At 39.3% G+C, this 576,716-nt stretch overlaps 9 protein-coding genes, 2 long non-coding RNA genes and 1 pseudogene across 15 annotated transcripts; 6 read left to right on the top strand and 6 right to left on the bottom strand.

The window, feature by feature from the left end:
* Positions 1 to 9,063: 9,063 nt before the first annotated feature.
* On the bottom strand, positions 9,064 to 14,665 carry LOC135247710 (craniofacial development protein 2-like). Its single transcript, XM_064321480.1, is given in 3 exon segments — positions 9,064 to 14,277; positions 14,280 to 14,471; positions 14,474 to 14,665. Coding segments are annotated over 3 exon segments (1,032 nt in total). The 5' UTR covers positions 14,568 to 14,665; the 3' UTR covers positions 9,064 to 13,531.
* A 29,613-nt stretch (positions 14,666 to 44,278) lies between these two features.
* On the bottom strand, positions 44,279 to 64,158 carry LOC135247713 (nicotinate-nucleotide pyrophosphorylase [carboxylating]-like). 2 transcript variants are annotated; one of them, XM_064321488.1, is made up of 5 exons: positions 63,929 to 64,158; positions 55,867 to 56,165; positions 47,408 to 47,718; positions 46,935 to 47,066; positions 44,279 to 44,735 (listed from the first exon to the last, which is right to left on the bottom strand). In XM_064321488.1, the coding sequence occupies exons 2-5, from the start codon at positions 56,117 to 56,119 to the stop codon at positions 44,526 to 44,528; spliced, it is 906 nt and encodes a 301-aa protein (XP_064177558.1). In that variant the 5' UTR covers positions 56,120 to 56,165; positions 63,929 to 64,158; the 3' UTR covers positions 44,279 to 44,525. The 2 variants fall into 2 exon arrangements, with proteins under 2 accessions (XP_064177558.1, XP_064177557.1); XM_064321487.1 differs by lacking the exon at positions 63,929 to 64,158 and adding an exon at positions 63,689 to 63,847.
* Positions 64,159 to 69,682: 5,524 nt separating this feature from the next.
* On the bottom strand, positions 69,683 to 124,281 carry si:dkey-220f10.4 (tubby protein homolog). 3 transcript variants are annotated; one of them, XM_064321481.1, is made up of 11 exons: positions 124,030 to 124,280; positions 113,909 to 114,065; positions 106,438 to 106,623; positions 106,206 to 106,313; positions 92,949 to 93,109; positions 92,566 to 92,730; positions 86,673 to 86,785; positions 86,395 to 86,509; positions 85,787 to 85,885; positions 72,010 to 72,181; positions 69,685 to 70,686 (listed from the first exon to the last, which is right to left on the bottom strand). In XM_064321481.1, exons 1-11 carry the CDS (start codon positions 124,117 to 124,119, stop codon positions 70,553 to 70,555), a joined length of 1,500 nt encoding a protein of 499 aa, XP_064177551.1. In that variant the 5' UTR covers positions 124,120 to 124,280; the 3' UTR covers positions 69,685 to 70,552. The 3 variants fall into 3 exon arrangements, with proteins under 3 accessions (XP_064177552.1, XP_064177551.1, XP_064177554.1); XM_064321482.1 differs by lacking the exons at positions 113,909 to 114,065; positions 124,030 to 124,280 and adding an exon at positions 106,994 to 107,562 and having other exon boundaries at positions 69,683 to 70,686; XM_064321484.1 differs by lacking the exons at positions 69,685 to 70,686; positions 72,010 to 72,181 and adding an exon at positions 72,188 to 73,647 and having other exon boundaries at positions 124,030 to 124,281.
* A 21,217-nt stretch (positions 124,282 to 145,498) lies between these two features.
* npepps (aminopeptidase puromycin sensitive) lies at positions 145,499 to 275,602 on the top strand. 2 transcript variants are annotated; one of them, XM_064321485.1, is made up of 23 exons: positions 145,499 to 145,925; positions 175,031 to 175,115; positions 182,695 to 182,772; positions 185,930 to 186,051; positions 193,173 to 193,280; positions 194,216 to 194,416; positions 199,198 to 199,294; positions 199,385 to 199,418; positions 200,217 to 200,331; positions 203,680 to 203,844; positions 213,382 to 213,486; positions 227,706 to 227,766; positions 228,104 to 228,213; positions 242,826 to 242,889; positions 251,602 to 251,741; positions 252,177 to 252,311; positions 254,852 to 255,071; positions 256,481 to 256,623; positions 262,458 to 262,514; positions 263,895 to 264,002; positions 264,129 to 264,284; positions 271,400 to 271,447; positions 274,556 to 275,602. In XM_064321485.1, exons 1-23 carry the CDS (start codon positions 145,803 to 145,805, stop codon positions 274,712 to 274,714), a joined length of 2,634 nt encoding a protein of 877 aa, XP_064177555.1. In that variant the 5' UTR covers positions 145,499 to 145,802; the 3' UTR covers positions 274,715 to 275,602. The 2 variants fall into 2 exon arrangements, with proteins under 2 accessions (XP_064177555.1, XP_064177556.1); XM_064321486.1 differs by lacking the exon at positions 182,695 to 182,772.
* An 8,275-nt stretch (positions 275,603 to 283,877) lies between these two features.
* Positions 283,878 to 312,836, top strand: ddx21 (DEAD (Asp-Glu-Ala-Asp) box helicase 21). Its single transcript, XM_064321489.1, has 16 exons — positions 283,878 to 284,050; positions 289,667 to 289,915; positions 290,242 to 290,379; positions 292,723 to 292,798; positions 292,974 to 293,152; positions 296,482 to 296,599; positions 297,688 to 297,873; positions 298,259 to 298,404; positions 299,250 to 299,399; positions 300,942 to 301,103; positions 302,700 to 302,819; positions 305,175 to 305,248; positions 306,408 to 306,567; positions 308,843 to 308,977; positions 309,336 to 309,380; positions 312,367 to 312,836. The coding sequence occupies exons 1-16, from the start codon at positions 283,958 to 283,960 to the stop codon at positions 312,616 to 312,618; spliced, it is 2,283 nt and encodes a 760-aa protein (XP_064177559.1). The 5' UTR covers positions 283,878 to 283,957; the 3' UTR covers positions 312,619 to 312,836.
* A 9,801-nt stretch (positions 312,837 to 322,637) lies between these two features.
* Positions 322,638 to 325,648, top strand: LOC135247715 (serglycin-like). Its single transcript, XM_064321490.1, has 3 exons — positions 322,638 to 322,883; positions 323,478 to 323,610; positions 325,059 to 325,648. The coding sequence occupies exons 1-3, from the start codon at positions 322,817 to 322,819 to the stop codon at positions 325,297 to 325,299; spliced, it is 441 nt and encodes a 146-aa protein (XP_064177560.1). The 5' UTR covers positions 322,638 to 322,816; the 3' UTR covers positions 325,300 to 325,648.
* Positions 325,649 to 335,346: 9,698 nt separating this feature from the next.
* LOC135247716 (vacuolar protein sorting-associated protein 26A) lies at positions 335,347 to 360,454 on the top strand. The gene is made up of 9 exons (XM_064321491.1): positions 335,347 to 335,508; positions 340,217 to 340,366; positions 352,046 to 352,121; positions 352,427 to 352,583; positions 352,886 to 353,050; positions 355,388 to 355,494; positions 357,451 to 357,519; positions 358,824 to 358,966; positions 359,224 to 360,454. Exons 1-9 carry the CDS (start codon positions 335,506 to 335,508, stop codon positions 359,338 to 359,340), a joined length of 987 nt encoding a protein of 328 aa, XP_064177561.1. The 5' UTR covers positions 335,347 to 335,505; the 3' UTR covers positions 359,341 to 360,454.
* Positions 360,455 to 380,532: 20,078 nt separating this feature from the next.
* Positions 380,533 to 453,117, top strand: LOC135247717 (hexokinase-1). The gene is made up of 19 exons (XM_064321493.1): positions 380,533 to 380,613; positions 380,794 to 380,864; positions 389,545 to 389,707; positions 413,438 to 413,586; positions 413,897 to 414,016; positions 414,289 to 414,384; positions 415,444 to 415,543; positions 424,130 to 424,313; positions 426,133 to 426,288; positions 428,408 to 428,641; positions 436,472 to 436,776; positions 437,425 to 437,573; positions 437,780 to 437,899; positions 439,733 to 439,828; positions 447,185 to 447,284; positions 447,425 to 447,608; positions 448,673 to 448,828; positions 450,726 to 450,959; positions 451,840 to 453,117. Exons 2-19 carry the CDS (start codon positions 380,802 to 380,804, stop codon positions 451,985 to 451,987), a joined length of 2,757 nt encoding a protein of 918 aa, XP_064177563.1. The 5' UTR covers positions 380,533 to 380,613; positions 380,794 to 380,801; the 3' UTR covers positions 451,988 to 453,117.
* Positions 441,710 to 446,883, bottom strand: LOC135247718 (uncharacterized). Its single transcript, XR_010328278.1, has 3 exons — positions 446,539 to 446,883; positions 446,198 to 446,218; positions 441,710 to 441,807 (listed from the first exon to the last, which is right to left on the bottom strand). It is a non-coding gene; the product is annotated as an uncharacterized LOC135247718 (long non-coding RNA).
* A 3,375-nt stretch (positions 453,118 to 456,492) lies between the features above and the next one.
* On the bottom strand, positions 456,493 to 478,693 carry LOC135247719 (neuromedin-K receptor-like). The gene is made up of 5 exons (XM_064321494.1): positions 478,048 to 478,693; positions 469,453 to 469,647; positions 462,300 to 462,450; positions 458,641 to 458,837; positions 456,493 to 457,803 (listed from the first exon to the last, which is right to left on the bottom strand). The coding sequence occupies exons 1-5, from the start codon at positions 478,446 to 478,448 to the stop codon at positions 457,620 to 457,622; spliced, it is 1,128 nt and encodes a 375-aa protein (XP_064177564.1). The 5' UTR covers positions 478,449 to 478,693; the 3' UTR covers positions 456,493 to 457,619.
* Positions 478,694 to 528,431: 49,738 nt separating this feature from the next.
* Positions 528,432 to 532,039, bottom strand: LOC135248542 (uncharacterized; annotated as a pseudogene).
* Positions 532,040 to 566,385: 34,346 nt separating this feature from the next.
* On the top strand, positions 566,386 to 567,043 carry LOC135249492 (uncharacterized). Its single transcript, XR_010328708.1, has 2 exons — positions 566,386 to 566,669; positions 566,856 to 567,043. It is a non-coding gene; the product is annotated as an uncharacterized LOC135249492 (long non-coding RNA).
* Positions 567,044 to 576,716: the final 9,673 nt, after the last annotated feature.

The following is a 576,716-nucleotide window of genomic DNA, read 5'->3' on the forward strand; positions in this document are numbered from 1 at the left end:
ATCATCATGTTAGTTATGTTGACTGTAACGATGACATAGATTTGTAGATACTTACCATCTAGCTGGCTGGGTTTAAATGCTACAAGTTACAGTATTCTTGTGGGTTTATGCTTTTTTTGGATAATTTGCTGATCTGATGTTACATGTCACTTTTTACAGGAACAATGTTTGAACTCTTGTTCTTCACCTGAAATTTAAAAAGCATGTTATTGTGAGACATTGCTTCATTTACTAAAATATTGGTAAGATTTCTAGAAGGTTTTAAAGGTTAATTATTATTTGAGGCTTTTATGTTAGCTACCTATAAATGCAACTTGCTGAATGTTAGACATGATATGCATCTATTTTACTGAGTTGCAGTTCTTACTCACTGCAATGTTATCATCTTTTCCTGCTTGCAACTGGGGCCGGGTAGTTGTGTTGCCAAGTTCTGCAGTTTCCTACATGCCATTTGTCAACAGAAGATGCTACTGTTCTGCATTTTTGGGGACTGCCAATCCTGTGCAGTTTTAACTAACTACTTAAGATTAGTCTATTCCATTAAAAGCTTGACTCAACTGTATTCATACATTTGTCCCCCACCAGATAAAATTGGAAGTGACACTGCCTCATTGGTGAGGGACAACATGTCTACTATTATTTGCTTGTTTAGGCAGCTGACTAGATATAATTGTATCATCTTATTATGACAGCTCAGCAGTAGTAACTGTTGAAGGACAACTAGCTAACTAGCCAGTGACATTTGCTTTCTGTACACACTATTTTTTATTTCATTTAGCTGCATGACTAGTTTACCATCTTGCAGCACTTCAGGCATTTTATAATAGAGTGGTAACTAGGGAGCTAGCAACATATGACTATTATTCACCATTTTAATGTATAGAATTATCTAGCCAGGTAAAAATCACACAATTTATCTGCATGGTAACAATAAATTTCATAATTCCTCCACGGGAGTTGCTTGTGGAATGCATCTACAATTACACATTTGATAGTTTGTTCACACTGTAAAAAAGAAAACTTGAAATTGCTAGTCTTAATGTGATTTTGGAGTAAGTTGAACAAAAAATATTAAACAGTCACATGAACTATATCAAATAAACTGCTCCAACGGTTGATTTTCTTGTTAAAAGCCAGACTTACTAAAACATTGCTGTTAGAAAAATAGGAATATTTCAGTCAGAGTTCAGCGTGGCCTGGCCAACTATTTTGCACATGCTCATTTCAATATCTTAATTGAAACAAGGGTCTCCCAGATATTTTCCAGAGTTTTTTTTTCCACCATCATGATTTTCTTCCCACATAAGTGGAGTATTTTTTAAATACTTTAAATAGCGAACTAGTAAATGAGATTTTTTTTCATAATTGTGTTATCAATAAAATATTTACAGTTGGACGTAACCTGCTATTGGAGATTCAAATGCTTGCTAGCTAGTGGATGCAGCTAACGTTAGTTGGCTCATAAAATAACATTAAGTGGCTTCATGTTCATTTTGTTATTTGCAGGCCAATGTGACATTATACAAAATGCAAGTTTCTGCCCATGTACAGTGTGGCTATTTAATTTTAGTTAATGTATTATACCTCAATTAGATGCCAGTCTCTTAGATTATTGCTTTCATTGGTCATTGATTCAGGGTGTACTGCTGCAACACCTACACCATTGTAAATCGTAGACTCGACACTTTTATCCAAACCCTTTCTCAATTGGTTAAAGCACTAATGATAATAAGATAAAAAACAAGGCAGTCCCCTTCCCCAAAGGAGGGCTGAAATTGACACCCCAGATCGATGATTATGCTATTTTATCATTTATAACATAGTCTATATTGTTTGTTGTACAGTAACTTGGCTTCATTTTGATGTCAGTATTTTTAATGGCAGGCCTAGATTTAGCCAGTTTGAATGAATGAGTTAGAGACAGTGTATGTCTTGTATGTATGAGTAACTTGGCATTTTTGTTTGTTGAAAATGTGTTTTTTATGAGATAGGAGTTTTACCAATCAAGACAGGGTTTTTTGCATCACAGTGCAAAGAGTCTAAGCTTTACAACGGTGTAGGTGTTATGGCAGTACACCTTGAATCAGTGACTCATAAAAGGGGCAATTTGAGAGAATGCTATTTTCAGAGGCCAGCATCTAATTGGGGTTACAAAACACCAAAGTAATGTGGCCATCAGGAGGCGTTAGCTAGCCCCACAGTTAATCTACTTGACTATGCCACTCCCACTTTAAGAGGCAGGAGAACCCTGTTGAACACTTTAATGGGAAAGACTTTATTTTGAATTTATTTTTAAAAGAGCAAAAATCATCACCTGGCACGAAGGCCAATGAGCAAGATCAAGTTACACAATGGGACAGAGGACAAGTAAATGCACTGGCTAGATGGCCTTCCACTACCACCAGAGGTTTTTTTAGCAATAGCAAAATTAGTACACAATGATAGGCACTAATGTGAACTTCAATGAACACAGCTAAGTTGGTGACTAAAGCACACCTATGGGATCTATTCACACTCACTAAACGCAGTATTGCACTTCACCCGGAATAAGAATAAGTAAACACTTTAAAGATAAATAGAAAAGTCACACACCATTATATCCACCAGTGTCCCACGGCAAAAGGTAGTGGGGCTTAAAGCACGAAATACACAAAATCCGAAGCTTACTGAATGATATTGCATGTTGCCCATAGCTTAGCTAATAGGGACAAATATTCTGGTTGAGTATCCTAAAATCATAGCTAAAGTGGTGGTAGTGGCTGAAAGTACAGCAGATACATGTACATATACAAGATATGACAATATGAATATGATATGAAAATATGTGATATATTTAATTTAATAGGGATGCCCCCCTCTCGCTCTCTGGAGCACCAACCCCTCCTTATTGCAGTTGGCTCAAGCTATTACTTAGTTAAAGTACATAATAAAAAAAACACACATCAGCACAGTAAATGGTGGTAAGGCACACTACAATTATTACTTGAATAAACTATATTTACGTCTAGGGAAAACAGTGGCTGAGCCGCATTTAAAGAAGCTCCTGCAGTGAGACAAAACAGCAATTACTTGCATGTCATCAAAGAATGGAATGCAATGGTTTAAACGTTACTGATTACCTCCAACTATGTCTACAAAAAAGGAGTGTTATAGTGTGCAATGCTGCAGCCCTAAATGGCTGCTTCCCCAAGCTGGGCTATGGTACAGATACCCTCAAATAAACATACATTCACAAATAAGAAAACCAAATAAAATAAATACCAACAAAACAAAAACCCTCCAAACATATACTCAGAAAATATAAGGAAGAATTCAATTATAACTAAAAGGGCTAATGGCCCATCCAAAAGGGAGCCTTACCTAACTAGACTGTGCTACCCCTCCTTTCCCCAACGACTCTGAAGTTGGCTCCCGATTCGCAGCTCCCGATTTGAAAATTCCGGTCCACCTTAAATCGGTTGCCTTATACGATTGGATGGTTTTGCAGTTTTCCTTATGTGTTTGCAAAGGCTATAATTTGCAAGAGAACCTGCCTGCAGCAAGCTGGGCAACCTCCATCAGGAGGACCTCCATGCTGGGGACCAAAAGCACACAACCTCCATGTGAAGGACCCAATGAGCTAGTGGAAGGACCAGAAATCACGTAACCTCCACACCACGAATAGAAGTCACCTGGCCTCCTTTATTTAGGAAAAAGTTTGTTTGAAAGTGAAGATGGCAGCGGTTAGCCACTGGCTAGCTGGTGTGTGTAAACAAAGGACTGATGCAATTACCACTGATTTGTAAGGTGTTACCACTTGTATACAGAGTCGTTTATGATTGCATTCCACTTTGATAAATCTCTGGTTACAATGTAGCAGCACTTAGCTACGTTAAGATAACACCCTTAGTGCTCCGTACTAGGCTAATAATAAGCCGGACGTAATGTTGGCTTCATGGGTTTTAATGTATAAATTATATATAATGCATATTTTAATTACTTTTTAGTTAATTATACATTATTCACTGTAGCCTTACAGTAGGCCTAGTCTATAATTTTTTATAAGTATCTTAGTATGCTGTGACCCTAAGACATCCCTGCCTACCCTCGCATCTACAATACCTTTTGTTTACCTTAAAAGGGAGTTGTTATCTCTTCTCTGGAAATACTCTCACACCTGTTTGTCTGCATTTACGATATATCAGTCTGGTATCTCTCATGGAATACAACTGATAATTTCTAATGATTAATGAGTTTATAACAACTTAAGTATTCATGTCTAATGAGAATATTTTTGATTAAACTCATTTTAATCTTACAGAAGTATAAATCGCAGCTGAAGCCCTCATTCTTTTCCAAGATCCTGATGATGACCTTTAAAACAAGTGTACATGTCCAATGTAAACATGGTCCAAATGTTCTTATTTATTTATTTTAAGAATAAATAAGATGTGTTTAAGAATAGGAATCACTTTTATTTCATATTATTTCATTGGATATCTGCAGATAACAGGCCCTGGATGCCATGCATGTGCAGCAATTCAATTGTTCTAAAACAATAGAACATTGACCTTTGTTTTTCCAATATAAAACATCCTTATACAATATAAAGCCACCTAGACATGCCACAGACCTTCCCAATTCTCCCACAAACACGCACAATCCCTGTGAAAGCTCTGAATGGCATATATGAATGTATACATGTTCATCTATTGCAGGTGTCGCTCGCTTCACAACAGAATGTCCCTTCCCTCAAATGCGGATGGGATGGACCAGCACAGTCTGTGTGGAGCCACCCTTCACAGTTGTAGCATTGCACCCATTCAATGGTCTGCATGTCTGGATACAGCAGCCTGACAAAACATAAAAAAATTACTATATTTACATGCAGGCTTGAATAGGACTATCAGTTTAAGGAGACTAAAAATGAGTTGTTTGCATGTTTGTACCCAGTGAACAAAATAGGCTCATTTTTGATATTGGCAGCAAGGCCCCTGGTGAAATGGGCCACAAAGTCCTTGGTGAGGGGATGGGTAGAAACACTGGTCAAGGAGGGGGAAAAGGAGACGGATGGAGGGGCAGTTGTAGTGGGGGCCACAGAGTTTTTGGTGATTTGCTCTGAGAGCGGGGGAGGTAGGTATCTGCTCTGACAAGAGGATTGTCTCAGCTAACATGCAGGAAGCGATCAGGTAGAAGCAAACTGCAAACAAAGAATGCATATCAGGCCAGTGCTATACGTACCACAATTAAACCATCAGTGCAAGCGCAGTGTATACTGGTATATTTATAAATTAATGACAAACTATGTTCTACAGCATATTGTGGAGGAAAATCTCCTCTTAGGTTCGATGGGTGAGCCGGTGATGTAATAATAAAGACTAGAAATTATGATTTCTTCTAATAATCTTTTTATTCTCTTTCAATCAATAATCCTGTTCATGTATGTAGGTCTACGGGAGGTCTCCAGTACCATAAAGACCCACAGAGAGCTTCCTCGAATTATGTTTTACATCCGTTTTATACAACCAGATCTCCTCCTACCCTGATGTATCTTCCCTTTAAAATAACCAATCCCAGCCTAGGTCAAATTTATGTTACACCAGTTAGTTTAACAATAACTATTATATAATCTTCAATTTTAATCAATGACAGATATTTCACTACACACACTTAGAGAGGAATGTATATGCAGGACTTGAATAACAAGTATTTGTTCTCATGATTAACAATTGTTTAATCTTCCAGTTCCAAAGTACATGCAATTTAAATGCATTCAATACATGCTGTAATCCAAATGAAATATTTAACTCATATACACAACACCATGTTCTAAAAGACTATGTTTATATCATTACCGTTGCTTTTAATACTTTGATTTTCATTCCTTTATTTTAATAGTATATAATCTATACAATTACTAGATATAGCACATCAGTTCTTTCTAGGTCAGTATCCGTTCTCTTCTCTTGCAACTCAAAGGTCTTCTGCACAAGACTGTTTCCCAACAAAATTCCACTAAATAAATGTTTAGAATTTTTCCTCCTGCAACTGGGGTTCAAAGATTCTCTAGGTAGTATGCATCAGTGTACAAGGAGGCCACTGTCTTTCCTTAGTTACAAATTCTTAGACATAACACAGAATACCTGCTGTTCTTCATTGATCTTCCCATAATCACATACATTTAAATATATTCTTGATCAGTACAATCTTTAATAAGAATAAATTTAAAAACATTAAAAGAATGAAGGAGAAGCATACTTCCACAATATCCACCAATTTACCCACCCAGATATAATTTCTGATTAACAATATTGTACATTTTAAGTCATCATAAAATGCCAGTAGTACAGATTCTGATGTAATCAGCTGAACGGAACTTCTTAGCTCACAAAGGAGATGGTACAGTAGAATGGGCACATCCAATTTGTTCAGGTGCAGGGCATAAACAATATGTAGAGTAAAAAAAAATTCTGATGTTTGAACAGGCTAGGCAGAATTTGTGTCATTTCAAATAGATTGGAATATGGGTTTAACATCAGCATACCTTTGTAATGCACTGTTTTGCATTTACGTCCACACACCTCTGAATATTTGCCTTCTTTGTTGGTTTGAAGGTTGGGCATAGCAGGCAGTGGAATAAGTGTCCACAGCACATGTTGCATTCTTCAATTGTTGATGGAGAGCCATCATTCCATATGGATATATGCATGTAAAAAAAGATATAGATTTAAATACTATTTACAGTAACGTTTATGTGTTCCAAATTGTAATTACAAGAACAGTGGTCATTATATCACTTCACAGCATGGGGCTAATAATTTGTTTACATAATAAAAATATGTTAAGTTTGGATTAAAACCTATGATTCCTAACCAGGGGTGTAGGCACCCCCAACGACTAAATATGACAATCAAAGATATTTGGAAATAAAGGTAATTTATTATTGGCTGAATAAATGTCAGGATATTCCTTCCAATGTTCAACCTAATGTGCCACCAAACAATGTCACTGTGGCGCAACAAACAAATAGCCAATGTAAACAAAGAAAACAGTTTAAGTAAACATGAGTTCGGCATCATAAATTGATGACCACTTATAAGGAGGGCATTAAAGGTTTTTGGGGGAAAGGCTGTATAATTCAAATAAACAGAACATCTAGCTAACCTTATTATTGTCATCAACATGTCGTATATTCGCCCGCACTCATTTGATCAAGCAACACCGAGTAGCAATGACCAAGGCTAACAAATGTTCAGCCAGCATCTGCAGACGATATCCACTTACCAAAGCATTATAAAATAGCTTCCATCCTAATATGTTATATTAAAATTACTGAAAGTAATAAAATATTGATTCTCTCGACTTCAGCTTTGTATGTTCAAGAAACCTACCTTCTTCACCTTTCCCTTTCAATGGTTCTGTTGTTTGTTCCGTTCATTTCCCGTCGTCAAACTCCACTCCAATTAACTGTATACGAAGTTTGTTCGGGTCAACTCACGTAAGTTCCGTTTGTGGTGTAGAGGTTACATTAATCCGGTCCTTCCATTAGTTCATTGGGTCCTTCACATGGAGGTCACGAGCTTCCGGTCCCCAGCGTGGAGGTTCCCCAGTCTGCTGCAGCCAGACCCTTTTTATAATTTGCTTCTAAAAGTGAGATACGCTCAAGGGAGAAATTGAAAAATGGTGATAATGTGAATAAAAACTTTTATTGTTATTTTTTATTATGTTACGTTCACTTCACATGTCTTTTAAGGCAGTAATATGGAAAGATCAGGTACCCAAGTAACACACATTTTGTTTTCTCCTCAAAATCTAATAGTCTCAACATTGCATCACGTGTGTATGAGAGACCAGGAAATAATATACATCTGAAATGGTGTGGATGAAATAGTTACGCCTTGGCGGGGGCATGCCCCATACCTATACAGCACCGAGAGTTTGGCACTTTTCAGGGTTCCCCACAGAAATAACCACAACAGCCACAGACACTCAGCCCTTAAAAACATAAAATTCTGTACATTCTGACCCCATTTCAACAGACAGATTTCATAAACAACTTCACATGTCCACACAATAAAGCCCCAAACTAAGGGGATTTTGTGTTTTCTCCTTCTTCTTCTTCTTCTCTTTCTTCTTCTTCTTCTTCTTCTTCTCATTCTTATTTTTCCTGCCGCCAATCCCACTAACAACATGTCTCCCCATTGGACATTTTACCGACATCAGCCAAATATTCACCTACACGACCCAATCAAAAACTCGCATACACACGGAAAATACCCATACCTTTTTACTCTGAAACATTTCCAGTTTAAATAGCTACTCTGCCTGTGGTCTAGTGGGTAAGGTTACAGTCTTGGGAATATGGGGTCTTAGGTTCAAGCCCAGCTAGGGACATGTTTCTTTAACCTGCTTTCACCCTCACTAATAATTGTCTACTACTTCTCAATTATTGCTTTTGCACCATATCTACCCACCGTTCTCCGAACGTATACACTGCGTATATTTAATTTCGGTGAGGGAAGATATATTATATTGCCTATATTGTTTGTAGTATTGTAACTTGGCGTCATTTTGATATCAATACTTTTAATGGCAGGCCTGGACTGGTCTTGTATGTGTGAGTAACTTGGCATTTGTACGTTGAAAACGTGTTTTTTATGAGATATCACTATACCATGTGCAAATAAAACTCCAAACTGTCTATATAAACAAATACAGTAATAAAATCCTATTGAAAAATTGACATATTAGATGGCCATTTCTCCTCAAAATTTGAAGGTCTCAAAATTTGACATTTAATTATGACAGAAGGGGTCCTGAAGTAGTACTGACCTGATTTGGGTGAAATATTCCCGAAGCGTTTTTAAATAATCCCACCCTAAATATGTAATCCAGTACAGGCTGAGTGGGAAAAAAAGAAACATTTTGGATTGGAATATCTCCGGAAATTTATCATTTATAATTTTTTTTTTTTAATTGTATGTTTTAATTGTATGTATGTACCATTTATTGTAAAGCATATTGTAAAGCGCTATATAAAATACATTTATTATTATTATTATTATTATTATTATTATTATCCAATGCAACGCAATTGAGAAAAGTGAAAATTTGGATTAGAATATCTCCTGAAATTTTAAAGTTCTCGAAGTTTTGACACTTGTTCATAACAGATGGTGGTCTACACCCTACCCCATTTCTGTGAAATTTTACTGTAGCAATTTTGAAAAATTCCACTTAAAACCTTCTGTGTAATCCAATGGAAGCCAATTGAGAAAAGTGAAATTTTGAATTGGAATATCTTCTGATAATTAAAAGGTCTCAAACTTCTGACACTTGTTCCTGGCAGGAGGGGTCCTGGTCTACATCCTACCCCATTTCTGTGGAATTTTACAGTAACGTTTGTGAGTAGTCCCACTTCAAACCTTCTATGCAATTCAATACAAGCTATTATAAAAAAGTAACATTTTGGTTTGGAATATATTTCCAAAATTAAAAGTTCTCAAACTTTTGACACTTGTTTATGACAGAAGGGGTCCTGATCTACAGTTGAGGGCAGAAGTTTACATACACCTAGGCTAAAAATATTCAAACTCAGTTTTTCACAACTGCACATTTCATAATACCATACATTTCTTTTAGCAAGTCAATTAGGGCCTCTACTTTGAACAGGTCTCTTTCAACAGTCTGGAAGATTCCAGAAATTGATGTAATGACTTTTTAAAGGCTTCTGATTGGCCAGTTGCCATAATTATGAGTTAATTGGGAGCTAATTACACCTGTGGCTGTATTTAAGGGCCTACCTTTAGAGCCACTGCCCTTTTGCCCTTGATACCATGGCCTGAAAGGCTGTTGAGCAAGGAAGAAGCCCCTACTCCAAGACCGGCATAAAAAAGCCAGAATTAAGTTTGCAGGTGATCACCAGGACGAAGACCTAGCCATTTGGAGGAGTGTTCTCTGGTCAGATGAAACCAAAATTTACCTGTTTGGCCATAATGATCAGCGCTATGTATGGAGGAAGAAGGGTGAGGCTTTTAATCCGAAGAACAACATCCCAACTGTGAAGCATGAGGGTGGCAGCATCATATTGTGGAGGTGTTTTCCGGGACTAGTGAACTTCAGAAAATAGATGGCATCATGAGGAAGGAGGATTATCTAGAAATACTGAACCAACACCTCAAGACATCAGCTAGAAAGTTAAAACGTGGTCGCAGCTGGGTCTTCCAGCAGGACAGTTATCCTAAGCACACCTCCAAAGTTGTAACAAAATGGCTTAAAGACAACAAAGTGAAAGTATTGGAGTGGCCATCACAAAGCCCTGACCTGAATCCCATAGGAAATTTGTGGACTGAACTGAAAAAGCATGTCCAAGCAAAGAGGCCCACAAACCTGACTGAGTTACATCTGTTCTGTCAAGAGGAATGGGCAAAAATTCCGGCAAAGTATTGTGAGAAGCTTGTGGAAGGCTACCCCAAGCGTTTGGTTCAAGTTCAGCAATTAAAAGGCAATGCCACCAAATACTAACAAAGTGTATGTAAACTTTTGACCCACTGAAAATCTGATATAGTACATACAAGCGGAAATACATCTGTCTCTAAGCTATTATTTTGAGATGACCTCTTATAGAAATAAATTAGATATTCTAATTGAAATGTGTGGAGTTGTGAGAAATTGAGTTTGAATGTCTTAGCTTAGGTGTATGTAAACTTTTGGCCTCAACTGTATATGCTGGGCATTAGGTATCATATGTTATTATTTTATAACATGATTTCAATAAGGCACCACTTTTATCACCAACAATTTAGACTTCTTTAGGCTATCAACAGCCCAGTAGTACCCTAGGCTGAATTAGCTTTTTTTTCTTCTAACATTACCCAGCTTTTTTCTCTGCTATGACTAGTGCACGTCTCACTTGTTGGATCATTTTATGTAGAGCACACAGCAATGTTGACAAAATTCAAAGCGAAAATAATAGGGCCATGTTTCACAAATCTATCCAAATGAAAACAGCAGCATGCACATTTTAACCTTTTTGAAAATAATATCGACAACCTTGTGTCCTTTTAACAAAATTAACTCAAAAGGCAATTTAGAAGTAAAAGAAGTAGGCTACTAAACTGATAGGCATATTGGTAGAGTTGTGGGTTATGAATACGAGAAATCAGCTAAAGCACAAGTGAGTGTATGGAGGAATGCTGTGCCATTTCAGAAATCAAATAGTCAGAAATCCAAAATTCCAGCATTGAATAAATTTCATAATTTTAGCGCAGTTGGCTCGGTGCCACTGCTGGACATACTGTACAGATGGGTGACAAATCAAAGGAAAAACCAACATAAAGCATCTTATTAAGTTTTTGGGCCACCATGAGCTGCCAGAACAGCTTCAATGTGCCTTGGCATACATTACATTACAGGCATTTAGCAGATGCTTTTATCCAGAGCGACTTACAAAACTTTTACATGGCATTTATTTAAACGGCTGGATATATACAAAGGTTCTGCAAGTTAAGTACCTTGCTCAAGGGTACAACGGCAGTGTCCTAACCAGGAATCAAACCTGGCAAGAGAGCCAAGATGTTGGGGTAATGCCGGCAGCCCTCTGATATCATTGGGTACATCTTTCGGTCCTCCTCTGTTGGATGGTGTAATGTAATTGTTCGCTCACCCTGGCACAGGTGACCTGCCAGGCCGATCTATCGAGTGTCAGAGGTTCCAGATGGGTGGAGTTTATGTTGCAGTGCTTCAGGAGGTCTTTCGTGTAGTCCTTGTAGCGCCTCTTTTGTCCGCCAGCGGCCCGTTTTGCGGTGTAAAGGGCTTGGTGGGGTAGGCGGTGGTCAGGCATGCAGATGGTATGCCCTATCCAGCGAAGATGTTTTTTTGCCACTGCTGCTTCCATGCAGATGGAGTTGGTCATGGAAAGAATCTCTGTATGGGGGATTCGATCTTCCCCAGACAGGCCGAGGATCTTTTGAAGGCATTGGATGTGGAAGGCCTCCAAGTTTGTGATGTGCCGTCTGTATGGGGTCCACGTTTCTGCCCCATAGAGCAGAGTGGAGGCACATACCGCATTGTATGTGGCAACCTTGGTGCTGATCTTCAGGTTTTTGTTCTCAAAAACCCTTCTGCTGAGGCGCCCAAAGGCTGACAAAGCTTTGTTGATGCGGCTGTTTATCTCAGTGTCAAGGGAGCAGTTTGAGGAGAGTGTGGAGCCAAGATAGGTGAACTGGCCCACTACTTTAAGTGGAACACCATTGATTTGTAAGCTGGGGGTGAAGGAGGTTGAATAGTGAATTGTACCATGACTTCAGTTTTTTGAATGTTGACCTGGAGACCAAAGGACTGGTATAGGCCAGAAATTGTGTTTAGGGCATGCTGCATGGACTCTGGGCTATGTGCCAAGACAGCGCAGTCATCTGCATACTAAAGCTCAAAGATTTGGCAGGTCTTTGTCTTTGTATGAGCCTGGAGCCGTCGGATGTTAAATAGACTTCCGTCAAGGCGGTACTCCAGGTGAACTCCATCTCTGTGTCCCAGGGCATGATGGAAGAGGTGGGTGATGGCTGAGAGGAGGAGACTGAACAAGACCAGTGCCAAGACACAGCCTTGCTTCACCCCAACGTCGACCTTGAAGGACTCTGACTGGAGTCCTCCCGTGAGGACTCTGGCTTGCATCCCATCATGCAGTTGCTGCAGGATGGAGAGAAACTTGGGTGGTACCCCAAGTTTGGAGAGCTGTTTCCAGAGAATCTCAGGGTTTATGGTATCAAAGGCTTTGCTAAGATCGATGAAGGCTATGTACAGATCTTTGCGCTGCTCTCTGCTCTTCTCAAGTAGCTGCCGTAAGACAAAGATCATGTCGGTAGTGGATCTAGACTTCTAGAAACCACATTGTGTTTCTGGAAGAGCACTTTCCGAAATATGTTCCACCAGGCTGTTGAGCATGATTTTTGCCAGCACTTTCCCTGCAGTGGGGAGGAGAGATATTCCCTGGCTTTCCCACAAACTGCTCTGTCCCCCTTCTGTTTATAAATGACCACAATGTTGGCATCCTTCCAGTCCTGTCGGACTTCCAGATGTTTGTAATCAGGAGGTGTAGGCGGCGTGTGAGGAGGTAGCCCCCCATGTTTGAAGACCTCTGCCAGGATGCCATCAGGTCCTGCACTTTTGTTGTTCTTCAAGCCCCTAATGGCTTGTCAGGTTTCAAAGAACTGTGGCAGAGTGTCGAGATGCAGGATTAGTGGGAGATCTGGAAGTTTTTTGAAGATATGAAGATCAACAGGGTTAGTGTGGTTGAGGAGGGTCTCAAAGTGATCCGCCCAGCGACCAAGGATCTCATGACGGTCCTTGAGAAGAGTGTCCCCATGTGCTGATCGGACAGGGGCATTAGTTTGCTTTCTGGGGCCATATAGGGCTTTGATGGCATCATAGAAGCCCTGGGTGTTGGTGCAGTCTGCAAAGTTTTTGACTTCTTGTGCCTTCTGAAACCACCAGGTGTCTTCCATGATCCGGAGAGCATGCTGGGTCGCAGCTCTTGCCTCAGCAAAAGTGGCTTTCAGGGTGGAGGATCCAGGGTTGGACAGGAGAGCTTGGTGGGCTTCATGTTTTGTTTGTAGGATGACTGTATTTCGGCAGAGTTGTTATCAAACCAGTCCTGGTGACGTTTTCTTGCTTCCAAGGTTGCACTGTGGATAGCTGTGTGCAGAGCTGACCAATCAGTGGATTTCTCCGGAACTTGATGAAGGTTTCTTGCAAAGGGCCATCGGAGGTTGCCTGTGGTGGTGGGGTTGTTCAGTGCTGTGCAGTTGAGTTTTCTGTTTGGGGCTCTCTTTGGGCGACGGGGTTGAATATCTATGAGGAGTTTGGATCTGACCATAAGATGATCAGTCCAACATTCAGCCCTGCGCATAACTTGGGTGGTAAGAACATCCTGTCTGTCCTTTTGACGGATAATGATGTAATTCAGAAGGTGCCAGTGTTTAGAGCAGGGGTGTTGCCAGGTGGTTTTGAGCCTGTTCTTCATCTGGAACGTGGCATTGGTAATGACCAGGCGATGTTCCGCACAGAGGGAGAGGAGCCGGAGCCCATTGCTGTTCAATTTTCCCACTCCATGCTGGCTAAGTACTTTACTCCATACGAGATGCTCTGTGCCCACTCTAGCATTGAAGTCTCCCATGAGTATCAGTTTATCTGTAGCCGGGGTTTTCTGGATGATGGAGTCAAGACCTTTGTAAAAGTCGTCTTTGATGCTATTCTCTACTTCCAGGGTTGGTGCGTAAGCACTGATGAGGGTGGCAAAGCGTCCTTTGTAAGGGGAATGCGCCATGTCATCAGCCTTTTGTTGATGCGGGTGGGGGATTCTGGAATGCGCTGCAGCAGATGGGTCTTCACAGCGAAGCCCACTCCGTGGAGGCGGCGTGTGCCTTCAGGGATCCCTTTCCAGAAGAAGGTGTACCCCGCACCAACTTCTGTCAGGGAGTCCTCTCCATGTAGCTGGTCTCGCTGAGTGCTGCGATGTCAATATTATACTTCGCAAGCTCAAGGGCCACAAGTGCTGTTCTATAGCGGGGCCTGTCAAGTGTTTCAGCCATATCCAAGAGTGTGCGGACATTCCATGAAGCGATGTGCAAGTAAATATTTTTTCTGATTCTTCGACCGCAGAGAGGGATGCTCCGATAGTTGCGGCTTACCGTCCAGAGTTGGGGGAGCAGATCATTTTTGGACCACCTTTTCTAGGTCCTTCCCCACCAGGGGTGAGCAATGTGGGGCTGCTTAGACGCAATGGAAGCTGCTGAGGTGACGCGCTGCTCCGTCCCACAATCTCAATGACCATCACTCCATTGCCGCCTGTGTGCATGGTTTGGCTAGGCATTTCCAGCCACATCCTTGGCCTGCACCTGCCACCATTCCATATTACCACAGGGCTTTGGGGGGGGGGGTGGAGCCAAGGGGCTTGCGCAAGGAAAGGATTAGGGTGAGGGTGTGCAGTCCTCACTCCCATCATCTTCACTCCACCAGACATACTTCCAGTGGCATGAGGAAACTCATGACAACCTTCATCTGGCTGGAGCTGCAGGGAACTGCTGGTGGTCCGGTCTGCTGGACTCCACCTCTGCCTATCCCCAACTGCAGATTTGAGCTCAGGGTTTACTCCCCTAGCCATCGTACCTTCCAATGGTTAACCCACGTGGCAGTGGGGCAGTGGTTGGTGGAACACCTCTAGGGACCACTGCAGCTCCGAGATCCCCTACTGATTCAGCCTGGGGTCGCGAAACCCCAGTTACCATGGGCTGCCACAAGGAGGAGTAGTAGGAGTCTTGGTGAGGGAGAGGCTATTTACTGACCACAGAAGACTTACACACTGCTTCCTGGGGTGGCCAGTGGCAGAAGCTGAAGGAGGGAGATTGCAGGCATCCCTACATGCAATGGCTCACATAGCAGACTGCACTAGACACATCACAACACCCTGCTGGCAGTACAGCCGGCCAACCCATTATACACACTGCCACTCGTTATAGATTCTACAATCTATAGAAGGCATAGATTCTACTAATCTCTGGAACTCTATTGGAGGGATGGAACACCATTCTTCCAAAAGATATTCCCTCAGTTTGTGTTTTGAGGATGGCGGTGAAGAGTACTGTCTAACCCGTCGGTCCAAAATCTCCCATAGGTGTTCAATTTGGTTGAGATCTAGTGACTGTGAAGGCCATGGCGTATGATTCATACCATTTTCATACTCATCAAACCATTCAGTGAAATAAAAAGAAAAGAAAAAAACTAAACTGTAAACTGGCTACATGTGAATTTAAAATATAAACCCACTAGTCTGACTTTGACAACTTTGGGCCTAAACTGGCTCATGTTTTAGTTAATAAAATTCAAAAGTGACTTAATTAGGCTAAAAATCCAGTCAGAATTAGTGGCTTAATAGCCTACTAGTTCAGTAATTTAGTATCATTTTCTGGAGCTTACGTGAGTAGCTATACTTGATATACTAAAAGTTCTAAAGAAGTTCAAGAATAATTCATCCGTAGTTAGTATATTAGTAAAGTTAAATGAGCACCAGCCATGTTCTTGGGTTAATGAAACTGTCTGCACAGGCGAACATGTTATTACTGAGAAATCATTGAAAATGTATGGAAATAGGACAACCTTATTCCTGAACTCCCCTCAATGCCAGAAGAACATCAGACAACCCAAAATACATCCCAGTTTAAGTAAGCTTCATGTATTCATGCCTCTTTGTATATGAAGTTCCCAATATGCCATTGTCCACTTCTAAATCTTTTGGAACTGCTCAGGTGTCTGAACCATTTGTACTGGTCGGTATCACAGGTGCCAACTTTTAAAAATGACTGGGGGTGTTCGTTTTAAAGAAAATGTACTGCCTTTATTTTATCAATCACAACAAATCAAAACGACAGCGTTTATTTTTTGTTGCAATTCTTGCACAAAATGTCCACATTTAAAGAAAAATTGTATGTTCCGTATTCCGATGTCTTATTAAAAACATGTGTTCTCCCTTTTTTGCGTGATGGAGGTCCAATGTTAGTAGAGAGGACAATCGAAAAATGTAATTCCGGAAATTAACATAAGTATTGTCATTAAAATATCAGTTTAGCCTTAAATTAACATATTGTGAACAGCGATTGCACATAAAGAATATTAATGTGATATATTGGCTGTTTTTGTGGATTTCACTGGATATTCGATTGTTTACATTTATGGGGTTCTGATCAGTGACATCATAATAGCCCTAACTGGTTGATTTTACGCGCTCATTTATGACAGTTGGTTCTCTCAGAATTCTGACTGATAGCCAGGTCAATATTTTCACTGGACACTTGATACATCCCGCCTTATAACTTCAAAGTCCCAGGTCATTTGTGAATGGTTTAAATGGATTTTGAAAATAGACACTTCCTGCTACAATCATGATAACGGCAATGAGTGTACTGTGAAGTTTAGGTAGCAAACAACAAGGTTGAATCCTTCTGACGTAATTTACATAGCAACTATACGCTCAGATCGCTTAGTTTTACTCACTGTGGCCAAGCGGAATCGATAACGTTTCAGAAAATATATAACTTTAAAAGATTTAATTCAATATTCTACTGGGACTTTTGCCGTTTATTGAGGGTGTGACAGAAAATTTTGGTGCCGCTGACTATAATTGAATGTTTTTCACATTCACCGTTTGATTGAGCAAGTACTGTTCAAAGTACATTTTTATGGGTTAGTGCTGTCCGATTGTGCTAGCTACTTCACATTAACCTTGTACTGCGATCAATAAGGCTAACAGCACAGTACCACTTAATTCTTGTCACTTCACCACTGTAATTAACTAAAAAAACCCGACACTACCTTTTCTGTGAGAAATGTATTGTCGAGCTCACGTGCATACACTGCTGGCGACATTCTAAAGCTCCGTGTTGCCCTCCCTAATGTTAGCTTCTGTTCCGGCTTGTTCTGTAGGTATCGGCTGCGGCTGACTTGCGTTGGCAAGTCGATCCTCCATGCGGTGTTCATCGTCGGTAGTTAGGTTAGCAGGAGGTTGAACAGGTGGTAGTTTTGGTATTCTTTTATCCATATATCCATATAGCAAATTTATCCATTTTTGTTGTTCCTTTTTAAAATGACATAAACCTTTATTGCCAGTGCAGCAAGACTACCTGGTGTTATTAGCTAATTAGGCGCCAAGTCATTTTTTGTTACCTTTGCCGTCATCACGTGATTTACAGTCATGACAGCTGAGCGGACTAACCAAGAGTTAGGACAAGATACAGAAGATAACAGACCAAGAGCACCCACTCGCGTGGGCATTCCAGGAAGCACATATTTTGGCAACAGCGCTATACATTTTATTTTAATATATATATTTTAATGGTAGCTCACTTTTAAATGTTGAACTCTGAAATATTGGGGTGCTCCAGCCCTACAGCACCCACAGAGCTGGCGCCTATGGTCGGTATGGATCTTGCGGGGAAACTGACAGGAACCCCAAGAGGCAATATGTACATATGATTGACTGAATTACAAAGTGGGCCTAAGCATATCCATTAAAGTCTAAGCAAGCGTAGGATATAGCATAATGCATTGTGGATTTTGTCTATAGGATTGGGGCTCTTAAAAGAATTCTCACTGTCTGAGGAGGGGAATTTGGGAATAAGGTGCTTTCCTATTATCCTACTACTTGAGTAGCCAGTTTTACACTGAATGGAACTTTGACAAGATGGACCCATTATAGGGCTCTACAGTGCTCCTATTTTAGCGTGTGCCAACAGGAAAAATAATTTTACATTACTACGGTTGCGGGTCAGGCACTCTTCATGGTAAGAAGAAATTTTAGGATAGCGCTTCCGATATTGCTTGTGTCGAAAGTGCTGCGACGGAAACAACGATAGATTTACCCAAGAGCCACATCTGCTTGATAGCATCTCTACCATGGCAATATACAGTACATTCATTATTCACATTAATAAAATTATTATGTGTCATCTACCTTGTATATGAATTACATGCCTCCTTAAGCCTCTATATTTTCTAGCCTTTCTGGCAATATGGCCTGTCACATTCAGTCTTCAAACATTGTACAGCAGTATAACAAATTACATTAACAGTGTTCCTACAATCATCCTCTGACAATGTATTTTGGAGGGTGTTCAATCAAAAAGTACATTAGAGTAACTTTGGAAAACAGTTTGTTCATCATTGTCAGTTACAATGTCAGTTGCAACTCTTAAGGCCCCTTCACACTGAGCGTGATGTTTAAGGTATAGCACTGCATAGTGGGAGGAGTTATTTTAGATATACCTTGTTCTGGAAGTAAAAATTGCATTCATTTTCTGCAAAGGCATTGTTAGGTCACTGACAGTTGGAGCATGAAACTCTCTTGCTTGAATCATCGGTACAAAAAGATGAAAGACTGTTACAAAATATCTTGATCTTCCAGCCACAAACCACTCAACATCTTAAGATCTCTGCTGGTACACCCTAAAGCCAGGACCCCGCCCCAAGGGAGGAAGACTGGAGTGTGACATCACATGTGACACCACTGGGAAACACTACATCGCTGAAACAACAAGGACCCTGGATCACAGGCTCAACGAATATCTGGAAACAGACACCCACGGTCTGTGAACTCCAGACCAAAACTGCTCACAGCATCGACTGGGAAGGATATGGCGTTTATATAGTGCCAAAACCCGCGCACATAAAAACCAGGTTGCGCATGAGCGGAAAAGCATCCTCGTGAGAGAGCATTTGTGCTCTGCAAGCGCACAGAACAGTATCCGCGAACGGAAAAGCATTCTCGCGAGCACAAATGCAGTCCCGCGAGCACGGGGCTGTAACGAGCGCTCGCTCGACCCTCCTACGCGCACGCAACTGCTCAGAGCGCTCGCTCGATCCTCCCTATGCTTCCGACGCACGCTTATATCGTCACGACTCAACTGGAACATGCTTGCGCCCTTCTACTTCTAGTGTCAAATTACTGGATTTGTTACTAATAAGTTATATTGTTTATTTCACATCATAATTGTACGGTCGTGATGACAACAGGATTTCCTTTCAGGAAAATTAAATTAATTTAATTCCCAAATTAAAAAGGTCTCAAACTGTTGATACTTGTTCATGATAGAAGGGGTCCTGTTCTACATCCTAGCCCAATTGCGTGTATTTTCAAATAATCCCACTACAGACTTTGTGTGCATGTCAATACAGCCATATTGAATGAAGTGATCTTTTGGAGTGGGTTTATTTGAAAACAGCACAGAAATAGTTTCACAGTTAGGGGCAGACATACAGCAGGACATCATCGGTGGTAATCAAATGCCAACATTTTGAGGCATTAAAATCTTCAGAAGAAATTGCAATCCAAAAGATTTTTTCAATATGGCTGTATTGACATGCACACAAATGTGGGGAGAAATTCCAATCCAAAACTTTACTCTTTTATATTAGCCTGCATTAGATTACATTTAATGTTTGAAGTGGGATTATTAAAAAATGCTACAGTAAAATTTCACAGAAATGGGGTAGTATGTAGGCCAGGAACCCATCTGCCAAGAACATGCGTCAGAATTTTGTGAATTTTTACATTTGGAGAGAAATTATTGTCCAAACATTCATATTTTTCAATTGGCGTCTATTGGATTACATTGAAAGTTTTAAGTGGGATTATTAAAAAATGCTACAGTAAGATTTCACAGAAATGGGGTAGGTTGTAGACCAGGACCCCTTCTGCTAGGAACAAGTGTCAGAATTTTGTGAACTTTTACATTTGGGGAGAAATTCTTATCTAAATTTTCATGTTTTTCAATTGGCGTCTATTGGATTGCATGGAAAGTTTGAAGTGGGGTTATTAAAAATTGCTACAGTAAAATTTTACATAAATGGGGTAGGTTGTAGACCAGGACACCTTCTGCTAGGAACAAGTGTCAGAATTTTGTGAACTTTTATATTTGGAGAGAAATTCTTATTCAAACTTTCATATTTTTCAGTTAGCCTCTATTGCAGTGGTGTCAAACTCGCGCCATGGAGGGCCGTGTGTATGCAGGTTTTCATTCCAGCCTCAGATCTTGATTATATAATTAGTTAAATTATTTGCTGAATTAGGGATGCAGGTTTGTGCACAATGGTGACCCGACGTCTATGGTGACCCGCATTGTCTAAATAAAAATTTTCTTATATTCTGTGCTTCAATGCAGTTAAACGCATATGGCTGAATGAGTAATTGGACTCAATTAAGGCAGCATTAATTGGTTGGAATGAAAACCTGCATACACACGGCCCTCCATGGCACGAGTTTGACACCACTGCTCTATTGGATTACATGGAAAGTTTGAAGTTGGTGTCATGGTTCTGTGTTTTCCTGTCTGTGTTTCCCTTGTTGGGCAGCCAGATGGCGGCACTTCTGTTTTGTGTCCTGCTCCCCCGTTTAATTGTATGATTGTTTTCAATTGTCTAATCATTGTTTTCTGGCTGTCTCGTTTTCCCTTCCCTCTCTGTGGCCTGATTGTTCATTGTGCCCTCCTGTGTCTCGTCTGTGTCGTGGCCTATTTAAGTTTCCCGTCTCCTGAACTCAGGGCTGGATCCTTGTTGGTTTGTCGGTGTTTGTTGGTCGTTTGGTTGCGCGTCTTTGATCATGTTCCTGCCCAGTGTGTACCTGCCATGTTCGGTTTCCACGTGCTTTTGGATTTGGGATTTTCTTTGTTCAGTGTTCTGAAGTTTCCTTTGTTCTGAAGAGTTGCCCTGCGAGGCTTTTTGTTCCCTTTTTGTCCTGTGTTAGTAAAGTCTTTTGTGCTTACCCTTTTGGAGTTGAGTTTTTCCCCTCCGCATTTGGGTCCTAACCCTCCACTGCACCCTGACAGTTGGATTATTAAAAATTTCTACAGTAAAATTTCATAGAAATGGGTTATGATTTAGACCAGGACCCATTCTGCCAGGAACAAGTGTCAGAATTGTCAACTTTTATATTTGGAGAGAAATTCTTGTCCAAACGTTCATATTTTTCAATTGCCGTCTGTTGGATTACATGGAAAGTTTAAGGTGGGATTATTAAAAAATGCAATAGTAAAAGGAGCCCTTCTGTCATAATTAAATGTCAAATTTTCAGACTTAGATGGCCATTTCTTATCAAAATTTAATATGTCAGTAGGATTTTATTCATATTTGTTTATATAGACAGCTTGGAGTTTTATTTGAATATGGTGCAGTGATTTTTTTTGTCCACAACATTTCAGATGTGCATTATTTCCTGTTCTCTCAAACACACCTGATGCAATGGTGAGACTATTAGATTTTGAGGAGAAAACAAAATGCGTGACACTGATCTGTCCACAGTACAGCCTTAAAAGACATGAGAAGTGAATGTAACATAATTAAAAATAGTTTTTTTTTATTTTTAATTCTCATTACCACCTTTGTTCAATTTCTCTCTTGATCCATCTCTCTTTTAGAAGCAAATTATAACCTCTGCAAATACGTAAGGAAGACCGCGAATCCGTCCAATCATATAACGCAACCGATTTAAGGTGGACCGGAAAGTTCGAATCGGGCGCCAACTTCAGCGGCGTTAGCAACGGTCCAAATAGAACTACCAACCAGAGTTTTGCTTGACAAAGGTAAAATAATATCCCAATATCAGGTGATAATATCAGGCTCCAATCATGGTATTAATCTATCCAATAACCATATATTGCTTTCACAATGCTTTGTTTGTTTGGTTTGTTTGTATGCGGGTCTTGTATTACACTGTGATGCCTTTTCCAATTATGCTTATGTTTCCAGACAAATCAGAAAAGCTGCAGAAGAAGCCAAAAAAAAAAAAAAAAACCTCTTGGCCCTACTACAAGAAAGAAAAATGAGAAAAAACAGTTTCCAATCTGCCAAACCCCGAGCAAAAAATTCAGAGAGCATACCCGGTCAGATACGTTCTCAGGAGTGGACGATGATGATGATGGTGGGGTTGTTCCGCAAAAACTTTGAGGAGGCAAAACAGAAACAATGCCTCTACCACAAAAAATTCAATAACATGTCTCTGCAACTGCAGGAAACCAAAAAAAGTTAGGGAGTTCTGAATAGCCTTAAACCAGATTTATGCTTTTCTGTCAATGTGTTCTGACATGAGAATTGATCTTTAGCCCAATGCTTGATTTAACCTGTTTGTCATAGCACCATAGCAAAACTAGATGGTTATGTAGTATATCATGACAATTAAAAGGTTTCCACTGAAAAAAATTCTAGCCTCTGAAAGGGATTATTGAGCCATGTAAATCATTATTTTCCCAAAGAAATTGTGTTTATACTCTTCAGTTCATTGTGTGATGTGATATTTTGTGCATTGTATGCCAAAATAGCATGGTACGAGGGTGCTACTTGTTTAGGTTACATAAGTACCAAATACAATCCAGATTTGGTCATACAATGATTTTTGAATATTGACAAACTGTGTGCAGGTGCACTACTACCTATCTCCACTATAAGTAGCTAGATAACTTCACCTAATATATTTCACTAAATATTTTTTATTGTTTCTTATAATGTCAGTTAGTCATGACATATTTCCTTCTGTTATAGGTTGGAGGAGTAGGAGAAGATTAGAGGAGCAGTTCAGGCTGAAAATAAATCACTATGTGCTCTAAACATAGAGTTGCAGCAAAATCTGCTGAAGAAGTTGAACTCCACATCAACAGTGAAGTGCAGTGGTGAAGATTTTTTTCCCTCATTTTCCCTGACCTGACGGGGACTGATAATCAAGAATTATTTAAGCACATAAAATTTAGCTTCTTACTGCCACCACTTCCTTTAATTGTGTAATTTAGTGGCATATTATCTGTGTTCTAATCCAGTCCTTGCCCTCTAACAGTTTCACAACTAATGATCAATGTTCTGTTTTGCACAAGCTTTGCCCCATAATATGATTTCATAGGCATGACTACTTTCCTATGCAGTGCAGTTGTTATGACCCCATGGGTCTAGGGGTGCATGGGGTATGTAACTGGATGTTAAGAATGCCAGGAGATGTTAATGCTGTATAAATGGTAACAACAATAAATCAAATGCAGACAAAAGCAGCAACTCAGTGCATGGGTGTTTTACTGTGGGAACAAAACAAAAGGTGCAACAAACTACTACAGGACATACAACAACCCAGACACACACTACCAGGGTCAAAGGACGCTGGATGTTGCCAAAAGAACAGAAAAGCTAGCTAAACCAGAGAGTAATTTAATCTAGTGTATCAAGTACACAAACAAAAGGCCTATCTACTCTAACTAGCAGACTGAAAAAACAATTGGTTGGCAATCACCCCTAAGGACTAGTGGATCTATACACAACATAGCCTACGGGCATATGTACAGGAGCCCCCAGTCTTACCTGTCCCAAGCCTTGGAAGTGTACACAAAACAAGACAAGTTCAAATGAGTGATTAACATAGAGTCAAATACTAACACAACACAGAGCAAAAAGTCAGACACTCATCATGGCAAACAGTCAAGGTTTATATAGCAGAGGTGGCGAGTTCTGATTGGTTGATCCAGAATTGACACGGAGGATGGGGATTGGTGAAGGTGGGACTTGGTGGATGGTGATTGACAGGCGGCGCAGCCAACGAAGATGATGGCTGGTGAAGGCAGGGAAGTCCACACAAAAGAAAACACATGGCACGTAACAGCAGTGCACTGAAATGTATATGAACTTGCTCAGCCAAGCGGTACAAGCCTTTTCTTTACTATAAGGATTTGCTTTGTGTGAGGGGTTCAGCAACTCCACTCGGCTCAAAGGTGATATTGCCTCAATTTTCAGTATGAGACTGCCCCTTCTTGTGATGGCCCATAGCAGCAGCTAATGCTCACCCAGTCTGTTACATCTGTTTTGGAGCTGTTGGCTGAAACTACATGGCATCCATCCATCCATCCATCCATTTTCTTCTGCTTATCCGGGCCCGGGTCGTGGTGGCAGCAGGCTAAACAAGGTAGTCCAGACGTCCCTGGTTCGGGCATCTGATCAGGATACCTCTTAGGTGCCTTCCCTTGGAGGTTTTCTGGGCACATCCAACTGGTAGGAGACCTCGGGGTAGACCCAGAACACACTGGAGGGATTATATATCTCATCTGGCCTGGGAATGCCTCGGGATCCCCCAGGAGGTGCTGGAAAACATTTCTGGGGAGAGGGATGTCTGGACTACATGGCATTCCTGTTAACTGGAAATAATGCTGGGACTACTTCCGGGGTGAATGTATAATGTTCCATATTTGGAAACTTTCCCTTCTGTAATGAAACAATTGTCAACTGTTCAGAAATATACATTTGAACCAGGAAATAAAGACAAAACATTAAAATTCAAGGAATAGCAGCTATGCATATAGCAAATTCAAATTTCAGCACACTGCTGGATAGGAGATTGGGGAAGCCTATAAGTCTTGTTGGAGTGCTTCAGCTGTGATCTTAGAACAAGGTTTACGATGCATAATCTTTGTTGTCATGTTTTCCATCATCATATTTGTGAAATATTTGTTCTCTTTCTAACTGTCAAAGATCCTGTATCACCAAGCCCAAACTTTACAAAGTAAGTGCAAAAAATTTATTACTCACAGATTCTTGAAAATAACTATCTAGGCCTGTATTTACCAAACGGGTATAAGTGAAATTGTGAAAGTATAGGCCCTGGTGCAAGTGAGTGAATTTAGGCAAGGTGTAGCTGTTGAGTATGTTTACATTATGCTCTATATAGTTGCAGAGTCTGGCAATGAGAATGCGGTGGAACCATCTGTATCTCCAAAAGGAGACAAGGTACAATATGTGTCCTGTTTACAATATATGTATACATTGCCACTACAAGCATAGCTACAAAACCTAAACAACTAAACATATAGTATATAGAACTAAACAAGACATCTGCATCTATGTGCATTGGTTAATATAAGAACCCCAACTACACTTGAAGTGTCTCTGACTTTTGTATTCATATGTACATTCTAATACCTTGACTATTTTTGTTTTGAATTTTTGTCAGATTCACTTGGGAGAAGAAGTTCGAGTTTGCAAAAAGGCCTGGTCCAGGATCAAAAAGAACACTCGAGATTCCTTGTTTGTGAAGGAGTAGGCTGTGGCAATCTGGGGCACTAAAACACTGGGGGAAAAGAGCCTTACAGGGAAGGAATGCCCCACCACAAAAACCACCAGGCAGCCTTTAACCCCGCAGAAACTCCAAACATTGAAAGGTATGGCATTCTTGGTAGCAGTAGCCACGTGGTATTTGTGGGATGCCAAGGACTGGGTTATTTGATATGGAGTATTAAAATGTTCTTTGTTCTGGTGTGACAGAAGCATCACTGTTTATCTGTACATTTCTTTTCAGTCTGCTTCAAGGAGTGGCTTCTCAACAAACATTTGGAGGAGACAGAGTTGCAGGCCAGATGGGGAAATGCTGGACGGTACATAACTGAAAAAATAATGGACATTATCAACAAAAAAAAAAGCCACTTAAAGAGTGAGAATGTGAACCCATGGTTACTTGAAGGTTACTTGAACCTAAATGCATGTTTTGAGGTTAAATGCAGATGTTAGGGTAAGTTGATGTTGATGTGTCAATCGTTTATTGGAATTTGCTTGTTGCTCTTTGTTAAATAATCATTGTACTGTGTTATTTGTTATGCTTATTTATTAAATGAACACACTGTTATGAAAACCTTACATTGTCTTTATTTTGGTAGTTACTAGCATACATGACACAAAGAAGCATTGTAATATTTTCATGTGCTCTGGCTTTTATCATCATACTAACATTCGATGTGGTTGTCCAGCATACTAGCATCCCACCCTGGTGAACAGGCTACCATCCTCAACATCTAGTACTGTTGACCAGCATAACATCACAGTTTCCCATGCTGGTCACCAGCATCCCATCACCGGCATCCCATGCTGGTCACCGGCATACCAGCACCAAAACACAACATATACTGGTCTTGCTGGTATAACCAGCATGTGTTATGCTGGTGCTGGGCTGCTGGTGACCAGCATGGGATGCTGGTGCTGTGGGATGCTGGCAATCGCCAGACCTGCCTCACCAAGTCAGCATGTAAATCTTTATCTCTTACTCATAGGTTAGCTAACGTTACGTTAGCTAGTTAACAACCTGAATGAAAATGAAGGTTAAGGTTAGTCAGGTTAGCTAACTTTAGCTGCTTCTAACCTTTTTTTAAAACTACATGTCAATACATCAACATATGTGTGTGTTTAAAAAAAAAAATTAATTAAAGGTTCACTTAGCTTGGTGTTTATTATGTTCATCCCCCACAAATCAGGATGTATTTTAGCTAATGTTAGTGTCTAGTGTTTAAATGCACCCTTGTGATGTCATGTCAGGCAGCTGAGGAGACTCAGGCAGGCTAGTGAGGAGCCAGAGGAGAGAGAGACAGGGCTACAGGTGAAATTTCATTAAATGTAGCCTTGCCTCTCTTTTTGCACATGTTAGTAGAGGTGAGATTTCATTAAATGCACCCTTGTCTCTCTTTTTGCACATGTTAGTAGAGGTAACTGAAAGACCTACCTTTTCATGGTGGACTGTCATTGCAGTGTCCACTCCAGGTTATTTGTGTATTACTAAGCTTTAAATTTTAAGTATCTTAGTGTTTATTATGTTCATTACTCACAAAAATAAAGTTATATTGTAGTGGGGTTAATGCACCCTTTTGATATAATCATGTTAGGCAGCTGAGGAGGCTAGACCTAGAGAGGAGCCAGAAGAGAGAGAGACAGGGCTACAGGTGATATTTTTCTTTTTATGTTGGTAGAGGTAACTGTAAGACCTTCCTCTTCGTTGTATAGTGTCATTGCAGTGTCCACCCCAGGTTATTTATGTATTTCTAGGAGGTTATTACGTTTGGTTATATTTTATCATGTGTTGTAGGAAATCGAGCCAGATGTCAGGGATGTCAGGGACAGCTTCAGTGATGCAGGGACTGAGTCTGAAGATATACTTCGTCAAGTAAAACCTCATCACCCAGATCCCAAATTCATACCTGTGCAAAAATTGTCCAACAAAGTGTTACATTTTCAAGAAAGGTGGTTTAAAGACACATGGCTCCACTATTGTCCAAAATCAAAATGTGTTTTGTGCTTCTATTCCAGAGCTAGTTGACAGACAATCGGCACTATTGCAAATTCAAAGTGTTTGGCTTCACGCTATGACACTCGGCCATAGTTGTCCTAGCGATTACATCAATCCACAAGCACAGAATGAGATTCTGAAATTACTTGGCAATACAGTTGTGCGAAACATTGCTGCTACTATAAGGTCTCTACCAGTGCTTCAGTTTAGTGTAATAATTGATGGCACACAGGACGTCTCCGGAAAAGAGCAGGAATCCATCTGTTTAAGATACCATGATTTGGTGCCGCTTTCATTGGGATGTTGCGACCCTCTGCTGTTCCTTCGCTGGTGTTTCCCCTGTAGTTGCGGTGGAGTTCCAGTTTAGGCAGCAGAGGGTGTAATTAGGAATTATTGGTGACACCTGGGCTGTTGCCTTTAAAAGCTGAGAGGATCTGGTCGTTTGGTCTCCTTCCTCCTCTACTACAGACGACTCAATATGGTTTTTCTGCTAAAGACAACATCCTTTACTGACTCCACACTCAACCATCACCACCCACACTACTGACAATACATCACACACTCTACACACCTCATGTATTTTTGTAAGTATTTTGGGTTCTTTTGTTAATAAATATTATTTATTGCAACTACTTTGTGTGTCTCCCACTTATGTTATGGCTTCCCCTAGCAGTCATAACAGGCATGTATGGTACATCATCAACTACAGGAGGAAGCATTTGTCAACTTGCTTCAGATGTGCTCACAAGATTAAACTTGGCGATATCTGGTTTGAGAGGACAGACATATGATGGGGCAGCCAACATGGCAGGGAAGAATTTAGGGGCACAGGCATTTCTGAAGAAACATCAGCCCTTAGCTCAGTGCCTCCATTGTGGTGCACACTGTATTGATCTAGTTACTCAGGCAGCCTCCATGAGCTGGGAAATCTGTTCAACCAATCAGGAAAATTCAAGACAGTTTTCGAGAGCGTAGCAAAGTGCTTAAGCCTTTATGCCCAACAAGGTGGACAGTAAGGCACAAGGCCCTTATTTCAGCCATTGATCAGTATGAATCTGTGCCGGCTAGTCTAGAAGAGATGGCCTCAGGTTCAACAGACACAGCAGTAAAGCAAATGGTCTTTTGGAAAGATTTAACAAGGGTAAAACTGTGCTAGGCCTTCTCCTTGCATCAGAGGTAATGGGAGAACTGGAATGTCTCAATATGTCTCTGCAACAGAGGACACAAACAGTTGTGGGAATGCAGGCAGCTGTCAAATGTGTAAGAAGTACACTCCAGCATAAAAGAGATGATGATGCCTTCCAAAATGTTTTAAAAGGCAGCAGGGATGACCTCCTTGAATATCGAGGCAATTCAGATGCCCCATCTCAGAAAACCGCCCAAGAGCTTCTGTGGTGGAGCAGTTATGCATGTGCCAGAATCAGCAATTGAGTACTACAGAATGGAGTACTTTAAGATGTTGGACACTGTACATTTGCAGCTGAGGGATCGGTTTGACCAAGAAAGCCTTGAGGTGCTTCAGAAGCTTGAGCGAGTGAGTTCTCCTTACAGGTGAAATTGACAAGACAGTAGACTAATACCCATCCCTCCCTACCCCCCTGTAAATGACTGTAAGCTTAGGGTTGTAACTAGGCAGCTGTTCCGTAGGTGACTTAGGTGCATTAACTGTCTTAACTACTGCTTGTATTTTTTCCATAGACTGCGTTGTTGCCGTTCTCGTTGTTTAGTGTTAATCAGTTTAACCTTCAGGGTCCAAGTTGAACTATGCGGTTGTTCCCTGCACTTGGACCGGTACTTCTCTCTAGGGGTTTCGTCATACTTGTTCCTGGTTATGGTTATACACTTTGTTGTACGTCGCTCTGGATAAGAGCGTCTGCCAAATGCCTGTAATGTAATGTAATGTAACTGAACAGGGATGCCCTTAAAGTTGAGTTGCCTATGTTTCTCTCAATACATATACAACTCCAGTGCAGAGGCTGCTGACCTTCTAAGACGAATGCCAGTAGAAGTTTGAGGTTTGTTTTGTCACGTTGAAGCTCTTGTCAGGTTGCTATTAGTCGTCCCTGTTTCCTCTGCTGTAGCTGAGAAAAGCTTCAGCGCACTGAGAAGGCTTAAGACGTGGCTTCAATGGCACAAAGTCGACTGAGTAATGCAGCTGTATGCCAGGTCCATAAAGAAAAACCTGATCTTTTAGATCGTAAAGTTATCTGTCAGGAATTCATTGAATCTAGTGACAAACACAAAAAGGTGTTTAGATCTTTTGATTAAAACATACTGATGTAAATTTGTATCATTCACTTCAGTCTTATGGATGAAGTTAAGTCCCATTCAGGCTACTACTACGTCCTAAGTATGTCAGTGTGATTCTCTGCCGAGGTTGAGACAAAGGTGCAAGGTACCATCTTTGTTTACCTGATCACATCCCCGATCATCGTAAAAAAAAAAAAAAAATTGTTATTTTACTTCTCAGAAGTCACAGATTGCAGGAAATGCGTTCTAAAAAGCAAAATTTTTAGTTGACTCTCAGTTGTGTTTCCCCCCCATGTTAAAATAAAACCTATGCCCTTGATTAGTTAAATGAAATTTAACAGGAATAAACTCAAACTGCTTCGGTATCGACATAAATTTTATCACCACAGAATTAAATTTAGATTTTACATATATAACAACTCCTCCTCCCTTTTCGGGTCTGTCTGATCTAAAGATATTATAACCGTCTATAAATGGACTGCATTTATATAGCGCTTTTATCCAAAGCGCTTTACAATTGATGCCTCTCGTTCGCCAGAGCAGTGAGGTGTTAAGCCGGGCACCCACCGCACGCGTATCGACCGCGAGCGCACTACGCGCGTAACTGAAGCGTAGTTGAAGTACTGTTATTACAACGGCAGCGGGCGACATCGTCTCCACCAGATGCAAACGCGTCGCGAACCGGCTGCGTCACGATGGCCTGTTTATACACAGAAATATGCTCTAAAATGCTAGGTATACATGCTCTGATTTATATTTCATCCTTATATTACTGGGGGTGTGTCCCTAGTTCCCTCTTGCAGTAGTGGAGAACAAGATAAAACCAGATAAACACCAGATATTTTATAAGCGGCTAAAAAATACACGCCTTTTCGTTTTTCTATTGTCCTGGCAGGAAAAAAAAAAATTAAAACTGGAACCTGGGAAAAAGGCAAACTTAGTTTCGCTATCTTATTTTGCGGAGGGGGCGGGGTAAATTGTAAAATACACCACAGAAAGACGTAGCCTATTGAATGACTTTTCCGATGTCTTCGTTCGCTGTGCTTTCAAAAAGGGCTTATAAAATCAGATAATCCACAGTGCTTTAAAAAATCAGATTTAGTGGTCTTGCCGATGAAAATGCACCTATTTCATAAATGAAGTTGTAAGCAAGCCTTTATTGCACTTGTACTGCAAAGCTTCCGGTGTTCATGACGTTGTGGTGTTCATATCCCTTCAAGTTTAAACTGTTACACTATCTTTTTGACGATTAACTGATTTTACTAAATATGATCATATAAATGTTTTGACGTGAATAACAAGACGACACGGGAATTCCCAATGGTTGATTATGGATTATTATTATTATTATTATCATTACATATTCTTCATAAAGTTGGCACGCTTGTTAACCAAGCAAATAAATTAATGCAGTTTGAGATTGATTATGATGTAGGCTACGTTGCGATTTAAGCTTATGGTAATTCTTTAAAGCGTTTACTTTCTCACGTATTTACATGTGTTAAATATTACCATATTAACAGACTGAAAAAGGTCTCTCACCAAGTATTCACTTACCTATAATCAACAGTCGTGAACAAACGTGAAATACACGATGTAATCCCACTGCAGACTGCGAGAGCTACTAGGAATATAGAGCTTTAAGCAAGCCTTTGCGCGACACAAACGGAACCAGTGGAGACACACTACGCGCCGCGCTGCTTCGCCGTGCTGCTTACACGCCGCTTACGCTACGCGTGTGGTGGGTGCCCGGCTATTCAGACAGGACTATTGCATCAGGATCAGCAGTATGGACCCAGACATTTATAAGATCCAGTTTAGGAATGAGACTTCTCACATTCATGTGCAAAAGACCAATACCATTTCTTAACTTAAAATCAGCAGGTGTGGTAAAACCAAGATCGGTGGCAGGTCCAGGGTTAGGCTTAATATTCCCAGAAATGAAAAGTAAAAGAACAATTATAAGCCTCGATCATGAAACCCTAGCACCAGGCATATCATTATTAGAGACATCAGGACTGGGAATGGACTCGGGCCATACAACAAAAGATTGTAAAATCACAAAATTTTGGAGGTCCAACAGAAAGAGGCAGTCATGCATACAATGTTCAAGACTCATAATTCTGTTAGCCTCCGAAATGCAATGTAGTTTGGTCATTTACATTTAGCCTAGATTATTAGCACCATATCCTAGCCAGAAAGAGCCACCAGAAAGGAGGTGAACCCGAAGGAGGCCAAGTCCAATGACCAAACTACATTGCAGCGCCATGATTGAGCACATTCAAGCTACATACAGTGGGCTCCAGAATTATTGGCACCCTTGATAAATATGCACAAAAAATGCTTAAAAAAATACTCAACTAAAAAATAATACAGTTATTGACATAAGCTTTATTTTCTAACATGTGTAAACTAGTGTGCTTGATTAATGATTCATTGGAATCAACCAAAGTCTTAAATTTTTTAATTAAAAAAAATATTTCCTCAAAAAACAGGTTCCACAATTACTGGCACCCCTGGTTTAATACTTTGTGAAAACACCCCTGGCAAAGATGACAGCCATGAGTCTTTTCCTATAGTTTAGAAGGTTAGAGAACACATTTGGAGGGATTTTTGACCATTGCTCCATGTAGAACTTTTCAGAATCATTGATATCTTTGGGTTTGCGCTTATGGACACCCCCGCTTAAGTGGTATGTTTAACCGTGTATGTCTTTTTTTGTACCCATTACCAGACTTGTGGCAGTAAATTACCATCAATCTCTTCTGAATTGACAGTTATTTGGCTTTTCCCATGCTGATGGATGACAAAGGGATTTTGTATGCTTGTTACCTCATTTTTATTCTCTAGTGAAACTGGAAGTGATAGAATGACACAATATAGTTCCTTTAGACTGATGACACATTAGAGATGAACTAAATTAAGTAAAATTGTATTGCCAATTTCATTTTGTTTGATTTTACTTACAATAATTGTTAGGGGTGCCAATAATTATGGCACCTATGGTTTTCAGAAAAAATTAGATTAAAAATTAGATTAAAAATATTGAAGCATGAGAGTAAATGTATTGAAATAAAAGTATATAGTTTTCCCATATGTTTGAACATAACATATAGATTATTATCTGTGTCATTTATTATATGCAGCCTTTTTTCTTCATTTTTATTAAGGGTGTCAATAATTCTGGAGCCCACTGTAACACTTACGGCCTGTCCGACAGCTGTGTGGAGTTCTTCTATTGTCCGCGGGATTCCTGATGGTAGTGTTGTAGTCGAGGCCACGACCGAGGGGGGGCAAGACGGAGACCAAGACCAAGGCCGAGGGGTGGCGAGACCGAGACCGAGACCAAGACCAAGACCAAGACCGAGGGGGGGCGAGACCGAGATCAAGACCAAGACCGAGGGGGGCGAGGAACCCTGGATCTGTATGTGAGAGTATGCTGTTAATAAACAGAAACATTAGTTTATAGTAGTTATATTAAACATATATATTTATTTGAAATTTAAATTTTCAACAAAATTTTTGTTTAAATTTGTTTACTGTTGGCCTGTGGTAAAAAAATTAAAAAAAATTTTTACCACAGGTAAAAAAAAAAATTAAAAAAAAATTATTTACAATAGAACAGAATATAACAACAATTTAACAAAAATATTTTAGCACAATGTCTGTAATGGTGCTTGCCTAAGTGAAAAATTGAGATTTAGTTGAACTATTTTTCCATTGTGAAGTAGCTCTTAGTTTGGTAAACTAGTTTTAGAGTAGTTTCCTCAACACTGTTGAAAGGTGAGTCTGTAATCAACCAAAATACAGATTTTAATAGAGTAAATTTTTTTCAGCTGGCTTTGTGACATCTGTCCGTTGCCCTGCCTTGTACTCCAAGAACCTGAAATACAGGCAAGAAGAATCTATATGATTGTTGGTAATATGAACATCAATCATATCAAAAGAGCAATCTTAATCATAATGTATAACAGGATACTTTATTGGCAGGAAGGCCACTTTGAAAAATGTATTTTATGGGGGGTGGGGGGGGGGGGGTAGAGTACAGTGGCACAGGGGTCTGTATGCGTGCTTGTTTTTGTGGTGCATATTTGTGGACCCAAATTGTGACTTTATGGTTATTCTGTGGTTAAGTATATAAACGACGATATTTAAACTGCAGCTTACCAATTTTTTTCCTTGTCAAAATGTCGCGAATTTGGAGCGTAATTTCACTTTCCCAGTAACTTAGCATGAAGATGGCTGGTATGTCTAGATTTCACTAGGTCTCTAGTTTCATATGATACCCATATCTTCACTCTAGCCTTAAAACTGAGCTCGTTAGACCCTCCAGAACACGGCGAAATGCTCGTCTTCAGATGGTTCAAATCAAATATGGTTTTGGAAATATGAAGTGATATTGATAAATGACCTCGTGGGCCACTGAAAAATGCTTATTTCATATTTTTTTATTGGGGGGGACAAATGCACGTGTTCTAAATTTTGAGGGGGACATATCCCCTGCGTCCCCCCCCGAAATCTACACCACTATATCAATACATATAATATGTATTGATATAGTGGTGTAGCTAAGTAGACTATTTAACAATTAGCTAGCTTCTAGCGCTAGCCAGCGCTACGCTACCATCAACACATCGCACACAAGTACCGTGAAATGAGCAACCGTGAGTGACAGTAAGACGGCAGATTCGTGGAAATCGTTCAAAATAAAAGTCTGTCTGCGCGAAAGCGAGAAACGCAAAGTTTATTTTAAAAACTAGCAACATTTTGACATGTAAAAATGCTCCTTCATTATAATTATAATGCCAATTACGTTTCTGGAGTAAAGTTTATATGTAAAGGCAATGTATTTTTATAAAGCTTTTTTTATATTTCTGCCATGTTGATTCTTGGAAGTGCAGTCATTATCTGCACTCTGAATTAAGCCAACAAGTTTTGCTTTTGTAAGTCACACAAAAAATGTCACTACAAAAATTCTGTTCACTGATTATTGTTATTGCTTCATGTGAAGGCCAGTTGTACTTTACATTCTGTTACAAGCCCAGGTGCCCAATACTGGCTGTTTCCTGCTATGAAATGTATCATAATTAATGACTATGTGTGTCATATTCTGAATTCATAAAGAGATTTTAATTCATTCAAGACTGTTTGACTTGTATGTGCACTTGTTAAAAACTGTATGCATTCAACAACAGTACTAGCAGAAGATAGGAATACACTATTTGCCAAGAAATGGTGAGTTTAAACCCTAGCAACATTTTCTGTGACGCTTATTTGATATAAGTGGCACCATATCTGAAGAGCAGAGGGTCCAAGGTTTTCAAAACACCCCCATATCATTGAGACAACATGTCCGAGAGAGGCAGCAGAGCATGATATCTGTTATGGTATCAGAAAGCAACTGAGATTTAATTGAATGAAATTCGCCTATACCCTGCATGTTCAAACCCCAGCCACATTTTCTATGACGTTTATTTGATATAAGTGACACCATATCTGAAGAGTGGAGGGTCCAAGGTTTTCAGCCCACCAGCCAAGCAGTGCAGTCACTCTTCACAACATGACTAATAGACATGAGACACTTGCACCGAATGACACTTGCACATTCTATTAACATAGAAATGCTCATTTTCAAATGCTCCGGAAAACGCTTTCAGCTCAATGGAAACGATGCATAATGAATAATGACTATACAAAGACCAGATTGTTTGCTTAGGGATCAGAGGGATTTTAGTAATATCAGTACCATCACTGTAGTATTTGCAGTTGTCTGATTGTTTGCGGACAGTTATTGGATTATAAAATGCCATAATCATCTGGGGTGTTAATTTAAGCCCTACTTTGGGGAAGGGGGACTGCCTTGTTATTTCTTTTGTTATTGCTAGTGATTTTACCGATCAAGATGGGGTTTTTTGCATCAAAGTGTGTCTAGGTTTTACAATGGTATAGGTGTTACAGTGCACCTTGAATCATGGACCGATGTAAGCAATACTTTTTTTAAAATGCTATTTTTCTGTATAATGGGCACATTAAGTTTGACATGATCACAGATTATTACAAAGAAAGCATATAAACCATGATCAAGATGGGTTATTGAACGATATATAATAAAACAGATGGCACTATGAAAATAAATGTGTTTTCCGATGTTTAATGAGTGTCTCAAATGCAAGGACGCGAGCATCAATGTACTGTTTTCATGTAGATCTAGTTATCCGCAAAGTGTGTGTGTGGGGGGGGGGGGCAAAGGAAAAATGTGGGGGGTGGGGAGGCAATGCCCCCTGCTGCCCCCCGTAGATCTGGTCCTGATGGGACCTGAATATTGGATAGGGGGACGTTGGTCTGAAAAAGGTTGAGAACCCCTGTCCTATAGGAATTTGTGCAATTGGATTGGTTCCTAAATCTTATAGGACTTTAACTTGATTATATTGGAATCCTATAGGACTTCTTGTCTTAGGCCTCTTGTACATGAACTGGCACAGGTGATTTGAAGCTGATTCCCATTCAGTTCTGTCTGAGGTCTGCTTATTTTGTCTATTATAACAATTCTCTTTCATCCCCCCTCTACCCTATCCTGGGCACAGCTGATTGTTTGTCAGTACTTGACCTCGCCCAAGGATTGCCCTGACACTTGGCTTTAGTCACATCCGCCATTTTCTCTACCTCCCTTTTTCGACCTGTTTTGTTCTTATTTTCCAGAGGTGATTGTTCTGTGTTTTTCTTCCATAGCTTGCTTTCACTGACATCATTAACTACAGTGCCTGGTTGAGTTCATGTCCCTTGCATTGAGATTGTATCGACAGAGCTAAATATCAACAAAAACAAATACAAAAATGCAAAGTTACTCACGCATACAAAGCTCTGTCTATTAGTCATTACTTAAAACTTGCAAAATCTAGACCTGCCATTAAAAGTGTTGATATCAAAAGTTGCCACGGTACAACATATATCAAATGAGGCCAAGTTACAACAAAAAATATTGGCCATCTTACTTTACACAAATTAAACAAACTCCATTCCAAAGTAATGCTACCCATTTTATTTATGTTTCATAAATAACTTGGTGTTTTTTCATCTTCAATGTGATCATTCAAACTTTGTATCAAATATAGTGGAAATAATCTGATTTTCGTATTTGGCTCAATTCTGAAATATTACTCAAGCCATTACTTTTTTGAATACAAACAACCTACACCCCTTGGCTGTGACTACACACCATAATGAAATTTCTGGGACATAACATTCACTAGCAATCTGACCAAAAGTACCGGGAGTACCCCACAGGTGGGGAAAAAACAAACTTTCCCTTATATTTTTTCATTGTAGGTATATTTGTGCATCGTATTGTATTTGTTAGCAAAATGAAGACAGTAGGAATTAGAGGACGTATTTCAGAGTGCATTCGGAACTGGCTACAGGGTAGAACAAAAAGAGTAGTAGTAGGAGGGATATTATCTGAGCAGGAAGCTGTGAGAAGTGGAGTCCCACAAGGATCAGTGGTGCGACCACTGCTCTTCCTCATTTATATCAATGACCTCGACAAGGAAATAGAAAGTACATTAGTCAACTTTGCAGATGATTCAAAACTGGGAGGCCCAGCTAATAGTTTGGAAGCTACTAAAGTAATCCAAGAAGATTTAAATAAAATCCAGAAGTTGGCGGAAACCTGGCAAATGAAATTTAATATAGCCAAATGTAAAGTTCTTTACATTTGCTTTCTGAATGGGAATGTAATGGGAAATAAAAACATTAGGCAGGATTACTTCATGGGAGGAACAAAATTGGAATGTGCTCAGTTTGAAAAAGACTTGGGAGTAATGGTTGATCAAAGCCTTTCTGGTTCCAGGCACTGTGCTGTAGCAGTAAAAAAGGCAAACAGGATGCCGGGATATTTTGCAAAAAGTATTAAGTATAAATCCAAGTTATACTTATCTTATACAATACATTTGTTAGACCACACTTAAAGTATTGTGTTCAGTTCTGGGGATCGTACTACAAGAAAGATATAGAGGCCTTGGAAAAACTTCAAAGAAGAGCAAAAAAATGTATTCCTGGTATGAAAGATAAAAGCTATGAGGAAAGACTTAACCTCTTCGAGCTTCGTAAAAGGAGATCAGGGGTGATTTGATTGAGGCTTTTAAATTCATAAAGGGATCAACAAAGTGAACTACAAGAGATTTTTCAGATTGAGTTATTTTAGTAGAACAAGGGGACATACATGAAAATTAACAAAAGGTAGATTCCATACAGACATTGTCAATGTGTGGAATAGCCTGCAGGTCATGTAGTAGAGGAAGAAACTCTTTTCAAGACTAGGCTTGATACAGTGTTAGTCCTTATTGAGTCCAGCGCCTAAGCATGGATATATGTTCTCCTCTTTTGAAGTTCTTATTACTAACTGTGTACAGCCCGATCTAGCTAATAAAAGTGCTAGCGGGCAGTCCTTTTTTCTTGTGTCTGCTTACAGGCCACCTGGGCCTTATTCTGATTTCTTAAGGGAATTTTTTTTATCACACCTTGCAATTTCAGCAGATAAGGTCATAATTGTTGGTGATTTCAACATACATGTGGATAAAAATGGTGACCCCCTAGGAACAGCTTTTGCCTCTATTATTGATTCCATTGGTTTTGTACAGAATGTTTGTGAGCCTACTCACTACCGTGGCCATACCTTAGACTTAGTTTTGTCCCATGGTATTAGTGTGGTAAATCTTACCATCGCACCTCATAACCCTATACTATCAGATCATTTCCTTATTATGTTCAATATTAAGGCATCAAATCCTCCTGTATCAGAGCCTAGACATTACTACAGCCGCTCAGTAAACCCTGAGGTTATTCCAAAGTTTTTAAATATGCTTCTGGAGTCATTCCTCTCCACAGAAGAAAAGGCTGATGAAAATGCTGATGAAGCCGCTCTGGACCAATTGACTAACCAGCTAACCCTTACCCTCAGGAACACTCTTGATGTTGTTGCCCCCCTTAAAAGAAGAAACCCTAGTCAGAAAAAGCACACTCCATGGTATAACGATACCACCCGGGCCCTGAAGCAGTCTACTAGAAAATCAGAGCAAAAATGGCGGTCAACAAAGCTAGAAGTATTTCATCTTGCATGGAAAAACAGCTTTCTTCAGTATAAGCAAGCTCTTGCTTCTGCTAGATCTGCCTTTTTCTCAAAACTTATTGAACAAAATAGACATAACCCAAAATTTCTATTTAGCACTGTGGATAAATTAACTAAAAAACAATCATCAGAGTTTTCATCTTATCCCTCCAATCTTAGCAGCAATGACTTCATGAACTTCTTTGATCAGAAAATTGAGGCTATTAGAGACCAGATTTCCAAACTGTCTCCATCATGCACTATTTCTGTCCATGTTAATAAACAGCCCCGCACCTGGTTACAACAGGAAGATTTACAGACAGCAGTACTAAGCTGCTTTAGGCCCATTAGCATGGTTGAGTTATCTGAATTAGTTATGTCTTCAAAACCGACAACCTGTATACTCGATCCTATTCCTTCAAACTGGATTAAAGAACTATTTCCAGTACTAGGCCAGCATATACTAAAAATCACATCCCTAGTCACAGGATACGTACCTGAGTCACTAAAAATGGCAGTCATTAAGCCATTATTGAAGAAACCAAACCTAGAACCCGATAAATTGGAAAATTATAGACCTATTTCAAACCTTCCATTTCTTTCAAAATTATTGAAGAAAATTGTTGCTAAGCAACTAAGTGCATACCTTAGCTCTAACGGTATCCATGAAGTATTCCAATCTGGGTTTAGACCCCACCACAGCACAGAAACCACACTTATCAAGGTTACAAATTATTTACTACTGTCAGCCGACTGTAACTCTGTGTCGGTTCTTGTGCTCCTCGACCTGAGTGCAGCTTTTGATACAATTGACCATGGAATTCTTCTGGACAGACTCCAGGCCTGTGTTGGATTTCATGGACAGGCACTCGCATGGTTTGGATCATACCTATGTGACAGGAAACAGTTTGTCAAATTAAAAGAAGATGAGTCCAGCTCCTCAATAATGAAATACGGTATTCCACAAGGATCAGTACTAGGACCAGTACTCTTCTCGCTATATATGCTACCATTTGGCAATATTATCCGGGCACATGGCGTAGAGTTCCACTGTTATGTGGACGATACCCAGATTTATATTTCAATGAAACCTGGCGAAGCACTGCCGCTTTCATGGCTAGAGGCCTGTATTGTAGATATCAAGGTTTGGGTGCTTTCAAATTTTCTTCTCCTAAATTCAGACAAGACTGAAATGTTGGTTTTAGGTCCCAAAATATTAAGGGAGAAATTGTCTACTCTCACCTTAAACTGTGATGGTTGTTTGGCTGAACCTAATATGGTCGTTAAAGACCTTGGTGTCACCATTGATCCTGATCTATCTTTTGACACCCATATAAAAAACATATCCAGAATTGCCTTCTTTCAGCTGCGCAACATAGCTAAAATTAGACATTTCCTGTCAGTCGGGGATGCTGAAAAATTGATCCATGCATATGTTACATCTAGGTTAGACTACTGTAACGCCCTGCTTTCTGGCTGCCCTAATAACTCGTTAAAGAGTATCCAGCTTGTGCAGAATGCAGCTGCTCGTATCTTGAGCAGAACTAAGAAGTATGAGCACATTACACCAGTACTAGCGTTGCTTCACTGGCTACTCATTAAACATAGGATAGGCTTCAAGGTTTTGCTCCTGACTTTTAAAGCTCTGCATGGACGTGCACCTGTGTACATATCGAACCTGCTCCTACCTTATAAGCCCACAAGGTCACTCCGATCTCAAGACGCAGGCTACTTGGTAGTCCCAAGAATTTCCAAGAACCTAAAAGGTGGTAGGGCTTTCTCCTACAGGGCCCCACTACTGTGGAACCAGCTTCCAAAATTTATAAAGGAGTCAGACACAGTCTCAATATTTAAATCTAGATTAAAAACGCACCTCTATGCTCAGGCTTACAATCAGTTGTAGTCTGGAGACAGGGTGCGAGAAGCCTGTAGTCATAGAGCTTTGTAGGTGGCAATCCTTTCCTTACTGTCACTTGTCAATCAGCTATGACCCGACTTTACATGGGCTGGCTCTTGATAGGCGGGTATGGTTGTCTACCCCTCATGACTGCATGGGCTCTCCATCCCTGTCCTAGTAGATATGCAGCCATATTCTACTCCTGGCGGGGTCCCCCCAATACATACCACTGGCACTTTACTCACTGTCTGCTATATTGCAAATTCCCTAATTGCCGTTTCCACCCTCTTCCCCACGCTGCCGGCGGGGCTCTTGCCCCAACCCTCGAGAGTGCTTCGAGAGTCGTCTGGTCTCCCCCACCTCTGCGGTCCAGCCCCTCCTTCGTCATTGCCTCCACCCTGCCCACATCTGCTGCCACCTGCTGTTCCCCGCCACCCGGCCCCACCCATCATCTGAGCCACATCACATATCATATCTTGTGCATAAACTGGCTGACATGCTGGTCACCAGTCGGCACCCTGAGCCGACCAGAGGAGGATGGGTTTCCCCCTTGAGCCTGGTTCCTTCCAAGGTTTCTCCCCATCTGCCACAGGGAGTTTTTTCTTGCCACTGTTGCCTTAGGCTTGCTCCTGTGGGGGTTTAGGCTAGGGTTGTCTGTAAAGCGTATTGTGACAACTGTTGTAAAATACGCTATATAAATAAAATTTGATTGATTGATTTGATTGATACTATCTAGTCTGTAGGTAATCAGAGCACCAATTTAGTTAGGAAAATGGTGAGCATTGTTGGGCTGAATGGCTTGTTCTCACCATTATATTATGTTATGTTTTGTAGATCAGGGTGCGAAATTAACACCAGCCACCAGCCAAATTCTGAGAATTTAATCTGTGGCTGGTAATTTTGTCTACTATACCAGCCACTTTGGCAGGTAACCACCCATCATTTGGTGATACTGTTTTATTCTGCATATCTAGTTGCCTGGTACTGTAAAACAGTTAAATTGGCTGGTAAATTTAGGGATTCACCTGCCACTGTGGCCAGTGAATGAAAAAAATAGTTTCCTGTCCTGATATAGATGCTTAAGAAATGTTATCATGGAGTCTATTAACCCCTTAGCGCCAAATATTGCCAATCCTTGCCCATTTAGGGGGTACCCTATTTAAAGCTTTATAACTCCAGATGTGAACACCACAGAGACTTGAAAAATGGCTTAAATGAAGCAAGACATTTGTACAATTTACAATACTAATGCAGATTAGTTTATATTCAAAAAAATGAATTTGCACTTTTTAAGTTTGCAATGAAATACTGAGAGATTGTATATATACAGTAGGTTAAACTATACACGTGCTAGATCAAAAACTTCTTGACCACAAGTTCATAAAATCTAAGAGTGGATATGTAGAACTACTATAGATGTATGAAGCAAAAACTAAGCTGTGTACCCAGCGTCTCCAAATCTATCCAAAATGTTTAAATTATGCATTGCTGTAAATCACAACATATTCACGTATTTCACTACAAATCAACTGTTTTGACTCAAGAAAATCACTGTTGCATAATTTTCAAGTGGGAATTACAAGCTTTCAGTCAGTACAGTGGTCTAAAATATCTAGGGGTCCAGAAACATATCCAAAATCTCTCCAAAATTGAATAAAATTATTTTTGTTCAAGATGGAACATTGCAATCAGATTAAAAAATAATGCAAAAATATTGTCACACAATGCGGTACAGTACCTAAATGTGCAATAATTAACTCTTGTATGTATTTCTATACTCTGTGCTCTCCTATATTTTCTTGTATGGGGATGGGACGACATGAAAACAATTTTCAACCGTCCACCATGTTTTGGCAATGTTCTTACATCATTACTGTTGCATGCTTCACAAACATATCCACATTATATAATACCACGAACCTATTTAAAGACTCTCAATTTAAAAAATAACGTATATAACCAAAGTATTTTAAGAAGTAATACTTACATAGCAATGAATGAAATCTTATCTATGTTCAGTAGAGACAGAGACAGTAAATAAATGATACTGTTCTATTCGCTTCTGTTTTGCTCCAGAAAACGATGTCAGCTAGGTCTATCAGCAAACATATGGCTTAGCTATGCTCAGAAGTCCTCAATAATAATAGTATTTTCCAAGAATTTACGAAAAATCGTTGACAACGTTTTGTTAGCAGCGTCTTTGTTTTGCTGCTACCACAGAGAATGCGTAATTGAATGCGATGATAAGAACATTTTCGGTTACGTTGACCTATGAAACGCTATTCCAAAATCAGAATTAGACATGTTATACATCGTTAGAAAGCTTATACTCTCACCTACTGAATAAATGAATTGTCAATCAAGCCAGACTGTACTTAAAAGGGCGACGACGCCGTAAACAACAGGTGTGGTATTACACACAGCTATTTTGGAAGATACCCAGGCGTCACAAATGCGCCTGTATTTCCCGAACGGATTGTCCAAGACAATATATGACCACGCAGTCTCAAAAGGCACATCTCTACACGTAAAACCGACAGTAAGGTTGTATATTTATTCAATATTTAGTCCCAGACATTGACTGTAGAATGACATGGTACCATTTTTAAAAATCTTTTCTAGTTTATTTCGTTATTCAGTGAGCAGCGTTTTCACTGCTGTATAGGCATATCTTAGGGCTATTGTCGAGTTTATCTTGTTGCTATGACGGAGTATGATTTTTTAGTGGTGAAAGAATATTTTTATGAATGCCAAGATAGACAGTATTGTCCATTATGTCAAGGGTGGGGGGTGTTTTGTAGATGAGACTGCAGGGAGGGGGTGCGTGTTAAATGAACGACCAGAGCGACAATGGTGGGGCTGCGAAACTCCGTTTTCGGCATAGTTGTCGTGTATCGTCTACTAATGAAACTAAAACAACGCGTTTCTGTTTTTAACTCATACTTTGGTCGCAGTAGCACTGAATGTGTTTAGCAATCTCGGCACACCGGCGTGCCGACCACTAGGGGCTTTGCGCTAAGAGGTTAAAAACACTTTATCTTAGGCTTACTATATTCTGTCATTGGTAGCATACAAGTAGAGGAGACCGAGGTTGGTTGACAGACTTTTCACTTTGCCATGTTTCTCCAGCATAATCTATGCTTGAATATTCTGACCAGTAGCAAATTAAAATTTAAGGTTGCAGGTATATATATATATATATATATATATATATATATATATATATAGGTCATTAGGTCATTGATGATTAAAGGCATGTTGTGCACAACGGGCTTGGTTGGCACACATTACGGGCTTGGTTGGCACAATGTTAAAATGCTATAGTTACAAAGAATGAAGCAACCAGTAGAAACAAACAAGCATGCCTCCACACATACTCTACACCCTTTTTTCTGATCATGATCAAACTTTTGTCATTAAATTGGAATGGAAGTCATGGAAGAGAATGGTCTGAATATTTATTTTTCTTTCTTATAACAAGCAAAATACATAGGCAGTAAAATAGTACTGTCTTTGCTATTTGACACAGCTCTACACATACAAATACAGTTTGTGCAGTTCATAAAGCAAAATTCTTCCTAGGAGAAGATTCAATTTTAATGAAGTCTCATGCTGCCATTATTGGTTACTACTGTTACTGTTCATTGTTATTTTGAACAACGTTAACCAGTGCAACAGACTCATTGCAGGGGATCTTTTTCATTGCTGGATGACTGCACCTTGAGGGAAAAGTCCACAGTGGGGCACCCTTGGGTGATGCAGCCCATAGAGATGATATCCACATTTGAGGAGAAGTACAGAGGCAGTGAAAGTGGTGTCACCCCACCACTGGCTTCAATAAGCACAGAAGGAAACTGTTTCTTCAAGGAAAGAGCGGCAGTGTGTAGTACCTAATGTGAGAGAAGAATGACAATGTAAACTATGTACTGAAAGTGAATAATGTAAATAATCTCAATGTCAATTTGAAAATTATAGTTGTGTCAATGTGCCTAACCCTCAGATACCAAATCGGTATCCAAGAACATGGCACCCTCCAGAACTGATGCTCAATCATAGCTCATCTGCCATTGAGTAAACCTCCTGTCCCCTATTTTCAATTTTGGGTGCCAAATTGCCTCATTCACTCTCTTACTTCATAGTCTCATGCACAATTCTACCACAGTAACTGGAATGCTTTTCTGTAAGTGTGCTACACACACTGTGAACCAGCTTGACAAATTAATCCAAGGTGGGAATCTTTGGTACTAAGATACAGGTGGACTGGGATAGAAGGGAAAAACTACATCCATCCATCCATTTTATATATATATATATATATATATATATATATATATATATAGTACGTACACCTCCAATACTGCCACAAATTATGAAAACTTAGAAGAGCATTTATAAGCAGTTTGACAATTAAAGGAATATCTTGCAACAATTACATAAATGTAATGTGTAATAAATATAACTGCAAAATAAAACAAAAATTAAGAAACAATTAGCATTTGTGTTAAACAAGCAATATCATTTGTGGTAAACAAGCAATAATCATTACACCTTCCTATATGTATTAATTTATACCTACATAATAGATCAGTCTAATTTATCTTACTGTTGAAAATTGAAAATCATCCTGAACATGTATTTGTCCAGTATTTTTCCACATAAAATTTTAATACTCATGCAAAGAAAAACATTTTTTGGCATGTATACTTTATTTCAAATTACTGATTGTTACATAATGTTGTTACTACTCATGGTCAAATCAAATACTGTTCTAAATACATTTTTACAGACGCATAGCTCTTACATGGCTCTAAGAAAAACAACAGAAGAAAGGGCACTGATAAAAGTTACTTAAAGGGGAATTGCACTTTTTAACACTTCTGCTTCTAATGACTGATATTGTCCTTCTAATGAATGTGTCACCCTTAATTTTTTGATTAGATATTTATTTTTAAATGTCTAACGTTAGAAACAAAGACCTATTTTTTTTGCATAGTATGGTTTCAGGTTTTTTCTTCTTCGATTTTGTTTCACGGCAAATTGAGAAGAAGCGAGAAGCAAAACATTCCGTTAACTTAGCGCTGAAATCGAACAAACTAACGTCTGCTTGCTTTTGTTTGATGCGATATCGGTGTAATAATGAGGTGCATGTACCCGGTTGTTATAATGCCCCCGTTAAACTTGACTTGAAAGCACATTTTCATAGTTTTCCACGCGATGTAACTTTGTGCCAGACGTGGCTGGATGTAATCAGACACACCAACATAACAGCCGAAGAAGTTCGCAAACGAGGACTAAGGGTATGCAGCGACCACTTTGAAGGCACCGACTACCAAGGTGACCGTCTGAAGCCTGGAGCTGTACCCACCGTTTTTCCATCGTTGGTCAAACCGCTCGAGGTAGGTACTATGCGGGCTGGCTAACGCTATCGCGTCTGTCTGTGATACACCGGATGTCTACCACCAGTTGCCGTTTGTCCAGGGAATAGCCTGTGGTTCCTCGATCTCGGTCCGCTCCTGGCTCGCTCTCACACGATCAGCCAGAAAATTAGCCAGCTCTTCTTCTGTGTATTCCGGCTCAAATCGATAGGGCACAACAATCCCATGATCAAAAACAAAATCTCCTTCGTCCTCAGACATTTTCGGTTTCGCTAGCTAGTAGTCATATAACACTATTTCTACGACCAACCTAATGTTATTGTCTGCAGGTACGCCCACATCAGAAGTTGCGCAATGATATGCATCCTCGAGTTCGACACTAAACTGCCTGGGTCTACTTCCTGCATTTGTAAAGGAAAACAACAAAACAGCGTAAAATATTAGCATAATCAAATAACTGATCGAAAAATGAAGGGCGACTCTTTCATTAGAAGGACAATATCAGTCATGAGAAGCAGAAGTGTTGTAAAGTGCAATTCCCCTTTAAGTGCTAAACTTCTTTAAACAGCGTTTCCATAATTTGTGGCAGTATATATATTTGAATTCTTTAAACTAATGTATGCTTTGTATATGTGAGTAAATTAGTTTTCCATGTTGAAGACGGTTGATAAAGGGTTTTTCATGACCAACTGGTTAAGAGATCAGCAGTGTCACCTGTGGGGTATAGTTGTCCAGCATGATGATGTCAGCTCCAGCTGTGGCTGCCTCTATAGCCTCTTCATCACTCCTACACTCAACCTCAATCTTACTGCTGAACCCACACACTGTGCGGGCATCTCTCACTGCCTGGAAGAGTGGAGAGAGGAAAAATAGTTTGGTGCACTGGTTATATATGCTAGGACTAAAATAAATTTAAATCTAACACCTCATTTGAAATACTTACTCAGCAAAATTATTGTTCAATCCTATTTGCACAATCTGTACAACTATTAAAATAGTTCTACATTCATTTACCCTCTTTTGTCTGAGAAGCGTAGTGTATTAAGGCATAAGAAATTAATTGTATGTTCCAATTGATGGATCCTTATACTCGCTCATTCAATAGATAATACAACACTTGTAATAGTGTTAAATTGATTTATATAAAGCATACACGCAATAACCAGTACGTGTGCACCAATGCCCACCTGTGTGATACTTCCTGAGGCCCACACATGGTTATCTTTCAGCATGACCATTCCACTGAGATCATATCTGTGCATTGATATACCTCCCACAAGCATGGCATACTTCTCCACAAGGCGAAAGCCTGGTGTGGTTTTGCGGGTGCCAGCGAGCTGACCTTTCCAACACTCAGTCTGAGCTATGTCAAGTAGCTGCCGACAACGAGTGGCAATCCCAGAGGTGCGAGCCAGGCAGTTGAGGGCTGGTCTCTCTCCCAGCAACACACACCTTGCTGGGCCTCTCACGACTGCTGTCTGAGTCACTAATTCCATACCTGATGGAAACAACTCGTAAGGAAGCTGAAGCATAATGACACAAATTATATCCTCCCAAGACCTGGTGGAAAAAAGGTTTATTATACAAGCATATACATACAACAAAAAAGTTGTACAGTAAAAACATTTACGTAATTTCTATTGAATTTCCCTTGTATAGGTTCCAGCATGGTAGAATATATGGTTCTTGAGATTCAGACCAGAGACTCATGCCACCTACAGGGAACATAAATTAAGAGTGGGGTCTTATCAGACTATATAAATGAAGGCGTTAACCTGTCAGTTTTTTATGGAGAATGTATGTTATAAACTTCAAAAATATCACTTATGCAACAGTCATTATTTATAAACTTATACATATCTGGTTTATAGTTCCTCTTTTAAGAAATAAATGTATCCCTCATAAGTGAAGTCACCATATTTCACAAAATATTTTCAGTGTTGAAACATACTTAACCCCTTTAGTGGCCAGGATGCTGGTGTCATGGCATTGCTGCACTCCTGCAGTCAAACTACAAGTGGAGACAACAAGCTCTGTATTCTAGCTTTATTAGTGAATGATACAGAATAACTATGTTAAACACAGAGTTTCTAAGTGCCACCATTGTCGCGTAGGTCGTCCATTTAACAAGCACCCCCTCCCTGCAGTCTCATCTGCAACTATATGCCCCAAGCATGACACACTGAACAATAGCGCCCATCTTACTTGGTTTTACATGTAAACATGTCCCTTTCAAGTTTCAGTAATAATGTATTGTCTTGAACAAACTATTTGCGAAATAAACACGCAAATGGCAAGTGCGGGTAGGTATTTACAACAGTCAAACGCGAAACCCCAATTGCATTTTATAGCAGTGTAACTCCTTTCTGTTCATTCTGATTTCATTGATAATTCTGGTGAGGGCAGTACAAGCTTTCCAATGTTATATGGCATATTTAATTTAAATTTTATTAGAGTGAGAGCCCTGCATATCTGCATGAGTGGTTGCTTCAGTGTTCAACTGAAGCATTCAAATGTAACATTATGCAGTACAAGCACTCGTTATGGTGTAATTATTTTTTCCTTTGGTTTTTGGAAGATTTTACTGATATTACCAACTCATCAGCATCGCTAAAAGTCTCTGGGGAGTTGGTCAGAAGAACAGGAAGCATGAAGTCTAGGTAGCATATATACGAACATGTAAGTATTACTACTTGTAACATTTCAATTATTTATGTTGTGTCATATTTTTGTTATATTATTATATTCATATTGGTCGTAAGACAAAACAGTTAGCCTTTGTTAATAATGCTCAGAACATTTGTTTTTGGGGCTAACAGTATGGAATGGAAATGGTATGGAAAATACTCATTCAAACTAACTTTGTGATGATATGTGCTAGATAAACGTAAAATTTCCCTTGGAGTGATCATAATAGTAACATGTCCACTCCCATCCCCATGCAACAGAAGATGGCATACAAGACCTCCCTACTACAAGCGGTGTCAATCGCCATTGATGCCACCACAGTGACTGCCTCTCACTCTGCAAAGAGCCTGGGGGTAGTCCTGTACGACAAACTGGACCTCAAGGTGCACATCAAAGCCAACATCACAGTCCTGCAGATTCCTCCTGTATAACATCAGGAGGATTCGATCACACCTGACCACATACTCCACCCAGCTACTTGTCCAGGCTATGATGACCTCCCGTCTTGATTACTGCAACTCGCTCCTTGCAAGCCTGCCAGCCTGTGCCATACAGCCGCAACAGATGACCCAGAATGCTGCTTCTCAACTTGTCTTCCTAGGTTCTGTCACGTCACTCCCCTGCTGAGGTCACTCCACCTGCTACCGCTCACTGCCAAAATTTCCTTTGCAATTTAACACAGGGAGATCCTGTGAATCAAACATGCCAAATGTGATGAGAATCAGAAAAACATTCCAGAATTTTTTTTTTTTTTTTTTCAAAAAATTGAAAATGGTGAAAAATCTATAAGGCAGACACTAGGGGTTCAATGATATTAAAAGTTCAAAAGAGGTGGTAGACGTGGAAAAAAATTGGTGGATGTACATCAAACAGCATGACTGTAATCATTTTTTTAAAGTTTAAATTTTGGAGGTGGCACTGTAGCACCACCTAGAGAGCCAGTAACATGCGTGTCATACATAAGAAATTGACAGAAATACTGAAAATGGCTCACAAATTTTGTGAGATTCTGAACATGGGAAAGAGGTGGAAATATAGGGAGAAGCAGAATAAAAACAATAAGAAAAAGAATCCTATCAAAAATAATAGGGGGCCTACACATCCTTGGTGCTAATTACATCCTTAGACCCCTAATTAAACATCCCGGTACAAAAACTAAGGAAATTAAATTGATCAGCCCTAATGCTAACATGGTGTGAAAATATCAGTTGTGGACTGAGGAAGGCTGCTTCATTGTTTGACACCTTTTTGTATAATCAAAATATTTTATCTGAGAACAAGACTGATGCTGTTCTGTCTGAGAAATAAGCTTTTTGGTTTGATGAAGCTAAATTGGATGACAAAGCATGATTGATAGCCAGAAGGCTGATAAATAATATATTTTCACATAAGGTTTGACAGATAATTAAAACAAATTTAATGATACCTTAAAATAGATTCAGTACTTTCTCTTTGCCAGGTTGAAAAATGCTTTTACATTTTTCTTTTTTAAACTTCAACCATTCCAAAGGAATGAATGCAGATAATTAATTGCATATTTTCTCCAATCACTAAAGGATCTGCCAACAGAGTAAGTTATGTTCCTTATGATTTAACAATCAGTGACTCTGTAGAGCTGCTAAGAAAACAAGTACACAAAATCACTTAAATGGTCATTAAGACTGATTTAATCCCTTGAAATGTGTAGGGGCAAAAGCACCAAGACCATGAGACCCTCACTGTAATTGTAAGGTTTCTTTATAATTTTTCCTTTTGAAAATAGCTATAACCCCTCAACATATCCAAGGAAACTTTTGCAGGCTGAAAGTTCCACAGCATGAAAATGTTGCATTTGCCTAAACCATAAAAAAAATAAAATAAAAAAAATTATTTTGGTGAAAAAATACTGTTCGCATACTATTGGTCACATTTCTGGGCACAATTGTCCATCTGCATTGCCTATAAATGTTGCCTGTGTATCAGGGCCTTAGTAATTGTGAAGGCAATGGCAATTATCTTTAATAGAATTAAAGTAAGAACCCAGCCAGCCACTTATCAAGAACCCTAATGGGAACAAATATAGTGATGAATTGATACTGACAATGTACCTTCTCTGGTCCTCACTGCCATGGAAAAAATAATAAAATTGAACTTTAAATACTGAAGAATGCATAAACAAGGACAATGTAGGTCTATGAAAAAACTGGTGCCCATCAAAACATAAAATTTGAATAGAGGGTAGTATAGGTTTTAATTTACATGGTTACATAGCCACACTTAGCCTCTGTTCGAGCCATGAGAAACCCTGAACTTGCATGGGCTTTTGTCCATGGCACTTTGAGCATGCACTGATGTAGTGCACACCCCTACAGCCCCTGCCATGCAAGAGCCCCATGCCCTAGGGCCCTGCCATAGTCTGATCTTTTCTTTTTTTTTAAACTGACAAGCTTTTTAAAATTTTGACAGAACAACACTAGATTTTGTAGACCATAAAGTTGATAGTCAAGCAAAGGGTAGGGGCCTACAATGTGAACAGACCACCCCTTTGACCATTCTGAGTAGCCAATACCGTCCATCATTGCGGAGCCCCCTACCCATCTATCATGCTACCTTCGAATCACGTCTAGTTTAATACAGGTAGAACGTACCTCTCTGGGGCTGACCAATGTGAAAGGGTGAGTATTATGTTCAAAACATATAACAGCAAAGACTGATAATTTTCTTTTGCTAACTAGCTGTACCTACTTTTAAAGTGAAGAGAAAATATCTGATTGGTGCTCAAACAAGACAACTGAAAATGAAGAGCTGAATAAAACAATGCTACTGAAAATATCACGAGATATCTCTTTGAAATATCAAAGAGATCAGATCAGAGAGTGAGTACATGGTATTTCTGAAGATGGCAAGTAAACCGTCTCCCACTGGCACCCAAAAACAACACAAAAATGTCTGAACAAGCTAAAGCTAAAATAGCAAAAATAAAGAAATTATTATAACCAATAAGAGGCAATGAAGATACGATACCGACCAAAACTGAAACATTGACCACTCATAGGTAGTTATACCTCTATTGAAGATGCTTTTTCTGAAGTTGCCATGGCATTTAACCCCTTTGCGCAAGCCCTCTAGTGGCCAGGATGCCGGCTTTGGCTGAGACTGCTTAACTCAGACATTTATTGCTCTTGCAACCATTCTAGAGGGGAACAACAAACTCTATGTTCTAGCTTATTAGTACATGATACACTATAGCGATGCCAATTATGGAGCTTTTAAGTGCCAACATTGTCACGTAGTTCATCCATGTACAAGCAACCCACGCCCAGTCTCATCTTCAACTTTACCAACCAAGCGTAACAAACAGGACAATCGTTAATTTATTAAAATATGTTTTCACAACCTAAAATTAGTATTACATCACAGCCAACAACAGGCCAAAACTATGCCAAAGCAGCGGTGAAAAATGCTGCTGACTAAATAGTGAAATAACTGAAATTCTTATGTAATTACACCATGTCATTCTACTATTAATATCAGCTACTAAATATGGAATAAATACACAATCCTACCATTGGTTTTACATGTAGAGATGTTCCTTTCAAGATTCAGGAGCCATTTATTGTCTTGGACAATCTGTGTGTTTAATACACACTCATTGAAAATGCAGGCATGCCTTCTGAGATAGCTATGCATAGACCACACGCCACTGTGGCCCTTTCCAGTTCATTCTGGTTTGATCGACAATTTTTTTATCCAGTAGAGGACAGTATAAGCTTTCCAACTCTGTATGATGTGCAGGGTTTCCCCCAGAAAAGTTGTTAGGCCCAGTGGCAAGTATCTTTTGACAGGGCCCGGCGCGGGCCAGCGACAGACTGATGGCAGCATGAAGGTAGGGCCCTATAGTTTCTGTGATAACAGAATCACGGACGGAATCACGGAATTGAGAATTTAAAAAAGCTATAACACAGATTCCATAGGGCCCTACATTAAGTCAGGGCTAAAAGCTGACTGGAGATTTGAAAATATGACTGCATAATGTGAATGTTGTTATAAATAAGTCATTTATTCAACACGCATTTTAAAAAATCAACAACTACTTACAGCATAGCAGAGTCTTACAAAGAATCTGACAACAATGTACAGTCTTGGAATTCTGTGTTTTCAACAACAACAAAAGAAATTAAATTAAAATAAATAATATCAAAGTTTTTGCACTCTTCAAAAAGCTTGGATTCAAGTCCTGATTGGCTACTGAATCTTAGAACAAGCCTTGGAATGCTGGGCACATTTAAACATTTAAAAAACTGTTTAAAAAACAGTTTAACTGTTTAAAACATTTAAAACATTTAAAAAAGGTTTTTTGGCTTTTACAGTAGGCTACCTTTCCTCCTTGACATTATCCCTAAATGGCACCAAGGAAGTATCTGTGTTACTGACTGTTTGGCTATCTAGCTAATTTAGCTACATGACCACGTTGTCATAAAATTTTCCTGACCGTGAAAACTGCTTGACTTGTTTACATTTTGGACAGATGTGGCTCCTGTGTAAATCTATCATTGTTTCTATCTCAGCACTTTAGACACAAGCAATATCGAAAAAATCCTGAAATTTCTTCTTACCCTGAAGAGTGCCTGCACCTCAACCGTAGCGTTTTTTTACCCAAAGATGGTATTTCTAGATATAGCCTAATTTTGCCGCTGTGTTAATACATTTATTTGCCGGTCAGGCGCTCTTCACCGTAAGAAGAAATTTTAGGATTTTTCCGATATTACTTGTGTCGAAAGTGCTGGGAGATAAACAACGATGGATTTACTCTGTAGCCACATCTGTCCAAAATGTAAACAAGTCAGGCAGTTTTCACGGTCGGGAAAATTTTTATGACAGCGTTGTCGTGGATATCAATGTCATCAAGCTAACGTTATTAATAAACAAGTGAAGTCGTTATTTAGATTAAGTCATGTAATGTTACAATATATCGAACGTTACATTCATGCTACTAGTTCAACGTTACCTACGCACTGCTTAATTAATAGAAAAAGAATGTACTTACCAACGAGATGAAGTGATAACGCAGTTTGTAACGAGGTTAGTTAGCCTACTAAATAAGAAATGGTGGCTTGCTAGGTAACGTTAGCTTGTGATAGTTGGAAGCGTGTTGAATGCAGAGACTGTAAAAAGGTTGAATGTCACTCCACGCACAATGAGGGTAAAGAACACTGATCTCAGACCTGCTGTTTTCCTATTGCGTTCACATTTTAACCAACAGATGTCGCTGGTGAGCTTTTCAACCGAGCCGCCCCACTGTAACTGGAGTTTAAAAACATTGCAAAAATACATTAAAAAAAAAATTCCCCGATGCTTAGGCCTGGCGGGGGGTCAACTTAGGTCCGGCGGGCCGCCGGACTTGCAATACACTGGCGGAAACCCTGATGTGTCTATCTGGACATAACAGAAATTTTGGTAGTATCATCACAGCTTTACGCGTGTGTTAGCAGGAAAAGTGGCACACCCGATGAGGTGTAATTGTTATTTTCCTTCAATTTTTATAAAATATTATTATTATTAATCTTGAGAACTTCTCAAATGGTTAAGGCATATCCTAGCTGATATGGATTTAGGGAGAGAGTCAGAAGAGGAGAGCGAGGGAGGCTACTCTGAGCCAAACAGCATTGATTCTCTCGAGAAGGACACATACAGTACAAACATGCCGAATAAGTCCTCTTTGACATGTAGGTATTGCGGTTTAACTGACAAGCCTTTGCTAATAATGCTCAGCACATTTGTATCAGGGGCTAGCTAATGGCTAATCACTGTTATGAAAATGGCTTGTGGCGGCCAGCTTTTTCAGTATTCATACCATTCACACCATTCACAATGAAATTTAGTGTCTTTCTTCCCATGAAGCTAGATTATTTCCAGCATATTGCCTGTTGGTGGAATATTATCTTTTTATTGTACATAAGTTAGATTATGAGGTATTCGTGTCTCCATTGGCATAGAAACGACTTTTCAAATTTCAAAATTCAAATTTACTGTGTGCTGATGATTTACATGAATGCAAATTTCCCTCTGACTGATTATAAATAGCAACACTTGCGAAACACACTACAGTGAATGTCATCCCTGAGCATGCAACAAAAGGTTACATATTATAGAGTACCAAAACAAAATAGTTTTTTTTTTTTTTTTTTTAAGTATAGAATTACATATTAAGGTGTGTGTACAAAAATGTATTATAATGCTTTTGCATTATGTAATTTGTTCACATACTCCAATTCTCCTATTCTAACATTTCTAATGGGGCTCTGGTGAAAAATGAACAAATTTACAAGCTTTATAATAGATAAAAAGCATTTTACTCATTTTCAGCGAGTTTTCGGATAGGTTTTTGGACCCCTACATATCCATCCCCCTATACTGATGAAAATATAGTAATTCCCACTTTAAAAGGATGCAAAAGTGAGTTTCATGAGTCAAAACTGTTCATTTGTAGCTAAATATTTATACGTAAATTATAAAAATGAAGTGAACTAATTAGTATTGTAAATGGTACAATACGTTGTCATACTTCATTTAAGCCATTTTCCTAGTCTCTGTGATGCTCACATCTGGGGTAATAAAGCCTTAGATACAACATATAAATGGGTGAGGACTGGCCGTATTTTGCATCTGCACAAAGTGGTTATGCTCTTTTTAACTATTCCTGTGACTGCGGCCTTTGCTGAAACATTACGCTACACCTGTTAGTGCATGTGTCATCTTTTAGAACTTACAATCTAACATTAGTGTGGTACCTCTAATTGACAGTAGGTTACATTCATTTCACCACAGGATGGTGCAATAATAAGCTAAATAAATTTTACACTGTTATAGGTCAGCCCCCATCAGACTCCCTTGAAGTGTGTAGAATTTCCCAAACCCACCCAGCTGCTGAAGCTAGGACCCAGTAATATAATTACCAACACAGTAACCACTTTCTTACCCAGTGTTTGTCCTTCTCTGTAAATCCAGTCCACAGTGCAGCCAAGTTCACTGAAGACTTCTGTGAAGAAAGGACATCCTGCAAGCACACTCCCTGGTGATTTACATAGAAGTGTTGCCCTGACCTCCTTTGACCCCACACACACTCCAGCAGGATCAAAGTTGGGCGTATCTTCTGCCAGCCACTCCCTTGCAAGTCGGCTCAGGGCTTGTGGTGGGATGATGTGTGCCAGGTCAACTTCTGGTGACGTCATTATTGAACACAGGCCACAGGCAAAAAAGAATGGTGGGATTTTTGTCCTGAGGAAATATGAAGAGTTGAACTTTCAGGTTTTACAGCAACATGATCTACTGTCAAATTTCCACAACTGGCATGGCAATTTATTCTATCCATGAATAAATCTAGGATTACGTTTGATTACTACAGGAGCCTCCCCACTAACCTTAGTGCATGAAATCATTTCTTCACATTTACATTTAAGTGATAAAAATAAGAAAAGAAGTAGGCCTGGCCTACCATACCACTGACAATATAAAAATGGTGTGCTATGTTATTAACTGCTTTAATACACATGGATTAAATCTAATATAGATCTAAATGCACATCTTGAAGGATCCATGTAATGGTGTGTTATTTGCAGCAAATCAAATCAACAAGACTCAAATGAATTGGTGCCAGGCAGCATGTGTTAAACTAGACATAGTGCAGTAAATTGAAAAGACCAAACTGTAAGCACAAACAATAATGTAGCATATATTATATGACAGTTTACTCAAACATCTTCAAATACAGTTGACAACTCGGTGTCGCTACACGTGTGTTGACAAATGCAACTACAGGGTGTGGTTGTGCTATGTGCTAAATCTTGTTGTCTAATGTTGCAACTACGGGGCATGGTTTGTGCTAAAGTGGTTTGGGGAAAAAATGGGTAACCACGTACCCATGCCATTAGAGGACCAATCTGACAACATTTCACAGGTGCAGGAGTATGATGCATGTATGCATTTCACCTCTAGAGCAATGAAAATACAGGATGCTCTTGCATTTAAAAGTATATTTTAATTAAACCAAGTGTTTTTTTTCAATATGGGAACTGACGTGCTATGATAAACTGGGATGGCAGGTATGCCATCGAGCCAAGTTACGCCTTGGTGGGGCATGCCCCATACCTATACAGCACAGAGAGTTTGGCACTTTTCAGGGTTCCCCACAGAAATAACCGCAACAGCCTCAGACTCTCAGCCCTTAAAAACATTAATTTTGGTACATGACCCCATTTCAACAGACAAAATTCATTAACAACTTCACATGTCCACACAATAAAGCCCTAAACTAAGGGGGGTTTTGCATTTTCTCCTTCTTCTTCTTTTTCCATACACCAGCCAATCCTTCAGCAACACCAGCCAATCAAAATGTCACATACACAGGCAAGAAAATTGCCAGTCTCCACAGCTAGTCACTTCGTGACTCAGTGGTAACATCACAGTCTACGGATCACTGAGTCACAGGTTCAAGCCCCACATGAAGAAAATTTCTTATACATACTTATTTGCTCACTAATAATTGTCTTTTATTTCTATAACTATTGCTTTTGCACCACATTTAACTCTCTGGGGTCTAAGGGTAAAATGAGGCACACTGGTGATTGTGCGATGCTCTGACATTTGTGTAAATCAACTTTATATACAGTGATTCCAAAGTGTTTCATATCTTTGTTTTCAGCACAAACTCAGCTACAACAATATGGCAGCAGTAAGTAGGTCATAATAATGTGTGGATTGTAAACTGCTCTAAAAACACACAAACTGTAAACAGTAGTTTTGAACATGCACAGGAATGTTGTAATAAAACACACTAAACAACTGTGAATAAGACTTTTGTCACTGAAATGTGTTCTTCAAGGTCTTGGGTATCAAAAGATGACAAAATATTTTAGCAAATCCAATGAGAAATATAAAATAAATTGCTAAAAGTTAGTGTTGTGACTACTATTTTTCAACACCAGGTGAGAATGGGAGGGCAAATGGCCTTTCTGTAATGAATATGCATTGGGTAGGAATACCTGCCAGCTAAGTAGGCTATTCACACCTGGCCGCATGCCTCCCCACCACTAAGACAAAGACTCAGTGAGCCATTTAGAAGACAGAAACAAAGACAACTTTTGATTTTAGAACATTTATTGAAGTAAACTGCATGGAAGATGAGATGAGACTGGTGTACTCTTGCAACGTCTGCCTGGCCTCTTAGCTAGTGGTGAAATAGGCCGTGTTTCCTGATCAACATCTCTGCAAATATAATAAAAACAAAATTGTTAGGAAATGTGAAATCAAATCAAACTTTATTTATATAGCACATTTCCTTCAACAGGTGAAAATTAAATGTGCTTTACAAAAAAGGGACAAACCACTAACTAATGAAAACAAAATTTATGAAATGTGACATCGTATACAAACAAAGAACCAAACAAACACAACCAGATGCAGAGAGGTAGCCTATAATTTTGAGAAGCAATGGTTAGAATCATTCGTAGTGTGGGAATTTACAAGCGCGCATATTGGTGAATATTCCTACAAACACACAGAGAATGTAATACAGCACACATTTACAAATAATGCAAGCTATCAACGAAAAAACATTAGCTTAACTAAATAAACACTGATATTCCAACTAAACTACACGCAACTCATCAATAACAATGCCTCAATCTGAACTAGGCTAGGTCTGTTTAGCTAAGTGGTTATTTTATTGCTATTTCCCGAACTTACTTAGAGTATGCTAATATCAATTGTGCAAGGACATCAGTTTTAGAGTCCTAGCCACGCCACTACACGCCAGGCATGAGCTATTTATTACGAATATGATCGAAAAATTATACAGTCTACCTGATACTTCTAACACAACCAGACGCAGAGAGCCTAGCCTATCATTTTGAGATGCAATAGTTCGAATCGTTCGTAGTGTGGGAATTTACAAACGCGCACATTGCTGGATATTCCTACAAACACACAGATACGTTGCAATAAAGTACACATATTTACCAATATGATCATAAGAAATATACTTACGCATGAAGTTGATCCTCAGCTGGATCAGTTCGCTGTTCGAAATGACACCGCTCTTCATCAGTGTCGGCTTCCGGACGGACCATTTTCCAAAATTAAACGAAATGTTCACCTCAAAAGAAGTGAATTAGGTGACACTCTGTGACATTCTATCCCGCTTTCGCAGACTTGGCATTTCTCACATGGATCTCACATCGCCCCTCCTTTAGTCTCCTTCTATGGAGAGTAATTATAATGTTGTTAACATGTGAATGCGATTTGGGCGGACTTCCTGCTGAGCGAAATTCACATAGTAATGAGTAAAGTTTAGCGAAGCATACATGATCTAATTAATCAAATTTGGAACATTTAAAACAATTTATATTATTTGCCAATGGGCGCATTGGAAAGTCGCGATTCTAAGGTTTCTGTCAATGTTTTTGTTGCGTCTGTATGATAACAGCACGTGAAGTTAATCATCCAAATAGAAACGAAAGTTAATTTCATCTTGTCGAGCTCCGCCGGCGGAGCTCTCGACCCCAGAGGGTTAACCACCGTTCAGCAAACGTATAGACTGCATTATGACATACCATCCGCATGTTCAGTTAATCTCCTACAATATCGCCAGGCCATATGGATACAACCGGAGTACAGCTGTGCTTACTGTGACCTGTCTTCTTCTCTAAAACCAAGGACACATTTCACCAAAAAAATTCACCCTTTTAGACAGCTACTTGACGGTGGCGCACTGCCAATGTAAATGACCGCCTCGCCCTTCATATCTTAAACTAGCATTTTCTTACACTTAAATTGCTAACTAATAACTGTCTATTGCTTTTGCACTTATCAAAATATCGGGGGGGGGGGGGTGCTGAAGCCTATCCCAGCATGCATTGGGCGAGAGGCAGGAATACACCCCGGACAGGCCGCCAATCTATCGCAGGGCACACACACCATTCACTCGCACACTCGTACCTATGGGCAATTTAGGGTCTCCAATCGACCTACCTGTCTTTGGACTGTGGGAGGAAACGGGAGTACCCGGAGGAAACCCACGTGGACACGGGGAGAACATGCAAACTGAACCCATGCCGAGATTCAAATCCACAACCTTCTTGCTGTAAGGCGACAGTGCTACCCACTGCACCACCGTGCCGCCCATTTCTCAACGATCCGTAGACCGTGACGTTACCATTGAGCCATGAAGTGACTAGCTTCATCTCACTCATGGTCACTTTATTTTCTTTGCACTATAGTCTGGGATCATGTCAGACTTCACCTACATGCCCATTCTGCTAACAACATATTGTTTCAACTACTCAATTTCATCTTTTAGCCCCTCCAGGAATTTGTGATCTTGCGATCGCAATAATTCATGCAAATTCAACCAAACTCCGCAATATTTGCGGGGGCTTGCAATTTTGCGAAATTCCCGCGATTTCTCCGCATTAAATGTCCAAATCCAGAGCCGCATTAACGCATATAAAAAATACGTAGCAAAATGCGTCTGTAGGGGCTGCGGTCATAAAGAAATGCAAAATGGTTAGGGATTAGGAAAGTAATCATAAGTACTTATCTGTCACAGGAGTCTTCAATAACATTGAATGGTGATCCATTTTGTGAATAAATGTGTTCTCTGATGAAACAATATCTTTGTTGGCAGACGGCTCCTTCGGACAATCTCTGTTATCAACACTGCTATCTAGCATAATTAGCAAGCATAGCGTAGCTCGACCTGTGTAACGTTACTTGTTGCTCGCTGGGAAAGACCGTTCATCACTACATACAATTTGGTTTACTCCAAAAGTCCGTTCGCAACCTCTGTAGCCTATGTATTCTATATTGCAGTCACAGACTGTCTGTATTGTAAAGCTATGTCACTTTAATGACTCAGGAATTTTTTTGTAACTTTAAGCCCATGGTTCTTTATGTTCAGAAAATAAAAAAAGATGAGAAGTAAAATATTTCCAGCTATTTCTGTGATGTGCAGTATGCTTATTATCATAGAAAGTGATTACATGACTCTTTCTTCATTAGGTAGTAGTTTTTTTAAAAATCGCAATTTTCCCCCTCGACTTGCAATTTTTGCCAATTCCCGTAATTTTACCGCAAAAAAATCACATAAAACTTAGCAAATTGCATTGCAATTTTTGAGAAAAGCCACTGCAAAATCAAGCATTTTTGATTGCAACAATCACAAAAAAACTCAGCGAAATCCTGGAGGGACCAATCTTTTGTCCTCATTTCTCTCGTAGCCTACTACTGTTATTTTCTAATATGCATATGCATTGCTGGGACATATGCGTGTGCTGCTATTCTCCCCTGTCTAGCTAAGCAAAACAGCGAACAGCTAAGCCTATCAAAACGCCTTATAAACCTTAGAAACACTGAAAGTGCATCTCAATGAAAAAAAAAAAACAGAAAACGGAGCAGGACAGAAGGGTACACAAGTTGTGACCTACAGAGCTCAAATTCTATGAGATTGCTGATAATTTTGTCAATGAAGGCTCCTTGCATGGGCGTCAGATGAGTGAGTACACTGGGGACATTTCTGTCCATTTTCTAATGGTGCAAGCTTCTTTTTATACTTACGCTACCGCACCCTTTGTCACAGCCATTGTTTTACATATATAGCAAAGCGAAAGTGCTAAACGGTACATGTTCATCAGACTGTACAAATTCACACAAGGATAGCCATAATCCACAACTATTTCTTAAAGGGTTACTTCGCATTTTTACACCCAGGTCTGCTCCACTGTTCATCACGAATCATGTTTCCCCCCAAAATCTCGCTCTGCCTCCCAATCAAACCAGTCTACATCCGGCACTGCCTATGCTGTATGCGTGTTTGCATGTATGTATGTGTACGCATACTTCTCATCGTCTACATTTATATGCATTACTGTTCTCACTTTCTTATAGCAAACACTTCGCAAAAAGAAATGATATCTCATAAAAAAACATGTTTTTAACGTACAAACACACAAAACAGTATAGGTCATTAACACAATTTGTGTCACCTCAAATTATCACAAAAAATGGCCCCATGGAAGAACACATCATTTAAATTAATGTTTTCAACAGCTGATGAACACTTACACACCACAAAGGATATGCTTATGCTTGCCTGTCAAGTTCATCTTACTAAATATATACATTTTGTGTGTATACACATACATACGTACATACATACATCCATTCATGCAGTTCATAGAATACTTAATTAACCCTTTGACAACATTTCCCTAGCAGCATATAGAAAAGGGGGGTTGGGGGTTAAACAAATACATATTAAAATTTTAAATATTTCTTATATACATATTTCACCTAACAAACCTATCAAGACATATGTTTGCCCCAGTAATGTACTATAGCCTTGATATTCCAATAAAGTTTCACCAACTAAGTACAATAGTAGGCCATACTTTCTTCTACAATATTATATGACACATATGCTTTGAATGACCGCATTCCCTTCACATGGTAAAATGAAAAATCACAGGGCCAAGTTACGTGAAAGAATTTAGCATTGGGTAACAGTATTGCTTTGGAATACAGCTTGTTTAATTTGTGTAAACTAAGGTTTTTTGCATTTTGGCATAATTTTGATATCAGTACTCTTAATCACTCTTAAGATTTTGCCAGTGTTAATGATTTATAATGCTTTGTACGTGTGAGCAACTTGGCATTTTTGTACGTTGAAAACGCGTTTTCCTTCAGATTGTGATTACGGGCAGACCATTCGACCTCTCTATCGATAGGTCGGATGAAATGTTGGAACACCGGCACAGAAAAAAAGTGCGAAGTAGGCCACCGAAAACAAATTCTCCTCCGGAAGATAAAAATGACATTTTTTCTACATAAATATGTACAGCTGGTATGACCAATATTTCGCCTATTTTATGTACGGTTGCAAATACGTTTCCATACGAAGCCGGTCAAAAATAATTGGTCGAACGCTACAACATAGGCTAAGTGAAATGTTCAGTTTCATAGCCAATAGGCATATTAATCTAAGTAGCCTAGATGAAGAACATATTTATCGGTTATCAATACCGTAACTGTAACACGCTGCACAGTAAGCCGTCAGTGTGAATTTATTGGTTTTATATTGCTTGACTAGTTGTCTACTTGGCCCTTAGCGCCCCACCCTTCAAGAAAATCCACCGTTAATGACCCCATTTCCTATATTCCCAGAGGCACTACAACGGGTGCCTTTTAGTACACCAGGTATTGTCAAAAAAACTATGTTACGAAGCACAGCATTGCTTCACTGGAAAACTTTTTCACACGCTTGTACAAATCATGCCGCTGTATTTAGTTTGCTGAACCACCCACAAAACACACATTGCCCTATACCAGAATGTTGTAGCCTAATCGCAGTTTGTTCACATTTGCAGTTGGATTTCCCTAATTTTTCTGTTAGACCTAGTGGTGGCAACCAAAGAGAAGTCCAAAGGTGACTCTATTTTAACACGAAAATGCGAACGACCCCGAGGACTTCTGAATGCTGGCAAATAGAGGTTGGTTTCAATAAACGTCTTTAGTGAATCAAACTACAAATACTAGACACATTAGAAATGAGCGACTTCGCATGCCGTAATGCATCGGTTACAAAGTTAAACGACGGTCACAATCTAGCGGGCTACTTATAAACAGGAAATCATAACCACAGCGGAAAGATGAAAAAAAATAATGCATGCTAATTAAGCTTGAGGTAATATTAATAACCGGCTTGACGCTGAATGAAGGGAGTTTTCCTGGAAGTTACTTGCCCTTACCCAGTTTGTATAGGCTACTATCCACGGAAAACGTTTTGAGAGTTGACAGCTGTGTAGATCATAGAGCAATATGTGGACCAAGTCACGGTGACGTTGTCATAGAATTTTTCCCGACCGTGTAAACTGCCTGACTTGTTTACATTTTGGACAGATGTGGCCAGTGAGTAAATCTGTCATTGTTTCCGTAGCAGCACTTTCGACACAAGCAATATTTGAAAAATCCTAAAAATTTCTTCTTACCGTGAAGAGTTCCTGATCCGCAACCGTAGAAATGTGTTAACACGGCGGAACAATTATATCGAGAAATACCACCGTTGGAAAAAAAGGGCTAGCCTATATACTATAACTGCATTTAGATCAAACCTACAATGCGTCAAAAAATAAAATAAAATAAAAAATAGAACTTTTCGTCAATCTCGGTCAATTTGTTTATAGTAGGCTACCATCATAGCGCGGAGTGTTTTAAACCATATTGCACTGCACCCCCTTAAGGAAAAGAAAAGAAAACCCATAAACTGCCTACATGTGAATTTAAAATATAGACCCACTAGTCTGACTTTGGGCCTAAACTGGCTCATGTTTTAGTTAAAATTCATAAGTAGCCTAATTAAAAAAATCTAGTCAGAACTAACGGTTTAATAGCCTAGTAGTTCAGTAATTTCTTATAATTTTCTGGATCCTACATGAGTAACTAGGCCCTACTTGATGTACTAAAAGTTGCAAAGAAGTTCAAGAATAATTCATCCATAGTTATTACATAAGAAAAGTTAAGTGAGCACCAGCGTTGTTCTTGGGTTAATGAAACTGTCTGCACAGGCGAACATGTTATTATTGGGAAATCGTTTAAAATGCATGGAAATAGGACAGCACCTTATTCCTGAACTCCCCTCAGTGCCAGAAGAAGAACATTAGATAACCCAAAAATACATCCCAGTTTAAGAAAGCTACATGTATTCACGTCTCTTTGTATATAAAGTTACCAATATGCCATTGTCCACTCCTAAATCTTTTGGAACTGCTCAGGTGTCTGAACCATTTGTACTGGTCAGGAACTCAGGATGGATCTTGCGGGGAAACTGACGGGAACTCCAAGAGGCAATATGTACATATGATTGACTGAAATACAAAGTGGGCCTAGGCATATCCACTAAAGTCTAAGCAAGCGGGGGATGTTGCATAATGTATTATGGAATTGTTTGGGGCTCTTAAAATAATTATCACTGTCTGAGGAGGGGAATTTGGGAATAAGGTGCTTTCCTATTATCCTTGAATAGCAAGTTTTAGACTGAAGGGAACTTTGACAATATGGACCCTATACAGTTTTATAAGCACACTAATATAGCATGCTTTCTTAAAATAAGAAAGTCTACTTGATTCACTTTTGGACATGTATACACACCAGGAAAATATACTTAAGCTTACACTGGAATTTCTTTGCAACCTTTAATACACCAGGTACTGTCAAGTAGGCTGCAGAAATGATATTAAAATACTTAAATCACTAGTGCTCAGTGGATGTTTAAGTTGCTTTTGAGTGTTATTAACTAAAACGAGAGGCAGTTTAGTCCCAAAGTTATCAATGTCAGACTAGTAGTGGGTCTATATTTAACGTGTAATCTACAGTTTTAATTACATTTTATTTTTGGTAAGGGTGGTTTTATGGTTTTAACATTCAGCGCTATGATGGCATTATAAATAAAAAAGATAAAGTGGGTGATTGACAAGCATTTTTATGTTTTTTATGCATGGTAGGTTTGATCTAAATGCATTTACAGAATATAGCATTTTTTCCCCAAAGGTGGTATTTCTAGATATGATATTTCAAACTGTCTATATAAACAAATACAGTAATAAAATCCTATTGAAAATGGACATATTAGATAAATATGAAAGTTTGGATAAGTATTTCTCCCCAAATGTAAAAGTTCAGAAAATTCTGACACTTGTTCCTGGCAGAAAGGGTCCTGGTCTACATCCTACCTCATTTCTGTGAACTTTTACTGTATCATTTTTTAATAATCCCACTTCAAACGTTCCATGTAATCCAATAGATGGCATTTGAAAAAAGTGTATTTTTGGATTGAAATATCTCTCCAAAATAAAAAGTTCAGAAAATTCTGACACTTGTTCCTGGTAGAAGGGGTCCTGGTCTACATCCTATCCCATTTCTGTGACATTTGACTGTAGCATCTTTTAATAATCCCACTTCAAACTTTCCATGTAATCCAATAGACGCCAAGTGAAAAATATGAAAGTTTGGATAAGAATTTCTCCCCAAATATCAAAGTTCTGAAAATTCTGACACTTGTTCCTGGCAGATGGGTTCCTGGTCTACATTTCTGTGAACTTTTACTGTTTTTTAATAATTCCACTTCAAACATCCAATGTAATCCAATGCAGGCTAATATAAAAGAGTAAAATTTTGGATTGGAATTTATCCCCAAATTAAAAAGGTCTCAAACTGTTGATACTTGTTCATGATAGAAGGGGTCGTGTCTATGTCCTAGCCCAATTGTGTGCAGTTTTACTATAGCATTTTCAAATAATCCCACTACAGACTTTCTGTGCATGTCAATACAACCAATTGAAAAAAGTGATCTTTTGGATTGCAATTTCTTCTGAAAATTTTAATGCCTCAAAATGATTTGATTATCACCGATGATGTCCTGCTGTATGTCTGCCCCTAACTGTGAAACTATTTCTGTGCTGTTTTCAAATAAACCCACTCCAAAAGATCACTTTTTTCAATATGGCTGTATTGACATTAGTGAACAAGCAAAATATTTCCAGTCCATGAAAGGCTACTTTGAAATTTCCAGTTACTATTTAGCTCTGAAAAAGTACCACAAGTAGCTATAGCAATAGTAGGCATAAACATGTAACTCTTACGTGTCTTTTTGGCTGGACCGCAACAGCTGGGCCAGCCCTACAAACTAAAATGTCTGTGACTGAGTGAGTGGTGAAGTTACACCATTGGTAGGCCAAATTATGAAGTTACAACATTGGTCGGCCGGAGAGGTCCAGCCATATAGCCTACTAGGTTTTGACCTGGGGCACGTTCAATCTGGAAACGGTGTGCACCATTTTTCTACGGTTTCCGGGTTGAACGACATGCTTCCTCGATGATGATGGAGCGCGTTCCTGGTCTAAAAGTTGATATTGTAAAAGAGGCTGTATTAATATAACACAATGTATGAAGTGAAGTGTTTCAGATGGTCGATACACGCCCCCCCTTGGGTGGTCGATAATAGGTGTTCTCACTCTAGATATATGTATTTTCATCAAATGTAAGTTATGCGTTTGTTTGATCTGTGGACAGTAATGTCACACAAATTGACCTTGTCATACATCAAGAATTTAGAATCTGAAGGAAAAGATTTCAACAAAAAGAAGAAATGTCTTACTCTGAGGGGAAAAATCCCCCAGTGTGCAAGGTTTTACTCCAAAGTCAAGGACACATTTTAAAACTTGCAGGTAAGATGTAGCTACTTACTAATTCATCATGTAGCTGACAGTTTTTCAATAAAGGCTTTTAACTTACACTATTAAGAATGTCTTGGATTCCTACTTTTTTGCAACTTTTGATGCATAAAAAAGTCAAACATTTGTAAAAAACCTTTGCAGAGATTTAAAACTTGCTACAATGACAAAAGCCCTCATTAGCAACATAGTTATGTGCTTATTGGGTTGGTGCCATCTTGCATTAACTGCCATTTTATATATATATATATATATATATATATATATATATATATATATATCCATCTGTTACTTTAAGGAGTTATTCCTTAATCGTTTGGCCGGTTAGTTTGACACTTTGCATATTGCTAGAGGGTGGCACCCAATGACACAGTACCATATTTGGTTGCGCCTGGCCACTTGGTGGCGTTATAATAGTTGAATTTACAATAATTAAACAATCATAACTCCTCCACTGCTTGACCTAGAGATATGAAAACAATGTCAGTATAGGTCCCTTGTCACAAAGAACAAATTTCCCCAAAGAACCATGAGACCAACGTATTGCATTTTCTGCCTTTTTGAATGTTTTGGGAAGCCCTTAAAATGTATCATCTCCTACAAAATCTACCTCGTCTCGCAGGTATTATTTTTCTAGTGGTCATGTCTAAATATGGCTAAATGACATTCAAATAAATTTTCTGTGGGCTTATCACAAAAATAAATGTGAAAAATATATATATAGTAGGTGCTCTTAGAACATAGGGAACAAACACATTAAGAATAATAAGTCCAAAATGAACTAAAGAGCGTTCTAGGCAATCATATAGTAATCCAATGAGGAGAGCAGGAAAAGGGTAAAGTTAAAAAGTCTTTGTTATAATGGCTAAATAAACTAAAAAGCCAACGTTTCGAGAACCGATCTTCATCAGGGCATACGTGGCAAACAGGTAAGGCCTTATCTATGTAGACAGTGTATCCAATGGAAAAACAAGGTAGAGATCACATGGTAGCGTAGGCTTACGTGGCAAGTGAGGCCTTACCTATGTAGACAATGTTTAAACAAGGTAGAGGTCACATGGTAGAGTAAGCTAAGCATAGGAAAGCAAAATGAATGTGAGAAATATATACACAATGAAAAAATAAAAGTAATTGTTATTTTGATATATGAATATTACTAATAATTATTACCTGCCATAATTTTTTTTGGGCCCATTGTTCATGGTGATGAGTTGTGACAAATAAATAAATGTTCAGGCTGTACAGTGGAACACTTAAAGTAATAATCTCGAAGATTTTCATTAAAATAAATGTCTGTTAAGTCACTATCTATCGCCGAATTAGGTAACACAATGGTGATTGGGCCTATTATTATATTAATTTATATTATTATTATTATTATAATTTATGAACTGGGTGTCTGTGGTGACATTCCCGGGAAAAAATTACAAGCGGCACATAGTTAGTGACGCGTTTTCCATTACCCATGAGTGGTTGGTCCGCCAGAGAGGATAGGCGGAGCCAACGCAACAGGCTTCAAATTCAACTCACTTGTGTGTGAGCGGTGTACTGTTTTTTCCGGTGTCTGCTAGCGTTACAATAACAGAGAAAAGGGGGGGGTTATGGAACCCTAAAAAGTTTTTGGGAAACATGAGGTCATATTATTTGTTGATGTAGATTTCCTATTACATTTGATTACAATGTAACATTACTAAATTACATAGCTATTTGCACAGTTAACGCTACCTACCGGACCATGTCAAGACAGGTAACATTAGTTTAGACAACGTTGCGCACAGTATCCATCTCTCATATCAGGTAATGTTGCGTTAGCTAGCTAATGTAATTAACACAATCTAATGTTAGCTAACAATTAGGAAAAACGCTAGCTAACGCTACCGACCGGTACCGACCTCGCAAACCATCTCTCGAATGCAATGCTACCTTGTTGCAACGTTGCAATGTAGCTAACTAAAGGCCAGTTCAGATCAATGATTCCCAACGAGACTGGATGGAACTTGCAGACTAGCAAGTTCCAAGACGTCTGATTGTAAACGTTCTAAAACTGCACTTGGCGATTTGACAAGGTGGGTCTTTTGAGACTCCAGGCAACGGCTTCAGACACTCTGCAACTAACCAGTTCACACTGCTGCAATTTTCTCTGCAACATTCTAAAACGTTTTGTCTCGTTGCAAATCATTCATCTGAACTGGCCTTAGCGTTACCGTTATTTACATTGCCATCAAGTTCATCAATATATTATAATGATCGGAATAAAGCCGGGGTATAGGTGGAGCAGAGCCGGGTCTGATTTTTGTGTAAAGATGTCAAGCCGGAGAAAACTAAATAAAAGAATACGGCAGTATAGATCAGCGTTGTTATTATTTTATTACGCTTCCTCATATGCTCCTTCAGCCTTGATGCCCTTTTTTGATTAAATCTCCTTTGTTTTTCTTTTATTCTTCTTGTTCTGATTGCTAATTTAACACCCATCTCAGAAAACAGTTTAGCTAGCAAAACCAGAAACACCAGGGGTAACATTTTGCAAGGCAGTTGTTTCAAAAATATCACACAACAATCATTCACGAAAAGGACTGTTTATTGTGCGCGAGATACATCACTGCACGAGCCACAGCGAATCCCGCGAATTCTTCTCTGCAGTGTAAAGATGTTCATACAGGGCAAAAGGTGGATAAAGAACGTTTGTGGAAATTGATCATCACAAATTCTACTCCAGGTCTGCTACAGCATTTTAACCCGGCTCGGCAGTGTAAAGACAGCTTAAGTTAGCCTAATGTTAGACAATGAATGAGTATGTACATAACGTTACTTTTATAACAACCATTTTTTATTCAGTAAATAGTAAGTGTCACGTCATACAGGCGACACTGGTTGGATCCGGTTGGATCTATGGGAAGTGAGGTCCAAAAACACACCTGCAATTACTGCTTCTCGCCATTGGTACCGCCAAAGAGAACGAAACAGAAATCTTCGATATTGTAACTTTAAAGAGCTTATTTTTTTATTCAACATGATCTATACTTCTTAGAGCATGATTATGACTTCTATCTGAATATATTTAATACTACATAAAGTTAAGGATTATCACAGTTTAAATATGGGAAACATCTTTAAACATTACACTCTCAAAGCAACAGTTGTGGGTGACACATTCACTGTACAAAACTGCACCTAAACATTTTGAGTGGTAAGCCAAATAAGTACTGCTGCACAATCTGTTCCTCAAACATGACAAAATTATATAAGAGCTGTTGACACTATGCAATATTCTAACATTGAAATGTAATATTCAGAAACTATGCAACATTGTACTTGGTAGTGCACAATGTGTAGTAACAAACATTATACATTAAAAAAATCATTAAATCAATGTTCTGCTCTAGTTTATTCACAAGCCAATTTCCCATCAAAGGAAGAGAGTGCTATTGCGAAGGCCTGCAGTGCACAGAGAGGGAAACTGTAGTCCATGGAAAACACATCCTCCGCTACACGTCCAAACTGCATCACAATGTAGTCCACTGAGAAAATGAGGGAAAGAAGCGATTGATCCCATTACATCTGTTTGCCAATGTAAATAATCAATGTGACAACAGTAATGCTGAATGCCTGATTAAAGGTGAATTATGCAATGCTAATAACAAATTGTGAACAGCGTACATTTGTTATTGCAAGTTGGCATAACATGGAGAGTTATATCAAAAAGCAGTATAGTGGTGTTAAAAAAGCAGATTTAGAAGTTTCCACTCCATTCTTTTGACTGAAACTTGCTTATCAATAATTGTCATGGGGTCACAGAAAGGATTAGGTCACACAGGGAGGCAGTGGTAAGTGAAATAAGTCTTCACTGAGGGTATAAACCAGGAAAACAAAAATAAACAAGGAAACATGAGGAGTATGGGAAGCAAAAACTAGACACATGGAACTAGCACCGAGGAGAACATACAAGAACACATGTACACCATGCGATGAACTGAGGAAAACAAGAAACTTAAATACACAGTGGAACCTGTAGACAATGATCAAAACAAGCAGATGTGTAAGGAATGTGGGGGAACTAAATTATCTAATTATAATAATTAGTAGACACAGGACATGAAACGCAGGGGGAATCGAAAGGAACAAGGTAAGAACAAAAACATGGAATTCAATGGCCTGTGACAACTAATGTTACAGCTTTAACATTCATTCACTTTTGTACTTTTTTCACTTGCTTACAAATAACTAATCTAAGCCTAACTAATCTAAGCTTGATCATTCATTAATATTTGTACCGACTAACATCTCAATCGGTTTGAGATATTTACTTGCAATTTAAAATAGCTATTTCCTGAATAGCGTTTTGACTCTTCTTAATTCAAACAGTCTGAATGATCTACTATAAAAAGTGGTTATATTTATATTTGCAGCTGGGCCAGTGGACATGTACCTGGGACAAGGAGAACAATGATTTTTAAAATCCTTAATGTCGAGCCCCGGAAAAGATATTCACAAGATCACATTGATTGCATCACTGCTTGCAAACACTTACTGTTATTTCAAGCAGCATCACTGATAGGCTAATAAAACATGTGGGTGTATGCCTCACTTTTATTTGAAAACAATAATGGTTAATCAATAATAACTTTATAGGGATACAGCTACTAGCCTTGAGTCCTGTATTCCTTTTAAAGCATTTCCTGTTGAAATTCGGAGAAAAAAATACACTGTGATATATATCATTACAATCTAAAAGTCAAAATAAATTGTGATATAAATTTCAGGCCATATCACCCAGCCCTACCATTATACAGGTTATTTCCTAGTGTAGCACTTCTACATCACTTCATGATTCATTCTCTCACCATTTTCAGGGTGAACAATCTGGAAGTTTTTGACAGAGGCTTGTGTGACTCGGCCATGGAAGTTGAGAACATAAGACTGTGTCTGCTCATTCCAACTGGGGGACTTGTTTATCAGGCTGACCAGATTGACAGTATTGCCATTTTCATAACGGCAGAGCAGTGTCTCCAGCTCCTGAGATAAAGAAAGAGTTGAGGTGAAAGACAAAGAGAAAATAGTGGTGGTCAACCTCACGCAGTAGTGATGAACTTCACTATTCAAGAGTGAACATTAACCACTTTGCACACATGCCAAATCTGGCCAATCCTTGTCCATTTAGGGGGTATCCTATTTAAAGCTTTATACAGTGCCTTCAGAAAGTATTCACACACCTTCACTTTTTCCACATTTTTTTACATTACAGCCTTATTCTAAAATTGATTAAATTCATTTTTATTCTCATCAGTCTACACACAATACCCCATAATGACAAAGTGAAAACAAGTTTTTAGAAGTTTTGCAAATTTATTAAAAATAAAAAACACATTTACATAAGTATTTAGACCCTTTGCTATGACACTCAAAATTGAGCTCAGGTGCATCCTGTTTCCATTGATCATACTTGAGATGTTTCTACAACTTGATTGGAGTCCACCTGTGGTAAATTCAATTGATTGGACATGATTTAGAAAGGCATACACCGGTCTATATAAGATCCCACAGTTGACAGTGCATGTCAGAGCAAAAACCAAGCTATGAAGTCGAAGGAATTGTCTGTAGACCTCCGAGACAGGATTGTGTCGAGGTACAGATCTGGGGAAGGGTACAAAAAAAAATTCTGCAGCATTGAAGGTCCCCAAGAACACAGTGGCCTCCATCATTCTTAAATGGAAGAAGTTTGGGACCACCAGGACTGTTCCTAGAGCTGGCCGCCCGGCCAAACTAAGCAATCGGGGGAGAAGGGCCTTGGTCAGGGAGGTCTCCAAGAACCCAATGGCCACTCTGACAGAGCTCTAGAGTTCCTCTGTGGAGATGGGAGAACCTTCCAGAAGGATAACCATCTCTGCAGCGCTCCACCAATTAGGCCTTCATGGTAGAGTGGCCAGACGGAAGCCACTCCTCAGTAAAAGGCACATGACAGCCCGCAAGGGGTTAGCCAAAAGGCACCTAAAGGGCTCTCAGACCATGAGAAACAAGATTCTCTGGTCTGATGAAACCAAGATTGAACCCTTTGGCCAAAATGCCAAGCGTCACTTCTGGAGGAAACCAGGCACCGCTCATTACCTGGCCAATACCATCCCTACAGTGAAGGATGGTGGTGGCAGCATCATGCTGTGAGGATGTTTTTCAGTGGCAGGAACTGGGAGACTAGTTGGGATCAAGGGAAAGATGAATGGAGCAAAGCACAGAGAGATCCTTGATGAAAATTTTCACCAGAGCACTCAGGAGCTCAGACAGGGGCGAAAGTTCACCTTCCAACAGGACAATGACCCTAAGCACACAGCCAAGACAATGCAGGAGTGGCTTGAGGACAAGTCTGTGAATGTCCTTGAGTGGCCCAGCCAGAGCCCGGACTTGAACCCGATCTAACATCTCTGGAGAAACCTTAAAATAGCTGTGCAGCAACGCTCCCCATCCAACCTGACAGAGCTTGAGAGGATCTGCAGAGGAGAATGGGAGAAATATCAAAAATACAGGTGTGCCAAGCTTGTAGCATCATACCCAAGAAGACTCGAGGCTGTAATCACTGCCAAAGATGCCTCAACAAAGTACTGAGTGAAGGGTCTGAATACTTATGTAAATGTGATATTGCAGTTTTTAATTGTTAATAAATTTCCGAAAATTTCTAAATCTGTTTTCGCTTTGTCATTATGGGGAATTGTGTGTGATTGATAAGAATAAAAAAGAATTTTATCCATTTTATAATAGGCTGTAACGAAACAAAATGTGGAAAAGGTGAAGGGATCTGAATACTTTCCGAAGGCGCTGTAACTAAAGATGTGAGCAGAGAGAAAAATGGCTTAAATGAAGCAAGACATTTGTAGAAAGAAATAAAGTGCCACAAATACAATTGTCTCAGCAAAAAATCTAAAATGTGCTCTTTTTTAGTTTGCAGTGAAATACTGAGAGAGTGCATATAGCAGGTTAAACAATACATGTCCTGACTCAAAAACTTCTTGACCACAAGTTCATAAAATTTAAGGGTGGATATGCAGAACTACTAAAGATCGATGAAGCAAAAAGTAAGCAGTGTACCCAGTGTCTCCAAATCTACCCAAAATGTCTAAATTATACATTGCTGTAAATAACAACATTATCATGTATTTCACTACAAATCAACTGTTTTGACTCAAGAAACCCACTGTTGCATCAGTTTAAAGTAGAAATTACAAGCTTTCCATCAGTACAGTGGCCTCACCAAAAATTAATAAAATGCTTTTTGTCCATTATAAAGCATATACATGTGCCCCTTATGAAGGTTTAAGATCAAACATTTATATCAGATTAAAAAAATAATTCCAAAACATTATCAAACAATGTGGTACAGTACCTAGATGTGTGATCATTAACTCTCGTAAGTTTTCCTGTACTCTACAGTATGTTATGTTTTCTTGTATGGGGACATACAAAAAATATTAAATCATCAATCACATTTTGGCAATGTTCGAGTTCAGGTTACATCCGGTGCATTAAACACAGACACACAGATACATAACTACCAATACACGCTTGCGTTACAGTGTGAAATATCCTCATTATAAAATACCACTAGAAGACACTCAATTTAAAAAGTAACGTATATAACTGAAATACTTTCAGCAGTAACACTTATATTTGGATGATGAAATGTTATCTGTGTTCAGTAGATAGAGTCATAATCAATGCTGTCGTTCCCCAGTTCTAACTTAGCCCAGAAAACAGTATATCAGCTAAGTCTATCAGCGAACATAGGCCTTAGCCATGCTCAGAAGTTCTCAAGACTAATAATATTCTCCAAGAAATCACGAAAGTCATCGATAAAAGTTTGCCAGTTGCAGTGTCTTTTACTGCTACAGACTGAATGCGTAATGCAGCTATAATGAGACAAAACTTTTGGTTACGCTGAGCTATAAAACGCTATTCCAAAAGTACAATTAGACATATTATACATTGCTACAAAGCTTATTTTTTTCACCTATTGTCTAGAATAATTGTCGATCAAGCCAGATTGTACTACAAAGGACGACAACACAATAAACAACATGTGTGGTATTACACACAGCTATTTTGGAAGGGACCCAGGCATCACAAATGAGCATATATTTCACAAATGGATTGTCCAAGACAATAATTGACCACTCAGTCTCAAAAGGGACATTTCTATGCATAAAACCAATGGTAAGGTTGTCTATTTATTCCATATTTACTTGCAGATATTTACAGTAGAATGACATGGTATATATTTTTAAAAATTCCTCTTGTTTATTTCAGTGTTCAGTGAGCAGCATTTTCACAGCTGTACTGGCATACCTTCAGCTATTGTTGGCTTTATCTTGTTTCTAAGACAGAATACAAATTTTTGTGGTAAAAGAATGTTTTTATGTATGCCCAGATAGACACTATTGTCCAGTGTGTCATGCGTGGGGGGTGTAGTTACAGATGAGACTGCAGGGAGGGGATGCTTGCTAAATGGACGACTAGCGCTTAGAAACTCCGTCATCACCATAGTTGTCCTGAATCGTCTACTAATAAAGCTAGAACACATAGTTTGTGTTTTCAACTTGTGACGACTGTCTCTAATATTATTTTATTCTTATTGTAGTTACAGGAGTCGGCCAGTGTGTGCGGTGCACCCCTTTCTAATTGGGAGCACCTGGGGGTAAACCCTATAATAAGGAAGCCCCAGTGCTTTCTGGGCCGCTTTTCTCTTTCTTTCTCACTCTGTTCCAGGTAATCCTGCACCAGGTCTGGCGGTTGGACGGCCCGCGGGTTTTTCCCTTCACCCTCTTTTCTTCACAGGTTTTGCGTGGTACATTCACATCCCACATTTGCACACGCGCATCCACACACATTTAATACAAATACCCTACATTTCACTCATACATGTATCATTGTTTTCGTCTTAATAAATAATTCCTTTGTTTAAAAGTATACCTTGTTGTGTTGTCTCCCTTTTTGTCACGACTATAGCTTATGTCGTAACAAAATGGTGGCAGCGGAGGGATCGACTTAACGGTTTATCCTTTTTGTCGGCGACTGATAATTTAGCGGATTGAGTTCCGTAGTTGCGTTGCGAGCTGGAGTGGGTTTATTGCCTGTTGCATGACCTTCACTCTGCTGTAACGTTTGGGAGACACGCAAGGTTTTGTTTTTTTTCTCTCTGGAGGAGAAGGAAGTGTAACCCTCCGGGAATTTCTGTCCGCTGGGTTCTGCGGCTGTTCTGTCTTGCTACTGTATACCTGGTGAGTAGTACCTTCTAATGTTCGGGGCTGGTGATTGAGCGTTGTTCCAGTCAGTGAAGTTGGACAGTGGTAACTGGGACGGGGGACGCGTTCGTTGTTGCTCTGGAGGGGGCATATAATGGTCCCTCTATCCCTCAATTGTTGGGGATTTTGCCTAAAATTGTATGTGGGGTAATTTGAAATTCTGCAATTTCCCTCGTGTTTAAAGATCCCTGTATTAGCACCACTGTTAGACGGAGCAGGTTTAGAGGGTTAGGTATTGTGTGGGACAAAGCGCTCAGCCAAGTTTTTGGCTAAATCGCCGGTTCTGGCTTTTGTTGGTATTTTGTCCAGAGTAAAATTACTGGTGGCGTTGGTGTAGTATTGTGTATACGCTTGGTTCTTGTTCCGCTGTTTAGCATTTTGTAAACGGACGGTCAGCTGAACTTGACCGATATATATTTTTTCTTTCTTCCACAAATACTGGATTGTCAGTGCGTGGCCTCATAGAGGGCGCACGGGGTGCACAGAACGCGCTGTGTGGTACTTTCTTACCTTAAATTAAGTCCATTGTCTGCATCGACACCGCGTGGTACGGGCCGAGTGGAGATAGTGGTATTTATGCATACTAGGCGTCAAGGTTTTGTTGAGCTAAATAAAGATCCGAAAATAAACAAATTTCTACTCCGCCCGTCATTGAGTAGTTTTCGGCTCCTTCAAAAAGCGGAACTGTTACTACTCGCGCAGTCTTGGGGCGTTCCTCAAGAACGGGCTAGTTCTAGTCATAGTATCGTCTTTTTGAAAGATTTATTACATCAGCTCTCCGTGGAGCGAGGCCTCTTAAATACCAGTATGTCAGACCCTCAAGATGCAGGTGAGGGTACTCTGAGATTGAGGTTGGCGGAAATAGAGCTCAAAAAATTAGAAATGACAAATGAGCTTGAGTTGGCCAAAATAAGGCTTGAAGAGCAAAAACATCGGGACTTGGTAAAGTTTCGCGAGTCCCAACTGCAGCTGGTCAGTGAGGGTAAGGCCGAAAGTTCCATTTTCACAGGGGGGGAAGAATCAATGTTTTATCCTGGCAGCCAGGGACCAGAAAGACAAAAAATCAGTGATGAGCTGAGGTTAATGCCAAAATTAATGCCCGATCGACGAAAAAAGGCACAAGTCTGTCACATTAATTTGCTGAAGGCGTATAACACAACCAACTCTGTTGAAGAAGTGACAACCCCTGTTGCTTCTGTTCCTGTGAATATGGCCATGGTGTTTCCCGTTAAAGCTGTAGGCTTCAATGTGGGCTGTGATTCAGGTTCAGTGCCTAGCACGGACGTGCCTAATGCTGTGATTAGTTCCGTCTCCTGTGGGGGCGAGGAGGATATCACAATAAGAGCTGAAGGCATGTTTCAGGGCAGACTGGAAAACACAGCATTTCTGAAAACATTAGAGTCCCGGTTTGACCATTTGTCTGCGGAACAACGTGCCGACTTGATTGCATTAATTAATGGTAATTTAAGCATATTTACTGATACGCTAACTTGCACACACGTCATTGAGCATGATATTGATGTGGGCGCTGCAGCTCCCATCAAACAGCGCTTTTATCGTGTGTCCCTGACGAAACGAAAACATCTGGAGGCAGAAATAAAATATATGCTGGACAACGGTATTGCTGAACCAACATCGTCGGCGTGGGCTTCGCCTTGCCTGTTGGTGAATAAGCCTGACGGGTCTTTTCGGTTTTGTACCGATTATCGGAAAGTAAATGCCGTGACAAAAGCCGACTGTTTTCCCTTGCCACGAATGGAGGACTGTGTCGATCAAGTCGGGCAAGCGGCATTTGTGAGCAAACTTGATTTGTTGAAGGGTTATTACCAGGTGCCCTTAACTCAGCGTGCCGTGAAGTATCAGCATTCGTAACTCATTCCGGACTATATGCTTACTCCGTTATGAGTTTTGGGTTAAAAAACGCGCCGGCCACTTTCCAGCGCCTTATGAATAAAATATTGGATGGTCTTGATGGTTGCGCAGCTTACCTCGACGACGTGGTGGTGTTTAGCGACACTTGGCCTGAACATGTACACCGTCTCGGTGCCCTGCTCGACCGTTTTTCCAATGCTGCGTTGACTGTAAATCTAGCCAAGTGCGAGTTTGCCCAGGCTACAGTCACTTATTTAGGTAAAGTGGTAGGACAGGGAAAGGTTTGCCCTGTTAGGGCCAAAGTTTTAGCCATTGATAATTATCCACCTCCAAAGTCCAAAAAGATTTGATGCGGTTTTTGGGTATGATTGGCTATTACCGCGGATTCTGTAAAAATTTTTCCACAGTCGTAGCGCCTTTAACGAACTTGTTAAGCGGTAAAGTCTCTTTTGTGTGGACCAAGACTTGTCAGGAGGCTTTTGAAGCGGCCAAGTCCTTACTGTGTCATGCACCAATTCTTTCTGCTCCGCGATACGATAAGCCATTCATATTGTACGTGGATGCTAGCCAGGTGGGCGCAGGAGCTGTCCTTATGCAGTCAGGCGAGCAGGGTATAAATCATCCGGTAGGGTTTTTCTCACGCAAGTTTAATAAACATCAATTAAACTATTCCGTGATTGAGCAGGAAGCCCTCGCTCTTATCTGGGCGTTACAACATTTCGAAGTTTATCTGGATTCTACCTCTAATCCCCTTACAGTTTATACTGACCATAACCCTTTAACGTTTCTGCATACGATGCAGAATTCAAACCAACGGCTCATGCGCTGGTGTCTTTTCTTGCAGGGCCACTCCCTGCAGATTCTACATGTTAAAGGGCGGGAAAATGTTCTCGCGGACGCCCTCTCCCGAGCCCCTTCATAGATACTCAATTGTTTAACAGTGAAAAGTATTGGTAATGGTTTGAAATATTTTTTTTTGGGTCGCATGGTAGCGCCCCTTCTAACGGTGGGGGTGTGACGACTGTCTCTAATATTATTTTATTCTTATTGTAGTTACAGGAGTCGGCCAGTGTGTGCGGTGCACCCCTTTCTAATTGAGAGCACCTGGGGGTAAACCCTATAATAAGGAAGCCCCAGTGCTTTCTGGGCCGCTTTTCTCTTTCTTTCTCACTCTGTTCCAGGTAATCCTGCACCAGGTCTGGCGGTTGGACGGCCCGCGGGTTTTTCCCTTCACCCTCTTTTCTTCACAGGTTTTGCGTGGTACATTCACATCCCACATTTGCACACGCGCATCCACACACATTTAATACAAATACCCTACATTTCACTCATACATGTATCATTGTTTTCGTCTTAATAAATAATTCCTTTGTTTAAAAGTATACCTTGTTGTGTTGTCTCCCTTTTTGTCACGACTATAGCTTATGTCGTAACAAACTCATGATTTGGTTGCAGGAGCAGAGAATGTCTGAATCAAGCAATCTAGGCATGCCAGTGTGCCTACCATTAGGAGCATTGCGTGAAGGGGTTAATAATCCTAGTCAGGATGTTTAACCCCTTCGTGCAATAGTGGCCATGATCCCAGAGTCTGGAGATCAACTCAAGCCTCATTCACAAAACATGTGCATGATCACATTTGATCATAAACCGCGTGTAAGAACAGTTCCGAGAATATTTCGGTATTAATAATTTTTTTTCTTATCTGTATTTGTTCTTGACTGTTTCCTTATGCTAATCACATGAACAGGATGACCCATGAAAGTTATAGTCAGCATTCATCACATCATACACCTGGGATATACACAAAAACAAAGGTCTGCTCATGTGTCATGAATCCCATATTGACTTTTCGTAGGAACAAATTTTTTGAACCAAAATAATAATAATTTTAAAAAAAGTTTTGTGAATGAGCCCCTATGAGTGCTCCTGCAACCAAACTATGAGTTGAAACAGCAAACTCTGGAATATGCAGTTTCTAAGCAGAGTTTTATTGTCTTGAACAATCCATTTGATAAATAAACATGCAAATAGAAAGTGGGGCAGGTATGTACAACAGCCATGCACAAAACACCACTTGCAATTTGACTGATTTAACTTTGTACAGTTCGATCTGGTCTTTGAATGATACGTCTTTTATCCAGTAGAGGACAGTACAAGCTTTCCAACGGTGTATCATGTCTCATTTTCATTTCTTTAGAAGGGTTCAGAACTGAACTTTTGCTTCATCACAGTATTGTGCAGTACACTGTAACATTAAGCTAGTAAAATACAAGCACATAATAGTTTTTTCCTTTGGTTTTTGGAAGACTTTACTAATTTTGCCAGCTCACCAGCATGGGTAAAGAAAATTCAATAGGAAATACCCAGAAGAGGAGGAACCATGAAGTCTAGCCAAGATACATTCAAAGATGTACATATTACTGCTTGTATTCAATTATTTACATTGTGCCATATTTTTGATATTGTTATATTTGCATTGGTCAGAATACCACTTTGCCTTTGCTAATAATGTTTAGAACTTTTGTATCAGGGGATAACTAACAGGCCTGGGTGTTTTTATAGCGGCATTGTTGGAGTACATTGTCAGTGGCTCATGTAGTGTAGTGGCTCGTAATGGCCTGCTTTGTCAGAATTCATATCACTCACAATGGAATTGGGTGTTTTTCAAGAGGTTTGCGCTATTCTGTAAACTGGGGATTTCACATGCTCCAGTGTATGCATTCATAAGTGGCTCAGTCATGTGTTATGTCTGAAACACAGATTTACCGTGAAACTGTAACATAGCCAAAATCAGTGTTTCCTCAAAACATCATGAGGGACAAATTTGTATGTTTTTAGACTGGACCAAATGCATTTGATTCATTTTAGAGAGGTTTTGGATAGGGTTTTGGACCCCTAGATATCTTAGACCCATATAATGATGAAGATATAGTCATTTCCATGTGAAAATGGTGAAAAAGTAAGTTTCATGAGTCAAAACAGCTCATTTGTAGTTAAATATTTGATTTACAGCAAAGCACAATTTAGACATGTTGGATAGATTTGGAGACAGTAAGGGACAACAGGGTACACTGCTTACTTTTTTCTTCATAGATCTTTAGTATTTCTGAATATCACCCTTAGATTGTGCACACTTGTGGTCAAGGAGTTATGATACAATACATGTACAATTTTACCTGTTATGTACACATTATCGCATAGTATTTAATTTCAAACTGAATGAGAACAATATTCATTTTGCATTTTCACCAGGATAATTGCATTTGTGGCACTTTATTTCTACCTAAATTAAGAATATAATCTCTATAATTATCCAAGTCTCTGTGATGCTCACATCACAAGTTATATAGCTTTAAATAGGGCACCCCCTAAATGGGTGTGAATTGACCAGATTTGGCATCTGCACGAAGGGGTTAATATTCTATAATCCTCTTACATTCAGATACAAGTATAACAAGTAGCATAGTACATTTTTATGGTTGTAAAATGCATATCCTTGAAATAAACCCATTAGGCTGATGGCCAGGCATGTAGTTTTTGATTATACAATCCAAACATTAGACTGCAAGGTATTTGTCATGTTTCAGATATTTAGACAACATTTTATACTAGACAGAGGGAAAAGGAGTAAATAGAACACATTTTTAAATTTAAAAATTCATTTATTTAATGAAAAACGTTATCAAACCAGGTGATATCACCACGTGAAACGTAATTGCCCCCTTAAAATGAATAACTGACTGCACTACCTTTAACAGTAATAACTGCAACCAAACACTTCCTATAATTTGTTATCAGTCTTTCACATCACTTTGGAGGAATTTTAGCCCACTCTTCTTTGCAGAACTGTTTTAACACCTTCAACCCATGTTTCAGAAATAAACGTTATTAGTAGACCTACCACTTCATGCCATACTTCATTCTAATGAGGAAGATAATAGTCCGGTAAGTGAAAGCGCACTTTCTTGGGGATAGGAATGTTTATTTCCATGAAGGATGACATGCAGTTGAGGGTGAAGTGAAACTGAAACCGACAAATTTACACTATGCTAATGGGTAACTTGTTTTTACAGTTTGTGTAATGAATAATCCCCAGTTTCTATTTAAAACAGTTGCTCATCTAAAAAATAATCAAGCAGCAACTGAACCTCAAATTCCAACTTCTTGTAGCAGTAATATTTCATGAATTTCTTTTGCAGTACAACAATAAAAATTAGAGAAAATATATCTGCTTCCACACTACTCAACAACAGCCTTATTGATATCACAGACCTGCCCCCTAGACACACAGAACGACATAAATCTTTTACTCCCATACTTCTGAATGAACTAGTCTAACTAGTTTCTTCTTCCAAATCAACCACCTACACTCTTGACCCCATACCCACAAAGCGAGTGAATCGCCTGTTCTTGGAAAACCAATTCTTCATATAATTACCTTTCCATTGTTATCCGGCTATGTTCCTATATCCTTTAAGAAGGCAGAAATCAGATTTGGATCCAGCAGACCTGGCTAACAATAGACCTCTTTCAAACCTCTCATTTCCATCAAAGATAGGATAACAATGTGTATGAGAGGTTTCAGTCTGGTTTTAGAAAGCACCTGGGACATCCCTTGTCTGAGCATTGAATGATCTGTTTCTCTCCCTTGGTTGTGGCTGTATCTCTGTTCTTATCCTGCTAGAGCGAAGTGCTGCTTGTGATACCATAGACAACTATATTCTCCCCCTTATTCTAGAAAAAATCAGTTGGTGTCTCTGGACAAGCTCTTATGTGGCTTTTCCAGACTTTGGAGTACCTCAAGGATCTAATTTGGGTCCTTTGTTCTTTTCTTTGTACATGCTCCCCCTTGGGGACATCAAAACCAGTCATGGTGTTGACTATCACTGCTATGTAGATGACACACAACTTTAAATATCTTTGAAACCAGGCAAAGTTGATCCACTAGCCAAGACGTAAAGGCTTGGATGAACCAATATTTCATTATGTCGAATTCTAATAAAACTGAAATGCGGGTAGTAGCTCCCAAATCTCTTAGAAATAAATTCCTCCAGTGTTCCTTAAATATAAAGAGCTGCTCTGTCTCCGCCAAAGCAGTTGTTAAGAATGTTGGCATAATTTTTTATTCAGATCTCTCTTTTCAGACATTAATAATATCACAAGAGTGGCCTTCTTCCGCCTAAAGAACATATCTAAATTAAGGAAGACATCCCTTCAGGTGGCCGGTTGCACTAACTCTGAAAGGTCTCTAACTTGTACAGAATGCAGCTGCTAGTGTCTTTACTAGAATTAAGAAATGGGAACTTTTAGAATTTAGAATTGACTATAAGATTTTGCTGTTAACTTATAACACTTTAAATGGTTTAGCCCCAGACTATCTTAAGCCCTATTCGCACGAGACTAGTATTACCTGGGGACCTCATGTGATTTAGAAATCAATTTAGAAATTACCCCCCCACGTCTGTGTTTCGTGCGGCGCATTTGCACGGGTTAAGCAAAGTCTGTATTTTACTCGAATTCACTGACATTATCCCCCCGGATATGATTGAAAATGTCAAGGCTCTGCTCTGCGTAACAGTAAAACACGACCCCAAATCACTGAGATGCCAAATCGCACAGGACTAATATTATCACATTACCTCTGTGTTTGGCGAAATATGGTAGGTAATTTGCGGTGGAATTTTTACTTTCCAAATTACGGACATAGCAGATTCGCACAAGATTAAGATCACATACGACCTCCACAATTATTACAAGTTACTAGAGGTCCCCAGGTAATATTAGCCCCGTGCGAATAGGGCTTTAGTGATTTACTTACTCTCCTCCAAGATTACTTAGTTCACAAGATGCTGGTTATGTGAAAATTCCATGTATAAAAATTCCTTATATTTCTATGTATGTGTGGGTTCAGACACACTCTCTGTCTTTCAGTGTAGGCTTACAAATTACCTCTTCAGTCAATCCTATAGTTAGCCATTCCTATAGTCCTATATCGTTAAAAATGGTCAAGTATTATCATGGAGTTTATGAAGTTAATTCCAGATGTCTGGGCTGGGTAGGGAGCTTAGTGCCAAGTGTCAAGCTGGCCTTTATGGAGCTCACATGCTATGTAGCTTAGCATCAAGTGTCAAGTTGGCTGCTACAGAGCTGACATACTTGGTAGCTTAGCGTAATAGTGGCATTATATACATTTACTCTGTGTTGACAATCTTTATTGTCCCTAACCTTCCCTTCTCTTTTTCTTTCTCCCTGGGGCTCCTGCCCCTACCTCGCCCTGAGTTTAAAGACCACTCCAGCCTATTTCCTCGCCCTGAGTCCGCGGGATCGCTCTAGCCTTGTCCCTTGCACCGTGCTCATGTCACAGTTGTGCCTCTGTCCCCGCCTGTGCCTCCTCGGTTCCCACCTCCCCGTAGTTTTTGTTCTGTCTCACGTCCCTTAGTTTGGGCTGCCTGCGTTTGTCTCGTTATTTAATCATTGTGCCCACCCGCCTCTCGTTATCCCTCACCTCTCTGTGTTGATTGTGCATTATGTTCTCCTGTGTCTTGTTAGCCCCGGTGTATATAAGTTCTTTGTCTGCTTGAGCCGGGAACTGGATCCTACTGTTTTCTGCCCTTGCTGTTTGTTCCCTGTGTCTCAAGTATTTTCGAGTTACTCTGCTTTTTGAGGAGTTTTGAGTTCCCTTGCCTGTTTTTCGTGTTTCAAGGTTTTGAGTTTCTTTGCTTATTTTTTCGATTTCAAGTATTTCTGTGAGTTTTTGGTATTGCCCATCGTGGCCTTTTGTTTGTTCTCGGTTTGTTTTGTAAGTAAAGTCTTTGTTTGGAAAATTACCTTTTGAGCCTCCGGTGTGTTTACTCTGCACTTGGGTCCTAACCCGCCAACACTCTGACAGCTCAGGCACTGCTTCAGCCCTGCTCCTCCTTTGCCCATGCCTTGACGAAGCCTGGAGCTCCAGATATATCACCCGGCTCCTCTAAACTGCATTTTACTGAACTATGTAATTCTTCTTGTAAGACAAATATGCAGTAATAGAGGAAATCAGAAAGGGGCAAATACTTTTTCATGGTGCTGTACATAACCTCAAAATAATCACAATTCATTGTTAACCAGGAATGTAGTTTCTATTATACAAGCCAAACATCAGACTCAGGAGCTGCAAAGTGGCTCATCCTGTTCTATTGGTGCTGTTCTACTCCATAAATGGGTCCCATGGTCTTGTATTGAATCCAGACTTGTCAGTACCGGCTGTGGCCAGCAGCATAAAATGGTGAAACACTGTTGGCCGCCTAGGGTTGTGAGGGTTTCAGTTAGCAGAGATAACAGCATCTTATGACACACCAGCAACTTTAGCTAGTCCATGGGGTGCCATGCAAGCCTGACTTACAAACTTCAGTGTTATAAGAAGTAACACTATTCAGATGAGAACACATGCTTTTCTGTGCTACATATATAATATCAGACTCACATTTTTGGGGCAAATACTGACTCGCTCATCATTCTCCCTCATGCCTGGAATTATGACAGTCATTTTCCTTGGGCCCTTGAACCCCAGCACATTCTTCTTCTAAAAATGAAAAATAGGATGGTTCAAAGAGAGAGAGCTTGAAGAGACCATACACACCATTTCCTGGTGCAAATAAAAAAGCAGATAGGAAGGATTGATACAGCTGTTGGGGATCATAAATACATCATTAAGGTAGTTGTTCCTGTTCTTCTGAATATATTAAGAAGGTAGAAGAGCAACTGTTGTGTAACTGACATCGGTGAAATATCCAGCATTTGGGATGATACCAATCGCAAATGGCTTGGATCATAAAAAAGTTACATTTTAATTTAATTGACATAATTGTTCATATTAGAAACACTATTTAATCTTTCAGAAGGAAATACTACTGAAAAATGTTCATCATTCAAGGAAACTTAATAAAGGTGAGTATGAGGCATTGTGATATGTGAAATGATTCTTCTCAGAATATTATTAAATGTACAGTCAAAAAAGAAAAACTGTACTGATACTAAATAAAGAAGTGATTTATTTGTTGTTAGATAAATTGAGTGCAAATTTTCACATACATAACAGATTGCTGCGAGCTCCTGGCGAAGTGATTCTGTTTCTTTGATAAAAGGTTTCTTCTCTGGATTCTTCCCACCATCAAATACTGTGAATTTTGTTCCCAGCACATTGGAACTACAAAGAAGGTGAATGTCACAACAATTAAAAAACAAAAATGTGACAATGTAACAGTGGAATACATATGGATAAATCAATTGACTTTGGATGTATTGTTATTCAATTATTATAGCAGGAAATTGGATGTAAAGACAAAAACAGAAACGATGGGAAAACAAACCGTAATTTGCCTATATAACTGTCTGTGTCCCTGGATAAGTTGGTTGGATCAACTGAGATGAGGTAGTTTGAAGTTTTGCACTTTTTCCTCTTCCTACCAGCCATTAAAAAGACCTGAGAGATGCAAAATCAGGCCATGAGGAATGAAGTACAGAAAACAATGCAAAATATGGCTCAATTACAGGTGGGCCTGGACATAGCAATGCAATTCAGTAGAAACCATTTCACCTACATTATTTCTAAGCAAGAATAGAGATTAATTTTTTTTATTTAAACAGTGCATCAATAAAAAGGTAAACCAATCTTGATATTGAATGTCAAACATAAATTTATCAAGAACCTATTCAATTTTGTTATTGCATTTAATGCGATATGAATCATTCTCTCACTTTCTCATATCTTCTTTATCTGTCCCAATTGTCTTGTATTACTGCAAACTACCCAGTTGTGTTCTGCATAACCAGCTATGTAGCGAACGAGCTATAAGTCCATTTAGATCAGTGAGGCTGCCGTATTTGTCATGGTTCTGGGCTGCGTTTCCGAGTTTCGATGTACCTTAACGTTTTACGAAGGTTCTTAAGGTATACCTTCTTAAGGGAAACCGCTTTTTTACGAGTGTTTCCCAGACTATACCTTAAGGAAACTGTTAAGGGACAACTTAAAGGTACATCGTAAGTTGGAGCTGGCCTTCACTGTGGTGCTGAAATGTTTATCAATCGATGCCAAGCGAATCGATTGTCTCACTTGTAAAGGCTTGTGAATGACGTTTTAATATTACACGTGTTGTCATAATCATTTTACATCAATCTAATATTGCAGAAGAGGAAGCTATGCCTACTAGAGATTATCTGCTAATCTCTTTAAGAGTCCGTTAAGACGAGACCTTGTGATAGTTTCAATAAATACGTACATATAGGCTACAATGGATAAAATAAAAAGCATCAATCGGGACATATAAGCCATAGTCTGGGACTTCGTGGAAGCCCAGGGAAAAGGATATAGGTTACATATGGGTGAATTATTTTGTTCTTATTGAAACAAAGGTCTAATGTTAATTTGTTTTTGTCACGCAATATATAGGCAACTGTAGCAGCATATCACTGCACTGCACTGATTCCCGCGAACTTTTCTCTGCAATGCAAAAATGATCGTAGATGAAAGGCAAAAGCGCGTCTGTGGAAATTGATCATGATGAATTATATACCGGGTGCCATATGAATAGGTCTACCTGTTAAAGTGATTTGTTCATCCACCTTAATTTGCTGTTGGATAATCTTAAGTTTAACCAAGAATATCATTATTGGGTTGTTTACCGAAAATCATAAAACAACATGGTAAGAAAAATGTTCCGTAATGTTGATATTTACCCAGTGCTATTTTGTTTTATATAGGAGGTGTGAGCTGAAGGAAGTGGATGTAGATAATTTGGCTATGTTTGCCCATTATGAGCCACTGTACCTGTATGTGTGTTTATGGCTAGGCCAATCAACGTGCTCTAGTTCGGTCATGCAAGTAGACTCACTCAACGTTGTTTTTGCACACACAGGTTTTATATTCTTAATAAACCGGCGGTTTGTTCCAAGTCAGTGTGATCATTGAATCACACACAAACGAACTAATTTCTACAGGGTATGCAGTCAGAAAAGCCATATCCTAAGTTAGCGCCACTATGTATAAATTAAAAAAAAACTTTTTTATTTTTATTTTCACAAATTGGATTATTATCATGGATAGGCCCTATACTTAATTACCATCATGATGGGGATAGACAGGTAAAACGACAACATTCTCACGACGTGCTATGCACAGACACGTTGATTGGATAATTACTTTTCGTAAAGTAAATATTAAACTCATTTTCGCATGCCGATGTGCTACTAGATGCGCACTGTAGTACAACTGTCGATTTGAAAAGCAAAATGTTGGCATAATAAGGCTGAAACCGCGGAGCGCATCGCTAAGGGACAGCTTACGAGTGCCCCAGACCACCCTTTTAAAGGTATACCTTAATTAAGGTAAACCTTAGCTAAGGAGACGCTGGGAAACAGCTCGAGACCTAAAGGAAGAGCTTAAGGGATACCTTACGACGCACGTAGGGCTAAGGAGACTCTGGAAAAAACGCAGCCCTGTATTTTCTGTTTCTGTTTTTCCCCTTTTGGCCGCCAGATGGCGGCACTTCAGTTTTGTGTTTCAGTTCATTCTCCCTCCCTGTGTTAATTGTATTCTTGGTTTTCATTATTCTATTATTGTTCCCACCTGTGTCTTGTTATCCCCTCCCTTTCTGGTTTGATTGTTCTTTGAGTTCACCTGTGTCTTGTTACCCTTGTCTATTTAAGTTCTTTGTTCCCTGACTCAGGTGCTGGTTCTGTGCGTTTCTGCCTGTTTTGACCTGCTTGTGTTTCTGACTTTGTTTCTGCCTGTGTGTTTCTGTGCATTTCTGCCTTTAGCCGCGTTTCCACCAAAATTACCCGGAACTTTCAGTCCCAGGAACTACTTTACCAGGAACTAAAAGGTTCCTTCAGCCAATGGTTGTCTGCGTTTCCACCGGGGTCTAAAGTCCCGCGAAGATTAGGCAAATTAGCCCACTGACGTAAAAAAAAATGAAAAGGCGACGTTGTCGTCGGTCCATCTGTCATATGATTTCTTCTGTAACCCCATACTACCACCGTAGTAGCCTACATTATTTTCTAATAACCGGGACAGCCCGGAGGGGTTTATTTCACTTATATACAACGGGTTACCAACAATGACTATATATGGTTACTTTTGTATTTATTGATTTTCATATATCCTCTCAAACACATTCATTATGTTTTTATGCGAACATTCGCTTTCATGTCTTGACATCCGAAGCGACAGAATGCATTCACATTTATATGTATAACTGGCAACAACAGCAGAAAACATGCACACGTTGTAAACAATTTGCTGTTTGATTACTTTCTCGTCGTCAATTCCATATAGGCTAATGGCAAAATGACAAGAATAGAACGAAAACTCGGACTTGCCTAAAAATGTAAATTAGTAGTGGTACAGCCACCGTTTGCTTTCCTTCGAAGTTACTGCTAGCCGAGCAGCGAAGTGTGCCCTCCAGATGCGAAGCATGCACCATAAATTAGTCCATAGTCTTCCTGGTCTTTTCGTGGAATTGAAAAATGGCAGTAAAATTGAGTAAAATTACGGCAGTCTGAAAAAGCTAAAGGGAAGATTACTAGAATTAACCTGTTATTTTACCCGGACAAAAAGTGCGGAAGGTGATTTCCAGTTTGCTTGTACTGTATCACCAATGTTAATTACGCAGAACTACCGCATACCTCACATAACTGTATCAAACGTTTTGAGTCAATTACAACGGGCTAACAAAGAAAATCCGGAAGAAAATATTCAGCAACCGAATTAATCCGTTTGAATGTTTTGGTAGCCTACGTAATATGCTGTCCCAGCACGAATGCTTAGCATTTTATAAAACGAATACAAAAGCTTGTGCTTCTGCCGTTTGTTTTCTGTACTTTGTGAAGTTCTGTTTTGTCCTGAAGTTTTTTTTTGTTGTATTTTTTTAGTTTTCGTTATATGCCCCTCGTGGCTCTTTGTTTGTTCTGTTTTACTTTTTTATATTAAAGTCTTGGTTTGAATTTTCCTTTTGACGCCACCTGAGGTTTTTCTCACTCTGCACCTGGGTCCTCACCCGCAAAACCCGACAGTTTTATGATTAAAATGGATTTAGCTCATGAGCTAGCCATCAGAGCATATAGTTTTCGGTTCTTTTGAAACGTATAATGCAAGGGAACCGATCAGATCTGTCTATTTAAAAAAAAAAAAAATTTTAATCTCCCCGTTAACATGTTTAATGGGGCTGAAATTCCCACAATTCAATGTGCTGTCTGCATGTTAACTCCGTTAGGTTCTTTGAATTAACTATTTTGATTTAGTAATAGAGAATTTGTCTTACAAAACCCAAGGTAGGAAGGTCGAATGTTCTGCCCGCAATGTAATCACAATGGGAGTTCCACACACAAACATAAAACAAAATTGCCATCTGGGCTCAATTTAACAGGTCATTTAACAAGGAAATATCGGAGTATATTGAGCAATTAAATCATTTAAAAAGTACAGCAATTTTACTTTTTTACTTTAGAAATCAGGAATTAGTATGCAAACTTGACTCTGTTTATGAGCATTTGTGCCTACACTTAACGCTTCAACAAAATGAGTGGGCCAGGTCATTATAAAAAATCTAACCATATTGGAGGCATTACTCATTTTGCCCCAAGAAAACTCACTGTGAAATGTTTAAAATGTTAATTGGTTATTAGTTATTGATACGTTTGTATATTTAGGTGTTACAGCTGCCAGCGTCCTGGGGGTGCCATAGGCACTTGCAAAATTCGCAGAGAGTCGGCATGTCTCCTTTTCACCGTAATTACAAAAAACACCCATTCGTAAAATTCAAATGCTTTATACCACACTGTAGATAAAACCTTGGCAAAGATATATATATGTAAGCATCTTGTTGTTCAAACAAGTTTTCCCGGTTACTTAGCCACCAGAAAACAAGTATATTGGCAACAGGTCATAGCCTATTGGCTATGGCTATTCGAGCTGCTGGGGATTTGGAATCCAGAGGGTTGTGCATGTCTCCTTTTGAACGTAATTACAAAAAACACCCATTCGTAAAACTCAAATGCATTATAGCACAATGTGGATAAGATTTTGATGAAGAAATACATAATTATAAAAACATCATTGTTCAATCGAGGTTTAGCTGTCCAGACTTGCCAGAAAACGGTTTATAGGGCCTCTTCCAAAGCATAATATGGACGAAATGGAATTGAACAATCAGAATGATGTCAACACAGGGATTGGCTACAATTTGAATAGCATTTCATTTCAGCAAAACAAAATACCTTCTGGGCTAATTTGAATAAGATAGTGAGCACTGGTTTTGTTTTGGTGCCATATTGCTTCTGAAATGCCTGTAGAAGTACCTCGGGATGCTGGCAGCTGTAATACCTAAATATACGAACGTATCAATAAATAATAATCAATTAACATTTGAAATCATACACACTGAGTTTTTCTTGTTGTGAAATTAGTAATAATGCCTTCAATGTGGTTAGATTTTTTATAATGACCCCACTGATTTTGGTGAAGCGTTAAGTGCAGGCACAAATGCTCGTAAACAGAGTAAAGTTCACATAATTTCTAACTGTCAGTGCACTTTTGAAACAATTTAATAAACAATTTAATTATGTATATTTCCTTTGTTAAATTACCTGTTAAATTGAGCCCAGATGCCAATTTTGTTTTATGTTTGAGTGTGGAACTCCCATTGTGATTACATTGCAGAAAGTTCAACGCTCCTTACTTTTAAAATTTTATTTAACCTTTATTTACCCAGGGTAGGTTCACGGATGCTCTTTTGCAGCAACGCCCTGCTTCACACTCATACACATTCACACCTGGGAGCTACCCAGTACAACCGCAATCCTCTATTGTTGGCCACTGAGCAGCTCCACTGGTGGAAGCTGGTATTTGTAGTACAGTCCCCAGAACTGCAGACAACAGTCAAAGTGTGGTCTAACAAATGTATTGGGTAAGATAAATATAACTTCCTTGGATATATACTCAATACTTTTGGCTATATATCCCAGCATCCTTTTGGCCTTTTTTGCTGCTGCTGCACAGTGCCTAGAACATGAAAAACTTTGATCAACCATTACCCCAAATCTTTTTCAAACTGAGAACCACTTTTGTTCCTCCTATAAAGTAATATTGCCAGTTTTTTTGTATAAAAGTGATCTCCAATGACAATATTATGAAATGTTGGTCCTAGTAAAAATTAATTTCAGCATTCTTTAAGTAGTATTTAACTGTATGCAAGCACTTTCTCTTACCTTCTTTCCATCCTCTTTCTCCATGTGGAGGTAGTAAGTGGGATACATTCCTTTTTCCATGCCTCTCCTATCCCGGGTTATTCTGCATTGAATTGTTAAGTCTCTGGGAGCAGGGCGTAGGGAAAACTGTTCCAGATCTTCAACGGACAGGGGAGAGGACTGACACTTCAACAGACAGAGAGGGTATGAGTACAAACTGACAGTTTGAACCGAAGTTTTTAGAGAAGTTATTTTTGAATTGTAAGTATTATAGTTCTTGCATTCAAGATCTCTGAGCACCAGTTTCAAGTGAGATGATTCCAAATGTTTAGTTCTTACTATTAACAGATTCAAGAAATATATTCACAGTAACCACTTAAAATGTACGAGTGTTCTGTGTTTACCGTTCTAATGGAGACACTGTCAGAGCAAGAATTCCGACAATTGCTGTTGAGAAGTGCCAGATTTTCATTCTTTTGTCGCTTTTTGGTCTTTTTCTGAGTTTTTATGTTTGTGTTTTGCTCTTCATTCTCTTCAGCACCATCGGTGTCAGCTTGGCACCTTGCTGTGGCAAAAAAGGCAGTAGTCATACAGTTATTGCAACCAGCTGTGGAAGAAATTAGGTGTTCTTAGAAATTAAGAAAATTAATAGTTTATAGTCTGATTATATGGGCACACACAATGGACAACACTGTACTGCATTGGAAGTAATCATTTATATTTGTTTAATTAGTCAATTACCACAATTTAAAAAAAAACAATTAAAACTGAAATAGGTTATTCTTGGAATATTGTAAAAAATTAAAAAAAAAGGGGGGGGGGCGGGGGGTTGGAATCTACACATACTGATTACATCAATTAACTCCAATCAAACACCACAGATGGCATGGCTTTTAATAAGTGTATTCACTTTTAAGAAAACATTTGCAAGAAGGATAGTTTGCTTAAATATTAGGTTATTTGTTTATGGTCATATTCTTGATCACCAGTTTCTATTTATCCATCTCCTCATTTGGGGTAAGTAAAACCAGATGCCAAATAAATACCTGGCCACTTGCCCAGTAGGGCAATTGACGATTCAGGGCTAATTACCTATTTGTTTAACCTCCTAACTGGCATCTGCCTCTATTTGGGCCGAATGTGTTCATTTGCATTCATTGTGCTTTTTATAGTGAAATTTTCTATCCGTCTGGTCACGCAATATTGTTTGTGAGCTTTAAAACTCATGGTTATATAATGTTATAACGACAGTTATTCCTGATTTTGTAACGCATGTCATGGTTCTGGGTAGTAGTGGCTATCTTTGGCCACTGGAGGGCATCCTTGTCACTTTTTCCCCCTGAATGGGCTAATTGGGTTCACCTGCTGTAGCTCCCCTGTTTGGGCTAATTGGGTTCACCTGCTGTAGTCCCTATTTAAGCTCTTGCTGGCCTACAGTCAGTGTTTTTGTGTAACAACTTTGGTTACACGTAAGCCGGTATTCTGTAAGTGTGTTTGTAACGTTTCAGTGCTGTGATAGTCTCTCTTCTTATTTTGAAGAGATCTTTGTTGTACGGAATGCTGAGACTTAAGGGATTATTTGCTAACATTGCACAATAACCTCTTACTCGGCGTTACATTTTGGGTGATTTTCTATCAATCCTCGTTTCGAGGGCTGGTTTCTTTAGTTTTCACCTTTACACTCTCAGTTCTTTTTATGAGACAGCTTTATTATACTCATTTTTTCTGTTTGGTTTAGCCCTTTTCGCTGGGTAGTTTTTTGTTAGTATTTAACGGCAGGACTTACCGCCCAGAGGAGTATATTATTCTGTTCTGTCTAGTTTGTAACTTTAAGGACAATGAGTATTCAAACTCGAAGATTTCCGTTTCGTTCTCTTTGGCGATACCAATGGCGAGAAGCGGTAATTGCAGGTGTGTTTTTGGATCTCACTTCCCATAGATCCAACCAGTGTCGCCTGTGTGCCGTCAGTCAGTTGGCACCTGGGCCACGCCAACTATAACACTCATTATTTACTGAATAAAAAATGGTTGTTAAAAGTAATGTTATGTACATACTCATTCATTCATCATAACATTAGGCTAACTTAAACTGTCTTTACACTGCCGAGCTGGGTTAAAATGCTGTAGCAGATCTGGGGTAGAATTAGTGATGATCAATTTCCACATGTTCTTTATCCATCTTTTGCCCGGTATGAACATCTTTACACTGCAGAGAAGAATTCGCGGGATTCGCTGTGGCTCGTGCAATTATGTATTTCGTGCACAATAAACAGTAGTTTTCGTGAATGACTGTTGTGTAATATTTTTTGAAACAACTGCCTTACAAAATGTTACCCCTGGTGTTTCTGGTTTTGCTAGCTAAACTGTTCGAGAATAAAGCTGAGCTGGGTGTTAAATTAGCAATCAGAACAAGAAGAATAAAACTAAAAATAAAAAATAACAATGCTAATCCATACTGCCGTATTCTTTTTAGTTTTCTCCGGCTTGACATCTTTACACAGAAATCAGACCCGGCTCTGCTCCACCTATACCCCGGCTTTATTCCGATCATTATGAACTTGATGGCAATGTAAATAACTAACGTTAAGGCCAATTCAGATCAATGATTCGCAACGAGACTAAACGGTTTCAGAATGTTGTCAAGAAAATTGCAGCGGTGTGAACTGGTTAGTTGCAGAGCGTCTGAAGCTGCTGCCTGGGGTCTCAAAAGACCCACCTTGTCAAATCGCCAAGTGCAGTTTTAAAACGTTTACAATCAGACGTCTTAGAATTTTGTAAGTTGCATCCAGTCTCGTTGCGAATCATTGATCTGAACTGGCCTTCTTTAGTTAGCTACACTGCAACGTTGCACAAGGTAGCATTGCATTCGAGAGACGGTTTGCGAGGTCGGTACCGATCGGTAGCGTTAGCTAATGTTTTTTATAATTGTTAGCTGACATTAGATTGTGTTACATTAGCTAGCTAGCTAACGCAACGTTACCTGATATGAGAGATGGCTACTGTGCGCAACGTTGTCTAAACTAATGTTGTCTTTCTTGACATGGTCCGGTAGCTAGCGTTAGCTGTGCAAATAGCTATGTAATTTAGTAACGTTACATTATCATCAAATGTAATACGAAATCTACATCAACAAATAATATGACCTCTCATGTTACATAAAAACTTTTTAGGGTTCCATAACTTGACATAACAGACATTTATTTTAATGAAAATCGTCGAGATTATCACTAAATTCGTTTCACCCTTTCACGGGTAGTCTTCGTAGTCCTATATACCTGGGATATTCTCCCTTAGGAGTATTTATTTTTGTTTGTTTACTTCGTCCCCTTCCTCTAGTCTTTCGAGACCTTGTGGTTACTCCACCCCGTGTGGATAGCTTTCAGATTCCCGTTCAGTCGTGAACGGGAATCTGAAAGCTACACACACACACAACATATGGACACAAAACAGGCTTGGGTGACTTCACCTTGTACAATGAGCTCCATAATGTTTTGGTCAGACCCATTTTTTTCTTGATTTGGCTCTTTACTCTGCAATTTTAGATTCTTAGTCAGGCAATTCACATGTGGTTAAAGTGCAGGTTGTCCGCTTTTATTAAAGAATATTTTTATACATTTTTGTTTCACCAGAGAATTACAGCACTCTATACATAGCTTCCCATATCAGGGCACCATAATTTGGGGGATAAAATGGCTTCACAGGTGTGAAGGTGTACAGGTATGTTTACTTGCTTTCAGAGTTCAGAATTCTAGGTTTTGGATTCCCTGGATTCTGTTACTGGTGTTTGTCAACATGAGGACCAGAGCTGTGCCAATGAAAGTCAAGAAAGCTACTATGTGGCTGAGAACTAAGAAAAAATGGTCAGATATATAGGCCAAACCAAAGGCTTACCAAAATCAACTGCTTGGAACGTCATTAAGAACAACGAGAGCACTAACGAGCTCATTAATCACAAAGACCTCTACAGTTAATGAATGAAAATGTTTCACCATAATGAAGAAAAAACCCCAAACATCTGTCCAATAGATCAGAAACACTCTACTGAGTGTAGCAATGACTACTGTCTGCAGAAGATTTCATGGACAGAGGAACAGAAGCTACACTGCAAGATGCAAACTGGTTCACCTCAAAAACAGGAATGGCAGGTTACAGCTTGATTGGAAGTACCAAAAAGAGCCTACAGCATGTTCTCCCCGTGTTTGCATGGGTTTCCTGAAGGTACTCCGGTTTCCTCCCACAGTCCATATACATGCAGGTAAACTAATTATAGACTCTAAATTGTCCATACAGTTGAGGCCAAAATTTTACATAAACCTAGGCTAAAGACATTCAAACTCAATTTTTCACAACTTCACACATTTCATGTTACCATACATTTCCCGTGTTAAGTCAATTAGGGTATCTACTTTATTTCCATAAGAGCTCATTTCAAAATAATAGCTAAGAGACAGATTTATTTCAGCTTTTGTGTACTAGATCAGATTTTCAGTGGGTCAAAAGTTTATATACACTTTGTTAGTATTTGGTGGCATTGCCTTTTAATTGCTTAACTTGAATCAAACGCTTGGGGTAGCCTTCCACAAGCTTCTCACAATACTTTGCCTGAATTTTTGCATATTCCTCCAGAAAGAACTGGTGTAATTCATTCAGGTTTGTGGGCCTCCTTGCACGGACACGTTTTTTCAGTTCAATCCACAAATATTCTATGGGATTCAGGTCAGGGCTTTGTGATGACCACTCCAATACTTTCACTTTGTTGTATGTAGGCCAAACATTTGTGCCTCCTTCCTGAACGATGCAGATTTTTATACTTGCATACAATTGTTTGTACAGATGCTTGTGGTACCTTCAATTGTTTGGAAATTGCTCCTAAGGAGGAACCAGACTTGTGGAGGTGTACAATTTTTTTTTCTCAGGTCTTGGCTGAGTTGCTTGGATTTTCCCATGGTATCAAGGGCAAAAAGGCATTGGCTATAAAGGTAGGTCCTTAAATACAGCTACAGGTCCCAATTAACTCCTAATTATGGCAACTGGCCAATCAGAAGCTTATAAAAAGTCATTACATCAATTTATGGAATCTTCCAGATGTTTGTAAACTTTCGACTGACTGGAATTCTGATATAGTGAATTAAAACTGAAATAATTCTGCCTCTAATTGATTATTTTAAAATGACCTCTGATGTGAACAAAGTAGATTCCCTAATTGACTTGCCAAAATAAATGTATGGTAACATGAAATGTGCAGAGCTGTGAAAATGAGTTTGAACATCTGTTGCCTAGATGTATGTAAACTTTTGGCCTCAACTGTAGGTATGAGAGCGTGAGTGAATGTTGAGTGAACTGTGTGTGTGCCCTACAATAGATTGACGGCCTGTCCAGGGTGTATTCCTGCCTCCTGCCCAATGCACGCTGGTATAGGCTCCAGCACCTGAGAAAATTCAGCTGTCATGAATGTTCCCTCAAGCACCCTACCATGTTATACATTGTCAAGCCAGATACAAATGCAGGAAACAGCACAGATGGCATACAACAGAAAATAACCAGTGGACTTATTAACATGGATGTTGAAGCTAGGAGTCACAATGGCTATTGTTCCTGTCAAAGTGAAATCAAAGAAAAGTAATAAAACATTGTAAACATGCATTTTTGGATCCAGGCAGTTCTGAAACATTTTATACAGAAGCACTGCTAAGCGATCTCAAATTAGTCTAAAGATATTCTTCTGCATACCATGAATGGTGAGGAATCCAGCACCTTTTATTGAAAAAGAAAAAAAAAACTGCTATTTATTCAAGCAATAATGATATTCTGAAATTTGGACTTCTAAATATACAGTAAGATCCCTTACCACTAAGGCAGCTCTTGTGAACAACTCAGACCAGGCTAAATATAGGCACATTTTAAACCTCCCATTTCTATCAAAGATCCTTGAGAAAAGTGTAGCACAACAGCTTTCTTCTTTCTCACAGGATAACAATGTGTATGAGCGGTTTCAGTCTGGTTAGTAGGAAGCATCATAGTACTGAGACAGCCCTTGCCCGCGTATTGAATGATCTGTTTCTCTCCCTTGATTGTGGCTGTATCTCTGTTCTCATCCTGCTTGACAGAAGTTCTCCCTTTGATATCATACATCATACTTTCCTTTGAAGGCAAGAAAATCAGTTGGTATCACTGGGTAATGTGGTGTAAAGCTTATCTTGCTGAAAGATTACGCTGAACAGCATGTCCTCTGACGCCCCTTTTCCACCAAGGCATTTCGAGGGCCGGTTCGGAGCCTGTGCCTAATCGTGAACCAGTTCTTCCGTTTTCGACAGCAAAAGAACCGGCTCTCGGCCGGGAAAACTGGTTCCAAAGCGGCACCAACTCTTAGCTGGTCTAGAACCAAGAACCTCTTACGTCAGGGGCTGGGGGCGGGATTATCGTGATCAACCAAGACCAACTAAAACTTTCTGACCACCAGGTAGAGTGAGACCACATTCGTTCGACAGTCAGGCAAACGTAAACTGATTTGCAACTATATATGAAATAGGCGAAATATCGGTAACAACCTGTACCTAGTTATGTAGGAAAAAATGTCCTTGTTACCCTCCAGTGATTATTTTTTCAGTACTTTCGCGATTTTTTTCTGTGCCGGCAAATAAGTCCGAGGTGGTCCAGCGCTTTAGCTTTTGGTTGCTAAGGGGATGTGTATCGACCTCCCCATATAAATGAATGGAACTTTACATAAATTTGCTAGCATACAGTTTAAGTGTCCTGTCTTGCGACGTGGTCGCTATCAGTACGTCTAGGAATCTGACATTCACTGTTGTAACCCAAGTCACAGGATGCAAAATAGCAGTTTGAAATTATGAACTAACATCTGTGCCATTGGATTTAATGGGTCACGATGAGATAATTCTGAGCGTGTTGCTTGTCTTAAAGTTGATATAGTAAATAAGAGGTCCCTCCAGTTTCTCGCGATTCAGAATTTTCGGAATTCAACACAACTGAAACAAAATGCCGCATTTTTCCCAACGCTGCATAATTCCTCAAACGGCAAATTATTTTGATGTTGTGTTGAATTCTGAAAATTCCGAATCGTGAAAAACTGGAGCGACCTAAATAAGGCTGTAATAATATAACTAAATGTATATGTATGAAGTTTTTTTTTTTTTTTTTTTTACATTTAGACAGTTTATTATGTGTATTTTTACAGGACATACATTTTAATAGGTAACAATGTTGCTGGGAAATCGTAGACGTATACAGATGTATACGGTGACGTAATGACGTGCTCTCTAACCCGTGGAAAAGCAAACCGGTTCTTAGAAGGATCGCAAGTTGAACCAACTGCGAACCGGCACTAGCATCAGCCCAGAACCAGAACTAGGTTCGCGTTGGTGGAAAAGAGGCAAGAGTATTCCAGGGTAAGCCTTAGTGTATCTCATGGATGTGTGCTGGGTTCTTTTGCTCTTTCCTCTGTACATGGTCCCGCTTAGGGATATCATAAGCAGACATGGTGTTAACTATCACTGCTATCCAGATAATATGCAACTTTATATATCTTTTACACCTGGCGAAGTTGATCCACTAACCAAGTTAGCGGCCTGTATTAAAGGCCTAAAGGCTTGGATGATCCAGAATTTCCTAATGTCTGATAACACTGAAAGGCTGGTAGCAGGTCCCAAATCTCTAAGAGATCAATTCCTACATTTTTCCTAAAATTTTGTCACCACCAAAGCAGTTGCTAAAAATCTTGGTGTAACTTTTGATTCGGATCTCTCATTTCAGGCCCACATTAATAAGGTTATACACTGGTGGTCGAGGATAATGGCTGGATGGAGCTTCTATCCAAGCCTTTATTCTAGTTTGTTTTTGGCACAGAGACTACATTTAATCTGTGTTGACAATCTTTACAGTATCTAATCTCTATACAGTATCTAATTAAAATATAGCCCCCGGAGTCATTTTGGAGTTGTTCGAACGACAATAGGGATGCACCCTCAAATAGATCACATATTTTCTTTATCCCCTGGGATGTCCAAGTGCTATACCCACCCTCTATCATACCTGGCGAAAAACCAGGATTACCTTGAATTGGAATCAGTAGAGAGGTTAAATTAGATCTGCCCTCCAGTTTTTGTGTTAAAAACCATGCCTTTAAGGTATTAGAAATTATGGGGTTGTTGTTATAGAGTTTCCTAGCTGATTTCAAATCCTTGCAGGACAAAAGGCCCAGCAAGGAACCAGAGGTTTGTGACATTTCCAGGTCCAGCCAAACAGAAGTAGGATCCTCCTTAACCCATTCTGCTATAAATCTTAATTGAGATGAACCTCCCGTTGAGCTAGGCAGCTGTAGTTTTGACATTTTTAGCCTAGGCTTTCTTTTGTTCCAGATAAAATCACTTAACCAACCATTTAGTAACTTCTGCACCTTGTTTGATATAAGCAGAGGGATCATCTGTAGGGGATACAGTAATCTTGGCAGGATATTCATTTTAATGATAGAGACTCTGCCAAGTAATGATAGGGGAAGTGTAGATCTTTCTTTATAGTATCTAGAAGAGGGTTGAAATTGGTCTTAAACAGGTCATGAAACATAGGGGTGATTTGAATACCCAGGTACGTAAATCCTGCCATGGACCAGCGAAATGGAAAAGAGACTATGGAATTAGTTCTATCTCTGAGGCTTCCCATTGGCATTGCTAGGGATTTGGAGAAATTGATTTTGTAGCCAGAAAAGGACCCGAACAAACTAATAATATCAACAAGGCGCAGAATGGAAGTCACAGGCTCCGATATATATAACAAAACATTGTCCGCATAAAGGGAAATTTTATGTTGGGCTCCTCCTACATTTATACCCCTTATCGCTGGATCCTGCCTAATGGCCTCGGATAGAGGTTCAACTGCAAGGGCAAAAAGAGCGGGGCTAAGGGGGCAGCCTTGACGTGTTGAACAATGGAGTGGGAAGTTGTCTGATCTATAACCATTGGTGATGACTGATGCGAGGGGCTTATTATATAAAAGTTTGACCCATTTGATAAAATTTTCCCCCAGATTAAATTTATGCAGAATGCGGAACATATAAGGCCACTCGACACGGTCGAAGGCCTTCTCTGCATCCAATGAGATGACCATACAATCAATTTCTTGTGTTTGGCAGAGATGAATAATACTCAGGAGCCTTCTGACATTGTGGCTAGAGTTCCTGCTCCGGATAAAGCCTGTCTGGTCTTCTCTAATGATAAAAGGCAAAACCCTTTCCAATCGTAGTGCTAATATCTTAGATAATAGTTCAATGTCTTGGTTTAGAAGACCGATAGGCCTGTATCCCGAACAGTCCTTGGGGCATTTTCCCTTTTTAAGAATTACGGTGATATCGGCTTCCCGTAGTGAGTGAGGAAGGCTACCAGCTATAAAGGAGTGTTCCAGCATCTCCAGGAAAGGGTTTATAAGTAGGTAATGAAACTCTTTATAAAAATCACAACTCAGGCTGTCAGGACCTGGTGCTTTACCTGACTGTAGGCTTTTAAGTGCTCCTCCCTGGAGATGGGAGCATTTAACTCGCATTTTTTAGACTCAGAGATAGTATGGAGGGTTAAGCCCTCCAAAAAAGATTCCATCCTCTCTGAGGTTCCCAGTGACTGGTCAGCTTCGTATAACTGAACATAAAAGTGCCAGAAAGTGTTATTAATATTTTTGTTATCAAAGTGTCGGATGCCGTTTGCATCTAAAATTGAAGGTATCACTTGGGGATTTGTCTTAACTTTAGTTAGGCGAGACAAATACTTACTAGGTTTATCACCGTATTCATATAACCCTTGCTTTGAAAAGAGAATAGCACTCTTGGCTTGTTGGGTTAGCAAGGCATCAAGGGCTGCCTGTGTGGCACACTTCCTCTATAATAATAGGGGATCTGATGATGAGCCCAGTGCTCTCTTAACCTCTTAGCACAAAGCCCCTAGTGGTCGGCACGAGATTACTAAACTCAGACATTCGGTGCTACTGCATCCAAAGTATGAGTTAAAAACAGAAACGCGTTGTTTTAGTTTCATTAGTAGACGACACACGACAACTATGCCGAATACGGAGTTTCGTAGTGCCACCATATTCGCTCTGGTCATTCATTTAACACGGACCCCCTCCCTGCAGTCTCATCTAGAAATCACCCCCCACCCTTGACATAATGGACAATATTGTCTATCTTGGCATTCGTAAAAATATTCTTTCACCACCAAAAAATCGTACTCTGTCATAGCAACACGATCAACCCAACACTAGCCCTAAGATATGCCTATACAGCAGTGAAAACGCTGCTCACTGAATAACGAAATAAACGAGAAAAGATATTTTTAAATGATACCATGTCATTCTACAGTCAATATCTGGGACTAAATATTGAATAAATATACAACCTTACCGTTGGTTTTACGCACAGAGATGTCCCTTTTGAGACTGAGTGGTCATATATTGTCTTGGACAATCCGTTTGGGAAATATACGCGCATGTGTGATGTCTTCCAAAATAGCTGTGTGTAATACCACACATGTTGTTTACGGCGTCGTCGCCCTTTTTAGTACAGTCTGGCTTGATTGACAATTCATTTATTCAGTAGGGGAGAGTATAAGCTTTCTAACGATGTATAACATGTCTAATTTTGCTTTTGGAATAGTGTTTTATAGGTCAGCGTACCGGACAATTTTCTTATCATCGCATTCAATTACGCATTCACGTGGTAGCAGTAAAACAAAGAGGCTGCTAAGGAAACCTTGTCAACGATTTTTCGAAATTTATTGGAAAATCCTATTATTATCGAGGACTTCTGAGCATAGCTAAGCCATATGTTTGCTGATAGACCTCATTGTCATCTAGGTGTGACTCCTGTAATAAGGCCACATCCACCCTCTCCCTCTTCAATAGAGCATAGGCCTTTCTCCGCTTTACATTCCCTCGCAAACCTCTTATATTCCATGAACAAAGTTATTTAGTCGGCATCATCCTATCAGTAGATATGATGAACTGAACTGATCCCCCATAAAGGTAAACAAAGATATGATTTGATGCACCTTGTTTTGTATTGCTTTTTTTGTTTAGCTAATATAACCAGCTGTATTGATATAATGAAATATTTCACCTGGCAGGCCAGTACTGAGCATGAAATACAAACAAAAACACAAAACCATAACAGTAAAAAGAAATAAGTAAGGGGTGGGGTCCTTCCCCAGGTTACGGGGATTGCTATTCTGTGAGGCACTTGTAAAGGGAGGGGGGGGGGGGGGGGCGTGACCACAAAGCAAGTGGCACAACTCGGTTGAGGGGGACCCACTGAAACACCCGCAAAAAATCATGATAGACAAAATGTTTAAATTCAGGTTAAACATTAAATGTGATACGGAATCTTATATTTAGACAACTGGACCGATGTGGGCTAAGCATTGGCAGAGATATCAATTAGCAACATGCCTTTCGTTTAAACCATATAGCCTATATTAAATAAAGATTAGTCACCAGTATAATTGTTTAAACCGTACAATAAAAAGGACCGATAGCCACCAATATAAATTACCCACTGTCCAGATTATTCTCTCTTGTGCTCCGCGTATTTATCAGCTCTGGCTTGCTGCGCTGGCCACAAAAGACAGAACTTCATTCAAGGAGAGAAAAGTTTTCTTCATGCCGTTGAGTGACACCTGTAGCTTTGCAGGAAAAAGCATGGAATATTCTGCCCCGATTTCTCTAAGGCGTTGTTTAGCTTCATTAAACTCCTTCTGTTTCCGAAGCACTGCAGCAGATAGGTTGTGATAAAAGGACATTTTCATTCCCTCTAGGGTGATGTCGCCATTCCCTGCTTTTCACCTTACTGCTGCCATTACCTTCTGCTTGTCGGGAAATGCGTGGAATCGAATGATAACCGGACGCGGCTGCTGGTCAGAGCCGGGCTCGGGCGCTAGAGAGCGGTGTGCCCTTTCTAGCTTGACACGGCCTCCCTTGGTGTCCATGTTGAGAAACTTCGGAAGCCAATGCTCAAAAAAGTCCAAAGCATTCCTCCCCTCCATGTTCTCTGGCATGTTAAAAATGCGAATGTTCTTTCGTCATCCTCTGTTCTCAAGCTCGTCTACGTGATCTGCGAGAGATTCAATTTTCCTCTCCAGGGCTAGTATTTTATTAGCTTGAGGTTCATTAGCAGTTCCCAGCTGTAGCGTTCTGGCCTCTACCTCATCCAGTCGCTAGCCCTCTTCAGTTCGTTGGTGAGAGAAAGGACTGTTTTAGCCAGAGGGTCGAGTTTGTCGTTAATGGCCGTCATTAGTTTACTGGTCATCAGTTCAAGTGCTTCAGCGATACCAGGTTCCAGTTCCATCTCGCTATCATCTTCTTCATGCTCGCCGCCATGTTGGGTTAAAGATGTAGGGGTGCTGTCGGTGACTTGTTGTCGCGGTTTGTTCTGTTTTTTGCCCTTGGACAACTGCATTGTTTGGTGTTGTTTTGTCAAGAGACATACTACTGCGCTAACATTAGAAAAAAGAGCCGTATCTCAAGTGAGAATGTTAAATATTTGTTGGGTGTTTACGGTGCTCCCGTGGAATCAACCATCTCCTAAGCTGTCATCACGTGACCCATCACCACTCTAATATTTAATAAATGTAATATCAACATAAAGCAAAAATAAAAAACAATTCGCAAAAAATAGTTTGCATTTCTGTTAAACAAGCAATAATCATTACAGTTTCCGATATGTATTAGGTCATATCTACATAATTGAGGAGTCTAATGTATCTTACTGCTGGAAATGTTATAATCAGCTTGAACATGTATTTAATTGTCTAGTATATTTCTACATAAAATATAATATTCATGCTAAGAAAACGTTTCTTTCAAATTACTCATGGACATATAATTTCCTTACCACTCGTGGTCAAGAAGATAACTGTTTTGAATATATTTTTAAAGATGAAAATGGCTCCGGGAAACAACAACAGAAGGAAGGGCACAGATAAAAGTTTTAGGAGTACTGAAATTCTTTGTTAAGCACAGTGGTTTCATAATTTGTGCCAGTACTATATATGTTAATTCACTTCGCAGCCAAAAGTATGTGGACACCTGCCATCCACAATTATGGGCATTAATATGGAGTTGGTCCACCCTTTCCTGCGATAACAACCTCCACTCTTCTGGGAAGGCTTTATACTAGATGTTGGAGCATTACTGCAGGGATCTGCTTCCATTCAGCCAGAAGAGCATTAGTGAGGTTGGGCACTGATTGGGCCATTAGGCCTGGCCCACAGTTAGCTTTCCAATTGACCCCAAAGGTGTTGGATGGGGTTGAGGTCAGGGCTCTGTGCAGGCCAATCAAGTTCTTCCACACCGTTACTGACAAAACCAGTTATATATGGACCTTGCTGTGTGCCCAGGGCATTGTCATGCTGAAACAGGAAAGGGTCATCCACAAACGTCTAGAATGTCATTATATGCTGTAGCAAGATTTGCCTTCACTGGAACTAAGGGGCCTAGACCAAACCCTGAAAAACAGCCCCTGACTAATGGGTGTCCAGATACTTTTGGTCATATAGTGTATATGTTTCAACGACATAAATCAGCCAAAGGAAAAATCCCTGGAGGCCTACATGTGATCAGTGTTACTCCATGTTCCCTACAAATTCTCTCATTTTGAGCTCTCTCACCTTGTTCTTTTTTTATGTTGTTCTTCCGTCTTTCATCCAAGGGTTGTGGCTTTTCTTCCTTCTTTAAACATTTCTTTTCACCCCTCCTCTCGTCATCCTCTTCCAACACTGGGACAAAATGAATATTAGGACATGTTGTTTAACCAGTTAGGCTATTTGTTTTAATTTTTTATTATTTATTTCATATTGACCTCCAAATGTATTGACCTCCACACGGACATTACAGCCTCACCTTTTTTAATGCATTTTTTCTTCATTTTTTCACCTTCTGGTAGGCTGTCACTTTCAAATTCTGTTTTCATGGCAATTATGGGCTCTGGAATTGTTGTTTCCTCTCTTACTGTCTTAGGTGTGATGTTGAGTTCACCAAGATTTATCGTGTCCAGGGGGACATCAGGAAACGGTTCAAGCGGAGGGCCTATCAAAGCACAAGAGTTGTTAGAAATCGAAACCAATCAAAAAAAAAAAAGCATGCAGATAACATGTAAAAACAATATTAAATAACCAGGTTCCAGGTAAACGTTTGTAAAGTGGAGTGTGATGGCCCCAGCCACACATGGTAATACTATTCCAATTCACACTCTCACCTCATTAGTTTACTACCTACACAGGTTAATTTCATTTGCAGTCAACCACACCCTAACAATTAACATCACACAGTTTGTTTGATTTGGAATCTGTTTATTTAACCTTACATTGTTTTATATGAAGTGCACACATTTTAACACTGTAGGGTTACACAGGCAATTTTCTGTTATATTAATCATTTTTCTTTGTCTTTGATTTACTGTGGTTGTTGGGGGAGGTCCCTTCCTTGTGAAGCAAAAGGTGTGGCTGAAGGCTGAGGACTCTTAAATACCGGAGCCAGCTCATTAGGCCAAACCATGTGCTGCCATGTCATGGGGGGATTTGGGTTTAGTTAGTTTTGCTTTGTATTTAGTTGTAGTTGGTGTCCATCTTGTTTACCTCTTGTGTGTTATTTGGTTTGGCCAAACCGCTATATATGTTCCCTCATGCGTCATTGTGTTAGGTCAATCCGGGCAAGAATAGATAATGGTAGTGTGGTGTATGGCTCAGCAGCCAAGACTGTGTTGTCAGACCTGGATGTTGTGCAGGCTCATGCTCTGAGGATTTGCTTAGGGTCAGTAAAAACGGCGCCATTGTGTGCTCTGCAAGTTGAGGCAGGAGAAATGCCGCTGTGTATTCGTAGGAAACATTTGGTGGCCAATTACTGGATAAATCTAAGGGGACACACACAAAGTCATCCAACTAAGAGGGTATTGGAGGCTAGTTGGGAGAGGGAAAAAGCACAAAAAACAAGCTTTGAATGGGTAGGCAAGGACGTTGCAGAACAAATGCAAGTTCATGAAACTAAATTTTGTCCAACTGTGTTGTGGCCTGTGAAACCAGTCTGGATGTTGCAAAATGCTTGTGTGGACATGGAACTATTGAATATTAAGCACAGAAATAAAACAGCAGATTTAGTTCAGGAATATTACATGCATAGGGACAGGAATTACAATGATTATTTACAGATTTTAACAGATGGGTCAAAGGATCCAAGAGGTGACAGGAGCTGCAGTGGTGATTCCCAGTCAACAGACTGGAATCAGTAAGAGAACGTCAGATTATTTGAGCGTATATGCTGTTGAGCTAATTGCAGTTCTGTTAGCATTAGAGTGAGTGGAAGGAGTGACGGCCAATAATATACTCATCTGCAGTGGCTCTGTATCAGCATTGTCAAGCATTAAAACAGGATCAGGAAATAATCACCAAGACATATTATATGAACTGTTGTTTAATAATTCAAGGATAACTAATCAAGGGAAAAACATAAAGTTCATGTGGGTACCAGCACACTCAGGAATCCAGGGAAATGAGAAAGCAGATAAGTTGGCGAAGGCGGCGGTCAGGAGAGAGTATGTGGACCTTAATGTTAAACTTTCTAAATCAGAGGGGAAAAGCATAGTTTGGAGGGGAGTAATCAAACAATGGCAACAACATTGGGATAGTGCAACAAAAGGAAGACATTTATATAAAATACAAAATAAAGTAGGAATGGCAAGAAACAGTGGAACCGATAGAAGAGAGCAAGTAATCATGAGTAGATTAAGAACTGGTCACAGCAACTTGAATAGCACACTATTTATTATAGGAAAACATCCAACTGGCTATTGCGATCAGTGCCAGGAGTTAGAAACAGTGGAGCATGTCCTGATTGAATGCAGGAAGTATGAGCAAGAAAGAAGAGTAATGTTTACAGGATTACAGAGACTAGGAGTGGAGGCAAGGTTTACAGATCTGTTTGAGAGTGGGGACACGGTGGAGGGAAAGAAGGAGATATTTCATTTTTTGAGGGCAAGTGGAATAAGTAAAAGGATATAAGAGAACCAGACAGCAATACATGATTAGATCCAGAAGGAGGCAGTAATGCAACTACAAAGGATGCCAACTGCCATAAAACACTGAAGAAGAAGAGGAAGATTGTGTTAGTTTGTTCAGTTAACATCTTTTTTAGTTATTGCTATTTTGAGTATGATTATATTTTGTTGACCTCTTTTATAGGCCTAGTTATTAAATTCTTGGTTTATAATGTTTTTGTATTTTTTGGGTAAATAAAAAACCCAGTTTTTCATCTATAACTCTTGTTTCCTCATTGCCTCACTGCTTGGTCCCTAACATGGAGCAACAAAGTTAAATCAAGGTTGTGTAAAATCCTCTGCTGCGCATGCACTGCATGCTGTATCCCTCCACTAACTTACTGTCTCACTGCGCATGCACCAAATTTGTCCATTTTGAGGGCAAACGCTCCTCCTCGCAAGTTTGGCCCGCACGATTTGTTTTGTTATGGTGTGCATCGGTGAAATCATACGTGTTCTGTGAAAAGTTGTGCTATTATATTGCCATTAATAGTAGTTTATAATTTTGTGTTTATCTAGTTGTTGTTGCAACTAGATAAACATTTCTTTGTGCTGGTATAAAGCAGCCACGTTTCGGATGTGTGATGCTGTTCCCTTCCGGCTGTGTCTCGTAGTATAAGCATTGATATTTGCATTCTGCAATATTATACTTATGTTCCGTGGTGGGTCACATTATGTGTGTGTGTGTATATATATATATATATATATATATATATATATATATATATATATATGTATATATGCAGTATAATATAGTATTGGCCCTTCGAGCCGGATGTACCCACGCTGCGCCAAGGCAACCTCCATTAACTTCCATGACGGACAGCCACCACAGAGTCCCCACCCTAGTTTGCTCTGGCAGCTCCCGGGATATTTTGAAGATTTTGTCCTTGGCTACCTAGTTAAACAGCCTGTTCTAACTACACTAACAGAAGAGTGCAGCATTCAAGAAACAGAATTACTGCCAGATGAGGGTGCTCACAAAGAATATTCTACCCCTGTCCAAGTACTGTACAGGAACCTCGAGTATGAGCAACAGCAACGGATGCCTCAGAGATGTGAACAGACAGATGAAGGAGCTGCAGATAACCATAGAGAGTGCCAGATAGGTGCCCTACCCACACAGTCATGCAGGTTCCCCATACTTTAACAGCCTCCTCTATATCCTCCACAATACTCAAGCCTCCCTAAGTTACAGCCATATTCCCTGATCCTAAGCCGAGCACCCTCCCCAATGCACAGCCCAATGGGAAGAACCACCATAGCATCACAAGAGCAGCTTAACAGGACAGCTCAGCACGTTCCACGAGAGCCAGTGTCAGAGTGGGTTTCAGATCCAGCTCAGCCTACCTTGCCAGAGCAAGCTCTCACGTCTGGGCCTGGATTCAGCTCCGCCTGCCCAGTGCTCACAAACTCCCACGCCTAAGCCTCAGCCTATTCCAGAATTGTCTCCGCTTGCCCAGCACGCACAAACTCCCGTGCCTGAGCCGTAGCCTATTCCAGACTCGGTTCCACCTGCCCAACGTGCACCAGCTTCTGCCTAGGAGCCATAGCCCGGTCAGTTTCTAGCTCCACCTACCCAACACTCACCTGTGTATGTGCCACAGCATGGTTCAGACCTAGCTCCATGTGCCCAGCACGTTCCAGCTCCACCAGAGCTGCAAAGAGTTCCTGTCACCCTGCCTCAGCCACCGCTACACTAACCTCCTCCACGGCAGGCCGCATCATATCCAGTGCCTCCCTATGGTCAGTACGCTATGCCTCAGCTGTTGCCCTATCAGCCTCATGTGCAGTATCCTCAGTATGGACAGCCTTCCCCTGTCTAGCACCCTTCCCCTGTCGTGCCTATGTACCTTCTGGGATTTGGTCCTGTGCACAACTGGCCTCCAGTAGACGCAATGGTGCCCAACCTTATGGAAATGGCCATTGCCTCATCCTTTGGCATACCTAAACCCAACACCTCATTTTAGCACTGGAAAGGAAAGTGACTTTATTATGCTGAAGAATGGAATTGACAGCCTACTAGACCCCCACAGGCACCTCACCGAGGACTACAAGTACCATGTACTCTTAGACCACCTAAAGCTGAGAAGAATGACAATAAACGCTGCTTGAACTTCAACAATCTTTTCATTTTAATTATGTTATGTTAATTATGTGACTGCAGTTAAAAAGATAAGTTACATACAAGCAAACACATTTTTCTTATTTATGAGAGTTCAATTTTCAATTTCAGTTCAATTTTTGTAAAAAGTGATAGCCCTACTCTACACCTACTCTACACCTCCCTCACAAGATTCAGATGTCAGATTTCTCTTGGGGGGAACTTCTTCTGATGAGCATGTGCTCTTCTTCCATTGCAGTGGTAGACTACAGAAATTGACAGTATGCTGGCTGCAAACCACACAGCTCTTAAAGGAAATGAAAAGAGGAAATTTTATTGGCTATCCAGCTGCAACACATCCACTGATAGCACATTCAGCTTAATCCAGTCCATTTTCCACCAGCGTCATGCACTCCTCGCTTCTGGTGATGAAAATACCAAAATTCAGTCACCATACCCAGTGCATCCATGCGATGCACCACTGACTCCACCCATCAGCAGTGCACCATGGATTCCAGAAAATAGAGCTATTTATGTAAAAAGTGCTACACAAAAAAAATTTAACTGAATACCTTGGTCACACAGTATGCACAAATGCTTGTACAGTAGCATTTCCCCTGCATTGTCCCATCTGTGACACAATGTCACAAAAGCTGCACGGCCACCACAAAATAAAACGTCAGTCAATAATGGGATTCTTTTAGGAATAGCGTGTTTGGAGACACATAGTCGTCAGGAATGAACAACCACAGAAATCCTGTCTCTATCACATACCCTACCAACCTCTATATTGTTGTTATTTATCGTCCTCCGGGGCCCCTAGGAAGTTTCCCGGAGGAGCTAGACGCCCTGCTTCAGGCCTGGCCACTTGACAGAGACTGCACTCCTCTCTGTCAGTGAGTCACTTCATGCCGCACAAGCAGCCTCCCTCTCCCCTGTCCTGATTCTGCTAGATCTCTCAGCTGCTTTCGACACTGTGGAGCACTCCATCCTCCTGTCCTCCCTGGCAGCAACAGGGATCTGCGGCACAGCCCTTGACTGGATTGAGTCCTATCTATCGCTCCTACCAGGTTGCCTGGTTGGTAGAGTATCGCCGCCCCACCCCCTTGCCACGGGAGTTCCCCAGGGCTCAGTCCTCGGTCCCCTTCTCTTCTCCTTATACACTAGATCCCTTGGCCCTGTAATCTCTGCCCATGGCTTGTCCTATCACTGCTATGCTGACGACACACAACTCTTCCTCTCCTTCTCCCCATTGGACACACAAGTTCCTGCCCGCATCTCCGCCTGTCTGAGGGACATTCAGAGCTGGATGGACAATCACCACCTGAAGCTCAACCCGGGTAAGACGGAGCTAATCTTCATTCCTGCTCTAACCTCTTCCCTCTTTGATTTTTCCATTTCCCTAGGGGACACATTAGTGATGTCATCACCCTGTGCCAAGAATCTCGGAGTGGTGATGGACAACAGGCTGTCCCTCTCCAAGAACATCGCAGCGGTAAGCCGGGCGTGCAGATTCTTCCTGTACAACATCCGGAGAATCCGCCCCTTTCTCACCACCTACTCAACCCACCTCCTGGTCGAAGCAATGGTACTATCGCGCCTGGACTACTGTAACTCTCTTCTGGCTGGCCTACCGGCATCTGCCATCAGACCCCTGCAACTCTTTCAGAATGCTGCAGCTCGTCTGGTCTTCAACCTTCCCAGACACTCTCACGTCACCCCCCTGCTCACTACCCTCCACTGGCTGCCCATTATGGCTCGCATCAAATTCAAAACATTGGTCCTAGCATACCAGACAGTCAAGGGATCAGCTCCAGCATACCTCCACATGATCTTCAAACCCTACATGCCAGCCAGACCCCTCCGTTTCACTACCACAGGACGCCTGGTACCTCCCCCCTCTTCGCACTTGCGCTTCCCGATCACGTCTCCTGTCTGTTTTGGCTCCATGATGGTGGAATGACCTTCCCGTGGAAGTCAGATCAGCTGAGACCCTGACCACCTTCAAACGACGACTGAAGACTCACCTCTTCAGGCTGCACCTCTCCCCATCCCTCCCTACCTCCCTACCTCCCTGTAGTCTCTAATTGACTTTGTAATCTTAGGGTTGTAGCTAGGTAAGCTGTTTATCTTAGTTGACTTAGTTATTGCACTATGTGCCTACTCAACTATTGCTTATTTTATTTGAATAGACTGCTTTGTTGCTGTGTTTGTTGTGTTAATCAGATTAACCTACAGGGTCCAAGTTAAACGACGCGGTCGTTCCCTGCACTTGGAACTGTACTTCCCTCTAGGGTTTTCAACACACTTGTTCCTGGTTTTGGTTATACACTTGTTGTACGTCACTTTGGATAAGAGCGTCTGCCAAATGCCTGTAATGTAATGTGATGTAAAATCCTTTAAGTAGGTAAAAGGGAAATTTTCAGTGGTCGCATTATTGCAGGATTCCGTGCTTTTTACACAGAAAAAGAGTCAAAATGCAGGGGAGAAAATAGACTGCATTCTATAAGTGCAGAAATTCCATGACCTTTATTTAAGACTACAATAGGTGATGACCCAGACTTGAGCCACAACAAAAAAATTTACTCATGTTTCTTTGTATTTTGTATTTTATTCTGTACAGTTTACTGAGAACATGGTCATTGTCTTCATATTGGTATTAGTTTAAATGTACAGTAAACTCAATATATGATTTGTCAAGATATGAAACTTTCTAACAGTAATTATAATAACCATTTTATTTCATACCTGGTTGAAAGTTAAGGCTCTCCTTCCCCAAAAGGTCACCATGATAAATTTCATGAGACAATTCATATGCACTTTAAAGTAAGTATTTTCATAAAAATGAATGAATGATGAACCACTTGACCCTGCGTTCTGTGGCTTATAGATGCTTTTCTGTAATGTACTTGCCTATACAAATTATGAAGTTAAACTGACAACTGACAACAACATTGAGTGTATAGTCCAAACAATATACTATAAACAATATTAAGCAGTAGTAAAGCAAGGACCCTTGACTGGCAAACCCATGCTCCCCTGGGACAACAGGGCCAATTGTGTAAGGTTAACAAGTAAGGAAAATGGTCAAGTGAGTCAGCATGAATGCTTATCCCCAAGCATTGCATTTTGAATTCTGTTTTTCTCTATCAGTGATAAATCAGTTAGTGTGTACTAACCATTTAGAAAGCTTCTCCTCTGTGACTGGCTGAGAAGAGGTGTAGTGTCCTCTGCTCTTGCTTTCTGCCTCCTGTTCTTGGTCCAGGCATCGTGGTTTGCTATCACCATCTGGGAGTCAGCTCTCCTCCTCTGTTGCTTCTTGATCAGTAGAGATTGCTAAGAGATGGTTTAAATTAGACAAAATATAAACACATTTTGTTGCATACAAAATGTTTCTCCACAATTTGTCTTCAGTTACCCAACAATTAACTAACAATATGCAGCTTATATTGTGTCCATAATTATGTTTATCGGGTGGTCAAGTGCTTGGATGATTACGGCATAGAAGATTTAGCCAAAAGATGGTTTGGGTCCAGAGAGATTCATAAGGTGGAAAAACTAAGCCAGCTGTTGCTTGTAGGGCAAGGGGCATGTAAATTAACAAGCATGAAACTGTCCAGACCTACGGCGCCAACATGGCTCCTATTCATGCGTGCAGGATATCATCCGTATGTGCTAACTAGGTTAACTAAAGTAGGCGAAATGCTAACATGTTAGGGTTAGCTAAAGTAACGTTAGGCGATAAAGCTGTGCTTAAAAATCTTGTGCCGTTCGAAGTGGTGATTTTGGGAGATGCAGACAGATAAAGGCGTCGCTACAAGCAGCTGTTAATATTTTGCAAGTGAAAGCGGGATAATGGCAGTTGAGGTGCTGATTTTAGGAAATGCTAAGAAAGGCATCGCTAGAAGGACCACCTGCGCATGCGTCCTACTAAACGAAGCACCACCTGCGCATATGTCCTACAAAACGTCCCGCTCAGGTCGTCCATGAGTGATTGAGTGAGTGAGATAGTGACCACAATTTGCCATGCATAGCCCATGGTGGAAATCCTGCGCGCCGTGGGAAAAACAGGGGCAGCTGTTATTTGTTTATGAAAAGTAAAAAGTCCACTGCACAAAGTTTGATAGAAAAACAATCATTATCTGTTAGTGTGCTTCCTTCATGGATCAATGTTGTTGTGTGTGAAGATCCAGTCAGGGCCGGACGGTCTGTTAGGCAACACTAGGTGACAGCACAGGGTGGCAAAAGATCTGGGGTGGCAAAGTGGTGGTGCTAGAGCCTGGGGTGGCAATTGGCACAAGCTGATTGGCCTGCTGCAAAAAAAGAATGAAGCTACTCGCTAGTTAAAACTAGCTTCCTGGGGAATTCAACTTTCTCAGAGTTCATATTTTCTTTAGGCTATTTTAGTTCTCGGGTCTTCCAAAAACTCATTGTAACACAACAGACAATAAGGTGAGACTGCTAAATGTGCACACCTTAATAAATCTTATTTTTGTAAAGTCTTGCATTTGCTAATCCCTGTCCATGGTTCCCTAGTGGTGGGATGTCGACATACCAGTTTTTTATAATATTCATATTTCTCTGAAATTATAAATTAAAACTTAGAAATATCTAAAGTAATATTCTTATCAGCGGCTCAGTTGCACTGCAGGGCAATAAAACGGCAAGTGCTAATAGCCCAAACCATCGTTTACAACCTTCACCTGGCCACTGCTATGGAGTGCTATTATCTTGATCTCATGATCAACGGATTGTTGCAGAAGTTCACTATTTAGCTTCTATATTGTAACAAGCAGGAATGAAAAGCACATGACCTGTTATGGGGGAGAGGAGGCATTTTTTGAGGAGGAGAAGAAATGGAGCAGAAACAGAAAAATTTAAACTGCATTTATTTGCAGTCCGTTTTTGTGTAGCAACCAACTCATGAGTTAGCTGTTCAATTTACGCATTTAACCTTTCAACTATATCCACTCTCACTGCTTTATTTCACTGTTTCAGTCAAGATATTACAAAATTCTAATAATGTAGGCCAGATTTAGTTAGAGCAAGCTGGATATCTAAAATGAATCCATAAATTGTAGTTAGCTACGATTGCATCTGTTGGAGCTAATATCAGACAAACAACTGTGGATGCAATATCACATTTTTTTATTTATACATAAATTACCATATATACTTTACATATACAAAGTATTACATTAAATTGTAATGTTTACTTTCCATATATTCTTTTGGGATGATTGGTGAACCACAACACAATCCACCTGGGCCTACCAGGGGAGCTAGGGTTATGAAATGGAAGGAGAAGAGGAAGTAGCTAAGTCAAGATTTCTTGAGATGGGGTGTGTAAACAAAGGTGTTGTAATATATGTTTGCGGACAGCACACGTGAGCCCAATCGTTTTGGGTGTACAGTTGAGGCCAATAGTTTACATACACCTAGGCTAAAGACATTCATACTCAATTATTCACAACTCCACACATTTGACGTTAACATACATTTCCTGTGTTATGTCAATTAGGGTATCTACTTTATTTCCGTAAGAGAAAAATATAAGAGATTTATTTCAGCTTTTATGTACTACATCAAATTTTCAGCGGGTCAAAAGTTTACATACACTTTGTTAGTATTTGGTGTCATTGCCTTTAGATTGCTTAACTTGAATCAAATGTTTGGGGTAGCCTTAAACAAGCTTCTCACAATACTTTGCCGGAATTATTGCCCATTCCTCTTGAGAGAACTGGTGTAACTCAGTCAGGTTTGTGGGCCTCCTTGCTCAGACACGCTTTTTTTTTCTATGGGATTTAGGTCCGGGCTTTGTGATGGCCACTCCAGTACTTTCACTTTGTTGTCTTTAAGCCATTTTGTTACAACTTTAGAGGTATGCTTAGGACCATTGTCCTGCTGGTAGGCCCAGTTGCGACCAAGTTTTAACTTTCTAGCTGATGTCTTGAGGTGTTGCTTCAGTATTTTTAGATAATCCTCCTTCCTCATGATGCCAGCTATTTTCTGAAGTGCACCAGTCCCTTTTCCAGCAAAACACCCCCACAACACTGCTTGATGCTGCCACCCCCATGCTTCAGAGTTGGGATGGTGTTCTTCGGATTAAAAGCCTCAGACTTTTTCCTCCACGCATAGCGCTGATCATTATAGTTCAATTTTTGTTTCATCTCACCAGAGAGCGCTCCTCCAAAAGGCTAAGTCTTCATCCTGGTGATCACCTGCAAACTTCATTCTGGCTTTTTTATGTCGGTCTTGGAGTAGGGGAAGCCTTGGCAATGTGGGATAATTTGGTGCCTGATGCCTCCAACTCCTTCACCAGTTCCTTTGTTGTTGTCTTGGGGTTCAGTTGAACCTTTTGGACCAAAGTTTGTTCAGCCATGGGAGTTAATTTGTGCCTCCTTTCTGAACGATGCAGTGTCTGTGTGGTCCCAAGATTTTTATATTTGCATACAATTGTTTGTACAGATGCTCATGGTACCTTCAGTTGTTTGGAAATGGTTCCTAAGGAGGAACCAGACTTGTGGAGGTCCAGTCTTTTTTTTCTGAGGTCTTGGCTTGGATTTTCTTGGATTTTCCCATGGTATCAAGGACGAAAAGGCAGTAGCTCTAAAGGTAGGCCCTTAAGTACAGCCACAGGTGCCAATTAACAGCTAATTATGACAATTGGCTAATCAGAAGCTTCTAAAAAGTCATTACGTCAATTTCTGGAATCTCCCAGACTGTTTAAAGAGACAGTCAACTAGGTGTAAGTAAACTTTTCGCCCACTGAAATTCTGATATAGTGAATTAAAGCTGAAATAAATTTGTCTCTAATTGATTGTTTTAAAATGACCTCTGATGTGAAAAAAGTAGATTCCCTAATTGACTTGCCAAAAGAAATGTATGGTAACATGAACATGTGTGGAATTGTGAAAAACTGAGTTTTAATATCTTAGCCTAAGTGTATGTAACATTATGGCCTCAAATGTATGTGGCTCTTAAATTAAGATTCTATTATGCTGATTCCAACATATTATTTTGACTACATTCTCATTCTGATATTGCTACTAATAGCCTTCAAATGATGCTATGGTGCTGATTAAGGTGAAGTGGTGATGATGAAGATGATAAATGTCACAAAGATTACTATTGTATGAATGTAAAAAATACATAAGCCTAATTTATCAAGATTTTATGTTATTTTTGCATTTTGACCATTTATCTATTATTTCTTGGCTAACTCATAGTTCAATGCACTCAGTAAGTGTGAAAATCTGTCTGTGTACTGTGATAGACTGACCATCACGTCAGTGGCTACCGCTTTTCGTATAATACCGCTGTTTTTGAAGTCACTTCAAGGTTCCCTTTTAATTGTAGGCCACAACTCATTGCTTTTAGAAGGAAAAAATGTTCGTTTTCCCAGTGGATTTGTCATCTCTTAGCGTGTATTTCATGATTTTAAAAACACAGACACAAAGCACAATTAAATGGGATGGTTTAAGTTATGGGGTACATTATCAACACTATGCAATGACATCTTGAATAATTTCCACCTGGTACTGCTTCGATTATGTCAGTACCCAAGTTCAGGATAGCAGGACTAACAACATTACAGTACAGCAAATCATATCGAAAAGGTTGTCGTTGCCCATATTGTATTTTTTCTGCAAATAATGAAAAGAGCCATTATTGCAGTGGATGACAAGCTCTTATTTTATTACTACACACTGTTAATATACATATAAATATAAAGCGCATTGCACATTTCCATTTGAATAAAAAATAAATCTTAATATAGATGACATCTTTTGCTTTCTCTCATGCACCTAACAGGCATTCAAGTCAAAGCAAGTAAATAAATTAAGTGAATTATATTAGCTGGCTGTTCCAGTCTGCAATCGTTTTTCACAACGGTGTATTACACTTGAGATCAGGATCATACTGGCTAGGAATAGATAGGAACCGTAGGGAGGTCATTTACGGATTTAGAAAGCTTAAATATTAATTAACGATTAAGCATTTATTCATTAAGCACTTATCTATTGATTTCATGTGATTGGGGATACAGATATGCATTTGTTAGTCACAGATTCCCCAAAAAAGAAGATACCATAAAATGAACAGAATACTGATCAGTATCTTGCGTGACCACCATTCTCCGCCTATGCCTCCCTCCTATCCCTGCAGTTCCTTGCCCTCACAGAGACCTGGATCACACCAGACAACTCTGCCACTCCTGCTGCCCTTTCATCCTCCTACTCCTTCTCCCACACCCCCCGGCGATCTGGCCGCGGTGGTGGTACTGGTCTACTGATCTCCCCCACCTGGAAATTCTCTGTTCTCCCCCTCCCTGACCTGTCTATATCCACTTTTGAATTCCATTCTGTCTCTATCACCTACCCTGCTAACCTCTATATTATTGTTATTTATCGTCCCCCGGGGCCCCTGGGAAGCTTCCTGGATGAGCTAGACACCTTGCTCAGCTCCTTCCCTGAGGACGGCACCCCGCTGATCCTCCTGGGAGATTTTAACATCCACCTAGAGGCCTCCCAGTCTGCTGCCTTCCTACCACTACTCCACTCCTTCGACCTCTCCCTACAACACTCTCCCCCAACCCACAAGGCAGGCAACCTCCTAGACCTGATCTTCCTGAGGACCTGCTCCAGCTCCAATCTTACGGTTACCCCCCTGCATACGTCTGATCATCACTTCATCTCCTTCTCCCTCCCCCTCTCTCCACATCCTCCCTCTCCTCCTCCCATCCCCACTGTCACTTTCCGCCGTAACCTCCGCTCCCTATCACCCTCTTCTCTTGCTCCCAGAGTGACTGCTTCCCTCTCCACTCTTCAATCATTTTCCAAGCTCCCCACTAACTCTGCATCCTCCACCCTAACTTCATCTCTCTCCTCAGCACTCGACTCCCTATGCCCCTTCGTCCCTAGGCCAGCACGTTCATCCCCTCCCAGTCCATGGATGTCTGACATCCTACGCACCTCCAGGGCCAGCCTCCGCGCTGCTGAGAGGAAGTGGGCCAAATCCAGGGACCCATCTGACCTCTCAGCCTATCAGTCTCTCCTGACAGAGTTTTCTTAAGGCAAAATTCTACCAAACCAAAATTCATAACTCCATTTCTAACCCTCGTCAACTTTTCTCTATTTTCTCTTCTCTCCTCAGCGTGCCACCACAGAAATCCTGTCTCTATCACATACCCTACTAACCTCTATATTGGGTTTTTTGTCCTCCGCCTAGGAATTTCCATCTGAGTCCCTGCTTCAGGCCGCCACTGCAGAGACTGATCCTTCTTCAGTAGTCATTCAGCCGCACGACCTCCCTCCCTGTCCTGATTCTGCTAGGATCTGCTCAGGCTTCGACACGGAGACTGCACTCCTCCTGTCTCCCTGCAGCACGACTGCGACAGCCCCTTGACTGTTGATTCTTCTAGACTCCTCCAGGTTTGCCTGTGGAAGGACTCCTCCCCGTCCTCCCTTGCACAGGGATTGGAGTCCACTGGATGAGTCCTCGACGTCCTCCGGTGCCTTGTAATATCCCTCCTTCACGGAGTTCCAGCATCCTGGCTCCCTGTAATCCTTCTGAGCCCATGGCTTGTCCTATCACTGCTATGCTGACGACACACAACTCTTCCTCTCCTTCTCCCCATTGGACACACAAGTTCCTGCCCGCATCTCCGCCTGTCTGAGGGACATCAGAGCTGGATGGACAATCACCACCTGAAGCTCAACCCGGGTAAGACGGAGCTAATCTTCATTCCTGCTCTAACCTCTTCCCTCTTTGATTTTTCCATTTCCCTAGGGACACATTAGTGATGTCATCACCCTGTGCCAAGAATCTCGGAGTGGTGATGGACAACAGGCTGTCCTCTCCAAGAACATCGCAGCGTAAGCCGGGCGTGCAGATTCTTCCTGTACAACATCCGGAGAATCCGCCCTTTCTCACCACCTACTCAACCCACCTCCTGGTCGAAGCAATGGTACTATCGCGCCTGGACTACTGTAACTCTCTTCTGGCTGGCCTACCGGCATCTGCCATCAGACCCCTGCAACTCTTTCAGAATGCTGCAGCTCGTCTGGTCTTCAACCTTCCCAGACACTCTCACGTCACCCCCTGCTCACTACCCTCCACTGGCTGCCCATTATGGCTCGCATCAAATTCAAAACATTGGTCCTAGCATACCAGACAGTCAAGGGATCAGCTCCAGCATACCTCCACATGATCTTCAAACCCTACATGCCAGCCAGACCCCTCCGTTTCACTACCACAGGACGCCTGGTACCTCCCCCCTCTTCGCACTTGCGCTTCCCGATCACGTCTCCTGTCTGTTTTGGCTCCATGATGGTGGAATGACCTTCCCGTGGAAGTCAGATCAGCTGAGACCCTGACCCATTTCAAACGACGACTGAAGACTCACCTCTTCAGGCTGCACCTCTCCCCATCCCTCCCTACCCCCCTGTAAATGACTGTAAGCTTAGGGTTGTAACTAGGCAGCTGTTTCATAGGTGACTTAGGTGCATTAACTGTCTTAACTACTGCTTGTATTTTTTCCATAGATTGCGTTGTTGCCGTTCTCGTTGTGTTAGTGTTAATCAGTTTAACCTTCAGGGTCCAAGTTGAACGGTTGTTCCCTGCACTTGGACCGGTACTTCTCTCTAGGGGTTTCGTCATACTTGTTCCTGGTTATGGTTATACACTTTGTTGTACGTCGCTCTGGATAAGAGCGTCTGCCAAATGCCTGTAATGTAATGTAATGTAAAGCTTCCCTAAGGTTGCTTTCTGACAGTTTGTGCAGAAATTCTACGGTTGTGTAAACCAGCTGTTTCATCAGCTGTCTGTGTGGCTGGCCTCAGGCGATCCCGCAGGAAAAGTAATCAGATGTGTCAGTCTTGGGCTGGCGTGGTTACACGTGGTCTGCGGTAGTGAGGCCTGTTGGACGAACTTCCAAAATCTCTGAAACGACGCTGGAGGTGGCTTGTGGTGGAGAAATGAACACCCATTACTCTAGCAACAGCTCTACAGCTCTGCCAACTGCATGATCTCTTAACTCTTGGGAGCCGTGGGATTGCTGCGTGCCATTTCAAAGTTTCAGGTTTTCCTCGAACCACCTAACAGACTGCTGCAGTCCAGTGACATGGATCTCTTAACAGCTGTCAAACGGGTCAAATCTGCCACAGAGTGTGGTAAGAGTCTCCACACCAACACCAAGTTCAGTGAGCTATGGGATCAGTGTAGGCCCTTCCATGCAACAGAGGAGAGACACGGTCCACAAAGCAAGAAGAGACGCACAACAACTAACACACATCTGCGAGTTAAGTGCTTGAGCACTCAACGGGAGGGCGAAGCGAAGATCGGGAAGAGGAGACGCACACAGAGGAACAAAGACTGTTTTATGGCTGTATAGATGCAGTATACTAAGATATTAAGATACTAAGATATACTTTTATTCAACCATGTGGGGTAATTTGTCCTCTGCATTTGACCCATCCTAGTTACTTAGGAGCAGTGGGCAGCCACAGTGCAGCGCCCGGGGACCAACTCTGGTTCTGAGGCCAGTCCCATAGGAAAGTAAAATCCAAAAAGAGATCTCATAGTTGTTTCTTTCATTTCTCCTAGACACAAATGAGCCATTTTTAATACTAAGGTGAGACCAAAGGCTTTTTTTCCTACTTCTCAAATTCAACTCAGGAACAACCACATATAATCTAAATTATGTCTTACTCTGATCAAAACAAGAGATCTCTAAATGATCTTAAATAAGTCTAATTTAGGTCTCCTGAACATGGGACCATGAGATCAGAGAAAGAGCTCAAAGAAAACTCAGCTATGACTCCTAGGATCTCATGATTCTTCTCAAATATGTCTCAGTTTTCTCATAGTGACCTCATGAGAAACAACCGCATCTCAATTCAATATCCATTCATCTTACTGAAGTCTCAAATTCTTTTCTCTTTTCTCCTAAGGGGGTTTTAGGAGCAACAATTCAGATTGAAGTGATCTCAAAAAGATGTACAATTGAGATCTTACTACTTTCTCAAGAGTTAAAGAAAAGACTGAGCAAAAGATTTTTCCTCTGGGGTGCCTTGGTCAAGGGCAACTGCAGGAGTGCACCTAACATGCATGGCTTTGAGTGTGGGAGGAAGTACCCGGAGTAGTACCCGGGTACCCGGAGTAAACCCACGTGAACACAGGGAGAACATGCAAACTCCGCACAGAAAGGCCCCAAGCCGAGATTCGAACCCGCGACCTTCTTGCTGTGAGGCGACAGTGCTAACCACTATGCCACCGTGTCCGCCCCAGTATGTGGAGAAATGGCCAATTTGCAAAGCGTAACAGCGCACTCTTGGAATCACGATCCAGAGAGTCATGCTTGTGATAAACTGTTGATTTGACATGAACAGTTTTAACATTTTGTTTCACTTAGTGGTCTGTCTTATTGTTGCATAGCCTAATTAAGAGCACATCCCTAACATTTCAATCACACCGACATTGCTAGTGTTTGTTGGTGGCCCCGCCAGGGTGCCTTGTTGGGGGCCCGCTCATGAAAATCAAATGCTCTCCCTATCAATTTGCTCTAGCGCCGGCCCTGCATGAATCCTTTCATTACCGGCTAAGGTTATTGAACTCATCCAGATTGGCCTATAGGTCAATATACATAAAATATAGAGCCACTTTTATATATACTACTTTAACTTTTGAATCATTTGGCCTAGAATGAAAATTCTTTGAATTGCTTTTTCAAGCTATTTCATTTGCGCCTACTAGATTTTCTGCCATTTTATAACATACATATTCATGTCTAAAAACCAGCAAAACATCTAAAAATATGAAGATTTACTTGGTTGCTTTCATAGATTATAAGACAAGCTCTACTGACCTTCTAATGGGTCTTAGCATGCAGAGTGTATTTGATAAGCAAGGCTTATATAACATAACATAACATAAGACGAGAACATGATATGATGACTATTGATGACATTTGATGACACACTGACTATTTTATCTCTATTTTCAGACATGATCCAGTTTATAATGAACAAGTGGACTTCCCTGCATCAGATGGCTTAAGAACCTGAAAAGTGTTCTTGGACTGTGATGTGCTTTTAAGAAGTAAAAAAATATATAAAAATATATAAAACAAAAACTAGTATATAGATAATTTGGCTCCAGATATTTGTGAAATTTTCCAGAGGTCATAAGAATGTGAGTAGCAATGTAAGACATGGCTGTTTTTGAAACTATTTTAACAACTCCCAGAGTTTGATTGCAATGTGCCATAAATCCTAGACCAAAAAAATGACCAACCTACCTGATTGTCTAGTTTTTGTTGACAAGAGTCTTTGTCCTCCATATCTTGGGGCAGATAGTCAGAGGCGGTAAGCCTAGCATTTATAGACATACACTGAAATGCTGAAAGACACTGCAAAAGGTGTACCTTGATCTACAGATAAACAGGCAACCGCACAACCATTCACTCAATTTATACATAAATACTCAAAAGACATAAGGTCTCTTCCTCCCTCTCTCAATGTTACATTCCCACTTGCTGTGACTGTGACAGAAGGTAAAGGGGATAAAGGAGCTTAATCTTATTACACTAATTACACAGTGATCACACCCCATGCAGTATTCAAAACATTGGTTGCAGTCACATTTGTACAATGTTGAGGTCTGGACATAAAAAAGTGTTCTCTTGGTGGCATTGGTATACTTTATAGTTATTATTTAAATTGATTTATATAGTAACTTAAAACAAAAAGCACACGGTGCATTTCAAACAATCAACAAAACATCAAAATTTAAGTACGTGAAAAATTGAGACAATACATCAATAATAAAGTAGTTTCAATATTCAGATAGTGGCAAAGGAAAACTGAAAGAGAATAACCCTAACCCTAACCTCCCCCCCCCCCCTCCCGATGTGTGCCATCAAGACTGTATCAAAATTTTGGAAATATGTAAAGAATTATTAATGGTATGCAAAAATGTACATAACAATGTAGCTGTACTGTTTGTTTCACAAAGTTCACATGAGCTAGTGTCAAACTTATATAAAACTCACCCCAACCTCTTTCCCACCACTGCAAAAAATTAATAAATTGTGTAGATAACTAAAAGCAGTGATTTTGCAAGGGTTTTTCCAAGTTGTCCCAAAACCTCTCTAAATTGTACATTTTGGATAATGTTTTGAACACATAATGTACACCACAAAAACAAATCTTTACTCACAATCACATATTTTGAACAAATAAGAGGATAATCAATTCTTACATTTTTTAAGTGTCTCACAAGAATTAACATTATGTTCAATGCTGAAATATGTGCATAAGCTGGCAGGAATTATGTTAACTTGTATTTTGCTTTCATTTGTTTTGCAAATTGAACATGTTTGCTTCACTTAAATCTATTTTACAGAATACTCTACTGCTAATGCATGAAACGCTGTCTACTCCTAGCCTGCATAATTATCTAACTAACTAACAACTTTAACACATTTCAATACACTCATCTAACCTATTTTTTCTTGTTTTAAACATTTTAACACATGTACGATTTGCTTAAAACAAAACATTTATATTTCATTAGTTGTTGATATATTTTAAGTCAGATGATGTTGATAATAATAATAATGATAATAATAATAATAATAATAATACATTTTTAAAATTTGTTTCCTAAGAACTTTTACACAAAACTCCTACACAAAAATTAAATTTTTTCGGTCACTGATTCAAGGTACACTACTATAACACCTACACCATTGTAAAGCTTAGACCCATTGCACTTTGATGTAAAACCACTAGACACAGCAAAAGAATCAATCTGATGGTATTGAGATTGCTAAAACTCCATGCTGAGCCCTAAGCAATCAATATGTTCTTTGGACATATGCCAGGGAAAGTCATTGGGCCTCATTCACCAACCGTACCCCACTTACGCAGTTTTCACAAAGATTCTGACATTCACTAATGTTTTATTATTTGGGATTTGTTCTTAGGTAAGAACAGAATCTACGCACACTGAAGAGCACACTTACGCACATTTGAGTGCTGTAAGTTTGTGCAAAATAATTGGTTATTGCGTTTTTTTTCAATTCTACAGTTGTATAATATTATAGGATTAAAATTACAATAATATTTTCATAATTTATAATATTTTTTTAATTATTATTTTCATTATTTTACAAAGCATTAAGGTGCCAGGTTTCGCCTCAGAGGGTGGTTGCCTCAGCGGGAGTTCATCAGTAAATAAATAATAAAAATCAAACCATTGTAGTGACCTTTTATTTTGGGGGTTTTCAATTATGCAATATTTGGCCTATACTGCAAAAGCAAATGTTTAAATTTTGAATACAAACTAAGCACTTAAGTAACATTTTTTAAACACATGGTGAAGAAGAGACCACTTATTCAGAGGTGTCACTAGGGGGGTGAGGACCGCACGGGGTGACACCATCAGAGGGGGGTGACACTAAAATGACTGGCAATACATTTTTTGTGCAGCGACGGGTTTACTCCGATACAGTTTACTGCCGGTTGATTTAATTAGCGGTATTAATGTAATGATAAGCGATTTGTCGTTTAAATGCATAACACGCAATTCCTTGCCCCCACTGCCACCAGCTCCTTTTTTTTTGCCTCATATTTGACATCAAACCATTTTTTTTTTACTTCATCAGTTGTGCGCCCTTCTCTGGATAGAGTGTTCACTGAACGAGTAATAGCATCCCATGCATCTTTTTTGTGTTATTTTATATCCACTACTGACGCTACTAAATATGACAGGTCATGCTGTTCACTTCCTGAAGCAATACCTCCACTTCAGCACTACTGAAGTTTTTCTTAAATTTGGAGTCTGGTGCTCCACCGTCTTTAGATTTTCGTTTGGGAATTATTGACTTCGCTCTCAGCTTTTCTTTTCGATTTCTGTGTGTGCACACGGCCCTTCAGTCTCATGCCCTTTTATGGGGATTGGCGGGGCGTTTACCTATGCTAATTAGGAACAACTGGCACATGCTTTCCATTTACCAGGGGCCGTATGTATCAAGCCGCTCAAAGTAAAAAATTAGTCTCAAGTGTAACTTAAGTGTAAGAATTGGTGACCTTTACTCCTACACTCACATTTAAGAATAAACGTGATTTATCAAATTTCTCTTGACTTAAGAATACTCTTAACCTGTCAGGTATTTAAGAGACCTCTGGGGCTCTCTTAATTTGACAGCTAGAACTAGCTTTGCTGCTATGGACTCCGTTGGGCTATTATTTATTTATTTATCTCTGCCTCTAATGTTAGTTATTTTAGAGACCCCCACAAAGCTCAGATTATAACTCGAAACCTGGCCAATTGTCATAATTAGGAGTTAATTGGCACCTGTGGCTGTATTTAAGGGCCTACCCTTAGAGCCACTGACTATTTGCCTTTGATACCATGGGAAAATCCAAGCAACTCAGCCAAGACCTCAGAAAAAATTTTTTGGACCTACACAAGTCCGGTTCCTCCTTAGGAGCAATTTCCAAACAACTGAAGATACCACAAGCATTTGTACAAACAATTGTATGCAAATATATAAATCTTGGGACCACGCAGACACTGCATCGTTCAGGAAGGAGGCACAAATGAACTCCCAGGAACTTTGGTCCGAAAGGTTCAACTGGACCCCAAGACATCAACAAAGGAACTGGTGAAGGAGTTGGAGGCATCAGGTACCAAAGTATCTACATCCACCATTAAGAGAATCCTACATTGCCATGGGCTGAAAGGCTGTTGCACAAGGAAGAAGCCCCTACTCCAAAACCAGCATAACAAAGCCAGAATGAATTTAGCAGATGATCACCAAGACTTAGCCTTTTGGAGGAGTGTTCTCTAGTCAGATGAAACACAAATTGAACTGTTTGGTCATAATGATCAGCGCTATGCATGGGGGAAAAAGGGTGAGGCTTTTAATTCAAAGAACACCATCGCAACTATGAAGCATGGGGTTGGCAGCATCATGTTGTGGGGGTGTTTTGCTGGAAAAGAAATAGATGGCATCATGAGGAAGAAGGATTATCTAGAAATATAGCTGCAAGCAGCGATGAGGGGGCCAAGCAGTCCAGCAGGGCAGAGTCGCCATGGCAACTTGATCGGATCATGTTAAAAGCGTGGCTGTATGCACTGATAGCAAGTTTTATGGCAATTGACCAAAGATTGGGTGTAACTGAGATATGAGCTCATGTCCTGTTTGGCTCGTTTGCCTTTGATTTGCCTGTAATGGATGAACGTTTTTGAAAATCAAAAATGCATCAGAGAACTTTTTTGAGGGTTATTCCACAGATGATCTGTGCGAAGTTTGGTGAAGATTGGGCAAACTTTGTGGCCTGTAAAATTTTTTAAACCTTTCGATAAAATCCAATATGGCGGCTTAGGTTTATATGAAAAGTTGTCATGTCTCGGCCTTGGGACCTCTCACGGTATCACCAGACACGAGAATTATTTTTTTAAGCAAACACATCACCAGTTATTAGCTGAAATGCATTTTTGCTTATTGCAGCGCCCCCAGTGGTCAAATAACAGAAATTTGTGCTTCCTCAAAATGGGGTCCCGAGTCCATGTATCAAGTTTGGTTGAGTTATGACCTCACTTCCTGTTAAGAAATTAAACGGCAATGCCACCAAATACTAAGTGTAAAAAGTGTATGTAAACATTTGACCCACTGAAAATATAATAAAGTACATAAAAGCTGAAATAAATCTGTCTCTTAGATATTATTTTGAAATGACCTCTTATGGAAATAAAGTAGCTACCCTAATTGACTTAACACAGGAGATGTATGGTAACGTGAAATGTGTGAGTTGTGAAAAATTGAGTTTGAATGTCTTTAGCCTAGGTGTATGTAAACTTTTGGCCTCAACTGTATTATGGAAATAAAAATAGATACAGTGATATAAAGTCTACACACCCCTATTAAAATGGCAGGTTTTTGTGATGTAAAAAAATGAAACCAAGATAAATTATGTCAGAACTTTTCCCACCTTTAATATGAAATTGCAACCCTTAAAATTCAAGTGAAAAACTGAAACATTTTAAGGAAAAAAAAAACTTACAATAACCTGGTTGCATAAGTATGCACAGCCTTTTATAATTGGGGATGTGACTATGTTCAGAATCAACCAGTCACATTCAAACTCATGTTAAATAGTAGTTAGTATACACCTGCCATCAATTAATGTTGCCATCAATTAATGACTCTGATTAACCCCAAATAAAGTTCAGCTGTTCCTGTAGGATTTTCCTGACATCTTGGTTACTGCAAAAAAAGCCATGGTCCGCAAAGAGCTTACAAAGCATGAACGGGATCTCATTGTTGAAAGGTATCGATCAGGAGAGGGGTACAAAAGAATTTCCAAGGCATTAGATATAACATGGAACACAGTGAAGACAATCATCAACAAATGGAGAATATATGGCACAACAGTGACATTACCAAGAACAGGACGTCCCTTCAAAATTGACGAGAAGACAAGGAGAAAACTGGTCAGGGAGGCTGCCAAGAGGCCTACGGCAACATTAAAGGAGCTGCAGGAATTTCTGGCAAGTACTGGTTGCTCCCTACATATGACAACAATCTCCCATATTCTTCATATGTCTGGACTATGGGGTAGGGTGGCATGACGGAAGCCTTTTCTCACGAAAAAAAACATCCAAGCCCAGCTAAATTTTACAAAAAGATACTTCCAGTCTCACAAAACCATGTGGAAAAATGTGTTATGGTCTGATGAGACCAAGGTAGAACTTTTTGGCCATAATTCCAAAAGGTATGTTTGGTGCAAAAACAAAACAGCACATCATCAAAAGAACACCATACCCACGGTGAAGCATGGTGGTAGCAGCATCATGCTTTGGGGTTGCTTTTCTTCAGCTAGAACTGGGGCTTTAGTCAAGGTGGAGGGAATCATGAATAGCTCCAAATACCAGTCGATTTTGGCGCCAAACCTTCTGGCGTCTGCTAGAAAGCTGAAGATGAAGCGGAATTTCACCTTTCAGCACGACAGCGACCCAAAGTATACATCCAAATCAACAAAGGAATGGCTTCACCAAAATAAGATCAATGTTTTGGAATGGCCCAGCCATAGCCCAGACCTCAATCCAATTGAAAATCTGTGGGGTGACCTGAAGAGGGCTGTGCACAGGAGATGCCCTTGCAATTTGATGGATCTAGAATGTTTTTGCAAGGAAGAGTGGGAAAATATTCCCAAGTCAAGATGTGACAAGCTGATAGACTCTTACCCCAAAAGACTAAATGCTGTAATAAAATCAAAAGGTGCTTTAACAAAGTATTCGATTAGGGGTGTGCACACTTATGCAAACAGATTATTGTAAGTTTCTATTTTCTTCCCCTAGAATGTTTCAGTTTGTTTTTCACTTGAATTTTAAGGGTTGCAATTTCACATTAAAGGTGAAAAAAGTTCGGACATGATTTAACTTGGTTTCATTTTTTTTACATCACAAAAACCTGCCCTTTCAACAGGAGTGTATAGACTTTTTATATCCACTGTACCCTAATTATCTTAACACAGGAAATGTATGGAAATATGTAATGTGTGGAGTTGTGAAAAATTGAGTTTGAATGTCTTTACCCTAGATGTATGTAAACTTCTGGCCTCAACTGTAGACTACTCTTATGGAGGAATATTTCGGACAAAATTAAATAAATAAATACATCATGAAATAAATACATCATGAAATGTGAGCATAAATAATTAAATGTGGCACGAAATGTACGTATGTATTTATTTATTTATTTATTTATTTCAATGACGCTACGTGCAACATGAAATAAAGCTTGAAATTAAAACCGTCACTTTTATTTATTTCAATGACGCTACGTGTGCGACATGAAATAAGGCTTGAAATTAAAATTGTCACTTTCACCCATCAAAGTTGGAAGGGAAATGAGGAAACTCATCGATAAAGTTTTGTCAGGTGCAGTGTCTTTTACTGCTACCACAGAGTGAATGCGTAAGTAAGCGATGATGAGAGCAAACTTTCGGTTACGCTAAGCTATAAAACGCTATTCCTAAAGTAAAATTAGACATGTTATACATTATCGTTAGAAAGCTTATTCTGTCACCTATTGGATAGATTAATTGTCAATCAAGCCAGATTGCACTACAAAGAGCGATAACACCGTAAACAACATGTGTGGTGTTGCGCACAGCTATTTTGGAAGGTACCCAGGCTTCACAAATGAGTGTATATTTCACAAACGGATTGTCCAAGAGAATATATGACCACTCAGTCTTGAAAGGTACATCTCTATGCGTAAAACCAATGGTAAGGTTGTATATTTATTCCATATTTAGTCCCAGATATTGAGAGTAGAATGACATGGTATAATCGTGCCCAGATAGACACTATTGTTCAGTGTGTCATGGGTGGGGGGTGTAGTTGCAGATGAGACTGCAGGGAGGGGGTGCTTGGTAAATGGACGACCAGCACAACAATGGTGACGCTTAGAAACTCTGTACTCACTATTGTTGGCTGGACCACAACAGCGGGGCCAGCCCTATAAATGTGAATGTCTGTGACTGAGTGACTGAGTGATGAAGTTACACCATTCGTCGGCCGAGTTATGAAGTTACACCATTGGTCAGCCGGATGAAGTGTGTTAGGTCCAGCCATATACTAGGTTTTGACCTGGTCTTGTTGTCCCAAATCAGCTACTAATAAAGCTCGCACATAGAGTTTGTGTTTTCAACTCATAGTTTGGTTGCAGGACCACTGAAAGTATGAGTTCAAAAATCTCAGGATGCAGGCATCATGGCCACACGGGGATTATGCCAGCAAGTTAACAGGTTTGTGTTGTCACTTGAGTGCTGATGCTGTGTTGTTTCTTCTCTTGAACATAGCATGTGGTCAATGTGGACAGCATGCTCTCTCCAACCATCGTGGATCAGGTAAGTGACAGGTCCAAGGTGCTTCAACACTGTTGCTCTTAACCACTTTTCCTTTCCCTCACAAAAGTTTCTCACACAAACTGAGTTTCTCAGCTTTGATACTACTTTGTCATGGTAAGTCTTTTTTTTTTTTAGTTGTTTTTCCTCAAAAGTTCTCACAAGGCTTGGCTTGAGTAGACTGAATCTGGTTCTCAGCTGACGCTTTAGGAACAGCTCCGCTGGTGGAACTCCTGTCATGGTGTGTGGGGTGCTCCTGTACATTAGCAGGAACTTCCCCAGTCTGTGTTGTAGGGAAACTGTCATCTGCTGAGCCTGTTTGCCAAGAACTTGCTTCATCAGTGCCACTTTGAAGGTCTATACTGATTTCTCAGCAGCACCATTTGATGCCGGATGGTACACTGGTTGTTTGTTGCCGTTGCTCCTCAGAAACTGCTTGAATTCACTGGAAGTGAATTGTATTCCGTTGTCAGAGACAACTTCCTCTGGTAGACCATGAGAAGCAAAGATGTTGCAGAGGACATCAATTAGAGAGCACAATCGAAAAATGTATTTCCGGAAACTAACATAAGTATTGTGATTAAAATATCAGTTTAGCCTTAAATTAGCGTATTGTGAACAGCAATTGTACATATATAGAATGTTAATGTGATATATTGGCTGTTTTTGTGTCCTTTTAGCTTGCACTTTCCAAAAAATTCCATCAATGATAAGGTCGGGACTCCAATGGCACCGAAAACCGATAGATTTCACTGAACATTCGATTGTTTACATTCATGGGGTTCTGAACCAGTGACATCATAATAGCTCTTACTGGTTGATTTTATGTGCTCATTTATAGCAGTTGGTTCTCTCAGAATTCTGACTGATAGCTAGGTCAATATTTTCACTGGACACTTGATACATCCTGCCTTATAACTTCAAAGTCCCAGGTCATGTGTTTTTAATGGATTTTGTAAATAGACACTTCATGCTACAATCATGATAACGGCAATGAGTGTGCTGTGAAGTTTAGGTAGCGAACAACAAGGCTAAATCCTTCTGACGTAATTTACACAGCAACTATACGCACAGATCGCCTAGTTTCATTCACTGTGGCCAAGCGGAATCGATAACGTTTCAGAAAATATATAACTTTAAAAGATTTAATTCAATCTTCTTCTGGGACTTTTGCCATTTATTGAGGGTGTGACAGAAAAGTTCGGTGCCGCTGACTATAATCGAATGTTTTCACATTTACCGTTCAATTAAGCAAGTACCATTCAAAGTACATTTTTCTCCCGTAGAGATATTTGTGGAAGTTCTTCACTTAAAAGATGATTGCTAGAGCTTCCATCTCTAATATTTGTGCATGTTTACTCTCTGCCCCAGTCAGAGCGCATGATGCAAACGCAATTGACTTTTCTTCACCATTTTACATTACATGCAAGATAACAGTTCCAATGCTGTAAGGGGATGCGTAAGGCTAGCCTCACCTGTTTCTTTGTGTCATAGTACACAACTAGTTTGCTTTGCAGTAACTATCTCTCTGCATTTGTGAACGCTTCTTCACACTCAGCTGTCCATTTCCAGGAACTCTCTTTCTTAAGTAGAGTATGCAAGGGTTGTAGCAGGTGGATAGATTTCTCATGAACCTTCCGTAGTAGTTCAATAGTCCAAGAAATGGGATGGAGCCCTTCACTGTCAACCATATGCCTAAAGTACTCAACTCTGTCTTCCATGAACTTACACTTCACTCGAACACCATACTTCTCCAGTCGGCTCAGCACTTCATCCAGTTTTTGCAGGTGGTTTTCCCTTGACCCCGCTGTAATCAGAATGTTGTCCAGGAGGAAGGTCACATGGTCTAGTCCATGCAGGATTTGGTCCATCACTCCTTGGAAAATAGAGGGTGCACTGGATACCCCATATGAGAGGCGGTGGTAGACATATAGCCCATGGTGAGTGTTTATGGTAAGATTTTTCTTTATCAAGTTATATTTGCTGGTAAGCATGTGATAATTCCAACTTTGTAAACAATTTGCCTCCGGCTAATGTTGCGAACAAATCCTCAGTAGTGGGCAGTGGGTATGTTTCCTCTTCCACACTTTGACTTACGGTACGCTTGTAGTCCCCACAGATTCTTACGGACTGGTCTTCTTTTGACACTACGACAATCGGCGACGCCTACTCACTTCTGTCTGTTTTGGATATGATACCTATGCTTTCCAGTCTATACAGTTCCTTTTCAACTGGCCCTTTGAGTGCATGTGGCACAGGTCTGGCTCTCCTGCAGATGGGAGTGTTAGGCTTTACCTTGTTAGAAGCTTTGAACTTATGGATTGGTGTTGGGGCCTTCCTTGAACGCAGCCTTGTGCCTCTGTAGCATCACTAGCACCACCTGTTGCTCCCACAGAGAATATGTTATTCCATTTCAGTCTAATTTTGTCCAACCAGTTATGGCCTAGTAGGGCTGGGCGATCTTCCTTCACAATCACCAGGGGTAGCTTTGCTGTTTACTGCTCATATTTTGTATTCACAACTACTTGCCCTAACAGGGGGATATTTTCTCCAGTAAAGGTAGACAGTTGCATGTGGCTTTCCTCAAGGGGTAGGTGAGACAGTGACTCTTTGTAGATTATCTCTGATACTAAAGTCACAGCAGCTCCTGTATCTAGCTGCATATCCACCCCCTTTTTTTTGCAAAAATTACTAAAAACCTTTTTTCACTATGTCATTATGGGGTATTGTGTGTAGATTTATGAGAATAAAAATGAATTTTGAATTATGAAATTATGGCTTTGCAATTCTGCTGTGTGCGCAGTTGCTTTCACTTTGCATTTTTGCATAACGTAGGAACTTTAACGCAGGCTTTATCAATTGTTTATTGGAGCTTCGTTTATTTATCGGCAAACGCTTGCATAAATGTCACTTCAGTAGTGATAAAGTGCACTATATTATCGTAAATGGTTTATATTTTTGTAATTTTCTTCTTTGTGGACTCTCACCCTGTTGGGATCAGGAGGCGTGTGTACATCTTTGATGCTATGAGCTACACCAGTTGGAGGAAACTTCTGGCAGTTTCTTACCACACTGGACAAGTCTAAGGTGAGAGGTCAGCGCAGTCAAATCAACTGTTATTGTAGAGGCACTGCCTGCTCATATACGCACGTGTGTGTATGTGTGTCTGTGAGTGAGGCTGTTGTTGAAAGACAGGAGTTTCCTCACTTCACATGTCCTTGTGAAATTCCACTGTAAGCTTTGATAACTAATAAACAGGGGCTGTTTGCATATTGCTACTCTCTCAGTTTCCATGTGCAAATTACAGCAGCCTACTAGCCTATTTTACGGCACCGTGTTAGCTGAGTGCAGGTCAGGGCACACAGCAAGGTAAAACCAGATGGTTTGATTGTTTCTAAAGCCGCGTTTCCACCCAAAGTACCCCAAAGTTTTAGTCCCAGGAACTAATTTTTAAGGAACTAAAAGGTTCCCTCAGCCCATGGTTGTCTGCGTTTCCACCGCGGTCTAAAGTCCCGCGAAGATTAGTCAAATTAGCCCACTGACGTATGAAAAAGCGACGATGTAGTCGGTCCATCTGTCCTATGATTTCTTCTGTAACCCCATACTACCACCGAAGTAGCCTACGTTATTTTCTAATAACCGGGACAGCCCAGTGGGGTTTATTCCACTTATATACAACGGGTTACCAACAATGATTATATATGGTTACTTTTGTATTTATTTTTTTTATCGATTTAATCACCTGGAATTGAAATATTCTTCTGCAGCCGTTTGGGCATATTTTACCGTTGTCAAGCAAAACTGTCGTTGGTAGTTGAACTTGGACCGTTGTTATGCAACAAATAGGAAATAACAGGCCAATAGTCAGATTGTAACTGTTTTATATATCCTCTCAAACACATTCATTATGTTTTTATGCGAACATTCGCTTTCATGTCTTGACATCCGAAGTGACAGAATGCATTCACATTTATATGTATAACTGGCAACAACAGCAGAAAACATGCACACGTTGTAAACAATTTGCTGTTTGATTACTTTCTCATCGTCAATTCCATATAGGCTAATCGCAAAATGACAAGAATAGAACGAAAACTCGGACTTGCGTGAAAATTTAAATTAGTAGTGGTACAGCCACCGTTTGCTTTCCTTCGACGTTACTGCTAGCCGAGCAGCGAAGTGTGCCCTCCAGATGCGAACCATGCACCATAAATTAGTCCATAGTCTTCCTGGTCTTTTTGTGGAATTGAAGAATGGCAGAGTAAAATTACGGCCGTCTGAAAAAGCTAAAGGGACGATTACTAGAATTAACCTGTTATTTTACCCTGACAAAAAGTGCGGAAGGTGATTTCCAGTTTGCTTTTACTGTATCACCAATGTGAATTACGCAGAACTACCGCATACCTCACATAACTGTATCAAACGTTTTGAGTCAATTACAACGGGCTAACAAAGAAAATCCGGAAGAAAATATTCAGCAACCGAATTAATCCGTTTGAATGCCAAATGCCTGTAATGTAATGTAATGAATGTTTTGGTACGTAATATGCTGTCCCAGCACGAATGCTTATCATTTTATAAAACGAATACTAAAGCAAGAAAAGAACAGAAGAGCACACGTTATAATTCCAAGATGTTGGCAGGCTATAACCAAAACTAGGCTACTGCGCCGCATAACATACAAGTTTGATTTGAAGTTATTATGAAAATAAATTGGTTTGCGGCTGCATATTTTTAAACATGGCGGCTGAAAATGAACACACAAAAATGCTGCGAGTACTCGACCAATCAGAAATGTTCAGCGCTGCAAGCTCCACCCAAAAGGTTCCTGTACTTTCGGAAAGTACTACCCCCGAGCAGGAACTTTTTGGGGGGTAAAATAAAGCCCCCAGAACTAAATTTAGACCCTAGTTCCTGCGGTGGAAACGCACTGAGTTCCTCAAAAGGTTCCTAGTTCCAGGGTAAAGTTCCTGCGGTGGAAACGCGGCTTAAAAGGATCCTTCAGCCCATTGTTGTCTGCGTTTCCGCCACGGTATAAAGACCCGCGAAGATTAGGCAAATTAGTCCGCTGACTAATGACTTCTGATTTGTATGTACACATTAGCTAATGTTGTTTGGTAAGCTAACTGTGAGTTTAGGAATAACGTAAGGCAGTTATTTTGTATTGTTTTGTGAGCGTAGGATTACATGTTAAGATTGTTAGATGTTTTGATGTTAATCACCCGTGGGAATTAGGCTGGTGAGTTTAGCCGGAGTTAACGTTAGCTACACTGTTACAGGCATAGTTTCGAGTGCTAGCTGTTAATTTGTATCTGTGTTAATAGCTGTTAGGTTCACATTAAAAAACACTGTTAGCTATAGTTGCTCCGTGGTCTGCCTGTTCATTGTTTTTTCAATGCTGGTATTGCAAACTTTTTGTTGACTCTCGGTGTGATGTCTTATAAACGGCAGGTTGTCGTTCTGTGCTCTCTGCTCTATGCTTCTGACACGCCGCTCATAAGCAGGATGAGTAAAAACAAAATACGAGTTTTGCCCTGGTTAGGTTGTAGGTACGCGGAGCGCTTGCGCAGCGTTTTTTCACCCCTTTGGTGTTCATATCAGCTGTGCTTTTCTCCGCTGTGATTTAGACATTTCGGTTGGCAAGCAAGGCTGGATTCACACCAGATCAGGCAATGCGGCACCTTGCCGCAGGGTTGTGCGGAGGTGTGGGCATGTCACTATTTGGCCCATTTGTGTGACGTCATGTTGTGAACTTTAACCCCCCCCCCCTCCATTTCTTGTCCGCTAACTCATACAAATGGACACAAACACAAACCGAAGGAAGCTTCTTGCTATCGTTATTTTGCAGCGTAGACTGCAAGCCAGACACAGACGTCGAAGCTGGGTACATGAAATAAACCAAGTGAGGACACAACTAGGAGAGTATCATCATTTGGTTCATGAACTCCATAGTTCTAGGTACAATAAACTAGCATGCAAGAACTGCTAAATAGCTAATCTTTTTGATACAGATTATTTCCGACGTTCGGAATTGATATTTAGCTAGTAACTATTGTTTCGGTACTCATCCCATTACCAGGCACTGTCAAATCACGATGACGATCATAAAATCAAATCTTAGGAAATGAATCGTGTCAGTAATTCCTCTGACAGTTGCTCGGTAAACAGAGGAATGCTACATGGTCATTTAAACAACTTATGTGATTGGCCACAGCAGCGTGACTCTGGTTGCGTTACGGCAAAAGTTGATTCTGGTTCTACTTTCTTCCCGCAGGCCGCTGCGTTTTTTTTCTGCACCCCATGCGGTCCCCACTCCCGCAGCCTAAACGCACTACCTCCATTCAAATGAAAGGAGAGACTGCTGTTTTTGCTGCATTGCCTAATCTGGTGTGAATCCAGCCTAACATGGGATATATAAGATGTTTACTGCTAAGTAACATCTTTTGTTAGAGTGCTAGCTAATACCAATTATGATATAACAATTAAAAACTGAATCTTATGTTTAGCCTCCTGGCTCACGTTGTGCGTTGGAAGCACAATCAATTTATAGAACTGCAAAAAGCACAGCATATTTGCTAGCTATCAACATCATATTTACCTAAGGTTAGTTAGCCAACTGCATTAACATACATTTATTCATTGCTGTCAGAAGCACTGTTTTGTTTACCAGAAGAAGATTTTCTGCAACCACTTCCTACGGTCATGTGTATAACAACAAAGTAATAGATTGCCGATGGCATCGATCTAACTAGACTCCGTAACATTCTCCTTTTCCAAAGTAAACACCAAACATTAGAACATAGTGCCAGAACATAGTGCAACATGTCACAATATAACTCGTTAGTAAAATAAGGTTTTTTCTGTATCAGAACGTAACAACAGTCTGTTAACTTCTGTTTTTTCCATATTCCGTCTGGTTCTCTTCCTTTTCTCCTTTTTCTTTTTTCAATGGCAACAGCCATACATAGTCCATGTTACAAAGTGAGTCTCTCAGGCGACTTAGACAGCCATCCAGCCATAGTATATGTGTGTCCATCTGAGGGTGCGGCACCAACTGGACTAGGTGAGGTCCTTGGTGTGGACCTGAAAGAGCTTATCTCAGCCACAATTGGGGGAGCCTCTGCAGCACTACTATCTGGAACATGTATTGGCTTCGGTTCGTTCTCTTCGCAGGCCTGAGTAGCAGTTGGCTCGGCCACTCTGAGGTCAACCCTGTTGTGTCGATAGAGGGAGCCGTTGACGTCCACCAGGTAAGATCTCGGTGCAACCCTGCAGAGGCAGGTCCCGACCCTCCAGAGACCAGTGTTATCACCAGGCAGGGTCTTCATTTGTACAGTTTCCCCTACCTCCAGCTTTGGCAGGTCCCGGGCGGACCGGTCGTAGAAAGACTTTTCACTGACCCCCACCATGACGACTGGTTCAAGGAGTTTGTTTGTCACTGGAATGGAGGTTTTCAGTCGACGAGACATGAGGCGTTGCGCCGGGCTGCTGTCTATGTTTTCGGTGGAAGTATTTCTCCCGTGTAGTATGGCCTTCCAGGGGTCGACACTGTCATGCCTGGCCTTGCGTATTAGATTCTTTGCGATCGTGACAGCCGACTCTACCTTGCCGTTTGCTTTCGGGTGCCTTGGAGAGGAGGTCACATGCTCAAACTCCCATTCAGAGGCATGACGTGTGAAGTGAGAGGTAAATTGTGGGCCATTGTCTGTGATGACCTTGTCTGGCTGGCCATGTCATGGGAACTGTGCCTTACATCGCCTGGCGACTGTCTCTGCGGATAAGTCAGAGAGGAGCTAAACCTCCCCAAAATATGAATAGTGGTCGACTATAAGGAGAACCACTATTGTGGTCCATGCTCACAATCTTCCATGGCCTGGTAGGCAGGTCATGTGAGAGCATGGTCTCCTTTCGCTGTTTGTGAGCATACTTGTTGCATGTTGTGCAGGTGCACTCAAAGTCCTTTATTTCTGCTTGCATGTTGGGCCAGTACAATGTCTCTCGAGCTTGCAGGTAGCATGCGTCTCCTCCCCTGTGACTCGAATGTATGCGTGTAAGCATCTCTGGCCGTAGTGATTTCGGGATGATGACTTTCTGCCCCCGGAATAGAATGCCGTTCTGTACACTGACCTCATCCCGATAGGGCCAGTATTCTCTGGTAATGAGAGGCGCTTCTTCTCTCCCATCTGGCCAGCCTATGAGAACTGTGGACTTCAGTGCCTGCAGACATTCATTCCGGTCAGTGTGCAGCCTGATTTGTTCTAAGCGCTGGTCGCTTACATTTAAGTAGTCTGCCTGGTTCATGTGCTGTACGTCCTCTTTCTCTTACTGCAGGGAGTAGATAGCGTGCCGTTCCTCTGCCGGTGCCTCCTGCTGTTGCTCTGCTGAGCGTGTCGCTGATGAACATTTCAGGCCCTGGTTTGTAAACGACCGTCAGACTGCAGCTCTGTAAGGTCATGAGCATGCTCTGAAGCCTCTTGGGTGCGTTGAGGAGAGGTTTGCTGAAGATAGAAATCAGAGGCTTATGGTCTGTCTCTGCTCAGATCAGTTCGCGGCCATATAAGTAGTGGTGAAACCTCTGACAGGCGAAGACAATGCTGAGACACTCTTTCTCAATTTGTGCATAGTTATATTCTGTGGGGGTAAGAGCTCTCTAAGCAAACGCGATGGGCTGGCCTTTCTGCATGAGTCACTCTGGACTGTGATTGGCCTGGTCACATCATAGTTGCGCAGGACAGGCATGGTTGTAGCCAGAGACTTGAGTTCATGAACTTCCGCCTCGTGCTTGGGCAGGCAGTGCCAGGGGGTTTCCTTGTCTAGCAAGCGTTGCAACGGCTCACAGACACTCGATAGGTGTGGCATGAATTTGGCCAAATAGTTGACAAAGCCGATGAGACGTTGCACGCCTTTTGCGTCTGTTGGATTGGGCATATTGATGATGGCCCTCACCTTCTCTGGGTCAGGCTTCAGTCCAGCGGATGAGACATAATAATAATAATAATCACTTTATTTATATAGCACTTTTCATACAATGGTTTGCAGCCCAAAGTACTTCACAGAAAAGCATTTTCAAATTAAAAGAAATGGAAAACAGAAAAAATAAGGCAGTGGAAAATATATACAATAAACATAACACAATTATACAAGGCATTGTACATAAAATAGGAGAATAATAAGATGCATATAAAAACAATAAAACATTTTTTTTTAAATACATGAAACCGATAATAAAACAAATGTACTAACTAAAATCCATCCTAAATTGGTGCGTTTTCAGCTGTTTTAAAACTGTCAACTGACGGTGCGAATCTGATATGTTCTGGAACAGTGTTCCACATCTTTGGGGCATAAAAACAAAAGGCTAGCTCTCCACTTCTTTTATGTTTTGGAATCTTGAGCAGACCAGCACTAGAGGATCTTAAGGCTCGATTTGGGACATATTTAGATAAGCAATCGCTGATGTATTTAGGTGCAAAGCCATTTAGTTCTTTAAAAACAAGTAAAATAACTTTAAAATCAACTCTAAAAGCCATAGGTTGTCATGGTTCTGTGTCTGTCTAAAAGTTCCTTTCCCTATTTAATTGTACTATTGTTTTCATTTATCCAATTATTGTTTTTTGGTTATGTCTCGTTTTCTCTTCCCTCTCTGTGGTTTGATTGTGCATTGTGCCCTCCTGTGTCTCGTTAGTGTCTTGTCTATTTAAGTTATTTTCTTCCCTGACTCAGGTGCTGGATCATTGTGTGTTTCTGATTGTGTTCTGCCCTGTGTGTTTCTGCCTGAGAGAGCTCCCTGTGTGTTTCTGCCCACGCTCTGTTTTTTATGTGTTTTTGGATTTTTGGATTTTTGGATTTTCTTTGTTTTGCGTTTTGAAGTTTTATTTTTGTGTTTTTGAGAGTTGCCCTGTGAGGCCTTGCCTTGGTTTCCTGTTTTTTTTGTTACTTTCTGTGATTAAAGTCTTTTTGGATTTTCCTTTGACGCTTGAGTTTTGTACACTCTGCATTTGGGTCCTAACCCCCCCGTTCCCATGACACAGGTAGCCAATGCAATGTAGCAAGGACAGGGGAAATGTGAGCTCTCATGTTTGTCCTGGTCAGTATTCTTGCAGCTGCGTTTTGAACAAGCTGTAGTCTATTAATTGACTTTTTTGGAAGTCCAGCAAAAAGAGCATTGCAATAATCAAGTCTGCTTGTGATAAATGCATGTATTAGTTTTTCAGAATTTGACTGCAAGAGAAAAGGTCTTACTCTGGAAATGTTTCTTAAATGAAAGAATGCAGTTTGTGTGAATTAAAGCTCAGATCAGAATCAAAAATGACCCCCAAGTTCTTTACTTTTGGTTTAGATTTTATCCCAAGAGGGCCAAATTTATTTACAAGTTTTTCCCTCTGAATGCTTGGACCTACAGGAAGAACCTCTGTTTTTTCCTCATTCAATTTCAGGAAGTTTTTGGACATCCAGCTAGTGATGTCTGACAGACAGTTAACCAATGGATTAAAAACATTGTCGTCATCTGGCCCTACAGACATATATAACTCTATTATCTGCATAGGTATGGAATTTTACACCATGTTTGCCAATAATTTTGCCTAAGGGGAGCATACACAGAGTGAAAAGTAGAGGTCCAAGTGTCGATCCCTGTGGAACTCCACAAGTAATCTCAGCCTTCTTTGAGACATCTACACCTACACTGGTCACCTACACAAACATAAAATTTCCTCCCTGTCAAATATGACTGAAACCATTTGAGCACCGTTTTTCTTAGAGACCAACCCAATTCTAAAGGCGGTGCATTAGTGTTTCATGGTCTATGGTGTCAAATGCAGCACTCAAGTCTAAAATAATAAGAACTGATATATTATTATCATCAATACTCTGTCTGAGGTCATTAACTACCTTCACCAATGCGGCCTCTGTGCTATAATTTGAGCGAGAACCAGACTGGAAATCATCATGAATACCGTTTTCATTTAGGAAACTATTTAATTGGTTAAAGACCACTTTTTCTAGTATTTTACCTAGGAAAGGGAGATTTGATATAGGTCAAAAATTACTGAGAATAGAGCAGTCCAGATTATTTTTCTTAAGTAATGGTCTCACTACAGTAGTCTTTAGAGCATCAGGGAAGTTACCAGTCTCTAAAGAACAATTTATTTTTTTCAGCACATTATCACATAAACGAGCAAAAACATCTTTAAAAAATTTTGTTGGAATGGGAGAGAATGTGGCCGTGAAACTGGACTTCGGCTACCTTGAACTGCAGCTTCTTTAAGCCTAGCCGCAGCTTGACCTCACGGCAGCGCTCCATCAGCGCCAGGAGCTCCATCAGCCCCAATTGATGCTCCAGTTGCCTGTGAAGCTTATTGGTGAAGGGGGTGGAATATTAGCCACCATGCTAGCTAACGTTAGGGAGTGATGTGCACACGCCGTAACGTTACTTGTCGACTCAGCTTCAGTAATAATGAGAACTACTCAAATCCGATGTAGCCTACCCACTCAGCTAACATATAAATCCATGAATGTGAGTTCAAAAACTTCTGACACCATGTTTGCCTGTGATATACAGCATAAATGATTGCAGACGCGTGTGTCAGGTTCAAGCCATGTAATAGGGAACAAACACACTTTCTACATCCGGGGTCATGTAAATAACAACAAAGTAATAGATTGCCGATGGCATCAATCTAACTAGACCCCATAACAACTGCTCTCCAATTGGCCAATCTAGTCAAACAGTTTATCTGCTTTGCACATGGCAGAAAAAATATAGCCGAGGTGGAAAAGAAAGCTTCACATCCGTGACCAGGCACGCAATCCGCGGGCTGTGTGAATATTACATTACATTACATTACATTACAGGCATTTAGCAGACGCTCTTATCCAGAGCGACGTACAACAAGTGCATTAGTTCAAGGTGCAGAGGTGCAAAAGAAACACACTAGAGTGAAGTAAAGACTCAATGAAATGAAAAATGAATTTAATAGACTCATTCATTACCATGGGTGCGAATGTGAAGCAGATCCGCTCCGCGTCCGGTGTGTAACAGGCGTTAGTCCGCCATTTAAAAGCTATTTGGCAAACTAACTTTGTTTGTTATTTTAGTTTGTTGTTTTTGTGTGACCACGGATGAAGACGAGCATTGTGATTAAAATCCTCCCATAAAGTCACACGTGTGTCGAAGCACAATGAACAAAAAACAAACTGGTTTGCGGCTGCAGAAAATGGCGGTTGAAATAAAATGCTGCGAGTACTCGACCAATCAGAAATGTTCAGCACTGCAAGCCCCACCCCCAAAGTTCCTGTACTTTTGGAAAGTACTACCCCCCGAGCAGGGACTTTTTGGGGGGTAAAATAATGTCCCCGGAACTTACCCTGGTCCCTGCGGTGGAAACGCACTGAGTTCCTCAAAAGGTTCCTAGTTCCTGGGGAAAGTTCCTGCGGTGGAAATGCGGCTTTTGTGAATTTAGTCTGTGTGATAAGTAACCATTATGAACACATTCTGTACATAGAAGCTCTCTAAAAGGACATCATTTGACTCAAATACTGGGCTTAGTCAAAAAGAGAGAATGATACCAAACTCAATAGAATTAACTTCTGGAAGTGGAATATGGCTGGAGAAAAAGATATACACAATATTCCAATTTGGAGAGGTTTGGTGACACTTGGAACGGTTTTTAAAAAAGGGTTTAAAGTGGGGTTTAAGGGGTTAAATAACACTTCCCCCTTGCTGGTCCTTTCACCCTTTTAAAAATTTCCATTAAAAATAAAATATGTCAAACACATGTGCCTCATATGCACACCATGAACCCCAAAATAAATGCAACTAAAAATGAACAATTAATGAGAAAATAAATAAAAATATTATTATAAAGTTAAATTTACAGATTGTATTACAGATCTTATGGTCTATTAGTCATCAATCACTAGTCAAATTTAAATGTGTCATTTATCAAATTCCATAGCTCTCTAATGTATATTTTTGTTGAGATTATAAAATTGCAAATAAGAATTTTCCCAATCATCATTCAACTGATCGTGTAGAAAGAAATGCAACTGAAATACTATTTCTATGTGCCATTATTTCCTGGGGAGCTGACAGTGGAGTGGAAAAGGGGTGTATAGTCTCATTGACGTCTTTAAGGATAGTGCTCTCAGTGCATTCCAGCACATAAAAATGCAATATGCAATCATAAATTGTAATATATAATAAAATATAAATATAATAAACTTTTTTATTTTATAATTATTTTACTTATAATTGTGTCTGTGGGGGCTCCTAGGGGGACAGAGGTATAGTTACCCGTGCTGTTCATAAAATATTTGCATTTTATGAAGGACTTACATTTTGTTTAGTCTAATTTGAGCACCTTTCTGTTGAATACATTGTACACATTGTCAGCCTTAGAGTGGATACTTATCCCAATTAGGGAAGTATGCGCATTGGAGAGTGTGCTTGCTTGTCTGGGTTTATGTCATGTCTTTGTCCTTCTCAACTGATGTTTTAGTGTGTTTATTTTTATTATTAGAGGCAAATAAAGTTGAAAAACATATATAGCCTATATAATGTACAATAAATGGTCATTATTAATAATAGTAATCGATTACAATAATAATTGTTCTTAAGAGACTGAACTTAATTTTAATAACGCGACGGAAATTGCACTGCGTTTTGCGTAATATTTTTATCTGTATAACGTATAGCCTTATTTTATGGAATTGTCCTAGACTAATTTACTTTTTTTATTTTAAATACGTCGTATTTTTTGAGAGAAAGCGTTTTACTATATGAAATATGACTTATTTCGCCTTCCATAGTTCTACGTGTAGACGTCTATTTCCTCAAGAGCTCACGTAACCTTAATTAGCAGGCTAGCTACGCTTTTCTGTGTATTTAGAGAAGGGAGGAGGCGAGGTAGCTAGGCTAGCTAACTAGCTGTAGTTCTTTGGATTTTATGTTGCGTGTGTTGGGCCGTACATATCGGCAGTCATTCCAGACGTAATCCCCTGAGACAAAGTTTTGTTCTCGAAGCCAAATTTGCTGAACTTTTGAGTACAGCTAACCTAGCTAGCAAGCTAGCTAGTTTGGCTAACGTCGTCTAAGGTTTAGCCACATAGGACCGTATTCGTAAGCGCTGCCAGTCATCATTCAGATACCATGCCGGAGAGAAGGCCCTTTGTGCGGCTGCCCACTGACGTGTACCCCGTTAAGTACGGGTTATGTCTGAAGCCGGACCTCATCGACTTCACCTTCGAGGGCAAGCTGGAGGCCGCAGTGGAGGTAACATACTTAGTACATTAGACCGATAAAACTACACAGTAGGCACTTTCATGGCGTTGATTTTGTTATGCAATGTAGTGTTTGGCACTAGCTAGCTCGGTAATTTACTGTGTCCGAGTAGATAAGCCATGGCTAATGTATAAGGGAGCAAAATAGTCACGGTTTTCTTTATTTGGATAACCTAGTCGGCTAGCTAGCAAGCAGGTTATCCAATTCGCTCCCTTATAACGTTATGGCTTAGACTATCTACTCGGACGCAGTAAATTACATTGCACTAAGGGTACTTAGCTAGCCAGCTAAGTAAACGTTATGTCCACAGTGTAGTATTCATCATCATTTAACGTTATTCGTTCTGGATATATGACAGAGTTACACTAGTTGCATCGCAGGTAGCCCATAGAGTAGCTATTAATGAAATCATAGACGGTTTTAGAAATGCAATGGCTGGCGGTGGCTACCTACCTAGTGCTGAAAATACTCAGGTATTCGGAAGCTAGAGTAAGTTACCTCGCCAATATAATGTAGCTAGCTAATTAGCACGAGTTCAAGAAACAAGCTAACATAGGCTTGCTGTCACCCAGGACAAGAACTTGGTAAGGGGAGTAAACGCTAGACACCTATAAAATGAGCTGCACAAAACTGTTAGTCTAACAGGTTCCAACTTTGAACAAATTATTCTTCATGTTTTATCCAATTAGTCTACACTAATTAAAGCTAGTGCTATATAACCTAACCGTATACGTTAAAGTGCTGAGAGTTCTAGAACTAGCTGAGCCAAGGTTAACAGTAGTCTATAACATACAACACACATCTTGCGTTTAAAACGACGTTAAACCGGCGGCGAATGTTGAAGCTTTTAAGTCCCTACACTCTGATAAATATGTTTCTTGTGTTTACAGTGTTCATTGGTTCGCGAATATTTGTTGTGCGCAAATTGCGTCTAGCAAGGCCTGCGATGTTTCTTATTCTAGCCGTTACCAAAGCATGCTAACTCGATACGAAATGTGCTTTGCACACACTAAGAAACATGTCTGATTTCTGTATGTTTTTGTAGTCTTCGTGTTTTTAATGTTTGTCTCTTAATATCAGTAAATTTCTCATTGCCTCGAATGTCAAAATATATATATTTTTTACGGGCCATTTCAACATGCTTTACCGCTAGTGAACTAATGTAAGAAAATCTGGTAAAAGATTATTGATTGAGAACCTGTCCTTTTGATTTCCATCCCCTACACTCTGTGATCAGCTGCACTTGTGATGTCTCTAAACACTGCTATTAGTGTAGCAATGGTTTTGAGAAATTGTTTTAACATTTCATTTTTGTTTCTCAATATAAACACTTATTGGTTAAAAATTATTGGTTTCTTTCTTTTCTTTTCAGTAAAAATACCAATTTTCTAACAAAAAAATTGAAATGCTTGTTACTCTGAGCCAAAAATGAAACTGACCTGTGTGATAGTAAAGTTGCAGTAAGGATACCTTTCCCTGGTGATTGGCATTAAGGGTTCAAATGCACTTGCCTGAATACTGAGCTCATTTGACCAAGAATAAAACTATGATTTCAAAAACATGTTTCAAGGGTTTTTTCCTGTCTTAAAATAGGGGTTAGGTGATGACTGCATGGCAGCGACTGTGGTCGGTCCGGCTTTACGACCACTGTCTACTTGATGCGTTGTGTCCCTATATTTAGCTACATATTTTGAATTTTAAGTTCTGGAACATCTTCAAGAGACAAGCACAATACATTAAGATGTAGGCTATAAAAAGAAACATGTGGCAAAATGTTAAAATTCGAATAATATTTTATATTTATTGAAGGGGGGGGGGGGGGGGGGGGGGGGTATAGCTGAAGGATTAACACATTGTAAGGAGTCATTCTACAGGAATAGTAGTGTTTGGAATTGCAGTATGTCTTGAAATGCAATTCATTTTTGTCACTCAAGACTTAGGGTATAATATTAGCCTGTAAACATAATGGATCCACAAAAATGCCTCCTCAATGTATTAAAAAATGTTATACATCAACTCAAAGAATCATTGCTCCATCCTTTTTGTCAGTGGTGTTACTTATACCTTGTAACCACATAAATGGTTTTTCAGAATTTTCTTTCTCTGTTCAATGTGCACATATAGGCAAAAATGGTGTGGGTTAATCAATGAGCATACTGTAGAATTGACTTAATTGCTTCACGGATTATCGCAAGGGTGTAACTGTAAGTTTTGGGGGTCGAAATGCATAACTGCATCCCTGTAGGGCACCCCCCCTCCCCACCCCCCGGCAGAAAATTTTAAAAGAGCAGCTGTGAATGATCGGTTTTGGTGAATTCTAAGGGATTACTGATCAGTAAGGCTGGCTGTTTGTCATAGAAAAAGAAAATATTGCCTGAATGTCGTGGAGCAGTCATGGCAAAGTCATTGAAAACCATGGAAAAAGAAAAAAGTTTAAAAGTTTTTTAAACTGTAAGAAATTGCAGTTTTTTTAAAAAAAAGATTAAATTATTAAATTTATCAATAGATCTCATGGGCAGCCATGGGAATTAGTTAAAATAACATGCCCTACAGTAGCAACAGTAACAAGTCCTTGAAGTAAAAAAAGAGCTTTTTTCCCCTTTTCTAATTGAACAGAACGTTGTTATAAATAGAGCATGCTCAAATTGCATTGCAAAAATAAAACTCTTAACGTGGATCTATTTTAATTTCTTTAAAGTTTTGGTACAACATGTTGTACATTGCAAGCTTTGAGGCTTTGAGTGCCTGTTGTCACTGATGTTACAGTGGTTTAGGGTTTCATTTGGCGCTGCCGCCTGAACGACCTTCCCGGCATACGGAAATTTGCATATATTTAGAGGCCCAAGCACCAAAGGTGCGTAGGACCATTATTGTTTTTGCTAGAATTCTTCTTATTATTTTTTCTTCAGCTTCTCCCTACATTTTCACCTCTTCCCCGTACTCATGAACTTTGGCAGGCATGTTCACTATTGCTTTATGATAATGACAGGCATGCAACTGGCACTGTATGTGGTGCTACAGTGCCACCTGCAAAATTTGAACTTTGAAAAATGATGGCCTTTCTCGAACTTCTCAAATGTTTACCCGATTCTCACCACATTTGGCAAAAAAGGAAATTTTGATATCAGAAATGATGTCCGCAGGACAGTACTTTACATTTAGACAAAACATTTTGGTGATCTAGCATCCTGGAAACCACCCTTCGGCAAATAGAATAAAATAAATCGACTATAGATGTACTACATTCTGTCCCCCCTGCATGCCATTCCAGCTCCTCATCTAAAGTTCCATTATCACTTCCTTTCTCATCCACGTTTAACAAAGGAGCTACCGTATTTCCCTGTCTGACTTCCAATTCATCATCATCAGACCTGTAGTCTCACTCAGTCCGCTCCTCTAATGTCCTTAAAATTAAAAGCACTGCCACTTGCCATTTCATTACAGTATTTGTGTATTTTTGCCTTTGCATTTTTTCTTTCAACAACCTGTACTTCAGGACAATGGCCCTATCCTTATTTTCTCCAGATACCTTCCATATGCTATCTGCGTGTTGCATCGCTGTTCCTGCGTTTTAGCCAATGCTGCTGTAAGGAACCCCTCGGATACACCAAACAGCGGAAGTATATGTGTGGTGAAGGAACGTGTGTAGTCTTACGGCTAATTTATGCTTCGGAGACAAAGTGTTGTGCGACGTGTCGCGGGACAAAAATTATGCAAATTCAACAGTTTTGACGTCAAGCCGACACTTTTAGAGGGTTGGCGACGGGTGTTGCCTACCTGCTGATTTTTGTAAGGTTGCAGACGCCGTCTTAAGTGTCGTGCAGCTGTGATTGGATGGTTGAAACGAAGGCAAAATGGTTGCCGTGGGGACGCTTTCATTAAATTTTTCCCGATCTTGAAAACTGCCTGACAATTTTTAGGATAGCGCTTCAGATATTGCTTGTGTCGAAAGTGCTGTGATGGAACAGCGATAGATTTAGCCACTAGCCACATCTGTCCAAAATGTAAACAAGTCAGGCAGTTTTCACAGTTGAGAGAAACTTTACGACAACATTAGTGGCGCTGCCATTTTTGTAGCCTAAACAAACCTCTGCTGGGCTTGGCATCTGGTTGCTATTATACCAACGCGCACTGTCGCTGAAATATAAATGCAAAACGTTGTGCGACAAAGTTCTACCGGCCGACACTTTGTAGTACGACACTTTGTCGCTGAAGCATAAATTAGCCTTTACCTGGTGCTATTGGTATGGGATTAATTTAATGTTATCTCAGTTATCAAAAATAATGTTTCAACATTTCCTCTGTGCTAACAGTTATGAATAGCCCGGAGGCTGCTATCTGCCAGTAGTGTGGCTTTATATGAATTGCTATCTAACTTGGTAGATGCAGACATGTTTGGTTTGCGTAGCCTGCATAAATACAATTGTGTTTCCTGCTACAACAGTAGTGTGTAGAGTGTTTATGGAGTGGAGATATCCTAAGTTCTGGCCTATGCTAGGACCTTAATACTGCTGGGTGTGGAGTGGTAAGAGTCAAAGAGGAATGCCAGGTTAAAATGAATGCAGTTTATTGTTCAGCGTGTCTAGTAGTAATGACAATATACAGTGGTGCAAAATAGGGCTGCAACAACAAATCGATGACGTTGACAAAACCAACAATAAAAATTAGTTTGCAACAAATTTCGTTATCGATTAGTTAGGTTTACTTTTTAAAAACGTTTAGTTGGGCTGTGTTCCAAAATGGTGTATTCTGTCTAGGGCGTAGTAGACCAAAATCTTGCCTGTCAAGATAGAAAACAGGTCTTGCAAGTTGACTGCGTAGTCACAACGTTACTTTCTCGAGAGAATAAAAACACACTTGAAAGATGGTGGAGATGGAGTGGCAGCAAACAAGCGAGTCATCGCCTGCTTTTCAACAAACGTTAATCACAAATTAAGCGAGTTTAGCTTCAGTGCTTTAGTTTAGTTTTGAAATCTTTCCTGGTTGAATTGCATGAAGGCGCCACGAAACCGGTGGGTGGTACTGGTGCGCATTCAGTTTGTTTACAGTCTTAATAGCACATTAGAATGATAGTTAACTCGATAGCTTACTAGCATTCCCTTTCTTATCCATGGACCGTTTTTGTGCCTTCTTACTGATGCACCATGCCATTAATGGCAAAACTGTTTATATAGTTTATCAGTTATATTTCCCTTTCATTCTTTTAATGCATCCCCAATGTCCATTTATTTTAGTAGCGACGTAGTGATATAGAGCAGCAATTAGCCTTTACATCTGAAACTGTTAACTGCAACAATCTTTCTTAAACTCGGTCCAAAATGGGTACCACAGTGCATGCTGTTTTTTTTTGTTCCATCCACAATTGCAATCCCAGAATTTTTAAAAGTTATTAATTTTTCTTACTTCGGTTCTCTTCATGTTTAGAGGGATTATTTGCCCTAAGCCACATTGTCAAAAATCGCTATGCATGCCACGAAGAATAAAAGTCCCATATTCAGATTGTAGTATATTGCAAACTATTTAAATAAGAGAAGTAAAAGTATTTTAACTGATCAAATTATAGGCTGAGTTTGAATCAGGCTCCTAATTGGTGAAAGTGCGGACACATGCCAACTAAAAGTAACTATTTGTAGATAATGAAGAATTAAAAAGTGAAAGCAAATGATAACAATCCAAACCTCTAATGTATTAAGCTTAAGGAAAAAAGAGAGGCATGCTTAGCTCAAAGCTTGTGGACATGCTAACATTTCTGCATTGCAATGCTATGTACCCACTCCGGCATTGGACTCTTGTTGAAACCAATTAGTTTTAGTTTTAGTTTAGTTTTATTATTTTTGTACAATTTAAAAAATACACAAATGACAAATAACATAATATACAGTGCAGGGAGAGGCAGAAAACCAGTGGGCTTATTTGAAGCCTCCACCTAAATAATGTTAAAATTTCACAATGTTATAAAAACATAAGCTTCACATTCAAAAAATAATATAACTGCATAAAAGTGATGGCAAACTAATATCAAAATATAAATAACAACAAATATAACAATAATAATATCAAAATAAAAGCAGAAAATGTGAGTGTGTGCTGAGTGTGTGTGCGTGTGATACATGTCACTATGAGTGAAACAAATAAAATATGGATACATGGACAACAATACATGGGAAAAAGCAGTTACAAAACAGCAGTTAACTGGTCTTTTAAGCAACTTTTGTAAAATTTTATAGAGGAACAGTTTTTTGCCAGGTGGGAAAAGCCATTCCATAATTTGGTACCCCGAAATCTTATCGAAAATTGACCTCTGCAAGTGAGAAATTTAGGAGGATGAAGATTTGAGTAAGAATGAACCTGTGAATTTGCTTTGAAGTAAGTCTGGAACTGCTCAGGAATATTTCCTTCACTTGAATGTATCTTGTATATAAAAACACATATTTGAGAATATTGATGACGAAACGTTTCTGGAGTACGTTTGGGCGAGTACGAAAAGTACTCGCCCAAACTATATTACAATATGAAAGATAGGGATAAATTAAACTGTAATAAAGAGTAAGGAGACATTTTGAGGTGACAAGATGACTAAACCTCCTTATTATACTAATAGATTTATGTATTTTTCTGCTAACCCAGTCAGTATGTTCTCTCCAACTCAAACTCTCATCAACAATAATTCCCAAGAATCTTGTAGTTGACACTTGAGGCAACTCAACAGACTCCATTGTAATTTTAGATAAATCCTTTGAGTATGATTTTTTGCCACTGAAAATAGTTAGATTTTTTTATATTCAAAGATAATTTATTTAATCTGAACCATGTAGTGTAGGCAGTTAAACCAGCATTAGCGTCCTTTATCAGTGAATTGAAATTTGAATGAGAGAGAACTAGGGTTGTGTCATCTGCAAATATTATTGGAGAAAGGATATTTGAGACATTAGACAGATCATTAATATAGATAAGGAATAATAGTGGTCCAAGAATGGACCCCTGTGGAACCCCACAAAGTAGACTGGCCTTGTTGGAATAGCAACCTTTAACACAAACAAACTGTCTTCTGTTGGAGACATAATTTTTTAACCATTTGTACTTAGTATTGTGAAAACCATATTTATGCAACTTTTCCAATAAAATATGATGGTTGACTGTATCAAAAGCTTTTGAAAAGTCTATGAAAATACTACAAGTAAATTCATTATTATCAAGTGCAGAGGTAACTTTGTCAATCAGGTGAAGCAGAGCCATATAAGTAGAGTGATTTTTTCAGAAACCATATTGATGTTTGTAAAGAATTGAATTAGAATCTAAATGAAAAATAATCTTTTTGTATATAATTTTTTCTAATATTTTTGAAAAACATGGCAAAATAGATATGGGTCTATAGTTATTAAAACAACATGGATAATCTGCCTTAAACAGAGGAATAACTTTGGTAACTTTTAAATCCTCTAGCACAACGCCTGTTTCCAAAGACAAAGAAAAGATATAAGCAAGTAGCTGCAATATTGACTGTTTCACCTGTTTGACAAAGAATGCAGAAATATTGTCATGACCAGCTGAAGATGTTTTTAGTTAATCAAGTATGTCACTTATTTCTTGGATATCAGGGGGCTTAAAAGCAGAGATAATAGGAATATTTCTTGGAATAAAATCCAGTGAATTACCTTGACAAGCAGAAATTTTGTTAGCTAGGCTAATTCATAACCAATATTAACAAAAAATTAATTAAATTTGAGCTATATCAAATGGATTGTTGAGAGAATTTTCTCCATCCAAAAAGACTGAAGGTAGCTCTGGGGTAGTCTCTTCTCTTTGCAACAACTGATTTATTACTTTCCATGTAGTTTTAGTATCTTTTGAACACCTCTTTTACATTACATTCATTTAGCAGACGCTTTTATCCAAAGCGACGTACAAAAAGTGCATTTTCATGATCGTAGACAACTGCTGAACACGGGTTCAGTAAGGTACAATTACTTATTTTGTAAAGCTATTTCTAGCCGAGAACAAAGAACACTATCCTGGTCTGACATCTGCAAAGCCAAACTAGGCAGAAGAATAAGCTACAGTATTAGGACAAATACAATTTACCAAGAAGTGCAGGGAAGGGGCAACATGTAACAAGTGATAGGAAAAGGGTTTTTTTTTTTTTTGTTTTTTTAAAATATATACAACGTGGTGGTGGTTATTCTAGGTATAGTCTGAAGAGATGAGTCTTCAGGCCACGGCGGAAGATGGATAGTGAGGGGGAGGTTCGGAGAGGGACGGGGAGTTCGTTCCACCACTGGGGAGCTAGGGTGGAGAAGCTCTGTGATCCCTTTGGGCGGGTGGGAGGGGTTGCAAGACGCCCTGCTGCCGCAGAGCGGAGTGGTCGAGCAGGCACATAGAATTGAGTCATGTCCTGCAAGTAGATGGGGGCTGTCCTGTTGGCGGCAGTGTAGGCAAGGGTCAGGGCTTTGAATCGGATCCTGGCAGCGACTGGTAGCCAGTGAAGTGATCGCAGCAGAGGAGTGACATGGGAGAATTTGGGGAGGTTGTAGATGAGTCGGGCAGCGGCATTCTGAATCATCTGTAGTGGCTGTATGGCACAAGCTGGCAGGTTTTCAAGGAGAGAGTTGCAGTAATCAAGGCGAGAGGTCACCGTAGCCTGGACGAGCAGCTGGGTGGAGTGCGTCGTCAGGTATGGTCGAATCCTCCTGATGTTGTATAGGAGGAATCTGCAGGACCGTGATGTTGCCTTGATGTGCTCCTTGAGGTCCAGCTGGTCATCCAGGACCACCCCCAGGCTCTTTGCAGAGTGAGAGGCAGTCACTGTGGTGCCATCAACCGTGATTGAGAGTTCACGAAGCAAGGAGGTCTTGTACGGGAAGAAGAGCAGCTCAGTTTTGTTGAGGTTGAGCTTCAGATGGTGGCTGGCCATCCAGGTGGAGATGTCAGCCAGGCAGGAAGAGATCTTATCATTGATCTGTGTGGCCGAGGGGGGCAAAGAAAAGAAGAGTTGTGTGTCATCTGCATAACAATGATAGGAAAAACCATGTGAATTAATGACTGAACCAAGAGATCTGGTGTATAAGGAGAACAGCAGAGGACCCAGTACAGATCCCTGCGGCACTCCCGTAACAAGTGGATGAGAGGCAGAGGCAGACCCCTTCCAGGTGACCTGGTAGGTCCTATCTGCAAGATAGGAAGCGAACCAAGACAGGGCAGTCCCGGCAATTCCCATCCCAGCCAAGGTGGAGAGGAGTATTTTATGGTTGACCGTGTCAAAAGCTGCAGACAGGTCAAGAAGGATCAGGACAGAGGAAAGGCGTGAGGCTCTTGCAGTGGCAAGTGCCTCCGTCACAGCTAGTAGTGCAGTCTCTGTTGAGTGCCCGGATCGGAAGCCAGACTGGTGAGGGTCTAGCAGGTTGTTCTGATGGAGAAAAGAGGTTAATTGTTTAAGAACTGCTCGTTCAAGGGTTTTGGACAGAAAGGGTAGAAGGGATACGGGTCGATAATTTGTTACATCGGAGGGGTCTAAGGTGGGTTTTTTGAGTAGTGGGGTAACATGAGCCATCTTAAAAACAGAGGGAACATGACCAGAGGAGAGAGAGGAATTAACAATGGAAGACAGATAGAGAAGGAGCTCGCTGGAGATAGATTGGAGAACTTTAGATGGGATGGGGTCAAGTGGACAGGTGGTTGCGCGATGAGAGGTGATGAGTTGTAATACATCGGAGTCCTCCAGCATTTCAAAGGAGGTCAGTGTGGCTGTGGGGTTGTCCTGGGGGGTTGGGGGGCTCACTGGATGGGTGAAGGAGTTCCGGATTGTAGCCACCTTTCCTTCAAAGGCGGCCAGAAAGTCATCTGCGAAGAGAGAAGAGGGAGGTGGGGGTGGAGGAGGAATGAGGAGGGAAGAGAAGGCGGAGAATAGTTTACGTGGATTAGAGACACATGCGCTGATCTTGGATTGGAAAAAAGAGGCTTTTGCAGACGTGAGGGCAGATGTAAAAGTCGCCAGCAGGGTATGGTATGCGGTCAGGTCATCAGAGGATCGGGATTTTCTCCACTTCCTCTCTGCAGCCCGCAGTGATGTTCTGCTGGAGCGTAGTGACTCGGTCAGCCATGGGCAGGGGGGTGAGGAGCGTGCTGGTTTGGAGATAAGAGGACAAAGTGAGTCGAGGGACTGAGAGAGGCAGGAGTTGAGGGTGGAGGTGGCAAGGTCAGCTGGCAGGTTAGAGAAAGACGCAGGAGGGGGAAGTGTAGACAGAGCAGTGGAGACGAGGGAGGATTGTGACAGAGTAGGGAGATTTCTCCTGAAAGTTACTGTGCGTGAGCTATTGGATGAATTGAGGGGGAGTGAATAGGAGAGGGAGAAAGAAAGAAAGAAAGAAGTGGTCCGAGACATGGAGGGGAGTCACTGCAAGTTGGGGAATGGAGCAGCCTCTGGTGAATACAAGGTCTAGTTGGTTACCAGCCTTGTGTGTGGGGGGGGAGGAGGACAGGGATAGGGCGAAAGAATGGAGGAGTGAGGCAACCCTGGACAGTTGGGAGGTTTCTGGTGGGAGGTTGAAGTCTCCCAGTAGAATAGCAGGAGTGCCATCCTCAGGGAGGGAGCTCAGGAGAGTGTCCAGCTCGTCCAGAAATGAGCCGAGTGGACCTGGAGGGCTGTACAGAACAATAATATTCTTCAATTTTTCACTAAATATTTCTTTTTTGCAGATCTGATGGAATGAATATATTTATTTCTATAGGATTTATAAACACCATGGGTAAGAGGAGTAGGATTTGAGACATATTTTCTGTACAGTTTATTCTTTTTCCTCAACAGCTTCAGTAAATCAACTGTAAACCAAGGCTTATTGAAGTCTTGACTGTATTTCTTGGTAGGGCTGCCAATTGGAAAACATTCATTAAAACTAAAGCTAATAACTTTCATAAAATTTTGATATGCAAAATCAGCATTATTTTCCTCATATAGATCGTCCCATGAAATACTGGCAAGCATGTCTTTAAACTTAGAAATATTTGACTTGCTCATAATTCTTTTGTGCATTATTTTCTTTATGTTTAGCTCTATTAACCTTGATTAAAGAGTACTGGAATATAGGAAAATGATCTGACAATCTGAATACATGACCCCAGATTTCATTCCTTCACTCAAAGAGTTAGCCTAGTTAAGATGTTATCAAAGTTGCAGAATTCTTATTAACTCGTGTAGATTTATGAATAAGAGGGAAAAAGTAACTAGAATAAAGAATATTAAGAAAATCCCCAGTATCTAATTTATTTTTAAAGAGGTTAATATTGAAATCTCCTAAAATGTAACAGAGTTCATCCTCATTGTTTATCAGGTCAAGAGAACTGGACAAACTTTCATTAAAATCTTTGATGACAGAGTGAGGTGGGCGATAAATAACACCAACAATAACATTCTTTCTGCCAGAGACACCAGAGAGCTCTAAAAAAAAGAAACGGATTCCACCTATTGCCCTATCTGACTTCAGAGAGAGATCATCCCTAATTTTGAAATCATAGTCACCATGAATAAACAGAGATACTCCACCTCCAGATCTATTCTCTCTTACGTAGTGAACCGAATTGTATTTAGGTAATTTAAAGATTTCTCTAGAGTCCTCTGTAAGCCATGTTTCTGATAAAGCAATAACAGAAAAATAATGTTTGAGTGAAGATAAATAATGAATGAATTTGTCATAGTTGCTGGAAAGACTTCTTATATTCAAATGAAAAGTAGAGAATATATTAGGGGGCATAGAAACACATGTCAAGTCATTAAACTGGTTTCATTATAAAAACTACAGAGGTTAGAGGCATCAAATGATGAAAAAATGATGAAAAAATTTTAGGTCTGGGTCAGCATCAAAATTGTAAGAGTCAATTGTAGAGGAATCAAAGGGCTTAAAGATCTGGCCTTCAAAATCAGATTTTGTTGTAGTCCATAGTATGTGTTAAGAATAATGTGCTATAGATGTGAGGTTAAGTAATCAAAGTACTGTATAAATGCCTAATGGTGGTGACTAATGAGCCAAACTCTGAGCATTGGCATTTCTTTGTTGTGGTGGGTTTTGGGTAGGTGGATGCAGTGGCGTGTCCAGACTTTTTTGACTGGGGTGGCCCAAGTGGGGCACTGACTTATGCAGGGGTGGCATGAAGTACGAGCACACACGCACGCATGCACACGTCAGAATAGCATTAATTTACTATTTTTGTCTCCACTACACACTACCCATATCTACTTTAATTGCTAACATTACAGTGTCTTACATTCCTGTGTTTAAAGTTTAATTTAAAAGATAAATAGACCTACCAGTCACAACACAACACAACAAAGTGGCACCATACAACATCAGTGTTTCCCACATGATTTTTTGAGACTATGATCGGTGTACCTGGGACCCTCTAGGGGGATCTGGGGGCATGGTCTCCCGGGAGAAAATTTTGTACATTTTAAGGTTAAATGCATCAATCTGGTGCACGTTGAGCACAAAATTAAGAGGCTAGATCTATTAAGAACTTTGTGCTCTTGTAAACAATTTTGTGCTCTAGTAAACAATTTAATCATAAACACATTGGTCAACACATAAACACAAAAGTCCATATTTCTTGCGTGGGGGCCTTTAATACCGATTTATGATTTATCTTATAGGTAGCGGACATGGTATTCATCAACTCTCATTGCCTTTTATAGTTGACATTTGTATTGTACCTCTCCAAAAATGAATAAAATGCTTTTTGTCCATTATAAAGCATATAAATGAGCCCCTTATGAAGGTTTAAGATGAAACATTGCTATCGGATTAAAAAACCTAAATGTGTATTAATTAACTCTTGTATGTTTTCTTGTATGGGGATAGGACAATATGAAAACAATTTTCAACCGTCAACCACGTTTTGGCAATGTTCTAACTCTCACGTCATCACCATTCGATGTTTCACAAAAACTATAACACCACTAACGCTTACATTACAGTGTGAAATATCCACATTATATAACACCACTAACCTATTTAAAGATACTCCATTTCAAAAATAACGTATATAACCGAAATATTTTCAGCAGTAATTCTAGCAATGATGAAATCTTATCTATGTTCAGTAGATGGAGACAGTAAAGCGATACTGTTCTATTCGCTTCTGTTTTGCTCCAGAAAACGATGTCAGCTAGGTCTATCAGCAAACATATGGCTTAGTTATGCTCAGAAGTCCTCAATAATAATAATATTTTCCAAGAAATTTCGAAAAATCATTGACAAGGTTTTGTTAACAGCGTCTTTGTTTTACTGCTATCACGTGAATGCGATGATAAGAAAACATTTTGGTTATGCTGACCTAAAAAACGCTATTCCAAAAGCAAAATTAGACATGTTATACATCGTTAGAAAGCTTATGCTCTTATACTGAATAAATGAATTGTCAATCAAGCCACACTGTGCTAAAAAGGGCGACAACGCCGTTAATCAACAGGTGTTGTGCGCACAGCTATTTTGGAAGGTACCCAGGCATCACAAATGCAAAAAAGTGTAAAAATATTTTTGGTTCATCATGAAACTGTGGCGGGACAAATTAGACCAATGGCGGGCCACCACAGTCTAGGTCATTAATGGAAAACACTGAAAAAGTATACTCACATCTTTCAGGAAAGACATGCGACAAGTAGCTAGACAGCCGGGAATCTGACGAGGAGACTTCTTCATGAGATACACACGTGTGTAGTTGGCTGCTGCTCAGCTGCTGCTCCGCTCCAAATCAATGCAAGATCATCTTCTCTGGGTTTTTGGTAGGCTAGACACTACTCTAGCGCATTACTGCCTGTCGGGTTTAAGACTGAATTGCGCTTATACACGGAAGTTTGGTTTACTCGTCAAACGGTTTAAACTAAGTCCCGCCTCTGACTGGGCAGATAGGCAATCATAGTTTACGATAATGGGGTGGCACCTGGGGTGGCCAATCAGATTCCACTCCCTGGACACGCCCCTGGGTGGATGGACAATAAGTTTGTCATATCTCAAGTATGCAATGTCACCTCTTTCTCAAGCTGCCTTCATTGCTGGGAGTAGTTCTTTCCTTCTTTGTTGGACGGCTTCAGGGAAGTCCTCATTGATGTGTTGAAGCCATTTTATGTAGCAAGGCCTGTTAAGACTTTGTTTTATGTTTTTATCTTCCTTATTCATTGAGCTCCGTTTGAACTGCTGACTTTATAACCCAGTTAAAGACATGCTGCAATATGAACTTTATAAAAACCTTTATTACCTGTGCATTATGCACAGATGCTTTATAGCATACAGGGTTTCCGCCAGTGTATTGCAAGCCCGGCGGGCCGCCGGGCCTAAGCATCGGGGATTATTATATATATATTTTTAAAACGTATTTAAGATGTTTTTTAAACTACAGTTACAGTGGGGCGGCTTGGTTGGAAAGCTCACCAGCGACATCTGTTGGTTAAAACATGAACGCACTATAGGAAAACAGCAGGTCTGTTCTTTACCCTCATTGTACATAGTGACGTTCAACACTTGATGCTTCCAACTATCACAAGCTAACGGTACCTAGCAAGGCACCATTTCTTTAGTAGGCTGACCAACCTCATTACAAACTGTGTTATCACTTCATCTCGTCGGTAAGTACATTCTTTTTATATTAACTTAAGCAGTGTGTAGGTAATGTTAAACTAGTAGCATGAATGTAACGTTCGATACATTGTAACATTACATGATTTATTAAACCTCTTAAGGCACAAGCCAAATTTAGCCAATCCTTGCCCATTTAGGGGGTACCCTATTTAAAGCTTTATAACTCCAGACGTGAACACCACAGAGACTTGAAAAATGGCTTAAATGAAGCAAGACATTTGTACAATTTACAATACTAACACAGATTAGGAAGAAATAAAGTGCCACAAATGCAATTGTTTTGACAAAAAATCCAAAATAAATTTGCACTTTTTAAGTTTGCAATGAAATACTGCGAGATTGAATATATGCAGGAGGTTAAACTATACATGTGCTAGGTCAAAAACTTCTTGACCACAAGTTCATAAAATCTAAGGGTGGATATGTAGAACTACTATAGATGTATGAAGCAAAAACTAAGCAGTGTACCCAGCATCTCCAAATCTATCCAAAATGTCTAAATTATGCATTGCTGTAAATCATAACATATCCATGTATTTCACTACAAATCAACTGTTTTGACTCAAGAAAATCACTGTTGCATAATTTTCAAATGGGAATTACAAGCTTTCAGTCAGTACAGTGGTCTAAAATAGCTAGGTGTCCAGAAACATATCCAAAATCTCTCCAAAATTGAATAAAATGCTTTTTGTCCATTATAAAGCATATAAATGAGCCCCTTATGAGGGTTTAAGATGAAACATTGCTATCAGATTTAAAAAATAATACAAAAACATTGTCACACAATGCGGTACAGTACCTAAATGTGTAATAATTAACTTGTGTGTATTTCTATACTCTGTACTCTCGTATGTTTTCTTGTATGGGGATGAGACAACATGAAAACAATTTTCACCCGTCCACCACGTTTTGGCAATGTTCCAGCTCTGACGTCATCACTGTTGCATGCTTCACAAAAACTATTACACTTCCGTCTAACGCTTACATTACAGTGTGAAATATTTACATTATATAACACCACTAACCTATTTAAAGATACTCAATTTCAAAAATAACGTATATAACCGAAATATTTTGAACGGTAATACTTACATAGCAATGATGAAATCTCCTCTATGTTCAGTAGATAGAGACAGAGACAGTATCAATGATATTGTTCTATTCGCTTCTGTTTTGCTCCAGAAAACGATGTCAGCTAGGTCTATCAGCAAACATATGGCTTAGCTATGTTCAGAAGTCCTCAATAATAATAGTATTTTCCAAGAAATTACGAAATATGGTTGAACACGTTTCGTTAGGTGCATCGTATTTGTCTGCTAACAGAGTGTGATTGCGTAAGTGAATGCTATGCTAAGAATATTTTCTGTTACGCTGACCTATAAAACGCTATTCCAAAAGCAGAATTAGACATGTTATACATCGTTAGAAAGCTTATACTCTCGCCTACCGAATAAATGAATTGTAAATCAAGTCAGACTGTACGAAAAAGGGCGACGACGCCGTAAACAACAGGTGTGGTGTTACGCACAGCTATTTTGGAAGATACCCAGGCGTCACAGATGCGCCTATATTTCCCAAACGGATTGTCCAAGACAATATATGACCACGCAGTCTCAAAAGGGACATCTCTACACGTAAAACCAACAGTAAGGTTTTATATTTATTCAATATTTAGTCCCAGATATTGACTGTAGAATGACATGGTATCATTTTTAAAAACCTTTTCTCGTTTATTTCGTTATTCAGTGAGCAGCGTTTTCACTGCTGTATAGGCATATCTTAGGGCTATTGTCGGGTTTATCTTGTTGCTATGACGGAATACGATTTTTTAGTGGTGAAAGAATATTTTTATTAATGCCAGGATAGACAATATTGTCCATTATGTCAAGGGTGGGGGGTGTTTTTTAGATGAGACTGCAGGGAGGGGGTGCGTGTTAAATGAACGACCGGAGCGACAATGGTGGGGCTGCGAAACTCCGTTTTCGGCATAGTTGTCATGTATCGTCTACTAATGAAACTGAAACAACGCGTTTCTGTTTTCATCTCACACGTTGGTTGCAGTAGCACCGAATGTTTGACTTTAGTAATCTAGGCACGCGGGCGTGTCCACCACTAGGGGCTGTGCGCTAAGAGGTTAATCGCCATCTAAATAACGACTTCACTTGTTTATCAATAACGTTAGCTTGGTGACATTGATGTGCACGACAACATGGTCATTTAGCTAACTTAGCTAGCTAGCCAAACCGTCAGTAACACAGATACATAGATATTTTGTTGTTGTTGAAATGTGCCCAGCATACCAAAGCTGTACATTGTTGTAAGATTTAGTAGCCAATAAGTAGGCAGTGTTGTGCATATCCCGCTCTTACAGCTCGTTTCCAGCCCAAACCACTGCAAAGAGAGGAAACTTTTTTTTTGTCAGTGACATTTCCTTCTGACATCTACGACGGCAATCGCAAACACGACATTTATTTTGCCTTTTTGTATAGCTATTTCCATGAATAAAATCGCAGTTATTATTATTTATTGGTAAAAACATTTACTTTGTATCCAGGGAGATAGCCAACTACTTGCACGTTACATGACGTGTAGCCATTTCGTAATACGATCGCATTTCAGACTAGAAAATAACCCGTTAATCCAGAGAAATTGCTGAGTCATCTTAGAATATTTATCACAACAGAATGCATCAAGGTTGGCAGCCCGGATCAAATTTGTTGTGACAGCTGCCGTCCAAAACAAACACCTAAGACACCTAACACGCACACCAACTGCGTGCGTGCCTCCCCAACGCATTACGTCATTGTATTGCAATGCGCAGCTGTCGTAAAAACATGCTGGCTTTGATAAGCGGAATCGACAAGCTCAGAGCCATACAATTTCAATGAATAGGACAACTTGGAACCGTTTCGCGATTCCCATCCCTATTTAAATGTGCCCAGCATTCCAAGGCTTGTTGTAAGATTCAGTAGCCAATCAGGACTTGAATACAAGTTTTTTGTGGAGTGCAAAAACGTTGATATTATTTATTTTAATTAAATTTAATTTCTTTTGTTGTTGTTGAAAACACAGCATTCCAAGTCTGTACATTGTTGTCAGATTCTTTGTAAGACTATGCTATGCTGTAAATAGTTGTTGATTTTTTTAAATGAGTGTTGAATAAATGACTTATTTATAACAACATTCACATTACGTAGTTATATTTTCAAATCTTGAGTCAGCTTTTAGCACTGACTTAATGTAGGGCCCTATGGAATCTGTGTTATAGCTTTTTTAAATTCTCAATTCCGCGATTCCATCTGTGGTTCTGTTATCACAGAAACTATAGGGCCCTACCTTAATGCTGCCATGTTTTGACCGATATTTTGTCAAAAAGTGCAACATTTTCAAATCAATTTGAAAAACTTATTTTATAAAAGTTTCTATATTTGAGAACATTTAACTTATAAATAAATAAATAAAAATAAACACAAAAATAACTTTTTGATAGATCAAAAAATGTAAAAGATGATATTAAATTAAATATATATATATTAACACCATCTTCAAGTGGTGTGAATTCAAAATAACTCCATATGTTGCGTTTACTCCTTTCTTTTCCAGCCATCTATAAAAAAATTAATTTAAAAAAATCAGTTTTCCAGTTTCAAACATGTATTTGTATGAATATTATTATTATTGTTGTTATTAATTTGTTATTATTTCTTAGTATATATTCTCAGTAAATGAATTATATTTTATTCCATGATATCAAAGAGTAAGACTTTATCCAGCGGAGCTAATGAGTGAATCAAGTGTAACGTTAGATGAAACTAAATGGATGAACGTAACGTGAGGCTTGTCCATAAGAATTTGGTGGTGCAAAAAACTACAATGCGCTTTCGTGCAGGTTACCCACGCTAAGTGTTGGTTGATTCACTTCTCCAACAGCAATCCTTCTCTCATGTTATCACGACAAAGCTAGATAACATGGCTTAAAATGATCCACGTTAGAAGTGCCTTATTGGTGTTTTTACTGTCTGGTTAACTTGCTACGATGACACGTGACTAGATGACACACTCGCTTGCAATAACGCGTTGGCTATTGACACAGCATCTTATAGTAGCTAATATCATTATCTCAGATAAAATAACAAATGTGTGATGCATTCAATCACCATTTTATTTTGGCTGGTTATTTATTTGAGAATACAGCGATGTCCTCTGGAAATGTAGATCCTACGCTGCTTATGTACTCCCTGCCACTTCATAAAGGCTTGCTAGCCAGCTAGCTTGCTAAAGTGAACCAAATATGTTAGCTAGCTTGCTCGCTTGATAATGAGGATTGATAAACATAGTGGTCGTATAAACGCATTTAATTAAGAACTTTCACTAAATATACATACCTTTATTGCGGCAATCGAATCTGTGCAGACAAGTCTTGCAGTGGAGAATATTGGATGAGGCACGAGTGACAAACGTCTTATTACAGAAGTAGCGCGTCAGCTGCTGCAGTTCACACTTGTATTAGAGCTCCCTCTACTGGATAATTCTAGTAAATAGCAATTACAATGTTCGAACAGGCAAGTACAGATAAATAATCAATGTTTCTTTTATTTATTATACTTATTTAAAAATCGGGACACATCGGCTGCATAACTGCCGATCCCGATGTCGTCAAAAAACCGATATATCGGTCGGGCTCTAGTATTAAGATCTTTAGTCAGCACCCTACCACTAAACACACCAACTTGTTCCCCATGAAATCAGTTTTTCAACAATACAAAACATGATTACATTGTATTATGGAGAACCTGAAGTTCACATAATGCTGATCCATTCAGTTGTTTTACAAACAAGCACTGTCTGATCATCACACTTGCTGACTCCCTGTCAGCACAATAAACAGTCTATTTTCCTTTGACGGTTGAAGAAGCAGACCTCTTTGGACTGACCTACGCTGCAGTTGTGCTAACCCTACTCCCAGAAATGATAAATTTCCTTTCTAAATTCTAACTGTGCTGTGGCACGTCATGCATTTTGCAACAGATCCCTCAGATTTATCTCCATATCTTCAGTTTCTTTTTAAAACTTTGAATGTCACATTGCAGTTTAGGAATATCTACAACATTATTTTTCGGTAACTTAATGGTTTGGACCATAGCGATCACACCATTAGCCTTTTCTCATTTTTATCCACTTGTTAAGTGGTGTAATACTGGCTGCGTGTGCTTGGACCTTGTGTATTAGCTACTGCTTGAAACTACGTTTTATTATTATTATTATTATTATTATTATTATTATTATTAGGGGTCCAAGCAGCGAAGCTGGTGGAACCCTATTGTATCTGTTAGGATTATTATTAGGGGTCCAAGCAGCGAAGCTGGTGGAACCCTATTGTATCTGTTAGGATTATTATTAGGGGTCCAAGCAGCGAAGCTGGTGGAACCCTGTTGTATCTATTAGGATTATTATTAGGGGTCCAAGCAGCGAAGCTGGTGGAACCCTATTGTATTTGTTAGGATTATTATTAGGGGTCCAAGCAGCAAAGCTGGTGGAACCCTATTGTATCTGTTCGGATTATTATTATTCTTATTTTTCTCCGCTAAAAGTGTCTGAGGCTCAGCAACCATAAGTCCTAGAGCAACCAAATTTGGCAGATGGGTTCCTATGGCCCCCCACTACTCAGGCACAATCACCTATGTCGGCCAGATGGTGGCGCTATAACAAAGGGTAATGCATAAAAGGCCATAACTCCCACACCCAGAAGTTGGATCAACACAAAACCTCATCGACATATGCAGCTGAACGTGCTCTATAACTTTGCCATTGGGACCACCTATGTCCGCCATATTGTTTGCCCGCCATTTTGACTTTTTAGTTGGGGCGTGGAAGGTTTCTCCACTAAAATGTCTGAGGCTCAGCAACCATAAGTCCTAGAGCAACCAAATTTGGCAGGTGGGTTCCTATGGCCCCCCACTACTCAGGCACTAAAAATCACCTATGTTGGCCCGATGGTGGCGCTATAACAAGAGGGTCATACTTTAAAAGGCCATAACTCCCACACCATAAGTCAGATCAACACAAAACGTCATGGACTGATGCATCTGAATGTGCTCTACAACTTATTCTGTTGGGAGCACCTATGTCCGCCATATGGTTTGCCCACCATTTGGACTTTTTTATTAGGTGGGGTGCGGAAAAGCTGGAGCTCCAAATCTAAGTGCTACGACATCTAGTAAACTTCTTTACGGCAGGCGACATCCATGGCGACGCGAGTAATCCGACACCGTAGGATCTAGTTTTTATCAGTGAGGGGAGGGTCTGAACGTCGGGGAAGCAGTGGAAGACAGTGCCACCCAGAGTGCATGCTAAGCTACCAAGTTTGTTAGTAAAAGCTTTTTGAGAGGATGAATAATTACTTTTCTTGAGCCTGCATCCATTTGAAGACCGTATCGGGTGAGTTCGTTTAGTCTTTGAATCTGTCATTACGCTGAGAAGTAGCTAAACCATTTTATTGATAGGTTCTGAGTTTCTGTGCAAACGCGCGAAAACACTCTGGTATAATGAAACAATGACGGTAGCCTAATACATATATAGTCCGCTTCGTTCCGTTGCTGCCATAACATAACGACCTACAGCTGCAGTTTCTCGCTGCAATTACTAACATTGCATATAAACAAAAGACGCAATTTATGCTGTAGTCTGCCAATGTCGAAATAAACGAGACAATTTTTTTTTTTATTATACCATGTCATTCTACAGTCAATATCTGGGACTAAACATTTAATAAATACACAATCTTACCTTTGGTTTTACGCGTAGATGTCCCTTTTGCGAATGAGTGGTCATATATTGTCTTGGACAATCCGTTTGTGAAAAATACATGCACCTGTGACGCCTGGGTCGGCTATCTTCTTAAATAGCTGTGCGTAATACCATACTTGTTGCTTGCGGCGTTGTCGCCCTTTTTAGTGCAATTTGGCTTGATTGGCAATTCATTTATTCAGTAGGTGAGAGTATAAGCTTTCTAACAATGTATAACATGTCTGATTTTGCTTTTGGAATAGCGTTTTATAGGTCAGCGTAACCGAAAATTTTCTTATCTGCCAATGTCTAAATAAATAATACGGTAGGCTACTCTGCGCGCAGCACGCAGGTCGCGAGTTGATATTTCGTCTTTTGTTTCGTTTTTTCTCAATGTCGTATTTATTACTTGAAATATGTATTTATGTGTTATTATTCTATCTGTCTCTGAAGCGCTCTGAAATGTGCATTCTCTGCTGAGCAATGGATTGGAATAGGCCTATGTGTCTGACGCCTATTTTAGTTTAGTTTAGGCTCTACATACATGCCGGACCATCTAAATGCTGTTTTATACTTTTGCGTAGTCTGCATTGTTTCCGTTGTGTGCGAAGGGCCAGATCATTTATACATGTGCGGCATGTTGCACGGGTTGCGCAGGCCACGTAATTAGATTTTGTTACTGACCGATATAGTTCAAAAGACAACACCTTCATTCATATTTCCAAACTTACTAGATACTGCACCAATGACCACAAAAATGCTCATCTAGATGTAACTTGTTGCAATGAAGACATTCACCTGACAAAATCGCTTTTAGTCGCATATTTAACGTTGCCTATCGGTTTTATGAATCAACTGTCATAACCTGTTAGTCAGAGCCGTATGCCAGTGACCGCATGTCAGCAGTCAACCAATCATCTTCTTTGCGGCGTATGTGGGCACTGGTTACTAACTACGCGCTTTTAATTTCTTGAGGAGAAACCGTGGTCTGCAGCCGCACATTGCACACAACCCCTACACAGACCAATTTTTACGTGTACTATGCAGAAGTATAAAACAGCCTTTAGTGTTACGACATAGTAAAGGCCTTTACCCCTAGCGGCTAGGAGACATTGCAGTAGATATGTTGGGTGAATGTATATGATCATGAGGACAAAAACATTTAACCCTCCTATTATGTTTGGGGTCAATTTGACCCCATTCAATATTTACTGTCTCTAAAAATATGTTTACCATACTTTTTTCAGCTAGATATTTCATGACTTTTCCTAACTTTATGGGGAAAACATGGCAAACATGATATTAACTGAAAAAATTATTTTCAATGTCCTGTACACATTGGTGTTGTTGGGGTCATTTTGACCCCAAACTCTATTGTTATATAAAACCATCACTTTGATCTTGTTTTTGTTGTGTTGGCTAAGGGCACTTTCACATTAATGTGAGTGAGAGTGAGAGAAGAAAACATAGTTCCCACGAGATTTCTGATCATTCTCACAACGTGGGGGCGGGGGCAATCTTATAATAAGGGCTGCACACACAGTCCTCTAAACCATTTATCTTTGCATTTGTGCCTCAACTAAAGATTTTGAAAATGACCACCAGACAGAGGCGTATATTTTCTGCCACCGAGGTTCTCTCACAGATCTTGGAGGGTGAAAGTGATTTAGTTGTGGATATGTCTGAGACTGAGGATAATGTTGAGGAGGACCCTGACTATGTGGCATCCTCCTCTGATGATGAGGATGAAGCCTTTGAGATACCACATTCTGACCCTCCTTTTGTTTCTCAACCACCAATAAACCGTCCTCTCATCTCTCAACCCACAATAAACCCCCCTGTCATCTCTCAACCACCAAGAACTGACATGTTCACTTCCAAAAATGGAGAACTACTGTGGTCTGGATCCCCAGTTGAAAGACAGGGTAGACTTAGTGCTGCTAATGTCATCAAAATGCTTCCAGGCCCCACCAGATATGCTAGCAGTCATGTACAAGACAAAGTCTGCATTTGAACTCTTCATAACACCATCAATGCAAAAGGATATTCTTGAGATGACAAACTTAGAGGGGAGGCGTGTGTATGATGACAATTGGAAAGAGCTGGATGTGGCCCACTAGCAATGCTAAATTGGGTTGCTTATTTTGGCGTGTACAAATCAAAAGGTGAAGCAACAGCAAGCTTTTGGAATGCTGACAATGCTGACTCTCGTCTGAATGAAGAATTGATACCCACGGGTACCTAGTTGAGTTATGTTCATTTTTTATCAAAACTCAATTCTCGTGATTAATTTACTTTTTATTGGTGTTTCTTCATTATTGAATAACTGTCATATGTTACTTACTGATGTTCTGAAGTGTTTTCTGAACCTAAACATTTGAAATGTTTGACATTTTAAATATTTCTCCTGGGGTCAAATTGACCCCGAACATAAAATGTTACTATGCTTGATAATAAAAGGTGTGTTTCTTTCCAAATGTTATTTCTCCTTTTTAATGAGCACTTAATACCAACATAAAGCCCTGCAAACACCAAAACAAACATTGTTTTTCATTGTAGGTCAATGAACGAGATTGTACAGTCATTTGCATATTTCGCAATAGTCATATAAAATCAATACTTGATGTATAAGGGGAAGATGGGGGGAGTCATGTTTTATTTACTGGGCTATTAGGATGGTCAGTAGAAAGGCCTAAAGTAGCTGAGAGAGAAACTTGGGCAACACTTTCAGTTACAATTATTTTCTGCAGGTTTATATTGCTGGTGTCAAATTGATTGACAATTCATTTATTCAGTAGGTGAGAGTATAAGCTTTCTAACGATGTATAACATGTCTGATTTTGCTTTTGGAATAGCGTTTTATCGGTCAGCGTAACGGAAAATTTTGTTATCATCGCATTCACTTGCGCATTCACTGTGGGGTAGCATTAAAAGACGCTGCACCTAACAAAATGTCAACGATTCTTCATAATTTCTTGGAGAGTACTATTATTATTGAGGAGTTTGGGGCATAGCTAAGCCATATCTTTGCAGATAGACCTATCTGACATCATTTTCTGGAGCAAAACAGAAGCGGATAGGACTTAGTCATTGATTTACTGTGTCTCTCTCTATACTACTGAACACAGATAAAATGTCATATTGCTATGAAAGTACTACTGCTCAAAATATTTTGGTTATATACGTTATTTTTGAAATTGAGTGTCTTTAAATAGGTTAGTGGTATTATATAATGTGGATATTTCACACTGTAATGTAAGCATTAGTTAGTAGTAAAAAGAGCTAGCCTAAATCCAGAACATGTGGACATGTTGACATTCTTACATTACAACACACGTGTAACTTGAAATGGTCAATTTTATTTTTTTGGAGGAAAATTAACCGTTTAGATTGACTAATCGGTAAAATAGTCGATAGATTAATCGATAGAAAAATAGTCGTTAGTGGCAACCCTAGACACAGCGTACTGGAACAGAGCAAACATTCAGAGGTCCAATGGCACAGCGATCCAGGTTTTTTCGGTGGAGATACCTACGCTATGGTAACTTTCCAAAAATCGACATATACCAAAGCTTCAGTATGGAGGGAAAGAAAAATGGGGAAATCTATTTGAAATAACTGACCTGGTGAGTGGGAGGTCTGAGCTGTCATTGGTTGCTTGTAAGGTACACTGGATTACAGCTCCCAATACTTTGACTAAAAAACAGCATTTCAACCCAACAGCATCTTCATCAGGCAAATGACTCACATGATAGGAAAAGGGTATATATAGGCAGCAAGCCAATGACATCACACTGACATCACTGTCAGCCAATTAAGTAGGCTATAGCACATTGACCATTCAATAATATAGTAAACATAGTGCAAATACATACAAACATTTAATAATCCACAATAGAAAAATATATAGAGATGCATAATAGAAAAAGTAGCAAACGGCATACCAACAAGTAAAAGCTTTTTAGTAAGTAAGTAAAAGAATAATAGTTAAAAGACCTCATGGTAATCAAATAATTAAAAAAAAAAAACAAAAACAATTACAAGATGGTTTTTTTTAGCCACTGGCATACTAGGGTACTGGAACAGACGGCAAAAAAGAAAATCACAAAATCAAATTCCTCATTTAGACCATTGGGGGAAGTGGTATTGAGGAAATAGATCCAGAAAGTTTCACGTTGGAGAAGCCTTTCTTCAAGATCACCTCCCCTATGAAGCTTCTCCACTTTTTCCACACCAACATATCTCAGTGCACTGACATTATGACCGGCTTGTTTAAAATGAACAGCCACAGGGTTACGTTCATCCCCAGTTTTTATGTTACTCCTGTGTTCATTAATCCTATTTTGTACAACAGGGAAGGTCGGTGACCAATCTATGAGATTGTTTGGTCAAATCGGATATGCGCCCTCATTGCACACCGACCTTCCCTGTTGTACCAGACGGTAATTACAGGTGTGGTAGCTGCACCCAATGCACTTACACGCACAAATGTAAGAGATTCAGCCATCCACACACCGGTTGGGACATATCTATATGTGGTGCCATTACATGTACATAACATGCATGGTGCTACATCTTATCTGTTGTCCTTGTGGCCTCACTTATGTGGGAAAAACATCACAAGCAATCCAATCCAATCCAAATTTATTTATAAAGCACATTTAAAACAACAACACTTGACCAAAGCGCTGTACAATCAAAAATAGCAAAAACCATAAAAACAACACAATAAAAACACAAAGACCAGTTTAAGACAAAAGGACAGTAAAATAATAAAAACAATAATGATTAATGATGATTAATGAACACACACACATCTTCTAATTATTATTATTTTTTTTTGCTTAGTATACCATGTAAATATACTTTTAACTATTATTCTTATATATGATATGTAAAAAAAATTACTTGTTGCTTGTTGGTATGCCGTTTGCTACTTTTTCCATTGTGTAGCTATTGTGGATTATTAAATGTTTGTATGTATTTGCACTATTTTTACTTATTATTGAATGGCCAATGTGCTATAGCCTACTTAATTGGCTGAGAGTGAGGTCAGTGTGATGTCATTGGCTTACTGCCTATAGGTTATATTCCCTTTTACCTGTCATGTGAGTCATTTGCCTGATGAAGGCTCTGTTCGGTTGAAACGTTGCTTTTTAGTCAAAGTATTGGGAGATGTAATCCAGTGTGCAGAAACCAGATTTACATCTGAAAACCACAAATACATTTTCCTAAATTTTGGCTGTTTCGTCACCAGCAGTACTAGCTGCTGAAAACACAAGCAAAGAACAGAATGCTGCATTTCTAATACTTCAGCAACATGTTTCAGATACAGAAACATTTTGTTTCAGGAATATTATTAGTAGAACTACCATTTCATGCCATACTTCATTCTAAGGATGAAGATGATGGTCAGGGGTTGAAAATGAAAGTGAACTGGGGATGTTTATTTCCATGAAAGACGATGTGCAATTGAGGGAGGAATGAAACTGACACTGAGGAATTCACTCTATTTTAATGTGCTATATTACTATGTATACATTTGTCTACTATATTGATGATTATTACTATAGAAATATGACTATTGATTTACAGGCATTACAAAGCCTACAGTTATTCTGAAACCATTTGAAACATTGGGATTCTGTAGGTTGTTTGTCATCTGCTTCAGTAGCTTTTAGACTAGTCATTAAGTTCATGGCAAAAAATATATAATTGGTAGTTGTATGCATAGTTATTTATAAAGCTATTTATTTTTTGTTTTATCTTAGTTTTATGTATTAAATCAATTTTAATTTTATTATTTATTGTGGTTAAACAGGTTATTTATTGTTTGAATTGGTTCCAATGTCAAGAAAAGGTATGTCCTATTGACATGACTGTACAACCTATTCTTGCTGTGGAAGATGTATACCTGAGCTGATGCTTTTGGTTTTGGAGATATACTCAAGCCAGCACATTTTTTTTAGTAAACAGAAAAGATTTTTCCTCCTAACATAGGTCCTACCAACTAATCCATATCATATCCAGGCCTAATCTTGGTATTTACAGATAGGGACATGTCAAAAAAATGATGAGTTGCAAGAGGGGTTGTCTGTTGAATAAACCTGTTAATGTCAAAATCACCATAGGGCTGAAGGAGTTGATATGATTGTACTTTCTCCATTTGTTAGTGTGAGTGTAACTCCTTGAAATACTGAGGACGCGCTCTAGTCGTCGGCACTGTTTTATTGGAACAGAGTGACCATCCAGGCACCGAGCTGGCGTGATTGGGGGCTATCAAGAAGCAGGTGTTCAACACCTCATGCGTGGTTTACAATGGACAAACATTTGGTAGTATACATTCATTACATATAAGGAGGTTGTTAATCCCCCATGGTCATCTGCAGCTTTGATTTTATAATTTGGAGTGTCTGCTGGGAAGGATCTGGTGAACAAGAACAAAAGTGAAAGATCATGTTGGAATGATGAAAGCAAGCCAGTATAGCGGCATTTGGGTTTTACAGATAAAGTATTGTATGCCCTGAGAGGATTGTAGAGAAACAAATTGAATATGCCGTACATTATCATGAGCAAATTGGTCTCCAAAACAGTTTGGCATAGTGACAAAAAATGATAATTACCTTGACTGCTACATCAAAACTCCATTTGTATAACATGGGCCCAGTCAAACTGGTGCAAACAGAACTGAACTTGCTAAGATTTCAGACTTCCTTAAATCTTGCCATTATGAACTTCCACTCACCGGCCACTTCATTAGGTACTTGCTAGTACCGGGTGTGGTCTTCTGCTGCTGTAGCCCATCTGCTTCAAGGTTTGACGTGTTGTCCGTTCATGGATGCACTTCTGCATACCTCGGTAACGAGTGGTTATTTGAGTTACTGTTGCCTTTCTATCAGCTCGAACCAGTCTGGCCATTCTCTTCTGACCTCTGCCATCAACAAGGTATTTTCGCCCAGAGAACTGCCGCTCACTGGATATTTTCTCTTTTTTGAACCATTCTCTGTAAACCCTAGAGATGGTTGTGCGTGAAAATCCCAGCAGTTTCTGAAATAGTCAAACCAGCCTGTCTGGCACCAACAACCATGCCACGTTCAAAGTCACTTAAATCACCTGTCTTCCCCATTCTGATGCTTGGTTTGATCTTCAGAAAATCGTCTTGACCATGTCTACATGCCTAAATGCATTGAGTTGCTGCCACGTGATTGGCTGATTAGATATTTGTGTTAAGGAGTTAACGAGTTGAACAGGTGTACCTAATGAAGTGGCCGGTGAGTGTATGTTCCTTTAGTGTTCACCATCTTTAATTGGTTGCTGTAAACTAATAAAATACACTGTCGCTTGACAGTCTATATCTCCCCCCCAATATATTGTCACGTGATGACGAAAGGTGTTAAGCATATCTAAGCTCTGCAAAAGGTTGCAACAGCTGACCTTTTGATATTGCAGGAACAAGGACATTTTGACCAAAATTTGGAGAATTCCTGAGGATGGCATGTAGCCTTAACACTGTCACTTATGGAACAGATTTGCTGCAGTGGTGCACTGTGCAGACTCACTGCAAATTCATTGTCTTCATTGTGATTATGATTGATTATTCTCCGTAATTGTTGATCTCACATTTCTTGTACTACTAATTCTTAAGTATTTACATTCTGTTGACCTCCCTCCTTTTGTTCTTGGCTGCAGGTTGTACAGTCGACGAATCAGATTGTGATGAACTGTGCTGACATCGATATCATTACTGCATCTTTTGCACCAGAGGGCAGGGAAGGTGAGTGCAGATAACATAATCTACAAGAAAGTGAACACCTTTGATTGAGAGTTTTTCTTTCAGTACATGCTACAAATATAGCTACCTATTTACTTATTTTATGTTCTGCTGTTAAAGTTGAATAACAGATTTAAATGGACTGAATTGACCGATGAAAAATGTATGTGGCTTGTCCTGTAAAAATTAAGTTTTGGGTGTGGGTTGAATGTTTCAATAAATTTAAAACCGATTATTTATTATTGTGCATTTCTAAATTGAAAGCGGGCCAAAAGGTTTGATAGTTATTTCTGAATAAGCTATGCAGTAACTATTTTGTTTGCGAAAGCATGCCAAAATGTTTACATTAGCCGCGTTTCCACCGCAGGAACTATACCCCGGAACTAGGAACCTTTTGAGGAACTCAGTGCGTTTCCACCGCAGGAACTAGGGTCTAAATTTAGTTCCGGGGGCTTTGTTTTACCCCCCAAAAGGTTCCTGCTCGGGGGGTAGTACTTTCCGAAAGTACAGGAACCTTTTGGGTGGAGCTTGCAGCGCTGAACATTTCTGATTGGTCGAGTACTCACGGGATTTTTTTGTGTCTATTTTCAGGCGCCATGTTTGAAAATATGCAGGCGCAAACCAATTTATTTTCATAATAACTTCAAATCAAACTTGTATGTTATGCGGCGCAGTAGCCTACTTTTGGTTATAGCCTGCCAACGTCTTGGAATTATAACGTGTGCTCTTCTGTTCTTTTCTTGCTTTAGTATTCGTTTTATAAAATGCTAAGCATTCGTGCTGGGACAGCATATTACGTACTAAAACATTCAAACGGATTAATTCGGTTGCTGAATATTTTCTTCCGGATTTTCTTAGCCCGTTGTAATTGACTCAAAACGTTTGATAGTTATGTGAGGTATGCGGTAGTTCTGCGTAATTCACATTGGTGATACAGTAAAAGCAAACTGGAAATCACCTTCCGCACTTTTTGTCAGGGTAAAATAACAGGATAATTCTAGTAATCGTACTTTTAGCTTTTTCAGACTGCCGTAATTTTACTCTGCCATTCTTCAATTCCACAAAAAGACCAGGAAGACTATGGACTAATTTATGGTGCATGGTTCGCATCTGGAGGGCACACTTCGCTGCTCGGCTAGCAGTAACTTCGAAGGAAAACAAACGGTGGCTGTACCACTACTAATTTAAATTTTCACGCAAGTCCGAGTTTTCGTTCTATTCTTGTCATTTTGCGATTAGCCTATATGGAATTGACGATGAGAAAGTAATCAAACAGCAAATTGTTTACAACGTGTGCATGTTTTCTGCTGTTGTTGCCAGTTAGGCTATATTGGAAATGTGAATGCATTCTGTCGCTTCGGATGTCAAGACATGAAAGCGAATGTTCGCATAAAAACATAATGAATGTGTTTGAGAGGATATATAAAACAGTTACAATCTGACTATTGGCCTGTTATATCCTATTTGTTGCATAACAACGGTCCAAGTTCAACTACCAACGACAGTTTTGCTTGACAACGGTAAAATATGCCCAAACGGCTGCAGAAGAATATTTCAATTCCATGTGATTAAATCTATAAAAATCAATAAATACTAAAGTAACCATATATAGTCATTGTTGGTAACCCGTTGTATACAAGTGGAATAAACCCCTCCGGGCTGTCCCGGTTATTAGAAAATAATGTAGGCTACTTCGGTAGTATGGGGGTTACAGAAGAAATCATATGACAGATGGACCGACGACAACGTCGCTTTTTCATACGTCAGTGGGCTAATTTGCCTGATCTTCGCGGGACTTTAGACCCCGGTGGAAACGCAGACAACCATTGGCTGAAGGAACCTTTTAGTTCCTGGTAAAGTAGTTCCTGGGACTGAAAGTTCCGGGTAATTTTGGTGGAAACGCGGCTATTGACTTCAGTGAGCTGTTACTTTGTTTATATTTTCTTCCAAATTACATTACTTTGCTAAAACTAGTTATTGGCACCGCCAAAATTTTTATGTTAAACGATGAAATGTTTTAGAAACAGATTTTTTTCGAATTGCTTAAGTCTTTGAAGTATGTTTATATTTATAATACTTATAAATTTATAATATATTTTTTTTACCGCCACTGTCGGCCATTTCCGACACCGGTCCTATAGAGTTTTTTATACCAGGAAATGGCGAAGATTACATTGACCTAAACAGTACACCTTTACATCGTCGATGAAAAGATCACATGAGCCGATGGCAGCAACATTGACCAAGCTAACCAGGTTGTTATCATTAATTATCCCATCGCGACTATTTTTTCACAAGCAGATATTAAGCTTGGAAAAAGGCTGATGACCCAGTCTTGCCATACATACCCTTATAGGGCCATTTTGGAGTGCCTAATCAATTATGGAGTGCATCCGCTGTCAAAATAGTTCACAGCTGGCCTCTTTACTAAGACACCGGTGGCATAATGAATGAAAACAAACCCAGTTGAGAACAATGAAGGCCTGATGACATTTAATGTGTGCTGGTCCTGTTGACGTCTTATTTGAAATATTAGGTTGATGGTGTGGTCATGAAGACATTCAGCTTGGGAGGAGGTGGTAGAGTCCGCTATCAATAAAATGTAGTTTTTTGTGTCCGTTCCCAAAATTGTTTGTTATAAATATAGTAGATGACAATGCTTTTACAGGCACATACACCAAAAAGTGAACCAGAGGCAGAATGTTTTGTCGGATTACTACTAATCATGATCCCCAAAGGACTAACAGCCATAATGAGAAACTGCCTTTGTACAAGTAAAGACTTAGTGTTGTGGCATGTGGCAAGTTGCCAGAGGGTAAACCTAAAAAAAAGTTTTTTTCTATGTTCATTGTGAATTTAAAAAAATGGAATCATAAAAAATAACTGAAAAGATCAGGGTGAAAATGCGTATTTTGGGGGTATGCTCTTTGGACATTTGGTTTCAGACTACCGACTAATTGTCCAAAGCTCAGTGTTCAAAGCCGCCGCATTCCCAGTACCCTTTGAAGACTAGTTCTCAGTTAGATTTGGATAAGCAGATAGGGCCCGGAGTTACGGAACAGTTTACAGTATTATCTCCCCTACTCACTTCGCTTAACTTACATCCTATCACATCCTGTCTGACCCTAGACCAGGTCGTAACACCATCTGTATATCAAAACTAAAATGAAAAAAAAAAAAAATGGTTAAATAGGGAGCGAAGATTAGCACATCAATTTTCCATGTCACATAGATTAGGTAAAGAATAAATAGAATGTTATGTTCAATTAAACTATTAGCTACATACTCAGCAATACATGGACAGTTCTGCCCCGTTACAACAGTGCTGCTCACTTCCCCTGACAGCAGATGAGGCTTCTGTCATTTAACTCCTTTGCGCACATGCCAAATCTGGCCAATCCTTGCCCATTTAGGGGGTACCCTATTTAAAGCTTTATAACTGCAGGTTTCAACATCACAGAGACTTGGAAAATGGCTTAGATGAAGTAAGACATTTGTGTCATTTACAGTGAGTAAATTAAAACTTAAATTAGTTTCTATTCTTAATTTAGGAAGAAATAAAGTGCCACACATGAAATTATCTTGCCCCCCAAGAAATGAACCTGTTCTTTTTTAGTCTGCAGTGGAATACCAAGATTCCATATATGAAACAGGTTAAACTCTCCTGGGTAAAAAAAAAAAAATACCTTGACCACAAGTGTGCAAAATCTAAGGGTGATATGCAGAACTACTAAAGATCTATAAAGCAAAAAGTAAGCAGTGTACCCAGTGACTCCAAATCTATCCAAAATGTCTAAATCATGCACTGCAGTAAATCACAACATAATCGTGTATTTCACTTCAAAACTACTGTTTTGACTTAAGAAACTCACTTTTGCATAAAAGTGGGAATTACAAGCTTTCCGTCAGTACAGTGGTCTAAAATATCAAGGGATCCCAAAATATATCAAAAACCTCTCCAAAAATGCATAAAATGCATCTTTTATTATTGTAAAGCATATGAATGAGCCCCTTATGATGGTTTAAAATGAAACATTGATGTTGGATTAAATATAATACAAAAACATTGTGCCACAATGTGGTTCACGTACCTAAATCTGTCATCAACTCTCGTATGTTTTTTTCTACTCTACAGTAAGTAATGTTTTCTTGCAAGAGGATGGGACGACATTAAAACAATATTCAACCATCCACCGAAACGTTTTGTTGATGTTCCAGGTTTGTGTCTAATCTGGTGCATGAAAGATGAGCACAACTGAGCTACCAATGATGGCTTATGCTACAGTATGAAATATACTCATTATAAAGTAGCACAAGCCTATTTAAAGACACTCAATTTCAAAAATAACATATATAACCAAAATATTTTGAGCAGTAATCCTTAACTATCGAGGATGAAGTCTTATCTGTGTTTAACAGGCATTCTCCTGCAGAGAATCGATGCTGTCGTTCTCCTGTGTCTTTTACTCCAATCACGGAGTGAATGCGTTTGGTGGCGATAATGAGAGATAGCTTTCGGTCACACCGGCTTATAAAACGCTATTCCGAAAGTAAAATTAGACACATTATACATCGTTAGAAAGCTTATTCTGTCATCTATTAAATAAATTAAATGTCAAGCAAGCCGGACTGTATTAAAAAGGACTACAATGCCATAAACAACATTTGTGGTTTTTACGCACAGCTATTTTGGAAGATACCCAGGCGTCACAAATGAGTGTATATTTCACAAACAGATTGTCCAAGACAATGTGTGACCGCTTAATCGTGAAAGGGACATCTCTACGCGTAAAATCTATGGTAAGCTTGTGTATTTATTCCATATTTAGTCGCAGATATTGACTGTAGACATGGTATAATTTTAGAAAAAATTGTCTCGTTTATTTTGTTATTCACTGAGCAGCAGTTTCACTGCTGTATTGGCATGTCTTAGGGTTATTGGGTTTACCTTGTTGCTATGACGGAATGCAAATTTTTAGTGGTGAAAGAATATTTTTATGCCCAGATAGACAATACTATCCAGTGTGTCATGCCCTGGGGGGTGTAGTTGTAGATGAGACTGCAGGGAGGGGGTACTTGGTAAATGGACGACCGGCGCGACAATGGTGGCGCTTAGAAACTCTGTCTTTCACATAGTTGTCCTGAATCTTATAACTAATAAAGCCAGAGTTTGTGTTTTCAACTCATAGTTTTTTTGCAGGAGCCCTGAAAGTCTGAGTTGGCCAGTGTCATGGCCCTTAGGGGGATTGCACCAACAACAGGTTAACTTGCATCACATGTAAATTACTGGAATCTATCATTAGAAACAAGTTGGAAATATTTCTTGAAAATCGCAACATCCTAAGGGATAGGCGCAAGGAAAGGTCATGCCTGACAAACCTTCTGGTATTCTTTGAAGAAGCTACCAAGTTACCATGTTACATACCAGCCTCATTTTTAAAAATCTTTTAAGTATATTTCCAAATTAATCTGGTGTTATAAGCCACATATTAGCCTAATTTAACAACCCTTATGAAACCAAAGCACATGGGGTGTCTTGGTCTCCCCTATCTCCAGTATTATTTTTGGTCAGCCCTACCAAGAATGGTCTTTGGGTAGACTTTATTCCTCATGAGTCCAGATGGAATCCAGTTTCGTGGATCTATTACACATCGAGTCACTCATATTTATAGAACACTTAAATTAGATTTTAAAAAAATATAGAACATTGTTTCACAGTTTTTAACTCTCTTTTATCCTGGATGGATTGAATGAAGAAATTGGGCATTACCATTTATAGCTCCATATACTCTCTATATTTCTCTGAATCCCAATCTTAACAAACATTTAACATCAATTAATATAAGTAAATGGACGAAGTTCGGCATAAAGCAGTTTAAAGACTTGTTCCATAAAAACTTGCAGTTAAAATCATTCATTGATCTCAGAACAAAGTATGGCATTTTTAATACCAATTTTTGTTCAAGCATCTTCTGATTCAGTCACTTTCCAAGGAAAAAAAAACTGAGGATCAAACTGTCCTTATTAAAAGTTTTGGAAGAAGAACTAGGCAAGACTATAGATAAATATACATGGCAAATCATTTGTGAAACAATACATTTTCCAATTTCAAGTACCAAATTGTTTTTTTGTTAGTTTGTTTTTAAATTTTATCTCACTCTAATAAAGATGCATAGAATCTGTAAAGATAATTCACCAAACTGTACAAGGTGTAAAACTAAAAAAAGGAATTTTCATACTCTTCTGGGAATGTAAGCGATTTGAAAAACTTCTAGAATTCTAGATGACTAAATCAATTTTAGGTATAGAAAGTGATTTAAACCCCCTGTTTTTACCTATTAAACGCTCTGCCTGATTTCCAATTAGATCTTTTAAATTGCAGAATATTAATCACCATGTGACATTTTGCAAAAAAAAAATATTCTTATATTTTGGAAAGAAGAATCCACCCAACTTATGTTTTTCTTGAACCAGATAGCTGAATTTTTACCATCAGAAAGGCTGACTCTAGGAAAAACATAATCGGCGCTATATTTTTCAGGATTTTTGGATCCTGTTATTTTTGTACTTTGAAAGCGCTTCTATAAAGGAGAGTAACAGTCTCTGAAAATTTCTGACTATTTGGGTTTCATATTTGCATATGGGGGAAGATGGATGTAAAAAATTGGTGCTGGCGGTTGTTCTGTTTTTATCAAATAAAAAGATGTTTTTAAAAAATGCTTTTAGAAGACCATTCTTTGGACCATTCTTTTAAAAATTGTTTTTTAAAAACCATTCTTCAGTACAAGAAATGAGAAAATACATTTTATTGCAAAAATCCAAACGTATTAGGCTATTCTATTGACCGCACCCAACCATCTACTTACTCAGAATAGCAGACTGCATTCCTTAGTTTGTGCACAATAAAATAAATTTAAAGAACTTTTGTTGTTGTTCGACTAAAATAATCTTAGTTGAACAAGAGCGTTTCGACTGAACAATCTATTTACTGACGAAAGGAAGTCATCTCTACTGTCATACTTGTGCTGAACTGAGAAATTCACAGCCACAGCGTGGTGAAAAGTAAAATGCATCGACATGTTCCTGGCTGTCATATCCTGGCTAATATCCTATAAAGGCTATTTATGTTGATCTCTTGATGGGTAATTTTAAAAAAATCAGCTGCTATATGCAGTACCTTTAGCCAAATAATAAAAATTCTCTGTATTTTTTGATGAGTGTGACAGGTTGTTTCTTCATGCAAAATTGATTTTGGGTTTAAAATTCAATGAAGAGGGGCAGCGAGGATGGCACATTTTTGACCGTGTGGATGCAAGGTGCATACATAATGATTACACAAGGTTCCAGAAACCATTATTTTATTGGCATATTGCACTAGACTATCAAGACCTCAGGGATTTGATTCTTGCGAGTTTCTAGGGGTGGCAATATGTTTTTGAGAAAAAAAATTTGTTTCTTGAGGAAAATCTATCTTTGAACAATTTTACCTCGATTAAACATTATATTTCTCTCATAATTTGATTGCAAGATCAAATTGAACAATTTTACCAAAAAATGCAACCTTTATTTTTTCCTTTACCAGAAATAAATGCAACCGGATTCAACTATCAAAATGAAGATGAAAAAGTCACTTTGTCTTTCCCTAGTGCTCTACAGAAAGGTGAGTTGCAAAGAGTCTGCTGAATTGTTGAAGATGGAATTATGTGGTTTACTTTTGTGAAGAGCCCTGGAGTAGGTCACAGTGACTGTTGCATATTTAAAAAAAGAGACCAAACCAGAACTGTTAAATCATACCTGCCTATTGATCATGTACTTCAACTTATTCATATTAATTGAAGGTTCCTTCTCTCTGGAACTCCTCCTACCAGCCTTTCTCTTGATGCATAGGTGTTCCATATATTAAAATGCTATTATTTATTGGAAGTGCTAAATTGAATGGGTCTTTGGGGATGGTTTTATTAGAATGATCAAATTCTAGCATGCAGAATCATCAGCAGTGGTTCCTACAGTGAAAAAAATTCTGTCAATGTCCTTGGGTGCATAAAATGATTTTCACTCCTGAAACCAAAAAGAAGTATCCATTTAGAACACAGCTTTGAAAATAGTGCTTTACATTCACAGAATTAATCCAGAAATAAAATCTGAGCAAAGAAAATATTTTCCAGTGTTTAATCTTTAAAAGTGCTCAATACTAAAATGAGTTGAGCAACAAAACTCTTCACCCTCCATCACTACTAGAATAATTTGGAATGCTCAGGGTCAGTATCCCAACAGGCTAGTGTTGTAGTGTTGCAAAATGTAGATTTTGATCAATACCAGCTTTAGTATTATAGAGTTGCTATAACCAAAATATTTCCTTTTTTTGCTGTTATATGTTTACAGAATGCTAACTAAAGAGAAAACGAGAGGGTTTGTACCCAGTGAGGTCATGGACGGGGCTTCGGATTTGGAGATTAGGGACACTAGATGGTATTGAAATCCATCAATATGTAGAGTCCTTTTGGAGAGACCTTAGGCTTTTAAATGGTGTTTAATTTCTTTAACCCCTTTGCGCACATGCCAAATCTGGCCAATCCTTGCCCATTTAGGGGGTACCCTATTTAAAGCTTTATAACTCCAGATGTGAGCACCACAGAGACTTGAAAAATGGCTTAAATGATGCAAGACATTTGTACCATGTGCAATACTAAGTTAGATTAGTTTATATTCATAATTTAGGAAGAAATGAAGTGCCACAAATGCAATTATCTTAGCAAAGTTAGTTTGCAATGAATGTATCAAAATCTATCCAAAATCTCTAAATTGAGCTTTGCTGTAAATCATAACTTGATCATATATTTAACTACAAATCAGGCCTGTTAGTTAGTCCCCAATACAAAAAGTTCTGAGCATTATTAGCTAAGGCTAATAGTGGTATTTTGCAATCAATGCAAATATAAGAATATGAAAAATGTGACACAACCATAAGTGAGTACAAGCAGTAATACATATGCCTTTGTATGTATCCTGGCTAGACTTAATGGTTCAAACTGATATGCACAGGCCTGAGCCCTTCTGCAATAATGAAAATGAGATCTGCGATACAACATTGGAAAGTTCATACTGGTATGTACTGGATAAAATGGGTATCATTCAAACAACCATTAGTCTAAATTGCGAGTGGTGCTTTGCGCATGGCTGTTGTACATGCCTACCCCCACTTTGTTAGCATGTTTATTCCTAATCACGGCAATAAATGACCACTGAATCTTGAAAGGGACATGTTTACATGTAAAACCAATGGTAAGACTGTATATTCTATATTTAGTTGCTGATATTGATAGTAGAATGACATGGTATAATTCCTGAAAATTTGTTTTATTTTATTATTCAGTGAGCAGCGTTTTCACTGCTGTATTGGCATATCTTAGGGCTCTTTTTGGGTTTGTCTTGTTTGACAGAGCTATAGAGCTGCTAAAAATGGTATTGGCGTACAGGTTTTCAATTGCTTACACATTGTATTTGAATGCTAGCAAAAGAAAGCTTTTGTTTGTTGTTGCAACTTTGAGTTGGGTGCAGAGGAGCATTTGTTGAATTAAGTAATTTTCTACCGTCAGAAGTCATCAATGAACTGTTCCAGAGTGACAGTGCAATATGGTCTATTGGGATGGTGCCAAATACAAATATCATATTCGCATGATGTGTTCTCTCTGAATGTTTTCTCCTGAATTTTTCAGATTGAGATATTTTAGCAACTGAATAACTGGTGCTTTGATACAAAGTTCCTAATCAAGCACCTTGTCGTGTGAATGAAGTTGATAAAGCCTTTAGGGTTGGGATGAATAATTGTGGATGCTGTAGTCATAGAAATGATCGGTTTAACTGCGGAGATAACGTCACTGACATATTTTCAAGTTTTCACTGAAACTAAGAATAACCAATTTGTTTGTGTGTGATCCCAGCAAACCACGAAAGCTGAGCATTCTCTGTGGAATTGATAAGACGTGAGTGAAGGTGTGTAGGCTGTAAAGCGTGCTTCAAGGAGAAGGCAGGGAGAAATGTGCTGTATTTGTTATGACCGAAGGAATTACTTTTTTTTTTTTAATTGCACTTTCTATTTTGAGAACTTTATGCACTGAACCATCACCGACACAGTTGGAGTCCCTACAACATTACAATCTGTCGCTTGCTATCAGGAATAGAGAAAACTGTCCGTCTGAGCAATGTGGGAAAAAAAGAATGATGGCACAAGGAAACTGGAACAAATCTTTGATCAGGACAGTGAACTAGCAGAGTAAGAGCTAGAAGATGGTGGCAATCTTGAGATCATGATGATGATGAATTGTGGAAGAAATGGGTATTGTCTCAAAGCCAGCAACTCTGAGAAAAAGCAGATGTTCCTCGTCCCCATCCCAAGTAGAATGGTCCTCATCCCTCAATATGCATCCAGCAAAACTATCAGGTGCTAACATGATAGAAGAGGTACCAGGATAGCAGCGACGTTTCTCGCTGATATACGTCTGATGGTACGACCTGGTCTAGGGCAGAATGTAACCAGAAATAGGATATGGGAAGTGAGTGGGGAATTGGTAATGGGAATGATAACTGCAGACTGAGAAGCAACTCCAAGCCCCAAGCAGCTGTTAATGTTGAACTGTTATCTACAGCCCCTACTCCATATGTATCAAAAATATGCAACTGTCATTTGCTGTTAAGTAATAACCTAATTTATATATCTTGTGCTGAATTTTTGCAATGAAATTACATTTTTTAATTTGTAAACTTTTCCTTTGTAATGGTATGAATGCACATGCTTACTTAAACACAACTTCTTACAGGTTCTGGTTTGTTGAAGATTGACTTTGTTGGAGAGCTGAATGACAAAATGAAAGGCTTCTACAGAAGTAAATATGCAACTCCTTCAGGAGAAATCCGCTTTGCTGCTGTCACACAGTTTGAGGTAAACGTTCTATGTGTTTTTTCATTTCTCTCAATGTCAGAAGCCATTTCATATTCTAACTTAAAATGTTTTTAAATCTTAAAAGCATTCCTGAATCAATTTCTGTAGTTGTCAGTTGTAAAAGGGCAATCAGACAATAATACAGTTAATATGGGAATCATTATTATTATTTGTCTCTATCATATTTTATTGATGTTTAGGCTACATCTTTATGATGCCAGTAACACATTGCTGTGCAATTCCAATTCTTTTGAATATGAGAGAACTCTTCAAGAGAATGTAACCTGTATAACTGGGAGGAAAATATTACATGCCACAGGAAATTGAATCATGCTGTGTGTTTGTCTGTGACTGATTGGCAGGACGGAACATAATCTTTCATGCATGTCCTTTCATTCATTGAAAGATTATGCCAAGTTATGGATCGTACTGATCCTTCCTTTCCTAGGATATGACTTCAGTCATCCAGATTGTGTTGAGGAGCAATAAAGTGCGGTGAAGAAGGTATCCATCTTGCTTGATTATTTCAGTTGATGTCCCATTGGGGCCAGCGCTTTTGTTGTTCTTCAGCCCTCTCACAGCTTGGAGAATCTCCACAAATGAGGGAGGGGTGTCCAGGGCAAAGTCTCAGGGGAGGGCCAAGGGGTTGTTGGGGTTGGTGTGGTTGAGGAGGGTGCAGAAATGTTCTGCCTAACGGTCAAGAATATTCTTGACCGTTAGGCAGAACGTTTAGTTTGTCTTTGAGAAGGGTATTACCATCTGCCGAAAGCACTGGAGTGATTGTGGGTTTCAGAGGGCTGTAGATTATATACAGTAGTCTCATATAACCCTTGTGTGCTATTGGATTCAGCTAGGTTCTGTATCTCCTGGGCCTCCTTCACACACCAGTCTTCCATGGTGTGTAGGGCTCATTGAGTCGCAGTTCCTGCTTGTGATAGCTGGTTTCTGAGGATGGGACAGTGTGGGTTGGCTAGGACGGATTTGTGACCTGCATGTTTTGCCTGTAGAAGTGAGTGGATACCAGGGGTGCTGTCGTCTAACCAGTCGTGATGATGTTTTTTGGGAAAAACCAACTGATTCATGGGCCGTGTCACATAAGGCTGTGCTCAGACCAGAGGAGCAGCCTTGAGGTTTGTGACAAGTGTGGACCTGAGATTGTTTATGGTATCCGGGTTTTTCAGGGCGCTGCAGTTGAATTTCTTTGTGGGGGCTTTTTTGTTGTGTTCTAGAAGAATTGTAATTCAGAGGTTAGCTCGAATCATTCTGTGGTCAATCCAGCAGTCAGCTCCATGCATAGCTCTGGTGGGGAGGACCTCTTTTTGGTCACATTAGCGCACAATAATGTAATCCAGCAGGTGCCAATGTTTGGAGCTTGGGTGTTGCCATGAGGTCCTGTACTTGTCTTTCATTTGAAGGAGTGTATTAGTGACATCCAGGCGGAAGAGACACACTGTTCCAATCCTATGTCTCAATGACCACCATTTAACCACTGCCTGTGTGCTAAGTTTGACTAGGTGCGCCCATCCACATCCATAGGCTGTACCTTCAATCATCCCCAGTTGCCGTAGGGTGGGTGGGGTACGGGCAGGGCAGTTGCCTGCGCAGCGAAGGGATTAAGGTGAATGTAGGGTGTGCTCTTTGCTACGTCCACCATCTCCACCCTGGTCAGTCTTGTTCTATTAGCATGATGACTTTCGGCTGACCTCAGCTGCTGGGGGCTGCCAAACATTCAATCTATTGAATGCTGCTTATGCGGACCCCCAACCACAGGTTTCAGATTAGGGTTTGCTCCCCTAGCCTTTCATCCTCCTGGAGTAACCGACAAGGCAGTGGGGGTGTGGGTGAGTGGTTAGTGAGAACACTTATAGGGACCACTGCAGCTCTGAGATCCCCTACTGATTTAGCCTGGTGCTAATGGTACTCCAGTTGCCTTGGTCTTCCAAGAGGAGGCACTGTAGGAGTCTAGATGACCGAGACACTATGTGACATGAAGACTGTGCACTTGGCTTCCTATTTGCCAGAAGGCTAGCCAGCAGCAGCACATGCAACCACAAAATAAGCAGACAAGCAGTTAGTAGACAGTGATCATGCAGGTAAGAAGACTAGCGAGCAGTTTTGCTGATGCGATATGGGATATGCTGCACTATACACATTACATTACAGGCATTTAGCAGACGCTCTTATCCAGAGCGACATACAACAAGTGCATCAGTTCAAGGTGCAGAGGTGCAGAAAAACACACGAGTGAAGTAAAGATCGTAGTGCCAGAAGTGACCACATAGATCAGGACTCCAATACACATCATGTCAACCTGAATGAATGCCACCAGCCCACCAGCACTGTTGTAGGCTAGGCCATGCATAGGCCTACAATGCATAGGTTATTCATTCACAGATTTCCCAACACATCACTGGGCTAGGGGTTTGCCTGCCAGCTGGCTAGGTTGTATTGCTACAGCCACAACCTGTGCAAAGTTTAACCATTCTAGCTAGTTTTTAAAAAATCACCTTATTTGACACTTTTGCTCTCCTCAAAATCTCACAAAGTACAGGGAGCTCTGCACAATGAATATCCCCAAATCTCTGACACCGATGCCTGTGCTAGCCTAGCTCATGGAATGTGGCATCTTTGTGTCATTTTGATAACTATTTTTGCCATTATATACAAAACTCACAATAATAAAACAAATGTATGTTCTGCATAATTTTATAATAGAAGTGGGATGAAATAGTGGGATTAGCTAAATTGAATAAACTACAAATAATGTTTTGGAATTCTGGTCAAAACAAATTTTTGCCACACAAACTAATAATATAAAAAACTGTAGAAGCTACTTTGGTTTTAATTTACTTGTGTTTAGTAAGTTAGCTAAACGGTGACATCTTGTTTTTGAGTTTTAATTCAAATTAAGAAATTAAGCACTTGCTCTTTGAATCTCGCAATGCTACCAATTGCTGTGTAAATGAATAGGCTATTATGATCAATATACAATTAAAATTTCATAGCTCGGCAGATGATTGACTCAAAGAAATGGGAGTAATTCGTTGTGGTTCTAGTCTTGGTCATTGCTTAATTGTCGCGACCCCAAAACTTGAAGATAAAGGAAGCTCGAAGGACAAAAAAATTCATTGTAAAACCTATTTCTTATCCATAGTAGGCAATTTCCAAGATCAAAAAGATTATTTTATATGTATGTTTACATATGCGTATGTGAGTTATGTACAAATTTATGCGCACATATTTGACTGTTAATGTTTATGCAATATTATTTTGTATACTGTACCTGTATACTAAACTTGTGGTTTTATATTAAAAGCATGTATTGTAACTTTGGCATTATATCTATATAACTTCCAGGAAATTTAATTTGCTTAAGTAATTTTGACGCTGATAAACAACTAAGTTCATTAGTTAAGAGAGTATCAAAAAAAGAACCTATACACCTAAAGGACTCAACCACAAATAAAATTGTTTGACATAATCATGCAATTAATCAACAATTTAATTAATTTTATTCAAGTCATAAATGAACCAAGAACATAATCCCCTTCCCTGTTTTAAATCAATTAATCTGAAAATACAGAAGAAAAGGATGACCTCAGTAAATATTTTATGGAAAGTGGAATCAAATCTGCTGTCAGATATGTAGCCTTTAGATTATGGCCTTAGAGAGGGAAACAGTGAATTGTATACAATATCATATTGTTTGTAAGAATGTGGCCTGCCCTGCCCTACACAAGCATCAAAGCAAATGTGTTTTGGGCAATTTAAAATCCACTGATACTCTATTGTAGGCAGGCAATCTATGGGTCTCACCTCCTGCAGAGTTTGTCTCAGTCTCCGAAGAGACAGGACACCATATTGGGGGGTCAGAGATCCTGCATGGCTACATGCCTAACATTTCCCTTTAAGTTTGAATGCAATCTTGAGGTAGGCGAGTCATTGTCATAAATTAGTCTGACCCCCCTTCCCTTCTCTCCTACACCTTAACTCGACATCACCCAATCAGGGCAAACATCCTCAAGCCTTGCTGAGTATGGTATTTAAGATGGCCACATAAAGTTGTGTTGCAGCTGGTTTCTGTGCCTGGGAGAAGAAGAGTTCTCTTTATTTTTGGTGGTGGTTCCTTGGTTGTGTGTTTTAGCTGGTTTCTTTTCATCCTGTGGTGCTTAAACTGAAAGTGGGTCTGCCTTATCCATCTTTCCCTCTTCTGGTATTTCCTAATCAATTGTTTAATGTTTTGTATGATGTCTTCTGTTTTGTAATTCAGAAGTAGTGAGTCTGCAATCAATAAAGAATGTATGATTTCAGTTCATTAAACCTGATATGGAGCTTGTTTTGACTTGTTGGTTGATTCCACCTACTGTAGACTGACCTATCAACAAATTCAGCAATTTAACTGATAATTCTGTTTCAACAACAATTATACTGAACAAAAATATAAACGCAATTTTTTTTTTTTACAGCCATTTTTAATGCGTTTAAATAATACCTGAAAGATTTGTTCTATGTGCAAAAACTCTATTTCTCTCAAATTTTGCCCACAAATTTGTTTACATCACTGTTAGCATTTCTCCTTTCTCAAGATAATCCATCTCCTGCACAGGTGTGGCATATCAAGATGCTAATTGAATGCCATGATCACTACACAGGTGTTCCTTGTGATGGAGTCAATAAAAGGCCACCCTAAAATGTTGAGTTTTTTGTTGTTCAACACCATGTCACAGATGCCTTACGAGTTAAGAGATCATGCAATTGGCATGCTGACTGCAGGAATGTCCTGTAGAGCTGTTGCCAGAGTAATGGGTGTTCATTTCTCCACCATAAGCCGCCTCCAGCGTCGTTTCAGAGATTTCGGATGTTCGTCCAACAGGCCTCACAACCGCAGACGTGTAACCACGCCAGCCCAAGCCCGCCACACCCGACTTCTTCACCTGCAGGATCATCTGAGGCCAGCCACACGGACAGCTGGTGAAACTGTTAGTTTACACAACCGTGGAATTCCTGCACAAACTGTCAGAAATCGCCTCAGGGAAACTCATCTGCCTGCTCAACGCCCTCACTGGGCTCTTGATTTGTCTGCAGTTTGGCGTCACAATCGACGTGCGTGGGCAAGAGCTCACCTTCGATGGCCACTGGCACGCTGGAGAATGGTCCTCTTCACTGATGAATCACGGTTTCAGCTGTACAGAGCAGATGGCAGGCAGCGTGTATGGTGTCGGGGGGGTGAGCGGTTTGCTGATGTCAGCGTTGTGAACAGAGTAGCCCGTGACACGACTGAGCTGCCAACAAATGCTTACACCACAGTGTGAAACATCCTCATTATAAAATAGACTCTCTATTTTTAAAATACATGTATAACAGAAATATTTTGAACAGTAATACTTTTCATTTTCAAGAATGAAAATTTATGTGTGTTTAATAGATAGAGACAGACAGAGAATCAATGCATGTTCTACTCTTCTGACTTAGTCCAGAAAACAATATCCGCTAGGTCTGTTAGCAAACAATATGCCTTAACCATGCTCAGTCTGGTTGCCAGGCGATCTCCAGCGCATGGTCACATCAGCGAATCTTTGGATCAGGATCTCTGCAATGGGACCATAATGTCATTCTCTTCTCCTGTAGGGGTGACAGAAACAACACAGCAGCGCAAAAACAAAACCCAAAGCACAAAAAACGCTGCCACATAACCGAACTATTTACTAAAAACAAATGGAAGGTCTGGCTACCTAGAGAAAGTTATTATTTAGGCTATATGCTAAGTTACTTCTGCAATGCTCGGCATTCTGTATTTAAAAACTGCATTCAGCTAGATAGAAGACTAGCCAGCTCATGATAACTGTTTGGGAACCTATTAGCCTATGTTCATTTATAACAACAGGTTAAAGGCAGTACAATAGCTTTGTTTTTCATCATCACTTTGTCCCTGAAGTGTATTAGTTCTTGCATTAGTGCTGATAACGCTAAAGCGCCACTCTGGAGAAGTGCCACCTTTGCATGCACACATGATAGTGATTCACTGAGCCAAAGTCTTTTGGAATACGCTGGTCGTATTTTTTTTTTTTGTTAAGGTGACATCAAAGTTGATCGAGGCGGCCGCTTTGGAATTCTCTATGCCGAAAAAAACCTTTATTCCAGTTTGTCTGTGGTGCATTTTACTTGTGGCTAAGTAGCTTAGAGTTGTCAACCTTGATCTCTGGTGTTATTGCATTGTTTTAATTTGTTGAACTGACTGCATCCCTCACTAGGGGCGATACCTTTTTAAAAGCTCGATGCTATTAAATGCTTCTAAAACATTGACCCATTTACAGCTACAGCCATTCAGACTGTTTGTGATTTGGTCATAGTGTCTTAGGAGTCTCATAGACTACCCATAACATGACAGATTTAGGAGCTGATTTTAGCACTAAAATGATTTGTGAATAACCGAAAAATTACAAGTTCTAAAGTTAGGAATGGCACACCTGTTATTTGTAGGAGTTTAGGAACTACTTAGCCTTACGATGTTTTGTGAATACAGCACCAGATATGTTAAGTGCTGCAAAGATCGTTGATCTCGGGTCAGATTCTCACATTTCAGCCAATGAGCTCTGCAACATTTTGTCTGTTTTAGCTGGCCCCTTGGTCACTTCTCTGGCAATTGCCCTTCTTGTCTGGTTGCCCAGGTTTGTAAGATGGTATGATCTTGGTAACATTTTTTCCTATTTTGTTACATTGGACTATATACACAGGATTTCCTTGCTCGTCATGACAGTGTGACTGATCTGCAATTCTGAGACCTCACAGATTGTGGTATTTATTATGTAATCATGCAGTTGAACACAGGTTGATTCATAGGTGGTTTTTATTTGTTTATATAATTATGACATAAAATTTTTTTAAATGTATTTTTGAAACTATTTCATTTTTTAGTTAGAGGTGGAAAAATACCATTTAAATATATCATAACCTGACTGACATCAAAACAGGAAATAATCCGTTTGGGGGAGTGTTCTGAAGGCACTGCGTCATCCATTTTTGCAATTGAAATTCACTGTGATAAAGATGTGGTTCCAGGGTCATTAAACAACGATGACTGCTATGTTAAATGTTTTCAGCCCCTTTTTCCTCCTTTGCAGGCTACTGATGCTCGTCGGGCCTTCCCTTGCTGGGATGAACCAGCTATCAAAGCCACCTTTGACATAACCCTCATCGTTCCAAAGGACCGAGTGGCCTTGTCAAATATGGTATGTTTAGTTCCCTTGATTTTATCATCTCTGAAAAAATTTCTGTGCTCAAATCTTTCTCAGGGCAGTTGTAGCCCCCCCTGACCATGCTTGTGCCGACTGCAGCCAGGGAGTGCTGCACATAGTTGGCCTCACTACGACAGCTGACATCACCATGGAGGGAGGATTTCTTCTGGTTAATGTCTCATCTTATTTTGCAATAGGAACTTAATTAGATTAGGGTAGGTTGATTCGTTTGCTTGCACCAGATGCTTTAGATTTGTGCTCTTACCATACTTCACATTTACATGCATTTCTCTCACTACTTGTTATATGCAGCCTCAGACTTGCTAAACTCACACTTATGTTCTGTTACAATACCTCAATCCAAGTAGATAGTGTTGATAAAACCTGCACTGACATCGGCTGTTGGATTCTGTGCATTTTAGACATGTTCAACTACACTGGAACACACATCCTGTGATGAATTAGATTCTAAAGTTGTGTTGGTAAATGTCACTACTTGTGTGACAAAGCAGATGATTTTGGTGGCAAGAAGGCAGTACAAATGGAGAGGAAAGTATTCATGCCTTACCAACTCATTAGCTAATTAATGAAGACAAACTGTAACATCCAGCTTTCAAACCAGCCTAGTCTAGATAGCTAGCTAAAATTAACAACCAGTAGTTTGGCTAGCACTGAATGGTACTACTTTTGTAGCTTTCTACATTGTACCAGGGATTCTGTATGCTTCATACAAGGTTATTTGATTGTACTTGCTGAGTCAATTTCAATTCAATTTTATTTGTATAGCGCTTTTCACAGAGAACTATAACAAAGACAATTTACAGAGTGGAGTTGAGTGTGATATCTGGTATAACCCAAGGTTCTCATTTTGGTGACACAGCTAACTGTAGCAAGCAAAGCTAAGTCATTCTGTCTGTCCTCTTCTGCAGAATGTCATTGATCAAAAGCCATATCCAGAGGAGGACGGCCTTATCGAGGTGAAGTTTGCTACCACGCCCATCATGTCCACATACCTTGTAGCGTTTGTCATCGGCGAGTATGATTTCGTGGAAAGCCTGTCATCAGATGGCGTCACAGTACGTGTCTATACTCCCATTGGAAAGGCAGAACAAGGGAAATTTGCATTGGAGGTGAGTCATTGTAGAAGTATACTTGTTATAAATTAGTTCCTGTCATTTTAGTAATGGAGTTTTCTTTGAACAAATGTTGTCCAATCAGGGGTGTAGCACAAAATTCATAAGCAGTCTCTGTGGGCCCCCTTCCTCTCTTGATCCATGTCTCTCACGCATCATTCCAGGCTTTTCGAGGGCCCTCCACCCATTCGGGCCTTGGGTAGTCAGTCCCACTTTCCCCCCACTACGACACCCCTGTGTCCAATGAACCTTCCCTTTTGTGTATTTGTTAGAAGTCCTTTTTCAGGATGACTTGTGTAGGCAAAAAAAAAAGAAGAAAACCGAGTGCTAAGCTGGGGAAAGGCGCTGAAAAGCATTGTTCTCACATACACATGCAAGACTGTTGGAGCAGGTGACACAGATCCACTGATTGCAAGTTTGCTTTGATACCTGAACCATTCCAAGTAGCATAAAAGGGAAAACCAACTGCAAATAAAATGGCAATATAGAATACAGATGAAAAAGGCAATATTAAAACACAAAGAATAAAACAAAGTAGAGCTAAGCACAGTAAAAGTAAAACATAATAAAACAAAATAAAAGGAAATGATAGAACGGTAGCATTAAGACCCAACGATTAAAAGAAAAAAGTACAGCAACTAGCTTTCAGCCATTACAGAAGGCTATTTTTAGGCTAGTTTTGAAAAGCAGAGACTATATCACCAGACCTAATATTTTATGGAAGGTTGCTTCAGAGCCTAGGGGCCATAATGGCAATGGCTTGATTATTTTAACCTAGTCTGTGGAACAGGCAAAAGCTCAAGGCTGGCAGATCTGAGAGGCCTCTGGAGACATTAAGGAGTTAAAAGTTTACACACAATTGTGTGTCAAACCATGTAAGGCCTCGTGAGTAATTAATAAAACTTAAACTATTCTAAAAGCAACAGGCAACTGGTGCAGAGAAGCCAGATTTGCGGCGGTATGGGAAAAACACTTACTCCTGGTCAATAGTCTAGTGGTAGTATGATTTATGGCCTAAACGGCCTCTCATAAGCGTGCAACAACATTTAGGTAGCACATAACAATGCTGAATACAATTGTTTGTACAGATGCTCATGATACCTTCAGTTGTTTGGAAATTGCTTCTGAGGAGGAACTGGACTTGTAGAGGTCCACAATTTTTTTTCTGAGGTCTTGGCTGAGTTGTTTGGGTTTTCCCATGGTATCAAGGGGAGAAAGGCCGTGGCTCTAAAGGTAGGCACTTAAATACAGTCACATGTGCCAATTAACTCCTAATTATGACAATTGGCCAATCAGAAGCTTCTAAAAAGTCATTACATCAATTTATGGAATCTTCCAGACTGTTTAAAGAGACAGTCAACTTGGTGTGTGTGAACTTTTGACGCACTGGAATTTGATATAGTGATTTAAAGCTGAAATAAATTTGTCTCTAATCAATTGTTTTAAAATTACCTCTGATGTGAACAAAGTAGATGCCCTAATTGACTTGCCAAAAGAAATGTATGGTAACATGAAATGTGCGGAGTTATGAAAAACTGAGTTTGAATATCTTTAACCTAGGTGTATGTAAATGTTTGGCCTCAACCGTACATTCGTACATACAGACATTTATAGTTAATTTTGTAGAATCTCAAAATTGTTCCCAAATTGACCAGCTGTTGAATAAAGACATTTGTTGCAGTGATTGATAGCACCTCTGTCTTTTATTTATATTACATTTTCGGATCTTTTTTTAAAGGATCTTTTTTAGAACTTTAGAACTCTTTCTTTACTTGAAATTATTCAAGATAAGTCCTTTTTCTCACAGATGAAGGAAAACAAGATTGTGCACTTTTAATGCATGGTCTTACTCTATTATAATATTGAATCCCTTTGCACAGATGCCAAATCTTCCCAATCCTTGCCCATTTAGGGGTACCCTATTTAAAGCATCCAAATCTCTGTGAGCATCACAGAGATTTGGAAAATGGCTTAAATTGAGCAAGACATTTGTACCAGTATTCAATTACTTTATATTCATAATTTAGGAAGAAATGAAGTGCCAAAAATGTAATTATCTTGGCAAAAAAGCAAATATGAACTTGTTCTTTTTTTGTTTGCAATGAAATACTGAGAGATCCCATATATAAAACAGGTTAAACCACACATGTTCTGGATCAAAAACTCCTTGACCACCAGTGCATAAAATGAAAGGGTGGACATGCAGAACTGCTAAAGATCTATGAAGCAAAAAGTAAGCAGTGTACCCTGTGTCTCCAAATCGATCAAAAATGTCTAAATTGCTGTAGATCACAACATAATCATGTATTTCACTACAAATCAACTGTTTTGACTTTTGCATTATTTTCAAGTGGGAATTACAAGCTTTCTGTCTGTACAGTGGTCAAAAATATCTAGGGGTCCAGAAACATATCCAGTATTTCTCAAAAAATGAATTAAATGCTTTTTGAGCATTATAAAGCATAAAAATGTGCCCCTTATGGTGGTCTAAGATGAAACACTTATATCAGATTGAAAAAATTATGCAAAACATTGTGACACAATGTGGTACACGTACCTAAATGTGTAATGATTAACTCTGCTGTTTTTCTGTATTCTGCAGTATGTAATGTCTTGTATGGGGATAAGACGACATTAAAAGAATATTCTACCGTCCACTGAAACATTTTGTTTGTTTAAGCGTCATGTCAAAGCCAAAGCATGAAATGAACACGACTGAGCTACCAATGAACGCTTACTCTACAGTGTGAAATGTCCTCATTATAAAGTAGCACTAACCTATTCAAAAGACACTCATTTTCAAAAATAACGCATATAGCCAAAATATTTTGAGCAGTAATACTTTCTAATCGATGATGAAATCTTATCTGTGTTCAATAGGCATTGTTCTCCTCCAGAGAATCAATGCTGTCATTCTCCTCTTCTGACGTACTCCAGAAAACAATCTCAGCTAGGTCTATCAGCAAACATATGGCTTAGCTATGCTCAGAAGTTCTCAATCATAATAATATTTTCCAAAAAATTACCGAACTCAACAATTACGTTTCGCCGGGTGCAGCGTCTTTTCCTGCTATCACAGAGTGAATGCGTAAGGCAGCGGTGATGAGACAAAACTTTTGGTTACGCTGTGCATGTGTGGTATTACACACAGCTATTTTGGAAGGTACCCAGGCATCACAAATGAGTGTATATTTCACAAACAGATTGTCCAAGACTATATATGACCACTCAGTCTCAAAAGGGTCATTTCTACGCGTAAAACCAATTGTAAGGTTGTATATTAATTCCATATTTAGTCACAGATACTGACAGTAGAATGGCATGGTATAATTTCAGAAAAAATTGTTTTGTTTATTTTGTTATTCAGTAAGCAGCGTTTTCACTGCTGTATTGGTACATCTTGTTGGGTTTATCTTGTTGCTATACAAATTTTTAGTGGTGAAAGAATATTTTTATGAATGCCCAGTGTGTCATATGTGGGGGGTGTAGTTGCAGATGAGGGAGGGTGTCCTTGTGAAATGGACAACCTGCGGTGGTGCTTTGATACTCCATATTCAGCATAGTTGTCCTGTATCGTCTACTAATAAAACTAGAACACAGAGTTTGTGTTTTTAATTCATAGTTTGGTTGCTGTTACGACACGGTATGGGGTCAGACCATAACAGGGTGAATAATGGGAAATGGATAGGAAATGTTCTGCAAAAATATCAGTAACTCCGGTCCCTATGTGCCTGTCCAAATCTAACTGAATGCTGGCTAGTCTTCAAAGGTTACTGCGCACGGGGCAGCTTTGAACGCTGAACTTTGGACAGTTAGCTCATAGTCGGAAACTAAAAGCCTGAATAGCGTACCCACTATGGAGTGTTAAATCTCCAACCATAGTAGCTTCAAAAACAATAAAGTTAAAATGACAATGTAAACTTATGTCCTAATGGAAGGATTTTTTGTCCAGCTGGGAACATACTAACTTAGCGGAGTACTATACGGCAAAACATGAGTCAAAGTAAAAAAACGAGCATGCAATCAAACACTAAATCCAATCAGCAAACAAAGCAGAAGGGCTCGGCGAGAATCGGAATCGAATATGAGAGCGAATGGTCAGAAACACAAAATCACAGGGCAAACAAACTAGAAGGGCTAAGGAAAGAATCAGAGTCGAAGGAAACGAGTCAGTGGTCATACACAAGATCAAATCAGCAAACAAACCAGAAGGGCTAGATAGAAATCGGAGTCAAAGATAGGGTCAAATATGCGAAGTCGGACGAAGCTATCACTATACACAACACACCAACCACGAGTTTGAAGAGCTAGTCCCCACCGGTAGGCAACAAACGGCAGCTTTTTCAAGCCATGCAACCAGATGTGGAAACGGCCAATTGTATGACAACCGCAACGAAGAAGACACACGCAAAAGTAACAGATGTAAACACAAACTTATGACTGGGGTCGTTACAGTTGCAAGAGCAATAAATGTCTGAGTTGAGCAATGTAGATGTGCCGGCATGACGACAAATATTACAGTTGACAAAGGAAATGGACAAATGCAGCTTCACATTACAGCACATATACTCAAACGCCACATCCTCACCATGTCACCTTTACAAGAGTATGTAGAATGATCACTCTGCAAACTTTTTCTTTTTAGCAGACTGGACTAATCATTTAAAAGAACAAATGAAACTGTTATTTTCATGTATTATGCAGAATTCAGACATTTCAATTTAAAAAATGTTTTAACCTGGAATCCAATGTTAAAGCCTCATCTTCTCTACCCCCAGGTTGCAACAAAGACTTTACCTTTCTACAAAGACTACTTCAATGTTCCGTATCCACTGCCTAAAATTGATCTTATAGCTATTGCTGATTTTGCTGCTGGTCAGTATACAAACCAAATTTAAATCATCATTGTATTGACAAAGTTAAGGATATGTACTAATTTCTGACACGTGTTGCATTGCTCTTTAGGGGCCATGGAAAACTGGGGCCTTGTAACATATAGGTAAGTGGTCTGTCCTATAGGTTTGTCTGGCTGTGTGTCTGTTTCTTTGTCTGTGTATGAATTATTTTTAGGGGAAACAAATCCTTATTTATCATTTTACATAATTGGTCTATACAGTGTAAATGGTGGTATAGGATTTTTGACAAGTGACAGATATTTATAACATTTAAGAAGTCAATAAGCAGAGTTGTGAAACCAGCAGTACCTTAAAGTAGCAGGTTATCTCATTATTATTGTTGCCATGGCCTGGCCAACATTGGCTGGCAACTTTAAAATGATCCTGAAACATTTTTTGTTTTGTTTTCAATGGAAATGGATAATTGTGAACATGCAGGTTTCAAATGATTAATTGTTGGTAAGGACTTCCTCTGTTGACTTGTTGACTTCTATTGTGGACTGGAGTTTTGTGGATAGCATCCTTAGAGGTGATAATGTTTAGAAAATTAAGTCTTTTTTTTTGGACAATTTGAAGGTTTCATTTTTGGTGTGAACCATTGCTTTCAATAGTTTTTTGTGGGCATGGCACAGCATTTGGAAGATCCAATTTACTTGAGCAGTCCATTTATTGGTAATATCAGTTTTTTGTCTTCCTCAAAACTCCTGTTTGAAGAAACTCATGGGAAAAAAAATGTTTGTAATGAGTTCATTCAATGTTACAGCTGTTAGGAGGCATGTGTTTATGTGCAGCTGAGTATACATACTTGTTTTATTTTATGTTTGAAAGTGAGCGGTGAACAGTGCCAAAGTAGAAATGTGTCTTATTGTTTACTCCAACAGCTAACACATTTTTCTCTCTAGGGAGACAGCCTTGCTCATTGACCCCAAAAACTCCTGTTCTTCCTCACGTCAGTGGGTGGCGCTAGTGGTGGGCCACGAACTAGCACACCAGTGGTTTGGCAATCTGGTAACAATGGTAATTCTTCTCACATGAATACCCTTCATGCAAAATCAGAAGCAAACATTCCTTCAGGACAACTGCCATTTAAGAGGATGCATACCTGATACCTCACACTGTTGGCAAATGAAAGCAGCAGAGCTGATTCATCTCCTAATTTCAGAGTGGTGTGTTCAAATTTGGTACCTCTGTTTTTTTAATTGGCAGGGGCTCCTGTAAAATTGACATATTTCGTAATCATTATAACATTATAATACCTTAATCATGTCGTAACAATGCTTTCCATCACATACTGCTTTTCATAATTCTACTATACTTTGTCACTTACTGTTTGGTGCTAGAGTTGGTGGAAGAGTGTCAGGATTTGTGGGAGTTTGGAAAGTTTGGAAGAGAATTGTATTGTACTTTAATTATTTGAGTTTTTCAAATTCATATTATACACAAGACAAGACAAATTTTCTCAGGTGAAAATCTCTTGCCATTAGGGGACAGATGGGGAATTATCCACTTTTCCCTCCGTTAGGTTAGGGTTAGAGTTTGGCCATCTTCTTGTTGACAGGGCGTTTTTTGTGTTTTTTCGCCCTCTCATGAGCAAGCCTAACTGTCGTTAGATAGTTTTTCCTCATTACAAATCTGATTACTAATTACAGCCAATATCTAAAATTAACACACAAATCAGCTGGTGCATATGAAAATGATTGAAAACCTAGCCAGGAGACAGAGTCACCCAGATCATGGAGGGAAAAGAAACAACATGACTTAATTCCATAGTTTGTGGGTATGCAGGTGGCACAAGATTTCCTTAGTACTTGGAAACTCTGGCTGAGCAGTCTCTGATCATTTGTCCATTGCATTTAAAGAAAAATTAACTACATGCAATAGGAAAACAAAAAATAAAAATGTGCAGACCACAAAGGCTGCATCTCAGACGAAAGGCAGCATTTGAAGACAGCATTTTCAATTGATCATTGATCATTGATGGTGGCATTACAATGGAGTTATTGTCTAGAACATTAGTTGCATGAAAAAATGAATGCTTCATTTGATTACAGCTGAACAACTGCTGAAGCAACTACACTAAACTTTATTCATAAACTTCACATTCTAGTTAAAACTTACGCCTTACACCAAAATCTACACTTGCGATTTAGAGTATGGTGAGCTTTACTCACACATTGTAGAAGTTCTATTCCAAAGCAATGCTACCCAACGTTTCCTAAATTATTTCAAATAACTTGCCCCTGTGTTTTTTTTCATCTTACCATTAGAAGAAAATATGGTCATGCAAAGTTTGTCTCACATGAAAGTGTCAAATGCCTATCATTTATGGTGGAAAACTTCAATTCAGCTATTACACCTAAAAATGTATAAAATATCTGCACTCTTATTTTTGAGAATTTTCATGCACGAAAAGCACATAATGAATAAAATGCATTATTATTATTATTACGTTTACAAACTAGTGTCACAATTAAGATGTTTTTATTACTTTATATTTTAAAATAAATTATACTATTGTTGTTATTTGGCTAAAATTTCTGACCAGGAAGCATACAGTACATTACTTGGGCAAACATATGTCTGGATATGCTTGTAAGTTTCAATATTCAATAGGCTTAAATATTTGGCATTTTAATCAATTTATTCATTCATTCACCCCACCCCTTTCTACGGTGTAAATGATTGTAAGTTTTGTGGTATAAATGTGTGTTTGTAAATACGAGTGTTATATGCTGCTAGATTACTTAAATGTCCCCATGTGGACATTTTTCTATGTATGCACAGTATCTATTTTACAATCAATATTTATTTTAAGTTGGAAATATACAATAACTTTGCAACCAAGTGTGAACGTACTTTCTGGAGTGCAAGTTTACATCAGCTGTTTAAAGCATTCATTTAAATGATGTTGTCTTCTATGAAGCAATTTTTGTTATTTGACACTTTAATATGATGCATAAATTACCACCTCAGATAGTAAGATGAAACACAGGACCAAGTTACTTGAAATAATTTATATGTATGAGCTAAGATAGCCACAATAGTGAGGACAACTCACTGAGGACAACTCTCATCAAATAAATCAAAATGATGAAGATCCACAGGAGACAAGAATAGGGCATAAGAGGTGGTGTCTGTGTGGCAACCGCTCGCCTGTGCCAACAGAGATGAAAAAATTGTTGTAAAGAGCTTCGCTTTCTAGCAGCAGCCGTTCAAAATCACTTGACCATACAACTCGAACTATCCTTTTGGTGAAACTGAAATGTGTACATAATGTAACCCCATTCATTTAATTGACGTAATGTTATTGATCCACATCATATATATGAGTTTAAACCGGTGGTGATACCTCATTTAAATGCATAATCCCTAATGATAATATGTGCTGATACACTAAGATGTGTATTGAATCCCTCCTATTCAGAGATCTTGTGCATCCATCACACACAAATTCTGTGGCATTGTATTGATGTTTTTCACTATTAATAACCACAACTGCTGGACAAGACAACAACTGAGTTAACTTCCACTGAAACCTTTTTACGTCATCTACCCATAAGTGCATTGCACATCTAAAATAATGGCAACCTCCAAGTCAAAATTTCTATTAAAGGTTGGGATTTTTGAAATAACTGAAATCTTCTGCATGGCATAGTTGTGGCCATTTGCAACATATGGAGCCCTGCAAGTCTTAACAAACGGGGCTCCCTTTAAAGATAGTCAAACATGAATATGCAAAAATTGTGGAAAAGTTATTTGACCACACCTCCTTTAAATCCTTTTTCCTACAAAAAAATCATTATGGGATTCATGACGCGTGCAGATGTTTCTTTTTCTGAATATCCCTGTTGTGTGAAACGATGAATGCTGAGTGTTGGTAAATTTTATGTGCAATTCTCTTCATGTGATTAGCATAAAGAAATGGGCATGAACAAATACAATGGGGAGAATTATTGATTTTGGTACTGGAGCATATGTGATGAAGTAATCGACAAGATAAAGAAGTAAAAAACACAATCACTCAAGTTTGGGGCTTTGTGTGGATGTGTGAAGTTGTTTGTGAATTTGTCAGAAGATACAGAAATTATTGGTATAATTATGGAATGTTGTTTTGGGCTGAGAGTCTATGGTCATTGTGGTTATTTCTGTATGAAATCCTTAAAAGTGCACAGTGCTGTGTAGGTATTGGGGCGTGCCACCTCACCAAGCCATAACTTTGCAGGATGTCTTTATGCCTGCAAGTTGTATTTGCATATTTATTTTTCTTATGAGAAAAATAACATCTTGCTTTATGGTTCTGCAGTTTATATTGCACAAGTTTGAATTATTATTTTTTTAAACCTTTGCCATTTACCCTGACTGCAGGAGTGGTGGACACATCTGTGGCTGAACGAGGGCTTTGCATCCTGGATTGAGTACCTGTGTGTGGACCACTGTTTCCCTGAGTATGATATCTGGACACAATTTGTGTCTGCTGACTACACCCGAGCACTGGACCTGGATGCACTGGACAACAGCCACCCCATAGAGGTACTCTTCTCACTCTAACTTGTGCATTTCTTACCGAACTGTTGAGTTATGCTGTGACCTTAAAGAAAGTTTGTAGTGAAAACAAACATGCCAGCAATGCTGCAAGTAAAAATATAAATGACATATGTTTCTTTCTCCAACCTGTTGTACTCCAAAAATTGATCACTCATATCATTCACATTCATTATTCCTGTGCACGAGTGAAGCTTGCACAAGAGGGGGTATTGCTATCACTCGTATGTCTGTCTGTCTATTTGTAACAGCCATAACTCCTACTGTTTTGCTCTGATTTGGATGAAAGTTGCATATAGTTTGACTATTGGCCAAGGCCCTGAATTCAAGAATATTTTTTCAAATCGGTCTTAAATAACTATTTTTAAAATACTTTTTCACCAATGTCATGAACATCAATGCTCAGGATAAACATTACGCCTTTAGAATGCATGGGGGCGATACTACACTTTTTGAATACACCATGGTACAGTAAATAGGACTACACTGCACAGATCAAGAACATGAGAGCTTGCTACCGATGGCTGGTAAGGTAACTGTTTGATTGCGACTAACTTTAGCCTAGATACTGTAATGTTACAAAGAAATTGGAGATAAGATTGAATATTATCTTGGGACATTTGTTGGGTCATCCTTATAACCACCTACCCATTAACTTTATTTAAAATTAAAATATCCTAACCTTATAAAACTAGAAAAAACAGAACAGGGGTTGTTATAGCATCTAGCGTTATAAAGCCTTAAACTGAACAGTTTAAAACAGGTGAAAATTGGCCCAATTTTGCTTCTGCACAAAGGAGTTAATAATTAACACTTTGAGAGTATGCTTTTTGCAATGTTTTGTTTTTGCAGTGCATTAGAATATTCCGTTAATAATTTCCTAATCATATACTTTTCACTTCAAAGAAGTGGTTCTTAAAATGTTTTATATCTGAACAAATTTGATATTTAGTGTCTTTCATGGACCCATCAAATACACATACTAGCTTAACCTAGTGGACTACAGACTCATTTAGGGACCCACCTCATACACTCTCATGACCCATTTTCGGTCCCAACCCATAATTTAACCCCTTTGTGCAACCCCCCTTGTGGCCAAGATGCCAGTGTCCTGACATTTCTGAACTCAGACTTAAATTGACTCTGCAACCAAACTGTGGGCCATATTTCCTAAGGATTTGTGGGGCTTTTAGAGACGCTAATGAGAGAGATACCGTTTTACCATATTTCCTAAGGGGCCGCACCAGAGGTTTGCTCTGGAAAAACCAGAGAAATACGGCATCCCTACAATTTTCATGTTCGGGTTAATGCATATGTATTTTAAGGAATTCTGATGTTAAACCGCAAAAATGGGAGGAGAGAATAGAAATGTATGCCTATCACCTTCTAGAAGTGATTTATCATGGCCGTAGCAGCACAATTTAATTGCGTCTCTTTTTTAAAATCTGCAAAAAGTGGGTATTAACTTACATTTATGGCGATTCTCCCCTACTCTAACACGCTGACAATGTCTCGTCTTATGAATGGCCATGCTGATCTTGTGCTAGAGAGAAGTTTTCAGATTTTGCTTTTTTATTCAGAAAATATTTAGCTGATAAAATTTTACTTCAAACAGCTTTGACATGTTGATAGTCATTCGCTTTTTGAATTACACTCATAACTTAATCACGTTGGGTACAGTTAAAACCCAGGTACACGCAGTCCGTGTTATATTCTTATCACCTAGTCGGTATGATTGTATCGGAGGTGTGGAATAGTTGTAACAGTAAATGAAAACGCCCTATAATGTGCCGATGCAGGTTTTTTCCTGCTTGTTCTAATGTTAATCAAGGAAAAACATTTCCACTTGTAATGAGAGACCACATCCTCAGATTATGAAGCATGGGGCTTTATTCATGAAAAAGACTGTGTGAACAGTGGCGCACAAGCAACTTTGTAATTTATTGTGAGATTGTGGTGATGTCCAAATAGATGAGGAAAGCTGCTTTTGTTTGCTTCTTAACATCCAGGTAAATGTTTACAAAGCAAATAGCTGGCTATACAGTTTAATCTGGTGTGTGCATATTATAAATGCCTGTGACTAGGTACCTGTTTTCTTTCCATCAGTCACTTAGAGCAGAGGTGCACAGCCCCGGTCCTGGAGGGCCGGTCTGTGTGCTGGTTTTTGCTCCAACCAATTACCTTAGTTCTAGTTTTCCGACAGCTCTATAAACTACGTTGGTACACTCCTGTACTCGAGAACAGTAAAATATTCAGGATACACTTGCAGTCTGTGGCTGTAGCTGCGTGCATAGACAAATGTCAGATCAAGGTATGATTGAGATACTTCAATAATTAAGTGCAGAAGTTGGCACAAAATCCTGAAACGGATCGGGCCTTGTGCACCGCTGATTTAGAGCATGCAGAACATTTAAAAAAATTTTATTTAAAAAAAAACTGAAGTAACTTAAAAAGCCAAAAACACTGATGAGTAAAATGTATTTCTTTAATAAATATCAAACACCATTTTGGGTTCCAACCCTCATTTCTCTCTAGATGGCACTCTGCAAACATACATTTATACAAACGGGGCATCATGTTTTTTTGTCACCAAGCATCCATTTCCCACTAGAGTAAAATATACTAAGTCTTTAAGGACAGAAAACCTTTTTTAATGATGTATGAATTGATTTATTTCAAATAAAAATAAAGTGGAGACAGCGACTCTGGGGATGGTTGGCTATTGGGTACGGAATTAAACAAATATTAAAACGGTGTTCTGAAGTTTTTTTTTACTGAGACATGTTAACATTTAAAGGTGACAATGCCTATTCATTGTACCCATGGATCCAGAACAACTATCCAGAACTTGACAACAATGATGCTTTCCTGCCTTGCAAAATAGGCATCATGGTAAATGGACTGCATTTATATAGCGCTTTTATCCAAAGCGCTTTACAATTGATGCCTCTCATTCGCCAGAGCAGTTAGGGGTTAGGTGTCTTGCTCAAGGACACTTCGACACGCCCAGGGCGGGGTTTGAACCGGCAACCCTCCGACTGCCAGACAATCGGTCTTATCTCCTGAGCTATGTCGCCCCTCATGCCTAGTAGATATGGCCCTATGAGTGTAAACGACAAACTCTGCATTCTAGCTTTATTAGTACCTGACAACTATGGCAACTACGGAATTTGTAAGTACCATCATTGTCGCGTAGATCGTCCATTTAACAAGCACCCCCTCCCTGCAATCTCATCTGCAACCATACCCCCCAAGCATAACACACTGGACAACAGCATCTATCTGGGAATTCAGGAAAATATTCTTTCACCACCAAAAATTCATATTCCGTCATAGCAACAAGACAAAACTAACAATAGCCCTGTAGGTATTGTATGACAAATGCTGTTCGCTGAATAGTGAAATAAACAAGTGAAATTCTTGTGTAATTATTCCACGTCATTCTACTCTCAATAGGAGCTACTTAACATGGAATCAGTATGGAAAATATGTAGATTGCCTTGAATAATCTGTTCATGAAATAACTCAGTTGCAATGCCTGTATACCTTCTGAAATAGCTGTGCGTAAAACCACACGTTATTTATGCCATTCTGGGCCTTTCCAGTTCATTGTGGTTTGATTGACAATTATTTTATCCAGTGGAGGACTGTGTAAGCTTTCCAACAATGTATGACGTGCCTAATTGGATGTCTGGAACAGCTTTTTAGGTTGGAGCATAACAGCAAGTTCGGTCGCATCCTCACAGTTTTGTGTTCAACTACAGCAGTGGTAACCAACCCTGTTCCTGGAGATCTACCTTCCTGTAGTTTTTTGTTTCAACCCTAATTTGGCACACCTGACTACTGATTAGCAACTCAACAATATCTCTGGGTATTGAATGAGGTGTTCTTTTATTAGAGTTAGAGTGACAACCTACAGGGTGTAGATCTCCCAGAACAGGGTTGGTCACCACTGAGCTACAGAGTTAGCAGGGAAAGACATACCCAATGAGGTGTAATTTTTGTTGATAACATATCTTCACCAAGCTGATATGGATATATGGGCAGAGCGTCAGAAGAATAAAGCACAGGAGGCTACTCTCAGCAGCATTAATTATCTCAACCTGTGCAAGCATGGCAAATACTTACGTATTTTCGATATGTAAGTATTACTGCTTGAAATATTTTAGTTATACGTAATTTTTTTGCAGCCTTTGCCTTTGTCATATTTATTATAATGTTATATTTGCATTGGTCATAGTCGACAACTGTTAGAATTGCTAATAATGCTAATGGCTAATAACTCTTTTCATAGTGGCTCATTGTGGCCAGCTTTGTCAGAATTCGTACCACTCACAATGAAATTGATTGTCTTGAAAATAGTTAACACTATTCTCTAAGGATATTCCTCATGCTGTAGCCTAATCGCCGTAGCCTAAGGTGGCTCAATCATGCATTCTGTTTGATATAGGGCTGGGTCATATACCATGACGATATTTATGGAATGCAATAAGTTGTTGCCATGTGGTGGTGCATTGCTTTTCTTTTTGTATTTTTCTTTTTAATTATACCTGATGTGATAGCCGCATGAAATTTCCAGAGAAAAAAAGTGTAACTGCTTATCTATTGGGTGTTGATAAGGCAGTCAGTCAGCAGCAATGTCATACAGCTTCCATGTGATCTTGTGATATGTTTTTTATCAGTACTACATAATTATCTCAATAATCGATTATTGTTGTGGTATATCACCCAGCCCTAGTTTGATGCACCCGTTTGCTGTGAAGCTAGAACATTGCCAGCACTTTTCTGATGGTGGAATATTATCTTTTTATTGTGCATAGGGGTATTAGCATAGCCTCGTGCATGGAAAGTACTTATTCAAATTTACCGTGTGCTGATATTATAAATAGCGACATTTGTGAAACGCACTACAGAGAAACCCTGAGCATGCAGCGAAAGATTACATAATGTAGAGTACAGAAAGTGGTGTTTTATTGAATTTACAGGAGTATATGTAGTGGCGTTCCTTTGAACAAAGCCACTTCTTGTGAGGTCGGGGTAGGTAGCATAAGCTCAAGGCATGTCCATAAATCCATAAGCAAAAAGAAAAATATTCCAAGGTGAGATAAGATAAATGATAATAAGGATGGTTCATTGACCGTCAAAAATAAAGAAAAAAGACATAATTAACAGCATGACAGGGTTAAAAAACTGTTTGCCTTCTAGCCCCTAACCTGCCCTTTCACCCCTATACCACACACTGATATACTCTTATGGGCTCCTAGCAGATCATAGGTGATGTCGACATAAGTCTTACTCAAAAGGGCTCCTACACACCAGCCCCTAATTGCCTAAGCATATAGCGTGCAATTACTTTAATGTAAACAATGGAGCCAATAACAAGAAGAAAATAAACATTTCCTATCAAAATAATACTTTCAATAACTACTCAATGTTCAGACCATATCTGAAGAACTACTGTTTTACAGTACATGTATCTTCACAACTAGTATACATTGAATACAGATAAATATACAATTGAATATCTTACGATCAATACATTTCATGTTTTGGATACATCCCTTTTTTGTTGTTTCTCTTTTTTCTTTGATGTGTATATTTAATGACATTTTGCATCAACAGTTCTTATTTTAATTACTTAGTAATTACATATTTAAGTGTGTGTGCTTTTGCATTATGTCTGTTGCACTCGGTCCGGTATAATGGATTGGTCTCGGTAACAACGACTGGTGGAGAGAGCACACACACTTGGGTTGCATTAACTAATCAGCCCAGGTGCTTAACTTGTTGGCGAAATCCCCCAGTGGCCATGACGCCGGCGTCATGAGATTATTCAACTCAGACTTTTGGTGCTCCTAACACAAATTCTGTGTTCTAGCTTTATTAGTAGATGATTAGGATGACTATGCTGAAGACAGCGTTTCTAAGCACCACCGTTGTCGCGCCTGGGTGATCAGAGCACTAATTTAGTCAGGAAAATGGCGAGCATTGTCGGGGTGAATGGCCTGTTCTTGTTGTCATGTCATGTCTTGAGAGGATATCCAAATGCTTCAAACTTGGAATGGAAGTTGCCACCATGTTAGGGCAAGAATATAGTATGGGCTCAAATTAGGGCCAAAAGTATTTTGTATTTGTAAGCAATGACTTGTGCTTGAAACTTATGGTTTGTGTTTGTACTCTGCAAGTTGAACCTGTAAAAAACGTTGTGTTTGTGGATCTAGATTTTCGTGAGGGGGGATGGTCACATCTGTAAATTAAAATCTACATGTGTTTTGTGATCTGAAGTGGTTTATTAACATTTGTGAACAGAAAAAGTACGAATGCAAAACAGTTTTTACGTGCAACACTCCCTCTACATGCAACGCACAGTTTACCAGAAGAACACAAAATACTTTTGGCACTAATTTGAGCCCATAGTATAGAGCTAACAAAACATGTTTTACAAATACTCTACCAGACTCCACCTACAAGATTCTCACAAATGTGCTGAGGATTTTCTCAAATATGTCCCAAGTCATTTGCCTTCCACAACAGCAGGTGGCGGTATGGGTCTATTTAAAAGACCCTTTAGTCTCTGAAGGGAAGAAATGGAAATAACCAGAGTTGCAAGGTCCACTTATAATATGCAACTTTGGGCTTTTTTTTTCCTCTTCCAAAGTCACATTTTGTATTTGCAAAAAAAGTTCCGTTACGTTCTTTGGTTTTGACTCTGAATTAGGTCCTTACATGTACTGGAAGACTGAGAAAAATTTGTGATAGGTCTGTTCATAGTCTGGTGAGGTGTGCTTTACTGAGTGGTACACCGAATGTCCTGTGTTGCTTATACAAAAATGATCTGAATCAGAGTTGTGAGTGACCTTTTTTCTGCGATCTCATTGCGAAAACTAATGGCTGAAGTATGCAACACGCTACCCATTTAGATAAGCTGAGACATTTTGGAACAAAGTACTGTGGACTGATGAAACAAATTTTACTTTTTTGGCCACAATCACTAAAAATACATCTGGAGAAAAACAGGAAATGTTTTTAAAGAAAAGATCATTAAGTATGGGGCTGGGTCTGCTTTGCTTTAGGGTTGTGTGGCAGCCAGTGGCACAGACCACTTCCATTGTGTGGGTGGAAGGATGGGAGAATGGATTCAGCTAAATATCAAATCTTAGAGGCTAGTCCTAGAGACATTGAAGAAATGAAAGCTGAAGAATTTGGATATTAAGATAATTGATCTAAAAGTAACTCAAAATTCAACCATGAACCAATTCTAGGAATGTTTAAGATTTTGGAATTGCCTTAATGGTCCCTAGATGTGAATATTTAAAACAAAAAATATATTTGGAACTCAAATTTGCCGTGTAATGCTAAAAAATCTAAGAGGTGTTACTGCCCGACAGGGTCCCCACGCTTTTGCCCATGCCACATTTTCTGGCATGCACGTGGGCAAAGCAGTCATTCATAAATACTTATGTATATTTAAAACATACATTTGCATATTCCTAATAAGGTGCTTAGTCACCCTAGCAAGTATAGTTGAGGCCCAAAGTTTACATACACCTAGGCTAAAGATATTCAAACTCAGTTTTTCACAACTCTGCAAATTTCATGTTAACATACATTTCTTTTGGCAAGTCAATTAGGGCATCTACTTTGTTCACATCAGAGGTAATTATGAAACAATTGATTAGAGAGATTTATTTCTGCTTTAATTCACTATATCAGAATTCCAGTGCGTCAAAAGTTTACGTACACCAAGTTGACTCTCTTTAAACAGTCTGGAAGATTCCAGAAATTGATGCAATGACTTTTTAGAAGCTTCTGATTGGCCAATTGCATAACTAGCAGTTAATTGGGAGTTAATTGGCACCTGTGGCTGTATTTAAGGGCCTTTAGACCCACTGCCTTTTTGCACTTGATACTATGGGAAAATCCAAGCAACTCAGCCAAGACCTCAGAAAAAAAATTGTGGACCTCCACAAGTCCGGTTCCTCTTTAGGAGAAATTTTCAAACAACAGAAGTTACCACAAGCATGTAAACAATTGTAAGCAAAAATAAAAATCTTGGGACCACACAGACACTGTATCGTTCAGGAAGGAGGTACAAATTAATTCCCAGGGCTGAACAAGCTTGGTCTGAAAGGTTTAACTGAACCTCAAGGTAACAACAAAGGAACTTGCGAAGGAGTTGGAGGCATCAAGTACCAAAATATCTACATCCACCATTAAGAGAATCCTACATTGCTGTGGCCTGAAAGGCTGTCGCGCAAGGAAGAAGCCCTTGCTCCAAGACTGGCATAAAAAAGCCAAAATGAAGTTTGCAGTTGATCACCAGGATGAAGACCTAGCCATTTGGAGGAGTGTTCTCTGGTCAGATGAAACAAAAATTTAAACATTTGGCCATAATGGTCAGCGCTCTGTATGGAGGAAAAAGGGTGAGGGTTAGGGTCTAGACTAAACTGTCAGTGTGAAAACTACCTTGAATAGTATCATTTGGTTATATTTTTTTCTCAAATTGAATGTTAAATTGCATGTACATAGAATGTATTGTGGGAAGTGGAGTCCCACAAGGATCGGTGCTGGGACCACTGCTCTGCCTCATTTATATCAATGACTTTGACAGGAACAGGAAATTTAATTAAATTAGCAGAGAATACAAAATTGGGAGGCCCAGCTAATAGTTTGGAATCTACTGAAGTAATCCAAGACAGAATCCTGAAGTGGGCAGAAACCTGGCAAATAAAATTCAGTATAGCTAAATGTGGGAAATAAAAATATAAGGCAGAACTAATTTTTGTGGGGAAAAAAATTGCAATGTGCAAAATTTCAAAAAGACTTTGGAAAAAAAATTGAGCAAAGTGTTTATCAAATCCTTTCAGGTTCTAGGCACTGTGCTGTAGCAGTAAGTAAAGCCAACAGAATGCTGGGATATATAGCCAAATGTATTGAGTGTAAATCCAAGGAAGTTATCTTATACAATTCATTTCTTAGGCCACACTTGGACCAGTGTGTGCTGTTCTGGGGACCTTACTACAAGAAAGATGGAGAAGCTCTGAAAATGGTTCAAAGAAGGGCAGCTAAATTGCTTTTTTATGAAAGATAAATGCAATGAGGAAATACTTAAGATGCTTATTCTCTTCAAGTTTAGCAAAAGGAGACTCAGGGGATTTTTGAGGCTTTTAAATTCATAAAGGGGGTCAACAAAGTGAACTATTCTTCAAGTTGAGTTTTGTTGGTAGAATGTGGAGACATAACTGGTAACTTTCGTACAGACATTAGGTAGCATTTTTTCACATAGAGTGTAGTCACTGTGTGGAATTGCCTGCCAGGTGATGTTGTAGAGGCAGAAACTGGGATTTTGAAGGCCAGGCTACAGTGTTGGTTACTATCTAGCCTGTAGGTAATCGGAGCACTAGGTACAAATCAGTTTGGAAAATGGCAAGCATTGTTGGGCTGAATTGCCTGTACTTATCTTTATGATATATTATGTTATTTTATGTTATATTATTTGATTTTTTTTCTTTTTTTGTAATGCAGGTGGATGTGGGGCACCCATCAGAAGTGGATGAAATCTTTGATGCCATATCATATAGCAAAGGAGCATCTGTGATTCGTATGCTGCACAACTACATAGGAGATGAGGTAAGGAGCTAGGATTCAGATTTGGGATTAATAATTATCAAAATGTCACATACTTGATTTTCATTTTCATATCTTTGATATAAATTAATGCAACATTTCATTTTAAAGATTTTGTGTTTGTGTTTGTTTTTTTATGTCTATGCTGGGATCATGGCCGTACCCAGGGTTTTAGAAATACCGAGGTCCAAAATCCAAGCCCACTAGGGGACATTTTTTTGATTTCCCTGAGTAGCCTGGCTGGCTACTTTCTCTCAGTCCCCTCATCTTGTCCTGTATCTCTTCCCTTCCCAAAGCTGAGCTTTGATTGTTTGAGGCTTTTCATTTTCTTCTCTGTCTCAGTGAAGAAAGTAAACACAGGGTTTGAATTTGAATAGCATCGTAAACAATTGGATTTGGCTGGCACGTTAACACATTTTCATGTAAAATGATACTTAATCTCAACCTTAACAACGACAAGACGCTATATATCTTTACCTTTCAAAATCTAATGATTATATTGTGTACACAAGTATTTACCAACCTGTAGTATGATAGAAAAATATACGACAAAAAGCACAACGTTATTAGTGTGCATTACAAATCGATGCTGGATTTATTCTGAAATCCAAGCATGAAACATAATTCCCATTGATCACAGGCAGAAAGCGCCATTTAGCGGCCCAGATGTATAAGGTTATTATCCTACCGTGAAATGAAATGAGCTGACGTTACGTATTCTAAATGAAATATTTGCAATGCAAATAAAAAAATATATAGGGGTAGCCTACCTCTTTATAACACGAATTCCAACCTTTTACACAAACACTGAATTTAAAGTAATAGTCTCGAAGATTTTCATTAAAATAAATGTCTTAAGTCACTATCTATCGCTGAATTAGGTAACACAATGGTGATTGAGCCTATTATTATATTAATTTATATTATTATTATTACAGTAATTTATGATTAAAGAACTGGGTGTCTGTGGCGACATTCCCGGGAAAAAATCACAAGCGGCGCATAGATAGTGACGCGTTTTCCATCACCCATCAGTGGTTAGTCTGCCAGAGAGGGTAGGCGGAGCTAACGCAACAGGCTTGCTCTTCAACTCACTTGTGTGTGAGCGGTGTACTGTTTTTTCTGGTGTCTGCTAGCGTTAAAGGTGGGGGGGTTATGGAACCCTAATAAGTTTTGTGTAACATGAGAGGTCATATTATTTGTTGATGTCAATGTAACATTACTAAATTACATAGCTATTTACACAGCTAACGCTAGCTACCGGACCATGTCAATAAAGGCAACATTAGTTTAGACAATGTTGCGCACAGTATCCATCTCTCATATCAGGTAACGTTGCGTTAGCTCGCTAGCTAATGTAATTAACACAATCTAATGTCAGCTAACAATTAGAAAAAACGCTAGCTAACGCTACCGACCGGTTCCGACCTCGCAAACCATCTCTCGAATGCAATGCTACCTTGTTACAATGTAGCTAAATAAAGGCCAGATGAGATCAATGATTCGCAAGGAGACTGGATGCTACTAATTACTGTTTATCTTCATTTTTTTCAATGCAGCATTGCATCCAACAGGTTTTTCAAAGTTCCATACTATACCAAAACTTGTTCTGTGCATCTAAACACAAGTGGCATCCAGGTACTACTCTAGCTCTATGTCCCTAAATACAGAAAAACAGTCAAGCATAGAACCCAAGCCAGACGAAATCCCCAACGTGAATTTACCTTATAATTTTTATAAAGAAAAGTCACCGTTTTTAAATCTCAACAAAATGTGAGAAACTATACTGGGCTTCAGACATTCTTGTTTTGCCACTCTCTGTGTTCTGTACTTGATTTCATGTTTTGTTTAGTAGTGGTGCTTCACTTTAATAATTAATGTGGTCTTTCTTCGTGCTTGAAAGTTCAATTTTCTCAGGTTGGATAGCTACAATAGTTTCTGTTCAAATTAAATATTATGTCCAAAGATTGGATATAAAGATTGTCCCAGATTGTTTTAATATTGACCGCTATAACGCCACCATGTGGCCAATCATTTCCAAAATCAAGTGAATGAACGAATGAATGAAATCAGCAAACAACTGCTTTGTTTGCTGATTGGATTTTGTGTGTGACCGTACGTTCGTTTTTGACCTTGACTCACGATTTGCTAAGTTAGTTGATGTGTTCCCAGCTGGACTAAAAATCCTTCCATCGGGACACAAGTTTTGCTTTGTTATTTTCCCTTTATTACTTTTGAAGCTACTCTAGGTGGAGATTTAACATTCCATAAGGGTTACGCTATTTGGGCTTTTAGTTTCCGACTATCAGCTAACTGTCTGAAGTTCAGCGTTCAAAGTTGCCTCGTGCCCAGTATGCTTCGAAGACTAGCCAGCGTTCAGTTAGATTTGGATAGGCAAATAGGGACCGGAGTTCCTGGTCAGTTTTCCGTATGTTTCCCTACCCATGTCCCTTATCATTTACCCTGTTACAGTCTGACCCTAGACCAGGTCGTAACAGTCTGATACCTCTTGCCTTTATCACCCTACATATTTCTGAATCCCTGATTTGTAATAATGGTGAGTGTAGACTATTGTTGGACACTGTTGGGCTGGTCAGTTTGGGGATCGTATCATTTTAATACACTTAATAAAATTATGATCAATATCGAAATAATTCCTAGCATTGAATACTTTCTAAGCATCTACGTTTGGTCTGGTTTAATGAAGGGAGGGATTTTTTATCGTCTAGCTATTAGTTTGGTTATTGCTTTCTAATCAAAATGTAATCAGGTGGTAAGTATAAGCAATTAACAATCAAATGGATCTTTTCCATTTTAAAGCAAGAGGCTCAGATAAGGAATATTCATTGAGCTTGAGAGGAATCCTTTAGCACAAAAATTAAGCCTAATCCTAAATATGGAGCAACCGTCTGGCCAAAATTGAAGATAAAATTCTCTATAGAATCCATCTGGGCCTTGGGATTTTATGGCTTGTGTGGATCCACTTCAAAAATTCAAAAGCATAATCTAATGTTAATTAAGAGTATAGAAGCAGTTGATCAGGAAGTTTAGGTAGGCTGATATTATCTAGATATGTTTGCTTTTCAATAGCTGGGTTATTTCTTTGAGAATTGTACAAATTGTAAAAATAAAAATTTGTAAAATAGTACAAAACTTGGAAATAAACTTATTTATCTAACGTGGAGTTTTTTTTCCTGACTCAAAATGAGATTTAGGTGGTGACTAAGCATGGTTGGTCTGGGTGGCCACAGACTAATAGAACACTATCATCATGTTTATGCATGCTTTAGATTATTAAATTAAATTTTATAAATTTTTACGTGGCTAACAAGACCAGAGAAGATATGGTTTGTCAGCATTAATTCATCACATAATTTCTTCATTTGAAATCTTGATAATAACTGGGATCTTACTTAATTCAATTAAAGATGTAGGGGTGCACCGATCATGAATTTTTATGGCCGATTCTGGTTGACTGCTTCACAGCATGATTTGCACCAGCGCTTTTTATTTTTTTTAATTTAATTAAATTTTTTATGTGTGTGTGCACAGAATAGTATAGCGTACGGTCCATTCTGCAAATTCAAACGGAATTATTTCAAATTTCACATTCTTTTTCACTTCCCAGTAGCAGATTTAGATAAAACTGGACTTGCTTGATGGTACAATAAACCTGTAGCCTTGGAATGCCCCATAGACACCGTGGTGAAGCTACTCGCATAGAGAAAAAAATGTCTAATAAGCCAAAACTTGACAATGAAGCAGTTGCGTAAAATAATCAGAACCAATTGGATTGATTAAAAATATTACGTAAATAAGACCCAGGTAGAAAAAACTGACATTTAATGTCCACATCACACACTTTGTATTGTTTCCAGACGCCTGACATTTTGGGAAAGATCTTGAAGCAACATTCCAGTGCAGCTTGCACACATTTCACATTTCTTACATCCAAAAACCAGAATACAGAGTGGCCAAAATAAAAATAAACCTGCTGGTCACTGATTGCGTGTTTTGGAGCGCAAACCAGCCATTCAATCAGTGCACTTCTAGATGGTTGCCATTACCTTCACAATCATTTACACCAGGGATCTGCAACTCACGGTCCTCGAGGGCCGAGACCTGCTGGTTTTCCACCCTCTTCTTTGCCTGGGAGTCAGGTGTGAAGACAGTCTGGCCAATCAGTAGCACTAATTACCCGGGTGAAAAGAAAACCAGGGCTGGATTTGGATTTGAGGGCCAGAGTTGATGATCCCTGATTTAGACCATGGGACCACCGGCAGCATTTTCAGGTAATGCAATATTCTGTGCCCCAGAATACTGGCATGCTTTAGTTGAAACTTTGAGGGGACATACATAGTTGGCATACTTTGGTAGAAAGCAGTTTTCGATGGAACTGTGCACAAAAAGGTCTGACGAGGTCCGTGGTTATTCATGAGTAACCATTTAATTATATTTGGAAAGAGATATTGCTATTAATTAGGGGTCCAAGCAGCGAAGCTGGTGGAACCCTATTGTATCTTAGGATTATTATTATTCTTCTTATTATTATTTTTCTCCGCTAAAAGTGTCTGAGGCTCAGCAACCATAAGTCCTGGAGCAACCAAATTTGGCAGGTGGGTTCCTATGGCCCCCCACTACTCAGGCACTAAAAATCACGTATGTCGGCCAGATGGTGGCGCTATAACAAAGGGTAATGCGTAAAAGGCCATAACTCCCACACCATAAGTTAGATCAACACAAAACTTCATCGACCTATGCATCTGAACGTGCTCTACAACTTTGTCAACCATAAGTTGTAGACCAACCAAATTTGGTAGGTGGGTTCCTATGGCCCCCCACTACTCAGGCACGAAAAATCACCTATGTCGACCAGATGGTGGCGCTATAACAAAGGGTCATACTTTACATACATAACTCCTACACCATAAGTCAGATCAACACAAAACTTAATCGACCGATGCATCTGAATGTGCTCTACAACTTTGCTTTTGGGAGCACCTATGTCCGCCATATTGTTTGCCCGCCATTTGGACTTTTTTATTAGGTGGGGTGCAGAAGAGCTGGAGCTCCAAATCTAAGTGTTACGACATCTAGTAAACTTCTTTACGGCAAGCGACATCCATGGCGACGCAAGTAATTCGACACCGTAGGGTCTAGTTTTTATCAGTGAGGGGAGGGTCTGACCGTCGGGGAAGGAATGGAAGACAGTGCCACCCAGAGTGCATGCTAGGATACCAAAAGTTTGTTAGTAAAAGCTTTTTGAGAGGATGTATAATTACTTTTTTTGAGCATGGATCCATTTGAAGACAGTATCGGGTGAGTTCGTTTAGTCTTTGAATCTGTCATTATGCTGAGAAATAGCTAAACCATTTTATTGATAGGTTCTGAGTTTCTGTGCAAACGCGCGAAAACACACTGGTATAATGAAACAATGACGGTAGCCTAATACATATATAGTCCGCTTCGTTCCGTTGCTACCATAACATAACGACCTACAGCTGCAGTTTCTCGCTGCAATTACTAATATTGAATATAAACGAAAGACGCAATTTATGCTGTAGTCTGCCAATGTCTGAATAAATAATACGGTCCATTTGAAGACAATATCGGGTGAGTTCATTTAGTCTTTAAATCCGTCTTTATGCTGAGAGAAACCGTATTCTCAATTTAATCTTTAAAATGACTGTAATCTTAGGGTTGTAACTAGGTAGTTGTTTCGTAGGTGACTTACGCCGGGCACCCACCGCACGCGTAGCGTAAGCAGCACGGCGAAGCGGCACGGCGCGGCGCGTAGCGTGTCTCCACTGGTTCCGTTTGTGTCGCGCAAAGGCTTGCTTAAAGCTCTATATTCCTAGTAGCTCTCGCAGTCTGCAGTGGGATTACATTGTGTATTTCACATTTGTTCACGACTGTTGATTATGGGTAAGTGAATACTTGGTGAGAGACCTTTTTCAGTCTGTTAATATGGTAATATTTTTTAACACATGTAAATACGTGAGAAAGTAAACACTTTAAAGAATTACCATAAGCTTAAATCGCAACGTAGCCTACATAATAATCAATCTCAAACTGCATTAATTTATTTGCTTGGTTAACAAGCGTGCCAGCTTTATGAAGAACATGTAATGATCATAATAATAATAATAATAATAATAATAATCCATAATCAACCATTGGGAATTCCCGTGTCGTCTTGTTATTCACGTCAAAACATTTATAGGATCATATTTAGTAAAATCAGTTAATCGTCAAAAAGATAGCGTAACAGTTTAAACTTGAAGGGATATGAACACCACAACGTCATGAACACCGGAAGCTTTGAAGTACAAGTGCAATAAAGGCTTGCTTACAACTTCATTTATAAAATAGGTGCATTTTCATCGGCAAGACCACTAAATCTGATTTTTTAAAGCACTGTGGATTAACTGATTTTATTAACAAGCCCTTTTTGAAAGCACGGCGAACGAAGACATCGGAAAAGTCAAATAAGCTGAGCAATGGTTGGTTAAAAACTACCTTCCAACACTCAAGCTAACAAACCGCTGCTCGGTGCATTCACTTCTACATCATTCAATAGGCTACGTCTTTCTGTGGTGTATTTTCAAATTTACCCCGCCCCCTCCGCAAAATAAGATAGCGAAACTAAGTTTGCCTTTTTCCCAGGTTCCAGTTTTAATTTTTTTTTCCTGCCAGGACAATAGAAAAACGAGAAGGCTTGTATTTTTTAACTGCTTATAAAATATCTGGTGTTCATCTGGTTTTATCTTTCTCCACTACTGCAAGAGGGAACTAGGGACACACCCCCAGTAATATAAGGATGAAATATAAATCAGAGCATGTATACCTAGCATTTTAGAGCATATTTCTGTGTATAAACAGGCCATCGTGACGCGCGACAAGCCGAAAAAATAGAACAGAAGCGAAAAACTACGCTTCAGTTTGCTTGTGTCGCGCAAGCTTCGCAGCTGGTTCGCGACGCGTTCGCATCTGGTGGAGACGACGTCGCCCGCTGTAATAACAGTACTTCAACTACGCTTCAGTTACGCGCGTAGTGCGCTCGCGGTCGATACGCGTGCGTTGGGTGCCCGGCTTTAGTCTTAACTCGTCTTAACTATTGCTTGTATTTTTGCATAGACTGCGTTGTTGCTGTTCTGGTTTGTGTTAGAGTTAATCAGTTTAACCTGCAGGGTCCAAGTTGAACTATGCGGTTGTTCCCTGCACTTGGAATGGTACTTCTCTCTAGGGTTCTCAACACACATGTTCCTGATTATGATTATACACTTTGTTGCACATCGCTCTGGATAAGAGTGTCTGCCAAATGCCTGTAATGTAATGTTATGTAATATTTCGTAGCAACAAGATACAGCAGTGACAACGCTGCTCACTGAATAACGAAATAAACGAGACAATTCGTTTTTTAATTATACCATGTCATTCTACAGTCAATATCTGGGACTAAACATTGAATAAATATACAGTCTTACCATTGGTTTTACGCGTAGAGATGTCCCTTTTGCGAATGAGTGGCCATATATTGTCTTGGACAATCCGTTTGCGAAATATACGCGCATCTGTGACGCCTGTGTCGGCTATCTTCAATAATAGCTGTGCGTAATACCACACCTGTTGCTTACGGCATTGTCGCCCTTTTTAGTGCAATTTGACTTGATTGACAATTCATTTATTCCGTAGGTGAGAGTATAAGCTTTCTAACGATGTATAACATGTCTGGTTTTGCTTTTGGAATAGCGTTTTATAGGTCAGTGTAACCGAAAGTTTTCTCATCTGCCAATGTCTAAATAAATAAAAGGGTAGGCTGCTCTGCGCGTAGGTCGCGGCTTGATATCTCGTCTTTTGTTTCGTTTTTTCTCAATGTCGTATTTATTATTTGAAATGTGTATTTATGTGTTATTATTCTATCTGTCTCTGAGGCGCTCTGAAATGTGCATTCTCTGCTAAGCTGAGCAATGGATTGGAGTATGTGTCTGATGTACTGTTGCACGGTATACCGAAACTTCAGCACTTTTTCGGTACTTAAAAAAATAAACATAAAAATAAACGGTTCGCTATTAGAATTTTCCGACGTTCGGTAGTTTTGTGTCAAATGTAAAAGCCAGGGAACTGTGTCTCCTGCATTACTGCTTGAGAGGATGAAAATTGTAATTTGTCAGAATCTTCGCTAGATGGCAGTAACAACTAAGGTTGGCAAGTGAGGTGACCTGCGCTTGTGCATTCTTTCGTGGTTGATATAGCGCAAGCTTAGACTCAGTTCACTTCAGTAGCAATAGCTGTTCTGATTTGTAAATATTTCATTATAGGAAGATGCTGTATTGTTATTGAAACATGCAGTTTTTAGATCTATTTTAAAGTGAAAGACCTGTTTAAAGATAATTTACTTTACAACTGTTTAGTTTTTGAAATATATTTAATATAGTTTTCTATGGTTTAGTGTTGTAACACTATAGGCCCATGCTTATTGATATGTTGAACAGGCTTCAACTTAAAGGTTGTTAATAAACCAGGTTTTTAATAATCCGTGAATTCGAAAATGAGGTCAACCCTTGTGGACATTACGTTTCTGATCTATTACGGTAATTTCAGTATCGCTAGGTACCGAGTATTGAATCAGTATTGTTTCAATATTAATTATCGTGATACTAAGCTTGGTATCGGTATCAAAGTCAAAATTTTGGTATCGTGACAACACTAGTGCGATGCCTTTTTTAGTTACAGCATGGAAGCGCTGCAGCTGTACAAACACACCAGGCCATATGTGCGTTACGACATCCCATCTAAGTGTTACGATATAGTAAAGGCCTTTACTGGAAGCAGCCAGGGCATCCATGGCGACGCAAGTAATTCGACACCGTAGGGTCTAGTTTTTATCAGTGAGGGGAGGGTCTGACCGTCGGGGAAGGAATGGAAGACAGTGCCACCCAGAGTGCATGCTAGGATACCAAAAGTTTGTTAGTAAAAGCTTTTTGAGAGGATGTATAATTACTTTTTTTGAGCATGGATCCATTTGAAGACAGTATCGGGTGAGTTCGTTTAGTCTTTGAATCTGTCATTATGCTGAGAAATAGCTAAACCATTTTATTGATAGGTTCTGAGTTTCTGTGCAAACGCGCGAAAACACACTGGTATAATGAAACAATGACGGTAGCCTAATACATATATAGTCCGCTTCGTTCCGTTGCTACCATAACATAACGACCTACAGCTGCAGTTTCTCGCTGCAATTACTAATATTGAATATAAACGAAAGACGCAATTTATGCTGTAGTCTGCCAATGTCTGAATAAATAATACGGTCCATTTGAAGACAATATCGGGTGAGTTCATTTAGTCTTTAAATCCGTCTTTATGCTGAGAGAAACCGTATTCTCAATTTAATCTTTAAAATGACTGTAATCTTAGGGTTGTAACTAGGTTGTTTCGTAGGTGACTTACGCGGGGCACCCACCGCACGCGTAGCGTAAGCAGCACGGCGAAGCGGCACGGCGCGGCGCGTAGCGTGTCTCCACTGGTTCCGTTTGTGTCGCGCAAAGGCTTGCTTAAAGCTCTATATTCCTAGTAGCTCTCGCAGTCTGCAGTGGGATTACATCGTGTATTTCACGTTTGTTCACGACTGTTGATTATGGGTAAGTGAATACTTGGTGAGAGACCTTTTTCAGTCTGTTAATATGGTAATATTTTTTAACACATGTAAATACGTGAGAAAGTAAACACTTTAAAGAATTACCATAAGCTTAAATCGCAACGTAGCCTACATAATAATCAATCTCAAACTGCATTAATTTATTTGCTTGGTTAACAAGCGTGCCAGCTTTATGAAGAACATGTAATGATCATAATATTATTATTATTATTATTATTATTATTATTATTAATAATAATAATAATAATCCATAATCAACCATTGGGAATTCCCGTGTCGTCTTGTTATTCACGTCAAAACATTTATAGGATCATATTTAGTAAAATCAGTTAATCGTCAAAAAGATAGCGTAACAGTTTAAACTTGAAGGGATATGAACACCACAACGTCATGAACACCGGAAGCTTTGAAGTACAAGTGCAATAAAGGCTTGCTTACAACTTCATTTATAAAATAGGTGCATTTTCATCGGCAAGACCACTAAATCTGATTTTTTAAAGCACTGTGGATTAACTGATTTTATTAACAAGCCCTTTTTGAAAGCACGGCGAACGAAGACATCGGAAAAGTCAAATAAGCTGAGCAATGGTTGGTTAAAAACTACCTTCCAACACTCAAGCTAACAAACCGCTGCTCGGTGCATTCACTTCTACATCATTCAATAGGCTACATCTTTCTGTGGTGTATTTTCAAATTTACCCGCCCCTCCGCAAAATAAGATAGCGAAACTAAGTTTGCCTTTTTCCCAGGTTCCAGTTTTAATTTTTTTTTCCTGCCAGGACAATAGAAAAACGAGAAGGCTTGTATTTTTTAACTGCTTATAAAATATCTGGTGTTCATCTGGTTTTATCTTTCTCCACTACTGCAAGAGGGAACTAGGGACACACCCCCAGTAATATAAGGATGAAATATAAATCAGAGCATGTATACCTAGCATTTTAGAGCATATTTCTGTGTATAAACAGGCCATCGTGACGCGCGACAAGCCGAAAAAATAGAACAGAAGCGAAAAACTACGCTTCAGTTTGCTTGTGTCGCGCAAGCTTCGCAGCTGGTTCGCGACGCGTTCGCATCTGGTGGAGACGACGTCGCCCGCTGTAATAACAGTACTTCAACTACGCTTCAGTTACGCGCGTAGTGCGCTCGCGGTCGATACGCGTGCGTTGGGTGCCCGGCTTTAGTCTTAACTCGTCTTAACTATTGCTTGTATTTTTGCATAGACTGCGTTGTTGCTGTTCTGGTTTGTGTTAGAGTTAATCAGTTTAACCTGCAGGGTCCAAGTTGAACTATGCGGTTGTTCCCTGCACTTGGAATGGTACTTCTCTCTAGGGTTCTCAACACACATGTTCCTGATTATGATTATACACTTTGTTGCACATCGCTCTGGATAAGAGTGTCTGCCAAATGCCTGTAATGTAATGTTATGTAATATTTCGTAGCAACAAGATACAGCAGTGACAACGCTGCTCACTGAATAACGAAATAAACGAGACAATTCGTTTTTTAATTATACCATGTCATTCTACAGTCAATATCTGGGACTAAACATTGAATAAATATACAGTCTTACCATTGGTTTTACGCGTAGAGATGTCCCTTTTGCGAATGAGTGGTCATATATTGTCTTGGACAATCCGTTTGCGAAATATACGCGCATCTGTGACGCCTGTGTCGGCTATCTTCAATAATAGCTGTGCGTAATACCACACCTGTTGCTTACGGCATTGTCGCCCTTTTTAGTGCAATTTGACTTGATTGACAATTCATTTATTCCGTAGGTGAGAGTATAAGCTTTCTAACGATGTATAACATGTCTGGTTTTGCTTTTGGAATAGCGTTTTATAGGTCAGTGTAACCGAAAATTTTCTCATCTGCCAATGTCTAAATAAATAAAAGGGTAGGCTGCTCTGCGCGTAGGTCGCGGCTTGATATCTCGTCTTTTGTTTCGTTTTTTCTCAATGTCGTATTTATTATTTGAAATGTGTATTTATGTGTTATTATTCTATCTGTCTCTGAGGCGCTCTGAAATGTGCATTCTCTGCTAAGCTGAGCAATGGATTGGAATATGTGTCTGATGTACTGTTGCACGGTATACCGAAACTTCAGCACTTTTTCGGTACTTAAAAAAATAAACATAAAAATAAACGGTTCGCTATTAGAATTTTCCGACGTTCGGTAGTTTTGTGTCAAATGTAAAAGCCAGGGAACTGTGTCTCCCGCATTACTGCTTGAGAGGATGAAAATTGTAATTTGTCAGAATCTTCGCTAGATGGCAGTAACAACTAAGGTTGGCAAGTGAGGTGACCTGCGCTTGTGCATTCTTTCGTGGTTGATATAGCGCAAGCTTAGACTCAGTTCACTTCAGTAGCAATAGCTGTTCTGATTTGTAAATATTTCATTATAGGAAGATGCTGTATTGTTATTGAAACATGCAGTTTTTAGATCTATTTTAAAGTGAAAGACCTGTTTAAAGATAATTTACTTTACAACTGTTTAGTTTTTGAAATATATTTAATATAGTTTTCTATGGTTTAGTGTTGTAACACTATAGGCCCATGCTTATTGATATGTTGAACAGGCTTCAACTTAAAGGTTGTTAATAAACCAGGTTTTTAATAATCCGTGAATTCGAAAATGAGGTCAACCCTTGTGGACATTACGTTTCTGATCTATTACGGTAATTTCAGTATCGCTAGGTACCGAGTATTGAATCAGTATTGTTTCAATATTAATTATCGTGATACTAAGCTTGGTATCGGTCAAAATTTTGGTATCGTGACCACACTAGTGCGATGCCTTTTTTAGTTACAGCATGGAAGCGCTGCAGCTGTACAAACACACCAGGCCATATGTGCGTTACGACATCCCATCTAAGTGTTACGATATAGTAAAGGCCTTTACTGGAAGCAGCCAGGGCATCCATGGCGACACAACTAAGTCATCCGACAGCGTCTCTTAGCACAAAATTGGCCGTAAGTCATCAATATTTTATACAATCATCATGATATTCAGTAGATATGTTGGGTGAAGGCATATGATTATGAAAACGAAGCCATTTTAAAATCACTCCATAGGGGGCGCGATCGTGCCAATGCTTGGACCCCTCCCAACACCCCTTGCGGCTTTAATTTTTTTTTTTTTATTGTAAATTTTGGCGTTTTGAGCCCTACAAATGTTAGCCCTGCTGATGTCCATCGTGTCGGTGTTAACTACAGCAGATATCTAAAAAACTTGTCAGATCACAGCAAACTATCTAGATGGATTCATGGCACCCCAGGTAAGTGGAAATAACACTTTATTTTTGGATGAACTGCCCCTTCAGTATGTTTTGCCGCTGGTCTCTCAGGGCTAACTCTGGGTGCACGTAGCTTCTGTTTGCATGAAAACGTGCTTCAGAATTTGCATTGGATTCTCTGTTTTTCTTTTCTCATTTGACGCGAAGTGGATAACATTCATGATATACTTCAGATTTTGTGCCATAACACTATAGAAGTTCCACACTTTTCCCAATTCAACCAACCAAAGAACAGTATCACTGTATGGCTGAACTGCATTTCACCACTGGATTAAAATTGTGTTTTGTTGTTACTGTTGTTGTTGCTGTGTGTGTGTGTGCTTGAGTCTAGGAAATGTTTTGAAAAGTGGGGGGGGGGGGGTTATTTTAGAAATACCAACACTACCACCACGTTACTGGGAAACATAATTTAACATAGTAGCTTCCCAGAGCTGTCGTATGTTTCTGATTGGTCATGTCAGTGTCATTTTTATAATGTACAGGTTTGTGTCTGTTTTATGAAGTAAATAAATCAATGAATGAGTGTTTTTACACTTAGCAGTCTATAAACATAGTAATTAACATGATGTACTGAGCCAAATGGAACTTAAATGGAGGAAATCCCATATTATGCAATCCTGATGATCTATGAAGTTATTAGACTTGACAAATGTATAATTTAGCTAAAACTATTACTAGCTATACTTAACCTTTTTATGGTTGTGTGTTATAACCTGACTGAGCATTTCATAGTGAAATTCATTCTTGTGATCTTACAAATTGAGAAAGAACAAATAAGGGTGCACACGCTTACTTTTATTTGGAACAGGTATTTATTCCTGGTTTTTAAAAAAGCACTGTCAGACAGTTCACATTTGACTGTTACATTTCATTTGGCAACCCTTAAGTTTTTCTCAAGCTTTTACTTTATGCTAAACTATAGTTTATAAGCCACTTACAAATGTGTGTTTCTTTATGTGGAGTGAAATGCATTAAGTATGAATATATTATGTAGATTTTCAGTAGACATCTTGTAGTACAGCTCACTACCGTGATTGCAGTGCAATTCTTACTTTGCTTTTTGATACTATGTAACAGTTCCCTTGCTGTTTAGAAATTCAGATACTTCTACTCATATGTTGTCAGCTGCACTACAGAAATATCTAATGAAAACTTCATTGCCGCAGGTTCCATTACCAGTATCCTGCTCTGTCATTATTTTCTTATGTTAAATCAAGCAAATAACCCTTGTTAAATAACACGTTTTTCCTGTATTGTTGTCTTCAGGATTTTAGGAAAGGAATGAACACTTATCTTATGAAGTTTCAACATAAAAATGCATCAACAGGTAAAGCAACTTATCCCTGTCCCATTTTCTATTATCTATTTACAAAAACTGCAGATATGCCTTTTTTCTCATACATTTGAGGCAATCCCATTTTTTAGTCTAAATTTAAAATTTCCCCTTGCTTGTTTTAAAATCTTCAAGGAATCAAAGCAGTTTTTACAATTAAAGTTCAATTAATTGTAATGGCGTCCAGTTGGTGGTGGTGGTGGTGCACATTTTAGCCTGCTGTCTGCACTGTATGAATTTCTGGCTATTCCACTGCATGATTTTTTTTCTGAACAGGGATTATGTAGTGTGGATGTGATACACTATTGTTCTGTCTTCTTCCTCATCACAGAAGACCTGTGGGACTGTCTGGAACAGGCCAGTGGTAAGCCTATTGCTGCTGTAATGAGCTCCTGGACAAAGCAGATGGGCTTTCCAATCATTGCTGTGGATCAAGAACAGGTAAACTGGTGCTTCCCTCTTTTGTATCTCTTGTGGCTTGTGTCAGTCATCATTTCTGTTAACATTCTCCATGAATGAGAATGAAAAACAAAACAACAGAACAATACAAATTTAGTGCTTCCACTGGTATTCCTCCCCCCTTCTATTATACTTTCACCTTGGCTCCAAGTAGCTGTGTAAAAAATCTCCATTATCAACCTCCTGCTGTTTGCATTGCAACAGCCTTGTGACTTGTACAAACATTTACATACAATGCAATTTTCTTGTGGTAAAATGAATGGTTTTTATCCATAATACAAGCACTTATCTGAAGGGGGGGGGGTGGTTCTGAGAAGGCCACTGTTATGCACAGATTTTTATCCTGTATTCACTGTTCAGTGCTGCAAAGTGTGTCTACATATAGGACAAGAATGGAAGACAAGCGCTCAAATGCAGTATTTCTAGTATCAGTAAGCTAATGTAAACTGATGTAAACAATGTGCAAATTAATATATAAATTATCTGTTTTAAGTAAGTTTATCTTAGTCTGGGTCGCGGGGGTGCTGGAGCCTGTCCCAGTGTGCAATGGGCGAGAGGCAGGAATACACTCTGGACAGGTCACCAATCTATCGCACCATAAAGGTACCATAAAGGTTGAGTGGTTCCACAGCATTGCAATGCAGAAATGTTAGTATGTCCATATGCTCTGAGGCTGGCTCTTTTTTTCCTTAAAACGTACAATACATTCAAGGTTTGGCTTGTTATCATTTACTTTGTCTTTTTAATTCTTCATCATCCAGAAATAGTTGTGCCCACATTTTTACCAATTCGGAGCCTGTTGATTCAAACTCGGCCTTTAATTTGATCAGTTAAATCACTTTTATTTCTCTTATGTACATTTTTTGGAATATGCTATAATGTGAATATGGGACTTTTATTCTTTGTGGCATGCATTGCTATTTTTGACTATGTGGATTAGGGCAAATAATCCCTCATGAAGCATGAAGAGCACGTAAGAAAAATTCTGGGATTGCAATTGTGGATAAACTGGACTACTCGGAGGGAACTTACGCTGACACAAGGAGAACATTCAGACTCCCCACTTTGATTCAAACTTGAGACCTGTTTGCTGTGAGGTGACGGTGCTACCCACTGTGCCACCCTGATTTTAAACCAGAAAATTCTTATCCTAGTATTAGCCGATTAATGAACAACTTATTCAATAATATAAATGTTCATCACAAGTTAATCTAGGTTTGACTTCAGAATAGATCACCTTGAGTAATTCAGTAAATACAAAATGCAAACACAAACAGTATGTACCATACGCTACTGAAATTATTTTAGTTGTCTAGGCTGAGAGAATGTTTGAATCCTCAGAAAACCTCCTCACTGGCTTGTTGAGTGTTGAGCACACATACAGTTGAGGCCAAAAGTTTACATATACCTAGGCTAAAGACATTCAGACTCAATTTTTCACAACTACTCACATTTCATGTTACCATACTTTTCCTGTGTTAAGTCAATTAGGGTATCTACTTTATTTCCATAAGAGATCATTTCAAAATAATACCTAAGAAATAGATTTATTTCAGCTTTTATGTGCTATATCATATTTTCAGTGGGTCATACGTTTACATACACTTAGTTAGTATTTGGTGGCATTGCCTTTTAATTTCTTAACTTGAATCAAACACTTGGGGTAGCCTTCCACAAGCTTCTCACCATACTTTGCTGGAATTTTTGCCCATGCCTTCTGACAGAACTGGTGTAACTCAGTCAGGTTTGTGGGCCTCCTTGCTCGGACACGCTTTTTCAGTTCAGTATACAAATTTTCTATGGGATTCAGGTCAGGGCTTTGTGATGGCTACTCCAGTACTTTCACTTTGTTGTCTTTAACCCATTTAGACCTAAGGTGCCCTCTAAAAAAAACATTCTTAAACCTAAGGCATTGTTGTAAACAACCTCCTAAAACCTGAGGGTTTTCTGTACTAAGGGTAGGTACTATGGACTACAAAGACACAAAACTACAAAGCCCATACTGTATGCCCACCTAAAATGGACTCATTTAATCACACTTCCTACCACAGCTTTCCTGTTACAGTATTGGCTTACTATAAATTTGAAACTTGCAACCTTCAATAAAATGGAGGTTGCTGTAGTTTCACTCAGTTCCATTTTCCTCTCCCTGGAATCGCCACCCTTCTCCCATCTCCCTCTCACACACACGCCAGGAAGAGTTTGCAAGGCCTGCAACCGAGCAAGGTGCTTATACCCTCGGCTACCGTCTGCGGGAGGAACGAGGTGCTCCAAAGCGCTGCTACATGATTGGTTGTGGTCGAAGAACTAGGCAGAGCAAGTCCCACGAGGCAAGCGGCCTGCGACAAGGATCAAACTGCATGTCTTGGAAGCAGACGGCTTCCCCTTTTCCACCACAACTCCCACAGACGTAGCACTGGAAACCAGGAAACATTTCCAACAACGGAACCAAAGGATTCAAGGCTGTAACTCTGGGCATAGTGTAATTAGCGACGGTCCTAATGTAGCCACATTTATGATTGTTTGTACATGACAGTGCTATAATGGTTATTGTGTTTGAAATTGTTATTATAAGCCTTCTGTATTTTCGGTTGGCTCTAAGCCATCCACCGCGCTGCGTTAGTTTTCTTATATCACGCACAGAACAGATCCTGCGTGATCCATTTAAATACTAACTGGTCTTAACACGGCATGTTGATCTCTGAAAACGTACACCCATAGCCATATAACCAATATTCTTCATCTGTTTGGCACCCTCCATGTGCCATCAGTACGTCGAGGTAGTTTCAAACCCCACTCCATCTTAGATCCTTTGTTCTCTTGGAACATGTGTCTGCAGTACGCAACTCCACGTGTAGGAGAACATACAGCACTCCACTCACAAACACACACGTACACACACACACACACACAACGCCCACAAACACGTGCACTCACATGGTTTATTGTACCTCATTTTATTGAATTGTGCTTTGATATTATGATTTGTTTAAGATTGACTATTAATGTGTAATAATAATCCTCCCATATGAGGATTGATATTGCTGACTTTTATTCATACTTGTGTAATGTTAATATGGGAAATCTCTGGTCTAATTTCTAAATTCAAATTCTGAGCACTAGAAAGCCTACATAAACACCCCACCCCACCACTAAATGGGGCCAAATCCATTGAGCCTGAAAAAGATAAGATTAAGATACCTGTGCTTAAGAAGAGTGCATTGTGGTGATTGTTGTGTTAAATTGATTGATTGATTGTTTAATTCAAACCATACTTAGTTAACAAGCTTGTGCAAGGTTAATACAGTGATAACTATCATTTTTATTTTAATGCCTATTGATCGTTAATAGTGTTACTAGTCTTTATTACTTCCTCGTATTACAAAGTTTCTGCTATTGCTGCCCTAGTCCTTTGAGTTTTTTGAGTGCTTTACAGTCAATAGAAACTGCAAAAGCTTCTCCTGCGTTGCAAAGGCATTTGGATATTCAGTGCTATTCGAGCCATTGAATTTAACCGTGTTAATTCAGCAGCTTATTTAATTGAACCATTGCATGTTACTGGTCCAGTGAAGTCCCAAAGAACTTTTAAGGTTGTAGGAGAGTATTAAGCTTGTTACCGCCCTGTTATTACCCTGTATTTCAGCTTGCACAAGTTTAAGTAAAGTTCGGCCACCGCCGAGCTGTCACTACCTTGTATTTTAGCTTGCGTGTGTTATGAAGCATAAAGCGATCTGCCACCTAGCTGTCACTACCTCATATTTAAGCTTGAGCGAAATTTGTAAATGTATAAAGCTTTGTACCGTCTAGCTGCTGTTACTTCTTTAACCACTTTGAGCAGTGCCCCTAGTGGTCGGCACGCCGGCGTGCCTAGATTGCTCAATTCAGACATTCTGTGCTCCTGCAACCAAATTATGAGTTGAAAACGCAATCACTGTGTTCTAGCTTTATTAGTACACGATTCAACACAACTATACTGAAAACGGAGTTTCTAAGTGCCACCATTGCTGCACTGGTCATCTATTTACCAAGCACCCCCTCCCTGCAGTCTCATCTGTAACTACACCCCGCCTATACATGACACGCTGGACAATGAAAACATTCTTTTGCCACTAAAAATGTGTATTCTGTCGTAGCGACATGTTAATGCCAACAACAGACGGATGTACGCCATCACAGCTGTGAAAAACGCTTCTCAATGAACACTGAAATAAACATTTTTTTTAAATTCTACCATGTCATTTTACTGTCAATATTTGCGACTAAATATGGAATAAATATACAACCTTACCATTGGTTTTACGCCTAGAGATGTCCCTTTTGAGTCTGAGTGGGCATATATTGTCTTGGACAATTCATTTGTGACGCCTGGGAACCTTCCAAAATAGCTGTACGTAATAACTCACATTTTGTTTACGGTGTTGTCGTCCTTTGTAGTACAATCTGGCTTGATCGACAATTAATCAACAGCCCAAGCTGTTTCTGTCTCTATTGATTCTGTCTCTGTCTCTGTCTCTATCTACTGAACACAGATAAGATTTCATTGTCCAAATGTAAGTGTTACTGCTGAAAATATTTTGATTATATACGATATTTTTTAAATTGTGTCTTTAAATAGGTTTGTGGTATTTTATAATGAGTATATTTCACACTGTACCGTAAGCGTTTGTTGGTTTGCTAAGTAGTGTTTCTGTTTAATGCACCAGATGTGACCTGTACTCTAACATTGGCAAAACATGGTGGACTGTTGAATATTGTTTTAATGTCATCCCGTCCCCATACAAGAGAACATCACATACTGTAGAGTGCAGAAAAACATACAAGAATTAATAATTACACATTTAGGTACTGTACCACATTGTGGTATAATATTTTTGCATCATTATTTTTTAAAATCTGATATCAGTGTTTCATCTGAAACATTCATAAGGAGCACATGTATATGCTTTATAATGGACAACAAGCATTTAGTTCTTTTTTGGAGAGATTTTGGATATGTTTTAGGAGACCTAGATATTTTATGCCACTGTACTGATGGAAAGCTTGTAATTCCCAGTTGAAAATGATGCAACAGTGAGTTTCTTGAGTCAAAACAGTTGATTTGTAGTGAAATACATGATTATGTTATGATTTACAGCAATGCACAATTTAGACATTTTGGATAGATTTGGAGACACTAGGTACACTGCTTAGTGTTTGCTTGATAGACCTTTAGTAGTTCTGCATATCCACCCTTAGATTTTATGCACTTGTGGCCAAGGAGTTTTTGATCCAGGACATGTATTGTGTAACCTGCTGTATACATGCAATCTCTCTGTATTTCATTGCAAACTAAAAAAGCAAATTCATTTTTGATTTTTTGCCAAGACAATTGCACTTGTGCCACTTTATTTCTTCCTCAATTATGAATATAAACTAATCTGCGTTAGTATTGCAAATGGTACAAATGTCTCGCTTCATTTAGGCCATTTTTCAAGTCCCTGTGATGCTCACATCTACAGTTATAAAGCTTTAAATAGGGTATCCCCTAAATGGGCAAGGATTCACCAGATTTGGCTTATGCGCAAAGGGGTTAACTCAGCTTGCGTCCAGTTTTGGTGGCTAACCCAGACTGCCACTCTAACGAAAGCCAATAGGTAGTGCTGTTGTACTATAGTTTTAGTAGCATGAGGTTGTGAGTGTGAACAATCCAATCCATTTCAGCTAAAGACCAGTGCACTTACCTTGTGCCACTGAAGCGCTCACTGCTCCAACGCCATGGATAAAACCAGAGGAACCACTTACCAATCTGTAACTTTACCCTCCATTCCAACCACAGATATGGAGCCCAGCATAGACAAATATTTCTTCTTTAGCACATAATGTAGCTCCTGCCTATCTTGAGTTTGTGAACAAGTTGAGCTTTAGTGTCTGTAGGAAAGAAATATCTTCACTTACTAGCAAAACGTGTGACTTGCCCATGATGTCCAAACCCAGCTGCTTTCCTGCTTGCTCGTGAACTTCCATAGGCAGATCAGTCTTGCCCTCCAAACTAGCACAGCACTAGCAGAGGAGTTCTGGAGACTTAAGCTATGATTGTTCAGATTTGTCTGGGTACTCCACCAGAACTTAATCTGTGTGTTCTCTTCAGCGTATGCTCCATTCTCCCACCTTTCTGCTCATCAAGCAGAAAGACCTCCATCTTCAGCTTCTTTTTCTTCCCTGCCACAGGGGAAAGAATTCTCCACTTTTACTTTTCCCTCCAAAGGGGGTACCAGAAAGTCTTCAGGCTTTCTTTCTACAGTTCCTATTCATCGCAAAAGTGATGAACATCTTTCAGCTTTGGTCTCTCAGCCAGAGAGAGTACACAAAGCCCAACAAGGATCACAAAGATCTGTCTCACCTCCTCCACATAGGCAGACTCAGAAGACTTCAGACTGTTTTTGCTTTGAGGAGCTTGAGGTAATTGCTAAGGATTTAGAATATTATGATCCTGACAGTCCAGATCATAACATTGAAGACTATTTGCGAGAGATTGGACACAGTCTCTCTGATTTGCCCCTAGCAACACAACGGGAGAAAACTCGACTGATCTGGAAGACTAGCTCTAAGTCTGTTTGCACTTTCATAGTCTCAGCCTTCCACCATCAGAGACGACCGTGTTCAGCTTTGTGAGGCCTTGATCGAAGAATATTCCTCTTTTACTGATGAGACATCAGCAACAATCGCAGCCATCCAGGTAAAACATTACCGTTTCGAGCACCCTCGTGCGTATTACCAATGTTTGAAGTGTGCATTCTTTCAGGGCAAGAACAAGCCTGGCCTAGAGGAGGCCCCGGCCTTTAAGTCCCTCTTCCTACACAATCTCCATCCTTGTGTACGCACACAGGTCACCCTCAGGATCTGTAGAATTACTCGGATGGCTTGGGAGATTGTTGTCCATCCCATTAAAGAAAAGGGGGAAAGCAAGACTAAACAGGTTTACTGGCATCCTGAAACACCTGCCTTCTAATAGTTAGACCCACTCTGCTGTTGGATCTTAATAAACAAATAATGGAAAAACTCAACACTCAAAATTGCTAAACCATCACCACGGTTTAATCTTCATAAGTAACTCTTATAATACTTCCTAAGTGCTCCCGTACTTAAGTACTGTTGTGTGCTACTTTGTACCATTAAGGCAAACCACAACATAAGATGTTCCAATATTTCAAGCATAATGCATGAGATCACAATGTCAAATGACCATCATGATACAGCCATTTACAGGACTTTACAGTCATTTAAACACTTAAGATGACACCCTTCTACGGCAGCATCTGTGTGAATGGAGTAAAACCAAGTCTGCCTAGACCAGGCTAAGTCATTACTTTATGTAATCTAAATGTCATCTGTTCTGTAGAGCAGCTAGAACATGACGTTTTCGGACCTCACCGAAAATGGCTATATCATCACATCTGGTGCAGACCGGATGCTTTCCAACATCTTAACTGAGCATTTCTAACACCCACTGTCCTCCTAACATTCCTGTTCCTCACTAACCCTGATGAATAAGCATACATTTGTTGGTATTCTGTTTTATACTATATCTTTGTTCACTGTAATATTTTGTTTATTTCAACCTTGTCTTTATAAATGTATTATGATATGTTTTTCTTGCGTAGCCAAGTAGTTAGTACCCACAATATGCCCAGAATGTTTACAGCCAGTATGATGATGCTCAGTGTGTTCGCAGCCAGTATGAACTGCCCAGATGTTACATGCCTGAACGAACTGTTGTGAACTTTTCAGCCGTAGACTGTACTTAACTCTTGTGATCTCAGGGATTACACCAGCATAATCCTGAGACCAAAAGGGGAGATGTAAGTACCATGGACTATAAAGACACAAAACTACCAAGCCCATATGTCCACCTGAAAGGGACTCATTTAACCACACCTCCTAGCTTTCCAGTTACAGTATTGGCTTACTGTAAATTTGAAACATGCAACCTTAAATAAAATGGAGGTTGCCGTTGTTTCACTCCCTCGGTTCCATTCTCCTCTCCCTGGACTCACCACCCTTCTCCCGTCTCCCTCTCACGAGTCTACATGCCATGAAAAGTTTGCACGGCCTGCAACCGAGCAAGTTGCTTATACCCTCTGCTACCGGCTGCGGAAGGAACGAGGTGCTCCGAAGCACAGCTACATGATTAGCGATGGTCAAAGAACCAGGAGAGCCATGCCCGATGGTCGATCCAGCAGAGCAAGTCCCATGAGGCAAGCGGCCTGCGATAAGGATCAAACTGCGTGTCTTGGATCCAGGAAAGGGCGGCGGATGGCTTCCCCTTTTCCACCACAACTCCCGCAGACTTCACACTGGAAACCAGGAAACATTTCCAACAATGGAACCAAAGGACTCAAGTAAGGCTGTAACTCTGGGCATAGTATAATTAGCGACGGACCAAATGTAGCCACATTTATGATTGGATGTACGTAACTGTGATGTTTATTGTGTTTTAATGATTAATGTAAATGCTTCTTGTGTTACCATTCTCTTGTGGTTGGCTCCAAGCCATCCACCGCCCTGCGTTAGTTTGAATATATGTCATGCACAGAACGTATCTTATTAACTGGTCTTAACATGGCATGATCTCGAAAACGCACACTGATAGCTATTCAGTTACCCTGTATTTGTTTGGTACTCTTCATGTGCCATTGTTTAGCCACTAGATTTATGTAGTTTCAAAGACCCCTCCATTCATACTCCATCTTAGATCCTTTGTTCTCTTTGGACGCTTGTCTACAATACGCAACTCCACAGGAGAACATCCAACACTCCTCACACATGTGCACTCACAGTTTATTGTACCTCGTTGTAGTCAATTGTGCTTTGCCCTTTTTGGTACTTTTAGTGTATTTAATAAACTTTATTATATTTACAAGGTTGTCTGCATTGGTATTACTCTTGGTAAATGGTAAATGGACTGCATTTATATAGCGCTTTTATCCAAAGCGCTTTACAATTGATGCCTCTCATTCACCAGAGCAGTTAGGGATTAGGTGTCTTGCTCAAGGACACTTTGACACGCCCAGGGTGGGGTTTGAACCAGCAACCCTCCGACTGCCAGACAATCGGTCTTACCTCCTGAGCTATGTCGCCCTTGTGTTGAATTGAGTCAGCCACTGCTAATCAAAAGAACTTAGTATACCTTCACCTTTTAGCTGAATTGTTTATATTAATTTGGTATTGGCTGAATATAATATGATTTGGTTAAGATTAACTATTAATGTGTCATTTTAATAGTAATTCATTTAATTATTAATTTATGTTGCCAATTTATAGTTGTATATTTAATTCATGATTAATACATGATTAATATATGTTGGTGCCACCTGTGAGGATATAGGTGTATATCTTCTACATGTTGGTGCCCCACTATGAGAAGTAGCAGCATGTCCCCTACATAAGGAAGCAGCTTAACATACCTGACTAATCAGAAACACCTGTGAAGCCATTTGTCCCAAACATTATGACACACTGAAATGGGTGGACTATTTATAAAAAGTGCTGTTATTTCTTCATGATGAAACCAAAATGCATAACAATACCATTAAATAAAAGCTGAGAATGTGCCTTTCAACCACATGTTAGTTGTTTGATTACACATTTAAAATTATGCAGTGCAGTCAAATCTATTTTTTAAAGTCTTTCCCCTAAACATTATGGTACCCACTGCATGTTTTGTCTAAGGTCTGTGTCAGAAGTTCAGTCTTAAAATATCAGGATATTTAAACTATTTTATAGTTTAAACTAGATATTTAAACTGTTTACTCAAATTAACTAGCAGATCTGTTAAAACATAAAAAATATTATCATTATTTTTATTAGTGATAATACAAACTATAATAATAATCATAATCATTTTTTTTAACTTGTGCAGATCTGATTATTAATTTGTGTGAAAACAGTTGGTAAACTAGCAAATTATCAGTTTAAATATTTTGATATTTTAAGAATGAATTGAAAAGGACTTTAGCATGCATGTTGGTAAAGCAGGCCCCTGATGGAATACAGCTCTATATTTACAGTTGTGTGTACCAGAGTCAAAGTATTTTTAGCTTTGTCCACAATCCCTCATTAATTTATGATGCTACCTGCTTCTTTTTTTCTCTTGTACTGTTGAGAACATGAAGAAGGGTTTAAGTGGGCACTTGCAGGATAGATAAGGCAATTTTAACTCAATGGTTGTCCTGCAGGATCTTCAGTTACTTGGCATTCCATTTTTCTATGTAAAACTACAAAGGAGATAAAAAGATAAAGGCAAGCAAGGATACTTTTTGGGAAAGACAGATTTGGGAATTTACTATTTTAAAAAAGTTTCTTGCCCTTTGTGCAGTGTGGTGACTGGATCTAACGGAAAGCTCCAATGATTGAGCAACCAGACTCAAAAAATGAAGACAAAATCCCTCTTTGAGATTACTGAAGTAAATGCAGTGCCTTCAGAAAGTATTCAGACCCCTTCACTTTTTCCACACTTTATGTTGCAGCTTTATTCTAAAACTGGTTAAATTTTTATTCTCATAAATCTACACACAATAGCCCATAATGACAAAGCGAAAACAGGTTTTTAGAAATTTTTGCCAATTAATTAAAAATAAAAAACTGATATTACATAAACTGACCCTTTGCTATGACATCCTGTTTCCATTGATCATACTCGAGATGTTTCTACAACTTGATTGGAGTCCATCTGTGGTAAATGCAATTGATTGGACATGAATTGTAAAGGTGCACACCTGTCCATATAAGGTCCCAGAGCTGACAGTGCATGTCGGAGCAAAAACCAAGCCATGAAGTCGAAGGAATTGTCAATAGACCTCCAAGACAGGATTGTGTCAAGGTACAGATCTGGGGAAGGGTACAAAAAACTTCTGCAGCATTGAAGTTCCCAAAGAACACAGTTGCCTCCATAATTCGTAAATGGATGAAGTTTGGGACCACCAGGACTCTTCCCAGTGCTGGCTGCCCAGCCAAACTGAGCAATTGGGGGAGAAGGACCTGGATCAGGGAGGTGACCAAGACCCTGATGGCCACTCTGACAGAGCTCCAGAGTTCCTCTGTGAGAATGGGAGAACCTTCCAGAAGGACAACCATCTCTGCAGCACTCCACCAATCAGGCCTGTATAGTATAATGGCCATTTGGAAGCCACTCCTCAGTGAAAGGCACATGACAGCCTGCTTGGAGTTTGCCAGAAGGCATCTAAAGGACTCTCAGACCATGAGAAACAAGATTCTCTGGTCTGATGAAACCAAGATTGAACACTTTGGCCACAATGCCAGGCGTCATGTCTGGAGGAAACCAGGCATTGCTCACCACCTGGCCAGTACCTTCCCTACGGTGAAGCATGGTGGTGGCAGCATCATGCTGTGGGGATGTTTTTCAGTGGCAGGAACTGGGAGACTAGTCAGGATCAAGGGAAAGCTGAACGGAGCAAAGTACAGAGAGATCCTTGATGAAAATGCTCAGGACCTCAGACTAGGGCGAAGGTTCACATTCCAACATGACAACGACCCTAAGCACACAGCCAAGACAATGCAGGAGTGGCTTCAAGTCTGTGAACATCCTTGAGTGACCCCGCCAGAGCCCGGACATGAACCCATTACATTACATTACAGGCATTTAGCAGACGCTCTTATCCAGAGCGACTTACACAACTTTTACTTAGCACTTTACATTGTATCCATTTATACAGCTGGATATATACTGAAGCAATGCAGGTTAAGTACTTGCTAAGGTACAACGGCAGTGTCCTTACCCGGGATTCGAACCTACGACCTTTCGGTACAAGCGCAGTTCCTTACCCACTGTGCCACACTCCGTCCTCCACTCGAACCCGATTGAACATCTCCAGAGAGACCTGAAAATTTCTATGCAGCAACGCTCCCCATCCAACCTTACTGAGCGTGAAAGGATCTGCAGAGAAGAATGGGAGAAATACAGGTGTGTCAAGCTTGTAGTGTCATACCCAAGAAAACTTGAGGCTGTAATCGCTGCAAAAGGTGCCTCAACAAGGTACTGAGTAAAGGGTCTGAATATTTATTTATACTTATATTTCTGTTTTTTATTTTTCATTAATTTGCACAGATTTATAAAAACCTCTTTTTCATTATGAGGTATTGTGTGTAGATTGATTAGAATAAAAATGAATTTAATCAATTTTATAATACTGTTTTTATAATAAGGTTGTAATGTAACAAAATGTGGAAAAAGTGAAGTGGTCTGAATACTTTCCGAAGGCGCTGTATATACTGTAAAAAAAAAAAAAAAAAAAATGTGACAGGTGCTGATGTTTTGGTCCGCAAGTAGGGCAAGGTCATTTTTCAGTTTTTTTACAGATTACGAAAGTGCAGATTATAAGCTTTCAAATGATGTGTCATACATCGAAATCTGAAAATAGTTGAAGAAGATATGCTCATTTGAATGTTGGTACTCCTAAAATCAAGTAGCAGAGAAAATCCCCTTGAAAGATCTTGAACTTTTCACACTTCTCACAGGGAGATAATGGGTGGGAACAATAGCTAGTTAACTCCACCTCAACCACTCCCCCACTAGAGTACCTGTAAATCCTTGCCCATTTAGGGGTTACCCTATTTAAAGCTTTATAACTGCAGATGTGAATACCACAGAGACTAGAAAAATGTCTTAAATGAAGCAATACATTTGTACCATTTATAATACTAGCTTAGATTACTTCATATTCATAATTTTGTAAGAAATGAAGTGCCACAAATGCAATGGTCAAGGCAAAAAATCTAAAATGAATTTGCTCCTTTTTTAGTTCGCAATGAAATACTGGGAGATTGCGGGTTAAAGTATACATGTGCTGGATCAAAAACTTCTTGACCACAAGTTCATAAAATCTAAGGGTGGATATGTAGAACTACTAAAGATCTATGAAGCAAAAACTAAGCAGTGTACCCAGCATCTCCAAATCTACCCACAATGTCTAAATTATTAACACTGGTCTAAAATAGCTAAGGGTCCAGAAACAAATCCAAAATCTCTCCAAAAAGGAATATAATGCTTTTTGTCCATTGTAAAGCATATGAGCCCCTTATGAAGGTTTAAGATGAAACATAGATATAATTTAAACATAATGCAAACATATAGTCACACAATGCTGCACAGTACCTAAATGTGTAATAATTAACTCTTGTATGTAGCCTATTTCTATACTCTGTACACTCCTATGTTTTCTTGTATGGGAATGGGACGATATAAAAACATTTTTCAGCCGTCCACCACGTTTTGGCAATGTTTCAACACTCTCCTCATCACTGGTGTATGCGTCACAAAAACCATTACACTACTAACTAACGCTTACATTACAGTGTGAAATATCCACATTAGCCTACACAATACCACTAACATATTTAAAGACACTCAATTTCTAAAATAACGTAATAACCGAAATATTTTGAGCAGTAGGCTAATACTTACATAGCAATGATGAAATCTTATCTATGTTCAGTAGATGGAGACAGAGACAGTAAATCAATGAGTTATATCCGCTTCTGTTTTGCTCCAGAAAACGATGTCAGATAGGTCTATCAGCAAACATATGGCTTAGCTATGCCCAGAAGTCCTCAATAATAATGGTATTTTCCAAGGAATTACGAAAAATCGTTGACAACGTTTCGTTAGGTGCAACGTCTTTTAATACTAGCCTACATATACAGCGAATGCCATGGTAAGAAAATGTTCGTTTACGCTAACCTATAAAACGCTATTCCAAAAGCAAAATTAGACATGTTATACATCGTTAGAAAGCTTATACTCTCATGGCGTCCGCCATTTTAGCAACCTCGCACAGTAAACAAACATAGGCTACTACCACACGGCTTTATTTATGGGCGGGGGCTTGACCGAAACAAAGTGACAATAGCCAACGAAATCAAACATGCTAATTAAACTGCACCCCCATCACGCCTCCAAAACCCGGCTGTAAGAATCACTAAAACAAGCCGACCTTGCTGACAAATTATTAAGTATTTAGTGACCCTAAAAAGTTGTTTATTCTATTGAGTGACTTCTTCAACACTTTAACTTTCGTAATATGAAAAAAAGGAAAAAAAAATTTTAAAAACCTTTTTTGCCTCCTAGCGCGATTTCAAGATTTGCGACTTGCGGACCTTTTCTCCAGCACCCGTCACGTATATTCAGGAAATATTGTAGATGTTTTCAGCACCGCAATCCTGCCCTTGAAAGGTTTCTTCATGGTATGGCAAGCTGTGTATTTAAAAGCCAAACCTAAAGATCTAGAAAGATATGGGCTGACAGTCTCAGTTGTAAGTGAATTGAGAAGAAGCTACAGCTCCTATGTATGCTCCTGAACAGCTCCCAGAAATTTTAAGAAAATGGGACTGGAGAAAACCTTGTTTTCTCTAAAAGCCTCTGTGTGGGGTATATGAGAATCAACCCTCTCTGCTCCTCCCCTGCCTCTGCCAGAGTCACCAAGGGCTGTAAATATGTTGTGTTGTATAGAATTTCCCATTTATTTTCCTTGTGGATTTATGTTATTTTACCAGCTCATGAAACTTCGTTATTCAGTAATTCACTATATTGTGTTTTCCAGCAAGGAGAGGATCGTGTGCTCAAAATCTCTCAGAAGAAGTTCTGTGCCAGTGGACTTCACAATGGTAAAGGAACTTCCGATATCATTGCTCTATGCTTTAATTCAAAAAAAGGTTCAACTGCCTGCAAAATCAGCTTGCATGTGAGACAAGCCTAGATTACAGTTTTCTGTCAAAATGACTTATTCGGAAACCACAATTGTCAAAATAAGTGAATTTAACTCCTACTGCATTGCTGCTGCACTACAGTTACAGCACCATTAATGTAGTAAGGTATATGCAGTAGCAACGACTTGGTCTAGACACGCAATCCAAGTTCAATGGTGTCTTACATTAGTTTTTATGATGTGCTTTAAGGATGAGCCTGGACTTATAGTGTAAGGAACTGCTGTACAACACAAACTGGGTTAATTGATTTCATTTTTCCGGTACTGTGGACATTGTAATTGGCAGTGTATAAGTGAGCATGTGAGCATGGAAGATTAAGATCAAAGATAAAAAATATAACAAGCAGATCAGTCTCTCATCCAGATATTAGGTAGCTGTTGATGGCATGGTTGGTAGCCACATCCTATGATGAGCATTTGCACTTCATAGAACTGCACATTTTTTATCTGAGACCAAAGGCAAAAGCAGACCAAGCAACAAATCTGTGGTTCTGCTGGTAATATTATATTTTTCAAATTGACCATTATCTATTGTTTCTGAAGTCAATTTTTTTATGCCAGCACAGTCCTACCAATTGAAGGGTTTATTGTACAATTGTTTGCTTTTTCACATTGTTTCCTAAATTTGCAGTGCCCAGTAATGTGTGTAGTGTACAGTGATGTGAAAGTATAGCCTCCTTCAATTCAGCTTGATAAGCCAGCAGGCTAGCTGTGACGTAAATAACATTCGCAGCAGTTTAAGGTTGGTTTATAGCCCAGCGACAGTGTCGCTTGACCGAAACCGCGGAAAATCCATGAACGTTCTAACACTTCATGACTTTCAAAATCTCAAACATTCATTCAACATACACTACATGACCACAAATATCTGGACACCCTTTGGACTGGGGCTGTTTTTCATGGTTTGGGCTAGGCCCCTTAGTTCCACTGAAGGAAAATCTCTTTATACTACAGCATACAATCACATTCTAGACAATTCTGTGCTTCCCCAACAGTTTGGGGAAGGCCCATTTCGGCATGACAATGCTCCCCAGGCCCATAGAAAAGTATGTATGGAAATGGTTTTGTCTAGAATGGTGTGGAAGAACTTGACTGGCCTCCACAGAGCCCTGATCTCAACCCCATCCAACATCTTAGCTTGCAGTTGGGATCAAATGCAAAGCCAACTGCGAGCCAGGCCTAATTGCCCAATCAGTGCCCGACCTCACTAATGCTCTTCTGGCTAAATGGAAGTAAATCCCTGCAGCAATGCTCCAACATCTTTCAAGAAGATTGGAGGTTGTTATAGCTGCAAAGGGTGGGCCAACTCCATATTAATACCTATAATTTTGGATGAGATGTTGGATGTCAGGTGTCCACATACCTTTGGCCTTGTAGTGTACCTAACATTACTTTGTAAACAAGTGTTTCAACAGCAATCTGTGACCAGGCATTCTTTTTCTTAAAATAATTTTTGCATACAATGTAGGCTATGAACATCCTTAGAAGTTTTACCACAATAATCTGTTGGCAGATATTGTTGTAGTCTGCTAATGCGCTGTTTAGCCCCAAGTTAACAGCTCAAGGCGGCTGTGCTGACCAAGACAAACGTTACCATAACAGGCAACGTTGGGGTCAGGGTTCAATGTGCATTATGTTTCAACAATGTCCTTAGTGACCATCGCGGCGACCGCAGGGCGACAGTAACCCTAAGTATAAACCAGCGACCAGCGACATCCATCGCACGTTGTCAGTTGCAGCAACCGGACTGTAAACTGGCCTTTAGCTTTCAGTTAGCAAAATAATTTTCGAACAAATCAGAATGTTTTCAAACAAAGGATTTGTCGATATTTGCAGGTAGAAAACCTTCTGACCATAACCTTCTTAATACTATTTCAACAGGTCTGCATGATAAGATAAACGTAACTTCAGTTGGCTTTGGTGGGAGCAGTGCCCTCTCAGTGCCAACCTAGAAGTACTTGTTTATTATTGCTGTTCGCCAGCATAGTTTACCTGATATGGTTAGGTAACTTACAGACATAGCTATCCATAGGTAGAGAGGTGGGAGATAAAATTTATAGATTGCCAGATCACCAGTTATCTATAGATTGTAATGTTGGGTAGTAAGTAGAAATTTAGGTAATCTAGCTAGCTAACTAGTTTACGTAAACGGATAACGTTAGCCAACGTGACATTTAATGTTAAAGTTGGCTGACAACATGCACAAACTATGGGTCACCACCCAAGTTTAGGTCGTGGGAGATATCTATTGCCTCATGAATCATGAGTAACCTCAGATTTATACCAAACACACCATTATTGTGGCGATCTTGCCAAAAGTAATTTATTTTTATGAGGGCCACCCGTGTAATTCCTACTGCACGCTGCTAGATAGCATTAATTAACCAAACTGCTTATAATAATTGTCCTTGACACTCTTGCTTGGCTAGCAAGTGCTTGTTTAGGTCTGTGGTGCACATACTAGCCTATGAGTTAGTCAGCCAGACTTAGGTCATGGGTATATCTAATGCAATTAGGCCTATATTATACTGTGTTTGTACAAATAAATGCTAAAGAAAATGAAACTAGTTATAACAATTTTTGTTTGCTGTTTACAGTATATTTCTATGCAGTATGATCACGTAAATGCCTGCTTTAATGTTCACTGGTGCTTCATTCCTACTACTTTCAACGATGAGAGTGTAGTATACACTCAGTGTAGTATAATGGGTAAGGAGTAACCTAGTTTAGTTTAGTTAAAAATAAAAAGAGAGAGAGATGAAAAGTACAATATGAGGATGTGGAAATATATTCCATAATTAATTATATGCCAATATTAAATCAATTTGATGCTTTGAAGGCACAACAATTGCATTGCCAATGAATATTAGGTTAGAAAATACAACATTTGCCCGATTTAACGTGACTTCCGGTATAAACCACGCCCACTTCCGGTCTTCTGTCCGAATACAGATACAGAGCAGATAATTTTGTTTGTTATACAGATACAGATAATGACGTCTCTGCACACCCCTAGTGGGGATACCTTGGGGGTAAAATATCTCTATTTTACACCAAACTCTTTGGCCTTCACCTGCCATCAACCGCTACCTTCAAAACTCTCTGGGCCAAAGATCTGGGGGAGGATACAGTGGGCTCCAGAATTATTAGCACCCTTAATAAAAATGAAGAAAAAAGGCTGCATATAATAAATGACACATAATAATCTATATGTTATGTTCAAACATATGGGAAAATTATATACTTTTATTTCAATACATTTACTCTCATGCTTCAATGTTTTTTTATTAAGTAGTCTAATTTTTTCTGAAAACCATAGGTGCCATAATTATTGGCATCCCTAACAATTATTGTAAGTAAAATCAAGCAAAATGAAATTGGCAATACAATTTTACTTAATTTAGTTCATCTCAGTCTAAAGGAACTATATTGTGTCATTCCATCACTTCCAGTTTCACTAGAGAATAAATGACCTCATTGGAATTATGACGGGAAGAGAGTGTTATTGTCAGATAAGACCAAAATGGAATGTTTTGGCCATACACACCATCAACATGTTTGGCAGAAAAAGAGGAATGCATACAGGAGAAGCACCTCATACCTAATGTCAAATATGGAGGTGGGTCATTGATATTTTGGAGATGTTTTGCTGGCAGTGGTCCCGGGGCACTATTTTAGATCGGTGGCACAATGAATTCAACAAAGTACCAGGAAATTCTGGCAGAAAATTTGGTTGTCTCTGCTAAGAAGCTAGGACTTGGTCATAGGTAGATTGTCCAGCAGGACAGTGACACCAAGCATACATCAAAGTCTAAATAGAAGTGCTTAAGTGAAATCAACATCCATGTTTTCCAATGGCCAACTCAGTCTCCAGACTTAAATTCCATCAAAAACCTGTGGTCTGAACTGAAGAGGGGGGTCCATAAGTGCAAACCCAGAGATTCCAATGAAGCATTTTTTGTGCATATTTATCAAGGGTGCCAATAATTCTGGAGCCCACTGTATATCAGACGAAACCTAGAAGGCTATAATGGAGCATGTCCATTCTTCTTCACGTTGTGCTAAACATGGGGTGTTACGGTATATATTTTTACACCATATGTACTGGACCATGTGTAAACTGTCCAGAATTTATACAGATGTTGATCCAACGTGATAGATGCCACCAAGCTCCAGCTAATCTGCTGCATGTGTTCTGGTCCTGTCCCTCTTTGCGGTCATATTGGACATCCATATTTGACACTATTTGTGATGTACTACGCACACCCATAGATCTCTCCCTGTTAATTTCACTTTTTGGTGTTCTTCCAGAGACGGTATACCTCCCCAAATTCCTATTCGACGTGGTTATTTTGCTCAATTGGAAAAAAAAATACAACCTCCTTCCCACACCCATTGGATTTGGGACATTTTACATTTTTTTAAATTAGAAAAGATAAAATACACTCTAAGGGGCTCACTTTCTAAATTTCATAAAGCCTGGCAGCCGTTTCTTACCTGTCTACCAGTCTGAGCTCCATCCCCCCCTCTAGCCACTTGATATTTTTATTTCTAATTTTAACCCATTTCTCATAATTTGGTGTCCAATTGCACGCCCCGGCCAGAACCGGAACATGTCGGTCTTCCGGATGGGACGATGGGGACCGAGGTCCTGATTGTCTGTGGTCATGGGAGGTCCCATGGCACTTTTTGAGAGGAATGGGGTGTAAGCGTGGTGTCCTCTGGTCAGGTTTCTGACTGGGCTGTATGATATGTAGCGAGCATACTAGCCCTCTGTGGCTTTTGTGTGTTATTACTTTAGGCTTATTGTGTGTTACTCTTTACTGTGTGTATCAGTTTGCGTACTTTGTGTAGTTGGCTGTTTTTTGTTTGATTTTGCTCGATTTAATTACTGATATTTTGATCATTTTTATTATTTACTGTTATTATTTATTGTACTATTTCAGTTTCAATCTTACTGAGTTTGATTGTTAGCTATGTCAAAAAAGAAAAACATCAATAAAACATTAAAATATCAAATGCATTATTTAAAAAAAGCTAGCTGAGAGCGTGACATGTCGTTTTCTTCTTTTCATTCTAATTAATCACTTTCTATTTGAATCTCACAATGGTGCCAGTGGCTTTGTAAATATTATGATCAATAAACAGCACAAATGTCTGACCAATATCTGCATTTACGGAATGCAGTGTATTTTTTTACGCAGTGAATTTGTATTTTAAAAAATGCAGAATCCAGCGTTAACGTGACCTCTGAGTCTGATATTAAATGCATAACTTGTGATGTGCATAAAATTAAATGGAAAAGCTTTCTTGGGGTGTCTTGTGGCGTAGCTTGTACAGCACTGTCCACATGCTCATTACAAGCCACAACGTCGGCAGTTCGAGTCCGACCGCACGACCTTTGTCGCATGTCTCTCCCTCTCTCTTCCCTGTTCTTCCTGTCTCTCTACACTGTCCTGTCCAATAAAAAAAAGCTGAGAAGCCCAAAAAAAAAAAAATTTAAATGGAAAAGATTGAGTCAGTGATCTTGAGTAAAAATCACGAAGCAATGCAGGCTTGTTAACTATGACACACACTGTGCTTTGAATAATTTCCCACCCCAAAATCTGTCTGCCCCCCCAACCACAGCAGTCTAGATCCAGGACTGATCAATTTTCCCCTTAAGGTTCACCAAAAACCGATCATTTCACTGCTGTACTTTCTTCTTGGGGGACATGCCTCTGGACCCCCCTACAGGGTTGCAGTTCTCGGGGTTTATGCATTTCAACCCCCCTCAATATTCGATCTAAAGTTACACCCTTGGATTATTACAATAAAATAAAAATGCAAAAATGTGAAGATGTTTGAAACTCAAAAGTACCACCCATGGAACTGTACGTCATTTATTTCTGAAGTAAAGAAAATTATTTTACGGGTGGGTTTTGGCATCAGATCCTGTACGCATTGACTGCAAGACAAGTTAAGGATTTTAAAAACGTCTCTGATTGTTGCTCTGAGGGGTTTTAAATGAACAACAATTTTCAACCACTGAGGAGCTGAAATGGTTACTGAAACACATTTTAATGGTGGTGTTTATGAGACCTAATATTAAGGAGAGAGGAACGGCTAAAGATCCAAAGCACCACACCCCCCCTCCCCCCAAATCTGTGAAACATGGGAGAGGTATTATGGCAGTATACTTCGTAAGAAGTAGAACTTTTTGAGCAAAAAGATGAGAACTGAAGAACAAAAAGATGCGGTGTTGTGTGTTCTCACGGTGCAGTGTGTGATGGCCTCCACGGAGAACTTTTAGAAAATGTCTTTCTTGTTCTCCGACCTTCCCCTCTCAGCTATTGGTCCAAATATCACATGGTTGGTTACATCACGGTTGAGAATTCAGAGGGCAGCCTGCACATGCTAATGTACGGAGAGTCAACGCCAGTCTCTCTTCTGTAGAGATGGGAATTCTGTGAGTTCCTGCATGTTTTATGAATGGTGCTACTCGTTTCCGCAAGTTATCAAAAGGCCTAGCACACATTCGGAAATAAGAGAAAGTGGACCCCCTCGTCTAAACTCCACATTTGCCGAATGTACAGACAAAACTCTTCATTCTCCATCCTACTCTGATTTAGAGGGCAAACGTACCATCCTTCGCCATTTTTTCTTCTTTTGCATAGCTAGATAAACTAAAGCCACTTTAAACACTTTAAACTTTTTGTTTTGTGTTGTGATCTTGCGTAGCCCTTCTCTTTATACTTCCATGATGTAACTGTGAGACGGAGGTCTGGGCAAGATTCCAGCCCCGGTTAATAGCTGCCTCGTAATTATTCACGCACCAGCGGCGTGGAGTGACTTTAAACGGTATGGTGTTCTCACTGAGTATACCGACAACAGTGTTCGTGGACATGTTCGCCAGTGGTTCTCAATCCTGAAGTTTTTTTCTTTCTGAGTATACTGCCAGCTTTAGGCATTTGCAGCTGCCACTGAAACTGGCTCACTTGTCTTTATTGATGATGTGACTGCTGACATGGACAGATACATTGTATCTGCACAGATCCAACCAAATGCCTTAAAATTCATTGGATTGTGCTTCACCTTGCAATACGACTATGAGCCAAATACTGCTAAAGCAACCAAAAAATTTTCCAGGCAAAAACATTAAATTCTCTTGATGTGCCAAGTTAATCATCTGACCTGAATCACACTGCGCTTGTGTTTCACTTGTTGAGGACAAGAATGAAACCAGAAAGCCCCCGGAAAAAAAAACTGGAACTGAAGATGGCAGCATTACAGACCTGATGGCGCATCATTAGGAAAGATACATCTGGGGATGGCTATGGGTAGCAAACTTCAGGCAGTCATCGAATGCAAAGGATGACAACCAAAATACTGAATATGATGATTTGACTAGAATGTTAATTTGTCACATTACTTTTGATCCCCTCAAATGGTGGGACTGAAAAGGGCTGCAGTTTCTATGTGGATTGCCTGATATAGATGTCAATACCCTAAAATGAATGCCAATGGTCTGTACGTTAACCTTATATTCATTGTTTAATTTTAGATCCAATATGCTGGTGAAAAAAATGTGTCACTGTGCAAATACTTATAGCCTGCATTGAAAATATAAGTAGAAAAAAGTTTATTTACTCTCAGCTCAATATTTTTAAACTATACTGTTAGGAGAGGGGGAGCCCTAGTCCGTTTAGTTTCTCTTCTTTATTTATATTTACTGTAAGTGGATGGAAACCCAGGTGGAGGGATTGTGAGATTATACACCCACAGTGGTGATATGTTCCATTCAATTTGACCAGGCACACTTTTCCATTTATGGACTTTGGTGTTTTTGGAGAACCAGCCTCGTTTTCCTTTCCATAGAACAACCTACTAAAAACATGCTTGAATTATTTTTTTTTTTTTAAACCCAAGCAAACCAGAATGCCGCTTGCTGGAGAACATGGGCTACACTGTCCCAATCTTTATAGTGCAGCAAAGCAGCCTAGTATAGGCTACTCCAGGAAGCCTGCTTCTACAATTGGGTTCCAGCCATCCAATTCATATCGTTTCTGCTCTGTTTCTGAACAGGGCACTCCAGGTTAGAGCTCAGCTTTGAGATCATGTAACCCATCTAGCTTGTAACATGCACTTTAAAAACAATTGCATTAAATATGCAATGCATACATTGTGTACATTGTACATTGTCAATGTGTGGTATATTTAGTGAAAATGTAGATTGCGAGTTCCATATCTTCATTTGTTAGCTGTTCCTGGTTTTGGTTATACACTTTGTTGTACGTCGCTCTGGATAAGAGCGTCTGCCAAATGCCTGTAATGTAATGTATTTGGATATGACAATGAGCACAATTGAGCTGCAATTCAGCATTAAGAGCCATCACTGAATTTGCTTTTCTCTTGGTGGTAAAAGACAAAAATATTTTTCTGCTATCAGATCATTTTTTTGCGGCTATATAAGTTAAGCCGTATGTGAATGTCAGATGGTGGACCAAGCTCAACCATTCGGTTGAGAGCTTTTTGTAGATGTGTCCAATTTAGAGCAGTGAATTTGGATATAAATTTTGGCTGCAGCAGCCAAATGGATGTCACTTTTGTTTTGCATTTACCTTTTCTCCAGGTGATGACTGCCCCAACTGGATGATTCCCATCAGCATTTGCACAAGTGAAGACCCCAGCTGCACAAAAATCAGTGTACTGCTGGACATGTCTGAAACCTCTGTCACTATCAGCAACATTGGCCCTGACCAGTGGGTCAAGGTAAGAGATTCAGCAGACAGTGGATTGCTGTGTTAGTCTTCAGAGAAACATGATCAGTATTCGGAATAGCAAAGAGGGTTGAAGGATGTATCATCTCTCTGTGAGGGGTAAAAAAAATAAAAAATTAAAAAACATTTTTGAGACATGCATCTTGAAGGTGCTTGAAGATGATTTTAACTTTGCCTACATCTAGCTTGAGTGGTGTTTGCTTAGTGTGTGAAATGCCTGTTTATAAGTGGCTTTGGCTGAAAGCATCTTCCAAATAACTAAACAACTAACTTTTGAGGTAAAAACCCCAGCCGGGTTTCAATCATCCATTCAGTATGTGACACTGCAAAAATGGTATAGTTTTCCTTCTGATATTTCTTGAAAATGTTCTGTTGTGTATCATAATGCACTTTCGAAGCTTATAGTTTATGGGATTCTTTGCCCCAGATCAACCCTGGCACTGTGGGCTTCTACCGAATTCAGTACAGCTCCAGCATGCTGGAGAGCTTACTGCCAGGCATTCGGGACCTGACATTACAGCCTGTTGACCGTCTCGGATTGCAGAATGACCTCTTTTCTCTGGTAAGCAATATCATCCAACATGTCAAATTAAGTGTTGCAATAAATTATCCTGGATATGGTTTCTGCTTTGTCAATGTTACTGCAAATGTATTTGAGGATGTAATGCACGTTAATAAGAGGCCATCAACAATGATAGTATTTCAAGTATAGTCAGAAAGAAGCTTGAGTACTTAAAAGAAAAAGAAAAAAAAGGTTGAACCTTACCTTTCCAGTTTGAACCTAAGCATACTGAACTAGCAAAGAATAACTCCCGATATCTCCTGTGTGCTTGGGCTGCATGTGACGACCCTGCAGCAAGGTGTTCAGTTGCAAATCTTGGTTAATTTTTATTCTTGATTACAGATGATTACCTTTTGTTGGATGTCTAGTGTTTAGATTAGAGGTCAACCGATCGGATTGACAGATATGTCTGGCCGATATTTGCGTTTCATACCATATGGGAATCGAGGGGCAAGGGCTTTGATATGGCTTTTTTAATTCGATTTTTAAAAGTTTTTTTTAATAGTTTTTTAAATATTGTACGCTCCAGGGACGCTTCATGCCAATATTATGCTTATTTGCCCTCCCCACGACAACCCCAGTCCATGTGACCTGGAACATTTGCTAAATTTTACCTTGAGTATACATTACAGCGTGCACCTGAAGATCACTGCTAGCTTGCTAGATAGCAGGCAGAACACATAACAAAAATTAAATGTTGAAGTTGCTGTAATTCCTTTACCACTTTAATACAGTTTGGTAATTAAAGGCACATTTTACAAATGTACTCATTAAATAAGACCTTATAATGTTCCCATTAGTTGCACATTGGTTCGCGTTACCTCAGAGTCTCCGTCAAAAATCTGTGCATCGCTAGCTATGTCTTGGGCTACCGCGATCCCTGCTATTATTAGGGTTTTTCTTTTTTTTCTTTTTTAGAACAAATCTAATTGGTCTTTACATCTGCCCTGTTGCTTTATCTAGGCTCAGACCGGGCCAACATAAACAAGCCCCTGCTGTGCTGCGTTAAGGCTGGTTTATAGTACAGCAACGGAGTGTCACTTGACTGAAATTACAGAACGTTCATGAACATTCTATTGTTGCTGGACATTGACTGTGGTTGTTGTCATGAGCAAAAAGTATAAATGCACTCCAGCGACATTACATCAACAGCTGACACTCGGTGGACAAGGGAGGAAGAAGCAGCTTTAATACATGCCATATGTCTGTTGCTTCTCAGTAGTTCAAAGCAAACATGGAGAGATACTCGAGGTTCAAGGATGAGGAGTATTTCACTTGCTTCACCAAAATACAACGGAACTTATTTGTTCAGACGCTGTCTCTAGTTGCAGTGTCTACAACACAGGCTAACACAAGCCAATGTCACCCGCTGAAAGAACCTTAATCCTATATGGTAATGTAGGCTACAATTCATTAGGCTTTTGTTCATAATATAGAAAAGAGAACTTTAACACTTAACTGTATTAACATTGGTAACTTGCAGCTGCTTCCCATGTTGGATTGTTATATCTCGTTCTCAGCATAGTCTAACTCAACATCAGTTGGATGATTCCAGCTTGTTATTCATAATAATTGTAAATTGTGTTAATTTATAATGCTATTCACATGCTTGTCGGTAGGTCTTATTAGAGGCCAAAACAATGAATCTTCTGATAATATGGTGCTTAGCTCTGCTTAGCTTAGCTCTACAGTGTAAGGTCATTTTAATAAGTAAATTGTCAGCTTTTAATAGGCCAGTCCTTGTCATAAATGAGCCTGACCCCTCTCCCTTCCACACCCTAACTCAGCATCATCCTATCAGGTCGAGCATCCTCAAGCCCTGCCGAGTTAGCTATTTAAGGTGGCCGTAGGAAAAAGTTGGTGTTTTCGTAGTTGGTTTTGGTGTCTTGGAGAAGAAGGGTCTTCGTCTTTTTATTTTGGTAATGTGCAGTGGGCCTAATGAAAGTTCCCCCCCCCCCCACATTCAATTTGACAATGAAGGATGGGTTAAGATGGGGTGCCAATCATCGACGCACTAGCATGAACAAAAGCTTATTATTGCATTACAATGATGTATGAATGAATTAATATATGGGTACCCTTAATTTCCCTAATGCCTCCTCCAGTACTGCTAATCAATTATACAAAATCCATGGACTGATCCAATTAATAAAGAAATATTAAAATATGCCATTGAAACATTATACACATTCAGTTATAGCTACACCCTTCCCAAAGGGCTTAACCCCCCCCCCCCCCAAGCCAACACTACATAGTAGCCTGTGGGCCTCTACCATTACAATTGGTTTTCAAGCTAAGTAAATGAAAATATTTGTATGGACTGAAAGTACTGGGTGGTTATTTCATCCAAACAGTTAGTATCAAGTTTTTTTTTTGTTTTTTTGTTTTTTTTGAGGATATCCTGAAGGAAGTATAAACTGTGCCCTAGCAGCCTTGGTGGATGGCATACCTTGTTCTCTTAATTTGCATTTCTGAAGCTTTTGTGTAGCTCATCCTAGGGTCAGAAGTGCAGTAATGCCAAAACCTATCCTCTTCCACAGTCCCGTGCAGGCATGATCAGCACTGTTGAAGTGCTGATGGTAATGGAGGCCTTTGTCAATGAGCCAAACTACACTGTGTGGAGCGACCTGAGCTGCAACCTAGGGGTGCTGTCCTCATTGCTGTCTCACACTGACTTCCATGAGGAGATCCAGGAGTTCATACGTGATCTTTTCACACCCATTGGACAGAGGCTGGGCTGGGACTGCAAAGAAGGAGAAGGTGAGTCCATCTCAGCCCTCCAAATGTAAATCACATGTAATACAAACAACATTTATTACAAAACAGGTACGCAAAACAACAAAACATACCAAAATCTAAATACATTTGAATAGTCTTGCTGTTGAATGTGGAAGGGGACAAAGGGCCTACCAGTGTTTTCCACAGGTTGAGAATTTATTTGTGGTGGTCGACGCCATGTGCGAGTTCAGATTTTGTGTTAGGGAAATTTTATTTATTTATTTCATGTCCAATCAAGTGAATTTACCACAGGTGGACTCCAATCAATTTGTAGAAACATCTCAAATATGATTAATGGAAATAGGATGCACCTGAGCTCAATTTTGAGTGTCATATCATGTAATGTGATATGTAAATGTGATATTTCAGTTTTTTATTTTTAATAAATTAGCAAACATTTCTAAACCTGTTTTCGCTTTGTCATTGTGGGGTATTGTGTGAAGGGGTCTTTCCGAAGGCACTGTATGCGTGTGTGTGCGTATGTGTGTGTGTGTGTGTGTATATATATATATACACATAAGCTGCATCTTTAAGTACACTGCCATCATAAAGGCCTTTCTGCAGTTAATTACCTTTAGCTGACTACTAAATATTTAGCTGCTACTTGGCCAAGATTATATTACGTGAATAAGCACATACGTATGCAAATGTCACAGTGCACAATCATGTGATCGCGTTGTATCCAATAAGATGTCGATACAACACAATGGCACACATTCACAGCCATTGTGAGATCAGGGAAAGCGGAGAGACTTCGATTCTTGTACATAAAGTTTTGTCATTCTACTCCACTCTGTTTTAATGAGGTACCGTTCAATTTATGTATTCAGTTTTGTTCCTGAATTTGGTAGTCGCTCTCAAAACTGGCAGTGTGTAAATTTCCCAATGTGGGCGTTAAATGATCTGTATGTGCTACCTGTCTGACATGTTTTGTCTCGACTAGCAGCCCATAACAAATACTCTGCCCTCACTCCAGACCAAGGTGTAAATAGTGTATGGCCCCATTTATACATCTTGCATTGATTAAATAAATGCACAAGTAATCAGACAATCAGCTGGTCACAGACTGAATACTTACACTATTTGCATTTATATGCACCCCAAATGTTCACTGTTCAGTGTTGTCTGCATGTGTGATTGGATTTCACCATGCAAAAAAAGCTACTCACCCTAAAAGGACCACAATGGAAATAAGCCTTTGGGCTTTATTGTGTTTTTATCCTTTTGATGATTTCTGTATCTGGGGCATCTCTGGCTAGAGAGGCCACTTGTATTTTTATGATCAATAAAGAATTTCAGTCAATCAATCAATCAATCAATCAATCACTTACTATTAATTCAGAATTTCATTTATTCTGCCAGTTGTGACTGTCATCCTGTCTCCTTCCCAGGCCATTTGGATGCCCTGCTGAGAGGCCTTGTCTTGGGGAAGCTAGGTAAGGCTGGTCACAAGCCCACGCTGGAGGAAGCACGAAGGCGATTCAAGGATCATGTGGATGGCAAGCAGATTATCTCCGCAGATCTCCGGAGTCCAGTATGTTTACTACAATATTTGCCCACATGTTTTCATCTTTTCCCCATCTAATGTAGTCCTTTTTTGTTTTCTTATAATTTTCTTATCAAACATTGCACATTTTTCCTGGTGTTTTATCCCCCCCTTCTGAAGAAATATTAAAAGGGAAAAGCCAAGTCAGAACAATTAAGGATTTTTAAAATAATTATTTCTGCACTGCTTCTGTGGGAATGTTTACTGTTTTAGAACAGAAATCTATTGGAATATACCTAATGTTGTAAAAGTGGAGCTTTAACCTGAAAATTACAAATGCCAATATTCTATTGTATGTGGTGTTGTGCCACAGCATTTTGAAAGGGTTGGGGTTTTTCAGAAAAATGAGGTTCATTAGAAGGTATGGGCAGCAGTGTCTGGTTTACAGCTCTCATTGTAGTGGACAGTGTGAAACAAATGTCATCTATACAGTATATTCAGTTTGGATTAATTTGTTTTTTTTTCTAGCTGTGTTGTCTGTTTCACAATGATAATTCAGATTCAAGCCTTAAATCTACATTCAACATTTTAAAGCTTTGTACAGTTATAAATCACATTTGAGAGCTGAGAGCAGGTTGGGGGTCAAATTATACTGCCTTGAAAAAGTATTAAGGCTGTTGAAACGGCTTCCAGATTTCACAAATTTTTATACATTAAAATTTTTTATTTAAAGCTTGTGATCTAACAGAAAAGTTTTAAAAGTGAAATTGCAAAAACATTTTTAAGAAAAATAAAATGAAATTTTTCTGCTCAGGCAGCTCTAAATTACTGCAAGTGCAAGTTATTAGTCATATAATTATTATCATTATCATCCTCGTTTATGTGCTATAAAAGTAATTATCATGGTTCTAGGATAGGCGCGGGGAACCACTGGCCCACGGACCGTACGGCCCTCCAGTCAATATCACATGGCCCTCCAGTCAATATCACAGCTGGATATTTCCTAGATTTGATACAACCAGTATATTTTTCCTGTTTTAAAAAAAAAAAAATTAAATGGTCGTTATAACAAAATGAAAAACGAAATGAAACTCGATGACCACGTATATGCTCTCAGTTGTTTCAATCAGTTCTCAAATTTTTATTTTATGCAAAGTAGGGGTCTGCAGCACACTTGTGTCAAAGCTTCTGAGCTGATGGAATGACCTCTTCTTTAATTACACGCATTCTTTAACATACACATAATTTGGGATTGTGCATTTTTTTCCAGTGGAATATTAACATGTAAGAATGCATCCTTAAATCCTGACTAACATCCAGTCTCTGCTCAAGTTTTTAAATGTCGCTATATTATCTTCTTTACATAATTTATTTTTTATTTCAAATTCAAATTCAATCCTTTGGTATTTGGTGTACCAGCCAGATACTGTTACACTCATTCTCTCAAAGGCATCTTTTTGTAGAATTTAAACTTCCATCCATGTTCACTGACCTTCCTCTGACTCTCCCCAGGTTAAGTCAACTAATTGTTTTATGAACACCTCAATTAAATATCTGTTGTATGCTTAGTAACTTGACTGTGCAATTGGAGACGGCTGGAGGATAAGCATTGAAATAGAAGTTCAAATCCCTGCAGGTTATGTGATGGAAATCACAGCCCTAATCATACCATGCTGTCAAAATGTATTTGCCCCTTCCTGATTTCCTCTATTATTGCATGTTTGTCACACTGAATGATTTCTGATCTATAGTCAGAATATTAGACAAAGGGAAACTGACTTAAACATTAAACACATTTTAAAAATAATTTCATTTATTTCATGTAAAAGTTACCAAACACCCATATCACCCATGTGTCAAAGTAATTGCCCCCATAAGCCGCGTTTCCACCGAAATTACCCGGAACTTTCAGTCCCAGGAACTACTTTACCAGGAACTAAAAGGTTCCTTCAGCCAATGGTTGTCTGCGTTTCCACCGGGGTCTAAAGTACCGCGAAGATTAGGTAAATTAGCCCACTGACGTTGTCGTCGGTCCATCTGTCATATGAGTTCTTCTGTAACCCCATACTACCACCGAAGTAGCCTACATTATTTTCTAATAACCGGGACAGCCCGGAGGGGTTTATTCCACTTATATACAACGGGTTACCAACAATGACTATATATGGTTACTTTTGTATTTATTGATTTTCATATATCCTCTCAAACACATTCATTAACAGCAGAAAACATGCACACGTTGTAAACAATTAGCTGTTTTATTACTTTCTCGTCGTCAATTCCATATAGGCTAATCGCAAAATGACAAGAATAGAACGAAAACTCGGACTTGCGTGAAAATGTAAATTAGTAGTGGTACAGCCACCGTTTGCTTTCCTTCGAAGTTACTGCTAGCCGAGCAGCGACGTGTGCCCTCCAGATGCGAACCATGCACCATAAATGGGTCCATAGTCTTCCTGGTCTTTTCGTGGAATTGAAAAATGGCAGTAAAATTGAGTAAAATTACGGCAGTCGGAAAAAGCTAAAGGGAAGATTACTAGAATTAACCTGTTATTTTACCCGGATAAAAAGTGCGGAAGGTGATTTCCAGTTTGCTTGTACTGTATCACCAATGTTAATCGTGCAGAACTACCGCATACCTCACATAACTGTATCAAACGTTTTGAGTCAATTACAACGGGCTAACAAAGAAAATCCGGAAGAAAATATTCAGCAACCGAATTAATCCGTTTGAATGTTTTGGTAGCCTACGTAATATGCTGCCCCAGCACGAATGCTTAGCATTTTATAAAACGAATACTAAAGCAAGAAAAGAACAGAAGAGCACACGTTATAATTCCAAGACGTTGACAGGTTATAACCAAAAGTAGGCTACTGCGCCGCATAACATACAAGTTTGATTTGAAGTTATTATGAAAATAAATTGGTTTGCGCTGCATATTTTCAAACATGGCGGGTAATGGCGGAAAATAAATACAACACAAACGCTACGAGTACTCGACCAATCAGAAATGTTCAGCGCTGCAAGCTCCACCCAAAAGGTTCCTGTACTTTCGGAAAGTACTACCCCCCGAGCAGGAACGTTTTGAGGGGTAAAACAAAGCCCCCAGAACTAAATTTAGACCCTAGTTCCTGCGGTGGAAACGCACTGAGTTCCTCAAAAGGTTCCTAGTTCCGGGGTATAGTTCCTGCGGTGGAAACGCGGCTATAGTTACTCAATCAACCAATTAATTCAATTTAATTGATAATTAGATTCCACTAATTTGAACACAGCCAGGCTTGATTACAGCTAGTCCTGTTGAACCTAAAACCTCACTCATATTGAACTTAACTGTCAGAGTGGAGTGGTCACCTCAAAGTTTCTATAGTCGCGTTTCCACCGCAGGAACTTTACCCCGGAACTAGGAACCTTTTGAGGAACTCAGTGCGTTTCCACCGCAGGAACTAGGGTCTAAATTTAGTCCCGGGGGCTTTATTTTACCCCCAAAAAAGTTCCTGCTCAGGGGGTAGTACTTTCCAAAAGTACCGGAACCTTTGGGGTGGGGCGCAAGCGCTGAAAATTTCTGATTGGTCGACTACTTGCAGTGTTATTAGTTTTATTTCAACCGCCATGTTTAAAAATCTACAGCCGCAAACCGATTAATTTTCATCATAACTTCAAATCAAACTTGTATGTTATGCGGCGCAGTAGCCTAGTTTTGGTTATAGCCTGCCAACGTCCTGGAATTATAACGTGTGCTCTTCTGTTCTTTTCTTGCTTTAGTATTCGTTTTATAAAATGCTAAGCATTCGTGCTGGGACAGCATATTACGTACCAAAACATTCAAACGGATTAATTCGGTTGCTGAATATTTTCTTCCGGATTTTCTTTGTTAGCCCGTTGTAATTGACTCAAAACATTTGATACAGTTATGTGAGGTATGCGGTAGTTCTGCGTAATTTACATTGGTGATACAGTAAAAGAAAATTGGAAATCACCTTGCGCACTTTTTGTCAGGGTAAAGTAACAGGTTCATTTTGCTTTTTCAGACTGCCATAAAATCCATTCTTCAATTCCACAAAAAGACCAGGAAGACTATGGACTAATTTATGGTGCATGGTTTGCATCTGGAGGGCACACTTCGCTGCTCGGCTAGCAGTAACTTTGAAGGAAAGCAAACGTACCACTGCTAATTTAAATTTTCACGCAGGTCCGAGTTTTCGTTCTATTCTTGTCATTTTGCGATTAGCCTATATGGAATTGACGATGAGAAAGTAATCAAACAGCAAATAGTTTATAACGTGTGCATGTTTTCTGCTGTTGTTGCCAGTTATATTGGAAATGTGAATGCATTCTGTCACCTCGGATGTCAAGACATGAAAGTGAACGTTCGCATATAAACATAATGAATGTGTTTGAGAGGATATATAAAACAGTTACAATATGACTATTGGCCTGTTATATCCTATTTGTTGCATAACAACGGTCCAAGTTCAACTACCAACGACAGTTTTGCTTGACAACGGTAAAATATGCCCAAACGGCTGCAGAAGAATATTTCAATTCTAGGTGATTCAATCGATAAAAATCAATAAATACAAAAGTAACCATATACAGTCATTGTTGGTAGCCCATTGTATATAAGTGGAATAAACCCCTCCGGGCTGTCCCGGTTATTAGAAAATAATGTAGGCTACTTTGGTGGTAGTATGGGGTTACAGAAGAAATCATAGGACAGATGGACGGACGACAACGTCGCTTTTTCATACGTCAATGGGCTAATTTGCCTAATCTTCACGGGACTTTAGACCGCGGTGGAAACGCAGACAACCATGGGCTGAAGGAACCTTTTAGTTCCTTGAAAAGTAGTTCCTGGGACTAAAAGTTTTTGGTGGAAACGCGGCTTATAAGAACACTATGCCATGATCAAAGGAAACTCCAGAAGAGCTTAGAAAAAAAGTTGAAATATATCAGTCTGGAAAGTGTTAAAGCCGTTTTTAAGGCTCCGGGACTCCACTGAATCACAATGAGAGTCATTATCTCCAAATGAAGAACACTTGGAACAGTGGTGAATCTTCTCAGGAGTGGCCGGGCTGCCAAAATTTCTCCAAAGGCACAGCGACAATTCATCCAGGAAGTCACAAAAGATCCTAGAAGAACATCCAAAGAATTCCATGCCTCTCTTGCCTCCTCTAAGTTCAGTGTTCATGACTCCACAATATTAAAGAGACTAGGCAAAAATTGGATTCATAGGAGAGTAGCAAGGCTGAAACCACTGCTGACCAACAGAAACATCAATGCTTGTCTCACATTTGCAGAAAAGCGCTTTGATGATCCTCAAGCCTTTTGAGAGCCTTTTGTGGACAGATGAGTCAAAAGTGGAACTATTTGGACAACATGGATCCCATTATATCTGGTATAAAGCAAATACAGCATTTCACAGATGGTGTGTGGATGCTTTGCTGCCTCGGTACCAGGACAACTTGCCATTATTGAAGGAACTGTGAATTCTACCCTGTATTAAAAAATTCTTGAGGAAAATAGCTTGTCATCTGTCCCTGAGCTAAAGCTGAAGTTTAATTGGATTTTGAAGTGAGACAGTGATCCAAAACATAAAAACAAGTCCACGTCTGAATGGCTGAGAAACTAAATAAAAGTTTTGGAGTGGCCTAGTCAAAGTCCTGTCTTGAACCCAATAAAGTTGCAGTGGCAAGACCTGAAATGTTTGATAGTACATTTGTCTAACAATCTGAAACCATTCAGCGTGACAAATATGCAATAATAAAGGACATCAGGAAGGGGGCACATATAATTTGTTACGGTACTGTAGGTGTGCAATATTTTTTTTAAAGAGCTGACTAAACCAATTGCTTACCTGTTATTCACATTGTTTTTATTTCAGGTTTATTTAACTGTGCTGAAACATGGAGATAGTGCAACGTTGGAAACAATGTTGAAGGTATGGAACTAGGGTTGGGCCAATTTACGATACCATAATCTATCACCTAAAAATGATTAGCATTGGTGATGGTTGGCACATTGTGATGTCGAAAACAATGCATTATAGTTTGAGAGCTTAAGGGGAATTGCCTCAATGGCAACATAATTAATTTAGCTCTACCCTGCAGATTCAATTTCGCCATTAAAAAAAATATATATATATATTTTTCACATGTACGCATTGATTCAGTTTCCACTTGTGATCACCTTTAATGAGCCATGGATCATTGATCATGTTGTGGGGGAATTTCCCTCAGATTTGTGCTTTCCAGTCAGCTTCTCCTTATAATTAGGAATAAAATATTGCACTTCTATAGCTTTATGTAAATATCATAACCTATGAGGCAAATAAGCTACTTAAGTAGGGTGATTGACTGGCAGCTGTGAAGTTGCTGGTTCGAGCCCCTGGTGGACATGTAGGGATCCTGACATGTATTTGGAGAGGTGAAGTTGGGTCCCTAGACAAGAAATGAAGAACTCATTTAGCCTTTGAGCAAGGCCCTTAACCCAAAAAGCTTCTCCAGGGGCTCTTTCTCTTCCCACTTGAAACTGTTCTTTGGCATTTCTTCCTGTGTGTCCTTGAAAAAGAGAAACGTTCCCAATGGACCTTCCCTGATTAAATAAAAGGGCAACAAGTGAGTTCTGTTTCAAATCAATTTTTTTTAAACGCAGGACAATTAAATATAAAGCCCAATTGATTATAGTGGTAGGATTATCTTAAATTCTGTTAGGCATTTTAGTCTAACAATGAAGAAACCTTATTTAAAACTTGTACCATTTTAAAAATGTAAAAAAAAAACCTTTAAAAAAAACTGCCAATCAGAACCCCCCCATCCCTGCATGTATGCAATGCAATCATCAATTTTCAGAGTTCACATCAGTCTGATGCAGGAGCATCCATTGGCCCAACCCTGAATGGAACCCACACAGTCACAAGCACACTATTTTTCCAGTTTTATACATAATTTTGAAATTGTTTCCTTTGCCTCTCACATCACTGCTGTCCCTGTAACCCAGGCCTACATAAGGGCCATTGTAGCTGTGGCACTCCCCTAATGTGCTCAAACTCATGTCGTGGACGGACTATTTTACACATCACAGGCCACATAGAACAAAAATAAAAATTTGGCCAATTTGGAGAATCATTTAGAAAAATACAAATTTAACATTTTTATCCACAGCTTTTTTAAAATTCATTAAACATTTAAGCAGATATGGAATGCAATGCATTGTTTTATGGAATCAGTGTTATTTAATTTATGAATAAATTACAACCTTGTGTAAAAACTGAAATTTGATTTATTCCACCGGCTGAAAGTTCAAATGCAAACTCTCTCAGCTTCACAAGCAGGCTGACATGCAAGAGGAGAAGAACCGAATTGAGAGAGTCCTAGGAGCCATCTCTGCCCCTGACCTTATCCAAAAAGTCCTCACTTTTGCACTTTCGGTATGTGTAGTTCCTTGTTGTTCTAAATCGAAGAGTGACTCTTTAGCTAAGCTGTTTAAATTTGTTTGTGTGCATTTTCATAAATTTTCACCTGTGTGCACCTACGTGAATTGTAAATGCTTACAGGAAGAGGTGCGGCCCCAGGACACTGTATCAGTGATTGGAGGTGTGGCTGGAAGCAGTAAGCAAGGCCGGAAAGCAGCATGGAAGTTTGTCAAGGACAACTGGGAGGAGCTGCATAACCGTTATCAGGGAGGATTCCTTATCTCACGCCTTATTAAGGTAAGACCTCAAACCATGGAAGAGTAGCTTTGGGTATTGTTACTAGTTCGTATGTTTGTTAGAAAATGTCTCAGTCTCAGTGTAGATGTTGTGCAGAAAGATGCCTGGCTCACTGCTACTATATGGAGAGAGAAGTGGAGTTAATCCCTTTGGGCAGGGGTGTCAAACTAAACTAAATTCCAAGGGGGCTGCACCGTCTGCTGGTTTTTGTTTCCTTTCAATCAGCTACCCATTAAGGCCTTGAAAACAAGATGTATGGGTTCTTTATCCAGTCAATGATTCAAATTGAACCACTGGTGCCACGAACACCCCAAACCAGCAGACACTATGACCCTTTGGGGCTGGAGTTTGACACCCATGATCTTTGGTTACCCCTTGGCTTTTTACATTAGAAGAGGTCCCATAGCGAGAGCTCCAGACATCACGTGACTCGATCCATTCACACTGCCGTGTTGGCAGGAAAGCTGTGAGTTAAATGGGGGCAGTATCACGTTCAAACCTTGTGCATTCACAACACACTTGAATGAAAGAGACATTGATCAATATATTAAAAATCCTGGCAGATTAATATCAGTGACCCTTGTTATTCTCCTGGGGTGCTTTTTGAATGAATGAAACTGCATTACATGAAATAAATGCAAGTGGAAATTAAAGCCGCAAGTGGCGTTGGGAGGGGTCCAAGCATTGGCACCATCGCGCCCCCTATGGAGCGATTTTAAAATGGCTTTGTCCTCATGATCATATACCTTCACACAACATATCTACTGAATATCATGATGATTGTATAAAAAATGGATGACTTATGGCCAATTTTGTGCTAAGAGACGCTGTCGGATGACTTAGTGGGTCGCCATGGATGTGTACTGGCCGCTTCCCGTAAAGGCCTTTACTGTGTCGTAACACTTAGATGGCATGTCGTAACACTTAGATGGCCCAGCATGTATGTACAGCTGCAGTGTTTCTGCGCCGCAACTAAAAAAAGCGTCACACTAGTGTTGTCACGATACCACAATTTTGACTTTGATACCAATACCAGGTTTAGTATCACGATACTTGATATTGAAGCAATACTGATTCAATAGTCGGTACCTAACGATACTGAAATTACCTTAATAGATCAGAAACGTAATGTCCACAAGGGTTGACCTCATTTTCGAATTCACAGTTCATTAAAAACCTGATTTATTAACAATCTTTAAGTTGAAGCCTGTTCAACATATTAATAAGCATGGGCCTATAGTGTTACAACACTAAACAATAGAAAAATATATTAATTATATTTCAAAAATTTAACAATTGTAAACTAAATAATCTTTAAACAGGTCTTTCACTTTTAAATAGATCTAAAAACAGCATATTTTAATAATAATTCATCGTCTTCCTATAATAAAATATTTACAAATTGGAACACCTATGCTACTGAAATCAACGAAGCTTGCGCTGTATCAGCGAATGAATGCACAAGCGCACGTCACCTCACTTGGCAACCTTAGTTGCTACTGCCATCTAGCATGTCAGGACGGAGTGTAGCACAGTGGGTAAGGAACTGGGCTTGTAACCGAAAGGTCGCAGGTTCGATTCCCGGGTAAGGACACTGCCGTTGTACCCTTGAGCAAGGTACTTAACCGTAATTGCTTCAGTATATATCCAGCTGTATAAATGGATACAATGTAAAAGTTGTGTAAGTCGCTCTGGATAAGAGCGTCTGCTAAATGCCTGTAATGTAATGTAATGTAGCGAAGATTCTGACAAATTACACTTTTCATCCTCTCAATCAGTAATGTAGGAGACACATTTCCCTGGCTTTTACATTTGACTCAAAACTACCGAACGTTGGACTATTCTAATACCGAACCGTTTCTTTTTTTTTTTTTTTTTTTAAGTACTGAGAAAGTGCTGAAGTTTTGGTATACTGTGCAACACTAGGTCAGACACATATTCCAATCCATTGCTCAGCTTAGCAGAGAATGCACATTTCAGAGCGCCACAGAGACAAATAGAATAATAACACAAATACACATTTCAAATAATAAATACGCCATTGAGAAAAAACGAAACAAAAGACGAAATATTAACTTGCGACCTGCGTGCTGCGCGCAGAGCAGCCTACCGTTTTATTTATTTAGACATTGGCAGATGAGAGAATTTTCGGTTACGCTGACCTATAAAACGCTATTCCAAAAGCAAAATCAGACATGTTATACTATATATATCGCTAGAAAGCTTATACTCTCACCTACTGAATAAATGAACTGTCAATCAAACCAAATTGTACTAAAAAGGGTGACAACGCCGTAAGCAACAGGTGTGGTATTACGCACAGCTATTTTTGAAGGTAGCCTACCCAGGTATCACAAATGTGCGTATATTTCACAAATGGATTATTCAAGACAATATATGACCACTCAGCCTCAAAAGGGACATCTCTACGCGTAAAACCAGTGGTAAGATTGTATATTTATTCAATGTTTAGTCCCAGATATTGACTGTGGAATGACATGGTGTAATTTAAAAAAACTTTGTCTTGTTTATTTTGTTATTCAATGAGCAGCGTTTTCACTGCTGTATTGGCATATTTTAGGGCAAATGTCGGGTTTATCTTGTTGTTACGGAATATTACATTACATTACAGGCATTTGACAGACGCTCTTATCCAGAGCGACATACCACAAAGTGTATATCCATAACCAGGAACAAGTGTGTCGAAAACCCTAGAGGGCAGTAGCCTACCGTTCCAAGTGCAGGGAACAACCGCCTAGTTCAACTTGGACCCTGTAGGTTAAACTGATTAACACTAACGCAAACAAGAACAACAAGAACAGCAACAACGCAGTCTATGCAAAAATACAAGCAATAGTTAAGACTAGTTAAGTCACCTACGAAACAGCTACCTAGTTACAACCCTAAGCTTACAGTCAATTTAGAGATTAAATTGAGAATTCAATTTCTCTCAGCATAATGACGGATTCAAAGACTAAACGAACTCACCCGATATTGTCTTCAAATGGATCCATGCCAAAGAAAAGTAATGATTCATCCTCTCAAAAAGCTTTTACTAACAAACTTTTAGTAACAAAAAACTAAATATCAACTCGCCACCCCTGCTACCTGCGCTCGGAGTACCATATTATTTATTTAGACAGTGGCAGACTACAGCATGAATTGCGTCTTTTGTTTATATTCAATGTTAGAAATTGCAGCGAGAAACTGCAGCTGTAGACACAAGATAGTTTGTTATGTTATGGTAGCAACGGAACGAAGCGGACTATACTTGTATTGCCATCATTGTTTTATTAAACCAGCGTGTTTTCGCGCGTTTGCACAGAAACTCAAAACCTACCAATAAAATGGTTTAGCTATTTCTCACCATAATGACAGATGTAAAGACTGAACGAACTCACCCGATACTGTCTTCAAATGGATCCATGCCAAAGAAAAGTAATTATTCATCCTCTCAAAAAGCTTTTACTAACAAACCTTTAATAGCCTAGCATGCACTCTGACTGGCACTGTCTTCCATTGCTTCCCCGACGTTCAGACCCTCCCCTCACTGATAAAAACTAGACCCTACGGTGTCGGATTACTTGCGTCGCCATGGATGTCGCTTGCCGTAAAGAAGTTTACTAGATGTCGTAACACCTAGATTTGGAGCTCCAGCTCTTCCACACCCCAACTAATGAAAAATTCCAAATGGCAGGCAAACAATATGGCAAAGTTGGAGAGCACATTCAGATGCATCGGTCGATGAAGTTTTGTGTTGATCTGACTTATGGTGTGGGAGTCATGACCTTTTAAACATGACCCTTTGTTATAGCGCCACCATCTGTCCGACATAGGTGATTTTTAGTGCCTGAGTAGTGGGGGGCCATAGGAACCCACCTACCAAATTAGGTTGGTGTACCTTATGGTTGCTGAGCCTCAGACATTTTAGCGGAGAAAAATAATAAGAATAATAATAATAATAATCCTAACAGATTCAATAGGGTTCCACCAGCTTTGCTGCTTGGACCCCTAATAAATATGACTTGAAATAAATATGTGTAGGAATAAATACGCAAGGAAATTAATAGAGCTAATGTGCAAAGTATCCTTCAGAAATAACATCATGAAATAAGATTTATTAAATAAAATAAATCGATATTTATTTCAATGCCTATTTATTCAATTCATTATCAGTTTATTTGGTCTTCCATAATTTCTGTCCAGACCTTTACAATGTTAGGGTTTCGGTTCTTATTTAATGTTCTTTTAATGAACTTTTGGAAAAAGTCCGCCTTTCAGCATGAGAAGTTCTTCAGGCAAGCGGGACCTGAGTGTAAGATGGAGGGAAAGAGGAAAAGATATTAGTATCTTCAGCATGCAAATGGAATGAGAAACCATGCAAAGAGATGACAGACCCAAAATGCTAAAGGACCGTAAGGTTTAAGGTTTATTTACGAAAGGGACAGTGCACATTAACCCCTTAGCGCACATGCCAAATCTGGCCAATCCTTGCCCATTTAGGGAGTACCCTATTTAAAGCTTTATAACTCCAGATGTGAACACAACAGAGACTTGAAAATGGCTTAAATGAAGCAAGACATTTGTACCATTTACAATACTATCTTAGATTACTTTATATTCATAATTTGAATAAGAAATAAAGTGCCACAAATGCAATTGTCTAAGCAAAAAAATCTAAAATGAATTTGCTCTTTTTTAATTCGCAATTAAATACTGGGAGATTGCATATATACAGCAGGTTAAACTATATATGTCCTGGCTCAAAAACTTCTTGACCACAAGTTCATAAAATTTAAGGGTGGATATGTAGAACTACTAAAGATCTATGAAGCAAAAACTAAGCAGTGTACCCAGTGTCTCCAAATCTACCCAAAATGTCTAAATTATGCGTTGCTGTAAATCACAACAAATTCATGTATTTCACTACAAATCCACTGTTTTTACTCAAGAAACTCACTGTTGCATGATTTTCAAGTGGTAATTACAAGCTTTCTGTCAGTACAGTGGTCTAAAATAGCTACGTGTCCAGAAACATATCCAAAATCTCTCCAAAAAGGAATGCTTTTTGTACATTGTAAAGCAGATAAATGGGCCCCTTATGATGGTTTAAGATGGAACATTGATATCGGATTTAAAGATGATGCAAAAAATATTGTCAGTCACTGTACAGTACTTAATAATTAACTCTTGTATGTATTTCTATACTCTGTACTCTCGTATATTTTCTTGTATGGGGATGGGACGACATGAAAACAATTTTCAACCGTCCACCACGTTTTGGCAATGTTCCAACACTCTCGTCATCACTGTTGCCTGCATCACGAAAACTACTACTAACGCTTACATTACAGTGTGAAATATCTACATTATATAATACCACTAACCCATTTAAAGACACTCATTTAAAAAAATAACGTATATAACCAAAATATTTTGAGCAGTAATACTTATATAGCAATGATGAAATTTGATCTGTATTTAGTAGATGGAGACAGAGACAGTAAATCAATGCTAGTTCTATCCGATTCTGTTTTGCTCCAGAAAACAATGTCAGATAGGTCTATCAGTAAACATATGGCTTAGCTATGCCCAGAAGTCCTCAATAATAATAGTATTTTCCAAGAAATTATAAAAATCGTTGACAATGTATCGTTAGGTGCAGCGTCTTTTACTGCTACCACAGAGTGAATGCGTAAGTGAATGGGATGATAAGAAGATTTTTGGTTACGCTGACCTATAAAACGCTATTCCAGAAGGAAAATTAGACATGTTATGCATCGTTAGAAAGCTTATACTCTCGCCTACTGAGTAAACTAATTGTCAATCAAGCCAGACTACTAAAAAGGGCGACAACGCCGTATACAACAAGTGGGGTATTACGCACAGGTAAGTGCCCAGGCATCACAAATGCGCGTATATTTCACAAACGGATTGTCCAAGAGAATATATATCCACTCAGTCTCAAAAGGGACATCACTATGAATAAAACCAATGGTAAGGTTGTATATTTATTCAATATTTAGTCCCAGATATTGACTGTAGAATGACATGGTATCATTTTTAAAAAACTTTGTCTCATTTATTTCGTTATTCAGTGAGCAGCGTTTTCACTGCTGTATTGGCATATCTTAGGGCTAATGTCGGGTTTATATTGTTGCTATGACGGAATACGATTTTTGAGTGGTGAAAGAATATGTTTATATATGCCCAGATAGACAATATTGTTCATTATGTCATGGGTGGGGGGTGTAGTTGCAGATGAGACTGCAGGGAGGGGGAGCTTGTTAAATAAACGACCAGAGCGACAATGGTGGCGCTGCAAAACTCGGCATAGTTGTCGTGTATCATCTACTAATAAAACTAAAACAAAGCGTTTCTGTTTTTAACTCGTATTTTGATTACAGTAGCACTGAATGTCTGAGTTCAGTAATCTCGGCACTCCAGCGTGCTGACCACTAGGGGCTTTGCGCTAAGAGGTTAAGAAAACATGAGAACTTAGATGCACAGATTTAGCCATACAGGAAAAATCTTCTAGATCAGGGCTGCCCAACCCTGTTCTGGAGATCTACATTCCTGTAAATTTTCACTTCAATCCTAATTTAGTACACCTGATTGTACCAATTACCAGTTCAGCAAGAACTCTAGCTCTTTATTGAGGTGTGCTGTGTTAGGGTTGGAATGACAACTTGCAGTGTATGCTGCCAAAATTGTGGGAAGATTGTGTTGAATTAGAACAGAAGAGAGGGATGATGCTCTACCTGACTTCAGAAAGGTGAGTATGGAGAGTGGCTGATAATTATGGGAATCTGAAGGGTCCTTAGTCTGTTTCCTCAACAGGGGTATGATTTGAAAATGATGAATGTGAGTTTGCTGGATGAGATGGTCTGGAGAAGACGTTAGGGAACAGATTACAGGGCACAGTTGGTTGATTGATGTGATGCGATGTCAGTAGGAAAACAGAAGGTAAATAGAAGTTTGGGAAATGAATTTCAATATGGGTTCAATATAAATTTTGGACTGAAAAAAAAGTTGTAACACAAGCAAAAACAGAGAGGAGACATATTTTTTGTACCACTGTAGGGCATTAACTAATTATGTGCATTGTCTTATAGCTTTCAGTTGATGGATTTGCTGTGGACAAGATGGCAGCCGAAGTGAAGGTGAGGATCATGCCAAGGGCTTTAAGCATCAGCCTTGAAGCACAGGAAGACATGCCTGTAGTGGATCTAGGCTGTGCTATGAATTGTTGACCAGGGGGTGAACAAGATGACACGATCCTTTTATAACTGCATCATTTTAATTATATAATTTAATTATCAGTGAAAAAATGAGTTTTTCTGGCATTAAAAGTCAAGAGGTCGAAAGTACACTTTTGGGGTGTCGGAATTGCATTAAGTTTGGTTTCCACACATTCTGGGACAAGATCAAAAATTGTGAAGCTCACTTCACGATCATCCAAAGTTTAAAGAATACACATGCACAAAGCCAACATCAACACAATGACTTTAGATTGATCTGCCATTCACTGTTTTTTTGGGGTCATTGTGGCAATGAGTGCTTGGCCCCTCTAATTGCTGCTTACAGTTATTACACCACATGCGAGCAAAGCTCATGCAAGAGGGGTATTGCAAGCATGTGTGTGTCTGTCTGTAGCAGCCAAAGCTTTGATAGTTTGCTCCAATTTGGATGAAATGTTGCACATATGTTGACAGGTGGCCGAGAACCAGAATTATATTCTGTGTCTACTACGTGACCTGGCAGGCTATTCCACACATTGGTTACTCAGAATGAAAATTCTTCCCAGTGTCTGTACGGAATTTATCTATGCTAATTTCCATTTATGTCCCCTCGTTCTACTTACATGACTCAATCTGAAGTACCTCTTATAGTTCACTTTGTTAATCCCCTTAATGAATTTAAAAGCCTTAAAGGGGAATTACACTTTATAACACTTCTGCTTTTCATGACTGATATTGTCCTTCTAATGAATGTGTTCATTTTTCAATCAGTTATTTCATTTTAAATGTCTAACGTTAGAAACAAAGACCTATTGTTTTTTTTAGCGCAAGTCCACATTGTAGTACGGTTTCCAACAGGGCCGGCCCTAGGATTTTGGTGGGGGGGGGCTGTCGGATTCCATCGAGCGGGGGGGGGGGCGGGATGCGCTGTTCAATTCTGTTGAGCGTGGGTGGGGGAAATTCACTTCGTAAAATCCTTCTTACATTTTTATGAAATGTTTGGTTGCCATTCCATTTAAAATGAATACCGCTAGTTCCGCGATAGGGAATGAATAACGTTATTCACCTTAGATAGACATTGGATCGTGTGGCCCCCCCTCATGGTCGTGGCCCTAAACAACCGCATAGACTGTTTATGCCACGGGCCAGCCCTGGCTTCCAGTTTTTTCTTCTTCGATTTCGTTTTGCGGCAAAATCGAGAAGAAACGAAGCACAACATCGCGTTAACTTAGCGTTGAAATCTATTTTTATACGGTCTATGGTTGAAATCGAACAAACTAACGTCTGCTAGCTTTTGTTTGATGCGATATCGGTGTAATAACGAGGTGCATTGTACCCGGTTGTTATAATGCCCCCGTTAAACTTTCCTTGAAAGCACATTTTCATAGTTTTCCATGCGATGCAACTTTGTGCCAGACATGGCTGGATGTAATCAGACACCCCAACATAACAGCCGAAGAAGTTCGCAAAAGAGGACTAAGGGTATGCAGCAACCACTTTTAAGGCACCGACTACCAAGGCGACCGTCTGAAGCCTGGAGCTGTACCCACCGTTTTCCGATCGTTGGTCGAACGAAGGTAGGTACTATGCGGACTGGCTAACGCTATCGCGTCTGTCTGTGATACATAGGATGTCTACCACCAGTTGCCGTTTGTCCTGGGAATAGCTTATAGTTCCTCAATCTCGGCCCGCTCCTGACTCACTCTCGCTCTCGCACGATCAGCCTGCAAATTAGCCAGCTTTTCTTCTGTGTATTCCGGCTCGAATCGATAGGGCACAAAAATCCCAAGATCAAAAACAAAATCTCCTTCCTCCTCAGACATTTTCATTTTCGCTAGCTAGTAGTCATACGACACTATTTCTACCATAGACATATATATGAATATATGTCTATGATTTCTACGACCAACCTAATGTTATTGTCTGCAGGTACGCCCACATCAGAAGTCGTGCAGTGATATGCATCCTCGAGTTCGACACTAAATTGCCTGGGTCTACTTCCTGCATTTGTAAAGGAAAACAACAAAACAGAGTAAAATATTAACATAATGAAATAATTAATCGAAAAATGAAGGGCGATACATTCATTAGAAGGACAATATCAGTCATGAGAAGCAGAAGTGTAATTCCCCTTTCATCAAATCACCCCAAAGTCTCCTTTTACTAAGTTTGAAGAGATTAAACATCTTAAGTCTTTCCTCATAGCTTTTGTCTTTCATACCAGGGATACATTTGGTTCCCCTTCTATGAACCTTTTCCAGAGCCTCAAAATTTTTCTTGTAGTACGGTCCCCAGAACTGCACACAATAAGTGTAGAATACCTCCTGTAATTGCTGTCTTAATTTTGCTAGCAAGTATCATGTGGTACCTTATCAAATGCTTTTTGGAAATGTAAGTGTATAGTATCATAAGCCTTGGTAATGGTCAGAATACTTGGTAGCTTCTTCAAAGAACACCTGAAGGCTATCCCTTAAGCCTGATTTATACTTCTGTGTTGAATCTACGGCGTAGGTACGGCGTAGCCGCGTTCCCTACGCCGTAGCCTGACGTGCACCTCCCCAGAAATGTAACTACATGTCGCGGTGACGCAGATTGGTCCGCTTGGTAGCATCACATTTCCTCCTATGCATTTCCAACTAGCGTTTTGGCGGTGTATTGCAGAGCGACGCAGAAAGACCAGTGCACAAGTATAAATGCTCACAACGGCGTAGGCCACTTGCATAGGCTATGGTGTAGGCTCTACGTAGATTCAACACAGAAGTATAAATCAGGCTTTAGGATGTTGTCATATACAAGAACTTGTCTCTAATGCCAGATTCCAATATTTTACATGTGATGCAAGTTAAACTGACAGGCCTGTAGTTTCCTGGATCCGTATGATCCCTTATCTTATATATTGGTATTATATTACCTTGCTTCCTGTCCTCAGGTATTTCTCCAAAGTCTTCTTCTGTTTGTTGTACTTGTCAAGTTAGCTTTAAACACTGCATTGCAGTTACTCTGAAGTGCAACCTTTTTTTTGTGTTTTAGAGTTTCTTCGAGAGCCATCATGCACCAGCAGCAGAGCGTACTGTTCAGCAATGCTGCGAGAACATCCTCCTGAATGCTGCCTGGCTGAAACGTGATGCTGACGACATACATCAGTACCTAGTGAAGCGGAAGGTGCCTCCCAGCACCACTTCTGTCTGAAGCTGCCCTCTCCTCATCTAAAAACTCACACCCACACACACTTGCGCACACACACGCAGACACACACACCTGTCGCAGTCCTGCAATGCAAACCAGGCTTAATTTTTTTTATATAAACAAAAAAAAAAATTAATAAAGAAATTAGTCTGACTGTGGAAGGAAGTTTCCCTCATTCTACCCATTTAAGATTAAATACATGCACGATGTAAACTGTAAGATCTGACCACAAAGCAAAACTTGATTATTTGATGATGGCACTCTTGCCATGTCTTCCTAGTTGGGAGAAACCAGGCTATTTTGTTTTCTATTCAGATAGCGCTTTTTGACAGTTTGCTATAGGTATTTACTGTATATGAGTAAGTGTTTGGATTTAATGGGGATCCTAATGTATTATTTAGGCAGCAGTAACACCCACAAGCAGGATAGTAAGCACCAGGTTGGGGTTTTTTTGGTCTCTGTTTACACACACCTAAATTAGTGTGTGTTTGTGTATAGAGTATGTATGTATGCCCACAGTACGTACATTTACATGTATACAAACATGCACTCACACACACACACACACACACACACACACATGCCTTTACACTGTATACACTGTATACTTGCAAGATTTTTCATGAATTAGGCATGAAGTGTACCTGAGTTCTGCTTCCCTGTCCCAACATCAAATCCCTTATCAATTGTCTAGAATACAAAGGATATATAGTAGAAAACAATAAAAAGCTTATTTCAATATTCACATATCTGCCTGAAATGAATTACATTTATTTGAACCATATATATATGTAAGATTTTGATTCAGTGATTTGAGAAAGAAACCAGGCCTTTTAATTTTGCTGGCAGTTCTTAAAATTCATTAAAATAAAAATGTTACGTTAAACTAAATGTGCCCCTTGGAGCTTTTTCTGTTTGAATCAAAAGCCTTTAACTGGCTTCTATAAATTATTACACAGTGAAGCGGTAACGGTTATTACACTGAAAATTTAAACGATGTTATATTGTCATTACAAATCTTATAGGCGAATTAAATGTGTATATTTAAAGAAAAATATAAATTTTGTGTGGCTTTGAACTGGGGAGTTAATTAAACTGTCAGACTGCATCCCTGAAACGTGCTTTTGTTACAGCAAAATACAGTTGGTGTTCATACAAATAAAAACAAGAATGTCTGTGAATGAACAGATTTTTTTTGTTTCATAATACATTATATTGTGCTTACAGTAATTATAAAATACACACATCCTGAACTAAATTTCAGAAGCACAGTAACAAAAATATTGATTCCAAATAAACATCTAAATTGTATGTATAATAGGTGCACTTGGTTAAATATACTAACTATACTATATCACTAAATGGATCTGGAACCCCCTGTTGGCCTGTTTTCATGATTTGGGCTAGGCCCCCTTAGTTCCAGTGAAGGTAAATCGTAGTGCTACAGCATGCAATAACATTCTAGACAATTTTGTGCTTCCCCAACATTTTGGGGAAAGAAGGCCCTTTCCTGTTTCAGCATGTCAATACCCCCGGGCACACAGCGAGGTCTATATAGAAATGGTTCTGTCGAGAACAGTGTGGAAGAACTCGACTGGCCTGCACAGAGCCCCTGACCTCAACCCCATCCAACATCTTCGGGATCAATTAGAAAGCCAAGCCTAATCGCCAAATCTCTGCCTGACCTCACAAATGCTGTTCTAGCTGAGTGGAAGCCTGCAGCAATGCCCCAACATCTAGTATAAGTATATACATGTAAGTGTTTAGCCTTTCCAAAATAGTGTAGGTTAATATAACAGTTAACCTACTCCATATAAATGCCCATAGTTTTGAATGAGATGTTGGGATGTCAGATGTCCACATACTTGTCTGTGTAGTGTATTTTAAAGTAATTTTTTTTTACTAGGGTTGTGCTAGGGTTAGGGTTACTTTGGGGTTAGGGTTGGGGTTAAAGTTATGTTTTACTTTTTCAGAAGATCTGAAATCATTCAGTGTGACAAATGTGTAAAACAGGAATAGGGCAAATGTCTAATTAAAGGCATTAATAAGGAATTATACTTAAACTGGTTGTGCAACCTTCAGCAGCATTAACTGCAACTAAACTCTTCCTATAATTTGACATCAGTCTTTTACATCACTGTGGAGGAATTTTAGCCCACTATGGAGTAACTATTCCTTCGCAGGAATAGTTAAATGCAGGCATTTAAATGTTAGGTTTTTTGACCATGAACTGCACGTTTCAGGTTTTTCCACAGCAACTCTACCGGATTCAAGTCACGTCTTTTGATGAACTCCGCAATGGGTTTGTAATTCACATTTGTTCAAACAACAACAAAGAAAGTGGGTAAAGCATATTTGCTTGTATGGTATGTGACCACAAGGGGGACCATTTCCCCATAGCGCGTACACATTCTAACAAAACCGTTCATTTGGGTTAGCCAACTTCCATGTTTATATCTTTTCTAAATTTAAGCTGGTCTGCAGTAAGGGCATTACTCTACACAGGACAAGACTGCATTTTTCATTGGAGCCATCACAACAAACTTCCAGGAACAACAGCAGGACTCCAAAATAAACTTCAACATGAGACCGCCAAGGCCCTGTATTTTATAGGGCTTTCTATACGCTACCAAGAATGCTAATTTTGGGAGAGTGGAGGGTAGCTGTATATATGTGACAGAGCAAAATGCAGTATGTGTTCTGGGTTGGTTCTATTTATAAAAATAAGTCATTATGGCAAAAAAAATTCAGAACCTATTCTACCATTCACATTTGGAATTTGCATATGTAAGTTGCCTATTGTAATTCTGAGTAGACTATGCTCAATTCCGAGTAGACATTAAGTCTAAAATACTCCAATATTGAGGATGCCTACATTTTTCACTAACACCAAATGTAAAATACAGTTTGATGTACTCAGTTACAATAGTTGCAATAACAAACAAAAAATAGTAACAAAAAAGTAGTAATTATGTAATTATGTAAATCTTATGTCATTTAAGGATCCCAGCCTGTGCAAAAGTAACCGCTGCCCAATATCTGTGGAAACCCTCCAGTTTCTTCAAGATCTAGATTGTCACGTTGCAATTATAAGTTGTGTAAGTATAAAACTATATATATAGGTGAAAAAGCTGAATTATGAAATTACTCATATTTTCAGCAGCATCTCACTGAAAATGTATGATTCCATGACATTGTTGTCGTTCTTGTAGCATTGGAGATAAATTTGAAATGTATGAAGAAAAAGATTTTTCATTAAAGCTGAACAGCTACCAATTATTACTTTACCTCTGGAGTCATCAACTCAAGAATAAAACTCATGTTGGATGGAGAGCTCATGAGAAAAAATTTGGATTTAAATCTACATCCTCTCCAAACTGAAGATCTTTTTGCATATCCTAATTAAGCCAAAACATCAATGATAATACAAATATGTAACTGGTAAGAAATTTGCCAACAAATTATTGCATAATCACAATTCATTCAGATGTGAAAATGATACTTAATAAACCTGGAGAACCATCAATGTAAGATGTGCACATTCCTCATTAAGGAAATACCTTGTTCACCTTTAATTACTAATTCTGATTAAACTGTGATAAATAAAGGGTTGTTCTTTATTTCAATGGTATATGTTCCTGTACTGTTGTGGAATGTCGCAATTAATGTTACAAACAACTTTTTCAGTTGATGTCTAATTGTCGTTCTGTAACAATTGGGAGGACCTTTTCTGTGTCTTTAAAAATATGTGAGTTCTTATTGTAGCGAGAAAAGTGTTTTGACTGAACACAATGCAAATGGATGCTTCAAACTCTGAGCAATCCCTCACATAATGTGAATTCGCTCCTAACTCTGCATTCATTAAAATTGAAGTTATTACTAAGCCACCTTACCACAACACATGAATATTCTTAATTTAATTACTGTCACAATGGAACCATTCCTGTAATCATTGTCAGGTGTATATGGTTGCTACATGTAGGATTTCTGGAAAAGATTGACATAATTCTTGATATAGTATCTTGTTTTGTTTGTTTTAGTTTGTTTACATCTTTTTAGGAATAGCTATGTATAGGCACTAATCATTTATTATCATTAAATTTAAAGGAATAGTTCTCCTCTATCATAAAAACCAATTGGCTAGTACGAAGATTGATCCCTTATGCAGGATCAGATACGGCTCTAGCCACTCTGCCGGTCAAGATTGCAGAAGTGTTGGGGTAATTCTACCTTCAGCCGAGAAAAATGAAGACAGAGGTGTGGAAGGTGCACACACTACAATGTTTCGTTTTAGCCACAAGACAATCACATGATGTAGTCGGATATCAAGCACGACCATGTTCACCAAACACTGTCAGATAGCTACACATTATTCATTCTGGTTTGTTTAAATAAATGTGATCACAAACACGATAAGGTTATAGTAACTATAGTGTTAGTTTTAAGACAACTTTTCTTGTAAAAGGATAAAATAATTGGAAATAAGAATCGTCAAATAAACTTTTGTTTGGCTTTATCATGGAGGCCACTAGCTTTGCACTAGATCTGACAGGAAAAGCGACAGGGACAATTACCTTCCACTCTGCCAGCGGCCAATAAACCAACCCCTGGCTACCTTCCATGGACACCCGCCGGACTAGCTGCCGGGAGAAATTGACTGGCAGGAAAACCCTGGCACACAGTGCAGTTGCCACAGCCGGCAGCCAGTAGCCGAAAAATGATTGAACCTTTTCAGTAATAAAGGCTATAACTTAAATTTGAGTTTGTTGCAACGGTAACCAAAAAATAAACTAAAAACATGGGATAACACACAATAACATTACAACAATACATTGGTAGTTGTATGTGAGCTGCAAGCAAAAGCCAGTGCAGCTAAGCAAAGTTTGGAAAGCAAATGAAGGGAAGAACAATCAGCGGTCTGAAACGCATGTAAAAGTTTGTGGAAAAACAAAGAATGGCCACCAAACGACACTAAGTGTAGGAAGTGCAGCCAGAACAACAGGGCATGCTAATTTAATGAACAGGCAATAAAGAGTGACAAAGGACAAGTTTGTAATTTGAGCAATCACTACCAAATGGCACATATGGATACAGGCTGGTACACTGAGTTAAACAAAGGCGGGCCGCTGCTGAATTGTACACCAGAACACCGGTGATATGTCTCTTTTGTGTGTGTATGTGAGATTCTGATTGGCTCATATAGGTGAGGGATTGGCTGGTATTGGTAAAATGTCCAATGGGGAGACATTTTGTTTGTGGGCTAGGCGGCAGGAAGAAGAAGGAGAAAATGCTAAATCCTCTTAGTTTGGGGCTTTATTGTGTGGACATGAATGAATTCTGTCTGTTGAAATGGGGTCAGAATGTACAGAAATGAATGATTTTAAGGGCTGAATGTCTGTGGCTGTTGTGGTTATTTCTGTAGGGAACCCTTAAAAGTGCAAAACTCTCGGTTCTGTATAGGTATTGGGCATGCCGCCCCGCCAAGTTGTAACTTGGCGGGATAGCATACCTGCCATCCCAATATGTTCGCACTGATCGTTCATTTGAACTCACCGTGTCTAATGAGATGGTTGCGCCTGTCAGGGAGTGTAGTCGAGAGCACGCATCTCATCTAATCTGTCATGTCTAGCCTGGACCGGTACTTTGAAAGAATGCAAACGAGTGCAAAATCCTGCTTCGCGCAAATAAGTCCTTGCGAAGGGAATCTTTCCAAAGTGCATCCGCTACCTGCTCAGCTCATCACGTTTTCCTAGCTATCCCTAGTTATTTTACTTGTTCTCCTAACATGTATATAATATTTTAAATAAATATTAAATATGTAAATATTTTTAAATAAATAATAAATAAACAACACCAAAATTCATGTACATTTCAGAAGCCAATGACAGACAAAAGAAAGGCAACACGGAAAGATAGCAGAGGAGAAGCAAGGAAAAGGCAAGGAAAAAAATACAATCAGTGGAGTGAGGACAGAATGAAAGGTGCAGTTCTAGAATATGAAGAACTAGTAGAGGCAGGGCAATTACCCCAGCCACAACTGTTGGCTCGTGCATGGAAGGTCCCAAAAAGTACACTGCAACGGAGGGTGAAGGGTGTAGTTAAAGGGTATCAACATGTCTCAGGGAGAAACCCTGTTTTGATGAAGGAACAGTAAGAGGAACTGGTGACGCTGATTAAGACACTTGCCAAGCGAGGCTTCCAACTGAGGAGGCAAGAAATACAGGCCCTAGCATATCAGTATGTAGAAAAAAACAATCTGACTGGATTTTCCGAGGTAACTAAGAAGGCTGGGCAGTACTGGTTCGATCATTTCCTAAGAAGGCATCCAGATTTAAGTATGAAAAACCCAGAAGCCCTTTCTGCTGACTGGACAGCTGGGTTAAATCAAGCTGTGGTTGAGAAGTGGTTTGATGGCTACGAGGAAATCTTAACAGAACTGGGAATTAAAGATCTCCCATCACAATTGTGGAACTGTGATGAAACAGGTCTGCAGGACCACTTTGTGTCCCCAAGAGTTGTGGCAGAAGTAGGGAGTGCCTGCTATGAGGTCACAGCTGGTGAGAAAGGGGAAACAACTACAGCGCTTGCCAGCTTCAATGCAGTGGGAGACTACATGCTTTTGCTTGTTATTTTTAAAGCCAAGCACTTGAAAGGCGAATGGCTCTACCAGGCACCACCAAACACTCTTGTGAGGGTTTCAGACAATGGGTGGATTTAACAGCGAACTGATCCTGGACCGGGGGAGGCAATTTGTGAAAAACCTGCCGAAACAAGACCCAAGGCCACATTTGCTTCTTCTGGTTGGACACAGTACCCATGTCTACAACATCGACTTTCTAAATTTAATGAAAGAGAACAATGTGCATGTCATGTGTTACCCAGCACACACAACACACTGTCTACAGCCTGCAGACAAGTCCCTCTTTAAAAGTTTAAAAAACAGCTGGAACGAAGAGGGGAGGAGACTTACTCGGGAAACAGGAGGTCAGAAGTTGAGAGTCAGAATTCTTCACCCTGTTTTCCCAAGCATGGAAAAAGTTTGCTACTGTGGAGATTGCCCAAAATGGGTTTAGAGGAACTGGTATGTACCCGGTTAATAAAGACGCTATAAATGCTGACGTTTATGAACCAAGTAAAACCACTGAGAGAGCTCAGCAGCCAGCAAATCCAGAGCCATGGGCACTACCATAGCAGGCACCAGCAGCACAGGCACCAGTACAGTGGCCTCCAGCACAGCAGGCGCCAGTAGCACAGGCACCAGCACAGCAGGCACCAACAGCACAGGCACCAGTACTGTGGCCTCCACACACAGCAGGCACCAGCAGCACAGGCACCAGTACTATGGCCTCCAGCACAGCAGGCACCAGTACGGTGGCCTCCAGCACAGCAGGCACCAGCAGCACAGGCACCAGTACGGTGGCCTCCAGCACAGCAGGCACCAGCAGCACAGCCACCAGTACGGTGGCCTCCAGCACAGCAGGCACCAGCAGCACAGCCACCAGTACGGTGGCCTCCAGTACAGCAGGCACCAGCAGCACAGCCACCAGTGCGGTGGCCTCCAGTACAGCAGGCACCAGCAGCACAGCCACCAATGCGGTGGCCTCCAGCACAGCAGGTACAAGAGGCTTCATGGATTGGTGCGGAGTTGGATGTGAGGAATTTGCAAGACACTGTTCTTCAAAACAGAGAATGGCATCAGAGAGAAAGTAACCTTTTCGTCTCTTATAGCCATACCAACACGTGAGAGAGGGGCAACAAGAAAGCGTTCCAAACCCCCAACATACCATCTGATGAGTGAGGAGCATTTAAAATATAGACTCAAAGCCATCAGCAAGAAAGAAAGCTGTGGGAAGCAAAAATCAAAGAAAAATAAAGTGAAAGAGGGTGCAAGCTCTGAGGGTCAATATGTGTGCAGAGTCTGCAAAAAAAAAAAAAGATATGGCGAAAAAGATGACCTCAAGAATACGTAAGGGTGGATAATGTGTATTGCATGTAAACAGTGGTTCCACGAGTCATGTGGGGAGGACTTTGGTGTGATTGAAGATGCAGAGGTATTTGCTTGTTCACAGTGTCTTTTTACTTCATGAATTGGGAGTCTTCTTATGGGCCTACCGTTACCCTCCCTCTTAACTCTTTAGGCCTAGAATGTTTTGTGTCTTTCTTTAATGTTAAATGTAACAGTAGGCCTATGAATTGAATGTATATGTAAAAATACATATAAAAATGTTACATATTTCGACCTCTGAAAAACATATTTCATCTTACAAACCTATCCACGCGTATTTTTGCCGCAATCATGTACTATAGGCTTGAAATATTCCTATCAAGTTTCGCCAAATAATTAAAAAAGAATAATTTCTTTTGCAATGTTAAACAACAACATGTTCTTTCTCAACGCAATTTTCTAAACAAAACCTTTTCATTAATGCGTTTCATTCAAGATGCGATACACCCAAACCACTTCATGCACGCAGTTCTTTAAACATATTGTGTATATGAAAAAAACGTACATTGCTGTTAAGCAGCTGCAATTATACAGTAAGTTTATTCCCATTATAAATGATTGGCATTCCGCACTTCGATTTGACACATATATGCTTTGAATGAACACATTCTCTTCACATGGTAGACAGAACACAGGGTCAAGTTTCTTGGAAGAATTTAGGAAGCATTGTAGCAGCATTGGTTTGGAATACAGCATGTTTCATTTGTGTTAGCTCAGGTAGGTGAAAACGTGTTTTTCTTCAGATTGTTAAGGTGCGGTGTAATTTAGAGTGGCTGATTTCAGAGGCTGAGGCAGAAACCGCATTTTGTTTTCTTAGAGCTTATACTTTATTGATATCTTTATTGATGCGAGGGAAATGTAACCAAATATGAACAAAAGTTTTCTTTAAAAAAACATACATACTGCGCCTTTAATAAATAGGGTATAGTTTCTTTTCTTTTTTTTTTGTGAGCCTGATACAATCCCGATGCACACTCCTGGTAATGCTCCTAAACGTTGGTTGAAAACCTAATGGTTGGCCATAAAACCTAAGAAGAACTGCAATTACCTCAAGTAACCATTGGAGAGTGTCATGGAGAATGGCAATCCCTGGTCACCTGATACCATCTAACTTTTTGGTTCCTCTCACTATCCGTAATTCACGACTTCAATTGTGCAGTGACGTGTTTCTTTCCTTTCTAACTACGTCTGTGGGCCAGGCGGTTGTCAACATCTATCCGTCTGTGGGAAAACTCATCGGAATGAAAATGCCAGTAAAGATCACAATGGCAAGTGAAGATATCGAAATTGAAAACAACATGGACACCAGTTTGGCAGAGAAAAAATCACTTAAAGTAAGTTAAGATGTAAATGTAATAAAATATTTGTGGCTCAGGTCGACCTACTCAATTCAGACTACAACAACATGGACGCTAGCACGTGTGGCAGAAGCAAATCAGCTACATGCGGACACGTGTAGATCAAAATGACAAAGAAGTTACGATTTGGCTATTAGCTGCTATTCGCTTAGGCTGCGTGTCGGGATTGAATATATTAGCTAGATAACTGTAACTAGGTGCCAGGTACCTGCGTTGAAGAATAAGCAACCAATATGCACGTGCCTGCAGTCTGAATGTCAGATGTGAAGCTAAACGTTTCTGCGTGTTCATGGAGAAACTAAGCCTTTTTCGATAAGTTGCTTGTTAATGTTGTCATGATTGTTTTGTAGCCTAAACATTTTAGAGTCCAAGCAGCGAACCTGCTTGGACGCATTGTTTTTGTTCCGTTGTTTTTTATTATTAGGGATACGATCAGCGAAGCTTGGAACGCTCTTGTTCTTATTCCGTTTTTAGGGGGCCAAGCAGCAAAGCTACTGGAACTGTATAGAACAAATATGAATGTTTGTAAACAAAGGATTTGCTGATACTTCCGGGTGGATAACACATCTTACCCTACTACGCTTCATTGATGAACCCTTAAATTCTGTTAATTTCTCTATGCTTTCTGCGATTAGTTGCCTAATTTCTGTAACTTTGTTCTTTCATTTAAGTTTTAGGTATTAAAAACATGGCTAGTGTCAGCAGTTTAACAACTTTGTTTTACTTTGCTGACCAGCACTCAGCTGCCAGGCCTGCTGTAAATCAGCAGTGAGTAGACTGTTGTAATTTGCATGTGGATGAAACGAGGCACTGCATCCCAGCACCTCATAGACAGTTCCATTTGTGGCACTTTAGTTCTTATTAATAATTTAGGAAGAAATAATCTGAGTATTGTAAACGGTACAAATCTCCTGCTTAATTTAAGCCATTTTTCAATTCTCTGTGATGCTCACATCTGGAGTTAAAAAGCTTTAAATTGGGCAGATTTGGCTTCTGCGCGAAGGGGTTAAAAACAGCACTTTTTACATTTGAAATACTATTTGCGTACATAGAAGTGCTCATTTTCAAATGCTCCTGAAAATTCTTTCAGCTCAATGGAAATAACGCATAATGAATAGAGCGGATTGAATACTTAGGGATCAGAGGGGGGTTTTAGCAATATCAATACCATCTAGGGCTGTCAAAAAATATTTGAAGTTCGAAAACTGTTCGAAAATATTAATTTGTTTTTAAGTTCGAAGCTAAATTTGAGCATTTGAATATTAGTTTTGGATCCCGTGCATTGTGATTAACATGCAGGCTTTAATTTCATGCGGCGAATCATGTTCATGCACGCAAAGTTAACATGCAGGCTTTAAAGGACTACCATGGTGGTTGAACGTGACACTTCCCTGTTGTCTTCAGGCAACAACAAAACAAATGTGCATAATTTTTTAATTCTTCAGTCATTTCAATGCACTTTAAAACGTATTTTTCTAAGCCTAAATTTCCCACGATAAAAATTCACCCGAACCGTCTGGGCGTGGTAATGAGAACTGTCCGTTAGCTATGATTGACAGACCGTGTCCCGTTTCCATAGCTACCCCCGTGATATGCGCTCTCTTTGGGAGACTGAATTTTCACAAGCTAGCTAGCTTAGTAGGGCTAGTATATCAAGTATCGGTAGATAGCTAAGGTAAGGACGTTGACTTATATCCAGTTATAATTTTTGATATCTAGCTAGCCAAGTTAAGATAAAAGCACAACTATAACGTCCTCATAAAAGCAAACTAGCAAGCTAACGTTATCGATAACATTGTCTTATGAAAGCAAACCTCCTAGCTAGCTAACGTTAGCTAGCTAGCTAAATGAATATAACCAGAAATAATCTAAAGGTACTCTAATTTAAGTGAACCTAACGTTAGTCAAATATTTGCATTGTCTGAACAGCAGGACGGTGTGTGCTGTCAGATTTCTTTACGGGGCGTGGAAATGGGAGTAGTTACTGTATTAGTGACGTAGCAAAATTACAACTTTCTCAACCGGTTGAAAATAGGACGATGAATTTAAAACGCATATTTCTCCAAAAATACAGAACGGACATATTTAATACTTTGCTCATTGTGTTTCTTCAATGCCTCTTGTGCAAATAGCACATAAAACCGAGAAAGTGTGAAAATCACCATGGTACTCCTTTAATTTCATGCGGCGAATCATGTTCATGCACGCAAAGTTCATTCCCTGTGCTAACGTTACTTCCTCTGTCAACAAATAATATTCTGCCCTGGACCCATGGCAAGTGGATCGTCTGGTTTTCCTTGCCAATAACCTCCGGTGATACTTTCAGCTCTATTGACACCTAACGTTACTGGTCAGCTAGCCTCGCGAGCCAGTCTCTTTGGTCATCTAACAATTTAGGCTAAATAATGTTCCCATGGCAGGCTATGTTTCCTTTCTTTTCTGAAGATTTTGATAAAATTGGATGATAAAAGAAGTTAAACAAACTAAACAGAGTAATTATGTTGTTTTAGGCTACAGGTAGCCGTTTTAATAGTTTTTGTGTTAAGAAATAAACAGGGATTTCCTATAAACAATCATTTCCTTATTATTGTGATTAATAAATGCCGATGTGTGGCAAATTACATCCACGTGAAAGTGCTTTATTCATTTGCGCATTAGGCTATAGAAACTGCAGGGGGCTCATTTATAAAAGGAACTTGCATGCATACGTCAAGTGAAGACCTGACGTAGAGCGACGGCCATTTCCGCGGTCAAATCAAGTCATGTTGAAATTTATTAAATCACTACTTTGACGTGATTTTCTACGCACGCGCCACACAGTTGATCTAAAATACGTTTTGTAAATGAGGCCCCAAATGTAGTAACCTAGTATTAAAGTTCACCGATGTCCTCTATTCTACTGCCCGCTGGTGGAAAATAACGCGTAGACCAGTTTAGAGGGAGCGTTACGTGCATATTGCGCCCGACAATAAGCGCCTTATTTTTTGTGAATTATAGGAAAATGATATTCGAATATATTCGAACTCTAACTAATTACAAAAGCTAATATTCGAACTCAGTTTCATGGCACTTTTGACAGCCTTAATACCATCACTGTAGTATTAGCAGTTGTTTGACTTGTTGAGGACAGTTATTGGATTATAAAATACCATAATAATGAATTTGGGGTGTCCATTTCAGCTCTCCTTTGGGGAAGGAGACTGCCCTATTATTTCTTTGGTTATCTCGAGTGGGTTTACTGATTGAGATGGGTTTTTTTTTTTCATGGAAGTGCATAGAGTCTAAGCTTTATAATGGTGTAGGTGTTCCAACAGTGCGCCTTGAATCAGTGACTGATAAAAGTAATAATTTAAGAGAATTCTATTTTTAGTGACTAATTGGGGCTATACGACATTAACAACTTTGCCCAAGCCCCCCTAGGGGCCTGGATGCCGGCATCCTGAGATTGCTCATCTCAAATGTTCACTGCTCCTGTAACCACAATATGAGTGGAAATGACAAGCTCTGTTTTCTAGCTTTAGGCCTATTAGCAGAGGATGCATGACAACCATGCTAAATGCAGTTTCTAAGTACCACCATTGTCACGTAGGTCATCCATTGAACAACCACCCAGTTCCTGCAGTCTCATCTGCAACTATACAACCCAAGCATGACACACTAGACGATAGCGTCTATCTGAGAGTTCATAAAAATATTCTTTCACCACCAAAAATTTGTATCATTTATTACAACAATATAAAGCAAAAAATAATCTAATGGTATGCCAATACAGTGGTGAAAAATGCTGCTCACTGAGTAGAGAAATAACTAAGAGGAATTCTTGTGTAATTCTTAACAGTTAGCCTAAATGCATCAGCCTGGAAAATTAAGAGGCTAGATTTATAAACAATCCAATCATAAACCCCTGCAGTTGTATCGCCTTTTAAGATGCTTGAGCCATCAATGAAATTAAGTAAAAACCGCCACGTGTTGCACTGGTGCATTTAAAGTGTTTGGAATCATACTCTGTTGCAGTAAGAAATAAGGCACCGCAGGCTACATCAGATTTAGAGATCACATTCTACCAAAATCTTGATGGTGAATGAAAGTTAGCCCCCCTTTCAACTTCAGCCTGCCAATATGACATTGAACAATAGTGCAATTGCTTTGTTCAAAATGTTCCCTTTTGTGGAAACAATGCATTTTGTTGTACAGTATTGCCTATGGGGCAGATTTTCCTATTTCTGTTGACAATGGGGACCGCACTCCCCCGCATTCAACGACAATTCAAACCCTGCCTACTGTATAACACCGCAAACGCAAATCTCCCAAAGAGTTAACAGCAGTTAAATTATTTAGTGTCAAGTAACATATTTCAGTATAATAAATTGCAAATATTTACCATATCATGAGTAAATGCATGCAAGTCATTTTTCTTGTCAACTGGTCATTTTGACCAGTGCTGGGAAATGGAAACTGTTTCTTTGTGCTGGGTAAAATGACAGGCTGACTTGTGTGGGCCTGAGCAGTCTTGGTATAGTAGAGGTTTGCATTATTCTCTAATGTGGGCATTTCACATACTGAAGTTTAAGTGTTAATAGGTGTCTCAGTCATGTTTTATGTTTGATGCACTGGTTTAAATTTTTACTAAAAGCTGTAATTTATGAAATCTTTGTCCGATCATCACAAAACTTGGCAAAGATATGCTAGGATTGCCTCTGAGGCAGCAGACTAATTTTGCTTGGTTATCGGTAGGCTTTTACAGGCACATTTAGATGCATTTAACATGTTAAATTGTTAATTATCAGGTCTTCTGCTTTGTGATTACCAAGGTGACTGTCCCTGGGTTGTGCGTGCATCCTCTTTTGTTTACATAAAAGAAATGGTCTGTAGAACTGAAAGAAAAATATAAATATTTGATAAGAAATGTGAAGTCCTTTCAATTCATTTAAGTTTCTTCGCAAGTATGAATACCAAATCAAAAGTCGAGTCTTATTTATTATATTCAAGCAAGTTGTCAAATTTAGGTCTTGAATTTGACTCAATTCAAGTCATGACTGGAGTCCCCCACCATTGCAAATTTGCCGCTGATATTTCTGTTAATGGATTGCTTTGGCCGGTCACCAAGAGACATAGCCAGTTACGTCTTGATCTGTTAAATGAGGTTAATGTTGTTTTGCCATGGAATTCCCTTTTAAGTCTTCAAGTATTGGACAGCTGAATGCACAATGACTGAAATTACTGTAGTCTCCATCAAAATTGAATCTGGATTCATGTGTTTTACGGGTTTATGGTTCCAATTTTCCTCATACACAAAGACTGCCTGAAGGAGAATATTAAAATGAATAATGCAGAATTTTGTACATGGTATCATGCCTAGTTTAATATTCTCAGTGTACCATGGCATATCAATATGTTCAATCCAGCCAAGACGTTTAACAAATTGTGTGGCCAGAGATTTCAGTGATTTCATAAATGGAATGACACTCCGCTGATATGTTATAAAATGTAGGCTAATTCCGAGAGCTTGAATGGCTATCATGAACTGTGACACAAAGGTAGACATTTTCTCTTCAGTCTGATAACCTAACTCTCCTGGCTCATGCTCCACAGAAACGTAAAAAAGAAAAGACCAAGGAAGTAAAGAAGATCAATAAAAAGAAAGAAGTGAAAGAGGAGCTTGATGAGTGTGAACCACCTATTCCGAAGAAGAAAAAGAAAAATGACACCACTAAAAGTACCTCAAAAAATAAGTCCAAGGACGTCAACAGCAACTTGGTTAATGGAACACCAATAATGAAAACTCCGTCTCATTCCAGTGACGAGTCCTCCCATGACTCTGATCATGATAATGCAACTAAGGTAATTTGAGTTTTGAGAAATGCCTCGTTTGAGTTTGTTTATTCAAAAATATCTTTAGCCATTGTACTGAACATGTTTAGAACACTAGATTTCTACACAATCAGATTTCTACTTATCTGATATATAGGCCTACTTCCAATTAGTTCTCACTTTTGTACTTTTGCTTGAAATTATCTTGTAGATTTATATTTTAAAAAATGCTCCTTGTTTCCGTTTGCTCTTCATCACAGTAGGAAAATATGTGGTTTGAAACATGAGTAGCATTGATACTTCTAGATTTGTCTTTCCAGCTATTGTAAATTTAAGTATTTTGGGAATTTTTGCAGAAGGAGAGCGTTCAAGAAGCCTTCAATGGAGTATTGACTATACCTAACAAGCAGGAAGCTGAGACCAATGGACACTCTGCTGGGGCCACCCCAGTTCCTTCCAGTGACGAGGCCACCTCCGATAGTGAAAAAGAAGCTGTGAGTGTGTTTCTAACATTACTACTTTTTGTCAGTACAGTAGCATTAAAGAATGTAAGCTGGGTGTCCCAAAGCTTGGCTTGTGCCTGGAAATTAACTAGCATCATCAGCAGGGGTTTCCCGCATTGAAATCTCTTAGATGGGCTACCTAAGTGAAATTGGATGGAAAAAAAGAACACCAGAAATTTAGAAGAAGTTTGTATATTTATTGGTACAGTTTGGTTGTGAATGATTCTGTATTTCTAGTTTTTTATGTTTTGACTTTGTCTTTGTATGAAACCTTAGACATGCTAAATTAACTTATAGTATAATTTGCTTAAATGCATAAAAGAATGACACTGTTGATAGAGTGATGACAACCGCACATGCCACTCGAGGGTCCTTTATAGATATGATTTTCAACAGAAAGCGCCTACCTTAGAAAATGTTGGCGGTTTTGTGTTATTATAGGGCAATCTGTTGCTTTACTTGAGGCATCTGCTGACTTTTAATGTGTATTTATAGATCATTGTGATGCAATTGGACATAATTCCATGAAAATGCCCAAAATATACAATAATGGTTTATGCAAATCTGCAATCTCTTTAGAATGGAATGAATGGGAAAAGGTTTCGGATTTGGCAATTCTTTGCAAATATCCGAATTATGTGATAATCCGTTCTACTGTATTATCATTAGCATGCACTGCTTGTGCCTATTTTTTTAGATTAAAGTAATAAATAAAATTATGAATAACCTTTTATGTTAAGCAAGTTTTGAGTGACAAAGATGAAATGCATTTTAGGACGTACTTCAATTCCAGATACCACTGTTCCTGTAGAACGACCCCTTACAATGTGTTAATCCTTTAGTGTAGACTACCCCCCCATACTGCCATTTATGAAGTATGACCTTTCAAATAAATAGTTAAATTGTTCCAATCTCTAATTTTTGCCACGTTTCTTTTTTTATACCCTACATCTCAATGCATTGTGGTGTTTCCTTGAAGAATTTACAGAACTTTACATTCTAAATGTAGCTAAAATATATATGGAAGCGTATTCGCACCAAAATTCATATGAAAATGCAAATCAGCAAACATTTAATTTTCATTCGATATGCACAGAAACCATAATTCAAATGAAAATCAGCTTTGTATATTTATTTTCAAGTTAATGCACATAATTTATCTGACAATTTAAAATTTTTAATGCCAAGACCATTTCATATTCAGTTTTTGTTTGCCCTCTACAACTCAGCCCTTTCATAATTTAAATTAACATAAAAAGCCATATTTGAAATTGCAGTTTCTTATTGTAACCACATTATCCATGACAAAAAGGAAATTATTCAACTGGTCATTTATCATTTAATTTTCATGTTATTGTGGGTCTCATAAATCAACTGCAATTGAATTGCTTCCGTTTGCATTATCATTTTTGCGTGAATTGCATTTTCAATTTGAATTTTGGCAGGGTTTTTGCTTGACCAAGCAAAAAGGATAATGCAAATGGAAATAATGCCATTGCATTTGATTTGCCACCCTTGTGCCACAAAAACAAGAAAATGAAACGATGAATTGCCAAATGAAATGTCATTTCATTTGTCATGGATGTGGTTTCTCATTTTCCTTTAAATTACGACTGGGTTGTGTCCTAGAGGGCAAGAAATTGAGTATGAAATTGCCTTTGCATTTACATTTAAAAATTGTCATTAAAATTGTATACATTAATTTGAAAATTAAAATTCAAAAGCGGGATTGCATTTTCATTATCTCATGTATTTTTGCTCTTATAATGAAAATGAAAGGTAATTACGGATTTACATTTTCATTTGAATGTTGGTGCAGATATACTTTCATAAATAAAGGACAAGGCACCGTATTGACATTGGCAGTAAAGCTTAAGTGACCGCAGTCACTGTCAAGCAAAGTCGCTACATAAGCCCTGTTTTGAGCTAGGAAAAATCCTGACCAGTCATGTGGTCTCCTGATTTGATGGATGATATTGTAACAATAGGTGGGTCTACTAAAAAATGAAGCATTCCAAATTGTGGAGTGGGGAAAAAAATCAGGGTTAAAAAAAATTTTTTTCCAAGATTTGTTACCAAGTGATGATTTGTTTTAATTACTGTGACTGTGTTGTATTTATTTGTCCCATAGTTTCTGGTTGACGTTCACAAAATTTAGCTTTTCAGTAGATGGGGTCTGATTAAAAGTTATTGGAGCCTGCCCTTGAAGTCCCTGTCAAAGCTAGTGTTTGATTTGCATTTATAAAGGCCCAGCACCTTCAAAACATTAAACTTTCATTAACAGTATTTTCGTTTGCTGTGTCCTTGACCTTCGTTGTTATTTTTTGCATGCAGGAAGAGACTTTGGAACAGAAAGAAGGGGCATTCTCCAACTTTAGAATCTCAAAAGAAACTATCAAAAACCTTGAAGGTATGTCTGCTTCTTCCAGTCATGACTTGAGTCAAGATTTATGTGTTTTTATTGTGTTAGTTGGAAGGCATAACCATTTTTTTTTCTTCCACTTTATTTATTCTACTTTATCAAAGTAGTGTCAGTTCCCTTTGTCCGCCTCTGTTAATTGCATTAGATTTTCCTTTACCTGTAGGACGTGGAGTGACATACCTGTTCGATATCCAAGTCAAAACCTTCAACTCTGTTTACGATGGAAAAGACGTGGTGGCTCAGGCCCGAACGGGCACAGGGAAGACCTTCTCATTTGCCATTCCCCTTGTTGAGAAGCTGCTGTCAGAAACTGATGAGAGGAGGAGAGGCAGAGCTCCAAAAGTAAGTGCTTCCCAATAGGGCTGTCAAAAAATATTCGAAGTTCGAAAACTATTCGAAAATCTTTTCTTTTTTTAAGTTCGAACCTAAATTTGAGCATTCGAATATTAGTTTTGGATTCCGCGTTTTGTAATTAACATGAATATTCAGGCTTTAATTCCGTGCGGCGAATCATGTTCATGCACGCAAAGTTCATTTCCTGTGCTAACATTACTTCCTCTGTCAACAAAAAATGTTCTGCCCTGAACCCAGAGCAAGAGTATCGTCTGGTTTTCCTTGCCAATAACCTCCGGTGATACTTTCAGCTCCATGGACACCTAACGTTACTGGTCAGCTAGCCTTGTGAGCCAGTCTCTTTTTTCACTTCGTTCAACAGATCTGGTTAACAATCAGCTAACAATTTAGGCTAAATAATGTCCCCATGGCAGGCTATGTTTCCTTTCTGTTCTGAAGATTTTGATAAAATTGGATGATAAAAGAAGTTAAATTACTTCCTCTGTTTAGTTTGTTTATGTTGTTTTAGGCTACAGGTATTAGCCGTTTGAATAGTTTCTGTGTTAAGAAATAGACAGGGATTTCCTATAAACAATCATTTCCCTATTATTGTAATTAATAAATGGCAAGTTGTGGCAAATTACATCCACAGGAACGTGCTTTATTCATTTGCATATTAGGCTATAGAAAGGGGGCTCATTTATAAAATGAACTTGTGTGCATCCATCAAGTGAAGACCTGACGTAGAGCCACAGCCATTTCCACGGTCAAATCGAGTCATGTTGAAATTTTATAAATCACTACTTTGACGTGATTTTCTATGTACGCGCCACACAATTGATCTAAAATACATTTTATAAATGAGGCCCCAGATGTACTAACCTAGTATGAAAGTTCACCGATGTCCTCTATTCTACTGCCCGCTTGTGGAAAATAAGGCGCAGACCAGTTTAGAGGGAGCGTCACGTGCATACGTGCATCACGCACCTGACAATAAGCAGCTTATTTTTTTTAATTATAGGCAAATGATATTCGAATATATTCGAACTCTAACTAATTACGAAAGCTAATATTCAAACTCAATTTCATTGCACTTTTGATAGCCTTACTTCCCAATACTAAATTAACTGGGTGCACTATAGCCCCTTTTCCACCGTAGGGCCGAACGGTTCTGAGCATGGAGAGGAACGGTTCCAGTGGTGTTTCCACCTGGAAACGTTTTCGCGCAGAACGCTTACAAACCATGTCCAGCACGATATTTTCGGCACAGATAACCGTGCTCAGTGCAGCAGAACCGTTCTGGTGGGCAGGCTTAACGACGTAGGTATTCACTGATTGGTTTCAGTCAGTTTTGTGACTCCGCGTACGGTCTCTTCATGTCCTCTTCCATAAGCTAAGTCAGTAGAGAAGCTAATATGAATTAAAATGCCACTCAAAAATCGTATTCCGTCATAGCAACAAGATAAACGCGACAATAGCCCTAAGATATTCCAATACAGCAGTGAAAACAGCTCACTGAATAACAAAATAAACAAAACAAGTTTTAAAAAATGATACCATGTTATTCTACAGTCCATATCTGGGACTAAATATTGAATAAATACACAACCTTACCATTGGTTTTACGCATAGAGATGTCCCTTTTGAGACTGAGTGGTCATATATTGTCTTGGACAATCCATTCGTGAAATATACGCACATTTGTGATGCTTGGGTACCTTCCAAAATAGCTCTCTGTAATACCACACATGTCGTTTACAGCATTGTCGCCCTTTTTAGTACAGTCTGGCTTGATTGACAATTCATTTATTCAGTAGGTGAGAGTATAAGCTTTCTAACGATGTATAACATGTCTAATTTTGCTTTTGGAATAGCGTTTCATAGGTCAGCGTAACCAAAATTTTTCTTATCATCGCATTCACTTAAGTATTCACTCTGTGGTAGCAATAAAAGACACAGCACCTAACGAGACGTAATTCCTTTGGAAATACTATTATTATTGAGGACTTCAGGGCATAGCTAAGCCATATATTTGCTGATAGATCTATCTGACATCGTTTTCTGGAGCAAAACAGAAGCGGATTGAACTGTATCATTGATTTACTGTCTCTGTCTCCATCTACTGAACACAGATAAAATTTCATCATTGCTATGTATTGTATGTATTACTGCTCAAAATATTCGGTTATACACGTTATTTTTGAAACTGAGTGTCTTTAAATAGGTTAGTGGTATTATATATTGTGGACATTTCACACTGTAATGTAAGCGTTAGTTAGTAGGCTAGTGTAATAGTTTTTGTGATGCATGCAACAGTGATGATCAGTGGAGGATACGCTAAAAAGAAAAACCAAAAACAGACCAAAATACACAGAATCCTCGTCTGTTTCGTCAGCCAACCAAACATAACATAACAAAAACAAAACAAAATGGGGAGCAACGACAACAACTAGCGCATATTTATGACATACACAACGTAACTTAAACAAATGAGTTAGGGAGCATTTAGTAGGTGAAGCAGTTGGGACAAACTATGAACAATAGTAGCTATATAGGCTATGAAATATAGAAAAATAATCTTGCATTTTGACCTTGTACAAGAAGACCCTCCCCCTTTCATTGGATTGGTTTGCACACTGGCAGGTCACTGCAATATGCTGCAGATGTAAAAAAATTTTTTATTTTTTTTAAGCGACGTCAACTACTGCATTAAGTGGATGCCTCCCCATGTTTTATTTGGGACACTGTGTCTATGTTAGTTGTTTGTATCCTTAAGCAACAAACTATACTTTGTATTCATAATTTTTTCTTTCAAATCTCAAAAAAAGTCTTTTTTGTGCTTTTCTTAATTGTTGTGCAATCTTGGATTAAATTAAAGCTGCACTATGCGAAATGCCGCTAGCTTTTGTGTTTTCAAAACAAGCCAGCTCTCCCCTTCCCCTCCCTGTGCTAAAGAGCTCTGTTCAAATGTGCAAATAATGCGATCTGTGAGGAGTGTGTGTTGAACACAATTCCCACCCTCGGCACAACCCTCCCCCCACGCCCCCCCCCCCGCATATAAATTCTCAGCTTGTGGGAAACACTGAACATGTACGGCAAAAACATGTCCATGGCCACGGGGTGGTGGTAGTCTGAATACTGAATTGGCAGCCCCATACAATGCCAACTTTTTAAAATTGGCTCGTAATACTGTATACCACATTACATTTTTTGGCGGTTTAAAGTTATCAACAATTGGATGCCAACCAACTGTAATTAGAACCTTTATTTAAAAAATATTATTTTGGGAAACCTTATGCTTGCTCATCCCCAAGTCTTTTTACTCTGTTTTTATTCAGGTCCTGGTCCTTGCACCAACCAGAGAACTGGCTATTCAAGTGTCCAGGGATTTTAAAGATGTCACAAAGAAGCTATCCGTGTGCTGTTTCTATGGTGGCAGCTCCTACGTCCCCCAGCGTGAGTTCCTGTATGCTTACTGTGTTATTCCCATTTAGTAGAGGAACAGGATTCCAATGATACAAGCCTCCCACACTGATTACATGGTCAAATTTCATCAGTAAATGCCAGCCTCTCTGAAATGTAGACTTGACCAATTGTTGCAGCTTCTTATCAGTAGTATATGTGAAGAATTATGGGTGCTGGTCCAGGGTTCAGAAGCCCAAGAGTGTAAGTTTTAAAAGTGGGCATGGGCAATGGATCTCAAGTTTCACTTCAAAGTACATCAATTAAAAAAATGAGTTTTACTGTGGAATAATATATTTTTGGCAAAATATGTTTAATGTAAAAAATGCACCTACATAAATTATACTCTTTTCTGTCTGTTAAACTAATTCCCCACAAAAAATGGTCTGCATGCCAAAATGAGCAAATGCGCAATACCATATAAAAATGAGCCACAGCAATGTTAATCATGCTTTCCTACATTTGGTGAAGCCCTGCATTAATTTTAGAATGATGAATGATTAGAATAGAATACCTGCTAATGCACCTGTTCAAAAATACAGTGATCATCAAAATGATACTCTTCTGATCATCAGGAATGTTGCTAGGTTATCTTATAGCCGAGGCAAGTTTGGTTATTAATGAAATTTTTGTTGTACTACCATGTTGGGAAGTCGGGCAACAAATGTACCATGTTAACATGGCAATAGTGCCACCCTGGCCTCTGCTTCATTCTAGTGCCTCAATAAAGATTTCCAACATAGCTCCTATAGATAAACTGAAACCATTGGTATTGTGGAATGTTTGCCAGAGTGCAGTTTCCTCAGGACACTTGAAGCCACCACTGCCCCCTTAGTGACACACGCATGCACAGTCACATGAATTACACATGGGCTATAAAGATGTGAGCTACTTCTTGATATGATGCTTGATATGAAACTTTTTGATGAACTAATCAAATCTACAAAAGCACAGAAAACAGCCAGGTTAAAAGACATTTATTGAGGTAAAATGCATGAATAGCAGCAATCTTTAGGGTGAACTATCCTTTTAATACCATTTATTTATCAATTTAACATTTTTACCTGAATTTTCCCCTGCAGTGGATAGCATTCGCAATGGCATCGATATCCTTGTGGGCACTCCAGGGCGTGTGAAAGACCACCTTCAGAACAACAAACTGAACCTGTCCCTGGTGAAGCATGTGGTCCTTGATGAAGTGGACCAGATGCTGGACATGGGATTTGCTGAACAAGTTGAGGAGATTCTAGCATCTTCATACAAAAAAGGTAAATGCAAAATACTGGTTGGGGCATGATTAAACATAAACATTAAAATGCAGAAGCTACTGTATTTAAGATGGCTTAAATGGTAAAGCAACAGAACTGAAGTAATCTTATTGAAATAAAATATGCAAATTCATTATATACAAATGTTCATACAAATTTCTTATTTAAAAAAAAAAAAAGAGTATTAGAGCTGCCTTAACTGATCCTAAGCTGTAAAGCAGTGAGCATGCTTTTATGATTCCACATTAGTGTAGTAAGAGGTCAGGATTGTCTCATTGGTTTTGTAGCTTTTGTCACAGCCTACTTTCAGATGAATTCTGCTAGCTTTAGAGTTTTTGGCTTGCCACCTTTAAGATGCCAATGCTCTGCTGTGGTATTCTCTCAGATTCAGACAGCAATCCTCAGACCCTGCTCTTTTCCGCCACCTGTCCCTCCTGGGTGTATGATGTGGCCAAGAAGTACATGCGGCCACAGTTTGAGCACGTCGACCTCATTGGCAAAAAGACAAAAAAGACTGCCACCACTGTGGAGGTATGTGGCTGGGATTCACAGGGAAATTCCAAAGCCAAGCCATTGTCAGTGTGTAATGATTGTGGCTTGTGGCGTGTGGTGTGGCTTGTGAATGAATGAATGAAACATTGCATGCAGAATGCAGAAAAGTATAGTGGAAAGTACTCATTAGATAGATATCATTGCTTTCCAGGCAGATTTTTCTAGTAAAAATTGTTAAGTTCCCAACAATGGATCAGTCTGTATTTCACGTAAATGTTCATAAAAAGCAAATAATTTTTTTGAACAATGTCAGTACATGTATTTTCACCTTTGTGGGCTTATAACACGACAGGGGATGCCTAAAGTATCCTATATAATTAATAGCAGTGCAGTAAGTTTACTAATTTTGCAATAAATATTCAAAATATAATATAACTGCTGTTTTATTATACACAATATTCAAATATATTTTTTGTTCCAGTGGGCAGCATCAAACATCGATAAATAAATGTGTTCTTTTTGCTCTTTTCTTGTATGTTGTGTTAGGTGATTTTTGTTATAACTTTCTGTTGGTATTTTTCCGCTAAAACATTCTGTTTTGCCACAAATGAAGAAAAATTGAAATAGTAGGACTAATTGGCATATACAAAGTTTTTTTTTTCCAGTGACAATAAACAGTACATGGTGCACACAGGATTAAAGGTCTGATGCATATTCATGGTTTCTCAGTGAATATAAAACCAAATTATTGTTTTAACTTTACTCAGCAGGAGAGTGAGTACACACTTTCTCAAACTCACAACCTTAACTTTATGCAAAACGGCACTGACATTTGATGTCAAAAAAACTGTTTTCATTCACCATCTTGCTCCCCTGGACTGCAGCACCTGGCTATCGCCTGTCACTGGTCCCAGAGGGCGGCGGTCATCGGGGATGTGATCCAGGTGTACAGTGGCACCCATGGCCGCACAATAGTGTTCTGTGAGACCAAGAAGGAGGCCACCGAGCTGTCGATGAACGCCTCAATTAAACAGGTGCCAGTCTGTGCTCCCGACTTCATGCACTAAGTACGGAAGCATACCCACAACAAAACTGGAATGAAAATGCTAATCGGAAATTACATTTAGTTTTCATTCGATGTATTCAAAAACCATGCCATAATTAAAATTAAAATATTAAAGCCTACTTTGCATTTTCGTGTTCAGTTAAAGCACATACATTAGTCTGTCTATTTGAAAATTTAAATGCATAAAAAGTTTTCTTACCCTTTACAACACAACACTTATTGTAACTCCATCATCCATGACAAATATGAAATAATTCAAATGGCCATTTATAATTTCATTTTCATATCTTTGTGGCACAAGGGTCCAGTTGCATTCCTTCCATTTTCATTATCATTTTTCGCACGGCCACACTAAAACCCTGCCAAAATTCTAATTGAAAATGCAGTCCACCCTTTGCATTTTCATTTTCAAAGTCAAAAGCCCTGTCATCAAATGGCAGTGGCATTAAAGCAGTGGTTCAAACCCAACCAAGAATTCCACTGTCAAATTGCTAGCTAGCGAAATTTACTGCATTTGTGGAACTTTGTTTGTTCTTAAATTATGAATATAAACCAATCAAAGTATTGTCAAAGGTACATGTGTCTTAGTTCATTTAAGGCTTTTTAAAGTCTCTGTGATGCTCACATCTGGAGTTATACAGCTTTAAATGGGGCACCCCCTAAATGGGCAAGGATTAACCAGATCTGGCATCTGCGCAAAGGGGTATTCATGATACTGTGGCAGTGGCTAGCTAACTAGTTTAGGACTATAATGGTTTATGTAGTCTACATACCCACATTCATTGTAGCACTAAAGCTAGCCACCAACTTTACATGGCACCAAAATCTAAGTGGATTATCAGTGCTGCCTCCCACCAAAATGCCGCTCAACATTGCTAATAAAACTGGCTGACAGTTAATGAATAGCAACATTAACATAAGTGTAAATTCCACAGCTTTATTTAAAAACGATGTGCAAACTGGTGGCATTAAGAAACCAAAACAACCGTTTCAGTTTCTTAACATGAAAATGTTAAAACATGAAAATGAAATGCTAAATGACCAATTGAACTATTACATTTTTGTCATGGATAATGCTGTCACAATAAGAAATTCAAATGTTTTTTATTTTCATTTAAAATCTCACGGACATGTCGTAGACGGTGAGAAATTAAATGTGAAATGGTCTTTGCGTTTAAATTTTTAAATTATTACAAAGTACTTACATCAACTTAAAAATTAAAATGCTGTGGGCTTTTGCGTTTTCATTTGGTTTTGGCGTACATTGAATGAACATTAAATTTAATTGCCGATTTGCATTTCCATTTTAATTTTGGTGCGAATATGCTGCCATATAAAAATTGAAGAACCAATGCAACTAGATGGTTGTGTGAGGCTATTGATGTAAAGACTAAAAAGGGTTTACTACCCTGGTTTATTACAGTGCTTTAGAGATCTGTCTATGCTCTTTTGAGGCTGTTGCTGCCCACCACTGTCTTATGTGATTGTTCTGGGTGTTTCTCATGAACAGGATGCCCAGTCATTGCACGGAGACATTCCTCAGAAACAGAGGGAGATGACACTGAAAGGATTCAGGAACGGGTCCTTTGAAGTCCTTGTTGCCACTAACGTTGCTGCTCGAGGGCTAGACATTCCAGAAGTTGACTTGGTCATACAGTGTTCTCCACCAAAGGTAAGGAAGGAGCAGAGCACATTGCAGAAGAAAGAGGTTACACATTTGTACTTGTATAGCCTTTACAGTAATGATTTACGTGATTATGAGCTCACTTGTTTACCACGAGGCTACATTCCAAAAAGCACATTCTGCCATGTCCCAACAGCTATGTGGCATGTACGATATGGACACACAGAGGATAAGTATAGGAACTGGGAACATTGAGACTCCAAAACAGGCGACATACTGAAGGTAGAGGAAGATGGGAGATGTACAGTCAATAAGATTGCTGATGATGCAACCCTCCACAAACATCTGGAAAAAATGATCCAACATCATTCCATCATTTCACCCTATTCGGGTTATTGCAATTCATCAGTTTACACCAATGCATCAGTTCCAGTGTAATGATTCTACTGCTTTGACTTCAAAAGAAACAATTCACTCTTGATTTTAATGAGTAGTTTGGCTGAAAAGACTAACTACGTGGGCTATCTTCTAACTCAAATTCATTAATTTTGACATCTATTTTATGATTGTTCCTGCCCCAGTTCCTCATGAACCAGAAGATGCTCCTCACACCACAGAAGCACTTGTGTGGAACCATATTGTTTCACTCTTTATCATTCACTCTTTAACATGTAGGACTGAAATGAAGTACACAGGTGACGGGGATAATATGGTAGAAGTCATTTTTTCGTCTGGTTTGGAATTTACATTGTTTCCCTAATTTATCCAAGTTTCTCAGTTCTAAATATGCTCAATGACTGCTGCAGCTGCCAAATTTGTAAAGACACCAAATTTCTGAACATCAAACAGTATTATGAGGAGTGTTGGATTTTGTGGCTTAATGCAAGTAATGCTGCCAGCTTGGGTATTACATTACATTTCATTACAGGCATTTAGCAGACGCTCTTATCCAGAGCAACGTACACAACTTTTACATAGCATTTAACATTGTATCCATTTATACAGCTGGATATATACTGAATCAATTCAGGTTAAGTACCTTGCTCAATGGTACAACGGCAGTGTCCTACCCAGGAATCAAACCTTTAACCTTTCGGTCACAAGCCCAGCTTCTTACCCACTGTGCTACACTGCCACCCATTTTCACACCTAGTCAGGTTGCCTTTTTCCACTGTGAATACAGCAACAAACCAGTAATTACAAATACCAATTTGCAATGCTTTTTTCCCCTTATGTCAATCACTTCAGTGTACTGTGGGCGACAGTGTATAATGGGCAAGGAGTTGGTCTTGTAACCTAAAGGTCACATGTTCAATTCCAGGGTAGATTCCTGGGATTCAGTAGGCATTCCAGCTGTACAAATGGATGCAATGTAAATTATATGTAAAAAAGAAAAAAAAAAAAGAAAAGTTGTGTAAGTCACTGTGGATAAGAGTGTTTGCTAATTGCCTGTAATTTAATACTACAAAGGTTCATGGCTGGCTAGTTAAGCACATTTAAATGATATCCGATCTTTTGTTCTGTCCGAAAAATGTTATTTGAATTATCAACCTGCTTTAGTAATTAGTGCTTAAGATCTGTAGTGCTGGATTGCATGCTTGTCTTTGATACGTTTTTTAGTAAGGACTTGTGTTCTTATTCCAGGATGTAGAGTCATATATCCACAGGTCAGGGCGAACAGGCAGGGCAGGCAGGACGGGTCTCTGCATTTGCTTCTACCAGCGCAAGGAAGAGGAACAGCTTCGATACGTGGAGAACAAAGCCGTGAGTGTTTTTCTTGGAAAAAAATGTTGGATTAATCCAAGATGTGCCAGCCAGGGAAGCTTGCAACCAGTGGGGTAGCCGTTAACGTGTCATAAGGTGGTCTCTGCCACCATAAAATTAAGCCTTGCCACCCCAGTTATCCAGACTAAGTGATATAAAAGTTTTTGATATAAAAAATATTTCGTTTTTCATCATCAAATGTAATCATTTTCCCCAACTTTGGTAAATTCCTGTAATAACCAGTTCCAAACTCTAGAGTTCCCCCTTCTCAAAAAAAAAAAAATGGATGCATTTCTGCTTCTCCCCCTCCCATCCTGTGTGTGAAATGGCGTGCTTCTCGGTTGAATGCAGAGTGGGATACTCGTGCTGTACGGTGCATGATTTTGCTTTGTGCTTCCTATTAGCAAAATAAGTCAATGCTCCAACTTTCATTGAAAAATGACTATCAAACAAGTTTTAGTAACTAGCTTGCATTTCCAGTCATTGATCAAAGTTAATATCTTTTTTATCTTGTTTAGTGCTGTCAGTTGTGTTCTGGTTAATGCAACTTGCTAACATTGCCAAACTTGGCAATCTTGCCCCAAGTAGCTAGCAGCTAGTGTGTAATGCTTGTTTGATTCTTATGCATGATTTGCAAATGAGTGCATTAAAATTACATAACACACCTTGGAGCGGACTATCCCCTCTATACCATGGTCACTTGCTAAAGAATTAAAACAAGAGTATTCACTTAGTTATTGTTAGATGTTTTGCTTCAAAAATTAAGGGTTATTATGCAGGAGGTGCCATACATATGACCGAGCAACCAGACTCTGTGTAGTTCCTTTAATCAAATAGCAAGTCAGTGTTATGTTCACTGTTGCTCGTGCATTGGTATTAAAATTTAATTTGACCTTGTTGTCAGAAATGCAAAAAAAACTATTAATGCAGTTCATTTGGGTATTATTAAGTTGAGCATGTATTGTCAATACCTTTCTCCATCTCAGTGGCAGTTCACCCAGCCTGTAATAAAAATGTCAGCGGTCCTTCTCTCCTGCGCAGATCTTTCAGTCTGTGAATCTGTGTTTGTATAATGTAGTTTTTTGCTGTTGTGGCTTTCATGCACAATGCAAAATCCTATTCTAATGATTGTTGGGACTTGTCTTAAATCTCTTAGGCCTACCAATTAATTAGTTGTATATTTAGAGTCATTCTTTGTAAGCCATATAGATTTTAAGCTTATCATTTAATCATTATTAATCTATTAATGAGTGCTGACAATCAATTAAAAGAATTGAACGAAATGTGCATCTCTACTAGCTAGCCGTCTATTCCATTTGTTTTAAAACTTCAGCTACTCTGTCATACGAAATTCATAGAGAATTCGTCTTCGTTCAGTTGAGCACCTGTTAGGGGTAGTTCAGAGAGGTCACTATTTGTATTTGTTGAGGCTGCAAAATTATTTGATTTCCAGATCGGGAAAATTTGGAGATTTGGGTGAAAGTATGGAAAAAGTATGTAAGCTTTGCTCTTAGTAATACATACACAAAAAAGTTCACAAAGCGCAAATATATGAAAGAAATGAAAAGAAAAGCTGTGTGCCTTTAGATATACTCGAAAAATGTCCACACATGCACTGTAGTGTTCATTCGAGATGACTGCCTGCCTGGATGACAGTTCTTTTAATCTGGGAAACAAAGAACTGTGTTTCTAATTCATGAAAAAAGGTTGATATTAATTACATTTAGTCTGGGGTGCAGTTATAAGCAATTATTAAAAATAAAAAGTATGGGCCGTCTGGGTAGTGTAGAGGTATAAGCACTCGCCTACCACCGGTGAGACCTGGGTTCAATCCCCGGCAGCGGTACTTCCAGCTTGGTCAGACGTTCCTACGAACACAGTTGGCAGTGTTCGCGGGTGGGAAGCCGGTAAGGGTATGAGTCCCAATCGCTGCATTAGCGAAGATCCTACCAAATACCCAGGCAATTGGTAGTGCATCACAGTTCATGTACTTACAAAGTAAGTGAGATAACTCGGCTGGCTATGTGCTTCTTCTGTAATCGCTTGAGAGTGTATCGCTAGCTTGACTTGTTATATTTGTGTTCTTATTGACCAATTTTGTCACCTCTCATTTTTGTATTAAGTGAAATTTTACCTTGCCTCCATTTTCCCACGCCATGTGCAATTTTCTAGAATTGCCACTGTTTGCAAGCTTAAGATTTGGTATTTTCTTTTTTTGTTGTACTGTTGCTATCATTTATTGATTGAAAGCATGGTTTTATAGAAAATGACCTTGAATTTCATACAGTTGATGTAATTGCTTGACTTGAATCCCTTTTTTGCTTCCTGTTTCTAAACACAAAATTTATTTTTAAGGGCATAACATTTAAGCGGGTTGGTGTCCCATCTGCCAATGAGATCATCAAATCCTCCAGCAAAGATGCAGTGAAGTATGTAACTCAGAACATGGCCGCACTTTTGCCTTGGACATTTTTATATGTTATGCTGTTTATTATGCAATGTTGTACATGTTATGTTGTTTATTTTGATTTTGGTACTGATTCAAGCTTTGGTGCCTCTGTATCGATACCAAGTTGATGCCTTGGAGGGAAAAATTAACCTCAAATGAATTTTTTTCTGGAATATCCATTTACACAAAATTGCATAAAATCTTAGTTACAATGTGACATCAGATCTGTGCGTTTCATATGAATTCTCAAACATTTCAACATTATCAACACTTCAAGTATGCCATGCAGATTTGTGGTCTGTTTTGTTTTTTATAGTCTATCATTGGTGAAACCGGGGGAAAAAAGTAATCAAATCATAACAAAGCAATACAGCCAAATATACAATAAGGAGAATACAGTGGGGAACTTCTTTCCTGGGGAAACAATCCAACTTAAGCCTGGGACAAAGCATAGTTTAGATGTTGATGGGGAAATGTCCTGTAAATACACAATAAATGTATGCATTTCATAATGTTTTTATTACACTTGTAACAGAAGTGGCAGGGAATAGCAGGATTATCCAGATGAAATAAAATACAAACAATGTTTTGGCATTCTGATCCAAACAAATTTTGGCCACAAAAAAAGAAAAAATCCCTGACAGCGATTTCTGTTTTAATTAACTCTTGTTGAGAAAACTGACACGCCAACTTTTGAACTGATATAGGGCCACCAGAGCACTCACCTTGCAAGCCACCACTCTTGAAAAGGAAACTGATGGGAAGTGCTGTATGTACTTCTTTTAACATTGTTGATAGCAAGATAAGCATCGTCCAAAGATGTAGGTAAAGAAGCGTTTTAACTTTATGTTCAACCATGGTTCGCAACCCTGTTCCTGGCTCTGCCATCCATGAGGTTTTAACTCCAACCCCAAAAAAGCACGCCTCATTGAACAGCTACAGATCTTGTTGAGCTGCTTATTAGTAGAGTTAGTTTTGCCAAATTAGGGTTCAATGAAAACTGTAGATCTCAGGAACAGCACTTTGAACCATTCATGTACCTGAACAGTAAATTGGGTCCTTGTCTTGCAGATAAATAACCTGTTTTCTGCTCACGTCAATGCTGTACGTCTTAACGAATCATTCTTCACCAAACGCAGGTGTTTGGATTCTGTACCCACAACTGCCATTGATTACTTCCGTGACGCTGCAGAGAAGCTGATCGAGCAGCGGGGGGCAGTGGAGGCCTTGGCAGCTGCCTTGGCCCACATATCTGGTGCTACTGCCATTGAACAGCGCTCTCTTCTCAACTCAGATGCAGTAAGTTTGAAGCACTTTGAGAAGTGGTCAGCACAATATGGAATATTGTTGGTATGAATATGGAGTGTCTGTTCTTTTACCCATGTCTGAAGAATTTGATCTTGCTTCATATACAATAGTGTAAACTTCTGCATGTAAACACAAATTTGAAAATCGTGTCAGGGTTTTTTCCTGGCTGAAAATTTGGCTAAGGTGGTGACTTTGCATGAAAGAGACTACGGTTGGTCCGGCTTTACTGCCACTGTCAACTCCATGCGTTGCCTCCCTATATTTAGATAGATTTAGAATGTAAAGCTCTCTACAGTCTTCATGTTTTCTTTGTTTTTTTTTTTTAATTCCCTGTCAGTATGAATTTAACAGGCTCTGAGTTGCTATTACAAACAACATGCTTTTTTATGGTGATATGCTTACAGAATTACATCTGTCAGCATATCACAAGAAAAAACGAGAGTACCCAGGGCAGGGCTCCAGACTAACTTTTTACATTGGTTGCACTGGTGCGCCTAACTTTTTAATGTAGGTGCACCAGCACATAATTTAGGTGCACCCAAAATTTTTCACCATTCCTTTTAGCGCCGCAATAATACATTTTAAGCTTTACCTTTTTTGTCAGTTCCCATACACATTGGTATTTTCATAACACGTTATGTAAATGATTGTAAACAGGAATAAAGGTGCAGATAAATGTTATAGGAATAAAGGTGCACAGCACAAACAAGAAATTGCAATAACCTCAATTGTCTAAAAATTTTTTTAAAAACTTAAAGTGCTGATGTTTACAGTGCTTGACAAACTCAGATTAATAAATCAAACTCAAATAACTCAAGCAAAAATGTGTGTGCTGCTCCCGGAGGAGTACAGGGCGCGATTTCACGCATACACACTAGTGATGCACGGATTGGCTCTGACGTCATCCGAATCCGCATGTACGCATAAATCTTCCACCCGCCACCCACCCGAACAAATTATTTTTTCTGATTTAGAGACCCGCACCGAGCACACATTACCATTATTTCTCATTATTTCGCAGCTGTTGCATATGACATACCCAGCAATTGACTCGTCATGGTTATTCAAATCGCTCTCACACGAAACTTTTCTGCCCTTCCTTTTTTTTTGTTTTTAATTCTCCTTTTTTAATTTTCTCTCGGATCTTTTTTACCTCCATTGCTGCTTAAGACAAATGGACGCCGCAATTGGCGCAATGAGAGTCTAGTCTGCTAATTCGTGCCTGGCAAAAAATTAAGCTTAAAATATGTTCACATTTTAGAGAATGCAATGAATATTTTCCTCACTAATGATGTATTATTTCACCCATCCGCTATTAATCAGAATGTTAATTTTTATGACTCTGCCCGCCCGATCTGCGGATTAACCGCAGTGCCTGTGGATATAACTGCGATCCGCACATCAGTAATACACGCCTTATTTTTTTCCCCACCCGCATTCAGCGAAGAATAATATCAGGGTCAGCACCAATCATAGGCAGAGTAGGGGCGGGTCTTCGCAGAATGCGGGTGGGGAAAAAAAAATTACGCTACACACATACACACACAGAGACAGACCTGCTATATGTCAGGCGCGCACCGGTGCGACCAATGAAAATGTTTAGTCGCACTTGACATATTTTTGGTTGCATGTGCGACCAAAATGGTCACACTCTGGAGCCTTGACCCAGGGAGGTCATGGTTAGTACCCAGGGAGGTCATTGAGTGGGCTTCCGATTTAGAGATTAGGGACACTAGATGGTGTTCAAAATGTGTATGCATGTCTCTCAGCGTTTGAATGACCACATTCTCTTTAGAATGTGGTCATTCAAACAACATTCAACAACATGTTGTACATTGCAAGGTTAGAGTCTTTCATGAAACCTGTTTTTTTGTATTGTACAAACAAAAAAAAGAAAGAAAATCAGTCAAAACAGTCATGACCATTCATGAATTGTCAAAAAATGCATGGACCATGTCTAATTTTTTTACTCGTGTTTTTTTTTCTTCCACTATTTTTCCTATAGTGCCTTGTAAAAGTTCTTCGGCAGCCCACAGGAAAAACCCTGTGTATATTACTTGCAGTTAGACAGTAATGTGATTCTGTGGTAACATAAGGTGGTCTAAATTTCAGCATTGTTATAGAAGAGGGAATTGAACTTAACACAGGGGAGCAAATAGCATTGCAGTGTTCTTCTAGATGCAGTCTGAAGTCCCCAAACACCAAAGTTTGCTGGGCGCTTATCTGATGTTGGTAGTATTTACATTTATTCTTTGTTCCACATTAGGGCTACACAACCATGCTGATGAAGTGCTCTCAAGAGATGCACAGCATCAGTTATGCCTGGAAGAGCCTAAAGGAGCAGCTTGGAGAGGACATAGACAATAAGATCCAGAGGATGACCTTCCTCAAGGGCAAGACCGTATGTGTTCCACACTATTGGATTCCTTGATTTAAGGGCAAGACTTGCCCATATCATTCTATGAATTCACACTGAACTAAGGGCATGAATGAACATTCCCTGAATTCACTATTGTTTAATGGTTTAGATTTACTGGTATGTTGGGGAATAAGACCCACTCTCAGGTCTGAGGGCTTTTGGGTCTGTTTGTTCGTCAAATGTACGAATGAATATAAAAGGATGATGACATAAAACATAAACTGTTTTACTGTGCATACAAATATTTACATGTACACAATGTTTTCGGTAGTTTTTCACCAACTATTCGTGATCTCCACGTGGCATGTCCTTACTCATATTTTTTGTTGTCTTTTTAAAGGGAGTTTGTTTTGATGTCCCAGCAGCTAAGGTGAAAGAGATCCAGGTATGCAATGCCAGTTTCTTCTCATTTTAAATATGAACTCAGAACTAATGTCTTAAATTTATGTGACGTGTAATAAGAAATGTGGATGTGCCAAGCCAACTTTTAAAACAAAAAATCTGAACCATAATTTTTTGTGCAACCCCACCCCCCAGCCATACTTATTTTGTCGCATTTCATGAATTTTCATTTCAAAACCTTATGATCGATGACATGCTATATTTTATGCTCAAAGTAGGGGTTTTCACCCTTGTCTCCTATTTACACATCTAAAATTTTCGCACCTACTATTTTCACTTTTTTTGTGTGATGAGCCATTAAGGCAAGTTAACCCCCATAACCCACTTTAAACCCAGGGTTTTTCGCACGACCCCCCCACCCCCATCTTAAGTAAAACCCCATTATCTCCAAAACTATATACAGTACAGACATGGTTCTAAGCTTTAAATAAAGAACTGATTTCTAACAAAATTACCAAATCCCCTGATATTATGGGGGTCTCACCAAGCATACAAGGCTGCTGTAATTTGCATATGCATACTGTGCCTGTATTAAATGAGACCCAGCCTCCCAGCACCCCTTTTATTAGTTATCAAAGCTTTCAAAGGCATTTTATATGGTGCTCATAGCATCAAAGAGGTACAAGGGATACAAGCCTCCTTATCACAACAGGGTGAGAACCCATGAGTAAAATTTTAATTATTTACAGAATATCAAATCCTAAACGATTTACAATCTAGTGTCCTGTATCACTATTGCAATGTTCTTTATGCTAGCATTTGGCAATAGAGAACAAAGCTCCAATAAACAATAATAAAGCGTGCGCTAAGCTGCCACTCTGTGCTATGCATAAACGCAAAATGAAATTAACTCTGTACGCAGCAGAACAGCTTTTCAGCTAGAAGAAAGCCATAAACTACGTCTCCAAGCTGTGTCAATTTGCTTGAACAAGAGACTGTACGGTTACTGTAACTTATACAGTGTTCCCAAGCAGGGGAAAAATTCACGATGGGTAGATCATAGGGAGGGTCGGTTTTTTATTTTTTATTTTTTCTTCAGGTTGTAACTTGCTTTTAGGTAATTTACTCGGCACTGGGATATCTGAGAATTATTTCACTGATTGTAAGGTAGAAGGTGCTTTTTTAATTGAATTACATTTTTAAAACATTTTTTTGGAGAAACTACATAGAAATGCTTGTTTTCATATGCTCCTGAAAACACTTTCTTCAGGGAGTCCTGGCAGCATTACAGGCAGAGCTGTAGTCAATACAATCTGTCAAGTCCAAGTCAAAGCCGGTGTGGGCAACATGGGCTATTTTCGAAGATAAATTAGCTTCCGTTAACTAGCTTCTGCTTGTTTTCTTAATTATTTCAGCTCATTAAAGGGGAATTGCAATTTGGGCTCATTTTCACACCTACCCGAAGTTTTGTGTGCATCCCAGACGGTTTATAGGTTGCTTGCTTCAATATTTAGATATTTGTAGATTTTTGATTCCTGTGTGAGCAAACCCCCCCATTCAGTAGAAGCCCATTCAACATCAAACTCCACATTAGGCACAGGGACGTGGGACGTGCCTTGCTACTCATGACTGATATTGTCCTTCTAATGAATTTGTCGCCCTTCATTTGTCGATTAGTTATTTCATTTAAAATTTCTACTGTTAGAAACAAAGACCTATTTTTTTTAGCCGAAGTCCACATAGTAGTACGGTTTCCGGTTTTTTCTTCTTTTTCGATTTCGTTTTGTGGCAAAATTGAGAAGAAGCGAAGCAAAACAACCCGTTAAGGCTTATGCAGATATTGGCAGACTATGTCCGATAGGTATATCAGCAAACATATGGCTTAGCTATGCCCAGAAGTCCTCAATAATAATAGTATTTTACAAGAAATGACAAAAAATCGTTGACAACGTTTCGTTAGGTGCAGCGTCTTTTACTGCTACCACAGAGTGAATGCGTAAGTGAATGCGATAAGACAATTTTCGGTTACGCTGACCTATAAAACGCTATTCCAAAAGGAAAATTAGACATTTTATACATAATTAGGAGTTAAGTGGAAGTTAATTGGCACCTGTGGCTGTATTTAAGGGCCTACGTTTAGTGCCACTGCCTTTTTGCCCTTGTTACCATGGGAAAATCCAAGCAACTCAGCCAAGGCCTTGTGGACCTCCTTGTGGACCTCCTCAAGTCCGGTTCCTCCTTAGGAGCAATTTATAATCAACTGAAGGTACCGCAAGCACCTGTACAAACAATTTTATGCAAATATGAAAATCTTGGGACCACATAGACACTGCATCATTCAGCAAAGAGGCACAGATGAACTCCCAGAGCTGACAAACTTTGGTCCGAAAGGTTCAACTGAACCCCAAGACAACTACATCGCCATGGCCTGAAAGGAAGAAGCCCCAACTCCAAGACCGGCATAAAAAAGCCAGAATGAAATTTGAACTGCACAGAAAAAGCTGAAATACATCGGTCTCTTAGCTATTATTTTGAAATGACCTTTTATGGGAATGAAGTACCCTAATTGACATAATTTATATAAAGTATATACCCAGAAAATGTATGGCAACATGAAATGTGTGGAGTTGTGAAGAATTGAGTTTGAATGTCTTTAGCCTAGGTGTACAGTATGTAAACTTTTGGCCTCAAGTGTACTTTTGAATCGTGATCATTTACTCTTTTCAATAAATTACATTAGAATCTCTGAATGTGTTCATTTCCGCCTTAAGTGCACTCACTCACTCATTCATGTAATTATACTGTTTATATAATCACCAGATACAAGCTACATTCTCCATTAGTAGAGATCACCTTCTGCAATGTTCCCATAACATGTTGGTTTGATAGTCTGTACTATTGTTACCAGCCCTAATTATGGGTATTATTTTTGGGTGTATTTGGTTGGTATGACGCCAAATACACCCAAACGTTGGTATGTGCAATTTGTCTCACACATCATTGTTGCACCCTTCCTGCCCTTTCTACAGGAAGTGTGGCAGGACGGTCGACGTTGGCAGCTGTCTGTTGCCACGGAGCTTCCTGAGCTGGAGGAGAGCAAACGTACTGGTGGTGACCGGGGGTCTGGTGGATTCGGTGGTCGCCGTGGAGGAGGACGTGGAGGAGGACGGGGAGGAGGTGGAAGAAGCTCCTGGAACCACAGCAACAACAGGAGAGGGGGAGGCAGGGGAGGGGCAGGAAGAGGTCAGAAACGCAGTTTTAGCCAGGCCTTTGATTATTAACTCTGTGCTCTGGACTGATTTCATATTCCTGCTCCTTTTGTATGCTTACAATTTATAGACAAGTCTGGGGAGCTGAGACATGTCTTCATGTTGTACAACAACCATGTCATCCCTGAACTTGTATTGAATGATTGCTTGGCAATTATTTATATGTAATCATCTATAGCCCATTCATAGGAATGAGTTCAATTTCATTAAAGGTGTTCTTTAAAAAAATACCTGGGTGTGCATTGTATTATTAATATCATTGACAATAACATTTCTATTATGTAGCTTGATCAGGCTTTCTCAAAAAAATTAATGGGGACCGACTGTGTATGTTGTTTTTAGTTAGACAGCTTCAATCAATTAATGTTGAAGTGTGTTGTGCTCAGTTCTGTGATAATTTGGAATTGCATGTGCCGACCAATGAAAATTGTTAGGATACGCTGTTCGTGAGCTATGCTGTGCATGTCCATGATAAGGCATATCCTTTCTGCAATAAACAAGGCTTCCAAATGATTAATGCCAAAGCCTCCTGTAGAGGGCAGTGTAGAACTTTGTAGATTTCAGTGAAAAAATTACTTAAAAATCTCAAATAAATTAAAAAAGTCAGATTTATTTTCTGTTAATAAAAGCATATACATTTTTTAAAAATATTGCGCATGGTTGCCATCAGACCAATTTAAAAAGCTTCACTTTAAGCTTGATTCATGAAATGGGCTTCCAGGTTCCATGCAGACAGCAGTTGGTACCCCTCTAGTAATTCTATATCTCATAAAAAACACGTTTTCAACGTACAAAAATGCCAAGTTACTCAAAAGTATTGATATCAAAATGACGTCAAGTTACTTGGCCCTGTGTGTATAAGCATGCACTACATGGACAGGCCAAACATATGTGTGGATGGCTCTCTCACAGTCAAGATTGATTGAATAGGCGTGTATATGTCCAATTTGTATTGGTATGTATGTATTTCGCTGCCCAGCCTTTCTGTTGCGTGAATGATAGTATGTTTCTTGGTATAAGTGTGTGTTCGTAAATGTGAATGTAACATGCTGCGAGGGAAATGTCCCCATGGGGATAAAGAAGTTCTCTATGTATGTACAATATGTATTTTACATGCAGTATTTATTGTACGTAGCAAATATACAATAACTTGCACATGTCAAATTCAGTTCAGAAGCAAGTACAAACATGTTTTCTGGAGAAATATGCTTCCTGTAGTTACTCAGCAGCAGTTTTGTACATTAATTTCAATGTGTTCCATGAGGAAATTCGAAATATTTGACTCTTTGATCTGACACAAAGTTTGCATGATATTGTAAAATGGTAAGATTACAAAACACAGGGCCAAGTGACTTGAAAGAACTGAGGAAATATTGGGTAGCATTGCTTTGAAATACATCTTATGTCATTTAGGTGAGGCAAGATAGCCTATATTGTTTGTAGTACCGTAACTTGGCGTCATTTTGATATCAATACTTTTGAGTAACTTGGCATTTTTGTACGTTGAAAACGTGTTTTTTATGAGATATCATTTCTTTTTGCAAAGCGTTTTATTATGAGAGTGAGAAATGCGAAGTGACCCTGTAAGAAACGGTTGTGGATTATGGCTATCCTTGTGTGAATTTGTACAGTCTGATGAGCGTGTTCTGTTTAGCAGTTTCGGTTTGCTATATATGTAAAACAGTGGCTGTGACAAAGGGTGTGGTGGTGTATAAGTGTAAAACGTATCAGAAACGCATATGAAATATGGCCAGTGTATGTACTCACGGGTTTGACGTCCATCCAACGAGCCTTGACTGACAAAAGAATCAGCAAGCCCGTAGAATTCTCCCTAGGTCGCAACTTGTGTAGCCTTCTGTCCTGCTCCGTTGTCTGTTATTTCGTGGAGATGCACTTTTAGTGTTTGTAAGGTTTATAAGGCATTTTAATAGGCTTATCTGCAGGTAGGAATCCTCTTCGCTGTTTTGCTTAGCTAGAACCAGAAAACATGATAGTGGAGAATAGGAGCAGATGCATATGTCCCAGCAGGCTTTGCATATGAGAAAATAACAACAGTGTGAGAGAAATTAGGATGAAATTATGAAATTGCGTAGTTGAAACAATATGTTTTTATCAGAATGGGCATGTAGGTGAAGGTTGACATGATCACGGAGTATAGTGCGAAGTAAATGGAGTGACCTTGAGCGAGCTTATTCCTTATCGAACGGTATATATAACAGTCGCTATAAAGCGCTAGCTGTTAAAGTGGAGGGTTAAGTAACGTGTGAAATCTATTGCACCGCCGTGTTTTTTTCATGTTCAGTACTAGTAGTTATAATTATGAGTGAATCGTGTTTTTAAATGTAATGTTTTAATGGGGAGTTGCAGAACGTACATACGTAGTAATTGTTTGTATGTGGCTAGATTACATTACATTACATTACATTATAGGCATTTAGCAGACGCTCTTATCCAGAGCGACGTACAACAAGTGCATTGGTTTATGATGTAGAGGTGCAAAAGAAACACTAGAGTGAAGTAAGGATCGTAGTGCCAGAAGTGACCACATCGATCAGGACTCCAACCCTGTAGAGTAAGCTTGTTCAGCAAGCAAGAATCCTACCAAGTACAAACTAGCACTGGAATCACATCTAATCACACCTAATCAGACAAAAACAATCCTGCCAGATACACTAACAATCATATTATCCTAACTAGGTACAGTGAGCTAAACTATAGGCTAGGGAGGGGTGGGGAGAGGTGCAGCCTGAAGAGATGAGTCTTCAGTCTGCGTTTGAAGGTGGTGAGATTCTCTGCGGTTCTGACCGTCACGGGGAGGTCATTCCACCAGCGAGGGGCCAGGACAGACCGCAGACGGGAGCGGGAAGTACAGACACGAAGAGGGGGGGGGTGCCAAGCATCCAGAGGTGGCAGAACGGAGAGGTCTGGCGGGTGTGTAGGGTCTGATGATCCTCTGAATGTACCCTGGTGCTGACCCCTTAGCTGCCTGGTATGCAAGCACCAAGGTCTTAAATAGATAGAGAACAGGGCGAGGTAACATGAATGTAGAAACGTGGCGTTTGCTGATAAGAAGGTTTTGTACAGTAGCCAAGTGAAGAAATGTAGTTAGTAGAAATGGCACAGCTGTGAACTGGTGTAACTTTTTAATAAAAGGAATACATTTGCCGTCATGAAATGCATATGGGTGGCCATGAGTGAGTTTTAGTAAAGCAAATATAAGCGTAAGAGAACGTTAGTGTAAAAGAGGAAATGATCTGCCTGAGGACGAGGCGGGATTCAATCGTTCAACCGGAGGTTTACCAGTCTGTCACTTTGTTAGGGCAGCACCATGACATAGCTATGCAATGCGTGAAATATCATTAGCAAACCTGTCCGTGGTTTTAAAGAAGAACACAGGCGAGTTAGCACAGAAGAGCTCCCGTTGAATCCATATGGCTTTGCAATATTGTAGCCGGTTAACAATTGAACGTGCGGACGATACGTCATAATACAGTTTGGGGAATGGCTGGTAGATATGGTGCAAAAGCAATAATTGAGAAGTAGTAGACAATTATTAGTGCGTGTAAAAGCAGGTGAAAGAAACACGTTCCTAGCTGGGCTTGAACCTCGGACCCTGTGTTCCCAAGACTGTAACCTTACCCACTAGGCCACAGGCGGACTAGCTGTTTGTACTGAAAATGTTTCAGAGTAAAAAGGTATGGGTATTTTGCGTGTGTATGCGAGTTTTTCATTGGGTCGTGTAGGTGAAGATTTGGCGGGTGTCGGTAAAATGTCCAATGGGGAGACATGTTATTAGTGGGATAGATGGCAGGAAAAATAAGAATGAGAAGAAGAAGAAGAAGAAGGAGAAAACGCAAAATCTCCTTAGTTTGGGGCTTTATTGTGTGGACATGTGAAGTTGTTTATGAAATCTGTCTGTTGAAATGGGGTCAGAATGTACAGAATGTAATGTTTTTAAGGGCTGAGTGTCTGTGGCTGTTGTAGTTATTTCTGTGGGGAACCCTGAAAAGTGCCAAACTCTCGGTGCTGTATAGGTATGGGGCATGCCCCCGCCAAGGCGTAACTTGGCGGGAAGGCATACCTGCCATCCCAATTAAATTTTAAAATTAACCTATTTCTGCAGGAATCTTTTCCGATAGAGCACATTGTCTAAAATTAACTGAAAGCATTAGTTAATCTGACTGATGAGACTTAGGTGAATTCTTTTTATTTATTTATTTATTTTTGTCATTGCATGCATTTCAGACATAATGTAGCCTAAAGAGTATAAATCACCCTTTGGTGGACGATTTCAGAACAATTAACGGCTAATTACAATTCAGAGATTGCAACTGTGTTTAGACTGGAGATTGAGGGTCCCCAGTTTCAGGTGTGAGAACTTGTGAGCTACCTGACAAGTAGTGTATAAGAAACTGCTAAACAGCTGATCAAAACCAGTATTATGACTTAATATCAGTGATGCTTTCCATCATATTTGTTTCCTCTTCTGTTAATTGTTGATGTTTAAGTGTTTACATCTGGTTTTGATTCAGCTGTCAAGAAAACCTTTTTATTATTTCAGTTTAAGTTTAGTTTCAGCACAATATGAAACTGACTTCTGACTTTCAAGATCTCACATCAAAGAACAAAGCTGTACATTTTTTACATTATTTTTAATGAATTGCAGTAGTTACAGTACATCACTGAAATTTTTTTTTATAAAGTTCTAGTGCAAAAACTATAATGTGATTCAGCATCTTATCAGTGTGAGGCCGAATGATTGGCCTCACACTGATAAGATAGTCAACTGAAACAAAATTTATCTTAATTGGACCTGTTTTGTTTTAGTAAAGTTTGTTTTGGATTACCAACCTACATGTATACTGTAATGCCAGTTTATTGTAAACATATGAGCACAATCCACCAAACTGAACTTTTGAAACCGGAGTCATTTTATGATTTGGCAGCAATCATTACTCTTAAAATTGTCTAAGAGGATACACTGGTTTCAAACTAAAACATTTATTTGACACTTTTATTAAAGGCGTAGTATGCAGAATTTTTGCACCTTGCTGAGGTTCTGTGTTTACAAAGAAGTCTCCGACGTCAACCCCACACTCATCCTGAGTACCCCACTTCAGCCATCTAGCTACCAAAACTAGAAGTAACGTTACTTGCTGGTCCAATATAAAACAAACCATCTCCACATAGCTTTTCCTCCTCTTCAGCGGAAACCATAAGAAAGAACAATTCCAAGGTTTGCTCTAGTTCTTGAACAAGCCCTGTCAGCTTGTCTTTTTGCTTCGCCGTATCGTATTACCATTGCAGCAGTTAGCTACCTAGCAACAAACACTCCGCTGATCCCAAACCATCGGCTCTGGTGTGGCGAATTTGGCCAAAGTGCGTAAAGACAGAGATTGCTAGTGCATCATAGATATGCCTTAGCATGGTTTTATATTTTCAAGGTAAAAATCCTGCATAGTAAGCCTTTAAAATTAAAATAATGCGGAATTAATAGATTGTGCATTATTTGATTATTTCTTGTTTTGACTGAGACGAAAAGCATTCCTGTAAATGCAGTACTTCATTATTGTGTGTGTTCATTATAGTGCTTAAACGGCATTTCAGTAGGAACAATTCCATCCTTTTGGTATTGATCACAACATCAGGTATCCAGCAGGTTATTCCTGCATCCAGTCTTCAGGAGTTGTACCAGATGTTATTTCTACAGGAAGTGTTCACTTATGAAAATGTGTATTTACTCATTTAAGCTCAATTCTTGTCTTAGAAACAGGATAATGAGCTTCAAATCACATCTGTAAACCCTGCTCTTCCTAAAGCATAACAATACACTGTCACTGTGTTTAGTTTTTTTTTAGGACAGAAACTGAAATGGTTAACACTTTTACCTGAAAGGAGCAGTGTACTGCATTTGATATCTGGTTTGAATGATGGACTGTGCAAGCATTTGGCTTTAAAAAAAAAATTACAATGGACCTGTCTGTACAATGTAAATATTGTTTTGAGATCCTCGGGAAAAGAGTTTCTTCAGAGGGTTTGCTCAATCTAGGCATCAGTTGAAAGTTTTAACAGAATATTTAGCTTAAAGCCAGTTAATTCACAAAAAAGTTACTGTACTGTACTATACTTAAATCTAGATTTATTTTAATTATTTGAAATAATTCAGAAGTTATGATTGAAAATAATTCCTGTTGTCCATGATCATCTCTTGTACTCTGTGGGTTCTATTAAATTAAAAAATAAAGGTTTTAGGTGAGTCCAATCTAGTTACTGTCTTATGAAATATCAGCCTTTCCTCTATTTATTTATCTTTCAGAAAACATGCTGTGAAAAGAGAACATTAATTTTATTTGGGGCTTTTTCAGCTTTATTTGGATAGGATAATATAGAGAGACAGGAAGAATTAGGAGGAGAGAGAGACGAGCGACAAGGGTCGGTGGTCGGATTCGAACTGCGGATGTCGCAGCTCTCATTGAGCATGTGGATAGCACTCTACAGACTGCACCACTAGAGGCCCCGATGTTGTGGTTTTGTGATGGATACTGAAGAGGAAATATAATGGCTATTAAAAAAAGCACTTGCTTAGGGTTGACATGTCTTCATGGGTGGTTTCCATGGTGATGATACCACTGATGCATCTTGAGCACATTCATTATCATTTGTACTGTATTTTCCATGACATCAGCTCTTTTCTGAAAGTTGTTCATTTCAATGTGTGTACAACCCCCTGTGCCGTCCATTACGTAAAAGGGACTCTACTGTAACAAAATGTGAATCTATTGCGCTCTTGAATATCAGTCACTAATGCAACTTTTGTCTATTTCAGAGTAGCTATGTGGAAATTAATACTGAACGTTTCATAAATATCAATGAATTGGTGTTTATTTCTGTTACAGTCATATTAGGTCTGATGGTTTATGTCCTTGCCTTTCAGCATACTGTATATAGTGATTCAATTTGACCAAAATAAAATACCTGTGAGGAAACGAGATGAAAAGGAGAGTTAAAGCAAGTTGAATCATTCATTTCTGGTGGAAAGCATAGCAGAGGTTACTAGTATAGGTGAAACATCGGAACTGCGTCATGGAATCTCAAATTGCACAAGTGCACAAGCAAAATATATTTCTGAAAATGTCATTATTTTTGCTTTTTAAAAAATTCTCTTTGTTGGACTGAGTGGGATTCTAAATTCAGCCTGGCCAAACTTAAGGGATGCTTGGCATACTGGGCTGTTTTAACACAAGCCAAAATATGTCAATTATAGTGTCTGAAGCTGACAGCTTGCCCTGCAAGTTTGTGCTTCAATTTTACCCTGGGCCCTGCAGTTTCACTTCCTGTGGGGAGATCAGAGCACCAGATATGGCCACTTCCTGTGCTATATTGCAACTCTGTCAGCATAGAACAAGTGTGAGAACAACAAAAACTGAGTAAGAAGATAACTTCTGAACTGAATAACAACAGCCTTTAAATGAAGGTTCACATAGATTTGGCCCAGGCAACCTAATATTTTTACGTTAATATTATGTTGGCCCTATACTGCCCAACTACAGAAACATTTTAGGGGGGGGTTCTATTCATGTGAATTTCACATGTGCAAATGACTTTGAACTCCCTCCATGTCCCACCTACTTACTGGTGGAACAGCCGGTGTAAATGTAGAGTGGTCACTCTGATGTCTCCCACTGCATTTTCTCCATCTCCTACACATTTTCTTTCTGTTTGGTTTGTCAGGCACACACTTTCCTGGCCAGAATATTTAAGTTCTCATCTGGCAAACTTTAATCCTGGGTCATAAAGGGGCACCTACTGAATCTTCAGGTATGAGTTCTTAATAATTCTATTGGGATTCTGTAGAACAATGCCTGTTATTTGCAACACATGGTGCCTAATAAACAAAATAACTGTTTGCTTAAACTAGACTGAACCTTATTGCAAAATAGCTGATATATGATGAAATTCTTCTGAAGCATTGAGAAGTGGATAAATTGAATAGAGGGGTGTAATGCAGTACACTTAGTAATAGCTGCTGTCATGCAAACAGAATTAGTCTGCCATAGAAATTTTGATATGAGCATGTAGACAGTGCTCAGTGGCATGAATGACCCAAATATAAAAGTTGCATGTTGCACTTCTACTTCTATCTTTCAGTAAATGGGCAGTGCTAATTTGAAGGCAAGCATGACAACACAAATTTCTGAAATTGTTTTCAGATTTAAGTATTGCAACATGAAATGTATTACCAATATAAATCATTGTCAAAAATGGAAAACATTTTTAGAGGGGATGCTAGGTAAAATTACACTCTCTTCTTCATTTTTGCATGAATTTCCCATTTCTGAAAGGGAAATAGACAAAAACAATTATTTTAGAACAATTTTTAAATAAAAGGCTTTTTCCATCCATCATCCTGTAAGAGAACACATTGCTTTGGGGACAAAACACAGCTGACAAAGGTAAATTATAGGTCAAAGTTCCATCTGTTGGTACACATGATGTACAAACAGTGCTTAGGAATGTTGCATTTACCACAACAGTGATCAGGTCTCAACTGGCTTCAGTGCTAAAGCGGATTTTAAGGAGTAAGCTGTGTCCAAACTCAGGTTGAAATTTGTCTAAACTGCCACAGTTGCCCTACCCTACTGATCTGCCAAGTGGTGAATACACTGAACTGAAACCATGCACATGTGGAGTTGCCCCAGTCAACTGCAAGTGTTGATAGTGTGAAGTAGAAACGTCTAGGAGGAACCAAAGCTCACCCGCGAAACGGTAAGCCATACAAGCTCACAAAAAGGGGCTGCCGAGTACTGAAGTGCGTAGCATGCATAAATTGTCTGTACCTGGTTGCAACTCTCACTTCCAAGTTCCAGACTGCCTCTGGAAGCAACATCAGCACATAACTGTTTGTCAGAAGCTACATGAAATGGGTTTCCATGACCGAGCAGCCGCACACTATGCAATGCCAAGCGTCGGTTGGAGTGGTGTAAAGGACACCGCCATTGGACTCTGGAGCAGTGGAAATGCATTTTCTGGAATGATTAATTATGCTTCACTATCTCGCAGTCTGACGGACAAATCTGGGTTTGGCCAGGAGAACGCTACCTGCCCGAATGCATAGTGCCACTGTAAAGTTTTGTGGAGGAGGAATCATGGTTTGGGCTAGGCCCCTTAGTGAAGGTAATCTTAATGGTACTGCATACAATGATATTCTAGAGAATTGTGTGCTTCAAACTTTGTGGCTACAGTTTGGGGAAGGCCCTTTCTTGTTTCAGCACTACAATGCCCCCATGCACAAAGCAAGGTCAATAAAGAAATGGTTTTCCGAATTTGGTGTGGAAGAACTTGACTGGCCCCCGCAGAGCCCTTACCTCAACCCCATCAAACACCTCCGGGTTGAATTGGAATGCCGACTGCGAGCCAGGCCTTATTGCCCAACATCAATGCACAACCTCACTAATGCTCTTGTGGCTGAATTGAAGTGGATCCCCACAGCCATTTTCCAAAATCTAGTGGAAAGCCTCCAAGAAGAGTAGAGGCTGTTATAGTAACAAAGGTTAAAATTTATTAATGCCCATGGTTTCGAAATGAAATGTTCAACGAGCACATATGGGTGTGATGTTTGGATGTCCACATACTTTTGGCCATGTAGTGTATGTAATTTAAGTAAATTTAAGTTTTTACATTCACAAAAAGCTTCAAATAAATTGCAAGGAAAATATTTCCGAGACAAGAGGCAGATGTGACATTGTAATCCAAAATCCATTATCCATTGTTTTTAAAGGACAGAAAGGCAGAACAATAACGGTTACTTAATATATTAGATCATTCATACACATCGCTATGGCTACATTGCATTGAATGCATTAATAAAAAGTGATGGTGTTTCCTGCAGTAGGAACTGGAATATTTATGAAATCTCCCCGGTAGGCCTAGAACATGGCACCATCCGCCGTAAATAACGAAAAGTACTTTCCATTGCGTATGTTGAAACTTGTTGCCAAACTAAGAAATCGTCTGATTTCAGGAAACAGTGACGCATCTGGGGAGGGTTTCGGCTATAGTGGTCTTGGTGTGATGAACTTGGCTGAATTTCTTCTCACAACATAACGTTCATTTCTATTCAGAAATTTAAGTTATCCTTGGGAGTTTATATATATATATTGTTATTTCTTACTTCATTTTTTGTAGTTACGTTGAAAGTTCAACGTGAGACATGGGGATTCTTCTTAATATTTCTCTGACTTTGGTTTTGCTAAGCCTGCTGGGAGCCAACACGCAGGGTGAGTAACAGCACGTCCACTTCTCTCTCCTAGAAAATAATGTATTCTTCTGCATTTCTTTATATTTGACGCAAAATTCGAATTTAAGAATAGAACAACGTAGCTCGTCCTTACAGAATTTGCCATTTCTTTTTCCAGCCATACAGTAGCGAACATTAAGAGCAACGGGGGAAATTGAGAATTTAGTTCTTTTGTGATCACTGGCATTCTTTTCATAAATCTCACACATCATTTTGAAGCAGTATCAAATTTTTTGAACGTGAAAGGATGAACACATTAAGGCTACTCCTCGAATATTGTGAAGGGGTTTCAAGTTTCAAAATGGTTCATAATAACGATGATTGTGCTATTAGGTTGCTACATATACTACCGACCTGCTACAACAGTAGTAGTGTTACTATTTTTGTTAGTATTTGATAAATAGTTTAAGAAGTATATTTAGTCGGCTACGTTAAATGCTTTCAGTAATGTTAAACATTGTTTAATGCAGACACAATGATTAAGGATGTTTTGAAAGAACCGTGAATAAGTGAATAGTATAAACCTAATATGACGAATTGTCTGAAGTGTCTTTGTACTGTACATACATAACAGGTTCCCCAATCAAAGGGAGGTACATGTGGTTAAGGTGTAGACCAAATTCAAAGAACGCCAACTGTGTGACAGAGAAGGGTCCATGGATAGACCTTCCTGAACCTAACCGTCTTCCATCAACTGCTGATAAAAAGTGAGTACAACACCTACATTACAACTGGGGATTCACCACCTGAAAATATGAAAGCACACATGATGCTGTACTCTGCTGTAATTTGTAATTGTATGTACACTTGTTGGGGCAATAATCCTTATGGTTCCCAGAAACAGTAACTCCGAAGAGGACGGGATAATCATTCTGTGCCCATGATCAGTACATGTAATTACAATGTAGCAGTGAACATGTGCACAGATCTGATGTAAGGCCTTATTCGCCCTGAAATATAGCAAGGAGGGGGAAATGACCTTTTCCATTTACTTTGGTGCAGAAGGCAACACTATCTTCTCAAAACACCATTTCCTCTTCAGTGGTTTATCAAGCTGAATAGTGTAGGCTAAGAAAAACAGACATTTGAATGATGAACAGTCTGTATCATGTTTAAAGCATGATTTAGCCTTCTATGTTAGTTTTAAAATTCTACATTTCACTTTAATAAACTTTGGAATAAAGTAACTCAGAACTGAAAGAATTATGAATTTCATATATTCAGTTTTTTAGTTTCAACTTTAAAACTACCATTTTTAATTTGACTGCAAGGTGTATGTGCCTTTGTATCAGAACAAAATGATGCACGTATGGTTTCTCCTCATTTCCAAACTCTTTTCTAAAAACAACAGAAAGCTTCACACAAGGGTCTGATAGGTAGCTGAAGGTAACTCGCTAGCAAGACTACAAATTAGTGATAATAAAGAGGTAATTATCTATAAATCCCATAAAAAGCAACCAGCACCACTGACCTGTAAAGTGGCATAAAGCCCTTCCCTGGAGCAGAAATGAACCTTGAAACATTTAATTTCAGTATAGTTCTATACTACTGTATAGGTGGATAGCAGGGCTTTGTGGTTAAGGAAAAAAATATACAGTTCAAGTAACTCCAACATAGTTTGTACAGCAATGTTATGTCTCCAGATGTTGTATATCACCGGATCATTCTTAACAATTGTTTAATCCTATTTTTGGCTGGAACTATTTATTATGACCCTGTAACCTTTGCTAAAGGAAACTGGCTGGAATGAAGGGAAGGGAAATTAAGAACTTGAGCAGCAAGAGAAAGTTTATAATTATGAATAAATGCTATAATTGATATCTTGGTAGCCTCTGGGAACATAAAATTCCTGTACAGGCTGCTTTGGAATATAAGTGCAATTTATTGCTTTAGACAACAGACTCCTGAATGCCCTGATACCTGCCATTATATGTAAGCAGGTCTTAAGACATGTCTGTATCTAAAATATGCTTCCAACCGTTGACTTTACATTAAAACTCACATAATACCAAAAAACTCCCGAAAAAGAATTATCCCTTTAAGATGGCAATTAGCAAAGCAGAGGGTTAAGAAATGTTGTATGTAATGCTGAGAATCACAGGAAAAGGAAGAGGATGTAACCTCCCCCAACCCTGTTCTTCTGTTATTGCTTCAGAACCAAGGACCAATCTGATGACGGCTCTGGAACTGGGCAGCCCTTCTCTGAGATTGGCTCTGGAGACCAGTGGGAGAAGGATGGACGTGAGCAGGGAGTCTTCCAGCCGGAGGAGGCAAGCACAGACCTGGATGGCAGCTCAGAGCTTGACTACTCTGACTTTGTATCCCCACAAAAAGTCTACCTGAAAGATAACCTGCCTTTAGATCAGGATTTGCAGGAGGAAAACCTAATCCTGTAACTACTCTACTGTAAAGTACCAATATCTCCTGCCAGTTTTTTTTTTTTTTTTGAGTGATATTAGCTCATGAACAGTCTTGCTCAGCACTGAAGTTTTTTTCTGCAGTAATGAATAATTCTTATATTAATTATTCCTGTAATATGTGATGTAATGCAAAAGCATATTGTGCAACTATGTACATTTTACACTGAATGGATTTCTTTCCAGATTGTATGAAGATGTTTTCCTCTTTGTATATTACTCTAAGCAGTTTTCGACTTGGCTCACATGAAGGTTGATCCAACTTTAAAGGATCTTCAAAATTAAGATACTTGTCTTGAAAAGCACAATAAACTTTTCCTTTGTTACAGTGATGTTATTGAGCTCCATAATAATCATCACATAGGCACACATTTCATTTAAAAATATTTGCATGTGTGGGTAGTGACGTTAAATTCTGATATGTTTTTAAATGTATGCCATATGGCTGTTATCAAACATCTTTCTAACTTGTTTTAAGTTCCTTGACACGTACTAATTCACATTTCCTTTCATTGCATCAGAAACCTGAAAATTACATTCCATACAATTTTTCTTACAGATTCATTTTTTCAAGTAATATGTGCTTGCATAAATACATGTACATGTGTAAAAATAGTTTGGTGCTACACTTGCTGGCCACTTCATTTGGTACCGTACACCTGCTCATTAACACAAATAGCCTGCTCCTCCAAACAGCAAATCATGTGGCTGAAACTTAATATATAAAGCGTGTGGTGAAGACGTTTAGTTTTTGTTTAACCAAACATTATAATGGGTGATCTCAACGTGATCTAAGTGACTTTGCCAGTGGTATGATTGTTGGTGTCAGTCATGCTGCTTCCAGCATCTCAGAAACAGTTGCCTTCCTCGGATTTTCATGCAATACAGTCCTTAGAGTTTACAGAGAACAAAACATCCAGTGAGCGGCAGTTCTGTGGCTGGAAATGAGAGTGGTCAAAGGGGAATGGGCAGACTTGTTCAAGCTAATTAAAAGGCCACAGATGCTGAAATAACAGCTGTTTACAACAGTTGTGTGCAGAAAGAAATCTCTGAACAAACAATGCATCAAACCTTGAAGCGGATGTTCTACAGCAGAAGACCATGCCAGGTTCTTCTCTTGTCAGCGAAGAACCAGAAAATGAGGCTACAGTGGGCACTTCACAATTGAAGATTGTAAAATGTTGCCTGGTCTAATGAATCTCAATTTTTGCTGTGACATGCAGTTGGTAGGGTCAGAATTTGGTGTAACATAATGAATTCATGTATCCATCCTGCCTTATGTCAGGTACAGGATGCCGGTGGTCGTGTGGAGAATGTTTTCTTCGCACACAATAGGTCCCTTAATACCAATTGAGCATCATTTGAATGCCACAGCATACCTAAGCATTGTTGCTGACCATGTGCATTCCTTTACGGCCACAGACTACATTTTAGCAAGATAATATGCCACGTCACACGGCATGCATCATCTCTAGTTTCATCTCTAGTTCCACGAACATGACAGGTTTACTGCAATGGCCTACACAGTCTCCAGATCTCAATCTAATTGAGCACTTTCGGGATGAGGTGGAACAGGAGGTTCCAACACGAATGTGTCGCCAAAAAGATGCAGGAACTAAGTGATGCTGTTGAGTCAGCATGGACCAAAATCCTTAAGGAATGTTTTAAGCACCTTGTTGAATCCAAGCTGCAAAGAATTCAGGCTGCTCTGGAGGCAATACTAGATAGATATACCTAATAAATTGGTCATTGAGTGTCAATTTGCATATAAAAAGCTTGTTAAATAAAACACTGATAAGCTAAATACACCATTACAGTATTATTTCAATTAATCTGTGTACCAAGTGGCAAAATCTCATTTCAAGGTGAAAGAACACTAAGTTTGTAAAAATGTTGCATGAATAAAATAATTACAGTGCCTTCAAAAAGCATTTAGACCCCTTCGCTTTTTCCACATTTTGTTAAGTTACAACCTTATTATAAAATGGATTAAATTCATTTTTATTCTCATCAATCTACACACAATACTCCATAATGACAAAGCGAAAACAGGTTTAGAAATCTTTGCAAATTTATTAAAAATAAGGAACTGAGATATCACATTTACATAAGTATCCAGACCCTTTACTCAGTACTTGTGTTGAGACACCTTTGTCAGCGATTACAGCCTCGAGTCTTCCTGAGTATGACGCTACAAGCTTGGCACACCTGTATTTGGGGTATTTCTCCCATTCTTCGCTGTAGATCCTCTCAAGCTCTGTCAGGTTAGATGGGGAGCATTGCTACACAGCTATTTTCAGGTCTCTCCAGTGATGTTTCATTGGGTTCAAGTCCGGCCTCTGGCTGGGCCATTCAAGAACATTCATAGACTTGTCCTGAAGCCACTCCAGCATTGTCTTGGCCCTGTGCTTAAGGCCGTTGTCCTGTTGGAAGATGAACCTTCACTTCAGTCTGAGGTCTTGAGCGCTCTGGCACAGGTTTTCATCAAGGATCTCTCTGTACTTTGCTTCGTTCATCTTTCCCTCAATCCCAACTAGTTTCCCAGTTCCTGCCGCTGAAAAACATCCCCACAGCATGATGCTGTCACCACCATGCTTCACCGTAGGGATTGTGAAAGGTAAATGCACGTAAGCTTACAGCCATCACCACTATGATAGATCATATCACTGCATTAACATTACTTATTACATGTAGAGTTAAGAGTGGTCAGACCATGCATGGTCAAATTATAAAACCAGCAGAAACATTCATATAATGTAAGCACAAATCTCCTATAATGTAAACATGGCCTTTCAAACAAGCCATGTCATGAGTGTTAGAACCGGCAGGGGATGAATGAGATGAGCACCTGTTACATGAAAGAAAGGGGAGGTGAACATTTATTTTTTTATATAAGAAAGGAAGAGGGCTTGGAAATAATGGTGTAAAATCTGGGTAGAAAATGAGAAACAATGGTGTATGGGAAAGAGTCAAGTAAAATGATGTAAGCATGTGGGAAAGGCCAAGCTTGAGCTCCACAACAGAAGGAGCTAACAAGATAGAATAAAAGGGAGTGTTCGGCTTCAGGGGAGTTCAGTATGTCTTGTGTGTCTTGTCTGTGTGTGTGTGAGTATTATGTGTTTTCTGTGAAGTGTCTTGTGGAATGCTTGGAGAGTGTTTGTATTGATATGTGCAGATCAGCCTGGGTTCTTGCATGTTATCTTTGAAATACCTGCAATAAATCCAGTTGCATCAGACTCTGTGAAGTGTATATTTTGAAGAGGTATTCAACAGTGTGAGGAGAACACCCAGCACTTCTGGCCCAGGCTGGGTCCTGTTTTTCCATCAGGATGGTATTGGCCAGGTGATGAGTGGTGCCTGGTTTCTTCCAGACGTGATGCTTGGCATTGTGGCCAAAGAGTTCAATATTGGTTTCATCAGACCAGAGAATCTTGTTCTCACGGTCTGAGGTGCCTTTTGGCAAACTCCAAAAGGCTTCCGTCTGGCCACTCTACCATAAAGGCCTGATTGGTGCAGTGCTGCAGAGATGGTTGTCCTTCTGGAAGGCTCTCCCATCTTCACAGAGCAACTCTGGAGCTCTGTCAGAGTGGCCATTGGGTTCTTGGTCACCTCCCTGACTAAGACCCTTCTCCCCGATTGCTCAGTTTGGACGGGCGGCCAGCTCTAGGAAGAGTCCTGGTGGTTCCAAACTTCTTCCATTTAAGAATGATGGAGGCCACTGTGTTCTTCAGGACCTTCAATGCTGCAGAAACTTTTTTGTACCCTTCCCCAGATCTGTACATCGATTCAATCCTGTCTTGGAGGTCTACAGACAATTCCTTCGACTTTGCTCTGACATGCACTGTCAGCTGTGGGACCTTACATAGACAGGTGTGTGCCTTTCCAAATCATGTCTAATAAATTGAATTTACCACAGGTGGACTCCAATCAAGCTGTAGAAACATTTCAAGTATGATCAATGGAAACAGGATGCACCTGAGCTTAATTTTGAATGTCATAGCAAAGGGTCTGAATACGTATATAAATGTGATATTTCAGTTTTTTATTTTTAATAAATTTGCAAAATTTTCTAAAAACCTGTTTTTGCTTTGTCATTATGGGGTATTATGTGTAGATTGATGAGAATAAAAATGAATTTAATCAATTTTTGAATAAGGCTGTAACATAACAAAATGTGGAAAAAGTGAAGGCGCCTGAATACTTTCCGAAGACACTTTATGTTGTATTACTGCACACAAATGTACAGATGGTATGGTCTGCGGCTGTGAGCAATCAATATTACAAAACCTTGGGTGTCATAATTATTCACAATCCTATTTTCAGTATTTTGTGCACCCTCCCATCTTAAGGATAACATTGCTAAGGTGACTTTGTATTTTCATGTAGAAAAACATTATCTTTGATCTTTGACCGGTCCTCCAGACAGAGTCTTTCAACATTCTTCATATCCTTCTGTTTGCTCCCTTTAATTGAACATACACATTTTAAATTAGGTCCAGAAGCTGAGACAGGCATTTAAAAATGTTAGTTTTTTGGCCAGTTGGGATGCTTGCTTACAAGTCCATTTGTCAAGTTTGAGCTTGATGTGGGGAGATACCAGGTTTTTGGCCATAATGTCTAAGTACTTGCTGGGGTTGATGATATCATTGACCTTTAGAAGAGCCGCTGGTCCTAAACAACTGTATAGGTTCAAAGATCTACCACCATATTTCACTATAACTATGATGTCCGTTGCAACATAAATTTCCTTTCAATGCCAAATCCACCGCTGATGTGCTTGGCTGAAAAGCTTTTGATCTCATCTGATCTTAATACCTGATTTCAGTCAAATTTCTAATGTCGAACTTGATTGGAATATATAACATAATGGGCCTCATTCACAAAACTATTATTCAATTATTCTTATTTTTGTTCTTTAAAATGTTCCTATGAAAAACCAATATGGGATTCATGACACATGTGCAGACCTTTATTTTTCTGCGTATTCCAGGTGTATGAGATGATGACTGTTTGTAAATTTTATGCGCAATCCAGTTAATGTGATTAGCATAAGGAAACAGCCATGAACAAGTACAGATAAGAAAAAAATGATGAATGCCGAATTGTTTGTGGAAACATTCTTACACACAGTTTATGATCAAATATGATTGTACGCATGTTTTGTGAATGAGGCCCAATATGATTTCCCATTTTTATGCAGTCAATGTATCTTATTACATGTATTAACACAGCCTTATATGTTCATCTCAATGAAAGTTGTGGAAAATTTTGGAGGGCACTATATTTGACTTAATAATGGAATGTAATAATGGAATGTATTATTCAAATAAATATGACCCAGTTGGTCCATGTTAACCTGATATCATGCTAAACAGTTGGGTGACCATTAGAGTGCTTTCACATTCAATTTTCAGATTCATGCATTCTTATAGAGCTTATCACCTTAAATGTGAAATAAAGCTTGAAGATTAATTAAGATATAATGTAATGTAATCTATGTAATTAACTACACATCCACATACACAATTAACACATGATGAAATTGTACAATTCATTGGAGCTTATTCATAATACAAAACCACCACACAAAAAAAACAAACAAAAAAAAAAAAAAACTGAGGATTGGCAGCGAAACCGGGGACAAGACAAAGCTGCTAGACCATTTAAAACCTTCAGCAGCAGTACTAAATATTACAAACTGTAAACGACTTCATTTACTTACTGAACAGACCTCTACTGTGATTAATAAATTATGATTTATTCATGTCCCAGGACCTGTTTTTATTAATCTTTGAATAAATAGAAATCTATGATATAATAGCTGCCCTTGGTGATCTTTCCAGGGTGTGTTCCTGCCTCTCACCCAGTGCATGCTGGGATAGGCTTTAGCACCCCCTTGACTCTGACCAGGATTAGCAGGTATAGATAATGAATGGATGGATGATATAATAGCAGGTTAAAGTAAATATCCATTTTTGCTGACATATAACTTTATTATTGCAATGGTACTGTCATAAAGTATGGGCACAGAACTTCCTGACCTGAAATGTTTTAGAGAATTTGTTTTCCATTCCATCTCAGGAGATATGCTAACATTCAAATGACTCAGATTTACTACATTTTTTCACATTAATACTGATTTAATGCAGATGTCATATGTGGAACTACAATATTGGCCCACAATATTGTAGTGTATAATCTCAACACTCAGCAAACATGATACATATTTCCAGTCCTCCATTTTATTTGAGTTAACAAACTGCTGTTTGTTAAATGACTTATTCATTTTCTGTTTGGTCCACTAGAATAGGTCCATGGTATTAACAGAATCACTGCAGGAACAAGGTTTGCAAGGTGCAGTTGTTTGCTAGCTATAAGTTAAATTCCTGCACATTCAAATTAAAAAGAAATATTTTTACTAATATTCCAAACAAAATTATTATTTTATATTATTGTGCATTTAGTTATTATTATTATTATTATTTTGTTAGAAATGAAATTTTTGTTGTTTTGGCTCATACTCATACACTGTTTTGGCTCTTTTTGTTGTTTTGGCTCATTGAGATGGAACAATTAGTATTAGGTTAAAATGCAAATTGTTATCTTTAATTTGTGGGTGCCACAAAGCCAAGTTGGAGTTGCAGTTCTTTTTATATGTAGTCCCCCTATTTTGGGGGACCAAACATAATTGGACAATTGCCTGCTCAGCTGTTTCTTGTTCAGCTGTATTGCTGCATCATTAGTTCGTGCACAAGTAATCTAACAAAAAGTCTAGACTTGACTCTAGGTGTAGAATTTACATTTAGAGTCTGTTGCTCTTGTCTCAACACGAGGACCTAAGTGTCAATGCCAGAAAAACAGGTCATCATTGGGGTGGCAAAATCTGAATAAATTAATCATCAACGAAACATTGGATGTTTAAAAATCAACTGTCTGGCACATTGTTAAAAAGCAAGAACATACTGGTAAGTTCCGCAATAGCAAACAACTTAGTAGATGATGGAAGACCAGTGTAGTTGATGAATAACAATACTTTCATTTGTGAAGAAAAACCCAATTTCAACTGTCAAATAGATCAAAAACATTCTCCAGGATGGCACGCATAGATGTGTCAAACGCCAAAATAAAGAGCAGACTACATGAGAATAAGCTGAGGGCTTGCTTCAAGATGCAAACCACTGGAAAGCCTCAAGAACAGAACGGCCAGGTTAGAGTTCATTTTAAAAACTGTAGAATTCTGGAACAAACACTTATGGACAGGTGAGATGAGTATTGACCTGTATCAAAGTGATGGAAAGAGGAAGGTGTGGAGAAAGAAAGGAACTTCTCATGATCCAAAGCACCCCTTCACCCCCCACCCCCCCTCATTTTTTAAACATGGTGGAAATAGTGTTATGGCTTTGGCATGTATGACTGTCACTGGAACTGGCTTATTTTTCTTTATTGATGATGCGACTGCTAACGGCAGCAGCAAGTTGAATTCTGAAGTGTACAGACTTCTTATTTGCCTAGATCCACCCAAATGCCTCAAAAGTCATTGGACGTCACTTTGCCTTGCAGCAGAAAAATTAGCCCAAACCTCCTGAAAAAGCAACCACAAAGTTTGACAGAGCCAAAAAGTAGAATGGTCTTGGCTGGCCAATCACCTGACCTGAATCCAACTGAACATGCATTTTACTTCCCGAAGAAAAGACCAATGGCAAAAAGCTCAAAAATATACAGGAACTGAAGGTGGCTGCATTACAGGCCTGGCAGAGCATCACTAGGGAAGATAGTCTGCATCATCACATCATGTGATGTCTATGGGATGCAAAAATCAGGCAGTCATTAAATGTTAAAAATCTCCTATCAAGTATTAAATATGTACTGTATGTATATGTATTTTTAAGATTATGTTAATTTTTCCAATTACATATATGGTCCCCTAAAATGGGGGGACTATGCATGAAAAAGGCTGTATTTACTACAAGGATCACCCAATATGAATGCAAATACCCTTAATTTAAAGCTGACAGCCTGCACTTTAACCTCATAATTTATTCATTCAAATCCCATGTCCTGGAGTACAAAGCCAAAACAACCATATTTGTGTCACTGTCAAAATACTTACAGACTGCCCTGCATGTTTCAAATACATATTTGACCCTGGTCTGACAATAGGAGTTTTTTTTACATGAATTCACTTAGTAAAGAATATATGTGAACAGTGCCACCTAATGTTTCAAGTAACATAAGGTTACATTTTATGGGCAGAATGGATAGTTCAATCACAGTGCATTTCTAAAGTCTCAAGTCCATTCGTAGGCTATATAAATTAAATTAATTTTTTTAAATGTTAAATTATTCGATAATTCTATTGATTTTATTTATTTGGCTGGGGCAGTACCGTGGAGCTTGATTCTAGCCGAAAAGACAAAAAATTGTAAGGAATGCATGCCTCTTGAAATAATTATACATTTTTTAAAAGTATTCATAAATACTGAAATAAAGACCTGTACTTTGATATAAAATAAGCATATCCTTACTAATAAAATGCATTGCAATTCATATGAAAATTTTGTTTAACTGTGCATTTTTAAAGCTTTTTTTCAGTGTTCCACCATAAAATTGCAGTTGAAATACATACAATTTTTGCACATAAAAAAATAAAAAACCTCATAGAAACACAGATTGTAAATCATCAGTAATAGGTGGGATAAACAGGTTCTTCAACCCATCAGAGCAGTTCAATCTACTGTGAATCCCCTCACTGCAGAGGGCACTTTCTATCACAATCAGGCTATATTAATGTGTAAATACAAATATATTTTTAAATGGGTAATTTTTAAATACTAAACACATTTTTGAGTATTTCAGTTAGTAGTTGTAATTATTGGTTAGTTCGTTGTTAAGACTTAGTTAGCTAGACAATACAACTGTTGGTCTTTTATAATTGCAGTTATTTTCCAATTTTAGTAGTTTTAGTAGTGCTGTTCAGTTGCAGCAATATGCTACGCCTAATTGTTTTTTGATTTTAGCTTGCATGGGTTTCACTTGCTGCATCCGTGCTATCAGGACACCACCAAGTCACTCACAAAATTGCATAATTCAGAGTGCTTCTGTGATTGAATGTTCAAAGTGAAATCATTTGATGGCAAGCTAGCTATGGTTAGTCTAAATTTAATGGTCATGGATCATAATATAGTTGACGTGGTTATCTTAACAATAATCTTAATTCAGTATAAGATTTCAGGGAATGATACAGTTGAATCATTTGGGTCATTTATTTTATCTTATTTTGCAAGGTTGAAGATCCTCCCCGAAGATAGAAGAAATTAGAGGTCTTGTTCATCTTGTTCACTCCCCCTTTTTTTAAATTATTTTTTTCATTTATTTATTTTTGTGCATGTTATATGTATAAATTCCATGTCAGCTCAAATTATGTTATCTTGTTTTTATACCGGCAGTCTGGGTTGGGAATGGGAGGGGGAAGCTTTAAAAATAACAGTAAATAATGCCTGTTGGTGTAAAAAAAAATTCTGCAATAAAAATTTTTTTTGTTTCGTTATTTTGTATCTACTGTAATCTGTATCTTTTGTTGACACGCAGGCTCTTGTGTGAAGGCTCTTGGGTGAAATCACATGATGCAATTCACATCAAGCGCAATATTTCCCTGCAACTGTCCCTTACCATCTGTATGTCACAATAGAAAATGTGATCCTGTACACCAGGCAACATTTCGTCCAATCTTCAGTTATCCGGTTTACGGTGATCACGTGCTCACCGCAGCTTCGTTTCTCCCGTTCTTATCTGACGGTTAGCTGGCGAACTTGACCTGAACAATTACGACATTTAAAAGTCTCTGTTTACTAATTGTTTTATTATTTATTTTTAATTTGTTTTTGAATTTTCTTTCTTATTCATAAAATCAAAGTGATTGTGTTTTACAATAAGTAATAATTCGGTTAGTTTGGAAAACAACTTGTAACAAGGTTGTAAAACCTATTTATTCCCATTCAAATTAGAAGCCACCTATTGCTCACTGGTGCTTTTAGCTTCACACTGCTTACAGAACATTTAGCTGGCGGAGTCATATGACTTAGGACCCGGAGTTCCTGCTACACGGTCACATGACTGAAGAAGAGTTTAGGGAGGATTTGTCAGAAGGATCTGAGTTAACGTGAGACACTTTGGAGACCAGCTGAAATGGTGAGTATTTTCGAAAACAAAAACAAATATCGCCATGTAGTGGCTCGTAGCTGTAGCAGTAGCATAGGCATAACGATGCATTTCTGAATCGTTAAATAAGGGCTTTGTTTTCCTCCCCATTATCACCATTCTGGTTGTGATTCTTCAGCATTTGCAGCTACTAGCCTACTCGCTACAGAGGAAAGCACAGAGGCCCTGGGAAGTCGTGGGGCCTGAAATGATTATTTATAGTGGGAGGGAGGTGGGAGGGAGGTTTGAGGCCCATATTCCCCCCTCATTATTGACAACATCTCCAAGGATCAAATCCCGTCGAAATGTTTTGAGATTAATTTATCACGGTTAGTAACATTTGTACCCACACACAGACCTCAGTCTCGTAGGCATGCAACTCAGTGTTTAAATCGCATCATCATCATCAGTCAGGTGCCACTTTTCCTTGGGAATGTAAAGTGTATATGCATGAACAACGGTTTATTTGATAATTGTACAAGCTACTATTGTCCGAAGATTCATTATAAAATCGGACAAAAATTGAAAGTTGAGTACGTGTTGGGTATATGGGCAACTTGCTAGCTAATGAATGCAATCAAAGAAAGTTACTGCTGGTTTTCTTGACTGAATTAACGGTCGCTCGCGACAGTATTTATTTATATAATTAACCAGTTACTTATAACATTTGTGGCCAGCTAGCTACTGTTTCAGTGTTTGTTCTCTAGCAGCACAGATTTTTGATGGACTGATTGTGGACACCGGCCATTAGATTTCTGCCTCAATGTTTAAATAGCAGAGTAGCGCAAGCTATCAACTGATTCCTGTGGGGATAATGGCGATTAGATAGTTAGCCAACGTTCGTAAACTTCCTTAACCGTTGCGGACAGTTGGACATAAAGTGGTCAGACTTGTATTTGTTTAATAATCACCCTAATCATACATTTACAGATTGGCTATACTAAATGCGCCCATGATGGCTCAGTAAATTACATTTAAAGTCCCACAAGAATGCTTTTAATCAACCCTGTCCGTGTACAGTTTGTGGTAACGTTGTCATAAAATGTTTCCGGACCGTGAAAACTGTCTGACTTGTTTACATTTTGGACAGATGTGGCTAGTTGGTAAATCTATCACTGTTTCCGTCGCATCACTTTCGACACGAGCAATATCGGAAGCGATATCCGAAGAGTGTCTGACCCACAACCGTACAAATGTGATGATGAATCTAGTTATAGTAATATTTTAAGAATTGATCCAAATACAAAATACCCGCAAGCGATAGCCAGAGATTTGACACTGGCTAACATAGCTGAATATGCTAGTCCTGTTTATTTACTCTTTCACGTTACGTGGATGCTTTGACAATTTGTTCTAGTTAGCTGCATCACACAGATTGACCATGTTGTGTTCAATAATTTGGAGGCTCTTCGCTTGAATGTTTCACTCCAGAATTCAGATTACAGCAAATCAGTTTTTATGCTCCCATAAGCTGTGGAGAGTTATTTATTAGCTGGTTTGTCAGTCTGCAACACTGCAACTCTTTTTGGGGTTGGTGAGAGAACAGTTCACTGTAGAATGGTAGGGCACGGCAAGCCACAGCAGCAACAACCCTCCTTTCAAGTAAACTTTGCCTAGATGTGCGATTTAAATGGTTTTTGGCTACTGGATCAAACATCTTATCTAGAAACTGCAGCACTATCTCTCCACACCTGCCTGCACCAACCTCCTACTCCACCACTGGGCTATTGCTATGTCTAATGAATGTCAAAGCCACGCCCCCTTATTGTCATATGGATGAATAAGTACAGAAATAATTAAATATGGACATTTTATGTACAGAAATAAATGAATCAAGAAATAAATATGTAGAGAAATACATGAATCAAAGTTAAATCTAAAGCTAAAGTTTTCCTATTGCACAATGCAGTTGAGGCTTTTTCCTTGTCTTCTTTTGACTTATGTTACACTCTTCCTGTTGTAGACATTAAATGGTCTGTATTTGTAAAAAATGTGGTCTTGAGATATCACAAGGATGTCAGGCTTCTTCGGATTTGAGAAAGATCTCAATAGTCCAGCTGGACAGAGAAAGGTGTGGCATTGTTAACTTCCAGGGCACAAGGTAGCTATCATTTCCCATCATACATTTCCATCAGCCATAATGCATCCAGTGAAATGTGTGTTTTTAAAAGAAGGAACATTGTGAAAAATGTGACTGCATGGCACACTTTATGGGCCCTTGAAGTTCATTATGAGGACTTGGATGTTTAACATCATCACAAATGCTCCAGGCCCCCAAATAATACATCTCCCCTTTGGACATGTGCCTACATCAACCAATAAAAACACTGGATACACATGAAAAAATTACATATATAGAAGTAGACTCATTTAAAACAACAAAACTTTACGGCTCCTGAATTTACTTCACTAGTAGATCACTGGGTAGCATGTTTTCCTATGAGGCTTTTAGACGAGTAACAGGCCCGGGTTCAAATTTACTTTTGGACTGAAACAAACTTCTCATTCATTACGCTGGCTTGGTGGGTAACCAAAAATAAAAAAAATTGAACCATTGCTTTTGCATCTGTATAATCTTTTTGGGAAACTCATTTATATTTCTGAAATATAAATAAAATAAACCCACACTTTAGACCGCTTTTGGCATTTTGACAAGTTTAACGTTAGCTATCTTCGCTAATGAGGCGACAGGCAGAGTGTATAACATTAGTACAGACTGCTTAGAAAGTAAGCATCAAAATTTGCATTGCACTTTGGCCCGGTATGTAATGTTATCGGTCTTATAGAAATATTTGCATTATAATGATTTCTTTACGGCAAGCATATCAATTTTCTTTAAGTTAAAACGGTCACATTGTGCCTGTACTGGTAACTACTTTTTAACTAGGCTACTGTAGCTACCCTGCAGTGCCACATTTCTAAATTAATCTTAGCTAGACCCATATGTCCTCTACTCACATACAAACAATTAGTAGGTCTGTTGTGTGCAATAGTCCACTAAAAACACTTGCATTTAAAAATATGACATACACTTTCATTTATTTGGCATTCATGGTAAAGGAAAAATGATTGAATTCATGCCTGTGTTTCTTTCAGCTAAAATGTAGGCCATGTGTGTTTGCATGCATTTATATGTATGCATGTTTCTCATATCCTACATTTATATCGGGTATTATTATCACTTACTCATAACAAACACAGTACAAAAAGAAATGATATCTGTTGAAAAATTTTTTTCCACGTACAAAAATGCCAAGTTACTCACACATACAAAGCACTGTGCATAAGTCATTAATCAGATCCAGGCCTGCCATTAAAAGTATTGAAATGAAAACTGCACCAAGTTACAAGAAACAATATTGGCTATATATTAGCTCACACAAATTAAAAAAGCTGTATTCCAAAGCAATGCTACCCAGTGTTATTTCAAATGGTAAGATTAAAAAACACAGGGCCAAGTTACTTGAAACAATTTAGGAAACATTGGGTGGCATTGCTTTGGAATACAGCTTGGTTTCTGTATGTTCAAAATGTGTTTTTCATCAGATAATATTAACAACAATAACAATAAACCAGAACAAAAACAGTACAGTTTCGCAGCTTTTCTGCTTGGCTCCCAAATTAATAAATAAATCAGATGGACAAGGTCAAGGTCACTGTAGAGGCGGGCAGAAATATAAGGACCGTTTTATAAAGAATGTTAAAAAGTATGTCACTTGGATTTCTATTTCCATGACTATTATGTCTCATCTTATATGTAATTCCATGGTAGAATGTGTGCTACACATAGCCTAATTACCAATATCAAATGTGAAATTGTTCCTTATTATCTCAAAAAGTTATGTGTGCAAATGATGTATCATTCAACTCTGAAAAATCCATCTGTCAGGTAAATGTAGCCTATTTGAATGAGAACTGGAAAAGGGTACAAGTACATTATGAAATAAATGGGAACCTGTTACTACAGACATGAACAATTTGCTGAACTGCTAGCTTCTACAGGCTGCTTACATGGTGTGTGTTGTATAGCTCTGGTGTTACACTGCAGGTCACAGTTTTCCTCTAATGTAGCCTCTAACCAGAATTCTGTATTAATATGGGGCTGCTCTTGTTTTCTTTTCTTGTGTATGTTTTGGGATTTAATTTAAATGAGTGTAATTAAGCAAAAAAAAAAGTGTCACTATGTATTAAAACTGCAACATCAAAAGCAAATATAGGCTACATAATCTCTACCAGTTCTACCAAGAGTATGGTGGTGGAGGATCAATTCCCACTCCGGATTTGGTGTCAAGTGTTCAAATAAAAACTTTTGAAGTGAAACTCTGGAAACTATTCACTGTTAATTTATAGAGCATGCATAAACACACAATTCAGTTCTGAAAAAATGTTGGCGCTGAATGTGGTATCTTGTTCCCACAGCAAATTTAGTCATAAACTGGGGACTTGTAATTTGCTGGCATGTGTATGTTGACTCTGTGCCCATGAGAACTGCTGTTTGTGGAAACAAGGTATTGCTAATGTTTTAGCTTTCAAATTATATCTGGACTTTCCAGGGAGAAATCAGGGGCCAGAGATTTTTGACACCTCACCTCTAATGGTAGAATTGTTTTATGCCAGTCTTAATGTTGTTCTCTGAGGTGATGGGTTAGAGTAAGGTTTATTCATTCCTTATTATCTGAAAGCTGTTGTTGTGTTTCAGAGTTTTCTTGGGGGTTTATTTGGTCCTGTCTGTGAAATTGATGTCATTCTCAATGATGCGGAGACCAGAAAGACTGCAGAGCTCAAGACAGAAGATGGGAAAGTGGAAAAGAACTTCCTGTTCTATGATGGAGAAACCGTTTCAGGGAAGGTGGGTCCTCTTTTTGACTTTTTTTTTGTCTCTTTATTGGTTTCATCATGACAGGAGTAGTGGCAGAATCAGCAGGTGGCTTGTTGGCTTTGGTAGCGGTTATTGATTTCATATACATTTCCATTATTTGGAACCTTAGTTATTTGAAGCATAGGTACATGCTATCAAAAATCTTTTCTTAAAGTTAATTGTGCTATTTTTGTCAGATGTAGCTCCCTAACATAATTGTGTAGATATCATGACCATTTCATTATCAAGTTATTTTCTGCTTGATAAGTAATAAATAGTACTTCCATCTGACAATTTAATTGCCTTTATTAATTTTTCATCCTGTTCTGTTTTTAGTTGGTGTGCCGGAAGCCTGCTAAGTTAATTTCCAAATTTGTAATGTTTTTGCTTGGTAAAAAACAGTAACTTAATATGATCTGTGTGGTCCTGGTTAAGTTCGGTCCTTGCAATTTTCAATCATTTCCACTTGGCTTGGATCAGCATTTGCTTACATGCCTCCTCTAGGTTTTATACCTCTCCTCCAATTCTTGTCTCTTTGCAGCTGTCAATTTCTTTTGTAAAGAAGTAAATTAAACTATATGGCCATATATAATGGCTTTGACTGCGTCCCATATGGTGGCTGGCGAGACTGGGGAGTATTTTTCCTCATTGTTCTGCGATAATTTGTTTATCATACACAAATAATTTTTATGCTTTAAAGGTTTTGCAAGCATCAGAACCTCTCACTCAACATTTGACATGTGACTGTAAATTTCACTGTATTTTCAGCAATGCAGTGATATAGCACTGATTGAATTTTTTAATGATCAGGAGTGTGGTTTCTCAAACCTTGTTTTCTAAATTGCATACAAGATACTGTTTTAGCCTTTTTGCACCAGTAAATTAAGTGAAGTAGGGCCTAAGTGTGTGCAGTGGTAATAAGGTGACAACTTCCAACATTTGCTCCATACACAGAATCTAATGTATGATTTTTTGAAACGGAGGGCGTAGAGAATTACAAGGAGGCTGCCTCGATCATTTTCCATGCCACCTTGTCACAAATATGACCGGTGTCAACAATTAGGCCTATTTCATGAGCATTGTGCGAGTTGTGGATTGCTACCATTAGAACATGCAATGGTAGCATTACTCCAGTGGAACTGCAGCATAACCAATACAATAAGCCACAAAATGCTATTTTTTAGGCTGCTGGTTTGTATTTGTGAACTTTTTCTACTGAAATTAAAGAAAGTTATTGTTGCAGTGTTTACAGAATTTAGAATTCTGAGCACATTTACTTAAAGCCTGATTCCACTTACAAATTGTGCTTGTAGAAATGTAGATTACTGCTTGTTAAATTAGATAACTTAATACATGAGTAAGAAAACATGATTTATTCAAAACTATTTTGTAAATTAAATTTGTGAAGCTTCAGGTGGCTCACGCTTTAAAAAAGTTTTTTTTCTGAAAGTAAAGCGTAAGCCCTGCAACTGGGTGTTTGAGTCTCAGCCTTTGCCGGCTATGGCTGGAGGTCGACATTGGTGAGGCAACAACTGGCCCAGCCTCGCCGGTGAATGACAGGGAGTAAGCTGGCTAGTTCAATTAATTTAATCGATTTCTACTGGCCACTCCTAGCCAGACCAGGCTCTTGTGGATGCACAAACTGAGAGTAATCTGACCTGGCTATCTTCTGATGACATGGGCAGTGTATACTTGGTGGTGCGTCTGTAGTGTGGAAAAAGAAGTGAAAATGGGCATCAAGTGAATCAGAGTAGTCATTTGTCTGCCTTCTGCTTAAGTCGGCAGGAAGGGTTGCAGCAGGAGATTGTCCAGTTTGCTTGAGTTTTAGTTGGGGAAAAATTGGGTGGAAGATATTTTTGAAGCTTCACGAATATGATTTCTCAATGTTTTATTTCTATTACCTTTGATAATGAACTATTTTAAAAAATAACATTCAGAATTCTTTACACATTGCTTGAAAGGCAGGAGCAAACATACACAACTTGTATTCTTACTTCAAATACATGTTTTATGGAGCTACAGTAGAATTAAACAGGAAGAGTTATTAATGTACTTTGAACAAACATGGATAAACTAGGTAAAGAAAAACAATGTAGTTCCTATCTACCCATTGACTGTGGGGAGTTCAAAATCTTAGTAAGGATTCGTTGAAAGTAGGATGAATTGGGTTCCTCACAGTGTCTACTATAAGAATTAGATGAGTTTCAGACAACACATTTGCCCTGGGAACTGAGGCTGGGGTTTAAACACCATGCATGATTTTGGTCGAGATGGCACTTTTTTCAGTACTTTTATTGATACTAAAAAAGGCAGCCTTATATTTGTGGATGGCAGTAGTGCAGGACGAACATTAAACATAAGAACAGTATTATACACATGATCTGAGTAATGTCATTGGATTAACTGGGATGTGGATCAGGCCTAGTGGTAGAGTTAATCCTTTTGAGCCTCATGAACATTGTATAAAGTCTCAGACATTCACATCTGCCAGAGATGCTGCATTAATAAATTGAAAAGTCCTGAAAACATAAGCCCATTCATTGTTCAGATGCCAAATCTGGCCAATCCTCACCCATTTAGGTAGTGTTCTTTTTAAGGCTTTATAACTCCAGATGTGAGCATCACAGAGACTTGCTTAAAATGAGGCAAGATGCCTGATTTACATGACTAACCTTTAGACTAGTTTATATTCATGATTTAGCTACAAATGAAGTTCCACAGATGTGATTATCTAGGTGAAAATGCAAAAATGAAGTTGTTCTCCAGTTTTAAATGAAATACTGGAAGATCTTATGTATAAAACAGGTAAAACTATACATGTCCTGGATCATAAACTCCTTGACCACCTTGACCGTGTGCAAAATCTTAAGTTGATATGCTGAATTACGAAAGCTATGAAGCAAAAAAAAAAGCAGTATTATGTGATGTCCCTTAGTGTCTCCCAATCTATCCAAAACATTTAAATTGTGCATTGCTGTAAATCATAACATAATCATATATTTCACTACAAATCAACTGTTTTGACTAATGAAGCTCACTTTTTCATCATTTTCATAACAATCTTTTCATCCATATAGGGATATAAGATATTTTGGGGTCTGAAAACATATCCAAAATCTCTCCAAAAATGAATAAAATGTTTTTTGTACATTAGAAAGCATTTTGCCCCTTATGATGGTTTAAGATGAAACAACGATATCACATTGAAAAACAATGCAAAAGCACTGTGACATACTGTAGTACACATACCTAAATATATAATCATTCAAACTTGAATGTTTTTCTGTACTCTACAGTATGTCATCTTGTTGAATGGGGATGGGATGACATTTTACAAATGCTACTATTTATGATCATTCCCAAAGTGACAGGTATAGCCCATGGAAATACTAAAACCTCACATTATGTAAAATAAGATTACAATAAAATAATATTCCACCATCAGAATAATTTTGTTGCCGATGTTCTAGCTTCATGATAAACCATTGTATCAAACATAACACGACTGAGCCAACTGTAAACGCTTGCACTACAGTATGTGGAATGCCAACATTAGAGAATAGTGCAAAGCTCTTGAAAGACACTAAGTGTAATTGTGAGTGGTATGAATTGTAAGAAAGCAGGCACTAACTATTAGTTAGGCCTCAATGATGATACAGTTTTTTTGTCGTTTTGAAAACAACAATTGCATCTACTCCCCGATTTATCTAATTTATTCAAATTAGGCTTTCCTGCTGAAAAAAATAACAGCATATAGTTCAGCATAACTTCCAAGCAGGTTTAGTCTGGTCCATTTTTGGTCCAAGCTGGGCGTGCTGATTTTATGCTAGTCAGGCTGGTAGACTAGCTTGTTCAAACTGGTAATATGGCTATGCTAGTGGCTCAACTTGGACTTACTAGTCCAGGTGTTTCTAGCATGCTGGTCACCAGCATAACCATCTTCACTGATTTATGCTGAGTTTTCAGTAGTCTTACAAAGCAGCCTGTAAATCAGAATGCTGTATTATTAAAAAACTTTATACAAAATGTAATATTAGACTAAGGGAAACTGAGAAAAAGTTAATTGCCCCCCTTAGTTACTCAATCGGCCAACAAATTGATAATGTGATTCATTTGATTGATTACAGCCAAGGTTGATTGCAGCTAAACCTCACTCATAATATTGAACCTTACTATCAGAGTGAAGTAATTGCCACAAAGTTTCTACAAACACTCTATACCATGATCAAAGGAAATTCTAGAAGAGATGAGGATAAAGGTAAGATACCACAGTGAGAGCCATTTTCTCCAAATGGAGAACAGTGATTAATCTTCTTGCCAATATTTCTCCAAGGGCACAGTGACTCCTTATCCAGGAAGTCATAAATGATACCAGAAGAACGTCCAAAGACCTGCAGGCTGCTCTAGCCTCAGGCAAGGTCAGTGTTCATGACTCCACAATAAGAATGACACTGGGGAAAAAAATAGGATTCATGGGAGAGTAGCAAGGTGGAAACCACTTCTAGCCAAACATCAATGCTCGCCTCACATTTGCAGAAAAGCACCTGGGGTTTGGGGATCATCCAGGTGGACAGAGGAGTCACACTTTTTGGATGACGTGGGTCCCATTATGTCTGGCATAAAGCAAAAACTGCCTTTCACAGTAAGAACATCATACCAACATTCAAATCTGGTGGTGCAAGTGTGATACTGTGGGCATGCTTTGCTGCCTTGGGTCCTGGATGACTTGCCATTATTGAAGGTGGACTGTGAATTCTGCACTTTATCAGAGAATTCTTAAGGAGAATGTCCAGTCTTCTGTCTGTGAGCTGAAGCTGAAGGGTAATTGGATTATGCAGCAAGACAATGATCCAAAACACAATTTTTTTCCCACGGCGCGCAGAAACTGGCGCCATGGACTATGCCTGGTAAATTGTGGTCACTCACTGAGTGAGTGAGTGAGTGACCACAATATGCATGGCAAATTATGGTCACTCACTCACTCAGTCAGTCAGTCAGTCAGTCAGTCACAATCTGACTAGCACTAACCCATAAAAATGTACTGTGAATGGTACTTGCTCAATGTAATGGTAAATGTGAAAAACATTACAGTCAGCGGCACCAAAATTTTGTCACACCCTCAATAAACGGCAAAACTCCCAGTAGAAGATTGAATTAGGCTACATCTTTTAACGTTATATATTTTCTGAAACGTTATCGATTCCGCTTGGCCACAGTGAGTGAAACTAGGCGATCTGAGTGTATGGTATCTACGTAAATTACGTCAAAAGGATTCAGCCTTGTTGTTTGCTACCTAAACTTCACAGCACAGTCATTGCCGTTATCATGCTTGTAGCATGACGTGTCTCCTTTCAAAATCCATTTCAACCATTCTCAAATGACCTGGGACTTTGAAGTTATAAGGCGGTATCAAGTCTCCAGTGAAAATATTGACCTGGCTATATCAGTCAGAATTCTAAGAGAACCAACTGCCATATATGAGCACCTAAAGTCAACCAAAAAATATAGTTCGCCAAGTTGCGCCGTGGGTCTGGACAGTTTCGTGCTTGTTTATATTTTGGAGTGGTGAAAGTCCAGACTTCAATCCAGTAGAGATGCTATAAAATGGATGTTGCAGAAAACGGAGTACTTGCTGTCATTTTTTTTTTTTTGGCCATGATTTTTAATATGTATGACATACACCGATCAGCCACAACATTAAAACCACCTACCTAGTATTGTTTAGGTCCCCCTCATGCTGCCAAAACAGCTCTGACCCCTTGAGAGTTTTTAAAATCATGTGGAAATAATTCACCCTCTAACAATATCTTAGCTTTTTATAGCCCTCTAGCAACTAATAATGTAATCCATTTCAAAATTTTTATGTAATAAAAACCAATAACGTAATAAGTAGTAGTAGTAGTGTACTTTATTGATCCCGGGGGGAATTGGCACTGTTGCAGCATCAAAGACAACAAAGTAACACAATCAGATACAAATTTACTGTAGGTACAAAATATCAGATGCAAATATACAGTAGATACAAATATTTACAGAAATCCAAATATACCAGAGGACACCTTCAGAGGTGGAGTCCATGCCTCGACGGGTCAGAGCTGTTTTGGGCGGCACAAGGGGGATCTACACAATATTAGGTAGGTGGTTTTAATGTTGTGGCTGATTGGTGTACATATATACTTTCCTAAACAATAATGGAGGTATGCACATGTGATAAATTGTTTGTTAGTACTAAAGTATTGTTAGTCTTGTAATAGTTAGCATTAAGACCAGAAGGCGTCAACGGTTGAATTATCATAAGAATGTGGTATGTGTAGTATGGTTGCATGTTCATGACTGTATAATTGTATTGCATAACTAAAGGCGTTACTTTCCTGTTTCCATTATCAGAACTTCCTTTCTATGGCAAAACAAAAACAACAGATCAAGCAGTGCCAGCAGCTCAGATTGAGGATGCAGGAAGGGTTAGTCGGGCAACTGGAGGTTCTACAACACATTTCATTTCCAGTGCTCTTCCTCACTTGTACAAATTTTAACCCTTTGAGGAGATCAGTGTTGATTAGCAAAACGATGGAAAAAATGAAAAACCAATTCAACCACTGATTTATTGTTTACATTGATCTATGATATAAAACTTGCTAAATTAGTAAGGTAGCAAATTTTATCAGAAATCTGTCTCGCAAAAGATTTTCCTTTTTCCAGATGCAGGAGTGTCCAATTTTATTCAGAAAGGTCTGATTCATACTTGGGACCTCAGAAATGGAGAGGTTTTTCAAACCAAGGTGGATGGGGTCAAAGAGTCAAGTGTAGTGTAAGGGAACTTTGTATTCTGCATTCTGGTGATTATTTTTAAGTATGAAAATGCCATAATAGGCGTTCTGCAACTGCATTTTATGTCAAATGCTTTTTACTTAGAAAGGTACAGTAGGTATAACTGAATTATACCATGATCTGGATGAATACCTGTTTCTGATTGGCTGAAAGGTGTGCATTAAAAACTGAGAACCATGGCAGGTAGTTCCAGTCAAACGGTCTGGTCACAGTTATAAATTAATTTACTGGCTACAATATAGCTATCTAACATGCTATCTAACGGTGTTCATACCAGCTTTCCCATATAACATCATGTGACAGCTAGTTTAAAATCAAATCTTGTGATTGCAGAAGCTGAAATGTATGATAAAGAACATTTGTTCTACATCGAATATCTGAGCTAGTTAAGCATTTTGGTGTAAATATGCCATATTTAATTTGGTAAGTGTCCATGAAATATGTTGTGCTATGCTGATAGGCTATATTGGCTCCCATCTCATCACATAGGTTCTAAATTGTCCCTCACTTTGATTTTGCTATGGCTGTATAGCTCCTGTTTTGAAGCAAATGGAGTAGATGGCTAGCTGGCTATCCATGATAGAAAACACACTGACTCACGAGCAAACTGAATTTTTATAATAAATAAGGCTAGTGACAGTGAACCTAGCATAATGTTGTCTTGCTGCTACTTGACTAGAATGAGAGGGACTAGAATGAGTGTCTGGTAGGTAGGTTGTATCTGCGATTCCGATTATTCGTTTTTGCTTTAGCCCAGCTTTAAGATACCTGATCCTACATATCAAGGTCTTGATTGAAGACTATGATTAGTTCATTAGTTAAAGGCATAGACTATGGAGGATTTTTTATTTGAAAATATTATAACATAATTATACTAAGGTATATCTATGATGCACTGGCAATCTTTGTCTTTACACACTTTAGCTGAATTTGTGGACTTTTTATCTGTATTTGTTATTCTAAAGTGTTCAGGACGTTTCTGGGTGTGGCACTCTTTTCTGTGTGGAGAGGGGTGGGCGTGGCTACTGAGTCTGTGGTTTTGTAATCAGGTTCCAACAAAAGCCGCGTTTCCACCGCAGGAACTATACCCCGGAACTAGGAACCTTTTGAGGAACTCAGTGCGTTTCCACCGCAGGAACTAGGGTCTAAATTTAGTTCTGGGGGCTTTGTTTTACCAAAAACGTTCCTGCTCGGGGGGGTAGTACTTTCCGAAAGTACAGGAACCTTTTGGGTGGAGCTTGCAGCGCTGAACATTTCTGATTGGTCGAGTACTCGCAGCATTTGTGTTGTATTTATTTTCCGCCATTACCCGCCATGTTTGAAAATATGCAGCGGCAAACCAATTTATTTTCATAATAACAGATCAAACTTGTATGTTATGCGGCGCAGTAGCCTACTTTTGGTTATAGCCTGTCAACGTCTTGGAATTATAACGTGTGCTCTTCTGTTCTTTTCTTGCTTTAGTATTCGTTTTATAAAATGCTAAGTATTCGTGCTGGGACAGCATATTACGTAGGCTACCAAAACATTCAAACGGATTAATTCGGTTGCTGAATATTTTCTTCCGGATTTTCTTTGTTAGCCCGTTGTAATTGACTCAAAATGTTTGATACAGTTATGTGAGGTATGCGGTAGTTCTGCATAATTAACATTGGTGATACAGTACAAGCAAACTGGAAATCACCTTCCGCACTTTTTATCCGGGTAAAATAACAGGTTAATTCTAGTAATCTTCGCTTTAGCTTTTTCAGACTGCCGTAATTTTACTCAATTTTACTGCCATTTTTCAATTCCACGAAAAGACCAGGAAGACTATGGACTCATTTATGGTGCATGGTTCGCATCTGGAGGGCACACTTCGCTGCTCGGCTAGCAGTAACTTCGAAGGAAAGCAAACGGTGGCTGTACCACTACTAATTTACATTTTCACGCAAGTCCGAGTTTTCGTTCTATTCTTATAGAATCATAAGTCATTTTGCGATTAGCCTATATGGAATTGACGACGAGAAAGTAATAAAACAGCAAATTGTTTACAACGTGTGCATGTTTTCTGCTGTTAATGAATGTGTTTGAGAGGATATATGAAAATCAATAAATACAAAAGTAACCATATACAGTCATTGTTGGTAGCCCGTTGTATATAAGTGGAATAAACCCCTCCGGGCTGTCCCGGTTATTAGAAAATAATGTAGGCTACTTCGGTGGTAGTATGGGGTTACAGAAGAAATCATATGACAGATGGACCGACGACAACGTCAGTGGGCTAATTTGCCTAATCTTCGCGGTACTTTAGACCCCGGTGGAAACGCAGACAACCATTGGCTGAAGGAACCTTTTAGTTCCTGGTAAAGTAGTTCCTGGGACTGAAAGTTCTGGGTAATTTTGGTGGAAACGCGGCTAAAGTGTTTGTTGCTAGTTTGCTGCAATGACAGATGCTTAGAAGCCTAGATACAGTGAAGCAAAAAAGACAAGCCGACCGGGCTCATTCAAAAACTAGCCTCAGCTGAAGTTCACCAAGGGGATGAAAAGCAATGTGGAGTAGGCCTGTTTTCTGTTGGACATGTAAGTAACGTTACTTTTAGCTAGTTACTTACGCAGCTAGATGTCCGGAGTGGGAGGTGGCACAGTGGGTAAGGAACTGCGCTTGTAACCGAAAGGTCGCAGGTTCGATTCCCGGGTAAGGACACTGCCGTTGTACCCTTGAGCAAGGTACTTAACCTGCATTGCTTCAGTATATATCCAGCTGTATAAATGGATACAATGTAAAGTGCTATGTAAAAAGTTGTGTAAGTCGCTCTGGATAAGAGCGTCTGCTAAATGCCTGTAATGTAATGTAATGTCCAAGGTTGCATCAAATTCTGTTCTTTTTTCAAAATGCCCCCCCCCCCCTCCCTCCATGGGAACAGCTGTTCCTGTTTATAGTTGCAACTTAGCTAGCTCGGTAATTCACCTGCATTGATATCAGAGGAAATTAATTTGATGCAGCCTGCGTGCTTTCTAGCTAATGTTATTTGTAGCCAACTTCACTAACAAAGCTGTCAAACTGGTTAACAACTGTGGCTATGGATAACTTCATGAAAAAGTCATTCACTTATCAGGTTTATTAGCTAGCTATGATAGACCTATGGCCTGCTAATGTTACTTAGTCCACACGCGATTCCGTGTTTATATCCCAATTCTAACTAAATGTCCAGGGGGGTATTTCAGGATGCAGGATTACTGAGTTAGTAAAACCCAGAACGGACGTTTTCAGTCCATCTTCCATATTTGGGAGGGTTCTGAGTTTTACGAGTGCAGTTATCCAACTAACACTAATCCTGTTTAGTGAAACAGGGCCTAATAGCAAACCAGGAAAAACACAGCATTCACACAGTGAGCAACTTGGTTGATGGGTTGCTCAGATGTACTAGGGTGAGGGAGGAGCTTCCCGTTGTATTGTCTTAGTGGTCTCTTGCAGCTACATATTATTGAAGAGAAATAATGGCATCATCAAAGACCTATATTTGCCTTACAGCCCCATATAATCAATTTTAGTTTCTATAGTTATGCCAGGACGCTAGCCTATATCTCTCTAGCTCTCACTAGTTAGCCACCTAGCTAGCGACTTCTCTGTCTCTCACTAGCTAGCTAGCTTGCAAACTCTCCATATGTCTCTCTCAAAAGTTAGCTGCCTAACTAGCTATCTGTCACACTAGCTAGCTTGCAAGAACGTCGAAACTGCCATCCAAGTATAATTTTCAAGACGTTTGTCCCTGTAGGCTTACTCTTTAAAAAAAAAAAAAAAAAAAACGTTGTATGACACCGGGTGTGATTGTAACATAATAAGTTGTTCCTTCATTTTCCTCACTGAGCGGAACAATTATCCACTAAATGGTATCGTATCGGTTGGAGAAATGGAGCTGTTGACGGGCGATGTCTGTGAAAAGATAAATCGTGGGAATGTTACATTTTTCATAATGTTATAAACTGCCAATGTCATGGAGACCCAGTTCATTATTATGTCATGTGATTTAGTTTGAATGACCACTGGAACGAAAGTGTCTGGCACACCTCGTATGGGCCATTCTAAATCGGTGGCCAGGAGGAAGGAGCGCAGACTCCTTATGTAGTGGATGATCAGACCAGTTGACCTGCTGACGGAAAATATCCTGAAGCTGTGCTTGGCCCACTGCAATTACTTTACTGGTTGCTCTAAGCAGTGTCTTAGGACAGTGCTGTTTTTAGTAATGGGTATAGCTAGAGTCAGTAATAATCCAGTAGTTTTAGGACTGGAAAGGAAAAATGTGCAAAACCTATAAAACACAGCAGATACATATTTATTGAAAAAATATAAGTGTTCTTGGTGGAAATTTTGATTTATTTCCATATTGTTTAATACACTACATGCAGTCCAACACGTGATAACTGACAATAAGCGTTCAATCTTCTCATGTGTATGATTAAGTGAATTGAATTGTTATTTCTGAAATTTTTTGAATAATTGTGTGACTTAATGGAGACTGTTGACTCATTGGTGGTGGGGGAAAAAGAGATACATGAGAAGTAACAAGCCAATTATTTTTCAGGGCCTATATATCAGATATATTCACTTTAGTGAAGTAAACAAGTTAATGCTGTATATAATATTTGAGACTACAATAATTACACTTTGGTAAATGAGAATGCAGTTTTAGAAGCCATTATGGTTTTATAGTATACTGTTGTGGTTGGTAATACTACCCAAAAAGCATGACTACTTCGACTTGGTCATTTTGAAAACAAAAGATAATTTTCTTTCAGATGAAATTAAAGGGACTGCAAATTGAAGTTATTAGGTCTTTTTCTATTTCTTTTTCACTCTAGGTTAATCTCACTGTCAAGCAGACGGGTAAGAGGCTTGAGCACCAGGGGATCCGGATTGAATTTGTGGGTCAAATTGGTGAGTTTACATTTATAAATATTGATAAATAACATGATTTGTAATTGTGTGGGAAAAAAGTGTTAAAAAAGAGGGTTTTTTTACAAGGTAATAAATTATTTAGCTAACGTTATATGTATTTTGCTGGTGATGCTATTGGGTGAATCTGGGTTTGCTGTGCTCTCAGGCTTCACTAGTTTGCTGCATAAGAATGACAAAGTGCTGTCCATCACCATTTTTACATGTATGTGACACTACCATATACTGATAGATACAGTGTTGTAAATTGTGACTTTAGTCCCTAATGTGACCGTGTCTCTGTGCAGAACTGTTCAATGACAAGAGCAACACACACGAGTTTGTGAACCTGGTGAAGGAGCTGGCCCTCCCAGGGGAGCTCACGCAGAGCCGCAGCTATGACTTTGAGTTCATGCAAGTAGAGAAGCCCTATGAATCCTACGTTGGAGCCAATGTCCGGTTGAGGTGTGCAGATGATCTCGGAAAATGATGAGAAATATTTATCCAAAAAAAAAAAAGGATGGGCATGTGGGGCCAACTGTTTTATGTTGCTGAAATTTACAGTAAACTAGGAAGTTCAATGAGCTGTATATTTTTCAACAAACAAATTACTGCATTAAGTGATTTGTCCATAGCTTCTGTTGTGTTAGGTATACAAGTGTGCATGTTATACTATGAATATTGATTTGTTTCTGTTGTATGTGAGCATGCAGTAAGACAAAAAAAATTGTCTGACAGAAGCTTTTGTCATTCTTTCTCTTCAACAGGTATTTCCTGAAAGTAACAATAGTGAGAAGGCTCTCAGACCTAGTGAAAGAATATGACCTCATTGTTCATCAGTTGGCTACGTACCCTGATGTGAACAACTCCATCAAGATGGAAGTGGGCATTGAGGACTGCCTGCATATAGAGTTCGAGTACAACAAGTCCAAGTAAGTTGTCCACAGCCTTAGCTGAAATACAGATTTATTTCCACTGACTACGAGTGATGTGCAATTCCCTTAAAAAACCCTTTTTGTAACATCAATGTGAAAATAGGGCAGCTATTTGGGACAAAGGCAGTTATTCCTGATTTGGCTCTGTTGTCCATAATTTTAGATTTGACTATTTACATGTGGTTGAAGTGCAGATTCTTTTTTATTATTTTTTTTATTATAATTTTTGGTTTCGCCAAGTAGAAATTACAGCACTTTTTATACATAACCCCCCATTTTAGGGCACCATAATATTTGGGACAAATTGTTTCACAGGTGTTTCTGATGTGTTCAGCTGCTTCCGTAAGTAAAAGAGAACTTTCAGCATCTACTCTGGATTCAAGGCTTTTGATTGCCTTTGGAGTCTGTTGTTGGCACTTATCAGCATAAGGACCAGAGTTGTGCCAGTCAAAGTTAAGGAAGCCATTGTAAGGCTGAGAAATAAGAAAACAACAGTCAGAAACAAATGCCAAACCTTAGGCTTACCAAAACCAACTGTTTGGAACATCATTAAGAAGAAAGAGAGCACCTTTGAGCTCAGTAATCACATAGGACCTGGTAGGCCAAGGAAGACAACTACTGACTGAAGAATTCTCACCATAATGAAGAAAGAAACCGCAACATCTGCAGAGCTGACCACAACTGATCATAAGGACTCTTCAGGAGGCAGGCGTTAGTGACGAGCAATTCGTATTTTTTAAGTTTGGTTAGATTCTGATTCAGTTTTGAAAAATAATCATGGGTTTTGAATTCAATTTCGGTTTTTCGGTTGAAATATTAAACAATAACTTTTTAAGGAATAACTTTAAAAGTCTGAATATATTTTCAGAGGTTTAAGTGTTATAAGTGCATATGGCAGCAACACTTCCAGCTCATTGGATTTTAAATGAAACCATGGATATGATGTCAAAATGCAGACTGCCACCTTTAATTTAAAGGTTAATTACTTCCATATTGGGTGATCTGTATAGGAAAATTACAGCCCTTTTTAATACATAGTCCCTCCATTTTTGGGGACCAAAAGAGATTGGATAGTTGTTTCTTGCCATTTCTGTGTTTTTGCATCAATAGGTCATGCTCAAGAAAGCAAAGAAATGGTCTAACGTTGACTACCGTAGGTGTGACATTTGCATTTGGAGTCTGTTGCTGTTGTCTCTCAACATAAATACCAAAGAAGTGTCAACACCGAGAGCAGGCCATCATGAGGCTGAAAAATCTGAATAAATTGATCAGACATAAATCAAAACCCAATGTTTTGGGTATGTCAGAATCAACTGTTTGGTACAAGCAAGAATGCTCAGCAATTACAGACAATTTGGTAGACTATGGAAGACCACTGTAGTGTATGACAGAAGAATATTGTCAATTTTGAAGAAAAACCCCTTTTCAACTGTCAAAAAGACTCTCTCCAGGATGTAGGCATAGATGTGTCAGAAACTACCATAAAGACAAGACTACACCAGCGTAACCTCAGAGGTTTCACTGCAAGATGCAAACCATTGGTAAGCCTCAAGAAGAGAATGGCCAGATTAGAGTTTGCTATCAAATACTGTGGAGTTCTGGAAAAAACATTCTTATGGACAGACGGGACAAATATTAACCAAATGTGATGGAAAGAGGAAATTAGAGAAAGTAAGGAACTGCTCATAATCCAAAGCACCCACACTCATCTGTGAAACATTGTGGAGGTAGTGTTACGGCTTCGGCATGTATGCCTGCTGCTGGAACTGGCTCGCTTCTCTTAATTGATAATAGGACTGCTGATAACAGCAGTAGGATGAATTCTGTGATTTACATATACATCTTATCTGTTCAGATCCTTCCAAATACCTCAGAACTCATTGGACAGCACTTCGCCTTGCAGCGTGACAATGAACCCAAACACACTGCTAACGCAACAAAGTCATTCAGGGTCATGAAGTGTAATGTTCTTGCCTGGCTAAGTTAATTGCCTGATTTGAATCAAACTGAGAATGCATTTCACTTTCTGACATGACTGGGCAGAATCCCTGAAATAAACAGTGAAGATGGCTGCAGTGCAGGCATGGTAGAGTATTGCCAGGGAAGATACCAGCGCCTGGGGACATCTATGGGTTGCAGACTTCAGGCAGTCATCAAATGCCAAGGATTTCCAATCAAATATAGCACTATTTATGCTAATATTGTGTTATTTCATTTATTTATAGTAGTGCATTGGTATTCCTTAATGTAAAGCTTTGATTATGCAGTATTTTCCCATTATTTTTAGCATTCATGAAGTATAACTTTTTAATCAAGCCATTGTGATTTTTCCAGATACCACTTGAAAGATGTAATTGTGGGCAAAATATACTTCCTGTTGGTAAGAATTAAAATCCAACATATGGAGCTACAGTTGATCAAGAAAGAGATGACTGGAATAGGTGAGACATTCAACAGAAAATGTGACAATGTTTGACCTGGTGACAAAATAATTTTTGCTGGATTGTAGCACTGTGCATTACGTGTTAAACGTGGGTTTCGAGGACGAAGCAGCTTAACTGGTAAATTTTCTGACCTGAGAAATTTTTGTTTCAAGTGATGCCATTCCATATTGTTTGAATAGGGACATTATTATGGGTATAGTTAACTAGTCTTGTTATGGATTACATTTATTGTTTTCTGATTTGTTTTCTTTTAACCTTATCCTTGTTTGCAGTTTTATAAACCCAACTCTGAAAAAGTTGAGACGGTATGGAAAATGCAAATAAAAAAAGAAAGCAGTGATTTCTACATTTACTTTGACTTGTATTTCATTGCAGACAGTATGAACACAAGATATTTCATGTTTTGTCTGGTCAAATTCATTTCATTTGTAAATATACATCCATTCCTGCCATTCAGGCCTGCAACGCATTCCAAAAAAAGTTGGGATGGGGGCATTTAGGGCTAGTAATAAGGTAAAATAATTAAATAATGATGTGATTTGAAACAGGTGATGTCAACAGGTGATTGTAATCATAATTTGGCACAAAAGCAGCATCCAGGAAACGCCTATTCCTTTAGGAGCAAAGATGGGCTGAGGATCGCCAGTTTGCCAACAAATGCATGAGAAAATTATTGAAATGTTTAAAAACAATGTACCTCAAAGAAAGATAGGAAGGGATTTGGATATTTCACCCTCTACGGTGCATAACATAATTAAAAGATTCAAGGCATCTGGAGGAATTTCAGTGCGTAAAGGGCAAGGGCGAAAGCCTAAGCTGAATAACTGCTCTCCGATCCCTCAGACGGCACTGCATCAAGAACCGTCATTCATCTATAAGCAATATAACCACATGGACTCAGGATTACTTTGGCAAACCTTTGTCAACCACTACAATACGTAGTTACATCCACAAGTGCCAGTTAAAACTTTACTGTGCCAAAAGGAAGCCATATGTTAACCATGTCCAGAAGTGTCAACTTATCTGGGCTCGGAGGCATCTGGGATCGACCATCACACAGTGGAAACATGTATTGTGGTCAGACGAATCAGAATTTCAGGTTTTTTTTGGAAGAAATGGACGCCGTGTGCTCCGGACCAAAGAAGAAAAGGACCATCCAGACTGTTACCAGCAACAAGTCCAAAAGCCAGGGTCTGTCATGGTATGGGGTTGTGTCAGTGTCCTTGGCAAAGGTAACTTACACTTCTGTGATGGCACCATTAATGCCGAAAAGTATGTAGAGATTTTGGAGCAATGTATGCTACCTTCAAGACGAAATCTTTTCCAGGGACGCCCATGTATATTTCAACAAGACAGTGCAAAACCACATTCTGCACACATTACAGGGCACATACACAAGGCATGGCTGCGGAAGAAGAGGATGCGGGTACTGCACTGGCCTGCCTGCAGTCCCAACCTGTCCCCAATAGAGAATGTGTGGCGCATTTTGAAACACAAAATGCGACAACGAAGGCCCGTACTGTTGCACACCTTAAGACTTGTTTGCAGAAAGAATGGGACAAAATTACCTCTGAAACGCTTCATCACTTGGTGTCTTCAAAACCTAAACATCTTTTAAGTGTTGTGAAAAGGAATGGCAACATTACAAAGTGGTAAATGCTTTACTGTCCCAACTTTTTTTGAAATATGTTGCAAGAATCAAAATTGAAATAAGTGTTCATTTTGAACAAACAAAAATATTCATGAGGTAAAACATCAAATGTGCTGTTGTATTGTTTTCAATGTAATACAGGTCAAAGATAATTTACAAATCACTGTTTTCAGTTTTAATTTTAATTGAACATACCATCCCAACTTTTTGTGATTTGGGTTTGTAAAATCTACTTGTTTAAAACAAAAACATGCATTTAACAGTGGCCAAAGGGAAATTAACACATTTTATCGTCTTTCCAGGACCTAGTACAACAACTGAAACTGAGACGATTGCAAAATATGAGATCATGGATGGAGCTCCAGTAAAAGGTATGTTTGTGTTGTGAATGATAAACAATATCAATCCTTGCTCTTTCGAGCTGTGCTAAAAAAATTTTTTTAGCACAGTGACAAATTTAGTAGTAAACACGCAGGTATAGCTGGAAGTGTGTGAATGATACATTATTGCTACAAATTTTGCAAGCAGCCATTAAGGGGCCAAGCACTCGTAGCCACAAATTCCCAACTGACAGTACTAATGCCTATAAGCTCTTAATGTATTGTATTGATTATAGATGTCCACATTTGGTATCCTTCAACCTTGGGCTAAATATATTGTGATCATATTGTATTGTGTAAATTCTGAAGCATATCATAATGTTGCAATACACTACTTTGAAGATGGTAACTGCAGTTAGGGTTAGTGATCAGATTGTTTCATTTTGCTTTATGATATGAAACCCACATGTGTGAATAAGTTTATATATCGTAATCATGCTATGCAGACTTACAAATTTTCAAGCTGAACACAAAGTTAAAATGAATTGAGATCAGTTGCTTGGATATGCACTACCATTGGCCTTGTACAAATATGTAATTCATTTTGTGGTTATACTGACATCTTGTGGTTCTGTGGTGTAGCTGCACAGTTTATGAAACACATTTTTGCGGAAATCCCTTGTACATGTATAGTATTTGTTATTTACAGTGTTTACCCCCTTCACGCAAGCCCCCTAGTTGCCAGGACGGCAGCATCCTGAGTTTGCTCAACTCAGACATGAAACTGAATTATGAATGGAAACCACAAACTCTGTGTTCCAATTTTATGAGTAGACAATACAAAACAGCTACGCCAAATACGGAGTTTTAAGTGCCACCATTTTCATGTAGTTCGTCCATTTAACACCCACCTCCCTGCAGTCTCATTGGCAAGTACACCATCTGCCGAACTATGAAGGAATAACTAGTCCCAGTATGCAACAGTTTTAAATTTGAAATTAAGGTGAATGGTCGATGTCAGGAATGTGATTCTGGTGTTAACTGAATTTTGACCAGATAGTTATTGTAACGTTTTTCGCCTCTCCTGTGAAATGTCGAGTGTGAGACATCTCAAGCTTGTGCAAGGTCACAAATACAAATTACAAAATACTTGAAAGTATTTAAAGTGTGTACCATATGTATGGTTATTGTAGGAGTACAACTGAATTCATATGTATTCATAATATTTTTCTGTGAGAAAATCAAATTTTTCCTTTCTTGTATGAACCTGGTGTGATAAAGTGTGGTAAATTAACTCTAAACTACTTTGTCCTCCTTTGTTTCACCTGTCTTCCACTCTTTTACGGTTCATCTAGGGGAGTCCATTCCTATTCGATTGTTCCTGGCTGGGTATGACCTCACTGCAACCATGAGAGACGTCAACAAGAAATTTTCAGTTCGGTACTTCCTCAACCTGGTGTTAGTGGACGAGGAAGACCGGAGATACTTCAAACAGCAGGTACACGATGCTGTGTCTACGCAAATTAGACTTCAGCTGTTTTGAGCAGTGCTCCATGAGCTCAAAAACGCTCACTGTCCTCTTGTCATGGCCACAGCAATAGCGGTCCATATGGTTAAAGAACTTAATGTTATCCCTCTATATTAGAAGCCTGAAAATCAGGGATATGGAATAATGGGCGAAGAAGCTTTGGGAGTAGATTCTCTGAGATGCATATCTCATATTGGTCCACCTGTGCTTCCATCTCTTGCCTGCAGGAGGTTGTCTTGTGGAGAAAGGCCCCAGAGAAACTGAGAAAACGTAACTTTCACCACCAGCGATATGAGTCTCCTGAGCCCCGTGCATCGCTCCCAGCTGAACAGCCAGAAATGTGAAGAACCCAGGTGGAGGAAGGGAGCTGTCTGTGGGGTGGGGTCTGTTCAGAGCAGCAAGTTGGAGGGGTGGGGGGAGAGGATGGCAGGGAAGGGCAAGGCAACCAAATAAATTAAAACAAAAAGAGAGGACAAAAAAGACACATCCCACAGTCTCACCGTCTTCCTTCCATCCATTTTTGCTGCGCCTGCTCCTCCCTTCAACTCTGAGCATTTTCTAGCCTCTGTGGACCTGGTGTAAAATATGAAAAACAAACAATACAAACACTGGAGCATTCACCAGTTTCCCTTTATTTTCTACCGCACATTTTGCCCCTCTATTTTCCTGTTAAAAATAAATGCACTTGGTTATGCAAGAAGCTTAAAACAGGAGGAAAGAAAATATATAATTTGTTTATACACATTTCAAAGTATGTTTGATTGCATGCAGGTGGGTTACTTTATATGACTATCAGGAGATATCAGAATATGTTAGATACAGGCATTTTGGGCCTGGCAATAGAATCACTGTGGGACAGGAGAAATACTGTATGTGTTCCCTGGGTGCCATACATAATAATCATAATCCAATGATTTAAAATTTATATCATCTCCTAACCTGTGTAACTTTTGAAGTTTGTTTTTCTTTAATTTAATTGATACTGTATTGTATGATGCATATTTACATTTTAAATTTTCTCAGAATAGAAAGTATTCTATATTCAACGTTGAGCTGTTACAAGAAGCATTCAAAATAATAATAATAATCAGTAAAACATGAAATTGAAAAAACCCTTGAGAAATATCAGAAATTAATGAAGCATTTCTGTCAAACTTAAAGTTAACCCCTGATCTCAAATTGATTTTAATGAAGGTGAAAATGAAGCCAGCAACTTGTATGTTGCTATGCTAACCACAGATGTTGTTTTGTTCATTTTTGACTGTCAAGCAAGATGAGCATTTGAACTGCACACTTGCTAAGAATGCACCAGAGCTTAGGAAAGGCTGCACTGCATTCACTCCTTAGTTTAGTATACTACTGTCTTTTAATTGCTCATGACCATATTTGGGAAATCTCCATTCCTTTTTGTATGTAAGTGCCTGTAAGGAGTTGATTAAATAAAATATGCCAAATATTTTCCTGGTCACTTGTACCCTTCTGCATTATCAGCTTAAAACAGAAATCTGTGAACATTCAAAATATTTTGTTTTATCTGGCCCAGTCTATAAATCCATTATAATAAATATAATTTTAACCTCTCTGCTTAGATGTAAAAATAGAGCAATATCAGCACATTTTCCAGATATTTAGAATCTAATGAAAAGCAAAGTAATGCTGGTACAGTTCATGACCTGAAATACTACTGTTGTACATACAGAAAATATAATTGGACTCCGTATCATTGGATATTTAAATAAATGTATATTGGTTGCTGTGTGGTCTGATTGAAAGGATGAAACCCAGTGAGTATTAACGAAGAAAACTAAGGCCCCATTTACACCTGCCAGAAAAATCTGTCCATGATCGGATCTTTGGCTACAATTGATGAGATCTGATATTAAAGGGAAGGTGTAAATGCACAAAAGAGACCTTTAAATCTGATCATGATCAGATCAACAAAACAACCTCCAAGGGTGGATGAGAACTCTCTGTCCATGCTTCTACGAAGTCTAAATGCAACAAGCTCACAGTTCACGGTTATTCAATCCCACCTTTGGGTGCTGACCATTTTACATTACATTACATTACAGGCATTTGGCAGACGCTCTTATCCAGAGCGACGTACAACAAAGTGTATAACCATAACCTGGAACAAGTATGACGAAAACCCTAGAGAGAAGTACCGGTCCAAGTGCAGGGAACAACCGCATATTTCAACTTGGACCCTGAAGGTTAAACTGTTTTTACAAGTCTATCCCTCTTCACCCTAATTAGTGTAAACCACTTTTATCCACACACACACAAATATACACTCACCGGCCACTTCATTAGGTGACAGGAGTGGCACCCGGTGTGGTCTTCTGCTGCTGTAGCCCATCTGCTTCAAGGTGTGTTCGGAGATGCTCTTCTGCATACCTTGGTTGTAACGAGTGGTTATTTGCGTTACTGATGCCTTTCTATCAGCTCAAACCAGTCTGGCCATTCTCTTCTGACCTCTGCTATCAACAAGGCATTTTTGCCCAGAGATCTGCTGCTCACTGGATATTTTCTCTTTTTCGGATCATTCTCTGTAAACCCTAGAGATGGTTGAGCGTGAAAATCCCAGTAGATCATCAGTTTCTGAAATGCGGTTCAAACCAGCCCGTCTGGCACCAACAACCATGCCACGTTCAAAGTCACTTAAATCACCTTTCTTCCCCATTCTGATGCTTGGTTTGAACTTCAGCAGATCGTCTTGACCATGTCTACATGCCGAAATGCATTGAGTTGCTGCCACGTGATTGGCTGATTAGATATTTGCGTTACTGGGTGCAGTTTGCAGTTGAACAGGTGTACCTAATGAAATGGCCGGTGAGTGTATATGTATATGTTTAAGTGGTCATTGTTAATTTTGTGCATTCCAAATAACACGCTATACGAAAAAGTTTCCTTGATTATCCACAGCTTGTAGCACATCTGAATGTATTTCATGTTAAGGTAATCCCTTAACATGATGGTGATAGCCTGTGGGACCCCCTGCCTACTGAGGGAAGACCCAGCTTTCAAAGCCACACATTTTTCTGGAGCTGCTCTCCCATTGGAAGGTCTGTCTACCTGTTGATATTACTTTTATCATGTTATGTACACAAACAGTGCCATGAAAAAGTGTTTTCCCCCTATCTGTTTTCCTATATAATTGCATACTTATAGATGGCGTATGTCTTATATGTGTGAGTAACTTGGCATTTTTGTACGTTGAAAATGTGTTTTTTATGAGATAGCATTTCTTTTTACAAAGCGTTTTATTATGAGAGTGAGAAATGCGAAGTGACCCTGTAAGAAACGGTTGTGGATTATGGCTATCCTTGTGTGAATTTGTACAGTCTGATGAGCGTGTACCGTTTAGCAGTTTCGGTTTGCTATATATGTAAAACAGTGGCTGTGACAAAGCTTGCGGTGGCGTATAAGTGTAAACGCATCAGAAACGCAGGTGAAATATGGCCAGTGTATGTACTCACGGATTTGACGGCCATCCAACGAGTCTTGATTGACAAAAGAATGAGCAAGCCCGTAGAATTAGAGTACCCTTCTGTCCTGCTCCGTTGTCTGTTATTTCGTGGAGATACAATTTTAGTGTTTGTAAGGTTTATAAGGCATTTTGATAGGCTTATCTGCAGGTAGGAATCCTCTTTGCTGTTTTGCTTAGCCAGAACCGGAAAACTTGATAGTGGAGAATAGGAGTAGACGCATATGTCCCAGCAGGCTTTGCATATGAGAAAATAACAACAGTGTGAGAGAAATTGGGAGAAATTATGAAATTGCGTAGTTGAAACAATATGTCTTCAGCAGAATGGGCATGTAGGTGAAGGTTGACATGATCACAGACTATAGTGCGAAGTAAATGAAGTGACCATGAGCGAGCTTAGTTTCCTTATGGAACGGTATATATAACAGTCGGTGTAAAGTAGTAGTTGTTAAAGTGGAGGGTTAAGTAACGTGTGAAATCTATTGCACTAATGTGCTTTTCTCATGTTCAGTACTAGTAGTTATAATTATGAGTGAGTCATGATTTTAAATGTAATGTTTTAATGCGGAGTTGCAGAACGTACATACGTAGTAATTGTTTGTATGTGGCTAGATAGAGAACAGGGCGAGGTAACATGAATGTAGAAACGAGGCGTTTGCTGATAAGAAGGTTTTGTACGGTAGCCAAGTGAAGAAATATAGTTAGTAGAAATGGCACAGTGGTGAACTGCTGTAACTTTTTAATAGAAGGAATACATTTGCCGTCATGAAATGCATATGGGTGGCCGTGAGTGAGTTTTGGTAAAGCAAATATAAGCGTAAGAAAACGTTAGTGTAAAAGAGGAAATTATCTGCCTGAGGGCGAGGCGGGATTCAATCCTTCAACCGGAGGTTTACCAGTCTGTGACTTTGTTAGTGGAGCACCATGACATAGCTATGCAATGCGTGAAATATCATTAGCAAACCTGTCCGTAGTTTTAAAGAAGAACACAGGCCAGTAAGCACAGAAGAGTGGTCTGAATAGTGTTCACTGTGTGAACTAAACTGTGTTCTTGGCTAGAAATAGCTGTACAAAATAAGTATTGTACCTTACTGAACCTGTGTTTAGCAGTTGTCTATGACCATGAAATGCACTTTTTGTACGTCGCTTTGGATAAAAGCGTCTGCCAAATAAATTTAATGTAATGTAAGAAGAGCTCCCGTTGAATCCATATGGCCTTGCAATATTGTAGCCGGTTAATAACTGGACGTGCAGACGGTACGTCATAATGCAGTGTATACGTTCGGTGAATGGCGGGTGGATATGGTGCAAAAGCAATAATTGAGAAGTAGCAGACAATTATTAGTGAGGGTAAAAGCAGGTTAAAGAGATGTGTTTCTAGCTGGGCTTGAACTTAGGACCTCATGTTCCCAAGGCTGTAACCTTACCCACGAGGCCACAGGCAGACTAGCTGTTTAAACTGGAAATGTTTCAGAGTAAAAAGGTATGGGTATTTTGCGTGTGTATGCAAGTTTTTGATTGGGTCGTGTAGGTGAAGATTTGGCTGGTGTCGGTAAAATGTCCAATGGGGAGACATGTTGTTAGTGGGATAGGCAGCAGGAAAAATAAGAATGAGAAGAAGAAGAAGATAGAGAAGAAGAAGAAGAAAACGCAAAATCCCCTTAGTTTGGGGCTTTATTGTGTGCACATGAGAAGTTGTTTATGAAATCTGTCTGTTGAAATGGGGTCAGAATGTACAGAATTTAATGTTTTTAAGGACTGAGTGTCCTGTGGCTGTTGTGGTTATTTCTGTGGGGAACCCTGAAAAGTGCCAAACTCTCAGTGCTGTATAGGTATGGGGCATGCCCCCACCAAGGCGTAACTTGGCAGGATGGCATACCTGCCATCCCAATGACACGCGGTAGTTACACTATGAGCTTGACTCACTCGATAATGCTCTGGTCATAAACATTGTCACTAGCAAGTTAACTTTAACCCCGGGGTTCCCAGCAAGGGCGAATCTATTCCAGGATTTTGTGCCAACTTCTGCTCTTAATTATTTAATCTGCTGAAACATATTTTGGTCTGGCATTTGTATAAGCTCTACTGAGTGCACTCTTATAGTTTGTGTTGTGATTATGAAAGACACATATACAACTGCTTCATAACCAAATCTTTTAATATATTTAATAAGGAAAGAGAGAGAGAAAGAAAGAAGCTGAGAGAAGGAGAGGAAGAAAGAAAGAATGAGATTCCATATGAGATTCCATAGAGTACTAACAATTCATAAAGAAGGCTGACTTCTGTGATCTAACGTTCCAAGACTTCTCTTACTGGTAAATAATATTATCTGGTTCATATATGATAATGCTTCTGTTCGTTCTATATTTTTAAAATGAACGGTAAAGCAACTTGTTAAATCATCACAAACCTTTGTGTTAATGGTTTAGTCTATATCGACTTGACCAGTACGTCCTTTTCATAGTTTGTTTTGTTAACCTTAACGGGCCGTTTGTGCTTTGTTTTACGGTTCCGTTTTCAAGTCTTTTAATTGATAAAGCGGTTAGCCGACAGTACAAATTCCGGTGGAAGAAGCACATTATCGTCACAGTGGCATTTTAGTTGTAAAATAAGTGAAGTAGATAATTGAGAAAGAGGCTGTTTAGCTGACTAGCAAACTAGCTCCAGCATTAGTTTGCCTTTGCGTCGTCAAGCTGTTAGCTGGCTTTGCTTGCTTAGCTAATTAGCAAGCTAGTGGTGAAGTAGTTGGAATCTCATAAAAAACACGTTTTCAACTTACAAAAATGCCAAGTTACTCAAACATACAAGACATACAACATCTATAACTCATTCATTCAGATTGTCAAAATCCAGGCCTGCCATTAAAAGTATTGATATCAAAATGACGCCAAGTTACGGTACTACAAACAATATAGGCTATCTTGCCTCACCGAAATGACATAAGATGTATTTCAAAGCAATGCTACCCAATATTTCCTCAGTTCTTTCAAGTCACTTGGCCCTGTGTGTATAAGCATGCAGTACATGGACAGGCCAAACATATGTGTGGATGGCTTTCTCAAAGTCAAGATTGATTGAATAGGCGTCTATAGCCTATGTCCAATTTGTATTGGTATGTATGGATTTCGCTGCCCAGCCTTTCTGTTGCGTGAATGATTGTATGTTTCTTGGTATAAATGTCTGTTCGTAAATGTGAATGAAACATGCTGCGAGGGAAATGTCCCCATGGGGATAAAGAAGTTCTCTATGTATGTATGTACTATATGTATTTTACATGCAGTATTTATTGTACGTAGCAAATATACAATCACTTGTACATTTACTGAAATTCAGTTCAGAAGCAAGTGTAAACATATGTTTTCTGGAGAAATATGCTTCCTGTAGTTACTGACCAGCAGTTTTCTACATGAATTTCAATGCGTTCCCTGAGGCAATTCGAAAGATTTGACACTTTGATCTGACACAAAGTTTGCATGACATTGTAAAATGGTAAGATTACAAAACACAGGGCCAAGTGACTTGAAAGAATTGAGGAAATATTGGGTAGCATTGCTTTGGAATACATCTTATTTCATTTCGGTGAGGCAAGATAGCCTATATTGTTTGTAGTAGGCTACCGTAACTTGGCGTCATTTTGATATCAATACTTTTAATGGCAGGCCTGGATTTTGGCAGTCTGAATGAATGAGTTGTCCCACTGAATTGTTTCAGACCTTTAGATAAAGGGGGTTTTAGAATTGTTTTTAGATGAATTATTAATTTAAAGAAAAAGTTATCAAACACCCATATCATCCATTTAAAAAATACATTTCCCCTTTAGTTACTCAACCAAAATTAATTGTTAAGTAGATTCCGCTGAGTGAAAACAGGCTTGATTGTGGCCAGCCCTGTTGAATCTGAACCTCACTCATATTGTTACCATCAGAGTGAAGTAGTTGCCACAAAGTTTCTACAAGCATGTTATGCCATAATCAAAGACGATGTGGAAAAAAAAGAGGTTAAAATATATCAGTCTGGAGAGAGTTACAAAGCCATTTCTAAGGCTTGGGGGCTCCACCAAACCCCAGTGACAGCCATTATCTCCAAATGGCGAACACTTGGAGCAGTGATGGATCTTCCCAGGAGGGGTCGGCCTGCCAAATTTCTCCAAGGGTGCAGCAAAACCTCATCCAGGATATCACAAAAGATCCCAGAAGAACATCCAAAGAACTGCAGGCCTCTCTAGCCTCAGCTAAGGTAAGTGTTAATGAATGAGTGAGAGACTGGGCAAAAATGGGATTCATTTTGAGTAGCATGGTGGAAACACCTGCTTACCAAGAGAAATATCAATGCTCATCTCACGTTTACAAAAAACGCACCTAGATGATCCCTATACCTTTTTGGGATAATATTCTACAGACAGATTAGTCGAAAGTATAACTTTTTGGATGACCCATTATATCTGCCATGAATCAAATGCAGCATCTCACAGTAAGAACACCATACGAACAGTCAAAATGTGGTAGTAGTTTGATAGTGTGGAATTCAGTCCGGCGGTGAACCGGATTGGTCTTAGCTGCGTTGGCTGGTGGGGAGAGCACATGCACCTGGGCTGCGTTAGTTAATCAGCTCAGGTGCTTAAAGATGTGTTGCTCTCCACAGTTCAGGGCCGAGACTGGGAGCACAAACAGAGAGAGCAAGTTTTTATTTTGTTTTGTTTGTGTGTTTGTCTGTATGATGGAGAGAGTGAACCACTGCTGAAAAGCAGGAGGAGCTGGCCAGCTACGAACAGTTTTGCATTCTTTTGTCTTTGTTATTTTAGTTTGTTGTTTTAGTTTATTGTTTTTGTCTGGAACCCATGAGGAGGAGGGGTGAAAGTATTTGATTTATTGAAGTTAACAAGCCAGCTGTCTATCGTATATCAAACCGGATAATTTGCCGCAGATTTTAAATCCAGATAACATCACAATATATCTCAAACCCGCCATGGACCGCAACAAGAAGCTAGTAATAGCTGCTCTCTACCTCATATAACACCGGGAATGCTGCTACAGAAATTATCAGTTTTTCCTCCATCCTCAAAATGTGCGAAACCTTTTTTACCAAACAAGATTTTGGCTAGCTGGCTAAAGAAACAGCAGCGCAGCCTTCACCTGATTAGGTCAATGGAACGCGCTCGACGGATTAATTTGCATAAAGTTGAGCTCTGCTCAACTTTTCATCGCGCTGCTACCCGTCGCTTCAGCGCACCGCTACCAGAATGCATTGCGGGGCAGATTGACGCTTGTCCCATAGGAAATGAATGGGAGACATCAAATCGTGCAGCTTTCGACGCTGCAGTGGACATGCACCATGAAACTTCTGGTAGAGCCTGTGCAGGGTCAGGATTTACCCCCAATTGGCTAACCCAGGGTCCCCTATGGACACACTGCAGTAGTCTGGACTTGAGGCACCACCACAGCACCACTATCTGCAGCTGGTGAGCGCCCACCCTGGGTTCCCCCCACCTTCTGCACTGTACAACAGGCCTTGGTGCAGCATCAGGCAGTCCCACTGGCTCACCAATGCATTCACCCCAGTAGAGAAAGCAGACCAGAAAAACAGGCCACCACCCCTCCTGCACCTATTGCAGCACCGGACCCACTTCTGTGCCTGTAGGTTAGCCTGTGCGTTGGCAGGAATAGATGTTTAATTTCTCAGTATTCAGTATCTTTTTTTATTGCAATGTTTGGAACCAGCAAACAGTATAGTCCTGTGTTTCAGAATACATGCTTAAACCTTTGTATTGTTTTCCTTTCATTTTTTGTTCTCTCTCCTTATTTGTATGACAAGAGCACATCAGCTTATTCTTGTCGCTCCACTAATTTTTCTAGAGTGTTCCAACTGAAGCACATGTCACAATCAGATGCTGTTCTGGTGCTTGCCTGTCAGGCATTCAGCAGGACAGATATATAATGGTATAGGCCCTGGATCAGCAATTGTCAGCCTATGGGAAAAATCTGGCACCCCAGCAATATTTTTTGAACCAGCTAACGAGAGATGTTCTGCCAAACTAGTTCTGGCAGCACACACAAACTACTTTCTTAATTAGTTTTAATTAGATTGTGTCTTCAATATCAATGTTATCATATTTGGTAACTGTCTGTATAGTATGTGGACAATCCTTTGGGATTTCAGCCATTTCGGCCACACCCATTACTAACAGGTGAATAATGGACACTGCCATGCAATCTCTATTGACAAACATTGGCAGTAGGGTGGTACTGAAGAGCTCAGTGACTTTCAACGTGGCATTGTCATAAGATGTCACCTGTCTAGCAAGTGCAGCCAAAACGCAGGACAAAGCCTGGTTCAATTCTGATGATAATACCACAAATAATGAACATTCTGCATTGTTTTTTCTGAACTATGTCTAAGCAGGTTTCCAAAAAGGCCAGTACAAAAGCACAACATATGCCCCAAACACAGAGACATTGCATTACATTACATTAATTTAGCAGATGCTTTTATCCAACGTAACATACAAAAGTGCAGATCAAGGTCATTGGAACAACTACAAAACACGTTTGATAAGGTACAATACTCATTTTGTACAGTTATTCATAGCCAAGAACACAGTTCAGTTCACGCGGTGAACATTATTCTGACCTAACCTATGCTAAGTCAAACTAGGGGGAAGTACAAGCTACAATATTAGGATGATAATACAAAATACAATAAGTGCTGGAATGGAGGTATATGTAACATGAGTGGCATATAAGAGGGGAATTTAAGTGAAATGATTCGCAGAGTGGTGGCAGTTAGTCCAGGTATAGTCTGAAGAGATGCGTCTTCAGACCATGGTGTAAGATGGGTAGTGAGGGAAAGGTTTGCAGAGGGACAGGGAGTTTTTTCCACCACTGGGGAACTAGAGTGGAGAAGCTCTGTGATAGGGATGAACCCTTTACCCGGATGGGAGGGGATGCAAGGCTGCTGCAAAGCGGGGTGGTCGAGCAGGTGTATAGAACTGAATCATGTCCTGTAAGTAGACAGGGGCCATCCTGTTGGCTGCAGTGCAGGCGAGGGTCAGGACTTTGAACCTGATCCTGGCAGCAACCGGTAGCCAGTGGAGTGGCCTCAGCAGAGGAGTGACGTGGGAGATCTTGGGAAGGTTGAAGATGAGTCGAGCAGCAGCATTTTAAATCATTTGTAGTGGCTGTATGGCACACAATGGCAGGCTTGCAAGGAGAGACTTTCAGTAATCAAGAAGGGAGGTCACCATAGCCTGGACAAGTAGCAGGGCGGAGTGCATAGTCAGGTATGGTTGAATCCTCTTGATGTTGTACAGGAGGAATTTTGCATTACCGTGATGTTGCCTTGATGTGCTACTTGAGGTCCAGCTGCTCATCCAGGACCACCCCTAGGCTCTTTGCAGAATGAGAGGCAGTCACTGTGGTGCCATCAAAGGTGATTGACAGCTCATGTAGTTGGGAGGTCTTGTATGGGAATAACAGCAGCTCAGTTTTGTTGAGGTTGAGCTTCAGGTGATGGCTGGCCAGCCAGGTTGAGATGTCAGACAGGCAGGAACATATTTTATCAGAGGGGGTAGAGGGCGTGAAAGAGAAGAAGAGTTGTGTGCATAACAGTGATGGGGGAAGCCATGTGAATTAATAACTGAACCAAGAGATTTGGTGTATATGGAGAACAGCAGAGGACCCAGTACAGATCCCTGTGGTACTCCCGTAACAAGGGTATGAGGAGCAGAGGCAGACCCCATCCAGGTGACCTGGTATGACCTATCTGCAAGGTAGGAAGCAACCAAAGACAGGGCAGTCCCAGAAATGGCCATTGCAGCCAAGGTGGAGAGGAGTAGCTTGTGGTTGACCGTGTAGAATGTTGTAGACAGGTCTAGGAGGATCAGGACAGAGGAGAGGCGTGAGGCTCTTGCAGTGGCGAGTGCCTTTGTCACAGCCAGGACAGCAGTCTCTGTTGAGTGCCCGGATCAGAAGCCAGACTGGTGAGGATCTAGCAGGTTGTTCTGATGGAGAAAAGAGGTTAGTTCTTTAAGCACTGCTCACTCAAAGGGTTTGGACAAATCCTACCTCGCCCTCAGGCAAATCTTCCATTTCTTACACTTACATTTGCTAACTAATAATTGTCGATTGCTTTCAAACTATTGTTTTTGCACTTATCAGAATATCAGAATCTTCAATGCATATGTTTACCAAAAGTCACTCATGGGCAGCCATATGCATTTCATGCCGGCACATTTATTGATTTTTTAAAAAAAGGTTACACCAGCTGACCACTGTGGCATTTATACTAACTATACTTCTTTACTTCGCTACTGTAGTAAACATTCTTATCAGCAAACGTCACGTTTCTACATTCATGTTACCTTGCCCTGTTCTCTATCTACCGACATACAAACAATTGGTACGTCTGAGGATGTAGTGTCTGCAACACCCCATTAAAAACATTCCATTTAAAAATATGATTAATTCATAATAACTACTAGTAGTTTATGTGAATAAAGTACATTTTTTACAACAGTTTTTCGATGCAATTTCACACGTTCCTTGAACAACAATATATACAATTAATTCCTAATACCGTCTGTTTTATATACCATTCAATAAAGAAGCCCATCATTATATGGTCATTATATTTTCTTTGCACTATAGTCTTCCATTTACATTTAATGGCAGTGATGGATCATTTGGAAGGTGAACAACACACTGCTGCAACTGAGTTATTCTTGTAAAATACTTAAAAAATGTTAGAACTGATTGTCTTGTTTTCTGCGATTTTGAGTGAAGAAAACTTGTTTTGTGGAGTAGATAACGTGTTCAAAACAGTATTCAAAATGTACAATTTGGAGAGGTTTTGGGACATCAGGCTGATGTCTCCAGGCTACCATGAATGGGCAATTCTTGGAAACAAATCAGCATTCTATACAATACAAGAGGAGTCAATTCAATAGTCTGAAGGTTTTTCCCTGATTTACTGTAATTCTGTATCTGGTCAGGTGGAACAAATTCAGAATGCTTGAAGGCAGTGTGTTTTTTGTCCGCATCTTCACAATTAAAATGAATCATTTTCATCACTAAATATGACTAAGTTCATAATATTGTCATATTGTCAGTGATAATTCAGCAAAACACACCTACTGTATGTCTGTTGGTACTATTCTGTTTTTTCTATAGGGTACAAGCTGGTTAAATTATTCTCTTTGAAGATGCTTACCAAATATTTGATACATGAAATGATTCTATGCTTCACCAGACCTTTTGTGTGCTCTGAGAAATGACTAGGTGTGAAAACTTGATATGCCTTCCTGGAGACGGGATCATTTCCATTGGATGATCATTACCATGGAAACAACCATCTAATGCACTCAGACAGTTTGGTAAAGCCAGTGTAGAGTAATGCTGAAGGTCCTCAAATTTATAATTACTACCCAATGGAATACGCATGCATGATTTGCAGAGGTGGGTAGAGTAGCCAAAAACTGTACTCAAGTAAAAGTATTGTTACTTTAAAATAATAATGACTCAAGTAGAAGTAAAAGTAGTCATCCAAATAATTACTTGAGTAAGAGTAAGAAAGTATCTTGTGAAAAGACTACTCAAGTACTGAGTTACTTCATATAATCTGATTTAATGTTGAAATTAAATGCAGAGCAAGATGAACGTAAAAATCCAAATGTCCAAAATATAAAATTGTAAATGCTTGTCCAATAGAAATAAACAAAATATAAAATAGCCATGTGCAAATTCAAATATGGCCTAAATCATATCCCTTTAAATAAAACAATACACAGGAGGTTCGTCAGAAGAGGAGGATTTTCGCTTTCTGTTGTACTCTATTAAGTCTGTATACCTCATCAGTTTGTTGCGGTGAACCCTCCATTGACAGAAAAAATATCAATGAGGCAACAGGGGATTTATCCATTAAAACTCATCATCACAACAAAGAGGAGCCTGCTCAAATTCAAACAGAAACTTTATATGGGGAAAACAATGCTTTGTCGCACCATTATTGTACCTTATGATGCACTTATATGTACTTTTAACGAGTGTAACGAGTTATATTGAATACATCGGTGCTAATCGTCGGGTCCCGTTTTGAATTATAAACTGCCGTTTTATCCTTGCCACTGCCCATCTTTTCATTTTGAATACACCGGGGCTATGGAGTAGCCAACAACATGACGGCCCATAAATGTTGCTACTGAGTCAGCGAATATACAGCAAATAATTAAAAAAAGACACACTGTTTACAAGAAATGCAACTTTATTATGCGGTTGACAGACACTGAAAGCTATCCAAACTGCAATTAATATTATCCAACCTATGTTGCTTTATGCTCTTCTGACAGCAAAAGAGAATCCAATGGAAGGCTAGTGAAAAAGTGCTGATATTAGCCTACGTAGCTAGACATAAATTTGAGCTTACTACTTTAGTGTGAGCATCTATCGACGTTCGTTCGGTAGACAGAAAACATAGATTTTCAACTGTTCAAAAAGGCAACTATAAGTAACAACCTGTACGTAGTTATTAAAAAAAACGTCATTGTTTATCCCCAGTAATTTTCATACTTTCGCGATTTTTCTTGCGGGAAACTATGTCAGAGGTGCCCAGTGCTAGCTTTAGTTGCTACGGATGTATCTGCACTGCATAGAGATTAATGGAACTGTCTACTTGAACATATTGTAGAAGGTCCTACTGTGTATTCAGTTAAATGAAACTGTCCCACACACTACGATCTAATATTAACCAAGTAGCAGGAAGCAAAATAGCAATTAAGAAAAGACATTTGCACTACTTAATGTTGCGATTATGGAATTAATTAGTATATCATATAACTAAAATGTAGGCTATATGTTTAAGTTGGTTTTTCCCATTTAACGTTATGTTAATTTTTACAAGACTGCATTAAATAGGTAACGGAGTCAGTCGTTGTTTAAATATTAAATAAAGCGGTAGCATTTCAGATGGTCGATAACGCTCCACTTGTTATTCCCTAGGTTTATACCGAATTTACCGATAGTTACGCAAAGGTTAAAGTTGGGTCAGATGTCGTCACGAAGTGCATCCATATTTAACGTTTCTCCGTGTACTGCAAATTCCATGGTTCGAATGCGTAGTCCCAAGCATTGCCTGGAGTGCGTATACGGCACGTAATGTGGAGCATGGAAGTGCATTTGGACACAGCCTATGTATGCTATCTAATGCAATTTCGAGCGCTCAGTATGACTGTTGCGTTTCAAAAATATTACACTACTAACTAACGCTTACATTACAGTGTGAAAATCCACATTAATCACCAGTAATATTTAACACTCATTCAAAATAACGTATATAACCGATATTTTGAACAGTAAAGTTACTTACTGCAATGATGAAATCTTATCTGTGTTCAGTAGATGGAGACAGAGACAGTAATCAACAATACGTTCAATTCGCTTCTGTTTTGTCCAGAAACGATGTCAGTAGGTCACCAGAAACATGTGGCTTAGTTATGCCCAGAAATCTCAATAATAATAGTATTCCCAGAAATTACAATAAGTGACCCCGTTTGTGAGTGAAGCATAAGTGAATGCGATGATAAGAAAATTTCGGTTAGCTGACCTAAAAGCTATTCCAAAGCAGAATTAGACATGTTTACATCGTTGAAAGTTATACTTCACCTGAATAAATGAATGTCAAAAGCCAGACGTACTAAAAGGGCTTGACAAACGCCGTAAACAAGGCGTGTGGTATTAGGCACAGCTATTTTGGAAGATACCCAGGCGTCACGAATGCGCGTATATTGCCCAAACGGATTGTCCAAGACAATATATGACCACTCAGTCAAATAGTTAGCTATCCACAGCCAAAACTAACCTACAACTTACCGCCACATATTTTCTCAAGTTCGAAGTTGAGTTCTTGTAGGCTGAAATGTCCACATTTCTAGGCAGACAAAGAAGGCAGCGCATAATGTAACTACTGTTTTTGGTAGTCTGTAAGTAAAACATAGTTTGAACGTGAGGCCAGGGGTGTTCTGCCTCCTACGAATCACCCGCCGTTGTTTCAGCCATTGTTGTCGCCCGCTCATCCTTCTGTGTGCTGTGACTGGCTACGTTTCATTGGTGAAACGGAGTCATTTGGGGCTGTGACAGAGCCAAAGCAAAGACCAGTCAGCCTCTTTGGCTGAAGTCTCTCCGAGAGAATGAAACAAACAGAACGTGCATTGAATAAAAAATGGGTAAAAAATAAAAGTAACGAGCGGAATGTAGCCGAATATAACGGAGTAAAAGTAACATTTTTTATTCGCAAATATACTCGAGTAAAAGTGAAAAGTATGTTGCATTAAAACTACTCTTACAAGTACAATTTATTCAAAAAGTTACTTAAGTAAATGTAACGCAGTAAATATAACGCGTTACTACCCACCTCTGATGATTTGAATAACTATACATCTCTAAAATTATTGAAATTACGAAATCAAACTTGCAATCGGTAAAATTGTATCCGCGATTGTGAATAATTATTCATTATTGATCTGGCTATTTTTGGTTATTTTTGCCTTTTCTTTTAGAAAGTACAATGCCTCTCTGTTACCCCTTAGTGAACACCAGGGGCTGCTTTATGTAAGGAGCAACAAGCAGAGAAGTGTAACAGTCAATTTCATAATTTTACATTATCTAGCCATTAACTAGGAAAATGCAGATTTAAGAACACATTTTAGCAGAAACATCATCACATTATATTATACCAGAAATTGATCATTTACAATGCTTCGGTTTTATCCCACTTTTATTCTAATCTTGGGTACTAAAAAAGTACGGATCTCAAATTATGGCTCCTAGAGCAGCTCATTTGGAGCTAATGTGGAACATGAAATGATTTGTCCAACAATAGCTTGATAGATAAAGTGGTATGAATATTTAAGCACATGTAACACAAGATTAGCTGTATGAACACAATTTACACAGTTTACAAGTTCATGCGTGATCTTGCATTTTTTATGAATTGACCGGATGCTGTCACACTGGAAGCATTCAGTGCAGAGATCAATACCGGTCTGTGGTACAAATAGCAATGTTCAGATAAAGTGCTTTTATTTACTGTGGTTTGGAAAAATGTCATATCTATAAAAATTGTGCTGGGCTCCACATTCCCAACACAGAAGAGAAAAAAATAATAGAATTTGTCATTTTGGGGTATTGTGTGTAGATTAATGAGAATAAAAATGAATTAAATCCATTTTATAATAAGGCTGTAAGGTAACAAAATGTGTAAAAAGTGAAGTCAGAGTCAGAATACTTTCCGAAGGCACTGTATTTAGGCTAGTGTTGGGCAGAGCTACTGCCTTAACTAGCCTGTGTTTTCCATTACCATGTCTTTCTATTTCTAAAATTAAGTACCCACAATTGTAGGCTAGCTGTATTGTCATAAAAGTAGGTTCGTTAGGCCAGTATCATTTCTTCACTGTGAAAATCACATTTTACATTTAAAACCCCATTGTCCATCGGATATTGAAAACAAAACCTAAAATACACCACATCGTGTCATCAACACGATTTCCTTCGCCAATTGCAATGGCAACGTTTGTTACGTTTCACGTACAATGCCAGCCAAACTGTATGGAAACCTGTATTTGCATAAAAGTAAATTCATTACACCAATGTCATATCTGGACAAAATCCCAGCTTGTACATTCACACCATTATCCATCGGATATTTACAGCGAAATTCCCTTCATAAAATTGACACAATCTATCCTGTTACCACAACTGCTCTGCCCCATATAAAATGCAAGTAATTGTGTTGCTGTCACGTAATATTGGACATTTAAGTGACCATACCACAAATTGATGGACATGCTTACTGTAACAAAGTTCTCAACAGCTGCAGATTGGCCACATTCCATGTCAATCAAGCATACCTGTTTGTCAGGCAGATGCTGTAGGGAATGGGAGGAAAATGGAAAAACTTTTGCATTCTTTAAAACGACACGGAAATCTACCAGCATGGCCTCTGCGATCTATGTCTTGGCCACCCCTGACATAATATACACTTTCATTTCTTTGTCATTCATGGTCAAGGAAAAATTATTGAATCCAAAGATTCTTGAATTTTTCATCTACAATGTGTATTACCTTGCATGCATGTGCATGCATGTCTCTCTGAGCCTACATTTATATATTCATTCCTATTATCACTATTAGTATTATAACTCATAACAAACACAGTACAAAAATATATGATATCTGATGAAAAACTTGTTTTCAATGTACAAAAATAGCAAGTTACTAACACATACAAACCACTATCCATAAGTCATTACTTCAAATCTAGGCCTGCCATTAAACGTATTGATATCAAAATTGTTACATGAAAAAATATTTGGTATCTTAGCTCACACACATTAAACAAGCTGTATTCCACAGCAGTGCTGCCCAATGTTTCCTAAATTATTTCAAGTAATTTGGCCCTGTGTTTTCTTAATCTTACCATCTGAACACAATGTTCTCATTCAAACTTTGTGTCACATCAAAGTGTCTAATCACAAAGATTGCATCATGCATAGCATTTACATAACTGTATGGAACTGCTGGTCAATACCTGTAGAAAGTATATTCCTCCAGACTTGACTTTTGTTTAATGTGTGTGAGCTAAGACTGTTTCATGTAACTTGGCAAAATATTGATATCAATACTTTTAATGGCAGGCCTAGATATATGAAGCAATGACTTATAGTGGTTTGTATGTGGTAGTGACTTGGCATTTTTGTATGTTGAAAATGTGTTTTTCATCAGATTGTATTTTCCGACAAAAGAAACAAAACCCATATTAACACCCTTTTCACTAAGTAGTCACAACATGGAAAGCAAGGTATGCCTGTGTGGGTGTGTCTCTGCGTTCTCGTGTATTTGCGTGTGTGTGTCCATGTGTTTAGTCCATACTTCCATTGGCACCCCCCTCTCAGACAGTTTATGAGGGACAAAAGTGATTACTGGAGCATAATAATATGATGAACAGGGATGCACACCAGTTTGAGAGGCATGTCAAAGTTATGCCTGCTCTACACAGAATGAAAATGCTTAGTTACCATATCACAGGACAGTAGCCAGGTATGAAGGTTAATTGTAGCACTAGGAAAACTGAGATAACAAAATGAAACTTGAATATTCATGAACTTTATAATGGTTTTCTTTTGATAAAAGTTTCCCTTTGCTTGGTTACTCCAATTGGGATGGCAGGTATGCCATCCCGCCAAGTTACGCCTTGGCGGGGGCATGCCCCATACCTATACAGCACCGAGAGTTTGGCACTTTTCAGGGTTCCCCACCTTACCTCACAAACACTAAAAGTGCATCTCCATGAAATAACAGACAACGGAGCAGGACAGAAGGCTACACAAGTTGCGACCTAGGGAGTTATAATTCTACGGGCTTGCTGATTCTTTTGTCAGTCAAGGCTCGTTGGATGGACGTCAAATCCGTGAGTACATACACTGCCCATATTTCATCTGCGTTTCTGATGCGTTTACGCTTACGCCACTGCATCCTTTCTCACAGCCACTGTTTTACATATATAGCAAACCGAAACTGCTGAACGGTACACGCTCATCAGACTGTACAAATTCACACAACGATAGCCATAATCCACAACCGTTTCTTACAGGGTCGCATTTCTCACTCTCATAATAAAACGCTTTGCAAAAAGAAATGATATCTCATAAAAAACACGTTTTCAACGTACAAAAATGCCAAGTTACTCAAAAGTATTGATATCAAAATGACGCCAAGTTACAGTACTACAAACAATATAGGCTATCTTGCCTCACCGAAATGACATAAGATGTATTTCAAAGCAATGCTACCCAATATTTCCTCAGTTCTTTCAAGTCACTTGGCCCTGTGTTTGTTTGGCATTTGTTGAAAACGTGTTTTTTATGAGATACATAATTACAGTAATTGTTATAAAAAGGCCTTTGTGTTTCTTCCTAAAATAAAGCATTGAGGGAAGTTGATTGTGTATCTTTCCTAGCTGGTGGTTTTCAGTGGATATTTTCAATCTGGGTCAAAAAAAAAACCAAAAACACTTAATGAAAATCATCCTGATTTAAAAAAAAAAAAAAATCCTGTGTTGCAAAATGGGAGACTACAGAACATATTAATCCAGATTAAAAGTTTTGAAAAACTGGGTCGTGGGAGTTCTCAGTAATAAAGCTGATATCTCTGATTTTGCTGCATCTGTGAGCCTCTTGCTGCCTTTGCTGCTCTGACAGCCAACTTAATATGAGAGTATGTTGTCAGGGTAAGTCATTGTGCAATGTGAGACTGGAAAGCATTTGGCAGGGATAAACCAACACAAAGCCAAGCCCTCATTATCCACTCATTCACTGAACAGCAATTGAAAGCCGCAGCAGTATTGTTAATCAGAAATAGGAGGGAGCCAGTAAAGGTCGGAGCAGTCAGCGTGTTGGATGGTGCTTGGGGGCGTAGGTTTTTTTTTTTGGAGGGGTGGGTGTAGCAGGGGTCCTTGTTTCCCAGAGTAGGATGGGGGGAAAAAATCAGAGGCGTGTCATCTGGTCATCCGACCCTATGACTGTGCATACTACTCAAGTCGGCAGCTCAGTGGCTGGAGGGAGAGGGAGTGGGAGGAAACTGTTTTTAACTCTTTCATGACTGATATCCTTTTCTGGTGATAGAAATGTGCATGCCAGCTATAAATTCTAAACTGCTAACAATTATTGTGTGTACATTTATTTGCGTGTTATTAATATACAAATATAAAGGTGTTTGTTCATACAGAAAAAAATTGAATGTTTACAGATTTTCTCATGCATTTATGTAACTGGAGAACAACCCACAGGCTTTTTTTTACCCTGTTGGGCATATTGATTTTATCCTATTAGAAAAAAACAAACAAATGTATTCAGAGCCAGAGGGGAAGTTCTTTTATTATTAGGACTTTGTCAAGGTCATATTGCTAATTATGACTGCTTCTGCTGTCTGACATGGATGCAAGACTACAGCACATTAATACGTGTGGTATACAAATTATATTAAGCCATTCTGTAATTAAAAATTAGGAGTGAATTATGGAAATGCATCTAAAAAGGAACATGCAAAAAAATTCTAATTTCATGCTGTCAAAATGTCATATTTGTGAAAAAGTGTGACAGAAATGCAGTTTAAAATGCCTTGATTGTTAATGAAGAAAATTTATTGATAGAGAATTGCCTTGTGTCCAAAAATGAAGATGTGAAAAATTTTTTAATTTTCATATTAAAATGATAATATTTGATAATTTGTTAAGGAATTTAAGTTTATTATTGATCCCTTGACTTTGAATTAACTGTACCAAAGTACCTTGTCTGTCATCAAAGACAGCCTGAATGTTGTGAGACTTGCATCACATTGTGCTGCAGTGCCCAGCATTAACTGCAAGGATGAAGGAAAGGAGTACATGCAATGAAATAGGAAATGGTGAGGTGCTCTTAAAAGAGGGAGGGTTTTTGTAGCTCAGATATGCTGTAGACCCCACATACTTGTGATGTCATCTACTTTAATGTTAATCAGTTTGCCACAATGCTCCACACAGAATGTTCCTGGAATCCCTGTATCCCTGATTTATCTGCATTGTTCCTTTCCCATGAAGCTCAGCAGGGAGTGACCTCGGCTTGTGCTTCTCTCAAAATAGACCGAGGTCCCTGTATAATCATACATGCAGTCGAATGGTGTACTGCCTCACAGAGAGCTGCTTTGGAAGTATTTAAGTGGCCATCTGATTCCATGCCCTTCAATGTTTTAAAGAGCACAGGAGCATGAGGGGAGTGATGATTGTGAGAGAGGGGATGTCTTACCACCTGATCTCCCGCACGCCCCTCCGGGAGACCACAGGGACGTGCTGGACGTGCCAGCTGCCTCTCCAGCGTCATAAAGGCAGGGAATCTACAGTAGCCCCATCCCCTCCCCCTCTCTTCTTTCCCTGCACAGCTCTGGAGAAGGACTTGGAATGCAGCCTGTTAGCTGCCCCCCCTAGATCCCTGCTCTGGCGTCTGGGCCAATCAGAAAGCAGGTGGTAGGCAGGGCCTTATGTAGTCACCATCCCAGCCTGCTGCTGCATCTCCTGAGTGCTAGCTTGCTAGGCTGGCTTAGACAGCGAGCGTGTGAGTCACAGTGTGTTCTGCGTGAAGCCCATGAATGTCTGTTCCATTTTTAATTTCTATATTTAAAAGCAATAGGTGAGACTGGGCCGAGGGCCAGTTTTACCCACCAGTGAGAAAGGATTTAAGGCCGGGAGGTTGACGCCGAGTGGATTTCTTTCTTTTTCTTGCTCTCTGTTCCAGATTCCAGAATGATAGCAGCTCAGCTCTTGGCCTATTACTTCACTGAGCTGAAGGATGATCAGGTCAAAAAGGTAAGTCACTCACTCTGTCGACAGTGTTGGAACAAGCGCTGTCTTCATCCGGAAACAGGGGCCATTTTGTAGTTGAGGGCCATGCGACAACAGGTACTTCTGGCTTCTGGGGTTTGGCTCATTGACATTCTCCACTGGATGCACAAGTAGCCGGTATGCAGGGGTTTGATCAGCGCTAATTGTAGCAGAAGATTTATTCTCTGATCCTGTGTTGTCAGCCTGATGTCCTTGAGATCAGTACTTAGAGGTCGAAACAGTTGCCTGCAGAATGTTTTTCTTTCCGTGTCAGCGAGTGGGATGTATTTAGTATTTAACAAGCAGGGTATTTATTCTCTGGTTGGTTTGAGTCGTGAGCATCATTGCTTGCCAGCTGAACAGGATTTTTGTGCATGTAAATGTCCTTAACCCCCCCCCCCCCCCCTAAATCTCTCACTCTCACCAAGACATACCCACCCTGATCAGCCGCTATGGAGAGAAGATAATGCGCACTTTTTAGAGCGCACTGCCTCCCTGACTAAAAACACATTTAGCGTTAATGGTCGTAGCATCATAAATGGCAAGCATCTGTCTTAGTCACAGAAAAATGTGATTTAAAAAATGAACAGGGGTCTGTTGAACTGTTTTTTGATTGTTGCTGATGAGGGAAGGAGTGGTGATCTTTTCAAAAGAAAATCCTTCCTTCATCATTGCTACTCACTGCTCTGCTCATAAGATCCTACAATGGAGTAAACCGGATAAATGTATCCAGTTAGTAATTAAGCATCAAACATAGCAGTGTTTCATACGTAATTGCTATATTCTTGCAGCATTTCTTATTTTATTTTTGTTGTTTGAATGTGAAATATTAATCAGCATTAGCATGGAAAACCAGCATTTAAACTCAAGCAAAGAAATTCACAGCATGGTTTTTATCATATTGTGGCACGATGACGTCAGGCTTTACAGGTGATTGGGGAAAATGTCTGTGGTCAGCAGCGGGGACATACTGTTCTTCAGTAAGTATTAATTGAAGTATCTAGAAGGATGGTTTATTCCTTGGATAGTGTTCTAGTGACACACTGTACTGAATACAGATTTGAACTATGTTCACATTCGCCAGAGCACAGAGCTCATGTAAAATCAGTCATGAAAATGATATAGATATCTATCAAGTGAATAAACTTGGTGTATGTACATTATGGAAGTCCTGAATTGTTCTGCATTCAAAAGTTAAGTTCCACAATCAAAGTGTATCAGAACACATTCTTTTGTGGACATAATTCCCTGCTGTGATGAAATTTACTAGAGATCTGTCAAAAGGGGAAACTTGTGAGCATCTATTATACCAACTCACTTTGCACACAGTGAAATGTTCCATGTAAAATCAACACTGACAGAGTACATTATGGTCCCTGTTGGACTCATATGTACTCATAGAGTTGAATTAACACTGGAAATTTTACTGTGCATATGCCTTAAGATCTAGCTTACATCACAGGGCAGTAGTATAGTACCAAACACTGAAGTAACTAGCTATATTTTTAATTATCCTACATGCAAGCCAACATACAGTAAAAAGCTAGCTATCAGGGCACAAAAGGGAACAGAATATCACCTTCCCCTACAAATCCAATGATCTGATCTGAAATAAATTGGGTAGATAGCCACTCTCAGTTAGGTAACTACAGCCTCCTTTCAAAACTAGATAGCAAAACAGCTAATGTACACTGCTTTATCAGTTAGGCTCTAATGTTACAATTAAAATATACAGATTCCTTAGGGCAACTGTAGTGTCCGCTTTTTTAGATGGCAGGCATATAAACTAAATACTAGAGAACAGTTGCCTCTCTTTTAATGAAAATACTGTATCTTCCAGTGATACAGTATATTTTTCTTAAAGTGACAATCTCAAAGATTTCAGTTTTGTTCTCTATGGCGGTGCCAATGGCGAGAAGCGGTAATTGCAGGTGTGTTTTTGGACCTCACTTCCCATAGATCCAACCGGATCCAACCAGTGTCGCCTGTGTGACATCAGTCAGTTGGCACGCCAACTATAACACTTACTATTTACTGAATAAAAAACGGTTGTTATAAAAGTAACGTTATGTACATACTCATTCGTTGTCTAACATTAGGCTAACTCAAGATGTCTTTACACTGCCGAGCCGGGTTAAAATGCCGTAGCAAACCTGGGGTAGAATTAGTGATGATCAATTTCTGCAAACGTTCTTTATCCACCTTTTGCCCGGTATGAACATCTTTACACTGCAGAGAAAAATTTGCGGGATTTGCTGTGGCTCGTGCAATTATGTATCTCGTGCACAATAAGCAGTCTTTTTCGTGAATGATTGTTGTGTGGTATTTTTGAAACAACTGCCTTGCAAAATGTTACCCCTGGTGTTTCTGGTTTTGTTAGCTAAACCGTTCGAGAATAAAGCTGAGCTGGGTGTTAAATTAGCAATCAGAACAAGAAGAATAAAACAAAAACAAAGGAGATTTCATCAGAAAGGGCATAAAGGCTGAAGGAACATATGAGGAAGCGTAATAAAATAATAACAATGCTAATCCATACTGCCGTATTCTTTTATTTAGTTTTCTCCTGCATGACGTCTTCAGAAATCAGACCCGGCTCTGCTCCACATACCCCAGCTTTATTCCGATCATTATAATATATTGATGAACTCGATGGCAATGTAAATAACGGTAACGTTAAGGCCAGTTCAGATCAATGATTTGCAACGAGGCGAAACGGTTTTAGAATGTTGCAGAGAAAATTGCAGTGGTGTGAACTGGCTAGTAGCAGAGCCGTTGCCTGCCCTGAGGTTTTAAAAGACCATCCTTGTCAAATCGCCAAGTGCAGTTTTAGAACGTTTACAATCAGATGTCTTAGAATTTTGCAAGTTGCACCCAGTCTCGTTGCGAATCATTGATCTTGAACTGGCCTTAAGTTGGCTACACTGCAACGTTGCAACAAGGTAGCATTGCATTCGAGAGACGGTTTGCGAGGTCGGTACTGGTCGGTAGCGTTAGCTAGCGTTTTTTTCTAATTGTTAGCCGACATTAGATTGTGTAAATTACATTAGCTAGCTAGCTAACGCAACGTTACCGGATATGAGAGATGGATACCGTGCACAACGTTGTCTAAACTAATGTTGTCTTTCTTGACATGGTCCGGTAGCTAGCGTTAGCTGTGCAAATAGCTATGTAATTTAGTAAAGTTACATTGTCATTAAATGTAATACATAATCTACATCAACAAATAATATGATCTCTCATGTTACACAAGAACTTTTTAGGGTTCCATAACTTCCCCAACCCCCCCTTTCTCTGTTATTGTAACGCATGCAGACACCGGAAAAAACAGTACGCTGCTCACACACAAGTGAGTTGAAGAGCGAGCCTGTTGCGTTAGTTCCGCCTACCCTCTCTGGCGGACCTACCACTGATGGGTGATGAAAAATGCGTCACTAACTGTGCGCCGCTTGTGATTTTTTCCCGGGAATGTCGCCACAGACACCAAGTTTTTAAATCATGAATTATGATAATAATAATAGCATAAATTAATATAAAAATAGGCTCAATCACCATTGTGTTACCCAATGCGGCGATAGATAGTGACTTAAAAGACATTTATTTTAATGAAAATCTTCGAGATTATTACTTTAACTCTTGAGAATTATCATGGAATTCCAGATCATCAATATACTCTACAGGGAAAAACTGTAAATATTGTTAATTACTGACTGTGTCCATCCTTGTACCTAATGTATTGGAAGAGAATTCATAATATTTTACGCAACAGAACGAAATGATCAGCACTGGACAGAGACTGACATTTAAAAAGTAAGGGTAGCAGGGGTGGAGCGGAGATCTTCCCTCTGATTTGCACTCTATCGGCATGATGACTAATTGTTCACATCATGTATATATGTATATATATATATTATATCCATGGTGGTGCAATGGGTAGCACTGCTGACTCACTTGGTTAGAATGGGCCTTTATGTGTGGAGTTGCATGTTCTCCCTGTGACCGTGTGGATTTTCTCTGAGTACTCTGGCTTTCTCCCACAGTCCAAAGACATGCAGGTCGGGGTAATTGGAGAGCCTAAATTGCCCCTATGTGTGAGTGAAAGATGGATTGGCGACTTGTCTAGGGAGTATTCCTGCCTCTCGCCCAATGGATGGATACATATTCAGTGAGCTCCATAATGTTTGGGACAAAGACATATTTTTTCTTGATTTGGCTCCACATGTGGTTAAAAAGTGCTCATTATCAGCCTTTATTCAAGGGTACTGTTATCCACTTTAGTTTCATCATGTAGAAATTACAGCACTTTCTATAACCCAATTTCAGGGCATTTTAATGTTTGAGACATTAATATTAAGTAAATGAAAGTAATGTTTAGTACTGTTATATAATTTGTATGCAATGACACCTTAAAGACCCATATCACCAGGTGCTGAGTTTCTTCTCTGTTGATTCTCTGCCAGGCCTGTTCTGCAGCCGTCTTCAGCCCCTGCTTGTTTTGGGGGCTAATTGCCTAAAGTTTTCACTTAAGCAAATGAAACACATACTCATTTGGATTCAGATCAGGCGAATGACTTGGCCAGTCAGTAATTTTCCAGTTTTTACCTTTGAAAATTTTTTTTGTTGCTTTAGCAGTTTGTTTGGGATCAGTGTCTTGCTGTAGAATCAGCAGTTACATCATCAATGAATACAAGTGAGCCAGTATCTGTGGCAGCCATACATGCCAAAAATAAATAAATAAATATTGGGAAGTTCCTTTTTGCCTCCGCATTTTGCTCTTGTCAGACCTTTTTTCTTTGCAGGCTCTTTTAGGTGCTTCTTAGCAAACTGTAGCCATTCCGGTTTTTGTGGCGAACTAGTGGTTTGCATCTTGTAGTGCAGCCTCTAGTTCTGTTTCTGAAGTCTTCTGTGGAGAGTAGGTACTGACACATCCAGGCCTGGCCTTTTTTCTCATTTCTCAGGCCTCAACATGGCTTCCTTGACTTTCATTGGCACAACTCTGGTCCTCATGTTGACAAATGTCAGTAATGGTCTCCAAAGGCAATCAGAAGGCTAGAATCAAAACTAGATACTGAAAGTCCTTTTGTACCTTCACTAAGAAAGCAGTTGAATACACCTGACTAATCAGAAACACCTGTGATGCCATTTTCCCCAAACATTATAATGCCCTGAAATAAAAGCTGAGAATTTGCACTATAACCACATGCAAATTGTGGCATACAGAGCCAAAATTAAGAAAAAATGTCTTTGTTCCAAACATTAACTTTAGATCTTCTTAAATGCCTGAACTTTCTTCAGTTTGAATGACAATGGCCAAAATGCAGCACCTTGAATGCAATCATTTTTAACCAACAGTTTAAATTGTTTCACTGCCTGTGTGCTGAAATAAATTTTTGACTGGTGTGTCACACTGTGAGTAGATTATGGTCTCATCACTCTGTTCATTCTGGCAACTATGGCTTTTATATGCGGTTTTAATGTTGGAACTTGAGCCCATAGCTAGATGGAAAATCAATGAGGAAACACTGATCTTTGCAAAAGAATGAAATTACAATGCATGAGGATTGTTGTTTATCAGCATGGGCTACTGCAGTGGTAACCAACCCTGTTCCTGGAGATCTACCGTCCTGTTGGTTTTCATTTCAACCTTAATTTGGCACACCTGCCTCTACTAATTAGTAGCTGAACAAGATCTCTAGCTGTTGAATGAATTGCACTTTGTTAGAGTTGGAGTGACAATCTACAGGATGGTAAATTTCCAGGAGCATCATAACTAATAAAAATTCAACAAGATATTCCAAATATTTTCAAACTTGAGACATAGAGTATTTGTCTAATGGGCCCTGATCAGTTTAGCAGCTGACTTGGGTCCTGCAGGCAGATGTTGGGCCTGCTATCAGTCCTCACAATGGCATTCATATGCTGTAGTAGTGCTAGTGTATGCTATAGTGTCATAGTTTACAATATGGTGGCCACACCTACACCGTTTATCTGTCCTTGGTGAGATGTGAATCACCTTTACTATGTGAATTTCTTTATGTTTTAAAACAAAGCTTTCTCAAGTTGTCACTGTTCTTATAACAGGCCACCCAACATTATTACATTTACATACATTTGCAAGATGTTGTGCTTATCTGGGATATGGCATGTTTACATTTTTACACAGCTGGATATTTACTGAATAAAGTAAGATGTTGGATCTTACTAAAGGATACAACAGTCATCACATTTTATACATGTCCTTCTCCCTGATCACTTCATCACAGTGAGCACAGCCATAATGGAAAAGTGAACATTTAAAAGCTTGCCTTTCTTATGCATGGAAATATACTGTAAACTAAAGGATTTTAATATTATTAGTCTCCCCATTGGCATGTCAGTGATGATGTCCCTTGATTGTAACGGAGTGTAGCACAGTGGGTAAGGAACTGGGCTTGTAACCGAAAGGTCGTAGGTTCGATTCCCGGGTAGGACACTGCCGTTGTACCCTTGAGCAAGGTACTTAACCGAAATTGCTTCAGTATATATCCAGCTATATAAATGGATACAATGTAAAAATGCTATGTAAAAGTTGTGTAAGTCGCTCTGGATAAGAGCGTCTGCTAAATGCCTGTAATGTAATGTAACTAATGGATTATGAATTTGTACATTATACATTATTACCTGTGTATGTACATGCATGGATGTGTTTGTCTTGAATTCTGAAATAATATTGATGATAATGCTGTGACTGGAATCTTTTCTTTTCTTAAGCATCTTTTCATTTAAGAAAAAAGGTGTATAGCAGCCAGCACCAATATAAAAGTACACAAAATATTCTATATCCCCCATCCCTTCCATTACCCTGTACATGTACACAGACATCTACAAACACAGTCACACATACAGTCCCGATCCATGCACATGCATGCCATGTATAACAAACACATGCACACTTATAAGCAGTGACAGTTATAATTAATGTGAACATAGTTAGCCCAAGACAAACATAAACATAAAGTCTTTGTTATACATAATGTGAGGTCTGTTTCCTCTCAGAAGAAGGGGATATATATATAAGGGATGCACCAATATGAAAATTTCTGACTGATTACGATTATTTGGGGGGAACGTCGGCCGATACTGATCTTTTGTGTTTCTGCTTCCATGAGTTTTATGAAAAACAATCTTCCATTCTAATAAACACAATTTTAATAACACAACTTTAAAGTAATGCAACAAAGTTAAACATTTATGTTTATGACATTTTATCCAAAATGCACTACAACTGAAAGTGTATTTTTTAAATTATCAGTGTTTACCCTATAATTTTTTTCAGGGCTGGTGGAACGCATTGAAAAGCTCTTAAACAGACGCAGCACGCAGGGTGATATATTGACGTGATTGGATGGTGCAGCAGGCAGTCTGCAATTTATATGTGCTTTCAAATTTCTGTTTGCTCTGTATATTCAAGACTTGATCAAGACAAACATGATCAAAGGAAAGGATCATTCAATACACATTTATTGCATGAAATAAGCTGCGTAATCTCCACATTAATTATAAGCCACGTTATAATTGAGACTCCACAACTGCATCCAGAGCATTTTTAACAATGTTAAAAACTTGTGTCAAGGAATATTTTAGAACAGTTAAATATATTTAACTGATAAAATTAATTAATATTAAACTAAATTAAAGTGCCAGGGAGTTGCTGGGTCTGAAGCATTGCAATTGGAGGAAAAAATAAGGACATACCTGGCATTACTTTGTAGGTTTACCAAGGTTTTTTGCACATTGTGCATTATGTTAACATCCTGTAACATTTACTAAATATTAGCACATCATGAATATAGGAGAAAAAACGTTTAATACTAGGCTATCCTTCCCCTGTGTTGGAGTTTTTTCTCATTTAGGCCATGTTCAAATTTCTCTTGACCGTGAAGAATGTCTCACCTAGTTTTACACTTCTGGAAACCAGAGGCTGTAATTTCGTTGGGGTTAACCGAGTGTAGCAATGCCAGGCGTGCACATTATATCTTTTGGAAAGGCTATATGCTTTCACTGCATTTAGATCAAACCTTCCAACGTTGCTTGTGTCAAAAGTGCTGCGAGGGGTAACAGCGATAGCTTCGCCTGCAGTCACATCTGTCCTTAGTCTTATACAGTTCACTGATGGAACACTGCAGTGACTATGCAGGTATTTTTGTAGTAAAAGTGACAAATCTGTAAATGGGGTTTCAAAAATATGTAAATGGCTTCACAAAATATGTAAACAGTTTCACAAATATGTAAATGGGTTCACAAATCTGTGAATGGGGTTTCACAAATATGTAGAATGGATTCAGAAATATGTAGGCTGGAGTCGCATTTTAAGTGGCACTTATACCTACATGCACATTATGCATTCATACACACACAGATGTACACATATGCACAGCTACCTATGTATCCATCTTCCCCCACATACAAATATGTAACACAAATAGTCAGATATTTTCAGAGTCTGTTGCTACTCTCCTCTGTAGAGTGCAAAAAGTGCAAAAATAACAGGAGCCAAAAATATAGCCCCGATTATATTTTCCTAGAGTCAGCCTTTCTAAAACCAGACTAGAATATTTTCTGAAGACATGTCCCAGTATTGTAATGATAACAGCCATTTTCAGCCAGCTATCTCTGTGATGACTTTCAGATTGATAAGTACCTGTACTCCATGAGATTCTCGGATGAAACCCTCTTGGATATCATGTCCCGCTTCAGGAGGGAACTAGAGAATGGACTGGGCCGTGACACCAATCCTACGGCAACTGTAAAGATGCTGCCCACCTTTGTGAGATCAATTCCTGATGGATCAGGTAAGCTTGAGTTTTGCTAAGAAACATTATTTTCCTTGCAGCACCTGTAAAACTGTCAAATTACCATGGAGGTACAGTCTTTTCATTATAAAGAGGCCAAAATGGCTTATCATTGAAAAGTAACAGTGTGAAACCAAGGTGATATCATCCAAAGTAATGCAACATGAAAACTTTATGGGATTATGAGATTTTGGGGCTGTGCTGGACAATGATCTTCATTCCTGGTCCTGGGGAGCTGCAGAGCCTGCTAGTTTTTGTTGTTATTTGGCAATTCAATTGATCAATTGAAGCAGCTGATTACACAGTTAACTCACCACACCACACTTTGTTTCTTGGATCTAAAATTGTTGCTGATATTAAGATGAAAACAAAAACCAGCAGACGCTAGCCTGTGGCACTCCAGGACCAAGAATGAAGAACACTGGCATGGGACATTAAGAACCAAATATCAGTGGCACAATGTTCATATCATGCCAAATCGTTTCCAAAATGACTAATGCCCAAAATGTCAGACTAATGTAAAATGAGAGCAAGTGAACATGTTTCAGTGGTGTTCTTTGGATTCACCCCTTTTCCTCCATACATAGCACTGATCATTATGGCCAAACAGTTCATAAAATTGTATTTAAAAAAAACCAGAATGAAGTTTCCAGGTGATCACCAGGATGAAGACCTAGCCTTTTGGGCTAGTGTTCTCTAGTTAGATGAAACAAAAATTGAACTGTTTGGGCGTAATGATAAGCGCTATGTACGGAGGAAAAAGGGTGAGCGTTTCATCTGAAGAACATCATCTCAACTGTGAAGCATGCGGGTGGCAGCATCATGTTGTAGGGATGTTTTGCTGAAAAAGGGACTGGTGCACTTCAGAAAATAGATAGCATCATGAGGAAGGAGAATTATCTAGAAATGCTGAAGCAACACCTCAAGACATCAGCTAGAAAGTTAAAACTTGGCCTCAACTGGGACTTCCAGCAGGACAAAATGTAATAAAATGGCTTAAAGACAACAAAGTGAAAGTATTGGAGTGGCCATCACAAAGCCCTGACCTGAATCCTTCAGAAAATTTGCGGACTGACATGAAAAGGCCTGTCCGAGCAAGGAGGCCCACAAACCTGACTGAGTTACACCAGTTCTGTCAGGAGGAATGGGCAAAAATTACAGCAAAGTATTGTGAGAAGCTTGTTGAAGGCTACCCAAAGCATTTGATTAAAGTTAAGCAACCTAAAGGCAATGCCACCAAATACTAACGAAGTGTATGTAAACTTTTGACCCACTGAAAATCTGATATAGTACATAAAAGCTGAAATAAATCTGTCTCTTATTATTTTGAAATGACCTCTTATGGAAATAAAGTAGGTACCTTAATTGACTTAAAACAGGAAATGTATGGTAACATGAAATGTGTGGAGTTGTGAAAAATTGAATTTGAATGTCTTTAACCTAGGTGTATGAAACTTTTTGGCCTCAACTGTATGATCTTTAGCCATCTGTATTGTGCCTTAAAATGGATTTGTACAGAAGCAAACAAATCTGTGGAATATCATGACAGTAAAGCAAATAATCCACAACAGGAGGTCATCATTGTCTGGCTTCCTGTCGAGAAAAGAGAGCTCTTACTAAAGACGTTCTATTCTATTGTTTAGTGTCAAAGCTCACTGCTTTAGCATAAATGCTAAACATTTTTAGCATTTATGCATTTAAAATGTCTTAGATTTTCCAGATCTTTAGAATCTTTTACAGAATTGTGCAGGATTGTGATAATTTGTGGAAGATTATTCTAATAAAAACGATACTCTAAGATCAGGATTTGAGTTATTCTTTCCTTCTGTGCCCTTCTGCAACTTTCTACATGCCTGAATTATTTGAAAACACCTTAGTCTGTCAGTCTTTTAAATTTTATGTTTAAGATTTCAGCAAAGATTGTGATTATCTAACCAACTATTCAATCAGTAATATGAATTCCTATTGAAAGGTGCCATGTCTGCAAGCTCTGCGACAACAGCAAATGACAACATGTGAAATGTGTAACCTTTCACTGTTCATGTGATTAGCAATTCAGCAATAGAAAGGTACAGTAAATGGCACCAGAATAGTGTAGAATTAATTGTAAACCACCCCTGAATGAAAATGGCCTCACATTGCACTGTATGGGAATACAGTAGAATTGAATAGAACCTTTCCCAGGGGGGAACTTCAGGTGAAATAGTTATCATACAGGAAATGACATTAAGTTTCTTTGGATAAAAATGTCTGCTGAATAAAATGTAATGTAAATTATATAAAACATTTACATAAATGACATAAAAAATTGCATTTAGAAATTCCAAACTTAGATTATGATTATTACTAATTAGAACTAAATAATTATATTTAGGAAATTCTAGCTTTATCCTGTAAATATTGCAGATATTAATAATTTATGCAATTGTTTTTTTTTTTGTTGTTGTTACAATACCGCACCTGTATTACAACCGTCTCACCCATAAATGTCTGACTATGTGAATGTTTGTTTAACGTCTGTATTGCCCCAATTTTTAAACACAGACCTGAAAATGACATACCCACCATAAAATGGTTACTAATCTTGAACCCCTTTTGACTACAGGCATAATCCTAGTCTCTGCAAAAAGCTTGGGGAAAAAAAAAAACGCTTCGGAGTTTGTTTTCCAAGAGTCAGAATTACCCTAAATTTTACTGATATCATGGATGTGTCTGGTGGGTTTAGAAACAAAATAGAGCCAAAGGCAAAGCACTGGAGAAATCCTGGTTCAAACTGAATGACAATACCTCCAAAAATGAGAATTCTGCAGTTTTTTTTGCAGCCATGCGGGTTTCACAGAAGGCCATTTGGAAACTCCAAACGGACATTTGATAACCAAATGAAATCACAGATGTTTAGAGGTGTAAATTACTATATTTTTTACACTACATGTCAGTTGAAGACATTTGTGGAAATTAGCTGTCACCCTTCCCCTTCCTCTCCCCCCCCCACCTTTCTCTCTCCCTCCCTCTCCATGCTCTCCCCTTGCCACCTCAGGCAGCAGCAGGTCTGGAAGATTGTAGAAAATAACTGCATTACCTGACTAGTTTACTAATCCATTGATTGAGGTCCATCGATTGAAGTTTTCATCAAATACTCCACCCCCATCAACATGTCAAACATGTCCCACAAGTTCACATGCCACTGTTACAACCTGGTCTAGGGTCAGACCGTAACAAGGTGAATGATAAGGGAAATGAGTGGGGAATGGGTAAGGGAAACGTCCCTTCCTGCCTATCCAAATCTGACTGAAAACTGGACAGTCTTTGAAGGGTACTGGGCCCAGGGTGGCTTTTAATGCTCAACTTTGAATAGTTAGCCAATAGTCTGAAACCAAAAGTCTGAATAGCGTACCCCTGATGGAGTGTTAAATCTCCACCCAGAGTACCTTCAAAAATAATAAAGGAAAAATAACAAAGCAAAAAACTAACTTGTGTCCCGATGGAAGGATTTGTAGACCAACTGAGAACAGACTAACTGGAACAGTTAGCAGAGGGTAAAACGAGAGTTGAGGTTGAGAACGAGCGAACAGTTAAACACAAAATCCAATCAGCAAAGAAAGCAGAGGTGCTAGGCGAGATTCAGAATTTTACATGCGAGCAAATGGTGAGAAATACACTGGGCAGAACTTATACCACCGCGGTTGAGTTGTTGCTGGCATACAGTAGGTCCCATTGGCTATACGAGGGACTGTTTGGCCAATACTCATCAGAGAAGCTGGTAAGTGAACTTGTAGTTTTAGAGAGTCTATCCAAACTGGTGATAATAACATTCATATGTACACAATACTTTCGGTGTGTTTATAACAATGCAATGGACAACAATGACAATTCCTTAGGTGAATTGCTAAGTAAACAATGGACATTCTATCAATGCTTCTTCAAGTTAACACATTGTTTGGACTAAAAAATTACTGTGGATTTTGTTCGCTGGATCCTTACCGTGATAAAACACCAACTTTACAGTGATTCATGTCAACTGTGGATTTTCAAAATGCATAGAAGATGAGGACCACCAGGCTTGTTGCTAACACTGGCATAGTAAAATTGTTTATAAAGATAGAACTGTGAGTTTTAACACTTTAAAAGCAGTATATCTTGTGTCCAGATTTCACCATAAAGAATTGAATGAATGCAAATAAACCCACATTGGCCCGAATACGTGCTGGTGAGAATTAAGCGGTTAATTGTGCAAAAACCATTTGTGATCACTTTAAACTTAATGTGACTTATTGTGGCAAACAAGTGTACATTTTTTGTTGTATAATTTCAGCTTTTGATCACTTTACTTCAAGGTAATTCAGGAAAAAGCGAAAATGTATCTTCTTGATGACGAGTGGTAATGATGTTCTGTGACCATCATTAAAAAAGTATACAAGCCACCAATCATTTTCTTTGCACAAATATTAGCATTTCATGTAGAAAAATACCGGATCTACATGTTCTAGCTGATTATGTAATTTTAACCAATAAGATATGTTAGATTATGTTGGTATGAACTAATACATACAGACATTTGTAATGATTATTCCTTAGTTAACTCAAATGCTGATTATTTCTACATTTTTATTTATGTTGATATTCCGTTTATTACATTGTTGAAAATGTTGTATTAATCATCAAAGTCTATTTATAAAAACAGTCTATCCAGTTCTGAAGCTATCATTTTAACTAAAGTCAATTAAAATGAAAAGATACCTTTACTGTCATTCTTTTCATAACAAACGGGTATAATAAAAATTTGGATGGCAGTTATGCCATCCCGCCAAGTTACGCCTTGGCGGGGGCATGCCCCATACCTATACAACACCGAGCACTTTTCAGGGTTCCCCACAGAAATAACCACAACAGCCACAGACACTCAGCCCTTAAAAACATTAAATTCTGTACATTCTGACCCCATTTCAACAGACAGATTTCATAAACAACTTCACATGTCCACACAATAAAGCCCCAAACTAAGGGGATTTTGCGTTTTCTCCTTCTTCTTCTTCTTCTTCTTCTCATTCTTATTTTTCCTGCCGCCTATCCCACTAATAACATGTCTCCCCATTGGACATTTTACCGACACCCGCCAAATCTTCACCTACACGACCCAATGAAAAACTCGCATACACACGCAAAATACCCATACCTTTTTACTCTGAAACATTTTTCAGTACAAACAGCTAGTCTGCCTGTGGCCTAGTGGGTAAGGTTATAGTCTTGGGAACACAGGGTCCGAGGTTCAAGCCCAGCTAGGAACGTGTTTCTTTAACCTGCTTTTACCCTCACTAATAATTATCTACTACTTCTCAATTATTGCTTTTGCACCATATCTACCAGCCGTTCCCCGAACTGTATTATGACGTACCGTCTGCACGTTCAATTGTTAACCGGCTACAATATTGCAAAGCCTAATGGATTCAACGGGAGCTCTTCTGTGCTAACTCACCTGTGTTCTTCTTTAAAACAACGGACAGGTTTGCTAATGATATTTCACGCATTGCATAGCTATGTCATGGTGCTGCCCTAACAAAGTGACAGACTAGTAAACCTCCGGTTGAACGATTGAATCCCGCCTCGTCCTCAGGCAGATCATTTCCTCTTTTACACTAACGTTCTCTTACGCTTATATTTGCTTTACCAACTCACTCATGGCCACCCATATGCATTTCATGACAGCAAATGTATTCCTTTTATTAAAAAGTTACACCAGTTCACAGCTGTGCCATTTCTACTAACTACATTTCTTCACTTGGCTACTGTACAAAACCTTCTTATCAGCAAACGCCACGTTTCTACATTCATGTTACCTCGCCCTGTTCTCTATCTAGCCACATACAAACAATTACTACGTATGTACGTTCTGCAACTCCCCATTCAAACACTACATTTAAAGACATGATTCACTCATAATTATAACTACTAGTACTGAACATGAAAAAAACACAGCGGTGCAATACATTTCACACGTTACTTAACCCTCCACTTTAACAGCTGGCGCTTTATAGCGACTGCTATATATACCGTTCGATAAGGAATATAAGCTCGCTCATGGTCAATCCATTTACTTCGCACTATACTCCGTGATCATGTCAACCTTCACCTACATGCCCATTCTGCTAAAAACATATTGTTTCAACTACGCAATTTCATAATTTCATCCTAATTTCTCTCACACTGTTGTTATTTTCTCATATGCAAAGTCTGCTGGGACATATGCGTCTGCTCCTATTCTCCACTATCATGTTTTCCGGTTCTAGTTTAGCAAAACAACCTTACAAACACTAAAAGTGCATCCCCACGAAATAACAGACAACGGAGCAGGACAGAAGGCTACACAAGTTGCGACCTAGGGAGTTATAATTCTACGGGCTTGCTGATTCTTTTGTCAGTCAAGGCTCGTTGGATGGTCAAATCCGTGAGTACATACACTGGCCATATTTCATATGCGTTTCTGATACGTTTTACACTTATACGCCACCGCACCCTTTGTCACAGCCACTGTTTTACATATATAGCAAACCGAAACTGCTAAACAGTACACGCTCATCAGACTGTACAAATTCACACAACGATAGCCATAATCCACAACCGTTTCTTACTGGGTTAATTCGCATTTCTCACTCTCGTAATAAAACGCTTTGCAAAAAGAAATTATATCTCATAAAAAACATGTTTTCATGTAAAAAACAGGGCCAAGTGACTTGAAAGAATTGAGGAAATATTGGGTAGCATTGCTTTGAAATACATCTTATGTCATTTCGGTGAGGCAAGATAGCCTATATTGTTTGTAGTACCGTAACTTGGCATCATTTTGATATCAATACTTTTGAGTAACTTGGCATTTTTGTACGTTGAAAACGTGTTTTTTATAAGATAAGTAAATACAGTACGAGAGGGACCACAATTCAGTGTAGGAACAGCCATAAACAATTAAAAATAGAAATAAATACAGGAATTAAAATTATTAAAAAAGACAATGAACAATAAATGCAAATTATGCATCTTTCCTGTCTCTAGGATTTATAACAAAGTCAAATTGGACAGCATATGATCCATGAATACCACCGATTACCTTCTGAATAAACTGTGAAATATGGTGCACAATGCATGGGAAAGCCCCAAAATTAGCAATCCAATGTACAATAGCCTTTCCATTGTAGATGTGGTCTGGGCAGGTGGGCGAGTAGACTTGACTGACCTGAGAATTCTGATGAGTTTCAGCAAAATTGCACTGCACTATGCAATACTGATTGACACACCTGCACAGAGGCTCTTCTCCGACTTTGTGAGTCACAGAATAAAGGCTGAGGCATGCCAGAATCCACTGCAAAACATGGCATGTGCTAGCCAGAAAATAGAGCCCTAAAATACTGTACATTTCAGACTAAATGAAATATTAAAAGGAAGGTGTGCTGTGTCATTAATGAGGTGAATAGATGTTGGCCCAAAGCTGTGGACTGTTTTTTTCTTTTAACAGTCATTTTAATTGGTGTTATAATACATATATTTGTAAAAATGTTACCGTATAGTAAAATATAGTTAAATCACACTGAACATTTCACAATATCTTAGATATCTGGATATCTTCTGACATAACACACAAACACACACACGCACATGTTGATTGGCACAACTTAACTATTTCACATCCAAAAATGCATGATAAATATTCCTACATTTACAAACATCTGCAAATGTATTAATAAACATTATAATGTATATATGAAACAGTTGGGAAATGTTGTTGATCATTTGTAAAACTTCAGTAGATCATGAATTGGATATTTACAAACTGTTAGTAAGTAGCCCTACTAAACATTAGTGAATGTATTTATAAATGTCTTAGTTCATGACCTTGTCTTAGTGTTGCAGTGCCCGATACAATAATGCTCCTGTATCAACCACAAATAGATTGTACAAGTAAAGTATTACCCTGTATATTAATAAACTTTACAACATGCCTTCTAACCTGGTGTGTTCATTCTCATGCCATGTGTATGTTCTTAACTGTTCACAAGATATATCATGTCCCAACTGTTTCATATATGCATAAACAAAGATGTTTGTAAATGTAAGAATAATGATTTATTAGTTGTACGTAGATAATGAACAAATGCCTTACCAATTATCTATTAACAGGCATTATTAGAGTGTTACCCTGTATAGAAGTATATTATTTTGATGTTGGTGATCGTGGGTGATGATTATTATTAGAAGTAGAATCAAAATTAGGATAAGGTGCAATCGTAGTGCTGGTTTTATAGTATTGCTCTTTCAAAGCCTTCATGAAGTACGGGACAACATGTTTTGTAGAGATTACTTCCATCTCCTCACTGTCGTAAATTGTACTTCTTGCACATTCAATTTTAAAACATGACTTTAGATTTATTCTCCATGCATGTTAAAACAAAAAAAACGTCAGATCATAACTGACAAAAAATGAAATGATTGATTGTAGATATAAATGATAAATTACAATTAAGATACCTGCCTGACAGCTAATGTGACAAAAAGAATACGGTAATGTTGCCAGGCAGAAGGGACCGACAAATACAGAACAGTGTGCATTTGTGCTGCTGGTGTATTGCTGGATCAACAGTCCAAGTGTCAGCCCACAAAGAGTATCACATTCATACTGTAAGCCTTTTTATAAGCAATCATGCACTGCCGTATTCCAAAAATGTGCTGAGACCTTTTGGTTTGCACAGGGTCTATTGTGACATTTGCCCTTTTGAATATATTCCCTGTATCTGAACCTGGTGTGTCATATGCCACATAATGCTATTGTTCTGCCCCAGAGGAAGACAGATTGTCTGCAAATGACACTGCTGCCGAAATCCATAGAGCCTGACAGTAGACTGGCTTCTTCAGTTGATACCACATTTCACAATTCCTGTGTAGGTGTAAATTGATGTATTTATTGTTTTGATGCTCTTAAAGGATAGAGTAACGTAGATAAGTTGTAATGGTTTATAGTTTGATGGCTTTCAAATGATTGTACCCATTAATATTATTTTTCTTAAGTAATGTCTTAATTAATTTAGGGCTTTGCACAAAAGCATCACAGCTTTAAGCAGCATAGCTTTCTTTCTGGTTTCCAGGCCCCTGGTCATGTTATCTCCAATATGACCTTCTTCAGACCAGACGTACTGTGGTCTCCATGGGCTGACACATTATCTGCCTAAGCTGAAACACTTCTGAATCACTTTCCCAGATATAGCTGAAGAACTGGCATCTACATCATGCAGGAGTTGGTGGTTCATTACGTCCTGCCATTTTCATCTGAATCATAAAAGTGTGAAGGTTTTCATTGGAATGGCCTTGCTTCTCTTCACATCAAGTTCATTCAATTGGAGCCAACACTAAAACATTAGCTAAACAAAATCCTGGGAGGAAATGTAACTTATTGTGGTAAAGTTAAATAGTAAAAAGATAGTAAAAACTGTTTTATATTGTGCTTTACAGTACATTCTGACCTGTATGCAACAACTTAAAGATTACTGTATGTTAAGTAGCTTCATTTGTTCATAATACAAGTTTGAATTACGAGTGATTTAGTGTTTCCACAGTGATAGGGCATTTTTCTTAACCCTAAAACCACTTTCACATAACAAAAATCAAATTCTGCATTGAATGTCAAGTGCCACCAACTGTTGAAACTTGATGTCATCCATCCAGGAAAGCTGGTTCAGAAAACTGATTGTAATAGGTTGTCTGTGGTATAAGGATAAATTATGAACTTTGTCAAACCGAAAATCGTGAGTTTATCCAAAAAGGTTTTCCATGTTTACATCTGCTGCTTCGTACAAAGCTAAGATGTGATTGGACACGTTATGAAAGGTCAGTTTCAAACAAGGTCAAAGTTAAAACAATTTGAACTTCAAGGATTACACTTCGGCATTAATTTTGAGCTATGCACTGTGCCAAGCTTGCTGCCAATTCGGACATCAATGCTCCCTCCAAAGGAATTTAAAGGTTTGATGCCCTGTTGTGCGTTTTGCTGCTGATCATGTGCAAGCAGCTTAACAATAATTATAGCTGAGAATGTCTGTATTCAGCACACAGAAAAAAGCCACTCTCCTGCCCCTGTTCAGAGCTGCTTTGTAAGTGTGAGGAGCATGTGGACTTAAGCTGGGAGTTGGGAGTACTTTGCTCAACTCCTTTTCTGTGGCCAATTCCTGTCATTTATCACTTTATAAATAGCTCAGCATTTGAGGCAAGTGAGACAAATGTGGCACAGATCACTTTTCAGACGGATCTCTCGGTCATTCAATCTAAACACAGAGCTACCATATTCAAAGTTGTTGTTTCGTTGCAAAGTGCTCAAATTAGTATTATTAAAGTCACTGTTTTTGGCCAGGAGAGTCCAATTTAATTACTGCAAAAGGTTAGTTCAGAGCCCAGGAAGAACACTGAAAGTAATGGGATTGCATGCAACCAAAGTCCTGTTTCTTCTGCTGAGGTTAACAGCCTGGTCGAGAAGAAAAATACCTTTCTGTTTGCACTGCATATATGTCTAACCATGATGAATATGAGAGTAACAAAGGAGAATGAGGGATTAACAATTATGTTTATATGTTGTGTATATACTGTATATACTGTATATATATATATATATATATATACACACACACACACACACATTCATATATTGTTGGAGTTATTGTTGGAGTGGTACTTCTCTCTAGGGGTTTCGTCATACTTGTTCCTGGTTATGGTTATACACTTTGTTGTACGTCGCTCTGGATAAGAGCGTCTGCCAAATGCCTGTAATGTAATGTAATGTAATGAGTGAACTGGACAATTTATTCCGTTTCTGCATTTGAGGTCCAGTATTTGATTTTTAAAATCTTGGGCAAAAACATGCCTCAGGAATCATTTTGAGTATAATTTGCTGATATTAGAATTGTAGTGTTGAGGGTATTCTAGTTAAAAGTGTTCTGGTGTTAAATTTTATATGATAAGCACCTGGTGAAAGTAGCCTATTAAGTAAAGTATAAGTGTAGGATATCTCAGTCCGGGATGTTTGTATGTGCTGTGCATGAACTGATCTGGAATATCTTTTGTTTGACATCATTATTCCTTCTGGCAATAGCAGGTGTCAAGCACATTACTTTAACTAATGTTAACCAGCCTTCTCGTTAAGTTAAACTTTATAAAATTAAGCTTGACATTACAAAACACTGTATTTAACCCCTTTGTGCAAGCCCCCTACTGACCAGGACCTGAGATTGCTCAACTTGGACATTTATTGCTTCTGCAACCAGTGGAAACAACAAGCTGTGTTGTGTTCCAGCTTTACTAGTAGATGACACATGACAACTATGCTAAATATGGAGTTTCTAACTGCCACCATTGTTGCGTAGGTCATCCATTTAACAAGCACCCCCTCCCTGCAGTCTCATCTGCAACTATAGCCCCAAGCATGACACACTGAACAATAGCGTCTATCTGGGAGTTCATAAAAATATTCCTTCACCACCAAAAATTAGTAGTCCATCACAGCAACAAGATAAAGCCAACAATAGCTTTAAGGAATGCCAATACAGCGGTGAAAAGCACTGCCTACTGAGAAATAGACAAGATTAATTCTTGTTTAATTATACCATGTCATTCTACAATCAATATCTGTGACAAAATATGGAATAAATATACTATTTTGATTGGTTTTACATGTAAAGGTGACCCTTTCAAGATTCAGTGGTCTTGGACAAACTTGTGAAATATATTCATTTGTAACCCCTGTATAACTTCTGTGATAGCCACACATGGTGTTTACGCTGTTGTGGTCCTATTACGTTCATTCTGGTTTGGTTGACAATTATTTTATCCAGTAGGTGACAATATAAGCTTTCCATTAATGTGTGACATATCCAATCTCATGTTTGGGATCATGATAAAGGGCGGCATAACAGGAAGTTTTGTCGCGTTGTCACAGCTTTAAGCATTCAGCCTCTGCTTTAGCAGTAAAAGACACACGCTTGGCACTATGTAATCTTTGTTTTCCTTAATTTCTTGGAACATAAGATTACACTTAAGTATTTGTAAGCATGGCTAAGGCATATGCTCACCAAGATATTGATATTGATTTCTGGAGTGAGTCAGAAGGAGACAGTGAGGGTGGGTCTTCTGAGCCTGATACCATTGATTCTCTGGAGGAGGAAGCATATTATGGCATTGATTTGTTTCTCGATTTGTAAGAATTACTGTTCGCAATATTTCGGTCATATACACTATTTTTTTACTCCATTTTTGTCCACCTTTGCCATATTTTGATATTGTTATATTCGCATTGGCCGTAATCGACAACTGTTAACCTTTGCTAATAATGCTGAACATATTTGTATTGGGGTTCTACTAATGGCTGTTAGAGTCACATAGTTAGCATTGTGGCTCTTTGTGGCCAGCTATGCCAGAATTCATACTATTCACAATGAAATTGAGTAGTATCAATTGAGTCATTCAAGATGTTAGCGCTATTCTCTACTGAGGACATTTTGCATAGTGTAGCAATGTTTCATGCACTAATTTTCTGTGAAGATCGAACATTTTTAGCATTTTCCTGATGGTGAAATATTATCTATTTATTGTACATAAGGTAGACTATAAGGTATTAGTGTCTCCATGGGCTATACATGTTACTTAGGGCACAGAAAATACATGTTCAATTTTACTGTGTGATGATATTTGCTAGATGAATGTAAAATTTCCCTTGGACCGATAGATTTTATGAAAAGTTGTGAGTGACACACTGCAGATAAATGCCATTCCAGGGTATGCAGCAAATGATTACATATTGTAGAGTACAGTTATAGCAGCATTCTTTTTTTCTTATCCTTGAAAATGCTTATTTTGATTAGTTACTGTGCTGGCTAACAGGGCTCTGATGAAAAATGGACAAATTGAAAACAGTTGATTTGTAGTGAAACGTGATCTACAGGAATGCACCATTTGGCCATTTTGGATAGATTTGGGATTATAATGGGATGCTAGGGTACACTGCTTTGCTTTATAGATCTTTAGTAGTTCTGCATATCATTCTCAGATTTTGCATACTTGTGGTCGAGGAGTGTCTGATCCAAGTGTATAGCTTTAATTGTTACCATATGTGAAAAAAATTCAGGTTCGCATTTTAATGCAGATTTTTTTTCCTATTGTAAATGGAAAAGTGTCTTTGTTCATTTGAGCCATTTTGCAAGTGTCTGTGATGCTGACATCTTGAGTTATAAAGCCTTAAATAGCTCACCTCCTAAATGGTCAAGGATTGGCCAGATTTGGCATCTACATGAAAGTTAAAACAGCTTATATAAAACATTTTTAAAAAAATCTAAATACTTATGTACATACATGTTTGCTAGTGAACTGTTAGTTGAATCGGACAAGCCAGCTTGTTACTTACGTTAGTCATGATTTTATTAATGAATATATTACTCCTTTTCCATATATCCATCATCAAAGATTGATGATTAATAATCCAAAAATATTTTTGTTAACTTAAATTAAGCTTATTTTATGTTTAAGTTCCCATTTAAGACAAAGATTTTACAAATTTACTGGTGTATTTACAGTGGTAGTACAACGTATGCTTGTTAAGGACTTAAATACATAAAACAGTGCTATTGTGTGAAACAGGGGCGCATAGCTGTGAAATTAAACATCTTTAATGAGGAGATGAGTTAATGATTACCTCCATCCTCACAGTGGTGTGGTGCACTTGAGTACACCATAAGAGAAGTATGAGGTTGTGCTCCATTTCAGTGTTTGCTTACTTATTTTCCAGATAGTCAATAGAGTGAGACTAATGGATAGTGTGCTTGGCCACTAATTAGGAAGTTGCTAAGTAAAACTCAAGTTTCACACATGTATGGCTGAAAACACACATTTTAATGAGGCAGATGTCAGTTTTTCATTAATATGTTTAAACATAAAAAAGAATGGGCCCCCTTCCTGATTTCCTCTATTATTGCATATTTCCCTCTCAGGTTTTTAGACAAGATTTAATATTAGACGAAGGGAAACAGAGTGAACACAAAACACATTTTGTAAATTATTATTATGTTTATTTAATGAAAAAAGTTATCAAACACCCAATATCACTCGTGTGAAAAGTAATTGCCCCCTTATTTACTCAATCAACCAATTAATCCAATTTAATTAATTGATCATTAGATTCAGTATTAGAAATGGCTACAAAGCCATTTGCTAAGGCTCTGGGACTTCACTAAACCACAGTGAGAGCCATTATCTCCAAATGGAGAAAACCTGGAACAGCAGTGAATCTTCCCAGGAGTGGCGGGCCTTGCCAAAATTTCCAGCCTAAACCCCCACAGGAGCAAGCCTAAGACAACAGTGGCAAGGAAACACTCCCTGTAACAGATAGGAAGAAACCTCGGAAGGAACTAGGCTTAAGAGGGGAACGCATCCTCTTCTGGTAGGCTCAGGATGTAGCTTTGTGACCAACACAGTCAGTCAGTCAATGTTCACATTGATCAAATTAATGGCAGCTTGGTGACAATCCTAAGGTGGCAGTTCAGAGGATGGGCGGGGCCGAGTGGTGATGGTGGGGAGCGTCAAGCAGAGAGGGAAGTGGGCAGGGTGGAGGTGGCGACAAAAGAGGGGCCGGACGACAGCAGTGAGGGAGTCCAGATGACAACATTCTCTGGATTTGGGGCAGTCACAAAAAAGATCCAAGAAGAACATCCAAAGAAATGCAGGCCTCACTAGCCTCAGCTAAGGTCCCTTTATGACTCCACAGTAAGAAAGAGACTGGACAAAAACGATTCATGTGAGAGTACCAAGGCAGAAACCCCTGCTAATCAAGAGAAACGTCAATGCTCGTCTCATATTTGTAAAAAATTCCCCCTTTTGAGATAATGTTCTATGGACAGATGAGTCAGAAGTGAGGCTTTTTGGACAATGCGGATCTCATTATATCTGGTGTAAAGCAAATACAGCATTTCATACCAACAGTCAAACGTGGTGGTAGTGTAAGGATTCTTCGCTGCCTCGAAACCTGGACAACTTGTCATTATTGAATGAACCATGAACCGTGCCCTGTTCCAGTACATTCTCAAGGAGAATGTTTGATCATCTGTTCTTTAGTTGAAGCTGAAGCGTATTTTGGCTGGCATTAGCTCAGGAGGAAGGGTGGTTGTAGGAGCCATTATGTCGGTTTTATAGTAATTATAATAAGAACCCCAAAAAACTATTGTGGCATTTATTTGTTCTGTTCTACATTTAAGTTATAAAGGAATTTATTATGCATTTGTTATTTATTGTTTAGTGTGTATTAATTATTTTATGAGTGTGTCCCTCTATAGGTGAAGGGGGAATAAATTATATTTAAGATGGTGTGGTGACGCGGGCCGGCGGTAGACGGGTGCGAGCGGAAACGGTCATTGACCGTGTTTGCACAAACCAAAGTGGACCTGTGGAAGCTGGAAAAGTTTAAATGGACTTTTATATTGTTTTTGTTTATTATTGCAGTTTATGTTCATTTCATTTGTAAATAAATTCAACAAGAGCAACAACAATAATACGTTTTTATTTCAATTGCAACACGCGTCAGACAACTGCACCCAACTCCCAGTGAAGTGGATAAAAGTGGGAAAACGTTTCTGGAACATAGGAAACAAAAGGACAGAAACTGAACCTATTTTTACCACTACATTTAGTCAATGACCTGGCTCTTAATCATTTCGATGTGGATTATTGAAATAACTTGGAGAGGCTGCTTTTCGCGGGATGCATCAAACAAAGGAAGAGCGTCTCGGCGGAGGTATGTGTTTCAAAGATAAATAATTTTACGGAACATGGAATGATATCAACATAACTGGAATTGAAATGAACTACATTTTACAAGGTTTATTTTGAATGTATGGACACTTGAATGTTTTGTTTAGAAACCCGAATCAGCTTGAGAAAATAATAGGGTGCTTTTGAATTAGCGCAACAAACTTAAAGCTTTGAAATTGGAATACAAGCAGTGTTTGAATGGACTACGCTAATTGAAGGAAATTAATTTTTGTTTCTACTGGAAAAGAAATAGAAATTCTTTTTGAGGAGCAGAATGGCTGACTCCGACACAGAAGTAAATGCAGGCCTACCTGAGAAGGATTTAAATGAAGCGACAGCGCGATTGCGTTCCTCTAGATCTGGAAAAATGTCGCATTTAACGCGAAGAATGAACATTGTTAATTCTCTCATGGCTGACGATGAGTGTGTTGATGAAGTTAAGGGAAACTTGGCGAAATTCAATGACATGCTTAATGAATTCAAAGGTCTTCATGCATCATACATTCAAATGTTGAATGAAGAGGATAAAAAGGAGGATTTAAGAGGCTGGTACGAACCAAGAATTGCACAAATTAACACCTTTCTTATAAATGTGATTAAGTGGATATCTGCCATCGAAAATCCTGATCCTCACATTACGGTTCCTAACGTTCCTGTTTCCTCTTGTGAATTTAATTCAAGTGTTCGTCCAAATGATGAGGATCAACAGTCAGTTATTTCCTCTATCAGAAGTGACAGGTCCAGCAGATCTAGTAGATCAAAATCAAGCGTCTCATTCACAGCTTCAGCGCTCATTCGCGCAGAAGCAGAGCGTGCGGCTCTGTTGGCCAAGACTGCTACGTTGCAAGAGAAGCACGCTCTAGAAAAACAGCAAGAGCAACTTGATCTGCAAAAGGAAGAAATTAGGAAAAGAAGAGAGACGCTAGAAATTCAAACTAAATTGGCAGCCAACACAGTGAAAATTAACTACCTCAAAAATGCGGTAACTTATGTTGATGGGAATTGTACAGCAAATGAAATACAATCAGATGTAATGAATGCATATTATGATGCAACACTGGAGAAACAATCACCGTTGGTTGGTATAAGTGGACCAGATATACGGCCTAAACAGGGTGTTCAAATACAGTTTCCTGTCTTGCTTAGTGAAGATACCTCAAAGCCTTCTGCTCATACTAGCAGCACTGCCCAACCACAGTCTCAGTATATCACTCTCCAGAGTACTTTCACACAGGCCACTCAACATACATCGCAGGCAAGGGACCAAAGCACTCTTCTAACAAGCCCCCATCAGGAGTCTGTAAATCTTTTTAGCATACTTAAAAAGCAGAATGAATTGACAAACATTCTTGTAAAACAGCAGATTCTTTCTACTTTACCAAAAGGAAACCTCTCAGTTTTTGATGGAGACATTCTGCAGTATAAATCTTTCATCCACTGTTTTGAACACATGATTGAAAGAAAAACAGGCGATAACCAAGACCGGTTACATTTTCTTATTCAATACACCAGAGGACAAGCTCAGGAGCTCGTTAGAAGCTGTCAACATATGAATCCAAACAGAGGCTATCAGAAAGCAAAGACATTACTGAAGGAGCACTTTGGAAATGAATACAGAATTTCTTGTGCCTATATGGAGAAAGCCCTTAGTTGGCCTTCTATCAAATCTGAGGACTCAAAGGCTTTACGGGACTTTGCATTGTTCCTTAGAACTTGTTGTAATGCCATGGAAGAACTGGAGTACATGGAAGAATTGGATACAGTTTCTAACATGAGGAACATTGTTCTTAAGCTCCCATATAAGCTCAGAGAAAAGTGGCGTGCGAAGGCGTGTGAGCTGCAATGTACTAGTAGAGTCAGAACAGTCAATCTGGTTTCTTTCATTGAGAAACAAGCTAATATAATTTCAGACCCAATATATGGCAATATTCAGGATTTGAGCTCTGCTAAGGTAAAACCTAAAATAACAGTGAATCCCAAATCAAAAGGAACCTTTGCCACCAATGTTAATGTGAAATCACACCAGGAACCTAGAGGCCCAGATATCTTATGCCTGTTCTGCAAAGGGTATCATGAACTGAAATTATGCTCTGAATTTGGAAATAAAATACACAGGGAAAAGATCACATTCCTAAGACAGAATGGAGTCTGTTTTGGATGTTTAATGAAGGCTGGGCATGTGAGCAAAGACTGCACAGGGCATCTCAGTGGCTCTATATGCAAGAAAAACCATCCTAGTGTACTACATATCAAGGCAGAACAGTCAGTGAAAGCCCCTTTGAGTAGTGCGCAGGTGTCGCTCAGAGCTGGTGAGCGTTCTGGGGCCTGGTGACAAAGAGAGTAGCACAGAGTGCATGCTTTCCATTGTGCCAGTTCAGGTAAAACACTCAAAAGGAAGCAAAGTAATACATACGTATGCATTTCCTGACCCTGGTAGTTCTGCAACCTTCTGCACAAAGAGCCTCATTAGTAAATTGAACATCACGGGGAGAAAAACCAACATCTTGTTCTGAACTATGTCCCAGGAGAAGCCTGTGAGCTCAGACGTCATCACAGGGTTAGAGGTCTCTGCTGTAGATGAAAACAACTTCATTGCATTACCAGAGGTATACACTCAGAGAAGCATGCCAGTAGACACATATAGCATTCCCACCAATGATGATCTCTCTAGATTTCCTTACCTTAGTGAGGTGAACATTCTTAGAATCAAAGCCGACGTGGAGTTGTTGATTGGCAGCAATGTTCCAAAGGCTCTAGAACCATGGGAAGTAGTCAACAGTCAAAGAGATGGGCCATACGCAGTTAAAACCATATTGGGCTGGGTTGTCAATGGTCCTCTAAATGGAAGTTGCATGAATAGCTGTCCTAAAGTCACGGCAAACAGAACTTCTGTTACAAACCTGGAAGAGCTGTTGTTGCAGCAGTATAACCATGACTTCAACGAAAGCTCACAGGACAAAGTTGAAATGTCCCTGGAGGACAAGAGATTCATGACTATAGCAGAAAACTCAGTCAATTTGCTAGATGGACATTATACTTTGAACTTACCTTTTAGAAGAAAAGACTTAGTTATGCCAGATAGCCACCAGGTGGCAGAGCAGCATCTTTCTAGTCTAAAAAAGGAGTTCCAAAAGAATGACCTATTCAAAACTGAATACACAGAATTCCTCACAGAAGTCATCAACAAAGGACATGCAGAGGTGGTGCGACAGGATGAATAGAAAAGATCTGATGGCAAAGTCTGCTACATCTGACACCACGGTGTATACCACCACAAGAAAGGTACCATAAAGGTTGTCTTTGATTGTGGTGCAACTTTTCGTGGCACATTTTTAAATTCTGAACTCTTGCAAAATCCAGATCTGACAAGCTCTCTTTTTGGTGTTCTCACGAGATTCCGACAAAAGCCTGTTGCAGTGATGACAGATATTCAGACAATGTTTCATCAGGTCAGAGTGTCAAAATCTGATGTTGACTTCTTAAGATTTCTGTGGTGGCCTAGTAATGATGTCAGTAAGCCTCCAGTTGAGCACCGCATGTTGGTGCACCTTTTTGGAGCGGTATCGTCTCCAAGTTGTGCAAACTTTGCACTAAGGCAGACAGCTAGAGACAACAAGAGCATGTTTCATCCCAAGGTAATAAGCACTATTGAGAACAATTTTTATGTTGATGATTGCTTGAAGTCCCTCCCATCTGAACAGGAAGCAGTGGAGCTGGTCAAAGAGCTTACATCTCTCCGTCAAAAAGGAGGATTCCGTCTGACCAAATGGATGAGCAACAGCCGAACTGTACTTGCGCATATTCCAAAGGAGGACAGAGCCCATGAGGTCAGGGAACTGGACCTAGACAGAGACAAACTGTCAATAGAAAGAGCACTTGGATTATTATGGAGTGTTGAGGATGACATGTTTAAGTTCAACATCATTGTGAAAGATAAACCTCACACTTGAAGAAACATGCTGTCCATAGTGAGCTCAATCTATGACCCACTTGGTTTCTTGTGCCCTCTCACTCTACCTGTAAAGTTGCTTCTTCAGGAGCTCTGCAGGAGCAAACATGACTGGGACAGCAGAATACCTCAAGCTGCATCTGACAAATGGAGAAGATGGATCGATCATCTTGATGTGTTGGAGAACTTCCAAGTGGCTCGTTGCGTGAAACCATCTGGATTTAGACCACTCAGACAAACTGAGCTACATCACTTTTCCGATGCCAGCGATCATGGGTACGGCACAGTAAGTTACCTCAGATTGACTGCAGACAGGTATTGTACATGTATCCTTCATGCTTGGTAAAGCAAGAGTGGCTCCTCTAAAACAGATGACCATCCCTCACATGGAACTGGCAGCAGCAGTGCTGGCTGTTAAAGTTGACAAGATGCTGAGAAAGGAGGTGGAGTTAAAGCTCAGTCAGTCAAACTTTTGGACCGACGGTCAATCTGTTTTGAAGTACATAGCAAATGAGCAAACAAGATTTCACACTTTTGTGGCCAACAGAATCTCTCTCATAAGGGACAACACAGATGTATCACAATGGAGGTACATCAGAACCAAACTGAATCCAGCTGACATGGCATCAAGAGGTGTGAGTGCAAGCACATTGGTCAAGTGCAAGGAATGGATCCAGGGACCAGAGTTTCTGTGGAGGACAGAAGAGGAATGGCCTCAAATCCCCATGGAGTCCCTCTCACTCTCTCAGGATGATCCAGAGGTGAAAAGGAGCACCGCTGTGTTCAGTGTTGTCATCAAAGACAAAGAAAAGGAAAACCCAACAAACAAGCTACTGGAACACTTTTCTAGTTGGCACAAATTAAAGAGAGCAGTGGCATGGTATTTAAAATTAAAAGACATTCTTCAGTCACTCAGAGTGAAAAGAAAAGAAATCAAGTCTAGTCATGACACAAAGTCTCAAACAAGAGCCCAGAGCAAAATGATGTGTGACCAAATACAAGCTTTTAAGACTACACTTGGAAGACAGTCAATAAGTTTGGATGATCTGTTGAAAGCAGAAAGGGCCATCATTGTGTTCTGCCAAAGACAGAGATATTCAGATGAAATGGAAAAGTTAGAGAAAGTAACATCTACAAGCTTGATCCAGTACTAGAGGATGGAGTTTTACGAGTAGGAGGGAGATTGAACAAGTCAGCAATGCCTGATGAGGCCAAGCGACCAATGATTCTGCCAAAGGATCATCACATTTCCACTCTTGTGCTTCGTCACATACATGAACACCTTGGGCACGGCGGCAGAAATCACATCCTCTCACAACTCCGGCAAAAGTACTGGATTGTTAATGCCAACTCCGCTACTCGTAGGGTAATATCCAGATGTGTTGTGTGCAGACGCATGAGAGGCAAGATGGGGGAGCAAAAGATGGCAGATCTTCCCAAGGAGAGACTAAGAGCTGATCTTCCACCATTCAGCAATGTTGGACTAGACTACTTTGGCCTTTGACGTAAAAAGAGGAAGAAGTCACGTGAAAAGGTATGGAGTAATTTTTACATGCATGTCAAGTAGAGCCATACACCTTGAAATGGCTCATTCGATGGACACTGACTCTTGTATTAACGCCTTGAGAGGTTTTGTGTGTAGGAGAGGTCAAGTCACACACATCCGATCTGACAATGGGACCAACCTGGTTGGTGCAAAAAATGAGCTGCAAAAGGCCATCTCTGATTGGAACCACAATAAGATCCAGAAAGAAATGCTTCAGAAAGGAGTTTAATGGAGTTTTAATCCTCCTGCAGCTTCACATCACGGTGGAGTTTGGGAAAGACTTATCCGCATGGTGCGACAAATTCTTTATTCCATCCTGAAAGAACAAGAACTCGATGACGAAAGTCTTGAAACTCTACTGTGTGAAGTAGAAGCCATCTTAGACAGCCGCCCTATTACCACTGTTACAGAGGATGAAAAAGACCTTGAGGCGCTGACTCCGAACCACATTCTCCTTTTAAAGACTCATCCTGCTTTCCCACCTGGATTGTTCCAGAAGTCTGACTTGTACATTAAACGACAGAAGAGACAGAAATGGTTTACTGTAAAAAGATTTCCAGGAGGGATTCCAGAGAGGGGATGTCGTAATGGTGGTCGACAGCACAGCTCCTCGTGGATCCTGGCCTCTTGGAAAGGTCCAGCCTGACTCTAAAGGACTAACAAGAGCTGTTACACTCAAGACTAAGACTGGAGTCTTGGAAAGACCAGTGACAAATCTCTGCCTGCTTCTTGAAGGCTCAGAGGTCACTGAATGAAGATTGACCTGCTTGGCAAGACATAAAGATAAGTACCACATTGTACATTCACTCTCATTTCTTGATTTTTCTGTAATGTTTAGAATACATGATATATATATAGCATTATATAGCATTTCTGTTTGTAATTGTTGCATAGACACACAATTAGGGGCCGGTGTGTAGGAGCCATTCATTTATGTTGGTTTATAATAAGAACCCCAAAAGTACTATGAAGGATTATTATTTATTCTGTTCTACATTTAAGTTGAAATTATAATGGAATTTATCATGTATTTGTTATTTATTGTTTAGTGTGCATTGATTATTTTATGAGTGTGTCCCTCTATAGGAGAAGGGGGAATAAATTATATTTAAGATGGTGCGGTGAGGCGGGCCCTCGGGAGTAGCCGGGTGCAAGTGGAAACGGTCATTGCGTGTTTTGCACAACCAAAGTGGACCTGTGGAATCTGGAAAACATTAAATGGACTTTAATTTTAACTTTATTATTGCAGTTTTATATTCATTTATTTGTAAATAAATTCAACAAGACAACAACAATAATGCATTTTTATTTTCATTACAACACGCGTCAGACAACTGCCCAACTCCCAGTGAAGTGGATAAAAGTGGGAAAACGTTTCTGGAACATAGGAAACAAAAGGACAGAAACTGAACCTATTTTTACCACTACAGCCTTCTGGGTGTGTTTAAGTGTACTTGAGCAAGACACCAAACCCCAATTGCTCCTGACGAGCTGGTTGGCACCTTGCACCTTACATTGCCATTGGGGTGTGAGTGTGTGTGTGAATGGGTGAATGAGAGGCATTCATTGTATAGTGCTTTGGGCAGTAGTTGCTGGAAAATGCTCTATATAAATGCAGTCCATAATTGGGTTATGCAGCAAGACATTGATCAAAAACACAAAAGGAAGACCACATCTAATTGGCTGAAAAGAAACAAAATTTTACTTTTGAGAAGGGCCTTAATGTCGGTAGGCCATCACATTTGCATAGGAACATGAATATAATGCTCAGTGAAAACATAAAACAAGCTTGTCAAGAAGGAAAGTTACTAAGCCTGACTTCAATCACACTCTATTAATCTGGACAGGGAAAATGCAGGGAGGAATTTTTAGATATTGTTAACTCAGTCTATAAGGGGAAAATCAGTTCTGGATCTCATTTTATGTAATAATCCTCACACAATTTCCAGCAGTGGAGCCACTTGGTACAAGTCATCGTGGCACAACGTGGCACAATTTTTTCTAATGTTACTGTTTTGTATTATTTTGTCTGTTTGTTTGATTTTATGTCTCACTATATAATCTTGTATGTATTGTATGTATTTTATGTTCAGACCCCAGGAAGATTAGCTGCACACTGTGTATTGCTAATGGGGATCCTGTATAAATAAATAAATAAATAAATGTGCAAATTATGACCACACCCACCAACTGTAGTATTCCAGCTATAGTTTTCTTGTCTAATTTTTGGATGAGCCAACTGTAGTAAGATGCCAGAGGACTTGAATAAAATAGACTGGGTGCAACTTCTAGATTGCAAAACTATGAATGAGAATTGGTGCAATCTCTCTCCATTTGTCATAGTTGTACTATCGTCGCGTGAAAGACATTGAATAATCACATGGTTTTGTTAACTTTTTTTTGCATTTCATAGAAAAGGGTGATTTCATAGCACTGGACCTTGGGGGGTCCAATTTCCGCATCCTACGTGTGAAGGTGTCCCATGAGAAGAGGCAAACAGTCCAGATGGAGAGCCAGGTTTTTGAAACTCCAGAGGACATCATCCATGGCAGCGGCACACGGGTAAACATGCCTACCATCACATTCCTCCTCCTCTCAGACCTCACCCTTCTCTTCCTCTTATATGTCCCTCCCTATTTTCTGAATTCAAGGGGGCTCAAATTTAATTAATGCATTTCTATTCTTTTTGATGGAAAAAGACACTTACAAAAGTCTGACATTCCAGAAAAGAAAATCCACAATTTTCAATCAATCAGCAGGAATTCTTTACTATTGACAAAAATAAAAATAAAAAAAATAAAAAAAAACGAGATAAAAAAGCTCCCCAATCTCTCGTATTGCAATATAAATTAGCAAAGCTCTTTTTCTGTAGCTCTTCGACCATGTTGCAGAATGCCTAGGGGAGTTCATGGAGAAGCAAAACATTAAGGACAAAAAGCTCCCTGTGGGATTCACCTTCTCCTTCCCATGTGCCCAGACCAAACTAGATGAGGTAAGACATCATAATCAACCGACCGGGGTTAGTGAGTAGACATCATTTACTTTTCCTTGCCTTTAAACAACTAAAGAATGATCATGTACTGCAATCTATGAATAATTTTGAAAGCTCTAAAGAGTTGAAATTAAAAATAGAGGGTTTAGTTTTTTTAGAGTTTTTAATGCTGAATGAAGGAAAGGGGTACAGAAAAAAGTACAGACCTCATACAGCTGTTGTTAGTGCATTTGTTCTGTAAGGGTGACCAAAAATGATAATTGTTCTTACAGGCAATTCTTCTGACATGGACAAAACGTTTCAAAGCCAGTGGTGTGGAGGGGATGGATGTTGTTAAGCTTTTGAACAAGGCCATCAAGAAACGAGGGGTAGGTTTTTTCCCTTGGGGGGCCCTTGTTGTGCACCCCTGGTCTATGGTTTAAAAGTTGAATTTTATGATGAGACTCCATATCATAGTTCATTTCAGTCATTCCTTGCTGGAGAATTTAGTAGATACTGATACTTATGCTTCACTGAAGAAATATCAAAGTCAACATTGACAAACTGGAACATTTAATGGAAACTCAAACATCATTAGCTGTTCAAGATGGTGGGGAGTTTATGCTATTACTATCCTCAACTCTTGCTATTGTGAAAGTGAATATCTACATAATAAATATCTATCACTGTCATACAATAAAACAAGTGTATTGGACTAGCTACAATATTGAAACATATTTAGCTTGATGACTAAGACTGGCTTGGATCCAGATAACTTTATAACACAAGGATGCTATTAGAGAACACTTGTACTCCAATCACATGCACTCACATTTCCTATAACATTAAATAGGAAATACTTCAATATGTTTAGCTAGCCTTGTAAAACAATGCTAGCTAAACATAAGGTTAAACTGGAGCAGTGAAAATCTAGCTGGCAATTACTTTTTTTACATGGGTGATATAGGCATTTGATAACTTTTTTCATTAAATAAATGAAATAATAATTTTAAAAAAATGTTTTGTGTTTACTCACACAGTAAAGTGTACAGGATTCATTAAACCTTAACATACACTGTCACACAGATCTGGAACCATTCAGTGTGAAAAATAAGCAATAATAGAGCAATATGCAACATAAAAATAAAATAGATATTTAACATAATGTGTAAGATTGAGTTAAGCTCACACACAAAGTCCTTGATGAAATCTAGTTTTCATTGCTTATAACTAGTAGGGGCAGTATTTTATCTTAGGCACATGACCCAAAATGATTTCAGGTTCATTCCATTTCATTTCAAAGCACAAGTTAATAACATTTACTTATCTGGATATGAGCAACAATGCTAATTTATAAATACTTTTTATTTGCAGATGCGTAATACCAGAGAGCAATCCATGTATTGCAAATATTTATTTTATAATTGAGAATGTGTTTCCCCTCCCAGGACTATGATGCTGACATAATGGCAGTGGTCAATGATACAGTAGGAACCATGATGACCTGTGGGTTTGATGACCAGCGCTGTGAAGTTGGGATCATTATAGGTAACTAGAATCACATTTTCAGAAATGAATATCATATATAAGTATAACATTTGATAAGTATTTATTTTTTGTTATGTGTGGTATTGCAAAATAAGGCACAGAATATTTCCTTATGGGGTACAATAGACTATGAGATGCATTGCATGGCAAAGCAGAACGGAGTTGGCTGGTCTGGTTGGGATTACAATAGCTGTTACACTGTGGCATGATGAAATAGAATCAGTAAGGTAAATGTTAGAAGTGTAAGTAGCCATGGTGAGGTTTTCTCATGCTATGACATGGGTATATGTCTTGTAAATTATCAGTATATTATATGTCTGGCAGGAAGGTGCTTGAGTTGGCATGCTATGGTACGACTAAATATTGTCTAGTAGTTTAATGGAACAGGCAGGTACAGTAGGGTTAAATCTCAACATAAAACATTTTCAACATACAAAAATGCCAAGTTACTCATACATGTCTATATATACTCAAGTCATTAATTAAAAAACAAATAGAGCCATGACTGTCTTTATAATGTTGATGGAACTTCTCTTTCCTGTTTATAATAATTTTCTTTGGTTTGATGATACTGATAAAATTAAATTGATGTTTGAAACTAAAGTATAAATCAAATATTATTCATTGTTCAAAATGAAGCGTGCATTGTAGCCTGCACCTACTGTATTGCCCACAGCTGTATCTACTGGTTGTGATCTACTAGTTCTATGAATTACTAAAGAACTAAATAAATAACTATAAAAGTATGTATAGTTGTAAAAATAGTATGTATAGGATGTAAAAATAATTATTTATTTATACTTATTTACTTAATTATTTAAAACAAGTACTTCATTCATTTTAACAGATTTAATAAGATTGAGGTTTCATTCTTTATATATGTATATTACTTATTAATCTTAGTTAAAGGGGAATTTCACTTTATATCACTTCTGCTTCTCATGACTGATATTGTCCTTCTAATAAATGTCGCCCTTCATTTTTCGATTAGTTATTTCATTATGTTAATATTTTACGCTGTTTTGTTGTTTTCCTTTACAAATGCAGGAAGTAGACCCAGGCAGTTTAGTGTTGAACTCGAGGATGCATATCATTGCGCGACTTCTGATGTGGGCGTACCTGAAAACAATAACATTAGGTTGGTTGTAAGAATAGTGTTTTATGACTACTAGCTAGCGAAACCGAAAATGTCTGAGGACGAAGGAGATTTTGTTTTTGATCATGTGTTTGCTATGCCCTATCGATTCGAGCCAGAATACACAGAAGAAGAGCTGGCTAATTTGCAGGCTGATCGTGCGAGAGCGAGTCAGGAGCGGGCCGAGATTGAGGAACCACAGGCTATTCCCAGGACAAATGGCAACTGGTGGTAGACATCCTATGTATCACAGACCCCATTGTACCTACCTCGAGCGGTTTGACCAACAATGGGAAAACAGTGGGTACAGCTCCAGGCTTCAAACAGTCACCTTGCTAGTCGGTGCCTTCAAAGTAGTCGCTGCATACCCTTAGTCCTCGTTTGCGAACTTCTTTGGCTGTTATGTTGGGGTGTCTGATTACATCCAGCCATGTCTGGCACAAAGTTGCATCACGTGGAAAACTATGAAAATGTGCTTTCAAGGCAAGTTTAATGGGGGCATTATAACAACTGGGTACAATGCACCTCATTATTACACCGATATCACACCAAACAAAATCTAGCAGACGTTTTTTTTTTTCTAGTTTGCAGAATGTTTTGCTTCGGAAACCGGAAACCATGCTACTATGTGGACTTGCGCAAAAAAAATAGGTCTTTGTTTCTAACGTTAGACATTTAAAATGAAATAACTAATCGAAAAATGAATGGCGACACATTCATTAGAAGGACAATATCAGTCATGAGAAGCAGAAGTGTTATAAAGTGAAATTACCCTTTAAATGTATTGGTATGAATTATGCAGTATTCCACTAATCTGATCATATTAATTTGTATGTGCATACCTCTGTACCCTATTGTAGTTATAGCAAGTATGGAAATCTGTTAAACAAAAGCTAAAGTGAAGCAATCAGTTTTAAATAAGCACAAAACAGACAAATGATGAGATAATTAACATAGGCTATGTGGATGTTTTAATAACGCAGATTTCGGTCCTTCATTTCAGTACCATTTTTCTTCACTAACATTACACCCACTCTGTCGACTAACAGCAGGTACCAAGCTAGATAACATTAAAATCAGTCAAAATGCCAAAAGTGAATCTGTCTAAAGTGTGGCTGTATTTTACCAAAAAGGCTTCAAACAACAGACTTACCTTTGCAATAAAAAAGCAATTTTTTAATGTCATTGTTTACTCTTTATTTGAAAGACAGTAGACCACCACTTCAGGGCAGGCATTGTTTTTTGTCCATTTTCCTTGTGTATCTGCACATACCTGCAATTGGCTACTTTGATCAGACTTCTTTGATTCAATGTTTTTATTGGCAGAGGATGTAGCTAAATGTTCAATAGGGAAAATTATTGATTGTGGGACTGGAGCATGTGTGATGACAAAATCGGGAACAATGCTAAATCGCGAAAAATACTAAAATATCACATGTTTGCGTCTCTATTGTGTGGACGTGTGAAGTTGTATCTGAATTCTGTGTGTTTACATGAGGTTAGAAGGTGCAGATGTTGGCTATTTTGTGGGAAACTCTCGGTGCTGTATAGGAATGGGGCATACCCCACCCAGTCGTAACTTTCCGGATGGCATACCTGCCATCCCAGTAGAATTGGCAGAACTCAGAAAAAAGTGAGTAGTGGTAGTGGGAGAAAAGCAAAGGTGTTTTATGCATAGTGTTATTAGGCTGAATAAGCTACACAAGATATACTGGTTTGTAGAGTATTCAAAAACAATTTAAAAAAAAAACATTTTTTATGGGTGGTAGGTGATTAACTTTCAAAATGGCTTGCTAGTTTTTTATGAATCAGCATTAGGTAGAATTAGCCTGTGGAAGCTAACTCCCGAATACAGGGCTTAGCTAACTAACTTCATAAAAGATGTGGCTAGAATATAGAGTAGCAAAAGCAGTATCAGAACAATGTCTAGGTAACTATCACCTGCGCATCCTATCTGATTTTGTGTCTGGAGCAAAGGGCAGCAGGAATTGCTTATTTTTGAAGGATGTTGCAAGCTCAAGTCTGTGATGCCATCATAATGCACAACTAAAATCTATGGTTAATAAAAATTCCAGTAACTTCCAGTAAAAACTATGAAGGATATTGACAAGCATTTAAATAAGGGATAATGACTGAGGGGCTGGGCATTATGCAGTTTGAATGCCCAGCATGGAGGTAGTAAATTGCCTGAGATGAAGACAATATTATTATTATTATTATTATTATTATTGTTAATAGTAGTACATTACATTACATTTATTTGGCAGACGCTTTTTATCCAAAGCGACGCACAAAAAGTGCATTTCATGGTCATAGACAACTGCTAAACACAGGTTCAGTAAGGTACAACACTTATTTTGTACAGCTATTTCTAGCCAAGAACACAGTTTAGTTCACACAGTGAACACTATTCAGACCCAACCTCTGCAAAGCCAACTAGGCAGAAGAATAAGCTACAGTATTAGGACAAATACAAATTACCAAAAAGTGCTGGGATGGGGCAACATGTAACAAGTGTCATGAAAAAAAGGGGGGGGGGGAGATTTAGAGTGAAATATACAGCGTGGTGGTGGTTAGTCTAGGTATAGTCTGAAGAGATGAGTCTTCAGGCCATGGCGGAAGATGGGTAGTGAGGGGGAGGTTCGGAGAGGGACGGGGAGTTCGCACCACTGGGGAGCTAGGGTGGAGAAGCTCTGTGATCCCTTTGGGCGGATGGGAGGGGTTACAAGGCGCCCTGCTGCCGCAGAGCGGAGTGGTCGAGCAGGCACATAGAATCGAGTCATGTCCTGCAAATAGATGGGGGCTGTCCTGTTGGCAGCAGTGTAGGCAAGGGTCAGGGCTTTGAACCGGATCCTGGCAGCGACCGGTAGCCAGTGGAGTGATCGCAGCAGAGGAGTGATGTGGGAGAATTTGGGAAGGTTGTAGATGAGTCGGGCAGCGACATTCTGAATCATCTGTAGCGGCTGTATGGCACAAGCTGGCAGGCTTGCAAGGAGAGAGTTGCAGTAATCAAGGCAAGAGGTCACCGTAGCCTGGACGAGCAGCTGGGTGGAATGCATCGTCAAGTATGGTCGAATCCTTCTGATGTTGTACAGAAGGAATCTGCAGGACCGTGATGTTGCCTTGATGTGCTCCTTGAGGTCCAGTTGGTCATCCAGGACCACCCCCAAGCTCTTGGCAGAGTGAGAGGCAGTCACTGTGGTGCCATCAACCGTGATTGAGAGCTCACGAAGTAAGGAGGTCTTGCACGGGAAGAAGAGCAGCTCAGTTTTGTTGAGGTTTAGCTTCAGATGGTGGCTGGCCATCCAGGTGGAGATGTCAGCCAGGCAGGAAGAGATCTTATCATTGACCTGTGTGGCCGAGGGGGGGAAAGAAAAGAAGTGTTGTGTGTCATCTGCATAACAATTATAGGAGAAGCCATGTGAATTAATAACTGAACCAAGAGATCTGGTGTATAAGGAGAACAGCAGAGGACCCAGTACAGATCCCTGCGGCACTCCCGCAACAAGGGGATGAGAAGCAGAGGCAGACCCCTTCCAGGTGACCTGGTAGGACCTATTTGCAAGATAGGAAGCGAACCAAGACAGGGCAGTCCCGGCGATGCCCATCCCAGCCAAGGTGGAGAGGAGTATTTTATGGTTGACCGTGTCGAAAGCTGCAGACAGGTCAAGAAGGATCAGGACAGAGGAGAGGCGTGAGGCTCTTGCAGTGGCAAGTACCTCCGTCACAGCTAGGAGCGCAGTCTCTGTTGAGTGCCCGGATCGGAAGCCAGACTGGTGAGGCCTCTAGCAGGTTGTTCTGATGGAGAAAAAAGGTTAGTTGTTTAACCTCTTAGCGCACAGCCCCTAGTGGTGGGCACGCCCGCGTGCCTAAATTACTAAACTCAAACATTCGGTGCTACTGCAACCAAAGTGTGAGATGAAAACAGAAACGCGTTGTTTCAGTTTCATTAGTAGACGATACATGACAACTATGCCGAAAACGGAGTTTCGCAGCCCCACCATTGTCGCTCCGTCGTTCATTTAACACACACCCTCCCTGCAGTCTCATCTAAAAACACCCCCACCCTTGACATAATGGACAATATTGTCTATCTTGGCATTCATAAAAATATTCTTTCACCACTAAAAAATCGTATTCCGTCATAGCAACAAGATAAACCCGACAATAGCCCTAAGATATGCCTATACAGCAGTGAAAACGCTGCTCACTGAATAACGAAATAAACGAGAAAAGTTTTTTAAAATGATACCATGTCATTCTACAGTCAATATCTGGGACTAAATATTGAATAAATATAAAACCTTACTGTTGGTTTTACGTGTAGATATGTCCCTTTTGAGACTGCGTGGTCATATATTGTCTTGGACAATCCGTTTGGGAAATATAGGCGCATCTGTGACGCCTGGGTATCTTCCAAAATAGCTGTGCGTAACACCACACCTGTTGTTTACGGCGTCGTCGCCCTTTTTAGTACAGTCTGACTAGATTTTGAATTCATTTATTCGGTAGGCGAGAGTATAAGCTTTCTAACGATGTATAACATGTCTAATTCTGCTTTCGGAATAGCGTTTTATAGGTCAGCGTAACAAAAAATATTCTTAGCATAGCATTCACTTACGCAATCACACTCTGTTAGCAGACAAATACGATGCACCTAACGAAACATGTTCAAGGATATTTCGTAATTTCTTGGAAAATACTATTATTATTGAGGACTTCTGAACATAGCTAAGCCATATGTTTGCTGATAGACCTAGCTGACATCGTTTTCTGGAGCAAAACAGAAGCGAATAGAACAATATAATTGATACTGTCTCTCTGTCTCTATCTACTGAACATAGAGGAGATTTCACCATTGCTATGTAAGTATTATCGTTCAAAATATTTCGGTTATATACGTTCTTTTTGAAATTGAGTATTTTTAAATAGGTTAGTGGTGTTATATAATGTAAATATTTCACACTGTAATGTAAGCGTTAGACGGAAGTGTAATAATTTTTGTGAAGCATGTAACAGCGATGATGTCAGAGCTGGAACATTGCCAAAACGTGGTGGACGGGTGAAAATTGTTTTCATGTTGTCTCATCCCCATACAATAAAACATACGAGAGTACAGAGTATAGAAATACACACGAGTTAATTATTACACATTTAGGTACTGTACCGCATTGTGTGACAATGTTTTTGCATTATTTTTTTAATCTGATAGCAATGTTTCATCTTAAACCCTCATAAGGGGCTCATTTATATGCTTTATAATGGACAAAAAACATTTTATTCAATTTTGGAGAGATTTTGGATATGTTTCTGGACACCTAGCTATTTTGTAATTCCCATTTGAAAATTATGCAACAGTGATTTTCTTGAGTCAAAACAGTTGATTTGTAGTGAAATACATGGATATGTTATGATTTACAGCAATGCATAATTTAGACATTTTGGATAGATTTGGAGATGCTGGGTACACTGCTTAGTTTTTGCTTCATACATCTATAGTAGTTCTACATATCCACCCTTAGATTTTATGAACTTGTGGTCAAGAAGTTTTTGACCTAGCACATGTATAGTTTAACCTCCTGCATATATTCAATCTCGCAGTATTTCATTGCGAACTTAAAAAGTGCAAATTTATTTTGGATTTTTTGTCAAAACAATTGCATTTGTGGCACTTTATTTCTTCCAAAATTATGAATATAAACTAATCTGTGTTAGTATTGTAAATTGTACAAATGTCTTGCTTCATTTAAGCCATTTTTCAAGTCTCTGTGGTGTTCACGTCTGGAGTTATAAAGCTTTAAATAGGGTACCCCCTAAATGGGCAAGGATTGGCAAAATTTGGCTTGTGCCTTAAGAGGTTAAGAACTGCTCGTTCAAGGGTTTTGGACAGAAAGGGTAGAAGCGATACGGGTCGATAATTCATTACATCAGAGGGGTCTGATGTGGGTTTTTTGAGAAGTGGGGTAACACAAGCCATCTTAAAATCAGAGGGAACATGACCAGAGGAAAGAGAGGAATTAACAATGGAGGACAGATAGGGAAGGAACTCGCTGGAAATGGATTGGGAAACTTTAGATGGGATGGGGTCAAGTGGACAGGTGGTTGCACGATGAGAGGTGATGAGTTGTAGTACATCGGAATCCTCCAGCATCTCAAAGGAGGTCAGTGTGGCTGTGGGTTTGTCCCGGGGGGTTGGGGGGCTCACTGGATGGGAGAAGGAGTTCCGGATTGTAGCCACCTTTCCTTCAAAGGCGGCCAGAAAGTCATCTGCGAAGAGGGAAGAGGGAGGTGGGGGTGGAGGAGGAATGAGGAGGGAAGAGAAGGTGGAGAATAGTTTGCGTGGATTAGAGACACATGCACTGATCTTAGATTGGAAAAATGAGGCTTTAGCTGATGTGAGGGCAGATGTGAAAGTCGCCAGCAGGGTATGATATGCGGTCAGGTCATCAGAGGATCGGGATTTCCTCCACTTCCTCTCTGCAGCCCGCAGTGATGTTCTGCTGGAGCGTAGTGACTTAGTCAACCATGGGCGGCGGGGTGAGGAGCGTGCTGGTTTGGAGACAAGAGGACAAAGTGAGTTGAGGGACTAGGAGAGGCAGGAGTTGAAGGTGGAGGTAGCAAGATCAACTGGCAGGTTAGAGAAAGACGCAGGAGGGGGAAGTGTAGACAGAGCAGTGGAGATGAGGGAGGATTGTGACAGAGTAGAGAGATTTCTCCTGAAAGTTACTGTGGGTGAGCTGTTGGATGAATTGAGGGGGAGTGAATAGGAGAGGGAGAAAGAAAGAAAGAAGTGGTCCGAGACATGGAGGGGAGTCACTGTAAGTTGGGGAATGGAGCAGCTTCTGGTGAATACAAGGTCTAGTTGGTTACCAGCCTTGTGTGTGGGGGGGGGGGGGGGGGGGGGGAGAGGACAGGGATAGGGCGAAAGACTGGAGGAGTGAGGCAACCCTGGACAGTTGGGAGGTCTCTGGTGGGAGATTGAAGTCACTCAGTAGAATAGTAGGAGTGCCATCCTCAGGGAGGGAGCTCAGGAGAGTGTCCAGCTCATCCAGGAAAGAGCCGAGTGGACCTGGAGGACGGTATAGAACAATAATTTGAAATTTTGAGGGATGAGTTACAGTAATTGCATGAAATTCAAAGGAGGAGGAAGTAGGGTTATAACTGGGGAGGACACAGAACTTCCAGGACGAGGAAATGAGCAAACCGGTACCCCCGCCTCGGCCAGAGGCCCTGGGGGTGTGCGAGAAGTAGTAGTAGTATTATAAAAGAAGAAGAACCTTACGTTTCACATGCAAACTGATCCGAGCCTATTGATTATACATCAGTATAAGTGGAGGAGGATATTATGGTAACCAGCTTGGCCAAGATGAAGTGGCACACATGCTTGGTGTATTACTGTGCAGTGTTCACACAAAAGGCTAGTGCTAATTTCATTTCTTGAAAAAACTCAGGTACAGGCACCAACGCATGCTACATGGAGGAGCTGCGGCACATGGACTTGGTGGAGGGGGATGAGGGCAGGATGTGCATCAACACTGAGTGGGGGGCCTTTGGAGATGACGGCTCACTGGAGGACATCCGTACTGAATTTGACAGAGAGATTGACCGAGGCTCCTTAAACCCTGGGAAACAGCTGTAAGTCATGGGACTCCATCGCATGGCGGTGATTACTCAATGTCCCTGTGAATAATGGTACTGGTTTGTTTATATGACCCGACAGAATACAATCACCATTGCTCAGTCACATTAGCCGCGTTTCCACCAAAAGGAACTTTTAGTCCCAGGAACTACTTTTCAAGGAACTAAAAGGTTCCTTCAGCCCATGGTTGTCTGCGTTTCCACCGCGGTCTAAAGTCCCGCGAAGATTAGGCAAATTAGCCCACTGACGTATGAAAAAGCGACGTTGTCGTCGGTCCATCTGTCATATGATTTCTTCTGTAACCCCATACTACCACCGAAGTAGCCTACATTATTTTCTAATAACCGGGACAGCCCGGAGGGGTTTATTCCACTTATATACAACGGGTTACCAACAATGACTATATATGGTTACTTTTGTATTTATTGATTTTTATCGATTTAATCACCTGGAATTGAAATATTCTTCTGCAGCCGTTTGGGCATATTTTACCGTTGTCAAGCAAAACAGTCGTTGGTAGTTGAACTTGGACCGTTGTTATGCAACAAATAGGATATAACAGGCCAATAGTCAGATTGTAACTGTTTTATATATCCTCTCAAACACATTCATTATGTTTTTATGCGAACATTCGCTTTCATGTCTTGACATCCGAAGCGACAGAATGCATTCACATTTCCAATATAACTGGCAACAACAGCATAAAACATGCACACGTTGTAAACAATTTGCTGTTTGATTACTTTCTCATCATAATTCTATATAGGCTAATCGCAAAATGACAAGAATAGAACGAAAACTCGGACTTGCGTGAAAATTTTAATTAGTAGTGGTACAGCCACCGTTTGCTTTCCTTCGAAGTTACTGCTAGCTGAACAGCGAAGTGTGCCCTCCAGATGCGAACCATGCACCATAAATTAGTCCATAGTCTTCCTGGTCTTTTTGTGGAATTGAAGAATGGCAGAGTAAAATTACGGCAGTCTGAAAAAGCTAAAGGGACGATTACTAGAATTAACCTGTTATTTTACCCTGACAAAAAGTGCAGAAGGTGATTTCCAGTTTGCTTTTACTGTATCACCAATGTGAATTACGCAGAACTACCGCATACCTCACATAACTGTATCAAACATTTTGAGTCAATTACAACGGGCTAACAAAGAAAATCCGGAAGAAAATATTCAGCAACCGAATTAATCCGTTTGAATGTTTTGGTACGTAATATGCTGTCCCAGCACGAATGCTTAGCATTTTATAAAACGAATACTAAAGCAAGAAAAGAACAGAAGAGCACACGTTATAATTCCAAGACGTTGGCAGGCTATAACCAAAAGTAGGCTACTGCGCTGCATAACATACAAGTTTGATTTGAAGTTATTATGAAAATAAATCGGTTTGCGCCTGCATATTTTTAAACATGGCCCCTGAAAATAAACACAAAAAAATGCTGCGAGTACTCGACCAATCAGAAATGTTCAGCGCTGCAAGCTCCACCCAAAAGGTTCCTGTACTTTCGGAAAGTACTACCCCTCGAGCAGGAACTTTTTGGGGGGTAAAATAAAGCCCCCGGAACTAAATTTAGACCCTAGTTCCTGCGGTGGAAACGCACTGAGTTCCTCAAAAGGTTCCTAGTTCCGGGGTGAAGTTCCTGCGGTGGAAACGTGGCTATTGATGCTGAAACACTTGTTTTACATGTTTCTAACATGCTTTTCAATACTGCAGAGATTTCTTGCACTCTTATTTTGTTCTGTAACTCATTGACTCATGCTGTCAAATTTTGTATTTATCAAGCTTCATTGTGCATTTCTGTACTTTCAGGTTTGAGAAGATGGCCAGTGGGATGTACATGGGAGAGCTTGTTCGACTCATTCTAGTCAAGATGGCCAAGGAGGGGTTGTTGTTTGAGGGGCGGATCACCCCAGAACTTCTAACGAAAGGGAAGATTGAAACAAAACATGTTTCAGCAATAGAAAAGTGAGTTATCACTTTCATATTAATCTACACTGAAGTTTCCCTTTTGAGGATGCAATAACTTCCTCAAGTTAATAATGTGGAATTTTAAGTTAAATATATATCTGCAAAAACACATTTTCAATGTACAAAAATTACAAATTAATCACGCATGCAAAGCAATGACTATAAGCCATTGTTTAAAACTTGCAGGCCTGCCATTAAATTATTGATATAAAAATGAAGCCAAGTTACAACAAACAATATTGCTTATCTTAGCTCACACAAATTAAACAAGCTCATTTCCAAAGCAATGCTACCTAGTGTTTCCTAAATTATTTCATATCACTTGACCCTGTGTTTTTTCATCTAGCATTTGAACAGAATGTGGTCATTCAAAGTTTATGTGTCACATGATAGTGAAATGCCAATCATTTGTAGTGGAAATAATGTCCAATTCGGCTGTTACACCTAAAACTGTAAAAATGAACCAACTGTCTGCATACAGGGCTTTGGGTGTTGTAGGAAAAGCACATACAGTAATGAATAAAATACATAATAATAATAATAATAATAATAATGTTATGTTTAGAAAATTGTGTTCACAAATGCGATTTATTTTATTATTTTACACTGTAAAATAAATTATACTATTGTACTTATTTGAGCAAACTTTATGTGACCCACAAACATACAGTACATCAATGGGGCAAACGTGTCTGCATAGGTTTGTATATTTATTTACTAGGCCAAGATAGTTGTAATTTTTATCTGTTTGTAAATGTGACGCTGCTAGAAAATGTCCTCATGGGGATAATCTATAAACTATTATACAGTATCTATCTATTTATCTATCTATCTACAGTATGAATTTTACAATCAGTATTTATTTCAAGTTGCAAATATGCACTTGTACATTTTGTAAAATTAACTTTACAGCCAAGAATAAACATAAATTTCCGCAGCCTTTTCATCAGCTAGTTAAAACATTCATTTAAATCACTTCTTCAATTAGGCATTTGTTTGTTATTTGACACACAATGTTTGAATGACCACATTCTGTTCTGATGGTAAGATGGTAACACAGGGCCAAGTTACATGAAATAATTTAGGAAATGTTGGGTAGCATTGCTTTGGAATGGAGATTGTTTAATTTGTGTGAGCTAATATAGCCAATATTGTTTGCTGTAACTTTGCCTTGATATCAGTACTTTTAATGGCAAGCCTAGATTTTGTGAGATTTAATTAATGACTTAAACCTATAGACAGTGCTTTGTATGCATGAGTAACTTGGTATTTTTGTACATTAAAAACATGTTTTTGTTGAGATGTACTGCGTTTGTTATGAGCAACTGATAATAATAATACATATAAATAAATGAACCATTAGATAATTAAATCTGGAGCGAGATATGCGTACATAGCCTACTAGCTAAACCGTAGACTATAGCTGTTAGTTTGGGATTGGGTAACTTAAGTGTTTATGATACAGGCTGACATATGATATTAAGGATACATGTTATCAAATATAAAAAATATATTTATTGATTAATTTTGACAGTTGTCAAGGCGATTTCCGAAATGTCAGTACAAGCCGGCGCTGGTGATGTCAGCAGCATCCAATTCCTTATTTTCGGTTGGGAAGTGTAGTTGTGTGGTGATGCACAAAGGTACATACTGTAGGCTTGTGCCTTTACCAGTTTTATGATTGAGTTATTTTGTGATATGTTATAGAATTATATTGAAGCAACTGTGAATGGGAAGCCTCGCGTGCATTCAAGATTTCATGTTTTAAATTGTTAATCTCATAATTGCCTATGGGGAAATGAATGGTGGAATTTCCAGTCCACCATATATTCCAGTGCTAGCTAGCTAGCTACACTTTAGTAACATTAGCGAAGAGCATAAAGGCTATTATCATTTTAGACTAACTGAACTGAGCAGGAGTTAGCAAGCTAGGTATTCATGCACCTAGTTTAATGAAGCTGTGTAGCCAAGTAGCCAGCTAGCTGTATGAATGAAACAAAGCGCCTACACCATGTTTTTGGTTAACGGTAGTCTATCGGTTTACGATTTCAGGATTTAGGATTGTTTATTTAATCACAAGGCCAGCAAAATTCATTTACGTGTCTCTCATGACCAGGAGCAAGGAAGGATTGTCCAAAGCCAAAGACATTCTTACTCGTCTGGGAGTGGAGCCATCTCCAGAGGACTGCATTGCCGTGCAGCATGTCTGCACCATTGTCTCCTTCCGTTCTGCCAACCTTATCGCCGCCACATTGGGGGGCATACTCACGCGACTGAAGGACAACAAAGGCATTCCACGCTTGCGCACAACTGTTGGAATTGATGGGTCTCTTTATAAGATGCATCCGCAGTGAGTACCCAGGCCTTTGGCCATAGATTTTATGCTAAGCCTTGTTATTCTCTGGAAAGTTTTATATATCATTCTACCCAGGCTGTTAGGCAGGAGTTTGAAACTGCTGGTCATGAGAAAGCTGGGGGTTTGGGAGCTGCTGAGGACCCCCCCCACCCCCACCCCGAAATAGAGCTGAATGCTGTAGCATTTGAATCATATTTTGAGGTGGCTTTCCTGGAAAAACCTTGCCTTAATTTGAGGTGTGTGTTTATGTATTTGGACGTAAAGGACTTAAACTTATTATGCAAATATTATGCAAATAACTATTCTTTAAAAATAAAAGGATGCAATATTATTTCAGTGACTTTTCAGTTTTCACTATTTCACATACGACAATACACTATTGACTAGTATGTAAAACATATCAGAGCTTGGGAAAATATGAAATAAATGTAATTTTGAGAACAAAGTGAGAGCAATTTTATTTTCCAAACTTTTTTACAAAATACAAAAGTGAATCATGATTATGTTTTTGGAAATGAGATCTGTTTATATCAATAAACTTTATAAAACACAATTAAATTGACTAGCTAGCTTTTAAAATAATATCAATGTAGTCGTGACTAGCATATAATATAAAACTTAGAGGACAGTTTGCAATTCGTAATGGTGTTAATTGACTAGCTACTACACTTGCACTTAAAGAGTAGTGACTAGCTTCTAAAACATTGGACAGTTTGTAATTCTTACAGGTTTCAACTGAAGTACAAAAAAAACCAAGTACAAAAAAATTAAAAATATAGTGTATAGAATCGGTTCATTCTGATGATGTATGACAGTAGAACATTACTGTACAAAACCAAGGTTGGATGCATTTTGCCAGCCTTCAAATAAGTATAAGCGATTGAAGACCTTTGCACAAAACATTTTTTTTTAAATCAACAGTTTGGTCTGGAGTTGTAAAACTTAAACAATTTTGGACAGTTTTTTTTTCTTGCATCATCCATTGTGCTTTACATAGCTTTCTAGTTCATGTTAGCCCACTAATTGTAGCTTACTTAAAATAACAATAGAAATGAATACAAATAAACATGAAATAATAGACAACTGCTGCAGTCTCCACAAAGCTGTCCATGGTTTTTCTTAATTACGAGTCAGTGTGTTTGTTCAGACAAGTTAAACCTGGGTCTACAGTAACATAGTTTTTGTAACACATATGAAGACATAATCCAGTGTTTCCCACTGAATGTAGGAAAACTGATGGGGACCCCAAACCCTCTAGTGGGGTCCGGAGGCATGGTCCCCCGGGAGAAATATTTGTACATTTTAACAATTAAACGCATCAATATGATGCATTTTGAGTGGAAAATTAAGAGGGTAGATCTGTGAAAAATTTTGTATTTTTAAACAATTCAATCACAAACCCATGCACTTGTATCAGTTTTTAAGATGCTTAAGAAATTGAGTTAAAGCTGTCACGTGAACAGGTTGTACAGGTTTATCTAGTGTTCTAATGTTGCGGTAAAAAAATGGCACCAAATCTACGTCAGATTTAGAGATCACATTCAATTAAAACCTTGATGGTGAAAGTTAAGCTACTGTATCAAGGAAAACATTTACACACATACTTCAAATAGCTAAAATGTTTAATCAACAGGTTTCAATTTGAGATACAAAAATTATTCAGATGAGAGATAAACCAACTGCATGAACATGGCGTCAAAATTCATCTTAATGCAGTACAGTACTGGAACTTTATTAACATTCAGCTTTGAATACATTTTTATAATTGACATAACATTATAGCACAGTAGGGATATGGCTTTTCCAACTTAATGCTGGAAATTATATAGCCTAGTAGCACAGTATACAGTAAGTGCTTAGCTAACATTAGTTGTTTTAAATTGACAGAACATTGTAACCACTTTGTTCCATTCATGTCGATGTAAATGTAGTGAGAGTGACCTCAGGCTACTGTATCAACCGTGGCCAGCAGCTTATTATTCATATCACAGCGCAAATGTCCACAGTATCACTCCCTAACTTAATCGACATAACACTGGACTTCACAGTGGGTTACATACAGCTTTGCTGACTTGATGGAGGAAGTAATGTTTTAAACCATGGTAACCACATTCACGTCGATGTAGCCAGCAAATACATAATTACAAGAATGCAAACAATGTAGTCTCAGAATATGTTCTGGACTAATGGCTTGCAGAAGCTCAGATGCAGGACTCTGCCAATATGACACTGAACGCAAGTGCAGCTTCTTTGTACAGTTAAAAACGTTCCCTTTTATGGAGTCAATGCATTTTATTGTACAGGTATTGGCGGGGTGGCATGCCCCATACCTATATAGCACTGAGAGTTTTGCACTTTTCAGGGCTCCCTATAGAAATTACCACAATGACGACAGACTCTCAGTCCTTAAAAACATTAATTTCTGTACCTTCTGACCCCATTTCAACAGACATAATTCACAAACAACTTCACACGTCCACACAATAAAGCCCCATTTTACATTTTCTCCTTCTTCTTCCTCTCTTTTTCCTGCCTGGTTACATCATCGCAATACTGCATGCATTGGACATTTACCTACACCAGCCAATCAAAATGTCACATACACTCCAAGTCCACAAATAATACATCTGCCCTTTGGACATTTAAGGTATATCAGCCAATAAAAACATTGGATGCGCATGCAAAATGACATAGAAGTGCACTTGTTTAACCCCTTTGCGCACATACCAAATCTGGCCATTCCTTGCCCATTTAGGGGGTACCCTATTCAAAGCTTTATAACACCAGATGTGAGCTTCACAGAGACTTGAAAAATGGCTTAAATGAAGCAAGACATTTGTACCATTTACAATACTTAGATTAGTTTATATTCATAATTTAGGAAGAAATTAAGTGCCACAAAGGCGATTATTCAGGCTCTTTTTTAGTTTGCAATGAAATACTGAGAGATACCATATATACAGCAGGTTAAACCATACATGTCCTGGATCAAAAACTCCTTGACCACAAGTTCATAAATTCTAAGCGCAGATATGTAGAACTACTGAAGATCTATAAAGCAAAAACTAAGCAGTGTACCCAGCAGCTCCATATCTATCCAACATGTCTAAAGTATGCATTACTGTAAATCACAACATATTCTCGTATTTCAATACAAATAAACTGCTTTTACTCAAGAAACTCACTGTTGCATCATTTTCAAGTGGGAATTACAAGCTTTCCATCAGTACAGTGGTCTAAAATATCTAGGGGTCCAGAAATATATCTAAAATCCCTCCAAAAATGAATAAAATATTTTTTGTCGATTATAAAGCATGTAAATGAGAACCTTATGAAGGTTTAAGATGAAACATTAATATCAGATAATAAAATAATGCTAAAACATTGTCACACAATGCGGTACAGTACCTAAATGTGTAATAATTAACTCTTGCACTGTATTTCTGTACTCTACAGTATGTAATGTATGGGGATGGGATGACATGAAAACAATATTCAACCATCCACCACGATTTGGCGATGTACCAACTCTCACGTCATATCTGGTGCATGAAACACAAAAACTATTAAGCTACCAACGAACGCTTACATTACAGTGTGAAATATCCTCATTATAAAATACCACTAACCTATTTAAAGACACTCAATTTCAAAAATGACATATATAACCAAAATATTTTGAGCGGTAGTACTTACACAGTGATGATGAAATGTTATCTGTGTTCATGAGATAGAGACAGAGACGGTAAATCAATGCTGTAGTTCTCTCCGCTCTGCCGTTTCATACTTTTTAAATAGGCTACTGTTGCTACACTGCAACACAACATTTCTAAATTAATGTTAGCTAGCCCTATATATCCTCTATTGACATACAGACAATTAGTAGGTCTGTCACATACAATAGCCCAGTAAAAACTCTTCCATTTAAAATATGACATACACTTTCATTTCTTTATCATTCATGATAAAGGAAAAATAATTGAATGATACTGATGTGTTTCTTTCAGCTAGAATGTGTCTCATAGCCTACATTTATATGAATTACTGTTATCACTAACTCATAACAAATATAGTACAAAAAGAAATGATATCTGATGAAAAACACGTTTTCCATTAAAATTATTGATATAAAAATTGTGCAAAGATTCACGACACAACATTGCCTATCATATCTCACACAAATTTAACAAGCTATACTCCAAAGCAATGCTACCCAACGTTTCCCAAATTCTTACAAGTAACTTGGCCCTGTGTGTACAAGCATACAGTGCATTAATGGGGCAAACATGTGTGTGGATAGGTTTTCTATATTTATTTAATATGCCTCAGTGTGTGTAATTTTCCCCGCATTCAACGACATTTTGAACCCTGCCAACAGTCTAATACCCAAACAACAAATGCATCTCCTGAAAGGTGAACAGCAGTTATTAAATTATTTGATGTGAAACAACACATTTCAATGTAATAAACTGCTAATATTTACCGTATCATAAGTAAATGCATTTGAGTCATTTGACTTGTAAACTAGTCATTTTGACCAGTGCAGGGAAAAGAAACCTGTCATTTCAATGTTTCTGTGTCATTTTCAGTGTGTGAATTTTTCTTGTGTGGTTTTTAGTTTTGTGCATGAAAAAATAATGCATTATAGAAGATTGAGGTGAACTGGAAACTGGATTTTAGTGTGAAGAATTATTATAATGAATCTGGAAAAATCTTTGCCAAGCACTTTTTATCTGACAGTGTTTGTTAAAGCAGATATTCAGCAGACGCTATGTGTAAAAATATCTTTAGTTTCCTAAGCATTTAAGCTCTGTCACCAGGGATTAAAATGGCTCTTCACAATTCATAGCTTGCCTCTTTAGCTATGTGACATATTCATAGCAGCCGGGACATCAGTTGAACCACTGAGCATAACTATAATATTAGTAAGACAGATTGAAGCAGGGATAAGTTAAGAGCTGCAGAAAGCACTATAGCAAGTGAAATTCACCCACTAAATTCCCAACTGTGCTGAGAACACATCATTCTGAATCTGTAGAAATACCTATGGTTTGCATGGAGACAGTGGATTTCCAGTCTAGACCAACTTAATCAGCAAAAAGTTAGCATCTACTGAATTTTCTTTTACACTTGCTATATACAGTAAGCTCCATAATGTTTGGGACAAAGATTTTTTTTCCTTGATTTGGCTCTGACAATAATCCAGAACACAAGGAAGTCCACGTCTAATTGGCTTCACTTTTGGAGTGGCCTAATAACAGTCCTGACCTGAATTCAATAAAGATTCTGTGGCAGGAAATGAGCAGTTCATGCTCAGAACCCTACCAATTTCTCTGAATTAAAGCAGTGCTGCAAAGAAGAGTGGGCTCAAATTCTTCCACAGCGATGTGAAAGACTGATATCAAATTATAGGAAGCTTTTGGTAGCAGTTATTGCAGCTAAAGGTGGTGCAACCAGTTATCAAGTTTAGGAGGCCAATTACGTTTTAATAAAAAACTTTTTTATTAAATAAATGAAATAATAATTTTTAAAATGTGTTTTGCACTAGCTTTGGTTCCCTTTGTCTAATATTACATTTTGTCTAAACATCTTAAACTATTCAGTGTGACAAATGTGCAATAATAATGGAAATCAGGAAGGTAACACATTTTTGTAAGTTATAATTATATTTATTTACTGTGAAGCTGAACATTACAGTAAATGGAGCCATCATTCTGGTGCCTCCAAATGAAAGCACACTATTTCAGGCTCAAAAACACACTCAGATTAACTGTGAAATTTGAGAGAACTGTTTATCATGATGAGGGCCTGATGGAATGATAACAGTTTGAAGGATCATTAGAAAGAGAAATTGTAACTGCCACATGATACGAGACTTGCTGTCATATTTATCATCATGCCCAGTACTGGGTGTGTGTTTCACTGCTATGATCTTACATTCCTGTTAGGATACTCTCGCTCTGCCAGCACCTGCTGACCCTTTAAGCAGGGTCTGGAAAATATATTAAGCCTTGTGCAATTTTTTTTCTCAGCAGATAAGATATATTGTGAGCGCCAGACTCTAATTGCAATATTGCAATCTAATTGCAATAATTCGTACACTCAAGATTTACTTAAAATTTTTACCATATCAGACAAGTACATTTCATTAATGACAATAGCATAATTATTTCCTTCAGTTTAATAATGCTTTATTGGTTTGACCATTTCTAGACAAAAGACTTGCTTGCTAGCGAGAGTAAGTGCCAAATTTAAAACGTCTGAATTAAAGGTTGCTAGTTTAAAAAATGAATGGAAAAAAATGTGCTATAGTGCTATAGCAACAAAAACTCAGTTGTAATCTGTTCCCAAACCACAGGCTCTGTCGGCCACACCCACCCCTCCCCGCACAGAAAAGAGTGCCACGCCCAAAAACACCCAAAACACATTTTAGAATAACAAATACAGGTAAAGGTGCATAAATTCGGAAAAAGTGCGTAAAGACAGAGATTGTCAATGCGTCATAGATATGTGTTAGCATGGCTACTTTATTATGTTTTCAAGTTAAAAATCCTGCATAGTATGCCTTTAAAATAAATTTGATTTGCTTTCCTTAAAATGATGAAAAAAAGAGCTTCCATCAACATAAGTAAAAAGTTCAATAAAAAAGTATTTAAATAAGTCACTGTCAAAGTTCAGTTTGCATTCCTAATCTGTTCTACTGTGCATGTATGTAATTGCTGACTAGCTGTACTACTACTGCATTTAAAAATACTAAAGTAATTGGAATGAGATTTCATGAACCCATAAGTGTTGGAGCTATTTCTCATGGACTACTTGAATAGTCACAAAGTGTTGTACTCTTTTTTTTTTGTCACTTCAAGTAAATTGTTCATAACAATAAAATTATATTTAAAAAAAAACATTTTAAAAAAGAGGTGGAACTACATTGAGTTTAGTCAATGAATAGTTTGAACCTGTCAAAAGGATTTGTGCTCTGCATTAAAGCACAATGCATGGTTCAAATCTGAAAGCACATGGTAGTATTGTCCATTTTTAATAGTGCTACTACTGCTACTAGAACAGCTTATAATAATAACAAGACCAGGTCAAAACCTAGTATATGGCTGTATGTTGTGTCTTCATAACTCGGCCGAACAATGGTGTAACTTCATCATTCACTCAGTCACAGACATTTGCGTTTGTAGGGCTGGCCCCACTGTTGCGGTGCAGCCAATAATAAAAAAAATAAAAATAAAATAATAATAATAATAACTACTAGCAGAAACTTAAGGGACCATGCACTCTCAGCCAGAAACACCCAACTGCCAGTGCTATTACATGTAAGTCCTTAATTTATTGTGTGGACTCTAGATGTAACATCTGGTATCCTATATCTGGGTAAATATATAGTGAGCGTATCATATCATTATATTATTTTGAAGCATAACATAATGTTGTTATATACTACTTTGAAAAACTTAATTGCAGTTAGGGTTAAAGGCATTTTTCTGCTTTGAGGAATGAAACTCACATGAGTGTTCAAGTGCATTTGTAACCATATTGTATAGACAGTTATATAGTATTATATAGTTATTTTTCAGGCTGAATACAGAGGGCCTATTGCACCATGCTTAGCTGGAGTGTAAACTTTAGCTTAAAGCTCCTTGACCACAGAACTGCATTATAACTGGAACAGCTAATACTTATTTCAGTGATTTGGATAGGTGTTTCAGTTGTAATGTAGTTCTGCAGTCTAGGAGTTTAATTCTCTAGGAGGTTTAAACTCCAGCTAAGCACGCTTGAGACTTGTTGTTAAAGAGTTTGTCTTCCCTCATGCCTTAGGTATGCCCGGCGTCTGCACAAGACTGTGCGACGCTTGGTGCCTGAGTCTGACGTGCGCTTCCTGCTGTCAGAGAGCGGGAGTGGCAAGGGTGCTGCCATGGTGACAGCGGTGGCCTATCGGCTGGCTGACCAGACTCGCCAGATTGCAGAAACCTTGGCTGAGTTCCGGCTTAGCAAAGACCAGCTGCTGGAGGTCAAGAAGAGGATGAGAACTGAGATTGAGAAAGGCCTGGGGAAGAAGACCCATGATACAGCCACTGTCAAGATGCTGCCCACCTTTGTACGCAGCACACCGGACGGATCAGGTAGGAGAAGATGACTCTTTAATTGGAAGGGTTCCATCCCAAAGGGATCTCCCCAAACAATATAGTAATGGTGCTGCCTCTCATACTGAATGATTAATGGCTTAAAATATGTATCCACAATAAAATAACATTGCTAGTTGAATGCATGAAAGATCTCCTCTGATCATGGAAAATAACAAATCACAGAGAGTGAGAGGTTGTACACTTTGGTTCCCAAGGTCACCACTACCAACAGAATTAAGTTCTCAGTTGATCTGCCTGCCAAAATAAAGGTAAAGCCACCATAATTGAAAATTAGAGTAAATAAAGTAAAATAGGAAAAAGTATTATCATGTGCCTATGAAACTGATTTGCAATAGGCAAGCTCTACAGTTTTATTTAATTTTGTCATTTTTGTTATGTAAATATAAAACAGAATTTAATACAGAGATTTAGGACAAACTTTGGGATTCCTCACATTATATAAATTGTTATCGGATGAACCTGCCGCAATGTGACTGCAATTTTGAACGAATGTTATGTGATTGCTCACAGCAATTAAATTTGAATTTTCACAAGATTTATTTTACTGAAACTGAGAATAGTTTGGTGCTACTTTTAGTTTTAGTTAAATTAGCCGTTATGTTTTTATGTTTGCTGCTCTTGCAGAAAATGGTGACTTCTTAGCATTGGATCTGGGAGGAACAAACTTTAGGGTCCTGTTGGTGAAGATCCGTAGTGGCAAGAGGCGAAGTGTGGAGATGCACAACAAAATCTATGCCATTCCAATAGAGGTCATGCAGGGGACTGGAGAGGAGGTACAGTATGCAGGTCAAAGAGTCTAACACCCCTGTTCCAGACAGATCTGGCATAAGTCTGCCAGGGGCCATTATCATCAGGAACCATGGTGGCATTAGGATTGTAAATCAGGGTTGATCTCTTAGCTTTGATGAACAACTGACAATTTTTTAAATTCCTGATTCTTGAAAAGCTACCTGAACTTCTTCTCAATTTTGTTCCCTAGCTCTTTGATCACATTGTGTACTGCATCTCTGACTTCCTGGACTACATGGGAATGAAGAATGCCCGCTTGCCCCTGGGTTTCACCTTCTCCTTCCCCTGCAAACAGACCAGCCTTGACGCAGTGAGCCAACCACTCTTCTTCCAATGTAGTATGGTAGCTGTGAACCTTTGTTGAAATTACAGAGCTAAAAAAATCTAATGATTCATTGACTTTAACACCCTATTTCAGTCCATTTGATATCCATTGTATCCATGAGTTTTTTTTTTTTTTTGTTGGACAGTTTCCTCCATTGTTATCAAGTTTGCTACCTATCCTTTTTAAAAATGTTAAATCTCTATGTAGCATATTCGTTTATTACATAGGTAGTCTGCTAGCTAGTTAACCAACTAAGTCATAATGATACCTGACCTGGAGGGTGTAGACATATGTAGTTTGCTACAGCTGAGTTTGGTATTCCAAGCAGCACTTCACCAAATTAATTTTCCATTATTCTTTGGCTGTAATCATCTCAGACCACACATGGGGTCCTGGCTCTCCTACTTGCCATTCCTATGCACTGTCTGTGTGCTTCACACTATTTGATAACTATTCTTGAAGTATGCTGAAATGCATATTATTGAAAATAGTGGGCAGCTAGCTAAAAAGTAAGTTACATCCATAATTTCAGAAATACTTCCAAGACATGGCTATGCCTGAAATATTCTCTGTAAACTCATGGAAACAGTGTCATACATGAATTCATGCCGAGAGCTTTCAAGCTGCTTGCAACAATATTTTGGTACTGACATCTTAAATGATTTATGGGAGTATGGAATATATACACTGCACAGGTATTCTATCAATTCTAGAAAACTCTGTCTTATTAAGTTCAAAATTGTATAGACACATATAGATAGTGTCTGTGGCTGCCTGTAAAACATACACAGGATACACTCTAACCTCATCTTTGTTTAACAATTGCCAGGAAAATTATGCTACCTGGTTACTCAGCTATGTAATGACGTAACTTTGTGTGAGCTATGCTTGACATAAATGGTCTGATTTATTTAAACACATGAATTTATAAAAACAAACATTCAGCCTGAACCTGTACTGAAACTGTATTGTGAACCTCTGAATGGATTGATAAAATCCAATCTTCTGATAAACATTTTACTCTGTATGTATAAAATTATAGCACTTTTTATTTGCTGTGACAACAAATACATTTTTTTAAAGGAAAATTTGGTTGGAAGATCTCACAAATACATTGCATTATGAAAAGATGGATACACGCAAAAAACCTTTATATTTCTTTGTAAAGCCTGCCAAATTTTCATACTCTTTACAGGAAAGGACAAGACAGTACAGTTGATTTAAAGGGTTGATGGGCGAGTGTGGGAAGGTGGAAATATCTAATAGGTTTGAAAATGTGCTGTATGAGGGTTGTGCTGTATTTATTGAGAATAAAAAGGGAAAATGAACAGAATATGTCAGGGTCATTGTACACCCAGTATGTGTATTGTTCTGCACCATTTCATCAAATTACTTGTGTTTATTCTTAAGAATTAACTATACAATAACACCCCATTTCTGCAGTCATATTTTCAAATATTGAATAATAACATTGGAACAATGAATCAATCAACTAATCCATTAGTATTTAGTAGGTGTCCTTCACAGAAGAAATAGTTGGCAGACAAGTTCCAGTCCAGGTCCAGAGCCTGTCCTTGCTGGTGTTGTTTTGTGCAGATACACTGTAGCTGATACACGGACCCTCATTTGCAGAATTGATTTTATCACCGTAGAGCTTGACTGGAGCTGGAGATTGGCTGCTTGACCAGATCTCCAGGAAGTACACATTTGGTATTCAGTGGCATGGTGGATAATTATGCACAAGTGATCAAGGATAGGATGGCAGACTGCCAACTGCTTAAACACACATTTGGATGTGGTTTGTCCTGTGTTACCCAGGGCATCCTTGTGAACTGGACAAAGGGCTTCAAGGCCACTGACTGTGAGGGTGAAGATGTGGTGGAACTTCTGCGGGAGGGCATCAAAAGGAAAGAGGTGAGAGAAGACATGGGACAAGGCATGCCTTACCTTCAGAGATTTACTGTTCTGATCATTTCTGTAGAACCCTTAAAATTATTTTTTTTTCCTGTTGTTTGATTTAATTACCTTACCTTTTATATGGAAGACCTATCTTTGCCATCACTAATTCCAGTCACTTCATAATTTATATGGTGCTTCCATATTTATGCTATAACAGTGATTCTGTTTGGCAGAATCATGTCTGATTTTTATTGTTTTGGCTCTGAAGACTTCTTTTTTGAGTTGGCTCTGTGATCCTCAATTTTAGATATACAATCAAACAATTTACATGTTTACAATTTACATAAATGCACACTCAGGTTTTATTTAAGGGTATTTTTTACACTTTGGTTTCGCCATAGCCTAGAGATTCAAGCACTTTTTATACACAACACCATGTTTACTAAGGTTTGCAGTGCTTTCATGGATGCTAACGAGACAAGTGGTGTTTTTCCATATTTACTAAGTGCTGCACTGGAGATTTGCACTGGTAAAACGAAAAAGAAAAACGCGGAATCTCACATTTGCGTGTTTGGATTTATGCATTTGTATTGTAGTGTGTTCTGATGGTAGACCTCAAAAATATGGGAGGAGAGATTGGAAATTTAAGTATGACCTTGTTATGACCTGGTCTAGGGTCAGATCGTAACAGGGTGAATGATAAGGAAATTGGTAGGGAAACTTACTGCAAACCAAACAGTAACTTCGGCCCCTGTCTGCCTATCCAAATCTAACTGAATGCTGGCTAGTCTTAGGTTACTGGGCATGGGGTGGCTTGGAACGCTGAACTTCGGACAGTTAGCTCATAGTCGGAAACTTAAACCTGAATGGCGTACCCACTATGGAGCGTTAGATCTCCACCCAGAGTAGCTTAAAAAACAATAAAGAAAAAATAATAAAGCAAAATAACAAACGTATGTCTCGATGGAAGGATTTTTAGTCTGGCTGGGAACACACAAACTAACTGGAGCACTGTACGGTGAGCAGAGGGCCAAACATGAGTCGAAATCAAAAACGAGCGTATGGTCAAACACAAAATCCAATCAGCAAACGAAGCAGAGGGGCTAGGCGAGAATTGTAATCAAATACGAGAGCGAATTGTCAACAACACAAAATGACGGGGCAAACAAACTAGGAGGGCTAAGGCAAGAATCGGAGTCAAAGGAAACGAGTTAATGGTCATACACTAGATAAAATCAGCAAACAAACCAGAAGGGCTAGACAGGAATCGGAGTGAAACAAAGATAGGGTCAAATACGTGAAGTCAAACGAAGCAATCACTAAACACACCACACCAACCACGAGTTCGAAGAGCCAGTCTCCACTTGTAGGGGGCAAACAGCAGTGAAAGGAGAGAATCTTTTAAAATGTTTTCAAAACATATAACTCCTTCATCTTTAGGAACAGTTACCTGTTAGAGAAATTGAGAGATGGTGACTCCGGAGATGCTTGCTATTGGTTATGGAATCAAACTACTTGAAATATGAAGAATGTGTTCTGAAGTTGTTACAAATGAGAGATGTTATGGACACCTGTCCATAACCAGACTTCACCAGTGGTGGAGTGGTACAACAATCTTGCTTTCTTGCCATAAGAAAGACTTCAATCCTGCGGTGCATTTAAATGAACTCACTGTGGCTGTGCTCATTTACATGACCAGTCTTAGTAAATAAAAACATGACACATAATTTTGCGACACTGACGATAATTTGCAGCATGCTTAGTAAATATGGCTCATAGTCCCCCCATTTCAGGGCACCATAAAGTTTGGGACACATAAATGTGTGTAGTTTAGTGCTTTGTAGCATATCCTTTTCATGCAATGACTGCTTGACGTATGTGACTCATAGACATTACCAGGTGCTGACTATTTTCTCTGGTGATGCTCTGCCAGGCCTGTATTGTAGCCATCTTCAGCTCCTGCTTGTTTCAGGGTTAGCTGCCTTAAGTTTTCTCTGCAGCATAAGAAGCACATGTTCAATTGGATGTGGAGTTGTGCTTATGTGTTTTCCCATTGTCAAACATTACATTTTGTCTAAAGATCTGAAATCATTCAGTATGACAAATATGAAGTAATACAGGAAATCACGAAGGTGGCTGTGATGCCAGGAGAGGAATTGTGGTGTTGCCCACCAGTGGGCAGCACCGGCCCAACAGGCAGGTATGGCCACTGCTGTGGTTCATTGGCTGCGGCCCATTACCTAATTATGGGCTATATAAGAGGCCTAGCTCCCCAGCCTAGAGCAAAGGAGTTGGGCTATGCACATTATGGTTGTTTGGTGCAGGTCCTTGCAAATCTGTTGAGTTTGACCTGGTTGGTTGCCAAATTGGCTTTTTCGTCTTTTTTTTCTGTTGTGCTAGGGTTTCGGACCAATAAAAGGTGTTATCACCAAACACTTCTTTGCGTTTTTTTCCTGTCTGTTCACCATGTGAGCAGTGGCCACCCCCAGCCCTACCTCACAGGGCAAATATCTTTTCAATATATCCGACTCAATCAGAAATAAGGTTACTTAAGATGTAAGCACTTTGTAAAAAGTAGCACTGCACTTGCTAAACCATTCAAAATACCTTAATCTAATGTATCTATCTGTTGTCAGGATTTGAAGTCCCTGAAGAGATTTGGGTGGTTGTCGCACATATGCTTGGCTGGGTTGGACATGTTTCCTCCCTTGATAAGACAAACCTTTAAGCATTTTTGCAAATGGGCATTGTAATGTTGTCATGGTCACCTTTATCATTGGCTTTGCAGGCAAAGTACTGCCATGTTTTATTTTTAACACCTTGCTTTTCAACAACTTGGGGACAGTCTATGTGATCTACTGTCGCCATTGGGTTTAGCTAACTGCTCTTCCTCAAGAATAAGAAACTATGTAGCCAGCTTTCTCTCACAGGTCCACACACATGCCGTACCGTACTGTGCTGTGAAACTGATCACTCATTCTGGGTGCGTTTCCATTGCCAGCGGAAGAGTACTGTGAATAGTTCTCAGATCTAATATTTTGTTACCCTTTCAGAGATATTCCAAAAACAGTACCTGTTATTATGTGGTGGTGCTAAAGTCCTGTACATCACTGATTGGTCAAATGCAAAATTTCTGTGAATCAGAGTAGCTACAAATTGATTAATTTTGGAAGAAATTAATTTAGGACAACCTTACCAAGTGAAACTGCAAATATGACCACCAATAACCTAGGTAAGCTTTTACTTACAGCATATATTTATATGGTATGGCCAATAATGTTAGGGATACAGCTGAATGGGTGGGTCTGTCTCTGTTGCTTTAAAGGATGTCATTAATGCCTTAAGGATATGTGAGAACTTGTTTCTTGTGAGAGGCTATATGCCAAAAAAGTATCTGGTCTTGGCCTGTTTTTTATGGTTAGGCCCCTTAGTTCCTGTGAAGGAAAATCTTAATGCTACAGCAAACAATCACATTCTAGATTATTCTATGCTTCACCAATAGTTTGGGGAAGGCTCTTTCCTGTTTCAGAATGACGCTGCCCCTGGGCACACAGCAAGGTCCATATAGAAATGGATTTGTCAGGAACTCTAATGAAGAACTTGAATGCCCTGAACAAAGCCCTGACTTCAACCCCATCCAACACCTGTGGGTTCAATTGGAAAGCCAACTGTGAGCCTGTCCTAATCGCCCAATCAGTGCGAGACCTCACTAATGCTCTTCTGGCTGAATGTAAACAAATCCATGCAGCAATGCTCCGACATCTAGTATAAAGCCTTCCCAGGAGAGTGGAGGTTGTTATAGCAGCAAAGGGTGGACCAACCAGAGACTGTAAAAAATATGGACAAAGCTACTGTGACGTCACCCATTGACTCTCCGTGGGTCTCTAAAACATGTTTTGAAGCTCAATGCGGGGCACAGCCATGTTGTCGATTTGGAGCCAAAACCATAGAGTTAAGCGGTTCTGTGAATTTTACAATGTGATTGACAGTCCGGTGCAGAAAAGCCAATCAACCTGAACGAACGATTGCAGAACGAACTCGAGGCTAGCTGACTGTCTGCCGTTATGTTTTAAAATATATTATCAAATGTAAACTCCAAATGTGGAGTTTAATTTCCATCCGTGACTGTACTGTGTCATGTAATCACGTTATATGTATGACATTAATTGTAAAATTATGTTAATTTATTTTCAATTTATGTTTCTCAGCAAAACGAATATGCTTAGCTAGCATAGTTTGCCAGTGAGCTAGGTAGGCTATCCGTGGTTAGCTCACGCATTAGCAATATGAACCACAGGGGAAGAACATCGATTACACTGATGGTCAACCAATCAGAGATGTGTACTGGTGATTTTTGACTAGGCTGATTTTCATATAACTATCTGCTGTTAACCAAGCAAGTTATCACCGTAGGTTTTCGCCACAGTCAGTTAATGAGCCAGTATCTGCTACTCCATCGCCGTTTGTGGTGTTCACTTGCTGGGTGACGCTAGCTGACCGATCGTTCGCAAGTCACTTTTAAACTAATAAAAATTAACACTGTCAGCAGTGATTAACAAATCTATTTTAATAACTGATCTGCAGGCGTGTAAATATGACAACGCACTTTGTAGAGCAAGTTTTCCACCTGGTGCATGAAGACAAAAATAATGTACATTGAATTTCTAATTATTATTATTATTATTATTGTTATTTTTTCTTGTAGATCATCAAAACCAATGGCGAAAAGCCAATATCCCTGTTTTAGCAGGTAGCCTAATACAAGAATGAACATGGTTTCCTTGTGGCTGATGTTAGCGCATTTGAAACATTGCTTTGTCTCACACTTGTCACACCACAGCTATAGAATTGCAGGGGATAAAATGTAAACCCATAGCTATAACCTATGTAAAGTTTCTAATATTAGTCCTTGCAGTTCATTGCTATTTCATACAGTAGTTATTCCAAAAACCCAACTTAGTCTTCGGAGCCAGATTACAACAGTGAAACATAATGGACATGGGTATGCAGCTTTGGAGTACAATGCCAATGTCTATAAGGTTTACTAGTTTTCTTTTTACCAAGATTTTTTTGTGTTTAGTGCTCAGTACCTGCAGGCTTTTTATTTTTTATTAGTAGATAGAATGCTTTAAAATCCAATTCATGTTGAATTAGCTTATATTGTTTTTGGGGTGAGATGCTGGATAAAAACTGCTTATAACTGTAACAGATAAAGGATTCAATACTTGGCATATTTGTATTTGCATGGGCTTTTCAATATGTGACAGGTGCTGGTGTTTTGGTCCGCAAGTAGGGCAAGGTCATTTTTCAGTTTTTTACAGATTACGAAAGTGCAGATTATAAACTTTCAAATGATGTGTCATACATTGAAATCTGAAAATAGTTGAAGAAGATATGCTTATTTGAATGTTGGTACTCCTAAAATCAAGTAGCAGAGAAAATCCCCTTGAAAGATCTTGAACTTTTCACACTTCTCACAGGGAGATAATGGGTGGGAACAATAGCTAGTTAACTCCACCCAACCACTCCCCCACTAGAGTACCTGTAAATCCTTGCCCATTTAGGGGTTACCCTATTTAAAGCTTTATAACTCCAGATGTGAATACCACAGAGACTAGAAAAATGTCTTAAATGAAGCAATACATTTGTACCATTTATAATACTAGCTTAGATTACTTTATATTCATAATTTTGTAAGAAATAAAGTGCCACAAATGCAATGGTCAAGGCAAAAAATCTAAAATGAATTTGCTCCTTTTTTAGTTCGCAATGAAATACTGGGAGATTGCGGGTTAAAGTATACATGTCCTGGATCAAAAACTTCTTGACCACAAGTTCATAAAATCTATGAAGCAAAAACTAAGCAGTGTACCCAGCATCTCCAAATCTACCCACAATGTCTAAATTATTAACACTGGTCTAAAATAGCTAAGGGTCCAGAAACAAATCCAAAATCTCTCCAAAAAGGAATATAATGCTTTTTGTCCATTGTAAAGCATATGAGCCCCTTATGAAGGTTTAAGATGAAACATAGATATAATTTAAACATAATGCAAACATATAGTCACACAATGCTGCACAGTACCTAAATGTGTAATAATAAACTCTTTTACGTAGCCTATTTCTATACTCTGTACACTCCTATGTTTTCTTGTATGGGAATGGGACGATATAAAAACATTTTTCAGCCGTCCACCACGTTTTGGCAATGTTTCAACACTCTCCTCATCACTGTTGTATGCGTCACAAAAACCATTACACTACTAACTAACGCTTACATTACAGTGTGAAATATCCACATTACATAATACCACTAACCTATTTAAAGACACTCAATTTCTAAAATAACGTAATAATTGAAATATTTTGAGCAGTAATACTTACATAACAATGATGAAATCGTATCTATGTTCAGTAGATGGAGACAGAGACAGTAAATCAATGACAGTTATATCTGCTTCTGTTTTGCTCCAGAAAACGATGTCAGATAGGTCTATCAGCAAACATATGGCTTAGCTATGCCCAGAAGTCCTCAATAATAATGGTATTTTCCAAGGAATTATGAAAAATCGTTGACAACGTTTCGTTAGGTGTAACGTCTTTTAATGCTACCATATAGAGCGAATGCCATGGTAAGAAAATGTTCGGTTACGCTAACCTATAAAACGCTATTCCAAAAGCAAAATTAGACATGTTATACATCGTTAGAAAGCTTATACTCTCACCTACTGATTGAGCGTCCGCCATTTTAGCAACCTCACACAGTAAACAAACATAGGTTACTACCACACGGCTTTATTTATGGGCGGTGGCTTGACCGAAACAAAGTGACAATAGCCAACGAAATCAAACATGCTAATTAAACTGCACCCCCATCACGCCTCCAAAACCCGGCTTTAAGAATCACTAAAACAAGCCGACTTTGCTGACAAATTATAAGTATTTAGTGACCCTAAAAATGTTGTTTATTCTATTGAGTGACTTCTTCAACACTTTAACTTTCGTAATATGAAAAAAAGGAAAACAGTAAAAAATAATTAAAAAAGACCTTTTTTGCCTCCTAGCGCGATTTCAAGATTTGCGACTTGCGGACCTTTTCTCCAGCACCCGTCACATATTACAGTGGAAACATCACAGAGTTTTGAATTATCTCTGTTCCCAATGTGTTCATTTGTCCAGGGGCCTTCCTATAATTGCCATCTTGGCATAACAAAGCATGAGCATCAGCACCATGGCATAGAAAACAAGAATTTGTTCAGTTGCACCTCACTGAACAGACCATAAAATCAGACCATTTGTTTGGAGCATTCTACTAAAGTTTGGCTGTGCCACAGTGCCATGTCTCTGATGTCGTGTTTCTCATACCTGAAGGAGTTTGACCTGGATGTGGTGGCAGTGGTGAATGACACTGTGGGTACAATGATGACCTGTGCATATGAAGAGCCCACCTGCGAGATCGGCCTGATTGCCGGTAGGCTGCTTCTTCCACCATCCCCCATGTTGTTTGTGTTCATCAAAACCAACGGTCTTGCATTGTTCTTAACCATTTTGTTATCCACTGTAATTCACATGATTAAACCGATCATGGCCTGTGTCTGGTTGTGATTTCAGGAACAGGAAGCAATGCATGCTACATGGAGGAAATGAAGAACATTGAGACGGTGGAGGGAGACCAGGGTCGCATGTGTGTTAACATGGAGTGGGGGGCCTTTGGGGATAATGGCTGTTTGGATGACATAAGGACACAGTATGACAGAGCTGTGGATGAGAATTCACTCAACGAGGGCAAACAGAGGTGACCTTTCACTTCTTCACTCATGTCATTTTAATATCCTAACAGGCAGTGTTACGACCCAGTCTAGATCAGACTGTAACAGGAAATAGGATAAGGGAAGTGTGTGGGGAATGGCATAATGGGAACATTGACAAATAGATGACAGAACGCCACTATTTTCAATGGCTAAGATAAGAAGCCGATTGTATCATTTCCTGCTCGGCCTTTCGTGCCATGGATATTGGGAACACGAAAGCTTGCCAGGTCTCCTGTTTGTGATGCAAAAGGATGTACTCTTTGTAGTAGCTGTGCTGCAGAATTAGATTAATTACAGCATCAAGGTGAGAACGCATCACTATTCATAAATCATCCTAGACATTTTGATGCTTGAACTTATTCTTCATATTCTCAAAATAACTTGTTATATTATATAGTGTGGACAGTTTCCCACTAATCAGTCAGGCTATTTAAAGTTTACAACTGTTACAATTAAGCATTTCATGTATCAATTCTAAATATGCAGATGGAGCTGCAGTAGCCTATGTAAACAGCAAAGATAGTGATCTTACATTCTTTACGATGGTACTGTATCCTCTGTGTTCTTCTTTTTTTTTACCATGTTGTTGATGAACATTGTCAATGATAGCCTAATAAAGCATGGGTCGCCCATCTATTTGCTTATGTTGCACCGATGTCCTGCCTCATGGCGTGCTCACAAGAGTGAATTAGGAAGGACGCTGTTCCCGAATATAATTTTAGACCTGTTCACACAAATGACAGAGACATATGTTTCAATAGTCATTTAGTCATTACTCAGTGCTCCTTGTAAACAATGTCCATAGGTTGCTAATTTCATTGAAATGTATTTAGCCTGTGTACATAGAGCCTTTGACGATGTACCTATTGACCTGGGCAGCTGATGCTTGGATCATGTTGCTGAAAAGAAAAGAATAATATGTTATTTTTCAAGCTTCCCATTTATTAATTCAGTTTCCCAGTTTATGAATCAGTTTATTAATCAGGGGCACCCTTTTTCTGAAAAAGTGAACATGTCAAACCTATTCAGGCTTTTTCCCTGTTCTCAGGTATGAAAAGATGTGCAGTGGGATGTACCTGGGTGAGATTGTGCGGAACATCCTTATTGACCTGACAAAGCGCGGGTTCCTCTTCAGGGGTCAGATTTCTGAGACACTGAAGACACGGGGCATCTTTGAGACTAAGTTCCTCTCCCAGATTGAGAGGTGAGTGTGTTCAGCTGGGTGCATACTTGCCACGGAAGCAAACTTCCTTACAAACTTAATGATGTAAACTTACACATTTTTGGAGAAATCGAAACTCTGCATTGACTTCGGCCATCCCACCTGGAGGAAATAACCAAGATGTTTGCTCAACGATGCCATTGCAGAGCCTCCAATTGGTCTAACAAGGGTGGCTGCATTGCCTTGTTTGTTTTGTGAAAATGGCATACTGTCTGTCCTGCCTCCTTGTGTGACTGAGCGGACGAACAAACTGTCTTCTCTACATTGTCTTTTTTGCTTCCGTGTCTCCCATTGGTATCTTGATCTGTCACCAAATGAACAGTTTGAAGCCACAATGAGTATACGCATGTTTGTATGTGGCACCATATTTGGCTGTGGTTGGTCGTGAAGTATACATCCAGTTTAAGCTCCTTATCAGAAATCAGGAATTATAATTGTCCACTGTAGAATTGGAACCTGGTTTATGTCAAAGGTAAATGGGGTGGTATAGTACAGTCACTTTTCCATTACATTACACACTTTTAGAGCTATAGCACATGAGGTCATATACCCTAAAATATTGTTTCATGTTGTGGGTGGCGTTATGAATCCACCAAAACAAAACAATGAAGCAAGGACATCATAATAGATGGTAGTATTGGGCTTTTTGTCCATCCAAAATATTTACAGGGTGTAATTTTTTCTTGGAGATTGGTAACATGAATTTCTGGTACCATACTAAAGTTAATGAATTTTCATGTATCCACAAATAGAACATTGATTGAATCCGGTATTGTCCTTGATTGTACATTTTCACATATTTCAGCTTTATTGCTGTAGCGAGACAGAAATTACAATTTGAAGAATACGGAGCTGGCCATCTGATCAGCCTATAGAATCACTGATGTCACACAATTCAGTAGAACTGTAAAGACAATTTAATTACGCTGGGTAATTTGTTAAAATACATTTAAAACTAAATATTTTTCAGTTTTTAATTCCTCTATTACTTACCCATTATATGCTTTGTGTCACATGTATTTGATGATTTTCTTACAACATCTGAGCTCTTATTACTCCCATTTTATTCCCATTCATTCTGCAGTCAGGCCAGTACAATCAAGCAAAGATAACAATAACCAGTTCTTTAGGTCTCAAGTATACCCAGCTGGCATGCTTTTCAGGGCCTGATCAGACAATGTAATATATTATGATGAGGTCCAAGTGATGTTATACCGTATATCAGCTACTTACGTCTTCTACAAAAATATCAAATTGTCACTGTCTGCCAGTTGTACTTGAGAAGCATGTTGTTAGCAAGCTGTTAGCACTCCCTGTAGTAAATTGAAGTAAAAAAAAATTAAAGTTAAGTTGAAGTTAAAAGTTTATAGGCCATTTGAAATGAATACATTGGAATTCTTTGTCACAAGCTCTCCTTTAAAAAAGCAGTTGTAGTTATAAAATAAATATAGACATTACACTCAATTATCTCTTTTTGTTGTTCTTAAATATTGTCACCTTTCTGATGAAAACTCAATATCTTTGACATATGTTCATATGTGACCTAAGATTTAACACATATCCAAATAAAAACTACTTCCAAACAAGCAAATTCCTTATCTGTCTGTACATCACTTCTGCCATATTGTGTTTATATTTTGCATGAACTGTTTACAAAATAGTTATATGGCATGATTTCTATTTCTAAGTTAGAGAAAAGATCTTTTCTCATCAATCAGCCATATTTTTGTGCTAGTTAGGACTCTTAGGGCTCCTACAGTTCAGCACTGTAGAAGCTATCATGACAAATATTTTATTGTAAAGTATCTGCTGATGAATATGAAACTTTGGGAAACTCTACTTTAGGAAACTACAACAACTTCTCCATGTTGCCTCCTAGTGACCGCTTGGCACTGCTGCAAGTGAGGGCGATCCTGCAGCAGCTGGGCTTGGACAGCACGTGTGATGACAGTATCATTGTGAAGGAGGTGTGTGGCACTGTTTCTCGACGGGCAGCACAGATGTGCGGTGCCGGCATGGCTGCTGTTGTGGACAAGATCCGGGAAAACCGAGGGCTAGACCACCTGGACATAACTGTAGGGGTCGACGGCACGCTCTACAAACTCCACCCCCAGTAAGTAACAAAGACAGGCAGGGTTATAGAGTTAGACTATGCCATTGTTTTCATTTATTTTCAAATGAATAAACATGAAAAGTGCTTTGATGTAAAACGGCAACCTTTGACAGCTGCTATAGATTTGCTTCATGATAATAGATGTCACTATGAGGTGTAAATGTTGGAGGTTACACTATTGAAGATACACCAATCTAAAAAGAAATAATTTGGAATGAATTAAATTGTGCAATCCTAATCTCATGTTCAGATCATTGGAATGTACAGTGGAGAGCCAGCGGTGGCTTTGGCATCAGAAGAAGGATGCATATTTTAAAGGTTGTCATATTTACGCTGAGTAATGTTGGTGTATCTTTTATATTATGGGATTCTTTTGCACCTGTTGGTCCTGAGAATCTTATCTTGTTAAGGTTAATGGAATCACTTTAGCATGTATAAAGACATTTTGGTCCCCACGCAAGAGGCTCAAGCTTTGTTGCAAATGAGACATTGACAATGGTCATTCCACAAAATCAACCAAACAATGGTTAACTGACCACAACATTTCTGTTTTGTAATGGGTATATCTTTTTGTAAAATCTATTTTGAACAATATTACAGAATCTTGAGTAATTGTATTAACTCAAAAAATATGATTTTGCTATTTTCTGAGAATACATTATAGCTCATTACTTGTATTGTTTTATACAGCACTCTTTGTTCATCTTTATCAAGGGGGTGACTCACTTTGTATTTATCATTAATCGTTGTTCTTCTCTTTTTCTGTTCATCACAAGAAATTAACTGTAATACTGTAGATTTATATATTCAGATAAAAGGGTGAACTGTGAGAGTCAAAGATATCTTGACAGGCTGTAAACATTTTCTCCCATCTGAATAGTTTCTCCAGAATCATGCACCAGACTGTGAAGGAGCTGGCACCCAAATGTGATGTCACTTTTCTGCTGTCGGAGGACGGGAGTGGCAAAGGGGCAGCCCTCATTACCGCGGTGGGCTGCCGCCAGAGGGAGCAGGATCAGCAGAACTGAACCCGCCATCTTCCCACTGCTCAACCCACATGCAGCTCCCTGTCACCCATGAGAGTATTACTTTCCTGCCGCAGCCGTGACTCCACCATTTCAGCCCACACCCAGTAACTCCCAGAGGCGCACGTAGCACTCACTCTGGCCTCAGCCAGCTTTTTACTTTTGCATAGAAGGTCACAGAAGGATAAATATCACACACAGCATGTAGCTTTGGGAGTTAACCACTTTTTCTTAACATGTACTGCACCAGCCATGTCCTTTTAAAGAAGTATATATTTTAAGATGTATATTCTGCCTCTGTTTTAATTAAGCGTATTTAGGAAATTAGGAGAAGATACTGTATCTCTGTGAAAATTTCAGAAACTACTGACCACGTATGTAGTATTTATTTTATTTTTGTATAGTCGGATATATATATATTGTAATCACACATATTTATAAGTGCAAAGTACCATCAGGTAAGATGGGGCTTAGTGCTGAACTAGCAAACACTTTAAAAATTTTAGGATGGTTTCAATGAGACAGTAAGTCATCCATCTAGCTTAGGGGGTGATGTTATATTTTAAGGTTTTTAAAAAAAAATCCCTCTTTTTTTGTAAGGTGTATTTTTTTAAAAAGGTCACATTCAAGAGTCACGGCTGCATTCCTGTGTAATTCTCTCACCCTTTACTTTGTACTTTGAGCCCTCCTTAGGTGTGTGCCCTTGAGCTGATCAAATTCTGACAGTATGGAACTTCTTGCCTTCATCTAACCACTTCCCTGAAAATAATCAGTGCTTAGAGGGCTCAGAGACCAAATAATGAACCCAGCTGCAGTATAATGTGTTGCTTTTGTGAAATAATGTAGGTGTTGTGTTGAATCCGCAATGTACAAATGGAAAATATGCTTGTTGGGCCAGAAGGGAGCATTTTTTTCAGTATGATTTATGTGTACTGTGATTGAATGTTTGTGAGTCCTTCTGTAAAACAACCTGTTACTTTACATGTCTGAAACCATATGATGAATGCATGCCTTACTTGGTGACACAACTGTATAGGATTCATTTATTTTATTTTGTACATTGATATAGATGCACTCGTGTTCAAGAAAGTGATATAACACAATACATTAAAATTTATTTTGATGTGCAGTGACTTATACTGTGTATGTATGTCTTTGTCATCTGTCTTTACATCTAATGTGCAAAAATCTTAACACAACCTTCGTAAAAAAAAGAAAAAATAACACAAAGTGAACAATAACCACTGATCAAATTTAAATACACAGCTACTAAATGTAACATAAACCATCTCAGGAAGATGCTCTGCAATCGTATGTTTCTCAGATGGCATATAATGACTAACATAAATATTGACATTTACACATTTCCAACGAGATTTGTTGGTGAAATCTTTTTTCTGCCCTTCTTCCCTCACCACCAATAAGAGTAAACATTTTCTGTTATTTATTGCACTTACTGTATAATTGTCACAAATGGCTAAACACTTTGTCATCTCTTTAAACTATGTTTTGTACTACAGTATGAAATAATACAACAAAAAAACCCTACGTTTTTCTGACTTACATTACCCCCTCATATCTTTTCAAACATATTTTTGAGTAATGCGGGAAAATGTGTCATAAAACTGGATCTTAAAAAAGTGAATTTTGGAGCATGGAAAGGATTTATGGCAGAGAACTCCAGCAATTGGATAAACACCTCAAACTATGATATTCTCTTCAAAGCAAATGCCATATTATGCACAATTAAGTGGAATGGACGTGCAAAGTATTTTTCTTATTCACTGCTCATTTACTTTATTGCTTACTTTACTGCAAATTTCCAATGAGTTTCTGTTTAAATATGACGGCACAGAATAGTCACTGAACCCATTATCCTATAGTAAGCACAAGATACATGAAGACCTAATGATCACCATTTCATATGGAAGATATGGCAAATGCAAAGCAAGAGAGCACCATTCAGAAACCCTGCACTGAACTGTTTCTAGGTGGCACATATTGATGATGTGCTTTGCTTCCTCAAAATTAAGCCTGATAAAGATGATCAAGACTCCAAAGCCTTGAAAGAGACATCGATTATTAAACAGGCAAAGAAAACATTAGAAGGGTAGTTTTTTCTGTTGAGCTGAGAAATGTATTATAACTAGCTTACTGTTCATCTTAATTTTTTCTTTGTTCTCAAATTTAATATTTCTGAATACAGCTGCAGACCCATCTCTTTTCAATTTTCCCATGGGCATACCCATATTTTAAAATCGTGGAGAAATCTGCTGTAATTGTGGATTGGCTGACTTTTGGTAAAGATGACAGCAAAATGCTACTTCATATATCAATCTATCTTCATATCCAATTAACCTTACTTCTTTCTATTAATGCAAAAGTGACTGTCATGGAAACAAAACAAATAGACAGTAGGTGGCACTGCCAAGTGGTGACCCATGTTCTGAACTCCCATCCAAATTCTAACCAAAACCATTTTGAGCAAAAAGCTAGAACTGATCCAGGGTATGCAGTGGCTGTGTCCCTTACAAAGTCAACTGCCTGCTACCTGCATTCAGGAGAAGTGAGCTCCCTCGGAAGGAAGTGTCCTAACACAAAAGGAACCTTAAAAGGCAACAAATTTGGGATAAACTTTGAAGACAGGATGACGTCACAGTGCACTGATTTTGTTGGGGTTAAAATGTATGGATGACTTACAGTAAGCTTCATAATATTTGGGGGAAAAAACATACTTTTCCTTGATTTGGCTCTGTACTCCATAATTTTAGATTTCTAATCAAACAATTCATATGTGGTTTAAGCGCAGATTCACAACTTTGATTAAAGGGTATTTTATTACATTTTAGTGTCACCATGTAGTAATAACAGCACTTTTTATACATGCCCACCCCCCCCATCCCCCCTTCCATCAGTTTTATGAAATTAAACACGAATGTCTAGGCTGGGTACAGAGCTTAGTGTTAAGTGTCAAGCTCGCTTCTATGGAGCAGACATGCTAGTTAACTTAGCCTCATGTGTCAAGCGGGCCTTATGGAGTTGACACACTATGTAGCTTAGCATCAAGTGTTTCCAGGGGGTTCCCACCCCTTACCTCACCCGGAGTTCAAAGACCGATCCAGCCTGATTCCTCGGCTTGAGTCCACAGATTTGCACCAACCCTGTCTCTCCCTTCATGGTCATGGACTTCTACAGTCTAGTTCCTCCCCTGTCCATCACATGGCTCCTCTAAACTGCACTATTCTGAAATATACCATTTGGTCTTTTATTATTCCTGTTAGCTTTCACCTCAACTGTAACCTGCTTAACCCATTTTATTTGCTGTTATAGATCCCTTGTAGAATTTTTGCTACATTCCATTCTTCTGCTACTTCATACCAGGCTGGCCAGTGGAGCATGGGCTCCCCTCTGTAGCCGGGTTCCTCTCAAGATTTCTTCCTATTGGGGAGTTTTTTCTTGTCACCGTTTGAGGATTTTCTCCCCACTGGGAGTTTTTTTACCTTATGAACTTGCTATTAGGGGGATCAGGCCTGGTGTTTGCTCTGTTTGCTTTTTTTGCTCTGTTTCTTGCCTTCCTATTCTGTAAAGCGTCTTTGTGACAGTTCTCTGTAAAAAGCACAATACAAATAAAAATAAAACTGAATTTCAAGACACCATAATATTTGAGACAAATGGCTTCACTGGTGTTTCTGATTAGACAGGTGTGTTGTTCAAATGCTTATTTAGAACAAGAATGAGAGGATTCAGCATCTAGTCTTGATTCTAGGTTTTGATTATCTTTAGAGACTGTTACTGCCATTTGTCAGCATAAGGACCAGAGTTGTGCAATGAAAGTCAAGGAACTCATTATGAGGCTGAGAAATGTGAAACAAACAGATAAAATAAGAGACAAAATCAACTGATTGGAACATCATTAAGAAGAAAGAGAGCACTGATAAGCTCAGAAATCGCAAAGGGCCAAGTAGGCCAAGAAAGACCCCTACAGTTGATCACCAAAGAATTAATCATCTTAATGATGTTCCAAACGGTTGATTTTGGTAAGCCTAAGTTTTGGCGTATGTCTCTGTTTCTTTAATATTTCGCAGTCACATAATGGCCTTGAATATCCTTGACATTCATTGGCACAACTCTGGTCCTCATGCTGACAAGTGCTAATAACAAACTCCAAAGCCTAGAATCAAGACTAGACACAGAAAGCTCTCTCATATTTGTAATAAAAAACAATGGGACACATCTGACTAGAACTTGACTGGCCTGCACAAAGCCCCAACCTCAGCCCCATCCAGCACCTTTGTAATGTATGTGTGTGTGTGTGTGTGTGTGTGTGTGTGTGTGTGTGTGTGTGTGCACATTTTACTCATATTAACTAATACAATAACTAGCACTGTAGTTTAGATGGGAGGGGGCTTGGACTGGGGAGGGAGTTCTGTTCTTTCTCAGAAGCTCTCTAACCTTATTAACCATAGTAAAATGGAACAAGTGATTATTTGCAACTCTTCCTCAGATGACTGAGCATGTCAATGCAGGATGCGATCAGATTGTCAGCAAGAAAAGTCTGTCAACAACTACATAGAGAGGGATATTATAGTAGGGTTTTGTGCATAAAACCAACATTACAAAGACGAATGCACATTTGAGTTCAGTGGTTCAAAAACCGTAGGCACTGGTCTAGAGAGATGTGAAAAACGTGATGTGGTCAGATGAGTCATCCTTCACCATATTCTTGACAAGTGGACGAGTGCTTGACCCCTACAGTGAGAGGGTCCGGTGGCTGTGGGGGGCATTTTCCTGGCATTGTTTGGGTTCATTTGTCCCCTTAGAGGGAAGAGTCACTGCAAATCAACACAAAGTTATTCTGAGTGATCACCTTCATCCCATGATGAAACATTTCTATCCTGATGGGAGTGGTCTTTTCCAGGATGACAATGCCCCCATCCACAGGGCATGAGGGGTCACTGAATGGTTTTACGAGTACGAAAATGACGTGAATCATAAGCTATGGCCTTCGCAGTCACCAGATCTCCACCCAATTGAACACCTATGGGAGATTTTGGACCGACATGTTAGACAGCGCTCTTCATTACCATCATAAAAACAGCAAATAAGGAAATATCTTTGGGAAGAATGGTGTTCCATCCCTCCAGTAGAGTTCCAGAGACTTGTAGAATCTATGCCAAGGAGCAGTGAAACCTCTTCTGACGGCTTGTGGTGGCCCAATACCTTACTAAGACACTTTATGTTGGTTTTTCCTTTAATTTGTCACCCCTCTGTATGTCCTGTTATATACATTTAAACCTTGGAATGATGCTTTAGTGTTTGAATTTAAAAGTGTAATCATCACAAAAACATTTTAAATATTGCAACAATAGGCTGAGAAAGAATTACAAAGTGTTGACAAATTAGTACTTGATATTGAGCTTGTATTTACAGTCATTCAATTGGACTCTCCCAAGTCGTTTCAAGCTTAGAAATATCTTTAATGAATAACAAACCTGGCACTCTACACTGAACCATCCAGTGCTACCCAAAGGTACTGTATTTAGTGAAATAGCTGAAAGTAATCATAGAATTACTGATAACGACTTTCTCCAGCTCCTGTTCCCTTTCTGTGTTTTTGGAAAAGAAGCAGGTTGCTTCAGAATTTCATCAGCGTGGTGGTGGTGCTCCGCTCCGTGGAATCCCGCTGCATGGTGGTGGAGTCCATCTGAAAGCTACGTGTCATCCTGAAGGTCCTGGTGTGCTGCAGCTCCATCTTATCTTTCTCCGAGGCCTTGATAAAGGGACACCAGCGGAAGGCACGGCGGAATCCTGAACGGAATCTGTGAGCACGGCAGAGGTCAGGAGATGTCAACAGATTGGAAGAACTTTAAGATAGGGTTCCTAACTGTTCATGTTGACATATACAATAAATTCTGAGCCACCCAGTGCTCACCCAGTCTGGTGGGGTACTAGTGCTACCCTGAAAGTATATGTTACAGAGGCTTTATTTATCAAACAGTTGTACATTTGTTCTTAGATTTGTTCTGCAGAAATATTTGCAAAACTATGTCATGTCTTATTGATCAAAACTGCACAAAGCAAGGAGCTCTCTGTGAATTTCAGTGGCAAATTCTACTTGTAAATTACAAGTGCAAGCACATGCTTTAAATTCACATAAAAAGATTGCCCACACATTCCACCTGTCTATGCAATAACATAACAATACAATGGATTAAAATACAAATAATAAACATGGGAATTTCTCAGAATGTTCGATTAGATATACAGTAGAAGTCAGACAAATTATTCAGAAAAAAGGATCATATAATCAGAGGATGGCTGAACATTTCAAATTGGCTCTCTTCTGTGAAAAAAGGAAAACTCAATATGAAATCGGTCACGGTTTAAGGGAAAATAACTCCTTGCAAATGCATGCAAAATCCTCCTACCAATTTTCCATCAAGCTAAGGCCAATTTCAGATGTGTGTTTCTTTTTTCAAAGAGAAGAGTCTATTATCACAATATGAGATATTTTTCTCTATTGGGCTGTGTATGCAAATATGACCTGAAGAGTTGGAACAACAGCTTGCCAGGTTGGCAATCACTCATTGCCTGATGGACATAATTCTCAAAGTTACCTCAATAAGATACGTATGAAGTGTAAACATTTCGACTACCTTTGGTTTAGGCAGTAGTAGATGAGGGGGTTGTACATGGTGGAGCTCATGGCCAGCCAGAAAATGGCCAGGTAGACTTGTTGGATATACTTCTGTTTGTAGATGTCTTTGTTGAAGCTGCCCAGAATGAAATACAAATGGAAGGGCAGCCAGCAGAGGGCAAAGGTCACTACAACTACAATCATCATCTTCACCACCTGGGACACAACACAGAAAAGAAACAATCATCATTTTCATAATCTGAGACAGAACAGGTAAAGACTAGTGCCTAACATCTTTGTGAATTCTTGTGGTAGAATACTTAAATTTTGAAAAAGAATGGATGGAAATGAAAATGCATAAGTAACATTTTTAGTCTCAATTTTGAAATAGAAGATCACATTTATCTGGGAGAATATCCTCACCTTCACATATGAAGTTGAAAATTAGTAGCCCAAGATTTAACTCTTTAAATGGTGTCCTAAATATACAAGTATGACTGCATAATTAGTAGAGAAAACAAGTTTAGTCTACACTGGAAACAATTTTTAGCCAGGCTAAATTCATATTCTTTTGAGAGGGTCCCTTACTTCCGATATAAGGTTAAAGATTTGCGGGTCTGTCGATGATTAAACCATTTGAACGATGCCCTGAATGCTGGGAATAAAGAGCTAGAATCAACTGCACCAATTTGAAGTGAAATAAGAAATGCAAATAAGCAGAATGTATATGAGTGTGTTGTGTTTGCAAAATATCATGAGACAACTCAAATGATGAGAAAGCAAACAGACACCCACTTTTAGCTATTGCTCATTTTTAACTCACCAAAACAGGGACTTATTGAAAATCAATGAGACTTCGTAGAGTCCGTTCTTCATATTCGACAGAGAACATTCCGGACGTACAAAGGTCACTATGTCCTACCAACAAAAATATACATATCTGTATCCAGACAGAAAACTGGAAGTGGGTGTGGCTTAAAGTTGTGTAAATAAGTGAAATATCTCCCTCACACTAAAATGCTTAGAATGTGGAAATAATACCACCAACATATTTTTAGGTTTTCTCTGAAACTGAGACTTTGCATAAACTGAATAGAGCAGCTATATGAATTTGTTATGACCAAATTAAAAAATATTTGTCTTTACATTACATTACATTTTGTGTTTAGTCAAGAACATTTTAGTGCTTTTCTCAGTGTTCCTGTAATATACCTCGATACATTTTACCTCAACCTATAAACCGAACTGGCTACAATTTAAAAATGCAAACATTGAAATTGATTCAGTTATGTCCTTTATTTCAAGAAAATAATTTTGAAATTCATGAAATTAGATTGCTGCTGGTGTACAAATCATTGATGCTGTATATGTCTGATGCCAGGGAAAGGGGAAGTCTCCCCATCACTCCAGACTGCACCCAGCTCATGTGCAGGAGCTTGTCTGCACAAAATAGAACTTGGGGAAATTAGAGTAAAAGCATAATAGCTGAGGATGCATTCCACCCAGGGAAGCTTTTCAATTCTTTATTTAATCCAAGCTTATGCAAATCAAACATACAGGTAAAGTGGGGCTTCAAGAAAGAGGGAAGAAAAAGTGTTAATAAACAAAAAACAGCAAAACATGTTAGCCTTACATTCTATAGTATTTTATTTCATTAGGAGTTAATAGCACACAGTAGTTCATAGTGAAAATAAAGAACAATTTTTAGAATTATAAAAACATTTTTTCAGTTTATAATTGACTTCAGTGTCCCTCAGTTCAGGGTGGTGGTGGGGTTCATGCTGTTCATACTATGCAGTGCAGAGTAAAGATGAGTAACATATGTTTTGATTTATAAAAAACCTTTTGCCTATGCTTGTAACTTGACTGTTTGTTCACCTCAATGTTATAAAAGCTTAGTATATGGCTATAACATATAGGTAATTATTAGGTAAATACTGATTTAAAAAGCAAATGTAAAAACCTGTTGTTAAATTGTAATATCATTGATGTTATTGTAAAACTATTACTTTAATGCTTTAATATATAAACAATATCAGTGCCAGTGATTATAATGGTAAAAATCTGGGATTTTCGGCATTTTACACAGCTTCCTTGTTAAACTCAACCACTTCATGCCACGCCCAAAAGACCTGGTTTTATCCGAGTACAAATACAAATAATTTTGTTGGTTCAACAAATACAGATATATACACACACACACACACCTATATATATATATATATATATATATATATATATATATATATATATATAGTACAAAACACAATGTGGGTAAGTAACGTTACACTGTCCGATGTGAAGAGAGGGGCCTATGTAACATTGTTTTCAAATCAATAACAAGGAAACAACTCAATTAAGTCCTCCAATATTTCTACAGAACCATCAGATACTCTAAAGGTAAACAGTAGAATATCAGCAGCTATGTCTGTGCACATCTATCATAACAATTGAATCACCTTTGAAATTATCTTTGTGCATATTAAAAATATAAAGTCACATCTTCAAACAATGTCTCCATTGAAGTTGTGAAGACACCAAGGAGATATTTAAGCACCGTTAAACTGTCCAATGTGATAAATCACAGCACACCAGTGGGACTAGTCAACAAGATCTGGTTTGATGTCTAGCTTTTGTACATAAAGGGAAAAAGGGGAACTGGCAACTCAGTACCATTTTCATTTCAATATTTCTATTTTTAAAGGAGTACCATGGTGGTTGAACGTGACACTTCCCAGTTGTGTTCAGGCAACAACAAAACAAATGTGCATAATTTTTTTATTCTGCAGTCATTTCAATGTACTTTAAAACGTATTTTTCTAAGCCTAAATTTCCCACTATAAAAATTCACCCGAACCGTCTGGGCGTGGTAATGAGAACCGTCAGTTAGCTATGATTGACAGACCGTGCCCCGTTACCATAGCTCGCCCCATGATACGCTCTCTCTTTGGGAGACTGAATTTTCACAAGCTAGCTAGCTTAGTAGTATATCAGGTATCGATAGATAGCTAAGGTAAGGACGTTGACTTATATCCAATTATAATTTTTGCTATCTAGCTAGCCAAGTTAAGATAAAAGCACAACTATAACGTGCTCATAAAAGCAAACTAGCAAGCTAACGTTATCGATAGCATTGCCTTATGAAAGCAAACCTACTAGCTTGCATTGTCTGAACAGCAGGACGGTGTGTCCTGTCAGATTTCTTTACGGGGCGTGGGAATGGGAGTGGTTACTGTATTCGTGACGTAGCAAAATGACAACTTTCTCAACCGGTTGAAAATAGGACGATGAATTTAACGCATATTTCTCAAAAAATACAGAATGGACATATTTAATACTTTGCTCATTGTGTTTCTTCAATGCCTCTTGTGCAAATAGCACATAAAACCGAGAAAGTGTGAAAATCACCATGGTACTCCTTTAACAGATGAAAAAGGTATCTAGTATGTGAGTTTGAGCTTCCGCAAAGGCACATTAAAACCTCAAAGATCCACAAGTAAGGATTGAGATTCCAATAACCCAAGAAAATCTCTTATTCTGTGAAGCATACTTAGCTTTTGGTGGCACCTCCCCATGACAGAAGACCTTAGCACAGAAAACTGGAAATCTGAGTAGTGGTGTCATTGTAACAGATATAGTATTTGAGAATGTGTGCCATTACACGTGACGGCAGCTGACCTTGCGTTTGGCCTGTATCTGGTTCTGGTAGTGTTCGGAGGCCTCCCCAGGAATCTCACTGCCCCACAGCGCCTGACCCACAAGGCTGTAGGTCACCAACATCACCAACAGAGGGAGCAGGTAGATCAGGATGATCAAAGATATCTGGTACCTGAGACAATAATTCATATGACGGAATACTGTTGACTCATGAGAATTAAAAGAATATAGTTTTAAGATAAAACATAAAACAGCTCTTTCCACTGGGTAACATTTTTATCATAATTCTGGCTACAGTGCTTGATGGCAGTAGTAACTTTAACAAGAAGGAGACCTCAAAGTTGATCAGCATGTGCCAGATCAAATTTCATATAGATTTGGATTGTCACTGCCAACAATATAAATACATATACCACATATATTTAACTTGAAAACAATATTTTGAAAAAATACAGCAATTTTGGAAAGCACAATCGCAAGCAAATGAGAGAGCGGAATATGAAACACTATGTAACAAAAATGATTAATTAATTTTGATTTAGATTTTTTGCCCTTTTAGTGAGTTTGAGATAGCTTGGGTGGTGAGGGGTAAGGGGGTTGTGCGTGGGTGGCAGGTGGTGGGTGATCAGGTGAGGTTTGACAAATTTTCCAGAATGCTTGGTGTAACTTCTAACTCTTTGTGGGCAACTTGCAGCATTTATTTATCTATAAGGCATTTATTCTAGCAGCAACCCACAACCTGATGAAAACATACACAACACTTTTATAAACCCATATTTGCTACAGCTGGTTAATAGCATTAACCAGGATACTAACAACATACATGCACTGGCTAGTGACTACTTTGATCTGCTGAACAAGGCTTTAGAAAACCTGGCCGCTGGTGATGGAGAAATAACCCCAGCAGCATACACTTTTGATTTTTTGGATGAAGTTTTATCTCATTTAAACCAGGAGCTCACTCTTGCTCACAGGCACGTACTGAGGCTTATCATACAAGATTGTGATGATGTCGTTATTTGCGCCAGCTATATGTACAGTTCATTGAAGGGGTACAAAGCTGTCACCAACATGGTTAGTCAATAATATAGACATATATTGTGTAGAAACCTGTGCAGATATTAGTCGGGTGAGGGGCCTCTGCACAGCTAAGTATACCTCTGGTTCGAGACCAAGCATGTTGGCTAGTTTTCCTGTAGCTGACAAGTCTGGCTCTGCTATATAAATTTTGTTTTCTATCTGACTGTATTAAAGTGCAACTTCTTCTGCATAATTTTTCATTTCAGGCAGTAGACTAGTAATACTCTTATAATATCCCTGCCTTATTTTATGATTGCGTCTGATTTTACTTTTATTATTGTATGTGACAAAGTGTTGTCTTCATGTGTTATTGAGCCCCTAGTGTGTGGGTACTGTAAACCAACCTCCCATTCCCCATGCAGGTCAACAGGTCTGGCAAAATTAGTTGTGTGGCTTTAACTATTTTTGTTAGGGTGACCACTTTCAGGGTAACATAGGTACTTTACTCGGGAGAGTAACATAGAATCCTGTTTCTCCCACGTTGTGCAAAGGTGCTTCTGATTTTGTTTTGTCACAAGGGTTTATATGTCGACTACTTGATTTGATCCAGCAATTGAACTTACCAGGACAGCAAACCCATTTTACCGAAATAATGTTTTCCCCCTTTGCTTTTTCTCTGCCAATCTAATATTAACCTTGAATGCTTTGTCCTTAGCAATTCTAACCTTCTGTAATTCCGCCTCATAAAATGCATCCTTCTATGCTCTCTTCATCATAATCTTTGCTTTGTAGACAGTTAGAGATCTAGATACACGTTCAGACACTATAAAATATTAATCTACACATATCTGTTCATAGCCTTTAAAAAAATTTCCAGAGTTTTGAAATTCTGAGGTGTCACCCACCTCAAATTAAAACATTTTCTTTTTAGGCTTTCTGGACCGAAGTCTTTATATGTTTTTAAAAACTTTACAAGGTTTACCCACATTGACTTCAATGAGCTTCATTTTAATAGTGCTATGATAACTGTTATTGTAAGATCAGCGTAGTGAACATCCTTCATACACTTCTTATCATCCATCCTTACGGCTAATGCAATAATGACACACAATATAAAAAAACAAAGCTTTTACTTTCAAAGTATTGTACAATCACACAAAACTCCCCATGAATATAAAATGACACATGCTTACAATGGACAGGTGCTCAAGAGTTTTGAACCTTTCAAAGAACTGTTTCCACACAGAAATCAGAATGTTCAACGGTACAATCATCGAATGGAAGAGTGTTGTCAGACCAGCATCAATGTCCCAGAATTCTCTCAACATCACTGATCATTTTCTCACTCACAAGCCCCTGGTGTGTCTCATTTATCTCCCTTAGCTTCTCTTTGATGTGTAGTTCATCCTTGAGACCCAAAATCAGGACATTGATGGCTCCCTGAATTCGGACTGGAGCTGGTTTAAGCTCCAGCATACTGAGAGCTTTGGCTGTTAGGACAAAAGCAGTTTTTTGGTCAGTTCAAGTTGGTCAAGTTGTGCATGAAGTAGAAGGCCTCATAGTCATACAAACAGGGGTGGTGCCTCCAGTTGAGGTGGTTCACAGAACAGCTGACACAGTCATTTCTCAAATAATCCTCAATAATATGATCCAGACTGCAGGCTGTTAAGGATTTTATACCGGGACGGTGATGCAGCCATCCACTTCATCTGGCACCACGGGGAGGGAGTTGGGTAAGTGTGTTTGCAGCAGCATGGTGTATTGTGTGGCTCATCTGGTTGTCTACATCTGGTTGCTCTGCTGGTGAGCTGGTAATGTCCATTTTTATCAAATTTGCTGCACAAATCCTCCAGCCAATTTTTGTTGGGACCTTCAGTGGCTGCTAGCGCCTCAGCGGTCATATGATGGGCTGTAAACCACCTAATCTAAAAGCTTGAAAAGTGTAACCTTGCTGGTTTATTGGTCGTCAATGGTGAAACAACAACCGTACCAAAAGCCTTTCTCGTTACCTGTCTGCCAATCCTGGTGGAGTATCTGAAGGCGTACTCGTGGGATCCTGATGCGGGCTGCAAAGGCTTTTCTTGGGTGCTTTGGGTGTTCTGAGAGCCAACATTTTCATTAACTGCAGTATAAGTCGTGCAAAGGCAATTGCTGAGATATCTTGATCCACCATGATGAGGCGCCGAAACCAATAGACTTTATACACATTCTGAAGTGTGGGAATAATCCCGTTAGCATGACCCAAATATCAAATATGGGATGTATGTGCATGTGTGTATGTGCGTTCCGCCCAACCCCACCTTCCATACTAAGACAGTAGCCACGTGTTCCTACATGTCTACACTATTGGCGCTTCTCCACAACCGTGCCGTGCCGGAATCCGTGCTCCCACTTTGTTTTGCTTTCTCAACTGCCACCTGACCCGTGCCGGGCCGCAAGTACCCGTGCCGATTTTAGCTACTGCTCTGGGGTCGGGTACTATCCGTGCTGCAATTCAATACTGTAGACCGTTGATTGGTCAATGGAAATCGTCACAAATACGTCATCCCATGTTCAGTTTGTTCCCCGGCAGCAACTGGCATTTTTAAATACCACAACAGCAAGAGAGAGTAATGTTAACTAGCAAATTCTACAGTCAATATCTGGGACTAAATATGGAATAAATATACAACCTTACCATTGGTTTTATGCGTAGAGATGTTCCTTTTGAGACTGAGTAGTCATATATTGTCTTAGACAATCCGTTTGTGAAATATATGCGCATTTGTGATGCCTGGGTATCTTTGTAAATAACAAGCTATGCGTAATACCACACGTGTTGTTTATGCCGTTGTTGCCCTTTTTAGTACAGTCTGGCTTGATTGACAATTCATTTATTCAGTAGGTGAGAGTATAAGCTTTCTAATGATGTATAGCATGTCTAATTTTGTTTTTGGAATATCGTTTTATAGGTTAGCGTAACTGAAAATGTTCTTATCATCGCATTCACTTACGTATTCTCTCTGTGATAGCAGTAAAAGACATAAGACGTAATGTAAGTATTACTGCTCAAATATTTTGGTTATATACGTTATTTTTTAAATTGAGTGACTTTAAATAGGTTAGTGGTATTATATAATGTGGATATTTCACACTGTAAAGTTAGCGATAGTAGTGTAATAGTTTTTGTGATGAATGCAACAGTGATGACGAGAGTGTTGGAACATTGCCAAAACGTGGTGGACGGTGAAAATTGTTTTCATATCGTCCCATCCCCATACAAGAAAACATACGAGAGTACAAAGTATAGAAATACATACAAGAGTTAATTATTGCACATTTAGGACGCTTTACTCCGCTTTACTCCTCCCATGACTCCTCCTACCTTCACGGGTCTGTTGTGTAATGGGTAGGATACGAATGCTTGCTGTCCTGTACCGTGCCGTGCTGGTCAATGGAGAAGCGCCATATGTGTCAATCCAAGCTATAACTAAAAAGTATAGTTTTTAAATATGCTTTTTACGAACACCTGTGTAATTAATCAATACAGTTTTTAAACCACACAAAATGTTTGCAGTCTGCAGACACCAAGAAACAACATATGATGCTTAATGTGTACAATTTTCACTTTAAACCTTTTTTAAAGGCTAAAAAATATAAGTAACCTTACAAATAATTTTTTTGTTTAGACTCAAATGTTGGTGCTTTCCTTGTTTTAACAAATTCAAGCACAAACCTAGTTTAGGCCAATACCCTGTCGGCTATTCGGCTGGCAAATTTTAAAAACAGTGTTCACAGGGCTATCGTACTATAAAACAACCAGGTATTACAGCCCTTCAGGGACTCACAAACTATGTGTCACTAACTGTATTGATGACATTCTTTAGTGAACTACTTTTTCTTTCTTAAATCTTACAGCATGCCATTTTAACTTATCTCATACTGAATTAAAAGTGTATTTAACACCCTTGATCATTTCTCAATAATCCCCATTTTTGCATGCTTCGTTGCTTTTATCATACATTTTTCTTCACAAAACTTCACAAATTGAACTTTTCCCTGTTTTCAATTGTTTTGTGATTCCTTGCTTTTAGAACTATACTAATTCACATCGTGTCATTGCACCCCTTCATTATTTGCTTATTTGGAACATTTAAATCGTGACCCTATTAGTGTGTTAACACTTTGCATGCATTCTTTAAACTTAAGCTAATGTACAAGCCAACATTTTAAAACTTTCATTTACTTACACATTCTCTCATATTTCCCAATTTGCTGCTAAATAATAAATGCCTTATTTATAAATTTTAGTTGCTCAAACACTTTCTTCCCACAAAGAGTTTAGTAACACCAAGCATTCTGGACATTTTTTTTAAACCTCACCCCATCACCCACTACCTGTCTCCCACACACAACCCCCTTACCCCCCACCACCCAAACTATCTCAACTACAGCCCGACCGATGCCAGATTTCTGGGTCCGATGCCGATCCCGATTTTGGAGAGTCCTAGCCTACCGATTACCGATGTTTTGACCGATATTTTGTCAAAAAGTGCAACATTTTCAAATCAATTTGAAAAACTTATATTTTATTAAAGTTTCTATATTTAAGAACATTTAACTTATAAGCAAACAAATAAAAATAAAAATAAACACACAAAGAACTTTTTAGATTAAAAAATGTAAAAGATGATATTAAATGAAATATGTATATATTAACACCATCTTTAAGTGTGTGAAATCAAAATAACTCCACACCTTGCTTTTACTCCTTTCTTTTCCAGCCATCTATAAAAAATTAATTAAAAAAAATCAGTTTTCCAGTTTCAAACATGTATTTTTATAAATATTATTATTATTGTTGTTGTTATTAATTTGTTATTATTATTTCTTAGTATCTATTCTCAGTAAATTCATTATATTTTCTTATTTTATTCCTACTACATGATTTCAAAGAGTAAGACTTTACCTAGCGAGCTTTCCTGTCCATAAGAATTGGGTGGTGAAAATAACTACGCTCTGACGCGTGACTAGATGACACACTCACTCGCAATAACGCATTAGCTATTGACACAGCCTCATTATTTCTTATTATATATTCTCAGTAAGTTAAATGAATTATATTTTCTTATTTTATTTCTACTACATGATCTCAAAGAGTAAGACATTATCTAGTGGAGCTAATGAGTGAATCAAGTGTAACCTTAGATGAAATTAAATTGACTGGATGAAATACGTGAAAAAAACTACAATGCGCTTTCGTGCAGGTTACCCGCGCTACCTGTTGGTTGATTCACTTCTGCAACAGCAATCCTTCTCTCATGTGATCACGACAGAGCTAGATAACATGGCTTAAAATGATCCACGTTAGAAGTGTTTTATCAGCGTTTTTACTGTCTGGTTAGCTTGCTACGATGCCGCGTGACTAGATGACACACTCGCTTGCAATAACGCGTTGGCTATCGACACAGCATCATATAGTAGCTAATATCATCTCAGATAAAAAAACAAATGTGTGATGCATTCAATCACCATTTTATTTTGGCTGGTTATTTATTTGAGAATACAGCGATGTCCTCTGGAAATGTAGATCCTACGCTGCTTATGTGCTCACTGCCACTTCATAAAGGCTTGCTAGCCAGCTAAACGCATTTAATTAAAAACTTTCACTAAATATACATACCTTTATTGTGGCAATCGAATCTGTGCAGACAAGTCTTGCAGTGGAGAATATTGGATGAGGCACCAGTGACAAACGTCTTATTACAGAAGTAGCGCGTCAGCTTCTGCAGTTCACACTTGTATTAGAGCTCCCTCTACTGGATAATTCTAAATAGCAATTACAACGTTCGAACAGACAAGTACAGATAAATAATCAATGTTTTTTTTTGTTTATTATACTTATTTAAAAATCGGGACACATCGGCTGCATAACTGCCGATCCCGATGTCGTCAAAAAAGTCAAATAATGGCCGATATATCGGCCATACCGATATATCGGTCGGGCTCTAATCTCAACCACCGAAAAAGTGCAAAAAGGTCAACATTAATTGATTAACTGTTGTTGTATCATAGTGTATCATATTCCTCTCTCTGACATGCACACAAATTAAATAAAAATGCACATTTCAAATGACAATGTATTGAATTGGTTGTTTAAATTAGGGGAACTCACGAGAGTTGATGCTTTCCCCCAAAGTCTCCAGGCCAGTCCACTGTGCAAACAGTGCGAGGAGAGTAAAAGTCCGTTTTAGAGTAGAAACATTGCGGAAAGGCCAGGGAGAAAGCCACAATCCAGATCACTCCAATGACTACATTTGTTGAGGTGGATGAGAGTCTTGGCTTTAATGGATAAATGATGGCCATGTACCTGTGAAAAAAGACAATATTTAAAACATAGAAAATAACTAATATTTATAGCTAATTGAATTGCAGCATGTACATTACATTTTATGTTGCTCTTAGTCATGTGTTGCATGTACCTCAACAGTTCAGCCACCTACAAAATTTCATTCAAACATGAAAATCCTATAATGAGTACTCAACGTTACGCTCATGAATTATACTTATACTTATACTGACATTAGAACAAAGAAAAAATGTTTATTATCCTACAAAAATATATAACTGTGAATGTGAATTGTAATTACATATTACAGTTTTGTGGAAGCCAGAAAGAATAATAAATATACTGGCAGAGATGTACAATTACGAGAGCAATTGATTCAAAATTAGTAAAAAATATCAGACTATTTTGAAAACAGTTCAGCATTGCATTGTTGGGTATCTAGTTTTAAAACGCCCAATCACATCAGAACTTGTTGCCGCAACCTCTGCTATTGATTTGGGAGAGCACAGACATGCTTTGTGTTCTCCTCCAAAGCATGTGATGTCAGCCGCTGCTTCTGACCACATCACAATTTGAAAGTCAGGCTTGCACAAACATGAGTCAGAGAAAGATTTCACATGAAGCTTATCTGGCAGACAAATGGGCACTCGGCTACCGGTGGTGGTCACCAGTGCACAATGAGATGCTAACATCCCCATCGACTGAAACTTCCTATCCCTGAACAACGCTAGAGCCAACCGTGCAGTGCTCTGTGGGATTGCCGTCACAGTTGTCACTGGCACAGTCTGGATTCAAAATCAAACCGTGGGGCCCATCCATGCACTGAAATGGCATTAAGAGTTACAAATCAACCCTGGGAAAGTACATTTTGATGGTTCATACAATATTACATTGTTCTGAAGTGTCTTGCTGTGGTTGAACTTTTTATCACCCCATGCCTGTTTCTCTCTCTTTCCTCTCCAAACAGCAAAGGGAACCCCTTATGCACTTAAAAAACATGCTGGGGCCCCCATAGATAAATAATAGGACCACTACAAACTGCCCCATATTGTGACTCAATGTGACATTCAATAAAGACATATTAAGTTATTTCTTACTCCAGCAAGCTTTTTGGTCAAATATGGTGGGGTGTCTTTGATGTTATGAGGTTGTTTTCAATCTACTTTTGTTTTGGCCGATAGAATCATGAACTCCAGCAAGCACAAATACATTTTGGCAAAAAGTTTAGCCAAGAGGGTTAAACTTGGAAGGAAATGGACCATTAAGCATGACAATGGGCTTCATTCACAAAATATGTGTACAGTCTGATGTGATCAGAAACTGTGTAATAATGTTTCCACAAACATGTAGGCATTTGTCATTTTCCATCTAAATTCCTATAATGTAATATACTAAAATATGCTAAAATGTATATTCTCTAAAATCTACATTGGTCAGACTAAAAGAGCTCTCAAACTTTTTCAGAATTTCTGAACACAAGACCACCATCTGCACTAAGAATATGGACTATACAAACATGTAGTATTAGGCTGCATCTAATTACGGTTAGGTTTCTTCACTAAAATTTTGTGCTATTGAAAAAGCTACTGTGTGATCCAGAGGCGGGGATATCATTAAGAAATTGCTCCGTAGAGAGGCATTTTGGATACACATTCTTAATAGTATGGAACCTAATGGCCTAAATGGGCCCCTCAACCTTTCATGCTTTTCGTAATTCTTAAGCTTTGTTAGTGTTTACTTTTGACTCGCATTGGCTATCTGTTTGTTCATTTTATTTATTTTCCCCATTGTTTAAATTTTCATTTGTTGTTTTTTGCATCTACCCCATTTATAGTATCACTGAATGTCATATGTTACTGCAATTATTCTCTGTATGTGATAACCTGGGCGGAATTTTTAGTCTTCACACATGCATGCCGTGCACTGTGTAACTGATGGGAAAGTATTTATTTTCCTCTCTGTGTGGCCCTTGCAGTGTGTTTTTTGTCTCTGAGGAAGACGTTGTAGACATCAAAATGTAAGTCGACCCTGTTCATTAAACAGTGGCTTTTGCCATAAGCAAAGTGTGCTCCAGTGTTCCTTATTTCAGGCCAGTCCCCCTGAAGTGTCCGGTTAAGGAGTTGTTCTCTATTAACAAAAAATGTTTATCAATACAATTATAGGCAGTAATAGGCTATAGATTTTAACTACATTAACAATCCATCCATTAATTATCTATACCTGCTTATCATAGCATGCATTGGGTAAGAGGCAGGATTCCACCTGAGACAGATCTCCAATCTATCACAGGGCTCATTTGAAAATGATTTGCCTGATACAATATTCTATACACACAAAACCTCCCTACTTACCTTAATGCATGTAATCATTTTGCATCTTCACATTTAAATAAGGTCTTTTATTTACATTTAAGTGATACAAATAAGAAGTAGGCCTGGCCTACCACACCACTGACAATACAAAAATGGTCAGTGGCATATTATCAGAGTGTTTCTTCCCCCTTACAAACATTTTATGGCTTTTCCCTTTCTCCCCCTATTAACTGCTTTGATATACATGGATTAAATATAATCTGAATCTAAATGCATATTTTGAAGGATCCACGCCATGGCGATTCATTTGCAGAAAATAAAATCAACAAGACTGGTAGGCTGTTGAGACGTCTCCAAATACAGTTGACAGTCAAGTCAAATCAAATCACGGCAGAGATCCAAAGAATTCTAGTCAGCCAGCACGCATTAAACTATACATAGTACAGTAAATTGAAAAGACCAAAATCGCATCGCTACCTGAGCCAGATGCAAAGTTTGGAATCCTCCGAATGACAAGTGGAGATTTTCCACCCCAGAATGGCCACTGCAACAGATGTTAAGCACTCACTTTCTATCTCCTGACTCTGCCTCTTACTCTCACTCCAACTCTAACTATTGCTCCAACATCTAGTATAAACCCTTCCCAGAAGAGTGGAGGTTGTTATAGCAGCAAAGTGTGGACCAACTCCATATAAATGGCCATGCATTTGGAGATGATGGGCAGTGTTCCTTCAGTAAATTGTTCCTTCAGTGTTCCGTCATTAAATTTGGCACATGCAATTCAGTCAAACCCAAGTTTTGTATTCAATCACACAAACCTTACAGCTCTTTAAGAAAAAATACAAAAAAAATACAAGAAATAAGAAAATAGTGGTGCATTGGCTGGAGGCAGGTGTTAGGCCTTTCCTGTTGCAAAATTACCTTTCCCCAGATTTACATCCATCCTTACAGTTTTAAAACAATTACTATAACATAGTCAAAGTAAGACATTTAATTTATTGAGTAGAGGAATATCATATACAATCAATATCATATTCAATTTATGCTAAATTTAATGAAGCTCATTTCATTTCCATATAGCATTAAAGAAAAGAATGCAATGAGTAAATGATGTTTGATGCTGCAACAGAACACCTTAGGCATGAAATGTATTATTATTATTATTATTATTATTATTATTATTATTATTATTATTAATAATAATAATAATAATAATAATAATAATTTATTTTTTTTCTTGGCATGGAACTGAAAACATCAGTGTATAAAGATAAAAAAAAAATCAATATAAAGATTAAACATTGTTTAAAAAATGATGGCAACTACCATAATAGGAAAAACATACATAAGCAAATCATCTACAGTGCAAAGTATTCGGAGAGTGACACAATTATTATTATTTTTTTGTTCTTTTTGCTCTGTACTCCTACACATTGGATTTGAAATGAAACAATTAACCTGAGGGTATTTGTGGACCAGTTACTTTTGGTCCCCTAAAATCCGGGAACTATGTATAAAAAGGGCCGCACTGTAATTCAAATGCAGATCACACAATATGGAAGTAAATACCCTCAAATTCAAGCTGACAGTTTGCACTTGAACCTCCCATTCGTTTTTTTTTCCATTTCACATTCAATGTGTTAACATACAGAGCCAAAACAACAAAAATTATGTTACTGTTCAAATATCTACAGACTGCAGTGTATGCTGTTTTGGCATCTTTTTATACATGTATAAATCACCTCCAAATCAACAACCTCACTTTCGTGGATCCTGTTACAGGTATGTCGTCCACAAAATGCCTTACTGCAAGGAAATTAAATCATTTACAAAACTGCATGAGTATTAAAATCTCTCATGGCTCTAGTTCCTGACCAGCTTTAGTTCTCAGCCTGTTCCTTTGATTTACGTTTCGCGTCTCGTGTCTCCTAATTGTAAGTCTATACTTGATTTTTCACATTACGGACATGTCTGCTCCTTTTCAGTGATTGTCTGGATGTGTCTCTCTGCGTATTTTAGGTCCCAGTTTTCTTCAGTTCAATGCTCGGTCTTTGTGCTCCCTCGTTTCTAATTATACTAGTATTCTACCTCCTGTTGCATTATTGCTTCTAATTTTTTTCTGTTTAAGACTTCAGTATAGACTTATTATTTTACTTACCTCTGCTTCTGTGTTGATCTCTACTCCTGGGTCCTATTCCTTTTGTGAGCCCTAACAGGAATCTCTATATAAACATTTGTGCTGTGAAGCAGTGGTAAGTTAGAACATTAGGCTAGATTTGTAATGAACACTGGTACAGTTCCCCTCATTTCAGTCATTTTTATGTAACTGAATGAAACCAGTGAAACTTGTTTGTAGGTATGGGCACAAGTACTCAAGGATTTGAGTGCTCGAAAGACAGGCTGCTTGAGCACTATACAGTACTCTGTACTCTGGGGAGAGGGATTACTTGAAAATAAATTCACATGAATTAACATGTTTAGTTTCATTCTTTATTTTTACATGGCCACAGGAGTTTGTTTTTATGGCTAAGAATGTTAGTTTCAGAAATCCTTGCACTACAGTCTGTAGCTATTTCAGCAGATGTTGTGACTGTAGAGTTTTCAACACTGACAGCCTCATAAAGGATAGAAACCCGATCAACACTCTGATCTTTGTAAGTGATTCTAAGCTGTCTTGAGTGTTCAGTTGCTTTTAAAATTACGCCAAAATATTTAAAATTGTATATCATATTAAAAATCCCATGTAAGGATATTGACGTCTACAATATGTTTATTTATGGTTTAATATTTTAATTACTCATACTGATTTGCAAAAATGTTCAATTGTCCTGTTTTTTGTTAAATTTTTGTTTTTATTGCCTACTATAGTAACTTAAATACAATACAAACATTGCTTAACACTGCCTTACGGTGCGGTATAAGCCTATAGTATATACAGTACAATATATGCCTAACAATATAGGCTATATAATTAAAGCTGGGTGTTTGTCATGGAAAATATTGGCTTAAGTCACAGTGCAGTCGTGGTAACTGAAACTGGAAAAAAGTGGCAGTGTTTTAAAAAACACTCATTTACTAAATTAATAGATCTCATGCGTGAAACAACTGAAATAATGTGCAACTACAGCAACAGTTACAAATGCATGAAGTTTTTAAAAAATAAAAATTTAATCAGTGGGCAGTCGACACCATAGGAACAAATACCAGTAAAATACTTTTCTTTCTCATGTCAGAATAACCCTGCCATAATTAAAATGAGAAAAATAAAAGCAATGTTCAGGCTTGCATCTTGTGACATGACTCAAATGAAAATGCAGTCCTTGATTTGCTTTTGCTTTTTCACTCGCCATGGCTGGGTTTTACAGCAAAGTCAGCAGGGATGAGTGAGTTTGATTGTTACAATGTTACGGCCTAATATTTTTTGATGAGAAAATGTTGCTTGCTGATTAAGTGTTTTCATTTTTACGACTAGCTGTAATGGCATGAATGTTCAATTTTAATCTTAAAATTAATGTGTGAACCATGTGTGTTGCCATTTGTCACTGAGGGAAAAAGCATAGGCAAATCCCAAAATGTAAGGGCTATGTAGCTATGTAGCTCCTTCTCCACTACACTATACCACAGCCAACTTCAATTTGACTGTTGACTTCTTGGTCACCAGCAACAGGAGACGCTGCATAGATTATCAATTGCAGTGTATACTAATGGGCCAATTGCTGTGATACTGAATATTATCACATTTCAATGTGTTTAAGCCCATCTAAATTGTTTACATTCATTAACAGCCTGCTGTGACTCAACACAATCAAATGCATGTATGAAATATGAAATCAATGGTATTAAGTGCTTATTACATATTTCATAAATAGATTAAATGCACTTTATGTACACTTATACACAATAAAACATTCATACCATTCATGCCAAATGTATTTTTCAAATGAAAAACCTTCATTGTTTTTTTAATTATTTTTTTTAATACAATATTATCAAGTTCACCAGGTTTTACTTCAAAGCATAATCATTTCACATACTCATATTGGCACACAAGGTCTAATAATATAAAAATAAACATACACTGATGAATTAAATTCTCTTTGCAGATGCCTTTTTCCCTTAGTTCCTGCATTGAAAATGTGTGCACTACAGATTAGCCTTTGTCTGGAAAAAATGGTGAAATCACTGTTTTTAACTCCTTATCAGGTAAACATAAATACTACACAATACTGCTCATTGCAGTGAGGCTTTCATTATGCTATACAATGACCCTTTTGTGGAGAAAGTCCCTTATGCATCACAGGGACAGTTTCAAATTCAAACTGATTGGATATTTAGTTAAATGGACTGACACCATTTTTTCTGTTTTTGCTTTTTTTTCAGGAATGGACTTCAAGTAGTGTTCACTGCCTTTTTTTAAATGGATTCAAAATGTTAAAACGATTATGGCAAAGGTAATAACCTTACAAATCTGGGACTCCTTTTAATTTTGTGGTCAGAAAGCCTTTTTTTTTTGGCTGATTCTGCTTTGGATCACTGTCTTCCTGAAAAAGCCTTTTGTGATCAATGGGAGTTTGCTGGTCGGGAAGACCAGGTTGTTGGCCAACATGTCTTGGTATTTTCTAAAACTTATCTCATGATTCTACTGACCTTAACCGGAGCCATAGGACCCTTGCAAAACAAACCATAACATCAAATATTCACCATCATACCATAGGTATGTCTTTTTTTTATTTTTTTTTTTTACATAAGGGGCTTCTTCCATCACTTAACACACCACTTGTGTATGTGTGTGTGTGCGGCGCGCGCATGTGCGTGTGTACGTGTGTGCGCGCGTGTATTTGCGTTTGTGACTATCTGAATATGTACAGATCACTCATTCATTACTGACTGGTTAGTGGTTACATATGTGATCATCAACAAAATCGTTTCATCTTTCTGTGTGATGGAATGTGAATGTTTTTTAAATAACGTTTATTGTGTGTTGTACTCAAATGATGGCGTGACACACAGTTAACGCATGGATTTACCTCTACGTGTGCTCTAACATGTAGTACTATTTCATACGTGTGAAATGAACGTGTATTTTACGCGACGAAATTCAATAAACACAAAAGAAAAATTGTACTCTTGATATTGAATTGATTTCACAAATTAGACAACATCATCTAACGTGACAAGAAAAACGGAACGTTAAGCCTACAAATAAATTCAGAGAAAGGTTTTGAATTTGCGAATTATTTTTTCCTGGTCAGTGAAATCATGCTCGTCCGACCTGCGGTAAAAAGGGAAAAATCTACATAGATCAATAGATGGCAGTATGGTATCGTATATTTCGCACGGATTACGGATGAAACACACCTGTAAGAATACAATCATGTTTACAAAAGACAATCTATCCAACCATAGTTGTAAAAATCCCTTTGGTTTAACACAAATTAATAGCTTCAATGAAACGGAAATCGGCTCATTCTCGATAATGTTTGCTTAATCATTCACGTAATGGCTAAAGCAGAGGAAAACGTTTTTATATGCCGAATATGTTTCTGTGGTCCATTCATTTCTGACCTATAAACGCTCACTAAACGATAAAAAAGGAACACTGGACAGGAAGTCTGAAGTCATCCAACATCCATTTCCCATGTTTACAAAACATAGCCTAAATAAAATAACTAGGTTGTAAAGTTGTCAAAATTACATAAATGGACATTTAAATACAAATACTTTAAAAACTAGCAAAAATCAGAAACAACTAATATATCAAGATGCGTAATCCACATGAGTAAAGAATCAATGCATAAAAACGTGTAAAAAGTAATAGCTCGCCTTTAATAGTAGGCTATATATACAATTATGGTTTAAGGTAGACACCTGTATTTGTACACATCTTAGTTTACCATTTTATCAACCATTGAAAATGTCGCCTACATATCACATTCATCGAGGTCTCATATTCCAATCAAGTATCCAAATAACAATTGCTTCTACTTTCGCGCATATATTTCCACGGACACTATTGATTTTATGCTGATAACCATATTTCAATTTATATTAGGCTACAATATAATTAAGCTAGATCTATTTCAGCAAATTGAAATTTCATTTGTCTTACCTATCAACGGCGATTGCTGTCATCGAATATATACTTGAGAACATAGCTGTGATGGGAAAGAAATTTTGGAACCGACAGTATCCTAATCCAAAGTACCAGTCGTTGTGCAAGGCGTAGACGAAGTTGAAAACGGTATTGAAAGCTGCCATTGACACATCGGAAAACGCTAGGTTTACAATGAAGTAATTGGTAACTGTTCTCATTCTGCGGTGCGCAAGAATTATCCAAATGACAGTTACATTGCCAGTGACTGACACGACTACAATCAGTGCGTATGCAATCGCCCAGAGAGCTACTTGCCAGCCGGGTTGTTCGAAAACGTTAGTGCTGGTTTCATTCCTATCATCTGCGTCTTCAGATGAAAGATTCGAAGACAGCCGAGGTTCCGAAGTTGCATCCATTCTTATCCAGATCTCTCTGATTTTTCTAGAAATTACACTTGAGCGGAATTCATTTAATGCACACACACTGGGCTCATTTTGACTTTCTGATGCACTTTTTAGAGCAGATCCCTAAATTTTGTGAAGGAGAACATACTTCATTGAGCACTGAAAACATGAGAACGCGTTTAGAATTGCCTTTTCCCTTTCTGAGAACTAATCTTAGTAAGTTGGAGGCACGCGCTCATAGAGCTGTGTCACAACCAATGTTTTATGTTGATGAGTGATGGAATTCAAGTCGTAGAGCGTACATAGGAACTGGAGAGGGTAGGAGGGGCCAGTCAGTGAAGCCTAGGAAGTATCGGGAAACGGCCTCTACTGCGCATGCTGACAGCTGTTGAGGGCAAAATAGCTACCAATTTAATTCAATGTAGAAAGCCAAGCTTTCTTTTGATAACCAAAGAAAAACCTATCGTTCGATTTTTTGTGATCATAAATTTAATTATGTGTAGAAGTTTGTGGAACAATATTTTTTGTCTAGAGGTTTTGTGAAAATATTCAGTTTTAATACCTTTTTATAACAGAAATTCAATGGAGCCCAGTCTGCAATCCCTTGTCTATATCTATACCCCTGTAGCTCAGTGGCTCAGAATGCCATTGAACTGGTCAAGTGATTCCACTGATGCAACAGCGGCCTTATTCCTGTATCGAATGGATTGTATTCAATAGTATTGAAACGGGCTGAAAGTAGGTTTGTCCATGGGTTCCATGTTGGCCCCACCTGTTTTCCCATATGGGCTTCAAATGGGACATGACTGGGCTTTATTTGGGGGCTAAATGGGCTTTATATATGATGCCAAAATAGGTTGTAAATGGGCTGGAATATGGGTTCCAAGTGGGTTTGTCCACGAGTTCCACGTTGCCCCACCTGTTTGACCATATGAGCTTCAAATGATGCATCATTGGGCTCTATTTGGGGCCCAACTAGACAAAATTCCAGAGTTAAAATTTGGTGCAGATTGAACATCTGGTGGTGCTGTAGTGCGAGTGACAAAATTTTGACATTGATGAGCACAGGCCCCAGGCCCTGTTTGCCCTAGTTACAAAATTAAATGCCAATTCAAAAACCATTTGGCATGAAGTTGTGAAACTTGATATGTGAACTTATAGAGTTATATGCTTGCATTTATATAGCACTTTTCCGAATGCTCAAAGTGCTTTACAGTGATGAAGGGGAACTCACCTCACCCACCACCAAGGCTCCTGCCATAAAGTTTTATCCCAAACCAACCACATGGTGGCGCTACAGAGATCCAAATATATATTTAAAAAACAAAGTGCTAAAAGTTATAGAAGGAGTGCTACATGAACAAAGATAATGGCCAAAAAGGTGCACTTTGGAAAAAGGAAGAAATATCAATGCATCAAAAAGGGGTTTAGTTTTCCAAAATTGTGAAAAAGTACAAGTGACAAACAAGTAGGAAGCTAAGGCAATCTTAACAGGTTCAGCACATTTTATTTTTTGCCGCATTTCAATAAAGGCTTTTACTATTTACTATTAAGAGTGCCTTGGATTTCTACTTGTTTGTCACTTGTACTTTTTCACAGTTTTTACTGGCAAACTAAACCCCTTTTATAAAAAAGTCAAAAATTCATAAAAAATCACTGTTCCGGTACAGAGATTTCAATCTTGCTACAATGACAAAAGCCCTCATTAGGAACATAGGCATGTGCTTCTTGGGTTGATGCCATCTTGCATTAGCAGCCATTTTATATTATATTTATCTGTGTATCTTTTCTGAGTTATTCCTTAATCGATTGGACAATTACTATGACACTTTGCATATGGCTAGATGGCATCCAGTAACACAATACCAAATTTGGTAGCAACTGACCACTTGGTGGCGTTATAATAGTCAGTTGAATTTGCAGTAACTAAACAATAATAACTCCTGCACTGCTTGACCTAGAGACATGAATACAATGTCAGTATAGGTCCCTCCTCACAAAGAACAGATTTCTTCAAAAACGATGAGACCAACATACTGCATTTTATGTCATTTTTGATTACTTGGAAAACATTAGGCGTGACTTTTCACAGCAATGCTAAAATTCCCAGACTATTTGAAATAAAGCTATGGAAATTGGTATGTACATTAAAAGTTAGATTGAACACTCCAGGAATAAAATTCTAGCCCAACCTAACCACATGGTGGCACCATAAAGATCCAAATTTTAATCCAACTCTTCCTTGGCAGGGATTTCAAACTTGCTGCAATGACAAAATACTTCATTAGGAACATGGGTGTGTGCTTACTGGGTCAGTGCCATCTTGAATTGGCTGCCATTTTGTATTATATATGCACATTTTCTACTTTTCTGAGTTATTCCTCAACCACTTGTTAAACGTAGCATTTTGCTAGAGGGTGATATAAACAAAATACTAAATTTGGTTGCGACTGGCCACTTGAAGGCGCTATAATAGTCAGCTGAATTTGCGATTATTAAACAATCATAACACCTGCACTTTTTGGCCTAGAGATGTCAGAAGATATCTCTCCAGACAAAGAACCAGTTTGCCTTAAAGAACCATAGGGTCAACATACTGGATTTGTTTGCCATTTAGAATTTCCTGAAAAAACCTAATATGCTGCTACTCTTACAAAAATGTATCTACCAGCATTAAATTTGGTATTTTCCCATTATGTTATACGGATTGATAATTATTAGCATTTCTGCATGTGTCACACCCACTGCAAATTTATTGTCATTTGGCTATATTTATACTTAAGCTTGACAAATGTAATACTTGTATGCTATTTGACAGTAAGCAGAAGGAGGGAAATTTGGGGTGTGAGAGATTTTGGTGTGTATGTGTCACCATTATAGTGCTCTACTGGGACTTTCCCCCATCTTGCACCTGTTTTCTTTCTAGGTCTCTCTGAGCTCTTATTGTCCGGTATCCTCATTTGTCACGAGCCCCGGTGAACCATTTGGAGAGGGACATCTCGCCGTTCTTCTTGTTTATGTTTTTTGTAATTGCATTTGTCTTCAGTGCCCCTAAAAATAAATAACATAACTCATCTTAGGCTATTACATCTTGATTATTCTGTTGTGTACTCTTTCCACTAGTTTACCCAACTGAAATCTGTTACATGTATACATGCAGAGGGGGAGACGTCTTTGTAAACACAGCAAGGCAAAAAATCCTGCACAGTATGCCTTTCAGAAAAGTTACAAAGGGCAATTAAAAACTCAAATGTACCATATATGACATCAAAGAGTGACTGAATTCCCTCTTTCCATGATGTCCAAAGAGATTGTATTCAAGTTCCAATTCATCACTACCCGAAGTTTTTTTTTTAAACCAGAGTGGCCTAATACTTTTGGCCTGTACTGTATGTTGAGTTATATGTTCACTTGCCTATATGATGAGTGGCACTGGCAAAATAATCCAATAGATAGACGGAAAACAGAGGCGGAAACGGGGTTGGCCGTTTTCTAATCGCCCCAGCAGAGCTTCACTTTATTGCAGACATTGCTTATTAACAGTTTTAAAGATTTGACCCGTTCGATCAGGCGAACAGCTCTTTTATAGCCCTGGGACCCCCTGATTGGCCTAACTTGCTGCCCTCGGTGCACCAATCACCAGACATTAGCGAGAGCCAATCGCAACAGCAAGCAAACAACAACAAGAACACAAAACTAGCATTACTTACAGCGGTATTCACAGGGACATTAACAACACTACTGTACAAAAGCATAAGGGTCCAACGAACACAAATACAATGAAATTAGCTAGCGCTACATAAGCGACTATTAACAGGCTAAGCACATTTAGCAACACAAACATGATCATGTATTTACAAATATTTACAACTAGCTACAATAACGGAGGCGAGATCGCCACACAACCCCCACCCAAGGGGTCACTAGTCCCTGACGACCCCGCAGTCCCCAAGCGATTCACCTCGTAGTTGTTGAGGTAGCTAGGTGGCCACCGTTGCCAAGTGGGTCGACCGGTGGTGCGCTGTGTCGCCTCCTCAGCTGCCGGTGGCGTTGGGGGGGACAGGGCTGCTGTTTACCTGTCCGCCAGCTGCGTCTTCAGTGGCGAGTGGGTGGTAGGGCGCAAGCCGATCTTGGTGGAGCATCACCAGGCGCCCCCGGTTTGGCATGCGCACCCGATAGGTCACCTCACTCAGCTGTTCCACGACCTCGCCAGGCCCGCGCCAGTGTGACTGCAGCTTAGGGGACAGGCCCTTCTTGCGCACTGGGCAGTGAATCCACACTCTATCACCTGGCTTGAAGGCCTGTCCCTTGCAGCGCTGGTCGTAGGCACGCTTCTGCCGCAGTCCCGCAGTATCCTGGGCCTGGCGAGAAAAGTTGTGTGCCACTCGTAGCCGTTCCAGCGGCTGGTGGAAGTAGCATGCCTCCGTACGGGCTGGTTCCCCATGCCCGGGCGGGGCCCCGAACACCAAGTCCACAGGCATCCGGAGCTCCCGCCCGAACTTCAGGGCGGTGGGCATGCAGAGGCTGGACTCCTGTACGGCAGTTCTGTAAGACCACAGGACCAGGGGCAGATGGTGGTCCCAGTCTCGCTGGTGCTGGATGGCGAGGATGGCAAGCTGTGCAGTTAGGGTCTTGTTAAATCGTTCAACAAGACTGTCACTCTGGGGATGGAGTGGCGTCGTCCGGGTCTTAGCCACTCCCAGATGTCTGCAGACTTCAGCCAGCACCCCCGACTCGAAGTTTCGCCCCTGGTCACTGTGGAGTTCAGCGGGGACCCTGAACCGGGCGAACATCTCCTCGACCAGCTCTCCTGCCGTTGTTGTGGCACTTTGGTCCGGCACCGCATACGCCTCAGGCCACTTCATGAAGTAGTCCATAGCCACAAGAATGTAGCGGTTACCAGCCTTCGTGATGGGGAAAGGGCCAAGGACGTCCACCCCCACTCGCTCCATCGGGGCCCCCACCACGTAGCGTTGGAGAGGGGTGTGAGAGCGCCTGGTAGGCCCCTTGCGTGCCGTACAGGAGTCACAGCAGTGAACGTGCAGCTCTACGTCCCGGCGGCACCCAGGCCAGTAAAAGCGCCCCCTCAGCCGTCGCAAGGTCTTACTGTTTCTGAAGTGGCCCGCCCCCACCGAGCCATGCACCAGTCCGAGGACATGGGGTCGGAGCGCTCGGGGAATGAGGAGTTGGAGGAGGTTGCTTCCCAGCCCGGGTGCCCGCCATCACCGATATGCCAGCCCGTCCCGCAGCTCAAGGCTCCTCCACTGCCCGTAGTAGGCCTTGAGCTTGGGCCCCTCAGCCGAGACCTCAGCCCACTGTGGCAGCCGTTCCGCCTCCAGCCAGCCCCTCACTTTATTTAGTGTGCCGTCAGCCTCCTGACCCTCCCGCAGCTGCTCCGGTGACACTGGCAGCCACTCCGCCTCACTGATGGTGTGAACGGCAGCCACCTCCGGCTCCACCTGGCTCTTTTCTTCTTGTCGGCGGCAGTACCGGCAGTCCAGTTCAGCACAAGGACGGCGGGACAGGGCGTTGGCATTGGTGTGGTGTCGCCCAGCCCTGTGCTCGATCCGGAAGTCGCACTCTTGTAGCTCTTCTAGCCACCGTGCTACTTGGCCCTCTGGGTGCTTGAAGTTCAGGAGCCAGGTGAGCGAAGCGTTGTCAGTCCTGAGGCAGAAGTGGCTGCCTTGGAGGTAGGGCCTGAAGTGCCTCAGTGCCTTCACCACTGCCAGCAGCTCTCTTCGGGTCACGCAGTAGTTTCTGCCCGGCTCAGGGCGCCGCTGTAATAGGCGACCGCTCTCTCTCCATCACTGTCCTCCTGAGAGAGGACGGCTCCCACTCCCACGTTACGTCGGTGTCCACGATGAAGGGGCGGTGCACGTCTGGGTATGCCAGTACGGGGGCCTCCGTGAGAGCCGTTCTGAGCTGGGCAAAGCCTTCTGCGCACTCGTCAGTCCAGACGAACGGCTGGTTCTTGTCAGTGAGGCGATGGAGGGGACTGGCAATGGAGGCGAAACCCCGCACAAACTGCCGGTAGTAGCTCGCCAGCCCCAGGAAACTGCGCAGCTCACCTATGTCCGCTGGGCTCGGCCAGTCCTGCACTGCAGTCACCTTAGCTGGGTCGGTGGCTACCCCTCGCTCACTCACAACAAGCCCCAGGAAGGCCGTCTCCCTCCGAAGCAGCTGGCACTTCCGGGGATTCAACCGTAGCCCAGCCCAGCGAATTGCAGTGAGCACATCGTGGAGGTTAGCGAGGGCGTGCTCGAAGCTGCTGGCATGTACCAGGAGATCGTCCAGGTACACTACACAGCAGCTTCGGGGGACAGCCTACAGCACCCTTTCCATCAACCGTTCGAACGTGGCAGGGGCGTTGCACACTCCGAACGGCATCACACGGAACTGCCACAACCCTTGCCTGATGCTGAAAGCTGGGGCCATCCACACTTGCCAGTACCCACTTCGGAGGTCCAGCGAGCAAAACCAGCTGGACCCCGCGATGTGGTCAAGTGCCTCGTTGACGCGGGGGAGAGGGTAGGCGTCTTTGCGCGTTACTGCATTGAGATACAGGTAATCAACACAAAACCTCCACTCTCCATTCTTTTTCCGCACTAGGACGGCAGGGGCTGCCAATGGGCTGTTGGAGGGCTCAATGACGCCTGCGGCAGCCATCTCCTTAACCTTCTCCTCCGCCACCAGCCGCTTTGCGAGTGACAACCGGTGAGGACGTAGACGAACCGGTGCAGCACCACCAGTATCAATGGTGTGCTGCACTAGATCAGTCTGCATGCATTCCTCATCGCGGGCAGCAAAGAGGTCTGCATTGTCCTCCAGCAAGCGCTTTAGCTGTTGGCATTGGCCAGCTGTGTCCACTGTCTCAACAGAGGGTGAGGCGGGTTGTGACAGAGGGGCATGGCGAACAGAGGCAGGTGAGCCGCGCTCAGCGTTGGTGGGCTGGGGCAGTGAGCTGTGTGAGTGGACTAAGGCTGCTCGGCGGCGAGTCCTCCGGGACATCCGTCTCTTCTTAGGAGTGGCGTGGAGGGCGAGGGTGGTGGAGCCAATGGAGAGCGTGACGTTGGCGATGTCCATTGTGGCACCCCAGTGGGCCAGCAGATCCAGGCCGACGATGCACGCATCGCTGATGTCGGCCAGCCAGAACTCATGCGCCCCCACCTCTTGGTTCCCAACCTCCACGCTAACCATCTTCTTACCCCGCATGCCGAGCCTCTGCCCCGTCACTGACTGCAACTGGGTGGTTGTTGGTGACCAGGTGGTGTTGGGGAGCGTTTCTGGCCGCACTAGGGAGATGGTGGCCCCCGTGTCGACCAGTGCCCGACAGGATTGTCCATCCAACCTGCAATGCAGGTACAACCCGCCAGCCTTACCCAGTCGGCCCACTCACGGTTGGATTGTTTGCTCAGCCACCCTTAAAAGGGCAGGATGGAATTTGCTTTCGGCTTCTACAAAAACAGAAGAAATTTGCTCGGTGCCCGCCTTCACAAAGGCAGATGGAATTTGTGCTTTTGAGAGTGGGACTGAACTGGTTTCAGGCACAGCAGGCTGACTGAGGAGGATGGATTCCTGGGACAGCGGTTTCCTCACTGCGCCATCCCGGTGTCGTTTCCCGATGGTCGTGGGGATTGAGGCTTGGGCGCTGGTGCTTGCAGTCGCAGGCTAGGTGTCCTGGCTCATCACAGCGGTAGCAGCGGCCTTGTCGTTCAGGCGTTGGGCATTGTCGTCGCTGCTGCAGGGGTGAGCGTACCCAGTGGACTTCCTCCTCCTCGTAGCAGAAAACCGCGCGGACGTGGGGGCGGTTTGTCTGGCCTGGAGCCAGACAGATGACGTCCGCCACCCTCTCTGCTTCCTTAAGGGCCTCGTCAAGGGAGCGAGGTGCGGCCAGGATGACGTGCTGACGCAGTCGCTCCGGGGTAAGGACCTGGAGAAAGGCGTGCAGCACAAACTCTTCCTGCTCTGCTGCGCCAAACGACGGGTAGCCCTGCCGTATGTGGAGCAGCACGTCTGCGACCACGGTCCCCCAGCTTTCCCCTTCTTGGCGGCGGCGGCTGGTGAGCTTCTCCCGGCTCGCTTGGATCGATCGCCGCTGGCCAAACCGTCTTGCTATCGCCGTCGTCAGTGCCTTCAGGTTGCCTTGGTCAGCAGCGTCGAGGTCCAGCAGTATCTGCAGCGCTGGGCGCTCCAGGGTGAGTGCCAGGTGTGTCGCCGTCTCGCCCACGCTCCAGCCGCAGTGACAGGCAGCTAACTGCAGTTGACCCAGGTACGGCTCCCACTGCACTGCCCCGCTAAACCTGGCTAGCTTCGGCTGCGTGTTAGCGCGTGCGCTAGCCACCTCTGGGCATGTAGGCCGTACTATGCTAGCTCCGTCTGGTCGCTCGGGAGCCCTCTCTTGGCGTACAGCGGGGCTCGGCCACTCGGTGCTCGTCGCCGTTTCTGCAGCCCCCGCCTTTCGCCGTCTTGGCACCCCCAGCCTTCCTTCCAGCTGCTGGATCGCTTCCTCCAGTTCAGCTCGCTCTATCCCACTTCCGGACACCAATGTAGCGTTCGGAGCGGAAAACGGAGTCGGAGACGGGGTTGGCCGTTTTCGAATCGCCCCAGCAGAGCTTCGCTTTATTGCAGACGTTGCTTATTAACAGTTTTAAAGATCTGACCGTTCGATCAGGCAAACTCTTTTATAGCCTTGGGACGCCCTGATTGACCTAACTCGCTGCCCTTGGTGCACCAATTACCAGACATTAGCGAGAGCCAATCGCAACAGCAAGCAAACAACAACAAGAACACAAAACTAGTATTACTTACAGCGGTATTCACAGCAACATTAACAACACTACTGTACAAAAGCATAAGGGTCCAACAAACACAAATACAACAAAATTAGCTAGCGCTACATAAGCGACTATTAACAGGCTAAGCACATTTAACCCTCTGGGGTCGAGAGCTTGGCCGGCGGAGCTCGACAAGATGAAATTAACTTTCGTTTCTATTTGGATGATTAACTTCACATGCTGTTATCATACAGGCGCAACAAAACATTGACAGAAACCTTAGAATCGCGACTTTCCAATGCGCCCATTGGCAAATAATATTAATTGTTTTAAATGTTCCAAATTTGATTAATTAGATAATGTATGCTTCGCTAAACTTTACTCATTACTATGTGAATTTCGCTCAGCAGGAAGTCCGCCCAAATCGCATTAACAACATTATAATTACTCTCCATAGAAGGAGACTAAAGGAGGGGCGATGCGAGATCCATGTGAGAAATGCCAAGTCTGCGAAAGCGGGATAGAATGTCACAGAGTATCGCCTAATTCATTTCTTTTGAGGTGAACATTTCGTTTAATTTGGGAAAATGGTCCGTCCGGAAGCCGACATTGATGAAGAGCGGTGTCATTTCGAACAGCGAACTGATCCAGCTGAGGATCAACTTCATGCGTAAGTATATTTCTTATGATCATATTGGTAAATATGTGTTCTGTATTGCAACGTATCTGTGCGTTTGTAGGAATATCCAGCAATGTGCGCGTTTGTAAATTCCCACACTACGAACGATTCGAACTATTGCATCTCAAAATTATAGGCTAGGCTCTCTGCGTCTGGTTGTGTTAGAAGTATCAGGTAGACTGTATGTTTTTCGATCATATTCGTAATAAATAGCTCATGCCTGGCGTGGCTAGGATTCTAAAACTGATGTCCTTGCACAATCGATATTAGCATACTCTAAGTAAGTTCGGGAAATAGCAATAAAATAACCACTTAGCTAAACAGACCTAGCCTAGTTCAGATTGAGGCATTGTTATTGATGAGTTGCGTGTAGTTTAGTTGGAATATCAGTGTTTATTTAGTTAAGCCAATGTTTTTTTTGTTGATAGCTTGCATTATTTGTAAATGTGTGCTGTATTACATTCTCTGTGTGTTTGTAGGAATATTCACTAATATGCGCGCTTGTAAATTCCCACACTACGAATGATTCTAACCATTGTTTCTCAAAATTATAGGCTACCTCTCTGCGTCTGGTTGTGTTTGTTTGGTTACATTACATATTACATTACATTCATTTAGCAGACGCTTTTATCCAAAGCGACGTACAAAAGTGCATTTTCATGATCGTTGACAACTGCTGAACACGGGTTCAGTAAGGTACAATTACTTATTTTGTAAAGCTATTTCTAGCCGAGAACAAAGAACACCATCCTGGTCTAACATCTGCAAAGCCAAACTAGGCAGAAGAATAGGCTAGAGTATTAGGACAAATACAATTTACCAAGAAGTGCAGGGATGGGGCAATATGTAACAAGTGACAGGAAAAAGGGTGTTTTTTTTTTTTTTTTTTTTTTTTTAAATATATATATATATATATATATATATACACAGCGTGGTGGTGGTTATTCTAGGTATAGTCTGAAGAGATGAGTCTTCAGGCCACGGCGGAAGATGGATAGTGAGGGGGAGGTTCGGAGAGGGACGGGGAGTTCGTTCCACCACTGGGGAGCTAGGGTGGAGAAGCTCTGTGATCCCTTTGGGCGGGTGGGAGGGGTTGCAAGACGCCCTGCTGCCGCAGAGCGGAGTGGTCGAGCAGGCACATAGAATTGAGTCATGTCCTGCAAGTAGATAGGGGCTGTCCTGTTGGCGGCAGTGTAGGCAAGGGTCAGGGCTTTGAATCGGATCCTGGCAGCGACCGGTAGCCAGTGAAGTGATCGCAGCAGGGGAGTGACGTGGGAGAATTTGGGGAGGTTGTAGATGAGTCGGGCAGCGGCATTCTGAATCATCTGTAGTGGCTGTATGGCACAAGCTGGCAGGTTTGCAAGGAGAGAGTTGCAATAATCAAGGCGAGAGGTCACCGTAGCCTGGACGAGCAGCTGGGTGGAGTGCGTCGTCAGGTATGGTCGAATCCTCCTGATGTTGTATAGGAGGAATCTGCAGGACCGTGATGTTGCCTTGATGTGCTCCTTGAGGTCCAGCTGGTCATCCAGGACCACCCCCAGGCTCTTTGCAGAGTGAGAGGCAGTCACTGTGGTGCCATCAACCGTGATTGAGAGTTTACGAAGCAAGGAGGTCTTGTACGGGAAGAAGAGCAGCTCAGTTTTGTTGAGGTTGAGCTTCAGATGGTGGCTGGCCATCCAAGTGGAGATGTCAGCCAGGCAGGAAGAGATCTTATCATTGATCTGTGTGGCTGAGGGGGGAAAGAAAAGTAGAGTTGTGTGTCATCTGCATAACAATGATAGGAAAAACCATGTGAATTAATGACTGAACCAAGAGATCTGGTGTATAAGGAGAACAACAGAGGACCCAGTACAGATCCCTGCGGCACTCCCGTGACAAGTGGATGAGAGGCAGAGGCAGACCCCTTCCAGGTGACCTGGTAGGTCCTATCTGCAAGATAGGAAGAGAACCAAGACAGGGCAGTCCCGGTAATTCCCATCCCAGCCAAGGTGGAGAGGAGTATTTTATGGTTGACCGTGTCGAAAGCTGCAGACAGGTCAAGAAGGATCAGGACAGAGGAGAGGCGTGAGGCTCTTGCAGTGGCAAGTGCCTCCGTCACAGCTAGTAGTGCAGTCTCTGTTGAGTGCCCGGATCGGAAGCCAGACTGGTGAGGGTCTAGCAGGTTGTTCTGATGGAGAAAAGAGGTTAATTGTTTAAGAACTGCTCGTTCGAGGGTTTTGGACAGAAAGGGTAGAAGGGATACGGGTCGATAATTTGTTACATCGGAGGGGTCTAAGGTGGGTTTTTTGAGTAGTGGGGTAACACGAGCCGTCTTAAAAACAGAGGGAACATGACCAGAGGAGAGAGAGGAATTAACAATGGAAGACAGATAGGGAAGGAGCTCGCTGGAGATAGATTGGAGAACTTTTGATGGGATGGGGTCAAGTGGGCAGGTGGTTGCGCGATGAGAGGTGATGAGTTGTAATACATCAGAGTCCTGCAGCATTTCAAAGGAGGTCAGTGTGGCTGTGGGGTTGTCCTGGGGGGTTGGGGGGCTCACTGGATGGGTGAAGGAGTTCCGGATTGTAGCCACCTTTCCTTCAAAGGCGGCCAGAAAGTCATCTGCGGAGAGGGAAGAGGGAGGTGGGGGTGGAGGAGGAATGAGGAGGGAAGAGAAGGTGGAGAATAGTTTACGTGGATTAGAGACACATGCGCTGATCTTGGATTGGAAAAAAGAGGCTTTTGCAGACGTGAGGGCAGATGTAAAAGTCGCCAGCAGGGTATGGTATGCGGTCAGGTCATCAGAGGATCGGGGTTCTTTGTATATGATGTCACATTTCATAAATTTTGTTTTCATTAGTTAGTGGTTTGTCCCTTTTTTGTAAAGCACATTTAATTTTCACCTGTTGAAGGAAATGTGCTATATAAATAAAGTTTGATTTGATTTCACATTTCCTAACAATTTTGTTTTTATTATATTTGCAGAGATGTTGATCAGGAAACACGGCCTAGTTCACCACTAGCTAAGAGGCCAGGCAGACGTTGCAAGAGTACACCAGTCTCATCTCATCTTCCATGCAGTTTACTTCAATAAATGTTCTAAAATCAAAAATTGTCTTTTTTTCTGTCTTCTAAATGGCTCACTGAGTCTTTGTCTTAGTGGTGGGGAGGCATGCGGCCAGGTGTGAATAGCCTACTTAGCTGGCAGGTATTCCTACCCAAAGCATATTCATTACAGAAGGCCATTTGCCCTCCCATTCTCACCTGGTGTTGAAAAATAGTAGTCACAACACTAACTTTTAGCAATTTATTTTATATTTCTCATTGGATTTGCTAAAATATTTTGTCATCTTTTGATACCCAAGACCTTGAAGAACACATTTCAGTGACCAAAAGTCTTATTCACAATTGTTTAGTGTGTTTTATTACAACATTCCTGTGCATGTTCAAAACTACTGTTTACAGTTTGTGTGTTTTTAGAGCAGTTTACAATCCACACATTATTATGACCTACTTACTGCTGCCATATTGTTGTAGCTGAGTTTGTGCTGAAAACAAAGATATGAAACACTTTGGAATCACTGTATATAAAGTTGATGAAATTTACACAAATGTCAGAGCATCGCACAATCACCAGTGTGCCTCATTTTACCCTTAGACCCCAGAGAGTTAACAACACAAACACGATCATGTATTTACAAACTAGCTATAATAACGGAGGCGAGATCGCCACAGTACGTTATTTTTGAAATTGAGTGTCTTTAAATAGGTTAGTGATATTATATAATGTGGATATTTCACACTGTAATGTAAGCATAGTAAGTAGTGTAATAGTTTTTGTGAAGCATGCAACAGTGATGACGTGAGAGTTGGAGCATTGCCAAAATGTGGTGGACGGTTGAAAATGGTTTTCATGTCGTCCCATCCCCATACAAGAAAACATACGAGAGTATAGATTATAGAAATACATACAAGAGTTAATTATTACACATTTAGGTACTGTACCGCATTGTGTGACAATATTTTTGCATTATTTTTTAAATCTGATAGCAATGTTTCATCTTAAACCTTCATAAGGGGCTAATTTATATGCTTTATAATGGACAAAAACATTTTATTTAATTTTGGAGAGATTTTGGATATGTTTCTGGACCCCTAGATATTTTAGACCACTGTAAGCTTGTAATTCCGACTTGAAAATGATGCAACGGTGATTTTCTTGAGTCAAAACAGTTGATTTGTAGTGAAATATGTGAATATGTTGTGATTCACAGCAATGCATAATTTAGACATTTTGGATAGATTTGGAGATGCTGGGTACACTGCTTAGATTTTGCTTCATACATCTATAGTAGTTATACATTTTCACCCTTAGATTTTATGAACTTGTGGTCAAGACGTTTTTGATCCAGCACATGTCTAGTTTAACCTGCTGTATATATGCAATCTCTCAGTATTTCATTGCAAACTAAAAAAGTGCAAGTTCATTTTAGATTTTTTGTCTAGACAATTGCATTTGTGGTACTTTATTCCTTCCAAAATTATGAATATAAACTAATCTGCGTTAGTATTGTAAATTGTACAAATGTCTTGCTTCATTTAAGCCATTTTTCAAGTCCCTGTGATGTTCACATCTGGAGTTATAAAGCTTTAAATAGGGTACCCCCTAAATGGGCAAGGATTGGCAAGATTTGGCTTGAGCGCTAAGGGGTTAAAACCCTTTGCCATAACACTCCAAATTGAGCTCAGGTGCATCCTGTTTCCATTGATCATATTTGAGATGTTTCTACAACTTGATTGGAGTCCACCTGTGGTAAATTCAATTGATTGGACAAGAGTTGGAAAGGCACACACCTGTATATATAAGGTCCAACAGTTGACAGTGCATGTCAGAGCAAAAACCAAGCCATGAAGTTGAAGGAATTGTCCATAGACCTCCAAGACAGGATTGTGTTGAGGTACAGATCTGGGGAAGGGCACAAAAATATTTCTGCTGCGTTGAAGGTCCTGAAAAACAGTGGCCTTCTTAAATGGAAGAAGTTTGGAACCACCAGGACTCTTCCTAGAAGCTGGCTGCCTTGCCAAACCGAGCAATCGGGGAGAAGGGTCTTAGTCATGGAGGTGACCAAGAACCCAATGGCTACTTTGACAGAGCTCCAGAGTTCCTCTATCGAGATGGGAGAACCTTCCAAAAGGACAAACCATCTCTGCAGCACTCCACCAATCAGACCTTTATGGTACACTGCCCAGATGGAAGCCACTCCTCAGTAAAAGGCAGATGACAGCCCGCTTGGAGTTTGCCAACAGGCACCTAAAGGACTCTCAGACCATGAGAAACAAGATTCTCTGGTCCGATGAAACCAAGATTGAACTCTTTGGCCACAATGCCTAAGAATCACGTATGCAGGAAACCAGGCACCGCTCATCACCTGGACAATACCATCAGTACAGTGAAGCATGGTGGTGGCAGCATCGTGCTGTGGGGATGTTTTTCAGCAGCAGGAACTTGGAGACTAGTCAGGATCGAGGGAAATATTAACGGAGCAAAGTACAGAGAGATCCTTGATGAAAACCTGCGCTAGGGCACTCAGGACCTCATGCTGGGGTGAAGGTTCACCTTCCAACAGGACAATGACCCTAAGCACACAGCCAAGACAACACAGGAGTGGCTTGGGGACATGTCTGTGAATGTCCTTGAGTGGATCAGCCAGAGCCTGGACTTGAACCAGATTGAACATCTCTGGAGAGACCTGAAAATAGCTGTGCAGCAATGCTCCCCATCCAACCTGTTAGAGCTTGAGAGGATCTGCAGAGAAGAATGGGAGGAATACCCCAAATACAGGTGTGCCAAGCTTGTATTGTCATACCCAAGAAGACTTGAGGCTTTAATCGCTGCCAAAGGTGCCTCAACAAAGTACTGAGTAAAGGGTCTGAATACTTATGTAAATGTGATATCAGTTTTTTATTTTTAATAAATTTGCAAAAATTTCTAAACCTGTTTTCGCTTTGTCATTTTGGGGTATTGTGTGTAGATTGACGAGAATAAAAATGAATTTAATCAATTTTAGAATAAGGCTGTAACGTAACAAAATGTGGAAAAAGTGTCTGAATACTTTCCAAAGGCACTATATACTGTAGGGCTAGCTAACATTACTTTAGAAATGTGGCATTGCAGGGTAGCTGCAGTAGCCTAGTTAAAAAGCAGTTACCAGTACAGGCACACTGGGACCATTTTGACTTAAAGAATATCGATATACTTCCATGAAGTCATTATCTTGCGCCAGTTTCTATACGACCGGTAACATTACCTACCGGACCGAAGTGCAATGCTGATCTAAGTGCTTAATTTTAGAGCCGTTAGTAGTAATGTTATAAATTGGTAAATAGACTGCATTTATATAGCGCTTTTATCCAAAGCACTTTACAATTGATGCCTCTCATTCACCCATTCACACACACACTCACACACACCAACAGTGAAAGGCTGCTATGCAAGGTACCAATCAGCTCGTTGGGAGCAATTAGGGGTTAGGTGTCTTGCTCAGGGACACTTCGACACGCCCAGGGCGGGGGATAGAACCGGCAACCCTCGAACTGCCAGACAACCGTCTGTCGTACACTCAGTCTGTCGTAACATTACATTGTTCAATAAGTTTATATAGAGATGATGTTGTCATTTATCTGCAAAATCCAGTAAGGTTCCTACCAGATGTCTCCAATTTAATAAACATTTTTGATAACAGATTCCACTCCACTGAATACTACAAAAGCTTTTGGCAATTAATTGCACCATTGTTCATCAGAGTGGCCAACAATCCCTCTACACATGAATACTACTCATTTTGGTTCTGCTCACATGCAGAAAGCACAAGTCAACAAAATTGAATAAAAAATGACAGATCTAATTCAGCCTGAACAAACAGGCTTCATCAAGGCAGATGCTCCTCAAATAACATGTGCCACCTGTTCAGTTTAATGAGTATACATCCATAAGGAACAACCTGAATGCAATCTTTGAATCACTGCATGCATTTGACTAGTCAAACCTGACCAGATTCAAATGGAACATTTTATTTGCTACATTGAAGAAGTTTGGCTTCGTAGGGTTAGAATCCTGTAGAACGCACACCCAGCATCCACAATCACTAATGGTCCACATTTAACATTGCACTGATGCATGAAACAAAGATGTTCACTTTCCTCAGCACTAGTCACCATATTTTAACCCCTTGTTGCTGCCATCCACCAAAGCAATAACATTACCAGAATACAAACTGCAGACATATCCAATAAAATAAGTTTATATGGAGATGATGTTGTCTTTTATCTGCAAAACCCAATAAGGTTCCTACCAGAAGTTTCCAATTTAATAAACAAATTCTCAAAGTATCAGACTACTCAGTCAATTGGGACTAAATCAACTGTCTCATTGGGGATGAGTGCTGTGAAACATCCGTTCAGCATCAAGTCAGGCAACATCAAATAATTAGGTCCTGATGTTTCCAGAAATCTGTCAGTTATTAAACCTCAACTTCACTCCAGTTCTCAAAATCATTGAAAGTGATCTCAACAGCTGGAACACCAATTTCTCAAATTAGCAGAATTGCAGCAGTTAAAATGAACATGAATCAATGGCATGACATGTCCATCTTTTGTCCATAGCACATTCACAACATAAACGTTTATATATATTTCTTCTACATATATTCTACATATATACAGGACAACTGTCAGCACTTAAAAATCAAAATGCAAAATGATACAAAAATGTTTTAAAAATCTAATGAAACCTTAAATCTAGCCTTTGGGCATACTTTTGTGAGTGCTTGCACTGATATATAAACAATTTCATACCATGATGCATCTTGTAGCCATGTGATAATGATAATAAAGTTGATAAGTGACCTTTTAGGATACTGGTGCAGTATTTTAATATTTGATATGGAGGTGACATAAAACAGTTGAAGTTCAAGGTTATAGATTTCCATAAGCAGCCAAGTAATTGGGTTCAGGCCAGATAGGAAGGATCATTCAGGATAAAGATAATTTCTGTTATCCCACAATGTCATTCCTGTGATCTGTCAATGCGATTTTCATACATTTACTGCCTTTCTGATGTTAACCTGATTAACCTGGCTGCATAACTCCTCAGTCATACAAGAACATTTGCAATCTGATATGAGGGCACTGAGACTTTCTTTTGATGACTCTCAACTGGTGGCATCGCTCATGCAACAGTAGTCCTGCATCTTAGCCTGTGTGATGACAGATGGTCTCTTCCTGGGTTTCCATCTTCTGCTAAGGAATGAGATCCCTGGTTCAGTTGGGACACTGAACCAGGGATTTTGGAGCCTGGCTGTGCAGTGACCATTAGGAACATGTGGAAGGACCAACACTACATAACAGGACATATTCTTCCCGGTGATGTTCACGATCAGACCCACAATAGTTCAAGCCCATGTGACTGAGCACAGCAGATGGATCACAGGTTTGAAGACAGGCCTGTACTCGCTGCTATTGTACAAAACACAATGATAGTGGTCAACATATACAATGAGTTGCTAGCCCAGATACTGGACTTGACCAGTAGTATGACTAAAGGGAAAAAGGGCAACACTGTTCACCTAGCCCCTCACTGCCTCATACAACTCTTTCCCAGGGCCAGCACCAGGTTCTCTTGACATCATCATCTGAAATTAGTAATACTTGCACTGTGTTTGTAGCGGGAAACCTGGAAGAACAGGAGCTAAGTGTTTTTCTGAACGTTTTCCAGTGACTCCACCAGGCAGGATTAAAACTGCATCCACAAAAGAGTGAGCCTTTTAAACAATCTGTCATGTTCTTGGCAATGTTGCTTCAAAGGATGACATTTATCACAACCCAGCAAGAACCACAAAGGTATCAGTTCAACAAAGCCTTTCACCAGAGTAATCCAGTTCTCTAGCACTGCCAGTTGCTAAAAAAATTGTGTAAACACTCATAAGTAATGCATTTGACTTCCTTAGCAGTGACTTACGGAAAGCCTCTCAAATGTTCGTGAGGTAAACAATTCAAAACAAGATGTTCGGGTTGTATGGGCCGCTTAGTCATTGCCTAATCCAAGATCACCATGGATTGTATTTATAATCCTTACTTTTGTAATATGACCATTTTGTCTCCTGTCTTATGTTTCAGCACTACTGGAATCGTTGTTCCAGCCTCCATTTATTCACAGTACATTACAGACATTTCGAAGATGCTCTTATCCAGAGTGACTTATATAACTTATCCACAGTGCACGATTGCATGGTTTTGCACACAAGCTCTCACTGGTAAAAAAAAAAAAACAGACTCACAAAGGTGCATCATTTACCCAACCCTACACACCAAAAGGTGGAGCTACCACAAAAAAAGAGGTGGGCCCTCTGTATGCTTTCCGAGACTTGCCATCTGATTCCAATACACCAGGGGTGCACAACCTATTTTCCATGTGGGCCAGTTCTATGTAAAGTTACCAGACAAAGGGCCACAACAGGTCAACGACCCCCGATTACCAGCCTGCATATGTACAAAAATGTATGTAAAATTGAAATTTTAATTATCAAAATGTAATGATTAAACAATATACACAGACATGTCAAAATGCAATTATTTGTATAGGCTTGCTAAAAATGAAAGATTTTTAACAGACATAACCGGACACCTTAACGACCTGAATCTGAAATGGCAGGGCAGTGACAAACTCATGTGCGACTTGTTTGAGGCGGTACGTGCATTTGAGATGTGGTGATGAAATCAAGTCTTTTCTCCAGGAGAAAGGATGACGGACGTGTCTCTTCCTTTCTCCTGGAGAAAAGACTTGATTTCATCTTGCAGAGCAAAAAATCGCTTCAAAACATTTACGCAACTCAGCCAGCATACTTCTGTATGGTAAACAACATCACTGTAAGCGGCACTGATACTCTCAAGGAAACCCTGGAATTCACAGTGGTTCAGAGATCGCGCTCTAATGAAGTTAACAGCTGACACAACAAATTCCATAATTTCCTTGAATTTCAGATATTTTCCGCACAAGGCTTCCTGGTGAATGATGCAGTAATAGTGCTTTAACAGTTCTGCCTGATCCCCAATGTCCTTCTTTAAGCATCCAATGAACCCGTTTTTCTTGCCAACCATGGCGGGGTGCACCGTCTGTTGTCATGGCCACCAATTTATCCATGACAAATTTAGATCCTCGACAATTTTCTTGAAAGCACTGAAAATTTCTAATCCAGTTACTCTGCCATGCAAAGAAGCAAGAGACGCGAGTTCTTGATGAACTTCAAATGTTTCAGTGACACCACGTATGAATACTAGAAGCTGTGCTGTGTCTGCAGTATTGGTACTTTCATTCAAGGCATCCAAAAAATGCACAATGTCATTACACTTGCTTTTCAATTGATCGAATGAATTGATGGCCATATCATCAATCCGTCATTGCATAGTCATTCTGGAAAGTCCAACGTATTTCAATACATCTTTTGTTTCTGGGCTAACTGCATCCGCTATCTGAATCAGACAGTCTTTCACGTACTCACTGTTGGTAAAAGGGCGGCCAGATTTGGGCAGGAGTTGGGCAACCTTGAAGCTAGCAATGGTGCAAGCCTTGGATTCCTTAAGTTTCTGTTGAAAATACTTGTTGTATTCCTTGGCGACAGCTACACTCTTAAGGCAAAATAAACACGTTATCGCCCCAGATTTAGATTTGATAAAAAAATATTGTCTGTCCATTCTGCATTGAATTTCCTTTGTTCCAGGTCAATTTTTCACTTTTTGAAAGAAGTGCAGGGTTTTGATAACAACATTTTACATGTAGGCCTAGCCTTTCTCCATCTGAGTTTCCCACACTCACAAGAGCGACGTTAGTTAGACAATTGATGATGACGATAAAATAAAGCAGCACACTGCTACTCTTTGGGTCACCACCAATTATCATATAACGCATGGTCACTAAATGGCGTTGCAGCACCGTCATTATTTGGAGGGGAAAAAAAATTTTCTTTCAATATTTTATTCATTTTGAATTACCTTCGCAGGCCAGATATGATTCATTTTGGGGCCGTAAGTGGCCCGTGGGCCATATGTTGTGCACCCCTGCAATACATCCATAAACAGAATCAATTAAGTTTTCCTAAACTAAAACTAAGATGAAAATTGTGTAAAAAAATTATCCTAAACTGAAATTTTGAAAAAACAAAAACTAAGCTAAATCTGTCAAACCCATGGTAAAAACTAAACTTGAAATTGAAATCAGTATTGAAAACTAAATAAAAATAAGAACAAGTGAAAAATTTGAGTTTATTCAGGTTAAAATAATAATTGTATTGATAAGCATTTATTTAAGTAATATGAGGCCTGTAACCACATAAATTGATTTTGCATAAATAGTAAAGCATTTTAAATGGAAAAATCTTCTGTCTATATGCCTTTACACACATGCTGTCAGTCAGTGTTAACACAAATCAAGATCACGGCTGTACCCACCATTGAGGTCACCAAGGTATTTTTTCCGAGGTGCATATAATAAAAGTCGTGAAATTGTCTAAAAATAACTTGGCGTGGCAAAGATATTGTACAACGCCAAGATAACTGACTTGCTCATCTGATCACCGTCATTGCTTGTGTGTGTGTATGGGTGGGTGGTGAAGTGGATGATCTTGTCGTTACTACAAAATCTTTACTCAACACAGTGGTTCTTTGATCAACAACTTAAGGAAATCCGACAGGCAACCACTGAATCAATGCGAAGCATGATGTAGGGTGCGTTCGCAAATAAGCTTGCGGCAGAGCGCACTCCATAACATTACTGGGCTGTTCGTAAATTCTGAGCGCTGTTGGAATGTTATTCAGAGCACCGCCCTCTCGGAGTGTCCAGAGCGTACTCTGGGCACCTTGTATCAGGAGACGGAGCAGCAGAGCGTAGATCTATAGTCTCTAAACCTAAAGTTAGACGTTTGATAGGCTAGCACACAAATTTAATATAATGTTAAATTGTTTAGCTAACTAGCTGCAATTGTCACAAATAGGATATTTCCTACTTACATTACTCTAGCTGTATCAGCATCATCATCCTCACTGTCCACAATTTCTTGCACAAGAGGCGCTACATTGTTTTCAATCATAAATTTTGATAATCTTTTTATTTCGTCCATTTTTATCAGCCAGTTTAGGTCAACTGACAGTTTTCCCGTTCGTAAATTCGTATAGGAATAGAACGCTCTATTTCTTTGAAACACAGCCCTCTCATTTTTGAATAGAGTGTCAGATTGCATTGGACTGCTTGTAGTTCAATGTCATTCATCTAGACATCATCTGATGAATAGCTCCTGTGCGGTTGCGCTACATTAAACAGTGGCCATCCATCATGATGCCGGCTAGTTTCACTTGAGTGAATTAAGTTAAGTTAATTCCATCCATCCATTGGTAGGCTGATAAACTTTCAACGAAATTCTTTTCTTTAAAGTTACAATCTCGAAGATTTCCGTTTCGTTCTCTTTGGCGGTACCAATGGCGAGAAGCAGTAATTGCAGGTGTGTTTTTGGACCTCGCTTCCCATAGATTCAACCGGATCCAACCAGTGTCGCCTGTGTGACGTCAGTCAGTTGGCACCTGGGCCATGCCAACTATTACACTTATTATTTACTGAATAAAAAATGGTTGTTATACAAGTAACGTTATGTACATACCCATTCATTGTCTAACATTAGGCTAACTTAAGCTGTCTTTACACTGCCGAGCTGGGTTAAAATGCTGTAGCAGACCTGGGGTAGAATTAGTGATGATCAATTTCCACAAACGTTCTTTATCCACCTTTTGCTTGGTATGAACATCTTTACACTGCAGAGAAGAATTTGTGGGATTCGCTGTGGCTCGTGCAATTATGTATCTCGTGCATCATCATCATGAATGATTGTTGTGTGATATTTTTGAAACAACTGCCTTGTTGTTTCTGGTTTTGTAGCTAAACTGTTCGAGAATAAAGCTGAGCTGGGTGTTAAATTAGCAATCACAATAAGAAGAATAAAACAAAAACAAAGGAGATTTCATCAAAAAAGGGCATCAAGGCTGAGGGAACATGAGGAAGCGTAATAAAATAATAACAACGCTAATCCATACTGCCGTATTCTTTTATTTGGCTTGACATCTTTACACAGAAATCAGACCCAGCTCTGCTCCACCTATACCTCGGCTTTATTCTGATCAATATGTTGATGAACTTGATGGCAATGTAAATAACGGTAACGTTAAGGCCAGTTCAGATCAATGATTCGCAACGAGACAAAACGGTTTTAGAATGTTGCAGAGAAAATTGCAGCGGTGTGAACTGGTTAGTTGCAGAGCGTCTGAAACCGTTGCCTAGGGTCTCAAAAGACCCACCGTGTCAAATCTCCAAATGCAGTTTTAGAACGTTTACAATCAGACGTCTTGGAATTTTGCAAGTAGCATCCAGTCTCGTTGTGAATCATTGATCTGAACCGGCCTTTATTTAGCTATATTGCAACACTGCAACAAGGTAGCATTGCATTCGAGACGGTTTGCGAGGTCGGTATCAGTCGGTAGCGTTAGCTAGCGTTTTTTCTAATTGTTAGCTGACATTAGATTGTGTTAATTACGTTAGCTAGCGAGCTAACGCAACGTTACCTGATATGAGAGATGGATACTGTGCGCAACGTTGTCTAAACTAATGTTGCCTTTATTGACATGGTCCGGTAGGTAGTGTTAGCTGTGTAAATAGCTATGTAATTTAGTAACGTTACATTGTCATCAAATGTAATACGAAATCTACATCAACAAATAATATGACCTCTCATGTTACACAAAAACTTATTAGGGTTCCATAACCCCCCCACCTTTAACGCTAGCAGACACCAGAAAAAACAGTACACCGCTCACACACAAGTGAGTTGAAGAGCAAGCCTGTTGCGTTAGCTCCGCCTACCCTCTCTGGCAGACCAACCACTGATGGGTGATGGAAAACGCGTCACTATCTATGCGCCGCTTGTGATTTTTTTCTGGGAATGTCGCCAAAGACACCCAGTTCTTTAATCATAAATTACTGTAATAATAACAATATAAATTAATATAATAATAGGCTCAATCACCATTGTGTTACCTAATTCAGCGATAGATAGTGACTTAACAGACATTTATTTTAATTAAAATCTTCCAGATTATTATTTTAAATTCAGTGTTTGTGTAAAAGGTTGGAATTCGTGTTATAAAGAGGTAGGCTACCCCTATATATTTTTTTTATTTGCATTGCAAATGTTTCATTTAGAATACGTAACGTCAGCTCCTTTCATTTCACGGTAGGATAATAACCTTATACATCCGGGCTGCTAAATGGCGCTTTCTGCCTGTGATCAATGGGAATTATGTTTCATGCTTGGATTTCAGAATAAATCCAGCATCGATTTGTAATGCACACTAATAACTTGTCGTGCTTTTTGTCGTATATTTTCCTATCATACTACAGGTTGGTAAATACTAGTGTACACAATATAATCATTAGATTTTGAAAGGTAAAGATATATAGTGTCTTGTCGTTGTTAAGGTTGAGATTAAGTATCATTTTACATGAAAATGTGTTAACGTGCCAGCCAAATCCAATTGTTTACGATGCTATTCAAATTCAAACCCTGTGTTTACTTTCTTCACTGAGACAGAGAAGAAAATGAAAAGCCTCAAACAATCAAAGCTCAGCTTTGGGAAGGGAAGAGATACAGGACAAGATGAGGGGACTGAGAGAAAGTAGCCAGCCAGACTACTCAGGGAAATCAAAAAAATGTCCCCTAGCGGGCTCAGATTTTGGACCTTGGTATTTCTAAAACCCTGGGTACGGCCATGATCAAGATCAAGCGCTATTAGTTTAACAAAGCATGACATTTTTTTTTCTCATTGTTCATAGACTGCAGTGTTTTTTTCAAGTCGCTGTTTCAAATCTCATTGATTTTTTCTCGAGCAATCAAAGATCGGTCCTCCTAGTCAGCACAATCGGAATAGTGATATTTGGTCATAATTTTCTCAGTTCTGTTGAGCCAAAAGAAATTTGCTTTAGGAAAAAGGTATAATGTTATTGTCTGCTTCTATTGATTAGCTCAATGTGAGCTTCATCACATAATTCTATTTCTGGGTCGTGGCAGCCATCTTGCGGTGGTGCCACATGCAGAAGTATCAAATTGAATGGAATTGAATGGAACACCTGACCACGTTTACCTTCTAGTTCTTATACAGTTAATTGCCAGGACCCAAGATTTCAGGAAGCCAGTACCAGACATTTCTCTGCATTGTGACCTTATACATTTTTGGGAATATTTCTGAGTCTTCGATTTGACTGGCGTTCCCAATTCTGGAGCTCAAACTTTAATGTTAGTTCAGACACTTGCTTCTCCAGAAGTTCCACTTTACCCTGAAGAAATTTATAACTGCTTCCACATTACTGATCCACTCCTCCACTTGTGAAGCTGGAAGCTGGATATCTGTTCTCACTGGATGTAATGTAGTTGTTACACCTGTTCCTTGAGAGGATTTTGTTTTCCTCTCTGACTGTGTTTTTATCTACCTTTAGGGGTTATTTTATGGGTGATTTTAGCAAAGAACTGTCCATGGAGGACGCCCCCCCCCCCCCCCCCCCCCCCCACCCCACACCACACCACACCACACCACACCACACCACACCACACCACACACACACACTATAAATGGACACACATTTTTCTGACCTTCCCTTTTTCCACACTCACCAGCCGCTACCACTTTATACATAGTACAAACATAAAATCTTTCTATTATAAACATATGAAATCTGTATGTTTTCATAGGGCTATTTGCAAAACCAATTCTTTGATGTTTGATAAGTAAGTTGTTAAATGCAAAGACATCAAAGATTCATCACTCTTGGGAGAGCAGACCTATTTGAGAGCCTTTTGTGAATACCTGAGAAAAGAACATCAAAGGTGCTATTTAAAACGCACCTGATAAGTTAATGTGTGCCTTAGAATTCACTGTGCAAGCTTTGAGAGTAAATATTGGTCATTGCATAAAATATTCGGAAACCCACAATGGATTTCATTGTAAGATCTGATAAAATGTCGCTCCATGAGCAGTTTATATGCTTTCTTTAAAACCTGTATGGGTTGTGACATATATCACACTGAAAAGTAAAATCATATACAAATGTATGTATTTATGAAAATCATAACTTCTACCTGCATTTTGTTATAGCTGATATTTCTATTATTTATATGAAGAAATTTCAGAATTTTATTTTTTGACAAGAAAACCAAAGGCAGCAAAAGTGAGGAGACTCAGGGTTCGAGGTCTGTTCTGCAGGTGAGTCCATTTCAGAGAAACTAAAAACAAAATGGTAAGTCTTTTGCTGTGATTTGGAGTCTCTGTAAGCTTTACATGTGTGGGGCAGAGATGTTATCATGGATGATGAGTTCCAGATTGCCGGGACATGATGTTGGATACTGTCGAGAGCTGGTTCCCAATAACCGAAAAATTACAGAGTTAAATGGGACTCTGTCCAAGTTGAATAACTCTGGGCTGCAGCTGCCGAGCCAGGTGCACAAGGTGCTGCACAGCGCGAGAGGAGATGCAGCTGGGTGGGGCAGACACTCCTTATGCCACACCACCTAAATGTGTTGTAAAATTTTATGTTTGCTGAGCCATTTAAAAATCAATCACAGGCATGGTTACTTCACTGCATTACATATCTAAACTGTCACTAAGAGAAACAACACCTTAGGTGATGTTTTGTTTGATAGGTGGAATTACTTAAAAGGGGAAGTATGTTAAATATCTATTGTTTTTCTTTTTTCATTTCTTGTGAGCCCTTCTTCTGAAATTGTATTGTTCTATATATATTCTATTGTTTTTTACATAAACCCTGATTCCTAAGTTAGCTTCTTAAGCTAGTTACTATTTCATTGACTGTACTATTAAACAAAATAGTAAATATGTCCGCCTTAACTGTATACCAAATGTTAGATCAGAGGAGGGGTCTGGAGGTTGAAGGCTGTAGTTTTTAACAAAACTTAGCCCAATATCATTTCAAAATAGCAAGTATGCCGGATCTATACTCTATAAGAATCTCGGAGTGAGTAACCAGTTTTATGATGTCTTTTAATCACATAAATTCAACAACCATATTTCCTGTTATTGTGCATATGAGTTTGCTTTTGAACTATACACAATGAACCCTAGTCATAAGGTAACGTTTAATCAACAAATTCTTGAGGTTGAATTTTCTTGCTGTAATAAAATGGAACCATCAAGTCAACAGTTTAACTCAAGAACTCACTTTCAGCTTTGAATTCCTTAAGTGGAAATTCATTGGGTCCAATATAAAAAACCCAATGGTGTAGAAGATTAACATGGAGAAATTTTCCATTTCCAGCCTGGAATTAGAGGTTATATCAAGAATTGTAAAATTAACCTCCACAGATGTGCCCTTCAGCATATTGTATAAAAAAACTATTTTAAAAATCTGTACGTTGCCTGAAATATCCTGTGATAGCACTAGCCTATTTTAAGCACATTACAAAAATAAATATATAGTTTCAAAACATTCATATCATTTGAAAGACTGTCTCAGATGATGAGACAGACTAGGTAGTTTCTCTTCCTACTAGGAAAGATGTCATAGTCTCATCCCCTTGAGCTTAGCATCCGAAGCTATATAGATATTCAGTTTCAACATTAATATGTGTTGCATCTTTTGTACACAGTGAACGTAGTCAAGCAAGAGTTTGTTATGTAGTTAATTATTCAGAATTGAGGTATACATTTAAAGTCAACTTCACCTAGAAAAGAATTCTCCAGACTGTATAGAGGGGAAAGAAACAACAACTGCGTAACAAGCAATTATTAACATACCCCGTTCATCAAGCACAACCAACATCTGCACTGTAAGACCACAAGAGTCTTAAATGGCGAACCATAATTCACTGAAGGTTGAATTTTCCAATTAGTCCAGATTATCAATTAGTGGTTATAAAAAAACTCTGTTTGATTCCCCTCAGTTCAGTCAGTGACATTCACAGCTGATTCCATTCAAAGTAGAGAGAAGGGATTTTTGAAAGATAGGGTAAACTTAGTAGATCACCAGCATGCAGCATTTGGGTAGTTTTTAAAAAAAGACCAAGAGCAACAAAGGCTGAGCAAACCAGTCAGCCAATGCATGCAAAGACCAAAACAGCGCAGTTTACCTAATTTGTGAGGAGCAATGTATGTGAGTTGACAATTAGCATGTGCACCCATAGGTTGCGCAGGGTTAATTGTGGTAGTGTTTCACATGCACATTTTGTTCCTAGAAGCAACTTGTGCAGCGACGACATTAGGAGAATGGAAGTAACTACAGTAAGAGCTGAATGAATGTCTAACATTTAACTGAACTAAAATACTTTAAAACCTACTGCATGTGTTTCCTGTAGATACACTACCCCTGTCTTTAAGTCATGGGAAAGATTCTCTGGCAGTTTCCAGGGCGTTCAGCCACTTTGACGTGTTCTAAACAATTAAAAGCTAAACCTCTAACAACACACACTGTTAACCTACAAACTATACAAACCTCTTAAAATAGTTTCATATTCAACAGCATGTCATATTCTCTGTGCAGCCCTTCTATAAACTTAGAGTTGATTTTTATTTTTGTAATTGTAATTCTATAATATAATTAATTAATTGTAATTATTTTTGTATTCATACAACACCTGATTCCCTATTTTACTCTGTTTAGTCCTTCTATAAGCTATGATTTACTATGTTCAATTGTACTATGTACTATGTTCAAAACAAAAAAAAATTTGAAGTGAAATTGAATGTCCCAATTTACCTTACCAGCTGTCCCATTTTACCTGAAATGTACTATGCCATCAACGTGAGAGAAGGGGTCTAGGTGTGTTTGAAGGTCTGTAGTTTCTAAACAAGTATACTTTACAATATAATTTCAAAATAGCAATATTGCAGAGATCCGTGATAACTTCAAAATAATAAAAACATCATTGGAGTGAGTAACCAGCTTTTTTTGATGGTCTCCTGGTAATTCTACCAAAAGGTGTCCCAAATTACCATATTATCCTAGTGTAATTGAGCCTGCCAATATGACCAGAAGGCAGGGTTTGCACTTTTTGAGAGTATTTCATTTGTTCCAATACACCAGACTAGATCAGTAAAGCGTAGAAAAGTATTTGAATCCAAAACAAATACGTCTTTGACCCAGGTCTGAATTTTGCATTGCTGTAAATTACAACAATCAGGTATTTCACCACAAATCAACAGTTTTGACTCAAGAAACTCACTTTTGCATGCTTTGGTAATTACAAGCTTTCCATCAGTACAGTGTTCTCAAATATCTAGGGGTCCAGAAACATATACAAAATATCTCCAAAAATGAATAAAATGCTTTTTGTCCAGTATAAAGCATATAAATGGAAGGATTAATTATTAATCCCAATTAATCCCCTTAGGAAGGATTAAGATGAAAAATTGATATCAGATTAAAAAATAATGCAAAAACATTGTCACACAATATTCAACCATCCACCACGTTTTGGTGATGTGCCAGCATTCACGTCATATCCTGTGCATGAAACACAAACACTACTGAGCTACCAACGAATGCTTACGTTACAGTGTGAAATATCCTGATTATAAAATGCCACTAACCTATTTAAAGACACTCAATTAAAAAAAATAACATATATAACTGAAATATTTTGAGCAGTAATACATACATAGCGATGATGAAATGTTATTTCTGTTCAGGAGATAGAGACAGTATCTCAATGTTGTAGTTCTCTCCTCTTCTGTCTTACTCCAGGAAATGATGTCAGCTAGGTCTATCAGCAAACATATGGCTTAGCTATGCTCAGAAGTCCTCAATAATAATAATATTTTCCAAGAAATTACAAAAAATCATTAATAATGTTTCGTCGGGTGCAGTGTCTTTTACTGCTACCACAGAGTGAATGCGTAAGTGAATGCGATGATGAGAAAACCTTTGGTTATGCTCAGCTATAAAACTCTATTCCAAAAGCAAAATTAGACATGGTATACATTGTCGGAAATCTTATACTGTCACCTACTGAATAAATGAATTGTCAATCAAGCCAGACTGTACTAAAAAGGGCGACAACGCCATAAACAAATGTGGTATTACGCACATCTATTTTAGAAGGTACCCCGGTGTCACAAATGCACATATATTTCACAAACGGATTGTTCAAAACAATATATGACCACTCAGTCTCAAAAGGGACATCTCTATGTGTAAATCTATGATAAGGTTGCATATTTATTCAATATTTAGTCCCAGATATTAACTGTAGAATGACATGGTTTAATTTTTTAAAAAACTTTGTCTTGTTTCTTTCGTTATTCAGTGAGCAGCGTTTTCACAGTTGTATAGGCATATCTTAGGGCTATTGTTGGGTTTATCTTGCTATGACGGAATATGATTTTTTAGTGGTGAAAGAATATTTTTATGAATGCCAAGATAGACAACATTGAGGGGGTGCGTTTTAAATGAATGGCCAGAGCGACAATGGTGGCACTGCGAAACTCAGTATTCAGAATAGTTGTCGTGTATCGTCTACTAATGAAACTAAAACAAAGCGTTTCAGTTTTCAACTCATACTTTGGTTGCAGGAGCAATGAATGTCTGAGTTGAACAATCTAGCCATCGTGCCAACCACTATAGGGTTTGCGCCAAGTGGTTAAACTCTTTGTGGGTAGAAAGTGTTTGAGCAAATTGCAACATTTATTTATTTATGAAGCATTTATTCTTTAGCAGCGATCTATACATTATGAGAGAATGTGCAAGTAAATAAGTTTTAAAGAAGCTGAAATGACATGCTGAACATTTTAAGAAAGCAAAAATAGTTTAAAATAAGCATGCATGTGTTAGTCTCCTTAGCTAATTCTTTGTTTCAAGTCTGGCGACAAATGAATGTCTCTAGGGAGATGTTACCAGGTGACTAGCCAGAAGCTAAATGGACAGAGTGTCTGCGTATGCATTACATTACATTACATTACAGGCATTTGGCAGACGCTCTTATCCAGAGCGACGTACAACAAAGTGTATAACCATAACCAGGAACAAGTATGACGAAACCCCTAGAGAGAAGTACCGGTCCAAGTGCAGGGAACAACCGCATAGTTCAACTTGGACCCTGATGGTTAAACTGATTAACACTAACAACGAGAACGGCAACAACGCAATCTATGGAAAAAATACAAGTAGTCGTTAAGACAGTTAATGGACCTAAGTCACCTACGAAACAGCTGCCTAGTTACAACCCTAAGTTTAGTCATTTACAGGGGGGAAGGGAGGGATGGGGAGAGGTGCAGCCTGAAGAGGTGAGTCTTCAGTCGTCGTTTGAAATGGGTCAGTGTCTCAGCTGTTCTGACCTCCACAGGGAGGTCATTCCACCATCGTGGGGCCAGAACAGACAGGAGACGTGTTTTGGAAGTGCAGGTGCGAAGAGGGGGAGGTGCTAGGCGTCCTGAGGTAGCAGAACGGAGGGATCTGGCTGGCATGTAGGGTTTGAATATCTTGTGGAGGTATGCTGGGGCTGATCCCTTGACTGCCTGGTATGCTAGGACCAATGTTTTAAATTTGATGCGAGCTATAACAGGCAGCCAGTGGAGGGTAGTGAGCAGGGGAGTTACGTGGGAGTGTCTGGGGAGGTTGAAGATCAGACGAGCCGCAGCATTCTGAATGAGTTGCAGGGGTCTGGTGGCAGATGCCGGTAGTCCAGCCAGAAGAGAGTTGCAGTAGTCCAGGCGGGATAGAACCATTGTTTGGACCAGGAGCTGGGTTGAGTAGGTGGTGAGAAAGGGGCGGATTCTGCGGATGTTGTACAGGAAAAATCTGCATGCCCGGGTTACTGCTGCAATGTTCTTGGAGAGGGACAGCCTGTTGTCCATCACCACTCCGAGATTCTTAGCGCAGGGTGATGATGTCACTACGGTGTCCCCTAGGGAAATGGAAAAGTCGAGGAGGGGAGAGGATAGAGCAGGAATAAAGATTAGCTCCGTCTTTCCCGAGCTTCAGGTGGTGATTGTCCATCCAGCTCTGAATGTCCCTCAGGCAAGCGGAGATGCGGGCAGGGACCTGTGTGTCCGATGGGGAGAGTTGAGCTGAGTTGAGCAGAAGCCACCCAATAACCTACTGACAGGTATGGCTGCGGCTGTGGTTCATCATAATCACATCGACTATGGCCAATTACCTAATGATTGTGCGCTAAAAAAGACCTGAGTTTCAGGCCTAGGGGGAGAGTGGGAGGTTTCAGGACTGGTTATGTGAACAGTGGTTCCTAATTCTTTAGGGGGCCTTTTTGTGTGAATTTCTGGTTGCAACATTAGCCTATTCCTTTGTTCATCAATATTCCTGTGTTATTTTGAGTTGGAGGTAATAAAAGGCAGCAAACCAACATTACTGCTTGGTGACACTAAAACTTAGCACACAGCAAGAACTAAAGCAAATAGATAGTTAGCTGCATAAACATTATAAATATCCCTTATCTTTATTGTATACAATAATTTGGACGTTGCCATTCAAGGTGCAGTTACTGACGTAATTGCCATTACAGTTGGCGGTGTTCCTCATCCATATTTCTGATAATGCTGGAGTTAATAGAAAGCCTTAAATAGAATGCCCCCTAAATGGGTGAGGATCGGTCAGATTTGGGATCTGCATTAAGAGGTACTGTCCTTACCCCAAAAACCTAAGGCCTGATTACAATTCATTGAGATTCTGTAAAGCACTGATCAAGATTCGTGTCCTTCTCAATTGCAATCAGATGGTTTACTGCTCCTGTCAAGAGTGTTGATGCTGAGTGCTCTGCTAGGCTAATGTTGTCCAGGACAACAGATGCTCCATGCTACTGTTGCAACAGTTGCACATTGTTTTATTACTTTTTCCACTGCTGCACATGAGCATTATTATATGCAATTTTTATCAATTTAATAAATTAATGTATTTTTTAATTTTTTTAAAAACAATTGATTTCTGATTTTTAAATTTTTAAATTTTTGGGGATTTTCAGCAACTTTGCCGTGACTGCCCTGCGACTTTAGCCAATCATTTTTGTCACAGACACCCAACCTTAGTCATTATAAATGGAACCAACACAATATTGTGTCCTGCCCCTGTAGTTAAAAGTGTTGGATTTTCATGTAAGAGATCTGAGATCAAATCTCAGTCAGCTGTTTCCCTCAATTTGATGTTGTTTTTTTATATTTTATATTTTAAACTTTTGTATCAATAAAATCAAGGTCAAACTACTTTATGTGCAGTACTTTGCAAGTTTAACTGCCACAAAGTCTAGTCTAGTCTACAGTGTACTGTAGGCTAAATTGCATTTGAGAAAAGCATAACACCATACCATAACATGTGCGTCAATGAAACATCCTTCCGACTTGTCACATCAAGTGAGTATCTCAAAACCCCACACAGGGATATAAACAGTAGGTAGCATGTACTATAAAATGTATGTGGATTCCTATGCTGAAATTTGTTTTCTGCTATGTTGTTTCCATGGCTACCAAACGGTCAATGGCTGTGTCCCTATATGAAGACAGATGCCATGGTACCTGCATTCTTAGAAGTAAGCTCCCTCCAAAGGTATTATTCTCATGAAAAATGAACCGCAAAAGGCAATGAATTTGGGATGCACTTTGAAGGCAGAATGACGTCACAAGATCAGTGTTTACTATTACAGCTGAGGGCTTTACTTTCCAACTGATAGACTCAACACAAATGCATATGGATTCTGTCATTGTAGCTGCAATTGTTCTGATTCTCTATCTAAGGGAAAACAAAATAACTTTTACGTTAAACTAACTACATATCTAGTAGCCACTAGTTCAGCTACTTTTTTTTGTTTTAACCAAATTATCGTGAAGTATTTCGGTATGTTAGCTTGTTCTATTGGAAAGTAAGGTGATTACTAGCAAGTTAGCTGGCTAGCTCAGTTCACAGAGGATTAAATCCATTATTCCATTGTATTAAATAATTAAAATGTAATTTTAGATATAGCTACAACAAATTATTGAGTCAACGGTATATTCACATTCGTAAAGAAAAGAAAAGTTTTTTTTAATTTAAAAAACTTCTGGTTGCAAGGCTTCATTGGGTTGGGCCCCCATTACTGGAGATGAGAAGCCTGAGGATAATCACAAAGACCTATGTGACATCCTACATGGTGAAGGACACATTTGATGATGCCTTCAAATATAACTGAACTAAGGTACCTTAGAGGTACTGTTATGACCCCAGTCGTAAGTTTGTGTTTACATTTGTTACTTTTGCATGTGTTTCTTCGTTCCAGTTGTCATCGAATTGGTTGTTTCCATATCCGGTATCTCGGCTTGAAAAAGCTGCCATTTTTCACCTACCAGCGGAGCCTAGCTCTTCGAACTTGTGGTTGGTGTGTTGTGTTTAGTGATTGCCTCGTTTAACTTTGACCCTATCTTTGTTTGACTCCAATTCCCACCTAGCCTTTCTGGTTTGTTTGGTCATTAGATCTCGTGTATGACCACTGACTCGTTTCCATCGACTCTTTCCTACAGTATGTTCCCATTTTAACCAAATCTGGTTATATGTTCTAAGAAAGACTTCTGCTTCATCCAATGACTGATATGTGAATTTTGAATTAAAACTTAACTTTATAATATTGTAGATGTACCATTAAAAGAAAAAGGTTGTTGATGTCAGTATAGCAATATGATCACAAAAAATTTGAAAACATTTTAGTTGCAAACAGTTTACTTCATTTATTTTGTCCATTTAATTGAATGTAATAAGGCGTACATCAGACACAAAAGTACAAATAAGAACCTGAAATGTAATTGCCATTTGGCTCGTGGGAACAATATTATGATTTATGCATAACTTATGTGTTAACTTTGTGGCATGGACAGAGTAAAGGGGAGGTGCATGCAGTGGCGTAGCCAGAAATGAAATTGCAGCTGGGCCTGAATAAAAGAAAGTGTTCTGCTTCACGTTGGCCTGCTGTGTCATCATACTGACATCCCTCAACAGCCCTAAAAATCAAACCAATTCACTCTGTTCAGTTACTACAAGACACTAGCCTATATTTAGAATCTGAACAACCACCCCATAGCAGATGTAGGGACAACGAAAACAGCTTCACACACAGCGACTGAATAGAGTATTAAGTATCAAAGCCCTGCCATGTTATATAATAAATCTGCAATGCACAGCCATATAGACACAACTTCAACAACATACACAACCAACTTTGCTAATTATTCCACGTCATCACTATTTTGGTATGATGCAGAAACACGAAACAGGCTATAATGGCAACAGCTTGACAAATTGAGTACGGCAAAAAAATGAACAATTTTAGGCGTACCTTTGATGTCTTCCTGGGGTCATATGTAAGGAATAAACCACGACGGAATGTCCCGTTATTGTAAAATAATGTATGACGGGGGTGGTGATGCGACCGAGGCAAAGCCGAGGTCACTTAACCACCACCAAAGTACATTATTTTCCAATAACGGGACAGCCCGGAGGGGTTTATTCCACTTATACAACGGGTTACCAACAACGACTATATATGGTTACTTTAATATTTATTGATTGTTATCAACTTAATCACCTGAAATTGAAATATTCTTCCCTGGCCATTTGGACATATTATTTTTCCGTTGGCAAGCAAAACTGTGGTTGGTAGTTCTATTTGGACTGTTGTTATGCAAAAACTCTGGTTGGTAGTTCTATTTGCACCGTTGTTAAGCAAAAACCTCTGGTCGTTCATTCCATGAAAACAATGATTCTATCAAGAAAAAATAGTTCCTTCTTGTTTTATGCCATACAATTAGCACCAATTTTGGTCTTTTTTGTCATTACATTATTTAAGGAAGCTGCTCTGTCTAGCTTTTTAAAATACTACGGTCAAGCCAGCCGCCAATTCGGAAATCACAGTCAAACCAGCCGCCACGTTATTTCCTCCTGCTTGTACACTTACGTTATTACAGTAATGAGGTTTTTTTTGTCTCTTTATTGAACATTATGAAAATACAGTACAGACATTCAGCTGGTGGACATGGAATGGATATTCTTGTACAATTCACGATTCCGATGTGTGAAAAAAGTAGATATCAATCAAATGAAATATGCAAGAGTAAACAAATTAAATAAAATATTCAAAATAAAGTATCTAAACATAATAAATAAGCAATAACATAAATAAAAGTCACTATACCTTAATCAGGGGCTACATAAAATAATTATTTAAAATATAACAGTGTGCGTTCACTTTTAAAAATTTGTCATAAGGGTTAATGTATCTATGTACAAATTGAATTCAACCAGAAAAATATTAAGGCTTAGGAAGGACTTAGAGAATCTTGCCTTATGTATGTGAAATTTACCAACTACAAGTATAAGATTTGTCATGTAACTCAAAGGTTTATTATTACCTTTGAATTTAGTAATAATGTCTTTAGGCATAATTGTTATAGAATGTCTTGTTATAAACTTCTCTATGTCTCTCCAAAACACAGATGAGGAGGGGCAGTGACAAAACAAATGCATAACTGTTTCTGACTCAGCGCCACAAAAGGTGCATTTAACATCTATGTCAATAAATTTGGAAATTAATGTACTACATGGGTAAATGTTATGCAAGATTTTAAAATTAATTTCTCTGATCTAGTTTGAAACACAGAATTGGAAGGGGCACAACCGTGCTTTGCGCCAGTTTATTTTATCTAATTGTGAATTCCAAAAAGGTTTCCCTTTGGGTGAAACCTTATTATAGCTTTGAAGTTCTTTCCTTATATGTTTGTTTGTACATTTTATGTCTGTTAATTTTATCCCACCAACTTTTAAACAAGGCACTTGAACATTAAGTGACATTTCATTAACTCAATTATACCTGTGGGAATAGCCCTTATTAAAGAAACAAATTCTTTGTATTCGACCGGAAAAGATTAGGCTCCTAGGAAATTTTCATAACTATAAAGATTACCTTTATCATCAAACAAAGCTGTAACAAAGATTATACCTCTTTCAACCCAGTTCTCTTTATATATACTTTTATTGTTAACAGTAATATTACTGTTGTTCCAAATTATATCCTTGTGGTGAAAAGCTATGAACATAACACAATTTCCAAGAGAGTAAAGCCTGCTGATAGAACTTTGAGTTTTAACGGCAATTTAGAAACAGTGTAGTTACACCCCATTAGAAACTTTAAGCCACCTAAATTTTTAAGTATATTGTGTGGTATAAAATTCCGTAATGATTCCGGGAGTTCAAAACATTTGATCTTAAAGGTGCAATTTAAATGGACAAAAATCTAAGATTTCCAATCCTCCTTCCGCTCTTTCTAAACTGAGTACTTCTTTTTGGTGTCTATTTTTCCACACAAATTTGATAAATAAATTATGAATTCCTTGCAGTTACAAAAAGTGACAAAGTAGGATAAACAAATCTTGATACACCTTCAGCCTTTGTCAATAACACTCTTCCAAAAATGGAAAGGTCTCTCTGAAGCCACATGCTAAGAATTGACTTAGCCATAGCTATCTGTGCTGTCTGAGCCATATCCTTTGAAATATGAATACCACGATTATTTTACACATTGTTTTACAGGGATATTAAACATACGTTTCTCCTCAGTCTCATATAAACATAAAATTTCATTTTCGTTGGCATTGAGCTTAAGACCTGAAGCTTCTGAAAATTCACCAGTTACATGTAATGCACTCTGTATTTGCCATTTATCCTTAAAGGAGTACCATGGTGATTTTCACACTTTCTTGGTTTTATGTGCTATTTGCACAAGAGGCATTGAAGAAACACAATGAGCAAAGTATTAAATATGTCCGTTCTGTATTTTTGGAGAAATATGCGTTTTAAATTCATCGTCTTATTTTCAACCGGTTGAGAAAGTTGTAATTTTGCTACGTCACTAATACAGTAACTACTCCCATTTCCACACCCCGTAAAGAAGTCTGACAGCACACACCGTCCTGCTGTTCAGACAATGCAAATATTTGACTAACGTTAGGTTCACTTAAATTAGAGTACGTTTAGATTATTTCTGGTTATATTCATTTAGCTAGCTAGCTAACGTTAGCTAGCTAGGAGGTTTGCTTTCATAAGACAATGTTATCGATAACGTTAGCTTGCTAGTTTGCTTTTATGAGGACGTTATAGTTGTGCTTTTATCTTAACTTGGCTAGCTAGATATCAAAAATTATAATTGGATATAAGTCAACGTCCTTACCTTAGCTATCTACCGATACTTGATATACTAGCCCTACTAAGCTAGCTAGCTTGTGAAAATTCAGTCTCCCAAAGAGAGCGCATATCACGGGGGTAGCTATGGAAACGGGACACGGTCTGTCAATCATAGCTAACAGACAGTTCTCATTACCACGCCCAGACGGTTCGGGTGAATTTTTATCGTGGGAAATTTAGGCTTAGAAAAATACGTTTTAAAGTGCATTGAAATGACTGAAGAATTAAAAAATTATGCACATTTGTTTTGTTGTTGCCTGAAGACAACTGGGAAGTGTCACGTTCAACCACCATGGTACTCCTTTAAGAAATAATACTGTGTCAGAAGCTAGCTGTGTAATTTTGATCTCTGTTAAAAATAGTTAAGTCTTGAATATCTGGACTATGTGAAATATTTAAAAACAAAAGTTCAGCAACAATCAAAAACAAAAAACAAGACATCCTTGGTGTACACCTCTTGAAATGGGAGTGAAATGACAGAGCTATTTATGTCCTTATAGAACATGACAATATTATTAATAAAATTATTTCCAAAACCAAATATTTGCAGGGCTTGTATAATGAAAAAATGCTCAATTGAATCGAATGCCTTAAAAAAGTCAAGGAATACAAGTAACGTGTTTGAATTTATGTAGTTTGAATAGTCAATTAAATCTAATACTAATCTGATATTAGAGATAATATGACGTTTGGCCATGAAGCCATTTTGATTCTCACTTATTATCTCTTCTAGATAAAATGTTTAGCATAAACCTGCAATAAACTTTTATAGTCAATGTTTAAAAGTGAAATGGGCCTCCAATTTTCAGTTAATAAATTATCTTTGCTTTAGGAATTAGGGTTATCAGACCTTGTTTCATGGTTGTTATCCTTTCTATCTATGAATTCTTTAAACATGAATAATAGATGATCCTTAATTAAATTCCAAAAACAGAGATAAAATTCTACTGTGAGACCAACACATCTGGGTGATTTCTTTAATTTCATTGAGTGTACAGCTTCATTGATTTCTGAACATAAAAGCTCACCTTCACAGATCTCTTTGAATTTTTCAGAAATCAGGGGGGTACATTTTTGAATATGTTCCATAAATGTGTCACACTTCGATTGATTAAATTCAGATGTATATAATTTGCTATAAAAGGAGGTAATATAATTTGCATATAATTGGGGTCTGAACTGATGATACCATTTATATTAAGAAATGCAATATTATTAATTTTTCTGTTTATTTTTTCTAAACTAAAAAAGTAACTGGAATTTCTCCCCCCCCCCCCTCTTCTAACCATTTAGCTCTGGACTTGATGAAGGCACCTTTGGCCAGACTCATATACATTCTATCAAGTTCTTCACTGATATTTTTAAACGTTTTTAATTCATATTCAGAAAAATTGTGTCTAGAAGTTAACAACTGCAGTTGGCTCATTAAGAGATCTTTGCTAGAATTTAGTTTTTATTTCTTTGCTACGTTTTATTGCTGCTTCTCTAACTTTAAATTTAAAGAATTCCCATTTTTGAATTGGACTCATTTCTTTTTCATTAAAAATCTCTTTTGCAAATAATTCTACACATTCTTTACATTTTTTATCATCCAATATACTGTTATTTAAGTTAAATCTAAGACTTATCATTTTATGATCAGACAGCGGAGCATGAGAATGAGAAACATCCAAAATGAACTCTAATCCTTGTGATGACAATAACCATAGGTCAATTCTTGACTGAAAACACCTGCTAGAGTTGGTCCATGTATAGTCTTTGACACTGGGGTTTGGAAATCTCCAAGCATCTGAAAGCAAAATGTGATCACTTCTAAATGACATAGGTTTAAAACTCAATGATACCGTAGATCTAGAAGGCCATCAATCCATTTCATCGTCTGCAGCGTCATTGAAATCTCCTCCGATTGTAAGGGTTGGGGGATAGAGACCAAGTGCAACCGAACAGGGATCTTAAAGCGTCTCACTAAAAGCTGAGCACGCCACAAAATCTCTTCCGGGATCGAGGAAGGGTAAAGATAAACCAACAGAAACGACTACTACTCCACGGGAATATCCCACCTAAATAAGGGAACCTCCAAAGGAGGACTCCGAACCAAGGGGGAGGAGTAGATAGGTTCTCCAAAACTCAATATAGCCCAACGGAGCGAGCTGATGCAGACCCAACCTCTGGGCACTGCACTCTGTACCTCAGAGAGAGAGAGGACTAAGTGCACAACTGGCAGAACTGATCTCCTCCTAACTCTCTACCCCCTTGACAACCCTGACTAAAGGAAATGTGCTAAACCAGATACCTCCCTTATATAATTTTCACACAAGAGATCATTAACGTCTATGGGCATAATTCTTGGACGTGAACTTAAGGTACTAAGCGCTGAAAAGCACTGTTTGGTTACCAGTACCAGCACTTGTGTGTAGATGACACTAAAGCGACGTCTTTCTGTGAGCCCACACCTTAAGTAACGTTAGACAGGTGCGGCAGCTAATGCAATCAACACGCCTGCCGAGCTCTGAACCAATCAGTGCGGAAGGGGTCTGTAGGCAGAGTGAATTCTGCATGTGTACAGACCATTAACCCAAACGACGTGACAAACTCTAATTAGATAAGCAGGGGTGGAAAGGAATAGAGCAGAATGCTCAAGCCACCCAAAACCATGACACCGATGATAAAAATGGGTTCTTTGTACTTTCCCCTAAAGTCAGTCAGTTTTAAAGAGAGCTTGGAAAACATATATTTTGCTTGAAGTGTCCTATTTGGTCCATAAACATTGCAAATAATAAACAGAAGGTTGTCCACCTTTAAGACCAAGATAATCCACCGTCTTCTGAAACAACTCCAGTACATCACCATTAAATATTTTTAGTAGCACTGCAACTCCAGCGGAATGATTTGAGCTATCAGTGTATGTACACTGAGATTTCCAAAATTTTTCATCATCACTACATGAATGAGTTTCTTGTAAGAAAACTATATCTGCATTACAACGCGTTCTAAAGAGAAAAACTGCCTTCCTTTTTGTGCTATCACGTAGTGGCCTTACATTAATAGAACATACATTTAGTGCACCAAACTTAAAATGCATCATACTTTAAGAAAAATAAACGAACAAAGGATTAGCTGATGTCTGAAGGAAAATAAACTCTTTACTATAGTAGAAAAACAATGAAATAGGTACTCACAAACAGTAAACCTCAACTATGAGTACCATCTCACACATATGTGCATTTTAAACCATTTAGTATTATTAAATGCCAGTTAGTACCACGGTGGCTTATTTGACAGAACACTGAGAGTTCTGAACCCAGTATAAACTTAGCAGGTCGCCTTTTTTCGTTCAATATAAGCTTCTGGACCATGAAAACTGGCACGTTTTCCTTGCTTTCTGGCTGCTTCCACAAGTGGCCAAAGCTTGTTTCTCTTTTTTTGTCGGCGTGTGTCAAATCTTCTTTGACTAGTAGTTTCTTCTCTTTCAAGATCCCATTATCACGAGAAATCTTCCAGATTTTGTTTTGTTTTGAAAGATTGCATTGTGAACTGCACAATGACAGGCCGAGTTTCATTTTCATGGGGCACTCCAACTCTGCACCGTGTCGACAAGAAAGCCCTTCTTTTCCTTATCTTCAGGTGTGAACAATGTGAGAAGTTTGATCATTTCACCTCTGATGTTCTCTGCAGTTGTCTCTCTCATTCCATACAGGCGTAGGTTCCATCGCCTGCTGTAGCGTTCGGCATCTTCACTTCTCTGTTGCAGTTGCGAGACTTGCCCCGAAATATCTTTCATATGTTCTTCATTTTTCTTTACTTGCATTTCCATCCCTTTCAGCTGTTCACACACTGTGGTGATGGCGTCAGTGTTCGTGGATATGTTTTGCTCACGAGTAGTGAAGCGCTTTGTCAACTCAACCACCGCTTTCAGGATATCAGCGTTTGAAATGTCCTCTGATTCTCCACCACCTTTGGAATGCTGTTTCTTTGGTTCCGGGCTCTTAGTTGGTGTACCAGGTAATGGTGAGCACAAACCGTCAAAGCCTCCAACTTCTTGTTCAAGTAATGATGTACAGTCATTGGTTCTAGACTCTTTTTTCGGCATGTTGATCCAGGCATTCAGCTAAGCTAACAAAGCTAGGAAGTTAGGCGTGTTAAATTTTAAGGTTTATTTCACAAGAAACCCACATTACGTGCTATTCCGTTTACTCACAATGTGCTTCTTTTTCAAAATGTAGGCACAGCGGTTATAATATTTGGTTTAGCTGTCTCTGTTTGACGTGATACAATTTATAGTGTCGGAGCTCACCACACCCCAACCGCACAGGTCACCATCTTGAATTGACCTACGATAATAAGGTTTTTCCACTTGGAAGAACTAAAAAATGTGTCCACAAAACGCGGATTTCTGTCGCTTTAAAAAAAAGAAAAAGCGATTTATCGTTCTAAACACCAAATCAATTTCACTGGCTCTGAATTTCCAGAACAATTCACTGTGGAATTTCAGAATAAAAGCCTTTAAAATATATTATACACTAAAACAAGATGTTCTACTAGAAAATTATTAAAAGAAAACTGTCTGTTTCCAATCACTAATTCCACTTCAGACACATTCTAGAGCACCCCAGGTAGCTGCGCAAAAAGTTCCAGAACGATTCACTGTGGAATTTCAGAATAAAGTCCCTCCAAATATATTATACATTAACAAAGGATATTCTACTCAGAATAATGTAAAAAGGAAACTGTCTGTTTCCAATCACTAATTCCACTTCCAAACGATTCTAGAGGACCGTAGGTAGCTGCACAAAAATTTCCAGAACGTTTCACTGTGGAATTTCAGAATAAAGGCCTTTTGAAAATATTAAGCACTAAAACAAGATGTTCTATTCAAAAAATTACTAAAAGAAAACTGACTGTTTCCAATCAATAATTCCACAGACACATTCTACAAGACCCCAGGTAGCTGCACCAAAATTGAATTGAAACTAATTCCTGAAGACTTCTCTCCATTGTTCTCTCGTAGATGGCCAAGGCGACTGGTTTAGTTTTCAGTTCACAACCTCTACTTCTTCTATTCTGTTTATTGCAGCCATGCGTAACGTAGCCTATACCGCCAACTTCTGACGAAACTACGCTTTGCGTAGCCTAGTTTATTTGCTCCAAACCAGTTGATGGAAACGCGCCTAATTCGCATTTTCTTTTTTTTCTTCTTTTTTGTGACATTTCAAAAGTTCGCTTAAAATTCGCTTGACAATTAGATGGGAACACGGCTATTGTCAACATGTCAAAGTAACAGCTGGGGTGAGTCTGCCGTCATAGCTAACACATAAACTTCATCTGTTTACCATCCAATAAAGGTCAAAATATCCAAACCTTTCAAATACGAATTTTGGGGAAAAAAACATGTTGAAACTATGTTGACACTTTCGTAATTAGTTATAGCTATACTGGCATGGTCATGTACCGAATTAGTACACATAGAAATAAAAGGCAATGATTGATGACGGTTAGGTAATTAATTTTTTATACATATTTTTATACTTTGGTGATTAACATTACACCACCCTTTACGGCCCTAAGATGAAAGAAGGTATCAAATAGCCTACATTTGTAAAAGATATTTTAGCTCAGGTGGACGATGAATTTATAATGCATGTACTGATGGGTCTTTTTTTTCCCCAAAAAAATATGGTTGTGAATAATAAATTAACATATGAAAATGGGGCCCAATTACATGTTCTTCAATGGTGAAACTCAACCCATTTTGTTGCTTTTTTGTTCTGTTTTTTCCTCGAAAGAAAGGTTTATGCAGTTAAGCCCGTCTTAATTGTGGCGCTGCAAGTTTGGTGTAAACAAGAACCGTGGTTCGCGCTGCTTCGACCTGGTCAACCATGGTATAGTGCATTGAACACTTATGTTTTTAACTTTAATTGGCAGCGTCTTACCAAAATAAACCTCTCCAAAATAACAGAAACTCATGTAATGTATGTTCTGCTTGTCTGTTGCATTTGGGAACGCCTATCTGAACTTTAAAAAATGCATTCTAACTAGGGATGGGGGAAAAGTCGTTACAGTTACGTATTGGGGTTTTTGCTGACAATTTTATATAGTTACAATGACTTCAGAATCTACTTTTTGGTCAGCATTTTATTCTACCATGAAGGGCTGTCTGTATAGATGTTTTCACCCCACAAAACATTAAAGCACATGATTTCAGTAATTTGTCCCTCTTCTCAATTCTGTAATTTCTGAGGTATTGAATATCATAAATAGTTAAATGTGACAACATACCCACAATCTCTCTCTCGCTGTGTGAAGTCCTTGGGCAGGACTGTTATGGCTTAACTGTCATGCACCAAACATGTGTTTGTGCTTTACATGGTTAATCACCTTTCTATTTTTCTTAATTAATTGATTGATCAATAGTGTGAAGTCACAGATTTCCTTGTGTGTGTGTGTGTGCGTATGTGTGTGTTATCACTCATGGCTGGAGTAATTGTATGTCTGAGTGCATGTTAAGAAATGCCTGAAAATTAGTTGCTTGCTTATTCCCGAATTCATAGGTCTTGACTGCATATACCCTCCTTATGTTTGTCATCAGAAAAATATTCCTTATTGATATTATATTTATTTCAATCTAGCATTTGTAATGTGGAATAAACTAACCTTTTTACGTCATCTCCCCTCACTCATGCATTTTTCACACTTTCAAAATATTTGGGAAGGTGAGTATATTGTATATAGAATTACAGTTACTCGTTATTTTTAATTATACTACCTAACTTATCAGAACAGTCTCAGTCAGAATTTGAAATGAATAACAGTCCAGTACTTTACATCCTATAGCACAACAAAAAAGTAATCACTGATGAAGACACTGCAGAAAAAGTTCAAGAGCTTCAGAAGACCTCTGGAGACCGACAGGAAATTGAATCTGCTTCCCTGAAAATTGGGTTTTGGGCTGATGTCTGCAATGTATTGGGAATTTCAGATACATCTAACAACAGATACAGGCTTAAAAAAGCAAACGACAAACAAAAGGTATTTGTGTCCTGCATCAGGTGAAATTGATGTTTACTGTCTAAATAATCGTAACTCATATGGCCTATGAACTTTTTGAACTGTACAGTTTGAACTGTACATTAAAGGAAAAGGCAGTATCTGGTAATAAATTTGCCAGTGGAAACTACTGTACTGACTTAACATAATTAAACTATATTATTTTCCTATCTCCTCTGCATTTTACCTGTCCCTATATGATGTTAATGTGTGGCTGTATTTCCTCAAAAGGCCAAGTCAGCATCTGTGTCACCTCCCTGCCCTAGCTTTGACACGGATGTCTCCCCCGTTGAGATGACAGAATCACCTGCACAGGTTGGTAATTACACTCTGAGTTAAACAGCTCCATGCTTTGTCCTTGCATGAGGATGGTTTCCTCAAAAACTACAAGTCAGCTCAATGTCCCCCAAAATATTTGGATGCTAAAAACCATTTGTTTAAAAAAATAAAAAAAATAAAAAATCCATCAACATGTACTCTGATTCTTGACTTGCATATGCCATTGTACTTGACATGAGTCAAGATTCTGTTGTATCTGACAATGTCTTAGTAAAAAAAAAATACAGAGAAAGATTGCTATTAAACTACCAACCGCAAGTACAGGGTGAAACCTCACCAGAAAATGGTGAGAATTTCCCAACATCCCTGCACCATATCAGAACAGTCAAACAAATGTTCAGTTAGTACTGAAAGTTGGTATCTCTTGGGACAAAGTATTGTCATTGCTTGTGGTTGAATCTTCTACAATTAATTAATTATTCTGCCCTTTGCATTATGTCATGTTTTGCTGTGATGTATGTGATCAAAGGAAAAACAGGTGCCCAGGTCTCCTGGTTTACAAACCGACCATGATGACACCCTTGCTGGAGAGGGAGCAGAAACACCTGCAGAGGTTAGTTCCTCAAATACTGAAATTGCTTTTCACATATACATTAATTTCCGATAATTTTCCTGGACCCTTGAAAGAAGATGTAACCTTGTGTGTCATTACTTCTCATAAGCCTCTTTTATCAGTCAAATACAAGAATATCCATGATAACTATTACATTTTATTTCTTGGACTTGGTTGTATTGGAATGATTGTTTTTCCTATATGTTTCAGTGTTCAGGTCAACTATCAAGGTTGTCCGATGAAAAAACATCTGAGTATCTCACACACAAAGTACCAGAGAAAATTTTTTTTTATTTTCATTGATCACAAAGAGTGGAAGAGACTGAAAATGAAAAGGGGAAAGAGAGGATTTAAGGGTTTACAGTGGACAAATGTCATCGCCAAAGGTATAAGAAGCATTTTTCCCTATTGCTCCTTTGGTTTCAAAAGGCACAGGTTAAAGACAGCTGGCAGTCAACAGCACACACAGGAATTCTCATGTCTGGAGTACTGCCACTTTGATGATTGCCCTGTGACAGTGGAAGTCAGCATTGAGAATGAAGAAGAGTTGAAGGCTATAGTAGAATTCAATGGAGAGAAGTGCTGTCACAATAGCCAGGAACTCCAAATAAGACCTGTAAGAGGTAATGACAGGACAACCATTAGCAAAAACCTGCAGTCCAAGTTGCCAAGAGCATTGTATTTGGAAAATTTAAATGCTTTAGATGAAGATGTTTTGGAATCTGGCTGTAGGGACGAGGCACCCAGGTTGAACGTTTGAAAAACAGTATCCTGGGAAGCGAGGAAGAAGAATCGAAGACATGAAAATGAATTGCTCAGCCTTTAGATGATGATTAATGAAAAAACCCATGCTCCAGATGAGGTTCTCCAAAAAGTTTTCATGCATCTTAAAGGAGTTCTTCTCTGGTCCAGAAGGAGCATTGATGTCTTCCAGCAGCGATGCAGGGAGGACATTGTGTACTTAGATGCTACTTGTAGCATCCTGAAGACAAGCCAAAATTCTGCAACCTATATGAGTTGGTAGTGAGGAATCCAAACAAAGGTTCTTCTCTATTACCTGTTGCCACTTACCTCACATGACCACACTACAGCATCAGTACTTTACTTCCTGGAGGCATTCCTGACAGATGTTTTTAGGTTTTGTAGGAGGAAGGACACTCGGAAAGCGGTCATGGTAGTCTGTGATGGGTCTATAGTGCTCATGCAGGCAATTTGCCTATCATTTGCCAGAAAAAACCTAAATGACACCATCAATCACTAATACAAGATTGCAACAGGAAATGGAATTCCAATTCTTCATCGCTGCCTCAGTCATGTGATGAAGAATGTAAAGGGATTCTGCAGGAAATAGTAAGCAGAGCTAAAACCTCCTCAAATAATTTTCATTTTATGTAACCTTATTATTTGAGTCGTTATTTACTGACATGATTGACTTTTTTCCCCCAGTGCTCAAAAACACTGCCACCTGGCCATGCATCTGTTTGGCCTTGTGACAACGGCAAGCACTTTACAAGAACTGGACGAAGTGGTCGGGAGTGCTACTGTTGTGTTCTCCAGTACATGCAGTGGTGTCAATGTTGAAAAACATTTCAAGAATCTTCAGTCGTTGCTGAGGACAATTGGACTGTCTTCTGGTTATGATCCCTCTCAGGACTCCAAAAATGTTTCAGAGTACTGTCAAGTAATATTTTGGGTTTGTAAAACAGTGTACAGTAAAAAAAAACTGCACAATTACAATCCAGCACTGAAATGTATTTATTTGCAGCCCACTACAGGAAAGAACAACTTTGGAAGTCGTTACAACACCATTGTTGCCAAAGCACCCCTTGATGTGGATGGAGAGCCAAATGAGTACTTCTGCACAGGCATAATGCATCACATCAACCAATATTACCTTCCACACACTGCACTGTGGACTGGCTTAATGCTGGGTTAGTACCATTACCATCCATACTTGTAGTATTATAATCATATCTGACACAGTATAACATGCTGATCAGCCACAACATTGAAACCACCTGCATTTTTCAGCTTTTTTCTGATTTTATATTTTATTTTCTCTGTTTGTAATCGAACAATTTGCACCTGGTCAAAGTGCAGACTCAGAGCTTTTATTAAAGGGCATTCTTATACAGTTTCACCATGTAGTAATTACAGCACTTTTTATACGTAGTCCCCCATTTCAGTGTTTTAGACAAATTAACATAATGTCAAATAAAAGAGTCATGACTCCCTGATGTCTGTGACCTATCAACATCATCAGAGTTTGGATATCTTATTGTCAGGTTGTCCTACAAGCGATACAAAAACTCTTTGCATTTGAATGAATCTCTATGGAAATTGGGAGGTGAGACTAGATTCAGCTGTAAATTTTGCTGATACAGTATGGAACACATTTGTTGGCTACATGGCTTTAAGTAATCAAGGGTCCAAGGTATCAAATGAGCCTCAAACCATTATGCTGCTACAAGATATGCAGTAGATACTACAAGAATTGTTTCTCCTGATTAATTTTCCTGTTGAGCTCAATGGAAAAAATATTCAGGAGAAAAAATGTAGTGCACAATGGCAGCAGCACGATGGTTTGAAACTCATACAACTTTGAGTCCATGGTTCTTTATGTTCAGAAAATTTTAAAAAAGATGAGAACTAAAATTTTCCATTTCTCACAAAAAATCACATAAAAATTCGCAAATTGCATTGCAATTTTTGAGAAAAGCCGCTGCAAAATCAAGCATTTTTGATCACAACAATCACAAAAAAACTCAGCAAACTTTTGGAGGGACTAATAGATTATAGAGGTGAACTGTGAACAACTGTGAACAACACCAGAAGTAGTCTAAATAAGTTTGCTAGGCTTATCCGCTTGACAATTCATTCTAAATTCGTCCACATCATTTCATGTTAAAGAGACAGATCTTGGAGAGGCTACTGTCAAGAGTTCAGCAAGCCACACAACGCCAACCTCTTGATCTCAATTAGAGTTCGTCTTCAACCACAAAATTATTTTAATCAGCTCCTTGTCCAATCAGTTAGAGATGCCTCAAGATGTAATTCACTTGCTCTGAAGCTTGTGTAGGCTGGTCAGCTCCCATCTGGAAGAAAGACATGGACCATCTACTGTAGTTTGTGTGTTGGATGGTGATATAGGATGCTCCAAGCTGGTTGAGTCAAAAGAGCACCTTCAACACCTTGTTGACATGGGTCTGTCTGTTCCCTGTATTGTTAAATTACTCAGCTTCTCAACTTGCACTGTCCATCGCCGTTTGCAGGAGTATGATATCTCAATAAGAGACACATACAGCAGGATGACAGACAAGGAACTGGATACTCTAGTGACATCCATCAAGAGGAGCGCTCCTTGCATTGGCTACAGGTCTTGGATGCGTTAGCTGGACCACCCTCAGAATCTCTATTCTTTTTGACACTTTAGGGAAAGGGTATCTAATTTAGAACACAGGATACATGTGTATGGTGGATTTTTAAATTATGCATGCGTTTCTAACTATTTCTTTCTCACTTTTCTACCTCTCTTCCAGGACCGAACATCTATGGCGGGACATGTGGATGGCAGTGTCAAACGTCTTCTATGACGTTCTGCACAGTCTAGAGGAGGAGGACTCATTTGACCCTGCCAACAGCCTCCACCTCTTCTGTGCACACTATGTGTTCCTGCCTTGCCTCCAGGCAGCCCTGGATGCCTTCACTGATGGTTGGAATAACCATCCCATGCGCACAGAGCAGAATCTCTCCCCCAACCAAATGTGGGAAATGGGATGCATCCAGTACCCTGTCCCTGCTCCAGACAATAAGGTATCTCACAGAATCACAGAGACATTTCATGAATGGAGTAGCAGGATGGGCATTCCATTCCAGGTTCATAACAGTTAACTACACTGTTATTGCTAACTTTTAAAGATAAAATGTGTTCATATTAAGGACAACTAATCTATACCTTTTTTGTAGGCTGTGGATGACATTGCCACCATCCCAGAAGACCTGAGCGCCGGAGTTGTCCCCCTCCCCCCCATGGAATGCCCGCTGACCCAGCAGGTTATGGCCAGGCTGAGAGCTGCCATTGACCCAAGCTCTCCGTCTCAGGACCATGGACAAGACATTTACATTACAATTGTAAATTATGTGCTTCTTCACAATATATGGAACACTCAGGAGGACACATTGCAGTGGTGACACTTGTATTTTTATTATCACTTGACAAAGCAATGACTATCACGTACTGCAGTTGTAGGCATGTAAAGGAAAAAACAAAATAAAATATTTCCTCTGGAACCATGCATACGGAAGTAGTGTTTGTGCTCATTCAAACTCTGTTGAAACCACCACCTGACTTCAAAGCTTGCACTATTATGGTTTTAAACTCATCATAAGTAATTAGATGTGCTATGGGAAATGTTATTTCACTGACAGTTGGGTAACAGATAGCGTGCCCCAGCATCCTCACCTGGCACTGGTGATCAAATTTGACATTTACTCTGAAAGCCTGCAGTTCTGACTGCAGGAGTGGCTTGTGCCCCTGTTCAGTTAGCCATTGTAAAACCTTGGGGACAGAGAGTTGGAAGAGCTCGGGCTCGTCTTATTCACCTGCCTCTTCTTCTGCCTGTTTCTCTTCTTCTTTTTCTTCTGAAATACATTACATAACACTAGTTGAAATAAGTAACAATCCATTAATCTGATGTTTTCTTTCTGCACAGTAGTTATGGAATCATGTTGTGAAAAAAGGCATAACAGCACAGTAATTACATGGTTACAAACATACAACAACTTGAAGGAAGCTGATTATTTGACTCTCACGTGCATCCCTTGTTGTTCCTGTCTCGCTCTTCTCAGGGACAAGGCTGCTCATGATGAAGTCTGTATCTGGCTGGAAAAGATCAAAATCAATGGTTCATTAAGTTGGGTCTGAAACATTACATTACATTACAGGCATTTGGCAGACGCTCTTATCCAGAGCGAGCGAACACTGTTTAAATGATTAAACCACTACACACTAAAATAGGAAGAAACAGAGGTCCACTAACTGTGCAGTCATCCCCAGGGACAAAGAATCGTTTGCAGAGGTGTCTGTGTGCTTCAAGGATCTCCAGGAGGCTGTACAGCTGCAGGCCTTTGCGTATCTGCTGCAGCATTGGTGTGACTCTCATGGTGGCCTGTAACACAATGTTAAAGGTGTCCACATTAGGTCATATTGCAAGACAAAGTCAACGTAGAGAATGACATAGCAGGATACAGATGGTGTATCTAACAGTGAACTGATTCTCTCACTTTATTACCGTATAATGCGGCCTTTGTGCTCAAATCTGATTGGCCTGTTGTGACCACAGTTGATGATTTCATCACACCATGGTGTCAGATCAGAGGCTTGTTCAACCTTGAAGGACAATATGTATTAACAACAGCAAAAAATGAAACAGTGAGTAGTCAACGGAAAAATGAAGAACCTATGTAATAAAATGTATATTTTCTGTTGTAGTGCTTCTCCAGTTTAATTAAAATGTAATTACACTTTTGATCAAATGTACCAGTTTCGGGTCATCTACGACATCTGTAGACACTTTGAGCGGATCAAAATCCCCAGTTGCAAGGTGAGAGTAGCACCACTCTTTCAGGAAAGAAGGGGCTGCCCCACCCTGCGCTAAACTTACTGCAAATACCTTTCCTGCCACACTGTAATAAAACAAGCGTGAATCCGCAATAGCTGCGACCGCACACGTGCATGCATCCATGTGTGCATGCATCCACGCACACACCCTCACACAAACACATGACCTCTTCTTTGGCTTATGACCAACCTTTCCACAAACTCTTGTGCAAATCTGTGAAGTTACTTAGCTGTACCTTCCGGTCATGACCACACATCCATGCCAAATTTCAGCCTCCTGGGGCAAAAACTTTGGCCGCTACCGTGTGGGACACTTTTGTGGACCAACCGGCTAACCAACCGATCGACCAACCGACCGACCCACAGACAGAGCTATAGAGTTGTGGTTGCAGCTAAAAAGGAATCATGAGGTAATGTTCACAAAATACAAAATAGGCCCATTACAGTCACATGTTGGAAAATAATGAGGTGAATAGGTGCAAACCGGAAAAGACCATCATCAAGGTCAGAAGATGGAGTACTGGGGACTCATCCCCTTCCTGTCTCCTTCTTTTTTACCCACAAAGAGGTGTGCTTCAATGCCACTCATAATTTCTAGGGACAACACATGAGAGGTGCTGTTACTTAGCCACCTGTTAATTTCCAGGTTTGTTTGTAAAATGTTACCATTCATTAAATGATTACCGGTCAAAAACTCTTTTCGTAATGCACCTGTGTCCACTCCAGACTCCCCAATGAATGTTACAGTGAGCCGGTTGACAGGAGATCCCTTCTTTTGCCTCCTCCACTGTGTGAGGCCTCTTTCGACAAGGTTGGTCCTTGTGACACACATCCGAAATTCTTGACTTGACTGAACTTGGTCACCAAGCCAACGGAGCACATCATCTTCACTGAGTGAGACAGGTTTAAACCAGTCATGTAATGAATATTATATTACAATTTAATTTACTAATATATCCATTGTAATATTACCAATGTGTACCCTCTCAGTACTGGGAATTCACACCGGGCACCCATGTGCATTCGCATTGAGCACACCCAGAATTTTCCCAGGACAAGATTTCAAATTCAGAGATAATCTCCGCTATCTCCGCATATACTTGCATGCAGTGCTATATCCACAACAGAGAACCACTCCAGACAAATTGGGCATTCTCGCCCTCTCTGTATACATGAAAAGGAGGTTATAATGGCAGTAGTAAACAAATTTACACCAAAGAATCACAAATGCAAAAGTATTGTACATACTTATATTACCTCTGTTGGATGTGATTCAGGTTGCCCAGTTGCTGGCTTCATTTCAGAGACAAACTTGACATCACTTACAGTAACCTGCCAAATAACAAGTGGATACGCTACATTCACTGTCAGCTCCAAAAATTCAACATAAAAATCCACAAAAATGTATATTTTAGATAAAAACACATTCAGCCTACAAATGAATTCTTACCCCTTCATCTGCAGATGAAGATAAGGACTCGGAACAGGCCTGTATATGGAGAGCCAGTACCTGCAATGGCATGCTTCTGTGGCACATACGGCATTGAGCTTTAGACATTTTCTGAACCCTATGGCAACATGAGGAAGTGGAGTCAGGTCAAGTTCCTCCTGCAGAGGAACAATGTAGAGTACAGTTTTCCCAGAACCAGAGGCAGTCTTGATCTGGGTCCCCGTATACCCCTCTGATTCTGGAGGGACCACAGAGAGGCGTCTCTTTCCAGTTCCCCCTGCAAATGTAGAAAACAACACTATGCTAGTTGAATGTCTAACATCTCTCACCCTGTATGTTATCACTTGGTGTACATGGTATACTGCACCTGACGACTTTTGAAGAAGCCACCCTCCTGTCAAAGCTTCCATTTTTGGATATTCAGCATACAGCAGACTGGTAAACTAGTGAAATTAATGCAAATGCAATGGGGAATTAGCTGTGTTTGTGTATGTCAACAGTCTCTCCATTGATGCCACCATTCTTATTTTTTGTTACATGCCCATGCTTAAACTATAACAAACAACAAAACACAAACAAGATGAAGTTGTCCTACCTCATGTTTTAGATTATGACATGGTGAATAAGTTGTACAGCAGAATATTGAGAAATTGCATTGGCAAATTCATAATAGTAATTGATAAGATAATACATGTTGGTAGTAAATATGCCAGATATTACTGTTAGAAAGACTTAAAGTATAGAACCATACCTCAGTATGGGTCATGTTCTCAGACATGCTAATTGACCTCTTTCCAAGTCCTGCTTGGAGCAGCTGTAGTTCCTCGGCAAGTGTGGGGGTGACAGCCTTAACAGCCATAGCTAACGTTAGCTAAGCTAGCTAGCAAGGTAGCTACCTAATAATGAAGATAAAGGTATGATAGGCTAGAGCTAGCTGTTTATAGCAACTCCTTCGGTATTCACTTGACTAGACATTGTGAACAGCTGGGTATATGACTGAGCTAAATAGTTAACTTAAGTAACTTAACCAGCAATCCATCACTTGGTACTTCATAATCCACAATAACAAGTTTAATAACTAGCTAAATACCTGAGAAGTATGTCATTGCTCTGCCATGTTCCTGGTGTAAATGATGATGTGCATGCCTATAGTCAGTGGAAGTGAACATGGCGCATACCAATGACGCATTTGTCCGAGTGACCAATAAAGTCACCCCCTTCTTTTTACCCCGCCTCCACGTCAAAATCATGCCAAACCCCCAAGCGCGAGAAAAACAGGAGAAAAACAGAATCGTAATCATAAAAAATGAAATCGTACTCGTAAAAAATTTAATCGTAAACATGAGTGAGAAAAAACAACTGCAATTTTACTTTTTACATTTGTGAACATAACTTTTTCGTTTACAATTCAGAAAAATGCATTCGATTTTTTTTTAAACATTTCCACATCTACGCCTACAATATTTTTTTTATGTGTGCGATTTTTTTTCCTACATGGACAATACTTTTGCCACAAAATTGACTCCATATTACCAGGCCATTATTTCCGTTGTCAACATAAACAATGTCCACTGGAAGTTTCTGGTAAGTAATTACTCCTATATAAAGTATGCATTCAGAATGTCTTGATCTTGTCATGATTCTCTGCGTAACTAGAGAGTAATATTTTTGTTATTACAGTGTATCCATCCAGCCAACAATGCAATATATTTGGTGGATCCAGTACCAAATTCCACTGAGGATATGGACTCCAATCATGCTGCAAAAAGAATACGGTACTTCTACACTTCGGTATGGTACTTCTACATTGATGAATAAGGTGGTATATTGAACTGGTATAATGAGTTAAGATTGTCAAGTGATACATGCTAACTGTACTTCTACCCACTATAGATTGACATGTTCTACAGTGGTCACAATTCTGATAAAATCATTTTGGATGATGAAAAATTTGTAGGATTCATTTAGAAGTCATCGCATATGCAGTAGGAGACATGGAGCTGGCCTACAGCCATGATGTGAATTGCATTTGTCGGTGAACACCTTGCCCAGATAAAGGGTTGTGGGAGGAGAAAGCAAATTACCTATGTTACGTCTCTCAAGGTGTCTAGGGGTAGGAGGGAGTACGTAACATATTTAGTGAAATAAAGTGACCGGGTGAAAAGGTGTTGAGCACGTTTAATGGCAATAATCAGGTCAGACCAGGTTGCAGATGCTGTTAAAGGTGTTATATTATAAGAGTGCAAGTGAAGTGCTATTTACATTTGTACAAGTTTGTACACAAAACAAACGACACAACTAGGTCACAAGGCCAAGGGACATGGATGTAGCCAAAGAAATGAAATAAACAAAACCAAACAGCGCTAGAACAAAAGATAATCTGACTAACTAACTAACTAAGCACAACAAAAGACTGTCTAACTACTCTTACAAACAAAATATACAGTTGGCAACCACCCCTTTTCTAATGTGTCTATACAAGTTTCCTCTTGCATGTAGCACCGGTGTATAGAGGCCTCTGTCTTACCTGCCCCAGGGCCTGAACCACACACAGACAACCACACATACACAAGCAGGGGAAACGTTTACACACACAGGTCTCTAAATCTCTACACGGGCATACACAACCACACAGCGAAAACGAACAGAGATCAATGACAGAGAGACCACGAGCAGCAGCCGCCACACAGCTTTTATCTTCCAGAGGAGGGATGTGATTGGTGGAGGTGGGACCAGAATAACGATGATTGACAGATGGGACAACGAATGGGATGATGAAAGGCCCTCCTGCAGCATTACAGAGGGAAAAACACACAACGACGTGGAACGTAACCCCTACTTTGCCAGAGGTTTCTGAATGAGCTAATAGAGTGTGACTCTTTAATATAGGCATACGATGATTTTTAAAGAATCGTAATTTTGAATTATTCAAACTTTTGAGTGTTTTTTTAATATAAATAATTGGGTATACCACCTGAAATCTTATATAGTGAATACATCAAGATGAGGAGGACATGCCATGACAAAATGGACGGGGTGGATGTTAAATGGAAAGGAGGGGTTATGCAGCACCCATGTCAACAGGATGGCAGCAGCTGTGGAGTCATTGTCATCATGGTAAAATGAGTGTTTTAAATGTAACTATTATTTCTCTACTAGAAAAACTAATCTTAGTTTTCCCCATTTTGTTAATTCCAATTTCTTCTCTGCATGCTTTTGTTTTCATCATCCCAATTTCCACTTTAGTAAGATGGCATTTGGACAAATACTGGTATTACAACATTTGAAAATTAGTATTACTCTTGGTAACATTTATGTGTCTTACATCTGCAGCACTGTGACAGACACTCTGGCATACTGGATATATTGCGTTTGTTTAGATGGCAAGGGCAGTGATGGAGGCCTTTCCTGCAATCCCAGTGATGACCTTTGGGAGAACAAAAAAGGAAATGGCACATGAGAGGAAAAAGTTGGCTCTTGAAATACTGAAGGCATCACGCATGTAACAAAAATATGCATTGGTAGATTGTATAGAGCATTTGCAGTGTATGTTTTAAATGTAGTATTTCCCCTTCAAGTGTTTAAGCAGAAAATAACTGTGCCATGTGTTCTTTGGCAAAGCCTCCAGGATCGGGGCCTCCAATCACCGATTGGGTGAGGTCTTTAAACTCTTATGATTACAGTCATGTTGGAGGATTGTGATATAACAGGCAAGAAAAGAACATTACTATTGGGAGGACAAAATGAGGGATTGATAGCACAAAAAGGAAGTTGGTAATATCCATGGGACAAATATTGAAGCAAAGTACTTTTCTCAAGGATTATCCTGGAGATTGCTGAAATAGGTGTCAACAAATTCTTCCCATGGTAATCATCTCACCGAAGAGGCAGAATCACTTTGAGATTTTTTAATGTACATACCATGACATAACACCTTGATGTAGTATTACTGACAAAATGTATTATTAAATTACTTTTTATGGAGAGAAGTGTGCAACCATCATTCATTCAATGCAATCAGTATTGTTGCCAGTGGTTTGCACATTTTCACTGGTAAGTGTTTTTCAGCAAAATCAAATAAAGGACATACCATATCATAAAATAGCCAACCTTTGAGTTTTGGGAATGCATTAGCTAAAGATTACATCTACAATGATCTCCAATGCCTCAGGACACACACAAAGGTATGAGATGTAATAGTGGATCAAAAAAGATGCATAGTGATGAGGTAATGTAACTGTGTAACTTGTAACTATGTAACTATGTAATTGTGGCTTTTTCAATCTATATGCTAGAAATTGCTCTGCTAGGATTTACAAGGAATCCAACCCAGCAACGAACATTTTGAATCATTATACAGAAATAGTCAACCTTCTTGCTAATGATCTTGCTTCCCTATTCTGGAGATGTAACCTATCCAAGAGCACCCGGAAAGCCATCTTAAGTCTAGTCACATTACCAATTTACAGATCCAGTGTGACACCTGTGAGAGATGGTTCCATGTAAGTTGTCTGGGTATGGACATGCAGGGGCTTGAAGAAGCCAGGGCAGGCGTTTGGCACAGGAGAATTGTTGCCTACATGCATAAGGCTGTAAGGGGTCGATGTATCAGCCTTTAGCACATGTTAAAGTCTGTGTACATGCTATTTCAATTTGATTGGAGCACGGCATGCTCTGTTATTTTACAGCACCAATATAGTTTTCCTTGTGCTAGATTTTTTTATGAAACGAACTAAATCTGTTATTTTCTGTTGTTGTTAAAGTGAATGTGAATATGAATGTGAATATGCCTTTTTTGTTCACTTGAGATTTGTAGTGTGTTTATATAGAAATCGATAAATGAAAATGATATTTTTCTTGTTAAAACATGCTGAATAAAGCACCTTCACTTACTTTATGTCAGAGTTAAATGGCCTTTATTTTAAAATACCACTGAGTGTTCTCTTGAAGATGTTTTTGTGAGCTTACCTGACATGTTCAATAATTTAAACAAACTGGAAAAGTGATTGAATACAAACAGTTTACTTTTCATAATATTGTAATCATGACATCTAGTGTTAGTATATGTGACATTAGAAGGGCTTTCATTTTGAAATACCACCCTGAATTTTTTTGAAAATTTTAATGCAGCCTCCTGACATGTTCCACAATGTGTCTGAAGTGGAACTGGTGATTGGAGTATTGTGAGTAGAACATCTTTTAGTGTATATTTTCAAAGGGCCTTTATTCTGAAATTCCACAGTAAATTGTTCTTGTGCAGCTACCTGGGGTCCTCTAGAATTTGTCAGAAGTGGAATTAGTGATTGGAATCAGACAATTTTCTTTTAGTAATTTTTTGAATAGAACATCTTGTTTTAGTGCTTAATATTTCAAAGGGCGTTTATTCTGAAATTCCACAGTGAAAAGTTCTGGAACTTTTTGTGCAGCTACCTGGGGTCCTCTAGAATGTGTCAGAAGTGGAATTAGTGATTGGAAACGGACCGTTTTCTTTAAATAAATTTTTGAGTACAACATCTTGTTTTGGTGTATAACATATTTGGAGGGCCTTTATTCTGAAATTCCACAGTGAAATGTTCTGAAAATGTTTGAGCAGCTACCTGGGGTCCTCTAAAATATGTCTAAACTGCAATTAGTGATTGGAAACAGACAATTTTCTTTTAGTAATTTTTTGAATAGAACACCTTGTGTTTTAGTGCTTAAAAGGGAATTACACTTTATAAAACTTCTGCTTCTCATTACTGATATTGTCCTTCTAATGAATGTTTCGCCCTTCATTTTTCGATTAGTTATTTTATTATGTTAATATTTTACGCTGTTTTGTTGTTTTCCTTTACAAATGCAGGAAGTAGACCCAGGCAGTTTAGTGTCGAACTTGAGGATGCATATCATTGCGCGACTTTTGATGTGGGCATACCTGCAGACAATAACATTTGGTTGGTCATAGAACCATAGTGTTGTACAGTGATGGGCAAAACAGTTATTTTCAGTGTACTGAATCAGTAGAATCAGTTCACTAAAAAGGCGGGGGGGGGGGGTGCTGTTGGATGTTGTCGACCGGGGGGGAACATTTACATTTATAGAGCATTTTCCTACAGAATATTTAATAGCCAAGCATCCAAACACTTTCTTTCTCTGTTTTTCATAAAATGTTTTAGTTTCAATTTTATTCTACACAATTTAGTTTGAAAGAATGCGTTTCACGTAGTCCATTTCATTTCACTACATTTCCCAAAATGGGTTGTTTTAGCCCTAGATGCAGATTTCTTTACTGTGACTTGTTCTAACAGCTGCTTGAAATAGAAAGTGCTGATATACGTTGGCTAAGTACATCACGTTTTCTCATAAAATGTAGTCGATAAAATAGTAGCCTTGGCTAGCCTACTTTGAGACATGTTAAAAAAAGTCTTGTTATTTAATTGAGAATAAACAGCACACTTGACAGTGATGTTCAATTATTATCCATTTGTTATCCATTATTCCATACCGTACCCACTGTCCTCCCCAGAGACTCCTTGCTCCTTGCATTCTCTACAGCAAGAGGAACGAACAAACTAGTGTTGTGTCGCTCGTGAACAATTCGGGCAAGAGTACCGCACTATTGTGTCGTTCACGAACAATTCGGGCAAGTGTACTGTTGTGTCGTTCGTGAACGATTCGGGCAAGAGTACCGCACTATTGTGTCGTTCACGAACGATTCGGGCAAGCGTACTTTTGTGTCATTCGCGAACAATTCGGGCAAGTGTACTGTTGTGTCGTTCGCGAACGATTCGGGCGTAGTATGTTCAGTGAACGAATCACTGAACAGATTAGTTCACTGAGTCTGCGAACGGTAGTCAGTCAGTGAAGGACCAGTTCACATTCGCGAACGAATCGTTTCACGAAGTGATTCAGTACAGTTCGTTCAGCCAAAAGTTTTGTTTTTTTGAACGAATCGTTTGCAAACGACACAACACTAGTGTTGTATGACTACTAGCTAACGAAACTGAAAATGTCTGAGGACGAAGGAGATTTTGTTTTTGATCATGGGATTGTTGTGCCCTATTGATTTGAGCCGGAATACACAGAAGAAGAGCTGGCTAAAATAGGTCTTTGTTTCTAACGTTAGACATTTAAAATGAAATAACTAATCGAAAAATGAAGGGTGACTAATTCATTAGAAGGACAACATCAGTCATGAGAAGCAGAAGTGTTATAAAGTGAAATTCCCCTTTAATATATTTGAAAGGCCTTTATTCTGAAATTCCACAGTGAACGGTTCTGGAAGTTTTTGAGCAGCTACCTGGGGTCTTCTAGAATCTTTCTGAAGTGGAATTAGTGATTGGAAACAGACGATTTCCTTTTCATAATATGCTGAAAATGATACCTTGTTAATCTGTATAAGAGACGTCAAGGCTGTGTATATTCAAATTCCACAGTGAATTCTCCTGAGTCATAACCTCCTTGGTGAGCCAGTAAAATTGATTTGGCATTTAGAACGATAAATTGTGTATTTTTTCATTTCACTTTCTGAATCAAACCGTAATATTATTAGTCGACTGTAAAGTAAATGAAAGCGACGGCAAACCGTGTTTTGTCGACGGATTATTCAGTTCATTACCATAATAATGCAAGTGTACGCGCAGAAGGAAATAACGTGGGGGCTGGCTTGACTGTGATTTCCGAAGTGGCGGCTGGCTTGACCGCAGTTTTAAAATGGTGCGGTCACGCAGTGTAGACGTAGCTTTCTCCAAGACCCTCTGAAATCGGGTTTGAATGCCAGCTAGCTTCATGATAGGTTCGCTGTCACTTGTCACCTAGCCAATATTAAAATTCACCTAGAATCGAGTATTAAGCCAAGCCATTGTATCATAATCCATAATTAGGCCTACAGGATGAGGCCTAGACGTCAGGGCTTACTGTTGAAGATATGATTTCATCGTAGTCCAATGAGTCTGACAGTTCCCGTTCACAAGACAAAAGGGTGAAGTTGTTCAGGCAAGGTGTTGATATTGAGGCTCTCAGTCTTGTTTTTATCCGATTTGTCATTGAGAAAAGTCCCTCCACTGTACATGATGTCATTGGCAGGGTTATAATAACCCTTAGAAGTGCGCTGACATTGGGGAAAATCTCTGCTGGACAGTTGTCAAGCACATTAAAGATGGATAGTTTTGTCCCGCATCAATTTTGCGTCTTATCTGTTGTATGAAAACTATTTCGCCTCTGCGATGGATATGCCAAACCGCTCGCTTCTTCAGTTTCAGTTGGCAACGCCATTCAAACAGCCAATCGCAGCACATATCACACATGATTTAAAGTACAAAGAATTTTTATTGGTTGAAATAAATAATAGACAGATTGTTGCCACCAATCAGTACCAAAATTATACCCCCTGCCCTCCTTTATGTTTTACAACAGTATGAAATTAAATGCTGAATATCACATAAATAGACAAAGATAAAGAGATAAGGAATGCAAACCACATATTAAGTCATTTAAATAATAGCAAATTTATTATGAAAAAAAACAAAAGAAGCTATTTGATTGGATGGGCCTAGGCAAGAAGTGGGTGGGCCCATAGCCACGCCCCTGTGTGCATGTACACTCCTATATTGCTCATATAATTTCATAACAACTTCTCTAGGCAGCATCAGCTCTCATTACTGCCCCAGCAAAAAGCTTTCTGTACATTAAAATTTCAATTATTTCTATGCAAATACACAGATTATGTTACTTGTTGCTTAATTATTGGAGTGTATTTTACAAGACATGCATGGTTTTTTGTTGAAGAAAACTGTAAATATATTTATAATTACAAGCAACTTCACTTGAATACTTGTATTTCTCAGTTCATTTTTTACCATTCTGGTTTGATTTCTTTCCATGTAATTTCTCCGGAGCTCATGTCATAAAATAAACATGAACTCTACTGAATCCACACTGATTCAATATATTAGTTTTTTTTACAGAATGAATAAAGTCCCAAGATGTACATGACGTGAGATGTATTTCAATAAAGAATGACAAGGAGCACCTTGATTCATTTCTAAATGTTTCACTGGTGTTACTGTATTGGATTAAATATTTTTTTCTGGTCTGGTGGTGTAGCCAATTATCTGCATGATGTAGTCACGGACAGTTCATGATTCAGTGAGGATTAACAGTCCAGATGGAAAAAGTATTGTCTGTGCACTGCCTTGTCAGGGTTCTTTCAACATTTCTTGAGCAGATCACCATGGCCCTCCATAGTGCTCTGTAAACACCTTAATGTGCAGTTTCTTGACATTTGCAATTTGTGAGCCTGTAAAATACAATACCTTTGGTATTCATTCATATCATTAAAATGTTACAAAACAACAACAACAACAACAATAATAATAATGTAATGGTGGTCTTGAAAAAGGCTTGGTTTTCAATATGATTCTAATGCAAGAAAGGAAACACACCGGATGGACTCATTGGAAAAGTAAATATGAGAACCATGACTTGGCAAATATTCTGAATATATGTACTTTGGCAGCAGCCTTAACTCATATGCCGCTCTAAACAAGTTTAGAAAAACTGTAACAGCAAATGAGACAAAACATGCAGAATGTTATTGACTAAAGACAATACAACTACAAGAAATTGTAATAAATTAGATTGTTTCCAAAATAAGAATTTAAGAAGTAGCTGATCCATTCATGTTTAATAGTGGAATATTGGAAAAATACCATCCAAAACACCGTAGTTCATGCTGAACAAAAAAAAAAAATGCTGGGGGGAATCAAAGCAGTTCAGATAAAAAATTCATCAGCCAAAAAGATGATTTTATAACATTATCTGAAATCATATTTTTGTTGATGATGAATTTTTTATCTGAACTGCTTTGATTCTCCCCAGCATGGAAAAATGGTGAGAAGAGTTTATGCCACACCTAATTGACACAGATCAAACAGGCTTCATAACTGGATGTCAAACACAAATTAACACAAAACTTATTTTTAACTATATAAAACAAGAACACATTAGTTCTGCTTTGAGAAGTCTGGGTGCTGAAAAGGCCCTGGACTGTATGAATTGGGAGTATTTTTTTCAGGTGCTTGGAAGACCCTTTATTCAGGACTTACTGCCAGAATAAAGGTAAATGTACATCTGTCATGAGCGGTCCCCCTGAGCGGAGGTACACGTCAGGGCTGTCTAGCTAGCCCAGCATTATTTCCATTAGTTCCAATGACCTTCGGTATGCACTTATTTTATGTCGCTTTGGATAAAAGCGGCTGCCAAATAAATGTAATGTAATGTGTTTGACCTCTGTATTGATCCCCTTGCACAAGCAATATGAGGAAACACAGGTATAAAAGGGATTATGATCAGTGAGATCAAACATAAGATTGCATTGTATGCAGATGATGTCCTGATATGCCTGATTGAACCTAACGCAAGTCTACCCGTGCTGAAAGATTCTTTAGCAATATATGAAAAATATAAGTTTCTGGTTATAAACTTAATGTCCAAAAGACTCATATTTTCTCCCATAATTATACCCCCTTACTGACAATCAAAAGTAATTATGGTTTCAAATGGAACCTGATGTTAATTAAATACCTAGGTATACAACTTACAGAGGACTTATTACATTTGCTTGAGAAGAGTTTATCTGATAATAACATATGATGATAGTTATCAGTTTATTAAAAGATGACATAGGCACGTGGAATATTGGCCCCCTTAGACCTCAGTTCCCGAATAGATGATTAGGACCAAGATTATTATATTTGTTTCAATATTTACCTGTGTATGTCCCCCACAATATAGCAGGAGAATGTGACATCCTGTTTTATAATGAAAGAGAAAAAGCTGAGACTCTGGTACCCTACACTTCAGCTTCCCAAACAGAAAGGAGGAATGCCACTACCTAGCCCTACAGAATATTATATTGAAACAGTTAAGAATTTTATATTGCAGCTTGATTTGTTGGTATGACACAGAATACACAGCCAAATAGAAAACGATTAAGATTTCTCAGTCTGATGTGCCAATTCAGCCTTTACTGGGGGATAGGGGGCAGGCTAGGAAGAAATAATACCAGAGCGCCTAGGCCTCTCTGTGGATGGGGTGGTGCAACTCATAAACAAGGCATATGGGAATGGTACAGCTGAACTGTGTTTTGTGAAATACAGGCTAGTTCTACAAGCTTTAGAACCTGGAGTGAGTTTAGCTGGAAAAATAAAGTACGCTTTTTATTAACTCCTGAAATCAAAGCAAAACAATAAGACAGACCCCAACAGTAATGGAGACAGTGCGGTTCCACAGAGAAAGAGCATTTTCATAGATTCTGGCACTGTCCTTATATAAAACATGACTGGGTAGAAGGGCAGTCAATTATGAAAGAAATCCTGGGTTTTGATGTACTCCAAAATGTGTCATTTCTATACCTAGCCAATTTTCCCCAAGACCTTCTGGGAAAGGATAGTTATCTAACAAAGCTATTACTGGCAGCTAGTAAGAAAGCAATTACTCACTTTGATACAAACAGGACTCACCAAATAAAGATATGTAAATTGCTAGATATAGAAATATATACTATGGAAAGATTGACATTCATGTTGAGGCTACGACTTGATAAATTTGTAGATCTTTGGGAAAGTGGCATAAATTTAACTTGGGAGACTGATCTCCTGTAAACTGCATTATAAGAGTGTATATATGTACCTCATCTATTTTGAACCTGTTCACATCCTTGTATGATGTTGTATAAAATTAATGAGAGTACTGGCACTGCTGTGCTGTCCCTGCTATGTTGTGCAATCTTTGACAGAAAACAATAAAAAAGCATAAGTTTCAAAGAAAAGTGTCTATATTGTTCTTCGGTGGTAAAGTAATACTTTCAACGCCTAGACCTTAATAAACTTTGAACTATTACATCTTTTTCAAACTGAACGCAAATGCTGCAAGCCCCACTGCTGGATCGGGAGAATGTTGACATCCAAGGTTCTCCAAAACACATGCTGTCACCAGTTGCTTCTTTTCATAGTGCAGACTACAGCTAAGAGCTTTTATATGTGGCTTTAAAATATAGTCCATAGGCGCCTGATCAACCAGCGGGGGTCGCTAGATGGTGACAAATGTGGATCCCTAACCAACGGAACCCACCCATACTCTGGATGATGCAATCGCCAATTGCGTGAAGCTACCAGTCAGTTGGCACTCGCACGGTCCAGATTCAATCCAAGGCCACGAGGCTCATCCATGCACCACAGCATGGTGCCTTAACTGAATGAACCATCCAGCAGCCCAATGATCATCATTTTCCTCTTACTACCTTCATTTAGCAAGTATGATATGTCTGGTTTTTAATATCCTTTCAATTTGGATCAGTGCTAGCATTTCTAAAACTGCCATGTTTCTACCATGGGCATACAATGAAGCATATCTTCTCTGTGATGAATATTGCTATAGCTGTTAAATTTAGCTGTTCGGTGCATCCCAGCTTATGGGCTTATTCCTGGTACCTGATTCTGTCAGGCTATTTCTTGAGCAGACTTTGTGTCTCTGTCTTGGATGGGACCTATTTGAGCTTGAATATGCCTGCCATTTTGTCTGGCTTGACATATTCCAATAGCATAGCCTTTTGAGCTTTATGTTTCAGGGGCTCCATGTAATGTTGCAGATCATTTCTGCCATTAGGAGTCTGTGCATTTAATTTGCTCCAAGTTAGAACAGTTCTGCAAAATATTATTCAGGGAATTAGTTCAACTTAATGAACAATTATTTCCTCTGGAGTATTTTGTACAAACAGCTCTGTATTGCAAAAGAAATCTTCCTATCTAACAGAACATATGTTGGTTCCAGTTAGATTCACATTTGGCTGTGAATGCTATAATGAGAACAATCTACAAACAGCCTAAGAATAAAATGGTTCAAAACAAATTATATACTGTTACAAGCAACCTTAACATCATTCAGGTTGAAAGATGAGGCAAACAGCAGAAGATGCAGTGGTACTTTTGAGCTGCAGCAGGTATCATGTCCTCTGAATATGGCTAGAGCTGTCCTTTTATACTCAATAAGTTAAAATGATGATCAAAGAGAAGCGCTTTGGGAAATATTGACATCTGGGACTCTGACAGCACAGATGGTGCACAATGATTGCTGCATTGAGGTTGCTGTTTGGTTGCTTGTTTTTTGCATGGCTTATATTGATTGGCTATGAAAAAGTCTGAATCGTGCTTTGGAGCGAGGGTTGATGTGTGATACTCAGTAAAATTTTAATGATGTAGTGTATACTCATTGCACCATTATTGAAAATAACCAGTGTCAACCCCCACTCCCACCCACTCTGCACTGTCTCATCATTTCACCCTCAGTCATCAGAAAAGGGGGGAGGGGGGGTGTCCTGATGAATGGATAATAAAACAGAGTGGGAAAGACTCACTTTCAGTGTGTGCAACATCAGAACACTCTACTTGTTGGCGGGTTCCTGCTCAAACCACACCAGTCTGCACATGACTAGATGAGTGCATGTACAGTGCCTTCGGAAAGTAGTCAGACCACTTCCCACATTTTGTTACGTTACAGCCTTATTCTAAAATTGATTAAATTCATTTTTATTCTCATCAATCTACACACAATACTCCATAATGACAAAGTGAAAACAGTTTTTTTTTAAAGACATTTTAGCAAATCTATTAAAAATAAAAAACTGAAATATCATATTTACATAAGTATTCAGACCCTTTACGCAGGCACCTTTGGCAGCGATTACAGCCTTGAGTCTTCTTGGGTATGATGCTACAAGCTTGGCACACCTGTATTTGGGGTATTTCTCCCATTCTTCTCTGCAGATCCTCTCAAGCTCTGTCAGGTCGGATGGGAAGCGTTGCTGCACAGTTATTTCAGGTCACTCCAGAGATGTTTGATCAGGTTCAAGTCTCTGGCTGGGCCACTCTAGAACATTCAAAGACTTGTCCCGAAGCCACTCCAGCATTGTCTTGGCTGCGTGCTTAGGGTCGTTGTCCTGTTGGAAGGTGAATCTTTGTCCCAGTCTGAGGTCCTGAGCGCTCTAGCGCAGGTTTTCATCTAGGATCTCTCTGTACTTTTCTCAGTTCATCTGTCCCTCAATCCTGACTAGTCTCCAAGTTCCTGCCACTGAAAAACATCCCCACAGCATGATGCTGCCACCACCATGCTTCACCGTAGGGATGGTATTAGCCAGGTGATGAGCGGTGCCTGGTTTCCTCCAGATGTGACGCTTGGCATTGTGGCCAAAGAGTTCAATCTTGGTTTCATCAGACCAGAGAATCTTCTTTCTCATGGTCTGAGACTCCTTTAGGTGCTTTTTGGCAAACTTCAAGCGGGCTTTCATGTGCCTTTTACTGGGTAGTGGCATCCGTCTGGCCACTCTACCATAAAGGCCTGGTTGGTGGAGTGCTGCAGAGATGGTTATCTTTTTGGAAGGTTCTCCCATCTACCATCGGGTTTTTGGTCACCTCCCTGACCAAGGCCCTTCTCCCCCGATTGCTCAGTTTGGCCGGGCGGCCAGCTCTAGGAAGAGTCCTGGTGGTTCCAAACTTCTTCCATTTAAGAATGATAGAGGCTACTGTGTTCTTTGGGACCTTCAATGCTGCAGAAATTTTTTTGTACCCTTCCCCAGATCTGTACCTTGACACAATCCTGTCTCAGAGGTCTATGGACAATTCCTTCGACCTCATTGCTCTGACATGCACTGTCAACCTTATATAGGTTGACTACCTTATATAGATGGGACCTTATATAGACAGGTGTGTGCCTTTCCAAATTATGCCCAATCAATCAGTTGAATTTACCACTGGTGGACTCCAATCAAGTTGTATAAAAATCTCTCGTATGATCAATAGAAACATGATGCACCTAAGCTCAATTTTGAGTGTCATAGCAAAGGGTCTGAATACTTATGTAAATGTAATATTTACATTTTTTATTTTTAATACATTTTCAAAAATTTCTAAAAACCTGTTTTCACTTTGTCACTATAGGGTATTGTGTGTAGATTGATGAGAATAAAAATGAATTTAATCAATTTTAGAATAAGGCTGTAATGTAACAAAATGTGGAAAAATTGAAGGGGTCTGAATACTTTCTGAAGGCACTGTATTTCCCACATACTGTAAATAAGGCTCTGTCTCTTCTACCCTCTTTAGATCTTGGAAAAAGCCAAGCCTTGCCCTTCTGATGAAATTAATAAAATTTATAATTTGCCCTTGGCTTACAAACAGCTGTAAGCTTAATTTTCCTTTTTTCACAGATAGTTTGTTTAGCAAATTTTTTGACAGCTGGACTGCACTTATCATGTGAAGAAAACCATCTGATATAAGACAACCTGAACAAGTGGCTGCCATGGCGCAATACTTCAATTGAAGAAATCTGTTTGTTCAGTTCCAATTTTGACAGCACATTATAAGTGACAAATAAAATCAAATGCTTTCTGGAAGTCAACAAACCAAGACAAAAAAGTCTTGTTTTGGTTCACATATGTATCCACTTGGATATGCAGGGTAAAAATGTGGTCATTTGTCTGGCTGTTTCGGTAAAAAATCCAATTAGACGTTTGCTTAAAAAGGAAGCCTATGATTCTTGCATTTAAAATACTACAATATACCTCCCCCAGATTGCTGTTAACACAAATGCCTCCGTAATTGTTAGGGTCAAATCTATCTCCACTCCTGAAAATAGGGGTTATGAGTCCCTGGTTCTAGATTTCAGGGAAATGACCCACACTCAAAATTAAATTGAAGTTTTATAATGGCTAATCTAAGTTTGTGATCTGTGGCTTTCAGTTTCTCATTTAAGATGGCATCAGCTGCAGGCCTTTCTAGATTGCAAGGCATTACATTTTTCCACAAATTCTGATTCTGTAATTTCAGTGGGTAGCACTGTTGCCCAGCAAGAAAGTTGTGGGTTCAAATCTGACCTGGGCCTTTCTGTGTGGAGTTTGCATGTTCTCCCTGTGTCTGTGTGGGTTTTCTCCCACAGTCCAAATTAGCAGGTAGGCTAATTGGAGATTCTAAATTGCCCTTGTGAGTTAATGGTGTGTGTGCGATGGATTGGCAGCCAGTCCAGGGTGTATTCTTGCCGCTCGCCCAATGCACGCTGGGATAGGCTCATTACATTACATTTATTTAGCAGACGCTTTTATCCAAAGCAACGTACAATAAGCGCATACCAAAGGTCATTGGAACAACTACAAAACACAGGTCCGATAAGGTACAATACTAATTTTGTACAGTTATTCATAGCCATGAACACATTAAGTTCACACAGTGAACATTACTCTGACCTAACCTATGCTAAGTCAAACTAGGAGGCATGACAAGCTACAAAATCAAGACAATAAGTGCTGGATGGGGATACATGTAACATGAAAGAGGGGACCACGATGGAAGATGGGCAATGAGTGGTTCGTAGAGGAGCAGAGAGTTTGTTCCACCTCTGGGGAGCTAGGGTGGAGAAGCTCCGTGGTAGGGACGAGCGAGAACCCTTTACCCGGATGGCAGGGGGTGCAAGGCGCCCTTTTTCCGCTGAGCGGAGTGGTCGAGCAGCTGTATAGGATTAAGTAGGCAGTGGCCATCCTGTTGGCTGCAGTGAAGACGAGGGTCAGGACTTGATACTGGCAGCGACCGGTGGAGTGACCTCAGCAGAGGAGTGGGAGAACATGGGAAGGTTGAAGACAAGTTGAGCAGTAGCATCACCTGTAGTGGCTGTATGGTACAAGCTAGCAGACTTTCAAGGAAGGAGTTGCAGTAGTCAAGACCGGAGGCCACCATCACCTGGACAAGCAGCTGGCTTCCAGCACCCCCTGTAACCCTTCCCAGGATAAGCGGGTATAGATAATGGATGGATATAATTTAATAATCTTGAGGGTTTTGATTGACTTTAATGATTTAGTTTTTAAATTCCATTTATGTGCATACAAATACTAGTTTTTAAGTGCTTCTGAAAACACCAGCATAATGGAAATAATTCATTGCCTTTTCCAAGCCTACAGTATGTACCAAGAGTGGATTGATTGCTTATGGCTCAGAGGCTGGTTTTGGTGAGGTCAATATCATCACTCTAGTATTAGCAGTTGTTTGACTTGTTGCAGACAGTTATTGGATTATGAAATACCATAATCATCAATCTGGGGTGTCAATTTCAGCCCTCCTTCGGAGAAGGAGACTGCCTTGTCATTTCTTTTCTTATCGTTGTGGTTTAATGAAGAGTCAAAGCACAAAGAGTGAAGCTTTACAACAGTATATGAGTTATAGCGCTGCACCTTGAATCAGTGACAGATAAAAGCAATAATTTAAGACAATATTATTGTTAGATTCCTGCATCTGATTTCATATCCATTGGACTTTATTCACTTAAAAAATGTGCTCCATTAGTGATATGTGCATGTGATTGGTTGAGTATGAGAACATGCAGTGATCTGTGCATGTGCTTGGTTGAGTAGGAGAACATGTAGTTACTGAGGCTGACTAATGGTCGGCTGAAAAAGTTTCCTTGCCAAACTTGCTTTGCTCATTTCATGTGCATCGCTCATTGCTGTTGTCAGCATTACCCATTCACTTCCAGGACGAGGTGACTGGGTGAAAAAGCAGGAAAATATTTTATTCTGTACAAATTATTTACAGCAGTTACCCACATAAGTACAAATTACATTGCAGGACCTCTTCAGATAAATTTCTCTCATGCCAACATGGCTTAAGATTTTTAGAAAGACACAGCAGAAACGAAGGCCATTTGGCAGCAATATCACAATGTTGGAGTACAATCCAGTGCTCAGTCTTACCTCTGAAACATCTTCAGCTCACTGAAGAGTTATTGTCCACTTACCGCTAGCAATGATTGTACAGGCATGATTAAAATACGTGTACAGGACCTACATTAGTCTTGCCACCTTCTAAATCATTGCATTAGCCTACATGATCTCTGAGGTAACGCAGAAGTCGTAATGTCCATTGTAATTATAGTGTGATTCGTTTTATTTGACAGATTTCAGCTATATTATTTACACTGAAATTAGGAAGGAAAGTCAAATATTGCTGTTTTTCCATCATTAAATGATCTTAGCCAGGGCCACACAACAGGCTGGATGACCTGCATATTTGAATATTTGTATTCAATGATGCAAAAGATGAAAAAAACCTGAAGATGAAAACCGGGATATTCACCACAATAACCAAGCTGCCAGTGCATATCTGTGACAGAGGAGTAAATCACTCAGAGTTCTCAGAGCCTATCCATGGAGACCTGCTGCCAGATTTGTTTCAGTTGTGATTGAAAGTGGCTTGGATTACTGACATTTAGAAAGCATGTCCAATTACAGCGCAGAGACTGATCTGGGCTTTTTCAAAAAGTATTTCAGTGTTGCTAATGCTTTTGCTGTAACTTCTCTTATAATTTTTAATATATATTATAATTCATTTTCAACAGCAGTACTTATTTAATGTAACAGAACATATTTTTCCCTCTCTGATTCATAACTTCCAGGCTGGACTGCCTTATGCTCACTAATTCTTCCATCTGGACTGTCTTTAGTCAGCCTTATAATATAATCAGTTTTCTGGGCAAAGAGTTTACATCAGTTGCAGCACTGCATCTGAAATAAATTAGGCTAGGGATTCCCAAGCATGGTCCAAGGGCTGCCCTGTGTGTTCTGGGTTTTTATTATTGCAATTTCCAGCATGTAATGTTTCCTGTCCAGTTTGAATGACTAATTCATTTTGATATGCTCACTATTAAAAACAAAGGTTGACTATAAGCCGTGCTCTGGATTGAAACAGCGGTTACACAAATCATAATAGTACAAATCAGTGACCAAACAGTTCTGAAAATAAGGTGTGGCAGCGAGTACTCACACAAGCGCATCAATTTATGGCAACATTTATAATTTTAAGTTGCCAGACAACGCCACCCTGGGAATTTCACCCAGGGAAATTTTAAATCTGAACACAAGACACACAGGTTCGTAACACTCAAAAGTGCAGAGACGTGGTTCCAATTTGTAAAGAAAATAGATCTTTATTTTACACTCAACTATTAAAATATTTCTTTTAAAACACCATTCATGCAGGGAGGGAAAGGGGAACCTGATCAGGGCTGAGGCTTACCGGATGGACAGGGGCCAGTGGGGAGGAAGTCACCCAACACAAACCAAAAATCACCCACGCACACGTGAAACACACACACACGGTCGTGACAACTCAAATCCCAGGGAGCACAGCACACAAAAAAAAGGGGGGGGGGATCCTGCCACCAGCACCGCCACCGACCTCAGCAACTGAAAAGGGATAAAACAATTAGGCCTAGTGGAAGGGAAATCAGGAAAATAAACACATGAAAATAAAAACCAAATTTTCTTAATATAAAACCACAGGAAAAATGTTGAAGTTAACCCAAAAACAAATAAGGACTGAAGGGGGCAACTAAAATAACTAAATCAAAATAAACAAACAGAAGTAATCAAAAAAAGATGTATATTAATAATTAATCCAAACTAATAATGGGAGTAATCCAAACTAAGAAAAACTAAAGAAATAAACCACAAATCATCCACACAATTACGGGAAGGGGGATTTTAACCCCGGCTAAAATCCTTGTGTATAGCCAAATAGTCCTTTTTTTTTTGTATAGAGAGAAAGCAGAGCGGCTAGCTTTGCAATACAGCCATGCAGGACACAGAATGTAGCGATCAGCCAGAGGCAGCCGTGCGAAAAAGCAGCATACAAAATGGCATACAGCGCAGCACGAGCAATGGAAAAGTGGCAGCCGGAGACAGAACAGCAGCAGCGCAGCAGCTTGTCATGTTTTGATGATGTTCGGTAGCGGCGGTGAATATCAGCTGATTCCAAAAATATCACCTTCATCCGCAGGGCATTAGCACAGAGGAGAGAGGGAGAGGGGCCCATGCACCCCAGCCACTCAGCTACCAGCGCTTTAACCTGTGACCACACCAGCATTAGCCAATAGCATAACATACACTAATGCTGAGAGAGAGAGAACACTTACCACAGCGAAACCAAGCGAGCGGCACACAAGCCAAAGACGCACACACAAAGCCGGGGCGCACCAACAACTCTGTAGCGCAAAATAAACGCCATAAGCATTCAATCAATACGACAAGCAACCAGTGAGTTGAAGCAAGAGCAAACGTACCTGTCGCAGACAGCAAGACAACGCCTATGACCCAGAAGTGACACAACAGAAGGAGAGCAGGAAGCAGGGGGGAGGCCACTGCTTAAATACGCGACCCCAGCTCAATGAATAACTACCAGCTGCGCTCTATCGAGTGACACACCCACCACCTGGGAGCGACACACAACCAGGAAGCACAGAGAAACCAATATTTCTATGCTGCTACAAAGGCAAAATATGCACATTTTCAATATGCAAGATATATTCACTTTTCCAATACGAAGTGACCAGGGTAGATATAGACTGGATGCATAGCTTCTTAAGTTGGGGTAAATAACATGCTGCCTTTCAAAGCAAAAAATCCACTGCACATTGTGATTACTTTGCGTTTAAGTCCATTGAGCAGCACAATCTGGTCATCTGTTTCCCTTTTTAAAACATTCTGTTCAGAGCTTTATTTGCATGACAAAGCTGTATTAATTATACCAAAGCATTTAACAGTTTCAAATTAGGCCTTCTGCAAACAGTACTGCCAGCAAGCAACATTGCAAAAGAAAAGGATTGTTGGTCAGTGAGTCTTAAAATGACTAACTCTGTATGTTTTCAAATACACAGGACGTGATGTTAAAATCCAAAGTGCCACCTCTTAAAACTCCCGTGCTCCCGGTGGTGATGGAAGACTTAAGCACTGACCTACGGTACTCGGATGTTGAGAAAGGCTGTCCAGACACGTCATTGGGGTTGTCAAGTGGGCTCCTACTTTCATCAACTTTTCGCTGACTGGGCCCACAACGTCTCCAGTAGGCTCAGCGGTGCGTTCTGGCGTCCCAGAACCACCCCACTCTGCATCTGCCTAGCCGGCTTATTTGGGAGACCACCTGGGGTCTTTTCTCTTCAGCCAGAGCCACTGGCTACTCCGCTCTGCCACCCCTGATGTTTCCTTGATGGCCTGGCGTAGGGCTTGTCCGCTGATCCCCAGGTCCCTCATCAGTCTTATAGTTGATGTTGCCACGAAGCCCCGACATCCAACTTCTACAGGGCAGATCTTTGCTCTCCAGCCCCGCTGTTCTGCCTCCGCTGCAAGCTCTGTATATCGCAGTTTCTTTCTTTCGAAGGCTTCCTGCACAGCATCCTCCCAAGGGACTGTGAGCTCCACAAAGTACACCATGCGCTGAGAGTTGGACCACAGGACCAGATCAGGCCTCAAATTGGTGATGGCTATCTCTGATGGAACTGTAAGCCATTGGCCCACGTCCACCAGCATCTGCCAGTCCCGGGCTACCTCCAGCTGTCCAAACCTGGCCCTTGGTGGAATCTTCAGTTGTCTTTGTTCCCCTTCCCAAACAAAGGCAATTGGCATGACTGGGTTGGTTGTTCTGGGCGGCAAGGCATTGTTAGTTGTTCTCCTGCTTTCCAGAGTTGCTGCCAGGCACTTGAGCACTTGATTGTGTCTCCAGGTGTACCGTCCTTGGGAGAGGCTCACTTTACACCCAGTGAGGATGTGTCTAAGTGTAGCTGGTGTTGAACACAGGGGGCATGATGGATCTTCGCCCAGCCATTGGTTGAGATTTTTAGGGGTAGGAAGGACATCGTAGGTTGCTCGAATGAGGAAACTTATCCTGCTCGACTCCATCTCCCACATGTCCTTCCAACTGATCTTCTGTTTTTCCACATTCTCCCATCTCATCCACTGGCCCTGTTTAGCTTGCGACATAGCCTTGGCACACCTACTCGACTCCTCCTGTCGGCGGACTTCGGCCACGACTAACTTCCGCCGCTCTAGTGAGGATGCCTTGTTCCAGCAAGGTCGTTTTCCGCCAAGCCCCAAGCCACTTCTTCCATGTTGGACTTGGCCCACGATGTCACCATGACTTCTTTCCTATTGCCAGGGTTGGGGCAGCAGCTCGGATCACAGTGTCTCTTGATTCTGCTAGGGTCATCTATAGTCTCACTTTAGCACATTTGAACTCCTCTGTGAGGCTAGAGAGAGGCAGCTGGAGTAGCCCCTGACCATACAGGTCTATGCTGCTCAGGCATCGAGGAACACCTAACCATTTTCTCACATAAGAGCTGATCGTCCTTTGCATTTGCTCGACTCTTGTGAGAGTGATGTCATACATGGTTAGTGGCCACATAAGGCGAGGTAGTAACCCAAACTGCAGGCACCAGATTTTCAGCTTACCGGGCAGCAAAGATCGGTCGATGTTCTCCAGACCTTTAGTGATTTCTTGCCTAGGCTCGTGTGCCTGATCAGTGTCCTTCAGTTTTGAGTCATACCATCTTCCAAGACTTTTGATTGGCTTCTCTGAGACAGTTGGGATAGGTTCTCGATCGATGAAGAACCTTTGTTCCGTCAGTTTACCTTTGATTATAGAGATGCTTCTTGATTTGGACGGCTTGAATTTCATTCTGGCCAGAGTGATGTTCTCTTGAAGCTTCCCTAGAAGGCGCCTGGTGCAAGGTGCTGTTGTTGTCATGGTTGTCATGTCATCCATGTAAGCCCTGATGGGTGGTAGACGAACTCCAGATTTCAGCCGCTCGCCACCCACCACCCACTTGGTGGCCCTTATGATGACTTCCATCGCCATGGTGAAAGCCAATGGGGAGATGGTACACCCTGTCATTATGCCAATCTCCATGCGGTGCCATGTGGTGGTAAAGTCTGACGTGGTGAAACAGAGCTGCAGATCTTGGAAATAGGCCTTGACAAGGTTTGTGATGGTCTCTGGTATCCTGAAGAAGTAAAAGGATGCCCAGAGGAAACTGTGAAACTAGTTAAATGCTGATGTTAAGAAAAGTTAACATCAGTTGTGACGTTCTCAGACCAGTAAACCTCCCAGGGCTAATTCATTTTTGGAGGTTCACCAGGCTTGAAGTAGCAATAGCTAGCATGAGGCATGTCAAGACTTCAAAAAAGTTTGCCACTCAACGTTAAAAAAGAGATGGCCCTATCACCTACTGGTATCCCATCCAGGGATTTGACTTGATGTACAGATGCCGAGTGTAACAGGAAGATAAGCTCTCAGGCTTTCAGCCTCGCTAGTCATACAAAGATCTTTACTCAATCAAAAAACTGACAACTGAAGAAGAAGTGACACATTCAAACATATCCACTCCATTATATCAAACTATGCTAAAAGATTCACGTGATCTTTTCATTGTTTTTTTTTTGTGTTGTTGTTGTTTTTTGTTATTGGGAAGCGCACAAAATCTTTCCTTTGTTGTAACGACCTCTGTCGTAAGTTTTGTGTATACATTTGTCACTGCTGCGTGTCTCATATTGTTCCAGTTCATCCTGATTGACCATTTCTGTCTCTGGTTTCTCTGTTTGAAAAAGCAGCCATTTGCCACTTACCAGTGGAGACTAGCACTTTGAACTCGTGCTTGGTGTTTTATGGCTATGGGTTGCTTTGTGAGACTTGGCTTATTTGATCTTATTTTGTTTGATTCTTGCCTAGCCCTTCTGGTTTGTTTGCTGATTAGATCTTGTGTTTGACCACTGACAAGTTCGATTCCAAATCTCTCCTAGTCCCTCTGCTTTGTTTGCTGATTGGATTCTGTGTTTAACCATTCACTTGTTCTTCACCTCAACTCTTGTTTTGCCCTCTGCTCGCCGTATATTGACTCCAGTTGGGTGTAGTGTTCCCAGCTGGAATACAAATACCTCCTTTGGGACACAATTTCTTATTTTGCTTTATTTTGCCATTATTGTTTTTGAAGGTACTCTGGGTGGAGTTTTAAAGCCACATCAATTACAGATGTAACAGATGGGGAGAGGTGGATCCACAAGTCAATCATTTGTATGTCACATGTTTAAAAAAAATACACGTGCAAAGTCTGCACTCGTGTTTCCTTGCTCAAACATCCTTCGGGAGCCTCCTAGCTTCCTCAAGGAGCATTTAACAGGTTGGAATGTCCTTGAAGATGGCAGACCTTGATGGGTCGATGTTGATCTTAAATTCCTGAAGTGGCTTGAATGGCAACAATATTGAAATTACAAACCAAAAGATACTTACATGTAGCAGGACTTTCTTGACACATTTAGCCTACCAGTAGTCTTGAGTTTTTGCTTTATTTATCTCTTGTATGCGGTTGGCTGTTCTGATTGCCAAATCGGTGAAAGAAAGAAGATTTGTTATTGTTTAGCATTGCAGAAGCAATGATGCTATTGTAGTTATTTAGCAAAACTTCATGTGAATAGCAAGCCTATAGTACATAATTGTGGCAAACATATGTCTGAATGGGTTTGTAAGATGCAATATGCATTTCATATTTTTCATAAATATTTCAAATTTTTATATGTATTTATTGTATCCCCCCCCCCCCCCCCCCCCAGCCTTTTCGATATGCTGCTAGGGAAATGTCATAGAGATAATGAAGTATTGTATGTATGTATGGATGAAACTGACATGCAATGCATATAAATGTACATTATGAGAAGTGTGCGTACACATACATGCCAATGCGCATACATTGTAGCCAGTCCTGGATGTAGACTGGTGTGATTGGGAGGCAGAGTGAGATTTTGGCCGAGCCAAGTTTAGCACATAATTCGTGATGAGTAGCGCAGCGGACCTTGGTGTAAAAATGCAAAGTAACCCTTTAAGAAATGTTTGTGCATTACGGTTATCCTTGTGTGAATTTTTACAGTATGATTAGCGTTCACCGTTTAGCACTGGCACTTTGCTATATATATAAAAGAAAGGCTGTAACATACGGCGCGGTGGCGCAATTCAAATTATAAGCAGCTGGCACCATTAGGAACGCAACAGAAATCCCCCCAGTTTATGTAGGCAGTGATTTGACGGCCACCCAACAAGCGTTCATGTACAAAATGGCCAGCTCTTAGATAATTTCCAAATAATAGCCAAGAGACAGATTTATTTCAGCTTTCATGAACCATATCAGATTTTCAGTGGGTCAAAAGTTTACATACACTTTGTTAGTATTTGGTGGCATTGCCTTTTAATTGCTTAATTTGAATCAAACGCTTGGGGTAGCCTTCCACAGCCTTCTCATAATACTTTGCCGGAATTTTTGCCCATTCCGTTTGACAGAACTTGTGTGACTCAGTCAGGTTTGTGGGCCTCCTTGCTCGGACTAGCTTTTTCAGTTCAGTCCACAAATTATCGGATTTATTTATTATGGGATTCAGGTCAGGACTTTGTGATGGCCACTCCAATACTTTTACTTTGTTGTCTTTAAGCCATTTTGTTACAACTTTGGAGGTATGCTTAGAATCATTGTCCTGCTGGAAGAACCAGTTGCAACCAAGTTTTAACTTTCTAGCTGATGTCTTGAGGTGTTGCTTCAGTATTTCTAGATAATCCTTCTTCCTCATGATGCCATCTATTTTTTGAAGTGCACCAGTCCCTTTTTCAGGAAAACACCACAACATGATGCTGCCACCCCCATGTTTCACAGTTGGTATAGTGTTTTTCAGATTAAAAGCCTCACCCTTTTCCCATAGCGCTGATCATTATGGCCAAACAGTTCAATTTTTGTTTCACCAGAGCACTACTCCAGATTTACAGCACCACCATCTAGCACAATTTTTTGTTGAAATATTTTTGTGTGTGCTTTAGGCTGTGTGTTGTTTCTGTCGGAAGTGTAATACTGTCATTCTTCAAATTAAATAGGGGAAACAAATGATTTAAGAAAAAAATGTTTGTATTGTGGACATAAACCTTCCACATGTTGTTTGTTTTTGGGTGTTATCCTTCAAAAACACAAGTTGTCCTTTCTTGGTCATATCTGTGCCTAATTTATACTAATTTATGACGCTCTCTTTTGCTTTTCACTAAAATGTTTTTTAAACAACCAGTAGGATTAAACACATTTTCACCATAATATTGTTTTTCGTGCATCAAAGCAACATTTATGACTAAAACCTATCTTGCAACGTTTTATTTGCCTTAGTAGTCACAAACAGACCTGGGTCAAATACTTATTTATTTTGGATTCAAATACTGTTCTGTGCTCTGTTGATCTTGCCTTGTGTAATTGAGCCTGCCAATATGACTAGAAGGTGGGGTTTGCACTTTTTGAAAGTATTTAATTGGTTCCAATACACCAGACAAGAAAAGTAAAGCGTAGAAAAGTATTTGAATCCAAAACAAATACGTATTTGACCCAGGTCTGGTCACAAATTCTACTTTATTGTTATTATTAGCACATTACAGCTTTTGATTCGACTCACATTACATTGCAAAGCAAGTATTATCAAGTTCATCATAAACTCTGATTTTTTCATACATTTTTGCATTTTTGCAAATTTAGGCTAATTTCAACAGAACATGCTTTTCTGCCATTTTGAAATAAACTGAAATTAATCTTTGATTCATTTTGCAAAACTATTGGGTCCTACATATGTTGCAAATGCCATGTTATTAATATTCAGAATAATACTTTTTGGTACAACTAATCTTTTTAGGTGTTTCTTGACAACTTTCATCTGGCATGAAACCAAAGACTCTGGAAACAGTTACGCCAATGCAGAATGTACTGTACGTCTTCCTCACTTGCACAGTGAATCAGAAGCTCGTGGTCAGTAATTTTCACAGAGCTGTAATATATTTCCAATGGCAAAACATGTCATTACTAATTTATTTAGTCCATAAAATGAAAGGACCCATTGTGGAAGCCACTGAATTTGCTAGTATGGCTTGAAGTTATCTGTTCAGTTACTGTGCGTGTTCAGTATTGCGCTGTGGCTACAAATGTGCCATCATATGGGATTAGGCTGCCCTCCAATGGAAAAATGGCATTACAGCAATTTCCAAACATGGGTGCCTGGATTGGACTTGTTCCTCTAAATGACTATGCCCTTTATATTCTCAGGAGAATCTTAACAGATTGTCTCCTCACAATATGAAATTTCTTGCAAGTTGCACCACAAAGAACATACATTTTTGATGGAAAGGCCTATCTAAGACCTTGTGGTGCCATTGTGTTCCATCTATATGTCCAGAATAATTCCCATTTGAGCAGAATGTTATCCAAGCAGCCAATTAATTTTTAGGTGGTTTCACCTGTTTAGTTCCTGCATGTCTCAAAGAACTAATATTATTTTGCTTCTAAAAAATGCATGACCACTGGACTCCTCTCATCCAGTCCTGTTTTAATGGCTCCGGTGATATTACCTACGTATGCTTTGCCACAGAGACACTTAATCAGATAAAATGTTTTTCGCGGAACAGGTAATAATACTTACAATCTGTAAGTATTAATACTTACTGTGTTTCACAGGGATCAAGTCAGATCTCACAACCAATTCCGTAACTGGATGGCATTCTGTAAACCAAAAGGGTCAGAGAATATATGCAAGAGGTATGGGTCTGTGGACACGATGGCCCTCATTTATCAATCTAACGTAGAAACCAGCACAGATCCGAGCGCAGAAATCATCTTACAACAGGGTTCACGTATGATTCATGAAACGTTCGTATCTCGCCAATCACAGCGTTGATAAATGTGGCGGCTTAAAACAATCGTCATTTAAATATCACGGCCCTATATATTCTCGGTTTAGAGGCCTCGCCCCTAGAGTTTACGACATGGAGAAGCGTAATACGGCCAAGAGGAGAAACGTCTCCGACCTAGAAATAGAATCTGAACCAATTAGTTCTATTTGGCAACCTGAAAAGTGGCATGGAAGAAAGTCAGAAAAATGCAGTGTGGGAGGAAATCACTGCTGCGGTCAACAGCGTTGCCGTGGACAATCGAACTCCAGCTGAGGTTGGAATATTTAATTTATACATCCGTGATATGTATAGCCTATATATATATATATATATATATATATATATATATATATATATACATAGTAATTAGCTTATATCATAATTCTTTACATTTAGGTGAAGAAAAGATGGTCAGACCTCAAACTCGCCACCAAAAAGCGTGTTGCAGCCCGTAGGCACAGCACCCAGTTGACTGGAGGAGGCCAGCTGGATTCCAGCCTTGCATTGACGCAGACTGAGGAGCGAGTGTCCGCACTTATCAGGTTTGCTTCCATTTCAGGCATAAAAGGTGGCGGAGGAGACACAGACGCACCACCTGTGTCCGAGCCGGATAATGGTAAAAATTTTATAGCCTAGGCTACTAGTATTGAAATAATTACACGGTTGCAAGGTTAATTTATTTCTTCATTTTAATGACGTTTTAATGATGTTATAGAGTAAATCATCGCTGGAGAAAATTTGTAGATGACATCTTCCTTTTGTTTTAGGGGAACCCGGAAGTACTCCAGGAGTTTCCTTAATAAAAAAAAAACCCACCAGAAATGGACATCCCAAATTTACTGAAATATACCATACCCAGAAACTGAACTTTTTGGTGGTTGGAAAGACAGCAAGGCCTATTATGTGCTAAATACATGCTAAATTATGTTTAAAAAAAGAACACTATGCAATGTAAAATGAAAATATTTTTGAACAGTTTGTCCCAGAACAATGTTGAGTGTTGCTAATACGGCCAAATTGCAGCTTGAAGGTTCATTTTGTTTTCATTGGTTTGCTTTCTTGTATTGCTCTTTGAAGTAGAGAAATATAATATGAAGAAAAACATGTTGTCAAGATGAAAACAGTGCCAAGTTACTTGAAATAATTTAGGAAAAATTGGGTAGCAGCATTGCTTTGGAAAACGGCCTTTTAAATGTGTGTGAGCCAAGATATGTTAGGGTTTTGACGGGTTTTACCCAAGCGCAGAGTAAAAAGGAGACTCAAAGGTAAATAAAACAAAAAGCCACGAGGGGCAATAACAAACAAACTCAAAAATACTTAACAAAAACACAAGCATAGAAACTCAGTCAAAACACTGGGAACGCATAACGAGGGCAGAAAACAGTGAACAGAAATAGTCAGGCGGAATACAAGCAGACGGAACACAGACAGACGGAACACAAGCAGGCGGAACACAGGCAGAAACACACGCAGGCGGAAACACAAGCAGACAAGCTGGCAGATACATACAGTTATAAATACACACAGAAGACAGGCAGGCAGATACATACAAGCAGAACACAAGCGGGAATGCAAGCAGAAACACAAATGAAACGCAAGGAACCAGCACCCGAGTCAGGGAACAAAGAACTTAAATAGACAAGGGTAACAAGACACAGGTGAACTCAAAGAACAATCAAACCAGGAAAGGAGGGGATGACAAGACACAGGTGGGAACAATGATAGAATAATTAAAACCAATAATACAATTAACACAGGGAGGGAGAACGAACTGAAACACAAAACTGAAGGGCCGCCATCTGGTAGCCAAAAGGGGAAAAACAGAAACAGAAAATACAGAACCATGACAAGATAGGCAATATTGGTTCTTGTAACTTGGCCTAATTTACTTCAGTACTTTTATTGGCAGGCTTAGATTTTGTAAATGACTAAGACAGTGCTTTGTATGTGTGAGGAACTTGGCATTTTTGTATGTTGACAATGTGTTTTTCTTCAGATATCATTTCTCAAAAGGCTAGGTCTTCGTCCTGGTGATCACCTGCAAACTCCATTCTGGTTTTTTTATGCCGGTCTTGGAAATGGGGCTTCTTCCTTCTGCGACAGTCTTTCAGGCCATGGCGATGTAGGATTCTGTTAATGGTGGATGTAGACTACCTGATGTCTCCAACTCCTTCACTCAGTTCCTTTGTTGTTGTCTTGGGGTTCAGTTGAACCTTTTGGACCAAAGTTTTCTCGTGGTATCAGGGGCAAAAAGACAGTAACTCTAAAGATAGGCCCTTAAATATAGCCACAGGTGCCAATTAACTCAACCAATCCGAAACTTCTAAAACGTCATTACATCAATTTCTGGAATCTTCCAGACTGTTTAAATCGACAGTCAACTTAGTGTATGAAAACTTTTGACCCAGTGGAATTCTGATATAATTAATTAAAGCTGAAATAACCCTGATTCGAGGGGGGGACTTGAACCTATTCCTGTCTGTCATCCTTTGGTCCCATAGGCAAACATGTACCCAGTGAGCTACCAGTGAAGCAGCTATCCTGGCCTGCAAATTCGAAAAACATGTATACTTCCATATATCTCCATTTCACATGTGTATCCAATGTTTATATTAGCTGATGAGGCTAAACGTCCAATGGGGAGATGCAGGGAGATGGGGAGTATTCTTTGAGGGCTTAGAGAAGAAGACGGAAAAAACAAAAAATTACCTTTGTTTTGGTGCTTTATTGTGTGGATGCGTTGTTTGTGAATTCTCTCTCCTGACATGAGGTCAGAAGGTACAGAGATGAATGTTTTTAAGGGCAGAGAGTCTATAGTCATAATGGTCATTTCTGTAGGAAACCCTGAAAAGTGCTAAACTCTTGGTGCTGTATAATTATGGGGCATGCTGCCCCACCAAGGTGTAACTTGGTGGGATGGTATACCTGTCATCCCAATTATTGTGCACTGTATGTTGATCTGAGTACTGCTTTCCTTTATGTAATGCAAAAACAAAAACCTAAATCGCTCTGGGCTGATGATGGTGAGAAATTACAAATATTATTCAAAAATGAAATATTTAACATGGCCAGCGTTGTCGTAAAGGCCTGGAAGAAAAGGCAAGCACAGTTCTATGCAAAAATAGTTGGGTAGATGTCTATGGCTATGTCACTGGTGGGTATATGGCCCCCCAGGCTGAACAGAGTGAGTATGTGTGTATGTGCATGTGGGTGTGGGTGTGTGTGTGCTTGTGGTGACAGAACAGCATGAGCATGTCAATGTGCGAATGGGAGTAATTGCACCTGTTGAATATGTGAGTGAGGTCTTTTAACTAGGTTGCTTAAATAAGTGGAGGTTTTGGCCCTTGGTTAACTCATACTCAATCAGAAATGGGTGTGTGTTGATGTGAGGATGTACTGGGTGTTCGTTTGGGCTTGCTGGCGCGTGCACAGTTATGGTGTGGGTGTGGGCGGGTGCCCTCTTGGTGTGCTAAGCCATGCAATCACTGAGAGATGCCCTAGAATAACCCTTTGTTATTTTCCTTCTGGTATTTTATCATGAAGGAACTTTCTTTCCTGTATTACTGTTGTTATTATTCATAATTTATGTCAGCGCCAGCCAGTGGATTGTGTATATCTCTGATTTGCTTTTCTGAAAATAATTGTGTCTTATAAGCCCATGCAGGTAGTGGAAGTTTAGGATGCATGACATCGAATAAAATAAAAATCAATAAATAAAAAGTATATGTGGTTAATTTGTTTTCTTAGGGAGGAGAGGAATTACTGCAACTGAATAAAGGAAGCTGGTGTTTACTGGATTTGTCTTGAGGCCATGAGATCCTCAATTAAATTAGATATATTTAAGTCAAAAAAGGGCTCAACAATGAGTTGGATTCAAGAATAACACTTTCCCAGGGCAAGTGTAACCAGGGGGCAGACAAGTAAACCTGTGCTGATTTTAGTCTAATTTAAGTTAATTCAGTTCTCCATTTGATACTGCTGAGCAAACACAGAAACTGAGCTGTGTACGATGAAAATAGTTACAAGGTGGGCATTTTGTTGATGAAATGTATGGCTTTCCAATTGATTAAGAAAAGTAAATACTGCTCTCCCTCTATAATTTACATGTTTTTTGTCAAAATGACAATCATAACAAAAAACAATAATGACAAAAAACGATGGTACCTTCGTGTGTATTGTAAAACTTGCATTATAACGTGTTTCTGGACACATTGACAGATTATTGTATTTATTAACAGCACATTAAGTTGAGTTGGGTAGTCAGCTGCCAGCCTTTCATTGTTCCTTTTGGTGTTTTTACAGTGCTGTGAAAAAGTATTTGCCCCCTTCCTGATTTCCTGTATCATTGTATATTTCTCACACTGAATGGTTTCAGACCTTTACATTAAATGTAATATTAGACCAAGGGAAGCTGAGTAAAAATAAAACACATTTTTAAAATAATTATTTTATTATATAGGTTATATAACATTCTTACTTTTGCTGCTAGAGGGCTGGTGTAAAGTTGTACAGTATTTGAGCTAGTTCCTTTGGAATATCTTACAAGTATTCTACACACCAAAGCAGATCTACATAGTCTGGCAGCCCTATCTGAATTATCTTGGACCTGATTTCTCTTCCATTATTTTACAAGGAGTCTCTTGTACCTGAACTCTTGTAACCTGTGACTTACCTGCAATATAGGCTATTTCCTGTAACCTCCTGTATATGTTTACTGACCTGAGCTGTTTATTTATTTATTTTTTTTATTGATTATATGTTTGTATTATTGTTATTATTGTTTCTGTGGAAAAATAAGAAAATCCAATAAATATATTGTTTAAAATGAAAATGTTATCAAACACCCATAACATCCATGTGAAAAAATAACTGCCGCCTCAAAATTAATAATTGGTTGTGCCACCTTTAGTAGCAATAACTGCAACCAAACACTTCCTATAATTTGATATCAGTCGTTCACATTACTGTGGAGAGGTTGTAGCCCTCTGTCCTTTGTAGAACTGCTTTAATTCACATAAATTGGTAGGTTTTTGAGCATGAACTGCTCTTTTCGGGTCCTGTCACAGCAGCTCTATTGTGTTCATGTCAGGACTTTGACTAAACCACTCCAACTTTAATTTTGTTTCTTTTCACCCATTCAGATGTGAGCTTGCTTTTGTGTTTTGGATAATTGTCTTGCTGCGTAACCCGATTACGTTTTAGCTTTAGCTCACGGACAGATGACCAGACATTCTCCTTAAGAATTTTCTGGTACAGAGCAGAATTCAACGTTCCTTCAGTGTTGGCAAGTCGTCCAGATGCCTAGGCTGGAATGAGATGGTACGTTTGCCCTCTAAATCAGAGTAGGATGGAGAATGGAGAGTTTTGTCTGTACATTCAACAAATGCGGAGTTTGTACAAGGAGGTCCACTTGTCTTATTTCGAAATATGTGCTAGGCGTTTTGATGACTTGCTGAAACGAGCAACACCATTCATCAAACATGCGGGGACTCACAGAAATCCCATCTCTACAGAACAGAGATTGGCGTTGACTCTCCAGACATTAGCATGTAGAGCCAACCATGTGATATTTGGACCAATAGCTGAGAGGGGGCGGTCGGAAAAAAAGAAAAACATTTTCTAAAGGTTCTCCCTGGAGGCCGTCGCACACTGCACCGTGAGAACACACAACACCGCATGTTGTTTTTTTTCAGTTGTTCTCATTGCGTCATTGCTCAAAAAGTTCTATTTCTTACTAAGTATACCGCCTACTTAATTTCCCTGCTGATACGATACCCCTCCCCCTACTTAGCCTAGTGAAATCATTTTCATCTATTCAACATCTATTCAATCGAGCTCATCCAAATTCAGGTCGCGGAATCCACGAATACAGTACTAGGGAATGAAGCCGAAAGACTAAAGCCGCGTTTCCACCGCAGGAACTTTACCCCGGAACTAGGAATCTTTTGAGGAACTCAGTGCGTTTCCACCGCAGGAACTAGGGTCTAAATTTAGTTCCCCAAATTTTACCCCCAAAAAGGTTCCTGCTCGGGGGGTAGTACTTTCCAAAAGTACAGGAACCTTTGGGGTGGGGCACAAGCACTGAAAATTTCTGATTGGTCGCCTACTTGCAGTGTTATTTTTTTTACTTTCAGCCGCCATGTTTAAAAATCTCCAGCCGCAAACGGATTTATTTTCATAATAACTTAAAATCAAACTTGTATGTTATGCGGCGCAGTAGCCTAGTTTTGGTTATAGCCTGCCAACGTCTTGGAATTATAACGTGTGCTCTTCTGTTCTTTTCTTGCTTTACTATTGCTTGCTTTATAAAATGCTAAGCATTCGTGCTGGGACAGCATATTACATACCAAAACATTCAAACGGATTAATTCGGTTGCTGAATATTTTCTTCCGGATTTTCTTTGTTAGCCCGTTGTAATTGACTCAAAACGTTTGATACAGTTATGTGAGGTATGCGGTAGTTCTGCGTAATTCACATTGGTGATAGCCTACAGTAAAAGCAAATTGGAAATCACCTTCCGCACTTTTTGTCAGGGTAAAATAACAGGTTAATTCTAGTAATCGTCCCTTTAGCTTTTTCAGACTGCCGTAATTTTACTCTGCCATTCTTCAATTCCACAAAAAGACCAGGAAGACTATGAACTCATTCATGGTGCATGGTTCGCATCTGGAGGGCACACTTCGCTGCTCGGCTAGCAGTAACTTCGAAGGAAAGCAAACGGTGGCTGTACCACTGCTAATTTAAATTTTCACGCAAGTCCGAGTTTTCGTTCTATTCTTGTCATTTTGCAATTAGCCTATATGGAATTGACGATGAGAAAGTAATCAAACAGCAAATTGTTTACAACGTGTGCATGTTTTCTGCTGTTGTGGCCAGTTATATTGGAAATGTGAATGTTCGCATAAAAACATAATGAATGTGTTTGAGAGGATATATAAAACAGTTACAATCTGACTATTGGCCTGTTATATCCTATTTGTTGCATAACAACGGTCCAAGTTCAACTACCAACGACAGTTTTGCTTGACAACGGTAAAATATGCCCAAACGGCTGCAGAAGAATATTTCAATTCCAGGTGATTAAATCGATAAAAATCTATAAATACAAAAGTAACCATATGCAGTCATTGTTGGTAGCCCGTTGTATATAAGTGGAATAAACCCCTCCGGACTGTCCCGGTTATTAGAAAATAATGTAAGCTACTTCGGTGGTAGTATGGGGTTACAGAAGAAATCATAGGACAGATGGACCGACGACAACGTCGCTTTTTCATACATCAGTGGGCTAATTTGCCTAATCTTCGCGGGACTTTAGACCGCGGTGGAAACGCAGACAACCATGGGCTGAAGGAACCTTTTAGTTCCTTGAAAAGTAGTTCCTGGTGGAAACGCGGCTTAAGTGAAAGGGATGAAAATGCCAATGAGCGTTGATTGATTCTCGTGGCTTTAAACATTCTTTTATCTGATCCAAGAAAAAAACGAACTTTCAGGTAAGGAATTCTGGTAACAATTTCGGTAGCCTATATAGCCTACCAAATAGCAACATGTACTTTTATATTTTGACTCAAATTTTCATTCATTTTCAGCAGCTGATTTAAAAACTGTGAATTTAATTGATTTGCTTATTTTTAATTTGATTATTTACTCTTCTTTTATATTGTGATTCTTTGTGGTGTGTTCTCACAGTCCAAACAAAGACACATGTCTGTACATGGCAGCTTGTTCAGCCTGCATGTGCATCTCCCTTTCACACACTGTGTTTTTTTGCAGGAGCAGTACACAAGCTCCAAGATGCTGACCGGGGCTGGGGGAGGTGCCATCCAGTCAATCCCAAAGAAGTCTCCCTCAATCTTCCAGCCATGGGCCATTGGCGGGGGGATGTCTAGTTGAGCGGAGAACTCTAACCTTTGGTGGCGTATCGTCATTTTCATTTGTATGTTGAGTGTGTGCTTCCGCAACTACTACATTGTGATGGGAAACAAAAAAGGGGGGAGGGGGAGAGGAAATATGTGAATCTGTACCGTATGTGAATCTGTACTGTATCCATGCTTCCAACCTTATAGTTTGTTTACAACTCTCCTAATCTGTTTCCCCAGGTAACCCCAGATGCTCAGCCCTGCTATCAGACATCTTCTGGACCTGACCTGACCCTGACCCACCTAACATCGTTGATGCCTTGATGATATCGGGCATATATTTTTCCAAAACACATTTGAAGAAAATGGCTTTGTAATAATGCCTTTGTAATAATATTAATATAATAATAAATAATATGCTAAAATTGGTGAAGCCTAATAAAATAGCCTGATGCAGAACTGACCTATAGATATGCTCCCAGAGTGTTGGTGTACGGTACAAATTTTATTCTAGATCAGCATCCCCACATGCTTTGACAGGATCTGACAGGATCACTGTCTTTAGGCACAGCATTTGAGAAACTACAGTACCTTGCTATTAGTACATGCTATTAGTCCCTGACTCCCTGCTTTTAATGTAATGCTGAAACAATGAACATGCTCTTTGTTTTGTATGATTCAGCTTATAATGGAGTCTAAGCATTTATACACACAAATAAGGTCAACACAACTACAGTTAACCAGTTTTTTTTCTTGCAGTGACAAAATTTAAAGCTGCTTTAATTTGATACTAACCTTCAACCTCCTGTACTGTCTTTTCTCTCCTTTTGCGGGCTCTTTCGATGTTTCTTTTGTTGGCATACTGCATATAACATTCTTTATGGTAGCCAACATTAGCAGGCACAACGTGCAAGACCTGTGTTATATCCAGTCCGGTGTGATTCGGTCTATAACTCTTTAAATAGGACACAACTATACAGTTTGGAACAGCTACACTATTAAAATAAGTATATCCAACTAATCTATAAAGAAATTAGCTGCCAACTATTTTTTATTGTCGGTTTTGTCATCGATTAGTTGTTGCAGCCCTAGATTACTGTAACGTATACATGATTTCCAAGGAGGGGCAGAAGCCACGATGGGTAGATCTTAGAGAAGGTAGATTCTTTTCCGGTAGTCGCTTTCTTTTAGGTAATTTAATTGGCACCGGAACGTCTGGCTCAGATCATTTTTTCACTGTTTGTAAGGCAAGAAGTTGCTTTTTTTTAGAAAAACGCCACTGTTCATGTTTGAAATTTTATTTATGTACATAGAAATGTTCATATTCAAATTCTCCTAAAAATGTTTTCAGCTCAATGGAAGTAATGCAGAATGTATTGTGACGTTTGCTAGCCCGCACACAAAGAGCATATTGCTTGAGGCTAATCGATATCAATACCATCCCTGTAGTATTAGCGGCTGTTTGACTTGTGGATGTGTTATTGGATTGTAAAATGCCATAATAATCAACCTGGGGTGTCAATTTCAGCCCTACTTTGGAAAAGGGGGATGTCAGGTAGGGGTGGTGGGGTTCATGCAGTTCGTACTAGGAAACATGTATAAGGCAATTGAACATCCTTGCTCTTCAAGTGTCAGTTTGAAGCCACATAAATTACAGATGTGGCAAGGGGTGGATCCACAGGTTGATCATTATATGTCACATGTTCTGAGAAAATACTTCCGTAAAGGATGCACTTGTGTTTCCTAGCTCAAGTATTGTTCAGGAGCCTCTTAGCAATCAAGTTTCTTGAAGGGGCATTTAATTGGTTGGAATGTCCTCAAAGACGGCGCACCTTGATTGATTTCTGGGTCAGTCAAGGACCTTGGAGACAAATGACGAATAAAATAAGGGATTGATATGCACCCACATTGACAACGCATGATTCCAGATGTAAATTTGACTTTTTTTTACCTGTTTGCCATTCCAAACTAGGAAATGAGGCAAGGAAAGGAAGCAAGGAGGTAAAAAATAAGCGTTTGGAACACACCCATACAGACTTCATGTCTATTTACTTCCAGTTAGTTTCCCAGCTCAGAAATTCATATGCTAGCTTCAGTTGCCTCCTTGTGCTTCAGTGACATTTTAAACAGTTACTTCTCATATACCATTGCAAATAGTGTTTATAGTATATAGTTTATAGTTTTTAGCGTTCAATTTGTTTTTTTAAACTGTTGTCATTTGTATATTATCTCTGGTGCGTTTTAGCTACCTTGCTAGTTAGCTAGTTATACTGCAACAGCTACTATCTACTCTCTTTTTACACTTGATGCCTGGATGAGCTGCCAAAAATGAGGGTGACTAATGTCCATCATCATGCTAAAGCGAGCAGTAAGCTCCTTCTTCAATGCTGGAGAAGGGCTTTAAGTTATATGTTTTGAGTTACATCATTAATTTTGAGGGTGAGTACATACACTCAGTTCACAATTCTCATATGTCAGCACAATCAAGTGCATTTAAATAGGCTTTTGGTGAGGCACAGAAATTCAGTGATGTTAATGTGATTTTCATACTTATTTTATCCTGAAGCACTCAGACCCAGTCATCTTTACACAACACCACTGTTAATGTGTAGCTGGGACTGCCTTGTGCAACCACATTCCCACACTGCTTTTTCCAACAGCGCACTATTCAGAGACTGGCATCTCATGTGTTCCCCCTGTCCACAGAAGCACCGAAAAAGCAATTGCAATAAACTAAGAACTCTAAGTCAAATGCTGTATTTCTCTTTGCTGCTGTTGAATGGTATTTGCCCAACATAACCAAGTTTGAGCCCCTGTGACATAAAAATGAGAGCTCAGGTTCTAATGCAGTGCTTCTGATACATTTCCATGTTAAACAAATGTAAAAAGTGATTAATTTACATATTACACCTCAACTAGTTTAGGTGGGCAGGAGCAGTTGTCTCAGAAATATCTAGGACAGGGGTTTGTTGAAGACTGAGTTGAACACTGACTTGTATTTGCACAGGGCAGTCTAAGCTACTCATGAGCAACATCAAAAGGATTAACATATAATTGTCTAGGTGAATCATGGCAGAGATATTATGCAATATTATCTCAACAGTCTTGTGAATATGTTTTGGTACTCACGTAAGCAGAGGTGATACAACACCAAGAACTAGTAAAGCACAATTAAAAAAGGCCATGAACAGGTGGAAAACTGCGGTTGTTCAGTCTTTTCAATTATCACTATCCATAAATTTAACTTTACTCTCATATTGTGTGGAATTTCACTCTTCATAGACCTGTAGCAACAAGCACTTAGACAAACTTTCCCTGACAACTTATCTTTGTTCGAGAATGTCCAGCAACAAGGGTAAGATCACAATGCATATGTGAGCCTCACTAAAAGCCTCAAACAAGACTATTTAAATGAACTTGATCAAAATGCTGATCATGTTGACATTTGAGCATTATGTGTATGTACAGTATGTATTTGATGAATATTGAGTGCACATACTCACCCTCATAATTTAATATGTAACTTGAAATATTCAGAGAGAGAGGAATCTTGGGTGTCATTTGCATAAATGGACAAAAAATAAAAAATGTTCAGTTCAAATATTTGGATATTATACTGGGTTCCACCTTTAGTTCCAATAAGCATATAAAAAGATGGTTCATATATTGAAATATAATTTAATTTTAGGCATATACAGTATTAGAAACTCAGTTGAAGCATCTCCCTGCTGTAGGTCATGCTGGTTGCAGGCAAGCAAAACAGCACTGAAACCAATCATTCTAATAATAATAATAATAATAATAATAATAATAATAATAATAATGATAATGATAATAATAATACATTTTAAAGTTTAAAGGTTAAAAAACAAGTACAGTAAGTGCAGAAGGCAACGTGTATACATAGGACAGTAATACAGAACATAAGGCAGTACAAGATAACATACAAACATGTGCAGAATTAACCATGTGTGCCCAGATGGCCAGCAGGAGTTGCTCAAGCAATGAACAATGCTTATAACTATGTTGGTAGGTATGCTATATACCCCCACCAACTGTCCTGTCATTTGCCTGAGGACGCGAAGCACAGTCTGCATGGGTTGGATTCGATCCGAGATCATGGTTCTCACACTTGTGCCACAAGTGGGCTACCCAGCTGCCCCTAACAAGATTTTTTATATAATAATAATAATAATAAGTGCTATTTACAAACTGTATGCTTATGTCTTTACTTACATGATTAAGTAATGTACTCATTTATACCGTTTTATACTGTAATATATTAAATGCCATGTGTCATCCTGTGCATATTCCGCAAAATTGATTCTGCCCGCTCCTGCCCACATCAGAGTAAACATGTTCAGCGGTCGCAGCAATTCTTTTGGGTCCCAATCCCGTTGCAGGGCTTTTTGTACCTTGGTGGAGGTCTGCACTTTACTGAGTACATTCTTTATATTTGGTTTTGGAACTTTGATTGGAACTGGGTGTAATGACTCCCAAATTTAGCTTTTCGTTCATGCGCAGCACATAAAAGACATCAGACTTATTGGTGCATGCTACATGTGTTTCTGACACTCAAGTGAAAACAGCACTTTAGATGTGTATCTAACCGAGACTGAGCTAACTTGTGTGATTGACAGTTTTAGGATATAATGGGTTTTCATTGTGCTGCGAGGAAGGGAGATGACACGCTGCCCTCTAGTGGAAAGTGTCGGCCCTACACACAGGCAGGGTGCCAGCTGAAGCTCATTCTAATTAGCTCAGCTGCTAGCCATTGCCTAACCATTGGACCTTATAAAAAGGCTGTGCACAAAATGCCTAAGGGACCTATTTTCTTGCAAAAACTGCTGGAAGTTAGAGCTCAGGTTTTTGCTAATGGACTTGACTTTGCCGTACTTAATGAGTATTTTGGTTATTTGCCTTCTGGGCCTAATAAATGGAATGGAAATCAACCCATTATCTACCTTTTTGTGTACCTGTCTGTTCGCCACATGATGCAGTGGTCATCCCCAGCCCTGCATCACAGTGGTGGGGAATCTGGGCATAGCATCCCCAGTGAACTTTTTTGCTTTAATTTCTTCTTTTTTTTGCTGGAATTTGAGAAAATAAAAATCATATTTGTAGCCATGCCACATGAAAGCCCCCCCCCCCCCCACACACAGTATGCTCAAGAAGCCTCAACCAGCCAGCCCTCCTCTCAGTCAGCCTTATGGAATTACAGGGCTCTTTTCATGGGAGGACATAGAGGCCTGCCCCCTGGACTACCTGGGGGACCTCCTGGCTCTGATGGCAGAGACCTATCCCAGGCCTAGGATGGGCCTGGGTGGGTGGACCTGGGTCCCTGCCTGAGCCATGAGTGGAATGCCTTTAGGTAGAGGAGGAAGAGGCCTGGGACCAGCTGGATGGGTACTTGTGTCGCCAGAGGTGTGGGAAACTTTGCCGCCGTGGGGACTGTGCCCTGCCAGAATCCGCCACCCTCCCACTGCCCTTTTGACCTGGCTCACTGGAAACTGCTATTCTGTCAGCCTGTCTTGAGGGGTCGCCAGAAGCCAATGTTCAGTCTCTCAGTCCTGAGGTCCCACTAGAGGCCACTGCTCCTCTGACCTGCTGGAGGTTGCAGCTCTGGTGCCCTGCCCTGTGGAGCCCCCGCAGCCTGCCACAGCTGGGGAGCTGCCTCACTACCATGTCCAGGGGAGCTGCCAGAGCTTGCCGCCCTGCTGCCCTGCCTAGAGGCTCTACTGCAACCTGCAGCCCCGTTTCCCTGCTCAGAGGTCCTGGTGGAGCCCGTCGCCCAGCTGCCCTGTCCCAAGGTGCCGCAGGAGGACGCACATCCACTGCCCAGTCCCCAACCACGGGTGGAGGCTGCCACCCTGCTGTCCCATCCAGAGGGTTTCTTGGAGGCCACTGCTTTGCCCCCCTGTCCCTGGCAGCAGGTAGAGGCCACCCTCCTCCCTCCTTGTCGAGAGGTCGTGCCTGAGGCAGCAGCAAGCTTTCCAGAAGAGTCTCCTTTGCAAGCCAGCTGCAGTGGGCCCTCCAGCTGAAGAGCCCCCACCGGCAGCTGCTGCAGCCCCTTCAGAGGGTCCCCTTGGCACTGCCAGCCTACTGCAGTGAGCCCTCAAGAAAAGGCTCCCTTGCAGCTAGCCTCAGCGGGCCCTCCAGATAAGCAACAGCAACAGGCCATCCGGACGAGTAGCCTCTGCCGCCTTGCCTAGTGGAGCGGTCAGATGCCACCCCATCGCCTGGTCCAGAAGGCCCAACAGGGGCTGCTGCTGCTGCACTCTCTCTAGCAGAGCCTCCCTCACCACCTCCTCTCGCCTCCAGCGGGTCCCTCGCCACCTACTGTAGCAGATCCCCCAGAGGCTTCCTCTCATCCTGCTGTTGTGAGCCCTCCTAAGGGTCCCTTGCTGCAGAAAAAGCAAGTTCTCCACTGCCCTGTCCTGAGGCACAATCAGTTTGCCACTCCCTCACCCAGTACAAGCGGCCCACTGGGGTCCTTGGCTCTGCCACCCTGTCCAGAGGGTCCCTCTCCACCTGCAGGGATGGGTCTTCCCTAAACAACCAGTCTCATCTGCCTGGGCCACCATTGCCTGAAACCAAGGGAACACTGGTGGTGGCGTTTGATCCTGGGCGATAGCTTTGGACCTCCAGATGTCCCTTTCTGGCCCATTCTTATCGCTGCCTCACAGGGCTTGAAGCTAAGGGGGTGGGTATGTGGTGCTGGGAAGGGAGATGGGACACTGGATGGAGTGTAGCACAGTGGGTAAGGAACTGGGTTTGTAACCGAAAGGTCGCAGGTTCAATTGCCGGGTAAGGACACTGCCGTTGTACCCTTGAGCAAGGTACTTAACCAGAATTGCTTCAGTATATATCCAGCTGTATAAATGGATACAATGTAAAATGCTATGTAAAAGTTGTGTAATTCGCTCTGGATAAGAGCGTCTGCTAAATGCCTGAAATGTAAAAATGTAAACAAAGGCCATAACAGCCTCCAAATTTGAACCCAACCAATATCTTTGGTTTGAATTGATGAACAAAGCACAGAGTGGAAGATTCAGCACAAAGTGGAAGATTCTGTATAGAAAAAGATGATACGGGGGCTAGGACCCAGGCGCAGAGTGGGAACAAACACAAAACTCAAAAATGTAGATACAAATAAGACTTTACAAACAAAAAACAGAACAAGCAAAGAGCCACGAGGGGCATATAACAAACTAAAAGAATACAAAAAAACATAACTTCACAAGAACAGAAAACAAATGGCAGAAGCACAAGCAGGTCAAAACCACGAGCAGGAACATACGGTCAGAACAAACATAAGTCGGGAACAAACACAAGGAACCAGCACCCGAGTCAAGTGGACAAAGAACTTAAATAGACAGGGGTAACAAGACACAGGTGAACTCAAAGAACAATCAAACCAGAGGGAAGGGAAAACGAGAGGCAGGTGGGGACGATGAGTAATAACGAGACAATAATAAAATAATTGAAAGCAATAATACAATTAACCAACAGGGGAACGAGCAGGACACAAAACAGAAGTGCCGCCATCTGGTGGCCCAACAGGGAAAAACAGAGACAGAAACACAGAACCATGACAAAAGAATATTTGACTTTTTTGTAAATATATAATTTGAGAAGTGCTATTTGGTTTATTCTACTGAATCTTTAATAATATTTCAGTATTAAAACATATATATATATGTTTGTGTGTTTGTCTGTGCGTGTCTTTCCAGGGACTTGCTAAAATAATTCCAAAGTTAAAGCTAAAGCTACATATGCCTGCTATTCAAAATCCTGAAATTCAGTGAACTTCGTTATAAAACAAATCAAAATGTTCACGTCCAGCCATGTCAGTAGAAAGTAAATGTTGTATTTTAAGGTTAACCAGTAACCTAAGTTTTTTTCACATTTTACTATAATCACATGGATTAAAACTTATATGGTAGGAGGCTTGCCCCCCCGTGTCACTTTAAAAAAGGGGTGTGTGGTATGGGGGTGGTGGGGTGGTCCCTGCTGTGACTGACATTCTTTGAAAGGGGATGGTCCAGATGGAGAAGTGTGGGAACCTCATCCCATGAGAGGGAGGGTGGGATGGCTGATTTCTTCTGTTGCTGAGTCACACAAACCTTTTGTTTGGGGTGCAGCAGCTGATATGCATAAATAGACGTATCCTGCTCCTCGGTTTGACAAACGAGCCATCTGAGTCGCACAAAGTAACAAAGGTGATAGCAAGCACGGTGGACGCAATGCAGCACTTGGGCAGTGTGAGTAAATCTTTCAGGCGGTGAAGTAATCAAAAGTTAGACGTCCTGTCCAGTCCTTCCAGATACATCAGGTGGTTAAATGAACAAGAAAATACCAGCTGCTGGAAAAACACAAGCACACCCAACACCAATCCACTTATTACTATTCACAGTCCCTTATCACCCAATGGCTGATAAGATGTCTAATAAGGGTTCCTGAAAGGATTTTCTCTGGAGAATATGTACGACTTGCAAATATATTCATTCAATTTTGGGATTAGTATGGAAGAAGGGTTCCTCTCTCTCTTTTTTGATGCGATCAGCTGATGACATAGAGATGCATTATTCCCCAGGATTAAGGCACTCAGTCTATGGATATGGAACACTGCCATCTGTCATTGGGCACATTCACATACACAGCAGAAGGCCAGAGCATTTGTTTATTTAAATGGAAAATTTAACTTTCCCAGGACTGTGTGACCCCTGGGCAGCCCCCCATGAGAAATACTGTCTGCATGTGAATCAATAGAGCAGAAAACCCAGCAAATGTTAATCACCGGGCAGCCAGATTTATTTATTTTTTTTGTATGTACAATGATGGATTCCCCCTTCCAGCCACTCAGGGTTCTGTCGGCAGACCCAGGGCGGGTACGATCTAAATCACCATTCCCGAGCGGGACAGACGGCTGCAGCCAGTTGGTAAAGTGATAATAAAGAGGGAACGTGTGTCTGGAAGGCATAAGGGCTGGAGGGTGTTTGGGGGTGCTTAACTAACGTGCATGTGCCTCGGTGTCTCTCCGACTACACCTGCCGTCCCATGTGAATTGTGCAAGTGTGTGGGAATGATGCTCACTGTCCATTAAGAGCATGCTGTTTTATTAGAAAGGGAGGTCCGCAGAGCATCATTACAATTAACTGTACAGAATTAACCTTTATCACTTATTCATGTCATCATTTTAATTCAGCTAGTGTCATACCACCTACTCAAAACTATAAATATGGAAGTTCAATATTTATTCAGTTCATTTCAATTCAATAAACCTTATATATCCTTGAGGGGCAATTAATTGCCGGACATTCTTATAGCAGTTTATAGCAGTCTTTACTATTTTATTATACAAACAAAACCAGGCTATGGATTATTATTTTTAAATTTACTTCAGGTGGTGAGTGTTAATGATCAAACTGAGAGGTAACTAACTTACTTATTTAGTGTAAAATTTATGAAAATTAAGCTAAAACAGGAGAAATCTTGTTGAATTGTGAACCCAGGAGGACCCCAGGAGAGGACAATGAAATGGTGTCGGTATTAAGCTTGCTATTCCAGAATCCATATTATATTTTACTGGGAAAAAGTCTGTTTTCATAAGCAGATTTATAAAAGCTCAGCATGTTCATTATTTTCCCAAGGTTGTATTTATATAGAATTTTTTTTAAATTAATGCATTATTTTTTCATCTCTAACAAAAAAGCATACAGCATCAAAGTCACTACAATTCCTATTTCTCTGTCAATTAAAGGGTGACAAACAAACAGAAACAGTAATTAGTCAGATTTACAGACTTCCCATAAGTACTCAATTAGTCTCTGCACAATATCAAAAAAATAATGTCTCAAATACACATAGGCAAACTTACAAGAAAATGTAATTTTGAGCAACAGGAGCTATTTGTTTTATGCCCCTAAATTAAAGTGAATCTGACATTTTAAAAGTGTCTCTGACCTGTCAAAGTTGTCAATTTATCATGTTGTCATTGGCAAGGATGCTCGTAGTATTATGCTTTTGTGTGTGTGTGTGTGTGTGTGTGTGTGTGTGTGTGCGTGCATATGAAAGAGAGAAAGAGACCAGCTGGCCTTG

The sequence above is a fragment of the Anguilla rostrata genome, chromosome 2 (assembly GCF_018555375.3).
Source record: "Anguilla rostrata isolate EN2019 chromosome 2, ASM1855537v3, whole genome shotgun sequence".
Classification (NCBI taxonomy): Eukaryota; Metazoa; Chordata; class Actinopteri; order Anguilliformes; family Anguillidae; genus Anguilla; species Anguilla rostrata.

Coding starts and splice junctions, on each gene's coding strand:
- LOC135247713 (XM_064321488.1), bottom strand. CDS start 56,119: ATGACGTCACCAGAAGTTGACCTGGCACACATCATCCCACCACAAGCC. Junction 47,719..55,866: donor CAGAGAAGGACAAACACTGG/GTAAGAAAGTGG, acceptor TGTTTCCATCAG/GTATGGAATTAGTGACTCAG. Junction 44,736..46,934: donor TGGACAACTATACCCCACAG/GTGACACTGCTG, acceptor CTCTCACATTAG/GTACTACACACTGCCGCTCT.
- si:dkey-220f10.4 (XM_064321481.1), bottom strand. CDS start 124,119: ATGTCTATAAATGCTAGGCTTACCGCCTCTGACTATCTGCCCCAAGAT. Junction 86,786..92,565: donor AGAAAGAGGATGGAAAGAAG/GTAAGAGAAAGT, acceptor TGCATCTCTCAG/GTCTTTTTAATGGCTGGTAG. Junction 85,886..86,394: donor AGCTCGCAGCAATCTGTTAT/GTATGTGAAAAT, acceptor TTTCATTTTTAG/AAGAAGAATGTGCTGGGGTT.
- npepps (XM_064321485.1), top strand. CDS start 145,803: ATGCCGGAGAGAAGGCCCTTTGTGCGGCTGCCCACTGACGTGTACCCC. Junction 182,773..185,929: donor CCCTAGTGCTCTACAGAAAG/GTGAGTTGCAAA, acceptor AACTTCTTACAG/GTTCTGGTTTGTTGAAGATT. Junction 262,515..263,894: donor CGTTGGAAACAATGTTGAAG/GTATGGAACTAG, acceptor AAACTCTCTCAG/CTTCACAAGCAGGCTGACAT.
- ddx21 (XM_064321489.1), top strand. CDS start 283,958: ATGAAAATGCCAGTAAAGATCACAATGGCAAGTGAAGATATCGAAATT. Junction 284,051..289,666: donor CAGAGAAAAAATCACTTAAA/GTAAGTTAAGAT, acceptor CATGCTCCACAG/AAACGTAAAAAAGAAAAGAC. Junction 292,799..292,973: donor AACTATCAAAAACCTTGAAG/GTATGTCTGCTT, acceptor CTTTACCTGTAG/GACGTGGAGTGACATACCTG.
- LOC135247715 (XM_064321490.1), top strand. CDS start 322,817: ATGGGGATTCTTCTTAATATTTCTCTGACTTTGGTTTTGCTAAGCCTG. Junction 322,884..323,477: donor GCTGGGAGCCAACACGCAGG/GTGAGTAACAGC, acceptor CATACATAACAG/GTTCCCCAATCAAAGGGAGG. Junction 323,611..325,058: donor CCATCAACTGCTGATAAAAA/GTGAGTACAACA, acceptor TTATTGCTTCAG/AACCAAGGACCAATCTGATG.
- LOC135247716 (XM_064321491.1), top strand. Junction 353,051..355,387: donor TTCGAGTACAACAAGTCCAA/GTAAGTTGTCCA, acceptor TGATTTTTCCAG/ATACCACTTGAAAGATGTAA. Junction 358,967..359,223: donor GGAGATACTTCAAACAGCAG/GTACACGATGCT, acceptor TCTTGCCTGCAG/GAGGTTGTCTTGTGGAGAAA.
- LOC135247717 (XM_064321493.1), top strand. CDS start 380,802: ATGATAGCAGCTCAGCTCTTGGCCTATTACTTCACTGAGCTGAAGGAT. Junction 436,777..437,424: donor CAGCACACCGGACGGATCAG/GTAGGAGAAGAT, acceptor CTGCTCTTGCAG/AAAATGGTGACTTCTTAGCA. Junction 439,829..447,184: donor AGGGCATCAAAAGGAAAGAG/GTGAGAGAAGAC, acceptor TCATACCTGAAG/GAGTTTGACCTGGATGTGGT.
- LOC135247719 (XM_064321494.1), bottom strand. CDS start 478,448: ATGGATGCAACTTCGGAACCTCGGCTGTCTTCGAATCTTTCATCTGAA. Junction 458,838..462,299: donor AGATACAGGCCAAACGCAAG/GTCAGCTGCCGT, acceptor GTTGTGTCCCAG/GTGGTGAAGATGATGATTGT. Junction 457,804..458,640: donor TACTACTGCCTAAACCAAAG/GTAGTCGAAATG, acceptor CCGTGCTCACAG/ATTCCGTTCAGGATTCCGCC.